This window comes from Heteronotia binoei, chromosome 5 (genome assembly GCF_032191835.1).
Source record: "Heteronotia binoei isolate CCM8104 ecotype False Entrance Well chromosome 5, APGP_CSIRO_Hbin_v1, whole genome shotgun sequence".
Lineage (NCBI taxonomy): Eukaryota > Metazoa > Chordata > Lepidosauria > Squamata > Gekkonidae > Heteronotia > Heteronotia binoei.
The window spans coordinates 89,526,934-90,084,035 of NC_083227.1; the positions used below are offsets into that span (position 1 = coordinate 89,526,934).

General features: G+C 42.0%; 2 protein-coding genes across 13 annotated transcripts; one reads left to right on the forward strand and one right to left on the reverse strand.

Annotated features, from left to right (window-relative positions):
* The first annotated feature begins 14,328 nt into the window (after nt 1-14,328).
* On the forward strand, nt 14,329-35,064 carry CHDH (choline dehydrogenase). Its single transcript, XM_060239781.1, has 8 exons — nt 14,329-14,387; nt 17,101-17,893; nt 21,355-21,506; nt 30,751-30,880; nt 30,978-31,112; nt 32,664-32,806; nt 33,322-33,424; nt 33,931-35,064. Exons 2-8 carry the CDS (start codon nt 17,146-17,148, stop codon nt 34,347-34,349), a joined length of 1,830 nt encoding a protein of 609 aa, XP_060095764.1. The 5' UTR covers nt 14,329-14,387; nt 17,101-17,145; the 3' UTR covers nt 34,350-35,064.
* A 12,794-nt stretch (nt 35,065-47,858) lies between these two features.
* On the reverse strand, nt 47,859-431,935 carry CACNA1D (calcium voltage-gated channel subunit alpha1 D). 12 transcript variants are annotated; one of them, XM_060239784.1, is made up of 49 exons: nt 431,451-431,932; nt 427,257-427,563; nt 422,718-422,823; nt 286,382-286,521; nt 280,909-281,051; nt 277,749-277,901; nt 271,251-271,447; nt 259,071-259,174; nt 246,078-246,247; nt 228,022-228,109; nt 226,523-226,549; nt 211,272-211,432; nt 203,306-203,531; nt 202,945-203,152; nt 199,989-200,109; nt 198,952-199,066; nt 198,656-198,725; nt 196,192-196,258; nt 193,625-193,775; nt 192,863-192,992; nt 189,033-189,092; nt 185,844-185,950; nt 182,265-182,352; nt 179,657-179,764; nt 179,460-179,512; nt 179,228-179,374; nt 176,657-176,858; nt 170,188-170,346; nt 168,367-168,477; nt 164,146-164,229; nt 163,733-163,816; nt 145,468-145,506; nt 144,920-145,048; nt 140,745-140,810; nt 139,766-139,857; nt 126,041-126,200; nt 123,632-123,759; nt 123,104-123,200; nt 121,202-121,304; nt 117,098-117,199; nt 112,410-112,540; nt 63,965-64,078; nt 63,151-63,539; nt 62,486-62,512; nt 60,815-60,964; nt 58,804-58,967; nt 56,108-56,229; nt 51,323-51,643; nt 47,859-48,357 (listed from the first exon to the last, which is right to left on the reverse strand). In XM_060239784.1, the coding sequence occupies exons 1-49, from the start codon at nt 431,482-431,484 to the stop codon at nt 48,064-48,066; spliced, it is 6,549 nt and encodes a 2,182-aa protein (XP_060095767.1). In that variant the 5' UTR covers nt 431,485-431,932; the 3' UTR covers nt 47,859-48,063. The 12 variants fall into 12 exon arrangements, with proteins under 12 accessions (XP_060095767.1, XP_060095768.1, XP_060095769.1 ...); XM_060239785.1 differs by lacking the exon at nt 259,071-259,174 and adding an exon at nt 259,587-259,690; XM_060239786.1 differs by lacking the exon at nt 62,486-62,512 and having other exon boundaries at nt 431,451-431,935.
* Between the last annotated feature and the right edge of the window lie 125,167 nt (nt 431,936-557,102).

Consider the following 557,102-nt stretch of genomic DNA (forward strand, 5'->3'; position numbering starts at 1 on the left):
CCTACAAACAAGTTCAGGGTTTAAATATTCATTTGTAAATTAGAGCGAGGTGGGACCTTCCTGCTAAAAAAAGTATAGGGATTACTGAACATACTCAGAAAGCTGAGCACAACTAAAAGTCATTTAATGGAGAAATAGGCTGTTCAAGCCTTCAAAGAACTTATCCTAGAGAAGGAGGTTTGGTGTTGGGGAGAATGTATCCATTGTGTATTCTCCCTCCCCACCCCATTTGTCTTGGGCCCTTGACTTCTATCTGCTGTCATTCATGTAGTAACTAAAATCAGGGACAGGGGTAGGGTTGCCATCTCTGGGTTGGGAAATACCTGGAGATTTGGGAGTGGAGCCTGAGGAGAGTGGGGTTTGGAGAGGGGAGGGACTTCTGTGGTATAAAATGCCATAAAGTCCACCTTCCAAAGTGGTCATTTTCTTCATTTTCTCTTGCCTAGAGATCAATTTTAATCCCAACCCCCACCTAGAGGATGGCAACCCTAGAGGAATATATAAACCTGTTTAAAAATGAGTTCAGAACACAGTCGTACAAATGTGTAATTTGTACATACACAAGCGCTCTTCTTTGAGAGAATAACGAGTGCTTGAAAGGTTTATTTAATTGCAATAACTGATAATCAGAACATGACCATAAGCACTTCTGTATTGTTAATATAATACGACACGTAAGTCTGTGAAATTACATTCTTCCTAGATTTGGAAGATGAACCAGCTTTATTATTTGATAAGAATGGCCAGGGTTAATAAACAAAGAAGTTCTCATTTACACGTGCAACACAACCAGAGGTGGGGACAATCATGAGACAGACTGGATTATAGCATTTCAGGCTCAGCTGCAGAATGCCTCTTTTCCAATACTTTCATGTGTAAAATGTGAAAATTTCACTCAGACCTATATCCCCAGCCCAGTGAGTTGATCCATCAAAACAGCATATATAAATGAGCCAGTAGTTCACATCCCAGACTTGTGATGCAACAACCTGTTAAACAGAAAGTCAGTACAGTTTTGCATATGAAAGAACAACTGAGACTTTATACCTCAAAATTTTCCTCCTTCCATATAAAGAGTCCATGTTCCTGGTAACTAGTATGGTTAATGATTGACGATATGTTGCCATGCTGGGACTTAAATTTCAACAAATAGCAAATTTCAATTCACCTTATAATCATTAGCTAAAAGCTGGGGTGGATGTGTATAGTGTTAAAACGACATACAGTGATTATAATCCAAAGAAAATTCTATATAAATTGCATATAAATTTCACCATTATTTACGGCTTTGATACACTTTTCTGTGTTTAATGAGGATTACTATAGACCTAGCCAATGTGGGGAAGTCGCTCCATAAAAAGAATAAAAAGTTTAGTGATTACAGGACCCAGGTAAAATTACTCTGGAATCAGAGAACCTGCCATATAAAAGATAAACTCAATAAGATGCTAAATAACAGATATCACTATCACAGGCAGTTCATTATTGAACAGTTGAACAGTTCATTATTAGATAACGGGGACTAATTCAATTAAAAGTCAACATAAATCTGTACATGGAATAGCGATTTCATTGCTTTTATCGAGTGATAACACATTGACCTTATAAATTTATGTCATGATTACAGATCAGGTAAAATTTAGTCAAAAAGTTATGAGATTTATGAGTCTGCACATCAGAGGCCCATCTCGGGGTGAAAAACCTTTGAAAAAAGATGGAGGCTCCTGGAAAGATTTTTTTTGTGTGGGATTGACCCCTGATTATAAAACCACCATTCTAAACATGTTCTCTAAAGCCATATTTATTGTCTTTTAGTTGCCATATTTTGTCACCCAATTGTTGATTGTTTAATGTCCACATGACACTTTTCATGATTTTGTGATCCGCCCTGAACACCATACTTTAATGATGCAGAGAAGTATAATATTTAATACATAAAGACTTTTAAATGTTTTTCTCTGTCTGGCTTTCTGTGAATGTTGTATTTTTTTTGCGGGGGGGGGGAGACACCCCTTACCCTACCCACTACTTTAGGCATGAACAAGTAATGTGTATTTTTTAGGTCCTATAAAGTCACTTCCAACTTATGGTGATCCTATGAATTAACATTCTCCAAAATGTCCTATCAGCCTTGCAAACTGAGGTCCATGGCTTCCTTTTTCAAGTCAATCTATCTCATGTTGAGTCGTTCTCTTTTCCCACTGCCATCAACTTTTCCTAGCAGTATTGTCTTTTCCAGTGAATCTTGTCTTCTCATAATGTCACCAAAGTACAATAGCCTCAGCTTAGTAATTTTAGCTTCTAGGAAGAGTTTAGGCTTGACTTCATCTAGAACCCATTGATTTGTCTTTTATGCAGTCCATGATATCTGTAAAACTCTCTTCCAACACCACATTTCAAATGAATCAGTTTTATTCCTGTCACCTTTCTTCATTATCCAGCTTTCACATCGATACACAGAAATGGGGAATACCATGGCATGAATTAACTTGATCTTGGTCATTAACAACACCATCCCTACACTTAGACATCTTTTCTGACTTCTTCAAGGCTCCCCTTTGAAGTCTTAATCTTCTTCTGATTTCTTGGGTGCAGCCTCCCTTTTGGTTGATGATGAACCCAAGGAATAGAAAATCTTGAATAATTCCAGTTTCTTTATTGAAGTTGTGTAATTTCTAAGTAGTCGTCACTTTTGAACATAAGAGAAGCCATGTTGGATCAGGCCAATGGCCCATCCAGTCCAACACTCGGTGTCACACAGTGGCCAAAATTTATATATACACACACACACACACACACACTGTGGCTAATAGCCACTGATGGACCTCTGCTCCATATTTTTATCTGAACTCCTCTTGAAGGTGGCCATGCTTGTGGTCGCCAACACCTCCTGTGGCAGTGAATTCCACATGTTAATCACCCTTTGGGTGAAGAAGTACTTCCTTTTATCTGTTTTAACCTGTCTGTTCAACAATTTCATCGAATGCCCACGAGTTCTTCTATTGTGAGAAAGGGAGAAAAGTACTTCTTTCTCTACTTTCTCAGTCCCATGCATTATCTTGTAAACCTCTATCATGTCACTCCGCAGTCGACGTTTCTCCAAGCTAAAGAGTCCCAAGCGTTTCAACCTTTCTTCATAGGGAAAGTGTTCCAGCCCTTTTAATCATTCTAGTTGCCCTTTTCTGGACTTTCTCCAATGCTATAATATCCTTTTTGAGGTGCGGCGACCAGAACTGCATACAGTACTCCAAATGAGACCGCACCATCGATTTATACAGGGGCATTATGATACTGGCTGATTTGTTTTCAATTCCCTTCCTAATAATTCCCAGCATAGTGTTGGCCTTTTTTATTGCAAACGCACACTGTCTTGACATTTTCAGTGAGTTATCTACCACGACCCCAAGATCTTTCTCTTGGTCAGTCTCTGCCAGTTCACACCCCATCAACTTGTATTTGTAGCTGGGATTCTTGGCCCCAATGTGCATTACTTTGCACTTGGCCACACTGAACTGCATCTGCCACGTTGACACCCACTCACCCAGCCTCAACAGGTCCCTTTGGAGTTCCTCACAATCCTCGCTGGTTCTCACTACCCCGAACAATTTAGTGTCATCCGCAAACTTGGCCACTTCACTGCTCACTCCCAACTCTAAATCATTTATGAACAAGTTAAAGAGCATGGGACCCAGTACTGAGCCCTGCAGCACCCCACTGCTTACCATCCTCCATTGCAGAGACTGCCCATTTATACTCACTCTCTGCTTCCTATTACTCAGCCAGTTTTTGATCCACAAGAGGACCTGTCCTTTTACTCCATGACTCTCAAGCTTTCTAAGGAGCCTTTTATGAGGAACTTTATCAAAAGCTTTCTGGAAGTCAAGGTAAACAACATCTATCGGGTCTCCTTTGTCCGCATGTTTGTTCACCCCCTCAAAGAAATGTAACAGGTTAGTGAGGCAAGATCTTCCCTTACAGAACCCATGCTGAGTCTTCCTCAATAACCCATGTTCATCAATGTGCCTACTCATTCTGTCCTTGATAATGCTTTCTACCAACTTTCCCAGTATTGAAGTCAGACTGAATGGCCTGTAATTTCCTGGATCTCCTCTGGAACCCTTTTTAAAGATGGGGGTGACATTTGCTACCTTTTAGTCCTCAGGAACGGAGGCAGATTTCAATGAAAGATTACAGATTTTTGTCAAAAGATCCACAAGTTCAACTTTGAGTTCTTTCAGAACTCTCGGATGTATGCCATCTGGACCCGGTGACTTATTAGTTTTTAATTTGCCTATAAGTTGTAGGACCTCCTCTTTTGTCACCTCAATCTGACTCAGGTCTTTCAACACCCCTTCCAACATTAGTGGTTCTGGGGCACGCAAAAAGTTCCACAGTGAAGACGGAGGCAAAAAATGCATTCAGCTTCTCAGCCATTTCCCTATCCTCCTTCAGTAATCCTTTTACCCCATGGTCATCCAAGGGCCCCACTGCCTCCCTGGCTGGTTTCCTACTTCTAATATATTTGAAGAAATTTTTATTGTTGGTCTTTATGTTTTTTGCAATATGCTCCTCATAGTCCCTTTTTGCCTGCCTGATCACAGTCTTGCATTTGATTTGCCACAGCCTGTGTTCCCTTTTACTAATCTCACTTGGACTGGTTTTCCACCGCTTAAAAGAGTCCTTCTTACCTTTTACAGCTTCCATTTCTTTGTTTGTTAACCATGCAGGCCTTTTCTTATGCCTGTTTGTGCCTTTCCTAACTTGTGGTATGTATTTTGTCTGAGCTTCTAGGATTATAGTTTTAAATAGTCTCCAAGCTTCCCCAAGGGTTTTGACCGTATTTACCTTTCCTTTCAGTTTCCTCCTCACATGCCTCCTCATCTCAGAGAATTTACCCCTTTTAAAGTTAAACGTGGTTGTGGCGGTCTTTTGGGGCAACTCCCTATTTATACAAACGGTGAAATCAATAACATTATGGTCACTGCTCCCAAGCGGCGCAATCACTTTTACATCTCTCACCAAGTCTTGGGCATTACTTAGGACCAAATCCAGGATCACCCCATCCCTGGAAGGTTCTGAGACCATCTGCTCCATAGCACAGTCATTGAGAGCATCAAGAAACTCAATCTCTTTCTCTCGACCAGAACACATATTGACCCAATCAATCTGCAGGTAGTTAAAATCACTTATTACGACACAGTTTTTACCTTTAGCCGCTATCTTTAATCCTTTCATCATATTATAATCGTCCTCTCTCTTTTGATTTGGTGGGCGATAACAAACTCCCATAGTTAAATTTCCTTTTGGGCCCTCTATTTCAACCCAAAGCATTTCTAAAAGGGAATCTAATTCTCTGACCTCAGTCTTACTGGATTGTATATCCTCTCTGACATACAGAGCCACCCCACCTCCAACCCTTCCCTCCCTCTCCTTCAGATATAACTTATATCCAGAAATCACCGTGTCCCACTGATTCTCCTCATTCCACCAAGTTTCTGAAATTCCCACAATGTCTATGTTTTCTCCTAACACTAAGCATTCCAAATTACCAATTTTACTTTGAACACTTCTAGCATTTGCATACAAACATCTATAATTTCCCAGGCAAGCTAGGCCCGCCACCTTCCTCCTGCCACCTCGGGACTCTGGCAGACAGTCCATACTGCTTGTCACCATCACAGTGGACAACTCTGATCCGTTACCCGGTAGAAAAATAGCAGCCAACCCTTCATCTCTTTGAGACGAGTCCTCCCGAACCAGAGACATTTCATCTCCTGTCCGCTTTCCCCCAAGATTTAGTTTAAAAACTGCTCTGCCACCTTTTTGATTTTAAGCGCTAGCAGCCTGGTTCCATCCGGGGACAAGTGGAGACCGTCTCTTTTGTACAGCTCCCGTCTGTTCCAGAAAGCATCCCAGTGCCTAACAAACTTAAACCCTTCCTCCTTACACCATCATCTCATCCACACATTGAGACTTCTAATTTGTGCCTCTCTCTCCTGCCCTGCACGTGGAACAGGTAGGACTTCCGAGAAGGCTACCTTGGAGGTCCTGGTTTTAAGTCTCCAGCCTAGCAGCCTAAATTTTTCCTCCAGGACCTCACGACTGTATTTCCCCACATCGTTGGTGCCAACATGCACCACGACCACAGGCTCCTCCCCAGCACTTTCTATCAGCCTATCTACTACACGCGTAATGTCCGCTACCTTTGCACCAGGCAGGCAAGTCACCATACGGTCAGTACGCAGTTTCGCCACACAGCTGTCTACTTGCCTAAGGAGTGAATCACCAACTACCAACCCCCCCCTCTCCCCCTGCCCAGGGATGGTTCCTTGGCGGGAAAGGATTCCCGCTCACCAACCGAAGAAGAGGTCCCTTTTGAGGGCGCATTCCCCTTATCCTCAGCAAGGTGCCCTGTTCCCTCTTGACCCTCTCGCTCTCTGGCAGCAACGGGGCTGCTATGTTCAGAGCGGGGCTCATCTAATACACCCCCGAGAGTCTTCTCCAAGTGCTTAAGTGACCGTCTCTGCTTCCCCAGGGCAGTCACCTCGGCCTCAAGGGTACGAACTCATTCCCTGTGGACCAGGAGCTCCTTGCATCGAGCACACACCCAAGACTTCTGTCCTTTGGGCAGATAGTCATACATGTGACACTCAGTGCAAAACACTGGAAAGCCCCCACCCCCTGCTGGCATTCTGTCTTCATTTTATATATATATAATGCTGTTTGTTTAAGTGGCTCCCCTTCTAGAGAGTCAACCTACCTTATTGGGAGAACAAGGAAATTAGGGATTTGGGTTCCTGGTCCTTAGAGAGCCCCTAGGTGAAGAGCCACAGGCCAGGAGCCCTTTAGCTCTCTTGCCCTTTGGCAAGGCGCAGCTTAAAATGCAAAGAGGGTGGAGCAGAGGCACTCCTAAGCAATCAGCAGCAATCACTCTCAATCTCTTTCACCTTTAGCCCACTCAACCAAACAAAGAGCAGTTCCCCAGCTATCACAACTCAGAATTTTAGGCAGTCGCACAAACCTCAGAATGAAGTCTTTCAAAACTCAAATTCTCAGCAACTTCTCCAGCTGTCTCAACTATGAGAGCTGCTGTGCTCTGTTCCGCTCCTCTCAGACCTCTGTGAGATGTGCTCAGCCTTTGGCAAGGCACAGCTTTTGTCTTCTTGATATTCAGCTGTAATCTTGCTTTGGCACTTTCTGCTTTAATCTTCATCAGTAGTCATTTAAAGTCTTTCCTATTTTCTGCCAGCAATGTGGTGTCATGTGTATATCAAATTTTTAATGTTCCTTCCACCAACAGCCGCACAACACAGACAGCAGCAACAAATCAAACACAGAAGCCTTTTAAAACAGTAAAAAAACTTAACTTTTAGCAATACAGGAACTTTACCAACCCCTCCTCCCCAAAAAAACCTTCACACTAACCCCAAGAAATCCAAGCCACCCAAATCAAGAAAAGTAAAAGGACACTGCGCTTTTAAAAGTCCTCTCACTAAAGTAAGATACGGGCAAATTGGCTCAATAGCTCTGTTGCGCAACTGAGACAGCCTGGAAAAACAAACTCTGCGTCACCCCCTTCCTCCCCAAGGGAGGAGCCTCAGCCAATGGAGAAAATAGAGGTTCTGTTCTGTAGCTCCTATGCAATTGAGGAAGCCTTGCAAAGCAAGCTGTTATGCAGAAGGAAGCAAGAGAGAGGGAGAAGGAAGCAGATGACAGCCAGTTGCTCAGGAGCCTGATAGGAGCCCTCCGAGGACCGGGTTTGGCCCCTGGGCTGCATGTTTAACACCCCTGGTCTGTGCAAAATCTTTTCAAGCTCTTATTCCAATTGTGTTAGCCATTTATGGTTTACAAGAAAATAACCTTTTTTTGTGAAAATACAAAGAAACCTTTCCTTTCTGGAAGATTATTACCCAGTAGATATCGTTAAGCAAGCAGCTATTTTCCACGCCTAAGGCATGTATTTCTGTGTTGAATGCTGTCAAGTTGGTGATCCTATGAATTAATGTTGATGACCCTATGAATTAATGTTTTCCAAAATATGATCCTATGATTTACAGCATTGCTCAGGTCTTGCAAACTGAGGAATGTGGCTTCCTTGATTGAATTTATCATGTTGGGTTTTCATCTTTTCTTACTGCCTTCAACTTTTCCTAGCATTATTGTCTTTTCCAGTGAGTCTTGTCTTCCCATAATGTGTCCAAAGTATGATATCCTCAGTTTGGTCATTTAGTATCTAGAGAGATTTCAGGGTTGATTTGATCTAGAACCTACTTATTTGTCTTTTTGGTAGGCCACAGTATCCATAAAACTGTCCAACACACATTTCAAATGAATCAGTTTTCTTCCTGTCAGCTTTCTTCATATTGAGGACAACAAAATTAAGGCTCGACAAGTTTCATACAGTTCCCTCCCATACAGTCATGTTTCTTGACCCTCAAGCTATCCCTTCTCAATGTCCTGTTGACTCTACCCCTTAAACAAGATAAGGTTTAAATCTAGCAAATTTTGAATTGTTCTCTCACAAATTTTTGATGTATTGATGTTGTCACACTAATCCTGTGTGTACATTATCTTAAACATAGCTAAAGGGATCAAATGCCATTAACTAAAGAAGTAGAGGAAGCCAGTGGCATACCAAGAGCAGGGTGAGGGCTGCACTCCTCTCTGGGTGCAGCTTTAAGAAGGCTTTTGAAGTCAGCCTCATATTGTGTCCAGCCGAATGTGTTTCCTTTTATTTTAAAATGCAGTTCTGGCTGCAGCCACTAAAGGCACAGAGAAGTCTGAGCATAGCAAAAAGCATTCTAGGATCAGCTAGACTTCTTTCTCCAAGATTGAAGGCAAACATAACTGATCATACAATCCAGCCAGCATGTTGATAGCTGCTACAGTAATTGCCAGCCTGCAGGTCATTTTCTCCAATAGGGATTTCAAGGCAAGAGACGTTTGGAGGTAGTTTGCCACTGCCTGCCTCTACATTGGCCTAGTTTAGCTTCTGAGTTCTGCAGAGATCTCTGTTCAGGTCAGGGCTAGGCTGAGAGCAATGTGACTGGCCCAAGGTCACCCAGCAAGGTTCCATGGCATGAGTGGGGATTTGAACCTGGATTTCCCAGATTCTAGTCCGATGCTTTAACCACTACACCATGCTGGCTGTTGTGATGGAATATAGTGTTGGAATTTGACATTTTTTTTGCTGACATTATATATACAAAGTTAAATACAAGAAAAATTTTCACTGTCTGCATTTCCCTTCTGGTTATTGAATACAATGTTTGGGTCCAGTGACACTTTTAAGACCAAACTTTGTTCTGCTGCTTTATATCAATATGGCTACCCACCTGAATCAATTTTCTGATTATTATTATTCGGTTTATTTCATGATTATTACTGAAAATAATTTTGACATATAAAGGTGGGGATCTGACCTGGGTAGCTCTAGCTCAGCCTGATCTCCTCAGATTTCAGAAGCTAAGCAGGGCCAATATGGAGGCAGGCAATGGTAAACCACCTCTGAATGTTTATTGTTTTGAAAACTCTATGGAGTTGCCATAAATCATCTGTGATTTGATGGAAACAAACAAACAATTAAATAAAAAGTGGGTTGTTTTTTAAAATTATCCATCTCAGGCACCAAATAGGCTAGGTATGCCACTGGTGGAAGCTGTAATGTAATCTGCCCTGAACAAATTAGTGGGGAGGGCAGGATATAAATTGCATAAAATAAATAAATGAATAATGTGTTTGCATTATACTACAAAGGGACTACCAGGCAATTTTGGCTTGGATGCCCCTCCAGAGGACCCACACTTATATAACCTCCCCTACCCCTCTTGCTTGTGATCTGTTTTCTGCTGCTGGGGTTTGGGTGTAGGTAGGTGGACATAGAGATCTGAGCCACAGTTTCTGTGCTCATGCTGAGCACTGGGGCTTAGCTACTGGGTGCCTCCCCAGAGGACACACATTAATATACCCCACCATTCCTGCTTGTGAACACCATGAAAGTGAAACTGGGTAGGAAGGGTGCTCATTGTGGAGAGAAGAAGGCCTTCCCTGCACACCAGGCAATTTTGAGCTCCTTCTAGATCAAATGCTCTGTAACAGGGTTTCCCAAACTTTTCTTTCCCATGGCCCAATTATTTTTACACTTCTCCTTCGTGGCCCACTATAATTTGGGGGTGGAGCCAGGAGACTTTGGGGGGTGGAGTTGGAAGACAGGAATTATGTCATTTCCTGTGGTGTCATTTCCAGGTCAAGGGCCCAGTGATGTCACTTCCGGGGCACACTGACCCAAAATCCCACCTCTTCCTGTGATGTCACTTTCAGGGGACTCCCCCAAATCTGCCTCTTCTTCGAAGTAACTTCATTTTCAGAAAAATCTCTCTGAAACTTATGCTGAGCCAAAATGGGGGTGTAAAGTGGGCAGTCTGCAACTTTTTCATGCATTCCCAGGGTCCTCTCTTTCCACCCCCACACCTGCATACACCTATCTGTTTCTGTGTTCTTCTCCAGCTTGCAAGCACTCCTAATGCCCATGTTCAATTGCCTGCACCACCTAAACACCCCTTCCTCAACAGCACTGGCCATTGTATGCAGTTGGGAGTGCAGTTGCCATTGCCATCAGGAATGCCAGCACTGTGTACCACCCACACTGGGCCCTGGCAGCTGCTCCACCTCAAAATATGCTGACACATTTAGTGGGCCCTTTCTTCAGCTGCTACTACTGGAACCCTCCCTCAAGCTACAACCAAGCTTGCTTGGTTTCAAGAAAATCTTTTGACAGCTATTTTTCATACTTTTCTTTGGCTGAAACACTTGGAAATTGCTGTGAAAGGTAGCAGAGAATTGTACAGTAATTAATGAATTAATTTCAAGTTATATGAAGTTCATACAAGCTTTTCTGCAGTTATCCCAAAAAAAGATATTTATGAGGGGCTTGCAGCTTTTTACTGTGTTTCCCATGCCTTTAAAAGCAACCTGTTGTGCAGATATTTAGCAGTGAACTTCTTTCATCCTTTTTAATATCTGCAGTCAGGAGGAGTTTAATATTGGTGTCAGACAGTCAGGAGGAGCTTAATTTTGGTGTCAGGCAGCTGTTAAAAGTAGAACCAGTAAAATGGTGCCAAGTTCATAGTACCATCACTTCCAGTGCTGCTGAGATATACACAAGTAATCTCCAATAATCTCTTTCTGCCCTGCACCTCTTACTCTCACTCACTCACACAGAAATCTCATAGGAAGGCCAGCTGGCTACAATTGGGGGTGTCAGCTTTTAATTGGCAGAGCTCCTATGTCTGCAACAAAAGTACGAGGAACAGAAAAGTTTCATCCAATAGGAAGGAAGGAAGGAAGGAAGGAAGGAAGGAAGGAAGGAAGGAAGGAAGGAAGAAAGAAAGAAAGAAAGAAAGAAAGAAAGAAAGAAAGAAAGAAAGAAAGAAAGAAAGAGAGAGAGAGAGAGAGATGGAAGAAAAGGAAAAGACATGGAAAGAAAGAACATAAGAAAATAAGAGAAGCCATATTGGATCAGGCCAGTGGACCATCCAGTTCAAAATTCTCTCACACAATGCGTTAAAAGCACCATAATGTCCACCCATGGGGCCAGGGCACTAGAAGCCCTCCTACTGTTGCTTCTCCCACCCAAGCACTAAGAATACAGAAAGAGCAACACTTGCAGGGAAAGAAAGAAGGGGGCACAAAGGAAAAGAAAAAGCCTTACTCACCATCAGATGACTCCAGCCAGCAACAATTCTGCCCAGGGGTCATTTGGTTAAAAAAAAAAACTACTGGAATGCCCACTCCCCGCCCTTTCTGGCTGAAAAAAATATCCCCCCCTTCTTTGCCACCCAGGCCTCCCAGAGAAATCTCCCCAAAAGAAAATACTGCAAGGCACATGACAAATCATACCTTGAAAAACACTTTATGAGTCTAAAGTGCCAATGGACTTTAGCTTTTCTCTCAAACACTGGGAGGTGGGGAGAAGGAAGGAGAGGCAGCCCAGCTCCCCTCTGGCCAACACAGAGACAGGGGAAGGAAGGAAGCCAAACAGAGCTCAGGCTTTGCAGCCTGTGTCAGTCTTCAAGGCTAGCTTTTCTCTGCCCAATGCAGAGATGGGAGAAGGAAGCCAAATGGAGCTCAGGCTTTGCAGCCGGTGTCAGTCTTCAAGGCTAACTTTTCTCTGCACAAGACAGAGACGGGGTAAGGAAGGAAACCAAATGGCGTTCAGACTTTGCTAGGGGCAGAGCTAGCTTTGGCTTTTCTTGTGACCTGGTATTGAGGCTTCCGTGGTCTGGTACCGGGTCACGACCCTGCTAATGGGAAACACTGCTCTATAATATTTAACAATATATGCAAGTTATTTGATATACATCAATGTATCTATCATTCTTAGACAAAAATAATGGTTGTGCTACTAGGCAAACAAAACAGCAATGCCCCCCCCTTCTGTTTGTCATGCAAAGCTGTTGTGGGTGGCTTCAGAGTGACTGTAGGGGGAAATGCTTCAGCTTGGGAATTAGTACCCCCTCAAAGCAAAGCCACCAGTAGTATCTGTTTTGGTGAGCCAGTTTGGTGTAGTGGTTAAGTGCATGGACTTGAGAGCCAGTTTGGTGTAGTGGTTAAGTGTGTGGACTCTTATCTGGGAGAACCGGATTTGATTCCCCACTCCTTCACTCGCAGCTGCTGCTGGAATGGCCTTGGGTCAGCCATAGCTCTCGTAGGAGTTGTCCTTGAAAGGGCAGCTTGCTGTAAGAGCTCTCTCAGCCCCACCTACCTCACAGGGTGTCTGTTGTGGGCGGGGGAGGTAAAGGAGATTGAGACTGCTCTGAAACTGAGAGTATAGGGCAGGATATAAATCCAATATCATTGTCGTCATCATCATCTTCTTTTTCTGATTCTACACTCAGGTTTGATGAGCATTGAATCTGCACTGAATCCACCTGCTAGAGATCCACATCATTCAAAATGCTTCCACATTTAAAAATTTGCTCCTCACCTTTTGCAGTTTTACATCTATACTTGCCTCCCAGAGGCTGAAGGTTCAATTCAGCTGTCTCTCAAGATTGCCTGGTCATAGGGGGGGGGGGGGATTGAAACCCCAGTCAAGGTGCTACAGTCGCACACATACTCTCAACCACCCAAAAATGGGTTTTGCTTTGGTTCTGGTGGATCTGGGTTTTCATTCCAGGAGGGAGGAGAAGTGGGCAGAGCCGCCAACAACCTGGAGCAGGGGAGAGATGCCACCCCTGGCAAGGTCTCCAGCTCCCTGTGCAGCAGTGCACACTTTGCTGCTGCACACCACCTCTTCTCCTTGCAAAGTAAGTTGAGCTCAGAGAAGAAGGCGCCCCACTCGGCTGTTCTCACCTGAAGGCAAGATCATCCGGGCAGGGCCAGGCACACTCTTCTTCTCTGAGCTTGGAGGAGAAGCTCAGCTGCTCTTGTTTTCAAAGCTAGAGCAGCTGGGCAGATTTTGTTCTCCTCTGAGCCCAGCTTTCCTTGCATAGGAAGCCAGTCTCAGAGGAGAGAGCTGACGATGCGCCTCCATCCGCTCTCAGCCGAGACTGGTGGGGAGAGGGGTGCCCCGTAGGTGAGGTGGCACCCCAGGCTGCCACCTACCTTGTCTACTTCCATGCACTGGCCATGGGTCCTGCCACCCCAGGTAAGGACCCTGGCCCTCATGGCGGTGTGCACATTGCTACCCAGGATCCAGGCATGTGAAGGGGTTGGTGGGACACCTCTCCACTATTTGGAGGCTGCCTTCCTTTGCAAAGGAAGGCAGCCTCTGAGCTGTGCACGTCACCGCAGCCTCTTTTGCCCACCCCAAGTCAAGAAGGCTTACCGAGGCTCGATTCATGGTTGTTGAAGTTAATATTAAATAGAGTGCAGAAAAACAAACAGTTTTTCTTGGAACAGCTGAAGCTCGTAACTTTTGTGACCATTGACCTTATAAACGCTGAAGTTAAAGGGAAAAAAGAGGGGAGAAGCACACTAAATTGTAAAACAGGATTTACGGCCACAGAAGACTCGGAGTCTTGTTTTTGTGGAGTGGGTGAGAAAATGAGACGGAGCGTCAGGACACAAGGGCGCCATTCATTCAGTCCAGCACGGCTTTCTTTCCTCCTTTGCCTACAGCCTCTACGCGAACCGCCTCACAGAGGGAGGGACCACAACTCCCTGTGCAGGAGCACGGAATAGCCCAGCGCGGAAGGGGAACGGGTTTCGAGGGAAGTGTGTGGGTCCAAGGGTCCAGCCCGGCCCTCACGGGAACCCGCCTCTTTCCAAGGCTCGACAGGTGCCCGTCAGCGTGGCCTTACTCGGGCGTTGAGAAAGCGCCACTCACGCGCAAAGCGGAGGAAGTGAATAGAAGGGCTGAGCTGAGCTCTGCCGTCTTGACTCTTGTGAGCGGGTACGACAGGCATGCCGGTAGGGGCCGGAGGTGGGCCTTCAGAAGGAGGGCGGGGGAGAGTGGGGGAGAAGGAAAGCGAAGTGGGTGAAATGGAGGCGGGGGGCAGGCGGGTTGCCACAGAGACGGGCTTCCAGCTCCCCGCCCCCGCTCCCCCAGGTGTGTTGAGCCGCAGCGTCTGACCGTCCTGTGCCTCAGGCGACTCAGTTGGCCTGCCAGCCCTAAAAATAAATGCCCCCCCCCCCGGGATCCTGAAGCAGTTTGTCTGGGAGGACGCTTGGCAAGTCCCCTACACTTCAGTAAAATCAGTGGTGGGCCAGAGGCCTTGGAAACAAAGCAAAGTTCTGACAGCCGACACCTTCTAACAGAAAGTGCTACTTTCTGCCGACTTGGGGGGTTGGGAGCCGTATTTTCCCCTCTCTTTTCCTCTTCTACAAATATCCCACTCTTTGAAATACCTGGTTTTTTACAATGTATCCAACAATTGCTTGCCCTGGCTCACAGTTATCCGCCCCTGAAGTCCCCTTTGTGATGTCCGTCAGTACCATTGCCTTCTTCTATTCTTTTAGATTTGCTTACCCCAATAGGTAGTGTCATTTAACCAAAAAAAAACAAAAACCCAGGGTGTGCATCTGAAAATACTTTAAAAATAAAAACCCTAGGCAGCTGTCCAATTACTTTTAAGTTACACAGACTTCATGTTAATGTCTGCATCTTGTGTCATGTTGAAAATGGCCCAGTTGTTGATTTTGGCCATTTACAGGTTGGCACTAGCAGAAGACCCTACTGGTATAAATGAAGGTGTCATGGCAGAGCTTTGAGGGGGGAAAGGTGGCACATATGAAGGTCCAAGGCTGTGTAGTGGTCTGTATGTGATATGGGTGGGAAGTTTATGTAATTAATACCAAAAGCCTTTTTTTGGTGCTTTCTTCAGTTAGGAGATCCAAACTAAAGATTTTATTCATTTAGGAAATCAGGAACTATAGATTTGTGAGAATGCTGAAACTTCTCAATCAGAAATCCTGTGCTGCAGTCCTTTTTTCAAGACTAATGTGACTAATGTGAAGTAATTAAGCGTTCAGGATTAACCAGGGAGAGCTGCAATGAAACTTACTGGTTGATCTTGGAGTAGTCATTCTCAGCCTAACCTATCTCACAGAATTGTTGGGAGGATAAAATGGAGATCCATGTGCAATCATTCTGAGCTCCTTTAAGAGGAAAAATGCACCAATTAATAATAAATATTGAATTTTCCATGAAGGGAAAACCATTAGAAAGACGAGGATCTGCTTTACAATTAGACCACATTCCTTCCCTACTCCTGTTCGGTTGTTTTTATATTTATTTTATTTTTTGTGTCCCTGTTCAAAAAGGAAGGCAGGTATAACTATAAGTTAAATGAAACAACAAATCAGTTTTGATCCAGAAACAGAAGTACAGCATCATTAAAAGAAACTGGGATCTAGGTTAGAGCTATGATCGCCTAGGGGAAAAAAAGGACTTTCTCCCATTTTTCCAGTGGAAAAACCGAGAAATTTTTCTGAGGGTTTTCCCTCCACCAGTTTTTCTGATAGCAATTTTGTAGTGATACAGAAAAAACTTTACTTTTTAACAAGTTAAATACTTTTTAGGACCAATTTTTATTTACTCAAAGTGTGTAGCATGAAAAAGTCTGTGGATTTTGTTAAACAAGCTTTTCCTTTGGAAAGTATGGGGAATCTTGGGGAACCCCCCCTTTTAATTTTTTTTTAAAAACCCTCTTATGAAATAGATTGTTTTTCTTTGGAACAAATATAATTTGCTAAGATGTGGAGGTGGGGGTTAAATAGCCAGACACTGGCCACCTCAGTATTACAGCTTTTAGCCTTCATGGGGATTCTCTGTTCTCTCAAACGCAACATTTCTCTGCAGTGCATGAAAGTCAGGTTATACTTTATTTCAGAATAATTATGGTCCACAAAATAAAAGCAGTTTGCAGTTATGCTTGTAGTAATTCATGTGGTACCCTCCCTGCATGAGTCAATAAAGGAGTCAAATATATTTAATCTCAAAACAGAATTTTGGGGGAAAATCCACAAGATTTTGGAAGTTTGTGATTGTGACTCATTTGCACATAATTTTAAAATCTGTGTATGGTTAAATTGTTTTAAGAGAGTGATTTTTGCTAGGTTTTCTTTTTACAATCCACTGAATCTCCTCCAAATTTTGTCTCTGGAGGTTAGGGTACCCTCAGAAACAACACGGTGGGAGCAATACTCCAAGTTGTGGAGTCTTGTGAGCAAAAATTCTACTTTGTGAGCTACTGGCATTCAAGTTGTGAGCTACTAGTTTGCTCTGGGGCCATTTTTCCAGAGCTAAGACAAAAATGGGTGAGCCAGAGGCTAAAAAAACTGAGCTAGCTCACACTAACTCAGTTTAGAGAGAACATTGAGTGGAAGCTTGCAGCGAGAGGAAGGAATTAGTTAAGTCACCACCCCCTCTCAAGGGAACTTAAATGCCCTTAGATTTCCCTAACATGGATACATACTGGCCATTCTTACTTTTATCAAGACAGCCCAGCCCCAAAACTTCAGTCATACTCTTGATCTACAGGGATTAAAGGATAATGTTATGATTCCACATATTTTTAATCTCTTTAAATTGATCTATTTCAGTTTTTATTATGCTATAATAAATTTTACTCATGGTCCTTTTTTAACCTTTTCTAGCTTTTGACCCAGTCTTGTTTATGCCAGGAGCACACATAGAAAAAGATGTCTTATTTACTTAATGGTGTTCAGGCCTATTGTTTTTCAAAGCAAATGTGTGGAATAGGAGAATTATTAATTAAAACAGATGTGCTGAAAAAAGTCTTCAGCGTCCAGAAAATGAAAACTACTCAAGCATTTTCTCAAAATAGTTCAAGAAATGTGGACTGTTTTACTTACATAATTGTTGGAGCTGGATCTGCTGGATGTGTATTAGCCAGCCGACTGACTGAAGATCCTGACAGCACTGTTAAGCTTCTAGAAGCGGGGCCAAAAGATACAGTCTTCAACAGCAAACGATTACTGTGGAAGATTCACATGCCTGCTGCATTAACCTACAATCTCTGTGATGAGAAATATAACTGGTATTACCATACAACCCCACAAAAACACATGGATAATCGAATTATGTACTGGCCCAGAGGGAGAGTCTGGGGTGGTTCTTCATCCCTCAATGCCATGGTATATATTCGGGGCCATGCAGAAGATTATAATAGATGGAGTAAGGAAGGGGCTGTTGGATGGGATTATGAATTTTGTTTACCTTATTTTAAGAAAGCACAAACTCATGAGCTGGGTGCTGATCTTTATCGAGGTGGGAATGGCCCACTTCATGTGTCCAGGGGAAAAACTAACAATCCTCTTCACCATGCATTCCTGGATGCAGCCCAGCAGGCTGGATATCCTTTCACAGATGATATGAATGGTTTTCAGCAAGAAGGCTTTGGCTGGATGGATATGACCATACACCAAGGTAAGTGTTCCATTTGGAGTGAACTTTTTTTCTTTTGCTATCAAGCTGTAGCTGATTTATGGTGACCCTATAGGTTTTTTGAGGCAAGACATGTTCAGAAGTGGTTTGTCATTACCTGCCTCTGTGTAAAGACCCTGGTCTTCCTTGGTCACCTCCCATCCAAATACTAACCAGGGTCAACTCTCACAGACAAGCATGCCCACAAAACTATTTACCTACCAGTACTTCCTCTTAGCTGTGGAGTCAAAAATTCTACTTCATGAGCTACTGGCATTAAAGTTGTGAGCTACTGCATAAATTAGTTTGCTCTGGGGCCATTTTTCCTGAGCTAAGACAAAAATGTGTGAGCTAGAGGCTAAAAAACTGAGCTAGCTCACACTAACTCGGCTTAGAGGGAACACTTACCTACTACTGCTGCTAATTTTTTGCAATGGGGATCTGTACATAAGAAAAACTGTGCTGGATCAGACCAATAGTCCATCCTTGTGTCTCTGAATGGCCAATTCCTCTGTTTGGACAGCCAACAATGGCATAGCGACTGAGGCCTTCCCCTTTGTTTCCTTTTGTCTCTGGGACTCCAAGGCATAGTACCTCTGAATGTGGAGGTTTCCCTCAGCCGCCATGGCTGATAGACATCGATAAACTTATCCCCTATGAATCTATCTAATCCCACTTTAAACCTGTTTATTCCTCTGGCAGTGAATTCCACATTTTAATCACTCTCTGTGTAAAATAGTATTTCCTTTTGTTTGTCCTGATTCTACTGTCCCTCAGTTTCATTGGATGCCCTTGAGGTTTTAATATTTTGGGAGGGAGAGAAATTTCTCTAGGTCAGCTCCACCCCATGCATGTTATAAACTTCTATCACATCCCCCCTTTGGTTGTCTCTTTTCTAAACAGAAAAGTCCCAGTCCAGACTCTTCAGCCTTTCCTCATAGGGAAGGTGTTGCAGTTCCCTAATCAGCTTGGTTGCCCTCTTATTTACTTTTCCAACCCTGCAATGCCCTTTTTGAGATATAGCAACCAGAATTGCTCACATCTAGTTCTTGGAAATATATATGCAATGCTTGCCCCAAAACTATAGGACTCTGAAGACAACAGAACACTCTTTGCATGTTGCTATACTCACAGAATGCAATCCAGGCACCCATTTTACTTCAAGCAGCTGTTGGAGCTGAAGGGACTGATCACCTGCTTAGGGCAGAATTCAGAAAGAGCAGCTGCAAATGCAATTCTCTAAATGCATATTGCCTTGCCATGAGACAAAAAGAAAAACCTCATAAACTTAATTAAATGTAAACAGATGAGAGAAAATGTTGTCAGAGGTTTTCTAATGTTTATTTGGAATGGACAACAGAATTTCCAGGGAAAAACCCATAATGTTGAAGCACATGCTGCTTAAAGATGTTTTCAAAATGAATGCCTTTTAATTAGTAACCACTGTTAGGAGGGGTTGTAATTAATATACCAGCCTAGAGAAACTACCCTGTTTTTCTTTAGAGTAGGGGTGGGGAACCTTTTTTCTGTCAAGGGCCATTTGGATATTTATAGCATCATTTGTGGGCCATACAAAATTATCAACTTAAAAAAACAGTGCTCCACCAAGGGAGAACTATTCAGGCCAGCAAAATTAATGCAAATAATTGTTTTTCTATTTGAAGTCATGTGGGGAGAGCCTAATTTGGTACACACATGCACACACCTGGCCTGATGCCCTAGGCAAATGGCTAGGTCCAGGGCATTTTTTGGTAGAAAAACCCAACAGGAACTCATTAGAATATTAGACCACATCCCCTAATATTAGCATATCAGGTCACACACTCATTAGCATATTAGGCCACACCATCTGGGATAATCAAGTGCAAATTGAACTGGTGGTAGCTGGCTCCCACCCCACACCCCTGCCACCCCTCCCTCCCTTCATGTGGAAACTGCAGCTGTTCCCAGCAGACCCCAGCAGCAGTCCTTCACAATGCCCACTACTCAGGCTCCACAGAGAGAAAGAGGAAGGAAGAGGGGAGAAAGGTAAATAAATAAACGGGAAGAAAGGGAAATAAAGGGGGGAAGAAAGGGAAAGGGAAATAAAGAAAGGGGGAAAGAAATGGATATGTCTAACTGGGTTTCCTATTCCATATTTTTTCCTATTCCATATATTTTTTAATGTTGTTAAACTTAAAGTTTTATATTGTTAAATTTAAAGGTTTTATTTATTATTGTATGTTTTATGAAATGCTGTTAGCCGCCCTGAGCCTGCCTAGGTGGGGAGGGCAGGATACAAATAAAATTTTATTATTATTATTATTATTATTATTATTATTATTATTATTATTATTATTATTATTATTATTATTATTATTATTATTATATTGCTTGCATATTCACCATGATTTTTGAACATCTGACTCAATGTCTACATTTCCAGAAGGATAGAACAGGGGACAGAAAGCTGTAGTGAACTAGTGTGAACTTCTATGTGATTTAGGGTCCTCTGATGTTGTGGCAGATGGAAACTATATTCCACTCTTTCTTACATTTATTTACGCAGTTTTAATATATACAAGTCTCACTCTTTTCTGGCTGCAGAAAACCTGCACAAAGATAGCACACATGCAAGCACCATGTACTAGGCTGCCCATACATACAATCTTACTATAAACACCCAAGCTCTTGCACAAAAATCAAGATTCAGCATCTATTTAAGGCAACCAAATTAATGTCCTTATTTAAAAGGTGTGTGTGGGGAGGAATGCTATCGTGTTCTGACAGGTCAGCTACTTTCAAAGTCTCATCATTCACGAAATATTTTCTACTTCAACCTGTCTACTATTTGAGTTGTAGAACATATTGTGGTACCTAGTATATTATATAGCCACTTCACATGGAACACTGGTCAGCTCTATTAATTACCCTGCTTGAACTGAAATTATGAAGAAGATACTGGATTTATATCCTGCCCTATACTCTGAATCTCAGAGTCTCAGAGCAGTCATAATCTCCTTTTACCTCCCCCCTCCCATACACAACGAACACCTTGTGAGGTAGGTGGGTCTGAGAGAGCTCTTACAGCAGCTGTCCTTTCAAGGACAATTCCTATGAGAGCTATGGCTGACCCAAGGCCATTCCAGCAGCTGCAAGTGGAAGAGTGGGGAATCAAACCCAGTTCTCGCAGATAAGAGTCCGTGCACTTAACCACTATACCAAACTGGCTCTCAGAACACCAGAATGACCCAGAACACTGTAAACAGTCCCCTGCTATGTACAGTTCACACAGACTCCTTCTCTCGCTTATTGAGTCATAGCTTTTTGCATGTTATGTGTAGAAGAGCTGTATGTGAAAAGTAGTTTCTGTGATGTTACATAGTAAATACAATTAAAATAATATAGTTGTATTTCTAGAGCACTAAAAGAGTGCAGACTATTTCACTGACAGCTGACATTAATTGACAATCTGTATCTTATAGGTCAAAGATGGAGCACAGCCAGTGCTTATCTTCGTCCTGCATTATCACGTCCAAACTTGTCAACAGAGGAAAATATTCTTGTAACAAAAATTTTATTTAAAGGGACAAAAGCCATTGGCATTGAGTATGTTAAAGATGGGGAAAAGAAAACGGTAAGAACTGTTATTTCCTGTTTAAAGGGTCTTAAAAGAAAAACATTTTTAGACTGTAAAAAAAGGCATTGTATTAACATAATATCAAAGTTATTGTGTTATTGGAAGTAATTAGTACAAATGCATCTGATGTGTAAGTTCCAGTTCATGCATTGCTCTGGTTCTGGTGGTGTTTATTTATGTGTTTTTTATTGAATCTATACCCTAATAGTGAAGCTGGCCAAATCTGAGGGTGGTGACTGGACCTGTAAATGGACCTTTCAACAAACCTTTAAACATGCCCCAGGTTTGCAGAAAAATGTGAAATCTAACCCCCCCCCCTCAAAAAAATACATTGGGTTAAAAAACCCAAAAATGATAAAAGGAATGCTTGCAGGATTTCCTCAGAGGCTGTAGCTACACAGACAACCATATTCCAGGCTGGGTTTCTGTGAGTAAAAAGGCAGGGGGAGATGACATGTTCCTTTCCAGGCCTATTTTTGGCCTTTGAGGGAGAACTCATTGGGGCTAGGTCTACCTAGAGTTACCAGCTCCATGTTTGAAAATTCCTGGAGATTTTGTGGTGGAGTCTGAGGAGGGCAGGGTTTGGAGAGGGGAGAAGCCTCAGCTGAACATATTGCCATAGAGTCTGTCTCCCAAAGCAATAATTTCTCTCTGTTGTCTAGAGTTCAGTTGTAATTCTGGAAGATCTCTAGGTGCCACCTGGAGGTTGCAGCCTCTGGAAGCAGTCTCTGGGTGACTTGATACACCTGACTTGTATGACTCTAGGCCTGGCTGCTTGCTACTGTTCATCAGCAGCCACCCTATGGAAACCAGTGAGGTGTAGCACTTCAGAATAGCCAGCCCCCTGATCCCAGCAGAGGTTCCCCCACTTTTGGAGGCTTTGATCAGGTTTTTGAACAAACTCTGGTTTTGAAGGCATAAAACCCGTAGAGTTTTGCCCCAAACCCAGAGCATTGTGCACGGCATTGCTGACACAATAACATCACTTCTGGGTGATGTCATCATGCCACGGATGTTGCAACAATGCCCTGCCTACCCCCAAAACGCTCCCAAATCTAGTTGCCATAACAGCGAGAGGATTTGGCAACCCTAAGAGTTTGGGACACCCAGATTTGAATCCTTATTTTGCTAGGGTTGCCAGCACCCCTTTTCAGGCTCTTGCCCACTGCCAGCTCACTGGGCAGCAGGGAGAAATTCCACCTCAACTGACCTTTTTGGGCCTACTTCAAGCCTATTTCCAGTTTCAGACCTTCCTAGCTTGTGGGTGGCACTCTTGTTTTGAAGCTGAAGTTACCATAGAGTTTTGCCCCAAAAACAGAGTGTCACCCCAACTGGAAATAGGCCCCAAAATGTCAAACATCACTTCTGGTCTCCCAGGAGGATATCAGGAGACCCCTGCTGGCCAGGTAAGTCAACCTGGGAACCCTACATCTTGCTGTGGAAGCTCACTGGTTGATTTTGGTGTCAGACCACTCATATACTTAACTTAAAGGGTTGTGTGGATAAAAAGGAGGAAAAAAGAATAATGCAAGCATCTTTGGTCCCCACCTGGAGATTACAACCTAACTCCAGATGACACAGATCAGTCTCTCTGGAGAAAATGACTGCTTTGGAGGATGGACCCTATGGCATTATATTTTGCTGAGGCCTTTTCCCTCCCCTCCAAAACCTGCCCTCCTCAAACTCTACCATAAAATCGCAGGAGTTTCCCAACCTGGAGCTGACAATCCTAGTTAGGCCTGACCCCAGTGAGTCTTCCTTTAAATAGGTCTTTGGAAAGGATCTTGCTCCCTCGCCTTTTTCTCACAGAAATCCAGCCTGGAATACTGTGGTTGCCTAAGCAATAGCCACTGAGGGCATCCATAGCTTAAACCTACCAGCACTCTTTTTATCATTTTTGGGGTTTTTAAAAAAGATTTCATATTTTTCTACAAACCTAGGGCCCCTTTCAGGTTTGTAGACAGATCTATTTTACCCATTCACAGCTCCAGTCACCAGATTTATATATCCTAAGATTTTTGCTATTAGTATATCTATCCAGGGCTCTTATCCAGCCCAACTGATTACCTTTATTGCCAGATGACAGAGGCTGATGTCTCTGCATACTGTCCCAGCGCTAATATATAAGGAGCCATAGAAGTGAGAGGTAGGCATTAAGAAAATGCTGTGAAGAAATACTGTGAGTGTTAATGTTTTAAGCATGTTTGTATTTTAAGTAAAAAATAATAACACTAATTGGGCTTGCCTGCATCCTTTAAAAAATATCTCCAGTACCTGCAGGGCTGGCCCTAGATTATCTGGCACCCTAGGCAAAACTAACTTCTGGAGCCCTCCCCCCTCACTCCCGCACACACAGAGATCTGTAGTTTTGTTGCCAAGTTACAATGAACCTATGTACAATCTGTGCGCATTGTAGGCTTGATACTTCTTTGCACATGCACTGAGTAATTCTCACATCATGTTAAATGCATGTATAAGCTGAACGTGTAACTGAAACTTCCCCTTTCTCCAGGGATCAGTCCCCGGTTTCATTTGTGAAGCCAACCCATGTTGGCTCTTTCTCACCTTGCAGGTTAGGTATGTTTTCACAAGTAACGTGAACTGGGCTCATGGGCCTTGATCTTCCAGGTGGGCTTTATTTCTTTTAGTATTTTTGTATTTATGTGTGCAGGTGTGTGTGTGTGCATGCTCATAGTGGGTCTCTCTTAATAGCCCCACAAGGCCCACAAGCTCCCCCCCCCCCAAGCACACCTACCCACCTAAACACACAAGCACTCATCAAAACTCAGGCAAAAAGGTGACCTGCAGCTGCTTCTGTGGCAATGCAAGCAATTGGGGACTCCACAAGCCCAAATGTGCCCTTGGCCACATCTGCTTCACAACTGGGGGAAAGTGTAGCCATGGCATTCAGCCTTAGAAAGTGACCATTGGTCAGCCTGAACTGCACAGCTTATGGGAAAGCCTGGGAGGGAAGTGGGCCAGTGTCAATGGTGTGATGTCACTGAGTCACGTGGGGGTGCCCAATTTGGTGTCCCCCAAAGGCTGGTGCCCTAGGTGATCACCTATTTTGCCTTGTGGCAGGGCTGGCCCTGAGTACCTGGCATTATACTTTATGGACGCAAAGAGAGGCGAAGAGAAACTACACCAACCAAGCAAAAACCTGCAAAGGTAGCTTAGAATACTAAGGGGCCAAAGTTTAAAAACATCAGTAGGAACAGTTATACATATGAAAGATATATATATGGCCTGACGTGTTTTGGCCTACAGAGGCCTTCTTCAGAGGTCCATGTGCATTTGTCACTTCAATGATTTTATGAGGCTTCATTTGGGCCCCTACAAGGTTTTTATATGTTTTTAAGATAAACACATGTCTATATGAACATATGAAGCTGCCTTATACTGAATCAGACCCTCAGTCCATCAAAGTCAGTATTGTCTACTCAGACTGGCAGCGGCTCTCCAGGGTCTCAAGCTAAGGTTTTTCACACCTATTTGCCTGGACCCTTTTAGTTGGAGATGCCGGGGATTGAACCCAGGACCTTCTGCTTACCAAGCAGATGCTTTACCACTGAGCCACCGTCCCTCCCCTCAAACTAACTAACTATTGATGTTTTTAACCATTGGCCCCTTAGTATTCTAAACTTCCTTTGGAGGTTATTACATTTTATGGCACACATGGCCCAAGCCAACAAAGTGACATTTATGTCAGATTTGGCCCTCAGAACAAATGAGTTTTACACCTCTGATTAGATGATATATGAAGGGAGGATAAAAGGTTGGTTGATTGTGGGTGGGAAGAAGAAAATGAAGCAGGGAAATGTGAGGATATGGGGACTGCTAGGCAGAAGAAAATAAGAAGTAGTGTAGCAAGAGGGAAAGGCCCCCACAAGTCCTTGCAGGTTCCCTAGTGTACAATTGGGCTTGGTGGGTGGCTCCACACAGCTGAGCCTGGCCTAGCCTAGTAACTGACACCCCACACTGGGACTGGTGTCAAGGAGGGGAAAAGGGAGGGGAGATTCTTCAACATCACATGAATGCACAATGAAAAACCAGGTGCAAACTTGTTAATGTTGCCAACATCCAGGGGACATCTGGAGATCTCCCTCTACTACATTTGAATTTAAGACAACCAAGATAGTTCCTCTGGAGAAAGTGGTTGCTTTGGAGGGTTGACTCTATGGCAGGGGTGGCCAATGGTAGCTCTCCAGATGTTTTTTGCCTACAACTCCCATCAGCCCCAGCCAGCATGGCCAATGGCTGGAGCTGATGGGAGTTGTAGGCAAAAAAAAATCTGGAGAGCTACCGTTGGCCACCCCTGCAGTATAGCCTGTTGAAGTCCCTCCCCTTCCTGAACCCTATTAAATACTAGGTTTGATGCATTTAGAGTTCACACAGAACTGGCGTTATTGGCAACTACATACTAAGATAAGATGGCAGGGCCAAGACCCCGCTTATGAACATGCAAAGAACCACCCCCCAACTTCCCATACCAAATCAGGGCCATCAGGTTTCGCGCCCTGACCGTTCATTGGTTGCTTGAAAGGAGTTCAGATCTCAGACAGAAATATCATGTTGCTAGCATTCCCGCGGTTGCCCGTGAAAGTTTCCTGCCATGCATAAAATCCAATATATAATATCCCTCTCCCTCAAGTTCAAAAGGACTTAACATACGTAGTCCTCTAGGTACCCTGGTCAGTGGCGCTCCCCCTGAATGGTTATAGGATGGGGGAGACTTGTCTTAGCAGTAGTATGTGTGAAAAAGATCTAGGGGTCTTAGTGGATCATACACTGAACATGAGTCAACAGTGTGATGTGGTGGCTAAAAAGGCAAATGAAGTTTTGGGCTGCATTAACAGAAGTATAGTGTCCAGATCACATTAAGTGATGATACCGCTTTACTCTGCTCTGGTAAGACCTCACCTGGATTATTGTGTTCAGTTTTGGGCACCACGTTTTAAGAAGGATATAGACAAGCTGGAACAGGTCCAGAGGAAGGCGACGAAGATGGTGAGAGGTCTGGAGACCAAGTCATATGAAGAAAGGTTGAAGGAGCTGGGCATGTTTAGCCTAGAGAGGAGGCGGCTGAGAGGTGATATGATCACTATCTTCAAGTACTTGAAGAGCTGTCATATAGAGGATGGTGTGGAATTGTTTTCTGTGGTCCTGGAAGGTAGGACCAGAACCAATGGGTTGAAATTAAATCAAAAGAGTTTCCATCTCAACATTAGGAAAAACTTCCTGACCGTTAGAGCAGTTCCTCTGTGGAACAGGCTTCCTAAGGAGGTGGTGGGCTCTCCTTTCTTGGAGGTTTTTAAACAGAGGCTAGATGGCCATCTGACAGCAATGAGGATCCTGTGAATTTAGGGGGAGCTATTGTGAGTTTCCTGCATTGTTCAGGGGGTTGGACTAGATGACCCTGGAGATCCCTTCCAACTCTATGATTCCTATCCCAAGGGGCTCAAACCACACCAATCCCAATAGACTTGTGTGCTTGCCGCTCACCACCAACATGTCCAACATGCCATCGAAATGCTGGAACTGCACTTGGACGCAGCCCCACCTCTTGATTTGCACCAGGTTCTTTTGATAGTCCCTCAGAGTGAATCCTGCAGACTGAAGCTTGGAGCCTCCCTTGGGGCATAGCTTATGAAGGGTCTCCTCCGAAATGATAGATATGGATGACCCCGAGTCTAGTTCCATTCTACAGGGGGCCCCTTCCAACAATACCATGACCTTGATTTTGTCAGGGGTGTCGTGGGGCAAGTTCAATACCTGAAGTTGGTTGAGGGAGGTGGTGTGCAGCTCTGCCTCTTCATGGTGGGCAGTTGGATGCCTCTGGTTCCCTTTCACGTGGCAGAGTTGGGCAATGTCTTGCTGCAGCCTCAACACATCGCATTCTGAAACGGGCTGGAATGGTGCTCATGCGGCTCCCCGCAACCCACGCATGGGGCCTGATGGTGTGGTGGGGTAGTCTACCATCCCAAGCGGCTGGCGGTGGCTGTGCCCAGCTGGCTCGCTGGCCTGGGAAGACCTTGACGAGTGCACAAAACATCCCCCAACTTTTCCGACTCTGCGTCCTCATGGTGGACAGCCTCTGTTTTGCGGGTGGAGCGGGACCTGGTTGCTGATTTGTAGGCCGTGGCATCATTGAAAGCCATCTGGAGGGTCAGCCCTTCCTTTGTAGTTTCTTGTCTCTGATGCCCCAGACAAATCGATCCTGCAGCGTTTCCTCCAGTTTGTTGAACTGGCAGTTGCCGGCAATTAGGTGAAGTGTGGCCAAGTAAGCAGCGGCTGTCTCCCCGGCTTCCTGGTCTCTCTTATGGAACTGGAAGCAGCGTGCAGTGATGGGCGGCTTGGACAAGAAGTGCCCGTTCAGGAGTGTGACAACCTCCTGGTAAGTCTTTGCAGTGAGCTTCGCTGGTGCAGCAAGGCCCTTGGGAATCTCGAACAAATCATTAGAAACTGAGAAGCACCATCTCGCTTTCAGCTGTCATCTGTGATTTCGTTAGCCTATAAATAACAGTCCATGCACTCTATGTAAGTCTCCCACTTCTCAGGAAACGTGGGGTCGAACTCGGGCAGATTTGGTCCTGGACCCACAGCCATGATCCCAGCTGCAATGCATTGCAAATGGAGCATGGGGCACTGGAGCTTGGCGCACGGTGTGTGCGGGCGGCTGAGCGATAGGCTGACTCAACGGGATCCCATTGGGTTTGATGCATTTGGACAGAACTGGCTTTATTGGCAACTACGTGCTAAGATAAAATGGTGGGGCTAAGACCTTGCTTATGAACATGCAAAGAACCACCCCCCAACTTCCCATATCAAATCATGGTAATCAAGTTTCATGCCCTGACTGCTCATTGGTTACTTAAAAGTTCAGATCTCAGATGGAAATATCGCGTTTAGTTGTCTGGTTGCCCACTAAAGTTTCTTGCTATGCATACAATCCAGTACATGACAGAGGCTATAGAGGCTTTCAGGGAAGAAAAAGAGGACATAGTGGGGGAGGAATAAATGAGATGCCCACAAATACTTGTGAGTGTTCCAGTTGTATTATTCTAATATATATCCATTTGAAACTGGAAGGAATTGCTGTGAACTGAAATCCACGTTCCCCATTTTCTATAGTGTAGCATAGGGATTTCCCCAGTCTTATAAATTTACTTTGGTCTGGGCTAAGAACTCTGGATATTTAAGATAAAACCAGTGGAGAGGGGGGGAATCATTCAGGAAAAACAAAATAAATGCAGATATTTCAAAGAACACATTTTCACTAATGCAATGTTCTTATTTATGCTGAAGGTAACACTGAAGATATAATAATAAAGGCCATATCATGTGTTCATACTAGGGTTCTCACACCCCTTGGTGTAGGTGGGGGTCTCCCAGTTTCAGGCACTCTTCTCCCCCCCCCCCCCCATCAATCCCTCTTACTGGCAGGAACCTGGAAATCATTGCAGTATGCCTACAAAAACTGGAAGTGACACAGGTACGTCAGGGACGTTGTGGGGGAGGGGGTGACACTCTGGCTTTTGGACAAAACTCTACACAACAACAACAACAACAACAAATTTTATTTGTATCCCGCCCTCCCCGCCGGAGCAGGCTCAGGGCGGCTAACAACATAGTTCAGGGTTGATTATACAAATGGATAAAATTACATTAAACATTATAAGTGTTTAATTAAAATCTGGTTAAGTTTTAAAAGTAAATTAATTAAATTAGTAAAAGTGCTAATGCTATGTTTACTTTTTCTGATGGCGAAAAAGTAAACTCTGTGATTTGAAACAAAATCTGCCATGGAATTTTGCCCAAAAAACAAGAACATCACCACCTGACTTGCCTGCACGGTCGGTCTGTCCATTAGGCAGTGCTAGGTGGCAGCCTAAGGCATAGCCCAGGGCGGCACCAAATTCAACCCTCCCCCCACTCACCTCTTTGGAAGGGAAATGGGCAAGCATGGTGGCACCTTCGCATCAGAGAACATGTGCTGCCTGGCTGCTGTTGCTTCCAGAAGCAATGGTGACCAGGCGGTGCATGCACTCTGAGGCACAGGCACCGCATCACTGCCGTGGCTCTCGCCCTCACTAGGAGCAGGGGAGGAAGGGTGCAGGTGGGGTTGGCGGCAGGGCAGGGCCTTGCCTCAGGTTCCAGACACCCTAAAGCTGGCCCTGCTTGTCTACATCACTTCCGGTTTATGTAGGCAGATTGTGACCTTCCTTTCCATTCCCAGAAAATCCCTCTCTCTCTTCTGCTGGTGTGACGATCATATCTGGCAACCATAGCTCAGACAAATCATAAACAAACTTCATTCCAGTCATCCTAACAATAACTTTGTCAGGCAAGCCATTATCTCCATAACGACCAAACACACTCTGAACCATTACACTACATCTAGTCTTAAAATTGCTCAGAATTATTGTATCCCTTTAACTTAATGCGTTATCTAGAGTAGTGTGTCTTTGATGTTTTTACTGAGACCTTCCAATGAGTAGTACAGAAATCAAGGATTAGTTTATCACAAGTAACACTGACCACTCACATAACTGGGATTTATCCTTTTATGTAAGTAAAAAAGAAGTCTCTCAATTTATGGGAAAAGGGATAACATCACAAACCATGTAGCTAGGGTTGCCAACTCCAAATTGGGAAATTCTTGGGCATTTGGGAGTGATGCCAGCAGGAACTCATTTGCATATTAGACCATACCCCCTGATGCCAAGCTAGCCGAAACTGTGTTCCTGTGCATTCCTGCTTTAAAAAAAAAAGCCCTGGTGAGGCCTATGGAAGACAGAGTTTGGAACTCAGGAAGGATTTGATGCTATAGTGTCTGCTCTCTCAAGCTGCCATTTTCTCCAGGCAAGCGATCTATGTAGTTTGGAAATCAGTTATAATTCCAGGAGAACTCCAGGTTCCATTTTGAAGTTGGCAGCTCCACATTTAGAATCAGTAGAAGATTGGGGCTCATATCTGAATTTTGGAGAGCAGCATATGGTGTTAGATTTAGAAAATACAATTAATCCTGGTCTCCAGAAAGTAATTGCATAGCTGTCAGCAAAGACAGAACAGCTTGTTCAAAGAGAAATAATATAATAAATGTTAAACAGTTTATATCACAGACTAGCAGGCTGGACTCCAGTAACCTTGGACTTAATTCAAGCAAGTGGAGTGAGCAGTATGACAAAGCTGTTTTCCAAGAAAGATTTTTCTACAACAATTCTATTTATTTTTATTTCAGATTTTTGCCAATAAGGAAGTTATTTTAAGTGCAGGTGCTATAAATTCTCCGCAGCTGCTTATGCTGTCTGGAGTTGGCAATGCAGATGAACTAAAAAAATTAGGAATCCCTGTCATCTGTCATCTTTCAGGTTTGTATAAATTGACAGAGTTTGTCTCAGTATAGTTTGGTTTGCATTGATGACCTGCTTGCTTACTTATATTTGGGGGTTTTATGCTTTCTTCTAGGAGTTGGCCAGAATCTTCAAGATCATTTAGAAGTGTATGTACAACAGAAGTGTACTCAGCCTCTAACTCTCTATAAATCACAGAAGCCTCTTAACATGATGAAAATTGGTCTTGAATGGTTGTGGAAATTTACTGGTATGACTTAAAATCTATTACATGGGGAGTTTCTAATTTTATGCTTGGGTATAGCTGTTATATGGAGTTCAATAATTCTTAAATATTATCAAGCTGTAATTGGTGGTTCTTAGAAAACTGCTCTAGAGTAGAGGTTGTGTGTGTGAACTTTGAGTCAGGAGGCCATGATTCAAATCTTACCTTAGCCCCGAATTCAGCAGGCAACATTTGGCAAACTAGTATTTCTCAGCTTTGGCCCTCCATCTGAATACAGTTGCACTGTTAGACAAACATACTTGAAAATCTTTGTAAAAATATTGCCAACAACTTGCCTCCCTTGAGAATCTTTTAAAGATAGCCACAGCCATATCCAAAGTTTATAAACCTCTCTTGTGGCCTCTGATCTTTTTTGTCCCAAGGTGACATAAGAATCTGTTTGGAGAGCCTTTTTCTGGCCTAAGACTTGTTTTACCAGAAGATAGATCCAAGTGGGCAGCCGTGTTGGTCTGAAGCAGTAGAACAAAGTAGAGTCGAGTGCACCTTTAAGACTAACAAAGTTATTATAAAACATTGTTGGTCTTAAAGGGGCAATCGACTCCTACTTTGTTCTATTGCTTTACTAGTGTAACTCTGTTTACAATAGGAGCACAAAGGTTGTGCAAGTACCATATCACAAGACGTGATGTTAGGCAGCACTGCAGGACAATGACAATAGCATTGCAAATGGATATTCTAGTGCAAATGTAAATGAGTAAAACATTGTGAAAGGTGAAACACATTATTTGTACCCTGTCCTGTTTTTCTTGGCGTGATAGTTAAATCTTCACTTAAATGAAACCCTATGGAGTTCTGCTGCCACTCCATTCCTTTCATCAGAGCATGCTATTTGACCATATATGGTGAAATATTTATTTAGCTATTTCACTCTCAATATTCTCCATGCTGGGGACTTACAACTTGCAATAAATACAAAAATATAATTTGTACACAATATACACATCTACACAATATAGAATTTAGACAGGAGCTCCTTGGCTCATGCCCAAAGGCAACGGAAGGGAAACTGGAGCTCAGCCCAGATCTCAAATAGATGGCAGATATTCAGGTGGGACGCTGGTCTGAAGCTTCAGGGCCAATTAGAGTCAAGACAGAGATAGAAGCAAAATACTTATAGGTAGAGGGTGAGCAGTAAATTATCATACAGCATTCTAAAGATGTTTAACAGATTTGAGGATGAAACAGGAATAAGTTTAGTTTATATGGTAACCACTTGCTTGGGTTCAATTCTGGGGCAAAAACAATGAAGGAAATATGTCAACATTGGAGACTGATGTACCCTTAATTGTTATCCTCTATTGCCATAGGCTACTACGGTTCAATAAATTTTGGAGTATTCTTTGTTGATTCATCAGTTTTAAAATTAGCTGTTCACTTGGTAGAATTATAGCCAGTGTGTATTGCAGAATGTGACACAGACTATTATGATGGGGAGTGGGTTTTTTTTTTTTTAAATCTCCCATCCTCCTTCTTGTGTAATTTCTTTGCCTCCTCTGTGGTTTTTATATCCTTTAGGTGATGGTGCTACTGCTCACTTAGAAACTGGTGGGTTTATCAGAAGTCGAGCAGGAGTTCCTCATCCAGATATTCAGTTCCACTTTCTTCCTTCTCAGGTGATTGACCATGGGCGTATTGCCTCTCAGCTGGAAGCATATCAGGTGAGTGGTACAAGAAAGACATCATTAAGTAGAAGTGCCTAGGTTTTTGGGATGCAGATATAAAGCCATCATACCTATAATAAAGTAATTTCAAAAGTTATATGGTGCTTTTAGAAATCCTTGAGATTTTCTTCACTATCATCAGTGGATGGAGGATTAAGCTAGAGATTCTGTTTAACCTTTGATCAAAGGATGAAAATAATCCTTTCCAGAAGTCTTCTTCTGCTGTTGAGCTTTCATTTTTACTTTTAAATATTAAAGAAGCAATAATAATTATTTGTGTATCTATTTGTGACCATATAATTTATTTGTAGTGTAGATATGTGTACTGTTTTTATTACATCAGATTTCTTCAAATGTGAAGAAGTTTTATGTGGTAGCGTTTCTTTTTATTCTTCTGTTCAAATTGATTGTATCTAAACAATTTATAAGGAGAATCCAACTTCACAAAATTGTGTAAGATTAAGAAAGGCATCCAGATGACATATTTCATACTTTCTGTTGGCATGTGACAGGTTCATATTGGCCCCATGAGGAGTACAAGTGTGGGGTGGCTAAAGCTGAAAAGTACAGACCCAAGGGAGCATCCTATCCTTGAACCTAACTATTTGTCAACAGGTAAATGGAGAGTTATCTGTGTTCTTTCTCCTCTTGAGTTTATTTCTTATTAGTAATTACCTGCTGTTACATTCATTTGTAGTAGGTAGTGTCTAAGTATTGTATCTCCTTTTGTATCTCAGACTATGTTAAATATGACAGATATCTTTCAGATTCATAAAGTGGTTTCTCAAACCATTTTCCACCAAAGCATGATAAAATTTTCAGTCACCAAAATGGATAAAAACACGACAGAACTGTGTTGCTTGAAATGGTCCAGCATGCAGTAGAATTAAATATATGTTGTTGAAGACTGTCAATACATTTCTCCTGATCCAGAATGTTGCTGGAAAATGTTACTCAGAATTGCCAGTACTGAAGGGCTTTCACTGGCTGCTAGTTCATAGCTAGTCCAAAAGGACAAAATACAATTTTTAAAAAATGAATTAATGTAGGATTCAGTCAGAAGCATTGCTAAATATTGAGTATATTCTGAATCTCTACCCTTTTTTGTTTTTGTTTTCTAGAAATAGACATCTGGGAATTCCGTCAGTGTATCAGATTAGCCAGAGAGATATTTGCTCAGAGAGCCTTTGAAAAATTCCGTGGGCCTGAAATTCAACCGGGAAGCCACGTGCAATCTGATGAGGAGATAGATGCTTTTATAAGGCAAAAAGCAGATAGTGCCTATCATCCGTCATGCACTTGTAAAATGGGACAGGATTCTGATTCTACAGCTGTGGTGGATCCTCAGACCAAAGTTATAGGAATAGAAAATCTGAGAGTTGTTGATGCCTCAATAATGCCAAGTATTGCTAGTGGGAATTTAAATGCCCCAACCGTCATGATAGCAGAGAAGGCTGCTGATATCATCAAGGGACTGCCATCACTTCAAGAGAAAAACGTTCCTGTATATAAACCCCCAACTCTGGAAATTCAGCGGTAAAGTGCCCATGACTCTCAAATAGAATTTTGCTTGCTGTTACAACTCATACCCTGTACTTTGCCTGGAGAAAAAGAATTTTAGAATGTTCCTATTGATATGTTAACAATATGGCATTCCTTTCCAAAATACTCATCTATTTCAGGCAAAGACAGAGCAGTTCAGAATAGGGTCAGCTGTACCCTTCAGTAAAAGCAGATAAACTTGTCCAAAAAGATTCATAGTACCAGTATGATGTTGCTAAGTATCTGTTACTCTGTGCAGCACAGTAGGGAGGAAATTTACTTCAGCTCTAGAACAATATTGCAAGTACTTAAAATGCTACTCAAGGATTTAGTCCTAAAAATCCATTTAGCTGTGATTCTGACAGGAGTTAGTCACAACAAACTTGTTCTGGATTGTGCCCCAAGTGTTTGTTTTTTTCCTTATTAAACAATGCTCTTGGTATTAGTCCATGTTGCTTTTGGTTCTTAACTTTACATTTTTAACATGATTATTTACTTAAATGTAATGAATTTAATAGAGGCTAAGCAAATACAGGTAAAAGTAATATGATCCCTGGTTATATTAACATTTTATTGATGTCAATTAATTACATATTAAGTGGTTCACATGTTTTAATATTGCTGAAAATTTCAAAAGAGATGCGGAGGACAAGGTAATTGTAATGCTGAGATTTAACTGAATCCTGTACTTTAATAAAATCAGCATACTTTTATTATTCCATCGTATTACAACTAGAAGGAAAATGAAGTGTTATTCAGAAATGCGACCAGTGAAGGTTCTGTACAGTAGACCTATAGGTACAGATCTCTGCAGGCAATCTGCTGTGCAGGATTTGATAACATGCCTTTGCAAAGATACAATATCCCTTTAACTTACTTCAAGCCAAATTTTGCACGGCAGAGAAGTAAATTTGAGGTTGTAATCTATTAAAAGCAACTAAAATACATCTAGATGTAACTAGTAGGAGCTTTTGCCTGGCTTTATTCATTGTCTTAAATTGCCAACATTACTCCTTGCTAGGCTGGAAGGAGGGCCTAGCCATTATTACTTCCTAGACTAAGTCCACCACTTCATGCCTACTAAACATGCAAGGGACCCCCAACTTCTGTCACCAGATCTAGAGGAGCAGGGAATATCTTCCACAAACTTTGCATGTACTGAAAGGGATTCCTCGGATTCTTGTTTCATGGGGATCTCAGGCCAGTGCAACCTCAGGGGCTGGCTTAACAATGAACTCAAGATGAGGTTGTCATATTAGGGTAATCAATTTAAATTTTTGCTTCTCAAACACCACTATTTGTTCATTCTTTAGTTATATATCCTGTTCTTTAAGTGTTTAGAATGAGATACATGTAACTGGCTTATTAATAGGAAAAACTGGCTAATTAATAGGAAACAGAGAGTGAGTATAAATAGGGAATTTTTGCAGTGGAGGATGGTAAGCAGTGGGATACTACAAGGCTCAGTACTGGGTCCAATGCTTTTTAACTTGTTCACTAATGATTTGGAGTTGGCAGTAAGCAATGAAGTGGCTAAGTTTGTGGATGACACTAAATTGTTCAGGGTGGTGAGAACCAGAGAGGATTGTGAGACATTCCAAAGGGATCTGTTGAGGCTGAGCGAGTGGGCATCAACATGGCAAATGAGGTTCAACATGGCCAAGTGCAAGGTAATGCACATTGGGGCCAAAAATCCTAACTATAAATACAAGTTGATGGGATGTGTGAGGAAAAACCCCCTTATAGAACATCACGATTACCAGCTTGGTTGCCAGAGCACCTGGAGAAGTGACTCACACACGTCTGGCCAGAAAGTGTGCGTAAACCTATCCAGGGGCAAAAGGGATTTATGCAGTACTAGCAGCCATAACGCTACTAAGGCACTCTAAACCGGTACAAGAGTGCCCACCAGGAGAGCGGATGGTTCCCCTGTTGTTCCGTATGACGTCCATCCCAGCCATAGAGCGGAAGAGACTGCGCCACCAGGAGCTATCCAGGCGAATGGTTTTGAAGCGCTGACCATGGAATCCACCATGGAGGGCTAACACCACACGCAGCCATCTTCCTACCAAGCTTGACTCCATTCCAGTGAAGCAGACGGCTCACATGCACACCAGATGTCACCTATGCCTGCAAGCAACCTACCCACCCCAAGAGTGGTTAATCATCCAACCGCCACTTTCTTTGTTTGACGGAACTCAAGACAAAGACTGGTGCCCAGAAGAAGAGGAAGACCATCTTCGGCCAGAGACAAGGTCCTTTGTACAAACTGGGTGTTACCTAGGCCATGATTTGTCTATTGTCACCCTTTTAGATAAGTCTAATAGTCCTAAGCATCTCCCCACTAAAGTAATCTCTCTATTCTTCTTCCCAACTGTCATTTTGGAGCCTCCTCTTGGTCCATTACAACCTGAAAGTTCACTCAGGTATCCAGGATCCAAGCAAGTCCATTGGTCAAGAGCAAGCACCCAATTAGGTGCCACCAATGAACTTTCTATTGGTTGTCGCAGTAGTCCAGCCCTTATGGTCACTGCGAAACCTCCCCTTTTCGTGAGGTCACGCACTAGCTGACCACCTTGCTCCTCCCTCGTACCTTTCATCCCCTAAGGGCTCAAGAGAATCCTTATAATCTGTGCTTCTATCAGTATCCCAATTTCCACTGCATAAGGCCAAGTTTCGGGTCCCTTCTCCCACTTCCTTGCTCGTCGCCATTGGAGCCTTCCTTGAAGACTACAATAGGTAAATATCGCCCTGTTTGTCTACCCATGTGTTCCCCTATCTCTCAGTTTCCTAGGACTGAATGTGTGTTTTTATGAGTATTTTATCTTGTATGGAAGCCTATATTTTTCTTAATAAATTATAATTGGTTTACTTAATTAGAGTCCCTAATACTTTAAGCATTACTTTTCTGGACGTGGAATCCTGTATACACAGGTAAAAAGATCCTGAGTGAGCCAGGTGCCCACCTGACAATTTCCCAACCTCATTTTGAGTGCATTTTGGCTTACAGATGTGAACTGGAGGAGACTGACCAAGAGAGAGATCTTAAGGTCATGGTAGATAACTCACTGAAAATGTTGAGACAGTGTACAACTGCAATAAAAAAGACTAACGCTATGTTGGGAATTATTAGGAAGGGAATTGAAAACAAATCAGTCAGTATCATAATGCTCTTGTATAAATTCATGGTGTGGCCTCATTTGGAGTACTGTGTACTATTCTGGTCACCAGACCTCAAAAAAGATACTATAGCATTTGAGAAAGTCCATAAAAGGGCAACTAGACTGATTAAAGGGTTGGGACACTTTCCCTATGAAGAAAGTTAAAACGCTTGGGACTCTTTAGCTTGGAGAAACGTCAACTGAGGGGTGGCATGATAGAGGTTTACAAGATTATGCATGAGATAGAGAAGGTACAGAAAGAAGTACTTTTCTCCCTTTCCCACAATACAAGAATTTGTGGACACTCAATGAAATTGCTGAGCAGTCGGGGTTAGAACTGATAAAAGAAGTACTTCTTCACCCAAAGGGTGATTAACACATGAAATTCACTGCCACAGGAGGTGGTGGCAGCTACAAGCATAGACAGCTTCAAGAGGGAATTGGATAAACATATGGAGCAGAGGTCCATCAGTGGCTATTAGCCACAGGGTATTGATGGAACTCTGTCTGGAGCAGTGATGCTTTGTATTCTTGGTGCTTGGGGGGGGGGCAACAGTGGGAGGGCTTCTAGTGTCCTGGCCCCACTGATGGACCTCCTGATGGCACCTGGTTTTTTGGCCATTGTGTGACACAGAGTGTTGGACTGGATGGGCCATTGGCCTGATCCAACATGGCTTCTGTTATGTTCTTATGTGTTAATTTGCATTATTGGCAGTATTTAAGATACTGATAATATCTGTCTTTAGTGTCTGCTTTTTAATATTTATTTATTATTTATTTAATTGAATTTCTATCCCACCCTTCCCACATATGGAATCAGGGTGGTAACAATATATAAAGACACATTTAGGAATAAAGAAAACCAGTTCTAACACACTAAAACCACTAACCCTTAAAACAAGATGTTCTGAAGCAATAATTTATAATATCCCAGCACAACATGACAACAAAAGAAGAAGCCAGACCTACAAAGTTTTCAGTTGGTACATTTCATTGCTCTCAGATGAATCTAGAGCAGGCGTTGTGGTCCAGTGACCCAACAATATAAGATTATAGCAGACTATAGCAAGCTATAGCAGGAGGAGCCAGATGGTATTTGATGTCCACTGCCTCACCCAAAAGCCTGGAAGAACAGCTGCATTTTACAGGCCCTGTGGAACTGGAACAGATTTTGCAGGGCCCTGATCACTATCGAGAATGTGCTGTAGATGGGAAAAAGTTGACTTGGCAACCATGGTGACCTGGGCACCCCACCAAACCCTGGAGCTGAATTTCTGCATGCAGTCTCCTACAGTTCAGGTAAAGGATGTCTGTATTCATGAGATTCAACTTCAGCCAGCTTCATTGTAACCAACCAGCCACAGCTCCTAAAGCCCTGTCCAAAATATCGGGGCTTGAGTCCGCCATCTGTCTATTAACAGATAGAGCTGGGTGTCATCAGCATATTGATAACACCCCCCAATCCCCCCCCCCCATTAGCTGGATGAGGGGGTGTATATAGATGATAAAAAGCATCAGGGAAAGGATCACCTCCAGAAGGTACAGCAGATATTATGAACCTGCTCCCCAGCACCACCTTCTGCTGCTGGTCCTGGAGAAAGAAGGAGAGCCGTTGCAAGACAGACCCCCTAATCCCCACATTGGTGAAGCAGTGAGTCAAGAGATTGTGATCGACTGTGTTGAACACCCTGTCTGATCAAGAAGAAGCAGCACTGACCCACCTTGGTCCAGCTACCTCCAAAAATCATCTGTAAGGGTGACCAGCACAGTCTCAGTCCCATGGCCAGGGCAGAAATCAGACTGGAAGGGATCCAGGACAGAGGCGTCATGTCCTGTCAACCACCTTACTCAGGAACGGAAGGTTAGACACTGGGTGGTAGCTTGCCAGGACCCTAAGATCCAAAGATGGTTTCTTTAAGAGTGGATGCACCACTCCTTCAACCCCTCTGGGAAAACCCCTGGCATCAGGGTGTTGGGGTTTTTTTTAATTTAAAAAGTTAAAGACATTTCTCACATTTAATAGCACTGTTTGCCCCTCTAAAATCTGAAAGCAGTATTGTTGTACAATATACCATTAAATGTGAATTTTAAAATTAGGGCCTTTTCTAAATGGCAACTCTACCCAATGGAAGCCCTAATATTGTTGCAGCTGCTGACACAGTGCAGCAGCAACGAGGCTCCTAGATGGCAGTTTGCCTTATATTTTCCCTGCCCCAGTCTCTATCAGTTTTTTCTTAGTTTTTTTTTAAAAAAAATCATAATAGATATACCATTTTATGCCAACTTCCCCTTAAAAAAAATAAGAACCCTTAAGAATTCTTACTGGTGCCATGCAGGGAGTGATGATGACTGCTGTGGGAACTTGAGCAGGGAAAATGGCTGCTGTGTTGGCAGAAAAATCCAGGCGTTCCTGCCCACATGACAGCCAGCCAGTCTTTGGAGTTATCTTTACCAAAACATTGAAACCAAGCAGATTTGAGAAAGATTGCAGAAAATCCAAGGAAAATCTGCGGGGTTCATGGAAGCACTATGATGCCATGAGAAAGCAGGAGACACAAAACAACAATACTACACCACATTCCAAATAGTATTGAACCTGAGCAAATCACCTGTGTTGAAGCAGCCTAGACCTAATACCAGCATTAGTCCACAGATACGAATGTTCAGCAGTTGACCACTCATCTACTGAACAGCTGGTCAGTGCAATCAATTTTGTCTCAGCAAAAATGAGGGTCTCACTCCATGAAACAAAGTATTTGAGCTTTCATAGTGATCAGTCATCTGTAAGGGGCCGTGGACATGAATGCTTGATCCATATACCTGCTTTTTAATGTCCTGATCAGTACTTAATCTAGCAAGGATATTTGCATCTGGAAGACTGTGACCTTGGGCACATGTACATGTGTGTAAACCCCAGTGAACAACAGGATTTAGGACATACCATTGACAGATTTCTCTATATTTGCTTATTGTACATTGAGTTTTGGGCGGTGAAATATATGACCCAAATCCATAGAAGAGGTTTCTGCTTGAACTGATATGAGGTGATATGAAGACTGTATCTATGGTGTTTAATCCACCATGGCTCATTCACACATACCAATTGACACATTGCAGTCTTATACAGTTATACCCCTGTAAACCCATTTATTTCAATGGGTTAAGACTGGATTAATTAGGCGTATGATTGCATGGTCAGCATTGCAGTCATCAAGCAAAGAACATACGCGATGCAAACAAATCCTTTCTCTTCTGAATAAACATCTATAGGATTAGAAAGCCTTTTGCTGCTATGCATTCCTGCTAAAAAAAAAGCCCTGTTGTTTACTATAGCATTTTGAAATGAGTGGACAATAAACAATAGGTTAAAAACCTTTGGGAGGGTGATGGGACTGTCTGAACCAAAGAACTGCTTTTCATACTGTAAACTGCTAAAAAAATCATATAAAATGCATTAATGAAATAATTGTAACAGTTAAAACAAATCTTAGAAAGCAGTGAGATTTCAGTCAGCTCAGACATTGCAGCAATAAATAAATACATCTCATGATAAGTTTCTTGGGGCATTCGAGGAAGGATAATTTCAAAAAAGTGTAAGATATGGGGTGGGGGACACAGACACAAAAATCTGCTGACTCAAAAGCTGACTGGAAGGACAACTGCAGAGGCTCTAAGCAGGTCCTGCTACCTGGTTTTGCTGCAAAGCAGTGATAATGTGGAGCTTTGTAATTAACAGAGGAAAAGAAAGGTGTGTTGGAATAAGAATGCCACTGAACAGACATGACAGCAGTGAGGTCTGTCTCGTGAGGACCCAGGTAAATCATTTTTCTGATACATGTTCTGTCATTAATTGAGGAAAAAAGCAATTTGCTCATCACTATCAGTCTAAAACTTGTATATTAACCGATATGCTAATATGTGAGTCCTGAACAGGAGACTTTGTACCTTTTACTGAATGGAAGCTTATTTTTCAGGGCATTCAAATAAAAAAAAAACATATATAGGATGATCACCTTTGTGGCTCTCCGACTGCAGAGATGTTAAATGTCATATATGATTTACTGTCCCACTGGGATGTGATTGATGTGGAAAGTCATTTTAAAATACTGCAGATAAATAAAAGTCAGGCTGTGCGTGAAGATGGATATCACTGTATGCTGGGTCTTGTGGGAAGCTAGAATTGTTTACATAACTGCAGAGGATTCTCCGGCTATGTTACCATATAATGCATACCACCTTGTAGGTAGATCCAAATAACTGCATGACCATTCAGGTTTATGTTTTTCACACTGTGGAAGTGGAGATTTGTAAACACTATGTGGTTTGTGTTCAGTTATTTCCCTCATGATTTGAGTAGTATTGGCTTTAATGCCATCACCAGTATTAAACTTATTCACACACTTGGTTCAGAGTTATGTCTGAATTTTTAACATATACATGACTTCCTGGTACAAGACTGGGAAGTCATTAGTTAAAATGACCTCAGCATTTGTAGCTAACCACCTATATTCTATTTTGCAGGACTGTACATATTAGCACGTGCTACTGTTTCCTGTTAACTAATATACTGTATGATAGATCACATGGCTACACTAGATCAATCCAAAAGTAAGCAGGTAAAGAACAGAGACATTATTGGGCCTACTGGTGGCTATTCCACTGCATCTTTATATAAAAGTAGGCTGTAGTTGCCCCCCCCAGTCGGAATGAAGAGACAGACACAAAGTGTTGGGTATAAAAACCGGGCCGCTTTATTTAAAGAACTTATAAACCTATAACTGGCAGGGATGGGGCCTAAACGGGACAAGCCCTGGGGTCACCCCCTGACCCCGCCTTGTCCTAGAGGGCGAGCCACGCTGCCCCCAGCACAAGCCCGCCGTATTCGGGTTGTAGCTGAGCGGCCAGGCCCCCAGCCTTTCTCCACCTGGGCCAGCATCAATCCCCCATGGAAAGATCCGCCCAGGTGAGGCTTTTCCGTGATCTGCATTCCCCACACTGAGCCGTGTGGCCCATCTGTGGTTCATACAGACCACCAGCACCCCTGGTGCTAGGCCATAGGTGCTCCCTTGAAAACACTGTGGCCAATCCATCCTCCAGCCTGTGACTGAACTAAAACTCCTACCAATAAACCTAACGCTACAAGGCAGTACAAGGTAGGCGAAAAACAACGCCACATTGGCCAATTCTGTGAAGGTGAAAAAATTCCTACCTGGCCCCCAATAAGGCAACCGGTTGAAACCTGTACTGCCAAGGGGAGGGCGGGTGGGCAGAGAGCCCAAGAAGAACTGCGTAGCTCTGGGCGGGGCCGGGGCTTATATAGCCCCGACGCCGCGCCCAGAGAACAGACCCGGATGTGCCGGGCTGAGAGCTCTGCTACTCCCTCCTTCCGAGGGGGCAAAGACGGCCCCCAGCCTGAATGCCGGCGATGCCGGCTTGGCTGGGAAGGGGCCGGGCCATACAAACATATCCAGATTTTGCTAGCCTGAGAGATCATGGATTGTGACGGATTCTGGCTTCACTGGCACAGATATAAAGTTGTCTAACTCAAGAAATCATTGTTTTTATGAGAGTTGAAGGTGGTATGATAGATGCATTTCCTATGGTTGTACTAATTTCTGTTGTCCAAGTACCATCACTGGTCAGAAAGATGGTTTTTTGAAACTACAAAATCTGGTAGGTATTGGAAACAGAAATGATAGAAAGATGGTTGTACAGAAGATGCACAATAGTGCTTCTCGGGTATCATCTTGCAGACGAATTGATTTAATTATTTTAAAAAATACTTAATGTTCGTATGCTATGTTTATTAGAGAATGTTTTTTAAAAATTTCATATTACAAAGACATAATTTCATGCAAATAAATTGGATTAAGGCACAAACTAGGTTTTAGATCTGGCATGAGTTGAGTCAGGAAGGATTTCCCTGGACCAGCGCTGAAGTTCACATAGCCAAATGTGACATCAGGGAACCAAAATTCCCAAGTGTGCTGGGCCCTGATTCAGCTCAGGACTGTGTCATGGTGAGAGCAGGTGTTTTAGCCTTCCTCTCTGCACTGCTTTCCAAGCCAAAACAGTCTCACTGGTCCCAGGCTAAATTGGGCTGGGCCTACTTGGGAGTCTTAGCACCCCAAATAACATTTGTCTGTGCAAACATTAGAGTTGGCTAGTTCACCCACATTCCCAGTATGCATGTTCTACATGTCTGGAGCTTGCATGCTTTCCATAACATTGAGTCTGAATCAGGGTATACACATACAAACGTCATTGTATCCGTTGATGGCAGACAGATTTGGGCTTGCATTTGCAAGTCCTAATTCACACTACAGATCCTATGCAGAGTAGGGGCAGATGCCTGAGCCCAAGACTGGCTCCTGTGCTATCTTGCTCACACCAGTTATTGAAATCATGAAAGAAATGACTATAACAGAGAAGGGTTGCAAGTCTGGATCTGTCTGGGAGAGTTGTGTTGAGGCCAAAAAGTGGAGGCTGCACATAAGACATGTTCTGTTAGGATCTGGAAGTACAATCCAAACATAGTTACACTCTTCCAGGACCACTGACTTAAATGGATTTAAAAGGGTGTAATTCTGCCTAGGATTGCAGTATAGGAGTGTTAGTGTCTTAAGGTTTGTATCCATTTGACCTTTAAATATGTGCTGGCTATGTTGACTACTGTATACCATTCATCCCTTTTCTACCAGTAAATTATCTAGATTTTTAGAAAGATGTCATAAAATGCCAGTATTCTTGCCTTGCAAGAAAGCAAACTAGAAAAGCCTTTCAACAGTTTGGAAGAGCAGAAACCAAATTTATAGATTGTGTATTGTTTCCTTCTGTTTCCAGCTTGGAGAGACCAAGGCACTGCTGCACTCTGCTTACAGCGCTTTTTATTTATTGATCTCTATTTTCTCTCTCTTTTCTGGCTCTTTGCTGGCAGTTTATCTTCCTTGTTTTTTATTTTATTTGGATTATAATCTAGTCCTAGGAGGGAGGGAAAAACCAAGGGATTTCCTGGTTTGTGTTCTGTCTGCTCTCTGCAAAGTGTTTTCTGCTATTTAATTTTTATTTTAGCCTATACAGTCCCCATTAGTTCCTGGAATACAGGAATTATAAGAGGCCGTTACTGTTTTACACAATTGGTATTTACACTCCTTGGGATTTTATCTCATGTAGATAAAGCTAATGCTGAACTTGTTATTACCTGCTATCTGCTCAGCATTATGTCTGAGCAGAGAGGAATAGTTAGTAACTGAAAGATTGATTCATTTTGATAGGAGGGCAAAGGGTTTTATTCAGATTGGCTTTGTTTTACCAACTGGTTTCTAGTAGGGGTGGCCACGGACTGGTTCACGGACCAAATTTTGTCACAGATCAGGGCCCAGTTCACAATCCATGAGCCCAATCTGTGCAATCAAGCCACTCACAAACTGCCCATGGACTGCCATGTTTCCCATGGAGGTTTACGCAGTCTGTGGGATTGGTCCGTGAGCCAGACATGCTGGTGCCAAGGATTGCCAAGGCAATGGGGGATTGCCTTCCCTTGCTGAGGTGCAATTTGCTTCCCCTGCCAGTGGAGCACAACTTCAGAGAGTGAAGGAGGGCATATTTAAATGCCTCCCTTCCCTTCTCCAGTCACACCACAGCAGTGGCACTCTTCCAGGAGAGAAGGGGAAGCAATTTGCCTTCCCTTCACTCCTGGAAGTATGCTGTTGCTGCAGGGTGACTCCAGAGAGTGAAGGGGGCATGTTTAAATGCCTCCCCTTCCCTTCCCAGTCTCACAGCAGCAGTGGCACACAATTTGCCTTCCCTTCACGCCTGGAATTGTGCCTCAGCAAGTGGAAGGGAGGGCATTGGGAATGCCTTTTCTTCACAAACTTAATAAACCATGCCTCAGTCTGTTAAATGAGAAAGCCCATTGAGGTTCACACTTTGTGAACCCCACAAATAATGAACCTCAGTGGACCTCCATTTTTTCAATCCATGCCCACCCTTAGTTTCTACTTTTTATATTTTATATAAATTAGTAAGATTGCTAAATAAGCTTGGTGCAGAACTGTGTGACTTGGAAAACTGAAAATGGAGAAGAGGAAGTTATTTGCTCCTCATGTTGCTATGTCTGCCTAGCACTCTTGTGCATAATGTGTGAGCAAGTACTTCTGTTGAAACCATGGAGAAGTGCTCTTGCACAGTTTCCATGCATTGCAATACAGCAGGGGCCCCCAACCTTTTTAAGCCGTGGGCACCTTTGGAATTCTGATGGGCACAACCCCTGTGGCCATAATAAGCAGCAGAGCCACACACACACAGGAAGCTTGGGCACTGGGGACAAGAAGAGTTTTTAGAAATACACTGGGAATGAGAAGTGAGAGAGAGAATAAAACCAAGACTGTGGTGGCAGCTGCCACTGAAACACTATTTTAATCTGCATAGTCAATTGGATCTCCAATGGCCAATCAAGTTCTGCTGGGCAGGAGCCCCACTTGGGCTCATCCAATTTCTAAAAACACTTGGTGGTGCCAGGAAAATGGTGCTGAAGGCACTATGGTGCCCATGGGCACTACTTTGAGGACCCCTGCAACTGTGTTTGTGTAGGAAACTATCCAATGTATTGTGCCCTTGGCTGCTGAAAGTGGATTTCCCCATTCATAACAACGCAGTTTATGAAAAATAGTAAGAAACTATTTTGTATTCAATTTATGAAAGTTGCCAGTAAAGAGTCCCAAGTATAATAAAATTATTACACATTTTTATTTTGAAGAACATTTTGCATTTCTTTTCATACAAAATGATGTAGGTTGAGAAATCATTTACAAACCCTTAAATCCTCTCCTGGCATTTGAAAGAATGATTCAAGAAGAGGTCTGTAAGGTATCCATAGCAAATTGCCACTGTGTACAAAATGGTTATATATTAACATAGTTCATACATATCACATTTTTTAAAAAAAATGTGACCTGAATTGCTACCTATTTTGTTAATACAGATAAACCCTGATAAGGTTACTTGGCAGGCCAAGTCAATTTATCCAGTGTTAATAAAATAGACATTTATCATTCTCCAAAACCACATTAGCCTCAATATCAGGATTTTACTGCATCATGAACAATATCTAAGCCCTCCTTTGATTGCATAAAAAAATGAATCCTCAAAACAGTACATGGAGAACAGCAAAAAGTGAGGCAATCAAGCCAGGAATCTTTTGGTTCTGTAAATGATTGTTCCATAAAATGTTCTACTTCAATCTGAGTAATGTGTTAATATTTTGCATCCACCTGCTAAACTATTTCTTCATAAGAAGTCTCTACCAAGGAATACTTGGTGATATAATAGTTGTACATACCTCAAAGTTAAGAAAACCTTGTCGACGTGGCCCAATTTCATGATGTTTTCTTTTTTTTGCCTGCTATCAGGAGTTGTAGTATAAATGAAAGCACAGCTTGTCTTCAGTCAAAAAGATTAAAGATAATTCCAAATCTCTTAATTTTCCACATATATGACTGCAAATAGTCATCATCCTTGTCTTAATGTAAAGTGAGATTCCTAGTGACTCAAAATGTTTTATAAAATCTCTGTAAAATTAAGGGGTTTTTTTAAACTTCAAAAGCAATTTACAATGAAGAAATAATAGGTGGCTGTATTTAAATATTTAATTCTAAAGCTCTATACAGTAAAAATACTTCTATCTAGAATTCTGTGGAGAATTACAATAATTAGGCTCCATAAATATTGCTGCAGTTCAATTACGGTACAATAATTACAAAATATAGAACATCTCTTTACAAATACAAATGATTGTAGATTACAATTTATTTACAATATTCTCTGCTATATAATTTTTAACAAACTCTTATCTAACTCTACTTTAACCTGGTTGCAAGTGCATTGGTAAAAATGCAATTATTCCAGTATATTTTGCCCTTAATGTGACAGTCATAAAACAGACTATCTTTAATGATATTTTCTTATGTAAACTGGTGTTACATATGAGAGGAAAACGCTTGTCAGCATGTCCATTATCACAATCTCTTGTAGGTAGCGTCTGACAAATTGTATTAGACAAATACTTTAAAAAAAAGAAAAGAAAAAAGAGGCAAATTTGAAAACAATATCTGAGTGGATATGCAGAACAGTGGACATTTTGATATGTTGTGTGATTGTTGGTAATGACAATGTTGATTGTCATCACCATAACCTTTTCCTGCACGCTTTTCATTTGTGCAAACTCTTTCCCTGATGGAAAACACTGACACTCAGAAGAGCAGCAGCAGCAGCAGCAAATCTTCCAACTTCATCTTCATATTTTGAAAGTGAGCTGGTTCGAATCTCCTTGGGTCTAACAATCGCAAAAGTCTTCGTGACCTGCTGCTTGGAATCTGCTTCACTGTGCCAGAGACACTTCTTAATAAATAAAAGTATGGCTTCCTTGTGATGTAATATCATCACCCGTACAAAGCTCGATTCCTTATTAATTCCAACTAGTGCCTAACATCTTGGAAAACTAGGAGGCACTTTTGTTTATTTAAAATCACACCATTGTTTTCTTGCTAAATACTATAAGGTTGTAATGCATATCATTTCATCAGCTAAGTCTTCTTCATATTTACCAGTATCAGGCTCTTCATCACTATAACCAGGACCAAAGTCCTGAAGTTCATAATCTTGTCTGTTTAAAATAGGGAACATGTCACCATTGGTCCCATTGCTAATGCTTCCATTCAAAAGGTTACTTGCAGCACTTTCCATCTCATCTATAGTCATGTCGCAAGCATCTGCAATCTCATGTTTTGTAGCAGAAACAAACTTTGGATCTTTTGCGTACCGTCCTAATCCCTCTGAAATAAGTACCTGCAGAAAAGTTAATGTGACATTTAGAAACCAGAGGCAAATGGAGACAAAGCTTCAAGACTTTAATTGTACAAGATGCAAAACTTCTGTGTATTGCTTTTTTTCTTTTTTTGCATTTTAAGGGACGTTTGAAAGGCTCCTTCCTAGCTGATACAAATGTTTCTGAAATTATTTATCTGAAAAATGTAAGAGGCACCTTCTCCCTAAGATGATATTGTGTTTGAGTTGACAGCAGAAGTTTCCTGATTAATTTTCTATGAGCTTTAGTGGCATCCTCACAAAACATGGGGTGTGAACTGGCAGAGACTAACCAAGAGAGAGATCTTGGGGTCGTGGTAGATAACTCACTGAAAATGTCAAGACAGTGTGCGATTGCAATAAAAAAGGCCAACACCATGCTGGGAATTATTAGGAAGGCAATTGAAAACAAATCAGCCAGTATCATAATGCCCCTGTATAAATCGATGGTGCGGTCTCATTTGGAATGCTCTGTACAATTCTGGTCACTGCACCTCAAAAAGGATATAATAGCATTGGAAAAAGTGCAGAAAAGGGCAACTAGAATGATTAAAAGTTTGGAACACTTTCCCTATGAAGAAATGTTAAAATTCTTGGGGCTCTTTAGATTGGAGAAACGTCAACTGCGGGGTGACATGATAGAGGTTTACAAGATTATGCATGGGATGGAGAAAGTCGAGAAAGAAGTACTTTTCTCCCTTTCTCACAATACAAGAACTCGTGGGCATTCAATGAAACTGCTGAGCAGTCGGGTTAGAACAGATAAAAGGAAGTACTTCTTCACTCAAAGGGTGATTAACATGTGGAATTCACTGCCGCAGGACATGGTGGTGGCTACAAGCATAGACAGCTTTAAGAGGGGATAGGATAAACATATGGAGCAGAGGTCCATCAGTGACTATTAGCCACAGTATATTATTGGAACTGTCTGGGGCAGTGATGCTCTGTATTCTTGGTACTTGGGGGGGGGGCAAAGTGGAAGGGCTTCTAGCCCCACTTGTGAACCTCCTGATGGCACTTGGTTGTTTTTTTCTTGGCCACTGTGTAACACAGAGTGTTGGACTGGATGGGCCATTGGCCTGATCCAACATGGCTTCTCTTATGTTCTTATAGTTTGTGTGTGGTTTGACCAACGCAGGAAGTCATATGGGGCTGAAGGCTATCCATATTGTAACCAAAATTACTCAATCCTATATTGCTTGTTTAGAAATCCTGGTAAAACTGCTGGACAATGGGCTCAAAATATAGTGCAGGGGTGGCCAACGGTAGCTCTCCAGATTTTTTTTGCCTACAACTCTCATCAGCCCCAGCCAGCATGGCCAATGGCTGGGGCTGATGGGAGTTGTAGGCAAAAAAACCTCTGGAGAGCTACTGTTGGCCACCCCTGATAGAGTGCATAGTTAGTGTGAGTAGTTTTAAGATCCTGGCTCAACATAATGAGATAGAGGTCAGAAGTTAAATTTAATTATATGGCACTGAATGATACTATAACACAAATCTTTCTCCAGTTTCTCTTATTTCCTGTCTTGAGCTCTTGAACTCTGTTTTAGCTCCAGAATGATTACAAACAGGCATCAGACAGCACCATAGCATAAGCTCTCTTACAGTTTCACAAAAATAAATTGATATAAGAAGGGATCAGATTATGAGTGATTGTAATCTTTATGAGAAAACAGATTATGAGTAACTATGGTCATTGTATCATTCTATAACCAAATCAGCATCACAGCATTGAGCATTCCAAATCATTTTTGTTCGTGTCTGCTCTTGTGCCAATACAATGAGTAGCTCTCTCCTCATAGAAATGGACTATTGTGGATCTCCTGTTAGCAGTCTGCTCTTGGTTAGGGGAATCCAAGTTTCTGGGTAGGATTCATGAAATCCTAGTTTATGCAAGCACAGCAGTAGGTAGGCAGAGAAAGAATGTACACTCTTGTTGTGCTTGCAGATCATTCATTACAGACACCTACTTCCTCCCTCCCTCAGGTAATTGGTGTTAGAATTGGAGGCCTTTGCACTGTCTCTTAGGCTTAGTCTTCAGAGGGAGCTATCAGAGTCAGATATATATATCTGCTATTCCTTTGAAATGTAGATTGCTACTCTAGGGAAGTTCCTTCCTTCCGGTTCTGACACCTCTTTCGTGTACACATTGCCAGACTCTGCATCTTGGCACCATGACAGCAGGACACATGTCTCACATCTCTGGACATCCAGCTAGTTAGATTACATTAGATATGTTATCTTTCATCTACCTATAATAAATTAGTTTGAAATCTCAAGAAGGTTCCATGTATCATCTTTTGTTTCATGCTTGCACACACACAGCCTCAGTTGACCACATGGCTTGTGCTGTGCTTACAGCCTAGTTTACTCTGCCAAGATACGCGAATACATTGCAATAATTTCCCAACCATTAGTGCCGTCAGATCTCACAGCATTATTCAGAACTGATGTGCTCGTAATTTGTTTTGTGGAAGTAGAAGGGAGTTGTAGGCTTCCACAAGTATGAAGGGTAGGGATGAGAAGTCTCTCTGGCACTCTATCACTCCTTATTTCTATAAGGATGAGAAGACTTAAACTTGTCAGTCGCTGGTGGAACCGGCACTAGCATGCACTGAGCCCTGCTGTGTTTTCATACAAGAACTGTGCTTTGATTCAAATCCTAGTTGACCAGGTGTCAGAGCCTCACTAGCTTTGCATAAACGAAGCTACCTCAGTATCTAATCACAGTGCTTACAGGGGAAACAACTGAAATATATTTTACACACTAATATGTTATTTATTTATTTAGGGAAAATACCTGAGGTGTAAAAAACAAATCTGATTTTCAAACGTTATATCTCAATGATTAAGGTAGATAAAGTGTATGTAAAGCCAGAGAGTTCTTTGTGTTACTGAAAGACAGCCTTATATATCATAGCTGAAAACAAAATTTCAGTGGACTCACCGCTTCTACCAAACTGTCTGCACTTCGCTGTTTGTCACTATGCTTATGCCTAAAGTCACTCGGAACAGTCAAATTAGCTGGTGTAAATGTCCGATAGGCAATATCAGGGTCATCCGTGTACCAGGAACTCCTATGCAAAGAAGGCAGACTGCCATTCATGTGTTCTGTAGATTCTGCTCTGTCAACTTGTATAAGAGGTGTATAATATGGAGTACGGTCCCGGTTGGGTGGGGTAGCTGGTGGAGTGGCCCAGGAACGTGTTGAGCGACTAGGGGAATGTCTATGAGCTTTAGTGGCATCCAATCCTGCAACAGCCATGACCTGTGGGAGAAATTAAAACTTTATTGACATGCACACTCAGATATATGGAGGCAACAGCCAACAGCTCCATAAGTAACTGTAATTAGTAATCACATTTGCTGGTCATCTCAGTCCAAGTGAGGTGTTCTTTTGTGTAATCTAAGGACATTTAGGGTAATAAAATATGTTACACACAAGAAACCTTGTGCCTCATATCTCAGACTGAATGCAAATCATCACTTTGGGGGTCACCCAGAGACCTGAAAAACCACTGGAAATAGTCTCAGACACCAGGGCCATTTTGGTGGCCACCACTACTGAGCATGGACTGAATGTAGGGTTGCTAGCCCTGCACTGGCAAATACCAGGATATTCAGATTAGAGACTGGGGAGACTGAGTTTCAGGGAATGTCATGTCATAACTTCCATGGTACTTGATAGATCTCCTCCCCAATCTCCATGGTAAAGATCATGACTCACCCAGTAGAACCTCATGCTAAGCTGGGCTGGTCTTCCTTACCTAGGGTTCCAGCTCCCAGCAGGGATTCCCCCACTTTTGGGGAAAATCCCACCCCCAAACAGGCACATCACTGCAATGGTGTCATTGTGTTGGAGACATCGCACAGCAACACTCTGGGCCTGGGGCAAATTCTATGGTTTTAAAAGCAAAAACCCCAGAGTTTTGCCCCAAAACCACAGCATCATAGGCAACATTGCTGATGCAATGACATCACTTCCTAGTGTAAATGTCTTCCTAGTGATGTCATCATGTCACCCCTGGAACACCCCCGAAATCCCCCAGCTGCAATGATGAGGGGACCTGGCAACACTACCTCTAGCTCTAGGCCAGTTGGGCCTAGTGGGAGCTCATGAGAGGGTAGTCCTCCAGTCCAGCCATCCATCTGGACTCTTCTGGTGGATATAACAGCTAATCCATTTCTGCTGTGACCTGTGCAGTGGGTTCTGGATCCTTTACTTAAGCTACACAACCCAGTGTGCACTAATCCTTCAGTTTTATTGCTGACAACCTATGTAACAATTGTGAGCACTCTCAAGAGGTCCCCACAGTATTATACTGTAGTATATTTCAGAAGTATATATATATATATATATATATATATATATATATATATATATATATATATATATATATATATATATATATATATATATATATATATATGTGTGTGTGTGTGTGTGTGTGTGTGTGTGTGTGTATTTACACAGAATGTGCGAAACTGGCTCAGAACAAAACACAGCAAGATAATAATTCAATATTATTAAAGGAAAAGCTATATTATTAAAAGGCATACTAAGATAAATGCTTTTGCTACTCTTAATACAGGCTACAGTGACCTTACACTTTATAGTAACTTCTGCTTCATGTTTAGGAGACTTGCAATGTAATCCTAAACAGAGTTACATCCTTCTAAATCCACTGAGTCAGTGGGTTTAGCATTGGATATTGTAACTGCATGCAAGAGGATCTGGGAAGAAAAGAGAATTCGCTCACTTGGGTACACAGCAGCTGGCCCTAGCCTCTCATTGGGTAGTTAAGCCTCTTTGGCCATTGCTTGCCTCCTGTTTTATCTTATATAGGACCTCTCTTCTCTCTCCCACCTGGACTTGGAACTGTAGAAAGTTAACCTTTCCAAAGTTAATCTGTTCCTAATAAGTTAAATGTAGTTACATGGATATGTTATGTAACATGTGGTTCTATTTGTGTAAGTAAAATTTCTTTCTCTTGTTACTATTGGAGTAAGATCATCTTTGTAATTTGTTTGGACAGGATTTCCCCCTTAACCAGGAAACATAGAGGATCGAGGATACTGTGTAAAGCTTTGTGCTTCTGAGGCAATTTTTTTTAAACATTTAACCCAATTCTTAGAAGGGCTGACTTGCCTTATTATGTCACTATAAGGCAGAAGTGTTCAACATAGGATATTGGTTTCAGCCCAAGTAGCTGCATTCTCAGATCATTTATTCCATTTGGGGGCACACTGTCAACACGATTAATAACATTTATCTGACAACAGCTACTATCCTATGCAGATTTACCTGCTAGTAAGCCCTGTTGAACTTAATGGAATGGTGTCTAGTTATACTTAGGATCGGACCACACAGTTGAAATGCTCTGCATACTTCCTCCCCCCACCATGTAAGGTCTATTAAGCAAAATGCAAATCTCTTCTGATTAAGCATAACAGCAGGCTTTATGCATAGTTTGGTTTTAGCAATGCGTATGTGTAAAGTGCCATCAAGTCACAGCCAGCTTACAGCAACCCCATCAGGCTTTCAAGGCAAGAAACTAACAGAGGTGATTTGCCATTGCCTATGTTTGTACTGTGACCCTGGACTTCCCCGGAGGTCTCCCATCCAAGTACTAACCAGGGCTGACCCTGTTAGCTTCGGTGATCTGATAAAGTCTTATTTGGGGGCCATCCAGTGATATTGCCCCCTAAATAAGCCAAAAACTCTTACCACAATGGCAACAAAAAGTACATGAATGTGTTCACAGACATAGCCAAATGCAACACACCATTTTAAATCAGTTTTATCTCATTTACTTGCTACAATATACATATCTACTTTAGAATATGCTATTTGAGTATGAACATATTTTGATGACATTTTGTGGTAAATACTATAGCAAATTTGGCTACTCTCAGTGTAATCACTACTACTATGTGAAGAGGGTATCAGGTTTTTGCAATTACTTCTTTCCTCCAAGTAAGAAAGAAAAGGATTTTTCTGCAGACAAAGCTGAATGAATCAGACCACTGCTGGACCACAGAAAGGAATTTGTTAAAAAAATATGCCAATAAAGGTCTATGAATGATGATTTATTTAAAGGGTCCTCAGAAACAGGCCAATAAGGGAGTGATCCTAAGCAGGTCTACTCAGAAGTAAGGCTCATTCCTTGCACCCTCAAACACAATGAGAAAAAGTCTTTAATGACACACACTATACTGATGAATATTAAAAAAAACTGCATGCGTGGATTTGCTTCTACTTGAATTTAGTTTGAAGTAATTTTCAGTGATAATTGTTTTTATCTGGTTTAAAATTTTGTAAAATCACCTTGGGAAATGGCCAGATAGAACTTCCCTTAAATGAACAAACAAATAATAAACTGAATAGTACATTTAATCAGGGTGGGGTTTTTTAGAAAAAGCCCAGCAGGAACTCATTAGGCTATACACCCTGACACCAAGCCAGCCGGAACTGCGTTCCTGTGCATTCCTTAGGGCGGCCAAGCCCCGGTCCGGGCAGGGGTTCCCCCGCCCAGGAGGTTCCCAACCCACTGGCCCATACTGGATGGTGGGGGAGCCTCCCCCTCCGTCGCTGGCGTGATGATGTCACCCAAAAGTGACATCATTGCGCTGGTGATGCCCCATGTGGCCGCTCTAGGCATTTCTGGGAAAACTCTATGGTTTCCCCAGACACTCTAGCCATCTGGGAGGGGGAACTCTATGGTACAATAGGTACCATAGAGTTTTTTCCCTCCCAAATGGCTAGAGCATCTGGGAAAATCATAGAGATTTCCCAGAAGGCTAGAGCAGCTGCAGAGGACATCGGCAGTGCGATGATGTCACTTCCAGGTGACGTCATTGCGTTGCGTTCGCACACTAAAGTCCCCCGCTGCATGAAGCAGCTGACTTGGCAATCCTAGCGTTCCTGCTTAAAAAATGCCCTGCCTTTAATAGCAAAACACGACTGCTATTGTTATATATGGCATTCTAAAAGAAGTAAATCTTTTCTCAGAACTCTATCTACAGGAGAGAGAGTTCATTTACACATAGGTTCCTATTTTATTATGATGATCTAAAGAGTTGTTTTTAATAAAAGAAGAAAGTCACATTGAGTGAAATGATTGTAGAGTTGCACTCTGAACCAAACTTTGGGAGGTTAAAGAGCCTCTTAAGAAAAGACAAACTTTTCTCCCCTACATTTGGATTTGAAAGACATTAATTGCACTTGAAATCCAATCCCTAACTGGTAAAACAGAAATATTATTTTCACATATTTATTTTCAATAAGATGTAAATCAAACTGCATGTGGAACTTCTCTGACTGTAATAAAACTTTTAGATGGTTCGCTGTGAGTGTGTGGAAACTTTGGGCAATTGATAATGAGACCCTGCCTTATCACTTCTGTTCCAGTTTGGCAGAAATTTGCTTACCACTGGTCTTTGCCCATCTGCAGACTAGGCTTGAAGCAGAATACTTGCTCAGAGAAGCACCCCTTTGGTTTTTATTTGCAACTGCATCATGGCAGCAGTTTTAAGATTTAAGCAGCAACCCATATTTTTGTCCCCAAGAATCAGGATAAGATCCAAAAGGATAAAGTTCTCAGGACTGTAACGTGAATTGGAGGCCTTGGAATTTATTTCAGAATCTGAATGTCTAAATCAGGTTTAAAATCACAAAAAAAACACAATAGTTGGCATATTAAAAAGGAAACCAAATTTTGTTTAAACTTACCTGCTGTTGCATTAAATGCAAAGGTAATGCAGTGCGGTGGTGAAAACTAGGGGACAGTGGTATTTCATCTTGACTGCCTTGTCTGCGGAGGCATTCAAAATTAAAGGAAGAACGGCGATTTGCTAAAACATGAAAAGAGTGAGTTGGTGATTGCAGCATTGTTCTACAATTCAGGTGTTTTTGTTTTGGATCTGCTAGATCCCAGTCCATTAGCACCTTAGAGACCAACACAATTATGGGGCATATAAGCTTTCAAGAGCCAAAGCTCTCTTTGTCAGAGTTGTTTTTGGATCAGTTGCATTCCCTGGTATGGTTGTCTTGAGGAGGTTCCAGTCATCAAGATTCATTCTCCTACCAGAAGGTCACTCTGAACCTGAATCTAGGGCAGTGTCTGTTTAAAGAGGACTAGAAGAGAAAAGCCTCAATAAAGCCTAGAAAGGCAAGGACCTCAGACATAGCAGAGAAAAGAGCTTAGCATCACCCTGCTTCTTCTCCCCTCTGGCTCATTCCTGCTGTGAGGTTACAGGAGTTCTCCTTAGCACTGATTAGCCTGCCCCTATATACTACCATTCTGTAAGTATAGCCATACCAGATTACACCAATAAGCCATCTAGTCCAGCAGTGCTCAGTCAAATGCTACAGGGAAACCCATATGCATGACCAACTGACAGCTGACGGCTTCTCAGCAACTGAGAAGATCCATTCAGTATAGGATCAATAGCAAAAATTACACATATTCTTCAAAAATCTGTTCAATCCTTGTTTAAAACCTTAGCATGACCCCAATTTTTAGTATTATGAGAGAGAATGTACACTTGCGTGTACAAATAACATTTTTTTTAGATTGTCAGAAATTTAAGAACTCTTGGGCGTAAACCTATGATTTTTTTAATATTCAATCTGTTGATTAGCTCTAGAATTTTTTTCTTTTCTTTTTAATTTTTGAAAGTTCAAAGGTGCAATAAACCAAGTCTCTTAAGGATTTTGGGCTGGATCCAGTGGAAAATTTCCAGTGATGAAAGGGAGGACAATTTTCATTGATTTTCCCCTTCACCGCAGACCTGGGAAGCATTTTTGGGCTTCAACAGGAGAACAAGGAATTCATGCTCCAAGAACAGAAATCCCTTTTTCCAAAGGGAAATAATCTGCTTGATACAACCATTTCTCCTCCAATCCTTGGCTATCTTTTGAAAAATCTTAGAGGTGATCTCTTCCCTCTCTTGCACCACAGCTCAATCCAAGTTGAGCTCTCACAGCTGTGTCTTAATGTTAAATTAAATACCAAAAGAGCCACTTCTTGATCTCATTGTGACCTGGCACTAATGCACAAAACCTGAGCATTACTCTCTTATGTTTATAAAGAACAGATTTTCCCTGTAATTATATCAGGACAAATACATCTTGAAATACTGACACTCCATTTTCATTTCCTAAGAAATGGAAGAGGCTCCCCTGGGGAGATTGCTTGCTGCTTTTACTTGGCAAACAACCACTGCCAAAAAGTGGTACTAGTGTTAGCAGATATGGCGTCTGTATGAGAGAGGCAGGAAAAGTGCCAGTAAGTGAGTCAGCTAAGAGATATTATTGAATTTACGTCACTGTTTTAAACCTGTGCATGAATACAAATTTGTTTTTTTCTGAAACAAAAACAATGCAAATCCATTTGATCTAATCCTTCCCTGTCTTGCACACAGATATCATGACTTAAAAGTCTGTTTATGGTACATAGCAACCTTAATTCTTTCAACACAACACACCTTCAGTACAATTTATCACAGGAAGTGAACAAAACAGCAGAGAAATACTGGACTTCACTACAAATATGGAAAACTAGAAGTAGCCACAGTAATTCTCTTTCATATTGAGTCAATGGAACCTTATCCTTTGTACTGTGGTTGAAAAAGAAAGAAGACACAGCCTTATTTTTTTGATGTTAGTAGACCTACTGATATGTTCATTTGAACAGTGTGTGTACAAAGAATGTGTCACTATCCTTCACTTGCTTTCCATGCTGTCCTCTATCTATACTTGACCACTGGTGATGATGGTTAGTTTTGCTTAATGTCCTCCCTCCACAAAGGGAATGCATACTGACAGCCTGAGACAAGATGTCAGGACTCCAGCCTCTACACTGCTACCTGCCCATCTGCAAATAACTCCAGACCCATGGGTCCCACAGCCACAGCCAAGTGCTCCAGCCAGCAAGCAAAGGAGCTGAACAGGAAGTATCTGTAAAATGCAGCAGGAAAAGGCAGGGCCACTATTTACCTTTTGGGCAAAAGGATATTCCAATATCAGTTTTAAAAGAGCAGTATTTCTGGGTACTTTGCAGCTGACCTGCTATCAGGCATATAAACGAAATGAGGGTTGCTGGTTAATCAAATCTGCTGGCTACTCAAGCTTATTGCTCTGACCTTCCCCCTCCCTACATGAAGGAATCTAGAGGAACCAAATCTCATCCCACTGGGAACACCAAGGCAACAGCCCCACAACTGGCAGAACCCCCTCCCCCTAGACCATGGAGCTGTCCTATGTAGCAAGCTGCTCTTCGTTGTTAATTATTATCCTAGTGCTCTAAATGAATTGTTTCTGATACTTTAACAATGTGTGGAGAAAATCATGTTGGTATTCTAAGTCTCCTTGGTTCTTCATTATATATGACCACATAATGAAACCAATGTTTTTAATGTACTCACGTGTTGGTGTTGGAGGTAGCAACCGTCTCCTAGGAGGTCTTTTTGAATCATAACACATCTGTGACTCATCATCATCATAAAAGCCATATGGGTGATGGTAACCTTTTGGCCGTTCAAAATCTGAATCATTGTAGTAATATCTGCTATGATGGTCATGTATATGTCTAAGTTAAAGAAACAGATGGTTAATGAAAATTACACTAGAAATATCATTAGCCTTTTATTTACTGGCTCCTGAAAACCTTACATGTTTCTTAATGATTTATGCTACTTCATGAAGGCTATACAAATATTAAACTAAAATGGAACTTGTGTATGGTTTTTGAGTGATGGCTGTTCATGACAGACAAACCTTAATTAGTTTATCACAGATTTCAGGTTTTCACGGCTAGTAACATCATTAGGGTTTATAGAATCTTTTGGGCTCAAGTGCCGTGTTCTACTGGAGAAAGTTTTTCTTCCAGACATTTCGTTCTCGGCTGCGGATGTTCTCTGCAGCCGAGAATGAAACGTCTGGAAGAAAAACTTTCTCCAGTAGAACACGGCACTTGAGCCCGAAAGATTCTACAAACCTTAATTAGTTTATAGCAATCAATTCATTACCTATATTTAATTTTAGTTAACTACTGCTCTTAACTGTAAATCAAAGAGTAAAGACCTTGAAGTCTACATTATTCATATATAAAATGATGAAAGGATTTCACATGAATAAAACTAAAAACATGATAGCAGCTCTCTGTTCTAAGGCAAGTTAATTAACTTTTGGGTGGGTCTGTTCCACTTTCTTAACTCAGGGTTCTAACTGTCCCTAAATCCGAGCATCCGAACAGCATAATCTTCTCCAGACTTATCCATATGTTTCCTTAAAGCACAGCATATGTTATAAATTACTTTCATGTCTATTTTGACACTGTATGTACATGCATGTGCACAAGCTAGTGTCTGCTGAAGAAACAAAGGAAGTTACAGAGGGTAAAGCAATGGAGACAAGAAGAAGCTCAGTGGGGCTGATAACCTAAAGAATACTGTAGCTCTGTGTCATCTCTAACACTCGAGAGATGAACCCAGTCCTAGGGATGAAGCTGCACTGAGGTTGAGATGAGATACTATGCTAGGGGTCAGATTCTACTCTCTCTCATTAATAGTAAGGGAGATTTTGTAGATGTGTAGAATAGCAATAGAAATGTACACAGAACCCAAGGAAATGAATAGCAGCTGTTAACACATCAACAACTAATTGGCTGTCCTATAAATTTTTTAGGATCACACTGAAAATCTATGACTGAAATGGAACCTATAGTACTGTATTTACTCAAGTTCCCCCCCCCCCCACAGCTATGCCATAAAAAGGGGGGGAGGGCTCATTGTACATTTGCATGCAAGTCACAATTATGTCCAATAATAATTTTTAAAATTATTTTAACAAATTACTGAGCATTCTAGGTCATCTTCCTTATGAAGAAATACAGTAATATAACTGTTTAACCACAAATTCTGGTAGACTGGACTAGAGTCTCCGCCTTTTTTCCCTTTTCAGTGTCTAGATTTTCCTTGCTAAAATGTCTGAATCTACTGGATACATGAATTGATTTAAGAACTTAAAAAGAGCCCTGCTGGTTCATAGCAGAGGTCCAACTAGTCCACATCATGTTTCCTACACTGACCTACTAGTTACTCCAGAAGACCAGAAGCTTGGGTACAGAAGCCCAAACTACCTCTTCTTGTTATCCCCACCCCCTACACCAGGATCTGATATTCAGTGGTATACTACTTCACAACATATACATGGGCATAATCAGGGCTTTTTTTGTAGCAGGAACTCCTTTGCATATTAGGCCATACCTCGCTGATGTAGCCAATCCTCCAAGAGCTTATAGGGCTCTTAGTACAGGGCCTACTGTAAGCTCCAGGAGGACTAGCTACAGCAGGGATGTGTAGCCTAATATGCAAAGGAGTTCCTGCTACAAAACCCCCCCTGGGCATAATGTTCTCAGTGAACCAGTAATCTTACCTGCTTCCTGATAACATACTCTCTTCTTCATAATATTCTTCACCACTAAAATACTCCTGATCATCCAAGTAGTGATCATCATTATAGTAATCTCGAACTTCATGATCTTCACGGCAAATTGTGGGCAGATGCCTATCTCCTGATTCTGACCTACAGTTAGGACACAGACATCTGGGGCTGCCATTGCATTCAAACAATACTTCACATAACTTATTAAAAATCAAGACTGACATATTCTTGTAGCTGCCAGCCTATGTTACTCCAGTATTCACAGATAATATAAAGTGTAAACATTACTTGGTTCTCTATATACAACCTGGTTCTCTATATCCATACAACTAGCATCATAGTAGCAAAATGGCATTATATCTACCAACATAGACTTGACATTTAAAAGAAAGGTATTATACCATTTGCCTCTACTCTCACTTTTCAAATGAATGCCTTTATTGAAATGCCTGGTGTTATTACTAGGGATGGGAATAAACCTAAAAATTAGTTTGGTTTGGGATTTGGGGCAGTCCAAAGTTTGTGCTATGAACCAGTTGTGCTATGAACCAGCCCATTCCTAGTTACTACTTCATTCAAAAACACCAGGATTTCCTCTAAATCAGGTTCAACCAAATTACTATTCCCATCAGAAATTCTAAAATTTGCCCTCAAGAAAAATCTAAACGTTAATTAAAGGAACCCTGCACCTGGGGAGCTGTCCTTTCCAAAAATTTACCCACATGAGTATCAGTGGAGAGTACTGGTGGATAGAGATAGTTTGTGGCAGATGCAGACATTCCGAGTGAACCACCATTGTTACCAGTGAACTGAGAAATGGGTCTGTTCCTTAAGCTAGAAAATACATGCTAGCCCATGTTCAGCAGCATCTGATGTTGCAGTTTTCTGTCCTTAAAAGTTACTGCACAACTGCAGCTACAGCCTTCTCTAGTATTAGATGCCCACTCCTTACAGTGTTGAGCTTTAGGAAGGGGGAAATGATAGAGAGGAAAGTTTGGCTACCAGTAGGAGTGAAAAGGCAAGTTGGCAGAAATATGAGCTTTGCTTGTAATCACAAACTTTTGATCACCAATGACCTAAACAATTTTAAACTTTGGTGCTATCATCATTTACTCTTTGGGCTTTTTGTGTGTGTGTGTGTGTGTGACCTTCCCTCTTTATGCTCATTCTCCTTTTCTTTGACTAAAATACGCTTGTGCTTTTGGTCAGGATATGACTCACAAATTGGCCAGCAGAGTATGACCTAAACAGCAGTTATAATCCTCCAATGCCTTGCCAGGAACACCTAGTAAAATTAATGCTGAATTAAAATATGGGAGACCATGGTCTGATTTCTACACTGCCATGAAGCTTGCCAGGTGACTTTGGGATGATTAGTCTCTTCAATATGACAGTCATTACAAAAAGCTCAAGACTGAGCAGTGCTTGATTTAATAAGCCTGCAAGAGGGGACAGACAAAAGGCTCTGAGCAAAAGATTGGAACAGCTAGATCAGTTCATTTTTGAAGAGGTAGTCCTTCAAGTATGGGCTTATGTCATGCCATTTTTGTTTTTGATTTTTTTATTTTAAGTGTTTTCTCACATAGACTTCAAAAAATCACTGTAAGATTTTGGATAATGCCTCAGAAAATCAAATATACACTACATAATGTATATACTTACCTAATGTAAGCTTCATAATAGCGAGCTCTATCCAAGAATGGAAACAACGTTGAGAAGAAAAAAGTATAATTAGTATTAATTAACTAGCAATAAAATAAATTATATAATATACTTGGTAAAGGAAGACAAGTGTGTTTAATTTAAACCATTACTCCACCTGCTAATTTAATAAAAATAAATATCAATCTGCTTCTTATTTCTTGGATTATCTACCATAGAGCTGAACAGGCTGTTCATGCTGAATTAATCTGATCTAAATTGGGGCACAGTGACACATTTAATTTCACAGCCTTTTATTGTGAATTTATCATTTGTTTACTGATCCAGGTCCAAGAGAATTGGGAAATTTCCTTACAGTGCAAGAAATTCTTTTAGTACATAATGTACTAAAATAAAAATCCCAACCTGAGGATCAAATTGTCTGATTGTATGATACTACATTACATTCAACCTGGGAAATAGACCAAAGCAAGTGAGATAAGCATGGAAAAGTAGCAAAGGAAATAAATATACATGCACAGACTGATTGAAGGACTGAAAATATTAATTAACAGACACACATCGATGGAAGCTTAATATTCATTTCAGTTCAAGAGCCTATAAATTATGTATAATATGCTTTTGGATGTAGAATTTATGGAGCCCAAATTAATACAAGTGCTTACCTGCGATTGGAAGATCTACGTTTTTCATGATGATCACTTCTGGAATGTGAGCGGTGTCCCGTTTCAGTCATATTCTCATGACTTCCAGTGTTTGTAGGTCTTCCATTCATCACTTTGGACATGTTGGCATTATTGAGGTTAGCATTAGTTGAATTTGGAATGTGCTTCCCTATAGAATTATGGTGATGATGATTATGATGGGTATGATGGTTATGGAATACAGAGTTTCCTGCTGAAGAATGTACAATTTTCTCAGTAGTCTCATTCGCAGATGGAACTGATGGTCTTTGGACATGTAGCGGGCGGTGCGTGGTGTTGATCTGTTGAAATGACTCTCTTGTATCATTGGGAACATGGTTTACATGATTTCCAAACAGGGCACCATTTCTCTGTAAAGTACAAGTTAATAGCTGCTTAATTAAGATAACATTGCTAAGATTCACACTTGCTTCTCAATATCAAACTGTTACACTGTCATAATGCTGTTTTACAACAGGCTGTTCTATAGTGGCATGAAGCTGCCCATGATCATGATTATTCCCCCCTTTGTGTTTCATTAAGATGCAGTCACCTTAGATCTCATTGGATACTTTACTTTAGCACAAACTCATTTCATGCAGTGCAAGAAATATATGGCATAAGACCCACTTTTCCAAGTATTATAAATAGTTTCATTTTTCTCATACACACAAAGTCCACAGAATGAACATCTCTTGAAAAAAATCTCACATCTGTAGATCAAAAGAAAGATAGCTAAACATAATGTTATAAATTCAGAAAGTTAAGGGAACTGAACGGTCATTTTGCTATTTACTTTATATACTTCCTCTTCCTCATGGTGATTTTGCTCGGGTTCATCTTCTTGCAAATCACAGGATATAGCTCGCCGAATTTCAGGACCAATATCATGAAGTGTCCTTAGTCCAGCCTAAATCAGTAAACATAAACAAAATTCATTAAAAATAACTAGTTTTTCTCTCTCTGATTCAGCCCAGTTAAGAGATTGCTCATTAAGGGTGTTTCTTATTATAGCTGGCATTTTGTTCTCAAACTTGTTTAACTTCAGAGGATTTTAAAGTCAAACTAGATTATACACATGAGAGTAGCTATCAGGATTTTTCCTTGATTTAAAAGTTAACAGTAGCCTTGAAGCCAACTAAACTGCACTGCAATCCCCCCCCCCCCCATGCTATAAAAGAAATAAAAGGTATCGATGTGATCCGCTGGAACATGCGACCATATTTCTTTGCATACTGCATTTCAAAGGGGAAAATATCTATCCCAACAACATTAAGCAATTTATGTGTTCTTCTGCTTCTATATATTGATCACCACTAATCATACTTTGATTCAGTTAGAGTGTTTTGTATCTGTCAGAAAAAAGGCTTGGCTAAAGTTTGTGATGGTGCTGACCAAGGGGGAAATAATTTTCCTTTGATTTTCAGCTTCAGACTTTGCCCATACTTATAGCTCTTTTCAGATGTTACATCCCTGGAACTCTGAAGGCATGTATGGGGCAGATATGCTAAATGTAATCCTTAATGTGCATGATTGCCATTTCCTCTGAAATGGACAATAAGAGGTGGCTGCATACCTGCTATGACCCTTCCTGGAAAGTCCAAGTTGGCCACAGTTACACATGACTGAGGTGTAATTCTAAACAGAGTTACATCCTTCTAAATCCACTGTCTACAATGGGCATGGAAGGGTGTAACTCTATTTATGATTGCACTGTTAGTAACTTTCTGACTATACTGACTTCAGTCTATGTTGGGTAGGGGTATGCAATATTTTTTTAACTGGCATTTTTCTTCTTGAGTCTTCTGAACCTGATTCCCCCCCCCCCCCCCCAGGATTTCTGAAAAATCCCAGATCCCAATAACAGTACTGTATTAGGATCTGGGATTTTCCAGAAATCCTAAGGTTTTGGGGAGGACCAATAGACCTGAGAAGAAAAAAATACTAGTGTTTTTTTTTAAAGCACAAAGCTGAGGTGGCAGGGAAGAATCTGCTCCCTATGGGCACAGCCGATCCTAGTTGGGCTTGCTTCTCGTACAGCCCAATTTAAACCAAGCTGCAGGAGAAGCCATCATAAAGCCTAACCTCTGGGGAGCAATCCATTCCCAGTGGCACAAAAGATCCTAAGGTTGGCTTTTTCTGTAGCCTGGTTTAAATTGGGCTGCAGGAGAAGCCAGCTCCAAGCCAAGCTGGCAGGAACAGTCTGCTTCCCACCAGCACAGCTTATCCTCAGGCTGTCTTCTGCAGTCCCTTTAAACTTTGGAAACTGCAAGCCTGACAAACAGCTGAGAGGCAGGAACAATCTGATCTGGACTTTCTGCTGTTTTCGGATCTGCCTGGCAGTTCCTGAATGCCGCTGCCAAGTCAGCCTTTTTTCATCTGAGGCGGGCAAGGCAGTTGGCCCCCTTCCTGGAGCGTCGGGACCTGGCAACAGTGATCCACGCAACGGTCACCTCGAGACTGGATTACTGTAATGCCCTCTACATGGGGCTGCCTTTGTGCCGAACCCGGAAGCTGCAGCTAGTGCAGAACGCGGCTGCCAGACTGTTGCTGGGGCTCCCAAAGCGGGAGCACATACAGCCGGGGCTGCGTGAACTGCACTGGCTGCCAGTTGTATACCGGATTCTCTACAAAGTGCTGGTTATTACCTTTAAAGCCCTATATGGCCGAGGACCTGCCTACCTTAGGGACCGCCTCTCCCCGTATGAACCCCAGAGAGCACTGAGGTCAGCAGGGAAGAACCTGCTGACTATCCCTGGCCCAAAGGAGGTAAGACTCCAGAGTACCCGCACTCGGGCCTTCTCAGTTTTGGCCCCACAGCTGTGGAATCAACTCCCAGAGGAAATGCCGGCCCTGCGGGACATTGAACAATTCCGCAGGGCCTGCAAAACCATCCTGTTCCAAATGGCCTTCACCAGCTGATACTACTAAATTGCCAAGTAAACTTGCCGATGGAATAGCACTAAATGTATTAATGTTTTTAGAATTTTATGGATTTTAATTAACTGTCTTCAAATGTTATTTATTATACAATGTATGTACCGAATTTTATGCTGTTAGCCGCCCTGAGCTGCTCGGTCGGGGAGGGCGGGATACAAATAAAATGTGACTGACTGACTGAATAGATCTGGGATTTTTTTTCCAGATTTTTTTGTTTTGTTTTCTTCAGAAAACCTCAATACATTTGGGATGCCTAAATCTACCAAAAAATAAAATAAAATTGTAAGGTATTTTTCTAATAGATTTTCAGCTTGGGTAGATCTGAGTGCACACCCCTAATGTTGGGCTGCCACATGCAAAAAATCCTCAGATACTTTAGTCAAAAATACAGTTGCATTTGCAATGCATGAACATAGCCAGCAGATTCATATTATATTTACATTGATCCATTTTGATTGGTTATTAATTTGTTTTCAGATTAAATTCACATTGCTGATTTTGACCATTCAAATTCCAATTGTTTGGGACCAGAATACATAAGGGACCATCTTTTCCAGTGTGAATTTATCTAAATCCTAATAATTTCTTTCTTTTCTTTTTTTTCCCTTCACCATTGTTGGAGGTTCCACAGACACCTTCTCTTACAGTTTATAGGAGGGCAACAAACTTTACCTCTCTTCCAGCATACTTTTGGTTTAGGTCAGAGCAGAGTTACACACTTCTAAGTCTACTGAAGCTACTCTACTGTCAGAATTTTATGCTATGGTTATGATGAAGAGAACATGAGTAACCTAGGGTTAGTTTCTCTCTCTCAGCCTAACTTACCTCACGAGGTTGTCATGATAATAAAAATGGAGGAGGAAAAATAATGTATGCCACTCTGAGCTTCTTGGTGAGATAAAAGTGCAATAGGTAGGCTGACTCTGTTAAAATCACTTATTTTAGATCATTTCTGGAAGTTGTTCTTTTTAATATCTTCTCTTGCTGTTTTCCCGACTGCCAAATTTAATGCCTGGAATTTATTTTAAAATTATATACTATATTTTATTGTCACCTAGATGATGACATTATATTTTTGTAAGCCAACTTTAGAGTAATACATGCGAAAAAGAGAGAAATTAGTATTCTGTGTGTGTGATGAAGGATTCAAGGATTCAACATTTACAGTATAATAAGAGCCATTGTTTGGTTTTCTAATGTGATACTATTGTTTTGCATTTCCCCCAAATGTTTTAGCATATGGGCACACTTAGGAGAGAAGTGGGGTGAACGTTGAAATAAATTCATGACTGCTCATTTATGACAGTTGATCTCTATATTTGTACATATAAGAAGCGTACAAAGATTAAGCATCTGTGTCAAAGGTATGATTACAAAAGGCTTAACTGACAATTGCCATTATCCATTGTAATGTATATAGCTGGGAAAAGTTAACTTTGTTCAAAATTTGTGGTGGTAATTTTCCTTTGGTTTTCAAATTTCAGCTTTGCTTTTATTTATGTGATGGTTAGATGTTTTGGCTCTGTGCCATTATAATACTATCATTATAATACTATGCTTTCATTTACTCTTCATTTCAAGGCTATGGTTGCTTTCACACAGTAATGATTCTCTACGTAGCTCTCACTGCTACAACAATCGCCTCTGCATTTGTAGTGACAACAGAGCACACCACGCAACAGTTTTCCCCACAGCTTCCTTTCCACAGCCCCCACTGCTGCCATTTTCTCCCCAAACTGGAGGGCTTTGGGGAAGCTTTTGGCACCTGGCATTTGGTATGTCTTTATTTATTTAAAATATTTATACTCCACTTTCTCTCCTTAGACTCAATAATGCTAAGAATGCAACAAGTTGCAAGGATACAAAAATGGAAGTCAATAAATAAGATAAAAACAAACATGCAAGACAGAAAGAAAAATTAAAACCAATACAAATTGGAGTCAAAAATTAAAACAAGTGCACAGATTAAAAGCACAAAATAAACCTAGTCTTCTTTAAAAAGGAAAGGTGGGTATTCAGAGGATCTACAAACAGGTACAATGCTATAGAGGAATACCAAATACCATTTTTAAAAAACTCTGAAAACCCTCTGGTGGCAGTAAAGAAAGGAGGTGGTGGCCCAAGGGCCAGGGGAATAGGGGTGAGAGGGTGGGAAGGATAAGCAAGGAAAATGATGATGTTGATGGGACCTTAAAAATGTGCACCTTGTCCACATGGTATCCAAAGATACTTTGACTGTGACTGGGAAAAATCACAACAAAAAGCAGAGGAAGACTAAAAATACCCGGACCATTAGGATATGGCATTATATGGTTATCTAGGACGGAAAGGAGCAAACCTTCAGGTGGAAGCAATCTGTCACAGTTATTTTCTAAGATACTGGCCTCAGAATTGGGGAAAGGAAACTTTTTAGCTCTTATTTTGAATTTGGGCTTCTATTGTGAAAGCAGACCATATGGCAAATGGACAACATCATCTTTTAAAGTCTATGAATCAAAGAAAATAAATCTTCAACATAATATTTATGCTTGACTTCTATAATTGCAAAGAGATAGCTGTGTTAGTCTGCTGTATCTACATAAAAGGCAGAATATGAAGGGAGGGGATGAGACAGAGAAAAGTAAATGAATTCCTCCTTGAGTTTTTCAATTCAGGGGCACCTTAAAGACTAAAACCATGTGTTTCAATATGAGTTTTCATGAATTACAACTGACTTCCTCTGATATGTGGGTATGTGAATTGAAAAACTCAAGGAGGAATTCACTTACCTTTCCCTGGCCGTTTTCCCACTGACCTTACTCCGGAGCGACGTCCCTCTTCACCGCGCAGCGTCTAATGTTGTTAGTCTTTACTAGACTCTTGCTCTTTTCTAATGCTATTAGAAACCACAACATTCAGAAACCAGTGGGGGAACATTTAAACCTTCCAGGATACTCAACTGCTGACCTAAAAGTAGCAGTTCTCTTAAAAAGGAATTTCAAAGGGAGATTAGAAAGAGACTGATGAATTGCAATTTAGGGTTGTCAGATCCAATTCAACAAATATCTGGGTACTTTGGGGGTGGAGTCAGGAGACTTTGGGGTGGAGCCAGGTGCAAGGTTGTGACACGCAGAACTGAACTCCAAAGGGAGTTCTGGCCATCACATTTAAAGGGATTGCATGCCTTTTAAATGCTTTCCCTTCATTGGAAATAATGAAGGATAGGGGCACCTTCTTTTGGGGCTCATAGAACTATATGGTCCAATCTTTTTGAAACTTGGAGTGTTTTGAGGAGTGGCACCGGATGCTATGCTGAAGATCTGGTGCCTCTACCTCAAAAAGCAGCCCCTCTGCAGCCTCAAATACCCATGGATCAATTCTCCATTATATCCTAGGGGAATCAGTCCCCATAGGGAATAATGGAATGCCCAGCAGACATTTCCCTCCCCCCACCACTTTCTGATTTGAAGCAGGGGGAAGGGCCTCCAAACTGGGGGAAGCCCTGCCTCCACATGGGGATTGGCAACCCTAATTGCAAGTGGTAATGAAGCTCAAGGCAATACATCATCCTTGACTGAACTGAAACTTTGGTTTCTTCATTACCAATGCCTGCTATTGTCATTTGGCCAGGGCCGGCTTGCCCACTAGGCAAACTAGGCAATTGCCTAGGGTGCCAGGAGGGGAGCGCTGAATTGGGCTCCCCCCCTGCCGATGACAATTGCCTATTTGTCTCCCCCCCCGCCGCCACTGTCACCGCCGCCCCCTCCCTTCCCTACCCAGCACAGCACAGCGCTCCACCCCGCCCCCCCTGCACAATCAGAGGAGTGACGAGGCTCGGCCCTACCCACTTTATAAGGGCCCGGGCTTCTTCTAAGTTGTTTGAAGAGCACGCTGGAGGAGTGTCCCCTCACTCTCCAAGATATAAGGCCAGGTGGACTCATATTCTAATCTAACTGTATCTGAAGAAGTGAGCAGTGACTCATGAAAATTCATGCCCTGCCACAATTTTTGTTAGTCATTAAGGTGCTGCTGGACTCTTGTTCCCTTTCACTAATAAAGAATGCGAGCTGTGCTGGTTAGATTCTCCCCACCCCCAATCTGTAAGAAATTGAAAGGATGCTTTCTCTCTCTCTGTGGCTTGCTCTCTCTGGCTCATTCCCTCTTCCTTTCCTATCTCTCTGAAGAAAAAGTGTGGTTGCACACAAAACTTACACCTAGAACAAAACGTTGTTGGTCTTAAACAGGGGACTCCATTTTCTCTCTTCTGCGAAGCAGGAAATAGAAGAGACTAGGCTACAATGCAAGAAACAGGAAGTAGGAAGCAGCAGAGGGTCAGTTGCTCAGTGGGCCAGATTGGGACCCTGCAGGGAGTGCCTATGACCCGAGGGCTGTATCTTTGACACCCCTGGATGATACTATTTAAATTCAGACAATAAGCTGGCCCATAAAATCTGCAGCCCTTGATTCCTGACAGAGAGCATTTCAGAGCACTTTCTGTTCCTTCTTTAATAAGAGAATAGGGTAGAGGAATCTCTGCAATACACGTAATACACGTAATCAGTGGCTATTAGCCACAGTGTATGTGTGTATATAAAATTTTTTGCCACTGTGTGACACAGAGTGTTGGACTTGATGGGCCGTTGGCCTGATCCAACATGGCTTCTCTTATGTTCTTATGTTCTTAATAGGAGTAGGAAAGAATGACAAATGACTAACACCAGCAGGATCTCTGGTTCTTGTACAGTAAAAGGAATCAAAGTCATGTTGCAGTCAAATACCACTCAAGTTCTGAGCAAGTCATATGTAGAGCCCCACCCAACTACTGTTCTACTGTTGTTCTGTCTTTCCAAGGAAGAACACTTTATCCTAATTTTCATAGTACACAGATTTCTTAGGTGAAGATAACACAGGATTTATACTGCCACTCGAAGATTTGGAAATGTAAACTGATTTTCAACCTAAGTCTTGGATTGCAGTAGCAGGAAGTGGATTCACCTAATTTTCTAATCACTAACTCTGTTTAGCAGAAAACAGAAATTATTTTTCTTCTTAGTTGACCACTACTTAGCCTCATTTTTATGGTTCTATCCCTTCATTTAGGAAGAACAGAAAATACTGGCGCCTCATTCCAATTTATTTATACATTGCCAACCATGCTAATATACTGACACATTTTCTATCTGGAACAGCATTCTGAATGCTCCCAAACTGTCACCTCCTCAATTTAAACCTGTTGGTAAACTAGCTACACATATCATGGCACCATTATATTTTTTGTGACAGGTGACCCTGTTAAACAATTCATTTCATGAATTGTGCACATCACTTTTTGCAGAGTAGGCTAGTGGGCTGTAGTTGCATTCATTCCCCTTTCTATCAGTGTCTTCAGATCCACTGGGCATCTAAAAGAAGCTTTCTTGTATGTAATGTATCTGTGTTTGAAACCTTTTGTTAATCCTTGCCCAGTCAAACAGTGGATGAGGAATCATGAGTTTTGCATAAAAAGGTAAAGGTAGCCCCCTGTGCAAGCACCAGTCATTTCCAACTCTGGGGTGATGTCATGACATTTTCACAGCATATATCATGCAGGTAACCACTGATGAAAGTAATAACCAAAATACAAGGCCCTCCCAGCATTATTAAATGGCTCTGAAATGGCATCCTCATGGTGTCCACAAGGATACTGTCATGTCCAGTTTAAGAACTTGGTTACAGCTAGCACTGTTAACTACTGCAGACCTGGACTTCAGAGAAATATGAAATCTTTAAATTCAAAATAAATCAATGCAAGAAACGTGACTGCTGAAAAACAGACTACAATACTTCTGCTTCGTAGAAAGAATAATATACAGTGCTGTGTTTATAAAAGTAAATCTCACATCCAATGGTGAAATCAAAGAAAGCAAAGTTTTTAAAGGTTCACCTATTTCAAAGAAAGATGCAGTTAGTCTCAGTGTTGTAGACAAGGAATAATCTTGAGCTACCATAAGATCATGCCATAGCATGCCAACAGCATTCTTATCAAGTGACCTAGGATTTGGGAGACCTAGGTCTGAATCCCCACTTTGCCATGAAAGTTTGCTTGGTGATTTTGGGCCAGCCACACACCTTCAATCTAACCTGCCTCATAGAGTTGTGTTGAGGAGAAGATGTACGCTGGAGAATGATGTATGCTGCTTTGGGTCCCAACTGGGGAGGAAGGTGGGATATAAATGAAGTAAATAAATACTGTTGTTCTCTCACCAGTGTTCCATCATGTGCAGTGCTGCTTCTAGATGTTCAGTGCACTATATTGGTATTAGAGAGCTCTTCTCTATGGCAACCATAAATATGTGCTACTTGACTCAGGTGAGAATGGTCTGAACATCCTCCTCACTTTATTGTAGGGAAGGATACCTGACCAGAGTGTTGTTGAGATATATAAGGTGATTGGTATCTTCCTATGATTGCGAAGGAGCTAGAAAGTCAAAAAGTGTATTCAGAAAAGGACTAATATCAGTAATATCATGCTAGTCTCAACACCAAAAACGCTTACGAGAATGAGAAAACCTGAGAGACTTGTAATGAATGCACCAAGCTGGTTTGGAAGGATGCCACTTTCATATGAAGCTTAAGAAATCTTGAGACTCCAGATGACATCTCAAAGGAACTTCTGAGAGTTCAACTGGAGTACAGATAGCAGCACAATGTTCTTGTTTCAACAGAATGTTCTGGGAGTTTCCCTGTAGAGTTCTACAGCAAGCAAAGTACTGACTTGTGAGTTCCCGGAGCCACATCCTTTCTCCTAGAATATCAAGGCGGGCTCTATTGCCAATAGGGGAAAGAAGGAATTCAAACATACATATAGCAGTGAGATGCTTGTCATTGCATGTGACAGTCTTCAGATAGTGGGCATAGGAATGGAACGTTAAATAAGTTTGCATCTCATTTATACCGACCCTACTATTTCCTTTTCATTCCCTGAAAGCCTCGATAGCTTCTCCTGTTTTCCTGCTTCTTTCTTTCAAACTCATTGATCAACCTACTAATCTACTATTACCTGCACCCCATCTTCAGCTTTCTCTCCATCCCTCTCCCTTAAAGCCTCTACTAGGGAAACTATGGCCCAGTTGTGCTATGCCAGTGGCCAGGCAGGGCCTACTTGTGGTTTAGAGGAAACTGCAAGCACTTCAGTTTTCCCTGCATCTGTTTCTTCACACTATTTTTTTCTCTCCTCCTGGCAACACCCATATCCTCAATTTCCCATGCTTTCTTCTCTCCTTTCTCCCCAACTACTTACTTTTTATCAGCCCCCATTTTTAGGTATATTTATTGTTGTGTCTTGCATTTCAGTCCCAAAATTACAACACAGTGGACGCTACAGAGGTGACCAAGGGAAGTCCACTGGTCCCCGGATGTAGCTCCGCAAATATGCTCCGCCAATCAAGATCTGTGGCAGGAAGTTTAACTGGCCAGGATTGGACCTGGCCAGACTGAGGGTTGTTCCGGGGTATGTATATAATTGGGACCCGGCCTGCGTTGCATGGCCTTGTGATGTAATCGCTAATAAAGCATGTTGCCTTCAACATGTCTCGTTACTCAGTACATTACAGTGGTGACGAGGATGGGATTTGAGCCAGGTAACTCACCAAGCGGGACTGCTGACCTGGCCGGAGACGAGGAAGGCACACATTTGAGGGAGACAGAAGTGCCCACTGCCACCACTGCCATGGCTAACCCAAGGGGGCCACGGGCCACCTTGCAGAGTTCGACCCGACCAACCCCAATAGGTGAGAGACCTACACGGAGCGGGTCGACTGCTACCTACGAGCGAACATGATTACAGACGACAGCCGTAAGAGAGACGTGTTCCTGAGTGTCTGCAGGGAGGTCACATTTGAGATCGCAAAGGGTCTCTCGGCCCCTGCGAAGATCACAGAGAAAATGTACAAGGAGATAGTCAGACTCCTGACTGGGCACTTCTTGCCCCAGCCTTCCATCATCGCCCACCAATTCCTCTTCTACAAGAAGGATCAAGGGGCGGGAGAGACAGCCACTGTCTACCTGGCCGCCCTCCGCCAAATCACAGGGAACTGCAGCTTCGACAAGCTGGATGAAGCCCTATGGGATCGCTTCGTCTGGGGCCTCCGAGATGAAAGACTGCAGCAAAAGATCTTCACAAAGGAAGAGCTCATCCTCCAACTCATCTTCAACAAAGCTACCGTGTTTGAGAGAGCAACCAAAGCTTACAACAACCCGCAAGCGGAAGCCGTCCACCAGGAGGAGATGGCACCGGGCAACCCAGAGGAGGAGGAGGCAAACCAGCTACGTTGCCAACCAGGAATGGGGCCGAGAGCGCCCACGCGGCCACGAGTGACAGAGAGACCAGCTAATACCAAGTGCGCCAGCTGTGGGGATCCACACGAGCACCGGGACTGCCCCTACCGCAATGTGGACTGCAGGAACTGCGGAAGAGTGGGCCACATAGCGCGGGCTTGCCGGGCCAAGACCACCTGTAGACGCCAGTCCACCAACCACAACTCGACCGATGCCTACTCGACCGCATCGACTAGCCTGCAGGTAATGAACTTGCCCCTCACCACCCCAGATAAGGTCAGGGTGTCGGTCCTAATCAACGGCACTCCATGCCTAATGGAGCTGGACTCGAGCTCTTCCATCTCCATAATTTCGGAGGAGTCTCTAAGAAAACTTTGTCCCCATGGCCAGCTCCGGCTGTGACCGGCAGACTTCATACTGCGGACTTCCAAAAAAACCCTGTACAGATTTTGGGTTGGGCCACTGTAAGGGTAGAGTTTAAGAACTTTAAGGGAAAGCTGGACATTCTCGTGGTCAAACGCCAGCTCACCACATTACTGGGGCTGGCCTGGTTTCGACCGCTGGGTATTCAAATAGTGGGGGTGCAGCAGATGCAAATGCAAAATCTTGAGCACATGCCGGGAATTCCCGGAAGTGTTTGATGGGTCCCTGGGGTGCTACAAGGGGCCTCCCATCACCTTACCCCTCAATCCCCACGTGAGACCGATAAGGCTGAAGGCCAGGCAAGTTCCATTTGCTCTTAAACCAAAAATAGAAGCGGAGCTGGACTGCCTCACAGCCCAGGGAGTACTAGAACTGGTATCCTATGCTGCATGGGAAACACCCATAGTCACTCCAGTGAAGCCGAATGGAGATGTGCGCATATGCGCTGATTACAAGTACACAATAAATAAGGCACTTCAGGACAACCCATACCCCGTTCCAGTGGTCAGCCATGTACTGGCAGCCCTAGCAGGCTCTAAGGTTTTTGGGAAACTGGACTTGGTCCAGGCGTACCAGCAACTCCCGGTGGACGCTGAGACAGCAGAAGCCCAGACCATTGTGACTCCCAGGGGAGCTTTTCAGGTGCGGCGGTTGCAATTTGGGGTTAGTGTGGCTCCGGGGATTTTTCAGAGCATAATGGATGCTCTTCTCAAAGGGATCCCCAGAGTGCAACCATTTTTTGATGACGTTTTGATCACTGCCCCAGACGCTGAGCAGTTCAGCAGCCGTCTGCGTGAGGTACTCCGCTGTTTCCAGGCGGTGGGACTTAAAGTAAAGCGGGAGAAGTGTTCCCTCGGGTGTCGGGTTCCCTGGGGTTTGCAGTACACGCTGTGGGAATCCACCCAACAGCTGACAAGACCAGGGCTATTGTCCACGCCCCGGCACCCACGTGCAAGATGGAGTTACAAAGTTTCTTGGGATTATTAAATTTTTATCATTCATTTTTGCCCCACAAAGCAGCCATCGCAAAACCCCTTCACAGGCTCCTCGATAAAAACGCCCCGTGGGTCTGGGAAAAGAAGCAGGCCGTCGCTTTTCAGGCAGTCAAGGACCTCCTAGTTTCCAATGATGTGCTCCACCATTTTGACGAATCCTTACCAGTGATTCTGGCTTGCGATGCTTCCTTATACGAAGTGGGCGCCATTCTGGGGCACCAACTCCTGGATGGGAGGGAGGTTCCCATGGCCTATTGTTCAAAGGCCCTGACCCCCGTGGAGCGCAACTATGCCCAGATAGACAAGGAGGCCTTGGCAATAGTGGCAGGTGTGCATAAATTCAACGACTACCTGTACGGTAGGCGTTTCACGATCGCCACGGACCATAAGCCACTACTGGGCCTTCTCACCCCAGACCGCCAGACACTGCAAATTCTGTCACAGCGCGTCTTGCGGTGGAACCAGTTCCTCAGCTCGTACACATATGCCCTAGTCCACCGCCCCGGAAAAGTTATGGGACACACGGACGCCCTCAGCCGCCTTCCACTGCCCTCTATGGACCCGGATCCCACCCCCGCCCACCCTGTGATGCTTATAGAGACTCTACCAGAGAGGCCCCTCCACGCTGCCAAGGTAGCTAGGGCCACGGGTAGAGACCGCATCCTCGCACGCATTTTAGACTGGGTGGGAAGGGGGTGGCCCACAGGCAAACTGGATGCAGAATTCAGGGCATTTGCATCACGCAGAGAAGAACTGTCCATGCACAAGGGGTGCCTTCTCTGGGGTAGCAGAAGCAAGTGCTGGAAGCCCTACACAAAACACACCCAGGGAAAGTGTGCATGAGGGCCTTGGCATGTAGCTATGGATGGTGGCCAGGGATGGACGAGGAGATAGAAGCGTAGGTTCGAAGGTGCCAACCCTGCCAAGAGTCTCGACCTGATCTGCCCAGTGCCCCTGTCCACCACTGGGAGTCCAACAGGAGGCCGTGGTCCTGGTTACACCTAGAATTAGCGGGGCCATACCAGGGCCGAATATTCTTTATCTTAGTCGATGCATACACCAAGTGGTTGGAAGTGATTCCTGTAGCTTCAACCTCCACCGTGGCGGCGGTCAGAGCCTTGCGAAGGGTCTTTTGCACTCATGGGATTCCCAAGACCCTCGTCACGGACAATGGGACCGCTTTCACCTCCCAGGGATTCCAGGAGTTCTTGAATCAGTACCTCATCCAGCACATTTGGGCCGCCCCTTTCCATCCAGCCACCAACGGCCAAGCAGAGTGCATGGTGCGCACCACTAAAGAGGCCCTAGGTCGCATTGTACAGAGAGATTGGGATCATCGCCTGGCAGCCTTCCTATTTGATAACAGAATCACCCCAACCCCGTCACCGGGTTAAGCCCTGCCGAGTTACTAATGGGGAGGAAGTTGATCACGAGGCTAGACAGGATGCATCCTGACCGGGCTACGGACCTCCGCAGTTCCCCCCAAACCAGGGAAGCCACTAGGGGATTCTTTCCAGGGGATACGCAAATTACTTTGCAAGTGGGCCAGAGTGGTTAGCTGCCCGGGTGCTGCGGGTCACTGGGTCCCGGTCCTACGAGGTCTCGTCGGAGGGGGGCCAGATCCTAAGGAAGCATATTGACCAGCTGCACCATCGCACATTGCCGGAAGAACCGACAGCGATCAGGGGAGCGGGGGAGTACTGACAGCAACACCCCCGGAAGCTGCCCAGTCTATGCCGGCCGTACCGACTATGCGGGCGGAAGAGCAGATTATGGAACATAAAACTTGTTTCCCTTTAGCATTTGGTATCTTTCCAGATTATGGTCTGCCTGCTGCCTTTCCCAGTTTACGTCACCCCAGTTACACCGCTCCTTTATGTTAGCAAGACTCAATGTTTTACCCTCAGCGATACTGTCTGGGAGGTTTGGCAACATCCCTTATCAGGAAAGATTCTGCCCTTGTAATGGAAGGCACCTTGAAACGGTCACCAATGTCTTACTTCACTGTGATTTTTATTGGGAAGTGCAGGACTGTATATTCAAACCTATCCTATCTAACCTTCATGGATTATCTGATGCAATGTTAGTTTTCTTTCTGCTATCTGACCGATGTTCCCATACCACAAGCCTAGTTACAAAGTATCTTTTGGCTGCCATAACAATGAGGGAGCAAAAGACTAGCTCCCCTTCTTGATGTTTGACTGGTTTTTATAACTGAAATTGTATGTAAATTTGCCATGCTGCACTCATTATTTCTATGCCAATAAAGGTATTTGGATTAGATTGGATTCTAGAGATTCAAGGCAAAGGACCAGAAAACTTCTTTAGATGTCAGTAAATGCTAGTTAGTTAATTTGATTTGTATCCTGCCTTCCCTGCTGAAGCAGGCTCAGGGCAGTTGTGTGGGGGCACTAAAGTTTTTCAGTATTTTCCCTCTATAGAAAGTGTCAAAGAGGACTGACTCCGATTTGAGAGATGGTTTTTTAAATATTAAATAGAGAAACGGAAATAGATGGCTTCAGGAAAGAATCAGAGAATCCCTTGCCATACCTTATTACAAATAAATTGCAGGTGAGCCAGAAAGCAAGAGTAAAGGTCTAAAGGCCAAATAGGCACATCCTCTCCCCTAAAAAAAATGCACAAAAGGAATCTGTAGCTAGCAGAAGAATCTCCAGATCAGCATACTTGCCTTCAAAGCCTTTAATGAGATTAAGAAGCACTTGATGTAGTTTATTGTTGTCAAGATGTTGCTTTGTGGTATGACTAATCCTTCTTCCTTTTCCTGCTTTGGCCACAGCTGGGTGGTGGTGCCTAAACTGAATCCTTGCCTAACAACCTCCAATTTCATGATAGTATTCTGGACAGGAATCATAACAAGCTGAACTTCCCATTATAGGTGTAATGCAGCCCTAATTATTTTTGTCCACTTAGCCCTTATTGATGCTAAACATTTCCAGCAGAGATATTTATTATGTTTAGTATTTCTTTCCAGATAAAGAATAAGAGAATTTTGCCATAGTGGCAGTAAACTGCGTGTTGAAGAGTCAGACACCTGCCAGGTTTCCATGGAGACCACACGTTATAATTAAGCAATAACTGCACTCAATTCTCTCAATGTAGAGTTTCCAAGAAAAATAATGTATAATTTCCTTAGGATCTTTTTAAAAAGCCCCTAAAACTATAAATTATTTTATTTTAAATAGTGAATGCCGGAGTCAAATATATTAACATGATGCTTTTAAAATTAGTAGCTGGGAAAATGAAAAACGATTATTTTAATCTTTACTGTGAACTTAGTTTTGAATCCTTTCCATACCTCTAACTAGCACGGTAGCATGGTAGGTCTGCTGGATCAGTCAATATATTGTGTGCATGAAGAATGAGCAGCCCATTGTAGAATAGAGTTCAGGCAAAGCATTCATATTTAAGATAGTTTACTCCGGCAGTTCTAAGCCTGAGTGCTGAGACCTGAAACTTCGTAAACTTCGTAAAAGAGAAAGTTTCTCATCATTCATCTCCACATAGACAGGACGGCATTCAAGAACCTTCAAGTGACAATATCCCATCTGTTCAGGAAGCAGGGCCAGCTCTTAATTGCTTTCTTCGAAGAAAAGGAGTCCGTTTTTATACTCAATTTTTCTCTACTCTAAGGAGCCTCAGAGCAGCTTACAGTTGCCTTCCCTTCCTCTCCCCACAGCAGACACCTTGTGAGGTAGGTGGAGCTGAGAGAGTTCTGAGAGAGAACTGTGACTGGCCCAAGATAATCCAGCAGTTTTCATGTGGAGGATTGGGGAATCACACCCAGTTCTCAGATCAGAGTCCACCCCTCTTAACTACTACACTATGCTGGAGAAAGATTCCAGTAAACCAATGAGAGGATACCTTCACTCTACTTAATTCAACACAATTGGCTAATGTGGTAAAAACTTGAGGTAAAATAGACTCATTCTGGATAAGAACTAGGATTGAAAGGTATAGGAAAGGATTTACTATCCCAGCAGTCTCTATTTACCTCACCCCACTGATATCCAGAAAGACACCCCTGTACTGATTCCCAAGCCATGCACCCCTGGAATGTGATATTGCAATGTAACCCTAGAATATTAAGATGACACAGCAATGCCCCTTTGAATTGGAATGGTCTTTCTTGCACATAAGGGAGAAAAATCCAATTCCTTCTTGGCCCAAGGCAGGCTGGAATGTGGTTCTGCTTCACAGGCTGGACAAACATGATGGCAAGCTGAAAGGTTAAGAAGCATCCATCTTTCTGCTCCTGGGAATGAAGAATTCCAGGCCCAGAGAGGGACAAATGGTGAGCAGAGCTGTAAAAATGCCTTTACTCTTTTGGCAACCTTTTAAATCCTGTTGTCAAAGCATAAAGAAATAAGTGGACCAGAGACCCTGCAACACAAATAAATGGCTTGTGTGTGTGTGTGTGTGTGTATATATATATATATATATATATATATATATTCTGTTATTCTTCAGGGCAAGACAGCAAAAACACAAAGGTTAAAGGTTAAGAGCTCATCTTGTTGCGAATGTCTGGTATACCTGTAAACTGATCTCACAATTTTGACTTTTAACAAAGTTTCTATTTTTCTTTAACCAAAGTCAACCAGTCTCCTGAACGCTTGATGGATGCCTATCATGTTTGACACTAAGAGAGAAATCTATCACTTTTTGGGAGCTTCAAGGGAGTCAGTTTGGAAAAACAGGGCCATAAAAAGTCATGGGCCAGTGTAATTAAAATTCCTATGTTGGGGTATGGATCTATGACACGAATGATCTCTGACTGGATATTCCACATATGACACTCTGATTTTCCATTGGTGTGACACTCTGCCCCCTCATTGGGTAATTGAATCACTTGATGTGACGTAATTTACCCTAGAAAACAGGCAACCCCACCTGTCACGTTAGAGCAGGAGAGAAAAGAGAAGAGAAGGAAAGGAAAGAAAAGGGGATTCCTCCATCCTCTCCTCCCTCCATCTCTCACCTCCCCTTCCTCTCAAGAGAAATCTCCCTCCAGAGGCCTTGCATTTCCTCTGAGCCTATCCTGCAAGATCTAGGTATTGTATCGCCTTCCCCCATTCATGCTTATTCAGCTAATCTCTTGTATTCCTCTTGTATGCTTGAAGTTGTTTGATTGGGATGTAACTATTTGAAACCCTATATCTATAATAAAATCCATTATTAACCAAAGGATTTTCAGTGGTCTATCTCCGTAGACATAGACAGAGATCCTGTTCACCTCACCTCTCGTAGACTCACCATTTTGAGCTAAGAAATATTAATATCCCCCAATAAAAAGTTAGTTGAGGTGTAACACCACCCCCACGCAGCCTCTCAGGTCCCAAAAGGATGCTGACATTCTCACGAAGTCAAACAGTGGGGAGAATGTCCCCTCCCTATAGTAAGAAAAACCCTCTTAACTTTTTACTTAGGCAGGAGCAGAATCAAGAACCTTTGATGCCTGAGCAGTGACAACCACTTTGTGAAAGATGTACAGCTCTGTGTTAGATGACAGCCTTGCTAGCTCAGAGATTTGGCAAGCTGAGGGAATGTCCACTAAGTTGTTTTAATGTTGAGTTCCTGAATTCTGAACTCATGCCACAGGTTTGAAGGAGGCTCCTGTAAGTGCTGTGAGAACCTAGTTTAATTTCCAGGTATGGAAGCTAGGCTAGTAGAGTTATTGTTCAGGATCAATTTCTTCAGGAACCTGCAGATGTGACAGAAGGGTGAGACAGAACATTCTCCCACAGCTCAGGATATTGCTAAAGGTGACAACCTGATACTTGAGGTTAGTACTAAGGTTGTTATCTAGTCCAACTTGTTAACTACTACAAAATAACTTAAACGTCTTTCTTGTCCAGAGCCCTACCAGAAAAGCTCTTCCATTAGATTCAAGCGTCCTATTAGATGACATCCTGCTGTAAGCCAGCATGATGTTTAACACCCCTTCAGAAGAATTCAAACAATCTTAGCTACTCCTGTTCACTCAATAGGTAGTCAGCTGGAACAGATGTAGCTCGGGACAATATGCTGGAATATCAGATATCCATGACTGGATGGTTTCCAATACTGTGGAGATTGCTATTGTTTGGAGATCCATAAACAAATGTTGTGGAAAACTCCCCCCCCCCCCCCCGCAATGTTTCAATTAACACTACTTTCAGTGTGCCTGAAAGAGCTTGTTGATGAAAAGAATATGCCAACCAGATGAGCCTGGGAGCCCTGACTTACATGCCATCTATGCAGCCAGATATCCTTCCTAGTCACCGCATTAGCTTCATAACTCATATAATAGAATAGCATCCAGGAAAGAACCTGACAGGAAAGCAGATAGTTCTTCAGTCAGACTTTCACTGGTTTGTATATGTCTGGCTCTGAAGACATATAGTCCATAAGTGCATTACATTGGTCATGGAATGAAGGTGCTCTTGGTGCAAAATTCCACTTAAGTTCACTTTCCACCTTTTAGCACAAGAATGTTTATGGCCAACTTCCTCTGTAGATAGAAAATGCACTGAGGCATCCATGGAATGGACCTTGAACACTCCTGCAACTTCCTCCATGAGTTCAGCTTAAAAAACAAAAGAAAACTAGATGATAAGACATCTTGCCTCTGAATTGACCAGGCTAATTTGCCTTGAAAATTCTGCCAAATGACTAAGAGAATCATCTGAGGGTTCATTGATCCCTGGTGGAAAACAGTTTCAGTTTCTGGTAGGGAGTGTACTGCTTTCAATAGACATCTTTGAAATACATCATCAGAAAAAAATGATTGCATCTTGCTGTTCCCCTTCTTTTCATAACAGCTGTCTCAGGGTATGGTCAGATTTTGTTGGGGATAGGGAGTCTCTTGCTGCAAGTCTGTTCCTGTGATCAGGCAATCCATGAACCAAATATTTTGTTTGGGCCTTCCCCCTCTGTCCCCAGTAGGGATAAATAGTCCTTAGACTTTCTTCCTACCAAAGGAAACTTCATCCTTATGGATTTCAGACTTTTTAGATTCTGGTGGTGAGTATGAATCATACTAGATTTCTGAGGAAGATCCCAAAGAAAATCTACATGGCCTTTTGCAGTACTTATAGTTCCTCTAGAGCAATTCTTCTGCTTCTTGCTGCTCTTTTTTTCTTTGAGTCTCAGAGCATGACTTATTTTCACATAGACTGCACACGCCTTCATTGATTCAGATATGTATGTGTGTGTTATGTGCCAGCAAGTCATTTCCAGCTTATGGTGACTCTATGAATTAATGACTTCCAAAATATCCTATTGTTAACAGTTTTGCTCAGATCTTGCGAAGTGAAGGCTGTGTCTTCCTTTCCTGAGAGCCAGTGTGGTGTAGTGGTTAAGAGTGGTAGTGGTGGATTCTGGATCCCCAATTGGATCAGTGCCTTTAATCATCAGGTTGAACAAATCCAAGCGATGTTCTTGAACCATATTTTGGGGGTCTCTAATTGTATTAGCTATGCAGCTATGTGCTTGGAGACTGGGCAGAACCTTTTAGAAACCAGAGAATGGCTCTCAACTCTTTGGTTACATCTTATGTTAGGGTTAAACTCATGAGTTATGTCTATTTGATGTTGTACAGTTCCTTTATGTCTAATTGGCACACTGGATTCAGCAGAAAATAGAATCTATACAGGTTCCTCTTAACTCCTTTCTTATGTTAAATGAAAGCCAACCACACAGAAACTTGAAATAGATACATTTAGACATAGAAAAACAAACTCTCTGTTCTCTAGCAGATAAGACATACTCCCTCTCTGGTGTTTGGCATCACCTCTGATTACAGTGAATCTGCTGCTCACTTTTCACAGCTTATCCCTCCCCACGCACACACGGTTATGCCAAGACTTCATGTTTGCACAATTCAATGCCCTACCATCAGCAATCCTATCTGGGAGATTTACAAACATTCCCTACAATGAAAGACTCTGTCCATGTAGAGGAAGGAAACCTGAATTGGTAGTTCATACTCTACAGTGTTTTTTATGAAAATGTTCAGGACTAGCCCCCTCTTGTTTAATTTTCATGGACTATCTGAAAAGTCTTTTTATTTTATTATCTTACCAGTGCCCCTATATAACATACTCAGAAGCAAAGTATCTTTCAATTGCTGATGATGATCAGGGAACATAAGATTAGATTTCTTATTAAGTGACTTTTTAATTGTAAAACTGTATTTATTTAAAACTGTATTTATTGTTGTATTTTTAATATGTTAATAAAGGTACTGAACTGGAGTAGTGGACTCTAATCTGGAGAACCAACTTTGATTCCCCACTCCTCCACATGAAAACTGCTGGGCAACCTTGGGCTAATCACAGTTCTCTCGCAAAACTTTCTCAGTCCCACCTACCTTACAGGGTGCTGTTGTGGGGAGAGGAAGGGAAGGTGATTCTAAGCCACTTTTAGACTCCTTCAAGTAGTGAAAAGTGGGGTATAAAATCTAACTTTTCTTCTTAATGGAGTCAGTCCATCTCATGTTGGGTCTTTTGCTTTTCCTACTGCCTTCAACTTTTACTAGCAGTTTAGCTGAACTCAGATTTCAGAGGTGACAAACTCTCTGACATGGCACAACAGAAGAGTAGATTTAAAGTTCCCACAGGTCAGGAAACAATGGAGAATAAGTGTATGGTGCATAATCCTTTGTCCTTGAAGTATCTCCATGTTCTGGATCTGAGTGTTGATCTGCTGGCTCCATTCCAACAAGCAGGTCTGTTTTGAGCCTACTGGTGATGATCTGATAGGCTCCTGTTTCTTGTGGATATGTCTTCCCTCTCATGCTCCAAAGTTGAGAAGGAAAAGGAGTCTGTCACTTTGTGCATGCTATTTTAAAGAACAAAATGAATTAAGGAAAAGGCTTAACAAGGTGAAGCTGTTGCACAGTGGCTTTGGGCTTATGTGGGAAAAGAAAGAATGGAAATTGGTTGCTGCTCTAGTGCATCTGCTATATTATCAGGGCTTCCTGCTCAAGGCTGATCTGTTTTTGAAGTAAAGAGAGCAGAGAAGAAGGGACTGGGACCTCACAGTCAACCAGGGACTTTTTCATATGGAACATACCACTTGAGATTCCTGCATAAAGTTCATCACCAACCCAAAATAAGAAAAAGAAAAGGAAGGGAACGAAAGAGGAACTACTCTCCCTGCCAAATTAGAGAACAGGAAAATTTGTGAGCACAACTTGCGATTTCTACTCAAAATTCTTTCCTTCCCTAAAAGGAAAAAAGGAAGTAAAGGACAGTGGAATCTGAATTCCCTCACAAACTGAAGGAGGCTTCTACTTATCAGAAAAGAACCAGAGAAGAGTGAAAATATCCCCTCTGTCCAGACTCCGAAGTAATGGGTCCTAGTTTAAGCCTGTCGTCCTCAGAATGTAGCTGCCACTTGTGGGATAATGTTCAACCAAAACTCTTCCTATCTCCTCCCATGAAGACCCTTCACCCTCATCTAGCATAAGTGTGTGAGGAGAAGAAGTGGAGAAAGAAAGAGAAAGGATTAAGTGCAGACAATGAACTTCTCTTGACCTGCTTCCAAGACCTCTGTAGATAAAGTATGGTAGGAGGAAGGGATTTCTTCCCTCTAAGCAGGTGATTAAGAGCTGGCCCTGCTTCCTAACACGAAGATAGATGTCACCAAAGTCTCTTGAATGGTTTTCTCCATACTAGTCCAAGCACTATTATTTTTGTACTATATGACAAACTATTTGAGAAATGAGAAATAAAAGAATTATATCTATCTTACTTATATTGGACATGATTGAAGAAAACTGACTTCATATGGAGCTTGACTGAATTTGTCCCCTTAATAGTATTAATCTAAAAAGTCAAACAGCAGATCAGGTCTGAACCCTAAGAACTTGTTCAGCTTCAGATTTTAATTTTGCTATAGTACTACTAAGCTGGGGGTGGCAACTGTCAGAAAAAAACATGGCTGCATGCTAGAGAACTTCAGAATAAAGGATTGAGCCCAAAGGTGTGGTTTTCTCAATGGACAGTACTTCCATTGGTGGTGGAGTGTGACAGTTTTCAACAATTCCTCTTCCCACTGCATATACATAATCCATCTTTTCGCTGTTCCTAAGAATCCTTTGACCCCTTTAGGGGCACAATTTCACAATTTAAGTGGTCTTCAGCAGGAGATGGGAGGTTGGGGAAGTCCTCCTCTGCTGACTTTACTGATGGTGCTTTGGAGCCAACCCAAAAAGTTGCTATTCTCTCCCCCCCCCCCCAATTAATCAGTAGGAAGCGTTGCAAGGATCAGTGGATGCAAAAAAACCTGTGTTCCCTCCTTTGTAGTTTGTACTTTGACTTTGAAGTATTTCACCTTAACTGGTTGGATCAGGTTGGCCATAATTACTCAGTAAGATCAAGCCCATTACTTCAGTGGGCTGTTCCATAACACATAAGATTATAACTTCAAATTGACATGATAATTCAACGCAGCTGTTCTTTACGAGGCATAATGATACCCATGATTTTTCAAGCTAGCATTAATCATTAATTCACCCACACTGCATGATATACATCTGAAAATACAAATAACAACATTCTTCTTTTTAAAAAGTGGAGTACACAACTTTCTTTAAAACTGTAGGATCAACTAATATCCAGGAATAGGTAAAACAATGTGAATCTGCCCTTCCTGGTTTGGAAGTATAATTTTAAGTTTTAGAAGGGAATGCTTACTAATACATTAGCAATTAAAATCATTTTACATAGACACACATATGTCTTACAATCATACATACCTTGTATGTCAAGTCATTACTATGTTAGCAACTTGCATTATGGTTGAACATTAAATGAAATTGATTTTATTCCTATAGAAATTCTAGTTTAGTAGCAGAATGGGAAAAAAAGCAGGGAGAGGGGTTCCCCTTGGGATTTCTAGACGTTGTATCTGCAAACTTCACAAATGAGTGAATGCTTACACTTTGATAGATTTTAGGAAACATGCTGGTGTTTTTATTTTCGTTTCTATGAAATATGTTTTATTATATGAGCCAAAAATGTGTACCAAGTTTTGTGGGTTTTAAAAAATAAATAACTGCTATTTTCCTAATATCCAAAATGTTAGTTTTCATTTGCAACAGGTAATACTGTCCATACTGCCTAATATCCAAAATGTTAGTTTTCATTTCGTTAGTATTAAAACAAACAAAAACTGTATGTATCCAGACAACTTCACATATAATATTTTCAAAAAGATCAAATGGATCAGAAAGACAAATGCCATCCTAACCAAGCAATCTAAAATGTCAAACACCTGCAGCTACCATGGAAACAAATATTGCCTTTTAAAACAAAAGATAATATTTGCTGCGATCTTTCAGGCATCACTTACCTCCACTGGCTGCCAGCAAAGCAAATGAAGCATATACCTGTTCTGATAATTTTATAAGTAATCAACGCTAACAAACTAAAATGCAACATGCATCTGAATGAAGAACCATATTATATAACCATATTGAAACCATAACCATATTAAAAAAAAAAAACCCAGAGCACCTACGCTGTAACAGTGAATGTAAGAAATGTAGTAGTCAGCTCTGGTTTCTGAAGCACCACTTCTCTTCACGGAGCCCATCCTGCCAGTCCGATCCCCAAAGCTTCCCTCTCCCTCTACAAAGGACTCTCTACATACAAAGCTCTGTTCACCAGAGCCCACTATGAACAATGCAGGCCAATGAAGCTGAAGTAGAGTGACGTACCAACCCCATTTGCATTTGACGACCACTGAAGTTCTCTTCCAAATTTCCAGCACAGCCTGCTTATTACTACTGCAGTAGTTAATTGGGGGGTGGGGTTTCAACACTGGAGAAAAAACAGCATTTCTATTTTCAAGAGAACTATGCATTTGAGATTATAAACAGGCAAGAGCACCTGCCTGTCCGCCTGATTGTGATATATGCTGCTTTATAGCGACATAAGTGATTAAACAAACAAGTATAGATAATCCATATTATTTTCTCTAGTGGAAATGTAATTAGTGGGCAGCTCTATACTAAGTATTAGACATTAATAATTAAAGACATTCATGGTCTGCTACACATCTGTTCTGCAAACAATGCAATGAGTGTGGGACATCAATGTAAAATTATTTCCATTGCTGCTGATACATTTAATTGCATTTCTGCCCCTAGACTCCTGATTCTGTTGTTGCTGTACCCTAAATAATTTTTTTTGCAGTAATGTAAGCAAAACATCAAAGATATAGGTTTAATAAATAGATAAATAAATACTAATACCCAGTTCATACAGTTACTTACAGCATATCTTTTATGAGATAGAAAGACAGTGTGAAGAGTTTACATCATACAATAAGGCCCTTAATGGTCAGAGACCCATGTACCTTTGGGACTACCTCTCCTGATATACCCCCAAGAGAGCTTTGTGCTCTGGTGAATAAGATCTTCTGATGATCCCCGGCCCAAGAGACATCCAGCTGTCCTCACCCAGGGCTAGGGTCTTTTCTGACCCCAGCCTGATGGAGCTTTCTGCTGAATTTCATCCAGCTCCTGCAGGACCTATTACCATTCTGCAGGGCCTGTAAGGCAGAGATGTTCCACCAGGCATTTGGCTGAGGCCATCTTGGCACTCCCATTTCCTGCCCCCCCCCCCCCCACAAGATAGCAGCACCATCAGGATTATGATGCCAACTTTTTGGGAAACTGTAATATCTTTTGGTTTTATTTATTCTGGTTTATTGTTTGTAATTATAATGTTGTTATTAACTACCCTGAGCCCAGCTATTGGGGAGGGTGGTCAAAAATCCAAATAAATAAAGGCTAAGGGGAAATGGGAACATATACACCTATAAAGGGAATATTTTACTAGATTGTTCAAACTAAGCCTAAAAAAACAGATCACATTTTACTTGCCCCACAGGATCTAAAAGTGCAGTCGAGCTACAATCTGGTTCAGATGCATTCTCCTAGCCTCTTACCCTATGAGCTGCTGTGTCACAGCTGGTGGGATACAACCTTGTAATGAAAAGGTTAAATAATCTGTGTGTGTAAAGTATATTGCTTCCTGCATGTGGATATACACACAATAGAAGTATAATCCACTCTGATCTTGCTTAAGAGAAATATTTGAATAATGAACAACCTCAGTATGAAGAATGATTGCTGATGGTCCTAAATGATCCCAATAACAAAATGGGACTTAGCTAATTAATAAATTGGCTCTACTTCTTGTGAGTGTTTTAAAGCTTAGGTCAGAAATACTGTGTTTTATATTGTGAATAATTTTACTTTATAGTGTGTACTTTAATAATTTGTTCCACTGAGGAAGGGCTCATGGCCAAAACACATTTGGTTTTAATGACTTTTTTTACTATTTGTTATGCATGAAATCTTTGTTAATTTAATATATGTAACTCCATTACTATTTATTCTGTTATTAGACCTGTTGCCAACCATCTTGGTTACCTGTGTATGTAAAGTGCCATCAAGTTACAGCTAACTTATAGGGATTTCAAGGCAGGAGACATTCAGAGGTGGTTTGCCATTGCCTGGTGTTGCTTAGCAACCCTAAGACTTCCTTGGTCGTCTCCTTTCCAAGTATTAACAGGCCAACTCTGCTTAGCTTCTGAAATCTGGCTAGCCTGGACTACCCAGATCTAAAGAATCTACTTTTTGTTTTCTTCTGTTGCAGTCTGTCAGTTTGTTTGGGTTTGGCAGTTATTCTAATGTTATTTCCTTGGTTTGTAATGATTTTGTGGGATAATCTGAATGTGTAGCAGCTGCTTTCTGGCAAGATATAAATCTAATAAATAAAATGTGATCTGACTATTAGTCACATTTTTTAAACAGGGAATTCTCAAGAAAGATGTTAAGTGACTTGTTTTGTGGGAAATGTATTTTAGATTGATTTCTTAGTCAAAGTTTCTGAAAACCCCGTAAACTATTTATGCTCTGGAAAAACATGAACTCTCTGGCTAATTGGAAAATACTAATAAGTAAAAGCAACCCACAGACATAATGCAGCCTGAGCATCAAACAAGTGGTTTCTGCTTAGCAAAAATTTTGTAAAAATGTGTGATATATGGAACAGCACTTAAGAGATTACCATTTTGGGGAGGGTGGTCAAAAATCAAAATAAATAAAGGCTGCAATCGATTTATATTGCAACTATTGATATATATTGCAACTGGACCAGAGTAGCTTCAACTGTAAAGATATTTATAGAACTAGTTATTTTGAAAGGCAAAGCTCCCTGTCTTTCTAATTGAAGCCTTTTCTGTATGCTCAGCTTACTCCTCATTTTCTTGGCAATTAATCCTGAAGCACTGGAACCAGTTTGGGCAGGGTTGTTCTGCACGTCTGCCCTCCCTGTGCATTTTTATAGTTGTGGAGTAAATTTATTTTCTTCTGCACATGCCTGAGGATTTTCAAGGGTGGATGATATTATCATTGGTGTCATCACAGCACCCCCTTATTTAAAAAAACTGCCCTAAAATATCGATATATCAATATAACATTGTAATTTAGCATTTAAAAGAAAGTTCTAAAAAATTCTCAGCTTTCATATTTCATTTTTTTTTCATTCCCCTCCCTGATGGAGATATGCCTTTTCCTTTATATCTCCATGAGGAAAGCGTTACTGAAAGCTGGGGATTCAGAAAACCTGCTTAAACTATCATTCCAATACTGTATCAATATATTAATATTTTAGGACCATTTAAAAAAAATAAAAGTGAAACCAGGGTGGAAGGAAAGTGGGTTGGAGATGGTTGGCAAGAGGTGGGACAAAGAAAATCAACAGAAACATTATGCGCAAAGAAGCAGCCAACTCAAAATTGACTTCCAGAAAAAGATTGGGACAAAAGTGGTTTCAAAACAATCTGAAAAAATAAAAAACAAGCAAAAATTATAGATGCAATAATGCATGCAGAAACTGGAGGATAAGCTGAAACGATATGGGGCCAAAACCGACAGAAAAAACAAACAAACAAATGGTAAAGCCTTGAATGCCTAATTAGGGAAGAAGTTCCCTAATTGTGTGACCATCACTCACCTAAAAATGTTTGTTACTTGAAATATAATGCAAGCCACTATGATAACAATACATAAAAGGCAGAAACAGGAATTTCAACACAAAAGTCTCATACAATAAATAATTCAGCTAAGACTAATTTAAAGACTTACAGTGCTATCCTAAGCAGAATTATATCCTTCTAAGGCCCAAACTAGATGTTTAACTGTGTTCTTTAAACAATCAGACATGTTCCCACATGCACCAGAGATTGATCTGGCTTTGGACCATGGTGCAGTGGGGGAAATAACTCCCTGAAGCCATTCTGGTTCAGGAAAATGGCACAGGAGTCCCCTCCCATTGTGTTGTGCTCATGAGCCAAATCAGACCCCAGCATGCTTGGGAACAGCAGTTTCCAAACATCAAGAACAATGAATAGCAGTCTCTCAACATCAAGAACAAAAGAACAAAGTCATCTAGTTTGGGCTTGTCGATTGACTTCAATAGCCTTCCTGAAAAGACATGACCTGGCTAGAATCAGCCATATTCTGGTTTCATCAAAGCTCCATTAATGCACAGGGCCTGCCTTTGAAGACTTCAACTGGTCCTGGCAAAAAGTGTTGATGGGGCATGTTGTAACGATATTTGCCCCATTATCTTTTAAAAAATCTGCATTGGTTACAGGTCTATTTCAAACTTCACTTTTGACCTTGAAACTCTACAGAGTCTGCACTAAGAATATGCACTTGGCTTTCATTTGGAAAGCCCCTTAGAAGCCCAGTGCCACCTGAAGTGAAATGCGAAGGACCATAGGTTAGGGACTTCTCAGTAATGGTAAAACAGCTGCTGAAGTTACTCATGCTTGAGGTTCATCTGGACCTTTTTTTTGTCAACATTTAGGTGTCAAAAAATAACTGATATTTTTGTACTGTTAAATCTCTGCTGCTGTCTGATTTTTGTTAGTTGTTTGTTAGTTGCTGTCTGATTTTTGCTTCTTTGTGTTTTTAGTAATCAATATAGCTTCTATGATGGTTTTATTGCCCGCCTGCTGTGAGGAAAACCCCCCTTACAGAACATCATAATCACCAACTTGGTTGCCAAAGTTTGGTGTAGTGGTTAAGTGTGCGGACTCTTATCTGGGAGAACCGGGTTTGATTCCCCACTCCTCCACTTGCACCTGCTAGCATGGCCTTGGGTCAGCCATAGCTCTGGCAGAGGTTGTCCTTGAAAGGGCAGCTGCTGTGAGAGCCCTCTCCAGCCCCACCCACCTCACAGGGTGCTTGTTGTGGGGGAGGAAGGTAAAGGAGATTGTGAGCCGCTCTGAGACTCTTCAGAGTGGAGGGCGGGATATAAATCCAATATCTTCTATCTTCTTCTTCTTCTTCTTCTATCTTCTACCTGGAGAAGTAACTCACACACATCTGGCCAGAGAGTGTGAGTAAACATATCCGGGGTAAAAGGAACTTATGAAGTACAAGCAGCCATAATGCTACAAAGGCACTCAAGACCGGTACAAGAGTGCCCACCAGGAGAACGGATGACTTCCTGTCATTTCCGTATGACGTCCATCCCAGCCATGGAGCAGAGGAGACTGCACCGCCAGGAGCTATCCAGGCGAACGGTTTTGAAGCACTGACCATAGAATCCACTGTGGAGGGCTAACACCACATGCAGCCATCTTCCTACCAGGCCTGACTCCATTCCAGCAAAGCGGACAGCTCATGTACTCGCCACATGTCACCTGTGCCTGCAAGCAATCTACCCACCCCAGGAGTGGCTAATCGTCCAACTGCCACTGCTTTTGTCTAACGGAACTCAAGACAAAGACTGGTGCCAAGGAGGAGACAGAAGAAGAGGAAGACCATCTTCAGCAAGAACCAAGTTCCTTTGTGTTAACCGAGTGTTACCTAGGCAATGATTTGACTCTCTATTGTCACCCTTTTAGATAAGTCTAATAATCTTAAGTATCTCCCCACCCAGTAATCTCTCCTATTCTTCTCCCCAACTGTCATTTTGGAGCCTCACCCTGGTCCATTTCAACCTGAAAGTTCACTCAGGTATCCAGGATCCAAGCAAGTCCATTGGTCAAGAATGGGCACCCAATTAGGTGACACCAATGAACTTCCTATTGGCTATCATAGTAGTCCAGCCCTTATGGTCACTACGAAACCTCCCCTTTTTGGGAGGTCATGCATCAGCTGACCACCTTCTTCCTCCCTCGTACCTCCCATCCCCTAAGGGCTCAAGAGAGTCCTTATAACCTGTGGACTAGCTACCCGCAGGTGTGCTTCTAGCAGTATTCCAACTTCCGCTGCCTAGATCCATCCCTGATTCTAAGGCCAAGTGTCGGGTCCCCTCTCCCACTTCCTTGCTCGTCGCCATTGGAGCCTTCCTTGAAGACTATGATCGGAAAATATCATCCTGTTCGTCTACCCTTGTGTTCCCCTATCTCTCTAGCTATTTTTCTTAGGACTGTGTGTATGATTTTATGAGTATTTTATCTTGTATGGAAGCCTATATTTTCTTAATAAATTTTAATTGTTTTACTTAATTAGAGTCCCTAATATTTTTAAGCATTACTTTCTGGACATGGAATCCTGTATACACAGGTAAAAGATCCTGATTAAGCCAGGTGCCCACCTGACAATTCCCCAACCTCGTTTTGAGAGCATTTTGGCTTACACTGCCCACCCCTGAACGAAAACACAACACATGATTTGGGTTAAACTAGGAACTTTATTGCACATAGCTGGTCTACAACTTAACTACTCAGGAAGCATGGGTTACTACAGGCATGCAGAGCAAGCCTCCTCAAATGAGCAACACCACCCTGGCTCAGAATCAGGTCTGGAATTTCTCTCGAACCTTTTTCTTCACAGTCTGCACTTGAGTGTATAGAGGAGATGGAGGAGCACACTATCCACCCACTATTGTGGAACCTTAGGGCTTGTCCTATGTCCCCTTTACCCTGAGGAAGCCCTAGCTGCGCCACCCAGTCTGTATAGCTTATAGGTGTCCAGCTTGATGCTGTTATTAATTTAATACTGCTAACTAGTTCATTTTCATTATGAAATTAAGATATTATATTATGAATGTGATAGTTCTGAAACGTGAACTATTTTTAGCACTGGGGAAAGTGAAAGGTAAACTTCATAAATAATATATTAATTATAATCAAGCAAAATATAATTTAATATTATGTTGGGTCAAAGTGAGTTCTCTTTGGGTCAAAGTGAGAAAAAGATGGTAGGCAGGTAATTTATATCTACTCAAGAAGGTGGGGGTAGGGCTGAATCATTATCTTGTAAGAATTTCCCAGGCTGTGACATGTTAATGGAGGAGGTTTTCTGAGGGAATTCTTTGCATATGGAATGGCTACTGGAATTCTAATCTTATCTGTAGTGCTGTTGTAAGCTGTAGAGCATTTTGTGTTTTTCAGGACTGGAAACTATACCCTATTCATTTTTAAACTCTCTTCTTTCCTGTTGAAATTGTGTTTATGTTTGTGAATTTCAATGGCTTTCCTGTGTAATCTGACATGATAAATGGATGTGTTGTCCAGCATTACAATGTCTTGGAATAAGATACTGTGTCCTGTTTGAGTTAGGCTGTGTTCAGCCACAGCTGATTTTTTCAAGTTGGCTTAGTCTGCAGTGTCTTTCATGGTCTTTTATTCTTGTTTGGATGCTACGTTGTGTGGTCCTATGCCAGTCACAGCTGCTGGCGAAATGTCAGGTACTACTATGCCAAGACCAAGGCCATACAGCCTGGAAAATCTACACAGGGGTTCTGAACTCATTTGTTATGAGGGCCAGATCTGACATAAATGAGATCTTGTTGGGCCAAGCCATGTTGGGCTGGGCCATATGTGTACCCATTTAAGATTAGGTAGCACAGATATAAACTTTATTAAGAACACAAACACAATAAAAGATTTTTTTTTTTTAAAAAAACCCTTAAAATAAAACATGTTTAAAATATTAGCACTTGTTGATCTTAAAGGTGCTTTCTTTGTATCTCTCCCATGGGATCCAGGGAACTGGGCAAAGGAAGCTCTTGCTCTTTCCTTCCTTCCCCAGGGGACCAGGAAGGGGAGGCGCCTCAGCCAATAGAAGGAAGAGAGGCTTGGCTTAGTAGCTCTGCTGTGCAATTGAGAGAGCCTGGCAAAGCAAGTTATCCCTCGCCCCTTCCTCCCCAAGGGAGGAGCCTCAGCCAATAGAGAAAATAGAGGCTTTGCTCTGTAGCGCCTGTGCAAGTGAGCAAGCCTTGCAAAGCAAGCTGTTATTCACAAGGAAGCAAGAGAGAGGAAGAAGGAAGCAGATGTCAGGTAGTTGCTCGGGGGAATGACAGGAGCCCTCTGAGGGCCTGATTCAGCCCCCAGGCCGCATGTTTGACACCCCTGATCTACAACAACTAATAATCTAATATTGACAATCATGCTGACATACTCCTATGTACATTGATATATTTCTCACATAGTTTATGACACATCTGTCCTATTCTCCATTGTTATGTAGTTATTAAAGCTTGTGTTTATTGCCTGCACCCAAGTTGGAAGAAAGTGACAGATACAAGGCTGGGAAAATGAAAGGGCCTCTTTATTAACTATTTACATATAGCAAGCAGCAAGGGCCAAGCTGACAGCATGGAATGGCCCAAGGCCAGGAGTCATCCTGGACCCCTCCTTGCCCTATACTGGGCAAGCCACTTTGCCCTGGCCCAAGCCATCCTTATGTGGCTCACACCTGCTGGCATAGCAAGCAGACTTTTGCCTGGTGCTCCAGCCCTCCAAGCTGCACAACTTAGGAGGAGGACCTATCCAGGGGGTCCCACAGGCAGTTGGCATTCCCAACCCTGAGCTGCACAACCTGAAGGTGGGGGTGCTAAACCGTGTTCACTGTTCCACTTATCCTTCTATCAAACTATGCTACCAGGTGACCAAGTCTATTTAAACAGTACCACCAATTCAAATTGTCCAGTTGTCCAACTCCCCTGTCAACAGTGCAGGGTATATAAACATCAAAAAACTGTGGAAAATTAACGAATACAAGCAAACCAATTACTCTAAATAACCTTTAATTAATTTATTTATTTGATTTCTATCCCGCCCTCCCCACTGAGGCAGGCTCAGGGTGGCTCACACATTTGAGGTCACACAGTTTTACAAAAATACATATAACTTAGCAATATACAAAATATCTCCGATTCAAAAGTCCATAGTGAGAAGAATAAAGTTACGGTGTTATTTTTCCATTCATCATGCCAGTTTCTGACTTAAAGCGCTTGTAAACCATTTGCCCGCATTTGCAGGTAAGTCAAAGTGCCAGTGCTACAAGAATTCTATGTGCAATCAGTTCTTATTTTTCATTGGTATTTCGCCTAAGACCTATCAGGGGTCTACTACTACACCCTGGCACATCACTCAATAAATGCCAAGGTCTTAGGAGAACTTAACAGTATAAATGATCTGATTGTACATTCAGATATTAGGAAGCAAAGCCATGTGGCCACTGATTTGGTTGTTGGGAATTTTCCCTGCAGTAGGTGCAAAGTCTGCCCCCTAGCGATGCAAACTAAGGAATTTGTACACCCTACTAATGGTGTAAAAATCAAACTAAGACATTTCAGCACGTTTGTCACGCAACGAGGTCTACGCAGTCCTCTGTGGCTGTGGTAAAATCTACATAGGAAATACTACTAGACAAATTAAAGTCCAGATCCTGGAACACCAATCATGGGTTCACCTGAAAAATATAGAGACTCCTCTCATGGAGCACTTTGTGTCCAGCCACTATACAGAGAATGACATGAGGTTTTGTGTCTTATATAAATATCAGGGAGTGAATAAACCACAGAGTGAAATCCAGAGGATTCTACTCAGGGAAGAGCAACCTTTATTTTTAAAATGGATGCGCTTGAACCCACGGGTCTTAATTCAGCCTTGGATTTAGCTTGCTTTTTATAAGTTGACTTTATGGTTAGCTTGTATTCAAGATGAAGTATTGTGTGGTGAGTTAATAATCTGGATTGCCAGTTTTTGTTGTTAGATATATCATATATGTCACTTTAAGGAACTAGCAACTGTGTTTAATTAGGGTAATATATGGAAGAGTGTGTGGGAGAATTCTTTGAGATTTTTCTCCAGGGCTAGTGCTGTATGAAGCATTTTGTGATGTTGTGGTGAGTGGCAATGTTATTTAAATTATGTATATAAATTACAATTTGTTAATATTTTATAGAACCATGTATATTTGCGCTTGCAGATGAGTGGGGTATGTCTCTTTGATAAAGGTGTATAAGGAAACAGTAACATAGGCGAGCTTTACTGTCGGAGGCTGTTGGCTACCCACTTCTAAAAAGCTTTTATTTATTTATTTATTTATTTATTTATTTATTTATTTATTTATTTTATTCGATTTATATCCCGCCCTACCCCACCGAGGTGGGCTCAGGGCGGCTTACAACACAAATAAATAGTGAAGCTTCTAGTCTAGCAACTTTGAAAAAAGAACTGAAGAAATACCAATGAAAAATAAGAACTGATTACACGTGGAATTCTTGGAGCACTGGAACTTTGATTTACCTGCGGATGCGGACGAATGGTTTACAAGCGCTTGAAGTCAGAAACTGACATGATGAATGAAAAAATAACATCATAACATTATTCTTCTCACTATGGACTTTTGAATCTGAGATATTTTGTATGTTGCTAAGTATTTTTGTAAAAGGTGATTTAGAGTAATTGGTTTATTTGTATAAATATATTTATTACTTATTCGTTAATTTTCCAGTTTTTTGGCATTTATATAATCTGTCTTTCACTGTGATACTCTAGGTCTGATTGAACATATGAACATATGAAGCTGCCTTATACTGAATCAGACCTTTGGTCCATCAAAATCAGTATTGTCTTCTCAGACTGGCAGCGGCTCTCTAGGGTCTCAAGCTGAGGTTTTTCACACCTATTTGCCTGGACCCTTTTTTGGAGTGCCAGGGATTGAACCTGGGACCTTCTGCTTCCCAAGCAGATGCTCTACCACTGAGCCACCGTCCCTCCCCGTACCTTGTACCTTTTTGATTGTACCTTTTAGAGTCATGGCTAACAGTGCAGGTAGGCAAAAATACCTCCCTGCAAACAACCAATCAGTGGGGGCAAAGAATTCCTACCTCAACCCAAAAGGCCACTAGCCAAAGCCTGAATTGCATACAGTGGAGGAAGGTGGTGAAGACTGAAGAGGGTGGAAGCCGAGGCAGCCTTATAAGCCTGCCAGCTCTGCTCCATGTCAAGACCTGTATGCAGCACAGTGCACCAGATGCCTCTTCCTCCTTCTGGGGGAGGCAAAGGTGGCTCCAGACCACAATGACTGCAAGGGCCAAGCAGCTGGGAGAGCTGGTTTTCAAAAATGAATTTTTTCCAATTTCAAAAACTACATAATTAATAATAGATTTTTTTTAAAAAAAATGAATAAAATACAATATAAAAATGGTCTACATATTAAACACTTTGCAGTTTTTTAAAAGAAGAAATGAGATATAAAACAACAAACCACTCTCCGTTGTAATTTACCTTGCCACAATATCCATTATTCTATTTAAGTATCATTCTCTGTAGGCATCAGCAGCAATAACTCTGGGGGAAGAGCAAGGTCTAATATTCAGATATATAAATCTAAATTTTGGAATCCCTATCTCTCTGAAGCCATCAAAGAATCGCTCCCCCCCCCCCCCAAACATCCCCTTTGTTTCCGGCAAAGAGTATCCCTCTGGTATTCTGAGGAATTCAGGAAGATGAAACTGTAACTCAGACAACTAAAGCAAGTTTGGCAGTGAAGTCACGATGAAGCTACAAGAGCATCTTTTATATCATCTTTTATAGCCTATGAGATGGCAGCGAAGGCCACTAAGATGGAGTTCTATGTGGCCTCTATTGCATCTGATAGTCGTTACTATCCAGTACGGTCAATTTCCTAGCTTGCTACAAAGAACACTCATTTATAAAACCCGCAGGTGCATGCAATCTCAAAATTCCTTAAAGATACAGCATAGTGATTGTAATGCAGTATCTCCTCCCTGACATAGATCAACATAGATCCCTGACATAGATTGTTATGCCCGTGTCAAAAGATCTACTTGGGGAGCACCATGCGTGCAATTTGCACATGTGTGCTCAAACACAAATCTCGTATTAAAATATTGTGACCGATGCCCCCCCTGGCAGAGCATTTCCAGGGCCTTCAACCTGACCCAGACACTTTAAGATTTTTTGTTATTAGAAAAGTTTCTAAGTTACAGGGGAAGGTTGATTTAACAAAACGGCTGCTGAGACATGAAATGCGATGGATATTTGTATCACTCACCCTAACACCTAAAGGTCTAAATAATGACTGGGATCTTTCCTGTTTTTTATAGCAAAAGGGTGTATAACCTCTGTCCCGAGGGCTGTATGCAGCCCTTGAGGTCACTTGGTGTGGCCCTTGGGGATTGCTGGGCCGAACCGAGCCTTGTGGCAGCCTCTCTGGGGCCTGGCTGGCCAGCAAGGATTGTGGGGCCCAGCCGTGCTGTGCAGCAACCTCCCCAGGGCCAGGCAGGGATCACAGGGCCCTGATGTACTGTGCAGCAGCCTCCCTGAGGCCTGGGTGGCCAGCCATGAACATATGAACATATGAAGCTGCCTTATACTGAATCAGACCCTCGGTCCATCAAAGTCAGTATTGTCTTCTCAGACTGGCAGCGGCTCTCCAGGGTCTCAAGCTGAGGTTTTTCACACCTATTTGCCTGGACCCTTTTTTGGAGATGCCAGGGATTGAACTTGGAACCTTCTGCTTACCAAGCAGATGCTCTACCACTGAGCCACCGTCCCTCCCAGAACTGCTACAGGGCCTGGAAAAGTTACTGCCACAGCTCAGTTTGCACTTGATTATCCCAGATGGTGTGGCCTAATATGCTAATGAATGTGTGACCTAATATGCTAATATTAGGGGATGTGGTCTAATATGCTACTGAGTTCCTGCTGGGCTTTTTCTACAAACCCTGGAACTATGCATTTGCCTAGGGCAGCGGGCCAGGTGTGTGTCAGATTAGGCTTTCCCCACATGACTTCAAATAGAAAAACAATTATTTGTATTAATTTTGCTGGCCTGAATCGTTCTCCCTTGGCGGAGCACTGTTTTTTAAGCTGATAATTTTTTATGGCCTGCGAATGATGTTATAAATAGCCATACAGCCCGTTATAGGATCTGTTCCTAGAATTATTTATGCTGTTTAAATTGTTTTACTGTTTGATTTGTTTATCTATGTCAGGGAGGAGATATTGTATTACAATCACCATGCTGTATCTTTAAGGAATTTTGAGATTGCATCTACCTGTGGGTTTTATAAATGAGTGTAGCAGGCTAGGAAACTGACCATACCGGATAGTAACGACTATAAGCATATTGGAAAGCCCTGAAACAGGTCCAAAATGCTGAGAAGGAAGAATAATGGGTATATGTGGGCAGGAGGAGCATGATGACGGTCACACAGACACTGAAGCACATCATTCCTTTTGTTTGCAGTGCATTGTTGCCACATCTTCCTGTTGTATCCAGCCTTGTGCTGTTTAGCATCAGCATGAGCTTGCGGCATTTTTATTTTTTCTCCCCCCTCCCTACAGCATCTGACTAGTAAAAGTACAGTATTTCTCCACAATGGGGACAAAAGCAGGAAGCAAGCAACCTCAACAGGGTATAATGACACAGCCCTCACCTGGAGATTGGCAACAATGATTCTCCAGGCAGAAATTGCTAATTTTGAGAGTGCATTCTATGCCATGTTACCTATCTGAGGTGCCTTCCTTTCTCAAACTCACCCTCTCCAGGCCCCACCCACCAAATTTCCAGGAATTTCCCAACCTGGAGTTGGCAACTGCTAATTCACACTGGCTGCCATAGAGGAACTGCTGCTGAACAGGAGCAAGCAGCCAGGCCTAGTTAAGTCATGCCAGCAGGGTGGCATCAAGTCACCGAGAGGGTGCTGCCAGGCCTACGGTCACCAACCTGCAGGTGGAGCCTGAAGATCTCCTGGGATCAGAACTGAATTCCAGACAACAGATTTCTCTCCCCATCCTGGAGAAAATAACAGTGGATTGTATGCTATTCTATTCGCCTGAGGCCTCACCCTTTACTGAGAAAAGCAACCTGGGTTGCCTAGCAACAGCCAATGGCAAGCACTTCCTAGGGGGAAATAAGCAGGGCCTTGCCTCTAGGGGTCCCAAATCCCCCGCTAGGCCTGGAGCCCCCCGATTTGGAGCCTCCTCCCCCCGCTGGCCATAAAAGGGAAAGCGGGGGGGAGCGGGAGAACTGCAGCCCTTCCCACCCAGCCCCGATCGCAGCAGCCAGAGCTCTTCCGTTTTCTCAGGCTGCTTCCCGCCCCCAGTCAGCTGGCCGGTGAAGGGAGGGGAGCCCAGCCACGCCCCCAAAGGACCATGTGCCTTTGCACCTCCGGAGGTGAGTGAGTTCTGTCTCCTGCATCAGATTTCCCAGAAAGGGGGGGGGGCGGAGGTGGAGGGGGGTGGAGAGGGAAACGTCTTCTCATAGGGTATAATGGGGAATTGATCTGGAGGTTTCGGGGGCTCTGGGGGAGCTGTTTTTTGAGGTAGAGGCACCAAATTTTCAATATAGTATCTAGTGCCTCTCCCCAAAGTATCCCCCAAATTTCAAAACGATTGGACCAGGGGGTCCAATTCTATGAGCCCCAAAAGAAGGTGCCCTTATCCTTCATTATTTCCTATGGAAGGAAGACATTTAAAAAGGTGTGCTGTCCCTTTAAATGTGATGGCCAGAACTCTCTTGGAGTTCAATTATGCTTGTCACACTCTTGTTCCTGGCTCCGCCCCAATGTCTCCTGGCTCCACCCCCAAAGTCTCCTGGCTCCACCCCCAAAGTCCCCAGATATTTCTTGAATTGGACTTGGCAACCCTACTTGCCTCCCTGGCTATTTGTGTGGCCTTTGGAGGCTGTGTGTGCTGAGAAGCCTTTTGTGAGGCTACTGTAGCTCTGCAGCCTTTCTGAAGCTGCTTAGCAGAGAGGACACAGAGAAGAGTTGGTTGTCTCTGAGGTAAGACTGTTAACATTCCTGGGCCTGAGTAGGTGGAGACTGAGGAACATCTCTCACAGTTTACTGTTTGTTTGCAGCAGCGTTGTTTATGCATGTGTGTGGGGGAGACGGACTATCCCAGACATCTTACAACAGGCTCTGAGGAGAGGCAGTAGTAATCAGTAAGACTCCAGGAGAACCTCTCAGCAGAGAACTGGAGAGCCAGTTTGGTGTAGTGGTTAAGTGTGCGGACTCTTATCTGGGAGAACCAGGTTTGATTCCCCACTCCTCCACTTGCACCTGCTAGCATGGCCTTGGGTCAGCCATAGCTCTGGCAGAGGTTGTCCTTCAAAGGGCAGCTGCTGTGAGAGCCCTCTCCAGCCCCACCCACCTCACAGGGTGTCTGTTGTGGGGGAGGAAGGTAAAGGAGATTGTGAGCCGCTCTGAGACTCTTCAGAGTGGAGGGCGGGATATAAATCCAATATCTTCTTCTTCATCTTCTTGTCTTGCTCAAAGGTCAATGGGCTTCTGATGGGGTTCTGGCCAGACAGGGCCGGCAGTAGGTGGATCACAGTGAAGCTACCCAATGACAGGGGGGAGTGGTGACAGAGAAAGTGAAAGGCCACTCCTGTGGTAGCCACAACTTCCAATAAAAATTAAGGATCGAGCCAACACGTTCAGTTTTTATTATATCTACTATTATTATTAGCCATAGAAGGGGGGGGGGTGAAAAGAGAGGATTCCTATTTCCTAGTAACGGTATGGAATGATAGTTTAAATTAGCGGAAATAAAATAATATGGAAAGTCTCACCCCTGCCTTAGGCTCAATTCAAAGTGGGGCAGCACACAGCGCTTTTATTCACTTTTAAGAAATGCTGGAAAGCCTCAATCATGTCTGTTTTGGCCCTACGTCAGTCTAATCAGGATTATCCTTACATCTGTTTCTTCAGTATTTTTGCTTTCTTTGTTATAGCTGATCTAAGTATTGCTATTGTCATCACAGTGTCATTTCATTCTTCAAAAGTGCAAGTTTCAATTTGACACTTATCTGAGGCTCTATCATGATACTGAAGAGAATATATCATCAAAGATGTATGTCTGGTATTCTAATGAGTGTAAACAACTGTTTCAAATACAGTTAAGACCAGTGGGAAAGTGGTTTGAGAACTCCCCTACTTCATCAAGCAGCAAAGCTCCCCCCTCTGAGAATGAAGCCTGCTTTCATAATGCTTGTAAATGAAAAGGTACTGCCCCCTCATAAGGTCTCTCTTTGTCCCTGGGGATTTCCCAGTCTGGCTATCCACATAGCTTCTAAAAGCATTAGACATTTGACTCTACCAACAAAACTTTAATCTGCAAGACTGATCAGACTGGTTCTGGAGACAACAGCTGATTCACAACACTGATAAACACAGCAGCCGCTCAGCTCTAGAAGCACCAAAGTGAAGATCTCTTACAACTACGCCACAACACGTAAATTCAAGAAAGTACAGAAAGTCATTACACAGCCAAAAAAAATGGCTAAATCATTCCATAACTACCCACATTTTAAAACAGAACTCCACAGATGCTCCAGAAAAACAGTAGGAAACAAGCACTTCCAGAAATGACCATCTTGCCATAGTAACTTCCATTCTAAACTGCTGTAATGTGTTATATATGATGCAGCCTTTAAAAGGTCTTCAGAAACTTTATCTAGTTCATAATACTACAGCTAAAATGTTTACAGGGATTCACTGTAGCTGATGTTAACTTTTAAAGCACTCAACAGCTTGGGAACAGGCTGTTTAAAGGGCTGCCTTCTACTATATAGCAATTTATCAGTTGTAAACCTGTTTAGTAGCACATAGCTACTAAAAATAGAGCCTCTGCTGGAACTCTCACCTAAGGGTTGTTTACCTGATGCCATCTTTGTCATCTTTTGTGAGCCAAGGGAAGTCTGTTCTGTTTGCATGGTTTTTTGTTCTTCCTGATCCTGTAGTTCTTACTTATTTTGAATGTACTGCTTTTTTTATTACTGCTGTTTAATCGTTTTAATGTTATTTTGTAATAATATTCAATACTTTGATACATCTCAGACTTCTAACCCAGCTAGTTGGTCAAGAGAAATGCCATGGCTGATGATATTTGAAGCTACTGAAAGGTTCAAGAGAACCCATAGGGAGATACTTCACTTCTCAATTTCTAGGTGTTCATTGGGGTGATACAGACAGTTTCTGTCCCCAGTCTGGGTCAGAAACCAGGAGAAAACAATTCCAAATAAGCAGTATTATTCAAGAATCTTTGCCTAAATATGGAACATCAGAGACTGGGTCAGCCCCGTAGCCAGGATTTGGAAGGTCAGGGGGCCTTTGATTTTTTGGGGGGGCACTCAAGGGCCCCAACCCATAGCCGCTTTCATGGCCACACTGACCTACCATCACACTGGCTGGTGCCCCACACAGCCAGGATTAAACTTTGTTGGCCTTAAAGGAGCCACCGGACTCAAATTTTGTTCTATTACTTCAGACCAATGCTGCTACCCACCCAAATCTGTTTCTGTTCCCAGAACACTTGAACTCCCTACTGCCCCCCCCCCCCCCACTGATAACCAATTTTCAAAAACTTGAAATTGCTCTGGCAAGTATTTGGATAGGAGATCTCCTTGGAATAACAAAGTTGGGAGGGTGGGAGGGTGTGTGTGAAAATTAAAGCAAACTACAGGATGGTCACCTGAAGCAATGGAAAGCAAAACTACCTTTAGTCCTCTTATTCAGTGAGTTTATTCCCAAGATATTGGGCTACCAACCTCTTGATGGGGCCTGGAGAACACCCAGAATTACAACTGTTCTCTGGACTACAGAGATAATTTCCTCTGCACAGAATGGCTTTTTTTGGGTGGGGGGGGGATGTGTACTTTACATGCCACTGAGCTCCCTGCCCTCCTCAGAATCCACCAAAAATATCCAGGAATTTACCAGCAAGAGTTGTTAACTCTATTTATTAAAGCCCATATATCACAGTTCTGCTACCCAAATACAGGATAACTACTGAAAACATATTGCCAGCCTTCCCCTTTCCCCTCCCCCACCCCAAACACACATGCACACACACAAGTCCTGTTCACAAGTTACAGTGAACACACATACAGGGTGTCTTGTTATTTAAAAATACATTGAGTCATTCTCTTTGTAGGAACCAGCCTTGTGGAGCTGGAGCTAAATAAATGGCTTGCTAGAGAGACTGAGGAAGGAAGGGGGGGAGGGCTTAAAAGAGGAAATGCTCTTTCCCTGTGTGTGGGGGGGGAGGGAGTGAGTTTTACCTTGTGAATTACAAAGAACATTAAGAGCCTCAGATATGCAGCAGAAGGGGGACGTTTTGCAGTTAGATGGAACATTACTTATCAGGATGTGTGCGCGCACGTGGTTTTAGATGTCGAAATGCTGCTAAAATTTATAGAGGCTCCTGGCTGCCGAGAGAGAGAGAGAGAGAGAGAGAGAGAGAGAGAGAGAGAGAGAGAGAGAGAGTGAGTCACAGCTGGTTGACAGCAGGAACTCGGCAGGGTCTGCTCCACAGGGGCACCCCTACTCCTCATCACCAGCCAAGCCAGGAGCACCAATAGCTATGGAGCAGTTGAATCCCGTGCTGGGTTAAAGGGTCCACTGATCAGCTGATCGGCCAGCAGCTCTTTTAACTGGAGAGGAAGGCTGGGGACTGCTTCTGCCCCCTGCCCTATGCTCCAGGATGCAGCAGAGGCCCCGGGGGCTGTTTGGGGGCCCCAGGTCAGGGGGCCTCACCCAGAAGTCAGGGGGCTGTGCCCCCACAGGCCCCCTCGTAGCTACGGGCCTGGACTGGGTAAGACTTAGTCAAATGGGAGAGAGCAAGCAGAGTCTTTCAGGCTGTTTCAAGAATGTTGGGACCAGCCTTTCTATCAAGGAGGTAGTTAAAGCTTCCCCCATCCACAGCTAATCAGTCTCTTCTGGGAGCTCTCATCAGCATGTAAGGGCAAAGATTATGGAGGTAGAAAGTCTAATCCAAAGGGGTCAAACATGCAGCTGGGGGCCAAAGCAGGCCCTCAGAGGGCTCCTATCAGCCCCCCAAGCAACTGGCTGTCATCTGCTTCCTTCTCCCTCTTTCTTGCTTCCTTCTGTATAGCAGCTTGCTTTGCAAGGCTTGTTCAATTGCATAAGAGCTACAGAAAAAAGCCTCCATTTTCTCCATTGGCTGAGGCTCCTCACTTGGGGAAGAAGGGGAGGGAGGGATAGCTTGCTTTGTCTTGTTCTCTCAATTGCACAGCAGAGCTACTGAGCCAAGCCTCTCTTCCTTCTATTGGCTGAGGCTCCTTTCCCCGGTCCCTAATCTTAAATAGGTACACACATGGCCCAGCCTGATATGGCCCAGCCCAACATTTATGTCAGATCTGGCCCTCACAGCAATTGAGTTTGATGCCCCTGGCCTAATCTTTCCAAAAATCCTGTCCATATCCTCAGGCAGTGCAAACAGAAGAGGATAAGCTTGATCTCAAAGGCCAAGCTGACTCATATCTATAATCCAAATTGTATCCAAGTTAGAATGTGTACAAGTGACTTTATCTCTGTAATACTTTGCAAAACCTGCTTATAGTTCTTCTGTCTCCTTCTATGGCCCTAGTTGAAACCTTCTTCTAATTGCTTAGCTCAACAATACTGTACAAACATGACAGTGGCATAAATCAGCACCTTAGAGTAGATGAACCCAAAAATGAGTTGTGGCCCATGTCTAACTAGATTAATCACCAGCCTTTTCACTCCTTTATTCAAGATGTTGTCCTTACCATTTTATTATTTCCAGATCCTCAGCAAACCTGGGAGCAGATCAATATCTACTCAGTAACAGAGGCTATCAAAGAGTGATTATGTCCATAGGCCAGGTCATTTCCCTACTTCAGAGGCTGACTAAGGGTTAAGGCTTTGTCTAACTTACAGTATCTCCATGTTTTCCAATGTTTTCAAAAGGATGTAAATTCTAAGGTTCAGTGAGTTTTCAGAGACTGGGACTTTTCTTCTATAGAGGCAACCATTGTGAATAGTAACCTTAAGAAAGCATGAGAAATCATGGTATCCAGATGCTTCAATACAATTGCTCTGAGACAGGTACCCAAACTAATGAAGAAAGCCCAAAGGGGATCCTGCTGAAAGGAGGAGCTGATGACATACCTCATGGGAGAACTGGGGGGAGGGGGGGCACCAGATCTCGTCTCATGTTTTGTTTCTGTTCTAGTTGGCAGGGCAGCATTTAGGACTGTCTTATAGTAGATGTTCTAAACACCTTACAATACTGGATCTGCAGATGGTCATTGCTTCAGAGGGATCTTGATCATACATGTATTAATAATCTATCTGCCACATTGTTAGCCTATTCTTCCTCCAAGGATCTCAAGGCAGTACTTAAGTTTTCCCCACCTCCATTTCATCTTCATCTGTGAAGCAGGACTGTTAAACTGAGAGGTTAACTGGCCTACAGTCACCAAATAAGCTTCATGACTGGTTCCCAAGTCCTAGTCTAATAAGCTTTAAATACAGCTGCCTCTCATTAAATACCCTTCCCCTTAATTATAAACAAATGTACTTTTTCTTTTCCAGTATAAACTAAGTGATAGAAATGGAGGACTGAATTACTTCAATAGCTGACATCTCCCGTATGCATCAGATCTCAATAAAGCACCTTTGAGGAAACAACTCAGGTCCTGGCCAAAACATACTCAGATTAGCAGGTGCTGAAATATACTGTACATAGTTTCAATTAAAATCTGTCCAGGCAGTTTACTTATCTCCAAGATCAAATACAACAACAATTAGAACCATCAGTAAGAAGGTCATTATTGTGTATATAATGCTATGCTTTTCTATTTTGAATAACAAGTTAAACATCTGTGTAAGATGCACTGCCAATTCCTGACATAAAGAAAAGTTTCCATAACAGTATTAGTACCCTGGCACTTTGAAATTTTGTGCATGGCTTTTCTTGTTATTGCAATATAATGGCACGAAAAGTTGTACCAGCTGAACCTGGACTATTACCCTGTCATACTACTACTTTCCCAAGTGTTTCAACATTGGCAGCCCTATTTGCAAATTCATTATGATTGGAATCTTAGAAAGTATCTCTGCATTTAAGTCCTATCTAAGATTATGAAGCAAAACAGCAGAACCTCAGGGAGTGGGGGGAGTCCTTCTCTATGATCTTTATAGTCTTTCTTTATTATCAAATACACAAACAAAACAGAACATTCTGGGATCTGCTTTCATGTGGGAGGCATTGACCCATTTTTTGAAATGAAAATGAACTGAATTAGTTAATTTTTGTTTTTATTCCCTTTTACTTAAAAACACAAGAAAAAGAAGGGGGCTTTTTTAGTTTTTAAAAAAATCTAAACTAATGTATACCCCTGTGCACTAACACATAACACTCTTGGGTCATTCTGAAATAAACTCATTATATCACAGAAGCTTCATGTAAGGCAAAACAAAATCAAATTTATCATTGGGCAGACTAGCCAGTGCTTCAGGCCTGAATATTCTAAGGGTCTCGAAGGAGAATATTAAAAACCCAGAAAAAATTAATTTGAATCCCTCTTTATTGGCCAAGTAAAGTGAAACCTTTTACTTAACTCACAACTTTGGCATTCTTTGAGTGATTGTAAAATAGTATCTTCTGTGAACAGAGAGCTATTGAAAGGAAAAATTGACAGCCAAAATTCTGTCTGTCAAGTTCAGATGTCAGCTTGACCTACAAGGGCCGCAAGAAAGATGTTAGAACGCAATTATGTTTTCTCTATGGAACAAAGAGATGTCACACTGAAACATTTACAGCACAGCTGTTTGCCTGAAATTTGAATTGCTCCACCTGTTTTTAATGGGATGGGTAGAAAAAGAAATATGTGAATGCATTGCAATGAGTGTGTGTGTATTTCTAACATGGTCCTTTTCTAGAAAATAAATGTTTATACCAGTACTATTACTGTGACACCAACTTTAAATTATTATCTTAAACAAACAACAAAAACAAATACATGGAGAGCCTTCGAAGTGTTCTGGTTTTGTACATGGCAGAACTGTCATAGAAGTAATCCATAATTTTCGCTGCTACCTTGTGCTACTGTGGCCCTAATAGTTGAAAAAACCTTGGTGTGTTAAGGTTCAGGTGTACTCCATCTTGAAATAAAACTGATTTCAACCAGTGAAAAATGAGATAACGTAAATGCCTCTGAGAAGCCATCAATTAACAGGACTAACTAACCTTTGGAGCACCTTTTCCAGAAGACTGGGTTAACCACAGAAAATGACAAAAAGGACTTGGTGATAGTTCATATACTACCAAGACGCCATGTTTGGCAAATTTAAAGACTTTTGCATTCCAGATAGTGATTATTTGTCTGTTGTGCCTTGCAGCACATCTTTTACTATCACAAAAATAAGTGAATGTGGAGGAAAACATCAGAAGCCAAATTTGCATGGAAGTTAAGAAGTCAGATTCAAAAAGGGCTCTAATTAGTGGGTTACAATATAAGTGCACACTAGCAAAATAACTTTTTATCAGATGTTAGGTACATAATTGGAAGCTACTTCCAAAGTGGATTCAAATCATGGACATCATCTTAATTTCTATACTACAAAGGAGCCATTTAAATGAGATGCTTTCCCATGATTGCATAGGTTATGACCTCAAAATTGGTACCATGACAGGAGGAAGCAGTAAATCCAGTGGGAAAAGCCATGTGATCAGACTCTACCTGCATGGTCATTAAAACATTTTCCCAGCCATGTTGGTGAGAGGAAGAAGAGGAGGAGATTGGATTTATATCCCACTCTTCACTACCTGAAGGAGTCTCAGCTTACAATCTCCTTTCTTAACTTGCATGTTGCTGTAATTGAAATTGCAATAGCCAATGGTTTATGCAATAAATTTTTACTGTTTTCAATCTCCTTTGCCTTCCCTCCTCACAACAGACACCCTGTGCGGTAGGTTGGGCTGAGAAAGCTGTCCAAGAACTATTCTAAAGCAGATCAGCTCTGAGAGAGTTGTAACTGACCCAAGGTCACTCCAATAGGTGCAAGTGGAGGAGTGGGGAATCAAACGCAGCTCTCCCAGATAAGAGTCCACAAAATTAACACTACACCAAACTGGTTCTCTAAAGCTTCCATGTAGTTAGGGTCCCATTTTAAAAAATCACAGTTTATCACTCAGTGCTTGTAGATTACCATTTTTCATAGGCAAACTCAATGCAGCATGCCCAAATTTGCATGGAAAACATGACGACACAATGGTGTGATGACCACAGGGATAGATTGCAAAGATGGACAGCTACCTATGTGGTTAGAACACACAGGATGCAGAAGTTTTCATGAAAAATGGTTGGCTGTACCATCTGCTATATCCCAGTAATGCACATGTGGTTTAAACAACTTTGTGGTAATGATCACAACTAGAGGCTAATTTTCATCTTGATGTCATTAATGACTATGGTGTTCATGCTATTTTTAATGAAAATCCAAATCAATATAGAAAAAAAGTAATTAAAAACCTCTTCAGGGAAATAAGTGCTTCCAACTGTACCTACAGTAAGTCTTCATTTCCTTCAACAAGAGACACACAGGCCCAGCTCACCTGCTCCAAAATATCACACACAGCATGGTTTCTTAGACACAGACATATATGTGCCGATAGTTTATCTGAGGTGATTACACGACTAGAACGATACTTTTTTTTGCCTGCCATACCCATATCAATCACATGAAGCTGCTTAGTCCCTTATATATTCCTTCCTCAAAATGTCTGCGGCCACAGGACCACATAAGGGATTCTACCATGTATGAACTGGACAGGTCTCACTGTTCCTTTGCCTGTGACTGCTGTTATCAGTAACTCATAATCCATCATCTAGATTTCAAGAAACTACCATTTGAGGTTTTCTACCAGACATAGCTTGAAAATCCCTTAGGGTCTTAGGTCTGTTGGGAAATTATTGAAGGTAAGAAAGAAAATTAAATGATACTATCAGCTTTTATGTAGTTTTACAGTCTCCATATATGCTACTTCAGCAACCTGAAAAGTAGGTCAGCATTGGAGTGTAGATTGGGGGATGATACTGAGATACGATGACTTGCTACATCAGCTCATGGCTGAGGTGAGATAGCTGTATTTATTCTAAAACATAATCAGTAACATGCGGGAGAAATCATAACACTATCAAAGGTTTTAAGAGGCAGATTTAGTTCAGGTGTCTGTATCAGTCTTGAGGGCATGTGGCTTGGAAACGTTTACTGATTCAACTAGATTACACTTGCATTTAAAAGACAGGTATAAATGAACACCAGAAATGGTTATGGCTACTAAAAAGGGGGGGGGGGATTAAATATGAATTTTGCTGTTGTAGATAGAATCCTTCATGACTGGAACAGGAGAAAAGACACTGCCCTGAAAGATAAGCACTCCAAACACATATCATGCACAATCTGAGAGAATTTATTTGAAGTAACAAACTTTCAGCATAAAAATATCTAGGACAGCTATTTAATTTATTAACACTAGAGATTGCTGATGATGACTTGTCTCGTGGCTGAGGTGAGATTTGGGCATATGAGGGACAATAGGAAAACAGACCCAGCCCACTCCTCTTCAGCAAAGATGGCTCCAAAAAGGATGTGGGGGTCCATTAAGCATGCCAACAGCCTCCCTCTAGTACTACATATATATACACACATACACATGCCATGCACACAAACATGGAGGAAAGGGTGCTCCTGGGCTACCAAACCTATTTGTTCCTTTGTCTGCTGGCAGTATTGCCCTTACAAAAATTTAGGGCTTGGGTGAATGGGGAGTTTCAGCTGGTGCTTTTGTCTTGGCATGCTACTACTAGCTTGACTTGACTGAGGATGAAAACCCAGTCTATGTTTTTATCTCAAAGTTCAGGGCTTCTCTTCCACATTTTATCTTACAAAGACTAAGAGGTAGGATAGGCTGAGAAAGAGTAACTGGTCCAAAGTCACCTAGTGAGTTTCATGTTGAGCAGGGATTTGAACTCTGGTCCTCCTGATCCCAGTTCATCATTGAGGAACGGAGAAAAGGGTTTGTTACACATTTGCTGTCATTTTCTGCCACTGTCTTCTGAAAATGTGTCTTAAATTGACTTTAAATGCCCTTTAGAATGCTCATTTTCATAATGAATAAGTGCAACTAAGGACTCTGGACTTGCAGAGGGCAAGAGAAATAAATTGCTTTGGCAAAGTCAAATAGTCATCCCAAAGGGATGTATCATTTTAATTCACGCAGAGCCTTAAAACTAACAGCTTTAAGTCACCTGTGATACCCCCAAGGAGGTGCAGGTTTTATTTAAAAAGGCATTTGGCACTTACCTTATTTCTTTTTTCGGAGGAAGACCCCAAAGTGTCTCAACCAATTACCATCCTTGTAGCACTGCTTATTTCACCCACAGTCATTTACCTGTTTTTCTCAATAAACTTGCAAGATAGTTAGTTAACATGTAGAAAACAAAATCACCTGTAGTGCAACTGTTGTGTTCTTTGCAGGGTGTTTCCCCACCAGTCCTTGTTCTTTCCGTTTCTTGAATTTCCTAAAGTAGTCCTGTATCAGGAAGGTGGCATAGAACTTCCCCACGGTTACCTCATCATCTAAATGAACAGACCAGACAGATCTCTCCCAAGTCAGCAATATTTCATCAATAGCTCATATAAACTCTTATTCAGTTCAGGAAAAAGAAATGTAATGGGTGCTATCAGCAGTAGGATTTTTGCTTCTAATGAAACTGCTGAAATCTAGCATAAAGCCATTTTCAGCATGTGAACTAAGCTTAAAGAGCAGAAGCAGATGTAAGCTACTTCTTGAGAAAGGAAAACATTGTACTGAGGTTCAAAGAATATTTTAGAATGCTAATATTTGTATAGAATTTTAAATGCCAATTTTGATCAGTTTGAACAAGTATAATTGGAGGGATTGGGGGGGGGGGCAGGATTTGGTGCCCTTTTAAGTAACTACATCACAGCATATTATATTTTTAAACAAGTTTTGTGCTGCCTTTCCACCCAATCAGGGTCCACAAGGCGGTGAACATAAAAATACATTAAAAACAGTGAAGTAATAGGGGGTTGGATCATTGAGAGTGGGGTTGAAGCTTTTCTTCCACTCCACTTTCCCAGTGGGAAATTACTCCATGCAATTTGGTCTTTTATAGCAAACATGCAGGTTCTGAAAGGTCTTCCTTCACCAAGAATACTTTCTGACTGTGTCTTCAGAACAGGATAACTTTTGCATTAATTATCAAGTATTAAACTTGTGTTTGTGGATTGTATTCCTAACTGGAATAACAGTAGGGCAGATAAAGTAGGGTTGTACTGGATTTAGTATTTTATGTATCACTGGCAAGGTTAAACAATAGTTTACATAACGAAATATATAAACCTATTTGACTGAAAGGTGCTTGGTTGGGAGCCCAGTCTGTTCCATGCCATCTGTTAATAGCATCATTATGCCTGCTCTGTTCATGCTACAAATGCTTTATCAAAAAGGCATTTGGATCCATAAACTTCCACTGATTACAATGTAAGGGGGTTTTTAAGGGAGGGGGGATTCCTAACTACTCAGGATCAGGTCCTAAGAACAAAAAATATATATACTTTGCATTTCTACCATAGTTATTTAATATTTCAGAATATTTCATTTGGTGTGTAACCTCTCTTGAAGGCTAATTCTTCTTTGTATTGAAATTGCATATGAATGAGTTTGTCGTGCACAAAAAATTCAATATGAATAGGATTGTTCATGTATTCAGTGTCAGAACTCTCTCTCTGAATATAATGGTGAGGTGTATATCAGTCCATAAGAGAAACCATTGTAAGTGTGCACAGGAAAACTGTATTGTTAAGGCATCCCTACACTGGACTGATAGCCTGGGTGTTCTATTCTAGTTAATGGAATGTATGTCCAAATAACAGAATTCAAAAGGGACAAAAGAACCCACAGAGTGCATTCACACAGCCTTTTCTTGCATATAAAAAGGTATTTTGATGGTTGATGTTGTAGCTTTGTGGCAGCAAAAATACGGAAAAGGCTATCTGGGCATACAGCTCTCATATGTTTTAACCTGGAAACCATAGCTTGGCAAATGTATTTAGCCATGGTGAATGTTGTATTAAGATTATTACTTGTTACAATATGCCCATGATCAAGCCCCATGTCAAAAGGCTTTCCCCATCCTTAGTATTATTTCCTCTGAAATATAAGAGTACCAAAAAGGAAATAATATATAAAATGATTTTTGGAAAACAAACAAAGAGGATGAAATGAAACACTTTCTAAGAGACAGTAAGAGACAAACTTGCTTAAAGTGGGCCTTAAGCTGGCTTCTCATATTATACAAACGTTCTACACCAGTAAATATGGAGGCACACACAACTATTTATAATTATATGAACCATATTAAATAGCTGTGTGTGTTAAAGTAACATATTATGCTTGCTACATGTTCTGTGGACTTTCCATTCTATTCTTTGACTTCTTAGTTTGAGCAAGACAGACACTGCTATATATGTGAAGGAAAGCAGCTAAGCAGAGGTGATCATACATTAAACAGGGTTGAAAACAACATTAAAGGGAAAGTCAAGGGAATGTATTTCAGCAAAACAATTTCTGGAAGAAGACAGAAGGTATTAGATAAACTTCGATAGGCTTTGAAGGGTAAAGGATGGGGAATTCAGAAGAAAACTTGTAGTAAAAAAATAAGAACATGGATTTTAGTGGCTTCTCTGTCCTCTTTACATTTAATATTGGCAATATTAATGAATTCTAAAGTGTAATTTTTGAAAAAGTGGTTTGACATCACAAACCTATTTCCATTTATCACTAAAGTAAATAGTTTTTCAGACAGTAGTAATTTATCATGTTAGTATCAATTATTTCTTCATTAAATTTACTTATCACTTAGAAACAGGGCTTTTCTTCTGGAAAAAGAGGTGCTGGATCTCTGAAGAGGGAAATGATGGAGAAACACACAGGTACCCGTCATGAATGTTTAAACTTTTTTGAGAATGTTGTTTCCGTTAAGAGGTTCCAGAAAAAAAGCCCTGCTCAGAAACAAATATCTGCTATGCTATGAAATTAAGTTTGTTCAGATACTGTTTGGAAGATGTGGTATGTAATTAAATGTGTGAAAGAAACTGGTGGGAAAATGTAGTTTGGCCAATTCAAGGACTTTGTATATAATGCTTTTCATATCAAAGATTAAAGCATGTTTCACTTATGGTATTATTTATATTGCATATTTCTTATTTTGTGTTTTGAGTAAAATGTAACGTTTCAGTAAGTACCAACAGGCATATTTTTTCTATATGCCAACTATTTTATATTCCAATCTGAATAGGTAATGTTCATTCCTGTTTCACTAATGTTTATACCTCACACATGTAAAATACTTTGTGCATTCTGCTGCAGAATTTAGCACTACTCTATTTTCTGCATTTGAATGGCATTTTTCATTCTTTTGCTCTAGATATACAAACGGCATTGCATTGTTAGATTACGTCTACAGAAATGAATATTATCATGGCTGAAAAATATTCATTTTATAAGCAACAATGAACTGAAGCTGAGCAGTAGCACTCAGAAGAGGAACTGTGTAATGATCTAAAGATATAATTGGCAAAGGCTGTCTATGTGCTTAATTAACGCAGGCACGGTTTGCTATTCTGAAGCATGCATCTGTATTTCAAGAAAAAGTAGGGGAATCAAGTTGGCCAGAGGCAACACTAATTCCATGCCACCACCCTAAAACAGAATTGCTTCAGAATATTCTGAAAAGACTGAGAGTTGAAAGGAATAGAGGCTGCAGAAAAAGCTCAAGCACATGGTTACAACAATAACAAAAGCAATTCATCTAGGCCATGCAAGCACTCAGGTGTAAGGCTAGAAAACAGCAGAATAGAACACAGAGACACTGTTTTAAATGTGCAGTATCCCTCTCAACGCCTGCGTTTTTCTGGATATCATTTGGCATGGTCCCATCCCCAGTCTGAGCTGCCAGTTGCAAGTAGCTCATCTAACAACAAAGCCAATGCTTCTTCTTGGACGATGCTGCAGAGTCGGGCAGCCATCATGCTCTTGCTCTCTCTCACTCTCTCACAGAGCTTGAGAAGGTCACCTTCAGAGAGAGATCAGCCTCCATAACCATCAGAAATGAGATCTTGGGAGCCTTACTTCCAAACCTGAGCCAGATCTGTCTTGAAGCTGTGGTAACGCTATAAAAGTACAGTGAGCTATAAAAGACACCAGATAAGGCACTGAAATGGATCAGTATCTTGGATATTAGGGATGGGACTGAATTTTCCCTTGTCATAGATCCTGCACTTTTAAAACATGAAAAGCAAAAGATCACTTACAATCTAAGGTTCATCATTATTGAACACTTAAGAGAAATATACATTTAGTATATACATTTGCATATAACTCTACTATGAAATATTTGATATTTCACCTTAAATGGATTCATAAATAACATACTTGCCAAGTAGTTCTAGCTAATATATTATCAGGAGAAGTAAAAAAAGAATATTCGCATCACACACCAAACTCCATTGCACTATTGCAAATCTGGACTAATTTCATTACCAGCAGAAAGTGGACTCACTCTGAACATAGAACAGAAAAAACATTATTTGAAACATGGAAACTGGCATGTTTCTAGCTTGGATCCACTGGATGATGTCCATGAATAGAAAGAGAAGGTGATTTTTCACCCATTTCCTGCTGCAGAGCTCTGATGTCCCCCTCCCACTATTCCTGCAGGTCTCTTGCCCATATGGAACCAGCATCCCAAGGGGCATTTTTAACAACAGCAGAAGGGTTTCGGAAGCTGCACTCCATGGATGGAATCTCTAATTACATGGAAAAATTATATTTATATTGAATGAAGAAGCCCTTTTTTGTTAACCAGTACTGAATGGCAGATTATCTTAAACACAGTTACCCCTTTCTAAAACCACTGACTTCAATGTACTTCAAGGGATGTAACATTGTTTAGGATTGCACTGTCTTGTATATATTGACTGAATGCTTCAATACAAGTGTTTGCCACTTAATATTCTGGATCTCAGTAATCAGAACCTTCAAAATTTTAATAACATGAAAACATTAACAATGAAGAAAACAAATCTCATTATGAAGAGTATCTCACTAACCGCCAGCTGGAGGGACAACTTGATCAAGGAGTTTCATACTAGTTTTCTTCCAGATTTTCTTTATAACTGCTCTGAGTTCTTCATTTGCTTGTTCTAAGTTCCCTGGAGTTTGGAGGGGGAGAGGTAGGGTAGGTGTAATCAGAGACAATGGTGACACACTAATACAGTAAAAAAAAATTAGAAACCAAAAGGAACTAAATATGGCAATTCCATTCAACACATTACTTTACCACCTCCCATATGCATTACCTGTTTTGATATTTGTGTGCTTCTGTGCATGTGTGCATGTACTTCTTGTCTTTATGTAGGGGATTGAAAATGAGACCCCAATGTTCATCTATGATGTAACAATACCAAATCAATATGAGGGTAATGCTCTCAGCCATCACTTTGAATGGAAGCATTACCATAACATGGATTTGGTTTTATGACATCATAACAGTCAAATCTGATTGGTTTTGAGGCATTCTTCACAAATCTATTTTGGGTTAGAACAATACTTTCTGTCACACACTGATCTGGCATCACTGTAGCAGAATATTAGTGTGGAGACTTAAAAATTCATATATACATCCATTTTGTTCTCATTTGTTCACTGTTAGAAACTTTGGTTCTCTCCCATAATCCTCTACACCACAGCTATACTATTTCTATGCAAGTGACCCGTGTCCTAGATATAGTTTATATTTTCAGTATTGTTAGTACTAGCTTCAAAGCCTAAACATTAGATTAGGACCTCATGAAGTTGTATTTGTCCAAGAGTTTCTTGACACACCAGTACAGAAAACATACTTGAAGAAATGCCAGAATAGTCTGACCCTCATAGTATTGTTCTGTCTAAGTCAAAGTTCATGCCTTACTGTATGATAGGGTTTGGGTTTTATCAGATACATCAGATATTCATCACAGACCAGGCTAACAATTACACAAGCTCCTATGGATGGAAAAGGGTATTTAATGTGTAATTTTATTCTTGCCCCTTGTTGCTCTGGACAAACAACTTAGATGTCTTCACGCAGAGCAGGATGCATTCTTTAAGAAATAATAGTGCATTTTAATTGGGTATTTGTTTAATGTAATAAATTCTGTATGCTGCATACCAGAATGTCATATCATTAACAATAACTGCAACACGGTTTTAATTTTAACAAATGGTTTTAACAATGGAACAAGGTGAAATCTGGTTGGATGTATAGTGAAAAGACAGCAAACGTTTCTAATGACAACAGATTTATTCAGATCTTTGCATGGTATAGTTGTTAGGACCAGGGAGACCCACTGACATGTAAGCTTGCTATGTAACTTTCAGCCAGTCATACACTCTTAGTCTAACATAGCTCACAGGGTTGCTGCAAGGATACAGTTGAGGAGAGAATGCTGTAAGCCATTTTGGCTCCCCACTGGGGAAAAAAAGTAAGGTATAAATAAAGTATATTAATTAATTAAATAAAGTAGCAAGATAACTAGCTGATGCCCCATGGAGACCTATACGTACCTCCAAATACACTGCAAATATTGAAATGTATTTGAATTTTGTTTTAATAAAACACCTCTGTGTATGCATTATTTAACAATAGCTTCACAACTATACAAATATTAATTCTAGAAATTATACTATAATTAAATGAAGAATATGAATCATTCACAAGTGAAGCACATATAACAGCAACATGTTGAAATACCTAAACATTGTCAAAGAATTGTGTGGCATGGTTGTTGTTGTTTTAAAAAACTTATATGAAGTAGCAACGTATGGAACTAAATCACCCGCCCTCCAGTGAGAAAGACCTCAGTGCTGGAGATCAAAAGCTGTAGCTCTCACTTTATGTACTTAGATCTGCACAAGTGGAGACCTGCAACAATGTGTTGTAGTTTGTTTTAAGCTGTAATTGCATCTTTTTAAAAACTTCAGTGTAGGATTTGTAGTTTCTCAATGTATATATTCCTTGTGATAAGACCCACTCAATACAGTACACAGAATGTATTAATCCTTTTATTTTGTTTCCTTGTGACAGTTTCCTCACGCTGCTTCCAGGCTTCCTGCTTCTCACACTATGATCCAAAATACCACTGCTTAAAATGACAGTATTGGTTAAGTAGGGTCATCCTTACAGGAGTCCAGAGGATGCTTTGAAGGCAAGGGGCTATGGCTCAGTCAGTGATAGAGCATCTGCATGGCTTGCAGAAGGTCCCAAGTTCAATCCCTGACATCTCCAGTTAAAGCATCTGGCGGTAGGTGATTGGAAAGACCTTTTACTGCCTGAGCCCCTGGCAAGATGCTACCAGTCTGGGTAGAAAATACTGACCTTGATGGACTGATGGTCCGGTTCAGTATAAGGCAGCTTCATGTGTGCCTCCAGGGGATGGATATCAAAGATTTTAGCAAGTACAAAAAGCACATGGCCATCCCTTTGACCTCCAGCATGGAACATTAATGAAAGGAGTGGAGCGGTTTAACACCAGCTAGGGAGCTATGCCGAGAGGTTGGGCATTCTTCCTACTTCTTCCATTCATCCTACCAGAAAGACTGCTTTGCAGACATTATCATAATTTACAATTTGTGGAGAGGGGGCATTCCTTCCACCATTCTTTCCTCCCCTCTCCCCCTATTTCTATGCCTCTCACTTTCTCCATACTACCACCACTTCTCTTACTCTCTTCTCCCCATGTCTATCATTCTCTCTGCTCCCTACCTCATCATTCTCTCTTTCTTGCTCTTTCTGCCCCCTGCCCCAATTTCTCTCTCTTTCTGCCCCCAACCTCATCATTCTCCATTTGTTTGCATTTCTGTACACCATCAATCTTTCTCTCTTTCTACCTCCTTACCACAGCACTCTCTTTCTCTCTGACTGCACCCCTGTCAAGCTTCCCTCCCCCCAGCTACTTTTGGCAACTCACCCAGAATTGCTCTGGGCAGACCAGCTGACTTTCCCTCCCTTTCCTTACAGGGTCACCCAGTGTAGCTCCAGATGAGCCAACGTACCTTCCCTCACCTTGTCACTGCTTTTAGTGGCTCACCCTGGAGCTGCTCCAGCTGGCCTGCTGAGACTTCCCCCTGTCCTGCTCTCAACAGCTCACTCAGAGCTGCTCCAGGTGAGCCATCTGACCTTCCCTCCCCTCCCTTGCTGGCTCACCTGGAGCTGCTTCAGGCAGGCCCACCAAGGCTTTCAGTGGCTTGTCTGGCACAGCACCTGGCAGGCCAGGCCTGACAGTGGGTTCCAGGTTACGCTGCTTGCCATCACAGCACCTGTTTCTGCTGCAGGGACTTTCAAAGGTAAGTGCGTTGTATGTACCTGTACAGACAATGCTTTTAATTTGGAGAGGGATTTAACCCCCCTCAATGTATTTTTAAAAAAAACTTTTCAGATTTTCTTTTTTAACAAACCTAGAAGGTTGCCCAAATTTGCAGAAAAGTCTACTTGGGGTAAGTGTGCCCCCTATCTGTGGATTTAGATATTATAGATAGGGAATTAGATGCACAGGTCATGTTTCTTATATATTTATCCCCCTAGAGAATCAGAGATAATATTTCCATCTGGATGTTTCTGAGCCAATTGTATTTTGAAACAGCCATTACCTGAAATATAATGACAACTTCGTATCATGATTACCGTACTTTACTAGCAAGTACAACTGTAGCCAAAACCAAGCTGGTTTTCAGATATAACTCTATTATTCATAGAACTGCCAAAAGTTCAAAATAAAAAAGCAAAGGACTGGCTACTGTAAAAAAAGTTTATATTTGCACATATCAGAAAATATATAGGGAAGGACCTAGACAAGATAGATGATAGAAGACTACAGTAATCAGCATTACACAGCTGGGGGCTATTGCTGTCTCTTCTACAGTTGAAGAAGAACATGAAGGTAGTATGATAACATGTCTGACAGTTGGAGGTTTTGGGGAGAAGGGTTGGTTTTGGCAATAAAGCATTTCTACAAGCCCATTGCTTTTGACAAAAAGGAATAAGCCTTTCCCACAAGGTATTAGGCACTCATTTGAGTTTTGAGGGCTCTGTTTTAACCTGTTATTTTTGGTAGATCTACAAACATATCACATCAATAGAGAGTTTTATAGAAATATGATGAGCCTTAATTGCTTACCTTCTGTTTTAATCTTCAGAGCTGTTCTTACTAAAGCAAATAAAGTAGCATTAAACATGACTGTGCCATCACTGTTTAGGGGCATGTTCATGGCTACCAACCTCTGTAGGTGTTTAAAAAACAAATACAAAGAAATCACAGTTTATTTTGGTTATATTTTTGGAGGAAGAGCATGCATATACATAAGGAACAACAGAGAAAACTGCATGAGGGGGAAAATCATAGCCAATGTCACTGCCTTCAATCAAGCAATGAAATTGTGAGCTTTTTGACTACATGTGGTGTATTTTGTGGCAGTAGTCTCTAGAAGACAGGATTTCTGTCTTCTAGAGATCAAAATTTTCTCCGGATATTATTTATGATTGACATAGAAAGCTAGAATCTTAAAATAACTCAAAAACATTCAATTGAATTATAACTGCCAACTATGGAAATGACATATTTTTTGTCCTTCTAATTTCAACCTGTTATGCTCATGATGTGTTTAATTCATCTAGCGGGATTTAAAAGCACTTATTAGACTCATAAATACTTGACCAAGTTGACCAAAACACAATATTTGATACTGGGGTAATAGACAAAACGAGACTTCAAGATGCCTCTCTTTCACCAGCTTTGTTGTGCACTATTCAGTAGCAACTATGCAAAAGAGTTTTATATGGTTTGTTTTTTTACTTGTAGCTTATAGAAGTAATAACACCATTTGCTATAAATACAGCCATCAATTCAAGGATATCTTATCAATATTTTTACAAAATCCATATGTGAACTAAATATTCTACACTAAACTGTAGAATGTTAGATGTAACAGACTATTAGTTTATCTGTTGCAAATTAACTGTACTTTCTAAGCATCTTTCTCCCTCTCTGTGGATTTAGCTTCTCTTCTTTTGTGCCTCTGCTTTCCCAAACCAGTTTCATTTAAATTGCTCCACAGCCACATTGATTACAAGGTGCTGGGTTCAAATAACAGGGAATGAGCTACCTGTATCATGCCTTCCCTAGGTTTTTCAGAGACAATGGCTTTACACTGTTACCCATGGAAAGACAGTCTATAAAAACCTTGGTCAGATAAAGCAAGGCAATTTTCAAGTTCTTAATAATTTGTAATTTTTATCTGTATTTATACTCATAGCATGTTTCTGCAAGTTCAAAATCAAAACCAAGAAGCTGTTCTAGAAATATAGGCAATTACATTTCATGGAATCTTAGTAATGTCATGACTGAAATGCATATATACAACTTCCTGTGTTTTAATCAACAATGTATAGTATGCACTGATAGTAAAATCAATACACTTAGAGAGTGGAAAACCTTCCTTGAGGACTAAAAGGGCATAGGGCTTTTTCATACATGAAGCTTCAAATGGATCTTGTTCATTTGGCTTATACATGGCTATAACACCCACACCTGTATTATCTATGCCTCTTTTCCATTTTCTCTTCTGCATCATTAATGACCATAAGAGATGAGGTGATTTCAGCCTCATAGATGTAAACTCTATGTTCCTCCAAGTAAAGGTATGTAGAATCACAGATGAAGTCACATTACTTAATTTTAATTCAGAAGGTGACAAATTTTTGTTTACATAAGTGTCAGTGAACTAAATTACTAAGTAAAGCAGGTCACCAAGGTCACCAAGGAAGACACAGAACTCTTGGTTCATCTGAACTCTCCATAATTTCCTTTCACACACCCTTCACGCCCATATATTGTTCTGAACCAGTGAGCCAAGAAAAGAATAGGAGAGTTCTTGTAAGGGCCAGATGAGGCCTGGGAAAAGCTGTGATCTTCATGTCGGAGAATGTTGTTTACATTCCAAGAAACCTGTTCACTAGTAAAGACACTGCAGAAATACTAGTACAATAAACATTAAATATTTTGAAAGACACCAAAGCCTACCTTGCATGCAACTCTGTGAGGACATAATTTACCAAAACCCAGAGGGGGCTGTATGCGCCGTAACAAGGTAACAACATCAAGGTGTTTTATCCTTCCCCTACAAGGGACATAAGAGTATTGATTAAATACTTCTACATATCTTTTAAATAGCTTTCTTTATTTTTTGGCATTTCATAAAAAAAAATTTAAAATGGTTTTTTTTAAAAAAAAAATGACTTTCTTTATTCTTTCTTTATTTTTTGGTATTTCATAGAATCATAGAGTTGGAAGGGACCTCCAGGGTCATCTAGTCCAACCCCCTGCACAATACTTCCTAAATACCGCCCCCTTCATTCTCCTCTTTACTCTCTATTTTTTTGGGGGGGTATTTCATAGAATCATAAAGTTGGAAAGGACCTCCAGAGTCAGCTAGTCCAATCCCCTGCACAATGCAGGAACTTCCTAATTACTTCCCCACATACATCCTCAGTGACCCATTCCATTTTTGAAGTAGGCACATACTGTGATGAAATGACTAGCTGTACGTACTTTGCTTCAGGATCATATTCTGACCATATTCTTTTAAATTCATCTAGGTGATGGGGACCAAGAATAGACCAATCGCGTGTCAGATAATCAAAGTTGTCCATGATGACAGCCACAAAGAGGTTGATAATCTTGAAAACAATTGAAGAAACTCATTAATAATATTTAAATTACCATGGAAAAGTGCAAATGATGAAGTACAGGTATGCATGTGTGTGTATACACACACACATTCCATAGACTGATTTGAAGAGTGTGTGTTTTTATATGCCTAGATACACACACAGTCTTCAAATCAGTCTATGGAAAATGCAAATATATATATAGGAGTGATAAAAATAATAAAGTGCTGACATATATCGCAACTGAAGTCACATTACTTAATTTTAATTCAGAAGGTGATATTACTTAATTTTAATTCAGAAGACACCATAAGCCACACATTTTTATGTATTCGTCTTTCTTACAGTTTCTTTATAGATGAACTCCTTTCCCTCACATGATTCCACTCTCCTCATCCTCTTCTAGCTATGGATGCTCTTTTCCATTAAGGCAGTGATCTATAATATAAAAGCCCTTTCGTCTTGACAAAACTGAGCATTCTGATTGGTTGGGACTGGGTGGGACTGTGATACATCAACCTTCGCCCTTCTGAACTATCAATCAAGCGTACTTGCATGTCATTGGTTGAGTCTACTCTACTCTCCTGCCTGAGTGGCTGTTGCTAGCTGATACTGTCAGTAAAAGGCAACCACTCTTAGTTCTGGCAGTTTTTGGCTCTCTGTTGGCTGAGCTGCCTGTCACATCAATTCATAGAGGAGAGAAAGAAACCTTTCCTTTGATTGGCTGAGGGAGGGAGGAGGGAAACAGCCAGAGAACAGCTTCCCTCGATTGGCTGAGGACTCCTCCCTATCCTCTTCTGGAAAGGGGGAAAAATGGTGTCCTGTGGCAACAGACCAGATACAGAAAGAGGGATATAGGGGAAAAGCAAGACACAAAGACAGACTGCTGGTTTGAAAGGTATCACTAAAGACCTCTGAGGCAGAACTCACTGGGGTCAGTCCTGACTATGGCTGCCAGTTCCAGGTTGGTGGGAAATTCCTGGAGATTCTGTGGTGGAGTTTGAGAAGGGCATAAGAGTTAGGGCTTCAGAGCAGGGTCTGCTAGACCCAGGTTCTTGCTGTGGAAGCTAATGGGATGGTTTCAGACCAGTTACAGACTTTCAGCCTATCTGCCTTACAGGGTTGTTGTTCAGATCAAAGGGGACAGAGGAGAATGATGTAAGCTGCTTTGGTCCCCTCCCCCACTGTGGAGAAAGACTGTCCTTTTCCTATGTAGAGGCTGCAGGGAGGGGAAAGGCGATGGAAAGCTGAAGTCAGAAGGGCAAATAAAGGGAAGGAGATAGGGTTGCCAACTCCTTGTTAGGAAATTCCTGGAGATTTAAGGGGTGTGGCCTGGAGAGGGCAGGGTTTCAGGAAGGGTGGGACCTCAGACAGGAACAATGCCATTTCCTTCTGGGGAATCATTGCTGTCAATCTCGAGGTAAGGGCTGGAGATCACTCAGAATTACAGCTGCTCTCTAGATGGCAGAGATCAGCTCCCCTGGAGGAGGGGGGAGTGAATTCCTTCACTTAGATAGATGGGAAGACAGCAAGGGCGGGGGAGCACTCACCCAAAGCCTCTTTCTAGAGCTCATTGTATTTTTCTCCAACAGACCTTATTCCTAGTATCTCAATAAGCCCAGCTGGTCCCCCCCCCCCCCCCCCGCAGTTGGTAGTCCTATTCCCTTGGAATAATTTTCCAGGAGAGGTGAAGAGGATACTTCATTTTCTGCCTTCCAAAAGTCTGTATGGCCAGATTATTTAATAAGAGGGTTCTGTATCGTTGATGCTAATTATGGTAGAAAGACTTTCAATGATAGTGTTTGTACTAGGCTGCTAGTATTTTGATATTTCATGTTTTCATGTGTATGATATTGTGCTTTTATTTACTATATACGTTTTTTGTTGTGAGCCACCTCAGTCCCCTATTGGAAGTGAAAGATGGATAAACATCTTTTAAAATCCTGCATTTGTGTGTAACCCATAAATGTAAGTGTAACTATGAGCGTAACCCAGCAAGAAGATCTTAAAAACTGGACTGAGCTCAAGATGTCATTCTCATATGAAACAACAGTTTCTTCAGTTGGATTTTGCACCTAGAAACACCTGCAAATATAAGTGGAACTCTTCAATATAAACTATATGTATTTCTTGAAATGTACAGCCATTTGATTTTGACTGTGTATATTATATTGTTTCAAACATTAACTCTGAAGGCATTTTATGAACTCTGAGAATTATGTTTTAAAGTCATTTTCTGATAAACTTATCATTCATCCATCTCTTAAACTACTGCTGTTCCTGGACTCACCAAAAAAGCACACAACATATAGAAAGTAATGAAATAAATTATGGCAAAGTTGCTTCCACATGTATATTCTTCTCCTGGATTGTAATCAGACTCTGCATCACATAGTTTTCCTGGCATACAAGCTAACATGATTTCTTGCCAAGCCTCTCCTGTCGCGCACCTACAATATGGAACAAAACAAGGCAAGAATGAGCCAGATAGCATTGTTTTGCATTCAGAGTGACAGTACTTAGCACTACTACTTACCAGAGGCTTCCATATACCAGCAAGTAATAATAGGGTCCAGAGCCCTAAGATACAGAAGTACCAGAGATCAGGTGATCCTCATGCTCCAACAACCATCTTACTCTTAACATAATACAAAGGGAGTTTTGACTCTCAAAAACTTAGACTACAAAAATCATGTCAGTCTCTAAGGTGCTACTGGACTCAAGTCTAGTTCTTCTGTTTCAGACTAGTATGGCTACCCTCTGAAACTATGATACAGACATGTAACTAATGTCCCAGCACATCATGACACTCCAGACAAACCTTCTCAGTTCCCCCCAATGTCTCCTAGTTTCCCTCAATATCTCACTACAGGCTTGGTGTACAAGCTGAAGTAGGTGGGCTAGTATTTTGGCCATGCAGTGCCTCACACAGAAGTGTAGTGATCTTTATCAGATAACGGAAGGCACAACTGTACCATCCTGCTATTTATGAATAGTAAGTGAGAAGGGGGGGGGGGGGTAGTAAACCTCATTTGTTCTTTACTTGCCATTCATGTAAGACAGAGGACAGACCTATGCAATGGCTTTTGGCAACCAGTATGGCTTAATGGCATCATCTGAGCAATGCCCATGAAAGTTGGATGCTACTTTTTTATTATTATTCTACTACCATCCATCCTAATCTCCTTTCAGCATTTATATCCTGACAGTGTCTCCCACCTCCTTCACACTGCCATTGGCACTAAGACCAGATGCATTCCCCACCAAGTTTTTCTCATCTGTGGAAGGTTGGGATTTTTACTTCTGATCAATATGCTTAGAACTATAGGAAGGGGGAAATATGGAGATAAATTTTGTCTTGAGTTGTTTATAATCTTGCAGAAGTACAAATGAGAACATAGCCATGAGAAGTTGTATGGAGATCTGAACTTGACATGAACATTTCCACACAACTACAGTGAAGGATAAGGTTATGCCCATCAACAAGAATGTGCTCATTTTTCAATGTGTTCTGATTTTTCTAACAACATGCTGGGAAACAACATCTCAGGATGGCTTTTAAAAGAGGTTTCAACTGAACAGCTCAGCTGTGATGCAAAAGAACATAATTCCTCTAGCCCGATCTTGTCAGATCTTGGAAGCTAAGCAGAGCCGGAGGCAGGGGGAGGCTTTATTCAGCCACCTCTCTGAATATCCATGTCCCCAGTAGTGTCAGTCACCAAAGGCCACCATGACTTCCAGGAGCACATGCACACACACACAAATACAACCACCACCACCCCAAAAAAACCCCAAGAACATAATTCCTTCCCAAATACTCCATGTTTTCAGTCAGGTTTGGGCCTTAAGAAAGGTCTTTTGAAACTTTTGAAAGGAAATAGCTACTGGAATACTTGCTGAAAGTCTCCCTTCTATAATTTGAAGTATTAGGAACTAATATAGCAGTGGATCAATAAGAACAAAAATTATATCAATATTTAATCAATATGTATGGCTTAGCAGTGCTTGGAATGAAGAGAAATAATAGTGCTTTTAGAAAAAGGTCTTTGTGTGGCAGTGTAAGCAAAAGAGAAATCAGCTTGCTGAGGCAAGAGGAAACAGCTAGCTAACAAAGGTTATTTTAAGATAAACCGCAGGACAGCTGGGACACCAGCAGCAAGCTTAGGAAGAACTTCCTCTTTTTCTGCAGAAGGTAGAAACATATACGCAGGTTAATAGCAATTTAGCAATAAGGAAACAAGGGACAGCTGGCAACGAGAAAAGCCCATATAAGGTAGACAGACCCAGGAAGATGAACCAACGGACTAGTACACCACACAAATTGTGGTCGACGCGTGTTTTTGTCAGTGTCCCAGGGACCTGGGGAACTGAGATGTGTTAAGGAAGTAGGTGGGTGGGGAAACCCTATAAAAGGCAGCAGGCAACTGTGATTTGCCGCTCAGACCCGAGAGTCTGAAGCCCGTGTATAGAGCGCGTATGCACGTAAAATAAAGAAAGCTGTTTTCCTGACATCGTCTCCATTGCTTCTGTGATTGATCCAACTGGAATTGGTAACGTATAAATAGGGTTTTCCTGCTACATAAATTTGGCGAGCCAGCCAGGAGCTCAAGCGTCCCCTGATTAGCCCGGTCGACTACCGCTGTTGGTGGGGAGGACCAGATCCACGGTAGGAGCTCCCAGCCTTCTTTTTGGCTGACCGTTCTCTGACCGTCCCATCTTCAGTTGACGTCGACCGCAAGGCCTAATCGACCTAGGGGAGACGGCGACAGGAGCCAGCTCTACGCCTTGGGCATAAGGTAGTGGCCAGTATAGGACCTCGTGCTCAACGTGATAGATTTTCTCCACGTGAAACAGCTTGACTGCAGTAATAAAAACCTCTCCAAGTTTGAGATAATAGGGTAGGTGACCAAACGGGTCGCCTGACAGCCCATCTCAGGAGGGAAGGCGGGTAGGAACACCCCGCGGCAGCGCTCGCAGAGAACCGCAGAATAAAAAAAGAGAGGAGTTGTCTTCTGCCCTTTTTGCCTGCGGCCCTCTAACAGTGTCTGAACGACGGAGAAGGGAAGGTATCAGCCCCTTCTGCCGGCGGACCTTAGTCGGTTCCGCATGCAGCCGGTGCATTAGGCTACGTGCTGCATTCGAAAAGGGGAAGGGAGGAAATCGACCCTTCTGCCACCATTAAGGGAAAATTTGGGGAAGCAATAAGTGGAGAAGAAAAATAAAACGGCTGAGTCACCCGCCAGGGAGAGGCCGACTCTTCTTCCATTAGGGGAAAATTTTGTGTCTAATGTTTAGGGAAATTGTGTGTTTAACGTGTTTTTTAAAAAAAGTTTTGTCTGTCTGGTGTGCCTGTTAATTTTGTTTTTTTTTTATGTCAGATAGCCCCTCGGTACAATCTGACATCAATATTATTGATATGAGTAAGATTAAGGAAACCCGACAGGGGCCAGATGAGGCCCCGGAATCTTATCTTGAGCGCTTATATGAGGCGTACCGACTGTATTCACCTTTTAACCCCGAGCATGCTGATGTCCAGCAAATGATAAAGTGTGTGTTTGTCAGTCAAGCTACGACCGACATAAGACAAAAACTACTACAGCAAGAGGGGTTTATTGATTTGAGTATTACTCAGCTGTTAAAAAAAGTTCAGAAGGTGTTTAAAAATCGAGCAAAAGAGACTAAAAGGGCAGAAAATCATAAACTTAAAATGAAGGCTGCCCTGCTGCCAGCCACCATGAAAGATCATAGTGGGAACCGGGACCCCAGGGAGGGCAGGCGCACCGAAGCAGGACCCCAGGTAACATCAGGGAATGTCCGAACACCATTGGCACGTGATGAGTGTGCCTGGTGCCACGAACGGGGCCACTGGATGAATTTTTGCCCCCATAGAAGCTCCGTTGCCCCTCCCCAAGGATGGGGTGGGAGACAAAGACGAGGGGAAATGATGCCAATACCCAGGTTCCATCAGGCCGCCGCCATGGGTCCTTTCGGCCAGCAGTGCTTCTTGGTTCCCCACAGCTCCGCCCCAGGGAGCCTGGGGGTAGAACTGCAAGGCAATGAGGGGTGGGAGACCTCCTCCCTTGTCTCCCATAAATGGGTGCCCGAGGAAATGGACGGCATGCCTTGGCATCAAAACCCTTCCAATCACCGTCAATCTTTGTCCCACTGAACCCGCATGTACAGATTGGTGTTGTGCCATATAATGGAACGAAACAATGTATTCTACCCCGGGAGGAAACTCCTGGAGACAACCGCAAAGATTATTAGATAGGAAAACTGTGCTTTAGTTTTATAATGATGTTGCCATGTAATGCCTTGTACGAAAAAATATCCAAAAGAATTAATGATAATCCCATTTGTGTGTTTGACGTATTTTCCGCTGCTCAGGGTTGTTCATTAGCGGCATCGATTATTTTCTAGTTCAGTTGGTGCTGCTGGTGTGCAATTTTGAGCAGTATTCCCGGACAGGCATCTCAGTCTCAGGACAAGGCAGTCTTAGTCAAGGTACCCACAGGACATAGCACAGCGTTTTGCTGCCCCTTGGAGGGAGCTGGTCCTTTAAGCCCAACACAAAGCTCCCAGCCCCTCCCTCTTGCCATTTAGATTCACTTAGGTTCTATCCTCGCCCTTGCATCGGTTAAGACCAAAGAATTCCAGATCTATGGGCTCCCCCCGAGAGAAGTTCTCCAGAAGCAAGTCCTCTGCCTCTGGTCAGCTTACCTTCTCAGAAGAAATCCCCGTCAGCCATGTGATGTCCCTCCAGCAGATCCAGGGCTCCCAATTCCCGGCCCATGACAGGCTACAATGTATTCATTGGGCACAAGGGAAAAGAGACCTTTTAAAGTGCTTGCCGAGTGTCTCTGAAATAATCCTCCAAGATTGCGGAAGTGAACAACTACCCTCGAGTGAGATGCCAGCAGGGAGGCTCCCATCTGCCTAGTAAGCCGATGCCAACAAGCTCTACCAGCAGGCACAAAGCCATTAAGACGTGTGAGGTAGCAGAAGTCCTCCAGAAACCAGATGTCTTGTAGAAGTGCCTGTGTGCAGCCCACCAAATCTATTTTTGCCCACCAACCACGAAGTTGCAGGTGATCAACCTTTGCGGCTCAGTCGGCTCCAGATATCAGGCGAAGGCAGCAGGAGGCTGAGTCCAGCCTGAAGGAGATTAGAAAGTTGCTGTTCAGTCAGTAAGATGCAAGGCTATGAGCATCGAGCCAAACAGCCGGTCCGAGAAGTGGAGGGCCGGTGAAGGAAACTGTGGGCTGAAGAGCTTCCTTAATAGCTTTTCCTGTGCTGCGGCTGCAAAGATAAGAGAGAAAACCCTAGCAGAAGGGCCGATCCAGATAAGGAAACCAAGGGTCATCTGAAGGTCCCGATGTCTGCGACGCTTGAGCTCCTGGGTGTCTACAGAAAGGCCAAGCAGCTGGCAGAAAGAACGCTGCCCAGCAGCGAAGCAGATCGAGCAGATCCACAAAGGGAAACTGACTGGCATCAAGGAAGTCTCCCGCCTGAAGGCTGTAGCCGGATTGCGCCAGAGAGAGATGGCCAGGAAATGGTAGAAGCACGGAAGAAGCAGCTGGCCCAGTCCCAGAGCAGGATGTGAGCCTACAAGAGCCTCTCCAGAAGGAAGAGAGCCTGGAAGAAACCTTTGCTAAACCTGGAGTAAAGTCACAAAGAGGGGACCCTTTGAGGTGACTTTGATTTTATTTGCATTTTTTGGTGTTTAAAAACAATTCATTTCCTTTGCCAGCAGCAGCTCTGTGCAGAAGAATTGTTGCCCATGAATTAAGCCAAGCAGGTAGGAAAATCCCTGGGAAAGTTGAGTGGTGAAAATGTGTCACAAGCTAGTTTTAGCTTGACACATTGCCTAGTGCCTTGTTCATACTGAGATGCCTAGCGAAAGTAAAAGATTAAGTTCTTTGTGATTTTATTCATGAAAGGCCCTTTGGAAAAATTGTTAAAATGAGAAAACCCAGCCCAAAATGTTATGTGCTATGAGGGAAGGATAGGCTTGTCTTAAGCATTGTGTTGTTTCTGGCTATGCAGTTAATCGAGATTTTCCTAGATAGGCTTTTCAGGTGCAGTTTTGCTCCCGGATCTGGTTGTTTGAAGCCCGACCTCTGGACCTCACTCACTGGCAGTAGTGAGGTTCCACAGGCAACTCCCTCTGGATCCTGGCCTACCGGAGATGGCAGGATTCCACAGGTATTGGAGACAACTCCCCTAGCTGCAGTCACACAGGAGCTGATTGCTCTACGCTCAGGGAGAAGAAATTCCTCAAGCAACAGCCAGTTGATCGAGTTAAGAGATCCATGATTGGACCTGTTCCGGGCTTAGGGACTGTAGTAATGTAATGGTGCAGTCCTGGGGTCTGGAGCGGGCCTGTTCAAATGGTTATCAAATTTATTCCAGATGTGTTTCTCAAGTATGGTTTTGATGTTTTGGTTTTAATAGGTTGGTTTTGATATGTGTATGAGAGTTTGTGAAGGTGGACTAGAAATGTTGGTCAGGCTTAAGCCTGAAGAGTCAGGCTAAAAAGCCTGAAAGAGGGGAAATATAGCAGTGGATCAATAAGAACAAAAATTATATCAATATTTAATCAATATGTATGGCTTAGCAGTGCTTGGAATGAAGAGAAATAATAGTGCTTTTAGAAAAAGGTCTTTGTGTGGCAGTGTAAGCAAAAGAGAAATCAGCTTGCTGAGGCAAGAGGAAACAGCTAGCTAACAAAGGTTATTTTAAGATAAACCGCAGGACAGCTGGGACACCAGCAGCAAGCTTAGGAAGAACTTCCTCTTTTTCTGCAGAAGGTAGAAACATATACGCAGGTTAATAGCAATTTAGCAATAAGGAAACAAGGGACAGCTGGCAACGAGAAAAGCCCATATAAGGTAGACAGACCCAGGAAGATGAACCAACGGACTAGTACACCACACAAATTGTGGTCGACGCGTGTTTTTGTCAGTGTCCCAGGGACCTGGGGAACTGAGATGTGTTAAGGAAGTAGGTGGGTGGGGAAACCCTATAAAAGGCAGCAGGCAACTGTGATTTGCCGCTCAGACCCGAGAGTCTGAAGCCCGTGTATAGAGCGCGTATGCACGTAAAATAAAGAAAGCTGTTTTCCTGACATCGTCTCCATTGCTTCTGTGATTGATCCAACTGGAATTGGTAACGTATAAATAGGGTTTTCCTGCTACACTAACAAGGAAGAAAGTAATTTTGAAACTCCAGTAAAAGGGAAATACAAAACCCACGGCATCTCCACAACTTCATAGTTCTTTTAAGGAGGAAGGCTTCAAAACAAGTGGCTATTATATGGATTGGCTATTGAAATTCTAATCTTATCTGTAGTGCTGTTGTAAACTGTAGTGTAAGCATGAGTCCCCTCCTCCATCTTTAAATGGACTGAGTTTACTCTGGCCTAGTGTCAGAGATACAGGACTTTTATTGTTATGAACTTATATTGTGTGAACACAGGCAAACTGCTTCTATGAACATTCAGTGATAAGCAGAAAACATTGGGTATAAGAACTCAATATGGACATTAATAACAAATACCCACTTGCCTACAGGCAATGGATCCTGTTTGATCTTAAGAATTTGGCATTTGTGCCACCTTCCATCTTAAGCATTTGGCATTTGTGCCAGCTTTTACTCTGTGTGGGGCCAAGCAGCAAGAACTCCAGCTTAGCTAAGAGGCCTCCCTGCTTGTTCCTGCCAGTGCTGTAACTGCATTCCTCCTGCATAGAAGAACTCTATATCAGGCTTCCCCAAGAAGCTGCCAAGCCATGCAAAACACAACTGCACTTCTGTCCAAGGAAGACACCCTCTAAGAACAGCTTTCAGCAAAAGCCATGATGAAGGGGATCCTGGATCCATCTTGTTCAGCCACCATAAAGGTAAAGCAGGAGAGTCACATTTTCCAGGTGTTTCAATACAGATGCAAATGGAGTAACCCAAAGTTGGACAAAAGGCTTTGCTACCAGACTGCACATGACAAAGGATTGCTCCTGTCAGCTGCTGAGAAGATCGCTGGATACAAAGGAGAAGCTCAAGGATGTGACTGTTGCTGAGGACTTAATCTCATTATGCAGGACAACCCCATTGTGTTAGCTATGGTGTTACCGTAGATTACAATGTGGCTCTAAATTGACCAACTTCTTTTCTTTATTTAAGGTAGTTTTTCAATAGGTAAGCCCATCAAGTCCCACTAATCCCATCAAGCCTCTGGGAGCCTTCCCCTGTCCGCCCCTTTTGGTGACCTAAGGAGTGTAATGCACGGGTGTCATGCAGTGTCATAAGTCACCTGACCTCTAGTCACGAGTCACCTGATACTATAGCCTGGAGACACAAGGATGGTAATATAAGGCCATGTGGTCTGCCAGTTCAGTGTGTCTCATTCAGTATCTCTACTCCGCTATCTGAGCCATCCTCAGTTATACAATTGGACCCCATTATGGCTAGTGATGCTGGTAATCTCTGGCCACCCTCCCCTTATCATCTATTGTTACTGGGAAGTCTTCAAGATGGTAAAGTATCACCCTGTCCATGTTTTACCCTTGTGTTACCCTTATCAATTTCATCTCTATTTTTCCTTAGGAACTGTGTGATTGTTGTATGAATTATTTACCTTGTTTGAATGTGTGATTGTATTTATATATATTTTTCTGAATAAACATTTTAAAATATATTTAGTCTGGAGTCTCCTTTCTGAGAATTGCACCTCCGTAAATTGGCAAAAGATCTCTCCTACACTCTGCCAGGGTCTCCTCTGCTAATTCCCCCATCCAAGAGGAGATCCACAGCAATTTGTCTAACAGTAGGACATTTTGTGTTTTTCAGGACTGGAAGCCATGCCCTATTCATTTTTAAACTTCCGTCCTTCCTGTTGAAATTGTGTTTATGTTTCTGGATTTCAATGGCTTCACACACAAAACAGCCAATATTATTACTCTACTTTAGGGTAGATGGTGACAGAAGGTCACTAGCAGGGATGGGCACAAACTCGGAAAATGGCAGTTGTTGTGGTTCCTGAGAAACCATGAACCATAGTTCATGAATCTCCACAAACTTTTTGGTTTGCTGAACTGGTTCATGGTTTGCCAGGTTCATGATTGAGTATCCAAAAGATGCTCCTGGGCACACTCTCTAATATCCAGGAGTCCACTTCCCAACGCCCCCCTTTGCTGCCACCTCAAGCAAACCATCCCACTTTTTGCCTTCTGCCCCGCAGATCAGTATCTTCCTGGGGTGCTGGAAACCTTGTTCTTTTACTGCTCACACCTCCTGGCCTTCCTCTGTTACCTCCAGGGGTCAGCCTGCTGGCACAACCTCAACAACCACTGTCAAATGCACTGTACCCCCTTTTTCTTGTTGACAGTTCCCCCCCACCCCTGCATCAAACCCTCGTCTCCCCATTGCAGAAGCTGCCACAGCTCTTGCAAGTAAACTCAGAAGGCATTTAAAGAATTGTGCTGCCATGGCAATGCAGCCCACCATTATCTTGGGAGGCAAGCATGTCTGGCCCACAAACTCAAATGAACCAAAACCCAGGCTAGTTCATTGGCAGTTCACAACAATGCAATTGCCTGAATCACAGTTCGCAATCCAAGAAACTGGCCTGGTTCATCATGAAATTCAGTTCATAATTCAGTTCATGCCCATCCCTAGTCACTAGCCTATTCAAAATGCCATACAAAACCTTAGAATTGTGTTTTAGGGACATGAAAACATTCTTGGTTAATAATACCAGCAACGATACTGTCAGTAATTACAATAATATATATATTTTTGCTGGATACAGTTAATATTTAAGATGGTTCAATTTTCAGAGATTTTCTCTTAGTAATAATAAAATGGCCCAGGCTAGTCCAATTTTGTCAGAAGCTAAGCAGGGTCTGCCTTGGTTAGTACTTGGATGGGATATCACCCAGGAAACCCAGGATGTTATGAAGAGGCAGACAATGGCAAGCCACCTCTGAACATCTCTTGCCTTGAAAAACCTATGGAGTCACTAGAAATTACTTGCAACCTTGACTGCAATACTAGAACAGCAAGGTCAATTGGGTGTGCTAGATAATCCATATAGCTGTGGGCCCATAGGCTCTTACAGCTTCAAGGCACCCAGAGAGCTCTGCAAGACCAGAGTTTAGCACATTTACTTCAGAACCAGAGAAGGTTTCAAAGTGAATTGGATTCATATTTACACCCTGTAACAACAACAACATTTTATTTGTATCCTGCCCTTCCCGCCAAAGCAGGCTCAGGGTGGCTAACAACCTCAAATACAGTAAATTATACAATAAATATTTAAAAATAGTAGCTTATTTAAACAGTCTAATTTAAAATTTCTAAAATTAACATTCTGGTGCTATTTCAGCATGATGGTAAAAATTGCTGGCGAGTCCCTCTGTCATTTTTAATCGGTGAAGGCCAACCCAAAAAGGATGGTCTTGCAGGCCCTGTGAAACTGTTCAAAGTCCCACAGGGCCTGCACTTCTTCCGGGAGCTGGTTCCATAGGTGTGGAGCTACGATAGAAAAGGCCCGCATGAGAGTGCTCTGCAGTTTTGCCTCCTTCGGCCTGGGGATGGTCAGTTGGTTCTTCCCTGCTGACCTCAGTGATCTCTGGGGTTCATACGGGGAAAGATGGTCCCTCAGGTAGGCAGGTCCTCGGCCATATAGGGCTTTAAAGGTAATAACCAGCACTTTGTAATGAATCCGGCAACCAGTGCAGTCCGCGCAGCCCTGGCTGTATGTGCTCTCACTTCGGGAGCCCCAATAACAGTCTAGCCGCCACGTTCTGCACCAACTGCAGCTTCCGGGTTCGGCACAGAGGCAGCCCCATGTAGAGGGCATTACAGTAATCCAATCTCGAGGTGACCGTTGGATGAATCACTGTTGCTAGGTCCTGACGCTCTAGGAAGGGGGCCAGCTGCCTTGCTCGCCTTAGATGAAAGAAGGCTGACTTGGCAGTGGCTGCTATCTGGGCCTCCATTGATAGTGAAGGCTCCAGTAGAACTCCCAAGCTCCTGACCCGGTGCACCACTTTCAGCGGCACCCCATCCAGAACCGGGAGAGGTATTTCCCTCCCCAAAGCGCCCTGACCCACGCAAAGGACCTCTGTCTTCATCAGATTCAGCTTCAACCCACTCAGCCTTAGCCAAGTCGCCACGGCCTGCAGTGCCAGGTCCAAATTCCCTGGGACGCAGTCAGGCCGGCCATCCATTAGCAGATAGAGCTGGGTGTCATCTGCATATTGATGACACCCAAGCCCGTGCCTCCGGGCAATCTGGGCAAGGGGGCACATATAGATATTAAATAGCATCGGGGAGAGAACTGCTTCCTGAGGCACTCCACAATCTAGTGTGCGCCTCTGGGACAGCTCACCCCCGATTGCCACCCTTTGTCCCCAACCCTCGAGGAAGGAGGAGAGCCATTGTAAAGCCGACCCCCTAACCCCTACGTCAGTGAGGCTGTGGGTCAGTAGCTGATGGTCGACCGTGTCAAATGCAGCCGACAGATCTAACAACATCAGCACCGCCACACCACCTCGATCCAGATGCCGCTGGAGGTCATCTGCCAAGGCGACCAGTACTGTCTCCGTCCCATGACCTGGATGAAAGCCGAACTGGCAAGGGTTTAGGATGGAAGCGTCATCCAGAAAACCCTGCAACTGCAACGCCACTGCCCTCTCGATAATTTTACCTAAAAACGGTAAATTAGAGACCAGTCGGTAGTTTGCCAATTCGGCCGGATCTGCTGTACTTTTTTTCAGGAGGGGTCAGACCATAGCCTCTTTCAAGGATGTTGGAAAATGCCCCTCCAGGAGGGATCTATTTATGATGTCCCGTAAAGGACATCTAAGCTCCCTCAGGCAAGATTTAATTAGCCAAGAGGGGCACGGGTCCAGATAGCAAGTTGTTGGGCGTGCAGAAGAGAGAATTCCATCAACTTCCTCCAGGCTGAGTGGGTCGAAGTGATCCAGAACTAAACCAAAAGACAGGCACGGAGCCTCCAGTTCATGTACTGTATCCAATGTGATGGGCAAGTCCTGGCGGAGCGACGTGATCTTATCTGCAAAAAATTTCGCAAAAGCCGCACAGCCTATTTCTAATTCTCTCACATTTGGTCTGCCTTGAGGCAGTGTAGTTAAGTTTCCAATTATTCTAAACAATTGTGCCGGGCGTGAATTTGCAGACGCAATCCTGGCCGCAAAATAATCTTTCTTTGCGGCCTTGGCTGCCATCTCATAAGACCTCATAAATGTTCTATAGGATGTTCTCGTCTCTTCATCACGAGTACGCCGCCACTGCCTCTCTAGCCGTCTGAGCCCTTGTTTCAGAGCCCTGTAGCCAGAGCTTTGGAGAATGTCCACTATAACAGGCAAGGATTGTTCTTTCATGTCCCATACTGTCACATACACAGACAATATAAGAAGAAAAACCTTGGAAAATTTATCAGTGATACATACATGAGTGCCATCAAGTTGCAACTGACTTATGGTGATCCCAGCAGGGGCTTTCAAGGCAAGTGAGAAGCAGATGTGGCTTGCCATTGCCTTCTTCTTCAGAGTCTTTCCTGTTAGTCTCCCATCCAAGTAAAGACCCTGCTTAGCTTCCAAGATCTGATGAGATGGGGCTATACTATACTGTCTTCCCTCCTTATTATTCAAGCAAAACCATACACATTTTGTAAACATTTGTCTGATTTGGTGTGTGATGTATTTAGGGGTGTGCACTTGGGCAATATTGAGCTGATTCCCCACTAGCCTTGCTGCGGTCTCTCACTCTTTTGTCCTGAAGTGCTTCTGCCTGATTTTACACACGCAGTTGCAGAGCTGTGAATTGCCCTGCCTCTTTCCCAAATTCTCTCTGTGGCTTCAAAATCTGGTTTTCAGAGAATCCTAGAGCTGCAGAGAGAACTTGGGAAAGAGGCAGGGCAAGTTGCAGCTCCGCAGCAGTGTGTGAAAAATCAGGCAGAAGCGCTGTGGGGAAAAGGAGCACGAGACCACAGCAAGGCTAGTGAGGAATCAGCCCAGATTTTTTTCCCAACAAAATATAAAGCTTGGTATTGTCTAAAGCTAAACAAAGTTGTTGAATTTTAAAAATCCTGAAAATATTTGTGGTTCTGGGGGAAGCCACTGGTGTTTAAAGGGATTTCCTTCCCTTTAAACACCTGTGAACTTGCCACTTTGTAGTTCACTTGCAGCACAGCTTGCAAAAGGCATTTAAAGGGACAGAGTCCCCTTTAAATGTCTCCCCCCTCCACTGGAAATAATGGAAGATGGGGGCACTTATTTAGGGGCTCATAGAACTGGACCCCTGGTCCAATATTTTTGAAACTTTTTAAAAAAGGAATGGCACCAACAGCTATGCTGCAAAGCTGGTGCCTGTACCTCAAAAAACAGCCCCCACAGAGCCCCAGACACTCCCAAATTGATTCTCCATTATACCCTATGGGGGCTATTGATTATAATGGTCTCCAAAGTGTATAATAGAGCTGAATCATGAATATTTACTGAATCCAAATACCACAGCAGTATTGGGATTCAAAATATTGGGAAATACTCATATTTTGGGGTTCAATATGCCCAAACTCAAAAAGTACCATTTTTGTTTTTTTGCACACCTCTAGGTGTATTCAGATGAGAAGTTAGGATGACAGGTAGGCAGACTGGAAGGGTGTCTAATAGAAAGGCAACTAGAATGGGCAAGCTGCAAGCATTTATAGCACAGATGGAGTCAGAAGGAAGCAGTGAGCAGCCATGCTGTGACCTAGATGGATGCTGCTGCCCGTTTTCCCCCTATGTTGCCACTGTCAGTGTCTCACAATAAGCATTGGCATGCAGACATGAAGGTTTCCAATTCAAATGCAATAGTAGATTACTAAAGCAAGATGCTTGGTCCATTTAACAGACATTTTATAATGTGAAAATAAATACTACAAGGAATTATGTAATTTATAATAGACTAATTACAGTTCTAAATCAATAACAAAATAATCACTAAAATCTACCGGAAAAGAAGTAGCACTGCTTGGGGGAAAGTCTGAAAGTTGTTGTTCCGGTTAATTTGAGTACCATCCCGCAGAGCAACTTTGCCAAACACCTAAAAAAAGACAGATATTTACTCAATTTTATTTTCATTCCATTCACCACAATTCCTATCATAAATAGTCCTGCTATATCAGCTCAAGAATCCATCTTCTCTATTTCCCTGTTTCTGTGACTGACTAGTCAGATGCCTCGAGGAAGCCCACATGCAGAACAAGCAAGAGTTTCCTGCTGAGCATCAGCAACTGGAATTGATATGAGATTCAAGGAAATAACAGGTGAGCATGCAGTACAGAACTTCATGAGCAGCCAGAACTTTATTGCTTTGGTTTTGTCATGGTTCATTTAAAATTTTCTAATCTAAAATTTTATATACCGCTTTAGTGCAGCATTCAAACCAGCTCACAATGTTAAACTTTGACAACACAGACAGGTAAACCATATAAACACAACCACCTCAGGACTTTAATAGGGCCCTCACCTGGATAACCCAGGCAAGTCTTGTCTTATCAGATCTCAGAAGCTAAGCAGGGCTAATTTTGGCAAGTACCTCCTTTGAATACTGCAAGGTGGAAGGCAGGGGCAGGCTTTATTTAGCTACCTCTCTGAACATCCTCCATACCCCATTAGGGTTCAGTCACCATGACTTCCCATGTGCATGTGCACACACAGAAAAAATACAAAAATACCCCAATACCTCAAATAAAGGACTGTAATAGGAACAGAACTGCCTCTGCAAACCAGCCCACGCAAAGTAGGCACCTGGTGAGCTTGGCACTTCTTTATTTGTTTTCCCTCTTAGAGTTAAAATGAAGTTACAGTCTATCTGCTTATTTGAAGAACGTATGACTATGTTACAAAGACATGTTTAGATGGGGAGCTGGCACATAAAATAAAATACATCAATAATATCTATTGTAAAAGAAAATTATTGTCAATTACCTGCATTCCAATAACCGCATAGATGAAAAACAACATGGCTATCAAAAGAGCTACATATGGTAGAGCCTATGGAGAAAAATAGATTTTAAAAAGGTAAAGATAGCTTGCACCTCTTTGTGAATCTCTTATACATTCTTTTGACCAACACATTTATTGTCACTGTGAAATTATTTTAATTGTCTGCAGTAAGTACAGTAGAGACTGATATTCATATGAACATTTTTGTTAAAATGCTTTGAACCTATAGAAGTGCCATATACTGAATGAGGCCATTGGCCCATGTAGCTCAGTGCTGTCTGCTCTGATGTTGATTCCACAGTACTCAAATACCCTGAATTGCTTTCTTTTTACCTGCACTGTTTTTCATGTTTCCTGTAAGCTAATTTCACTCTCTGGGTGCAGACATGAAGTTCTACCCCACCCCACCCCCACCCCGTTTTCCCAGCTTTTTCTGAATCCTGGATCTATCTTTCTTTTCTTTTCTTTCTCTTTCTTTCTCTTTCTTTCTTTCTTTCTTTCTTTCTTTCTTTCTTTCTTTCTTTCTTTCTTTCTTTCTTTCTTTCTTTCTTTCTTTCTTTCTTTTTCTGCCTCAGGTATGACCCTGCAGCTTTCTGGTGGGGAACTCTGGTAGCCAAGGATTTATTCCACATCGTGCACTCATTTCTGTGTCTGCCTCCCGCCACTCTCTTAATTTTGGTGGCCAACCCCCATTGACATATGCTCGCCCCACCCACCATCTCCATGTCACCACAGTAATTTTCCAGGAACACTCACTTTAAAAACAAACAAACAAATAAATACAGGTGCATTATTGCAAGCAGCAGAGGAATCAGGCAGACTGGGAGGTGAAGAAGGATGCCAGTGGTTAAGTGTTTACGCACATGAACCCTTATATCCAGAATAAAACTTTTTAGGTCTTATTGGTGCCACTGGACTGAGACCTTGTTCTACTGCAATAACTGTCTCCTTCCTCCCCCTCCCCTCCTACCTGTTCTGTGAGCTGCCCTGAGCCTGCCTTGGCGGGGGAGGGTGGGATATTAGAATTTATTATTATTATTATTATTGTTATTCCTGATCTTCAGCATCCCACCGAGGAGTGAAATGTTTAAAGTGCAAGTTTCCTGTCTGTTTTTCAATCCTGGTCATCTCTCCTGCCAAGTCCAGAGAGCAGCTTGGGCAGAGCCAGGTGATTAAGCTACCATCAGACTGGGGCTCTGGTGCAGACCCGTGAACCAGTCGTCCCAGGGGTATAAAATAGAGGCAGGGAAGGAAAGTTGCCAGCAGCTGAGGATTGTCATTTACCAGTTCTGACTTTGCAAACAGCTGCTAAGTGATTGCAGTAGTTTAGTTGGGAGACTGTTAGGCTGGAGCTCTAAAGGTCTGAGATTTGACCCCAGGTTTGGGCAAGAAGTGTTTCCTTTGCACTCCCCCCCCCCCTCCAACATGGGTCTTCTTCTCTGAGAATTTCTTTGGGAAGCAGCTAGCTGGGTCTTGTTCTTCTGTATGTGGTAGAAAGTGTTAACAACAAATTCCCAGATGGTGGATGCTTTGGAAGGGGGACTGTATGGCATCATACCATGCTGGGCTCCCTCCCCACAATATCCAGATATTTCCCAATGTGGAGTTGGTAACCCTAGAATTCACCTTCCAAAGCTGAACCCCCACACAAAGGACTGATCTCTGTAGTCTGCAGATCAGTTAAATTCCAGGAGAACTCAAGGGGGCTGAGGTTAGGCAATGAAAATGGATTCCTGGGTGGAACTCTCACTCAAATCTGATGTAAAAGCTAAAAAGCTTACAGAGGTATTTTCTACTTTAGGGGAGAAAAGAGAGTTTTGCAAAAGAGGAAGAAGGGAGCAGATTACAGTTTGCTTTGAATGCTGGAAAGATAAAACCTGCAGGGCTGAGAAGGGTGTCCCTTCTACAACATCCCCTACTCTGCACACCAATGCACCAACCCAGCACAAGAGACAAGCTTGCTTGATTGCCTACCACAATGAACAGCAACATTCACTAAAAATTAAAAAGGGGGGAGGCTCCGTTCATGACAAAGTTCATGACAGGAGGCTCCCTTTCATGTTAACTGTGAGAAACATGGAGCAAGTCAAATACCGTTACGGGAGATGAGAAAAGGCAAACTGCCGAATGAGTGGCTCAGATTTACAGTATTTTGCTGGGAGGCTTATGAGAGGTAACCCTGTATGGTGGAAACTGTCTGTTAGCTGAGTATCTCCAAGATCTTTCCCTGCATTTTTAACTCTTAGTGATATACTAGGAAATGAACATGGGACTTCCTACATGCAAAGCTTGTGCTCTGCCACTAACCTATGGCTTAAATCCCAGCAGAGTACTTCTGCTGAAAAAAGGCCCCCAGGTACCCATAGCATATTTTGGGCAGCAGTAGTAGGAAAGAGATAAGGCAGTCATACTCTATTGACAGAACTTCTTCTGTCAGAGGATGCACTCTTGGGATCCTATGCTGTGAGTCCTCTTCCTTAAAGGGACTGGCAAGGGTGACATTCAAATTATTCAAGAACAAAATAGGTAAACACCCTCTCATGTTGATCGCATCTCCATGAGTGGAAAGCTATCCATGGATGGGCTCAAACTCAAAAGAACTGAGAGGCCTCTGAGAGAAGTAGAAGAACAGAACTAGACACTATTTTGTCTGCATTCAAATGCTCTACCCCTAAGCTAGGCCCCCTTTTAAATTTTTTAACCAGTTATTTTAAACGTTGGTTATCAGCACTTTGAATTTGCAACAGGAGAATGTGTAATCTAGTTTTAATTCAGTATACTGAAGAGAAGAGCAGATTAGGAAAGCATCAACCATTTCCTAATGGTATTAAAAATCTTCAGCTGTGTAAAACTTCTAGAGATTACATCAGCAATGTGCAGGACCTTTTCGATCACATTAGCATCAGTACTGCAGATTGCAATCACAGTTCATATCTCTGATTCACCACTATGAAGCAGCAAGAAAGTTTAAAGAACAGAATTAGAAATAGAGTATGACTTGCCATATTAAATTAAAGTTCCCCAACATATAATGAATACTCTAAAAACTAGATTTGGGCACTGAACTCATGTTATACATCAAAATGGAATCATAACTCAGAACTATAACTTAATCCATACATTTTGGTAGAACAGTATTGAAAATAATATTATTCTACTCATATTTGGCTCTGAAGCCCCACTGAACTTGCAAGTTCTGAATATGCATGTAAATAATTAGGCGTATGCTAACAGTTTTAAATGTATTATGCCGGAGGTTGACATTTTCAAATTCCTTTAATAATTGTTAAAATATAACTGCTGCAAGTTATTAACAATAACAATAATACCACCCATGAAGACAGACAACTTAAATGCAGCATTACGATGGTGGCAAAGAGAACCATGATCATTAGCCATGGATATGAGCGTTAGGCTATGTTCCCCCATATGTAGCAATGGGCGCAATGATGACCCTTCTAATGACATTGTTATAAGAATAAGAACTTTTTAAAAAATCCCACAGTTAAAGCATTGGTTTGGATCCAGCCAAGCATTTCAGCTTTGCCATGTCCTCCCTGCCCATTGGTGGGGAGTGGGGATGGGGATGTAGGATTGTCAGGTTGGAAAACTCCTGGAGATTTGAGGATGGACTCAGTGTGGGGCAATGCTATCAATTCCACTCTCCAAGGCATCCATTTTCTTACAGGGGGACTGATCTCTGTAGTCTGGAGATTAGCAATAATTTTGGGAGATCACTAGCTCTCAACTGGAGGCTGGAATCCAGTGGAAAGATTTCTGCCTGCAGATCATGGCTTTCTTGTGTCCCCCCCCCCCCTTTCTAGAGTCCAAAATGCCATTTGAAATGCTTAACTGGATCCAAGCCATTGTATATTAGAATCCAAACCCCTCCAACTTTCAAGAGTTAAACCACTTACAAATTCAGTTATATTTTTAAAAGCATGAAAATTGCAAGTTAAAGCACACTTTGTGTTTTGACCTGGATCATTGTCAAAATAAAGCAAAGGTATTTTGTCCTTGCAGCAACAAACTGGCCTGAACCTTAGCTGGGTTTAACAAAGAGCAGTGTACACTCTGTTCATTAATTAGTGCTGTATCAGGGTTACTGTTATTTATTCTGGATTGTAACAAACAAAGATTTTAACTGCAATGCTTACCTGAAATGACTTAATAAATGTCCACAACAATGTTCTTATTCCTTCACCTCTGCTGAGGAGCTTCACCAGACGCATTACTCGGAAGAGACGGAAAAAGGTAATGGAGATTCTAGCACTGTCTTCATTGTTCTAGAGTATTATGGAAAAATCAAACCAAATAAAATGCAGAACACACAACATTTTCAGGAAAAGAAAGCAACAAACAAATGCAAAGATGAAAGAGGTAAGATTTGAAAATGTCTCTCTGGGGCCTTCTAAGATTGATAAGCATGATATGACAGGAAAAATTACATGCTAGCACACGGGACCTGTAGAAATGCCTTACATTTCACATGCATTTCCAAGTTTTCCAGTTTGTTAATAGGGTCACGTTGGGTTTGTCCATAGTAGTTTGATAGGTACATTGACAACAAACCAAACCACTGCATACGTCTTTCTAGTAGGACGATTATGAAAAGTACAGAAAAAACCAGTGGAGAAAAGAGATATGGTAAAAAGAATAAAATCAAGTAGAGGTACAATCACTGGGGTCATTTCACTAATCTTACCCCAGACTCATCAGTTGTGACAGTTTCAGTTGGCTTTGGCTTTAAAAAAATTAAGAACATTAGGCATTAAAATCAAATAAAATACCTTTAAAAATAATTCAACTTGACCATAAAGAGGGAACACAAGGACAGTTTAGAATAAGCTTGATAGTTGGACACTGCTCAAGTGGTCAGGAATCATATGAAGAATCTCCTGAACATGCCTTTACTATTGCAGTTTACATTTTTTTACTAAACAGGGCAGAAGGCTACACACTGGAATAAATTAGAATGTATTCTTTTGTGATGGGTGAAATGACTGCATTAAAATGCAGGACCATGTCAGGTTTCTCTCTTAGGCTGCAGTCCCACGAACACTTTCCTGAGAGTAAGCCCCACTGGATTAAAACAGGACTCACTAAGTAGATCTTCTTAGGATTGCTCCCTAAACCATGGATCTTCAACTAATAGGCATAAGTAACTCACAACTTGATGTATGTTTCAGCAACCCCACAATAATAATATGATGGAAGAGAAAAAAAGAGGAAAGAGAAAGGGCAGACAGAGAATGAGACAAATGCATGATTATAGTGAAGTGGGGAAATGACAAGTTTTTTTAAAAAATTAGACCTAAGCTCCATGCTGCACTTGAGAATTAAAAGGTGGCCCATCTGTCAAAGTGGAAGGCCACCACTCCAAACTAAATATTATGAATTTGGTATCTGATCACCATGAACATGACTATCACTACAGTTCTGCCTAAAGTTACTACCTAAGAATGTTAATATTCCTTGGTCTTGGGTGATGGTCCCCTGAACTGGCAACACACCTGCAAGGACTAAGTTTGAGAGGAATGCTTGGCAAATTGTGCATAACAAACAGTAATTTTGCAGGGGAATATAGAAAGTTGTGAATCAACTGAATGTGAAAAGCTCTGGGTGCAGAGATTCTCTCTGGGGATCTGAAATAGGGGAGACAATCTTCCAGAACTGTCTGTTTCTCTTCATTTATGCTTTACTTCTATATTTGTATGTAGAACAATTCATATCAAATAGTGTTCTCTCATTTAAGGAAGCTATACTTTAGATATAAGAGAGCAGGTAACATCAGTGTTAGCTGTGGAATATTGTTTCCTTGAGAAAAAAAATCCTGACCTGATAAAACTCAGACAAGAAAGAGCAACTATTAGCACCCCTGAAAGAAGTCCCATCTGCCAGCCTTGCAAAACACAAAGGCCTTTCCATGGCAATTTTATGAAAGAAAGGTTTCATGGCAGCAGCTTCATGAGGATTTTGTCTCAAGCCTGAAGGAAAGTCTGGAGCATTGTGCAGAATGAAGTGAGAGCCTCATTTGATCAGCAGCTGTCAGATGCCAAAACAGACCTAAACCCTGATGGATATCACACTCACCTTACTCCGACCTCACGTCCGTCTTCTCCGCATGGCATCCTCCCAATTTCCCACTATTTGTACCAGAGCTGCAGCAAACATTGCGGTTTTCACGCAGCAAACAGAAACCGCTAAAAACCAGTTTCCGTTTGCTGCATGAAAATCCTGATGTTTGCTGCAGCCCTGATGCAAATAAGGAGAAATCAGGTGGACACTGCACGGAGAAGAACATGATGGCGGAGTGAGTGCGAAATCAGTCCCCCTTAGCAACAGAGAATTAGTTCAAAGTTGGCTGAGAAAATCCACAAAACTGATCAGGTTATCCCTGTTTTTATCTGATGTCAGGTAGAAATGTGTGATTGCAGACATTTCACTCTGTTTTGTAAAAGGCTATAGACACTATTTCCCTTTTAGACAACAGTGAGTGTGAAGCTCACAGCCTTTTCCCACATTCCATACTGCTAAAAAAGTCAAGGCTTTTCCCTGCACCCCATTCAGCTTCCTGTTTGAAGACATGGTGGTTTCCTTCTTAGGCGGCAGATTGCAATACATGTGTTATATCTGGAATTTAGCTGCTGATTAGCCCATTTTCCATTGTGTAACAAAAAACAACAACAAACCACAGAAGAAATACAAAGAAAGCATCTTTAAGACCAATAATTGCTAATATTTTAAGCATGTTTTAAGTTTTAAAAACATATTTATTTATTTATTTAGAATTTATATCCCGCCCTTCCCACGAATGGCTCAGGGCGGCTTCCAATAATGAATCCAACATAAAAATTAAACAATATTTAGGCATGTAAAGGGTTAAACATTTAAAACAGATAAAACCTTAAAATTAATAAATAATCCATATGTATATAAAAGAGATCTGGCAAGTACGTTAAGTTCTCAAGCTAGGTATAGGCTAGCCGGAAGAGGGTCGTCTTACAGGCCCTGCGGAACTGGACAAAGTATATTTGTTTTTGTCTGTGTTCTTTATAAAATTTATATCTCTACTACCTAATCTTAAATTGGTACACACATGGCCTGGCCTGACATGGCTCGGCCCAAGCTGACATGGCCCAGCCCAACATGGCTCGGCCCAAGCTGACATGGCCCAGCCCCTATCCTTGACCCCTACCAGTCTGGTTTTCGCCCGGGCCACGGGACGGAGACGGTGCTGGTCGCCCTGGTGGATGACCTTCAGCGGCATCTGGATCAAGGCGGCTCGGCGGTGCTGATGTTGTTGGACCTATCGGCAGCGTTCGATATGGTCGACCATCGGCTTCTGGCGTGCCGCCTTGCCGACGCAGGGATTCAGGGGTTGGCCTTGCAATGGTTTTCCTCTTTCCTTGATGGTTGGGGACAAAGGGTGGCGATTGGGGAGGAACTGTCCCGGAGACACACGCTTGACTGCGGGGTGCCTCAAGGGGCGGTGCTCTCCCCGATGTTATTTAACATCTACATGCGCCCCCTTGCCCAGATTGCCCGAAGGTACGGGCTCGGGTGTCATCAATATGCTGATGACACCCAGCTCTATCTGCTTATGGACGGCCGGCCCGCCTGCGCCCCAGAAAATCTGGACCGAGCGTTACAGGCAGTGGCTAGGTGGTTTAGGCTGAGCGGGCTGAAGCTGAATCCGGCGAAGACAGAGGTCCTGTGCCTGGGTCGCTGCGGCCCGGGAAGGGAAATCCCCCTGCCAGTTTTTGACGGCGCGCCGCTAACAGCGTCGGGCAGGGTCAAGAGCCTGGGGGTGCTGTTGGAGCCTTCACTGACAATGGAGGCCCAGATAGCAGCCACTGCCAAGTCCGCGTTTTTTCACCTTAGGCGGGCGAAGCAGTTGGCCCCCTTCCTGGAACGTGACGACCTGGCAACAGTGATTCATGCTACGGTCACCTCGAGGTTAGACTACTGTAATGCCCTCTACATGGGGCTACCCTTGTGCCGGACCCGGAAACTGCAGTTGGTGCAGAACGCTGCTGCCCGGCTGTTATTAGGGCTCCCAAGACGGGAGCACATTCGGCCGGGGCTCCGGGATCTGCACTGGCTGCCGGTAATATTCCGAGTCCGGTACAAGGTGTTGGTCATTACCTTTAAAGCCCTATATGGCCTAGGACCTGTCTACCTTAGGGACCGTCTTTCCCCACACGTTCCCCAGAGAGTACTACGCTCGGGTTCACAAAACCTGTTGGTAGTCCCCGGGCCAAAGGAGGCCCGTCTAAAATCCACCAGGGATCGGGCCTTCTCAATAACGGCACCTTATTGGTGGAACCAGCTGCCGGAGGAGGTGCGGGCCCTGCGGGACCTAGGGCAGTTCCGCAGGGCCTGTAAGACAGCCCTCTTCCGGCAGGCCTATATTACTGACTGACAAGGAAATCTTTTGGATGGAACGAAATGCATCTGTAGACCGCCGGTTTTATCTATCTTGTTTTTATTAATTTATGGTTTTAATTCTACTTGTAAGTGTTTTAAATTGTAGTATTAAATTATTATGTTGTAAGCCGCCCTGAGACACTTCGGTGTGAAGGGCGGGGTATAAATTCCAATATAAATAAATAAATAAATAAATAAACAAGGTCACATTTATGTCAGATCCAGCCCTCATAACAAACGAGTTCAACACCCCTGAAGAATTCTCAGAGAAGAAGCTGGTATTGTGAAACACTGTGATTACAGTCCTGGATTTTACAAAAGAATGTTAATAGTAGTGGATGGTCCTCAGATGGACAATTCAACTCCAGGAATGGGGTCCAAGTTCAGGGTGTGGCAGAATGTGCATAAGAACCAGCAGCAGTGTGAGTTTGTGCACTCTAGAATTTCTCTTGAGCTTTAAAGCTGATTAGCCAGTGTGCTGCCCTACAATACCCTTGATAGTAATCTCTCATCCAAATGATAAAAAAAATCAGTAGCATTGCCCTTGAAATGTTTTCCTCCTCCAGGAAGTAGAGCACACATAATAATAATAATAATAATAATAATAATAATAATAATAATAATAATAATAATAATAATAATAATAATAATGCTTTTTATTTATATCCCGCCCTCCCCGCCGAAACAGGCTCAGGGCGGCTCACAACATATTAGTTCAATACAATACAATAAAATCATATAATTCAATAAATACTACATTATAAAACCATCGTTTAAATCAACATTCCAATTAAAATTAACATTTATGGTGCTAAATTTCAGGTTTTTAATAAATTGATGGCGGACCACAACAGCAGCGAATCTATCATTAACTCAGCATTCAACGAAGGCCATCTTAAAAAGAGTAGTCTTGCAGGCCCTGTGGAATTGCTCAAGACTCTGTAGGGCCCGCACTTCGTCCGGAAGTTGATTCCACAGGTGTGGAGCTGCAATAGAGAAGGCCCGCTCCCTTGTGTTCTTCAATTTGGCCTCCCTTGGCCCAGGGATGTTCAGCTGGTTCTTTTCCACTGACCTCAGTGCTCTCTGGGGTTCGTATGGGGAGAGACGGTCCCTCAGGTAGGCAGGCCCTCGACCATATAGGGCTTTAAAGGTAATGACCAGCACTTTGTACCGAATCCGATATGCAACCGGCAGCCAGTGCAGCCCGCGCAGCCCCAGCTGTATGTGCTCCCACTTCAGGAGCCCTAACAATAGCCTAGCTGCTGAATTCTGCACCAGCTGCAGCTTCCGGGTTTGGCACAAAGGCAGCCCCATGTAGAGGGCATTACAGTAATCCAATCTTGAGGTGACCGTTGCATGGATCACTGTTGCTAGGTCCTGGCGCTCGAGGAAGGAGGCCAACTGCCTTGCCCGTCTAAGATGAAAAAACGCGGACTTGGCAGTGGCCGCTACCTGGGCCTCCATTGACAATGAAGGCTCCAGTAGAACCCCCAAGCTCTTGATGCGGTGTGCCGCTTTCAGTGACACACCGTCAAAAACTGGGAGAGGAAGTTCTTCTCCCAGAGTGCCACGACCCAAGCAAAGGACCTCCATCTTTGTTGGATTCAGCTTCAACCCACTCAGCCTGAGCCAACCTGCCACGGCTTGCAGTACCAGGTCCAGGTTTTTTGGGACACAGTCAGGCCGGCCGTCCATTAGTAGATAGAGCCGGGTGTCATCTGCATATTGATGACACCCCCAGCCCATACCTCCGGGCAATCTGGGCAAGGGGGCGCATGTAGATGTTAAATAACATCTGGTGTGGATTTCAATTAAACTGCAGGTGGATATTATGTGGATTAAGCCATGTTTGCCAGCAGTGGAGATGAAGGACAAGATGAGTTCTCCTCTAGAATTGGCTATATGTTCCCATTTTAAGTCAGACTTCGCAGTGACTACACTACAATGGGGAGGGATGGCAGCATGGTACAGCCCAGGCATGATCAAACTGTGGCTCAGGAGCCACATGTGGCTCTTTCACACATATTGTGTGGCTTTTGAAGACCCAAACTGACCTGTCGGGCTGCTTGGAGAAGGTATTTCTCTCTTTAAATCACTTCTCCAACCCAAGCCAGCTGGTGGCTTGGAGAATGCATTTAAAGTTAAAGTTGCTTCCTTTCCATCTCTCCTTCCCTCTATTTGTCTTCCTTCCTTCCTTCCTTCTTGCCTGCCTGCCTGCTTACAAACATCTGATGTTCATGTCATGCAGCTCTCAAACATCTGATGTTTATTCTATGTGGCTCTTATATTAATCACGTTTGGTCATCCCTGGTACAGCCCAATATTGTCAGATCTTGGAAGCTAAGCAGAGTTAGCCCTTGTTAGTACTTTGATGGGAGGCCTCCAAGAAAGACTGCAGAGGAAGGCAATGGCAAACCACTTCTGCTTCTCATTTGTCTTAAAAGTCACTTCCTGGGGTTGCCATAAGTCAGCTGTGGCTTGACAGCACTTTACACACACTACAACAATTGTTTTAGTATGAAGGAAAAAAGCAAAGGCAAAATCCATCCCTTGAAAGATTCCTTACCAGCTTAAATAAGCACTGTGTTCCCTTTGTTCTAGCCGATGTGCATGCACAGCACACTAACAGCTTAATGGACTAGATATTAGAACTGTCTGTATCCACCTCCAACATGCCCTGAAACTCAGTACAATTTAGTTGTGCAGTACGAATAACTAGCATCAAGCAGAAGTGAAGAGCAGAAGTGAAAAGTATAAGGCACTCGCAGACTTCTGCTTCCCTTTTAAGAACTGGTAACAGGGTAAAGAGCAGAGGCATCACAAAGCCTGTGGCAAACTCCTACCTTTCATGAGCTACATAATGGACATAATATTGGGGTATTAGTGCTGGACAGCACAGGAAAGCCTTCAGTCTTTGCAGCCCTGGTGCAATATTTTTGTGTGGATTAACAGAGGGGATTAAACTAGTTGACCCTGGGGGAAGGAGTCCCCTTCCAAGTCTATGATTCTATGAATAATATGGAATTGATGGATTTAAAACAGAGGGGGGAGGAAAATGTATTGAAGATAATTTGCATGTTCTGCTGATTGAATTGGAACATTTGTTAAAAAAAAATCATGTCAAATTTTGGCCTTGCGTCACCGCGGTGTAGCATAAGCAGAAAGGAGAGTTAACTTTTGCTATACTTTGCTTACTGTTAGTTTTAGAAGAACTAGAAAGAAAGAGTGCTATCTTGTTCTCAGGAACATATTAGAGGATTTATTACATAACCTTTTCTACAGTATATAAATGGCAGTTAAGAACAAAGAGTAGTATCACTAAAACAGAAAATTAGCTCTTCAGCCATCTGAAAATAAAGTCTGACTCTTAAAAAAACTTCACGCATTGCAGAAACCTAGGGGCATCAACCATAGTTTATTACTGATATTTGAACACTCAGTGGTTTGTTGATCTTCTAAAACACACACACAGCAAAATCCCAATGCATGCTGGATCATGTAATAGTTCAATATGAGTTCCCATGCCTCATTACAGGAACCAGTGTGTTGTAGTGACCACACAGAGTGCAGAGCCCAGAGCCCAAATCTCACTCATCTATAAAGTTTACTGGATGACATTGACACCTCTCTCTCTCTCTCTCTTCTTCAGTCTAACCTAAATCAAAGGGCTGCTGTGAGAATAAAATAGAGGTTGAGAAAACTATGTATGCTGGGTCTGGTAGCCTCCAGCTGCGACCTGGGGATCCCCCAGAATTACAGCTCATCTCCAGACTACAGAAATCAGTTTCCCTGGAGAAAACTGATACTTTGGAGGGTGGACTCTATGGTACTTTACTCCATTGAGGTCCCTGTCCTTTCTAGGCTCCATTCCCAAATTTCCAGGAGTTTCCCAACTGGGAACCCTACTTCGCCATCCCCGCTGGGGGGACCTGGCAACCCTAGTCTGAAGCCTCTGGAGGAAAGTAAATACAAAACATGACAAAAACATTCAGCCCTGTGAAATGCAAGGAAGCACCTGAAGTACAGTCCTAAACAAAATTACACATTTTAAGCTCATTTACTCCAATGAATTTAGAAGGGTATAATTCTGATTAGGATTGCAATGCTAAACAATGCACCCTAGTGGTATTGTCTGGTTCATGGAACACTTGCAGTATAATGCTTATGTATCTTTCCATCGACTACAGACTGAAAAAACACCTCTCTGAAACAAGCCAATAGCTAGCAGTGGATAGTTCATTTATTTTGAGCAAAATAAATGATGCAAGAAAATGAAAGAACCTCATGAACATTAATAGTGCAACTTCAAGCAGCATTACACCCTTCTAAACTCATTTATGTCAATGAGCTCTGATTATGGTGGCTCTGTAAGTAATTAACCTGTGATAATTACATTAAAATTGAATTATTTATTTCATAGCCCACCTTCTTCATTGAGACTCAAGGCAGAGTACATAGTGTAAAACAATGCAATTGGAAGGCATGAGACACCAATTAACCATGGAATAAGACTAGGATTCCAAAAATCAGATACAATGTACAAAAAAGAATCATATGTGATATATCAAACAATAAAAAGATGGAATTATCAAAGTTAAAAGCAATGCATAAAACAGACTTGCACTTACCTGTAACTGTGGTTCATCGACTTCTGTGCAGACACACATTGGGACTGTGCTTGCACAGGCCAGCCATGGGACATTTTCTTTCTAGCTCAAAAACTCCCACCCAACACATCATGTGCTGTGTTGGCAAGCACCCCCTTCCCTCATTTCCCATTAAAACACCATGAACCTCCTTCCATGGCACAATAGGCCCATCTATTTAAATAGCATGGTGACATATAGTAAGAATGCTGAGGGGGCCCACAGGTTAAAAAGATAAGGGAGGTCTTGGTTCCTAGGGTACTAGTTGTCCTGTCGACTGGTCATAGAGTTGGAAGGTATCTCCAGGATCACCAACCCTCTGCACAATGCAGGAAATTCACAAGTACCTTCCCCCCTCACACACACACGCACAACCTCCCAGTGACCCCTGCTCCAAGCCCAGAAGATGACAAAAAGAAAAAAAAAACACCTGTCCAGAATCTTTGAAAAACTGGCCTGGAGAAAAATTGCTGCCTGGCCCCGAAGTGGCAGGCAGCACTTATCTGCCTCTGAAAAGGAACCAGCAAAGGAGGCTACATGCAGTGATGGGGTGCGCAGGGGAACCAGAATGATGTTCTGACCAGTCTCTAGACCCAAGTCACATCCTGACTTAGATGCAGACTCAGTCTTCTCCTTATACTTTGATTTCTTATGCTTCCTCATGATGCAGGAAGTTCTGAATGCAACCAGACCTTGGTCGACAATCATGGGGAAGGCGAATGCAGGCACTTAGATTCTGCCTCCAAAGCGACTGAAGTGGCTCTTTTTGGAGGGATTGGAACAGTTCTAATAGTCAAGTTCATAGGAACCGAACAGTCCAATGGGGTCCTGGAATGGTGTTCAGCAGCCAGAGCTGAGGGAAGCAGACCTGAGATAGTAGGGCTTGAGCTTGATGTCACCTTGGAAAGAACTGCGGAGGACAAAGTTTTCTATAATGCAGCTTTCAGCCTAGAGGTCCTATCTGACAGAGCCTTTGGGATAAAGCACTGGCAAACACTGTGGGCCTCTCCTAAGCACAGAAAGCAGAGTTCAACCACATTGCAGTGTGTCATCCACATTATGCACATTTTTTAAACAGTGCCCTGGCCACCATCACGAGGAGCCAGAAGCACAACAAAGAGGGAGAGCCTGGATGATGGGGCTTCCCAAATAGACCCTATTCACAAATGGAGTCTATTCTTCCCAAACAGACTCCCAAAGGAGTAGTAGTCTATTAGTTCCTCACATAATGGGTTCCAAAAATGTATGGCCCTGTTTGTTGTCTGCATTCATTTTTTTTACGGCATTGTTTTCAGACTTCTGTAATCCAGCTTTTGCATTTCTTTTATGTCTCACACTGGTTTCACTGCATCATTTTCTTTGTGTTGAAATCTCATTGCAGTGTTTATTATAGTATTCCTACTGCACTGCTACTAATCTGCCTTGAGTCCCAGCAAAAAAAGGCAAACTATAAATGAAACAAATCATAATTGAGGGCAGCCACTTTAGGGAGGGTGTGATTTTCAAAGTATTCTTAGACATACAAATCGCTACACTAGGAATATAAATGCTACAACATAAATGCTTATGATAAACAAATACATTAAACACACACATACCGACAGAAGGCTCTACAGAGTGTACTGAGTACACAATGGCCATATGTGAGGGATCCCACAGGCTGTAACCGAGCTCTTGTTTTTTCCTTACATAAAGGTCTGAAATCAGACTATACTGAGGAATGGGAAGCTTACATGTGCTTTCCAGATCCCCATCCAACCTACTTAGACAAAGATAATGAACATAGAGCTTTAAGTTTATATTCCTCAACAGAGCAGAGCAAGGAGGCTGGATAAGGATATGGGAGGTGTATGTAGGCTTTCCAACCCCCGTAGCAGTCTGGAGTGTTGAATGCTTGTGTACTTGAGTTAAGTGGGAAACAGGACTCTCACGTCCTTCACAGATTCCTCCCTGTAGAGGCATTTGCACCTGGCGGATGGCATCAAGATGTCAAAATGCCTACAGCTGCACAGGAACATTCCTCTTGCAGAGTAAGCATATCAGTTTGCCATGCTAGTATGTACATGTCCTACATTACATGTGTACATAGCTAACCTTTAAATGTGGCAGAAAGGATATTTCCAGATGACAAAAAAACTTCAGCGTGACCAGTAATATAGCATCAACCGTCCTAGATCACCCAGTGCTAGCAGTGCTGAGTCCACATATGATATATACTGCAGGGTAGATAATCATACTTTTTGACAGTTTAAAACAGAGTGGTAAAGCCCAAAGCTTATTATGAAAGAAAAAGAGGAAAGGTTCCGGAGCCTGAGACTTTTCTTTTTAGTAAAACAGATAACCAGGGAAGGGGGTAGGGTTATAAAATAGTGCACAGGGTTGAGAAACAGGACAGGGAACTTTTTCTCCCTCCAATTTTAACAATAGGATTTGGAGGCATCTAATGAAGCTGATAGGCATGGAGGTGAAACAAAAAGGAATATTTCATCATTAAACAGACAGCCTTTATTTAATGAATATTTAAATTGTGGGTTTCACTGCCATTGATGGCCACTAGAATAGATTGCTTTAAAAAGATTTTGTTGAGGGGGGAGTATTTTATGTGTATGTATATTTTATGTGTATGCATATGTGTTTATGTGTGTGCAAATGTGTTTGCACCCGGAATTGACCCCTGCTGGGTGGCTGAATAAAGCCTGCCTCTGTCCTCCCAACTTGGTAGTTCAAGGAGGTCTCCCATCCAAATACTAACCAGAGTTGGTGCTTAGCTTCCAAGGTTGGGCTTGCCTGGGCTATTCAGGTCAGGGTGCTTCAAAAAGATACTTGATGGATTCACAGAGGATGAGTCTATCAATGGTTACTAGTCATTCTAACTAAAGTGGACCTCCATGTTCAGATGCACGAAGCCTTTGCATATCAGTTCTAGGAGACAATGTCAGCAGAAGGTCTTGACATTTATACCCTAGATATTAGCCCTCTAGGGCAACTGGTTTGTTATTGTGTGATACAGGATGCTGGACCAGATGGCTTTAAGTCACAGTGAGTCATGCTCATTGCCATTTTGTGTAATATCATCATGGTTCATCACTACCTCATTCCAGTAAGGAGAAAACTTTACTTACAGATATATAATTTCTGCAGAAATAGTCTAGAAACTGATCATAGTCTTTCAATGATACAAATGAAACTAATGCTTTATTAGTGAAAATGTAAACTATTAGTTAAATTGATGATTAAGCAGCCCCTGATGATTCAGCATCTTTTCTTGCTAAATACCCGCAGGTTATATGCCCTAGTTAATCATGTATAAGGTCATTCCTGACCTGTCCTGTATAGCCCAGACTAGTTTATCTCATCAGATCTCTGCAGCTAAGGAGGGTTGGCCCTGATGAGTATTTGGATGAGAGATCACCAAACAAGTCCAAGGGTGTGGCAATAGCAAACCACCTCTGAATGTCTCTTGCCTTGCAAACTGCATAGGGCTACCATAATTCGACACACACACAAAAAGGTTAAGTCCTGGCCAGTATGTCTGGAGATGCCATTTTCTAGCCACTTCTGAGATTTATATGAGGCACAGGACTAGGATTTGTTCAGGCATTAACTGCTTAGCTAAGGCATTGAAGAAGTATATAAGCAGCTTCCTGGCTCCCCTTCACAGGCATTTGCTGCACATTGTTGCCTGCCCACCTGCCCTATCTAGGGGCCACACAGTTGGTCATTTAGGGGCCAAGCAGGAATTTTGAGGGTATCCTTTGATTAGCCTTTTAGGGTGCTTTTGCCTGTCCCATGCTGCCTCAAGAGGTTTTGTGGTATATAACTATTTGTTGACGGGTTAGGCCATAACTCATTTCGCAGGAATAGGGTGGCTTGTTCATGACAGATAGGGAGAACTGGGTGGCACCCTAAAACATCATGCTCTAATGAAATGTGATGATCTATCATTGATTATGATACATTTATCAATGTATGGCAGGGTGGATTTGGGAAGGAAAGCCCTGGGTGCTGAGCAGCATCAAGCAAACCCTTAATTTTGTATGGTATTTGGCATAGGGTAAGGAGGTTGGCACCTCAGGGTCTGTAATGAGAGGATAGCATTGGCAAAAATTATCCCCTTCTATCCATGCAAGTTCTGTTCCACCATTATTGCTGTTACACCAATGGAAGAGCATGTTTAAATACACCGTTATGTATATAACCGTAAGTCTGCTGGAAACGAAATGCAGACCAAGTAAGGGGCTGTGAACTGGAAGGATATCTGGTACCATTTATCTTATGTATCAGTTTGTGACCTCATAATGAAGGAACTGCAGGGACAATTGCTACATCTTTAGGGGACAAGAAGTCAGCAGGATACTCTCTGACACTTATAAAACTTTAAAGTAATTTCTTTGTTTGTCTGATAGAAACCTGAAGAGTGTGATCTTGCTGTTTCTTGCTAGTTACAGGCCATTTTCATCTTGCCATAAACTAAACAGGAGTTGGATCTGAGAGCAAGGGGGGTCTGACCCTCTAAGCCTTTCTGAAATCTTAGCAGTCCTTCAAAGAAGAAAAATACATGCTCTCTTCCACAACCACCATGACTTTAAATCAGTGTAAATAAAGAGTGAGCATGCCAAAGTGCCATGTCAAAATACCATGCCATAGCCATCCAAACAATTTCTCAATTGTGACACATTAAATATTGCAATGTTCCATTCTGTATTTCAGAAAATTTTGAGCAATTTATCCCACAGGAGGTTAAGTTTGTTTGTTACTTATAGAGGTATCACACCACTGAAGCCATTGGGCTACCCAACAGTTGATCTCTGATTGTTCTGTATTTGATGTTCAGAGTATAATACTCAGATGCATCAATTTAGATGACTATCGCTAGAGGTTCTGTGTGTAATGTGAGATTTCCTTTAGGCAGAATGTCAGTAAAAATACAGAGGTATGTTAGGGTCTTTAACAGATCTTTTGGTTTGTAAATTCTTATACCGTATATATTCACTTGCCTTTAAAAATTTCTAAAAATAAAATGAACATAACAAGAATTAAAACATAATAAAATACATGCAAAGCAGCATCATTTAATGATAGATTCAATAAAATAAGCAGGTGCCCAAACCAGGACAAGAAAAAATATGCTGTTCCAGCAGCATGATGATGTATTTGGATTATAAACCCTAACAACACAGAATGGGATCTAATTTTTGATCCAGTTAAGTAGCTATAGTGTTAGGCTTGTACACACACAGGAATTTCTGTCTATTTTGCTTGGATATCTGAGGCTCCCTTTCTCACAGCAGTTGCCTGTTTCCCCTCTACAAAGCTTCTGGAAAGCCATCGCCGGTCCATCCTCAACTCACTTCAACTGAGTTAAGGTACAACTCTGGCCACAGGGTCGATGCTATACAAATTTGGTTGCATGTGCCAAAATGAAAGACATGAAATGCCCATTGAAAGGGAAGAATGTAACAAACAGTGCAAACTGACATGTTAATTTTAGAATCTCCTTTGTTATTTTGAAATATGAAATAAATTAATTTCATGACTAAGTAGGGCAGGATTGTGAGGATTTTTTCCTTTTTTTCTTTTTCTAGATGAGTGGAATAGTGCATCAGTATTCCTCTGCAATGTAAACAACAAGAACACTGAAAAACTTACATGCCTTATATATAGCTGTTTCTTTGAGTGTTCAACATAGAAAATCTATTTCCCTCACTTATATAAATCTGTCCAAAATAGCTCTCATATGTATATAAATAAGGAATAACTGCAATACCAGAGTTTCTTGATAATAAAACAAGTGCTACTGTCTTGCCATTTTGCAACTGGACACAAGGTTGCGTATGGTCCTGGTGGTACATACATTTCTAAGAATGTGCCTTACGGCTGACACTACTTTCACATCAGGGTTGTATAATAAGGCAAACAGCTGAAGATGGCAATAGACACTGGAAACACTAGAGTATTGTGGTGGTCTTCCCAACAGAGCAATTGCCTAGGACCCCTCACTGAAATGCGTGATGATAGCTTGTGGGGGTGATAGGAAATAGAGAAAGTCAAAATGCAAACTGTGGTGCGTTTTTGAAGTTTTCAACACCTGGACACTTCATTCTTGTTTAGAATGGGTTGGATAGGAACAAAGAGGCCCCATCCTTGACGTCTGTCCAGAATCATAAAGCCTGCTGTCACTTCTGAGACAACTTAAATGGCTATATATGAATGCCTTACACTGCAATCCTATGCAAAGTTACTCCGATCATTAAACTCAATGGACTTCAGTGCAGTAACTATGCATAGGATTGTACTGTCAGATTTAATCTTAGCCACATTGCCCCGAGTTTCCCCAGTCCCATCTCTCCAATTTGAATACCACCTTGCTCTTTATACTGAATCTTCTTTAATCCATTATCTGTTCTCCCATGGAGAAATGCATAGGGAAATGCAGATACAAATTACATAGTATTTATCTAAGTCAGACACTGCTTTTGATACAAGATTATCCTTAGCCCAAAGAAATTTGGGACAAATCCCTATTTAGCCATTAAGTTCACTTAGTAAATCTGAATCCCAGTCACTATCATTGAAGCCTTACTTATCTGTGGGGTTATGAAGATTAAAAATACAGGGACCATATATGCTACCTTGAGCTTATTGGAAGGAAGATGGAATAAAGATCCAGGGAAATGGTTCATGAGGTCATACAAATATGCAACTTAGTCTCTTGAATACTGGTTCCAAAAGCAATGTCTTTGTCTCAAGCAGAATTTAAGGCAATAACAAAATTCAGTTGTTATTTCCATTGTATGAATCAGTTCCCATATTTAGCAAGTCTGTGACTCAAAGTATCATATGCTGCATGACATGTATAAAACACATTTATACTAAGGCTACCCAGCTTAGAAAAGTTCTAATACCCTGCGCCCTACTATAGGTTAGAATAAAAATAGTGTCAAGCAGTGCATTTGAGTAAGAGAATTTTAAAAATGTAGGGTGCAAAAGGAAGTTGTTTAAAATATTAAACTTTAATTTTTAAAAAGTTCAATTAGGACCTCCTGAGTTCTATGCCATTTTATTAAGATTTTTAATAAGAAAAACATTATAAAATATATTAGCATAAAAATAGCTGCCCTGAGCTTGCCTTTGGTGGGGAGGGTGGGATATAAATAAAATAAATAAATAAAATGATATTATAGCATTGGAGAAAGTCCAGAGAAGGACAACTAGAATGATTAAAGGGCTGGAGCACTTTCCCTATGAAGAAAGGTTGAAACGCTTGAGACTCTTTAGCTTGGAGAAACGTCGACTGCGGGGTGACATGATAGAGGTTTACAAGATAATGCATGGGATGGAGAAAGTAGAGAAAGAAGTACTTTTCTCCCTTTCTCACAATACAAGAACTCGTGGGCATTCGATGAAATTGCTGAGCAGACAGGTTAAAACAGATAAAAGGAAGTACTTCTTCACCCAAAGGGTGATTAACATGTGGAATTCACTGCCACAGGAGGTGGTGGCGGCCACAAGTATAGCCACCTTCAAGAGGGGTTTAGATAAAAATATGGAGCAGAGGTCCATCAATGGCTATTAGCCACAGTGTATGTGTGTATATAAAATTTTTGGCCACTGTGTGACACAGAGTGTTGGACTGGATGGGCCGTTGGCCTGATCCAACATGGCTTCTCTTATGTTCTTATGTTATGTTCTAAATGAGAAGCCCGTTTAATGCCGGGTGAATCATAAGAAGAAATTAGTACACAAAAATAAAAGTCTATTATAAACCAAGTGTCAATTACCAAAAAGTTAAACTGTCAGTTCTGTTTAGAAGCTAACAGTTCTACAAGCTGAACTGTACAAAAAACATTTTCTACAAAGGACTTTAAAACCCTGGTGTGCATTTAGTATCTTGAATTAGTTACTGTTACTTTTAGCAAAGCATTGTTGGGTGAACAAGTGTATATGTGTCTCTCAATGTACACGCAAAAACTATGAATGCCTCATTTTGCTGCACCTGTAAAATATAACATATGCAAAGAAAGAGAGAAATTTCAGAAGGAAACCAAGACCTTCTAGCTTACAGCACTCTTTTACCAAGAATACAAAATGATCCTATCATGCTGGTCTCACTTTTAGAAAAAGAAGTATTAAAGGTGTTACAATGCAGTCACTTTTAGCATTATTGTTATGGTTTATTATGGTTTGGTTTGGGTTTTTTTTACAAAATTGTAAGCCATGATGAAAACTCAACATGCTAGAGATGCATGATAAATTTATAATTAGGAGTAGTAGCTAGCCTTGCACAAAAAGGTTAGTTTTGCATGAAAGGCACTGGAGGAACATTTTTTACACAGAATGGCTTACTTAAGAAAAAGTAAGTTTGTAAATGCAAACATATCCTGTCTGAAAATTAATAGGTATTTCCCCCTTTTTGACATGGCAGAAGGAAGCCCTTGATTTTATCTGTAGCTTCAATCTAGATATCATTAAGCATGATAAAGATTTAAAGCTGGAATAATTCTAGATGAGTCAGACAGAAACCTTTCAGAAACTCGCAGATCCCAGGCAGCTAGGATGCAAAAGCCATTTATTTAATTTGTGCCACTATTTTCACAGGATGAATGGAAGATGGCATGGCCCCCACTCTTGGAGGGATAAGATAAATTTACACTGAAATTTTCTAGGCCTTACAAATGGATACCCACAAATATGCATCACTTAAACAAACATGCAACTTGTTTCCTTATGCACAGGCCACTCCAAAAAGCCAGAGAATGGGGTTTATAGATAAATACATTTTGCATGTTAGACATGATGTCTTCATTGCACCAAGATATGAAAATGAATTTTTAGAGTTATAATTTGATCAAAAAACATGACAAATGATTCATCACTTAGGAGGTTCAAGTTGTCATTTTTGGTTTTTCTGCTGACTAGGATCAAACCCATTCCTTCTCATGCTATACATTGCTTAGCATAATGCCATGAAATGAAAAGAACAGCAATCATCCTTTAATTCAGCAAAATGTATACCTTAGGGACTGCTACATCCATGTAGTGTCATATGGAAACTGTGATATTAATCTGATGTGAAATTTCCTAGCATAGAAGACTTCAGTGACTCTGTGGGTGTTATTCTCAAGAAAGAAACAGAAGAGAGTTTACTGGTGGATGTGACCAAGAAATGAAGTAAAAGCTCATGTAGAAGATGGCTGGAATTTGGACTCTGTCCTGGAATTCTCTAGCACCGCAGGAATGAAGAGGACTATATGTTCCCTTACTGGATGCAGTGTGTTCTGAGAGGACAGAAGGACATGGGGGAAGGAAATAGCTGTCCTAAAAACTGAGCAATATTTCTTGAACAGCAGATATGTATAGGTATAGAGATTTTGGAATCAGAGACTGTACACCAAAGATATGGCCCAAATAAGCCAACTTTTCAGAAATTACAGAAATTAAATTGATCTTGCGCAAGTTGTGACCCATCAAACTTATTGCAGCTCATCAACCATTTCTTTTTGATCTAACAGGTGCCTGTTAAGCCCCTTTTCTATTTCCCCCTTAGTCTAAGGCAGATAGCAAAAAAGTAAGCTTAGTGAGCCTTTAATAAGCTGTCATATATAGCCGGTTGGCTGCATTTGATTTGGTGGGTCAAAACTCTGAACTAATAGGACATCTGTATGTAGTGCTTGAATTTGCTTTACGCTATTTTGGAGTTTGTGCATCCATCTCTAGACATCATCATGTGGATGATACAATAACAGATTTAATATAAAATAAAACAATTTTTTTCCGGGGGAATAACAAGTAGACAGGGATTTATGATCCATTAATTCTATTCTACTCTTCTATTCTACTCTAGTGCTAAATGGTTGTGATTACTTTGTAGTGGGGTGGACAGAGGTTACTTACATTAACTTCTGTTATAGCAATATCAACGACGCTACCAACAACAATTAAGGCATCAAAAGTGTTCCATGCATCAGTGAAATAGTGCTGTTAGGACAAGCATTCAGAAGCACGAGAAAACAGAAACAAAAACAAAAAAAAGGAAGAGAAGAAAAGGGACAATGTTATCACACAGAAACACAATCTAAGCTTTTGCAATGTACCAGTATTGCATACTTTCACCTTAAGTCTGAGAAAAATGGGAAATGAAACATGACTGGCTGTGTTCCCAATGCAATATAACCTGGCTATGATCGGCCTGTGTACAGAGTTTAGAAACATATCACATTCTGTGACTTGTCCAGATAACAGAAATAAGTAGGGAGACAGAGAAAGAGAAGTAGGACTCAGGGAGTCTGGCTGGGGTATATACTCACATCAGCTTCACTGAGAACGATGTCTACTATGCTGCCAAGAACGACGAGGGAGTCAAACGAGTTCCAGGCATCACTAAAATAGCCCTGAACAGAGCAGGCAGGGTGCAAATGTTTGTGATTACACATGGAATGTCAAAGCAATTGCATACTTCTGTTTAGTTCTTTCATAAACAGAAATTACTTCAAAACAAAAATTAGTGGTGTAATGAGCAGGAACAACAACCAAACAATATTGAAATACTGAAAGAAAGGCTCACATGGGCCATAATTTTATCACCATATGCCAACAGGATCCTGAGAAGAGTACTTCCCAATGACAATTTAAGTAGGTTTGGCTAGCAGATGTCTACACACTGACAGCATGCCAGTGCAGTGATCAGAGTGTAAGACTAGGATCTGGGAGACCCAGGTTTAAATTGTCACTCTGATATGGAAGTTCGCTGCGTGATCTTGGACCAATCACATACTTTCAGCCTAACCTACCTCACAGGGTTATTGTGAGGATAAAATAGAGGGAAGGAAAAAGCTGTACGCCACTTTAGCCCCCATTGGAGAGAAATGTGTATAAACAAAGTAAGTAGGTAAATAAATAAATAAGCGCTGTTGTAGTGAGGAAGCTGCGGACCTACAAGCAATATTCCCTCTAAGCTGCAGTCTTGTGAGCAAAAATTCTTTGTGAGCTACTGGCATTAAAGTTGGGAGCTACTGCTTAGTGTGTTCTAGGGTCATCCTTCATGAGCTAAGAAAAAAATATGTGAGCTGGAAGGTAAAAATATGTGAGCTCGCTCACGCTAACTCAGCTTAGAGGGAACACTGCCTACAAGTTAAGTATGGTTCTTACAATGCTCAAAGTTATGAGATGCTACTTTGTTCCCCTTCTTACTTAGGGTGACTGATGCTGAAGGAGAAACATCCACTAGAAGATACCTAATGTCACACAGGAACACTTTAGGTGCAATCTATAAGATATTAAATTCACTTAAATGGAAGACCTATTGTTGGAGCTTGATGAAACACAGGACATTCTCTGACCCTATGGCAACTATGGCAGGGGTACTCAAAAATGGTTTGAAACAACACCAAATATAAAAATAAAACAAAAATTACACATCGACCAAAAGTTGTTTCATTAGCACAGTAAAGGGGACCCAGTTTCATGAAGTGGTTGGAGCCTCAGACTAGAATTACATAGACCCAGGTTCAAGCCCCTGCTCAGCCATTAAGTTTAAAGAGTGCCCCTGAGCCTAACCTACACAAAGTTGTTGTGAAGGGGGAAATGGAGGGAAGCTTTGGGTATACTGTCATGAGCTCACTGGCGGAAGAGTGGAACAAAAACTGGAAAGTAACATTTAAGCATGTTTCTCTCTCTGTAGCTACTGTACTGTACCATAGCTACTAAGAATACTGGAGCTCCAACATCACAAAAGAACACTAGTTTTGCTAATGTTTGCACAAAGTGAGATTTTAAAAATAAATATTATTCATTCATCAGAATTTTCAGAGGACAGAGTATCATATTGTCCCTTCCAAAAATGGTTTGTCCATGAAGAGAGAAACCAGAAAGGTCATCTTCATTTTCCCCTCCCTCATTAGTACACCTAAGAAGATCTTCTGTCGTACAAAAATATTTATATGCTCTAAAATATGTTTTAAAATGATGAACTAAATTTACTGGAACTAGCTAGGAACAAGAAACGGACACCCATGAACAAGTCTTGGTGGGCTACAATGTCCTCTACTACAGGACAGGCCACTGAATTGAACTAACAGAGTACTGTAATGGCCCGCCAATCTTTGGAAGTGGAAAAGTTGTAAGAATAAATTCCTATGGCATAATAACAGATGTGTGGAATATTCAAATAATGAATATTGAATCCTACATAATGAATCCTTAAGGCAAGCCTTTTATATCAGTATGCACAAATATTGTTCCTAGAAATGTGTAAAGCCAAAGCAAGCAAACATAAATAAAAACAATAAGTAAGAGGAAATAAAAATGATTCTGGGAAAGGGAAAATGCAATATATGGACAAGTCACAGCAAGTAAACCTGAAATGCACACTTCACAGTCTTCATCACTGCAACAACCCCAAATCAATCAACTTACTAGCATTCTTTCCTTTTTTGGCACACAAATCTGACATAAAACGGCAAGGGGAAATAATTCTGTAGTTATTCTGATACAAGTCTGTTTTATGCTTTAGGTGATAGTAAAGTATGCTTGCCAAGCAGATGTTGGTAGTTTACTCTTATATAAATTATGGTCTGTACAGGGAAAAAAAAACTTTTGAGTTGGCTCCTACCAGTTTTTCTGCTCAATTTCACCCAATCCCAATCCCACCCCCACCCCCACAACCGCAGCCCCTGTCTTATATTGCTTTTGTCCATTTGGGTCTTACAACCTTCTGTCATTTTGCAGAATGTGCAAAACAGATACTCAAGAGGACATTTTAAATAAAGTGATGAGATATAATGGACCAGCTTAGCAGGCTATTTCTATAAGGGACAGTACTGTAGCCTACCGTGATATTTACTATATATATATCACCTTCCTCTCTTTATTGCAATATCCTCTGGTTTCTAACATCCTTTCTTTGTTATAGTATGTTATGACTCAGACAATTTGTGTTGCCTTGCTTTTCATTTGTATTGTTTTCCAGATCTTTGTTCCTAGTCCTACTGTATTGTTTATGGGAACCCCTTGTAATTTGAATTGCTGTCTGTATTTTGTAATCTGTCTTAAGTCTCAGTGAGAATTAATAATAAGAAACCTTGGCACAGACTTTTGGGAGCATTACCTCTGTTGCTAGTAGAGAAGCTGGTAGAACCCAACTCCTTGCCTATAAACTATTGACTAAACATTTCTCCAGTGCAATGTGAATGTAATTTTAAAATTCATTATGGAATTTCTTGACACCCTGTTGGAAATCTGACATTCATTGTCATGATCTGCAAACTGAAGTCCCCTCTGTGGAAACAGGGTATAAGAACTGCTTGTGTGTTCCAGAGATCCACACAGGTATCATACAAACAACCAGAAATAGTTTTCTTATCACCCTTTTTTGGTATCAGTCTTTCACAGAATGCCAGTGCAATCCTAAACAGAATGGCACCCTTCTAAGCACACTGACTGAAGGGTGCTTAGATTGTATTATGTGACAGTGGGGCCTTTGAACTAATAGCAGAATGTCCTGCTTCTAGAAGATTAGTGCCAGTGTAGCAGATTACTGCTCAGAGTGGAAAGGTAGTTTAAAGACCTCTGGTTTCAAAGGACAGTAATACTACATGACAATGCACATGACAAAGGCTGGAATTAGATATTGTATTGAAATGATACAATTAATTTACTTTAACTCCTAGGTTTAATTTAAAACTGGGAATTTTAAAAACATCATTTTTGCATTGTTCAGATTTATGTTCATGATTGCTCATACCTGTCTCTTCCTTTAAAATTACAATTGATTTCATAGTGGGGTAAATCCAATGCAAGAGGGGGAAACCATGGAAGTAGTCTGCAGACAGATATCCTTACACCTACACAAAGGCAACACTGAGACTACACAATAGGCTATGAAAAAATGGCACAATGCTACAAGGTGTGATAGGCTATCACCAGGGTTCTTTTTCTAGCAGGAGCTTTTCTTCAAATTAGGCCACACACCCCTGATGTAGCCAATTCTCCAAGAGCTTAGAGGGCTCTTAGTACAGGGCCTACTGTAAGCTCCGGGAGGATTGGCTACATCAGGGGGGCATGGCCTAATATGCAGAGGAGCTCCAGCTAGAAAAAGAGCCCTGGCTATCACAGTAGTCAGATGTTCCATCTGATCCTTCTTTGCATTATTTGCTGGCACAACTAGACTTAGAATTTTGTCATATTTTATGATTAATCTTTTAAAGAACAATTTAGAACTGGTAGTCAAATATTGAAGAACAAAAGTTTTAATGTCAGAGTCATTTAAAAAGGGATTTTTTTTTACCTTAATATATATTTCTGGCCTCTCCACTATTCAGCAATAATTTTTTAAACATTTCTATATCTTATTTCCTGTGAACGCCTACAAAGTGTTATCAGATTTAAGACTAATATCAAGATGTCTTTGATACATTACCACAAAAAGCATGCAAACACTTTTGACACTCACATAGCTTGCTAGAAATATGTGCAGTTTTAAAAAGAACTGATCCATAGGCTATTTAATGGAAACATGCAGAATCACTTACCTTGGGTTTAAAAGCAATGAGTTTCAAAACCATTTCAACAGTAAACACTGCAGTAAAAAACATATTCAGAACATCCATTGCATCATTAAAAAGTTTTGACTGCCCGTGATGCTGCAAATGAGACACAAGGAAGGTATTTACAAACATTTGTGGGGAACCCAAAATGAGCAGCATAACACCCACTATTTTGAACTACTCTTGGCATGCTAGGGAGAAGCTTGGAAACTGCACTTTCTCCAGGAAGAATTCATCCAGGAGCAGTCTTAGCCAATAGTTAATAGGATGGCTGCTCCAGACCCTGCACTTGAGGGGACAACTGTCCATCACCTCACCCCCTCAAAGGAGGGGCAGGGGGGAAGAAGAGCAGGTTCTTGCCACCACTTGCTCTGTTTGCCCTTTCTCAGGCAGCTGGCCTTCAGTTCTGGCTGCAGCAGTGGCTTCCATCAACCTTGCACATGAAGAGGATCACTCCTTCTTTGGTGATGGGGGGTTGCAGTGATTCTGAGTCTTCATTCTGGACTTTTGCCCAGGCCTCCAGAATCACTATGACCGCCTCTGAGCCCTGAGTTTATCACTTAGGAGATGGCTTGCTACATTTCTGTGATTTAGCATAACTGAAACAGAACAATCTAAATGAAAACCTGTAGATTTAGGGGCAACACTGCAGTAAACTATCACTTTCAATGACTGGAGACACTGCTTTGACCCTTAATCAAATATTTTAAGTTCCACATGTTTAGCTTTAATCTCAGTTATCTGTGGTGCATGGTTAAGATTGAACATTAATTCACTCTAGGGAAGAGAACAACCTCCCTAATCTCTCTTTTACCCATGGGTAAGAAAGGCATAATACTTCATTAACTAGTTAAACACAAAAGTGCTAAAAAGATGCTTTTTGATTCAGTAATTTTGCTTGAGAATCCTCATATATAGACAAACAGCAAAATCTGAAAGAGGAGTGAGGGAAGAAAAAGTACAGCCAGAAATTTGGTGGGTTTGTTCTCAAACTAAGTCAATCTGAACATTAGCACAGAAAACCTATGATGAAAACCACAATTGCTATAACACTGAAAAATGTTTTAAAAGGAACTATAATTGCCTGAAATAAACATAAACCCTATAAAACTACCACGTCAAGTGTCTTCATTTCATGTATTTAACAATGTCTGTTTTGTACTTTCTTTAAGACTTCTTAAGAAAGAAAGGTTCCCTGTGCAAGCTCCAGTCGTTTCCGACTCTGGGGTGACGTTGCTTTCACAACATTTTCACTGCAGACTTTTTACAGGGTGGTTTGCCATTGCCTTCCCCAGTCATCTACACTTTCCCCCCAGCAAGCTGGGTACTCATTTTACCGACCTCGGAAGGATGGAAGGCTGAGTCAACCTCGAGCCGGCTACCTGAACCAGCTTTCGCTGGGATCGAACTCAGGTTGTGAGCAGAGTTTAGTACTGCAGCTTTAACACTCTGCGCCACGGGGCTCTGCTTCTTAAGAAAACTGAGTCATAAAAACAACTCTCAAAAATAAAGCTGAGGAAGTGAGCCTATGACATGACTCACAAAGGCTTATCTTAGAATAAATCTGGTTATCTTGAAACTGCCACTGAACTTCTATTTAATTTTGCAACAGTATGATTACCCTCTGGAATTATTCTCAAACACACATTGAGTAAATCAGTCTAAAAGCCCAATTCTAAATGAACTCTTGGGTAACTCCCCTGCCTTGAATTGTACAAACCTAGAGTACACTTTCTAGCATTTGTCGACATCAGATATCCTTTTGGAATGTGTTAAGAAAGAACTGGAAGATAGTTTCATTCCTACCTGCATAGCCAAGCAAAGTGTATTCAGCATGATGAGAACAAACATGATGTATTCAAACCCAGTAGAGTTTACCACATACCAGAATTTGTACTGGTAAGGATTTTTTGGAATGTATCTACGCAAAGGACGTGCTTTCAAAGCATATTCTACACACTGACGCTGTAAAAAAACAAACAGAAATATCAACTATAATAATGACAGTGGCACTGTAGGCTGGGAAATTACTATCAAGTCAAAATAAGCCTTGCATTTAAATAAATCAAGATGCAATGGCTCCAATGCGTGTGTGGCACCTCACATGTGTGCATGTGCTTCCAATTTTCTTCTTTAAGAGGGTACTCAGAATGTAGTTTAAAAGATCCATGCATCTGCAATGCGACCATTAACTGTTAGCATCTGATGTAAAGCAAGGTTTTAATAACTAATTTTTCCATCTGTGCTTTCTGATAATGGACATAATCTCCAGTAAACCAAAGATTAGCAAACCAGTTCTTGGTCTTTCCTACAACAATTTAATTAATTTATTAAAATATTTATACCCTATCTTTCCTTGTGATTCAAAGCAACAGCTGAATAATAATTACTAATTTACTCCTATTTTTCTACTAAAAGGTATAAAGAGGCGGCAACTTTTTCTACTTCTTTTTAAAATTTGCATACTGATGTGGGTCCCTCTGTGTTAGTTCTAACAGGCAATGACTGGCTTGGCAAAGCTGTTTCAGGTTAGGAAAATGGCATGGGAGGGAAGGCCTAAGCCCCTTTCTGCACACTAAAGTCCTGATCCAAATTCAGGGCACATGTGCCTACAATTAAAAGATGGGGGGGGGGCCTTTTGTAGCTTCACTCACAGGACTATCGGGGGTTGTGGCCCATAGGGCAGTGCCTAGTTGGCCTGATTGTTAATCCTGCCCTGCTACCAGCACCATGTCTGGTTTGGACCTTTGGTCCTAATGGCATGAATCATTGGAAAGTGTGGGGCACACACCCATTCCTCAGCCTCTATTTTCAGGAAGGGAGTTTGAAGAACTGAGTCAAATTGAGGTGACCACCAGAGATGAAATTTTAGACCTAATGGGGAAATTATGGCACACACCCAAGAGTTCTTAAGGAACTCAGATGTGAAATCACTGATCTACTAAACTATATATGCAACCTATTATTATATTCAGCTGCTGTGGCAGAAGACTGAAGAGTAGCAAATGTGACACCAGTTTTTAAAAAGGGGATCTAGAGGGGAACCAAGAAATTACAGGCCAGTCAGTCGGATGTCTATCCCAGGCAAATTTGTATAAACTAATCCAAGATGGAATTGTTAGGCACATAAAGGGACAAAGCTTGTTGAGGGAAAATCAGTGAACTAGTAGACATCATATACCTGGACTTTTAAAAGGCTTTTGACAAGGTACCTCGCCAAAGGCTCTGAGTAAACTTAGCAGTCCTGAGCTAAGAGGCTGGGTTCTTTTATGGTTAAAAACTGGTTAAACGGCAGAAAGCAAAGAGTAGGAATCATTGGACAGTTCTCACAATGGAGGGAAGTAAGCAGTGGGGTCCCACAAGGATCAGTATTGGGGCTGGTACTATTTAATTCATTCATAAATGATCTGGGACTAGGGGTCAGTAGCGTAGTGGCCAAGGTTGCAGATGACACCAAATTATTCAGGATGGTGAAAAACAAGGCTGACTGTGAAGAACTCCAAGAGGATCTCCACAAATTGGGTGATGGGGTGACAATGTGGCAAATGAAGTTCAGTGTTGCACAATGTGGCAAATGAAGTGTAAAGTGATGCACATTGTGACAAAAAAATCCCATCTTCAAGTATAGGTTAACAGGGCTGGTGTGTGGGAGTAGGCAAAGTAGTCAGTCGCCTAGGGCACCACCTAGCTTAGAAGGCACCACTGGGTGCCCCCTCCCAGATGCATTACTCTGGCTCCTGACCACTGTCTCCCATCACCAAGCTGCCCTCACCAAAGCCAAGCCACCCCCTCTCCCCAGTGTGCAAATTGGTCCCCCACCTCATCCTATCCCGCCACCCTCTTTCCTGGTGTGGCCAGCAAGCACTTATTCTCACAATTTTCAAAATAACACATCACATTTTTTAAAAAATAAAAATCAGTAAATTAAAAATGTTAAAAGTTTTTTAAGTTTGGCGCTCTTCATATATTTTTAATAAGGGGGGGCACTAGTGGGTGATTTACCTAGGGTGCCAGAAAACCTAGCACCAGTCCTGTAGGTTAATAAAGTCTGAACTTGCTGAGACTAAGAGGGAAAAAGATTTTGGAATTGTAGTGGATAACTCAACGAAAGTGTCAATCCTGCATGCTGCAGACACTTAATTAGGGATTGAAAATAAAATGGGATGCAAATAAAATGACAACTATTGTAATGTCCCTATACAGATCTATGGTGCAGCCTCATTTAGAATACTGTGTACAGTTCTGGTCTCTCTATCTCAAAAAGAACTATAAAAAGTACAGAGGTGGGTAACCAAGATGATTAGAGGGTTAGAGCACCTTCCCTATGAAGAAAGGCTGAAGGGCCTGGCACATTTCAGTTTAGAAAAGAAATGGCTAAGGGGGGACATGATAGAAGTTTATAAAATTATGCATGAGATGGAGAGAATTGACAAAGTGAACATTTTCTCCCAAAGCACTACAATTTGAAGGTAGTCAATGAAACTGATGAGCAGTAGGTTCAGCATGGACAAAAGAAAATACTACTTTACACAGAGAGTGATTAAAATGTGGAAGTCACTGCCAGAGGATGTAGTGAAGGCCACAGGAATAAAGAACTTTAAAAGGAGATTAGATAGATTTATGGAAGATAAGTCTGTTAATGGCTAATAGAGATGGTGACAGAGGGGAACCTCCACATTCAGTAATCCTCTGAATCCCAGAGCCACGAAGTAGTATCAGAGGAAGGCTTGCCATGTTGCTGCCTGTACAAAGGAAAAACAGGTTGCTTACCTGTAACTGATGATCTTTGGAGTGGTCATCTGTGCATTCAGGATTTTCAATCCCTAATTAAGTGTCTGCATGGGATTAGGGTGCCTATGCCAATCTTGATTGGTAACCTATCGAGGCTAAAGGGTTTTCATGTCCTTTCCCTGGTGACATGCACCGAAGTCCCACTGTGCATGCCCATCAGTGTGGGTGTGGACATCCCACCAGTTCCTTCTGACTGCTGTGTGATCCCCCTCCCCCCCAAAAAAAATACCTGGGGGACCTACAGCAGTGGAGAAGAAGGCAGGTGGTGTGAATGCACAGATGACCACTTGAAGATCATTAGTTACAGGTAAGCAACCTGTTTATCTTCATTGTGGTCTCTGAGCATCACACTCATGGGAGAATAGAACGCTTAGGCATACCTGGAGGAAGGTAAAATATTGTCGCAAACTCAGGAGCAAGCAGACTGCAATATGGAATGACCCATCATTGTATGCTGGTGATGAAAGACATCAAGGGCATAATGCTTCACAAAGGTAAGTGGTGAATCCCAAGTGGTAAAGAAGTCATGCAGAATTTGTGGTACATGATAAATTCACCCAGAGCCTGAAGATCTATGATGGGGCATCATTCTCTGGAACTGTGAAACAATATGGGACTCTCATATCAATAGTAATGTGTAAATGCAAGAGATACGGGTTCTATAGCTTGTCCGCTGAGTAGAGTTTGAACCTCTTCTAGGAGAGCAGTTGATGGTGGTATGGTGATGAAGACCAGGATTAATGGGTTTCTGAGCAAATTCTATTGCATAGCCCTCCTCGATGATGGAAAGGACCCATCTGTCAGATGTAACCAGCTTCTAGCTTTGTAATGGAGATCAACTGATCAGCGCGGCAGTAGAACATAACTGACAGGATGCCTATGCCCACCCTAGTGGGCACACACAGTGGCGCTCCTGAGCATGTCACCAGGGAAAGGGCACAAAAATCCCTTAGGGGTGATGTTACTGATGGGTGTGATACACAGATACCATGAAGAAGATATGGTTGGCCACTGTGTGAGACAGGATGCTGGACTAGATGGACCATTGGTCTGAAACAGCAGGACTCTTCTTATGTTCTTATTGTTCTCATGTCTCCTCTGGATGCTGTCAACCAGACGAGTTTTGGAAGTTCCATGCTCAGTGTACTGACGTGTTACACATGTACTCATGGAATATACTCATGTTTTCCCAACATGGCAAATTATGGTTTCCTAGAAATCCAGTACAATGTATAACTATACCCTAGGTGAGGCAAACAGTTACAGGAGTTCTTCTACCTATCCTGCATATGAAGTCAAATCTTATTACTACCAGTGATTATCAGACTTCTTACACATAATGGTTATACTGTTATAGCTGGTGTAATGTTGCCCAAAAGGATATTAGGATGGTACATAAGTGAACTTCCAGATCCTTTAACAGAGCTGCCAACAAGATGGAGAAAAAAGAAGACCCTGCCTCAGTAATAGAGGCTTAGTGGAATGTTATTACCAGATGATTTTATTTACCTTGTATTCTGTATTCAGCTGGTGCTCTGTCAGTTGCACTAGCTACCAGTTGAGTATTGGATCTGTTTCAAGGTGATGATTCTAACCTTTTATGTCCTTAACAGCCTGGGACCAGCATATCTGTCTCTCCATCATATATCCCCTGGAGAGCTTTATGCTCTGCTGAGCAACACCTTTTGGTTATCCCTGGCCTGAAAGATGTCCACTTAGCCTCAACAAGGGCCAAGGACTTTTCTGTCCTGGCTCCTACCTGGTGGAACATATTTCCACTGAAGATCAGGTCCTGCAAAGCTTGTTGCAGTTCTGCAGGATGTGTAAAACAGAGCTATTTCAAATATGTCACATATAGATGTTAATAGTCCATCTTATTTTATGATGTATTTTTAAATTCATTGCAACCTGCCTAGAGTACTTTTTGAGAGAAAGTTGGCCTATAAGCTCCAAACAATAGATCTGGCAGGATTGACACTTGGAAATTGTTTTTGATTTACAAACTCTCCACCCTGATCAAATAAAACAATAGTATATTATCCCCTTTAAATTCTAGAACATTTTAAAATCAGATGGTCCAACCAAATTACTAACTCATTCAATTTCTTTCATATTTTACTAGCATGAGACTCTGTTTTAAATGTAATTGTATATTTAATTAACTGTTGTGAAATTGGGGTATTTTATTGTTGTATCACTGTAACGTATTTTATGCTATGTAAGCCGCCCTGAGCCTGCTTTGGCAGGGAGGGCGGGATGTAAATTAAAAATTATTATTATTATTATTATTATTATTATTATATAGTAGTGATGTGTAAATGCAAATCACTGGGACAGTTAAGTGAGGTAAGATCAATTACATTTTGAAATAAGATTCTGCTTAAATTGTGATCTTATATCTCTAAGGGTGAAAAATGCTAACAGACATGATTCCAGTGTGATATCTTAAAAGTTTTTTTAAAGAGTTGCCATCTTACACAACTGACACAATCACATATATGACACTTTTTCAGGTGCTATCACATATATGACACTTTAAAAACCTCAAGATCTTATAAACAAACATTCACACTTCAGATAAAAAGAAGCCAAAATTAAATTGTGGATACTGTTGGGAACGTCTGTACCGTTTATTTTATTTACTGAATTTCTATGTTGCCTTTTAAGTAGAAAACCAGTTTTCTAGTTCAGTAATCAATGCAATTCAGTTGTGTGGCCCCATGCAAGTCTCTGTCAACCTCAATGCTTCATCTATATAAGTGAAATAGTAGGGACCTTTATCACTGGATTCTTGTGAGAATCAGCAATGGCTCACTCTTGTAGTTCCACTGGACACTTTGGCCCTCCTTGGGTGATCACTATTATTTGCTGTAAATCAAGGAATGTTCCATGAATGCAATGGGGGACTCCAGTCCACACACAAAGCATTTCCTGCTCCAGCAAAACTAAGCATGCCATTACAAATAAAAATATAAAAAATAACTTTATGTAGTATTGTTATCACATAAATGATTTTAACTATGAGAAAGACTGGCCAGATGTAAAGAGTATTAAAGATTTTCTATCAGAGTGCTTTTCTTTCCCATTCACAAACAAAAAAGCAGATTAGAACCACATTTATTTGATATGAGAGAGTTTTGCCAGCATGCTTTCTACATTGAGATATAATGAAGCTGCCTTATACAAAATCAGACTCCTGGCACATTAACTCTGACAGACAAGCTTGTCCAGGGTGTCAGTTGGAGGTCCAGGGCATCAGCTGGAGGTTTTCCTCCCAAGCTCTGCTATCTAGGAACCTTTGGGATACTACAAATAGAACTTTCAAACTTTGAACACAACACATGTCATCTGTCACTATGCACTGTTTGACAAAGTAAGCAAAGCAAGGGAACAGCGACCTCTTCTGAAACAAGGAAAAAAATCCAAATAAAAACAAAATCTTTTCATACATTAACATATATTTTTAAAAGACTATTTTTATTACCTGATTTTTATCCAGTTCACAGTTCTTGTATTCTTGTTCTCCCTGTTCTTGGAATGTAACAATGACAAAACCAACAAATATGTTCATCATGAAGAAAGCAATAATGATGATATAAATGATGAAGAAAATGGAGATCTCCACTCTGTAATTATAAACTGGGCCAATGTTCTCTCCATTTGAGTCTATAGCTTTATATAGCAGCCTGCATTTTAAAAAAAGAGGATAACGGTTATTTAAAAAGTTCAATTAATGAAAAGTTATACTTTGGAGTCAGCAAACTGGAACTATGGAAGCAAGACAGATCCAGGTGGGCAGCTGTGTTGGTCTGTAGCAATAGAATAAAGTTGGAGTCCAGTGGCACCCTTAAGACCAACAAAGTTTTATTCAAAATGTAAGATTTTGTGTGCTAAAAGCACACTTCATCAGATAATAGTATGGGATGAAATTAGCAGATCTACATATATAGAGAGTGGGCAGCGAATGAGTATGCAAAACAGTGAAAATGTTTTAACAGATTAAAAGAATAACAAGTTTGGGTCTAGTAATCATCGTCTGGGTTCAACTGGGGGAGAAAACAGCAAAGGCAATAGACATGTCAGATTAATTGTGTAGAGTAGTAAATTTAAAGTCTGTTGTAACGTTCCATTGGTCTCCTCTAAAGCATGGGTAAAAATAACATTTTTCTGTAGAATGAAGTTGGAGTCTACTCTGTTCAAAAACTAATACAAAAACATTTTAGAATACAGTGGATGTATACTTTTCAAGTATGGGTTACATTAACAACATCCTTTTTTAAGAGTAGTTTTGTCAGAGAGATTTCTACTCTGAATTGATATATTGCGTAATATCACAGACATTTTTCTGATACAGTCCTTTCAGACATATCATAGGAACCTTGACCAGGTATCTTTTATTTTCTACCTAAAATACACAAACCTGGCAACCCAAGATGCCCCATTGTCTCAAAGATAGGCACTATCACCAAGGGGGCATCTGGATATATGAACTCTATTCTAAGATCCTATGCCACTGGTGCTCCTAGTTATGTTCACAATACTAAAGATTTTCTAAGGAAAATACAGTCTTTGAACAACCTTTCAGAGAAGCAAGTCTATAAAATGTACACATATACAGTTTGTTCCCAACTGGTTTCCCACTGGTGAAAAAGGAATGGAGGAGTCTGCAATGACCACACAAAAGGCTATGCTAGTAATCTGCATGATAAAAAGCCACATGGGAGTAAAAAAGGAAATTGAACAAGACTGAGTGAAAAAAACAGTCTGGATTCAATTCATGAAATACATGTTAGAAATAAAAATAGAAGTGTGTACTGAGTAATTAGATTTAAAATATGAGAGAAATGTGGATCTCGTGGACAACATCCAAAGTACTACAAGTGGAACAAAGTTCATGGAACTGGATTTGTCACCTTCTCTTGCTGCCCACTGACCCTCCCTCCTGACACGGTGCAACAGCTGATAGCTGCTGTTGGAGGAAGAATCAACAAATATGATAATTCATCTGCTTTGGAACCTTTTGAGACTTCAGGCTGAGCTATGGGAGGAGATGGCACTAGTAGCCTTAGTGGGTGATCTTTGTCTTAATGCAGACAAAGGCTATACCTCTTTGAAGCTCTTGCTAGATTCATCTGCAGCCTGCAATACTATCATGCTATCCTATTAAGATGTTTGGAGGCAGTTGTTCATATCAGGGGATGTGCTTTGAACTTGTTTAAATCAATACTTATGAACCAGTCTGAAAAAATTCTTATCAAAGGCCAGTTGCCGGTAAGACTTGTCCTGAAGGGTTCTACAGGGCACAGTCTTACCCTTTCCTTAGTATTCAACCTCTATGTAAAGCCCTTAGGAGAAATTATTCATAGTGCTGGATGTCATCAATATGCTAATGACACTCAACTCTGTAACCTGCAATGCAAATCTCCTAGTGGTGCAGTAGAGGTCTTAAATAATTATCTGACCAATATGGTTAAATGGCTAGTAGAGAACAAAATGAAACTGAATCTTTGTAAAAGGTAAGTAATATTAGGTGGGAAATCTGGCGTTGGAAAGCACAGTGCTTCGTTTACCCTTGCTGGCTCAGCTAAGAGCCTACAGGATTTACTCAACCGTTCAGTAAAACTTATAGGCTCTTAGCCAACCTTTCAAACTCCAGCCTGGATCCAGCTTGCTGGGTGATCTTGGGCCAGTTGCACACACTCAGACTAACCTACCTTACAGGGTTGTTGGGAGGATAAACCAGAAACAAGTTTCAATTTGCCCAGGCACCTGCATTTGAATAGCATAACAAACTGGACTGTAACTGAAGGCTTCTCAAATTCTGTGCCCAAGGAGAGAAGCGAGGAAGGAGAAAGGGATGTTTCAGAGCACTGCAACAAGCAGCTCCTCCATCACAGACAAGTCTTTGTGTCTGTGATGATGCCACCATTATCTTTCAACGCTTCCCAAAAGGATCATGCCCATTCTAACTCTCTAGAAACAGTTACTCATCATTCCCAAAATACTAGCAAATATATATATATATATATAAAAGCTTTAAAGATGATGCACTTACGCAGGCCAGCCTTCAAAAGTGGACACAGTAAACAGAGCCATCATAGCAGCAAGCACATTGTCAAAGTTGAAATCACTATTCTGCCACATTCTTTCCCTCACCATTGGACTATCAACATCTCCATCTTTGTAAACAATAAATATTCCCCTACAGAAGAAATAACAGCAGATGTTGGAAACAGCAGATAGCACTGAAATGTTCTAATTTGCAAATACAAAGGAAAAGTGCCTACCGACACTCCTCAGGGTTTTGTTTTGCTTCATCTGTGCATCGATAGAATTTACCCTACAAAGAAAACAGAAGTCTACCATATAATAGCCATTCAATTTTAAAGCATCTCTCTGAAGCTCACAGAGAACAATTTGCCAGTGCAGTGCTTTGTATAGGGTTGAGCTGTTACCATGATCCAAAGATATTTTTCCTACTTACCTTAAAAAGCTGGACACCAATACATGCAAACATGAACTGCAGCAGAGTTGTGACAATCATGATGTTACCAATAGTTCGAATAGCGACAAAGACACACTGAACAACATGCTGTGTGGAAGGAGAAGAAAGAAAATCATCAGCACGGTTTTATTCAGACAATTGATCATGATGCTTAGTGGAGAGTAATTTAAACTGCATTTAATTTGTTTCTTCAGCATACTAATTAAAGATCTCATTTTGTATCTCAAGTGAGGTCTTGCTACCTTCCTACACAGAATTTGTAAACAACGGTGGGAATGTGCATTTTATATCCTGGAACTTGAAAATGGCTTTAATGCCTACTAGGGGAAAAGGATAGTTGTGTGTGTTACTCCTGCACTTTTTCCTTCACAGCATAGGGGGAACATTGGGAACCAGTATTGAGGGAGAGTTACCCCTGCCTCATTCCTCCATAGCACAGCCACAATCTGTATCATTCTGTATCACACTTGCTTTTGGTAACTATAATATGGATCTGGGGAGCCTATCATGGATCCCTTGTGTCACATGTACTATAGTAGCTTCCCAAGGAAACCAGAAGGTTTGCTACTGCAAACCAGGGTACAAACAGACATTACAAAAATTACACACCACTTTCTGTCTGTAAAAGCAAACGGGGGGTGGGTGGGGGTGCATGCAGCCTTAACAAGGATTGGGGATCTGTGCACAGGAGATAAATTTAACCTTTCAACCCTGACATGTTTAGAGCATAAAAACAGCCCTGCTGGATCAGAGCAGTGATCCATCTAGTTCAGACTGTCTCGCAAAGTGGTCACCCTGCTACCCTGGAGTGCCAACAAATAGGGCATAAGGGTTGAGGCCTTCCTTTGATGCCATCTCCTAGCACCAGTATTCAGAAGTTTACTGTCTCTGAATACAGAAATTCCCTTTAGCCACCATGGCTAGTAGCAGTTGATAGACATCCTCCATCAGTCTGTGTAACCCTCTTTTAAAGGTGTCTATGCACATAACCTTCACCAGGGCTTTTTTGGCAGAAAAAGCCCAACAGGAAGTCATTTGCATATTAGGTCACATCTCCTGACATCACCATTGTTTTATAGGGCTTTTTGTAGAAAAAGCCTAGCAGGAACTCATTTGCCTATTAGGCCACACTCCCTGACACCAAGCCAGCCAGGACTGCGTTCCTGCTCAAAAAAAAAAAAGCCCTAGCCTTCACTATGTCCACTGGCAGTGAATTCCACAATGTAATTACTTATTAAGCAAATGAACCTTCCCCCTCCAATCCTAAGACTATTTCCAATCAATTCCATTGGTTCTAGTATAACGGGAGAGAGGGGAAACACTATCCACTTTTCCTAACCCATGCATAATTTTTAAACCTCTATCATGTTCTCCCTTAGCCATCTTTTTTTCTAGACTGAAAAGCCGTAGACTCTTTGGCAAAGGTGTTCTAACTCTGTAATAATCTTGGTTGCTTTTTTTGTACTTTTCCCAGCTCTGCAGTATTCTTTCTCAAATATAACAATTAAAAGTTATACACTGTATTCTAAATGAGAGTGCACCATAGCTCTATACTAGGGCATTACAATATTAGCCATTTTATTTTCACTTCATAATACCTTGCATAGAGTTTTCCTTTTTACCTTTGCAGCACACTGAGTTGAAATCTTCCAGCTCAATTATGACCAATTCCATTATGCAAATCAAAACTGAACTCCCTACTCTGTATAGCATTTTAAAGAGAAAATAATGCATTCTTTATAACCCTGTTTTGCCCCCCTTCAGACTACTAATAGTGCAGACAACCTGGTTTCATTTAGTAAAAGACTAGCTCAGTTTTCGCACAAGTTGCCCCAGAGCTGCGAGCTGGCGTGCTGTTCTCCCGCAGTAAGCAGATACTGCTTGGAAGAGGATCCTGCTTGCTGTGGAAGAGTGCCATGCCAGCTTGCAGCTCCAGGGCAACTTGTGCGAAAACAGGGAAGCCCCGGGAGCAAAAGGGTTCTCTACCCGGAACAAGCCTCGTGCAAAATTGGTCATCGGTTTCAAATTGTTTGTACATGCAATTTGTCTTTTACAGCCAGACAGAGATCTATGATCTCCATCAATCTGTGCTCTCACTAACTAGTTGACCACTGTGTGAGACACAATGCTGAACTACATGGACCACTGGTCTGATCCAGCAGGCTCTTCTTATGCTTTTATTCTACTGATCTGCAATAACAGATGCAAAGGAAAAAGAGAAGAGCTGATAGTGCTGAAAGGCAAGGAAGGGCCAGGGAAAAAGGTGGGCCAGAGCTTAAAATGAGCCCAAGAGAGATACATATGGGGAGCAGCAAAGCATTAGGACCTCAGAAGGAAGGGAGAACCAGAAGATCCAGCAGTAAGAACAAGGACTATGAAGAGAGATCCTGTTAGGTTTTGGCTAAAGGAAGACATCACCAAATGCTAAAGCTGGAAGAGAGCTGAACTATAGTATAATGCTGAAAAGCAGTGTTATTTCAGATAGAATAACTAACCCCAACCAACAAAATGGAATCTTTTTTCAGGTGCTATTTATTGCGCTATAATCAGAATATGTAGGTTGTAAGGAAAATGTAAAGACATAAACCTTAAGTCCTTTTGCTCTGTTTATAGCCCTTAAGGGCCTTAAGACTCTTAAAACTCTCAGAATCTTCACAACTGAAATAGCGCTTGATCTAGAGAAAAAGTAAAGACAAATAAAGCATTAGCTTGTTATTGATGGAATAATGTGGTTGATAATTTGTATTAATATTCATTGCAGAATCTAATAAAATACTTTTAAAAGCTTGTTATTAGTTGAAGTTATTTGCCTGCTGGGTTACAATTTAACTAATACTCATGAATAATAACCAATCAGTTTTGAGAAAACTCTTATTTTCTTCTAGAAGCAAGTCATTATTTGCAAATGAGTGTTTACATTATTTTGCATAGACATTCTCCTTTTTACAACTCCCACTACTTATTTTTTTATTTAATTCAATTTGTATCCTGCCCTCCCTGCCAAGGCAGGCTCAGGGCAGCTCACATGATCATGCACATGCATGAATATAAACATACAATACAATATTAAAACAGTAAAAAACAATTTAAAACACAGAGATTGACATTTTATTTCAAGTGCTATGATCTTAAGTGTGTTGTCTTGCTATTGCAGCTAGGTGTTCTCCATAAAGCAGTTCTTAATGGTCCAGATGTTCTATATGCAGCAGACTGCAAGAGGTAGTCCAGATATTTTTTGGAGACTGTAGTAGCCAGTGATCTAACTTGCAAATGCCTGGTGGAAGAGTGTCATCTTACAAGCCCTGCGGATCTGTACGAGCTCTCGCAGGGCCCTGCCCTCCTCCAAGAACTCATTCCACCAATGTGAGGCTGCTTATGGATGCCTTATTTCAGCTGAGAAATAGAAGAATTTGTCAGCCCAATGGGAATTCCTTGTGGAAAGACTACTTATATAAGGAAACAGCAACTCAATTTGACTTCAATTTGGTATATACCATATGAACTATCATAATTAAATTTATCTCAACTACTGTCAAAATACCAAACGCTTCCATCTTCTGTCAGCTTGCAAATAAAACCATGCTTCTTGTATGGGTTTTTGAGAACCCATTTAGACCCTGATTGCATTTTTGCATATATGATACTCCATGGTTTGCTACTTCTCAGAATTTAAGTGTTGTAATCTACAGCAACTAAATTGTGAGTCTGTCAGCTTCTCACAGGATCTTATGAACTTGGCATGGAAAATCTGCTTATTTCCACCTTCATATTAAAAGTTTGTGATATTAGCATGATGAAGAGTTTTGATGAACCTGAAAGCTTGCACGAAATTTTGTATATTTCAGTATCCTACTAAAAGATATTACATGGATTTCATTTATTGTTCTTGACCTTCCATGGGCCAATATGGCTTTTTACAATTTTTTCTGAGCTATTTCCAGTCTTCATCTTCTTTGTATTTGCCTTCTTCTATTTAAATACAAACAGGGTCTTCAAGGTGGTTCACAATGAAATAAAATTAAAAAACTAACACTAAAACAAAGAAAATCTGTGAACAACCAATGAATATAAATTAAAGCAAAATTTGATTAAAATACAACAAAATAACAATATCTCTGTGATACTGATGCTGCAACCAATATTATTTTTGAAAAACTTGTTTATTTTTAAATTTGAAATTGTAACACATTGATAACATAGGGTCCTGAACAAAGGACTGTGATATGCTTTACAAAGACATGGATCTTTTGCATTACAGTAAAGATGGAATGTGAGGTCTTACAATTAAGTTCTTGTCAACAATATATATATTGTCATACATTACAATAAAATTTTAAATGAACATAGAATAAAAGTATCCACATGTGTGTGTGTATATCCTTACATTTAGATAGGTTTATACTATATTCACTGATTGTGCATATGAAACAAAGGGGAGCCATTTTTCTAAGACATCTGCAATATAATTGGGGTTTTCCATACTTTTCAATTATCCATTACCATGATTTTCCAAATTTTATTAAACTGGTATATTATGGCTATGGCAGGTGGTTTTTTCCCCTTCCAACTTTTTTTCTGCTAGGAATTTGGCTGCCATTAACAATACTGAGCTCTGTTCTGATTCCAGGGATTGTCTTATTGTCTAAGTCACAAAAGAATTACTTTGGGTTGCAAAAGAACAAAATACGTAATTTTATTTATCAAATATCTGATTCGAATCCAAAAGTGCTGCCATCTGGACACAATCTGACTAGGTATGAAACATGTTCTTCCATCAAGATGATCAGTATTGACTAGTAATGTGATATAGATTGCCTAAGATTATGTACCATCTGCTATATTCTTTAAATGTAAGCTCACTTATGTTATCAGATGTAAAAGGTGGTGACGATCAGGAAAAAGATCCCATGTTAAATCTCCCTCCCATTTAGGCACAAATACTGGATCTTTCTCCATAAATGATCTCCTAGAGTTTTTATATAGGCAATCAATATCTTTGCTGTGTTTTGAGTCATGAGGAGATTACTTTCCTCTCCAGTCAAAGGAGAAGCACACTTTGCATTTAAAAAACTATAGTTTCATGGTAACCCAGTTTCTGCTTCTACTGATCTTTGGGACTCACATTCCCCACCAGTAGGGATGACAAGAATAATGGGATCTGGCTCCAACCAGCTTCCTGCTACCAAAAGCCGGGGAAACATGAATGAGATTCTGAGCCCCAATTTCGATTTATAATTCAAGAATAATCTGCTATGGATTTCTTCTTCTCCTGGACTAATTAAATTAAGGGAAAATAAACAGGAGGAAAAAGAGCTGGAAGATGAGCAGCTAACCAGATTTAAAATCTGCAGTCTCTTTCTGAGGCAGGATCTTTGAAATCGATCATCATAGCCTTAAGGGTTAGCCAACTGTTGTTTGTAATGAAAGCTGAAGTCTTCAGGATGCTGAATCCTGCACCCAGTACAAACAAGAATCCTATATTTACAGTGTATGATGGTGAAATCACCAAGTAAAAACAAGAAAACAATAGTGGTTATGAAGCAAACAGTGAAATAACAGGATCTGTGTACATAAAGCAACATTCTATTACCTTCTAGTAAAATTAAATAATGTAACCCAGGAATGGGCTTTGTAAATGAAGAGACAGATATCTCCAGGAAGGGGCCAGCATGATTCTCATGTGTGGCATACCCAGAGACAGGGGAATTGGTGGGCTCAAGTACATCCCTTTATCTTCTTTTAGAAAAATGACCATCTGCCATTCATTCCTGGGTGGGGGGGGGATCTAAAACACAGCCTTTGAGGACAGTAGTGCAGGAAGAGAAGAAGCAGTATTTGCTTACTAGGTGGTGCGGCACACTGTACCTTTACAGGACTTCCCTTCAGATTTCTCCTTCCCCTTACAAATATGAACATTTGAAAGTCTGGCCACTATATAAAGCTGTATTTCCTTGTATCCCTTCTCAGAATCTAGAAGAAAGGTTAATTTTTTGGTGGTGGCATATAGTGGCTAAGCACCAGCTCATCTCCATTTGCTGGCTCTCTGGACTATTTGTTGCCTATCTGCCAGATGGGAAAATGAGTACTAGTTGAGTACCACCAAACCATAGATGAAAATAACAAGAATAATGACAAAAATATTTTGCAGGGCTATTGTAATACTTACTGAATGCCAAATGACACAAGAGAAACACCCACTACCAACAAGTCCAGCAAGTTAAAGTAATTCCGGCAGAAAGACCCTTTATGAAGGAATGCTCCAAACACTGTCAACTAAAAGTAGAACAGTCACATTTTACTCTTTGAATTCCACTCAGCTTGATTCATATACATAGGCTGTTTACAAGATGTTTGCAGTGAATTATAATAAAATATTGCTTATTAGATTAACTAGAATACAAAATTACCAATAATAAAATTGACTAATTTTACTGATGCAAAGCTAATGCCCATTAATGTAATTAGCAGGGCTTTATTTGAGCAGGAATGCACAGGAACGCAGTTTTGGCTGGCTTGGTGTCAGGGTGTGTGGCTTAATATGCAAATGAGTTCCTGCTGGGCTTTCCCCCTCCATCTTCAGAACCATACTAGGCTGTGTCTAATAGTCTCCAGGAACAACATTTTGGAAGGCTCATGGGCTGCAGCAGAACAGGGAGATTAGATTGCTGCTGCTCCTCTTAAGGAAAGGGAACAATTTTAGTGGTGTGGTTGAATACAGGCCATTCTCTGGTAATCCTAAAAACAATCTTGTAAAGGAGACTGGTATTATTTCCAGGATATAAACAGTGGCCTGAGACTGAGAAGCTGTGGCAAGCCTAAGGCTACTTGTGAGCTTTACATTTGTCAAACCCACAATTCTGGAAAGGATGTAAAAATACTGGATCTTTTATACATTGCTGGTGGGAGTGCCATTTGATTCGAAAGTTTTTGAAGCAAATAATTCCTATAATAGAACAAGTAATTAATCATCAAATTCCATTCTCACCTGAATCTGTCCTTCTAAACCTATGGTCATCTAAGGAGGTACCAAAGAATAAAGCTGAATTAACCACAATGCACTTACTGGCTGCAAAAATGTTAATTGCACAATATTGGAAAACTGACTCTACACCTTCAAAAAGACAGTGATTTTTGAAAATATGGGATATAATTACTATGGACAAAATTGCTTCCCAGCTGCAACAGACAAATTCCTACGTTAATTCCAATGATCTTATAGAAAAATGGTTTCATTTATTTGATTATGTTCAAACACACCAATCTACTCTATGCAAACTTCCAAAAAATACTTAAATTTTGCTTACTATTAATTAGTATTGTTAAGTAAATAAAAATGGAGGTAAATATTATGCTTGGCAGACCAGTTTCTGTTCTGTTTACTTGTTAACTGCTTTTTTTTCTCAACTTGTATTAGAAGAATACTTTGCTGACTTTGTAGACAAAAAACTAATTGCTTTCAAACTATTGTAAGTATATTATAATAAAAATTTGAAAATTGGAAAGAAAAAAAGCACTGCTTTAAGTTCACAAGTAGCCTTAGGTTTTGCACAGTGATTTGTGGATCTCTTTCTCTGGTTGAGTGGAGTATGCTGGCACATGAGGATCAGCACTAAGGAAAGCCCCTCCCCCCCTCAAAAAAGGTGCAAAAAAGGTAAGTACCATCACAAGTAAGCCCTGGTCAGAAATAAAATTTAGTAATAAAATACAGCAGGGGTGGCCAATGGTAGCTCTCCAGATTTTTTTGCCTACAACTCCCATCAGCCCCAGTCAGCATGGCAAATAGCTGGGCTGATGGGAGTTGTAGGCAAAAAACATCTGGAGAGCTACCGTTGGTCATCCCTGAAATACAGTGTTTTAGTTATTTAAACCCAAACCCAAAGAAATAAATCCACCTGAAAATTGATATTCTTCAGCACAACAGTGATTCCAGTATTAGACTTTTTTTTTTACAGCCTATATAATTCTAAAATGTCAGATTTGGGCTTTAGGCATTCAAAGTTTAAGGCAAAATTCATTCTTACTGGGGGCTGCACAGTGTAACATCCACTGAAATAAGGATGAACTGGGCTTCCCTAAATATTCTTGTTTGCACACTGTACCTCTTTATTCCAATATCATATCTGCTCACTTGCCTGGGGAAATATGTCAGTAGAAGGATAAAGAGATATGACCTTTCTCAAGATAACAAACATGTTCCAATCTCCATATTGCGATAAATAAAAATTGAATATTTTCTAGAGAACTGCAAATGTTTTCAATTTAAGTCTCTTTATTCCAGTGAATACTTAAAACTAAAAACTCAGCAAATCTTGTAAACAGCCAAAATTACAGTTATTATGTACCGTTAATTAAAACAGACTGTAAAAAAATCACACAATAATATGAATAAAGCTGGAAACAAATATGTTGTAACCATCAATCCTCAGCTGTAAATGCAAAGTTTATGTACTGATTCTTATAATACCAGGAGGTCTTATGGTTCCATGCCAGGGCTACTCAAGAGCTTGAAATCAGATTTTCCCAGTCTCTAAGGCTGCAAAATGTGAATGCACATGTTTATATGTTCTTGTTTATTTTCCCAGCACCAATTGTGCCTCAAGAGTGTTTACACTACAGTTATGCCAAGCAATTAGTATGTCAGAATGATAAGTGCCCCAGAGGATGTTCTTTATAATCAGTACACAAGCCATACACCAAAATACCAGTTCTGAACTCATGCATGGGCAATACATTTAAGCAAGCATGTTTAGGCCTTTCTTTCTATTTAAATGCACACCCAAGATAAAGTATCTTAGTATATTTAGGGCAGGGTACCTTGCAAGTCCCTTTGCAAGAAAACAATGGTCTTCTATTACAATTCTATATTCAGAAAGAAAAATGAGAAACTACATTTTCCCCCTTTAAAAGATTTAGGATCTTTCTTTTCAAAATGCCAGAAAAGGGAGGAAGAAAACTCATGCGCTGTAGAAACATTCCCCTCCCTCTTCTGACAAATTGTAAGTAGAAAATGGGATCAAATGAAATGTCAGATTGATGTGGTGACAAAAATGTAGCTTCTACATGCGTCCAAAGGTCAAAAATAATAAAAAAACAATGAAAAAATTTAGATTTAAATTTGCTTGTTGAGTGAAAAGGCGGAGAACACTTCAAGTGCCTTTTCTTGCAGGAGACACACAGGAAAAAAATCCTTAAGCAAACTTCTTTATAAACCTGTTACCTTCAAAATGATCTCAAATGTAAACATACTAGTGAAGACATAATCTGCATACCCTAGGATCTGGAAGGTAAACACAAAGTTACAGACATTATTGCTAGAGCTGTTTGAGCTAACAAGAACCAATTAACAGCTAATTACCTTTAACAGGATTTCAACAGTAAAGATGGCTGTGAAAGCATAGTCAAAGTAACCAAGTATCTGCAAGGCATAACATGTACCATATTAAAAAAAAAACTCATCTACAAATACTTTACCAATAGTTACAGTATTTACAGTTTAGTTTGCTTATACAGAACATGAGAAAGACTTTAGATACAGCAAATTAAATGTGCAATGCCTGTACAGTCATTATTTGTTTCAGAAAAAATTGCTTTGTAGCTACCCAGGTCCACAAATTTGCAGGGCTTTTTTTTTTTTTTTTAAAGCAGGAACACACAGGAACGCAGTTCCGGCAGGGTTGGTATCAGGGGGTGCGGCCTAACATGCAAATGAGTCCATGTTTGGCTTTTCCCACAAAAAAGCCCTGTGTGAAACAATGGTGATATCAGGAGGTGTGGCCTAATATGCAAATAAGTTCCTGCTGGGTTTTTTCTATCAAAAAAGCCCTGCAAATTTGTATTGCTCTGTCTCTAAGACCACCATTAAGCATTCAGTTCCTGAAAATGTTGCTCACAATCTAGGTAGCTCTCAACTGTTAGCAGGATTTATCTGAGATAATATAATATTCTTATAATAAGGCTGCGATCACAAACACTAAATAATATACTTTCAATGCATTTTCCAACTGGATTTTATTGTGTGAACAGGCAAAATTCAGTTGGAAAGTGTACTGAAAGTGCATTACTTAGTGCGTGATATCACAGTCTAAGGGTATTAACACACTGATCATTCACTGAAGCAGTGCATATATATACCTTGAACTTTTAATATTTACATTTCAGACAATTGCTACATTGTTTTCTTTTTATTCTTATGAGATAAACCATGTTTACCCTAAATCCTATCAATAGTCTTGACTCAATATGCAAATCCTGCAGAGATTGTCTAAACAACACACAGAATCCCCCCCCCCCCCAAACGCAGAGACTAACCCTTTAAAGATACATCTGCATGTTCATTTGTGGGAGAACAGACTGTGCGCTAATACCCATTAAACATTTTTCAAACAGGCTATATTATGTTGTCACACTGCTTCTTTCACTTCTCTTCAGAACAACAATTCCACAGAGTTAGTGTAGGAAACTTCTTATATCTGGAATTACAAGAGGTTATACCAATAGGGAACAAATTGTAAACTACTCCTAGTTATGGGGTTGGATCCAGCAGTCCACCGACACAAGGATCACAACTCTTTCCCATATTCCCCTCCCACCCTTTTGCAACCCTGGGTCTATTCCTAGGGTCTCTGGAGGAGCAAGGACTCCTAGCCTTGTGGATCAGGAGGCTGCAGTGGAGAGGAGGAAGGGGAAGAAATTCTCTTCCATCATCAGAATAATTATAACTATGTCTTTCATTTTGTCAGGAATTTTTTCTTCTCCATATACATATGCTGTTTCTCTAAGATGACTTTTTTAGGGGGGGGGGGGGAGGCCAGAAGTATTTCTACTAGAATGGCTGTGGGGCAAAGCTCCCCTGGCCTCCCCTCAAGGTGTTACTAACTGGTCCCTTGGCCTGTACAGTTGCTATCATCTTCAAGGCCAGGGATGGAGGTGGCATGATTTGCTTCTCATAAGAGTCTGTTGTCTGTATGATGTGGGGAGGAGGAGAAGGAGGAAGAGTTTGGATTTATACCCTGCCCTTCACTTGGAGCCTCAGAGCAGTTTACAATCGCCTTTCCCTTCCTCTCCCCACAACAGACATCCTGTGAGGTAGGTGAGGCTGAGAAAGCTCTTTCAAGAACTGCTCTTGAGCAGAACAGCTCTGAGAGAGTTATGACTAACCCAAGGTAATTTCAGTAGGCACAGGTGGAGGAGTGGGGAATCAAGCCCAGTTCTCCCAGATTAGTGTCCATTGCACTTAACCACTAAATCAAACTGGCTGTCAAGACGGGGGGGGGGGGGGGTGATGAGATAATCTTCTAGAGGCTTCTTCAGAGAACATGTCCTGATTGGATGTTACCCTCACCTGATGTTGTTGGGCCAAAACCTATAATTCAGGTAAGGCCCAAAGGAAGAGAGGACTAGCTGAGATCCTGATGGATTGAAGGCCTAAACTATGTTCTCCTTGAACTGCAATTGAGAGCAGCATAGAGAACTGCTGAGCTTTTGCTCGTGACTTCAGAACTTAAGGTCTGTGCTGTCTAATACATGCTCTCAAAGGGTTAGAAGGTTGAGCTAGTCTTTCTTGTTCTCTTGCTGTATGGTTTTTAAAGTAATGCATTGGGTGTTCTATAAACTTTCCTAATTGATTGAACCGTCAATAAATGTTATAAAACTTTTTAATAAAATTAAACAATGGTCTGGTTACTTGTGTGTAACTGCCCTGGGGACCCACGGAACTTTGTCTCTGATAATAGCATTAGAGGGAAACTTTCTCTCTTAAGTCAACTTTTGGCCACTTTTCTTCCCAGAGGGACCAAAAAAGAAAAAAAAAAGTACCAAAAGGTAACAAAAAAACCTTTTTAAAAATGGGCTGGTCAAGATCTGCTAAGCTGACTGCTATAGGTCCCAGGCTACAAATATTCAGCTACTGCCTTTCAGCTTCTATCTTGCACCAGAGGTCTTGCCTATGCTAAACACATTCTTTAAACAAAAAGTGTAGATGTGTAACAATACAATTACTAGAGAAAAAGTAGAATTACCTTTTAAAAACTGGAGGGAAACCACTAAAACTTTTAAACAAAAAAACTGCTTACCTCAGTGTACATACACATACAGATTCATTACACTTAAACAACTACACAGTATTTCTAAAACAAATATACATGGTTATAAATTACCCATTTGTGGAAGCTTGATACCAACTTTAAAGGTATTGTGTCATTATAAATTTAAAAAGGAAGCTAGACTTTTAAGACAATATCTAGAATATGTTTCAGGAATGACCACTGAACGTATGATATTATCGCTCATTTCAGACAGAAGCAAAAATATCTGTATGAAGCATAGGGTGGTGATTCGTAAACACTATTGTACTGCAGATTATAAGTGTGGTTTATATGGCCTTTGTAAAGTGTGGTTTATAGGGCCTCCAGTGATTCCAACATGCTTTACCCCCTTATCTGCTGGTATTGGCATAAATTAATGATGTGTATGGAACTGCATATTCCCCCCACCCCACCCCCTGGACAAGGAGACACTATGCAGCCACCCTTGTTAACAGAACTGAAAAAAATTAAGAGAGCATAACTGGAATAATCATGGGTGATCTTTCCAGCTGAGTATTCATATGCAGGGCTGGATCTAGGGGGGGGGGGGGGCAGAGGGGGGTGTTTGCCCTGGGCACCAATGGAGGGGGGTGCGCCATATTGGGTATGGGGTCCATTGTATTCTATGGGACCATAAGATAGAATGGCCCATAAGGGGGCATCATTTTTTCATTTTGCCCCCCCTCAAAAAACATGTAGATCCAGTCCTGTTCATATGGTGAAATGGCCACATGGTGAGATTGCAATTTTCAAATGGCTAGGGTGGTTAAATGAGATCTTATCAATATTTTCATGGAGCAAAGCCACTTCTAAGTTGGATCATTTGGAAAAAAGATCCAACCAGGAAAAAAGAAAAGAGAAAGAAAAAGATCTACAATGAGGAAAATTATTTTAAACCATAATAAATATCTTAACTTACTAATGACTAGTTGAGTCAAACATCCTACTGAACTTTTAAAAAAAAAAACCCAAATATTTTCATGTAGCTTGATTCAAACAAGCTAAAGATATTATTGTCCTTCATCATTTTACATTTCAAAAGGCACAGTGAAAAAAAGACTGAGCATGCAGTTTCCTTTGAAGAGTCTATTTTTTTTCTTACATTATTTCGAAAAGAATGGCTGCGAATAGGGTCTTCAGCTGCAAGGGAGGCACTGCTAAGCATGATGAAGATTAGAATGAGGTTGGTAAAAATGTGATGGTTGATTAGCCTGTGGCATCCCACTCGAATTCTGAAAGAGAGAAAGACAAATGGAACAGAATGTCATAAGTGGAAATGCCAGAGCTCCTGAATTACCAAATGAACGAAACCAAATAGTTATTTGAGGTTTTATTTTTAAAATGGTTAACAGGAAAGTCAGCCTGTATAATTAACTAAGCTGAACTTCTAGGAAATGTTAGGCTGTATGTGCCGTACAGAAAGGAACGCATAAGTATCATATAGAAAGTGATCCAATTTAAGACATGGGATTAAACAACAACTGGTCTCAGACCATGTTCTCTCAGCAGGCCAAGAAGCACATATCTTTAGTGGTTTTTTAGGCATCTGGACTACATCAAAAGGAACATATTCATTCATTTTGCTAACTTCAGCGTAGTATTAGTGGTTGAAAATGCTGTCAAATTGCAGTTAACATGGCAACTGCATAGAGTTTTGAAGACAAGAAATCAGCAAAGGTCAGTTTGCCACAGCCTGCCTCTGCTTAGTGGTCTCTCAACTAAGTACTAACCGGGGTCTACCCTGCTTAGCTTCTGGGATCTGACAAGGTCAGGCTAGTCTGGGCCATCCAGATAAGGGCCAGTCTGGTATTACTATTTAGCAATAAACTGTTTGTGTGATATACACTTTTGAAAAGTTATTTACGGATTTGTATGGCTGAAAATAAAGAAGGAGCTCCCTTCAGGAATTGGTGTCATCTTCTCCTTCATATTAAGCTCAGATATTCTTCGGGGTCGAGGACCAGCTGGCACTTCTGGCTCTTCTTCTTCCTCCTCCTCCTCCTCATCTTCACCTACTTTAAGTATAATGTTTTTGATTATTAAATAACAAAACAGTTGTTTGTAACATCATGAAAAACTGGTGCTTGATACATTAGGTGCATTCACACACACTAAATAGTGTGTGTGATTTTTACTCTATAAGAATAGCAAAATCCATTTGCAAACAGCACCCAATATCTAGCTAGTATACCATCTCCCAAACTAGGCAGATCTAAACATTTAAAACAAATCAACATGTTATAAGGATCTTTCTGAAGTTATCATCAGTGAACCAACTTTCAGATGCCACATATTAACATCTCAAATTGGTTTAGAAAACTCTTTCACATCGTTACGCTGAAGTACAGATATAGGTCATTCAAACCTTGCTTGTAGCTTTTGGATGATTCTCATCCTGTGCTGCTTTTTCTAGGCTGCTCATACTCTCCCTATTCAATTTAAAATGGGGCATCTTTTGCCACTACAGTTGTAAACTTATGCAACAGATCTTCACATGTAAACACAGTCAACTGAAATGGTCTACGCACAACAGCAGCAATCAGCACATTCTAACTATTGCATGATAGTCCTACATTATAATATCCTGACTATACATAAGTGGGAGTAATGGCTTTGGTGTGAGGACAGCAGCCTTACTGTAGAGCAGTGACCACAGTAATATGCTATTTACTTTTAATTTAGCTAGAGGTGTGCTGCTATGCAGGAAACATATAGCAGAAAAGTACAACCTTATTTATGTGTTTTGTTGAATACATGTGGTAGCTGCATGTGGACCAGGGAGATCAGGGTCCCTATTACCATTTATTCTGTGGTAGCCTAAATTCTAAATGAACTCATAGTACTATTCCCTAAACAAAAGAGTATTGCTATACTGATCATCTGGGAGGATGGGTAAGATACAAAATTGATTGTGGGCCCATAGAATCATAGAGTTGGAAGGGACCTCTAGTTCAACCCCCAGGGGCATAGAGGAAATGCAGGCAAGAAATGAAGGAACAAGCCAGTCTTTTTTTTTTTTTTTTCTAAAATAAATACCACAACTTTACTGACTGCATAGCTGGAGTAGTGGCGCCGCACAGGGCGAATCCCGAATCAGGTGACCTACCTGACAATTTGATAAACCTCACCTCCCCAGCTCACCTGTTGGGAGTGAAACTGTGGAATGGCAACTGACCAGCCACTAGCTGCTGCATGGTTCCCTTGCCACCTTGTGGTGAGATCCCCCAATGACAGTCCCTAAACTGAGCATGCCACTAAATTGTCTCCACTCCAAGAGCTCTTAAGAGATTCCCCAAACCAGGGGAGGTGGGCACAGCCTCCCCACAAAAGGATCCACCCCAATGCCCAAACCATCAGAAAAGCTGTGACAACTGAACAACAGCATAATAACCAAAATGCAACCCATAACAACTGAAATTCAGGGACGATAGGAGGGGGAAACCACAGGCAAAAAACACTGAGGCCAGAGGCCCAGTGGCAGCTGACTAAATAGAGGAGGGGCAAGCATGAGAAACTCCCAGGCCCACCTGCAGCTCTATTCCCCCAACATGCATGCTGCCCTCTGACCTCAATAGACCCTGCCCACTCCTATCCATATGCTTAGCCTGACACCCACATGGCCATTTCCTCCTGCTCCCCTGCCCCAAGGCTGAAAAAGAAGCATTGGCTAAGTCCTTGCTGCCAGTTTTTTAAAAGTCACATTTCACAGAACAGCATTGGCTTTGTTACTGGGAATCACTTTTCTGCTGTTGGACACCACACAACTTCCAAATCATACCTTAAAACACTTTTTAAACTTTTCAGAAAATTTTGGAGACACTGACAGATATTGTGATACATATCAGTAATTATCATCACAAACAATCTACGGCACTTGTACAATCCAATTCTGTAATGCAATCATGATATTAATAACTAGAAAAGGTCCAATATTTTACTGAGTACAAAACACTGTGGCCAGAGGACTCAGAATAAATGATATCTCTCAAAAACTCTTGCCTGAAGGAAGATGTACTAAAAGTGAAATGATTTTACCACGCAAAAACGTGGGTAACAAGGCTCAAAGAACACCATTAGATTCATCTCAGTGTAACTACATCACAATATTTATTTCAAGGAAGCTGAAAGACTGAAAATCTACTCTGGTAATTTAATAGATCATTACAAGCATATTAGTGACACTGTAGTGCCATACAGTCTATAGATAGCACACTGATATGGATATTAATGTTTTAACTATGTAATTTATTATTGTATTTTAATTCTGAATTTTATTGTTAGAACTTTTATGCTGTGAGCCGCCCTGAGCCCGCTTCGGTGGGGTAGGGCGGGATATAAATCAAATCAAATCAAATAAATAAATAAAATACAGCTTTGGTACACTTGAGCTGACTTTTTTCCTCCTCTCAGCACACATAAGTGAAAATGTACCTGGAACATCACAAGGTGGATAAGGATCTTTGTCTTCTTCTCCCTCTCCATATTCATTAATTGTAACCTATCATATTAGCAAAGAGGACACGTCTGAAAAAAAATCAAGCCAGCACATCTCCATTCCTAGTATTAAACATACTCAAGAAAATCATTGTTTAATTTAAAATTTTTGGTTAAATAAATAAACCCAAAAAGCCAATACATAAAATCCCCTCAAGCTAAATATAGGGTTGTACTCTGACTCAAGGAGCTGACCTCTCAGCAAAGTGTGAGTATTCATCCCAATTTGATATTTATGATGATGATATTGGATTTATATCCTGCCCTTCACTCTGAATCTCAGAGTCTCAGAGCGGCTCACACTATCCTTTACCTGCCTCCTCCACAACAAACACCATGTGAGGTAGGTGGGGCTGAGAGAGCTCTCACAGAAGCTGCCCTTTCAAGGACAACTCTATGAGAGCTATGGCTAACCCAAGGCCATTCCAGCAGCTGCAAGTGGAGGAGTGGGAAATCAAACCAGGTTCTCTCGGATAACAGTCCACACACTTAACCACTACACCAAACTGGCTCTGATTAGATTTTGGTGCTTCAGAACATATACTGCTTGAAATGGGTCAGACAGCAGGCTTCATAATTAACTCACATTGTTGATCATTTCAGAAAATTAAATTTAATTAAAAATTAATAGAGTTGCAGTCACAAGGAAATATTTACTGAATTGTTTATTTGTGAAAATCTATCGCATTCTAAATGCAGTCAAGTTTTCAATGTGAGTCTAATTGGTATCTAAAAACAAACAAAAGGAAAGGAATGGGAGTCAGTGTATACAGCAGCCCTCACTTGGGAGGATTATGACTTTGAAGGCTAAAACACGGGGCCAAATCATAGACTATGTTTCTTCATAAACAGCAGCTGTGGGAAGACCGTTTCAGTAACATCTAATTTACTTATATGTTCAGAAAAATTATATGCTACCTCTCCAAAGACCTGCCTGAGATAAATCAGAGTAAAATAAGTACAATCTATATACTATTAGCCACCCATGGCTTGGATCTATAGATATCAAAATCTGTGGCTCTGGCGCACATGAAAGCTGAACAGATCTTTCTTAAAACTTGGAGAACTCCTCAAGTTTGCAGGAAAATCTAAAATAACATAAAAAATTAAAGGGAGGTTTAAATCCCTTCCAAAATACAATTCATAGACAATGCATTTTGGCAAACTGCGCCAGCTGGCCACTTCAGTTGAGGCAGATGCAGGACACTGCTTCAGGCTCAGCGGCAGTGGACACCAGAAGTCACTGCAAGCCCAGCAACAGCAGTGGACACCGGCAGTTGCTGCAGATCAAAGCACCACTGAGGTGGATGCCAGCAGCTGTTGGGAGCCCAGAACTGAGAGATGAGGATGCTGGCAGCTGCTCTGGGTATGAACATGGCAGCGGACATCATATTGTGCGTTCAGTCAGTTCTTAAGTAAGCAGCAACAGAACAGTCACAAACAACACTGTGGGTGAATTAAACATGCCCCCTTCAGTCAGCAGCAATTCTTCCTATTGGGCTCACCAGGATCCTTCATTTGCATTTTCTGGAAGAAATGCATCATGTCCCAATTGGCCGGTTCTAAGAGAACAGCCAATCAATACACAGGAAACAGGATCCTGGAGGGTAATGAAAGCATGCTTCAAGCTCAGGCCTAATAACAGTGAACACAGCAAATACATAAGATGATGAAGAAGAAAATATTGGATTTATATTCCACCCTATGCTCTGAATCTCAGAGTCTCAGAGTGGTCACAATCTCCTTTTACCTTCCCACTCCCCACAACAGACACCCTGTGAGGTAGGTGGGGCTGAGAGAGCTCTTACAGCAGCTGCCCTTTCAAGGACAACTCCTACAAAAGCTATGGCTGACCCAAGCAGCTGCAAGTGGAGGAGTGGGAAATCAAACCCAGTTCTCCCAGATAAGAGTACGCTCACTTAACCACTACACCAAACTGGCAGCCCCTCCAGGCCTGAGTGCAGTGGCTCTCAGCATGTGCTGCAAGCCCAAGGGTGCCGGTGGATGCTAGCTGCCAGGCTCAGTGTTGCATGGTGAGGTCTGGAGGCTTGCCAGTTCAGCACTGGGAAGGATAGGGGATTACTCCCCCTGCAAGTCTTACAGGCCCCCACTTGCAAAATCACAAAAACAACAGCATAAGAGCTACCGATTATAAAATAAACCATAAAAATAAGTCAGGGGCATAAAGGCAACATAAAATGACATTCAAAGGCCTAAACTGATCTTAACTGGCATGCTGGACAGCAAGAAAGAATGCAGTCCTTCCTGCACCCCAGCTGCCTCCCCTAAATACCATTTAGAGTTTTAAAATGAAGGAACAGCTCTCTAAACTGTGCCCTGAAATAAACGGGCAAAAGTCAAAAAACCCCTCTCTTTGCTGATGTGTACAGAAATAACTTACCTTAATATCCTTGGCCTTCTTTTGTTCACTTTCTGTTTTGTCTCCCTTTTTAGTCTCCAAACTCTCTTTTCTACAAAGAGTCAAACAAAAACAAAAGATGAAATAATAAACAAGCTATAAGGCCAGGTACTGATTAAGTAGAACCCACAAAAGCACAGATGTGAAGTCTGATTTCTAGAGAGACAAAAATGGCAGTGCCAGCATTCTATGGCCTTTTAATTTGACTTTATTTAATTATACATAGGACCCCCCAGAAAACTGCAAGTATTCCCAGTTACTGCACTCTTCCCCTGTACCTGGCATTCTTTTTCCTCTCCTTTTCCTCTGCTTCTTCTTTCTGAGCTGTGTTCAGACTTTCAGCATCAGCCAGGTTATCAACAGCAATGGCCAAGAAGACATTTAACAAGATATCTATTTCAGACCGTTTTAAGTATCACAACTGAGAAACATGACACCCATCCTAAATAAATTGAAGGGTTTGATATGGTACTGATACAATTCTTACAGGATTTGGATGAGATTCTCTATGCTACTATTTTGATAAAGAATAAAAAAAATTCAAAAAAGCTGCTTGCTTTCAAAATTCATCAGTTTTCTTCCATGTGCTCTTCAGCCCACTGAACAAAATTAGATACAGAAGAAGTCCAACCCAATTTTTATTTATGGCTGAGTATCCAGGCATCTATTAAGATTTGTTGGTCATTACTGAAGCTGCTGTAGTAAAACCACACAAAATCCTAAATTGGAAACATTTGCCATTGTCCTCCTTTGGCAACAAAACAGAAGGCAACAGAACAGGTAATGAGGACAGAGTAAAGACTAATGACTCACATTTTTACATTTATTTGTTATGGATATGCTGAGTTGGATCCAAAATAACATTTTTGAGAACTGAAGGATTTCCACTGAGCAACTTAGCTGTGCCCCCACAACAGGAGGCAGAGGTGTGAAAATCACATTGCAGAGGCAAAAATCCTTCCAGTTCACTAGTTAGCAGAAATTCTCTGTTGAATTTAAACCATGCTCTTGACAAGACTTGTAAGAAGGATAGTCATTCATATGGCCAAAGAATTGCCTTCCATCTGCCCTGGGGTCCTTAACAAGCATACTCACTCCTCCTAGTTTGAGATCTTTAAGCTCTTACTCAGAAACAGAATGAACAGATCACCAGTTAATAATATCAGGTTTTCTAATTGTTAATTTGAGAATGTTGAGGAAAAGGGGCAAAAGTTAAAGTATGTAATTTTGACTAACTCACTAACCTAAATTTCCTTTACATGTTACATTTATGAATCAAGAATGGATACAAATATCACTTAAAATGAAAGGATACAGTTACCACAGATGAAGAGAATAATGAAGTATATACAGACTACCATTCCTGATGATGATGGGCCACCATATGCCATAATGCCATCATACATAACAGCATTCCAGTCTTCACCTGTTAGAATCTAAGAAGCAGAGTCCTTGTTACTGAATGAACTTCCAGAACACTAAAAATAAAAAAACCTTTTTTTTACTGCATACCATACAAATAAATATTTCATTAAAATAAAATTCCAGTTCCAGCAATTTATATAGCAAATAATACTTAAATTAGTAAATACTATGCATTTTTCTGGTTTTATTTAAATAAGGATATATTGGAAAGTTGTACCAAGACTTACTAAACTCACACAATAAACTGATATTCCCCCCTCCCCCTCCAAAAAACCCAACTCCTTTATTAGGTGTTTAAATTAAATTAACATTTAGGACCACTTGGGCAATAAAATTTCTTACCCTCACAAATTGTCCCAGTTGATATCTTTGCACGTGATGTGAATCTGGTAACAATGCTTAATATTTATACAGTACATTTTAAGCACTGAAAGCACTTCACGTGTCTTGCCTCAACATTTATTAACAACAGCTCTTTAAAATAAACCAGTCTTATTATCCCCATAAAGCCATGAAGCTGAGATGAGAACACCTATTAGCTATGGTGAGGATTTACATTAATTCTCCCTTACAACTGCAAACCCTCACTTTGTGTCATTCCATTATTTAGGATCCTGTCATCCCAGAAATAGAGTTTTAGAGGACTTGGTGAATTGCAGTAGAAATAGAGAGGAGATAGAAAACTTCCACTCTCCAAGTTCTGCTCTGCTCACAACCCTTATAGGATAAAAGTTAGAACCAGTATTATCATCCCAGTTCCAAACTAGGCAGTTACTGAGGACCCTTTTCTCTGCACTCTCTCAAGTTTCTGTTAGCAATATTACGATTCCCTGGTTCACACATCACCTTTGTAAAATATACAAAAAATTAAATAACATGCCAACGATTTTGCGCACCCAGTCTTATTGTTTGCTTGTAACAACTGTCACTGAAGTTTTTACAAAAACTGACCCAAAAATAAAACAAAGTGCTTTTGTAAAAGAAAAACATGGAATTTTCATAGATTTGATCAACAATGTAAAATATTCCAACAGACGTAGGTTAGATCCTACTTATTCCACTTAGTGAAATGTGAAGCCTTCCTCCAGCACAAAGGTTCTTCCATTAGGTTGAGTTGCAGGAAGACGCTGCACAGGAAAAAGACTGAGCAAACTAGCAGGATCCAATTCAGTGTGATTATTATTAAATAGATATGTTTTTGCAGGGCTTTTTTTTTTTAGCAGGAACACAGTTCCAGCTGGCTTGGTGTCAGGGGGTGTGGCCTAATGTGCAAATAAGTTCCTGCAGGGCTTTTTCTACAAAAAAAGTTCTGTGTTTCTGCAAGTCAATATTGGACTGAGTGAGCCAGGGGAATTTTTTTTTAAGTTAATTGGATCCTGTGGATTCATTCTGCTTTATTCTGGCATAAGGATCTGAGAGATCTAACTCAGTAACTTTTTATTGCCTCTACAAGAATATGGATGACTGAATTATTTAAGTAACAGAAAATTACTTCTGCAACTGAGATCAGGAGTCTCTGGTTACTTCTGCACAAACTTCATCTGAGTACATACATTAATACAATGAATGTGAATTAGTTTGAATGTAGTTTGTCTCGGCTTTCCACAATAAACTCTAGGATGTTTTTGCTTGTTTATTTGTTTGGGCGTTGTGTGGGTGAATTCTTCCTTTGGAATCTCTAGCATCTATAGAGAACTACCATAATGTGAGCAATTGTTCCTTGATTGGTTTAAATATGGAGTGAAAACATACCCTGTGTTTTGGAAAACAAAAACTACGCACTTTCCATTTAGCAGTATAACAGCAGCCATGTAGGCTGTTAAGTGTCAGCAAATTTTGCTTTGAAGGCCAAGGACATATAATCAAACTTTACAGACACATTCAGATCCAGTGGGATCTCTATATTACACAAATGCACTTCAACTGGATTACAGAAAATATTAAAGTCTGATAAAACACAAATATGAACAAACTGAGTTTACATCTTCAACCCAAAAGCCATTTCACATATTAATTTATCCAAATGGAAACTAATCTTCATTGCAAGAAAAGCATGACATTTGTAACATTATGATGGGACTTTTGGCCAAGGATTTGATATACTAACTGCTGAATCAGTGCGACCTCCCAAGAATATGTTGGTAAAGTATAAACATTGTTCTAGCACTTCAGGCAGAGAAACTGAAATAAGTGTCTCAGCCTAATGGTAGCAAACATGTAGCAACTCTACTTGTACATAAAATCTTGTGTGAACTTAACTAGAATTCTTTCATTCACTTGTTCCCTTTGTTTTAACTTGAAGAACAGGCAACCTCCTCCCTTCCCAGCTGCCCCATCATAACATGTGTTAGCTACTTTTGAAACGTACCCAAGTTTCAAAAGCAGAATGTCATGAACTGCTGAGTTTGCTGTTTGAGCAAACAAAACAAAACAAGTCTTGCTATGGCCACACACCTCTTTGGACCAGAAAAACTGACAACTTGACAGCATTCATTTATGAATTATACACAGTTGTAAAACACAATCAAACGTAAGGGGACATTTTAAAATTAAATGACTTTCTATGTTTTTACAGGTATATTTTGGATGAACAAAGACAACTTAATATTAATGGCATTAACATAAAAGCTATGCTGCATAGATAGATTGAATACATGATATGAACAAATGGTACAAAATGATGCAAAATTACCAGAATATTGACTTTAATGAGCAGAATGCTATTCAACACAAACAGAATTAATTGTAATTGAGATAGTGATTTTTTTTTTTTTAGGAGAAAGAATTATTTAGACAGTTTTGTTGTTCAAAGATAAAATGTTTTATAGTGGGTGAAAGAAAGTTACCTGGAATACAGTTAAAAGAGCTTGTGGAAAATTATCGAAGGTGCTCCGTTTTGTTTGAGTTTCATCAAAATTAAATTTGCCTCCAAACAGCTGCATTCCAAGCAATGAGAAGATTATGATGAAGAGGAAAAGCAGAAGCAACAGTGAAGCAATGGACTTCATTGAGTTTAACAAGGATGCTACCAAGTTGCTCAGGGATGTCCAGTGCCTATAAATTAAAATGCGTGTGTTAACAAAAAAAAAACCGTAAAACAAGTGCGTGATGAAATATTACAAAAGAGCTGCGGATCATACAAGGGTCAGTAAAACTCAGCAGCAAGTTAAAACAAACAAAAAAACATAATCTTTGAGTCCATCTTACCTGGTCACTTTAAAAATACGGAGAAGACGAACACAACGGAACACTGAAATTCCAAGAGGAGACATAATTTCCAACTCCACCAAGATGGTTTCAATAATGCCACCACATACCACGAAGCAATCAAAACGATTGAAAAGGGACACAAAGTAGGACTGCAGGCCCAGACTGTACATCTTCACTAACATTTCACAGGTGAATAAAGCCAACAGAACTTTGTTTGCAATATCTGAAAGAGGCAAAATTCAGAAATTAAGACTGATTATCTTCCTCTGGTTTAATTTAATTTATGGTAAAAAAGGCATTGCTTTTGCTTTTATTTTTCCTTTCTCACCAAATACAATCCTAAATCACATGTTCTTCCCTAATTACAATGCAAGCCATGTGAACAAAAGCATAACTTAGGAACAAGAGTTCAGGAAATATTTTCTTAAAATATGCCAGGACTGCACACTTGAAGTATGTATATGTTCTTATGAAAATATTACAGTTTTTATTTTATGGGTTTTTCCCCAGGTGTTTAAGTCATCTTGCTGATTCTTTTGATTTGTTATGTTCTTCAAAGTGTGAGTTAGAAATGACTGAGTGAATTGATTATATGAAGAAGATATTGGATTTATATCTCACCCTGGGACTTCCGGGGGAGGAACATGTCGAGCTGAGCTGCTTCTCATAACGGGAGCAGGCTGGAGCTTCTGTTCGGGGTAGTGGAAGGCAATTCAATGCCTACTGCCTACTTTTCTCAGTTAGAGATTAGTCCAAGATATGCACAGGAAACTTTAAGGAGATTTACCTTGGCTAAAAGGGAGTCCCGGGAGGGCTTCTTTGAGGCTTTGAGGGGTCTCTGGGAAGAGTTGCATTTTCATCATCTGCAGAAGCTTTTAGAGTCATTTATTTGACATAAGCTTGACAGCATCCTAACCTTCTTGGACTTTGCTAAACATCTAAAGCTTTGAAAGACCAGTGAGAACTTGGATAATGGAAGAGAAGGTGCAAATTACTATCTTTCATTCTGGAACTTTTTACAACTTAATGGAGTAAATTTAAAAGGTGGGAAAGGAAAATCTAGAAAGTCTGGAAGAAGAGGGGAGGAAGAGATGAAATTTGGACTTTATAAATATAAAGGACAGTGATAAAAAGAGCTAAAAAGTGGAAAGAAATGTATTGTTTAGTCTACTTGCGGTTTTGAAAAAAGAGCAACAATCGTCACATCATCACAGACCTGCAGCACATTTAAGCAAGACAGGAAGTACGTCAAGTATTGTGAGATCTCCATACCAGTGTGAATGAGACTTCATGACAACAAAAGCAGGAAGTAGCGGAAGGAAAAACATACTCTAGGAATATATACCATTGAGAAACATCGGCAGCCATTGCTGGGAGGTCAAAATAAAAACAATGTTTTTAAAGAATTTGGGACATTAAAAATTGTTGGAGTTAACTGAGAAGAGGGTAAGAAGATAAATACTATTGGTCATATTATTTGTGTGGACCTTAGACGTTTTTAAAAGGGGGAAAAATTGTAGGGAGCAGTAAAAGTTGCGGCCGCCATTTTGGAAGATTTAAAAACTTTTAAAATAAATATCTTTGGGAGCTCCGAGGACGGCGAAATTGGGCTTGTTGTAAAGGGCAAGTCCTACTCTTTTGAACCTGATAGTCGAATTGGAAATTGGTGAGGTCCAAATTTTCACTGTTTTTTAAATGTCTGAACACAAGCAGCCCTGTACAAGGGCTACTTCATTAGAAAAAATGCAGGACCAACTAGAAGCCATGGCGGCCAGAATGATGAAAGGGGTGAGAGAGATGATAAATGAATCGAAAAAAGAAATTATTGCAGAGATTAGAAAAGACATGGAAGATCTCAGAAAGGAAACTGAGGAAACATCTAAGAAAGTGCAGGAGGTAGAAGGCAGAATGAATGTATATGATTCCACCTTGTTGAAAATGCAAGAAAAAATGACAATCCATGACTGCAAACTGATGGAGACTCAGATACGTCTGAGAGGAGTACCTGAAAAGGAGGATGGTGATTTAAAGGAATTTATAATAAAAATAATTGCAGAATTTTTAGAGGAAAACCCTGAAGAGACTAAAAACATGTATGACTATATGTATAGAGTGAACTCACTTTATGCCAAGAAAAATAACTTACCAAGAGATGCTGTCATAAGATTTATGACAAAGGAAATGGTGGGAAGAATCATGAATAAAAATTTTGAAAAGACACTGATAGTGGGAGGCAGTAGAGTGAGAATCATGAAGGAGCTGCCAAGGCAAGTGATAAATGATAGAAGAACATATAAAAAGTTGACAGAAAAATTGAGAGACAATGGAATGAGGTTTATATGGATAATACCTGAAGGTTTGAGTTTTGAACTCCAGGGAAAAAGAATAACAATTACAAATACACAGGATATGCATAGATTTTTTTGAAGAAAATAAAGAATTTGCACCATGATGGATTACAAATTACTGTTTTGGAATGTAAATAGACTAAATTCACCACAAAAAAGAAAGGCACCATTTCATTGGATTAAGAAACAAAATTGTAATATAATTTGTTTGCCAGAAGTGCATATTAAACAAAAGGATTATAAATTTTTATGGAACAAACAATTGGGAGTGGAATTTTTTTCATTGGCTGAACAGAAGAAAAGGGGAGTGGTTTTTTATATTAAACAAGAATTGGAGCCAAAATTAGTGTTTAAAGATAAAGATGGAAGATTTGTAGCAGTAGAGATAATATTAAATGGAAAAAAACCCGTTGTTATTAGGATTGTATGCGCCTAATGGTGCAAAGGATGCTTTTTAAAAAGACATTATACAACAGCTTGATGAACTGACTTATGACCAAGTTTTGTTAATGGGAGATTTTGATGGAACAGTTAAGAACTCATTGGACAGGTCTGGAGGGGGAAAAAATAACAGCAAAGAAGGAAAATTGCCAAAGTCTTTTTTTGAATTGGTCAAACAAGAAAATTTGGAAGATATATGGAGGAAATTTAATCCTGAAGTTCGGGACTATACTTTTTATTCAGAAAGACAGAAAACTTTTTCCAGAATTGACCTGTTGTGGGGCACTAAAGATTTAGGTCTTATAACAAGGAAAATAGAGATTTTACCCAAAATTGGGGCTGATCATAACCCAATAATGTGGATTACAAAATTGCCTAAGAAGTTGAGAAGATGGAGATTGAATGAAGATTTGCTACAGAATAAAGAAATAGTGACATATCTAGAAAATGAAATGAAAGCTTTCTTTCAAATGAATGACAAAGAGGATATAGAATTTCAGACAGTCTGGGATGCCTATAAAGCAGTAATGAGAGGAATATTGATTATTTTGAATAATAAAGATAAGAGAGCAAAAGAAAAACAGTTGTTGGACATTCAAAATGAAATAAAGAAAAAAGAAGGGGAGTTGAGAAAAAGGCCAGGGGAAAAAAAACTTATAAGGGAAATTACAATATTACAAATGCAAATGAGACATTTGTTAAATAAAGAATTGGAATGGAATTTGAAAAGACTGCAGCAGAAATTTTTTGAGGGAGCAAATAAACCTGGAAAGTATTTGGCTTGGCAACTGAAGAAAAAGAAAGAAAATAAAATTATCAATAAAATTGTGGTAGATGGAAGAGAGGTGGTTACCCAAGAGGGAATAAAAAGAGAATTTTTTAAGTACTATGCCAAGTTGTTTAAAAGTGTTAAAATAAAGAAAGAAAAGATGGATGAGTATTTACAAAAGATAAAAATAGAACCCTTAACTGAAAATATGCAAAAAGTTTTGAATGATCTAATTGAAAAAATAGAAGTTGAAGCAGCAATTAATGCAATGAAAAATGGAAAAGCACCTGGGCCAGATGGATATACAGCTAAATATTTTAAAACTTTTAAAGATGAGTTAACACCGAAATTGCAGAAGTTGATGAACATGATAAGAACAAAAGGGAAAATACCAAACACATGGAAGGAAGCTGTTATTTCGTTGATACCTAAGGACGATAGAGATGTCACGAATGTAATAGACCAATTTCGCTATTAAATAATGACTATAAAATATATACAAGAATCTTGGCAGAATGGCTTAAACAACATTTGATAAATTTTATAAAGGAAGCTCAAGCAGGGTTTCTTCTCAAGAGGCAAATAAGAGACAATATCAGAACTGTTGTAAATATTGTAGAATATTATGAAAGACATCCAGAAAAGGAAGTAGCATTATTCTTTGCGGATGCAGAAAAAGCATTTGACAATTTAAATTGGTACTTTATGTTTGCAGTAATGGAGAAAATGGAGCTGGGAGAAAGCTTTATAAGAATGATAAAAGCAATATACACTGAACAACGTGCAAGGCTATGTATAAATGCAGATTTTACAGAAGATATGATTATCAGCAAAGGTACAAGACAAGGTTGTCCACTTTCCCCATTGTTGTTTATAATGACTCTTGAAATATTACTGATGCAGATTCAAGAAGAAAAAGAAATAGAAGGATTAAAAATAAAAGGATTTACTTACAAATACAGAGCATTTGCAGATGATATAATGTTTATAAATAAAAACCCCATACAAGTCACACCTTTGTTGTTAGCCAAAATACAAGAATATGGGGAGTTGGTGGGACTTTGTATTAATAAAGAAAAATCAAAACTTCTATGCAAAAATATGCAAATAAATAAGCAACAAGAATTGCGGAGACTAACGGGCTGTGAAGTCACCTCCAAGGTAAAATATTTAGTTGTGGAGATAACAATGAAGAATATTGATCTGTTTAAAAATAATTATGAGAAGCTATGGCGTAAAATGGATGAAGATATGTTAAAATGGAATAAACTTAATTTTCACTGCTGGGTAGAATAGCTGCAATTAAAATGAATATTCTACCAAGAATAATGTATTAGTTTCAAACTATTCCCATTGTGAAAGATAGTAAACAATTTGATAAATGGCGAAGGAAAATTTCATAATTTGTGTGGGCTGGGAAGAAACCAAGGATTAAAATGAAAATTTTGACAGATGCAAAAGAAAGAGGTGGATTTAAACTACCGAATTTAAAATTATATATATTATATTTGTTTAGTGTGGATAAAAGAATGGATAACACTGTTAAACAAAAAACTCTTAGTGCTGGAAGGTCACGGAAATAAATTTGGCTGGCACACGTATTTGTATTATGGAAAAAAGAAGATGGATGTTTTTTTCTGTCACCATTATATAAAAAATAATTTGCTAAATACATGGATGAAATATAAGAAATATGGAGATGAGAGAAGACCGTTATGGATAGTGCAAGCTGAAGTAATAAAAATAACGACTGAGATAGGTGAAGAAAAGTGGTTGTCATATAATCAATTATTAAAAATACAAAGTGGCAAAATAGAATTGAAAACTGCTGAAGAGTTGAATAATAAATATGATTAGTTCCAAATGCAACAAATAAAGAGCTTGGTGGATAACGATATCAAAACTGAAGGAATAAGAAAAAGAACAAACAGAAATGGAAAAGGTTCTGCTTGGAGATAATGAAAAATTAATTTCAAAAATATATAAATTACTTTTGAAATGGTCTATGGAGGATGAAGTAGTGAAATCTCAAATGATTAAATGTGCAATTAATGTAAATAAAGAAATACAGATGGAAACTTGGGAATACTTGTGGAAGAATTCTATGAAGCTCTCGATGTGTCATAGTATTAAAGAGAACTGTTTTAAAATGATGTATAGGTGATATACGACTCCTAAAAAATTGAACAATAAGATGCCAGACAGATGTTGGAAATGTAAAAAACATGAAGGTTCTTTCTACCATATGTGGTGGACTTGTGAAAGACCAAAAGTATTGGCAGATGATTCAGCAAGAAATTTCTAAGATCTTGGGATATGAATTCAAGAAAGTTGCAGAGACTTTTCTATTGGGATTACAAATGGAAAAATTTCCGAAAGAAGATAGAACTGTAATTTGGTACTTGCTTTCAGCTGCTAAGACATTATATGCACAGTTGTGGAAGCAAGAAAAAATACCAGAGAAATGGGATTGGATTATAAAAGTTATGACATGGAGTGAAATGGACAAATTAACAAGAATATTAAGAGACTATGATTTAGAAGTTTTTAAGACGGAGTGGAAAAAGTTTAGAAGATATGTAGAAAACGAGTGGAAAATAAAAGGATATTGGACAATTTTTGATAATGATTTAAGTTTTAAAAAGAAGAATATAAATTTTTGTTTTAATAGTTAGGGTTACCTTTAAATATTTGCATTTTAAGTAAATAACACCGGCGGGGGTCAAGTAACGGGGGAGGGGTGGGTAGAAAGTAACATATGGGGTAGATAAAAGAAGTTTTTAAAGATGTAAGAAATAGATTTATTACCATATATTACCAATAAAATTGTTTTAACACGGATTTATATCTCACCCTATACCCTGAATCTCAGAGTTTCAGAGTGGTCACAATCTCCTTTGCCTCCCCCTCCCCCACAACAGACACCCTGTGAGGTAGGTGGGGTTAAGAACTCTTACAGCAGCTGCCCTTTCGAGGACAACTCCTACGAAAGCTAAGACTGACCCAAGGCCATTCCAGCAGTTGAAAGTGGAGTGGAGAATCAAACCCGGTTCTCCCAGATAAGAGTCCGTGCACAGTGCGCACTTAACCACTACACCAAACTGTCTCTGATAAAGGCTTTCTGCTTTTTTTAAAGCCACCGATAAAGGCTTTCTGCTGAAAAGCATTTGACATTCTGTTTTATTTTACTAGGCATTGTGTGTTATCTTATTGTATGTGCACATTTGTTTCCTATTTTTGATTTGTTGTTAAATTACTAGTGTAATATTTTCTGTACATAATTGATATTTTTTTTCTTAGCCTTTTTGGTTTACCTTATTTTTTTGGCTGGGAATTTTCCTCTTTTCTGTGGTACTCAGCCCAGATAAAACAGAGGTGCAATTTGTTAATGGTAAGGCCAACTAAGGGCTATGGAGCTGAGGTGGCAATCTTCCTTAATGAACAGGTATACAGCATGAGGATGCTTCTAGATTTAGAACTGCTGCTAAAAGTTTCAGTTCTCCTCTGCAACACGAAGCACCTATACCAATGTTGGTTGGTTTGGCCTTTCATCAAGAGGTGTGATCTGGCCACAGCTGTTAACATTTTGATGATATCCAGGTTGAATTACTCCAATGTATTCTATGTTAAACTACCTACAAAGACTATTCAGAAGCTACAATTCATTCAAACCCAGCAGCTATCCTACTAGCAAGTACAACCTACATGAACCACATCACAACACTTTCCTAAATACCAGCTTGCTTCTGAGTACAATTTAAAGTGCTAGTTTTTATATGTAAAGCTCTACAGGGTTTTGAACAAGGATACCTGAAGCAGCACTTTATCCTATATGAAACTGCAAGGTCTGACACAAGGACCACTAGTCAGATATATGCTTGCAAATTCCTATCTGGGAACTCAATCCACAGGAGCACAGGGTTCAGTTTGGATTGGAAATACAGCACATGAGCAGAAGAGGTTGATGTCTTTCTCTCTGTGCCATTTTCCTGATCTGGAATGGGTTCCAGGGGGATGTTTTTGGTACCTATGCACCCCATTAGTACATATGGAGCCAACGGTACATTTTGGGCTGAGAGAATGATGCAGAAGAAAAGGCATGTATGCCATGGTCCTGCACAAATATGATTTCATGATGCCTAGTAAGGCCTTTTGTTTGCTTCACTATTAGAGGTTATGAACTTGAACCTTCAGTTTTTGAACCTGGTTAGGACCTGAACGTAACTTACTACATGGCACTTGAAAACTGTTCATTCCTTCCCATTTTATAGGATAACTTAAATATCTTAAACAATGAAAAACAACACATAAGTATATATTTAACCAGCTGACAAGCTCCCTACAAAATCTGTAACTGTTTTCTTTTGGTTATTGCATGAAACAAGAAAAGAATCTTGCAGTTTACCTTGTATTTGGGTCAACCAATCAGGTTGGTTGTAATGCTCAGAAGAGATGGTTAATGTGTTCAGGAACACCAATACGATAACTAACCAATAAAATGAGACTGATTTTACTGCTGCTCTACACCTTCTGCGATTGAATCGGTTCCATCGGCGCCAACGTCGACTAAAATTTAAAATAGCAGCAGCATTACGAGATGGAATAAAATTATATAAATTAGGCTTTAAGAACATTTCTGCTGGACAAAGAGATCTTGAGATGATCTTGCCTAAGTTAAAAACAGTAATTACTCCTTTTGTTACAATAAGAGAGTGAAACTTTATTGTCTTCATCTGAAAGCACCACTTGAAAATACTGGTGTGTTTGCTGGCACTTACGAGCTGCAAGCAATTATTGTATTATGAAATATACACCCAGTTTATGCTAGACATGTGCCTTTTTATTCGAAAATACTAATCTTTAAATATATATTTAGAAAATCTAAAGTAATTTAAAAAGATTAGGCAGCTGTCAACTGGACTTGAATTGGAATCTACCCCAAAGGGGCCATCCCACTCATGGAAGAACGTCCCATCTTTAAATGCCTTTAAAATGTAAAGATGTTTTTGGAATCAACTTGGTATGACACTATGAACTGGATGATCATATCTCCTTGACAACTGTCAGTTCAAATTGTCCAATCAATCAATGGCGATCACACATACAAACAGACCTCTCTATCTGCATTACTCTTTCAATTATTCTGTACATTAGGGCAATTCCCTTACTGCAGAATAGATATTTGATGCCATCCATTGTGACAACATCAATCATATAATGAAGTAGATTTCAGCTATCCCTTTCCCCCTTTCCTACAGAGAATATTGCTAATCATGTGTTTGGAGACTGCAGCTCACTGGATCGATCTCTGGACTAGGGCTAAAATCTTACTAAAATATCTTACTAAAAGTGTGTTCTAGTAAACTGTGCAAATCAGAATTACCTACAATCAAAATAAGAACCTGAGACAATTTGATTTTAGTTGTGACAAGAAATATAGAAGAAAAACTCATATTGCTGCCTGTAATGATAATTTTCTCATGCAACATTTCAACCGAGTAGGTCATAATTGTGCAAGAACTGACTTTGGACGATGCTTTCCCTACATATAAGCAGGCTTTGTGCACACGTTGGCTGCATGTGAAATTTTCTGGAGGCAAAGGGAAAAAGGAAAATGGGCAAATTACACATAATTTATTCACACGCCAAAATTATGACTAACTATAATCATATGAGTAACCCATTACCTTAAATGCATATGTTTAATGCCCATTTTGTCTTTGTTACCTTGTTCAGCAAAGCTTCTTATAAGGGGTAGGATATGAGACCAGCACAAGCTTGAGCCACACAGCAAGGGAGCTGAGGGTCAGGCTATTCCAAGATTTCCTAAGAGGTTCCCTAAGTATCTTGAGACTACATCCATGGCACTGCATGTAGGGGATATTTTGAGTCTGGCCAAATGCCTTAAAAGAAGGGTTCAAATCCCTGCTCTGCCGTGAAGTTTTCTGGATAGGGTTGCCACTATTCTTCACAGAATAGTGCCTACTTCTATCTCCTTTGAGATAGGGATAATGTTATATTTAGTTATATTTTGAAATACCCACTCTTTGTTTTTCCATTCATAACATGAAAAACATTGGCGGTGCTGACATAAAGAAGAGAGCAACTGTTATTTTTGTGACTGGGGGGAAAAAAACACAACTTGCTGTCAGGGCCGGCAAATAGGCAATTGCCCAGGGCACTGTCCTTCTGGGGGCACCGAACTGGGTGCCCCCTGTGACTTGGTGATGTTATCAGTGCAGGAGGGGGGGCACCAAAATATAGCCTTGCCTAGGGTACAAGACAGTCTAGGGCTACTCCTGCTTGCTATAAGAAAACAATAACAAAAATGCTGCAGTCTTGAGTTGAGATGGCACATCCAAGTAGATCAATCCAAGAATTTTCAGTGTGCCCAGTAAAGGAAGGAATCATGATATTATTTATATGGAGTATTAGTTTAAGGTGAACTATGTACAAGCTAGGACCTCAGAATCTCTTGGCCAGACAGGAGGATTAACAATTTGGAAAGATACATTCAATTTATGCCAACCCTGTCCCTTTTAGATGGGGACAAGAAGTGGTTCAGTAATTTCAGCATAACCACATACACTAGAGATAACTTTCTTCTCATAATATTTTAACTAAAATGATATTCTTTAGTCAACCTCACTAAACCACATTTTACAATTACATTTCAAAATTGTAAAACTATCTCACAACTGAATTCTGTTCCTGTCCACACGTGTGAGATCACATTTTTGCAGTGGAACTTGCTTAAAATTATATGAAAATTCCAGATTAAGATAACAGTTATTATGTAGTGTGGCCTTGAATAAGATAAATCTGTGCAAGATCTGTTTAAGCAGCTTTGAAATCTAATATATACTGCAAGCACAGACAGTATGATCTAAGGGCCTCTAAGAAAATAATTAAGAAATTAATGTATTATACCCATGAGAGCCAGAACAAGCCTCAATCCAGACAACCACTTTCAGTGAAAATTTGGTATACAGAGTAACGAAAATAGAATTCTTCTTGTGGCTTTAGCAGAATGATGGAATTTAAAGAATGATGGAAGTCAAAGTTTACCCTTATCTACTAATATTATTATTCTCCTCATTTCCTAGGTCTGGGGAAAAAATACTACTGGGGTAGATCCAAAGACCAATTACAACAGAATTGATAGTTTAAAGTTCATAAATTCAAGTCTAAAAGTCTATACTGCATAGAAAATTATAGAAAAAGAAGCAGACGTTTTTGAGAGACATTTTTGAAGGTATTCCCCAAAGATGAAAAAGCTTTGGAAAACAGCACAAGAAACTCAAGTCTGCATTAGCAAAGTTAAGAAACAGCAAGATCACATATTGGGAATATGACTGAAGCCATGCTTATAAATGTATGTACAGAGAAAAAGGGGAAACTATTGTTCCACTTATTAGTACAGCACATAATCTTACCACTATGCATCTCAAAAGAAATATTGGTGCTGTCAGTCTGTCAGTGTTGGGTTTGTTTGTTTTTTTAGAAAAAGCACAGCAGGAGCTCATTTACATTTTAGGCCACACCGCCTGGCGTGAGAGCACGTGGCTGCCACATGGTGGGTCTGGCCAGTCAGAACCCTGGCCAACCCAGGAAGAGCTCTGCTGTTATGGGCTCCAGCAAAAAGCAAAACAAAAAAAAGCCCTGGATGCTGTGATCTTTGCACAGAATGGTTTGCTCCAGACACAGTACGAAACCAAAGACACAACTGTGATATTGTCACAACAAGCTTTGGAGGAGCTTTGGGCTCACTAATGAGACACCTGCTCCCCTGCTGCTTGGCGGTATTGTTAAATAATTCCAGATTTGTCTCAAGCTACAGTTTGCTGTTACATCCATAATTTAGAACTATTAATTGTCCTTAACCTGAAAATTATAATTGCAAAGTGACAACAAACTGCCTTTTTAAAGATATGATTTTCAGATACAGTGGCAAACTCAGATTTGCTGCAATTTTTTTAAAAAAGATCATAGTGTGCAAATGAAAAAGGGAAAGGGAGCATCCTAGATGTCAAGTCGGCTGATTCAATAACGAGACCTTTCTGATAAAAAGTTTCTAGTTTATTGATATCATTGTTCTCGACTACTCAGAGAGATTGGAAGACTGAAGACCATACAGTAAAGTGTAATCATATAAGGTATACTTCAAAGGGATTCTTTAGGGAGGGGTACTATGCAGGGCACATTCACACATTGATGTTACAAATTCGTTCTCAGGCCCATCGTGGCCTTGGGGCGAATACTCCCCCGGTACTCAGCCTGAGAAGGCACCATAATCTCTTTCACATATTCCCATTTCAAAGCAGAACTACATAACAAAGGAAGGGAGGGGGGAAAAGGGAGTGAGAGCTAGCAGCATTGGTATACAGTGTGGCTTTTACCCAGAAAGATGGAACACAGACTTGTCCAGAGTTGAAGCAGACTTGACACTAGATGTTCATTAACACAGTGGCAAACTCAGTTTTGGTGTTACATCTTAACCAATCCTATTACAAAGCAGTATCCTTTAACAATATTGTGTTTTTGTTTTTGTCTTTTTTAAAAAGGAATAAAGTTATCTCTTGGACTGCTAGGTTGGTCATCTCAAATTAAGTGATGCATGAGAAGGAAAGGACCCCATAAGAGGTTTGCATGTTCTATGGTAGGAAACGAGGAACATCATCCACAGCCTATTGAATAATGGCTGAAAGGGTGGATCTAAAGCTTGCTCAAAAGATTAGTTTATTCAAAAGTCAGTGTTCTAGATTGTCAGTAAGTTCCATGCTGCTTCCTCTTTCATGAAAAAAAAGAAAAGTTCCTGCCTGGGCAACCACAGGAGTCTGTGATGAAAAACATGCTAGAATTATATTAATCTATATCTAAAAATTAAATCTTCCTTCTGATAAGAGGAACTTCAAGTCATTGAAAACTTCTGCATGTTCAATTCAATTTCCAAATTCAAATCTCGTTATAAAACATTGACAGTTTATCTTGGGAATGGTAGGTCTCAAGGAGACAGGAAGGAAATACACCAGCTATAAAGCAGCGGTCCTCAATCTTTTCGTTAGCATGCAGGCACACTTGGAATTCTTACAGAAGGTAGTAGGCACAACTATCAAGGCTAACCTCCTTGGTCTGAGAGAATTGTTCCCATGTCTCAAACCTGATACCCTGGAGCAAGACTCTCTGTTGATAATGTAACCAGGCTTAACAACCAGACATATTTCTACTCCATAATTGGTTAGATCCAAAATCTGGATCCAGCACTGAAGAACTGGTTCATATTCTATTAGCAATAGCGAGACTGACAATTGCAACTTTGTGGATGCACAAAAGCATACCGACAGTAGACTTATGGTACCAAAGGGTATGGGAAACTTATTGTAATAAAAATCACATATAATTCCTATGATATAACCTATGAACAATACGAAAAACACGTGGTATTCGTTTGGTACCCTTTGGTTTCTTATTTTTATGAGAAAGATATCCTTCCTATAAAGCACTATTATAAAAAACTGAATTATTTTTAAAGAGTCTGACAAACAGAACGAAATTGGAGATATTTTTTGGTTGTTATATTTTTATGTATGGTATGATTTATGGATTATACTCTACTGTTATTATAACTTCTGTTTACACCATTTATATACATTGTATGTTATGCAACTATCAATAAAGACAATTTATAACTCAAAAAAAACTCAAACAGGCTTAACCTGGGTTTCGACCACTAAACTTGCAGTGATACAACACAAAGCAAAATAAGCTTTATTAAAATAAAATAAAGATTACGATTTCAAAAGCAATATTTTGCCAGTGATAAAAGTCGAGATTTGTTTGTCGTTCAGTCACACAGTCGAGTCCGACTCTTTGCAACCCCATGGACAAAGTCACGCCAGGCCCTCTTGTGTTCCACCATCCTCCAAAGCCTGCTCAAATTCATGTTAGTTACATCAGTAATGCTGTCCAGCCATCTCATCTTTGCCGTCCCCTTCTTCTTTTGCCTTCTGTCTTTCCCAGCATCAGGATCTTCTCCAGTGAGTGCTCCCTTCTCATTTGGTGGCCAAAGTATTTGAGCTTCAGCATCTGACTTTCCAGGGAACAGTCTGGGTTGATTTCCCTTAGGACTGACTGATTGAATCTTCTTGCAGTCCAAGGGACTTTCAAGATTCTTCTCCAGCACCACATCTCAAAAGCATCTATTCTTTTGCGCTTGTCCTTCATTATGGTCCAGCTCTCACAGCCATACATTACTACAGTGAATACCATCGCTTTGACTCTATGGACTTTTCTTGGCAGGCTGATGTCTCTACTTTTTTTATTATACTGCCCAGGTTCGCCATAGCTGTTCTCCCAAGGAGCAAATGTCTTTTAATTTCATGGCTACAGTCACCATCTGCAGTGATCTTGGACCCCAGAAATGTGAAGTTTGTCACTACTTCCATATCTTCCCCTTCTATTTGCCAAGGTGTGATGGGGCTGGATGCCATGATCTTAGTTTTTTGATGTTGAGTTTCAAGCCTACTTTCAAGCTCTTTCACCCTCAACAAGAGATTCTTTAGGTCCTCCTTTTCTGCCATTAGAGTGCTGTCATCTGAATAGCTGAGGTTGTTGATGTTTTTCCCAGCAATCTTAATACCGGCTTGTGCTTCATCCAGGCCAGCATTCCACATGATGTACTCTGCATATAAATTAAATAAGCAGGATGACAATATGCATCCTTGTTGAACTCCTTTTCCTATCCTAAACCAATCAGTTGTTCCATATCCCATTCTGATAGCTGCTTCTTGACCCTTATACAGATTTCTCAGGAGACGTGAGGTGGTCTGGGACTCCCATCTCTTTAGGGACTTGCCACAGTTTGTTGTGATCCACACAATCAAAGGCTTTAGCGTAAATGAAACAGAAATAGACGTTTTTCTGATACTCCCGTGCTTTCTCCATAATCCAGTGAACGTTGGGAATTTGATCTCTAGTTCTCTACCTCTCCAAAACCCAGCTTGAACTTCTGGTACTTCCCAATCGACATAATGCTGAAGCCTAGCTTGTAGGATCTTTAACATGACCTTGCTCACTGGGGTCAATGAGTCTCCATTTAAGCATATGTATAAGTCGTGATACATATGCTTAAATGGAGACTCATTGACTCCAGTGAGCAATGTAAGAAAAGCAATATTTTGTTGTCACCTATAATAGCTTTCAGCAGCCTGAATAGGCCAGCTTAGCCCAAGCTTGTCATATCTAAGCTAAGCAGGGTCAGCCATGATTAGTAGTTGGATGTAAGATCACCAAAGAGAACTTTGGCTGCTATATGGAGGAAGGGAATGGCAAAACCACCTCTACATATCTTTTACCTGGAATGCCCCATGGATGGGGTTGCCATGAGTCAGTTATGAATCAGCAGCACATTCTTCTATAATATTTTCCATCCAGAAATGCCTTAGAAATTCCTGATAACCCTTTATTAGCTTTTTAACTAGCTGTTTTGTTAGGAACTTTAGAAAACACTGCTGCCTTGTTTTTCTGTTCTTCAGGTTTCATGTTCTATCAGCAAGCAGATGCAATATTTATTTCAGAAACACCAACAGATGATAAGCATGTTAGAAGTTATACTTACTTACCAAAGTCTTGCTTACTTACAAACAGTGCTTTCCACTGGTTTTGATTCAAAATACTGTACAGGATCTACAGTAACATTTGAGCCCTCACAAAAGGCTTCTGAGCAAACTTAACAATTAAGAGGACAGGCAAGGCCACGCCTGCCAATAGGCAAACTAGGTGATTGCATGGGAGCTGGCATTCTGGGTGCGGCAAATTGAGTGCCCCCATGTGTCTTGGTGAAGTTATCAGTGCAGGGGGAGAGCACCAGAAGTTAGCCTTGCCTAGGGTGCCAGACAGTCTACAGCCAGCCCTGAGGATGGGTCCTCTTGTGGATTAGTAACTAACTGGCAAGAATCACTGAATACAAGTAAATAGACAGCTACTGTTATGGAGGGATTTAGTGGAATCCCCCAGGGACTTATATTAGGACTGGTGCCATTTAATGTATTCATAAATGAGGTTTGCAGATGACAAGGTATGCAGGTTACTGAGAACCAAAAATGTGAATAATTCCAGCACTGATTGTGAATAATCCCTCCAAATTGGGATGACGATGGAGTAAAAAAATATACTAACTTTACATATTCATGGATGGGCTCTGACCTGACACTAATTGACTAGGAAAGAAATCTTGCAGTTGTGATGGATAGTTCAATGAAAGCACTGTGTGATGTACTCAGTGACGAGACTTGTTGAAGGCAACATACTTTATTAGTGGGTCCCGATTATATACATGCCCTGGAACAACCCTCCGTGAGGCCAGGTCCAATCCTGGTCAGGTAAACTTCCTGCCACAGATCTTGATTGGCTGTGAGTATTAGCGAGCTACATCCGGGGACCAGTGGGGTTCCACTGGTCGCCTTTGTAGCGTGCGCTGTGCTGTACATAGGGATTAGAATGCAGGACATAACACTCCTCCCCCCCTAGTTCAGGACACATAGTCTTTCAAGTATGCCGGTGCCCAGCGTTCCCTGGTCGACCTCCTTGGGGTTGCTTGGGGAGTCGGTGTGGCCGCTGTGGCTGGCGGGGCGGCGGTTTCCCTTTGTTGAGGTGTTGCCGGACACTGACTGGCCGTTGCTTGTTGCTCGTCCGGAGTTTCTTCTCTGGTGGGGTCGCTTCCGCCGCTGTGGTGCTCTTCCGCCCGTGCAGTTGGTGCGGCCGGCATGGGCGGGGTATTTTCCGGGGGTGTTGCTGTCAGTTCTTCCCCGCTTCCCCCGCCCCCCGTGGCAGTTGGTTCCTCTGGCAAAGTGCGGCGGCGCAACTGATCGATATGCCTCCTGAGAACCTGGCCCCCCTCTGTCGAGACCTCGTATGAGCGGGACCCAGTCACGCGCAGCACCCAGGCGGGTAACCACTCCAGGCCACTTGCGAAGTTCTTAGCGTACACCGGGTCCCCTGGGAAGAACCCCCTGGCGGCTTCCCTGGTTTCGGGGGAACTGCGGAGATCAGTGGCCCGGTCGGGATGTAGCCTATCTAACCTCGTGATCAATTTCCTCCCCATTAGTAATTCGGCAGGGCTTGACCCAGTGACGGGGTTGGGGGTGATTCGGTTGTCAAATAGGAAGGCTGCCAGGTGGTGGTCCCAGTCGCCCTGTACAATACGGCCCAGGGCCTCTTTGGTGGTGCGCGCCATGCGCTCAGCCTGGCCGTTGGTGGCTGGATGGAAGGGGGTGGACCTAATGTGTTGAATGAGATATCTATTCAAGAAATCCTGGAATTCCTGGGAGGTGAAAGCGGTCCCATTGTCCGTGACCAGGGTATCGGGGATTCCGTGGGTGCAAAAGACCCTTTGCAAGGCTCGTACCGCTGCTGCTGTGGAGGTGGAAGCTATGGGGATCACCTCTAACCACTTGGTGTAAGCATCAACCAAGATGAAGAATATCTGGCCTTGGTATGGCCCTGCAAAATCTAAGTGAAGCCAGGGCCACGGCCTCCTATTGGACTCCCAGCGGTGGACAGGGGCGCTAGGCGGATCGGGCCGGGACTCTTGGCAGGGTTGGCACCTTCTCACCCACTCCTCTATCTCATCATCCATACCCGGCCACCATACGTAACTGCGTGCCAGGGCCTTCATCCGCACTATCCCCAGGTGTGTTTCATGTAAAGCCTCTAACACTTGCTTCCGCAGCGAGGGGGGGACCACCACCCTGCTACCCCAGAGTATGCACCCCTTTTGTGTGGACAGCTCGTCTCTACGCGATGTGAACGCCCTGAATTGTGGGTCCAGCTTGCCCTCGGGCCATCCCCTTCCCACCCAGTCCAAAACACGTGCGAGTATACGGTCCCTCCTCATGGCCCGAGCCACCTCAGCGACGTGGAGGGGCCGCTCAAGCAGAGTCTCCATAAGCATCACATGGTGGGCAGGGGCGGGATCTGGGTCCGTTGAGGGTAATGGCAGGTGGCTGAGGGCGTCAGCGTGTCCCATGGCCTTGCCCAGGCGGTGAACCAGGGCATATGTATATGAGTTTAGGAACTGGTTCCACCTCAGGACTCACTGTGATACAATTTGCGGGGTCTGGCGGTCTGGGGCGAGGAGGCCCAGGAGCAGCTTGTGATCTGTGGCGATCATGAAGTGCCTACCATACAGGTAGTCATTGAATTTATGCACACCCGCCACAATCGCCAAGGCCTCCTTGTCCATCTGAGCGTAGTTGCGCTCTGCGGGGGTCAGGGTCCTCGAATAATATGCCACAGGAACCTCCCTCCCGTCTGGAAGTTGGTGCCCCAGGACTGCGCCCACCCTGTACAGGAAAGCATTGCACGCCAAAATCAATGGTAGGGCTTCATCAAAATGGTGGAGCACCGCATTGGAAACAAGGAGGTCTTTGACTGCCTGAAAAGCGGCGGTCTGCTGCTTCCCCCAGACCCATGGGGCGTGTTTATCGAGCAGCCTGTGGAGGGGTTCTGCAATGGCCGCTTTGTTGGGCAAAAACGAATGGTAAAAATTTAATAATCCCAAGAAACTTTGTAGCTCCGCCTTGCACGTGAGGGGCGGGGCGTGGACTATCGCCCTGGTCTTGTCCTCTGTCGGGTGGATTCCCTCAGCGTCTACCACAAACCCCAAGAACTCCACCCTCGGCACCGCTAGTGAACACTTTTCCTTTTTTACTTTCAGGCCCGCCGTCTGGAAATGGTGGAGCACCTCTCTCAGGCGGCTGCTGAACTCCTCCGTGTCCAGGGCCGCGATAAGTACGTCGTCAAAGAACGGTTGCACTCCGGGGATTCCTTTGAGAAGGGAGTCCATTATGCTCTGAAAGATCCCCGGAGCTACACTAACCCCAAATTGCAACCACCGCACCCGAAAAACTCCCCTGTGGGTCACAATAGTTTGAGCCTCTGCTGTCTTGGCGTCTACTGCGAGTTGCTGGTACACCTGAGCCAGGTCTAGTTTTCCAAAAACCTTGGAACCCGCTAGGGCCACCAGGACGTGGCTGACCACTGGGATGGGGTATGGGTTGTCCTGTAGCGCTTTATTGATAGTGCACTTGTAGTCAGTGCATATTCGCACATCCCCGTTCGGCTTCACTGGGGTGACTATGGGTGTTTCCCAGGCAGCATAGGATACCGGTTCCAGCATTCCCTGGGCCATGAGTCGGTCCAGCTCCGCTTCTATTTTAGGTTTTAGAGTGAACGGAACTCGCCTGGCCTTCAGTCTTATCGGTCTAACGAGGGGATTGAGAGGTAAGGTGATGGGCGGCCCATTGTAACTCCCCAGGGTCCCATCAAAAACTTCGGAGAATTCTTGGCACATGTTCTCGAAGTTATTCGTTTCCATCTGCTGCACCCCCACTAATTGAATACCTAGCGGTCTAAACCAGGCCAGCCCCAGTAATGTGGTGAGCTGGCACTTAACCACTAGAATGTCCAGTGGCCCCCTGAAGTTCTTCCTCTCTACCTGTACCGTGGCCCAGCCCAAAATGTGCACGGGGTTTTTCTGAAAGTCCCACAGGATAAAATCAATTGGAGCCGGCGATGGGGGCACAGTTTTCTTAGGGTCTCCTCCGAATTATAAATATGGAGGAGCCCAAGTCCACCTCCATTTTGCATGGAGCGCCCTCGATTAGGACTGACAGTCTAACTTTGTTGGGGGCGGTGAGGGGCAAGTTCATTACCTGGAGGCTGGTCGATGCTGTTGTGTGAGCATCGGTTGAGTCTTGGTGAGCGGCCTGGCATCTGCAAGTTGCCTTGGCCCGGCAAGCCCGCACTATGTGGCCCACTTTCCCGCAGTTCCTGTAGTCCATGTTGTGATAGGGGCAGTCCCGTCTCTCATGGGGGTCGTCACAGCTGGCACACTTGCTGTTGGTTGGTTTATCTGTGGCTCGTTGCCGCGTGGGAGCTCTCGGGCCCATTACTTGTTGGCGGCGGAGCTGGAAGGCCTCTTTGTCCTCTGGGTCGCCGGGCGCCATCTCTTCCTGGTGGACTTCTCACGGGTTGTTGTATGCTTTGGTGGTTCTTTCAAACGCGGTTGCTTCGTTGAAAGCTTGTTGAAGGGTGAGCTCCTCCTTTGCGAAGAGCTTTTGCTGCAGCCTTTCGTCTCGGAGGCCCCATACGAATCGGTCTCTCAAGGCTTCCTCCCGCTTGTCGAAACCGCAGTTGCCTGCGATCTGGCGGAGAGCGGCCAGGTAGACGGCAGCCGTTTCTCCGGGCCCTTGATCTCTCTTGTGGAAGAGGAATCGGCGGGCGATGATGGAAGGCTGGGGCAAGAAATGCCCAGTGAGTAGTCTGACGATCTCCCTGTATGTTCTCTCGGTGAGCTTCGCAGGGGCCGAGAGACCTCTGGCGATCTCGAAGGTGGCCTCCCCACAGACACTCAGGAGTACGTCTTTCATGCGACTGTCGGCGGTAATCATGTTTGCGCGTAGGTAGCATTCGACCCACTCCGTGTAGGTCTCCCACCTCTCAGGGTTGGCGGGGTCGAACTCAGCAAGATGGCCCATCGTTACACTCGGGCTCGCCATGGTGGCGGCGGGCGCTTCTGTCTCTTGCGGCTCCGTGCTTTCCTCGTCTCCAGCCAGGTCAGCGACTTCGCGCTTGGGGAGTCCTCCTAGCTAGATCCCTCCTTCATCGCCAGTGTAATGTACTCAGTGACGAGAAGTGTTGAAGGCAACATACTTCATTAGTGGGTACATCACAAGAGGGAGAATGGCAGGCTGGGTCCCGATTATATACATGCCCTAGAACAACCCTCCGTGAGGCCAGGTCCAATCCTGGTTAGGTAAACTTCCCGCAACAGATCTTGATTGGCGGTGCGTATTAGCGAGCTACATCCGGGGACCAGTGGGGTTCCACTGGTCGCCTCTGTAGCGTGCGCTGTGCTGTACATAGTGATTAGAATGCAGGACAGCTGCATTCTAATCCCTGAGTCAGTATCCTCCAAGAATGGAAAACTTAAACTCTATGGCAATAATTTCTTATTAGTAATCTTCACTGTTAACTACGGATGAGCAGTGTTAACCATGCACAGACCAGCTATACCTCTAGTTCTTTCCATTGCTTTGTAATACATGGAACCTCTCATTATTCACAAAATGAACACCAATCAGTCTTTTTTATTTATACAGAGTAGCAAGGAAAGACAATGAAACAGTAATCATACCAAAATATTTCCTAAAGTCACAGAAACCTTACTTATACCGAATCAGTTATTTGGCAGTGGCCCAATTTTTCCCAGTCTTTTTACCAGATATCCTTTAAGAAAGGTTAAATGTAAAGGATTGCATCCAGGACTATCTACACACAAAGCTTCATACTCTTAATCTAACTATTGTTCATTTCAGAAAATCAAGACGTCTGCCACAAAATATACTTTTGATCATATTCCTGAGAAGAATCAGAACTATGCAATCTTAAAACATATAGGACTAGGCCAGGGATGGCCAAACTTGTTTAATGTAAGAGCCACATAGAATAAGTGTCATATATTTGAGAGCTGCAATACATGAATGTCAGATGTTTGAGAGCCACAAGACATTAATGTCAGATGTCTGAGAGCTGGAAAGAAGGATGGAAAATAAATGGGAAGGGAGAGGTATAAAGAAAGCAACTTTAACTTTAAATGATGGCTTGGCTTGGAGAAATTATTTAAAGAGAGAAATGCCTTCTCCAAGCTGTTTGACAGGGTGGTGGGGGCTTCAGGACCCACACAATATGTCTGAAAGAGCCATAGTTTGGCCACCCGTGAACTAGGCAAAAGGATTACCAGCTCTAGGTTGGGAAATACCTGGATATTTTGTTGATGCAGCCTGGGGAAAGTTGCTTGGAGGCAGAGGGAGAAAGGAGACCTGGAGAGGGGAAGGACCTCAACAGGTTATAATGCTACAGAGTCCATCCTTCAAAGCAGCCATTTTCTCCAGGTGAACTGATCTTGATCACCCACAGATAAACTGTAATAGCGGGAAATCTCCAGGTGCCACCTGGAGGTTGGCAACCCAACCAGGCAACCATCAGCCAGACACTATAGTTTATGGCATCAAATCATCTAGTTAATTTGCCAGAATAAACAAGAACAAAAGAAACACCCATCTGAAGACATCAGCTCAAATTGTTCAGCACTTACAAGATAAAGTGGATTTTGCCTGATCAAAAATTCTAGATGCTATCAGAATTCCATTTGGTTTGTCTTCTTGATGTTATTAATTATTCTGAATATCAGCAGCATTCAGTTTGCAAATATAAAGAACTGTTTCTTCTACGCTGTGGGATTATTCATCTATCAACCTCAATTGTGGGATTATTCATCTACCAACCTAGATATTACAGAAATGTATTACAGCAATGGAAGTGCAGTAGCCAGTAAATCATATAAAAAAGATCTTTCTAAATAAGATGCCTGTTAGCCTCTGAACAGTTTATCAAGGCATAGGATGCTGCTCACTTGATATTCCAAACATCCTGCTTCCAACACAATCCATCCCTATATGTTTAACAGCTTCTGATGATACTTGCTAATTGTGACATAATCCTGCTCTGCTGCCATCAGTGCAGTATTCTTATCCTTTTTTTCCTACTTGGTGATTGGTTTGCTCTCTGAGACAAACTGCAACTCACATGTAACTGCGTATAATCATAACCCAGTAACCCTATTTTGTTCTGTTTCAAAATTTCCTCCAATCTAAAGGAGATTTTTCAAGAAAAAGTGGCTATCTTGTCACACCATTTCATACATGTGTATTATAGGGTTGCCAAGTCTAACACAGATAATATCTGGCGACTTTGGGAGTGGGGCCGGGAGACTTTGGGGGTGGAGCCAGGAGACTTTACCTAAAATAAATAAATAAAAACACAGCAGTGCAGTTCCCCTGAATACAGTCTTCATTTGCTCACCCAAGCAGCTGCGAATCATCTCTCTCTCTCTCTCTCTCTCTCTCTCTCTCTCACACACACACACACAGAAGCAAATTGTCCCATGGGGGCAATTTACTCACAAGTTGCTGAACTTCCAATAACACAGGGAAACCAAAGGTTCAAGTTTACCCTTTACTATGCAAATGACCTCTGAAAAGCTTGTACAACAAAGGTCTGGGCTGCTTTCACAGCAACGTGGGAGCAGCCCCATTGTTCTGTCTGTTCACCTTAGTCTGTTCAGTCTTAAAGATGCAGACACACCATCCAAAAAGGAAACCTTTGCAAGCTTTCTCCTAGCGTTCTGAAGGGGAAAGGCACATGGTAGCCATGGGGGAGGAGCTTCCCCCCACCGGCCAGCTGACTGGGGGCGGGAAGGAGCCTGGAAAAGCAGGAGAACCCCCACTGGGACCTGGGAATTGGCAAGCCTAGTGTATTAATACAGTTCAACCTGCACAAACTATTTTCCCTTTCTCTTCTGCAGACACTCCTGTAGACACAAAAAACCTACCCACAATTGTTTATGGTGGCAGCTTGGTTTGAAAAAGGCAGCAAATGACAGTGCATCTATAAGCCTTCTGTATTCACTACAGCACAATTTTTAAAATTCAGTCATATTCAACCACAATATGTAGAGCTTAACACAGTGTTATGGAACAACATGGTGTTATACAGGGAAAAAAGAGAGATGGGAAAAGAGAGGAAAATACTGACCTGAACCTGGATTTTGAGATAACTTGACTAAAAGAAAAGGAAAACACATTTTTAAGAAAATACAGAAACCATTTATGCAATTCCTTCTCCCTTGAAACCTACATTGGAAAATAAATCAGTTTAATTTAGCCACCAATGGAATTTAGGTGATGCAGTTTTTGATAGAGTAATGTAATGTACACATGAACATATGAAGCTGCCTTCTACTGAATCAGACCCTGGGTCCATCAAAGTCAGTATTGTCTACTCAGACTGGCAGCGGCTCTCCAGGGTCTCAAGCTGAGATTTTTCACACCAATTTGCCTGGACCTTTTTGGGGAGATGCCAGGGATTGAACCTGGGACCTTCTGCTTACCAAGCAGATGCTCTACCACTGAGCTACTGTCCATATTTACATTCAAAGGAAACTACAGTTATTTGAACAAATGGTTAGCCCCACTCTGTATCAAGATAATTTTAATAGAAGTCAATACCAAAGCAGGTTATAAGAATCAAATAGAAATCTATAATTACATGAAGAAAACAGTGATGGTATGTTTGTATTCTGTTCCTTTCCATGGAGCCTGAAACAGTATGTTAGCCTTATAGCAGTCCTAAGAGATACACAAGATTGAAGGGCAGCACTTTTTCAAGGCCATCCAGTGAGACTGACTGACAGAACAGAATTTGAACCTTGGTTTTTACTCTATGCACCCAACAATATTGGCAGCAAAGTGGTGAAAATCACATTTATAATGTGTTAATTAAGACCATGTATGTGCAACAAATAGGTTCATAAAATTTTTACTTTGTGAAACTTCTAGCTCTTCACATGATATGTAATAATAGTAGACAACTGGTGCATTGGTTCACAACTATTTTGAGCCTGTAGGTACCTTTGGAATTTTGACACAAGGTGGTGAGCACAACCATAAAATGGCTGCTGCAGTAAGTGGAACCAACTACAAGATGGCTGCCACAAGAGGTGAAACCATACAACACAGAAGAACACTAAGCCCTGGTGAAAATAGGGGCTTTTAAAGAATATTCTGGGAAGGAGCAGTGAGAGGGAATAAAACCAACAGTGGGGTGGTGGCTGCAGTTGAAACAATGTTATTTTAATCTGGACAGCCAATCAGATATCCAGTGGTTAGAAACTCTTCTTGATAAAAGCCCCACATGGTCCCATCCCCTTTCTAAAAACACATGGGCATCTGGAAAGCTGTTGATGGGTTCCATGGCACCCACAGGCACCCTGGATTAGTAGAGTACATAAAATTCAGAAAGATATTTAGTAATATTCAGATGAACAGAATATTTACACATTCTATCACATCCAAATTTCAGAGAGCTCCATTTCTGTTCAGAGAATATCATGGCCAGAATTTGAATTAACAAAAGGGATTCATCCTTAACTGGATATCCAGACAAGTACAGTTGAAATAATGTGAAAATCTCTTCCCCCCACCCCCCATATTGATATCTGGAAAAAATATTTTTGACATTCTGTAGGTACTCACCACAGAGCTCCACAGCACACATGGCCCTCTCCATCTCCACCAACATTTTCAGTATTCACAGATTCAGTTTCACTTGCTTGCATGCTTGCTGTTATGGGATACAATAAATAATCAGATTTATAGTTGATCTCAGTCCATTAAAATTTTGTGTGCAACTAACAGAAAACCTGTGTTTTTCACATAGTTTTGGGAAAAAAATTAAAACTGGCCTCTCTTAACATTAATACAAATGAGTGTCTTAGATCCACCAGAGATCTCTGCAGAAGGAAGGACCTCCACTCATGGAGATGGATTTATTTACCTCCTCCTCTTACTGGAGCCCAAATTCCTAGCCCAAAATGATGCCTCTATGAGAAAGAGCCCCCCCCCCAAAAAAAACCCCACAGAAAACAGCATGGGGTGGAGTCAGACATCCACAGAGGGAGATAGGGTATCAGTGAAAACTGCCTTTCTTTGTTGGATCCATGCTAACAGCTGCCCAGTGTTAACAACTGCAATTTGCTAGCAAAAAGCTGCTGTCCCTCCACACACCTACACACAAACACACAAACAAACATTTTCACTTGACTGATTACAAACCTTACCATGTCTAAGGTATGTCTGCAGCCAAATCAAGTTGCCCTCAGCTAGCATGCATGCCTAGCATAGTGAAGAATAAACAGGCCTCACCTGAAAAGTTCTAATACAGGAGTGTCAAACATGCATTTTGGCGACCAAATCAGGCCCCTGGAGGGCTCCTATCAGGCCCCGAGCAACTGGATGTCATCTGCTTCCTTCTTCCTCTCTCTTGCTTCCTTTTGCATAACAGCTTGCAAGGCTTGCTCAATCACATAGGAGCTACAGAACCCCTATTTTCTCAAAAACCTCTTATTTTCTCCATTGGCTGATGTTCCTCCCTTGTTGAGGAATAGCTTGCTTTGCCAGGCCCTCTCAATTGCACAGCAAATCTACTGAACTAAACCTCTCTTCCTTCTATTGACTGAGGCTCCTCCCCCACCCAGTCCCTGGGGAAGAAAGGAAGAAGTCAGAGTTTTCTTTGCCAGGTCCCTGGATCCCATGGGAGAAATACAAAGAAAGCACCTTTAAGACCAATGAGTGCTGATGTTTTAAGCATGTTTTCATTTTTTAAAAATATATATATTTGTGTTTGTCTGTGTTCTTTATAAAATTTATATCTCTGCTACCTAATCTTAAATAAGTACACACATGGCTCGGCCCAACATGTCTCGGCCCAACACAACATGGCCCGGCCCAACAAGCTCTCTTTTATGTCAGATCCGGCCCTCATAACAAATGAATTCGACACCCCTGTTCTAATATATTACAGTCAATCTTCTAAAAACTTTGCCCAAGACTGCAAACTTTGCCCAAGACAAAAAATTAAGTGTGCATCATGAGTACTGATCAACTGAGGCACAATTTAGGGAAGCCTAAACACATGCTTCTGCTAGTCAAATTGTCTGTCTGCATTTTTATACAATCAGGAATATTTGTGCATGAAAAACTGCTAAACAAATGATCTATACATCCAGAATTCTCTTACTCCAGCCTTGGCTCTAACTTTCTCTCTCTCTTTCTCAATTTCCCTAATTTTCGCCTACCATACAGGTGAGGCCTGCAACATGACAATGCATGTGAAGGGCCTGGACTCTCACATAAATGCTAAGCATTATTTTTTACCAGTATGCAATGTCTATGAAGGCGACAGTAAAGCTTTTATTTATTTTTCAATTTTTTAAAAAAGTGTGTCTTTAACCCAAAGCTTCTCTTTGTACATGCAAAGCCAAAGCTAAACAATTATACACCTCTAAGCCAATTGACAAACCAGCGGTCATGGAAAACCACATCTGCAATTACCATCCGCCATAAGAGTTACACAGATTTCCATATCTGGCATGATGCTTGCACCTAGGGTTGCTAGCCTCCAGGTGAGGTCTGGAGATCTCCCGCTTTTCCAACTATCTCCAGCTGGCAGAGATCAGTGCTTTGAAGGGTGGACTCTATAGCATTGTACCCAGGGCTTTTCTTTTGTAGCAGGAACACCTTTGCATAATGGGCCACATATCCCTGATGCAGCCAGTCCTCTTGGAGCTTACAGTATGCCATGCACTAAAAGCCCTATAAGCTCTTGGAGGATTGGCTACATCAGGGGTGTGTGGCCTAATATGCAAAGGAGTTCCTGCTACAAAAAAGCCCTGATTGTACCTTGCTGAGGCCCCTCCCCAAACCCCACCTTCTCCTGGATCCATCCTCAAAGTCTCCAGGTATTTTCCTACACAGACCTTGCAACCCTAGGGACGCTCACAGATTAACTATTCCTTGGCAATGGCTGTTTCAAACAGAAGCTCTATAAGAGAAGGGCACTGCCCACTTTCCTGAAACATGGGGCCATATGTTGTGAGCTGCCCTGAGCCTGCTTCGATGGGGAGGGCAGGATATAAATAAAAAGTATTATTATTATTGTGTGTCACACTGGGGAACAATGCTCAGAAGAGCCACCCAGAGGCATTGTGTCAGAGAACCCCTCTGGCTCCTGAGTAACTGAGTATTGCTGGACTAACCCCATGAAGCAAACCACTTTTAATATTTAACAAAGCTTGCGTCTTCAGCTATTAAAGAATAACTGCAAGGAAAGATCCACATGCTTTCTTTTTCTTTGGTTTTTTTTAAAAAAATATTTGTGTGTGTGCCTACATCTGAAAGTCATGTCAACCTCTGGTGACTGATCCCTACTGGGGACCTGCAGGATATTCAGAGATGAATAGAGCCTGCCCCTGTCCTCCCAACTGGATATTTCAAGAAAGTCTCCCATCCAATTATTAACCAAAGCCAACCTTGCTTAGCTTCCTAGAAGACTGGGCTTGCCTGGGCTATCCAGGTCAGGGCCTCCAGATGCTTTCTTGGAGCTTTTGTCTTTACCTTTTCTTTGTTGTCTGTGCATTTATTCTTTGAATCTTTGTTGTAACATAATGAGGAACAACAATATAATAAACAGCAAACAAAAATTAAAAAACCCCTCTTGCCTCCTTGTGAATTTCCAAATTCTTTTTTAAAAAATTAAGGATTTAAAAAAAGAGTCACTCTCTTTAAAGCTATACAATATCACCTCTATACTATATCAATCCCTTCCACAAGGTCTGTCTCTAAAGATGAGAGCAGCAGAAAAACATATTTTCATAAGTGGAAAACAAATTTAAACAGTGCACTAGCAAGCTGAAAAGAACCAAACTGGGTTTCATTACTTAGTGGTAAGAGAGTATAACCACATTTTGGAAACAGGGTCCAGTGGAGCACCATTATAACCTGATGTAAGCATGAAGTCTTTCAGTTCTTATAATGGACTGAGTTACAGGGCTAATATACTGATCTTCAATTTTCTAGTCAGTGTCTTGTTTGTGCAGGCAACTAGACTGAGTTCCACAGCACGTTTTTGAAAGATATGCAAGATGTTTAAGGCTGTAATGCTTAATACGGCTTAATACATTTAAATGGATCGGATCACTTTTGTGTGAACATAAGAACATAAGAGAAGCCATGTTGGATCAGGCCAATGGCCCATCCAGTCCAACACTCTGTGTCACACAGTGGCCAAAAAAATTACACACACACACACACACACACTGTGGCTAATAGCCACTGATGGACCTCTGCTCCTTATTTTTATCTAACCCCCTCTTGAAGCTGTCTATGCTTGTAGCTGCCACCACCTCCTGTGGCAGTGAATTCCACATGTTAATCAACCTTTGGGTGAAGAAGTACTTCCTTTTATCCGTTTTAACCTGACTGCTCAGCAATTTCATTGAATGCCCACGAGTTCTTGTATTGTGAGAAAGGGAGAAAAGGACTTCTTTCTCTACTTTCTCCATCCCATGCATTATCTTGTAAACCTCTATCATGTCACCCCACAGTCGATGTTTCTCCAAGCTAAAGAGTCCCAAGCGTTTTAACTTTTCTTCATAGGGAAAGTGTTCCAACCCTTTAATCATTCTAGTTGCCCTTTTCTGCACTTTTTCCAATGCTATAACATCCTTTCTGAGGTGCGGTGACCAGAATTGCACACAGTATTCCAAATGAGACCACACCATCGATTTATACAGGGGCATTATGATACTGGCTGATTTGTTTTCAATTCCCTTCCTAATAATTCCCAGCATGGAGTTGGCCTTTTTTATTGCAGTCGCACACTGTCTTGACATTTTCAGTGAGTTATCTACCACGACCTCTCTCTCTTGGTCAGTCTCTGCCAGTTCACACCCCATCAACTTATATTTGTAGCTGGGATTTTTGGCCCCAATGTGCATTACTTTGCACTTGGCCACACTAAACCTCATCTGCCACGTTGACGCCCACTCACCCAGCCTCAACAGATCACTTTGGAGTGCCTCACAATCCTCTCTGGTTCTCACCACCCTGAACAATTTAGTGTCATCTGCAAACTGGGCCACTTCACTGCTCACTCCCAACTCCAAATCATTTATGAACAAGTTAAAGAGCATGGAACCCAGTACTCAGCCCTGTGGCACCCCACTGCTTACCATCCTTCACTGTGAAGACTGCTCATTTATACTCACTCTCTGCTTCCTATTAATTAGCCAGTTTTTGATCCACAAGAGGACCTGTCCTTTTACTCCATGACTCGAGCTTTCTAAGGAGCCTTTGATGAGGAACTTTATCAAAAGCTTTCTGTAAGTCAAGGTAAACAACATCTATTGGGTCTCCCTTGTCCACGTTTGTTCACCCCCTCAAAGAACTGTAACAGGTTAGATCTTCCCTTACAGAACCCATGCTGAGTCTTCCTCAATAACCCGTGTTCATCAGTGTGCCTACTCATTCTGTCCTTGATAATGGTTTCTACCAACTTTCCCAGTATTGAAGTCAGACTGACTGGCCTGTAATTTCCTGGATCTCCTCTGGAACCCATTTTAAAGATGGGGGTGACATTTGCTACCTTCCAGTCCTCAGGAACGGAGGCAGATTTCAATGAAAGATTACATATTTTTGTCAGAAGATCCACAAGTTCAACTTTGAGTTCTTTCAGAACTCTTGGATGTATGCCATCCAGACCTGGTGACTTATTAGTTTTTAATTCATCTATCAATTGTAGGGCCTCTTCTCTTGTCACCTCAATCTGACTCAGGTCTTTCAACACCCCTTCCAAAATTAGTGGTTTTGGAGCGGGCAAACACCTCTCGTCTTCCACAGTGAAGACAGAGGCAAAAAAATGCATTGAGCTTCTCAGCCATTTCCCTATCCTCCTTCAGTAATCCTTTTACCCCTTGGTCATCCAAGGGCCCCACTGCCTCCCTGGCTGGTTTCCTGCTTCTAATATATTTGAAGAAATTTTTATTGTTGGTCTTTATGTTGTTTGCAATATGCTCCTCACAGTCCCTTTTTGCCTGCCTGATCACAGTCTTGCATTTGATTTGCCACAGCCTGTGTTCCCTTTTATTAATCTCACTTGGACTAGCTTTCCACCGCTTAAAGGAGTCCTTCTTACCTTTTACAGCTTACATTACTTTGTTTGTTAACCATGCAGGCCTTTTCTTATACCTGTTTGTGCCTTTCCTAACTTGTGGTATATATTTTATCTGAGCTTCTAGGATTGTAGTTTTAAATAGCCTCCAAGCTTCCCCAAGGGTTTTGACTGTATTTACCTTTCCTTTCAGTTTCCTCTTCACATGCCTACTCATCTCAGAGAATTTACCCCTTTTAAATTTAAACATGGTTGTGCTGGTCTTTTGGGGCAACTCTCTATTTATACAAATGGTGAAATAAATAACGTTATGGTCACTGCTTCCAAGAAGTGCAATCACTTTTACATGGGAGAAAAACATTAGGAATAGACTGTAACAGTATAGTCCTTTTCACAAAAGGTAGATGTGCACAATATAATCCATGCAGCTTTGAAGTTAACAACATAAAGGAATCAGGCATGCCTGCACTTCCCAGTAGGTGGTGTTGATCTCATTGGGTAATACATTGTCACATGATGCATAGAATAATCATAGTACACACAGAATAGCAGTTCAAATCTTACTTGAAGTAAATGCTGCAAAGGTGAATGTGTTTTATTATTTATTTAACTGGCAAACGTTTGGAACATGGGAGAAAAACAAATAAAAACTTCTGTTTGTATGCTTATTGGACTGTCACAGGGCCATGTACTTCAGGAGCAACAAAGTCAGAAACCAAAGGGCACAGGGCCTTGCTCCCTCCTTCTGTTTCCTAATCAAGTTTTGCATTGCCAAATGAAAGGGTCTGGCAAAGGGTCTGGAAAAAATATATTTTTCTGCGATACTTCCTCAACATAACAGGAGGCGATGCAAAGCAACTGGGAGATGCAAAGCAACTGAGAGTAAGACAAATAATGTATTTGCATAGTTAGCATAATTAGGTTGAGGAACTTGCATATGCAACCCCAAGTATAGAGCTTGGTGATCAGCCAGCTACTTAATCCTGAAAATGGGATTTTCAATCAACTGGACCCTTGGGAATAGATGTTCTTAAAGTGGGACTGCCCCTGTGCTGAACTCAGAAACTGCAGCTAGTGCAGAACGCAGCAGCCAGGCTGTTAATGGGACTACCTAGGTGGGAACATGTACGGCCTAGGCTGCAGGAACTGCACTGGCTGCCAATTGTGTACTGAGTTCGTTACAAGGTACTGGTTATTATCTTTAAAGCCATATAGGGCCGAGGACCTGCCTAACTTAGGGACCGTCTCTCCCCATATGTTCCCCAGAGAGTACTGAGATCTAGTTCACAAAATCTGCTAAAAACCCCTGGGCCAAAAGAGGCCAAACTAAAAGCGACAAGGGAGCGGGCCTTCTCAATAACAGCACCTCAATGGTGGAACCAGCTACCAGAGGAGGTGCGAGCCTGTGGGACCTTAATCAGTTCCATAGGGCTTGCAAAACCGTCCTCTTCCAGCTGGCTTTTTAAGGTGGAACCATTGCATCAACATAAAAGCTATGTTTACATGTACATCAAGACTGTAGCACCACATTAAGTTATATTGTGGTTTTAAATTATTTAACTTAAATGTTGTCTTATATGTAATTGTATTTTAATTGTTATTGCTTTGAATTTTATTGTTGTATCATGGTAAGAAGTACTATGTCTTGTGAGCCGCCCTGAGCCTGCTTCGGCGGGGAGGGCGGAGTATAAATAAAAATTTATTATTTTATTATTATTTTAAATTAGTAGTGTTGGGTGCCAGTTATATTTCTGCTTTTAATATCTTCACAAGTTTTCCTGGGGATATTTCTGACAGCTTTTATCATCAACGTGCTCACTCTTGATAATTTCCTCAGATGTCAGCATACAAGATTGTACTTGTAGAAGCTGCAAAGCATAGCTAAATTTAAAAATCCATGAATTGTGGTCTGCCAGGAACAAGACAACTCTAGTTTTGCAGTCACAGAACAAGCGCCTTGTCTTCAATCAACCACCACATCTAACTAGTTAACCAATATCTGCTTGGTCACTGGCACATAGCAAGCACAAGATACCAAGTTTTTGATCAACCACGACATCTAGCTAGTTGACCTATATTTGCTTGGTGGACAGCAATTCATGCAGGCTTAGCCTTAAAAACATAACATAGGAACATAAGAGAAGGCATTCTGAATCAGGTCAATGGTGATGCAATTCACTGTATCACACAGTGGCCAAAGCCCAGGTAACATCAGGAGGTCCACTAGCAGAACCAGAACTCCAGAAGCCCTCCCACAGTCCCCCCCCCCCCAAGCAATTATGACCAGTACTTCTCACAAGGCAGTAGAAAGACAAGGATGTAATTCAAATTTGGGCCAATGTGATTTGGCAATAAGAGTTTTTAGTATCATCTAATTGCCCTGGCCAAAGTGCTTTGTGCATGGCCCAATATCTGTTGCTGCTACTTTGGCACCTATCATATATCTGCTGCCATTTGAAGAAGTACTGTGAAGTACCATATGCATTGCTGAAAATAAAGGAGGCAGAGCAGGATACTGATACCACTGGGAAGTCCAAGGAACTTGGGGGACATGGCAGAGAGTAGTAGTTGGATAAGGGCCCTAAATACCAAAATCAGTTTTGGAAAACCTCCCAATTTCCTGGCCCCATGTTGTCCCCAGACTTTAGTGGCTGGATCCTGGGGGGCATCCAATGGTGAGAGGGCCAGCTGAAAGGGAGGCATCCAGGCTGATCTCCAGGCCTATAAATACCATTCTGCTGAGACTGGGTTAAAAAAACACACAGAGGGAAAGTGGCATGGCCACCATATTGGGGCCTCCTGTGCTTGCTGGTGGACCCAGGAAGCCTGGGGGCTGGGGTCCTGTGCTGTGCTGCCTCCGGCCCCCACCATCGTCCCACTTACATCTGGCTTGTGATGCCCTCTGGAGGGCTGCTGACCTTCTCCAACTTGTGCGCCACTTTCCAACCCCATGGCTTCCTCATCCCATCAGGCAATACCTGCAGTGGCCTCTCTATGTGGGCTGCTGTGATCTGCCCTCATTTGGCATCTGGCAGCTGCAAGTCAGCGAGGACATGATCCAAAACTTCAGATCGTCCTGCCCTGTTCTTGGCAGCAAATGCTGGTGTTGAGTCCATCCTGAGTCCAGAGTTCCAGGATGGAGGGGCTTTTCTTTTGTCACTGCCTTCTATCTCTTCTTAGACCGCCCCCCCTCCAAGAGAGTCTTCTTAGAGACCTTTTCTTCTTTTTTTAAAGGCCTGGAACCCAGGCTGATGTGTCCTGTTTGGAGCTGCAGGGCTATCCAAAGTGGAGAGCTGCAGATTTGCATAGTCCAGCCTGGAGCAAGAGGAGGTGTGACAGTGACCTAACCAGATTAGATGACTTTCACCAATGAAGGGAACAAAACAGGTAACACAAGCCCCCTTCAACAAACATATCATAATCCCATCACATATTACATTTTGTTGCATGATTTATGGAAGAAAACTTTGCATTTTAATTCTGAAATTACATTTTCAGATTTACACCAGGGCCCACATTGGAACTTTCTACCATGCCTGCATTTTTGTTACCTTTGTTTAATATAACATCCAATATCTGAAGAAAAGTCCTATGAAGCTGAATTCTCTAGTGGTTGGCTCTTGCAATGTTTCAGGATTTGTTTTTCTGATTCTAACAAAGTTGCAAATTTTTCCACAGTTTTATTTTGCTGGCCTTTCTTGTTGCAAATCTATTCATTATCTCCCAAGAATTAGATTTAGGTGGGTAACTATGTTGATCTGAAGCAGCAGAACAAAGTTTGAGTCCATTTACACTTTTAAGACCAACAACAGCAACAGAATAAAACTTTGTTGGCCATAAAGATGCCACTGAACTTAAACTTTGTTCTCCTACAAATTAATTTCCCTTGCAAACCTATACTTGATAGACAAAGGTGATTTTTTTAAAAAAGCCCTAGATTTACCTATTCTTACTATATTTTACAGGGGTGGCCAACGGTAGCTCTCCAGATGTTTTTTGCCTACAACTCCCATCAGCCCCAGCCAGCATGACCAATGGTTGGGGCTGATGGGAGTTGTAGGCAAAAACCATCTGGAGAGCTACCATTGGCCACCCCTGATATATTAGAATACCTCCAGTTTTTGATGATATCCAGCTTGCTAAAACTTCTTTGGCTTGTGCCACAATCACTGGCAGCGTGCAAAAATCTATAGAGGTATTTTTCACCAGAGATTAGTTTCATAAATCCCTCTGTCTTTCAAATTGTTAACTCCAAACACATACTCCTTTTCCTGTGTTGAGTCAGTGATTAACTATTCAGAAAATTGCTGGTTCTGTTCTAATGCTGCTTCTTTCCAGCAAATCTTAAAAAGATATAAGTGGTACCCAGGGCCAGTGCTAGGCTTTCTGGCACCCTAGGCGAATCACCCACTAGCACCCTCCCCCCCCCCAAATTATTAAAAAATATAGGGAAAATGGAGAGTACCAAACTTGAAACTTTTTACATTTTTAATTTTCTGATTTTTTAATTTTTTAAAAAAGATGTGATAAGTTATTTTAAAAATTGTGAGAATAAGTGCTTGCCGGCCATCCCAGGAAGGAGGGTGGTGGGATAGGATGAGGTGGGAGGCCAAGTCACACATCAGGGAGAGGGGGATGGCTTGGCTTTGTTGAGGGCAGCTTGGTGATGGGAGAGGACAAGGTGACAGTGGTCAGGAGCCAGAGTCCTGCGTCGGGGAAGGGGCGCCCTAGGCGACTGCTTACTTTACCTACTCCCATGCACCTGCCCTGGTGGTACCCCATGCTGGAATGTGTTATAGATACAAAAAATATTTTGGGGGTGCATCCTGAAGAGGGTGGAGTTTAGGGAGGGGAAGGACTGTAATATGGTATAATGCCATTGAGTCCACCTTCTAGTGGATCTCTCCACCAGGCTTTGTTAAAGTACACTCCCCTGTCCAAAGGCTTGATCTGTGTATAGCACTAAGAGAAGGTGTTAAATTTTGAAAAGCAAAGAATAGATTCAAACACAGCATGCATTTGTTCAGTCAGCATTGCACAATGCTGCCAAAAAACCCACTAAAATGGTTTCTGTCATAACCATTAGATGTGCCTTCTTTTGCTTCAAACTTTTCAACCATTAGTTTGTCTAATAAGGATTAAATTAAAAATAAAAATATCCCTCTCATTTGCTTTGCTTTTTACTGCAGAACTTTACTACAGGACCTGTGGTCAACCTAGCTTGCTCAGGCATATTTCAGACTTCCCAGAATTTTGAGTTTTAGTTTTAGGTTTATTTGGGGTTTTTTTTAAGTCAGTATTACTCTTTTTTTAGGAGGGGGAGATGCTCAGGCAATAATTTATTCAAATGTTAAATATGCCTGTCCCTGCTTGACTGTTTTGGCTGGTGTGAGCGCAAAGATTCAGAGAGTCTGACAAGTATTAGACAATTACTATATGTTGTATACATTGCAGTTATGAGAAGACAAGACTCACTGGAAAACACAATAATGCTAGAAGAAGCTGGAGGCAGGTGGAAAAGAGGAAGACCCAACTTGAGATGGATTGACTCAATCAAGGAAGCCACAGCCCTTTGCGAGACCTGAGCAAGGCTGTTTAACAATAGGACATTCTGGAGGTCATTGACTCATTTGATCACCGTAAACTGGAAGTGATATGATGGCACTTAACACACATACACACAGAGGTAGGTTTGCATTTTTCTGTATTAATGTTTAATACAAACAAATAAATGTAAATTGATTAAATTGCTAGCATTTATGTCCTGCCACCTATTTATTGATTTCTCTTCCTCTCCCCCTTTCAATTAAGCCTCCCTCATAAAAAACATTTTGGATCTGTGTTACTCTAGAATGGATAATATCTATTCTCTGTTTCACAACAGTGGATATTCCCTATTTCACAACAGTGGAGCGGTTACTATGGCAGCCACTTAAATTACCTTTGCTTTTGTTTTGATTTTTAACATGTTTATCATTATGTAAGCATCAATTGACCCTGATTCATAGAGTGTTTTATATATTAATAAACATTTATAAGGAAAATATGATTTTATACAGAATATAAATCCTAAATACCTGAAAAACTGAGATCAGTCAAATGATACCAGAAAAGATACTCAGACGAAAATAGGTAATTGTACTATATTTTAAACTGGTATGAACAAAACATCACCTGTCTTTTTTCTATACTGCCTGACAGTTCCAAGAACCAGAAAAAAAGGAACTCATTACCTGATTTTTTCGGCCTCTGCACCCATAATGAGGTGCAATAATATTCCTCTAATACCTTTGGCACAACCATGCAAAAGAACAGGTCGCAAGATAGGCTTAGACCAGTTAGAGCCCATTTCAGTTTACTGCATTTGATATAACACTCTACTCATGAAGTAATGTTATACAGTCATTTCTTGCAGAGCTGAATAAGAAACTCAAGTTTAGTCATGACCAGCTGTGATAAATGTGGCAAGTACAGAGCTGGCCAGTGAATATGCCTAGTTGCCATTCAGCACAGTGTTGCATTTGGTTTGATGACCAGTTGTAAGAGAATACAGCATTGAGCAATCTGAGAAATTATGATTGTCCAAGCCACTGGTTCCCAGTGCACCCTCCCATCCCAGCTGCCAAAGTGTTTCAGACATCACTGTATTAGGAGTGGTAACACTTCTACCACACAGCACATCTTGAGCATGTGAGAAAGCAGCTGAGACTCTTATGAGTTTTAGAGCCAGGATCTAGTCACCCCCAACTGGCAGACATACACTGTTTTCCCTACCCTCTATGAGACTCCAAAAAGCAATGTTATGCATCCACAAGGAAAAATTAATTTTATTTTGTCAAAATTCTGTAAATCAAAAGTAAAGAAATTCAGAAAAATTAGATATATGCTACTTGGGTGGTAGAAAGTGCCTTCAAGTTGCAGCCCATTTATAGAGATCCCATAGGGCAGGGGTGACCAAACTATGACTCAGGAGCCATATGTGGCTGTCAAAGCCGTCACTGCCCCATTGGCCAGCTTGAAGGCATTTCTCTCTTTAAATCACTTCTCCAAGACAAGCCAGCTGGTGGCTTGGAGAATGCATTTAAAGTTGCTTTCCACCTCTCCCTCCTTCCCCTCTCCCCATCTATTTGCCTTCCTTCCTTCCTCCCTCCCCTCAAATATCTGACATTAACGTTTTGCAGCTCTCAAACTTCTGATGTTTATTCTATATGGCTCTTACGTTAAGTAAGTTTGGCTACCCCTGCCATAGGGCTTTCAAGGCAAAAGACATTCAGAGGTAGTTTGCCATTCCCTGCCTCTTGTGACCCTGGGCTTCCTTGGTGGTGTCCCATCCAAATACTAAACAGGGTTGATCCTGCTCAGCTTCCAAAATCTGATGAGATCCTTCTTTATTCATTTTATTAATCTGATGAGAACAAGATAGCATGGACCATCCGGGTGACAGCATATGCTGCCTTACTAAAGTATAAATTTCACCTGGCTTTATGATTTTCATGTTATAAAATACTTATATCAGACTTGTCATTTGCCACCAAACCCTTTGCTACCTGTGCTTTATGGGGGGGGGGGGAGCAGATGCCCAATACTTGTGCTGAATAGAATGCTTGATTCGCTTTTCTAATTGCCACTATGGTAATTTGTTGCCACTGCTTATCATTACTTAAATATGCCAAATGGACGCTATTGTAATTTTCTAAACAAGACAAATCACAGTTCTTTTAAATGTTAAATAAAACTATACTTAGAACTAAATATAGTATTGTGGAAGAAAATAAAAATAACAACATAAATTGCTAAGAACGTATGCTATTGCAAGAGCTTTTATAAAAGCTTTGTGGCTTTTCATCACATTCAAACTTGAATCGATACACTCATATTGTTTGCCTATTTCAATTATGTACTTTAGCTAAACTGTAAGGTAATCTGTGGAAAATTAAATGGGATATAAATGAAATTTCAGGGTGTTAAAGCACTGCAGTAACAACTTGCTTGAAACATGCATTCAAGCAGAGCATCACATCCATGCAAGAGTTGCATCTCTGTGCACTTGGGAAAATATACTTAGCCCCAAATTTGTGTGATTTTTTAAAAAAACAACAGCACTCCAAACACATGGGCTAGAATGAAATGTCCCACAGCAAACAAAATACTTTTTACCATGTTTGTTGGCAGCACCACGAAAACAGTTAAATCTGCTTTTCTTCTTGTCATTTAATAAATCCTCCAGTGTAACCCCTTTGTGTTAAAACATGCAATCCCATCATTAATACAGTAGATGGCAGCAGCAGCACAAAAGACAGTAAAGGATCCACATTAGTACAAGCAAAGTGAAAGCCAATATATCTGCTGTAATTACAAGTACCTACAACCTAAATCTAACTCTACATGTATTCACAAATTCTGCACAAGCACCATGCAGTCATGGAATTCGCTAGAGATGATTAATTCAGCATCCTGAGATTCTTCGCTTTCATTTTATGAAGTTTTTTATGCTTATGGAAGCACAGAATATTTTGAAAATGTTGATCCATCCAAGGTGAAAGTAACATGGCAGTAGCATTCCTTGGTGAAGAGTTTTTATCTTTATTGTCTTCACATACAAAGCAAACACAGAAATCCATTCATTCCTTACAACAATTTGGGATTCTTGGCCAAGTGGAGTAGCTTTCATAAAAGATTTTGAAAGACCTTGGGTAAGTCATTTTAAAAAGTTGCACTCATCATTCAATGCTTTCTGTCCAATTATTAGTATCCAGACAGAATCACAGGCTGATTCTGAGAACTGTAAATTAGGCTTTTCTTGCAACCCAAGTTAAGAGGTTTGCCTGAGTGAGCTGAATGTGCCCATAACAAACAGAAATTGTATATATATTTATGAACGTTTCCACATAGCTATCAAAGGCAGTAATACCAGAGAACTTTGCAACAACCCCAAAGTTGATTGTAATTTCAGATATGTGAATCTGGAAGGGTTGGTTATGATCATGTCAGTGGATCAAGTCTGTGGAGATCGTAGTATTTGTGCAGATCACTCCCCCCTTAATGTCTGTCTGTCTGGGTTCAGTGTTTCTTGCTCCTAGGTAAGCGTGGGTAGGATTTCAGGCAGCGCAAAGTCAACTTTCTCTTCTTTATAGCAGTCCACACTGATTAACTGGGTTGTTTGTGTAGCATGTCCTAAAATATTTTAGTGGAATTTGTGCATTATATATATATATATATATATATATATATATATATATATTGTTGCAAATACAGTTTAGAGGATGACAGAGTGCTTTGCTAGAACTGCTGTGTAAGGGATTGGCAGTGTAATAATATGAACTTCAGTGGGTTTCATATTGACACTAGCCATTACTACAACAAATGTCTCATTGCAGTTAAAGTATCAAAAACCTAATCCCTTACCTCAATTAGCATCGCTCTGATTACACTAGTTGTGGGGAGAAACTCACTTGACAAAGTTTGTGTCATGCTCACCTAAGAGAGAGCTTAAGTTCTGTACCTAATCTTCCATGGCATTTAAGTGGTAGCATAAAATCTTACAGGCCAATCTTGATTAGGTTTTCAGGAGGATATGTATAATAATAGTGCCATAAAAATGCAGGAGGCCTACAAATAATCTTAAATAGCTTCAGTAATTATCCAGTAAATAGCTACATTTTAAAGTTTTATTTTATTTGGTTTGTTTGATTTCTAGCCTGCCCTTCCCACGAAATTATTCTGAAACATCACAACCTCAGTGCCACAGTGATATTGTTAACAGATTAACTGTTCCATTATACGGTGTCACCTGATATGGCACAAGCTGGTGTTTTAAGATGCCATTAACAACAGAACATAAAGACATGGAACACTTGAACAGGAGCAAAGAACATCTCTTCAGAAGATGATAATAGCAGGGACATTGTCTGGACCTGACATCCTTAACTCTAAAATTAGATCAGCAAGTGGCTAAAATTGTTGTTTTATGTCCTTTTATGACTGCCAGTGGCTAAATCTCCAAATGAACTAATTTTCTCCACAGAGAAATTATTTTGGGGGTTGCTATATAGTGATCATTGGCTCTGTGAGGAAGCCTGAAAAGATAGGAGGCTCTCTAGTTAACCACATCTGACTTATTTTCATATGACTGGTAAGTGTCTATCCAAGCTGTTTGAAATAGCTAGGGAAGATCATGGAAAACCCAAAACTAAAACTGAACTGACATAAAATGAGGAATCAGGCCAAGGATTACTAGCCTGGTCCTCTCAAAACAGGTGCTTTGGTGTAACAAAGCATTAATTTATTCATTTACTGGTTGATTTATATGCTACCCTTCTGCCTCCTATAGGCACCCGAAATAACTATAATCAAAAATCATAAAACACAGCAACATCCCCTCCAATTAAAATAGCACAAACTCAATAACCAAATCAATTCAAGAAAACAATAACATTCAGACATCTTCCAGAATACAGATTTCTTCAATGTATGCTAGAAGGCCTATAGGCAAGGCAGCCATCTCTTGAGGTGAAGGGGTTCCACAGTTTCAAGGAGACAGAAGAAAAGGCTCTACCACGAATATATATCAATCAGATCTCAGATAACACAAGTTCCTGCAGGAAGGCCTCACCTATTGATCTCAGGCAGGTTACATTATTGCTACAACTAAAAGTATTTGTATGACATTTTAAAACATGTCATTTTGGCAAAATAAAACAACCATGCAGTTCTTTTTAATCTACAGTATTAACAAGCATCAATAACCATTAAATTTGCACCAAAAGATTAAGACTAACATTTTCCAGGTTCTTTGCCCTTCACGGCAACCTTGCTGGAGGGTGGGGGCTGCTTTGTCACCCCAGAAGAAGGACAAGGTAATGCGAGCATCACAACGCTGTCCATCATGACTGGCAGAGGTGGAGCCAACTTTGATAGAGGTCAGACTCTGCCCTCGCTCAGACAGTCTTCACCCCATGCTTGGCCCACCCTCCTGCCCTGTTTCTAGTGTAAAATTTTGCTGGTCACCTTGGGGGCCAGGTAGGAATTTTTTGCCTCCATACTCGATTGGCCTAGGGGTGGAGATGTTTTTGCCTACTCTGCACTGAAACAGTGGACCTAGGAAAAATGGCTGTGGTGGGTGCTGTTAAATAGGTTGGTTGCTTGGCAGTGTAGGCTGGGTAAGGAAGCAGAGCCAGTGATCATCTTAAGGCATATTCATTTTGTAATAAAGGGTTCATCGGGAAGAGCCTTTGGGTTTTACAGTCCAGTATGGCTTTGGTGATGGTGTTCCAGGGTGGCAACCAGTCTTGCCATGTCACAGGCCATCAGCCAGAGGGATGGCTCAAGGTCAGGATTCTGGGCTCGCCCATGGTAGGCCAAGGAGGTTGGTCTATGAGTTACACCTGCCTTGCCTGTTCTGCACCCACAAATCCTTTCCCCCCTTTTGCTGCTCAGTTATAAAATTAAATAAAGTGTTTGATTCCAATCTGGTGTCTGTCTAGTCATGTCAGCTGGGGGCTGGACAATAGCCTATGAGTCACTGCTAGATCACATTGCCAAATGTTATATCCATACCAGCTGCACACATGCATGCACACTTAACTTGCATTTGATTATAGAACATAACTGAAGCAATTAAATCCATGAGCCTTGCACAGGAATAAAAGTAAATGTGTTTTCAAGATAAGCAACATGATGTATAGTCTATTGGTTCTCAACATTTTTGAAGTGGGATACACTTTTAGACTTACTAGCTGCCTTGAGCCAAGAGGAAAGGCAGGATATAAACATTTTAATTAATTAAAAAGTAGAATTACTATACATTTCTGGACCCATCTACACAGTAACCTACTCTACATTCTTTCCACCTAGTATAAATACAGGAATATCACATCAGATTAGCAATGAAAACATATATGCTTTATTTTTCATGTCTAGGATTTGTAAGTATATAGCATTATTGGACACCAGACTGTATTTCATTACTATTTTGTGCATTATACTTGCCACTAAGCTTCATAGAGCCTCCTGTTCCAGCTTCCTCTGTTGCCCTCTTCCCTTAAGCCTCACAACCTGCCTGCAAGAGAGTGATGACCAACTTTTGGTTCACAGCCCACATTTTGAGAACTACCACCAGTGCCCCTTATCTATTTGTTGCCATCCTAAGTCCTGGCAGAAGACAGCTAACTTGAAACTCAGGTATGATAAAGGAAAACCCTGATGGAAGACACTGTTGACAAAAATGAAACAGGACACCATAGTGTTGTAGGCTCTTTGACAGAAGACTGAGTGGAATTCACTAGTCAAGCCACACCCTTATTGCGCTGTTTAGATCCCAAATCAGCTGAAGGCCAAGTTAAAATGAAAACACAAAAAGAAGCTTCTGTCATATGTGGGAAGGTACAATAAAAATAAGTGATTTTCCACTCTCTGTTAGTTTAGAATAGGGTTGGAGGTCAAAACTGAAAACAGACATTTTCCTATCAGACACACACACAATGATCCTTTGTGACCAACTGGTTTGACCCTATACTGTGTAAGCTATTTTTAAAGCATATTATATTTTTTCTTAGTAGTAGTAGAGTGAGAAAGAGGAACATACTATTTCGTTTTCCTTCTTCATCACCATCCTCTTCATTCTCCGGGTCAATATCTTCGGCCTGGGTAATCCAATCCAAATAGCCTTTGAGATCTTCTTCAAGCTGCTGCTTTTCACGCAGCTTCTGAAAATCTCCCCTGGCCTTGGCTTTTTCTCTTTCCTTGGAAAACTCCCTATTGGGTTCAGATAAGACATAACAGAAATACTGATTTATGAAGCTGCATAGTGTTCTGTAGGTATTTCTTGTTGATACAGCTAAGCAAAACAAATGATACAGAAATTTGCCCAAAGTTAAGACAGTGATGCAAAACACTACATGCTGCATTCCTTATACATTATTGTGAGGCACAGCACCCCGCATCCCCTCAAGGGTTAATGTGAATGGTTACAGGCCTGTTCCATCCTGCATGTGTTACTAATTGTTCTCTCATCCTACACAGTCCTTATCATCTTCAAGGCCAGAGCCGGAAATTTAATTAGCTTTTCATGAGAACCCATGGCCCACAAGATGGCAGGGGGGAATCAGGAGTGATGATGTAATTTTTTAGAGGATTCCAGAAAGAATATGTCCTGATTGGGTGTCATAATCACCTGATGCTGCTTGGCTAGGGTTGCCAATCCCCAGGTGGGAATTGAACAAAAATCAACCGTGCCAGAAAGAACAAAAACCAAGTTTTTAGGAAATTGTACAAATTTATATCAGAAGTTCTCAATTCATGAGATAAAAATCCATTACAAAGGAGATCCCACACATATACAGTCCACAAACATCCATTCTGATATGTCAACTCCTGAAGGAATTCGCAACTCCAAATGGGTCAAAAAACCTCCTTCTGAAAACTTTACCAAAAAATGGTTTATTTTTTTTTATTATGTAAATGCTAATTCATCGAAAAAAAATGAAATGCCAAAAAAATATTTAAACTTCATCTTGTTTTAATGCTTATAATTTATCAGGGGCGAGGCCTTCGGACTTGGCTGTGGGTATTGGAGTAGCAGTAGGTTAAAGGTGGGGTTTTCCCCTCCCCCCCCTCCCCCCTTTTTTCTTTTTTTTAATATATATATTGTATTGTTGTTTGTATCTAAGATGTATTTGTTTGAAAAATGGAATATTGAAAAATAAAAAAAAATTGAGTTTAAAAAACAAACAAACCTAGTTCTTCCTTACAACACACAAGCAGTCCAACCAACAATGTCAGCTTCTAAGGTAAAAATCACCTCACATGATCACTAGCTTGAACCACGTTCCACTATAGATAGCTTTTTCGAAAGCTGAATGATAAACCTTCACATCATTCTGTCATTTCTTAAAGACAGCTTAAAGTTGGACTCCTTGTGTGTTGTAAGGAAGAAGGAGGTTTTTTGACCCATTTGGAGTTGCGAATTCCTTCAGGAGTCGTCATATCAGAATGCATTTTTGTGGACGGTATATGTGTGGGATCTCCTTTGTAATGGATTTTTATTGCATGAATTGAGAACTTCTGATATAAATTTCTACAATTTCCTAAAGACTTGGTTTTTGTTCTTTCTGGCACAGCTGATTTTTGTTTGATTCCCTAACTGTGAAGCCACTGTTGGAATTTACCCAATCCCCAGGTGGGGCCAGGGGATCCCCCTGTTTGGAGGCCTTCCCCCCGCTTCAGGGTCATCAGAAAGCGAGATGAGGGGAGGGAAATGTCTGCTGGGCTCTCTATAATTCCCTAGGGAGACTTATCCCCATAGAAAATAATAGAGAAATTATCTGCGGCTATCTGGGGGGGGGCTGTTTTTTTGAGGTAAAGGCACAAAATTTTCAGCCCAGCATCCAGTGCCTCTCCTCAAAATACCACCCAAGTTTCAAAAAGAGTGGACCAGGGGGTCAAATTCTATGAGCCCCCAAAGAAGCTGCCCCTATCCTTCATTATTTCCTATGGAAGGAAGGCATTAAAAAGGTGTGTGGTCCCTTTAAATGTGATGGCCAGAACTCCCTTTGGAGTTCAGTGATGCTTGTCACACCCTTACTCCTGGCTCCACCCCCAAAGTCCCCAGATATTTCTTGAATTGGACTTGGCAACCCTATGCTTGGCAAAAAACAAACCACCCTATAATTGAGCTAAGAGCCCAGAAGAAAAAAAGCTAGCAAATTCTGATGGACGGAAGGCCTGGACTATGATATGCTTATGTTGCAATAGACAGCAACATAAAGAAGACTTAAGCTATGGCCTTTGACACTTAGATTTAAGGTTTGCGCCATCTAACATAGTTCAAGGAAACCTATGCTGCATTAATGTCACATCAAGGCTCCTGGACGCATGGGTGGAAACTGCTCAGGCTAACATGCATGCTTGGCTGTGTGACCTTTTGATCCAGGAACAACTTTTTCAGGCTTTGCCATATGACATTGCTGCCTTGATTCAAACACATAATCCTGCGCCTTTAAAGGATTTGGAGTTGTTTGCTGACCAGCTGGCACCTCAACCCTGGGGCAACCAGAAGGGGCTGAAGCAATGGAAACTGTCTGCAGAGAGGAAAGAAGGGCTGTGGCCCAGAGGTTTGCAAGTGAGCAGTCAAGCAAGTTTTGCCTGGGCAGGCAGAGTTCTGTGTGCTCCCAAGACAACAAACCAGGGGTGACCTCCATGGATTGGAGTGGAATGTTATCATTGCCTTGAAAAGGGACACCTCAGGCATGACTGACCAAAGCTGGTGCTGAGGAAGAAAGGAGATAGCCCCCCAAAGTGAGGTATGTGATGGAGGAAGTCCTAGAGAGCTAGGAGTCAGGGGAGAAGAGGTCCAGGATTCTGAGATCCATCTGACTGCTGTGGTGAAGAAAGACAAGCAGTTTAAAGTGCAATGGTCCCAGGTGAATCAGATTCAGAAAACAGCTGGAGGCTCAAGAGAAAGTAAGTGCTGAAGCCTCACTGAAGGATGAGGTATCTGCAGGTGACAATGTGTTTTCAGGGTCCATCGACACAGGCAGTTTCAGCTGTTTCCAAAAGTACACTGAAGGAGCCTACAGAATGGGCTAGAAAGGTTTCCATTCGCACCTATGATTCTCAGAATTTCCATCAACCTATGGCCCTTGTGCTGTTGCATTTCAGAGGCTGGGAAGAAAAGTTGTGGGTGTTGATTTATTCAAGTGGGGACAATAAACTCCTGATTGGTGGAGACTTGCCATATCAACACGCCATGTTACAAGAGGCTAAACCATCAGTGCAGCAAAAGATGATAACTCACCATCAAGCAAAAAGAATAACAAAGAAAACAAAATAACAAATAACAAAGTTAGAGAGGAGCCAGCAGCAGCAGAGTCCTCCCAAGCTAAATAGAAGGAAAAGCCTAAAATGGAATTTACTGATGGATTTTATTGAGGAGTTATAAACGGCAGAGGTTTCTCAGGCTGGGGGAGGAGGAACAGTCAATAACCACTCCCCAGCATGGCCTCTGAAGAACTTCTGCAAGCTAAGATGCTGGCAAGCTTTAACTCATTCCCTGATTCTCAGAAAAGCCAGACTGAGATGGGAATCGAAAGCTTTTAAGGAAGCACAGCATGAATGTGCCTCTTTCAAAGACTGCCATTTGAAGGCTGAGAAAAAATCAGCCAGACACGATACCTGTGAATTTAGCCAAGGGTTTGGAGGCTGTGGTTGGTTGGTTGGTTAAAGCAGACCTGGCTGAAACTGAATCTGGAGCTTCTCTGGCTGGGCAGGGGGGAGAAGAAGAGGAGGAGGAAATTAGACCTTGCCTTTTACTACCCAAAGGACTCTCAGAGCAGCTTGCAATCTCCTTTCCCTTTCCCTCCCCACAACGGACACCTGTGAGGTAGGTGGAGCTGAAAGAGCTCTAACAGAAACTGCTCCTGAGAGAAACAGCTCTGTGAGAACTTGTGACTGACTCAAGGTCACATCAGCAGGTACATGTGGAGGAGTGGGGAATCAACCCTGTTCTCCCAGATAAGAGTCCACATGCTTAATCACTACACCAAGCTGGCTCTTGGTTGCCAGTTTGCTACTCTTCATGGTGTTGTCCTTTCACCAATCTTTACTTGGGCATGATCCTGGATGCCACCTTGTCTATGGAGGCCCATATTGCAAAAGTTGCCAAGCTGGCATTTTTACCAACTGCGCCAACTTAGGCAACTGGCTCCCTACTTGTCTCACCCTGACTAGCCACCATAATCAATACAATGGTCACCTCCAGAATAAAGTATTGTAATTTGTTCTTCGTGGGCCTACCCTTGCTCTTGACCTGGAAGCTCCAACAGATCCAGAATGCAGCTGCACAGGTCCTTACAGGGACCCCTTGGGCTGCATCTGTTCACCTGTGCTGCATGTAATGTTGTGAGCTGCCCTGAGTCCGACTGCGGAGAGGGCGGGATATAAGCTTAATGTAATAAATAAATAAATAATGAGCTGCATTGGCTTCCAGTAGAGCATTAGATCTGGTTCAAAGTTTTGGTTTTAATCTTTAAGGCCATTAGCAATCAGGGACCCACATACCTCTGGGACCACCTCTCCCAGTATACCCCTGGAAGAGCATTACACTCAAACAATAAGAACCTTTTGGTGATCCCTGGCTTGAGTGGGGTCTGGCTGTCCTCAACTAGGGCTAGGACTTTTCCAGCCCTGGCCCCAACTTAGTGAAACACTCTAGCAGAGAACATCCATGTCCCACAGGAGCTGGTACCTTTCCATAGGTCTTACAAGGCAGAGATGTTCTGCCAGACATTGGATGAGGACAGAGCCAGTCAGGCACTCATATCACCCCACCACCTCCTTCCACTATTTTAATTGTTGCTTTAATTTTTATTTTTATCTCTCTATATATTATGTAAGCCACACAGAGCCCTATTTTTTTTAAGGAAGGTTGACCAATAATTTGAATGTAATAAATAAAAAAATGAACAAAGTAGCAACAAGTAGATTTCTATGGAAGAAGTAACTGTTATACAGAGAATATCTCTCAAAGGGACTGAAGCCTGTGAGATCACTGTCAGAATACACATTCCCAAACTAGATAACCCACCACCCTGATTCTTAATCAAAATAAAGGTCTTATTTCAATCTATGTACATGCCTCTTTCTACACAAAATTTCTTTAAATGAATGAGACTTGTATGAGAAACACAGTCCTCTTGTTAAATGGTTTATTTGGAGTTTGCCCAAAAGAGGTTTCATCAGAAATAAACTAACTCTGCCTTTATCATTATCATTTTGTTAAGTTGTAACAAAAGTTGCATGACATAAATTCAGTGAACTCAAACAGCAAATTATTACTGTTCTTTATAAGAAGTGAACTAAACAATTTGAAACTGTACACATATTCTTGATGACTAAACACATAACCAATTGTTTAGTCCAATTGTACTGCTGCTTGCCGAAGAGATATCCCAAGCAATAGAGCTCGATTGTTTTAATGTCAAAATTAAACATATTTTCTTTTATGATTTGATCTTCAAAACTGAAAGAAAAAAACACAGACTGCTACAAGGAAAGAACAAGGTCTTGTTTGTACTACTGCCTCAGAAAATGGCAACTGCCTTTGTTAAATTGAAAAGTGATATATGTATTTACAAGGCCTAGTCTCCAAAACCTTAGTGGCTCTAAACATCCTGGTCAGCAGTTTGAATAACATATTCCAAACAGCAGTGTTTGTTCTACCTTAACAAATAACAAAATATTGATAAATATGCTTTTGTAGACAACAGCAGAAATGATCTCTAGCTAATGAAAGTTTGTGTCACAATAAATTGGCCAGTCTTTTAGGTGCTTGTCAGCTTTTATTGCTTTTACTGTAACAAGCTAGCATGACTACCTTTCAGGTTTACACATTAGCTTTATATGTATTCCTGTGCATAACTTTAAGGAGTTCTGTGAAATAAAAGCAATAAGAAATGTCCTTGAAGTGTGGGACTACTATATAATGGAGGCGATATCAGACCAAATCCCGCATGCAGACTCTGGACCATATTGCTCAAATTTTGTAGAGCAGCAGCTTCCAGATTTGGAATTTATGTCCGGCAATTTATGTCCTTCAATCATTTATACCCATTTATGTCCTTCAATCATTTATAACCATTTATATTTTGTGAATTGTTTCATTAGATGATTACTTTTTCACTTATTTATTCATGAAGCAACATTCCATTGTGGTTAGTCTTATTTGTAATGTTTTTGTGTCTATTTTAAAATAGTTGCTGTTTGCATTCTATAATGCATTCTATACATTAAAAATTTAAAAACAAAAGGAGAAAGAAAGAAAGAAAGAAAGAAAGAAAGAAAGAAAGAAAGAAAGAAAGAAAGAAAGAAAGAAAGAAAGAAAGAAAGAAAGAAAGAAAGAAAGAAAGGAAGGAAGGAAGAATATTCTTGGCTCTCAAAATGCCAGCAGTTTGAATAACATGTTCCAAAAAAAATTCTTATGACAAATATTATGACTACATACCCAACTGATTACAAAACTAGTGGGCTTGCAATGTAGCCCATAATGTGTGAGGTGCCTTCATAATAATGTGTTCATGACTGACAGATGTAATAAGGCGGTATAACTGGCTCCAGCTCTTTGAAATGTCTACATGCAACTAAAAATAAGGGATATTTCTTTCTCATACATTATGGGGTATACTATCAGTACACATTACTGTTTGATTCAAATATAACGCCAAACTACAGATGACGGAGCACAATTTAATTCTGATACATTGGCTGGAAACATTTAGTTGACCCCAAGGCAAAGATTATTTCATAACTTGCATCATTTTAAAGGGGAATACCTTTTAAAATTATTTTTATTCTATTCATGGGAGAAAGAGACACCTTTATCTTTTCATTTTTCTTTCCTCTTATTAAGCTTTGGCTGAGCTGAGAAAAGAAATACTGTCAGACATGTTCATTTTCCTTGGCCAGAAAACCACAGCTGACAATTCAGGGCTATCTTCTGTTTTGTGCATCATTATTTAAATGTCTTTTCCTATGAGTGCTCTGTGTGCCCTTTAGACAAGTAGTCTGAGGTATTTCTGTATGAACACATATAATATCCAGACCTATTCTAATAAAACTGATCCATAGACACTATTGTAAAAGTAAGCATGACTCCTTTGCTAGATTGCAGTAAGCGTTAGGAAAAATATGCTAAATTAATAAAAAGCCTCTTCTAACCCATGCTTGCTTGCTTATGGAAGGATGTATATATAGGGACATGTCAGTGCAAACTCTTTGCTGGCCTCAAGCAAAAAAGTAAATACAACTTACACAGATTTATTATTAAAGTGTGTTTGAAAAGATCTTACTTGTTCCCATGGCTACCCAAAGAAATAGCAATGCCTTCAGCAGAATATGTCTTTTGCAGGAAACATCTTCTAGTGGTTAGGATTGATCTTGAGGAACTGATTATCATGCCTCATTAAAAACTATTCTGCTTGTAGATAAGAAATATATATATATATTTAAAATTTCATCTTTTCTCTCCATAGCAGGAAAATAATCTAAGCAGCTATGTGTGCAGTTCAGTAAGTACTGAATTCTAAATACACTACTTAAAGATTACTTCCTTTTCTTCACAAATAATCCCTGCTATCAAGTGTGCTGGTTCCATGCTATTAATGCACAAATCTCCACACCACTGGGCAATACCCAGCAATCTGTCAGTACTATAAGCATGGGCCTTTGCCATATTTCCCTTCCACAGCATTACTTTCTGACCCCAGGAAAGTTCATTCCTGGAGTAACAGGAAATGGCAGGCTGAGTGTCTGCACTGAGGAGAGAGAAGGGGTAAACACACAGGGCTTTTTTGTAGCTGGAAATCCTTTGCATATTAGGCCACACCTCCCTGATGTAGCCAATCCTCCAAGAGCTTACAGGGCTCTTGGTACAGGGCCTACTGTCAGCTCCAGGAGGATTGGCCATATCAGGGGTGTGTGGCCTAATATGCAAAGGAGTTCCTGCTACAAAAAAGCCCTAGGTAAACACAATTTTCCATCATCTACAACTTCACTGATGCTAAAAGGAAGGGACAATTTCACCCACTTCTCAGTGTAGCCCTTTTACCTGAATAGCTGTTAGGTGACATAAGTCCTCTGACCCTGGAAATCAACCTTCCATGGGTCAGGAAGGACAGCTGCAAAAATCTACATCTGCCAGTGTCTTCCAGGGATACAATGCAGAATCCACCCTACTCCAGTTTTGAGTACATGATCTCTGTGTGCATGAAGGCATAAGATCTCTCTTACTGATTAATACTTACTGATTAATACTAATTTTCTGTCCAAGAAAAATCAAATAAGTATTTCAGGGGGTCCAAAGGTCTGTGAGGCACTCCAAAGGGATCTGTTGAGGCTGGGTGATGAGGCAGATGAGGTTCAGTGTGGCCAAGTGCAAAGTAATGCACATTGGGGCCAAGAATCCCAGCTACAAATACAAGTTGATGGGGTGTGAACTGGCAGAGACTGAACAAGAGAGAGATCTTGGGGTCGTGGTAGATAACTCACTGAAAATGTCAAGACAGTGTGCAATTGCAATAAAAAAGGCCAACGCCAAGCTGAGAATTATTAGGAAGGGAACTGAAAACAAATCAGCCAGTATCATAATGCCCCTGTATAAATCGATGGTGCAGTCTCATTTGGAATGCTCTGTACAATTCTGGTCACCGCACCTCAAAAAGGATATTATAGCATTGGAAAAAGTGCAGAAAAGGGCAACTAGAATGATTAAAGGGTTGGAACACTTTCCCTGTGAAGAAAGGTTGAAACGCTTGGGGCTCTTTAGCTTGGAGAAATGTCGACTGCGGGGTGACATGATAGAGGTTTACAAGATAATGCATGGGATGGAGAAAGTAGAGAAAGAAGTACTTTTCTCCCTTTCTCACAATACAAGAACTCGTGGGCATTCAATGAAATCGCTGAGCAGTCAGGTTAAAACGGGTAAAAGGAAGTACTTCTTCACCCAAAGGGTGATTAACTTGTGGAATTCACTGCCACAGGAGGTGGTGGCAGCTACAAGCATAGACAGCTTCAAGAGGGGGTTAGATAAAAATATCGAGCAGAGGTCCATCAGTGGCTATTATGTGTTTGACACATTATATATATATATGTGTGTGTGTGTGTGTGTGTGTGTGTGTATAATTTTTTTTGACCCCTGTGTGACACAGAGTGTTGAACTGGATGGGCCATTGGCCTGATCCAACATGGCTTCTCTTATGTTCTTACGTAGACAATGTGTGTGACACAGGTCTGCTCAGAAATCCCCTGATACAATTTACAGACGAGGGATGGCCAAATTGTGGCTTAGCAGCCACATGTGGCTCTTTCACACACATTGCAAGGTTCCTGAAGCTCCCACTGCCTGGCTTGGAGAAGGCATTTGTCTCTTTAAATCACTTCCCCAAGCCAAGCCAGGCAGTGGCTTGAAGAATGCATTTAAAGTTAAAGTTGCTTTCTTTCCACCTCTCCTTTCCTCCCCCTCCCCTCTCTATTTTCCTCCCTTGCTCCCTTGTGGTCCTCAAACATCTGATGTTCATGTCCTATGGCTCTCAAACATCTGACATTTATTCTATGTGGTTCTTGCATTAAGCAACTTTGACTACCCCTGGTACAGACATTCATTATAGAAAATCAATATTCACAAGTGTGGCAGGACCCAATTCAGCTCACTAGCATGCCCCACTGTGAGGCTGCACATGTACTGCAGCACAGAGCAAAACAGAGCCCTTCCACAACCTTTTCAGCTCAGGAAAACAGAGTGGGAGAGAAGGCTGAAGCCTCTTCTTCCCCCATACTGTGTTCCCCAGCTGGATCAAGCACTGGTAAATGTGGGAATGTTAATTGCCCAACATCACATATGTCTGCATGTCCTCTGACCCTGACTCATATCACACAAGCCATCTAGTTTGTCTCTGGGAAGCTCACAAATAGGATATGATGGTGTTGGCTATCAGCTTGTCACACTATCTGCTGTGAGAGGATGCATATTTTGGCTGTCATTGCTAATTACAACAGAGAAACTGAGCCGCTATGAATTTATGTTTGTGGGCTTTTCACTTACTTTTAAGTAATCTTACTGAATAAAACCAAGTTGTGTGTGAGAGAGAGAAAATTTTTTGTCACATCATTCTCTCTATACTAAGCATAGGAGAATCATTATGGAATAAGTAGTTTGAACATCAACACCTTTGTAAGTAGTTCCAGTTATTCAAATAGCTTCCATTTAAACTCTTATTTTTTTCTCACTGTTGTGCAATTATATATAGAAAAAATTATCTTCTTAGAAAGGGAAAATGTCAGCTCATTAATATATATTAACCCATCAACTATTTGCTTCTTTAATAATATTTAATTTATTAAACACAAATGCATAATGTGAAATTTTGCGTATATGCTTTAAAACTCTTATATATGACATGAATCCTTTTCCTGTGTCAGTAAGATTTGCATCTGGAACATGAGTGGGGAGGAAAGTGTCTTCAATGGACAGGTATTCTTCCCAGACTGTGCAGGTATATGTATCTGGATATAAAATACGCCTCATTCCATATTCCATGCCTGTCCACATGGAATGCTATTCCAAATGTAAAGTTTTCCAATTATAATTTCAACCTTTAATCTCCAGGCTGAGAAAGATATTGAGAAAGATTATGTACACTATAATGAGAAAAGAAATGAATGCAGGGCTGTTGACAAAATTAATTAAGTAGATGATGGCCATCTAACTTTTGTGTCCTTCAAATACTGGGGACACATCCTCTACTGTCAACAGACTACTTAATTTAGTAATGTTGACTAAGAAATGACCTCTCTTGATCCTCTATATTATTTTAAATTTAATAATAATAATTCAGTGAAACATTATTTAAAAATCAGTTTCAGCAGCTGATTTTCACATACTCACCCTCAGGGAAGGCTAGATATAAAATAAAAGATCTTCCAAATTACATCTTATCCACATTTTAACAACACATTGGTCATGCAGTTCACAAAAAGAGAGGCAATGCAGAAATGCATGTCATAGAAAACCACAGAATGGAGATCAAAACAGCAGACACTTTCAATACAATTACCTTAAAGCAACTTATCAGGAAATATTGTCATCTCATATTCCAAATTTTAGTTCCTAAGATTCAGGGAACTTAAAACTGTTTTTATGGGGAAAAGAGTGTTGCTTGGAATACATTATTACTGTTTTTGTTGTTATTAGTTAGATTGCAGGAATCTGGTTGTGCTTTGTAAAACTGGATTACCTATAGACTTTTATGTAGTTATATGAATGAAAAAAATCACATTTCCTGTGACAAGAGGAATAATATTGAAAGAAAAATGATAAATGAGGACACAATCGTGCCCACACAAATGTCTTAGAGAACTAGGCAGAAGGAAGGTACTTTGCAGAGCAACTCAGCATAACAACTTTTATTTTTATCCATATGACATCCATTACAAATAGCAGCTTTTTAAATTTTTCATGCAAAATTATACAAGAAGGCTTTTCAACACATACAGCCGAACATTTATAAGAGCAATGATAATGGTATGGTAGGATGGGTTTTCCCCAAGTTGCTTCTCATTTTATTTACTGTTTTTTCCTAATGCACCTTACAAATTAATTGTCATTACCAAACGCTGTAACAATTTCTTCCGAAATAAAAAACAAAATGGCACCAATTTAGAAGCAATTTATTACAGCTTCTCCTCAGCCAGCCTTGTTGACCAGGGAAAATGCACACAAAAAAATGCAAATACCACAGCATAGGTTCATTTCAATTTGACATGATCTGGAAAAGCTCCCAGTGTGTTGTACTTTTTCACCAAAGTAGCATATAACTTCCAAAGCAGCATTTAACTTCTCTGTACCTTTTCCCTTAAAACAGTTTAATGTCTAAATGCCCTTTTTTGTTCTGTGGAAATGTGTGTAAGACAAATCCATTACACAAATGAAAGTGGCAAACAACATAAATGAACTTTAGAAAAGTGTAATAACTGAAAGTAGATAATTTTGCAATCGAGACTACAGCTATTAATTAGGGTGTTACTTATTTCCAGAAAGATGGCTCAACCTATTCTTCTGTAAGTTTCATTATCTATGATGGTCTGGAAAACTGACATTACAAGATGAGGAGCAATAAGAAGAAACTTGCATTGCAGGGTGCCCACATAAATACACCTTCCCCTTGTGCATTTATGTATCCTGATGGCACAAGGGGTGAACACTTCTGTCTGATTTACTGTCAGGGAAATATCGAAAAATATGATGATAATGATGCTAGCTTTTTTAGCCTAGGATTCTGAACACACCTTGACTGGAAAACTGTTCCATGAATGGGACCTTCATGTTAAGTTAGCTGACAACTAGCCATGTAGTATCAAGAATGCAGCAGGCTTTCTCTTTGACAGCTGCATGATGGTTTGCATTTCCTCAAATTTTTGTGTCTTTCATTGCCAATAATGGAAGCCAGCTGCATGCATAGTACATTGGATTAAGTTCCATGTCACTAGGAAAGGCCAGCTGGAAGTAGGATGTATGTTCAATACAGAAGGCATTAAATGTTTTGCAGGACTGAACAATGAGTAAGCTTTTTTATTTATCCATTTAATAGAAAATGTGAAGCACCTGCTAATAAGTAGGTGTAACTGAAAGTTATACAAAAGATCTGTATACTTTTCAATACTGAGGCCAGGCTTCCATAAGTGGACAAGAGCCATTATCTCCTTTTTAAAAAGATATATATGCTTACATAAGTTTCACTGATCACTGTGTTCAAAATGTTGTTATCTAATTACTGGAAGTTATTCCCAGCAATGAAGAAATGACCACTTTGTTTGTAAATCTCTGGGGATGGTCAAGCATTGTAAACATAAGATGTCAGCGACAGATAGATACAAGCAAGAAGTTCAGGCATTCAGAGGAGGAAACATTGGTAAAATGACATACCAATCCAAGGCGCATGCAGAAAAGCCATAATGGTGAAGCTTGAGCAAACGCATAGGCTATTTTACACACTGCAGAGGAACATACAAGGTTAATCTAACCGCTTACCCACTAAGTACACCAAGAACCAGGTTAAGTACGAAAAATGAGCCAAGAATGATAAGACTAACAAAATAGATCCATGGCCATTCACATCCTATTGCATCATTAACCTGTAAAATGTAAGGAAATAAGTTATGATTCAGCTATATTCTACATAGCAGAGTCCTTTTTGCAATTGGCAAGTCACATAGGTATCCAAATATCATTTTCTGGTTCTTATGCCAGACGGTGGAAGACAATATTTAAGGGGTTAGAAATTTGATTTTGATTTGTATTACTATTCAATACACTAATTAATAAAACACATATTTACTTTTTTTTTTAAAAAAAGATATGTACTAAGTATAGGAGGTTGCAGTTACCTCAGCAGCTGTTACCAAAAATAAAAAGTAATAAACTCAATGTTTTGTTCTAATTTCTCCCCCCACCCTGCCCAGATTTACATGGTTCTTTATATACCTATGTGATCATGGCAACTGAATGCAGGACTCTGCAGATAGGACGAAAAAGGTGTATGCTTACCCGCTCAATACACCAAGAACAAGATTTAGTACGAAAAATGACCCAAAGATGACGAGACTGACAAAATACACCCATGGCAATTCAAATCCCATAGCATCATTCATCTGCAAGAAACAAGATGATCTTATAGAACCAGTTTACTCGTTCATATGTAATAGCGAACAGTCAGGTAGGAGAAATATTCATACAAGCGTGACAAGATACACTCCCTGTCATTATGATCATAAATAGGTGAAGAAAGAAGAGTATACTGTGATCCAAGCCCCATTCCTACTCCAAATGTATCGTGTGGAATTATTGCAAATTATAAGAAAATATTAGAATGTGAAAATTATTTGATAAATACTGTTTTCTTACATGTTGAACGTCCCATATAGAAAACATGATAATATGTGGAAAGACCCTTCTGATTGATAATGAAAATGACTTTTTGACTTTTTTACGATACCCTGATGTAGATCTTGCATGGCAGGAAAGGAAATAGCAAAGTATGGGGTCAGATACTCAATTACATAGCATGATACAGATTTTTAAAACAACAATGCTTTATGTCACACTTTAATGTCTCCATATCCTGTTCAGCAGTTCACCTCTTTCTGATTTCTATATACCCATTTTTAAATGTCAGACTGCACTTGTCAGCAGTGTATATTATGCCAGTTTTATAGCACTGTGAGCCAGTAAGATGCACAATGTTGGAAGTAGCCAAGGAAGACAGGAGGAGCTAGGTCCAAAGCAGGAATAAGTTGAGTGATTCTTTGACCGCATCTGTCTAAGTTTTGCCCTGGGTCTTCCAAACAAATTTTTAAAAAGAAATACTGAATTATTGATTACAAAGTCCTCTCAAATTGTGTCCCATTTAATAGCACAAGGATTTTAAAGGATTTTCTGCACAATCCTGTGCAGACTTACTCAACTGATTTACTGTAAATGGATTTACACTATTTAACTCTGTATGTGTCTGTACTGTAAATCCAGGACTTTAGCTGCTACAGCTCTGCTTTAGCTGTTACTAAAGAGACAAAAAAACAAATCTGCACAACTTCTATGGACCTTTCCAGATTATAATTTTGTGAAGAAATAAATGCAAAAATATTATTTATATGTTATGAGGATCTAGATGCCTTTTCCCCATAGTGCTTCTATTGATGAAAAATTACATTTCCCCAGTATCGTATCTGAAGTATTTACACTTTTGGAAAATATAATCCAGTATCTAATCCACCAACTGCAGTATATGCTGTTATTTGCAATTCACTGGAGAAGATAGTTATACAATTGTTGGAAAGCATTCATGGCATCAGAACTGATGTGCTTCTCCCATGCTATCACAATTTGCTGAAGTGTTAAAAGTTTATTTTTGATTTCCATTATGTATGACAGCTTTTCCATTATGAATTCTTGGGATATCTACAGATCAACCACAATTCCATAAGAAATATTCAGGGTTACCATACTGGAAAACTGGCTGGGATCTTTTTTTAAGCAATTAAATTTGAAAAAAATATTGATGGAGAACAGAATTCACATTCTGATGCTACAGGATTGTAGACACAAAGATTATATTTGTCATTCCTGCTATTCAGAATCCCTGCAATTAGAAGTATATAATCTACATTTGCAGAATTGTCTACGATCCTGGTTTTTCCCCTTGCTGTTGCTTTTTGTATCATGTTGTCTGTGAAATGAATTTTTGCAGTTACCAATTGTTACCCTGCTGTTCCAGTCAGAATAATACAGTGATTAAGATTTATCACTGCCCCTAATAATAACTGGGAACAAAGTTGGAGTCCAGTAGCACCTTTTAAGACCAACCAAGTTTTATTGAGAATGTAAGCTTTTGTGTGCTAAAAGCACATTTCATCAGAAAATATTAGCAGATGGTATTAGCAGTCCTACATATAGAAGGAGTGTGCAGTGAATTAGTATGCTTTGGGAATGACACATTTATTACTATACTCTACCACCTTAGCATCTTTTATACTTCTTGCGTGGACAGAAATATCTTTCTTACTTATGATTCGTAAGTTTAACTGGCATTTTAAATCAGTAGTACTTTTATCAACATCTAAAACAGTTATGGAAATCAGGACTTTCTGTAATAGTTTGAGATGTTCCAGCAGGCTTTGATGTTTGCTCAGTAGGTCAACTAACTCTGGAGTCTGCTGACCAGTTTCTCTCTCTTTATAGAATGGCAGCTAGTTTCTCAAAACCTTGCTGATTTCAAAGGCTCTGCTCTGGGATCTCAGAAGCTCACAGATCAAGCAGGCTTAAAAAGGAATGCCTTTAGAATCTAGTGGCTTATGAACAGCTTGTCAGATTTTTAACTTCTTCCCTATGCTCTATGGGCTTCAGAAAATAACCAGACTGCAAGCAAACTCTTTCAACTATGCCCTATGCTAAGGGCACTGAAGGTGGGAGTAGATGTTACAGATGTTCCTTGGGTTTTTTCCTCCTCTCTTGCAAAGTCATCAGATAATGCATTTCCCTATCTTAGCTCCAACTGCCAATAAAGTGTGGTGGACATAATGATATCAAGTCACATACTTAAGAATGCTAATACTACACATTATTGGACCTTTTGATGATTGTAAATTATGTATTTGTGGCTGTTATCATATATTCTGTTTTTAAATATATATGCTGTTTTTATTTGTAGTTAGCCACTTGAGCCTGTCAGGGAAAAGCGGAATATAAATGTGATAAAATAAAATAAATCAGGAATAAACAAAAAGTGGCAGCACCAGTAGGAGCAAATCACCACCCTCTCCCAGAGAGAGGCCTTGTATGCCCAGGGAAGGGTATCTGGAACTTGAAAAGTAGGTTTCTGGGAATGGCCAAGCTGTGGAATTCTGGGAATGGCAACAGCTGTGATCCTGGGAAAAGGAGAAGGAATACCTCAACCCCCTTCAATTCCCCATTTTGAGGCTTGGGGAGAACTGCTGGAGACAGCCCAGCAAGACAGCGGAGGACAAGCCAGCGGTGCTGGAGAGGGAGGAGCTCTAAATCTGCTAACCCACATGACTATTACTCCACACAAGTCCTATGATCCTGGGAATAATATTTCATCTCTGTCATCTCTGCATATTGCTCCAGAACCATTTTTTTCAATAGTAAGCAAACCAACCAGTCATTTATAAATAATGTGTTTTTAAGTATTAACATTTGGTATTCATTTTAGTTCATGTTACTAAGTTAGTTCATGTTACTGAGTTTTTACAAAGCATACTGGGAGATGCAGTCCCCACACAATATCATTACTTTATTCTTACTTTATTGTCTGCCTTTCTCACTGGGACTCAAATTGGATTATGGAGTGTATATGTAATTCTGAATATGCGCCTAGATGCAGACTAATACATTCACAGAACATGGCCATATAAAATGATGAAAAATATTTCTAAAACTTGGAAGGACACCCAGGGTTGCATAAAAACCTTATACATTTAAAACACTGAGGGAATTGTTACAAAAAACAAAACAAAACGAGAAGTGTTGTCTGCAGCACAGGCAATGTAAAAACAAAATGATTCTTGGCTGCCATTGCAAAAGCCCAGCTTCTCCCAGGAGGGAACGCTTGGGGGTAGCTCCACATCTCTTGATCTGTTTTCAAGCCCATTGGAGGCTAGAGGCGGCAGAGCCGATGGAGCATGTGGTCTAGAGCACATTGCTGCCTAGTGCTTTCCTTCTGCCAGAGACCTTTTTTTGAGCCAGAGCCCTAGCTAAGCCAGTTGGAGCTGCATTCATGTGCGTTCCTGCTAAAACAAAAACCCTGGATCTAATAAGTAATAAGTTAAGGGATACATGAGCTCACACAAATTATCCTTGTGTGTTAGAAATGCCAACCTCCAGATGATGGTTGGAGGTCTTCTGGAATTACAACTGATTTCCAAGTGATAAAGATCAATCCACATGGAGAAAATGGCCAGTTTGGTATAGTGGTTAAATGCACAGACTCTTATCTGGAAGAACTGGGTTTGATTCCCAACTCCTCCACATGAACCTTCTGATGTGACCTTGAGTCAGTCATAAGTTCCCACAGAGCTGTTCTGCTCAAGAGCAGTTTCTGTAAAGATCTCTCAGCTTCACCTACCACACAGGTTGTGCGGAGGGGAAGGAAAAGGAGATTGTAAGCCGCTCTGAGACACCTTCCGGTAGTAAAAGGTGGGGTATAAATCCAATCTCTTCTTCACTTTGGAAGGTGAACTCTATAGCCTTATACCTTTCCTCCCCAAATCCCACCCTCTCTAGGCTGCACCCCAAAATCTCCATGTATTTCCTCAATTAGAGCTGGCAACCCTAGTTTGCCGTCAAGTTGCAGCTGACTTATGGCAAACTCTTGGGTTTTTTGACAAGAGACATTCAGAGTTGAGTTTGTTTGCCATTGCCTTCCTCTGCGTAAGCAACCCTGGAATTCCTTGATAGTTTTCTATCCTATTCATATCCTAACTAGCCTGGGCCATCCAGATCAGGGTGGAAGAAAACAAACAAAGGGAATTAATGCCCCTGAAGCATCTGCAATGGGTTCTGAAACCATTAATTTTGGTAAATCAGATTTTTTAATCTTCCAAAATACACTGGCCCTGAAACTTTTCAGATGATTCAGGTTCACACAGTCATATGATGGGAAAACTCACAATCTGGAAACCAGTTGTAAGTTTATGAAACAGTGTTCATTTGGGAAGACGTAAGTGATTTCTGATAAGAGAGTTCTAACCTTCTCTGATACTGTATCTGTTAGGAGTCTCATAAATGTAAGGTACAAGGCATCATGTCAGAATAAATTACTTTCAGTTCTGTGGGAATAGTTATCTCCCTGTAAAGCTGTTTAAAATTATTTCTCCCCTTGTGGGCTCAGCATGATATTGTTCACTCAGAACCCTGACATTTAATCATCACATGTCTTCTAAGCCACAGACTTTTCAATATTTATATTTTTCCTCTGATAGTACTATCTGCTTCTTTGAATGTTATTGTGAATGTAATTCATCATGGGCTCTCTTATATTCTCTTATTCAGTTTAGTTTATAATGAAATGGCTGAACATTTCTTTCTTATCCATTACTTTAGTTGAGTGACTATCTAAGACTATCTCTTTTAATTAGCAAAGCACATAATCCATCATAAAGTTCTCTAGCTCTGCCAAAATGCTTTCACTACCCTCCCATTAATTTTTGTACAGTTCACTCAGAATAACTTGCATTGGATTGATAGCTGAAAGTTTTCCTGTACTCATATTAGCATTTAAGTAACTATTACTCCAATTTAACTTTGAAAAACTTAATTCTATCCATAATTTTAAACTTGACATTAAATTATCATGCTACAATTCAGAATTCTTAAACATCAGAAAATGTTGATTTCTTGCCATCTAACAGTGCAGTGTTTACACCAGGGGTGTCAAATGTGTGGCCCACAGGCCACATCTGTCCCACATGGAGATCAAATTTGCCACCTGAGCAACTTCCTTCTCTGGTCTGCTTTTCCAGGGCTGCTGCTGCAGCTGCGTCATACCTTGTTTCCCTCCCCCAACTCCTTAAGTGGCTCTTCGCTTACTACTTACTGCCTCTTGCCTCTCTCCTCCCCTCCCTCACTCTGTCTTACACACAGCAACACAGAAAGCTCCTTGGCTCCTTCATAAGAACATAAGAACATAAGAGAAGCCATGTTGGATCAGGCCAACGGCCCATCAAGTCCAACACTCTGTGTCACACAGTGGCAAAAAATTTTATATACACACATACACTGTGGCTAATAGCCACTGATGGACCTGTGCTCCATATTTTTATCTAAACCCTTCTTGAAGGTGGCTATACTTCATGTGGGAAAGATACAAACACAAGCCTGCCTCTCCCATTCTCTCTCTCATACACCTTCTGCTTGCTTCTCTGGGGTTGCTTCTCTTCTTTGGGAACAGAGGGAGAGAACAATGTTGGACTCCCGTGGCAGATTTAAGACCAACAACGTTTTATTCCAGGTATAAGCTTTTGTGTAAGCACACTTTTTAGGAGGGAGGGAGGGTAGGTGGAAGGCTGGATTCTCATTACAAGTACAATGTACATTGAGAAAATTATTTTGGCTTGTTCTGAAAAGTTGTGTTGTTGTTTGTAAGGATTTCTCTGTCCTACCCGGATTTATTTTCTTTCAAAAAGATCCTAATTAGGAATTAGAACACTTGGACTGGTCCTTATACCTTGGAGAGTGAAGTAATTTCAAATGCCAAATGATAATAGCACACATTGGTAATGAAACAGGAAAACTAGCTCTCAGTTAAGTACAGGAGGATGCAGTGTCTTGAGCTTCATTATCAGATGCAGTTCAGCAGTCCCTCTTTCTAGTCTTCCTTTGAAATTCCTTTGTAAGAGCATTGCTGCTCTTAGGTCAGCAATTTAATGTTGTTGTTCCTGATGTCAGATTTATGGCCATTTATTCTTTGCATCCTCCAGGACAATCCTCCTGAATGGAACTGAGACCTAGATTTCCTGTCTCATTACCAATACTGGTATCTCCATGCGTACTAGCCCTCTGCATATCACACCTAATCCAGTCAAGCCTGCTATTGTCATTCATTTCCAATTCATTCATCCATCCATTCAATCCATCCTCCCCACCAAAGTGGGCTCAGGGCAGGTCAAAACACAAGGGTCATACAATCATTTAAAACTAAAATCATATTAATTTAATTTAATTGTATTATCCTGGGTCTGCTTCAAGTTTTAATTAGATCTCATCAGTGGGATATCAAGATTTCAGGACTGTGCCCATAGTTAATAGGCAGTTAGAGCAGGAGGCGCCAATCATATTAGATGTCCATTGCCCCAGTTAAAAGCCTGGTGGAACAGCTGCATTTTACAGGCCCTGTAGAACTGTAATAGATCCTACAGGGCCCTGATCTCTATGGGGAGCTGACTCCACCAGGTTGGTGCCAGGACCAAAAACTGCCATTCAACATCTGACATCACCTCATGTTCCCTTATATGGCACACAGGGCCCAGCCCAACAAAGCGACATTTATGTCAGATTCGTCCATGAGTTTGACACCACCACTTTACACCTTTTTGCTAACAGGCTTGGAGGAAAATGTCCCATCCCTTTAATAGACGTTTAATGTACGGAAATTGCCCCTAAAGCTTTTCATGGGCATGGAGGCAAATACTATTACCTGGTAAATAATAGGATGCTACATCCATGGAGTCGCAAAGAGTTGGACTTGACTGTGCGACTGAACAACAACAAATTAACCCCCTATTAAAGCAACTGAGCATCTTTATTCTCCAGTCAGGTAACAACCCTATGCTCTTCTAAATCCATTTCAATCCACAGGAATCTTCCAGTGCAAACCAAAGAAGTTCTTTCAGAATCCCACTAAAGTCTTCTCAATGGGGCTTACTTCCAGAAAAGTATTCTTAAAATCCAGGAATACATTACTTGGGAACTCTTGAGTTTATACATTTTGCCAAACTGATTCTATTTTAAATCTTCATATATTAACATAACAGGTACACTCTTCTCCCACCAGGCTGAACAAGATGGGATGCACATAGAGTATACACAGTTAGGGTGTTGAGGTGGTTATGGCAAAAGCAGAGAAAGAAAAGACACAGTAGCACAAATCCCTAAAATTGTTCTCGCATATTTCATCTACCAAAGTAAATAAACAGAACGACATCTAATTTAACTATTTCAGATGTTCATATATCCATTATTTTGATTTTATTTATAGCCTGACTTCACCATCTGCTATGCCCCCTCAGCACACATCTTTGTGTTAAATGTTGATTTGTGAGAGCAAAACAACAATTCTGCATAGTTCCCACTGAGTTCTAAGGAACAAATAAAACAGTTTGACACAGAAAGGGATAAGCAAAACTCAGCTCACTCTGGGTCCCAAGGATAGAAAATGGTTGAGCCTTCAACCTCTTTACTTTTTCATACAAGAGTTAATGACTGTCCATTTGCTCCTGTGGCAAGAAAGTAAAGCACTACTTAGGGACAACACTGTGATAAGATAAAACCTATCCTATCCAGTCTTCAGATGCTGGGTGCCCTGGCTTCTATCAATAGCAATCCCTGTAAAGAGAAGGGAAAGCAGTGTATCTCTAAGTTTACAACAGAGATACATTTTGACCCTTCCTTCCAAGATTTCCTATCATATCATTGGGAAATTAATATCTACTGACTGTGAATCGTTTTGTCTATGCTAAAATCCAGATGGAGTCAAAGTAACACTGATATTCCTTATTGCCTGCAGAGGTGGAAACTAATTGTTAGAACCAAGGATCTAAATGTTTGGAAATGGTGTCCTGATAGCTTTAGAAAGCAATCCTGAACAGGCTGATTAGGAAGTAAAGACCCGACTAGAAGTGAAGGCTTCTTCCTGGCCACTACTAGGAGAGCACTGCCATTTTAAAATCATTTAAAAATTCCACGAGGGCTTGACCTTGATCCAGCCCACAATGCGGTGCTCTTGTTCCCCTCTGCAGTGTGTGTGTCAGTTTCAACACTTCATAAGCTGCAAGGAGGGAAAACTAGAGCACCTCAGCCTGCCACACTGAGGGCCTGATCAGGATTAGGCCCTTGAGGAATTTTTAAATGACTTTTAATACTGGCGGCAGCCTCATGGCAGCCACAAGGACGTGTCATGTCCACTTTGGCTCTAAATCTCATTTTATCCAGTGGGGCATACCGCTAGGAAACTGTTGATGGGATTTCAGCTTTAACCATGACTGCAACCTTGGGAGGAAGCAGCTATTCCCAGCTGTATTAGCATGTATGTAAAAATAGTGGGCTTGGAAGCCAGAAGAGACAGGAACAGACAAAAAAGACGTGTGAACTGTTTGAAAGTGAAATACTTTTGGGTATTGGGACTGGATCTTTCTCTTTCTCTCTGGGGATCTGAAGCAGGAAGTGAACCTGTTACATTGAATGTAGGGTTGCCAAGTTCAATTCAAGAAATATCTGGGGATTTTGGGGGTGGAGCCAGGAGACACTGGGGCGGAGCCAGAAGCAAGGATGTGACAAGCATAATTGAACTTCAAGGGAATTCTGGCCATCACATTTAAAGGGACCACACATCTTTTAAATCCCTTCCCTCCATAGGAAATAATGAAGGATAGGGGCAGCTTCTTTTGGGGCTCATAGAATTGGACCCCCTGGTCCAATCTTTTTGAAACTTGGCGGGTGTTTTGGGGAGAGGTACTGGATGCTATGCTGCAAATCTTGTGCCTCTACCTAACCCCCCCCCCCACACACACAGAATCCCAGATACCCGCGGATCAATTCTCCATTATTTCCTAGGAGAATAAGTCTCCATAGGGAATAATAGAGTTTCCTCCCCTCCCCCCACTTTCTCACTCTCACTCACACACACGCTTAACTGTCTCTGGTGCAAGTGGGCAGCCGTGTTGGTCTGAAGCAGTAGAACAAAGCAGGAGTCTCTGGTGCCTCCACAACGAGGTCTGGAAAGTACAGGGACTACACTGCTCTTTTACACGCACACTCACTTGTCCGAAACGAAAGCAAAACAAACAGAGGGGCTTCACTCTGATGAGGTCTGCTGTTGCTAACCCTTCCCCATGAAGTACTTCCTGCTCCAATTTAAAGGCACACATTTTAAAACCGGACCCGTTTGCAGAAATACATGGTGGCTGTAGGGGAGGGGCTTCCCCCACCGGCCAGCTGGCTGGGGGTGGGGGGAAGCCTGTAAAACCAGAGAATCCACCGCTGGGACCTGAGGATTGGGAAGCCTAATTGAATGCGTGGCTCTTTGTTTCCACCTGTGCTTTGATTGTGCATTTGCAAATAATGTAAATGTTCCAGAGATGCCATATATCTTCAGTACACTGTCCTACAAAGGGAACCAACCGAAGTAACACTGCCTTTCTAAGTTCTTAGTACCTAGGATAGTGGGGAGTGTGCAACAACATAAGTGGCCTCCTTCCAAACCAAACAAAGCCCATCTGTCACAGTGAGCATTACACTTTAAAAAGCAGCCCCCAAAGAATAAAAGCATTAGTGTCAATTGTTTTTGCTGCTCAGTGTATAAACACACTCACAGAATAGTTATTTTCTGTTTCCATGGGAGGCAGAACTACTTTAGGAGATAACGCTACTGGGGGAATAAAGGCATTACTAATTAAATCCCTGCTGGTTGTATAAACACTTAGCATTAGTGCTCTTCTTTTGGCAACTCTTTGGTTACAGAAGCAGTTCTCTGTGTACCATAGTAGCTATTATTTGTAAGAGCAGTTGCTAATGACAATGATAGCTGAACTGGCACACAACGTAAAACTCCATTTTTAAAAACAGTTCTGCATATGAGGATAAAGTAGCTCATCTAGTTATCTGACATCATGCTGCTAAGTATGTTTTCATTTTTAAAAATGTATATACCGTTATGTATTAGGGCATTTTGTTTCATGTCTCCAAATGTATTATATCTCCTAAATAAAAAATACAGCATATACTACCACAAAGAACTTTGATTTTGGTTTAAATGTATATTCTTTAAAGGAATGAAATAGTTAACTAGTAGTCCCAAAGTTAATATTTTGTATAAAACTCTGCCATAAATTTCTTATCACTTGGTTAGATAATATAAAAGCTAAAGAACATTTTGTCCAAACAGCGCTCATAATCCAGCTATTTTGCATAACTGTGATTTGGGTATTGATTGGGGTTCAAAACTCTTTGGCTCTGTTTAGACAGAGTATAATTTGTGTCACAATGGCAACAATCCTAAGTACACTTACAAGAAAATAAGTAATATTGAACTCAGTGGAGTTTACTTCTTAATTGACTCCCTAAGAATGCTTTTTTTATTTCTTGTGAGCCACCCTGAGCCTGCTTTAGCGGGGAGGGCAGGATATAAATTTAATAAATAATAAAATAATAATAATGCTTAAATTGCACTGTAAAATTAAAAAAAAACCCTGTCACATTCCTTCCTTCCCCTAAAAGTGAAAATTATTCCATTGCATAAATGGAAGACAGAGTTATGAGAACAAGGATCACAAGGCTTGCTCACATAGCAGCTAGCCTGGTTTGCCATTATATATGAACCTTGCCTTCAGGGCACTAATTAGAAGCAACTCTCAATTATTCAAAAGGACTTGTAGGTTAACATGCTTAGGGTTGCATGTTAGTCTTGGCATGCATAGTATGAATATGTATATGAAGTTATATATATTGGCCTCGTTAAAAATCTTTAGGAATAATTTAAATTACTACCATAAGCATTCTTGTAACAAGTTCAAATCATTTTGGCACTGCATCAACAGCAGTGATCTTTTCACTGTTAATCGTCAGGAGATGATTCATTGTCCGCTTGTAAGAAAATTAAAATGGGATGTTCATAATCACCCATTTGTGGCATATAGCATGTTTCTCATATAATCTGCAGTCTCCTAATACACCAAACTGTTATCTAAGATGCAAAAATAGAGCTTTTTGAAAAAAAATTACAAAAATTACAAAATTATAACACATGACATTTTAACCCAAGGAATTAAAAAAATTCTGCAAATGGATATCTGCAGCTGTGTTCCTTCCCTTGACTGGCTCATAAAAAATTCTTACTCACAGAATCCATCCAGATAACAGCAGTTTCGCTTTACATGTGGAACTTTATTTCCAAATAAACAGTCAGTATGACCAGCTCCTTACCCAATACAGCACATCAGTCCAACCTTCCATGGTTATACACTGGAACACTGTTAACATCGCAAAGGCAAAGTTGTCAAAGTTGGTTATGCCTCCATTGGGTCCAACCCAACCACTCTTACATTCAGTGCCATTCATGCTACACTGACGTCCACTCCCTGAGAATGCACAAGGTGCAGGATCATCTTCAGCTAATATATCTAAAATAGATCAAAGACATTAAAATGAGAAATCCTCAACAACTTACTACGGAAAAAAGGCATCAAAAGATTAATTATCAGCTTTATTTTCATTTATTTTCTACTCATTATACAGATGTTGAAATCAATAGCTGGATTTGGGGAAAGCAGAAGGTGTGGGGTGGAGCAACTGTTAGTGTGGAATGGATTTTTGTAAACCTTTAAAAGCATAAACTTTGGACTTTAGAAACTGCTTCAGGACTGTCATTTTGATTTCTCATGTACTGGTACTAATAAATTACTTGAATTATTCACATTGAGATATTGCCTAAGTATTAAGTTATTGAACCAGAAAAGTGGCATGAGAGTGATGTGATAACAGTTTCATCTCATGGCACCTCTCCACTTTCGAGCTTTTGTCCTTACAACTACACTCTACTGTTTGACTCCTCTTTGAAAGTTTTTTGAACATACAGAATGCTGGACCTGAATTGGGCTTATGGGGGGATCTGCAGTTTTGATTTTGCTTCCTGTGATGTTTTCTGGTCACTTTTTTCAGAAGATTGTTTTTTCTATTCCTTCTTCTTCCTTTCTCTTCCTTTGAAAATGCTGAACATAACTGAAAACTCTGGACTTTAAGAATTTTATGGTCTCTGCTCTCATCTTCTGGCAAGTCCAGGAACTCCAAAAACAGTTGCTTTTTTCTACAACATCAAGAACTATTACTAAAATTGAAGACTTAAATGTTTGACCAAGTTAAACAAGTTTTGGAGGAACTACTAACAGACAACACCCTTAAGGATCAAAGAGACACAAAGAAAACAAAAGAGAAAAACAGCAGAGAATGTCCAGATAATGAAGAAAAGAAATTACCGCAGATAAAGCAGTTCTATCAATGTTCTATCAATAAATATCAATGTTCTGAACTCTCCTACAAAAAGGTTTAAAGCATTTAATTTATTAAAACAAAAGGCTGATATTGTTTGTATTCAAGGAACTCATATAAAGAAAGAACATGAGCATATTTTGGAAAATAAAAAACTGGGAAAAGCTTATCTGTCATCTGCCAACAAAAAGGGGGGGGGGGTGTTGCAGTCTACATATTAAACCAGAGAATGTCACAGAAGAACTGACAGATCCAGAAGGGAGATATATTATGCTGAAAATTAGATTTCCTGAAGGCAAGAGGAATAATTAATTATGCTCCTAACAATGCTAAAGGAAAATTCTATGATACATTTTTCAAATGTTATTGGATTTTCAAGAACAAATTATGATCTTTGGAGATATGAATGGAGTAATGGACCCAAAAAAAGATAAATTAAAAATGAAGGAAGGCAATTACCCAAAAATGTCTTTCACTATATGGAAATATTATGCTTGACTGATGCTTGGAGAATTATATACCCAAGCTCTAAAGACTACACATTATTTTCTGATAGAAATCAAACACACTCTAGGATTGACATGCTGGGTATCCAAAACATTTATTATGAATTTTTAAAAGGCTTAAATACAACCAAGAATCTTTGCAGATCATAGCAATTTGGCATGGTGATCAAACTAAAAAGAGAAGATGAAGACCAAATGATAATTTATTGCTGCAAGAAGATACACTAAATAAGTAGAAAAGATTTGTGAATTTTTTAAACTGAATACCACAAAGTCTCAATAACTACAACCTGGGAAGTAAGCAAAGCTTTTATGAGAGGAAATTTGGTAGTTATTGCCTCAAGAAATGGAAAGAGAAGTCAGAACAAATCTTGAAAGAGATTTCATGAGCAATAATAAAAATGAAGAAAGACAAACACCAGGCCCAGATGGGTTAACGGCAATGTACTATAAAGCTTGGAAAGAAGAAATAATGTTGCCAGCCCAAATGGTAATAAATAAAATTAAGTGAAGACAAAAAAATTACCTCAGACATGGCAGCAGCAGGCACACATAACTCTGATTTATCCAGTGTTACCCCAGTCTCACAGACAAATCTTATTTAATGTAAATTGCAAACTCTTCTCTTTAATAAAGACAGAAAGGTTAAGAAAATGTATATGAAAATTATACATCCTGACCAAACTGGCTTTGTACCAAAGAGGTTTGTGAAAGAAAGACAATGTCTGCTTTGTGATTGATGAAACTGACAAAAAACTGAATTTATATTTTTAGATGCTGAAAAGGCATTTGACAATCTTCCCTGGACTTTTTACAAAGGTTTTACTATGTCTTGATTATGGACCTAAATTGGAAAATTGCATACATGGAATTCATGCAAAACTCAATGCAAGAATTTTAATTAATGGAATATTAACAGACAGATTTCAAATTGAAAGGGGGACTAGACAAGGCTGTCTGCTATCACCATTATTATTTATCCTTGCAATGGAAATCTTTGCATCTCAAATAAGACAAGATCCCCAAATTGAAGGACTGAAAGCAGATGGAGAGGAATTGAAATGTTATGCTGATGATGTTGCCATGACAATTTCTAATTTACACACAATGCTTCAACATGTTATAGAACAAATAGCAGCATTTGGGTCTTTCTCAGGATTTAAAATGAACAAAAAAAAATCCCAAATTTTTAACAAAGTCTGAAGAGCAACATTTTAAGAAAGCTACAAATCTAGTTCAATATCTGGGTATAAATATAACTGGGCAAAGCAAAATATTCTTTAAAATTAATTATGATGTGGTCTGGAAAAGAATACAATAAGATATGGGGAGATATTGGCTGAATATATTGCTAAAAATAAATTTCCTATTCCAGATGATACCAATCAATGTACAAGAGAAAATTTTGAAAGACTGGCAAAAACAAATAAATATTTTCATATGGAATGGTAACGAGCCAAGAATCAGATTTAAAGTGTTATAAGATGAAGAAGAAAAAAAGGCGTAGTGGTACCCAATGTTAAACTATATTACCAAGCATAATACTTAGTCTGAATTTAAAATTTAAAAATGCGGACTTGACAGAAGGGCTACACAACCTCTTTTGGACAAAGAAAATGACTAGAATTTTGAAAACCACATGTAATTAGAGACATCTTTCTTAAGGTCTGGGATTCTTTGAAAATAAGGATTAGTCCACCAACTTCACCAATAACGTCACTAGTAGATGAATGCTGTGATAAGTGTGAGAGAAAAATCAATGATTTTATATCAGGACATGCTGATATTTTAGGCGTCAGGTTTTTGGATTGTTTATTCCTGTTTTATTGTATTACTATGCCATTAAAGGTTTGTTTGATTGATTGACTGACATGCTGAATTCTCAAGGAGAAATTAAACTGTGGCAAACAGTAAAAGAAGGAAAGAAAATGCAATGACTGATATATCTTCAATTAATTTTCAGACTTAGAGAAGCTGCCCGTGTTTATGGAGAATGGATAAGGGACTTATAAGGCCAAGCTTAAGTTATATACTGCCTTCCTCGATCTTAAAGGAGCGTTTGACTCCATAGATAGAGACTTACTTTGGGACAAATTGAATAAAATGAATATTGACAAGCGATTACTTTTTCTTATCAGAAAATTGCATACCTCAACTACTTGCCAGGTTAAATGCTCTCTAGCCAGAAAGTTAACAGCAAAAATTCCATCTAATAAGGGTGTTAAGCAGGGCTGCATTCTAGCTCCCTCCTTATTTAACCTTTTCCTTAATGATCTAGCACTGACATTGTCTGGCACCGACAGTCATAGCCCTAAACTTGGTTCCACTCACATGCCACTGTAACTGTATGCAGATGACGCTTTACTAATGTCCTGCACGCGAGTGGGTTTGAAGCGTCTTTCTAACCGCTGTCTGGAGTATTTTGAATCTAATAAGCTCCAACTTAACTTTGAAAAAACCAAAATTCTTGTCTTCTCAAGAACTTGGAAATTATTCAAATGGGACTTTAATGGAAATAGAATAGAGCAGGTTAGACACTTTAAGTATCTAGGTATTCATTTCCAATACAATGCATCTTGGACTGTTCAGCGAAGGTCTGCAACTAATATGGCTAAGGCCAGTGTCCAGGCTCTCTGTCGTTTCTTCTACAATAAGGGGAATCAATTTGTGTCGGCTGCTCTGAAAGTTTTTAAGGCCAAAACATGTGCGCAACTACTATATAGTATGCCATTATGGATTGGTGCGTTTGATTATTCCTTGGAACGCATCCAAGCCAAATTTCTTCGTAAAATTTTGGGAATGCCATGTTGTGTGCCTTATGCAGCCCTATGCCTAGAATCGGGGCAGGTCCCACTTGAAACTAGGGCATGGCTCTTAACTGTTAAATATTGGTTGCGAATACACTATAACTTCGATCCTTCCAGTCTTATCTTTCAAATGCTCTCAGAATCTAGTTACTCTAATTGGCTAGACTCCATCGAGAAAAAGATTAGCACTGTTGGTTTATCTTTAGAGTCATTATCCATGCTCTCACAAACAGAGGCATTTCGTATGATTAAAGTCAGAATTCTGGATATTGAATTACAAAATCTCCACAGCGCCGCTAATAAAACTTGTTCTCCCGTGAGTCTAGGGTTTTCGTTTGATGTTGGCCATATGGCTTCCTATCTCTATTCTTTGCAAAGTCCTCAACAGCGTAGGGCCTTTTCATTGGCAGGATTTGATGTTATGCCATCAGCAGTTTTATATGGTAGATATCACAACATACCCTACCCGGCCAGACTATGTCCATGTAAGTCTGGATCTACTGAAACCATTTCACATATTCTCCTGTAAACACTGCCTTATTTCTGTACTGGGCCAAAATGATTCATTAAGACAAGGAACAGTTTTGTTGTCCCATTTAACTGTGATCTTATGTAAATGTACTTTAATCCTGATGTCTAGTATTTTAACCTATTTTCTGTTTTTCAACCCATTGTTCTTTTAACCTGTTTTTACATGCCATTAAAGGTTGATTGATTGATTGATTGATTGATAAGAGACTTAACTGATTTTGAAAACATAATTACTCAGCGGAAAGATCACCTGCTAGGATGCATTTACAAACGTTTACATCAATATGATACAGAAACTGAACAAGTTAAAATGCACATGCTTAAATGGACTCAAAATTTAGGATGAGAAATAACATTTCAACAATGGGAAAACTTATGAATGAGAGGCACAAAATTTACTGCAAGTCAAGCATTGAGAGAAAACTGGTATAAGATGTTCTTCTGATAGTATATAACTTCTAAAGATATAAAAAATATGGACAAGAACTATATAGAGTCCTGCTGGAAGTTTAAAGAGGCAGAAGGTACTTTTTACCATATGTGGTATATTTGTAAAAAGGCAAGAAAAATGAGTGATTTGTATTAGTTATTGAAATGCTGTCTCCAATTTTAATAATCAGCACAAAGATAGCTTGGGCAGTAATATAACTGTATTAACATAACCAAGGTTGTCATAGATAATATAATGGTATAAATATATAAGCATTTTCTGAAATTATGCTACACTCCTTGAAATAGTCCTATCTGAGACCATAAAAGTTAATGTTGACATATATATGAACCTATTTTATCATTATCTTTTATTTTTAGAAATGCTCTCTAAAAGTACTCTCTAAATTTGTCTATGATAACTGCAGTAATACTAAGATGCTATAGACCATGTAATGGAATAATCAATGTTAGTAATAGTAACTAATGGTAATAAATGTTAGGCTTTCATAATAAGCATAGTATGTAGGAACTACTGAATATTATGTATCTTAAATGTTTATATTACATGTTCTATATTTACTCTGTTGTTCATCCTTGTGATGATTAAGTAATAAATACAACTCCTATAACTCCCCTTTGTCCTCTTTCTGAACCCCAGTTTTAATTTATAATAATAAAAAATCAGGACTTAAAAAGGGTGTGACTCTGCTTAAAACTGCACAGAACAAAGTTTGAGTTCAGTGGTGCCTTTAAGACTATCAAAGTGTTATTCAAGGTATAAGCTTTTGTGTGCACTGCTTAGTCATTCACAGTCCATAGTGCCTAACAAGACTGTTGTAAGGTAAACTGGAGAAGGGAAGCTCCTGGGAGAATGGCAGAATAAAATGTGATATAGTGAAGAGAATGCTGGAGCTTATGAGCTCTCATTATGAGAGCTCACATTTTGCCCAGCTCAGCAAACCACAAATGATGAGTTTTCTATGCTTCTATGGAATGTGCAATTTATCAACCAGCCCCAGTTTTTTAATTCTGAATTCTCAACATTAGCTTGAAAACCAATACTTATACTAAATTCAATATTTTAAAGTTTGCATTTTACAATGTTCTGTTTATGATGCAACAGTTTGGTTCCTTTTGTAATCAACAATTTCTTTACTCACCTGCATCATCAAAATAACATGATTTGTGCATTTTTCCAATAAAAAGTTCCAATCCTATAATAGCATAGATTATGATTACAAATAATACCAAAAGGGCAATATGGAGCAAGGGAACCATGGCTTTTATAATGGAGTTCAGGACAACCTGTAAACCTGTTAAAAAAAAAAAGCAGGAACAAAGATGGTGATATTGTTTTGCAGACACATAATTAGAAGCTGCTAATATACAAGTACAAGCAAAGGCCATTACCACAAGAAATAAAATACTTCAGAAAATACATACATCTAACATGAATTTGCCTGTTTTCATGTGACACTGAATCATTTTGGGGAAATGGAACTAGCACACAAAAGGACCTAGCAAAGGGGTGTCAAACATGCGGCCTGGGGGCCGAATCAGGCCCTCGGAGGGCGCCTATCAGGCCCCCGTGCAACTGGCTGTCATCTGCTTCCTTTTTCCTATTTCTTGCTTCTTTCTGCATAACAGCTTGCTTTGCAAGGCTTGCTCAATTGCATAGGAGCTACAGAGCAATACCTACTTTCTCCATTGGCTGAGGCTCCTCCCTTGGAGAGGAAGGGGAATAGGCAGAGCTTGTTTTTTCCAGGCTCTCTCAATCACACAGCAGAGCCAAGCTATTCCCCTTCTATTGGTTGAGGCTTCTCCCTCCTCTGTCCCCTGGGGAAGGAAGGAAAGAGCTAGAACTTCCTTTGCCCAGTTCCCTGGATCCCATGGGAGAAATACAAAGAAAGCACCTTTAAGAACAATGAGTGCTAACGTTTTAAGCATATTTTCTTTAAATTGTGTTTGCCTATGTCCTTAATAAAGTTTATATCTCTGCTACCTAATCTTACATAGGTACACACATGGCCTGGCCTGACATGGCCCAGCCCAACCTGACATGGCCTGACCCGAAAAGGTCTCATTTATGTCAGATCTGGCCCTCATAACAAATGAGTTTGACACCTCTGACCTAGCATAAGAATTTGGAACGTCTCACTTTTGCAATATGTATACTACAATTTAACTACAAAAGAGTCTCAGAGTAGTGTGTCTCTGATCTAACAGGGCTGCAAAAGCTACACAAAAAAGTTCATGCTCAGAGTAAGTACTATGAGCTCAATAATCCAAGATGCTTAGTTGGTTTGGGAGGGTCATTTTGGTGAGCTTTGTTGTTGCTTTTTAAATTATCTGGCCACTTTGTTTTTAAAGTGCTTAATAAAAGTGTTCATACAAAATTAGAAGTATTGGTCTGCTGACAGTGAGTTTTTTGCATTTGATCAAAAAGCTTTCTCTCCACTCATGGCATAATTCCCACAATTGCTTGATCCTCCATTGAAGTAATTTTGCTAAATCTGTACCAATTACCATCATTTCCATGGAAACAGATTATGTCTAATAAACACAGCATTATGACCTTGCTTCTGGATCAAATGTTAAATGCAAGAGATGCAAAAGAGAGGTTTCATTCAATCCAAACCATCCTCAAATGACAGCAATGAATGAAAACAGAAAGGATTATATATAAATCCACTTGATTCTGTTGAATTGCTCCTTTTAGCAGTTCTTCCCAGTTCTAGCAGTCCAGTTTTCATTCTCTAGAACAGCAGTCTACACACTGTTCTCCTAGGAGCCATTTTTCAGTAGCTCTTGTATTAGAACATCACCATTTTTCTCTACATAGCTGAAAGGGCGTACACCAATTTCCAAATGAACAAGGAAAGAGATCAAAAAAATCACCATTCATTTTTATTGTTAGCAATAAAGCAGAAAGGAAATATAACTGAATGAAATACATTACTAATGTCTGGAAGACTAGTTAGAGAACCAAGGAGACGGCAGAGGTGGGAAGAATTAGGAAAGAGAAGATTATGTAACTGACATAGAAACTTGCCAGTCATCAGAGTCAAACATATAATTGTTCTGATGCATCTGTTCTGCAGTGTTTCACAATCACTTCTAACTCAATAGCTTGAGGGCGCTTCTTTGATTATACAGCTACTTTAGATTCTAATCCTATTTTTTTTTATTTTTGTTGCACAATTCTTTGTAGTGAAATGGTACAATAATACAAAAATATAATGTGTTTTAAAATATAATAATGAAAATGAATGGGTGTGATAAGGAATAAAATGGAAACAAATTAAGTGTAAATAAATGAAAAAAATACCTCCATTGTTCATTGATGGATCATTTAATGCAGGATGACAACTGACTCAGCAAGCTTGATCACTACCCTGCATGCAATGAGTGCCTAACAATGGATCCCAAAATCCAGATTGTGATAGATTCATAAGTCTCTTTTGCACATTTGTTTATTTACTTTGTTTAGAGTCAGCCTTTCTCACTAAGATTCAAGGAGGACTACACAATATCAGAATACAATCAATAGGATGTGACATCTGATAAGCAACAAGAGGTGATTTGCTGAATGAGGGTACTCTGAAAACAATTGCTCTAGAAGTGTGATATTATGAAGGGTGTCAGAAACTGAAAGGAAAGTGAGTGCCTCAAGGTGACCCAGTGTTTGATTTGAGGTCATTTTCTGGAAGGAAATAATTCCACTACATGAACAAAGTAGCAGCATGGGATTTGCCTTAACTGGACACATGTGGTGCTGAAAATTGCAGTTGTGGGTCTCATTCTCTTCCATACCTTTCCACAGCCATTCATAGGACCTATACATGTCCTTGTATAATGAAATACTGTGTTTTCTCAGACTGCAGCAGTGGCAGTTAATGATGCAGAACAAAGGCACAGAAATAGAACAAAGTTAGAGTCCAGTGTCACCTTTAAGACCAACAGAGTTTTAAGGTATGAGCTTTCATGGGTATGCACACTCCCCAAATGCAGTTTACAGATATAGATGGGTAACAGAACAAAGTTGAGTCCAGTGGCAACCTTGAAGACCAACCAAGTTTTATTCACAAGTGACAAAGTGTGCTTGTACACAAAAGCTTATACCTTGAATAAAACTTTATTGGTCTTAAAGGTGTCACTGGACTCAAACTTTGTTCTGCTACTTCAGACTGCCTGAATCTATGTCCTCACATTTAACTCTCTAAAAAAAGGAGAAGACTATTGTCTGGGAGAAAAAGCCAGCCTCAATGTTTAAAAAATGTTTTTCGTAAATGCAGTGAAATAATTTGAGAAGTGACTTACTGGGCACTCCTGATACAAGCCGCAGAGGTCGCAACACACGAAAGGCTCTTAGGGCTTTTACATCAAAGCCACCTGATTTACCACCTGAATGGGTACCTCCTTCTGCTTCTTTGGTTAATTGTTCCAAAATGACACTAAACAACCTGGTGAACAAAATAAAAAATATATCATCGTCCTCCACTTAGAAAAAAATATAGACTTTTTGCATTGTATACTCCAGAAAGCCCTTTAACTCTAAGGTTTATATATTAAAATATCAAATAATTCAAATAATTCCATGATTGTTTAAAAGGTAACTTGTGATTTTTCTGACATGGTATGGCCCACTATTTGTTTCCAGCATCTTTTAGCTTGAGTGTGACCAATAAGCCATTCCCTCTGCATTTTCAACAGCACTTGCTTTAATGTTGTTTATTGATGTGATGTAATCAATCAAGAGTTGAATATCACATTATGACTAATGTAAGTGACAGCTTTTTAATGTTCACAAACAAAGTTTAAAGAAGGGTTGATGATCAAACTGCATACCACACTTCAGGACTGGTGGTACCGAGCTTTTATTCCATACTATGGGATTTTGTCTCCATTTCTATGTAACAATTAATTTATATAATAAATGGATGGCGGCATTTCTGAAATAAGTTTAGACACTTAGCACTATCAGGAGACTGTGGAAATGTGACAGGAGCCAAGAAGGAAATATTGGAAAGGGTATCTAGAACCATGGGAAAAGATGTATTAGGATACAAGGATCACTAGCAGAAAGGCCTACCAGGACATGTCTGGACTTGTCCAAATATTGGCTGATAATTACTTGCTATAAAAGAAAGCTTTAGCTTAGCTGACAGTTATGATGCACATATAGAAGAAAGAGGAACTGGAAAGTTGCTACACCACTCAGCGAGACCAGCAGCAGCGTGTGGTTAAGCACAGATGTTTTGTGGTTTAGATTGCACAGTTCACTCTAAATGGAACTGGTGGATATAGATGGTTGCGAATCTAACTGAAGGCTTATATCAGATCCCTTGAGAACCACAATGAAGGTCTACTTCAGAGTAACCAGTCCTTGCTTCAATGTAGCCCATGCAAATGTGTAGATGATATAAGGCCTGCGCGCCACCATGATCGTTGCTCAGATGCCCATCCTGGTCTGAGCCCGTACGTATGTATCAAATAAAGCTTGGCTGTTTTTCCTGATTTCGCCTCAAGCCTCTTTGTCATAGCACCTGCTTTAATTGACAGAACAGGCATTTTTCCTGCTACATAATTTTATTTTTCCTGCTACAGAAACTGTAAACAAGTTCTTGGAAGTCATTTTGGGACTGATGAGGGCTAACAAGCTAAAACTTAATCCTGGTAAAATAGAGGTGCTACTGGGGGAGGTTTGATTTGATCTGGGAATTGGGATCTCTCCTGTTCTGGATGGGGTTGCATTCCTCCTAAAGGAGCAGGTTCATACCCTGGGGGTGCTCCTGGACACTGGCATCATTGGATAAATAGGTGGTACTGGTGGCCAGGACTGCCTTCTCCAGCTTTGGCTGGTGAGCCAGCTGTGGTCCTTCCTAAATAGGTAAGCTCTTGTCACTGTGGTGCACACCCAGGCAACATCTATATGTAGGGCTGCCCTTGAACACTATCTGAAGCTACAGTGGGTACAGAATGATGCAACCAAAATGCTGACTGAAGTGGGTTGTAGGGACCATATCACTTCAGTCTTATTACACCTGTATTGGCTCCCACTTTGTTTCTGGATCCAATTCAAGGTGGTGGTATTGAATTTTAAAGCCCTATACTACTTAAAAACCACCTATTCCCATAGGAACCTACCCAACTACTCTGGCCATCTTCAGAGTACCTGCTTCAGTTACCACTGACATCAGAGGCTAGACTGGTAGTGACGTGAGCTAAGGCTTTCTTGGTTGTGGCATCAAAATTTTGGAACTCTTTCCCCAGGGAGATTTTTTTTTTTGTCTCCACCATTGTCTTCTGTGAAAAAGTAAAGATTTTTTGTTTGGTTTGATATTGCCTTGTTAACTCTTATTAGAACTCCTTGTGCATTTATATATTTTTGTTTTTTAAAATAAAATAAATTATATATTTGCATTTTAATACTGTTTTTAATATTCTGAATTTTAAATGCCTGAAATATTTTTAATGTTTGAAATATTGACTACTTTGAGGACTCTTCAGGTGGAAAAGCAGCATGAAAAAGTTTTAAATAAATATATAAATATTCTCACCAAAAAAAGTTTGTAATTCATTCAAATCACCAACTATGGGTTGTTCTCATACAAACAAGAGGCTTTTTGTCAGTTCTTACCCCATACTGCTTAGGTGTATCCCAATTTCCAAATGCATTTTAATGCCTTTAGTTTTTGCTTCTTCTTCCTTTTTTTGGGGGGGGGGTACTTTTGAGACTCCTTTCACCCCAGTCTTTTTCTAGAAACCAATTCTGAATTGCCTTCATTTTTTTGTGTTCATTTCTGCCTTGGTTGGTCATCATCATCAAACCACTCCCTCTCTTCTCCCCAAAGATTTTTAAGCAAGTCTCTAGATCCTTCCCTTGCAGAGATACAAGGAAAAATGCACATCTCCACAAGGAAAGGACTAGAGCAGGGGTGTCAGACATGTGTTTGGGGGCCGAATCAGTCCCTCGAGCAACTGGCTGTCATCTGCTTCCTTCTCCCTCTCTCTTGCTTCCTTCTGCATAACAGCTTGCTTTGCAAGGCTTGCTCAATCACACAGGTACTACAGAGCAAAAGCCTCTATTTTTCTCCATTGGCTGAGGGAGGAAGGTGGGGAGGCAGAGCTTGTTTTTCCAGGCTCTCTCAGTTGCACAGAGAGCTACTGAGCCAAGCCTCTCTTCCTTCTATTGGCTAAGATTCTTTTCCTTCCTGGCCTTCTGGGGAGGAAGGAAAGAGCTAGAGCTTCCTTTGCTCAGTTTGCTAGATCCCATGGGAGAGATACACAGAAAGCATCTTTAAGGCCAACGAGTGCTAATGTTTTCAGCATGTTTTATTTTAAGGGTTTTTTAAAAACAAAACAAAAAACCTTTAATTGTGTTTGTCTGTGTCCTTTATAAAGTTTATATCTCTGCTACCTAATCTTAAATAGATACATACGGCCCAGCCCAACATGGTTTGGCCCAACGAGACATGGCCTGGCCCAACATGGTCTCATTTATGTCAGATTTGGCCGTCATAAATTCGACACCCCTGGACTAGAGATTTACTTTTTAAAAAATAAAAGCTGGAAATTCAGAGAACCAGCTCAACTTATCATTACAAGTGTATCTTGATATTTTAGTGTCTTTGTTATAAAAAATATAGCCATGCTATATTGTTATAGTATGCTAAAGTTTATTGCCTAAGTACAAAGGCAATTACAATCTAACACATATAACATATAATTGCAAACATCTATGTTAAACCAATCTAGGAAAAATACTAATCAAATAAAAACATTACTCTCTTTAGATACAGCTCTAGCCTGCAGTTTCTTGACTGCTAAAACAAAGAGTGATACTCTATAAGAGACAAATGGGCCAATATCTGAGAGAAGAAAAAGCAGCTTCTCTGAGTCTGAGAAAAAAATTAAGCCACTTAAAAGCATTGTAGGAAATTTGATTACAGGTTTTATGTATAGAGGGCAAGATAAAATATAGCATGGTAGGTCTTCTGGGACTGGTGCTTCTTAGATGCAAAGGGATATATTGTTATAAGCATGCACAAAAAATAAAGGGGGGAGTGCTGTGATGCCACCAAGGATAACAGTACCTTTCCTTGAAAATCCTGATTATTTAAGGCATGTAAAGAAGAAAATAAACTGATTCCACAACTCTGAAAATGCTGAGGAAGGGCAAATTTGCAACAGATCCATACCCAACACAATTCCAATGCTTTTGGACTGAACTGTAAACTCACTCAGTGAATCTTCCATTAAAATATACCTACCTTTTGACATCAGTTTCTATCTCAGTTTTGTCAAAACAGATGCTTTGTTCATCCCTTCTATTTTTGAAGATCATGGTTCCAAGCAGTGTTCCCTCTAAGCTGAGTTAGTGAGAGCAAGCTTGCAGTTTTTTAGCCTCTGGCTCACACATTTTTCTCTCAGCTCACGAAAAATGACCCCAGAGCAAACTAAATTAAGCCGCAGCTCACCACTTTAATGTGAGTAAAGTAGAATTCGTACTCACAAGACTCCACAGCTTAGAGGGAACATTGGTTCCAAGAATCATTTAACAGAACATTTAACATTTCTAACACAAAAGGGTGGTCTTGCTTAGTGCAGCTCTTTAAACATAGCAATATCTCTGAGTGATAATCAAATCTTGTATTACGTTCATGAGCCAAAAGTTGGTTAAAGGGGCTATGCACCACCAATGACACCTGTACATTCATCTGTAAACATGGATCTAATATTTTTCCCTAGCTGCAATCTAGATCTGTTTGATTCCTTATACCCCATCACCTTCAGCATCAACAACATATAACCCCTAAGCTTTTTCTGGACTTAAGTATATTTTCCCTCATTTAACTTATTACCACCCCCCTCAATCTGCTATTCAAAATTCCACTGTCCAATTGCTGAAAAGGAGAAAAAAGCTGTATATTATCAGCTTAAAGGTAAAGGTAGCCCCCTGTATATTATCAGCTTAAAGGTAAAAGTAACCCCCCATCCCAGACCAGTCGTTTCCGGCTCTGGGGTGACACTGCTTTCACATTTTTCATGGCAGACTTTTTATGGGGTGCTTTGCCATTGCCTTCTCCAGTCATTTACACTTTCCCCCCAGCAAGCTGGGTACTCATTTTACTGACCTCGGAAGGATGGAAGGCTGAGTCAACCATGAGCCGGCTATCTGAACCCAGCTTCCACCAGGATTGAACTCAGGTCGTGAGCAGAGCTTGGACTGCAGTACTGCAGCTTACCACTCTGCACCATGGGGCTGCTATTATCAGCTTACTGATGACATTTTACTCCAAATGTTCATTCCTAGTAGTTTTATCCAGATGTTTAAGAGCATGGATGACATAAAGAGAGCCCTGTGAAGTTTTCTAGCATTAGTTTTCTTCTGGAACTGGTTAACAAAATCTGGAGGAAACCACTAGACTCCTGTACTCTTGATACATATTCCAATCATCCTCCAGAAGTATGCCATGATGATAACACTGGCAGCAGCTACTGAGAAATCCGAGAGAAAACAATAGGGTTGCAGTCTCTCTCTTCTTCCCAAGAAGATTACTCAATGTAAGCATAGTCAAGCTAGAGATAGAAGATTAGTCAAGTAAGGATAGTCAAAATAGAAATTTAAATATTAGTTTCTGATGTCTAAGGCCTGCATAGCCAACAACATTGAAGGTTAACAACTCTGAAAAGGAGTACAGATCTCTTCTCCAGTTAACTAATGTGCATATAATATTGGAATGTTTTAGAAGTTTTCCAGATTCCTTGAAAAAGTAAAAACCAAACTTACCCTACAATTACTATTACAAAATCCAGTAAATTCCATCCATTTCTAACATACGCGTTGGGATGTAATAATAATCCATATGCTATAATCTTCAAAAATGTTTCAATTGTAAAAATTATCAGGAAGGCATATTCTACTTTTTCCTGTAACAGAAGAGAACAAACAATTAAACAGCAATCATGAACAGAGCCAGAGTTCCTATCTAACAAAATGCTTGAGTCGCTATCCAATGATACCCATATCATTACTTTCTTGTCAGATTACTAAATTCAAGTCTGGGAACCCAGACACCTACTTAAATGAGTGTTAAGCGAATGATTAATTCATTTACTACAATGAAATAACATACCTATGTAAAGAGTAACCCTAAGAAGGTCTACTCAGAATCCTATTGATACCTATTCAATGGAACTTATTCTGAAGAAAATACTCCTATGATTTCACTGTAAACTATCTTTAGCATATTAATAGTACTATCCTATGCACTGTTAGGCCAATCAAAATACATTAAATTCCATAGATTTAGGACTGGAATAACTCAGTTTAGGATTAAACTGTAATATTGTTAACTCATTATTTTCCCTCCAATTTACTGTTCTACGAGTATCTATTAATTGCATAGCCCTAAAACGTGAAAAACAAAGACCCTGAAATGTATATATTTATTTGTCTGTACTGTACAAACATGTGCCAAGAAGGATGACAGCCATATACAATTATTCATAAAACCAATTTACCAATTATTCATAAAACCAGAAATACTTAGGAAGAAGGGGGTTCAAGAGGGGTGGGAGTTTCTTAAAAGCGAAATACTGAAAGCGCAATCACAGATGATTCCTTGAGAAGAAAAAATGGAAGAAGCCTAAAGAAGCCAAGGTGGCTACATACACAGCTCTCTAAAGACTTGATAAATAAAAAAGACTCATTTAGGAAATGGAAGAATGGCCTTATAACCAAGGATGAATATAAACAAATCACCAGTTCTTGTAGAGAAAGAGTTAGGAAAGCTAAAGCTCAGTATTAGTTTATCCTAGCCAAAGATGCTAAAAACAACATAAAGCGGTCTTTTCTTATGTTCAGAGTAAAAAAAGAAAAAGACCAAGGACATTGTAGGCCCATTGAGAGAGCAGGAAAGTAAAATTATAACAGGAGATAAAGAGAGGGCGGTTCGCTTGCTGATGGCATTATCTGTGTAGGCATGTATTCAGCCAGTGCTGCACTAACTGCACTGGCTATCAATTGAGTACCAAGTCCACTTCAAGGTTATGGTGCTGACCTTCAAAGCCCTACTCAAGTCCAGTGATGGCTTTTAAAAGAGCAAGCATACCTTTGGGTCTGTCTCTCTCTATATATGCCTTAGGAGGGCCTTGCACGCCATAGATCAACATCTACTGGTGGCCCCTGCCCAAAAGATGGACACTTGGTCTGGTGGAATGCACTCCCTATTGAAATCAGGGTCCTGTGGGAGTTGTTACAGTTCTGCAAGACCTGTAAAATGGAGCTGTGCTGCCAGACCTTCGGCTGAAGTGGCAGATGTCTCTACCATCTCAATCTCCCCTGCCCACAGTAAGCTTACAGATGCTATCTATCCTGCTAATATCCAACAGGAAGCATTCTGGACTGCTCTGAGCAATATATGTTTTTGCTGCCATCTTGTTTTATTGAACTGGTTTTAATTATATATTTATTGTACTTTATTTATGTTGTTAGCAGCCCTGAGCCCACCACGGGATAGAGCAGGATTTATAAGTGCAATAAATATATAAATATGGGGATGAGCAGCTTGATGGGGTTGTAGGCCAAGCAAGAGTATCACATTGACTGAATACACACTTATAGGAATGTCCCAGGAAGCAGCCCTACCCTCTTCATGTTACACATTAAATGGGATTCTTCTCCTCCTCCTCACTATTTCCTCTGCCACTTAGATGATAAAGTTGGGAAGGCTCACTGGAGAAAACATGAGCGCAAGTTAGACTAGGGACAAAGGCTTCCATATCATCCAACACCTCCGGCTTAGCATTTTTCATTTAAGGCAATTCACACATTCAGCATGGAACGATTGTAAGATAAGTCACAAATGTGCTATATGAAATCAGTCCAGAGTTTCACTCACTAACAACAACATTCAATTGCCATTAACAAGGATGCAAGATCCACTGCTGGAGAAAGGGATCCAGCTCTGTACCAGCCAAATTCATATTGCTGAAGGGAAAGCTATAAAAATTCAGTACATATCAGTAACACATTGGTATCAGAAACATAAAACATACAGAACTGTTCCATAGGATGCTCTAAAAATAATACCAGCAGTTTGAAGAATTCCAAAGTTATTGTGTAAGTTCAAGGGAAAAAAATACGTCTGACCTCCATTAGAGGAAATGTTATCCCAGCACCTACACTGTTGTTTCAAAACTTGTCAGAAGGCATTAAGACCTGATTTTCATAGCAGAGGTATGGGTATGCTTCCTTATTCTAAGCAAATCAGCTTAGCAGAAACTGTGTTCTCAGTAAGAAATCTTTATTTCTCCAGGCAGATGGTGCACATTAGTCATCATTTATCTTTGTATTTTCCAAATCTTCAGAAAAAAATATGCAAAGCTGTCACTACATGAAGTAAGTACTGAAAGTGTGTTAAAGAGTTCCACCAAAATGGTTTCAAAATAAAATATTCCAAAATCTTTAAATCATTATGTTATATATTATGGGTCCTCCTCTCCCTCTTAATTTATCTGCAGTGTGGACATCTTAGAGCTGGATTGTTATTATTTTTAAGTTCATAGGGTGATAATTTTGAAAATCCATGAATGAAGACAGAACAGCCCTATAGGATGAAGTGACTCATGCAAGGCAAAAAGTCAGTCTATTAAATTTATGACAGTAGGGGCAAAGAAGATTAGATGAGAAACATTCCTCTGATGATTTTTTCGGTTAATTTTTTTAAAAAAATGTGCTTTTAAAGCAGATCAGTGAACTTCAATCAGCAAAAATTATACAGCAACACAAGTGCTGCCTCCAACTGCACTAGTATTCTACAAGTACACACATCTGTACACACATACTGTCTCCTGCTGGCTCTGCCTTCCAGTGCTCAGCTAAGCATGTAAAGGAAGAAATTACAGGGATTAGTGTTATTGATTATAACATAGCATTTTGAATGAACACCAGACAAGCGTCCAACACAATGACATAACTTCCAGGTCAAACCAATAAGTACACCTGTGTGTGCTAAATCTTCAACTAATTGCCAGACTCAGGCTAGCTGTCATGTTCTCAGGGTGCAGGCAGGCAGGAGTCCAAAGCCAGTCCAAGGTCAAAGTCCAGAAGCCAAGTCACTAATGCAGAATCACAAACCGGAATCAGAACTCAATGTCCAAAAGCCAAAAGGTCAGGGTGCCAAGGAAATCAAGCAGATCAGGATCAGGAAGGAGAGTGGATGCAAGTCAGAGAATAGACTTGTTGCTTCCACAAGGTTACCAGGTCCTGGTGGGAGTTATATAGAAGCCTCAATCAGCCTGCTCCTTGGGTGGCAGTAACTCTGCTAGCACTCAGGGCTGAGAGATCTGAAGCATCGGCGTGCCTCATGTCTTTGCTCTGAAAATTCTTTCCAGAGCCTGCTTCAAACTCTTGAGATGGGAGGAGGAGAACTTGGAGGAGATTGATCATCAACAGCTGACACTGGTGCCTGGAGAGTGATTGATGGGCCAGCTGCTGTTTGTTCAGCTGAGGAACTGGCTGGCAACTCTTCCAGGTCTGTTAACCCTTCCAGCTCCCCTTCATCAGGGATCATGACACTAGCAACCCTACAGCAGACAATTAATGGTGCTTGGAGCTGGGATAGAACTGCCGGTAAGGTGAGTGTTGATTTGCATTTCTAAAACCACTGGGGAGCATTACCTAGGGTTGCTGTGGGAGGGAACTGTGTGAGGGCTTGGAGCCTGCTGGAGAGGATATTCTGATTGCTTTTGTGTAGCTGTTGCTGAGTGAGGAGAACTTGTTTGCCTGGGGGTAGCTGCTGACCCCACCCTTCTGATTGCTTTTGTGTGTTGCTCTGGCTGTTGAGTCACAGGTGGGTGGGGGCTTGAGCCTTTAATTTGCAAGGCTCATCCTTGCCAGAGGCACAAGCTGAAGGGAAAGTGCCAAAGGGTTCTTGGCCTGTGGCTCTAAGCCTGGGGGTCTTGCCTGGGGGTTCTGTAGAAAGATGGATAGTTACAAGTAGTTTTAAGTGGCAGTTGGTAGTGGAATTTACAGGGAAGTCAAGATAAAGACATTTTGAAATGGATTGCAGCAGCATGGCTGGTGAGGGAGCTGAGGCAGTGACATGTAAAGACTGTGGGATGTTTGTATTCTACCTGAGAGTAGCAGCACTTACAGTTGCAGCAAGTGTAAGTTAGTGGCCCTGCTGGAGGAGAAGATACAGGAACTGGAGGCATGATTGTCCACACTGCAGTGTATAAAGGAAGCTGAGGCACTCTTGAAAGGACAAGAGGAGGGAGAGGAAGTGGTATCCCAGCAATTGGAAGAAAAAACAAAATGTAACCCGAAGGAGAAAGAAAATCAGGAGATGTTCTGAACCTCTGCTGCTCAGCAATAGGTTCCAGGGTCTCCCCACAGTAACTGATTCTGAACCATCGGGACAAGGGCTACTTCCCCAGCCTCCACTAAGTATGAACAAAGTTTCTCAGGATCCTGCAGATAAGAAGCCTGGAATTTCTGCTCCCCAATATAGGGAGAGGAAGGCGATGGTGATTGGAGACTCCTTGCTCAGAGGGATGGAGCCCAAAGTGTGCCGACCGGACTTGTCATCCCAAGAGGTCTGCTGTCTGCCAGGTGCACGCATCCTGGATGTGACAGAAAGGATTGGAAGACTTATCAAGCCCAAGGATTACTATCCTTTCTTGCTGATCCACGTGGGAATGAATGATACTGCTCGTCATAGCCCTGAACGTATCAAAAAAGACTATGTGGCTCTGGATCAGAAGGTGAAGGAGCTGGGTGCACAGGTTGTGTTCTGTTAGGGAAACTGCTCTCAAAATGAGATTGGGGAATTAGATTGAGAGACAGTTAGCCCCAAAAAGGAATCTTTTATTATCTGTGTATACCAGGCTCAACCGTTCAGATGGTCAATGCTCAATAAAGGACTCTAATTTAGTAAAAACCAATTGTAATTTATTTAGAATAGTAGTTCCTTCACACAAGGTAAAATACAAAACATTCACACATTCATACAGGACTAGGAAAAATAGATAGATTGATAGGGACACATATCAGGGTAGACATACAGGGCGATATTTACCATCGTAGTTCTTCCAGGAAGGTTCCAATGGCGACATGAGAGGACAGGGGAAATGGACCCAAAACTGTGGCCAGAATTGGGGATGGATCTAGACAGCGGAAGGTGGGTTGCTGAATAGAAGGCACACATGAGTGGAGTTGGGTCAGAGGTTAAATAGACTCTCTTAGACCCCTTAGGTGCTGGGAGGAGCAGGGGGAGGCTCTATGATGACCAAGGAGGCTGGACATCCCTTGCTGACACCTAATTGGATGCCAGTTTTGACCAATGAACTTCACCTTAGTCTGGTGAAGCTGGAAATTTCCAAGCTGCAATGCTGCCTGGGGCGGCTCCAAGGTATTAGACTGGGGTAAGAATGGGAATGGCTGGATACTTAAGATTAAATGGGATTAGCTGGGAAGGTGACAATAGGGAATCAAATGCTGGCCTAGGTACCACCCGGTGTAGACAAAAGACTTGATGGAGACAGGAGATGTCCTTCCTCTTTCTCATCTTCTGCTGGGCAAGATTTATTGTTCTGGTATTGCTGAGCAATTAGGATCAACAGTGGAGCTATTAATCCATTCATGAGGTAAATGGGTTGCTTGCAGGCTCAGGGTGTGTACGTGTGACTTTCCCACGAAGAAGGAATGAGTCTAGCCTGGCAGGGTATGCTTGGATCAGGAAAGCAAGATGGATTCTGCTGTTGTTAGCTTTAGGTCCATGGAGCCAGGCTGGAAACATGGTGGCCTGGCTTTTTCTACTGCAGTGGCCAAGACTGGGCACACAAGAAGCAGCTGGAGCAGGTCTGTAGTTCTGGCTAACACTCTTCAGAGATGTAGAATGCAAAGCTGCCATATAAGCCTTAGAAACTGTAAGCAAAGTCCACTTCTTAGAGCAGAGGTGTGAGAGTCAAATCTCCAGGCACCCTGGCAACCATGCTGGTGATCATGATGTTCACATGTATGAAAAGTAGGGGGCTTTTCCTCACAGTTCTCGTCAATTCTTCCTGTTGAAGGCCATGGCTTAGGACAAGAAAGTATTTATTTGAATACTTCAATAAATGACTGACTACGTCAATGGTGTCATCAGGAAAGATTCAGATTTCTGGACCATGGCTTACGCTTTCGAGATGGTGGTCTTCTATCAGGAGATAGTTTGCACCTTATGGCAGTAGGAAAAGAGGTGTTTGGTAACAGCCTTGCTAACCTAATAAGGAGGGCTTTAAACTAAATTGTATGGGGGAGCAAGACAATAATTCAAAGCCTCATATGGTGCCAGAAACTGGGGATAAGAACACTAAAGATTTGCAGAGTGGCGCATATGCTAGGTAATATTAACTTGCAGACTTGTAGGGAAACTAAACTCTCAGGATGCATAAAACATGGATTCTGATGTCTAATGCACAGAGTATGCAAAACAAACAGGAGGAACTGGACGTCAAAATAAAGGAAGGAGACTATGATTTATTTTTTATTTTATTCTATTTATATCCCGCCCTACCCCACCGAAGTGGGCTCAGGGCGGCTCACAACACAAAAAGCTAACAAGGATCAGTTTAAAATACGTTAATAATTATATAATAAAATACATAAAATACATAAAAATACATAAAACTCACATCAATATGCACTATGCTACCTTTCCCTTAATCAATCCTTCAAATTTTTCCAGTATTTAATAATCTGATGTTCAAGATTTAATATTCAGGCATTCCGATCACAATTAATTATATGCCAACCGGAAGAGGGCTGTTTTACAGGCCCTGCGGAACTGTTCAACTGTTCAAATGATATAGCAGGCCTTACTGAAACTTGGTGGGATGACACAACTGGAATATTAGGATTCAGGGGTACAACTTATTTAAAAGGGACATACAAATGAAAAAGGGTGGAGGCATAGCAGTATATCTGAAGAAGGTATATACTTGTGAGGAAATATGTGAAACTGAGCATGGCAGCTCAGTTGAGAATCTCTGGGTAAAAATAAAAGGAGTAAGAAAAAACAGTGATATTATTGTGGGGGTCTGCTATAGACCACCAAGCCAGGCAGAGGACTTGGATGAGATACTCCTACAACAGATTGCAAAGTTCTCCAAGAGAAGGGATACAGTGATCATGGGAGATTTCAATTACCCGGACATCTGTTGGAAGTCCAACTCTGCTAAAAATGAAAAGTCAAGTACATTCCTGGCTTGTCTTGCTGACAATTTCCTTTTCCAGAAAGTGAAGAAAGAAACAAGGGGATCTGCTATCTTGGATTTGATTCTCACTAACAAGGAAGAATTGCTTGAAGAAGTGGAAATAGTGGGCACCCTGGGCAGTTGTGATTTTGGAATTTACAGTCTTAGGGAAGGTGAAAGCTATACATAGTCAAACTTATAGGTTGGACTTCAGAAAGGCAAACTTTGATAAACTTAGAACTATGCTGTGTAAAATCCCATGGTCAGAAATACTTAGGAAGAAGGGAGTTCAAGAGGGGTGGGAGTTTCTTAAAAGCGAAATACTGAAAGCACAATCACAGATGATTCCTATGAGAAGAAAAAATGGAAAAAGCCTAAAGAAGCCAAGCTGGCTCCATAAACAGCTCTCTAAAGACTTGAGAAATAAAAAAGACTCCTTTAGGAATTGGAAGGAGGGCCTTATAACCAAGGATGAATATAAACAAATCACCAGTGCTTGTAGAGAAAAAGTTAGGAAAGCTAAAGCTCAGTATGAGTTTAGGCTGGCCAAAGATAATAAAAACAACAAAAAAAAAGGGTTCTTTTCTTATGTTCAGAGTAAGAAAAAGAGCAAGGACATGGTAGGCCCATTGCGAGGGTAGGAAAGTGAAATTGTAAGAGGTAATGAAGAGAGGGCGGAACTGCTCAATTCCAACTTTTCCTCAGTCTTCTCTTCTGAGGGAAACAGTGCTCAACATGGCAAAAACAGAACATATAAGGAGGGTATGAAGTTCCAACCTAGGATCAGCATAAGGGTAGTACATAAACACCTAGTTTCTTTAAATGAAACCAAGTCCTCAGAGCTAGATGAACTGCATCCAAGAGTACTAAAAGAGCTTGCAGATATAATTTCTGAGCCTCTGGCTATTATTTTTTAGAATTCTTGGAGAACAGGAGAGGTGCCAGAAGATTGGAGGCAGGAAAATGTTGTCCCCATCTTTAAGATGGGGAAAAAGATGGATCCGGGTAACTACCGACTCGTCAGCTTGACATCTATACCTGGAAAAGTTTTAGAACAAATCATCAGTCAGTCCTGGAACATTTAGAAGGGATGGCTGTGATTACTAAGAGCCAGCGTCGGTTTCTCAAGAACACGTCATGTCAGACTAACCTGATCTCTTTTTTTGAGAAAGTGACTACCTTGCTGGAACAGGGGAATGCTGTAGACATAGTTTATCTTGATTTCAGTAAGGCTTTTGATAAGGTTCCACATACTATCCTTGTTGACAAGTTGGTAAAAGGTGGTTTGGATCCTGTTACCATTAGGTGGATCTGTAATTGGTTGACAGATGGCACCCAAAGAGTATTTGTGAATGGTTCCTCATCCTCTTGGAGAGGAGTGACAAGTTCAGTGCCTCAAGGATGTGTCCTGGGGCCTGTTTTGTTCAACATCTTTATTAATGATTTGGATGAAGGAATAAAAGGAATGCTTATTAAATTTGCAGATGATACTAAATTGGGAGGGGTTGCAAATACAGTAGAAGACAGAAATAGGATCCAGGATGATCTTGACATGCTGGAAAACTGGGCTAAAACCAATAAAATGAATTTTAACAGGGATGAATGTAAAGTTCTGCATATAGGTAAGAAAAATCCAATGCATGGTTATAGAATAGGGGAGACTTGTCTGGGCAGTAGTATGTGCAAAAAGGATCTCGGGGTCTTAGTGGACCATACGCTGAACATGATGCGGTGGCTAAAAAGGCAAATGCAATATTGGGTTGCATTAAAAGAAGTATAGTGCCCAGATCACGTGAAGTGATGGTATCACTTTGCTCTGGTAAGACCTCACCTGGACTATTGTGTTCAGTTTTGGGCACCACATTTTAAGAAGGATATAGACAAGCTGGAATGGGTCCAGAAGAGGACAATAAAGATGGTGAGGGGTCTGGAGACAAAGTCCAATGAGGAAAAGTTGAAAGAGTTGGGCATGTTTAGCCTGGAGACAAGGTGATATGATCACCATCTTCAAGTACCTGAAGGGCTGCCCTATAGAGGATGGTGCAAATCATTATTCTGGTAGGACCAGAACCAACGGGTTGAAATTAAATCGAAAGAGTTTTCGGCTCAACATTAGGAAGAACTTTATGACTATTAGAACAGTTCTTCAATGGAACAGGCTTCCTCAGGAGATGGTGAGCTCTCCTTCTTTGGAGGTTTTAAACAGAGGCTAGATGGCCATCTGCTAGCAATGAAGATCCTGTGAATTCAGGGAGAGGTATTTGTGAGTTTTCTGCATTGTGCAGGGGGTTGGACTAGATGACTCTGGAGTTCCCTTCCAACTCTTATGATTCTATGAATTTCTTGATATAGTGAATGTATTTATTTATTATTTTATTTATATCTTGCCCTCCCTGCAATTGTACTCAGGGTGGATTACAAGGTCACACAGGTATCATGACAAAAATAATATAAAGTTCAGACAGTTAAAATTTAAAAGTTCATAACGAGTGGCTAGCTCAAAGGAAGGGATAGAGGCTGATTATACACCTACTTCTCCTGCGAATGAGGCCTTGAAAAGTCAAAGAGCAATCTTAAGTATCAATAATTACTTGAATTGGATTGAATACAAATACTTAAATCAACCTGGATTATAATTGGACATATGTTAAAGAGACTATTTGGCTGCAATATGATCTAAAAAAAAAATGAGATATATTCTAGAGAGATCTGTCCCTGTTGTCTGACTGCAATTGAAATGATAACATTTGAAATCTCAGCTGAAGCTGATTTGGAATGACAATTTAACAGGATCTTTAAGCTACTTTTCAACTTGGATTCAGAGACTGAGTTTGCTGACAGAGAAAAATGGCACTGCCAAGTGAAATGTTTTATAAAAAAGATATATTATGGAATATTACTTCTCTGAAACAGGATCTTGACTCATTAATGCAGCTGATTAGAAAGCAAATGGGAGCTTTTATGCTGAAAGCTAGCGAACTTTCAAATCTACATGAGCTGAGTGCTAAAGAGATTCTGTGACGTCTGTGGAATTAGAATGGGAAAGTGATCCGTTCCGAAATGAACAAAAGAAAACCAAAATGGATCCTTATGGCGCAGTTACAAAACAAGACTGGAAATCAAGATTGAGTGGAAGAAATGGCGCAGAATTCTTCTTCCCATTATTGAGAAGGCAGGCCACATTGAGAAGAGAGAAGGTGCATCCCGGCCAGCTAATTAAGATGTGGAAATCTTGAATTTTTTCCCTCTTTGTGGATAGCTGGATATGGAACTCTCAATAAGAACTGACATGCGATTTTAAAAGGCAAAGTGTGGTGTCTGGGTTACACTAAGTTGGTTTTCTCTGGCGTAATATGGATATAAAAACTAAAGGAATCCAAAAGTTTTTAAATTTTGGGAAGAAGAATTCCTGAGTTCTGGTTTTCCTTGTGGGTAAACAAATATGGAATTATTAATAATGAATTGATGTGTGATTTTAAAAGACCAAGGGAGATCCTAAGGAAGGAAGGGTGTTGTTAAAATTTTAGGTAAATATACAGTTCATTTGGATCAATCCTAAAGAGTTTATTTATTTATTTATTGCATAGCAGATTTATTCTTATTCTTAGTATGTTTATTTGGTGAAATTGCTCATATTGATATAAAGGTTGGATTAATTGTTAAAAAGCAGAGATTTGGATCCTGCTGCCCATTGTTCCCAAGTCCCAAGCTCAGTCTGTATGGCTCCAATGAGCCAGGCAGGAACACCCATTAGTCTTCAATTGAGCCTACATACATAACAACCACAATGATTGACACTAGTTCCTTAGCCTTAGAAGAAGCCAGGCCATTGGCATCGACACTAGAAGCCTGAGATGTTCCAGTGCCCAGACAGACATATCCTCTAATAGGCCAGGCAGGGTATCTACTGATGCATTAGGCAGCTGGTACAACCAGCCAGATAGCCAAACTCTCAGCTTTCTACACAAGACCAATATATTCAATACCAGCAATTTTTGTCACACGGAGCGCTGATACTGAGGCTGATATTGCAGCTGTTGACTTCTTAGGATAGAAGTCCTAATATTGATACTTTGAGTTCTGATCATTTTTGTGTTTTGAAATTGTGTGAACTAACAAATATAAATATACAAATATGAACATCAATGTGCACCTTCTGAAATTTGTTTATATTTTGCATTAAAAATAGAATCAGAGAATCATGAAGTTGGAAGGGGCCATACAGGTCATCTAATCCAACCCCGTACTCAATACAGGATCAGCCTAGAGCATCCCTGACTGCTTAAAGACTGCCAGTGAGGAGAAGCCCACTACCTTCCTAGGTAGCTGATTCCACTGCTAAACAACTATTACTGTAAAAAAGGGTTTTCCTAATATCCATCTGGTACCTTCCCACCCTTAACTTAAACCCATTATTGCAAGTCCTATCCTCTGCTGCCAGCAAGAACAGCTCCCTGCCCTCCTCTAAGTGACAGCCCTTCAGATACTTAAAGACAGCAATCATGTCCCCCTTCAACCTCCTCTTTAATAAAGAATAAATAATTCAATAAAGGTATGGTAAATGGTATTAAAGAATAAAATGGTAATAAAGAATAAATAATTCAATAAGGCATGGCAAATGATATAGAGATATCTAATTTATTTGACTTGCTAACCACCATGCAATTCATCTCCAATAGTCTCGTTCAATGTAAAATATGGGTTCTCTGCTTTGCCAAATGTTAGCAGTTTGCTACTATTATTTCTAAGAAGTTATTTTCCTACTGTAGCAGCCAAACATCGTAATTTCTCCTCAAAGTCTTTCTTGTTGAAAAATATATATTAATCAACAAAATTATATGTCACAAAAATTCTGGTTCAATACAACAACTTCAGCCAGAAGCTTGAAGTCATAAGGTTGTGCACCAGGCAAAGTGAAGCAAAGAAATAATTCTATAAAGAAAAAGTCCTGCCTATGGTAGCCATTCACCTCACCTCTGAAGACAAAGCAAGATGTCTATAAGATTATCTTACCTATTATCCAGGTTCATATGGAAGTATGGATTCTTGTAACCATTTATGTGATTGTTTTTTGTGTGTAAAGCAATAGCATATTAGCTGAAGACAAAGTGGTAAAAATAAAATAAAAGCACTAAAATGGCGCTTCTAGACCTGAGCTGGATAGCCCAGGCAAACCCCATCTTGTCAGATCTTGGAGCCTAAGCAAATTCCACCCTGCTCAGTACTTGGATGGGAGACTATCAAGGAATATCAGTGTCACTACATGGAGCCAGGCAATTGCAAACCACCTCTGAATATCTCTTGTCTTGAAACCCCTATGGATCCACCATAAGTTGGCTTGACAGCAAAACTACAACAGAGAACATTTATTTGAAGGGGGCAGGAGGAAACACAGACCTTTATTTAAAAAGTCGATTTCCCCCCATAATTTTCATTTCGTTTTGGTCATTGGCCCCAGTACAGTGAAGCATATGGCTTCCTCTGTACTTGAACACAGGAAATATCAGTGATTTCACAGACTCCATTCAGTCAAGAAATTAAAATGAAAACTAATAGGATTTCAGTATAGAGTTCTGCTATTGCAGGGTTGGTCAAACTTGCTTAATGTCAGAGCCACATAGAATAAATGTCAGTTGTTTAAGAGAGGAAGGAAGGAAGGAAGGAAGGAAGGAAGGAAGGAAGGAAGGAAGGAAGGAAGGAAGGAAGGAAGGAAGGAAGGAAGGAAGGAAGGAAGGAAGGAAGGAAGGAAGGAAGGAAGGAAGATTGATTGGGGAGAGGGAAGGGAGCAAGAGGTGGAAAGAAAGCAACTTTAACTTTAAAATGCACTCTTCAAGCCACTAGCTGGCTTGGCTTGGAGACATGATTTAAAGAGACAAATGCCTTCTCCAAGCCAGTTGACGCGGCAGTGGGGGCTTCAAGAAAGAGCCACATGTGAATCCCAAGCTGCAGTTTGGCCATCCCTGTGCTATTGCTTGAGAGAAAACAAAGTAAACTATTTTGGAAAGTATGCTGTAGTGGTGATATAAGTGCCCTCCAGATGCAGCTACATAGGATTGCTTTCTTTGATGCAGCTAGGGACTTTATGTTACTATTATAACCTTATCAGGGACCAATCACACAGGTTGTATTGATGGTATTGTCCCTGTGAAAGAGGCACATAATTCACTTTTATCCACATGGATCATGTGCATGTAGCAGTTAGAGTTGTCAGCTCTGGGTTGGAAATTTCCTGAAGATTTGAGGGCAGAACCTGAGGAAGGCAGTGTTTGTTTGTTTTTTGTCAGAGGGGGTGGGATACCATAGAGTTAACTCTTTGAATCTGCCATTTTCTCTAGAGGAACTGATTCCCGTAGTCTGGAAAGCAGCTGTAATTTTGGAAGAACTTAAGGCCCCACCTAGAGTTTGACAACTCTAGTAACAATAGCACTGAAGGAATAGCAGTGGAATTAAAGTCACAACCACAGCCTCAATTAAAAGTCTGGGCAGATGAAGAATTTTTATTTTTATTTATTTATTTATTTGTAATTTATATCCCGCCCTTCCCACCAGGCGGCTCAGGGCGGCTTACAACATATAAAAACTAACATAAGAATATAAAATTAAGCATAAAGGTTAACATTTCATAATTTACATAGTTAAAAAACTAGACATTTATCACGGTTATAAACTTAAAATATTAAAACCATACAGCGATCTTACAGCTACACTCAGTTCAAGTTTCAGTGCCGGTTAGTTGTGGGCCAGCCGGAAGAGGACTGTCTTACAGGCCCTGCGGAATTGAGCAAGGTCCCGCAGGGCCCTTACCTCTTCCGACAGCTGGTTCCACCAGGAAGGGGCCATTGCGGAGAAGGCCATATCCCTTGTAGTTTTCAAATGGGCTTTTTTTGGCCCGGGGACAACAAGGAGATTTTGAGTTCCCGATCTCAGTACTCTCTGGGGAACGTATGGGAAGAGAATAGTTTTGTCTCCCTGACCTTGGTAACTCAGGCAAGTCTGATCTCATCAGACCTCAGAAGCTAAGTAGGGCTGACCCTGCCAAGTATTTGGACAGGAGATCTCCAAGGAATACCAAGGCCAAGACACAGAGGCGGGCAATAGCAAGCCACCTCTCTGAATGTCCAAGCCCCACTAGGGGTGGCCAGAAGTCAACCATGATTTCCAGGAATGCGGTAAAACCTACATCCTCTCAATGGATGTACAGAGTGACACACACTAGTTCAGACTCGGAAGCCCAGGCCGAACTTTCCCTGGTTCGAGGTTTGCGAGAATCATGTGCTCGGAACGGACATATCCAAGCTTTTTACTGCAGCTCAGAAGAATTCAGAGAAGAAATCCCGCATAGACTTATGCAAACCCCCCCACACACACACACACACACCTGGTGGCAGTGGTCTTCTGCAACCCTGGGAATGCCAATATGGACCTTCCCAAGCTTGACAGGCAATGCTGTTTGCCAGTCAGAGATGTCCGTCTCCACTCCTCATGATGGGAGGGGGTGTATATAAGTGATAGAGCTGAACCCATTGTCTTTGTGACAGGTCTTCGAGAGTTCTGGGTGTCCTTGTGTTAGCAAAATAGCATTGCTGGGGCTTGGGGGTGTGTGTGTTGCTGGATCTCCTGGCTATGATACACACTGCCATATGAGATTTCTCATCAACATTAGTCTGTCAGGGGAATTGCCTTCCTTAGTTCCCATGCTGCAAAGAGTGCTACTGCTTTTTATCCCCTCCCACGTCTCCTTGGGTTGTCCATGCCTGGATTACTCTGGAGTGACTGCTTTGGGTTCCCTCACTCTTCTCCATCTCAAATCCCACCCCCCCTTTCCCTGGGTTTTCTGCCAGAATCATGCCACAGTCATTGCCTTGGCTTTGCCTTTTTCTTCTGCATCTTTAAAACTCATCCCACCCCACCAGTTTCTGGGGTTCTGATGCTTGGGGTACCCTATCAGCTCTTCTCCAATACACAACGCTTTTTCCTGGGTTTCCTCCCCCAATTATTCCAGAGTTGTTGTCTTGGGGTTGCTTCCTTCCTCTACATCTCGATCACCCACCCTACCACTTTCTGGGGTTCTGCTGCTTTACCTGTTCCATAGTTGTTGCCGGGGGCTTCCTTTCTACTCTCCTCCAACACACACACACCCTTTTCTTCTGCGGTTCTTGCCTGAATCAATAGTCATTGCCTTGGGGTCTATCCCTTCCTGTGTATCTCTAACACCTACCCACCCCACTGCTTTCTGGGGTTCTGCTGCCTGGGATTTCTTTTCCACACTGCTCCCATACACACACACACACACTTTTTGCTGAATACTTCCACAGTCATTGCATTGGATTTGCCTCCTTCCTCTGCATTCCTAACAACCACCTTATCACTTTCTGGGGTTCTACTCCCTGCACTGTTCCATAGTCACTGCCTGGGGATTCCTCCAATGCACATCTCTATCTCCTGGAGTTACAGTTGTTGCCTTGGGGTTCTCCCCTTCCTGTGCATCTCTAACATCCACCCACCCCTCCACTTTCTGAGGTTCTGCTGCCTGGGGTTGCCTTTCTGCTCTGCTCCCATACATTCCAGTTTCTCCCTGCTCCATGCCCAACATCTCTCCAAAAAGCACCTTCCTGGGAGCCCCTTGCTTGGAGGTCCATAACATGAACCTCTCCCAATCCAACCCATATGTAACTTGTTGGGCATATGGAGGAACATCCTGAGGAGGGATTTTGCAAGGTGGATGCCTCTAGCTCCGCAGAGTCTGTTTTGTACATTCCTAACCCAGTGCATGACCTCTCATTGAAAAGCACTGTCCAGAGACACCTTGGTTTTTTGTTTTTGTTTTTTTTGGGGGGGAGGGTACACAACTCAGTCAATGGGTCCAATCTTCATCAAACTTGGTGGGCACATAGAAGAGAGTCAGCTGGAGATTCCCTTCAATTTTAGAGTTTCTAGGGTCCCATGGGGGTGTTTTCCATTCAAACTGGTTCACAATCCTGTTCAAGAATTGAGCTGCTTCAGTTTGCAAACTGAACCACAATTTCCTTGCCTGTGTCCATCCCCGCTTGGAAAGAGTGGGCCCATCCCTAACGGCTACTACTATAAGCAGAGAAGCAAAGCATGTGCTAATAACTTTTCCAGCTTTCAGTGAGATTTTTCTGTTCTTTTCTAGGACACAAACTTGAATTTCAAAACTGAAAACTCGGATTATTAACTCACTCCTTAATAAGAACAGATCTGGTAATCTGGAAAAAAACCCTAATTTTGTTCTTAGACTTCTTAGAATCAAACATAACCATGCATTTGATTGGTATCAGTAAAATATGTTTTAAAATCATTTTTTTTCTTTTTAAGGAAGATTATCTACACAGTGAAAGAATTCGAAGAGAAAAAACCTGTCATGTGTAAAGTTGCCAACTCTGGCTTGAGAGATTCCTGGAAATTTGGAGGCAATGCCTGGGGAGAATGGAGTTTGGGAACCAAGCAAAGCTTAATGTGGATATGATGCCATAAAGCTCACCCTCCAAAGTTGCCATTTTCTCCAGGGGCAATGACTACATCTGTGGTCTGGCAATCAGATGTAATTTCAGGAAATCTGCAGACCCCAAATGGTAGTACTTGGAGAAAGCTTGAGACAAGACCAAGAGCACCAAAGCCATTACAAAGTAGGGCTGCTAACCACCAGGTGGGGCCTGGAGATCACCTAGAATTACAACTGATCTCCAGGCAACAGAGATTAGAAAATGGCCACTTTGGAAGACGGATTCTATGGCATTATACCAAGCAGAAGTCCCGCCCCTCCCCAAACATCACCTTCTCTGTCCCTAAAATCTCTAGGAATTTTCGAAACTCAAGATAGCAGCAAAGCCATTATATTACAGCCCATCACAAAAAAATCTTGTCTGGATCTACTTTTCCATTTTCAACCTAGCTGGCAAAAAGCAAGGGGAGGAGGAGGAGATTGGATTTATACCCTACTTATCACTACCCAAAGGAGTCTCAGAGTGACTTACAATCTCCCTTGAGAGAGCTGTGACAGAAACTGCTCTTGAGAGGAACAGCTCTGCAAGAACTTGTGCCTGACTCAAGGTTTTATCAGCAAGTGCATGTGAAGAAGTGGGGAATCAAACCCAGTTCTCCCAGATGAGTCCGCACATTTAACCACTACACCAGACTGCCTTACTAAACCATTTCTTACTACTCCAGTCTTTTAAATAATAAAAATCTGAGGTGAATAGTTTTTTTGTGATAGACTCCAAGAACTGCAAGTCATTCCCAGACTTGCCAGAAACTACTGGACTCTGCCTCCACCATTACTGAATTAACCTAATAACTCCAGGTTGGGAAATTCCAGTGTTTTTTTGGGGGGGAGGGGGGATTAAAACCTGGGGAGGGTGGGGTTTGACATAACCTTAGTGGGATATAATGCCATAGAATCCACTCTCCAAAGCAGTCATCCCACCCCCCAGAAGAACAGAGTTGTATGTACTCTGAAAATCAACTGTAATTCCAGGAGCTCTCCAGGCCTCACCTGAAGGTTAGCAACCCTATTTAAGGGCTGCCAACCTCCAGATAGCGCCTGGAGATTTGGAATTCAAACTGATCTCCAGTGATCAGTTCCTCTGAAGAAAATGGTTGCTTTGGAAAGTGGGTTTTATTGCATTATACCTTCCCCCCTAAACATCCTCCTCAGGCTGCACCTCCAAATCTCCAGCAAGTTCCCAACCCGGAGTTGGTAACTCCAGCTCCTGCCAAAGTAGTATATTTTATTTCAACAGTTGGCAACACTAAGAGAAAGGAAAGATACAATGCTGTTTGTTAATTTAGAGAAATACTACTTTTATCTCAGAATAATCTGCACAGTTTACTAGAGATAGATCAAGATGGGTAGCCTTGTCAGTCTGTATCATGAATCAGCCAGACGCAGTCAGCTCTAATGAAGCAGAGAGCAGGGTGGAAGGAGAAAGACCAGCTGAAGCAGGCCCCAGACCACAGTCAGCTATAGACAGCCTGCCACTAGACAATACTACTAGTTTGTCAAATAAGGAGACACCATCTGATAGCAACGTCCCAGCTGCCCAGGCCCCTGATTCAGGATCAGACAGCATTCCACCACTCACCTCACCTCCAGAGCTGCTGGAGCGCATGAAATACTGGAAAGAAGACAGAGTGTGCGTTTAGCAGCTCAGAGACACTAAGGGTTGTCGTTAGGGTTGCCAATGCCAATTCAAGAAATATCTGGGGACTTTGGGGGTGGAGCCAGGAGCAAGGGTGTGACAAGCATAATTGAACTCCAAAGGGAGTTCTGGCCATCACATTTAAAGGGACAGCACACCTTTTAAATGGCTTCCTTCCATGGGAAATAATGAAAGATAGGGGCACTTTCTTTTGAGGCACATAGAATTGGACCCCCTGGTCCAATCTTTTTGAAACGTGGAGCGTATTTTGGAGAGAGGCACCAGATGCTACGCTGCGAACTTGGGGCCCTTACCTCAAAAGACAGCTCCCCAAGAGCCCCAGATACCTGCGGACCCATTCTCCATTATTTCCTATGGGAATACATCTCCATAGGGAACAACAGAGTTCCCAGCAGACATTTCCCTCCCCTCCCCCCACTTTCTGATAACCCTGAAGAAGGGGGTGGGCCTCCAAACCGGGGGATCCCCTGCCCCCACCTGGGGATTGGCAACCCTAGTTGTCATGTGCAGTCCTCTCCCTGGCAGATTTAAGGGGGGGGCGTTCTGGGAGGGGGCATGGCTGTCCTCAACATGATGACATCATGCAGAGTGATGTCATCACACTGGGGATGCTGTACACGCCCCTCCTTTCCCCCAACCATTTAAAGGGACTTTCCCTTTAAATGGTTACGGGAAGCGGACGCCGCATGGTCCTGTCTTCCAAGTCATGAAATTACAGCTTACAGGGCAAGAGCTGCTTGGAAAGTGTTGTGTATGAGTGCGCTCTGTATGCTCCTGCCCTCCAGACCACAAATTCGTGGCTTGGGGGGTAGGCACACAAGACGGCCATGGAGGACTGTTGGGATATGGTTTCTCCCTGCTGGACAGCAGGCTGGCATCTGGTGGAAGCCTCCAAGGCCAGGGGATTCCCTGTCCCCACTTGGGGACTGGCCTCCCTAGACACACCTGGATCCAATTAGTAAAGAGGAGTGCATGCACACAGGCCAGATGCAACCCAGATGCAAAACAAGTGTCTTGGCTGTAAAGGATGGAGAGAAAGAAAGATCAGCTGTGAAAGCAACAGATCAAGCTAATTGTGACCCAACTGCCACTGATCCTGTTGCTGTCTTGCTCCTGTGACATATATCAGACTGTTTCTGGACTTTGACTTTGGGACTTGCCTTGAACCTGCTCTAGTAACAACCCCTTAACTCTGTGTATGACCTAAGGACTGAATTCTCACTATGCGGTTCTGATTTGCACATTCCCTTTGCCTTGCTTGAACAGTAATGCCTCTGAACTGGCCAGAGCCCAGAGGGACCCTGGACAGTTTGTCTGTAGCAGTCAAAAACAATCCAGTACCACCTTAAAGACTTCTTCAGATACTAGTGATAAACTGTTACAGAACAGGTGGGTCACAGCAGAAGGGAGAAATGCCAATAAGAAAACTACTATACCAGAATGTTTCTGGCCTCCGCTAAACCTTGAAGCAGCAGGTAGCGTAGAGTCTGTATCTTATATGCTGCCTTCTCTCACTAGTATCTTTCAGAGGTTAAAGGGTAACTAGACCCTCCTAGAGAAAACATTCTCAAGTTTAACACCTGAGTGCCTAATCAGGTCTTTGAGTATTCCCATGTATCCTGTGGCACATCTACTATATCCTATACAAATTATTGAGCATTCTTAGAATCAGGAAACATTGCTTTCAGCTTAGGGTTTCCAGGCTGGCAACCAATGCGAGACCAGGCAGGAGGGGAATGAGACATGGAGGGGTGGTTGTAAGTGACAATCTCTCTACAAATCACTTTGAACTCTGGAGTACCAGTAGGCATATGGCAACCCTACTTCAGCAGGGTAAGAAAAAAGAAGAGCTGCTAATAGTATGCCATAGCATTATCCCCTCTGCCCTTCCATTTCCCAGGAATGTGAATAGTATGTAATCTATGATTTGCTAACGTTTGTTGCAGTGGAAAGGAATGGTGCTGAATTTGGGTCAATGAGGAAGAGATTTGGACATTTAATAGGATACTTAGTCTGAATGGAATGGGGGGGAGGGGTTCTGCTATTTTGTCTAAGTTTGTTCTGCCAGTGATCTGTGGAAATTTCCAGAGCTACTAGATGATTCTCAAAGATGTGGGGTGGGGGGACTTTAGGCTGTGGCTAAGGACCTGATACAATTAAAGTTTTTAAAATGAGAGGTGTGGGGGGCAGAACCTAGAGAAGACAGGATCTAGGGAGAGGAGGAACTTCAGCAAGATATACAGTCCACTCTCAAAAGCAGCCATTTCTTCCAGGGGAACTGCTCTCTGTTGTCTGGAGATCAGCTGCAGTTCCAAGGGGTCACCAGTCCCCACCTGGAGGCTGGCAAGTCCTAACAGTTACACCCTTCTAAGCCCACTAACTTCAATGAGTAGCCATATGTATTTTTAATGTGCTACGTTATAAACCATATGATTTCATTCTCTGGCATTTATGTACTTTTCTATTTGTGTTAAGTAATACATTTTTAAACAGTGTTGTGACACAAGCTAAAATTATCCGTATTTACACTACTAAGATACTGTGTGAGAGAGGTTAACTCTGAAAACTTTCTACCTCATCTATTCTGTGATGTCTATGTTTATATATGGTTAAAATTACTTTTAAAACCTGAAATGTATTAAATACATGAAAACCCTTATTTCTACAACATGGCCTATTTCCCCCACAATTAGCTATGAGTCAACAACTAATTTAATTTAAAGTATTTAATACCAATATAATCAAATCTCAAGTGTTTATTATAATTTGCAAGGAAGATGAAAACATTTGCCTTAATAGTCACCATTTGCTATCTGACTGATAGGCTAAAATGATTGGCAAGCTGGAGCATAACATTCACAGCTATGATGCCAAGAGAAAGCTTTAGCATACAAGCTGGTGTGCATAGGCATGTGTATGTAGCAGTGTCAGCCAGTACAGGAGGCTGACTCACCTTATGAGGGGCTCATGGTAGCTTAACGATCACTTGCCTCTCAGCTATATGCAGCTTCCCCAAGAGAAGCAGGTGTGAAACCTAAACATAAACAAGAAGGCAAGTAACCCTAGGAAATTAGGGTTACCAGGTCCCCTTGTGCCAGTAGGGGGGCTAGGGGGCATTCCAGGACATCCTCGACACAATTACATCACCCAGAAGTGACATCATCACATCAGGGATGTCACACAGCAATGCTCTGATTTTGAGGCAATACTCTATGGTAAAACCAATTTGAAACCATAAGAGTTTTCCCCTCAAACCAGAGCATCACCACGCAACACCCTGGCATGACATTCCTTCTGGGTGATGTCATTGCATTGGGGGGATGTTGCACAGTGATGTCAGGGGTGGGGTTTCTCCCACTGGCCATGTAGCCAGCAGTAGGGAGAAGCCCTGAAAACCAGGAGAACCCCTGCTGGGACCTGGGGACTACAAGCAATCTGAGGAAGCCATGGAAAAGATACCCACAAAAAACCTCAAAGGCTCACGGCTGCAATTACTGGCAAACCAATTGTATAACAATTTCAAAAAGTGTAATTAATCCAGAATTTCAAAAGTGCAATATAAAGAGTATAAAACAATTTCATACATATTTCACTTAGACTCGACAAACTCCCAGTACAACTGGGAAAAAACAAATCAGCAGTTTTAAATCCAATGAGTTCCACTACAATCTTTCCATAAATTCAGAGGCAAAACCCATTGCCATTTTTCAGATTGTCAGTGGTGATGAAGCTGTACCCCAATTCCAATAATTGATCATAGGGCCGCAAACTGGAGCCAGCCATTTCACATGAAGGTTTCATCAGATATTTGTACTGGGGTCATGCAAATCTTCAAAGTTAAGGATTTACTGTGACATGATGTTCTTGAACTTCATCAGATGTAAGAAGAATGCCCATTGAAACTGCAAATCGCTTCCTTCCCCTTCTGGAACTGTCTGAATTATCAGAGGAAAAGGAGATTGCTTTGCCTCCTCACCTGGAGGAGGCAAATATTGCAAAAAGTTTTAAGCATGTTTATATTTTAAGTTAAAATATATCTTTATTTGTATTTATCTCTATCCAGATAAGATCCAAGGCTCTTTTTTATAAGCTCTTGGAGGATTGGCTATATCAGGGAGTGTGGCCTAATATGCAAAGGAGCGCCTGCTAGAATTCTACTCCTTAAAAAGTTTATACCTCCGCTACCTCACATTACATTTTATGGCACACATAGTGCAGCCCCACCAAGTCCCATTTAGGCTTGCCAATCCCCAGGTCCCAGTGAGGGTTCTTCTGCTTTCCCAGACTCCTTCCCGCCCCCAGTCAGCTGGCTGGTGGGGGGAAGCCCCGCCCCCAGAGGACCATGTGCCTCTCCACCTCCGAAGGCTTCAGTCTCCGATTGAAAGGCTTCCTCTTGGGATGGTGTGTCTGTGTTACTTTGAAGAAGCTGGCAGCAACTCGTGAGTAGAGAGGCCAATCCCTCGCCTCAGAGTCGCCAGAAATGGGGGGGGGGGAGGGAAACGTCTGCTGAGCACTTCATTATTCCCTATGTGGAGATCGATTCTCATAGGGTATAATGGGGAATTGATCTGGAGGTTTCAGGGGCTCTGGGGGAGCTGTTTTTTGAGGTAGAGGCACCAAACTTTTAGTATAGTATCTAGTGCCTCTCCCCAAAGTACCCCCCAAGTTTCAAAACAATTGGGCCAGGGGGCCCAATTCTATGAGCCCCAAAAAAGGTGCCCCTATCCTTCATTATTTCCTATGGAAGGAAGACATTTAAAAAGGTGTGCTGTCCCTTTAAATGTGATGGCCAGAACTCCCTTGGAGTTCTATTATGCTTGTCACAACCTTGTTCCTGGCTCGGCCCCAATGTCTCCTGGCTCCACCCCCAAAGTCCCCAGATATTTCTTGAATTGGACTTGGCAACCCTAGTCCCATTTGTGTCAGATCCGGCCGTCCTAACAAATGAGTTTGACACCCCTGCTCTAGTCGATGTATAACCATTAAAAACAAATGGTTATACAACAACAGCGCCAATATGCCTTGATCCTGCTCTCATGCGAACAGACTCAAGACAGGCTACAACATCATCCCTGTCTTTCTAGGGCTTAGTTTCAATTTATTCATTCTTAGCCATTTTAACACACCAGCTAGGCAGTGATTCAAGATCTCTACTGCAGGGGTACCAAACTCATTTGTTATGAGGGCCTCTTATGTTATGACATAAGAGACTTTGTTGGGCCGAACCATCTGTGTCATAAGATATAATGCCAGGGACTGGAGATATAAGCTTTATAAAGGATGCAACCAAACACAATTAAAGATTTTTTTTAACTTAAAATAAAAACATGTGCTAGTTGCACTGGTATAGACACCCACTCTCAGCTAAATCACCTCACTGGCTTCTTGTTATTCCTATGCTAAACATTGCTTTCCTACTGAGAAAGCCTGGATCATGAGGGCGTGAATACAATGAAAAAATGGAGGCAAATTCAGTTGCATCTAGGAGAGCCAGAGCATAACAAGCCCAACAACACCCATCCACACACTTACAGCATAATGAACCCAGCAAAATACACATACTCTGTGGCAAGACACAAAAAAGCTCATACTCTGAATGAAACTTTTTTGGTCTTAAAGCTGCTTTGTATTTCTCCTGTTCAACTGAGGCATCCATAGAATCACAGAGTTGGAAGGGACCTTCAGGATCATCTAGTCCTGCCCCCCTGAACAACACAGGAAATTCATAAGTACCTCACCCTGTCCTCCTTCTGCTTAAGTTCACCGAATCAGCCTTTGGTCGATGGCCATCTAGCCTCTGTTTAAAAACCTCCAAAGAAGGAGAGCCTAACATCTCCTGAGGAAGACTGTTCCACTGAGGAACTGCTCTATTAGGAAGTTCTTTCTGGTGTTTAACTGAAAACTCATTGGATTTAATTTCAACCCACTGGCTCTGTTCTGACCTTCTGGGGCCACAGAAAACAATATTTGAAAATGATGATCATAACACCTATCAATCGTCTCCTCTCCAGGCTAAACATATCCAGCTCCTTCAACCTTTCCTCCTAGGTCTTGGTCTCCAGACCCGTCACTATTTGTTGCCTTCCTCTGGACATGTTCCAGCTTGCTTATATCTTTCTTTAACTGTGGTGCCATAAACCAAACACAATATTCTAGGTGAGGTCTAACCAGAGCAGAATAAAGTGATACCATCACTTTGCATGACCTGGACATTATACTTCCATCAATACAGCCTAAAATCACATTTGTCTTTTTAACTACTGCATCACACTGCTGACTCATGTTCAGTGTATGATCCACTAGGACCCCATATCCTTTTTGCACAGACTACTACTAAGACAAGTCTCCCCCATCCTATAATGATGCATTGGATTGTTCATACCTAAATGCAGATTTTTACATTTATTCCCATTAAAATTCATTTTATTTGTTTTAGCCTGGTTTTCCAGTCCGCCAAGATCATTCTGTATCATGATTGTCTTTTACAATAGCTGCAACCACTCCCTATTTAGTATCATTTGCAAATTTAATAAGCATTTCCTCTATTCCTTCATTCAAATCATTTATAAAGATATTCAACAAAAGAGATCCCAGGGCAGATGCTTGAGGCACTCCACTTGTCACTCCTGTCCAAGAAGATGAGGAACCATTATGGGTGCAATCTGTCAACCAGCTACAGATCCACCTAATAGTAATAGGATCCAAACCACATTTTACCAATTTGTTGATAAGAATATTATGTGGAACCTTATCATAAGCCTTATTGAAAACAAGATCTATTATGTCCACTGCATTCCAATAGTCCTCCAAGGTAGTGCCTTAAGTATTTCACTTTTATTCCCAGCCCTCGTCTTTCTCCTTAAGTATTTCTGGCCATGAGATTCTACCCAGCATACAGGGTCAGATTAACAATTAGGCCAAGTAGGCACTGGCCTATGGGCCCCCATGCCTTTAGGGGCTCCGGGCCAGTCCGCCCCCCAGTTTCTTTCCTGTTTGCAGCCCTCGGAGCCTGCACACGCAGCCAGCAACTGAGGCACTCTTTGCCCAATTTGCCTGGTGAGGCTGCTGCTAGCATACTTGCCAAGTTTGCCTCTCTTTGCCTCTCCCCCACAGCTTTTTCAAAGGGGCTTTTGAGAAAGTGCCCACAGCAAGTGAGATAATTTGCAAGGGGCCCCCTAAGATTTTGACTTCCTAGGGGCCTCCACAGGATTTAATCTGGCACTGCCAGTTTGTCAAAATTTGCTTTCCTGAAGTCTAACATATATGTTGGTCAAAGGTGAGGAAGGGGAGGAGGAGGAGCTTCAACCAATGAAAGGGAAGAAGCTTGCCTTTGTCTCCTGTGAGATTGAGGGAATCTGGCCAAAAAGCTCATTCTCTACCTCATTCTCTCCCTCCCCCTGGGAGGGGGAGGAGCCTCAGTCAATGCAGAGAACAGAGACTTGCCTATCTATATATCCTGTATGATTAAGAGAGCCTGTCAAAGGAAGCTGCAATGCAGCAGAAGCAGAACTGGAGAAGGAAGCAGGAACTAGCCAGTTGTTCAAGGGATGGATAGGAACCCTGAGCAGGATGGATGTGGCCCATGGGTCGCATGTTTTACACTCATGCTCTACTGTATCACCAGGAGATATGGATAAAGATATGTATAGCTGAGTATCATCTGCATATTTATGACAGCCAATCCCAGAACTATGATTTTGCCTAAAGGCTTTACATAGAGATTGAGGAACATCAGGCATAGGATTGGTACCACACTGATGATAACTGGTTTCTAATGGCAATTTTTTGAGTCTGGTCTGTGAGGAATGTACTGTGATACACTTTAAAAACTGGAAAGGTAGATAGATGGAAATGTAATTAATAGATAATGTGTACTTAGTCCTAATTTTTGAAAATCGAGGGTTAGAAGTACCTCACCATTGTGAAAACAGATATTTCTACAGCATTATATTACATGTTATTTTATTACAAAACTTGGTGGTGGTATAACTTGATCAATTTCTTTCACTGCAGACCCCTATATAGTGCCCAGTGCTTTTCCTTAGAAACACCTGACCACTGGGGGCAGCACTGGGGGGGGGGGGTTGGAGGCCATTCTGCAAGTGGAGCTGTTTTCATGGTTGCAAGGCTATAGCTTTAGAAACATTTCTAGGGAAAACCATAAATGCAGTGCATACAAACAGCTGTTGCAATTGAAGCCCTACTTGCCACTGCAGCCAGTAAAAGAGGTAGTATCTATAAGCCACAACCCAACAATCCCACACATTTACAGTGCAAGCCTATATCCTTCTAAGTTCACTGACATCAGTGGACTTAAATGATATAACTCTGCTTAGGACTGAGCTGCTAAATTTGTACAGACTTTAAAAGCTGGGGGCTATTCAAAAAAGAAAAAGGCTAAATATGTATACATGGATACATACAGTGTGAACACTGGTAATTCACTGTTCATTATTTATACTTTGGCCAAACTACACCAGCAGCCATAGGTCCATTTCAGAAGCATTTTTAGTTCTTTTAAAATAGATGCAAAGCCTTGATCCAGACTGGTTGCACAGGTGGCCTAATGGCCTTTTTAGGTGCCTTAGCAAGCCTCAAATAAGGGGTGTCAAACATAAGGCTCGGGGGGGTGGGGTGCAGAACCAGCCTATCCAGAGCTCTTATCTGGCTCATAAGCAACTGATGTGACAGAGGAGACAGCAGGATGTTCAGAGGGGAGCTGATTGTGGTTTCAGCATGGTGAGTGGCAGCCTCACTGGTAAATTAGGAGCCACCAAAGCCACATTAATGCCAACTCAGGGTTCCAAGGTGAGGTTATATGCCTCTCCAGGTATGCAATCCCAGATGGCCACAGGGTTCAGTGTTTGTACATGGGGAGGCACAGAGGATCCTCTGCTGGGGCCTGCTGGAGGACAGCACAACCACCATAGTCACATTCCCCCATGTGGCAGCCATTTTGGGGCCTGTAGGGAGCATTTTTTGGCAGTTTCTTCCACACACTGGGGGCCTGGTCCTGCCACGAAGCTTGTAACTCTGCAGCTGGGCATCCCTCCCCCATGGAACACCTGGCAGCCATCAGTCATAGGCAGCTACAGCATTGTTGGGGGCAGTGCTGGCAATCTCCAGGGATATTGGTCACTGGATAGACTGGGTGCCCCTGCCACACTCATGGCCTTGTGCATGTGATGCCCACTCCCCTATCAGTCAGTACAGTGGCCTTTGGTCTGGGGTGGCTGCCACCACACGAGCATGGCACAGCATGCCAACAATCTCTGGCTTGAACTACCAGCATTGCCCCACCATAGATCGACTGGCAGCCACTATTACACAGGCATATTCAGTTTATCAAGCTTTGCTTGACCTATGTATTACTGTGCATATGGCCATACACCTGGGCCACCATCCTTCCCTCTTCTGAAGGCAGAGGAGATTTAGTTCAAATTGTCTTCCTAGTACCCTTCCATGGTGGCTTGGAGGCAGGGCACAACACCCAGCCACTGACATTTACCCTGGGGCCCGGGCTCAGCACTGGCTGTGGGAGCGGGCTGAGGAAAGAATTTGCTCCCCTCCAGGCAACATGGGGGCATCTGTCCAGCACTGCACCACTGGCTGTCCAATCTGCCATATGAGTTTTCCTCCGCACACACACACACAGCCCATGGGGCCTTGCAGTGAGGACACACCAATTCAGAGCTTACCTGCTGCTATCCTCTATAAAGTTTGTATCTCTGGTACCTGGCACTATGTTTAAGACACACTGGCCAGGCCCAACAAAGTGACATTTATGTTAGATCTGGCCCTCATAAAAAGTGAGTTTGACACCTCTGAACTAGATAGCAAAACTGAAGAAAAGATTCTACACATCAAGAGCAGGAATTCAAGTGCCCATAAGAAGAAGAAAAAGTCTTGTAGAGTGAAGGCACTCTGAATTCCAGGATCAATAATACATTCCTTCCCCTCATTAAAATAACTCAAATTGTAGGACATACTTTTGGTATCAAACACAAGTATCTTAACAAAATGGCAGGTATGTTATATTGCTCTTAGTCAACATAAAACTGATCAGTACACATCACAGGCCATAGGATACTGTACTAAAGGAATTCACCCAACGTGAACTCAAACTGAAGCAGTTAAAGCGGGGGTTGGGGGCGACCTCTCTGCTCCGTTCTTGCTAGTGACGATATCTTAAGAGCTCAAGCTGTGATGTATCAAGTATCTCCCTATAAAATTAGCTGTTAATTGATAATTCAGAGTGCTTTTGCAGGATTTCCTTATTTAAAGAGCAACATCATTCTTTAATTACAGCTACTTCTTTTGCTCATTCCCTACAAAAAAAAATTAGGACATGCTGAAGGCTGTGTTTAACTCACTTTGCAATGGAATACTTAGCACAGCATGAAATAGATGGCATCTCCTTTGTAGCAGAAGTGAAAGGTTGACTTTTGCCTTGGGCATCTTTCCTTTTCAATTGAAAGCTTCAAGCTAGAAACTGAAGCATAACAATTGGACCTACAGAGAATAGTAGTAACATTCTAACAACTGTTTCCTCCAAATGGTAAATGTTGTGATAAAAGCTGTTTAAGAATTAAATGGTGATGTAATTAATAGACAAATTACAGAAAAAGCAAAATCATACTGGATGACATGCCGGAAAACTCTCCACAGTGAGATCAAAGAGAGATGTTCAAAGATGCTGGAAGCTGTGCCAGTGGTAGTATGCTACCAATAGGGATATCTTTGAAAGGTGATATGTTATTGATGGCTGACTCCACCTCAAGCAGAAAAAAGGCATTAAAAGGTGCTGGATTTATATACTATGAAGAGGTTTAACTTGACATTTCTGAATTAGAACAATTTAAGACGGGGTGCAGTTACTTTGTAAGTTTATCTAGCACAAATATGATCTACCAGACATACAGTTCACATACTTGGTGGTAAATTCATTTTTAAAGGAAATGCTGGCACTAGAAAGAGTTGTTAGCTCATTTCTTGAGACTGTTTAAGCAAAATGGCTGCTGTGGATGTGAACCAACTTCTCAAGCAATGAATAAACCAATAAATCCTAAATGGTTTGGCAAACCCCATTAGTGTGTCATGAGAAAGTTACTAGTATGCCATAAGTGAAAAGAATTGAAGGCACATCTGAGCCACAAGTAGCTATCAATAGAGAAATCTGCCAAAGCATCTCTCTATAATCTGCATGTGTATTGTAATTTGAGTTTGATTATTTGTTTTTGTTTGGTTTTAATGGCCTTTAAGACGTGTTTCAATGATGTATGTTTTGAATCTATTAGCTGCCTTGGTGGCAATGATGAAGGAAGAAAGGCAGGGCATAAATTGTGTAAACAAATAAATACTCCATTCTAGTCAACCTTTTCTGTGGATGGATAATTTCATCCAGTGTCTGAATGAGGTATATTTTACAATATTAGAATATCTAGACAGATTTTGCACTAGGGCTAGTTCCAGGTAGAGAGCCCTTTTGCCCCGGGGGCTTCTCTCCATTTTTGCATAGGCTGCCATGGAGCTGCTAGTTGGCGCATGGATTTTCCACAACAAGCAGAAACCGCTTGTCAGAGGATCTTGCTTGCTGTGGAATAGCGTTGCGCCAACTCGCAGCTCCGGGCCAACTTGTGCGAAAATGGAGAGAAGCCCCGGGAGCAAAAAGGCTCTCCACCCAGAACAAGCCTAGTGCAAAACCAGTCCTTATCTCTCAAAATGAGATTTGTGATAAGAGCCAGATTAACAATTAGGCCAACTAGTCACTGGCCTATGGGCCCCCACACCTTTAAGGGCCCCAGGCTGGCTTTTCCTTCCATTTCCCCCCCTGCTTGCAGCCCTCCCAGCCTGCATGCGCAGCCATCAACTGAGCTGCTCTTTGCCCGACTTGCCTGGTGCAGATGCTGCTGTCGTTGTCGCCAAGTTTGCCCCTGCAGCTTAGTAAAAGGGGCTTTTAAGAAGGTGCTTGCAGGCTGCAGCAGGGGCCATGAGTGGTGAGGTGGGAACTCAGACTCTGAGATAATTTGCAAGGGAGCCCCCAAGATTTCAACCGCCTAGGGGCCTCCACAGGGTTTAATCCGGCACTGTTCCTGATACTATTAATAGGCATTATCTTTATTGATTTTTCTCTCAAAAGTGATTTTTTTTTCCTTTTTGTATGTGTGTGTGTGTGTGTATACATAAGGTCACCCAGCAAGCTTTCATGGTAGTGCGTGCTTCCAACCCAATGAATTAATAACCTCCAAAAATTTTATCACATCCCTCCCCCAGAATGGGGTTCAGAGCAGCTCACAACATGACAATATAGTATCAATAATAAAACCATAATTCGAATAAAATCCAATTAAATTAAGTCAGTATATATATATATATATATATGTCAGTAAGCTTTTACTGGTTGCTCTGTTATGGTCACACATTCTGGTTGCATTACCTTATCTGATTGTTACTGTTGAAGAATGCTGGTTATAATAAAAAAATTTTTTTTAAAAAAAAGCAAGGTATATTTAGAGCATCCTGTGATTTCCAGCACAAAGAGACAGCAGAACGCTCTGCCCTCAGAGGAGCCCTGGCCCCTTTGTGTATCTGCATAAATCACTGCTTTGGCCTTGCCTTTTTCCACTCAGGGGGTACTTCTAGAGCTATGGCACACATAAAAACAGGTCCTCTGAGGTCAAGTAATTCTTTTTCTTGCTCATACTAAAAAGCAATCTTTCCAAGTATATGCTGCTTATTTCAATTCAGAAAGAAATATGCTATCAGCTATCACACATTTGGCAAACACTGATCCAGAAATACTGTTGTGTTTTTTAAAAAGATTTAAGTAGGTAAAAATATATAAAAGAGACGACACAAAATTACATAAGAGCCAACGTAGTGCAGGTTAACAGTGCTGGGCAATATCTGGGAGACCTGGGTTCAAATCCCTGCTTGTGTCATGGAAGCTCACTAGGTAGACCTTGGGCCAGTCACACTCTGAGTCTAAACTAAATCACAGGGTTGTTGTAAGAACAAAAAAAGGCACTTTGGGTCCCCATCAGGGAGAAAGGCGAGGTACAAATGAACAAATAAACAATAAACATGTTTGTGTCATCAAGCTGCAACCAATTTATAGCAACCCTGTAAGGGGCTTTCAGGGCAAGTGAAAAGTAGAAGTGGTTTGTCATTGCCTTCCACAGCAGAGTCTTCCCATGCAAGTACTGACTCTACAATTAACCAAGATGGCGACGAGGGCGGAGCTCAGGTGCTAGAGCTCCTGAAACCGGGCTCTTACCTGTGCATTAGCCACTTCTATGATCAATGTTAAAACAGGATAAATCAACCCCTCACGCTGAAGAGGGAGGTGAGGCATTGGAGGGCCTTGTGAAGTGTTGGAGTGCAGATGGAGCTTTGTCTCCACCGCTGAGCCGTGAGCGGGGCCTGCCGTGGATGCGGAAGTGACTGAGGCGGTGGTGGAGACTACGAGGCGGCCAAGGCAGTGGTGAGATCAGCTGGACGACGAGTGGAGCCGACGCCGCTGTTTGAGTGGGGGCGGAGATGCGTACTCGGCGGGCGCGGTGAGTGGAGTGAGCCGCCAACGCAGCCGGGCGCCAAGAAGGACGCGCTACCGGGGAGTTTGGTGGTGACGGTAAACAGCACTGGGGGGCCGGCACCGAAGAAAAGAGGAGAGTCTATGCAGACGATTTTGGAGGCAGCCGGGCGCACGGGCGGAGCAGGGGCCCTGAATGAACTGACTGTCCTCATAAACAGAACCGGGAGCTGGGCCTCGTGGCGGGGGTGCACGAGGAGGGTCTTTACCCTCCGCAGGCTCCCCAGGCTACGTGAAAAACACCGGACGGGACCCTCAACTGCTGAACCCAGTATCAGGGACTGCTGGACTATTACTCTCAGTGTTATATCTGGTACGGCCCCCCCTCGACAACGACGCCAGCACTTAACCTTGCACTTGCACTTTGCTATTTTAACATTCTGCCTGTAGTATATCACTCCCAGTACCCTACCCTATTTGTATTTATCTTAATTAGAAGAGCATATATTGCACCTTAACATCTTACCTCTACCTACTCTTGCACTACTAGTTTTTAAAATTTCTACTAATTAACTCATTTTGATTTATTTACTGTATATATTGGATTGGATTGTTTAAAAAAAAAATTCTTAGCTAATTAATTTAGGGATGATTAATAGGGTGGGATTATAATTAATTTGCTATTTGATTTGAATTTTTACCAATAATATACAAAGGAAATTGAGGGTGGGGATTTTATTGGGTTAATTTGAGCACGGGGATCTAGTGGGGCGGAGTGGTCTGGGGTACTGGTGACAGTAGTGCTTGATGGTAGCTAAGATAGCGGCTGCCACCAGCGGGGAATGGCTGATCCAGGGATTCCAGTGCTCTTGGGGAGGGGGAGGTATGGTGGTGGGAGCAGATGGGGTAAGGGAGGAAGACTGAGACAAGACAGTGCTCGATCGTCCTCCAATCTGCATCCCATCTCAAGGCTGACAGGTAGCAGGGCCAGGCTGAATAACTCGCCTCCATCATTGGTGTTATGCAATGCCAGGTCCATTAATAATAAGACCTCAGTCCTTCGAGAGTTTCTACTCGAACAGGACATGGACCTGGCTTGCGTGACTGAAACCTGGATTTGAGAGGGAGATACAGTAGCCCTCTCACAAACAGCTCCCCCAGGTTATTCAGTCTTCCACCAATCGCGGACTAGCGGGTGGGGGGGAGGAGTGGCATTATTTATACAAGAGGCTTACTCCTTTAGGGCGCTCCCGGCCCCAAGGATCGAGGGTATTGAATGTGCCGGTCTGGCGTGGGAGGCTGGAGAGGGGTTGGCGATCTGGCTGGTGTACCGTATGCCTAACGCACCGGCTAGCGCCTTACCGTCCCTACTCAAGGCGGCGACAGGCTGGGCACTGGAGCACCTAAGGCTGGTGATCCTGGGTGACTTCAACGTCCATGCTGATGACCCAACCTCTAGTCAGGCGACGGACCTAGTGTCTTCCATGGCGACGCTAGGACTCTCTCAATTTGTTACAACCCCCACGCACCAGGCCGGGCACATGTTAGACCTGATCTTTGCAGCCGGGGTCACGGTGGGCGATATAACCACTGAAGCGGTGCCATGGTCGGACCACCTCGCCCTCAGGGCTCGTGTAGATATGCCACCCCAAACCTGTTTAGGCGACGAGCCCATTATGGCTCGCCCGCGGAGCCAGATGGACCTGGAACGGTTCCAAATGGCTCTGCAGGACTCCTGGCCCTCTGGCGATTCTCTCAATGGCCTGGTGGACACCTGGAATACCCGGCTCTCTAGGGCCATTGATGAAATCGCACCTTGACGCCCAATACAACCTCGGATTAGGCTGGCCCCGTGGTATACCCCAGAGTTACGCCAGCTGATACAAGGTCTCAGACGGCTAGAGAGGCAATGGCGGCGCACCCGTAACGAAGAAACTAGAACAACTTATAGGAAGTTTATGAGTTCCTATGAGATGGCAATCAAGGCCGCAAAGAAAACATACTTTGCGGCTAAGATTGCGTCAGCAAATTCGCGCCCGGCACAATTGTTTAGGATAATTCGGAATTTGACTACCTTGTCTCAGGGCAATCCAAACGTTAAGGAATTGGTGATAGGCTGTGAGGCTTTTGCGAAATTTTTTGCTGACAAGATCCAGTCGCTCCGCCACGACTGCCCTGCCAATTTAGATACAGTAAGTAAACTCGAGGCCCAATGCATGTCTTCTGGTTTGATCTTGGACTGCTTTGACCCGCTCAGCTTGGAGGAAGTTGACAGAATTCTCGTCACTGCACGCCCAACAACCTGTGATCTGGACCCATGCCCCTCCTGGCTAATTAAGGCTTGCCAGGAGGAGCTAAGATGTCCTATACGGGACATCATAAATAGATCTCTTTCAGAGGGCTCCTTCCCAACAACCCTGAAGGAGGCAGTGGTCCGCCCTCTCTTGAAAAAGGCTACATCAGACCCAGCTGAATTGGCCCATTACCAGCCGGCCTCAAACTTGCCCTTTTTGGGCAAAATCATAGAGAGGGCTGTGGCATTGCAATTACAGGAATTTCTGGATGACGCTTCCACCTTAGATCCGTGCCAGTCCGGCTTCTGCCCAGGCCCTGGGACGGAGACAGTTCTGGTCGCCCTCGTGGATGACCTCCGGCGACATCTGGATCGAGGCGGCTCGACAGTGTTGCTGTTGTTAGACCTATCAGCTGCGTTCGATATGGTCGACCATCGGCTGCTGACCCGCCGCCTCGCCAATGCAGGAATTCGGGGGCTAGCCTTACAGTGGCTCTCCTCCTTCCTGGAAGGTCGGGGACAAAGAGTGGCAATTGGAGGGGAGCTGTCCCAGAGACGCCCACTTAATTGTGGGGTGCCTCAGGGGGCGGTTCTCTCCCCGATGTTGTTTAACATCTACATGCGCCCCCTTGCCCAGATCGCCCGGGGGTATGGGCTGGGTTGCCACCAGTACGCTGATGACACCCAGCTCTATCTACTGATGGACGGCCGGACTGACGATGTCCCTATAAACCTGGACCGGTCATTGCAAGCCGTGGCTGGTTGGCTCAGGCTGAGTGGGCTGAAACTGAATCCAGCAAAGACTGAGGTCCTTTGCGTAGGCCGCAGCGGGCCTGGAGGGGAGATCTCCCTACCAACTTTTGACGGTGCATCACTGATACCAGTGCGTAGGGTCAAAAGTTTGGGAGTGCTACTGGAGCCTTCCTTGACAATGGAAGCCCAGATAGCTGCCACTGCTAAATCCGCCTTTTTCCACCTTAGGAGAGTGTGGCAGCTGGCCCCCTTCTTGGAACGTAGCGACCTGGCAACTGTGATCCATGCAACGGTCACCTCGAGACTAGACTACTGTAATGCCCTCTACATGGGGCTGCCCCTGTACAGAACCCGGAAGTTGCAGCTAGTGCAGAATGCGGCAGCCAGGCTGTTAGTGGGACTACCTCGGTGGGAACACGTACAGCCTTGGCTGCGGGAACTGCACTGGCTGCCAATTGTGTTCCAAGTTCGCTACAAGGTGCTGGTTATTACCTTTAAAGCCCTATATGGCCGAGGACCTGCCTACCTTAGGGACCGCCTCTCCCCATATGTTCCTCAGAGAGCACTGAGATCTAGTTCTCAAAACCTTTTAAAAATCACTGGACCAAGGGAGGCTAGATTGAAATCAACGAGGGAGCAAGCCTTCTCAACAATGGCTCCCCAATGGTGGAATCAACTACCAGAGGAGGTGCGAGCCCTGCGAGACCTAAATCAGTTTCGCAGGGCTTGCAAAACCGCCCTCTTTCAGCTCGCTTTTGGATGAAACCCGGGATATGACAGCTAGCCATTCTATACATACTCTGAATGTAGCACCTTAATTGATAAATCATAATGGTTTTCTCTTGTATCTAAGTTCTAGTTTAATTTATGAATGTAACTTAATTTAACTGTCTATAGTAATGATTGTATTTTATTGTAACCATGGTACTCACCATGCCTGTTAGCCGCCCTGAGCCTACCTTTGGCAGGGAAGGGCGGGATACAAAAATAAATTTATTACCAGCTAACCAGATCTGATGAAATTTGGCTATATCCTGGTATCTTCCCTCCTTGTCATAGAACTACAGGGGGTTTGGTTATTTAGATATTAATACCTATTTGTCTCCCCATTCTCTCCTCTATTTTGCCCTCACAACAATCCTGTGAGATTAGATTGAGAGACAGTGATTGGTTCATGGTCACCCGACAAGCTTTCATGGTAGTACGTGCTTCCAACCCATGGTGACCCTATGGATTAATAACCTCCAAAAATTTTATCACATCCCTCCCCCAGAATGGGGCTCAGGGCAGCTCACAACATGACAATATAGTATCAATAATAAAACCATAATTCTAATAAAATCCAATTAAAGTAAGTCAGAATCTAAATAATTTAACACACAGCTTTGGGCATAAAAATCCACTCTGTGCACAATTTATAATAACTCCATACAGCAAAATAATAGAACAAACACCCACACGACGCTCCAAATTCCATGATTCCCCCACCTTTCCAATTTAAACAAAATATTGGAAGAGTTTTAAACTTGTTTGTATTTTAAGTTTTAAAATAATATCTTTAACTGTTTGTCTGTGTCCATTATAAAGTTTATATCTCCACTACCCTGGCATTATATGTTATGACACACATGGCCCAGCCCGACAAGATCTCATTTATGTCAGATCCAGCCCTCCTAACAAATGAGTTTGACACTCCTGTTTTAGATTGTATTCACTATGAATATTTTGGTGTTTCTCTTCAGCTTTATTCTAATTTATAGCATTAACTTTTCATGGTCTATACTACAATCAGCTCCTGGGCCTTGTTTCAGCAGAGTGAACAGAATCTCCATCTTCTGGTTATGTAATCCAGGGCTTTTTTTTGTAGAAGAAACCCAGCAGGAGCTTCCCTGTGCCTTCCCCAGCACAGCTGTCACAGAGGCACACTGGGGAAAGCTGAAGCCATTGGGGAGAAATTTTAAGTTGCCTCTCCATGCCTTCCCCAGAGTGCTGGCCAGGGCTCCCCAAGAGGAGCTCTGCTCCTGCACGCTCCTGCCCCAAAAAAGCCCTGATGTAATCTATCTGATTTCTGGATTAGCCATTCAAGTGATGTCCCCATATACAGTCATCTGTTCGTGTTGCCTGAAACATGTGTTTGCAATCAACAAATTGTTGTCTTCACAGAGTTATATGAGTTGCTCTCCTGCTTCATTTCATGTCCCTAGTCCAAATTTTCTGATTCTGCTTTGTTTCCTGCTTTTGCATTCCAGTCACCTATAATTATCAGCACATCTTGTTCAGGTGTATGATCAATTTCTTTCTGGATATTTGCATAAAAGTTTTCTGTTTCTTCCTATTTAGCATCTGTAGCTGGAATGTAAACTTGAATGATGGTTATATTGATCAGTCTGACTTTGCATTATAGCCCCGATTGCTTGTGCTACATCTCACCTCACTATTAGAGCAACTCCATTTCTTCTGTGTTTGTCATTCCCTGAGTAAAACACTTCGTAATTTTCTGACTAAAAAGGTCCTAACCTAATCCACGTTCATTCACGCACTCCTAGGACTGCAATATTTAAAGTTTCATTCTGCATTTTACAATGTTGAGCTTACTTTGATTTTTACTACTTATTTTCCTAGTACATGCATCAAAATATTTTGGACTTTCATTTTGCATCCATTTTCATCAACAACTGAACATCCTTTCAGCTTTAATCCTGTTGCATCATTAAGAATAGCACTATTACCTCGCCCCCCAAATGCTGGAAAAATTGTAGTGCAATTGGCACCTACTATTATTGTTGGTGGTCAGGTAAATATGTAGAAGAATTCTGATGAAAGATCCAAGAACAAATATATAATATAACATCCTAGGCCATGCCTTTCACAGCTGATTTAATATTACTAAACTTTCGGAATACCTCAGAGATCCCATTGGTTCAAATGGAATTAATAGCAACTTTATGTTCTGCAGCAAAATGTGTACTAGCAAGGTCATGGAAAACTGCTCATATACCCTGTTACTGAATGGTTTAAAAGAGCTACTGAATTTTGCATTATTGCTAAAATAGCTTCTAATATTCATGAAACAGAAACAGGTTACAACACATCTAATTTCAATTCAGTTTGGTTCCCCTATATTACCTATATTTCTGGCCTGGATAACCAGTCTTGATAATTTAATTTAGCACAGACAATCATCCTTATTTGAACTTGGGCTTTTTTTCCTATTTCTTCTCAGCAAGTAGAGAGAGCAATTTGTTACATTTTCTTTTTACCTATTTTTCCTTCAAAATGTTGAGGACAAACTGTAACTTTATAACTTTCCAAACCAAAAATTAGCAGACTTTATATTTAACTGTATACTTTGTTTTTTTTAAAAGATGTTTGTATATAAATCACCTACCACTGGTTATTTATCAATGACCCACCATTTATTGTAATTGTTATTGATTTACTATATTGTAAACCAAATAAAAACATTTTTTAAAAAAATAATAGCACTACTCATACTTATCCTCTGTAGCTGACTGAGTGCTATCTGATCTGGGGGAGCTGTCTTTCAGCACTATGTCTTTTTGTTTGTTTGTTTTTATTACCTCACCATAGCGTTTTCAACTTATCAGCTGATCAGAAGTGATTTACTACTACATTTTTCTGTACAGCACTAACCAACTAAAGTGTCACTGCTATTGTCTATTATAGATCTTCTGCCAGTGTCAGAGTGAGATTCAGACCTGGGTCTCCCATATCCTGATATATTTATTATTTGCTTCATTTATACTCTGCCTTTCTCCCCATTGGGATTCCAAACCTGCTTACATTATTCTCCTCTCATCCATTTTATACTCACTATAACCTTGATATATAGGTTAGTCTGAACATGTGTGACCAGCCCAAAGTCACCCAGCAAGTTTCCATGGCAGAGTGGGAATTCAAACGAGGGTCTCCCAGATCCTAGTCCAATACTCTAATCAATACGCGAGGTGGAATGCGCATGCTCTAGAGGAAGAAGCCTCGGCTTGTCTCTCTCCGGACAAGAAAAGAGATTAAGACCGAAAGGAAAGTAAATATTGAAGTTATGGTGTCATAAATAATTTGTAGAGAAGCTAGAGAAGTTAAAGAAGCAAAAGGCGTGCTAAGAAGAGACATAGCAGTTAAAAGGAGGGAGTATTTGGCAAAAGAGATAAGGAATGGAGGTGGTGATTAACAGCTCAGAAATGGCTGCCACAACAGTTAAACAGAGCGATAGGCCTAGCCATTGCACCTAGCACCAGGAAGCCTTACAAACGAGCTGTGTGGCAGTTTGAAGACTTTAGGGCTGAGGTAGGGTATCGCATTGTGTGGCCCCTCCCTGTGGAGCAGTTGCTCCATTACTGTGTTTCGCTTCAAGGTAAGGGATTGGCCATGCGATCCATTAGGGGGCACCTGTTTGCATTGGCTTTTGCCAGTAAGGCGCTGGGTTATAGGGAGGATACAGCTGATTTTCGTATTTGAAAGATGCTGGAGGGGTGGGCCAGAGAGGCCGGGCCCAGGATCGATACACAGAACCCTATGTCTCCATCGATTCTGCGGGATTTGAGGGGTATTTGGGACGTGGTGTGTGCTTCTTCTTTTGAAGCATGCTTGTTTCATTCCACGCCTTTAGTAGCCTTTTGGGGGGCCCTTAGAGTCAGCGAGCTGGTGGCACAGTCCAGAAACGATGTTTCTGGTAAGGCTCTGTTGTTAAGGGACCTGAAGTTATCTGAGGGTAAGGCAGTGATTACTGTCCGACGCTCTAAGACGGATCAGTTGCAAAAAGGTACTGTACTTGAGTTGGGTAATTGTTCAAAGCTTGAGCTGTGTCCAGTTACCGCATTGGCTGCTTATTTGGCAGTCTGGGGGCCCAAGGAGGGTTTTTTGTTTTGCCATGGTGATGGTAGCCCATTGACAAAGCATCAGTTTTGGGCGGTGACGTCACGGGCTTTAGGTGAGCTGGGGTTGGCTGGGGTGCAGTTTGGGACCCACTCCTTTAGAATTGGGGCAGCCTCAACTCTGATACCATGGGGTATCCTTCCTCCTCCATTCAGCGCTTGGGCCGTTGGCATTCATCGGCCTACAAGTCTTATGTTCAACAGTTCCTCAGGCCTTAAGTAGCTTGTTTGTTGGGCTGTTACTGGTTATGTTCTCGTTCAACTGTTTTTTCTCTTTAGATGCTGTTGTTCCTGGCCAGAGGAGCCGAGTTCTCGTCTGTGGCCATAGCCACATGTTTTGGGCCGCTCATCAGGTGCAGAGAATTTCAGTCGGCTCTCAGCTGGGACTCAGCCAACATGTTTGTATTGAGTGGCGGGGACGCCAGGGCCTTCAGTGGCTGGGCCTGCTGCCTTTGTTATTTCAAGATAGTAGAGGTCCTCCTCCTCAGGTTTTAATTGTTCACCTGGGAGGTAATGATGTATGGCTTTTGAAGGGCAAGGCCTTAGTTTGGCAGGCCCGCTATGATTTTCAGTGTATTAGGGAGCGTTGCACTGGGACCACCATAATTTGGTCAGCCATGCTGCCCCGCCTTGTTTGGCGCTGTGCTTGGGACCCTGCAGCTATTTAGAGGGCCCGGTATAAGGCTAATAAAGAGATTAGGAAGGTGTTGGAAGGGGGGTTGGGCCACTATTTGCCCCATCTGGACATTTTGTCGAAATTTCCTGACTTCTACAGAGGGGATGGCGTACATCTCTCAGAAAAAGGTAATATGCTTTTCTTGAGAGATTTGTGGCAAGGGTTGCAGGTGGCTTTGGGCCTCCCGGTGGGTGCTAAGCCCTAAGTAGAGATTTGGCCTTAGTAGTGGCAGGTTTTGGGGGTTTATTGGGGCAAAAGATTATTGAGGCTTTTTAAATCAAAAGAAGACTGTCAGTAGTAATAACCATTCCTCACTGCCGTAAAAGATTAAGAAGGTACATAATCCAAATCACATATGAAAAAAGAATAACACATACTAACAAGTCTTTCTGAAAAGTATGTGTTCATGGGAAAATGTTAATGCCAAAAATCTGGGTTTAATGTATAAACACCAGCAGACACTCATTTTGTCACGCCAACAGGACACACACTGAGAGGTTATTATGAATTACTGAAACAATCTCAATTTGTCCTTTACTCCAAAAGTTCAGCAAGGAACTTTGCAATTGCTATAGCAGTAACAACACAGAACACATGTACAGATTTTGTTATAAAATAGCTGACTATCTGCTAAAGAAATCACAGCACGAGTATAAAGCCAAGTTCCAAAAGAACAGCTCAGAGTTAAGTGCCTGTTTATTATACTGTCTAATGGAACAAACTGGGAGAGCATTCAAGATGTACAGTTACAATGATTTTGAATAAGTGCATGAACACTGTTGAAGTTATAGCACATCTGAATCTGTAGCACAGTGGAATTCTGTTCATCTCAAACAAGAAGCCATCTGATAACCAGAAGAAAAATGTCTAGTACATCAGAATAAACTACCAGTAAACTGATTAAATAAGAAGTACAGTCCAGAGAGTTCAGTTCTCTGCAGGCAGCAAACATGACCCTTCTAGATCTGTGGTGCCAGTTTGGTTAGTTCATGTACATCCTAATATATCACCCTCCTGAGCAATGCAGTCATGTGCAGTTGTTATAGAGGTAACAAGCAAGCTTTTAACTATCTACATTTGCTGCTTTTAAAAACATAATATATACAAAATATCAAATGTTGTAAGCATAAACCTACCAGGAAAAACATCACACAAGAATTGTAATGGAATTATGTGTAATGCAAGACAATAAACTCATCATCACTGTAATTTCAATGGTTTTACTTGTGACCTAAGCATCTGAATTCCAGTTTTAATATATACATTTTTAATCTACAGTTGTCACTGCATCAAAGGAGCAAGGTCCCAGTGAGGTTTGTCAGAACTAATGAAACTGAGTGTAGTTCATCATAAATGAAAATAATTCATGCTGTCACATTTACTGTAACAAGGGGTCACATCTCCAGGGCTATAAAAGCTACTCACATTAATCGTAACTGACACCAAACTTTCTCCTTCAGGAATAGTCAGCCATACTACACAGCTTACTTTGACTTATATTTAACCACATCAAAAAATATGCTAAAAACATGGAAAAAGCAATAAAATGCGCAGTTTCTGGGCACATTGCTGTACCTTTTCTGTTAGGTCACCATAATACTGTATACAGAGTTGCCTATACAAATGTTGAAAAGTAATTAACGGGCTTCTTCATACAGATGCTTCCCCATCTTAAGTAGCCTCCAGTTTGCAACACTGGCAAGCACAAGATCTGATTGGAATCATGTTTTCACACATTATAGAGTACTCTGTTAGCTTTGGGTTCTCCTACTATAGCAGATGTTACAGTTCCAGGGCAGTGGAAACTCATGGGCATCTTTGGGTAAACACAGATTTCTCCAAATAGAACACCCCAGGATGGAAAAATGGTACAGGAGGCATGGTTGCCTATCCCCAGTTGGAGGCAGGAGATCCCTTGGTTTGGAGGCCCTCCCCTCACTTCAAGGTTATCAGAAAGGGGGGAATGTCTGCTGGGCATTCCATTATTCCCTATGGAGACTGATTCCCATAGGGTATAATGGAGAATTGATCTGTGGGAATCTGGGGTTTTGGGGGGGTTGTTTTATAAGGTGGAGGCACTGAATTTTCTGCATAAAGGTGCCCTATCCTCCATTATTTCCAATGACGGGAATAAATTTAAAAGGAGCACAGTCCCTTTAAATGCGATGGCCAGAACTTCCTTTGGAGTTCAATTGTGTTTGTCACACCCTTGCTCCTGGCTCCACCCCCAAAGTCCCCAGATATTTCTTGAGTTGGACCTGGCAACTCTAACAGGAGGGAAAGCTAATGCCACTTGTGCCACAGCCCTGATCTTAATTGGGGAATACATGTGTAGGAACTGAGCAACATCCCCAACAGGCATGTGATTACATTATGTCTGATAAAAGGTGGGAACCCAGAAGAGGACCATTAACTTAATGCCTCTGTCATGATCCTAGGCCTAGTGAGGCTTAGAAGTTCCAGGGAAGCCTGTATCAGAGTAGCTGCAGGGCCTACATTCCCCAGGATACCTTCTGTACCTCTGATTGGGTAGGCAGTAGTTTTGGAGGGAAAACTTGCCTAGTGAAGACCAGAGGGGTGGGACCTGGAAAGAAGGAAATAAAAGGCTCAGCTAGAGAGGGAGGTTTGTTCTCTCTGGAGAAGCTGCAGTCAGTTCTCTCTGGAAATGCAGGACTGGAGAGAAGGCTGCAGTCAGGAGAGTTCCCTTATCCAAAGAGTGGTGAGTCAGTTGGAAGCAGAAGGAAGGGAACATATAATTAGTCAGGGCTTTTATTTTCTTTACATCACTATGTTTGATTCACTTTTACTGTTACACTAATAATTAAAATCATTTATTGTTCTTGAGCACTTACAATAAGCTTATTGTTATACAGCCTGGGTCTGCATGCCTCTTTGGTCACAGATAAAAGGTGCTTGCTGAAAAGGAAGACAGGGGTTGAGTGAGTGCTCTGGGCCCTCCCAGACAGACACTTATCAGAGTGGTGGCAGCCAGCAGAAGGCCCTCCCTGGTCCCCTGGTTGTGCAGGCTGCCATGGCAACCTCCATGGCAGAGGTGGGCACACAAATGTCACAATCTGTGTGATTCTAGTGGTTCAAGGGCCCAGTTCAGCAGTTCCCACACAATCACTTGTGAAAGAACACTGAACCATCAAGAAGCTTGTGACCTGATGATTTGCTGGTCATGTGAACTCATGCCTCCACATGGGGCTGCCACAGTATTTGTGACTGGGGCAACCTGAAAAGAAGTTATAGTAATCATATACTGACTAATAAATTTTACACAACCAGAACTTCTAAGTAACCCTCTCTAAAAAGCAATCCCACCAGCAATCAAGACAGAGTTTCAAAGGGCTTTTAGGATTTCACCTGCTTATCTTCCATGTGAATACATGGAGGTGGAGCCATAGTACCATTAGCCAAGGCAAGGAGAAAGATAGAGACCTGCTGGAGTCATGAGAGGTTTTTTAATTTTCCTTTCTTTAACTGCTGAGGAGAATTAGCTAAGGATAATGTATAGTAGGTCAGTGTTTGAGGGTGTGTGGGTGCGTATAGCCTGTTGGACAGTGCTGCCTGTTTGAGTAAGGGTGCAGTCACACACCCTAAATAATGCACTTTCAATCCATTTTCCATGCACTTTCCAACTGGTTTTTGCAAGTTCACACAGTAAAATCCAGTTGTAAAGTGCATTGACAGAGGATTGAAAGTGCACTATTTTAGTGTGTGTGATCACAGCTTGTGTGGTTTCTGTTTGTCTCTTGCCTGGGGCTGACTGCTGACCCCGCCCTCTGCAGGGTGCGGCTTCAATTGTATAAGGCTTCTCATCATCAGGGGTGCAAGCTCAAAAGGCTCTTTCCCTGTGGTTCTTAGCCTGGGGGAGATCTGGCCCTGTAGGGAGATGAGTAGGGGCGTTTTCACACAGGGCTTACCCCGGAGCGACGTCCCTCTTCACCGCACAGCATCTGAGCGGATTTCGCACCAACTGCTCCGCAGAGCCGCGAAGAGCCACGGCTTTTGCGTCACAAATGTAAACTGGGTTTTGGCGGTTTACATTTGCGACACAAAAGCCACGGCACTTCGCGGCTCTTCCTGGTTTTGCGGAGCAGTTGGTGCGAAATCCGCGCAGACGCTGCGCGGTGAAGAGGGATGTCGCTCCGGGGTAAGCCCTGTGCGAAAACGCCCTAGCTCTTACATCCTATATGAGTTGAAGTGGGGGGTTTTGCTTCTGCTAAACTTTCACAAGTAGACTTGAGAGGCAGTTTGACAGGGGAGTTATCAGGGAAGTGCAACATAAACTGAACTAATTTTGAAATGGGTTGCAGAAACAGCAATGGCTTGCAGCAACATGGCTGGTGAGGGAGCTAAGGCTTTCATGGACAGAATGCATGAAGCACTCTTGTGAGAGCAACAGGAAGAGGAGGAAAAGGTACCTCAGCAAATGGAGGAGCACCCAACAAAGGAGGAGTGCACATGGAACAATGCAGGAGCAAGAAAATAGGAGTCATTCTGAGCCTCTGTTGCTAAGCAATCAGTTCCAGGATCTCCCCACAGATACTGATTCTGGACCATTGGAACAATGGCTAATTCTCCAGCCTTCCTCTGGAGGTGGTGGGCTTTCCTTCTTTGGGGTTTTGTAAACAGAGACTAGATGGACATGTGACAGCAATGCTGATTCTGTGAACTTCAGGAAGCGCTGCATCAATGCTTAGTTCTTGTGGCTCTTTCTTACATGAACAGGGAAATGCTGATTTTTTTTTCCAGCAAGTATTGAATTATTTAATTACTTGTGGTATATATTATTTTTAGGTGTTCCTGGCCATTATCAGGTCTTTATAAATGGTTTGGCTGGTAAAGCTCCTCTCCTACTTTTAGGATTTTCCCTTAGGTGGTTTTAAAAAAAAACTTTGGAGAGAAAAGAATAAGGTGTTTAGTTCCATTCAGCTGTGATATAATTCATCCAACTGGTAGATATGTATTACAGTATATCAAGAACCCAATTCAAGCTGATGAAGACTTTCAACATGGGATTACATCTGGATTCCTGTTTCCACTGTTGCAAATATTGTATATATTTTCTATTGCCTTTTTTTTTTGCTATTTTCCTTTTGGCCACATTTTATATTTCCTGTAGGTGTTTCACATCTGCTTTGTTACCTGTTTAATCTTCTGTGGAGTAAATAATTGTTAGTTCATGTTTCATCACAGTGTACTGTGATTTTGGTTGCCCATATCGCTACATCATTTCTGGGTACAACTTAAAAATGACAATGCTTAGCTCTAGGAATTGCCAGAAACTCGACTGGCATGGAGGCTGACAGTGATTTTTCCCCCTTTTTTTTCCTGCAGCAGAAGGAACCAGCTTTGCAAAATGCCAGGAGAATGGGAATCTTCCTGATTTCATAAGTGGATGGTCACAATAGAGGATGCAGTAGTATGACTGGTTGTTGATATTGCCCATAACTAGCAGTTCTGAGATGAAAAGTGGAAAAGCCTGGATGGATTTCTAATAGCTGTGTTGTAAACTAGGCCATCACAAATATTCTCTTGGATCTGATACATTATGAAAGCAAATAGTAAGGCTTAAAGCAGCTTTTAATGGTCCAAAAAGTATATTTGTTGTAGCAGATGAATGAACTTTGTCCGCCTACTCATACTTCCATTTAAAAAGCACTGCTGAAGTCAGTTTGAAGTTTCATACAAGAGGAGGTAGGACAGTTTAAATAAATTATTCACGTTAGGTTTAGATATGATTTGTATATGATTTACAACTGAATCATGTTTGCCACAGCTACACCAGTGTTCTCTTAAATTAACACATATAATATCTAAGTACAGATGTGTGCATAAGCCCATGATGGAAACTAACTGAGAAGCATGAGCTAATTAGGGGCTTCTTTACTTAAGCTCAAAGGTTTGTGGATATATGTTTAAATTTCCACATATGTAACTAAACTACCATCAACTCCTATACCTACCCAGGTGGCAGTTCTTCCTTAAAGGTAGCACTGTTTCTACTTTATTGCTTTAAACATTCCTATGTCCTTTTGGCTACAAATGTGTTGCATATTGCAGTGATATGTGTAATATGTCCAATGTACAAATCTGCAAATTCATACATGCTTACTTTAAATGAAATTACTGCTGCTGCAACTGATGCTACTCACATGCACATATGTGTTGGAATAGGATCTCAAAGACCCAAGTACAGATCTCTGCCATGGACCTTGCTGGGTGCCCTTGAGTTGTTTACATACTCTTAACCTATCCCATAGGGTTGTTGTTAGAATAAAATGGGAGAGGGGAGGATCTTATAATTACTTAAGGTCCATTTGGGAGACAAATGTGGGATGTATATGAAGTAAATACAGAAATACTTTAGACACAAACAAGGACATATATCAAAATACATGCAAATTCATCCATCACGTCTAGACTGGTACTGATTTTGTGAAGTTTTTTGGAACCACATATGATTTTTTGACAACTTTCCTATTTGCATTTAAACAAAATGAGCTGAAATTCATGTATTTGTCAGGGTTAGAGTAAACATCACATTTTTGGTAGACAAAACATATAAGCAATAACTAGATTTCTGGATCAGTTTCTAATCTAAGGAAGCTGGATTTCTTCTGTGCTGTATCAAAAGGACAATCCAAGGAGAAAGAAGTTTCTTTTTCCTCAGGGAGAAAAAAGTCATCATAGCTTAGTCATACTTCCTTGTACATGCTAACAACTGCAGAGGACTGTCTTATGCAATTTTTAAAAGAATAGCTAAACAAAATGGTCTACCAAGAAGAGCCTGAACTACAGTTCCTCTGTTGCTAGGAGAATGTAAATGGAATTTTTAAAAACTAACAGCTAGGTGAACCCAAATCCAATCAAGGTCAGTCCTGGCCTATGAAGAAATCAGCTGATGACTCAATATAAGAACAGGAAGCTTAAGTAGAGACAGCTGACTAAAAATGTTCCTTTCAGTGATCTTTATGGCTTTTCAGAGACTGAACAAAGAAAGTAGGTGTTTGCTAGCTGAGATGACTTTCTGAAATAACAGGCCCAGTAAAGTCACAAATCACAGTAAGAAGATTTGGAACTTTAGGGTTCCCAGCATTCAGGTAAGGCTTGGAGATCTCCCACTTTTACAATTGATTTCCAGCTGGCAGAGATCAGCTCTCCTGGAGAAAATGGCTGCTTTCAAGGGTGGACTCTATGGCATTGTACCATGCTGAGGTCCCTCCCAACCCCACTCTCTCCTGGATCCACCCGCAAAATCTACAGATATTTTCCAACACAAACCTGGTAATCCTATATGAGACAACTGTTAGAATGAATGCTTAACATGATGCAGTCAAGGCAATAGCACTTAACTATGGGACTTTGTAAACTGGCATACTATCCATGGAAAGCAGCTACATTCAGGGAGCCACTTGGCTCTTCCAGGTGAGTATGTGAAGCCAGTGAAAAAGGAAGAAAGCACAGCCCTTCTGTTTTGCATTCATTTCAGAAGTCATTTCTATAGTAAAATGGATACTAAAAATTTAACTAGAACATGATTATGGGATGGAGGAAAATTCCACCCCCTAGACTGCTCTCTTCCTTACTTTTGTTTTGTTTTCCTGTATTAGTCTGAAGAAGTTAGTTGAAATATAGCAGATTGTTACATTCAGCAACTCCCATGAGTAAAGTGATTTATACCATTGTGCCAGGGAGATCACAGAAGTATGGGCTGGCAAACTGTGTTTATTTTGACTGCTCTGTATGTTTGTTAATAAAGTTATGCTTGGAAATGCTACCAAAGCCTGACAAGGGACTTGTGGGGGTATGACAAATTTCACTTTAATTTAGTGAAAGTGTAGCTGCTGGGGAACCCTTTGAAGGCAAAAAAGAGGATGAGGATATGAAGACTGTATTAAGTGGAACTGAACTCCTGTATTTATTTGTTTAGAGAATGGGAAAGTCTCTAGGCTCCACCCCAAAGTCCCCAGGTATTTCCTGAACTAGACCTGGCAACCCTAATCTATTCCAGAATTTCAGTGGTATTTCCAAGAATCAAGAATTCATGGTTGCTTTTGTACTGCTTCAAATATGCACAAAAAAGTATCTGTATTTTAACTTGGTTTTAATTGGATGAATTATATGGTTTTTGTTTGGTTTTAATGGTTTATAAGATATATTTTTATTACGTACTGGTGACCATGGTAAGGGCATGGGGAATAAATTTTATTAATAAATAATAAAACGTGTCAATATGTGACACTGCAGTACTTATAAACAATGCACTACACTGTTAGAGGGTGCTTCTATTCATCAGCAAGTCCCAGCTTGTGTACTAGAACTTATTCTGCACATTCTCATACTGTACTCCTACTCATACTAAGTCTGTGCTAAAATGTAAACAGGAACTAGCACCCCAAAATATTAATCACAAAATTGCTATGGTGATATATAACATGTTAAAGACCTTTCTTCTTAATTTGGTAGGACACAGCTAGAGCAAACACTGTTCCATCCCTGCAATATATCTAAATCATATAGTCACTTGTCCTTGAGACTACAGTGCTTACTTCATTAGCCATGGGAGGCAATTGATGGCATTTTTTACTTGGACTGTTTACTTTGTGTTCCAGTGTCAATGTTCATCCACTGAATAGGTCTTTGAACAGGAGTAACTCTTTGAAATAGTCTTGCAATTTAAAAAAAAAACTAGCATAATTAGTAGTCCAGATGTCAGTGCATTTCTAGGATAATAATCTGAGGCACTTCAATAGCTTGGGGGGGGGGTGAGTGAGATTCTAGCATTTTATGAAAGTATCCCTGCCCAGAGGAAACTGCTGCTTGATTCAGAGATCTGGATGAGTGAGCATTTTTGTCACCTCATTTTGTCATCTGCAAAGTGGGAATAACTGGTCTGGTTTTTAGGGTCTGCTAAGGACAAAGAGCACTGTGGCACAGAGTGGTAAACTGTAGTACTGCAATCCAAGCTCTGCTCATGACCTGAGTTTGATCCCAGTGGAAGCTGGGTTCAGGTAGCTGGCTAAAGGTTGACTTAGCCTTCCATCCTTCCGAGGTCAGTAAAATGAGTACCCAGCTTGCTGGGGGGGAAAGTGTAGATGACTGGGGAAGGCAATGGTAAACCACTCCATTAAAAAAAGTCTGCCATGAAAATGTGATGCAATGTCACTCCAGAGTCGGAAATGACTGGTGCTTGGGCAGGGGACTACCTCTTACCTTTAAGAACAAAGAAACCAAAATCTTTAAAAATCTGTTAAACACCATTTGAGATATATGCATCTTCTGTCAACATATACACATGAAACTTATAAAAAGTGCTCCAAATATTTTCATGTATCACCCATGCTGCTGAGAATATGATTGAACCCTGCTATTTGAACCAGTTTTGCTACATGGGTGGAAGGACCACAGTTCAAATGAACAGATAACAATAACATTGACTGCATTAGAACAAAGATTTTAAAAAAAATCCTTCGTCATCATGATGATGACAAAAACACATAACAAGGGCTGTTTTTCTGGAAAAAGACGTGCTGGAACTCTCAAGAAGGAAATGAAGGAGAAACACATGGGTGCCACTCATGAAGTTTTTTAACTTTTTTGAGAATTTTGTTTCCACATATTGGTTCTGGAACTCCTTCTTCCTCGTTTCCCCAGAAAAAAAAGTCCTGAATACTGAGGCTGCCTTCTGCCAACATGTACATATGAAACTTACAAAAAATACTGCGGATATTGTCATAGATTAGCCATGCTGCTGAAAATATGACTGAACCCTGCTATTCGAATGAGTGTTGAAGTAAACACGACACATTATATTCCTGATGAATACTTATCATCAGACTCTTACAGTGACATCCTAAACAGACAATCTTTCTAAGTCCATTAAGCTCAGGATGGAACCGTTAACCTTTCCTGCCCGCCCCCCCCCCAGCAAGATTGTTATCAGTTTTGACCACCAACACTTAGTGGCAAATAAATGCTCTTATCATAGGAATTCTTCCAGTTAAAATTTTAATCTGTTTGTCACAACATATACATGCTTAATTTACACTGAAAAGGCTGGTTTATATATTCACTGAGATAAGAGCACATCCATCTTTCCCAGTTGCATGTATAGACTACTATGTGACATGTGAGCATTCCATATTTAGGTCAGGGTTGAAAGTATATTTCACTCCTTCTTTAAAAGAGAAGATCCAGGCCTTTACACATAATGCAGTGCATTACTCAGCAAGACCTTCTCAGTTGTAACAACATGGTTGTAAAATATCCTCTCCCTTTATCTAGTGGGAGACAGCAATAGAAGATCTTGTTAGTTAATATGTATCTGGACCCTTTGCATTCTGGTTCCACTTGGCCTTAGTTAATAGTCTCCATCTGAATGCAGACAAAGGCTATGCTACTTTGATGCTCCTATTGTATCTATCTGCTGACTTTGATACTGTTGATTTTGCTATCCTGCTGAGAAGGGTGGTAAATATCAGGGGATGTGCCTGGGCAGGACCAAATCTTTCCTCAGGGTTTCCTCAGACTCAAAGGGTTGCCATTGGAGATGTTATCTTCAGTGTGGGAGTTGTCTTGTGGAAATTTCATGGGGTGTAATATTATCTCCCATGTTATTTGGTCTATATTTAAAATCTTTAGGCGAAATCATTCATAGCTTTGGAACTGGATATCATCAATATACAGACAACATTTAGCTCTACATCTCTCCATCCAGATTTTCTGGTGATGAGTGTGGTGTACCGCAGGGAGCTATTCTCTCACCAATGATGTTTAGCATCTATATGCATCCCCTTGCCCAGATTGCTCGATGTTTTGGGCTGGCTTGTCTCCAGCATGCGGATGAGACCCAGCTCTATCTGTTGATGAATGGCCACTCAGACTCCGCCCCAGATCATCTGACCAGGGTTTTAGAAGCCATGGCCGGATGGTTGCGACAAAGCCAGCTGAAGCTCAGTGCAGCTAAGACGGAGGTCCTGTACCTGAGCCAAGGGGGATTAGAGCCAGGCATCCGACTCCCAACCCTGGAGGGTGCACCTCTTGTACTGACTCAGAAGGCGAAGAGACTGGGAGTGATACTGGATGCCTCACTCTCCATGGAGGCTCAGGCCACAGCAGTTGCTCAATCTGCTTTTTACTATCTCTGGCATATCAGACAGCTAGCACCCTATCTATCCCCCCAGGACTTACCTACAGTGATCCATGCGATGGTTACTTCCAGATTGGATTACTGTAACTCGCTCTACACAGGCTTGCCCTTGGGGCTGATCCGGAAACTCCAACTGGTGCAAAATGTGGCAGCATGGCTGTTAACTGCACTGCCTTTCTGGGCAAGCATTTGGCTGGTGCTGGACCAATTGCACTGGCTACCAGTTGAGTACCAGATCTGCTTCGAGGTTTTGGTATTGACATTCAAAGCCTTACACAGTCTGGGACCAACATACCTGCGGGACTGCCTCTCACCATATACACCCCAGAGGTCATTGCGATCTGCCACACAACATCTTCTGACCATCCCTGGCCTGAAGGTCCCCTACCTTGACACAGCCAATCTGGTCACCTGGGTCCAAACCTATGTTCCCACTAAGCTGCACTAACATGCCCTGGCTCACATATTTTCAGTCCCAGTGCACAGATTTTAGCCTCAGCACAGGGCAGGAAAGAAAGAAGCAGATGAGTTACTCTTTGATCGAGGAAACAAATGCAACAGGAGCAACCCACAGCAGCCACCAGCAGATGTTCTTTCTCAATGGGAGGAGGAGGCAAGTCTGGGCCAGGCCTGAAAGAAACAAGTTCCGCCTTCCCTTTCCACCACTTCTTCCATATCACGTTCTTCAGAGTCAGAGACTGGAGCATGCGTTGTTCTTCCCCCCTCAATTTGTTAAGTGTAAACAAAATAGTATAAATAAAATAAAATCTAATAATAAAAAGTGTAGATTTTAAAAAAGCAAGCAAATAAATAACAACTGGGGAGGCAGGATTGTTTTCTTTTTCAGACTTTCCACATTTGTGTTGACTGGCCCTTGAAATGACACCCCAGAGATTTAGCAAGTGATGCTTCCCCCTGCATATTGTATCTCCATGCCAAGAAAGGCAGTAAATGCTAAATTACTGAAGGGCTTAGGTGGACAGACGGCACCAAAATATATTTACTTGGTTACTGGAGCATATAGTTGTGGCTGCTTACTCCAGAGGCTAAGTGTGTGTGTTGAGGGGGGAGGGGAGAGCAGTCCTCTGACAGTTGCTAGGGGATATGGGAATTACTCACAGCCCCACCATTCCTAGCCTGCTTTGGGAGGCATATATACCATGGAGCTTTACATAGATTGTATAACTGTTGCAAGCAATTCATCTGTCAGGGTACGTTCTTAGGAGAATGGATGCATTGCAGTGTGATGTCATCTATATGCCTTTCTCAAGTTCATGCAGCTACGTGGCTTGGAAGCTTCATTATACTATTAATTAAATGACTGTTGGTTCATCTAGAAGGGCAGCACTATCTGCTGAGTGTGTCAAAGATCTCTGTGGGCAAGAGGATTCTGCAAGCCCAGCAGCCTGAGATACTTTGAAGTGGGGAACCTGGCTGGGACCTTTGGCAGAAAAGCTGGTGTTCTACCACTGCAGCAATAACTGCTACACCCCTCCCACCTATTTTTTATCAGTTGTCTTCTCTGTGACTTTAAAGTACATTGTGCATTCCTGTCCCCCTTCCTACAACTTTTCTTTCTTCTGACAGTGAGAGGCATTGCACTTACACTGAGGATCTCCTAGGGTTAACTGAATACAGGGCTTTTTTTTTTTTTTTGAGGGGGGAGGAATGTGGCAGAATGCAGTTCCCAAACCTCTTTGTGGAAACAAAATTCTCAAAAAATATTTAAAAGTTCTTGAGCAGTACCCTTTTCTCCTTCATTTCTTTCTTGAGAGTTCTGACACCTCTTTTTCAAGAAAAAGAGCCCTGACTGGATATAAATGAAAGCTTGGCACAGTTATTTTTTCTATAATTTAGTTGATAAATTAGTTTGATACACAAGTTCAAGCACTTGACAGGTATAGTTCAGGGATGAGATTAGCTATGCCTACTGAAATTTGCTCCTCTGCCTATAAGTATTAAAAGTGCAGATGTCCTGCCCTCCTTTGCATCTGGCCACTGAATATATATTTTTCTTGGACAGGCAGAAATCAGTGAGAGCCTCTTACTCAGAGTGAGCACTTTATGTGAACCTTTTTTAGTGGTTAGGATACTATTGAATACCAAATCCCTTTGTTTTGGGATGCCTGTCTTATTTTAGAAGTAACTTTAGGAACAAGCAATTATGAGTAGATTTTTTCAGTTTTTCACCTACTTCAAAATTACTTATATTTAAATATAAAATGACTTCACACTGAGCCTTAAAATACTGTATTTGAATTTAACTAACTGTTACCATCTTGGCGATCCAAATCTAAAGTTGAATACAAAACGAGAATAGTGTTGCTTCACTGATACCATAGGAAACAATTATGTTTAACCCTAAACCAGAAAATTTATTTCTGAAATATAATGCTTCTGACTGATATTAGCAAAATATTTTCAGTATGTTTATTTTATCATGTTTATGATTAAAGGTTGGATTTAGTCATTTTTGCTAGATAAAAGCAAAGCAACATTTCTTTTTAACATTCAAACTTTTGCTAGTTGGCAACCAAAAATGTAGTTTGGAAGTTAATATACTTGGTTGAATGAGGCCTAGAATATGTTCACAGAACCACTTATCTAGGGTTACCAAGTCTAATTCAAGAAATATCTGGGGACTTTGGGGGTGGAGCCAGAAGACTTTGGGGGGTGGAGCCAGGAGACATTGGGGGTGGAGCCATAAGCAAAGTTGTGACAAGCATAATTGAACTCCAAAGGGAGTTCTGGCCATCACATTTAAAGGAAACACACACCTTTTAAATGCCAACCCTACATTAGAAATAATGGAGAGGGGCACCTTCTTTTGGGGCTTGTAGAATTGGACCTCCTGGTCCAATCTTTTTGAAACTTGGAGAGCATTTTGAGGAGAGTCATCAGATGCTATGCTGAAAATGTGGTGACTCTACCTCAATAAACAGTCCCTCCAGAGCCCCAGATACCCCCAGATCAATTCTCCATTATACCCTATGGGAATCAATCTTCATAGGGAATAATGAAGTGCCCAGCAGACATTTCGCTCCCCCCGCCACCCCATTTTTGACAACTCTGAAGAGAGGCAGGGCCTGCTCCTGCCTGCGGATTGTCATCTCTACTCACGAGCTGCTGAACTTCCAACTTCTTCAAAATAACACAGAGCAACCAAAGGTTCAAGTTTATCTTTCCTATGCAAACGATCTCTGAAAAGATTGTGCAACCAACGGAGGGTCTGAGCTGCTTTTACAGCCACTGGGAGCAGCTATCTTGTTCTGCCTGCTCCTCCTCACCCCCATTCAGCTTTAATGACACAGACACACCATTGCAAGAGGAAACCTTTCCAAGTGGAGTCTGAAGCCTCCAGAGGTAGAAAGGCACATGGTGGCTGTGGGGGCGGGGCCTCCCCCACTGGCCAGCTGAATGGGAGCAGGAAGGAGCCTGGGAAAGCGGGAGAACCCCTACTGGGACCTGGGGATTGGCAAGATTACATTTATCTAAGATTAGCGAGATTGTAGTTATCATTCATGTTGGACAGGGCACCTCTTAAACTTCAGCTGTGGGGACTCCAGGTGAGCAACCTTGAGAGTAAGGAGGGAGCTGTGCCTGCTGGGGAGAAAAGGAGGGTGACTTATGGGCTGGGCATGGGGGAGGGGTCTGGTTTTTTTCAACTTGGAACAACTTTCTTCAAAAGGATTTCTGTTAGTCATATAATTTTAAAAGGATTATTTGTGTCTCATTCCATTCCATTCCTCCCTATTGCACTATTGCTACTAAACTCAAGGGCTTTAAAGTCAGAATATAGCCTGGAAGCTTTAACTTAAACAACTCAGTATAATATCTTGGTAAAGATAAGGGATACTTTTTCACATGCTTGCTTTGAAAACACGGATTTTATTAAGATGCACTGCTTTAATTTGCTCATTTAAATGGCTTAAGGGGTAATGTTTAATCATTTAATTACATGAACAAAATGCTCCTGCCTTTGGCACCTCACTCTTTTAGCCTACTGTTTTATGCTGTGTTGTATGACTCATTTCTTCAAGACTTTTTGAGAGTTTTTGAGAGTTTTGATCCCTAAGACACTTGGGAAAATTTATATGTAGGACCAGAAACAGTTTAGTGAATCATGCTGCCTTTCATACATAAATACGAAACAGTAAGTATTTAAAGATATTGTTCATGTGATCCAACTTTGGAAAAAGTGTATTGCCTCAGTGTAAATATTTCACATGCATACTTCTGATTCTCTTAAAATAGCAGCACAATCATCTATTTCATTATTACCATAAGTTTTCACATCTTATGACATATTCCGGTAAATTACAAATTTAATGTTTAAATCATTCTTAAAATATAGTTTAAGACAGGAGTGTCAAACATTTGGCCCAAGAGCTGGATCAGGCCCCTGGAGGGCTCCTATGAGTCCCACAAGCAAGTCTGCTCCCTCCTCCCTCTCTCTTGTTTCCTTCTGCATCACAGTTTGCTCTGCTTGCTTTGAGAGAGAGTTTTTCCAGGGCTTTCCGGGGTGCAACTGTATTCATGCCTTCATGATCCAGTCTTATCTACTACGTAGACAAGAAATAACAACAAATCACTGAGTATGTGCCCAGACCAAGTTTATCCAGTGCATTTCCTTTGTGGAGTGCTAATCTTTTAAGCATGTTTTAAGGTTTTGGGTTTTTTTTTAAATTAAACCCTTTTAATTGTGTTTGCTTGTGTCCGCTATAAAGTTTATATCTCCGCTACCTGGCATTACATTTTATGACACATGTGGCCTGGCCTGACAAAATCTCATTTATGTCAGGTCCAGCCCTCATAACAAATGAGTTCAACACCCCTGGTTTAAAAAAAATCATTCTGAGATTTTTACAAGGTTCTAGTAATAATCTTCTTTAAAACTAATTTACATGACAGTCAAATGTAGGTTCAAAAAATTTAAAAGAAAAAAAATTAAATGTTGGCTCACTCCCAACTTTAATGCTAGTAGCTCTTTTAGCTCACAAAGTAGAATTTTTGCTCACAATGCTCCACAGCTTAGAGGGAACATTGGTCCACACCAGCATAATATCAGGACTAGACTACTGCAATGCACTTTACATAGGTCTCCCCTCTAAGTCATCTTAAAGACTCTAGCTGGTGCAGAATACCAGAAAGAAGATTTAGTAAAGGGATAGGGACTATGACAGAGGTCCCCAACTTTTTTCAGCCTGTGGGAGCCTTTGGAATTCTGATATAGGTTGGTGGGTGCAATCCAAAATGTGATTGCAGCCCTGCTGGGCAAGTGCCCCACCTGACCCTACCCACCTTCTATAAGCACTTGGTGGGCACCTAGATAGGTGTCAGTGGGCCCCATGATGCCACAGGCACCACGTTGAGGACCCCTGGACTAGACTACTGTGTATAGTACATACTGTCTGTAGCTATAAGTATGATCCTGTTATGTAATTTTTGCATCATTTAAAGTGTCATATTAATTTTTATGCTCTGTTTTCAGATTTCTACAGTCCAAACCCTATAGCATTGCATACTGGATACCCAATTCCTGTTGATTTAATTGTCTCATGCTGCACAATCTGTCCTGAGTCCCATTGAAAAAGGCAAATTATAACTGATGCAAATATTTAAAAATAAATTTTGCTTAAAATAATTTTTTGCTAAGATTTAATACCTTTTTAAATTTTCTCCTGGAATAATTGACTGCATTTTCGTGCTGCTTAACTTGATAGTGCTTTTTCTGCTGTCATCTTTTTAATAGGATAGCAATTATCTTCTTAGTTTTTGTATTTTATTTATTTATTTATTGTTAACTGCCTTGAGAACTAACTATTGGCTGAAAGCACAGATAAAAACAGTACTGTACAATTCGATTTTAAGGTGCCACAAGTTTTATTTTTTTTGTTTGCTAGTACTAACATAAGGAAGCATTTACTACAAATTTCTTCTGGCAATTCTAGATTTCTACTATGTGATCCCAAGATCTCATTCTAAGGAAATCTCCTGGGCATGAAACTGATATTAAACTGACATATATCTAATGCTTCAAGATGACACTAGATTAAAATTTAATGAATTAAAAAAAACCCAGATAACTGGTAACTTCGTTGGTAATTTTAGAGGATAAACTGCTGCCATCACTGGTAAATCAATAATTTATGAGTTTAAACTCTTGGTAATTTGACTGGCCCTGACTTGGATGGCCCAGGCTAGCTAGATCTCAGAAGTCAAGCGGGGTCAGCTCTGGTTTATACTTGGATGAGAAGTCCAGGGACATTACACAGGTAATGGCAATCCACCTATGAATGTCTCTTGAAAATCATTATGGGGTCACCATAAATTGGCTATGACTTGACAGCACTTCATGCATACACAATTTTAAGTGACAAGCTAATATTTAAAATATTTTGGATGAGAAGGAACAGCAAAATTTATTTTTATTCACAGTTCAAAATATTGATGACTGCCTCAAGAGCCATCTCAGGATACCTTTTCTAGGCTTGCAGCTATATGACTGAAGTATCTCTGTGAAAGCTTTTAAACAGTTGGGCACCCACCAGATTAGCAGAATATCAATGACTGCTGCCATTTCCCCATTCGTACTTTCTTTCTTCTCAGTCCATGTGGCACACTGTATACTTAGAGGGGACTAGACCTACAAAAATACTGGTCTCAGGTTCTCCAAAAGCTTCTTTCATTAATTGAAGACTTGTTTTGAAATAGGCATTTCAAAAGATTATTATTTTTAACAGCAATTTCTATTGAAACCTGAATGTTTAACAAGCTAAATGTTAGCCATAGGCAATGAGAGAAATAAGCAGCTGTAACTAGCACTTTCACATCATGCCAAAAAGACAGGGGGCAGGGTGAAGAGATGCTTTTACATTATGACAAGAAGCCCACAGAAGAGAAGTGAGCACATATTTAGCCTCAGGCTTTTTTTCCATACCACTACAGAAAATATATTTTGCCATATGAAGACTTGCAAAAGGAACATGTTCAAGTTTTCTCTTTGACTATTCTTTCACCTCCTTCTTCTGATCTTTAAAAAATCAGTACAATTTGGGATTGGTTAGTCCCTAGTCAACCACACTATACAGACTCAGGACTATGTTTTATTTTTAAAATCCCACTTGTGCCTGTGAAGGGATCTTTAGAGATCTATTCAATACCCTTGGAAAACTTTCTTTTGTGAGGGCACTTATTTACCCTTTTTAAAACAGACATTCCTTCTCTTCATGATCATTTTTTAAGTAGTTTCCATTCCAGTTGATAAAATAGTGGCATCCTAAGTCCTCCACTTAATAGCGACAGGGCCATCCTAAGTCCTCCAACTGATAGTGCCATACTATATCCTCCCACTAAATAGCAATAAAGCCCCATTACCAAGCTACACTGGTGTTATGGTGGTGTAATCTCAATAAACAGAAATCCAGAGTGAAAACCACATCAGGAAAGCAGTGAGGTTTAGTTGCTGCTCTAAGCCTCCTCAGACTCTGTCACACCTATGGTGCCATAGTTTATTATGGAGATATAACTGATTTTAAATTATCCCATACAAACATGTGAAGTAAGAGAACACCCGCATTTCATCATGCCCTCAAACGATGTCACATCTTAGGATATCAACTAAGTTTAAATCCAACAACAACTATCCTAAACATAGTATAACCAGGCAGAACACTATAGCCAGAGGACAGGGTAAAAATCTACAGTTTGACAAAGGATGACTGTAAATATGGATTTGTTTCCCCTTTGGTAGCTATCCTCAAGCATTTAAAAGCATGAACAGGAACAGTTCCAGCAGTTTCCACTATCTAAACCTATAGGTTGGCTGCAAAGGATCAATCTATGGGAAATCATGGTAGAGGGAAAACCCCATCATCTCCCTGGCATCCTTCCTCCCCTCAACAACTCTCCTATTAGACAGGAGCTGAGTAGTACAGCCAGATCTTCCTGCTAACCAGTTGATTGGGGAAGGGGGGTGTAGTTAGTCAACTGTAGTTACTTTCGGTCTTCCCGACCCCTTCCTTGAGAGTATCCAAAACATGGTGGGGACAATTGCATGTGTAAGTGTGAAATAAAGGACTTGTCCTACTTGCCTCTCCACCCCCCACCTTGTCTTACTCTTGTAGCTGGCATCACTTAAGCTCTATCCTTCTTTCACTATCCATGACTTGAGGCACAGCTATAGGATGTTGATTTAGGATGTGTGTGTGTATGTGAGAGAGAGAGATCTAGCCAGTTATCTGTATCCCAGTCAGAAGTTTCTGGCCTGGTGTGTGGACAAGCTGGGTAAGACCTTTTGAACACAGTCAAAACTATAAAAGGGGAAAAAAATCTTTATTTACTCAAATATAGTCTGAATTCACAAGATATCCAGAAAGTACTACATCAAAACACTACAGAGTATTAAAAAGCTAAGAAAAGAAATGAAAGCATAAGACTTTGAACTGTACAATTAGCCTGGCATTCAGTTACATGGAATGGTCACAAACCCACTCAGAAACTGAAAATAGAGGCTGGTCAAGAACGACTTTACTCCATTTTCCTCCCATGCCCCCATTACCAGTTCTTGACTTGTGCACCTCTCACAGTGTGTCTAGAACTTTTAACCATTCCTGTCCTATCTGAGAGGAGTTCACTTATACTGAAATTATAAAGAGCTTAAAGAGCTTCATTTTAAATAACAATTCATCGCCTCTGTGTAGGGTTGCCAGGTCCAACTCAAGAAATATCTGGGGCTTTAGGGGTAGAGCCAGGAGGCTTTGGGGGTGGAGCCAGGAGCAAAGTTGTGACAAGCATGATTAAACTCCGAAGGGAGTTCTGGCCATCGCATTGAAAGGAACTGTGCACCTTTTAAATGCCTTCCCTCCATTTGGAAATAACGAAGCATGGGGCACCTCCTTTTGGGGCTCACGGAACTAGACTCCCTGGTCTAATCTTTTTGAAACTTGGTGTGTGTTTTGAGGAGAGGCACTAGATGCTATGCTAAAAAATTGGTGCCTCTATCTAAAAAATACCCACAGATCAATTATCCATTATATCCTATGGAAATCAGTCTCCATAGGGCAGACATTCCCCACACACCCCTGCTTTCTGAAAACCCTGAAGCAGGAGGAAGGGCCTCCAAGCTGGGGGATCCCCTGCCCCCACCTGGGAATTGGCAACCCTATATATACCCAATAGAAAGCCTTATATACCTTATGTGCCTTATATACCCAATAGAAAGCACACAAGATGCACTTACTATTGCAAGACTCCTTTTTATTTCCTTGAGTCAGCTGATTATGAGTGAATGGACTTGAGGGAAATGTGTTACCAGTGCCCCAGTTCAGATATCCAATCAACTGACCAATGGAGAGAGGCTTTCAGTGGAAAGCATATCTGGAGGCCTTTCCATTGGCTCCTATTTCATCTCCTCTTTCTCCCCTACAACTGACATCACCTCTCTTTCTTTTTCTCAGGTGATCCTTTCTCTCTCTTCATCCTTGCTACTGCTGCCTCATACTCTCTCTGGCCTCCAGCGCTTACATTCTACATTCTTTATGCACACAGCAGCATTATTTATTGGGATTCCTAGACAAGCCAAAAATGGTGGCTGAGATCACATAATGTAGCATTAAAAGTTCTCATTTATTTCCTGTACTTGTAATTTTTCTTTTTTTAAAAAATCCTTCTCACCATATTTTTTAATCTTTCAGATTTTTTTGCAAATCAGGGTCTCCCCCAGGTTTGTAGAAAAAGCCTCTCAATTTGTACATGATCTCATTGTAAAGATTTCTTAATCTACTATGTGGACATGTTTAGGGTGCCAACACATGGCTGGTGCCTCTGGCATGGCTCTGCCCCCTCCCCATTTCTCCCCCCACAAGCGTAAGTGCCACTGCAACCGCAGTAGCCGGCACCCGTGCCTCAGAGCGTGCACGGCAGCCCGCCACCATGGCTCTGCCTCCTGCATCTGTGCTAGAAGTACAAACAGGAGGCGGAGCCATGGCGCCTGGCTGCCATGCAGGTTGCGAGTCATGCTTTAGGTCCTGTATTGTTTACTGCCTTCAAAGGTAAAAGGGACTTTGTTGTAAGCTCCAATTGATCCAGAATGTGGCGACACAATGCTATAATAATGGGAATACTACAGATGGCACATATACAACCTGTGCTGCACCAGCTACACTGGCTCCCAGTGGAATACCAAGTCAGGTTCAAGGCTCTGGTTGACCTTTAAGGCTTGAAAGGTCTGGGACCTGTGTATCTCTGGGGCAGCCTCCACTGGTATGTCCCCAGGAGAGTGTTATGCTCCACTGAGAACAATCTAATGGTGATCCCTGGCCCCAAAGATATCTGGCTATCATTGATCAGAAAAACAGGTTTCCTACCTGTAACTGATGATCTTCGAGTGGTCATCTGTGCAGATCTGATCGTGATCGGCGTGGGCGCCTATATCCCATCAGTGTGATGCACAGAGCCCACGAAGAAGATCCAGGGCTTTTTCAGTCCTGGCTCTGACCTGGTGGAACTCTCTGTCAAACACCACCAGGACTGTGTCATACACCACCAGGACCACCAATTCCACAGGGCTTGTAAGGCAGAGATGTTCCACCAGGCTTTTCATTGAGGACAGCAATGGATTTCCATCATGACTGGTACCCTCCTCTTTTCTTCTATCTTTTTTTTGTGTTTCTGCCCTTTCCCTTACCTTGCCCACAAGATGGCAATGCAGTATAGAATGGTCTTAACATCAAATTAATGATGCCATCTGGAGATTATTTTTAAAATATACTGTATGACTTTTCCTTGGCCACCCTGTCTTATTTTTGATTCCATAATGTTTAGGAGCTATCTCCCACTTCCTCAACTCTCTCCGTCAACTAGTAACCACTTCGGTTTATCAGCTTGTCCAATGTGGTGGAAAACTTCCCCATCCCCACTGTCTCTCCCCCCACACCCATAACATCTTACAGTGGGGAAAAATGGGGCAAGGCTGACATCGAGGACAAGACAGTGTCACTTCTGGTTGCTGCAACCACAACACTGTAGGAATCTCCCTACTCTCTATGGTCCTTTTCATAGAAATTGGGTAAATCTCTAAAGTGGCATGAGGGGGACATGTCAACCATGCTCCTCCTTCCCATGCTATGCTCCCAAAAAACTCCCTGCACGGGGCTTGCAACCCTATAGCCACATGATCAGCTTCTACCTCTCTCACAGCTTAGATCAATGAGATGTCATTTAAATAAGTAGGTTCAGAATTGTCAGATGCCTATTTCAACAGACTGAAAGCAGAAGTATACGGGGGGGGGGGGGAATTCAGAATCCCGTATATTTCTGAATTCCGTAGTCGGAATAGCCGCATATACGGTAGATGTGCAGCTATTTCCGAATATACGGTCCCATTATTCCTATGGGGCATTGAAATCAATGGCATATAGGGTGTGTTTGAAGCCACCTGGAGGAGAGGGGGTTTGAGGGAGAGCCCCCAAATTTGCAGGGGACCTGCAGGGGACTCTCCCCTACAAACCCCCCAAAGAGGGTGCCCCTGTTCCACCATTATACCCTATGGGCCATTGAAATCAATGGCAACATAGGGCATAATTAGAGGCTACTGGGGGGCAGGGGGTTTGAGGGAGAGCCCCCAAAACTGCAGGGAACCCGCAGGGGACTCTCCCCTACAAAACCCAAAAGTCCCTAAAAGATTGGGCCAGGGGGTCCAATTCCTGGGGCACCCAAAGCCAAACCTAACTTCACACCAGATAATCTCTATAGGACCCAAATGCACTACATCCCTCTATCTACTCTATGAACCCTGCAGTGCAGGCCTGGAACCAATATAAATCCAGTTGCCAACATCACCACCACACAAAACACAATCTGCTCAAGGTCTGCTCTGCAGACCTGGCTGCAGCAAACCCAGAGGCCAGCTCTCCAGTCCTGCCCCAAACAAAATGGGGAGAGCTGGCCAAACACAACAAGCCTGCTGGTTCTGGGTCTCTCACCCAGGTGCCAGCTTCCCTGCCACAGAACACACAATCTACAGATGCCAGCTCTCCAGCCCTGCCCCAAACAACATAGGGAGAGCTGGCCAAGCACAACAAGCAGCAACAAATCAAACACAGAATCCTTTTAAAACAGTAAAAAACTTAACTTTTAACAATACAGGAACTTTGCCAACCCCTCCCCCCCCCAAAAAAAAACCCCTTCACCCTAACCCCAAGAACTCCAAGCCACCCAAATCAGAAGTAAATGGACACTGCACTTTTAAAAGTCCTCTCACTAAATTAAGATATGGGCAAATTGGCAAAACCCCCGCCACCCCAGGCCCCTCCCCAAGCAGAAACCCCTAACCCCCTAACCCCAAATAAGCTACCCCACCACCACCTCCACCACCACCACCCAAATCTGGATAAGTAAAGGGACTCTGAGTCTTAAAAAGTCCTTTTACCAACTAAAATAAAAACAAGAACCCCAAGACTGTCTTACCTTGTCTTCTCTACTCCAGGGAAGTCTGGTAAGGCTGAGTGAGAGAGTAGCACACAGCATCTGAAGCCAAGGGCCAGCCAGCAGCAGCACAATCTCTCACACCAACCAACACACAGCAACACAGCAGCAATGGAGGAGTCCAGCCAGGAAGACTCCTTAAAAAGGTTCTCTGGCCCTACAGAGAGCCGTTTCAAAAAATAGCACTGCTCTCTGATTGGCCAGGCAACAGTGCTTACTTGGATACCCAAGTAAGCAAAAGATCAAAAGAACAACAATGTTGCTGATGGCTGGGCCATCAGCTACACAACAGCCCTGCAAAGCATGCATTTGCAATGCATTTTGCAAATGCATGCTTTGGATTGGCTGCTGGGGCTCCTCTTCCCCCTCCCCCCTCCCTGATCCCAGGGAGGCTATGGGAGAGGCGGGAAAAGGCTACCAAAGGCAGGAAAGTAGGCAAGCAGCTCCCCTGAGGCTGCAGAAGCCACTTTCCCGCCTTTTGCATTGAATTCCGTATACTTCCGAATATATATATGGGCATGTGCTGTTCGGATAGTAACCTGCTGTTGGTCCCCAGTCCCAAAGGCTGTCCTCAGGGCTATGGCCTTCTTGGTCCTGACCCCAACCTGGTAACCCTGTGGGACCTTATGCAATTTCACAGAGTATGCAAGGCAGAGATGCTCCACCAGGCTTTTGGTTGAGGATAGCAATATCTTGGCTGGCACCCTCCTCTGTTCTTCAAGCTCATTTTGCCCCCTGCCCATGAAGTAGCTTCCCCCTGCCCATGAAGACTGCAAATCTGAATAATTAATATATTATTTACCATCTGTTTTTATAATGGACTTCTAATTTTGTTTTTATCTGGCAAATGTTTCAATGCCTCTGTACGTTGCCCACAACCCTGCAGTAGCAGGGATTGTGCAATTTCTAAATCAAATAAGTAATAATAATAACTAGCTTTGTTCACATGTTACAGGAAACACACATATATCCTGCAGGTACATCTATATATCTATTTGTAAGAAAGCGCCAATGTGCATTCATTTAACAAATCAAACAAGAGACCAATATCTGAATACAGTGGGGTTTCAATCGCACATTCAGCGGTAAATGGATTGAATGTAACATGAGAATTACACACATATAAAGAAAAATCAAGCATATATTTTGCATGGATGGTACATGTGTTCACTGTGACTTGTGAACAGAGCTACAGAGGGACTTCTTTCTTAGTACAGACAAGTGTTCTGAAAAATGAGCAGATGATTTAGTGCTACATAACTGCCCAGGGAGTAAAGTCTGCTTTATCAGATGCAACCATGATTAAATCTGATGAAGTGATTTCTTTTCAACAAAAGCTTATGCCACAATAAATCTGTTGATCTTTAAGGTGCCATAAGACTCTTTGTTACAGTTTGCAGCTGTTGGCACATGCTACAAAATTGTAAATTTTCACATATAATACCCAAATAAATGGACAGCTGTATAAAATGGTTTGGTAGATTATGTTCTGCATTTGTTTTTCTAAAAGATAAACCAGTATGAGGGAAGATTTAGATTCTTCAAATGCACACTACAAAATGACAGTTGAAATAAACACAGAACTGATTTTTTGTTAGAAAGTATAATCAGACATTCTTTAAAATGTTCCATTGCCTTTAAGAATAATTACTTTAGTATTTTTAGAAAGTTTTTCAGATGTAATTCCTTAATGATAACAGAAATAAATGGAAAAGATTTTATTAGACTGAAAAGGCCCATGTAATCTTAACCATGGCGCCATTGTCAGAAGAATTCTGTCAAATATCCTACATAAAGAACAGCTTTGCAGTATCAATTGTTTCTTCATCTTTCTCAAATGGTTGTATAATAGTATAATGCAAAGATTAAAGTGCAGTACTGAACTCTCTGCAACTCTTTGGGTATATCAACCATACCAGGAAGATTCAGACTGCAGCCCTAAAGACACTTTCTTGGAAGTAAGCCACAATGAATACCATGTCGCTTATTTCTTAGTAGACCATATTGGGATTTCTCCCATATCCACCTAGAAACCATCCAGTCTAAAACATCTAGAAGCAGAACTGTTGTGAAGGGTGGATGTTGCATATAACTTTACCTTTCTTTCTTTCTGTTAGAAATCTGCAATTCCAATACATTACATCAAAAGCCCAATTATCTAATCAGAATACTAGGAGGGGTTTTGAAGGTCACCAGATTCAAACTACTAATCACTAACAGATCCTGATCTAGAGTAAAGGTAAAGGTAGTTCCTTGTGCAAGCACCAGTCGTTTTTGACTCTGAGGTGACATTGCTTTCACAACATTTTCACGGCAGACTTTTTACGGGGTGGTTTGCCATTGCTCTCCCCAGTCATCTACACTTTCCCCCCAGCAAGCTGGGTACTCATTTTACCGTCTTTGAAAGGACGGAAGGCTGAGTCTACCTGGAGCCGGCTACCTGAACCAGCTTCCGCTGGGATTGAACTCAGGTCGTGAGCAGAAAGCTCTGACTGCAGTACTGCAGCTTTACCACTCTGCACCACAGGGCTCTTACCAGATGAGAAAGCACCCCCAAACCTGTAAATATAGTTTAAAAACCACCTATAGCTTTAAGAAGCAGATGCTCTTATGGAATATTCAAGTCTTGGCTTCTGTCAGGAAGAGGGAGGGAGACAGGGAAGATCCAGGACTTTCCAGGACTGCCTCTGAAGAAGGACTTACTGGGTCAAGCTCACCAGCATCCACCGAGTAACCTCATATCATGTGACTTGCATGACTCACTCAGGCCCAGCTGCTCACTTCTGTTCAACAGCAACCACCACATGAAAGCCAGTGTGTGATTAGAGTTTCAGACTATGATCTAGTAGATGCAGGTTAGAAACCCAACTCTGCTGTGGAAGCTTCACTGGCTGACTTTGGACCAGTCACACACTCTTAACCTAACTCAGCGGTCCCCAACCTTTTTGGCACTAGGGACCAGTTCTGTGGAAGACAATTTGTGCACGGACAGGAGGGGGGATGGTTTTGAGGTGATACAACTGTGCTGTTTAGTGTGGTGGTTAAGTGTGCAGACTCTTATATGGGAGAACCAAGTTTGATTCCCCACTCCTCCACTTGCAGCTGCTGGAATGGCCTTGGGTTAGCCATGGCTCTCGCAGAGTTGTCCTTGGAAGGGCAGCTTCTGGGAGAGCTCTTTCAGTCCCATCCACCTCAGACGGTGTCGTTATGGGGAAGGAAGGTAAAGGAGATTGTGAGCCGCTCTGAGACTGAAATTTGGAGTGGAGGCCAGAATATAATTCCAATGTATTAATATTTATTATTATTATTACATCGTAATATGTGATAAAATAATTATACAACTCACAGCCTGGTTGCTAACAGGCCACAAACTGGCACCGGTCCAAAGCCCGGGGGTTGGGGACCCCGACCTAACTTAGCTCACAGTATTGTGAGGATAAAATGAAGACAAGCATGATGTAAGTTGCACTGAGTCCCCACTGTGTGGAAAAGTGACTTATAAATGAAATAAATAATAAATATAGCTAAAGATGGTGTGTGATAAAAGGTAACCTGGTTGGTCAGTGGAAAGCAGAGAAGGAAGCAGGAAAAGATGAGGATATGGGGTTGCCAGAAGGAAGAGGAAATAGTGAGGGGAAGGAGATACTGAGGAAAATGAGTCCCTCTTACACGTTTTTGCAAGATTCTCACTATGCAGCTGGGCCCATCGACCAATGAAATACTATTGGGCCTGAATTAGTAGTTGATAGTGAGCTACTCAGCCATAATTTTCTAGGTGGAGGCTGCCAGGGTAAATGAAAAGTAGTGGGGAGGAGAAAAGGAAGCAGGAAGAGGAGGAGGTTATAGGGACTTTCAGGGAAGTGAGAGGAAATAGTGAGGGAGGGGAAAATGAAATGCCCCCCACAGGTTCTTCCAAGTCCCCCACTTTTCAATATACTGAATTCTCAGTTTAGTCAGACCTGTAGAAAAGTATCCAGAGACTGTAGCCATCAACAGACAGGACAGATATTTGTACAAACTTGAAAAATAGAAAAATCTGAAATTGGAAGTATACCTCCCCCCAATAATAGAAGCAGCACCTATATCTTTAAAAAATTAATGCCCCCTCCCCAACTCCTTGTGGGTCCATATATATACTCTATAGCAGGGGTGTTGAACTCATTTCTTATGAGGGTCAGATCTGACATAAATGAGACATTGTCGGACTGGGCCTAGGGTTGCCAAGTCCAATTTAAGAAATATCTGGGAACATTGGGGGTGGAGCCAGGAGACTTTGGGGGCAGAGCTAGGAGCAAGGGTGTGACAAGCATAATTGAACTCCAAGGGAGTTCTGGCCATCACATTTAAAGGGACAGCACATCTTTTTAAATGTCTTCCTTCCATAGGAAATAATGAAGGATAGGGGCACCTTCTTTTGGGGCTCATAAAATTGGACCCCCTGGTCCAATCTTTTTGAAACTTGGAGGGCATTTTGGGGAGAGGCACTAGATGCTATACTGAAAATTTGGTGCTTCTAACTCAAACACCCCCCAGAGCCCCTGATACCTCCAGATCAATTCCCCATTATACCCTATGAGAATTGATCTTCACATAGGGAATAATGAAGTGCCCAGCAGACATTTCCCTCCCCCTCCCCGTTTCTGGCGACTCTGAAGCGAGGGATTGGCATCTCTACTCATGAGTTGTTGCCAACTTCTTCAAAGTAACACAGACACACCATCCCAAGAGGAAGCCTTTCCAATCGGAGACTGAAGCCTCCGGAGGTGGAAAGTCACATGGTGGCTGTGGAGGCGGGACTTTCCCCCACCGGCCAGCTGACTGGGAATGGGAAGGAGCCTGGGAAAGTGGGACCTGGGGATTGGCAAGCCTAGCTGGCCATGTGTGTTCCTATTTTACATTAGGTAGCAGAGATATAAACTTTATAAAGGAATCAAACACAATTATTTTTTTAAAAAAAACTTAAAACATATTTAAAACATTAGCACCCATTGGTCTTAAAGGTGCTTTCTTTGTACCTCTCCCATGGGATCCAGGGAACTGGGCAAAGGAAGCTCTGGCTATTTCCTTCCTTTCCCAGGGTACCAGAAGGGGGAGGAGCCTCAGCCAATAGAAGAAAGAGAGGCTTGGCTCAGTAGCTGTGCTGTGCAATTGAGAGAGCCTGGCAAAGCAAGCTCTGCTTTCCCTCCTTCCTCCCCAAGGGAGGAGCCTCAGCTAATGTAGAAAATAGAGGCTTTGTTCTGTAGCTCCTATGCAATTGAGCAAGCTTGGCAAAGCAAGCTGTTATGCAGAAGGAAGCAAGAGAGAGGGAGAAGGAAGCAGATGACAGCCAGTTCCTCGGGGGCCTGATAGGATTCCTCTGGGGGAATTCCTCTGATTCAGCTCCCAGGCCGCATGTTTGACACCCCTGCTCTAGGTATAGTCTGTACTCCTAAACTTCGTGTGTGTATGTGTGAGAGTGATTTTTTTCACACAGAAAATTAGCAATTGGTGTCTAGGAGTACAGTTTCTATTGTACATAAAAGAGGGACAGTAATAGTATTTAAAAGATGAAAGTTATAAATTTGAATATGTAAATCTGTTGACAACACCCCGGAGACATGGTCTTCTAAAAATTAAATGTTTCCTGCATTTGCAGTCTCCTTCCTTCCTAGTAATTAAAGTAAAGCTCAATCTGTTACTGTCGCAGGATCTGGCTGCATATGAAAAAAGATGACTGCACAAGGATCAGGAAGCAGAGTAATCTCCCTTGCCAAGGATCAGCAGAAAGCACTTTGTGGACTGGCATCAGTCCACACACAAGTAGTTAGAAACCACAATAGTAAAATATCTAGCGGTAATTTTATTATGATTAATATGCATATATAAAAACAATTTTGTATGTTTTCAAATGGTCCCTTGATATAAAATCACAATGTATGTCACCGTCCAGCAGTGTAGACCTCTCAGATTTACCTGTGGTGCCAAATGAGCCAGAAAAACAAACATGAGGTCAGCCAGGACCAAAGGAAGCCCCCAAATGGATGCAGCCACCAGCTTTGATGCACAGATGGGGCTCACTGACACATGGGTGGAATCCTGACAGCAGTGCAGCAGGAGCAGGCTTGCACAGGAGGGCAGAGCCAAGCCCACAGGGTCAGGTCGAGTGGCAGAACTTGGCCAGCCAAGCCAGGGAACAGGACAGGATTGTCAAGCCGACAACAGACCAGCAGAGAGCCAGTTTTGTGTAATGGTTAAGTGTGCAGACTCTTATCTGTAAGAACCGCGTTTGATTCCCTACTGCTCCACTTGCAGCTGCTGGAATGGCCTTGGGTCAGTCATAGCCATCACAGAGCTGTCCTTGAAAGGGCAGCTTCTGGGAGAGCTTTCTCAGTCCCAGGAGATTGTGAGCCACTCTGTGTGACATTCAGAGTGAAGTGCGGGATATAAATCCAATATCTTCTTCTCCTTCTTCAGCGTAGGTGGAGCCAGCAAAGATCCACTCAACCCTGGAGGAATCCAGGCCTGGTGGGACTTCTGAACTGAGGGAGGACAGGATCACTGCTGGAATGGGGCTGGAGATGCTCTCAGACCCCTTCCAAAGGGAGCCAAGAATGGGCTGTTGAGAAGACTGCCACTGTCAGGCAGAGATAGGACAGTGGCCATGAACATCAGTGGAGCAATCCCCTCCCTCTCTACACTGGGGCCTCAGGTCTCCCTCTGGAATGGGCAAAGGACCAGGGTGGCAAGGCACAGCAGGTAGGAAGCCACTGACACATGCTTAGTAGTGTACTATAATCCTCCTGACACAGTCATTCTACCAAAGTCAGTTAAACTCAAAAGTTATAGAGTTGGATGAAGCAAGTAGGAGTGATCTTGAGCAAGCATGAATTCACACAGGCATGACTTTAAAGTGGTCCTTTCCTTGACAATAATCTCACAAATATCAGTGTGAAGGTCAGTCCTTTGAATTACAATTTCCATTCACAGTATGAGTGAACTCAGCCTAGGGTTGCCAAGTCCAATTCGAGAAATATCTGGGGACTTTAGGGGTGGAGCAAGGCTACAACAAGCATAACTGAACTCCTCCAAAGGGAGTTCTGGCCATCACATTTAAAGGGACCACACACTTTTTAAATGCCTTCCCTCCATTTGGAAATAATGAAGGATAGGGGCACCTTCTTTTGAGGCTCACAGAATTGGACCCTCTGATCCAACCCTTTGTTTAATTTTAATTTTTTTATTAATTAATAAAAGAAACACATTTCTGCAAACATCAACTATAACACATACAATAATAGAATCTACATCACAAGCCATCCTGTTATGAATATAATATACAAAGTATATATATCTAATATAAAGCAAAGGTTAAGTATTTATCCGGTAATGGAGGTTATTTTGGGGAGAGGCACCAGATGCTATGCTGCAAATTTGGTGCCTCTAGCTCAAAACACAGCCCACCCAGAGCCCTAAATACCTGCAGATCAATTCTCCATTGTACCCTATGGGAATTGGTCTCCATAGGGAATAATGAAGTGCCCAGCAGACATTCCACCCCCCTGCTTTCTAATGATGCTGAAACAGGGGGAGGGCCTCCAAACTGGAGGATCCCCTGCCCCCACGTGGGGATTAGAAACAACAAAAAGCTGTGCAACATACATTTCACATAAATTCATACAATCATCATTTAATATTAACTTATAATCATTATTCTTATCAGCTTATGTAGTAATTTATTCAAAATTCATAGTCCAAAGAAATTCTAAGTCCATGGAGCAACTCAAAAAAATCCAATTTCTGGATGCTTGAAATCAAAATGGTACCAGTTCCCTGCTAATTTCTCAACTTTCAGATGCAGGTGGTGCCGTAGAGAATGGTTGTCATATTCTTAGGCAGCAGTCCTCAATCCAACTGGTGCGGCTTTCATATATATTTCTACTTGGCCTCAGTAACCAACTGGGAACCCGTGCTAAGGCAACCGCTCTCAAACGCTAAAACTTATCACCCTTACATTTATACATCATTACATAAAGCTTATCACTAATACATCTGCACATACATTACATGCAAATGTGATGATAAGCTTTAGCATTTGAGAGCGGTTGCCTTACCATTTTGATTTCAAGCATCCAGGAATTGGATTTTTTTGAGTTGCTCTATGGACTTAGAATTTCTATGGATTATGAATTTTGAATGCATTAATACATGAGCTGATAAGAATAATGATTATGAGTTAATATTAAATGATGGTTATATGAATTTATGTGAAATGTATGTTGCCCAGGGTTTGGTTTTTGTTTTGTTTTTTGGTTTCTAATTATCTGAACGCTGTTGTGTTGTACTCACCTAGGGAGTGGCAACCCTAACTCAGTCCCCCCTTCAATTCTTAATTGAAATTTTACAACGAAAACTTACATAGAATCAGGCCTCATTTTGGGCAGGAGCTCACAGGAGCGGGGCACCAGAATCTCTAATTTTTATTGTGCTCCTTTCTTTCTTACTCCCTCCCCCCAAATACTTGCTTCTGGGCCCCATTGTTCAACCCCGCTGTGAGAATTTTGCTGAATGCTAAGATTTGAAAAACTTTCTAATATTTCCCCACACAAAAAATTGGGAAATAATTTAACATATAAAGCAGACAGATGGAAATCTTCAGCATGCCACTGTGGCCACATAGGAGAAAGTAATTTTAAAAGTATGATGGGAGTAAGGTTTTATTATTACAATTATAATTCAAAAAGCATTTTAAGGTAGAAGCTGAATGGATATAATTTAGTACACTTTCTGGTGGTGTTAGAGGTATGTGGCATATGCAAATAAGTTGTGCTAATGAGCTCTGACACCTCTTTTTCTACAAAATGACCCGTGCATAGATTTAAAATCTTTCAGGATAGAACAAGCTGTTAACTCAGTTGTAGACAGTCAACCAACCCCCCAGATGGAGGGATCATTTGTGCCAGACATGTTAAATAAGCTGTTGTGTGATCAGGCTGTGAAGGGTACCCTAAGGGAATACCCATGTAGATTTAGAGCATGGACCTAGAATTTATCCAATATCTCTGTTTCTACAAATCAGTAGAGATAGTTAAGTTTTCTTTTAGAGAAGCTGGTCCCCTATTAGTCACTGAGGATACTCTAGTAAGCTTCCAAGGAATCAGGATTCACACCTGTAGACTAGAAATAACCTCATGTCCAGAAAATCCAATACAACTGCTGTCAACATGTTAACAGAGAGTATATAATAATGATCAAGCCTTTGAGTCTTCTGTCTATTCTTATAAGGAGTATGTCATTGATCTATCCTCCCAAGTAATGAGGCTACAAGTTTACTGTGATAGTCTGAACTCATCAAGATTTATTATGGATAGTCATATATATATTTGCATTAACTAGTATAAAATAGTGTATATTTAAATTAGTGTCACAGATTAATTGCTATGGATAGAGTGCACACAGTCTGTCTCAAAAAAATTAGATTTTTTAGCTAATAAATGTCATGTTGTGTAATTAACTATGAGGAATTAGGTGATGTATATGCATGTATGAACCAAGCCACAGCAGTTTTCCTTGGAAACAGCCTTATACTTTAAGGCAAGGGTCCCCAATCCCCAGGTCATGGACTGATATCGGGCCGTGGCCTGTTAGCAACTGGCCACGGAGTGAGGCAGAGGCACTGCACCGCCCCTTTTGCTTGCCTAGTTCCCAGGTGGACGAAATTGCGCTTGTTGTCATCCAAAACAGAGTTCAAGTTCTCAACCCATTCAGGACCAACATCTCCATCAAAGATTATCCACTGGTGTTTCTGCAGTTTCCCTCTCAGCCTCACTCTGAAGCACTACCACTTTCATTCGCCTGGGTCCTGGGTGGGAGAAAGGGGCAGCATGGCAGTGACCTTTGCCTGCCTAGGGATGGGCACAGACTGGTCCATGGACCTGATTTTGTCACAGACCAGGAACCGGTTTGTGGTGACTGCCACAGACCATGATTTTTTAAGGCAGTCTGTTGGGTCCATTTAAGCAGTCCTTGAGACAAATGTTCTGGCACCAGGGAACCCTTTAAAGCCACACTGCAAGTAATCTCAGCGGACATTTAAATGCCTCCTGAGCTCACGCTGCACCACAGCAGCAGCCTGGAAGTGAGCTCAGAAGGCACTTAAATTCCTCCTGAGCTCACTCATGTTGCACTTCTGCAGTGGCACAGTCTGAGTTCTCTTATGTTGCTCCACCACAGCAGCACAACCAAGTCACACTGCATCATGGACCATGAACTGGTTCATAAACTGAGGAAGTTCATGGAAGTCCACAGTTCATGAAACTCATGAACCACAAACCTCCATTTTTCTGGTCTGTGCCCATCCCTACTCCTGACTGGCAGTGACCATGTAGTGACTCAAACAGGGATAGGTCTTTCACCTGCTACCTAAAGTACTTATTTCACTGGAGACACTAAAAACCTGTTGTATGCAAAACACTGCTTTGCCACTGAGCTGTGGGCCCTCCAACTACCCTTCACAACCTGATCACACAACATCTTATTAAGCATGTCTGGAACAAATGACCCCTCCATCTGGGGGCTGGTTGACTGAATGGAACATTCCCAAAATATTCAGTTCTACCTGTGCATTTTTGTCTTCTGCTTTCTCCAAGGAGCTCAGAGCAGCATCATAGTCTAAGGCTTTCTCAGCAAATAACTTGGTGAGAAATAAATTTCCTGAATGCAAAGTCTGAAAAACATGGTTTCAAGAGATAATGGACTCTGGCTTTGAATTCTGTCCGGCATGGGTATACATTTCTGAGTGTTTAGAGAGGATACTCTAGTCACATGCCATGTTATCAGTTAAAAGCCCTCACTAAATTGGTGTGCTGTTGGGTGTCACACATTTAATGCAGCTGTGGGCTTTACATCTCAATTATCAGCTACTTAGACAGCAATTCCTGAATAATAAGTTGCTGGCCTGCTGGTCTTGTGTGGAAGTACTTTCTTTGATAAACTAGCTACAAAAGAAGCCTCTAATAAGAATTTAACTAGCTTATTAGAAGGTAAAAAGCAAGCAAGCAATCCTCTCATGAACTTAATAAACTCTTTTTTATACTACTAGACCTTTCACTGAACAAACAAGTATTATAAAACATTCACCTCCCAGCTTTGACTGACCAAATAATACCCATAAGGCCAGTTTTGACTGAAGGGTTTATAGATATCATCACTGTATATCCAGCTATTAGTTTAGGGGCACCTAAAAGTACAATCCTAAAAACACCTACCTGGACACAAGTCCCACTGAAAAGACCTGAGTAGAATTCTAAATAGATTTAGGATTGCACCATTAATTCCTTGAACAACAAAGTGGTTTAAAAGTAACTGAAGATACAAAAATAATCATAAAACATTGTTTTCCACCTTTTACTGCTTCTTATTCCACATATTCCCTAACCTTCCATGTTGGAAGATCTTGCCCCATTAGGGTTGCCAACTGCCTGGGGTGGGAAAATCCTGTCCCTTTAATAGAGGCTTAATGGGATGTTACAAGGGGATGTTACCTCCATGCCCTGAAAAGTTCCAGCTGCCAATTTCTACATGTTAAGCCACTTGTAAAAGAAAAAGCCACTTTCTACTTTCTTCCAAGCTACTGTAAAGACCTATGGTATAAAAAACTAAGTTCTTATATGACATTACTCATCCAAAGTTTGATTTCTTGTTGATTTGTTTAGTTCTGGTAGTGCTTTATTTGGAATTTTAACGAAACAAGATAAGAATAACTGTTAGGTAAGATAAAAATGTCAAGGTAAGATAAAAATGCTAATGCTATGTTTCATGCACACTCTTAGGCTCCTTCAATACACACAAAATCAAATAAGAAAATGTCAGTAAACAATTTTTAAAATGAAAAAAGTAAGACAGTGTTACAACTACAAAGGCTTTTGCTTCACTTTGCACCAACAGAACTTAAGGAACTGTCAAGAAGTCTTAAAAATGCAGTATAATTAAAAGCTGATAAATCTTCTCTTAAACTTGCAACAAGGAAGTTTTAAGCATTGTAAAATAATGGAAATTTGTAAATACTTTGCCCAGTGGCTTCCTACATTTAGGTCAAATTATTCTCTATCCACTTGATGTGAATTCTACTGAACTTATAGAAACTTTTTCTGAGTAAAGTTGATTTCTGAACCAATATGGTTAATGATCAAGAGTCTCTGAGTATGATAGTTAGTAATGGCAAATAAAAGAAATGTGGGTCTCCAAGACACAGTTCAGTCCATTTGCATTGACTCTGTCTGTGAGGTGTATGGTGAGCCTTGCCCACTTGCCTGCTTTCCACTGTGGCTTCAGCTCTGCCCAGGGAGGCTTCCCAGGCCTCAAAATGGGAATACAAGGGGATTTAATTCCTCCTCCAAAGTTTCCTTGCCCCAGCTGGCTGATTCCCAGAGAACCATCCAGTTTGCTTCCTCCTCAACAAGTGTCCCTATCACAAGGGAGGTTGCTCCACTTCCTTTTCCCTTTTATCTCCCATGGTTCCACCCTCCTATTCCTTACCTAGCTGTTACATTCTCCACCATTAATCTCAGTCATGTAAGGGTCTCTCCACTAGTCTCACCCCTACCACACATGTCCCATCACACCCCCTTCAACCCTGGGATGTTCCTCCTCTCCAGAGTTTGGTTCCACCCACTCCTTCAAACCAGGTTCATGTGGATTATTCATCCCTAGCCGGCTCCTCTTTGCCAGCCCCCTTTCTCCAGTCACCTGAGTCCCGGATCCATGGGGGATGCCAGGAAAGGCTCAGGCTTTTGATGAGTCAACCTCTTCCCAGACTCCTGCAGCAATGTCTCTTCTGACTAGCCCCAACTGATCAGTGGCTTGCCATTATTGCCTATCAGAGGCATTTCAACCCATGCTCACTCCCTGCTTCTCTACGTTAGCTTTGTCAGATAAGGACCAAGGCAGGCCAGGAAAGTCCAGGGCATTGGGCAACCCCAGACACTGCCCTTATCTGCGATATCACTTCTCAAATATGTACTAGAAGAAGCCAAATATTTGATTGGTTATCTGAATCAACATGTGAAACACAGAGCCTTACTCATTTCATTGCCTTCTTGTCTAATTGCCATATTTAGAATGTTAGTTGATAATGGGAGAATTTACACCTATCAGAAATCAATAGAATCATTAAAGGTTTATGGGCTAGATATTGGCAACCCTCTTTTCCATTTCAGCTCTTTTATCTAAATCCATAGATTACTCTTCCCTACACCATCAGCTATTTCAGAAGCTCTTAGGTATTCCTAAGGTTATCTCAAGAAGTTTTTTCAGTACATAACATGCCCTATAAAAAAAAATCTTCTTCCAGTTTTATGTGAGGTTATAATTAGGGATGTGCAAAAAACCCCATATTCAGTAGTACACGGATTCGGAAATATACGGCCGGGGGGGGAGGGGGGGAAGAATATGGAATCCCGTATATTTCTGAATTCCGTAGTCGGAATAGCCGCATATACAGTAGATGTGCGGCTATTTCCAAATATACGGCCCCATTATACCCTATGGGCCATTGAAATCAATGGCAAATAGGGTATATTTGAAGCCGCCTGGAAGGGAGGGGGTTTGAGGGAGAGCCCCAAAATTTGCAGGGGACCTGCAGGGGACTCTCCCCTACAAACCCCCCAAGACCCAAAAAGATTGGGCCAGGGGGTCCAATTCCTGGGGCACTCAAAGCCAAACCTAACTTCACACCAGAGAATCTCTATAGGACCCAAATGCACTATATACATCTATCTACTCTATGAACCCTGCCACACAAAACACAATCTACACAAGGTCTGCTCTGCACACCTGGCTTCAGCAAACCCAGATGCCAGCTCTCCAGCCCTGCCCCAAAGAATGTGGGGAGAGCTGGCCAAGCACAACAAGCATGCTGGCTCTGGGTCTCTCACCCAGGTGCCAGCTTCCCTGCCACAGAACACACAATCTACAGATGCCAGCTCTCCAGCCCTGCCTCAAACAACATGGGGAGAGCTGGCCAAGCACAACAAGCCTGCTGGTTCTGGGTCTCTCACCCAGGTGCCAGTTTCCCCCCCCAAAAAACCCCAGAACCAGGACAAGGGACAACAGGAGAAGGCCAAGAAACAAAACTGTTAAAAAAGTGGCCTTTTCACCAATAAGAAACCTCAAGCCAAATCAGTCAACAACACCCCCCCTAAAACCAGAATTAGGAAAAGGGGGACAACAGGACAGGAGGATGCAAAACCTGCAGCAATAGAGAATAGATCCAAACAGAAGGCCAACAAAAACTCAACTGTTAAAAAAGTGGCCTTTTAAACAATGAAAATTAGGCCAAACAGCACACCCCCCCAAGAACCAGAACCAGAAGAGAAAAGGAACAACAGCAGCACAACACAGCAGCAACAAATCAAACACAGAATCCTTTTAAAACAGTAAAAAAACCCTTAACTTTTAACAATACAGGAACTTTACCACCCCTCCCTCCCCCCAAAAAAACCTTCACCCTAACCCCAAGAAATCCAAGCCACCCAGATCAGGAAAAGTAAAAGGACACTGCACTTTTAAAAGTCCTCTCACTAAAGTAAGATATGGGCAAATTGGCAAATTGTTCCAGGACCAACTATTTGATGAATTGTTCTAAAACTTTTCCAGGTATAGACGTCAAGCTGATGGGTCGGTAGTTACCCAGATCCTCTTTTTTCCCCTTCTTGAAGATAGGGACAACATTTGCATGTGCCAATCTTCCAGCACCTCTCCTGTTCACCAAAAATTCTCAAAAATAATAGCCAGAGGCTCAGAAATTACATCCGCAAGCTATTTTAGAACCCTTGGATGCAATTCATCTGGCACTGAGGACTTAGTTTCAGTTAAAGAAACTAGGTGTTTATGTACTACCCCTATGCTGATCCTAGATTGGAACTTCATACCCTCCTTATATGTTCTGTTTTTGCCATGTTGAGCACCGTTCCCCTCAGAAGATAGGGGAATTGTTCTAAAACTTTTCTAAAACAGAAGATAGGTGAATTTGTTAGCCGCCCTGAGACTGCCTAGGTGGGGAGGGCGGGATATAAATAAAAATGTATTATTATTATTATTATTATTATTATTATTATTATTATTATTAGACTGAGGAAAAGTAAGAATTGAGCAGTTCCACTCTCTCTTCATTACCTGTTACAATTTCACTTTCCTACCCTCGCAATGGGCCTACCATGTCCTTGCTCTTTTTCTTACTCTGAACATAAGAAAAGAACCCTTTTTTGTTGTTTTTAGCATCTTTGGCCAGCCTAAGCTCATACTGAGTTTTAGCTTTCCTAACTTTTTCTCTACAAGCACTGGTGATTTGTTTATAGCCATCCTTGGTTATAAGGTCCTGCTTCCAATTCCTAAAGGAGTATTTATTTCTCAAGTCTTTAGAGAGTTGTTTATGGAGCTACTTCGGCTTCTTTAGGCTTTTTTCCATTTTTTCTTCTCATAGGAATCGTCTGTTATTGTGCTTTCAGTATTTCGCTTTTAAGAAACTCCCACCCCTCCTGAACCCCCTTCCTCCTAAGTATTTATGACCATGGGATTTTACACAGCATAGTTCTAAGTTTATCAAAGTTTGCCTTTCTGAAGTCCAACCTATTATCTGACTACGTATAGCTTTTCTCTTCCCTAAGACTGTAAATTCCAAAATCACATGGTCACTACTGCCCAGGGTGCCCACAATTTCCACTTCTTCAGTCAAATCTTCTTGTTGGTGAGAATCAATTCCAAGATAGCAGATCCCCTTGTTTCCTTCTTCACTTTCTAGAAAAGGAAGTTGTCAGCAAGACAAGTCAGGAATCTATTTGACTTTTCATTTTTAGCAGAGTTGGACTTCCAACAGATGTCCGGGTAATTGAAATCTCCCATGATCACTGTATCCCTTCTCTTGGAGAACTTTGCAGTCTGCTGTAGAAGTTTATCATCCAAGTCCTCTGCCTGACTTGGTGGTCTATAGCAGACCCCCACAATAATATCAGTTGTTTCTTACTCCTTTTATTTTTACCCAGAGACTCTCAACTGAGCTGCCATGCTCAGATCCACATATTTCCTCACAAGTATATACCTCCTTCACATACACTGCTACGCCTCCGCCCTTTCTCATTTGCCTGTCCCTTTTAAATAAGTTGTACCCCTGAATCCTAATATTCCAGTTGTGAGTGTCATCCCACCACGTTTCAGTAAGGCCTATTATGTCATAGTCTCCTTCCTTTATTAGGACTTCCAGTTCCTCCTGTTTGTTTCCCATACTCTGTGCATTAGTGTAGAGACATCAGAATCCACATTTTATGCATCCTGAGGGTTTGGTTTCTGTACAAGCCTGCAAGTTAACATTACCTAGCGTATGTGCCACTCTCTGCAAATCTTTAATGTTCTTATCGGCAGTTTCTGACATCATACGGGGCTTTGAATTATTGTCTCATTCCCCCATACAATTTAGTTTAAAGCCTCCTTATTAGGTTAGCAAGGCTGTTACCAAAAACTCTTTTCCCTACTGCCGTAAGGTGCAAACCATCTCCCTATAGAAGACCACCATCTCGAAAGCGTAAGTCATGGTCCAGAAATCCGAATCTTTCCTGAAGACACCATCAACGTAGCCAGTCGTTTATTTGAAGTATTCTTCTTTCTCTTCCTAAGCCACAGCCTACTTGGATGGAACATCTTTGGATGGAACAAAATGCTCTTATAGACCGCTGGCTTTATTTTATCTTGTTTTATTAACTATGCTTTTATTGTATCTGTAAATGTTTTAAATGGAACTGTATGAATCATTATGATGTGAGCCGCCCTGAGACACCTCGGTGAGAAGGGCGGGATATAAGTCCATTAAATAAATAAATAATAAATAAATAAATAAACAGGAAGCACTGACGAGAACCCAGCTCCTTCACCTTCTGACCCAGAGCCACATACTCTTTTCTAATATGTTCAGGGCTATGATGGGCAGTATCGTTCGCTTCCATATGGATCAGCAAGAAAGGATAGTAATCCGTGAGCTTGATAAGTCTTCCAATCTTTTCTGTCACATGCTGGATGTGTGCTCCCGGCAGACAGCAGACCTCTAGGGATGACAAGTCCGGTCGGCACACTTTGGGCTCCACCCCTCTGAGCAAGGAGTCTCCAATCACACCACCTTCCTCTTCCTATATTGGGGAGCAGAAGCTCCAGGCTTCTTATCCACAGGATCCTGAGAAACTTTGTCCAAGCTTTGTGGAGGCTGGGGAAGTAGGCCTCGTTCCAATGGTTCAAAATCAGTTACTGTGGGGAGAACCTGGAACCTATTGCTGAGCGGCAGGGGCTCAGAACATCTCCTGATTTTCTTTCTTTTTCGGGTTACATTTTTCCAGGAACCCTCCTCCTGTGTTGGGTTTTCTTCTAATTGCTGAGATACCATTTCCTCTCCCTCCTCTTGTCCTTTCAAGAGCGCCTCATGCGTTTTGCCAAGAAAATCCTCACCTTCCTTTATACACTGCAGTGTGGACAATCATGCCTCCAGTCTCTGTATCTTCTCCTCTAGCAGGGCCACTAACTTACACTTGCTGCAAGTGTAATTTGTGCTACTCTCAGGTAGAAATACAAACATCCCACAGTCTTTACATGTCACTGCCTCTGTTCCTCACCAGCCATACTGCTGCAATCCATTTCAAAATTTTCTTTATCTTCACTTATCTTTAAATCCCACTACCCACTGGGGATTGGATTTACACCTTGCCCTTCATTACCCGAGTCTCAGAGCTGCTTACAATCTCCTTTCCTTTCCCCTCCCCACAACAGACACCCGTGAGGTAGATCAGACTGAAAGCTCTAACAAAAAGCTCTGTCATACTCTTCATCACTAAAAACAAATGTCCAAAGAGAGCTTCTGTCTCTCAGCATTTGTTCCAAGAATCATAAAAATTCATACCGCACAGAATGTCTATAACTATGACTGATAACATACAACACCTTCGCTTCCAGAAATCATTATAGTGGCTTGTATCCTATGGTTTCATTCTTTATACATTTCCTATCATCCATTGCAGAGCGCACTTTCTCTTGAACTAGGCATTTCTACATATACAAAATCAAGGAGCTGAAAAGCACCTAATGCCAGAGGAACATGCTATGCGGTAGAGCAACATTTCCATAAAGAACAAAGAGCAGTGCACATTGTATGAAGGAATAAGATCCAAGCCACTGTCTTTGTTTTTATGCCTCAGATACACCATCAACCACAGATGAAATCCCAGAGACTGAATGGCTATTACTAGGGCCAGCTTGCCCACTAGGCAACTAGGCAGTTGCCTAGGGCACTGGGAGGGTGGGGGTGCCAAATTGGGCTCTCCACTTCCTCCTGGTGCCCCTAGTTTGCCTGCCTTCTCTGCCCACTGGCTGCAACCTCCACCCGCCACCACTGCTGCCCTCCATTCCCTTCGCTTCCCCTTGCACCTCCCTCCTCCCTGCCGTGCCTCCTCCCCCTCTTCCCCACCCCATGTCGATTTCAATGTTGGAACCAGCTCTAACGCCGTGTTCCGGCTATCTACCTCGCTCGGCGGGTAAAACTGCACCATGGGGCCTCGCTTGCAGTCTGTCAGGACCAGCATCCTGAAAGGGTGACCCCGCTGCTGCTGACTCCTCCCCTCCCCACTTCCTGGATGTGAGAGGAGTCAGCGGCAGTTGGACCGCCCTTTCAGGACGCTGATCCTGACAGACTGCAAGCGAGGCCCCACAGCGCATTTTTACCCGCCGAGCGAGTGATCGGCGGGGGGGGGGGTGCTTTAGATAGCCAGAACACGGTGCTAGAGCCGGTTCCAGCACTGAAATCGACATGGAGTGGGGAAGGGAAGGAGGAGACTCAGCAGGAAGGGGGGCAAAGGGTGTGTGGAGCTGTGGGGGGAGGCGCTGGGGGTGCCAGGCAGTCTCCCTAGGGCACCATGGGGTGTCAGACTGGCTATTACATGAATGATATGGAATGAACCATGGGTGGCTATCAGTGAATGAGAGCTGAAGAAATGGCTAGGGATGATACCTTAAAGGAGAGAACTTTTATGCAATGAACTGTCTGCATTTACTGCATTCAGTAAAGCAAACTATCATAATTAGATCATATGAACCTGCTGCCCAATGCAAGAAGTTCAGAAAAAGTGTTGGACTGGGTATTAATTCAATCAAAATTTGGAGGGAGGCTGCAATATGAATGCCAGCAGCTAATGCATTATACAGCCGTGAGGAACAAGAGTCCTGCTGGGCAGACAAATGGTCAACATAAGCCAATTTCCTATTTCATCAGGGAATGGATCCAGGAAATACAAAAAGTTTATATTTTGATTTTTAATCCAACATTTTATCAAGACTTTAAGTAAGAAATGTATGTTCCACTGCTGTGAACCTGGGGGGGTGGGATGCTATTGCCAAGAGGTTCACTGTTCGCATGAAAATGTTTATTATGTAATACAGAAATCAAACTAAAGGAACAGCACAAATCCTGCAAGGCCTCTAATTCCACCAGTGGTTGTATATTAATATTTAGAGTTCAATTTAAAAGGGAGATTTTATTTTCTTCCCCTTTCAAATATATGCCATTCAAAGGCACTTACAAATACTAGATTCTTCAGGGCCTACATTATTACTGTTTAAAGTTGAGCTATTCAAATGTTGGCAAGTTTGGGAAACAATATAGACACTGGCGGTAGGCAATTGAGTGCAGGGAAATAATTCATGTTACAATCCTAAACAGAAATACACTCTTTTAAACTCACTGAATTTTCTTTGACAATTCCCTAAAAGGAATTCCTTCCAACTGCTGGTATTCTAGCTAACAGTGGCTTGGAATTATTTCCATCATTTAAACAGTGAGGAAGAAAGGATTATATTCCCCTGATCCAATGCCACACTCCTGATCAAATCCCTCCTCTCTCTTTCTCTGCAATTTTTTGAAAAAAATTAAAGCCATCTGAACAATCAGCCATGATTTTTGCCTCACCTACTTGTGTCTCAAGACTGACAGTCAAAATTAGATGGACAAAATACCACACAAGAGTTCACCATTCTAGAAGTCAATCTCATTTATTTTTTTTTACTTACTATAATAATAATAATAATTATTATTATTATTAAAATTAGAATTAGAATTATACCACACCCTTCACTCTGAATCTCAGAGCAGCCTACAATCTCCTTTACCTTTCTCACCCATAACAGACACCCTGTGAGGTAGGTGAGGCTGAGAGAGCTTTCACATAAGCTGCCTTTTCAAGGACAGCTCTGCAAGAGGTATCGCTGACCCAAGGCCATTCCAGCAGCTGCAAGTGGAGGAATGTGGAATCAAACCTGGTTCTCCAAGATAAGAGTCCACACACTTAACCACTATACCAACTGGCTAGCCAGGTGACATTAAAGCTAAATGATAAAAGCCATAAACATAGTGAAGCAAATGACAACATAGTTGTTGGTCAACAATCATTAATTGCCAAACAATTAAACAAGATATAAAAGAATCCATTGTCTGAACACATAATCAGAAGCTGTTGCAGCTATATATAAATGAGACACAATCTCAACGGCCAGAGGCCACTGGCAATTTAAAAAGCAAGCCTAGTGACTAGTACCTAGTGTAACTAGGAAAACAAGTTTCCTTCCAGTTTCAGATCCATGTGCTTCCTCCTCCTCTTAATCTCTAGTTCCTTCCTTAATTTGACTCAGTCCTTCCAGGGCAGAAATCCAGAACCTCTCTCAGTGCAATAGATCAGCTTTGGAAGATAAGATAAAGTTAACTGTGACTGCAAGCATATGCAGAGAAAGTCAGGGGAGGGGAAGACACTAGACAGCACCAGAGAGAACAAGATGTTACAGACACCTTCAGGTCTGTTTTCTGCCAAACTGGTTGGATCCTTTATTAGGCAAATATCTTTGCAATCCCATTTTTCTATCTGTGAAGGTTTAGAGTAGTTTATTCTAAACCATAAAAATATTAAATGCAATTGCAGTTTTAATAACCCACATCTGTGTGCTTTCTAGAATCATGCATCTTTGTCAACATTTCATTTGTTTTCACAATACTGACATTAATAGGGGTATCCATACAACTTGCATTTATTATAAGAGTGCTGTAAATCAAGTCCCAGGAACATGAAAAGGTTATCATGGTGCTGTCTTTATAATCAAGTGTGTGTGATTGTCCCTGAACCACTCATCACTGACATACTTTGTTCTGCTGTCTTTAACAGTAAGCAGTATAGCCTTAATGGGCTGCTACACTTTGGACTTGGAGTCAACAAGGAACAGGTGTTTGCAGTCTTTATTGGCAATGCACTTCTGCTAATACAGGGCTTGTGATTTATCAGGACAGACTCTTTATATCAAGGCACTGGAAAATAGCAGCATTAAATTAAAATAAATATTATTATTTAAAACTCTGTCCTGAAAGCCCCACTCTGATTGATAAATTCTGAACCTATACTCTCACCAATAAAATCTTTACTAGCTTTCATATGAATTCTGGTAGATCCAATACAGAGGTGGCCAAACTGTGGCTTAGGAGCCACATGTGTCTCTTTCACACATATGGTGTGGCTCTTGAAGCCTCCATCACCCCATTGGCCAACTTGGAGGAGGCATCTCTGTCTTTAAATCATTTCTCCAAGCCAAGCTAGTTGGTGGCTTGAAGAATGCATTTAAAGTTAAAGTTGTTTTATTTCCAGTCTCCCTCCCCATCTCCCTTCCTTCCGTCCGTCCGTCCTTGCACCTCTGACATTCATGTCTTGTGGCTCTCAAATGTCTAACATTTATTCTAGGTAGCTCTTACATTAAGCAATAGATAGATAGATAGATAGATAGATAGATAGATAGATAGATAGATAGATAGATAGATAGATAGATAGATATAGATATATAAATTAAAAACATCAATAGTCCACCATTCTATCAAAAACTGATCCTAGGGCAAATTAAAAATGCACTTAGCACAACATGGAAAAAATTACAAGAAAACCCAGTTTGATAATTTCAGAGAGCATGTTGATCTGTAGTTCTGAATAAAACTCTGTTGGTGCACTTGACTTACTGCTTTGTTCTGTAGTACAACAGTTAGATTCAAGTCCAGTAGTACCTTAGAGACCAATAAGAGTTTATGGGTATTAGCTTTTGAGAATCCAAGCTCTCTTCCAATGATATCTTTTGAATATGATTTAGATTGCTTTTAACAATCATAACTTGCTGCATCATAGCCATAGGGTGTTTGTTTGTTTGTTGTGCATTATTACTGCTTGGTTAGTCACTATGCTTTAGCATGTTTTTATGATATTTTGTAATTATGAAATTATGCAATTTTTTTTGTTTTGAATAATTTGATTCCATGGAATCTTTGTCTAGAACCTTATGTTACAGAGTGCTTTACAGAGACAAACTACACAAATAGTGCTTTATACAAATAAACAAAACGGTAAATAAAATTCTGAACACAAAGAGGCATTCTGGACAATCTAGGTGTTCCACTACCAATGGAAAAGCAGTCTCAGGGATACTCCTCATATGTGAAAATAGTTAAGCTTTTGAGTTACCTTTATATAACACTGGATAGATCTTAAAACTGTCATTCCTATCCCATTTTTCAAAGATATTCAACAGTGTTAGGAGCAAACACAGTACATACAAGTTGCCATATACTAGGACTCTTTTGACTTAAAAGAGCAATGTACTTAATTGTGCTATGAGATTCACTCTTTAAAAACAGATGTCACTAGGGAAACCTAGAGCTCAAACATAAATAAAGTTAATTTCTCTTAAGTCCCACTAACATAAAGATTAAGGCAAATCTTTGTTTTGGGTTTGTGATGGACTGCAGTTTAAAAGCTCGTAAGTGCTGTGTAAACATGTAGTGACAGGCTGCCGCTCCAAGGGATTTGATTGGTTTGAATCAGTTAAGCAGAAAAACTTGGGAAATTACTGCTGAAGATAACTCAGTTTTAGCTCTGACTAAGAAATGTTTAACCCAGACTGAGAACTGGGGAAGTTGGCAAGGAGGAGTAGGAGGATCAGTGAAGACCCCCATTCAGGCCAGAAAAAGGAATAGATCTTCTAGTTAGAGAAGTGTTCCCTGCCCAGTTGGAAAGGAAGATAGCTCAAAGAATGGAGTGTTTAGAGAAGGAATTTGGGTACTTGGTAGTGTATCCCTGCCTTCTGAAACCTGAAGAGTCAGTTAAACCCAAGAAGATGTTTAGAACAAAGTATTTAGAACTTTGGAGTATTTAGAACAAAGTTCAAGTCCAGTGGTACTGTTAAGACCAACAGAGTTTTATTCAAGGTATAAGTTTTTTTGTGCACTTATACTTCTTTAGATACATCTCTAAGATTCTAAGACTTTGTGATAAGCTTTAAACTCTCACATGCTGGAAACACACAAAGAGGCTGGAGGGCCATAAACAGTTGAGGAGGAAGTGTTCCCAAAAGTCCTCACCCAGTGGGTAGTGGTGGTGGAAAGTGCTGTTCAGTCACAGCCAATATATGGCAACCATGTAGGGGTTTTGAGGCAGAGGTGGTTTGCCACTGCCAACCTCTTGTTGCAACCCTGGACTTCCTTGGTGATCTCCCAAATAAATACTAACCAAGACTGACCTTGCTTAACTTCTGAGATCTGATGAGATCAGACAAGCCCGGTGTGAGCTTTTACCAAGTAACACTCTGCAAAAAAGCCCTGTGAGAAACAATGGTAATGTCAGGGGGTGTGACCTAATATGCAGATGAGTTCCTGCTGCAATTTTTCTACAAAGAAAGCCCTGTATACATGCAACATAAAAACATGGTTCTGGTTAATAAACCAATGTCAGATCATAATCTCAGAGTCTGATTTGAAGTACTCTAATTCACCATAATTAGTGGAGTGGTCTGAGTTCTGACAATCACACCAACCATAACTGGCTGAATTAAAATACATATTATCCAAACTGAGCCAGAGCAATGCAGGCCCATGGATGTGGGTAACAACTGCAACCACATACTTTCATAATTATTATCTATGACTCAGTAATTGCTTGATTCGAGTCCAGTAACATCTTAAAGACCAACAGGATTTCCAGGATACAAGTTTTTGAGGGTTAAAGCTTCCTTCATCATATGGTAGTAGCTTGAAATTCAGAAAAGTAATGCTTCAAAATAATTCCAATATTTTAGACTCTGAATTACTTACATATATAAGTAATATAATTACTAAATTCAGTATTTCATTATTAGTTATACTAATATGAACATTCAGTTAGCAAAAAGAATACATGCTGCTCCTGGGTTTTATCTAAGTCATCTGTCATAGTCTGATTTTATTAACTATGGCTTCAAACAGTTCAATACTGCAAGAGACCACCCAATATCTGCGGAGTTTAAGAATCCCCCTTCTCCTTAATACTAAAAGATGATCAGCACTGACAATCTGTTTCATCTTTGAAGATAAGAGATGACTGAACTCATTGCACAATCCTAAAGTTACATCCTCCTGCTGATAGACACTGGAATCCTTACGCATGTTAAATGTTACTGTGAAAGAAAGAAGCTAAGAACTATCCACAACACATGAACAAAAAAACACTATCCAAATATTTAATCCCATCAAAGTATATGTGAGAAGACTATGTCCAGAGTTAGTGTAACACAAAACACTCCACCTCTGATAGTCACCCTGCTAACTCTGTTGGCAAGTGGAGGCAGAGCAGGGCATCAGATGATGCCCTCAATATATGGTTATCACACTTGAATAAGAGTTTCATACTCTTTGGCTGATTCCCCACTAGCCTTGCTGCAGTCTCACATTTCTTTTTCCCGCAGTGCTTCTGCCCAATTTTGCACATGCTGCTGTGAAGCTGTGACTTGCCCCCCTCTTTCCCAAGTTCTCTCCATGGCTTCAAAATCTGGTTTACAGAGAATCCTACAGCCTTATCATAAAAAAATTAGCCAAAGAACTCAAAAGGATACACCAAAGGTGCCCAGAAGACAAAGTTGAGCTGCTTCTGGACACAGTCAAAGGACCTCCATTTAGGTTCTTCCTGCTGTGAGATGACTGTAGTAGTACAGATCCATTTTCTGACGTTTTCTGCTCAGTTACTGGAGTAATTCCAACTGCTGGGGTTTTTAGAAGCTGTATCTATCATACATTTGCTTGCCAAAGGCCTGAGTTGGGGGAGAGCTTAGGATATTTTGGTTGTATGAAAGAGGGTTGTGTCTAATCTAAGCAGCATGTAAGTAAACAGCATGAAGACTTCCACTTGAATCTCTTACAGAAGGCTTATAAAATGTGGTTTGCTCATATGAAACAAACTGGGCACCAAGAATATTTAGTGAAACCAATTTCTTTAGATCTTAAGAAAACATTCCTCCCAGCCTTCTGTTTTTACTTATAACATTTAAATCATTCTTAAAATATAGTAAAAGAATTCATGAGGTTTTTACAAGGTTATAACAATCTTCCCAAAAACTAATTTATGCAATAGTCAAATTGTTCACTCACAACTTTAATGGATAAAAGGAAGTACTTCTTCATCCAAAGGGTGATTAACACATGGAATTTACTGCCACAGGAGGTGGTGGCAGCTACAAGCAATAATCAGCTTCAAGAGGGGCTTGGATAGGCATATGGAGCAGAGGTCCATCACAGGCTATTAGCCACAGCGTATTGTTGGAACTCTGTGCCTGGGGCAATGATGCTTGGTGCTTGGGGGAGGCACAGTGGGAGGGCTTCTAGTGTCCTGGCCTCACTGATGGACCACCTGATGGCACTTGGGTTTGGGGTTTTTTGGACACTGTGTGACAGAGTGTTGAACTCGATGGGCCATTGGCCTGATCCAACATGGCTTCTCTTATGATCTTAATGCTAGTAGCTCATGGAGCAGAATTTTTGCTCACAAGACTCCACGGCCTAAGGGAACATTGAAGGGGATATTCCCAAAATTCAGGGACACACACACACACAAAAACTCCTCCTAAGAAATATTTTCTATTTTAGAATGAATAAATCACTTCTTAAGGTTTTTCACATTGGGATGGACAAGAGGCTGTCCTGCCCCTTTATGGTAAAACAGCCACTCAGCTGAGCCTATGGGAGTGCTGCTCCAGCATCCAATCATGTTTCAGAAAGGGGAAGCGCATCAGGAGGTAGTTCAGATTTGCCTCATGGAGAGTGTAGTCATTGTTTCTGGGTCTGCCTCAGCAAAAAAGCAGATAATTTGAAGGGTAGCTCTGTCTGGTGAGAAAGTGATTTAACTCTGCCTCTGGGAAATAACAGAGTACCCAATTGTTAGGCCTTTCTCTGATGATGAGCAGACCTCATGCCATCTAGTCTGACTCTTAGGGAAAAGGCAGGCTGGTGTAGGTGGAATCCTGTGTGAAAGAATCCAACTTATTGGCTAGTAAATAAAAGACTACTTGTACCTCTAAGCACAAAGAGAATTCAAATCACACTCTGATGTAGGGTTCCCATTCCCCCACCCCCAGCTGGAGTTCCCCCAGTTTCAGGGCCTCCAACCTGCTACCAGGGAACTGGCCAATGCGGGAAGCAATGTTGTCGCACCAAGCATATCGCACGGGGGGATGCTTTATTTGGGGGGAGGAGAGAACTCTGGTTATTGTAGAGTTTCCCCAAAAATGACAGTGTCACCCTGCATGACATGCCTGATATAATGGCATCACTTCTGGGTGACATCATCGTGCCCCGCATGCAAAGCATACACAAAGAAAGACCCAGAGAGGAGGGCCATTGTCCCCTGCCAGGAGCCAGGTAAGTGTCATGAGCCCTGATGAGGGGGAGCTGGAAGGGTTAACAGATCTGGAAGAATTGCCAACTAGCTCCTCAGCCGAACAACCAGCAGCTGGCCCATCAATCACTCTTTCCACATTCCAGGCACCAGTGCCTGTTGTTGACAATCAATCTTCTCCAAGCTCTCCCCCTCCCATCTCAAGAGTTCAAAGCAGGCTCTGGAAAGAACTTTCAGAGCGAAGACATGAGGCACACCGATGCTTCAGATCTCTCAGCCCTGAGTTCTAGCAGAGTCGCTGCCACCCAGGGAACAGGCTGATCGAGGCTCCCATATAACTCCCACCCAGGACCTGGTAACCTTGTGGAAGCAACAAGTCGATTCTCCGGCTTGCATCCACGCTCCTTCCTGATTCCAGACCTTGACCTGCTTGAATTCTGTGGCACCCTGACCCTTTGGCTTTTGGACACTGACTTCTGATTCTGGTTTGCCATTTTTGCTTTGATGACTTGGCCCCTTGCTTGACTTCCTGGACTTTGATCTTGGACAGGCTTTGGACTCCCACCTGCCTGTGCCCTGAGAACATGACAGAAAGAACTGGCAAGTCTACTCTGAAGCTATAACTAGCTTACTTATGTATCTCAGTCAGGTTTCTCCTTTGATGTCCTGGAGACCTGTGCTGCTGATTTGTTCTTTAGAACTATCCTGTAGGTAAATTAAATCTTTGTTATTTACATACAACCCCTGCCTCAATACCATATGTTCTACTTGCTCACCCCAAAATTTACCTCACAGCAACAAACCCAAAACCTTCACATTTGCTACCCTAAGAGCCTTCATACTAGCTGCCCTAGGAGCATCTAGTAACTGACGAGGCTTACTTTTTAAAACAAACCTGGTTCCCCAAAATCATATGAGGCTGTGTGAGTCCCCTCAACTGGTAGAAAAAGGCCTGTCATGCACACTCAAAATGTATAGAATGAAATGGTTTGAGAACTTTTTGAATTTCAGGAAATTTGGGGGGAGCACTTAAAAAACCTCCTGTGAAATGTGTTCTCTTTAATTAAGGAAAAAAACCTTGTATTACAAAGCATTTCACTCATTTCAAATGCACAGCATGAAAACAGTCTGAGGACTTTTGGAGGAGAACTGGTGTGAGGGGGGGGACCTCTTATATTGCTTACCCCTTCCTCAGGCAGCTGTTTCTGCTGACAAAAACAGTGCAGTAGGGAAACCTGAAGCCTCTCTTAACCTCTTACACTATATGGAGCAGTGTGGAGCAACACTACACTTTCCAAGTGAGTTATACCAATTCTCTGAGTGACATTAGGTTGGGCACTCTTGTCCCAACTCATGTCATGTGTATTGTGCATTTTGACCTTGAAACATTTTGTCTATTTTTTTTCAGACTGTCAAATGTGACTGAAGTTAATTCTTCAGACTGATAAAGAAATAATAATATCCAAGAAGTCAGTTTCTACATCCATGGGCAATAAAGGCTTCAGCCTTTAAAATGTCAGAATTTACAAGTGTTTGTTTTTTCCTTCCACAATAACCAAACTCTTGCTTTTTTCATATATGAATAAAGAAGAATGCTATGACCTTTTCAAACTGTCAAAAGGAAGTAAAAATTTGCTTTGGCATGACAGCTCTGGCATAAAGCTTAAGGCAGCAATAGCCTGTGAACCCTTACCTAACTCTTCCTGCAACTTGATCTGCATATGGTGAAAAAATGGACACTGGACTAACACATAAAGGGTTTATCTATTATCATGCAAAATGCAACAAGTAGTTCTGGTATGTTACTTGCTAATGAGATGCATAACACAATTTTTAAAAGTTTATATAATAAATATATATGTGAAGCAAATATTTCTATTTGCGACAGAAATTATGTCAAAACTAATTTACCTGGTCATTCTTGGCTAGCTTTCTTGCTTTTTCAACCTGCATCTTTTCTTTTTCTAAAAATCTCTGCTCATGTGCAAGCCCTACTAAAGGAAATGGTGTTTGATTAACTATTTGATGTGACCACAGTAGAAGGAAGAAAAGTGGGAGTGGGAAACTTCTGATTTATTGGAACCATTCTTTAAACTAAAGGAGCCTACAACATAAAAATATAAACCAATTCCAAATTAAAGTAGGAAATGGGTTTCTATCAGAACACAAAATGAGCCCTTCTGAATCTGACCAAGAGGCCACCTAGACCAACATCCTTTTTCATCCATTGTTTGCTATGTATTTGCTAAATCACATTTTAGCCATCTATGACAATGTCACATTTTATGACAGTGGCAAGATCTATGCAAAAGCAACACCCTGCAATTTAAAAGAAAATAATAATTAAATATAAATTTGCTAAATACTAAACAGCAGCTGTGCTGGATTAGCTAAACCATACATCCAGTCCACCATCCTAGTATATCAGCCAGCTGTCCCCGGGAAGGCCATAAGCAGGACAGAGGTCAAAGGTTTCCTCCTGTTGTTGCCTCCAAGCCCTAGTATTCAAAAGTATTCACGCTCCCTTTAGTTTTTATGGTTCTTTGCCACTGATGTACTTATTTTTTGTTTTAAAGTCAACTAAACTAATCTCCTTCACTACCTTTGGTAGTTGTGTACAAAGCTACAGTATTTTTTGCACCATAAGACTCACTTTTCCCCCCCAAAAAAGTGGAGGGAAAAGTGTGTGCGTCTTAAGGAGTGAATACTGCAAAAAATTCACACAAATGCCTCTAAATTCACACAAATGGCTCTAAAAACTAGGTGCGTCTTATCCTCAGGTGCGTCTTATGGAGCGAAAAATACATAATTATTCATTAAGAACTTTTCTCCATCCTGAATCTACTGCCCATCTACGATATTATGGAGAGGTAGGAAAAAGTTTCTCTGTCTACACCATGTGCACTTTCACTTTCTCCCTTAGTCAACTTTTCTATAAACTAAAAAAGCTCCATAGTCCTTATCTGTTCTTTATAAGGAAGGCACCATAAACCATGATTACTGTAGTTGTCCTTTTCTATACTTTGTCTAGCACTTCAGTGGAGATATGTTTAGTCCACACTATGGTAACATTAAAACTACCAGGCTTCTAAAATGCCTGTTGTATCTGTTTTGTCATTTAACACCAAAGACTTCAAGCTCTTCCATCTTAGCTTCAAGGCTTCTAGAATTTGAACATGTGCCCCTATGGCTCTTTGGTCTTCTTAAATGGCTGTCATTTACAATCTGTTATTCACCTTGGGTCCCAGTAGCCTGAGAGAATGGTAAGTTCATAGATGTTTTAAATAAATAAATGGATGTTATCCATACTTTGTATTTCTTTACTAACTGGATATTAGTTTCTTCCATTTTCTCCTAGATCTCACACATGTTTTGCTATTTTAATACTATCTCATATAAATTACATACTCAGAGTGCTCCGCCTTCCAATGAACTAGCTCCTTCCCAATGACTTCCATGAACCTTAGCCAAACTCACAGTTTTCCAAACTGAAAAGATTTCAGCAACACTAATTCCATGGAGAATAAGCAGGTTGTTTGTCCAAAAGGGAAGAGAGTCAGTTTGGTGTAGTGGTTAAGTGTGCAGACTCTTATCTGGGAGAACTGGGTTTGATTCCCCACTCCTCCACTTGCACCTGCTGGAATGGCCTTGGGTCAGCCATAGCTCTGACAGAGGTTGTCCTTGAAAGGGCAGCTGCTGTGAGAGTCCTCTCAGCTCCACCCACCTCACAGGGTGTTTGTTGTGGGGGAGGAAGATAAAGGAGATTGTGAGTCGCTCGGAGACTGAGATTCGGAGTGGAGGGTGGGATATAAATCCAATATCATCATCATCTTCTTCTTTAATAAAATCCTTCCCAAGTTCAATTATCCTGGCAACAAATTTAAGACGCTAAATTTAGCACACAGCTTTAATTTATAGCTAAAATGAGGAATGGAAGCATCCTTATTATCACAAGCGTGCCATAGAGATTAAGCTCAATTTCCCAGAACTATTTAATTAAAAGATCAAGACTTTTAAAGGAGGTCCAAAACCATGTCAAGCCAGGATTTCCCACCTAAAAGTTCAAAGTACCAACTTGAGAAGAAATGTTTACTTTCCTCTACTTCAGTGTGTCCTATTGACAGAGTGCTCTATGGATAACTGGGTATGGCCCATAGGAAAGCCTGAAAGTAACAATCCTATTTTATGCCTTTTCCCTAGTAAATACAAAAAGAGGTGTTTTTGGAAAACGGCTTGTGGTTAGACAATCGACCGGGGGGGGGGGGGGGGCTGGCATACTAAAGGTGTAGCAACAGCAACTGGAGTTAGCAATATATTTGGGGAAATAGGCTTCTAGTTATGAGCATTATGCTCTATTTTATACTATGTTGTTCTCAAGTAATGATTAAATCAAATTTCATATTTCATTTGGTAGTTTGAACAAATTGGGATCAAGTGATAGTACTTTCTTTACAATATGACTATTTAGTAAATCAGCTTCGGAGGAAAAATGTACTCAGTTCCATACTTCAGAGAGATTTATCACTTATCTGAAGTGGCACAGGACAGCAAAACGAACACTGATTAGCTGTTTAGGAACTAGGTAGCCTTCACAGCAAAAGCTTATAGGTAAGACTGTTTAAAAGGCAAGTCTCACAATTTCACTGCAAAAGCAATTTGCAGCTCAGATATCTATTTACAGGACACTGCACTTCTTCACACCCTTTGTAGAATTCCTCTCATGCCTGAGCTACCTGGGTGGTAAAAAGCAATTTCCTGTCAAGTATACACTATTTTAAATTCACTTCTCAACTTGCAGTTTGTTAAATTGCTGAAAATTTCTTTAGGCAGATGTAGCTTCATTTGTTTGGTACTTCCACATAGAGGGTCTTGACCCTTTCTAATGAGAACACTTCTCAAAATGATTTAAGCTTTTTACTTATTCTTCACCACTTAGTTAAGTCAATTCTCACTTTTCCTTTTAAATGAAAAATAATTTCTAACAGAAATTTAAAACTGAACAGTAAACTACACATAGTTTAGTCTTAGTTTACATATCCCGATCTCAAGAAGCAGAAAACTTAACCTAAGCAGTTTAGTTGGAATTGCCTTCACAGTTACCAAGCAGCAAGATGAATCTGAAATTACTGACTCCTTCATCTCCACATCTTTTAGAGTCTTGCATACAAGCAGATTCTGCCTCTTCACTGTAGAACCCATCTGGAATTTTATATAGCCCACTGAGTGCTACTGGTTCACTGAATAGTAAATTTTTCCTCAAGGAGGATATGAAACCACAACATACATCTTCTTTCCCAAAGACCCAACTTTTGTATTGATTCCTTGTAGATAGCAGTGGGAACATTTGGCACAAAACCTTGGCTTCTGCAATGGGAAGGACAGTCAGATCTCATGCACACACTGATAAACTAGAAAGAACTCTGAAAAGGTCACATGACCACATTCAAGAAGAATGTCTTCACATTCGTCTTCACATTCGTCTCCACATTCGTCTTCAACCACTCCTGCAATATATTTTTCAGTTTCTTTAGAAATTCTCCAACACTAGATCCCTCTGGGATTCTTGTTCTGTCTGTTAAAATCCACTCCATTACAAATAGTTTCCCCAAAATCAGAATTAAACAGACAAGGCAGCACATGACCCTGGACAGCAGCCTCTTTAATCAGACAATTACATTTTAAGCACAAGACACTTCACTTAGTTTATTTATTACAAATATAGCTCACTTTTCCTCTTTTAAACCCCCTCAAGGTAGCATATGTGTAGGTCCCATTCAAGCACTGTGTACACCAAAGCCTGCTTACTGGCAAAGTTATTGCACTTTATACTTTCTGACCATGCCTTGAGACCAATGAAATAGGAGCAGGAAGTTCTGTCCTAAAGAGTGCAGTGTCATCAAAGCCATTAAACAATGGACAAATCCTTTGACACAAATGAGATCAAGAGATGAAAGGAAAAAAAGCCTTCACCATCGAACACATCATATTGCAGAATGCCTTGCAATTATTGGCCATGTTCACTGAAAAGTATTTTTATCCCACTTTATCTTAAATCCTGACAGAGTTGCAACTACAGGTTTGGAAATTCATGGAGATTTGGGGGTGGAAGGGTTATGGGTGGAAAGGGAGCTCAGTGAGTAAACTGAGGCCATAGAGTCCACTCTTCAAAGCGTTCATTTTCTCCAGGGGAACTGTTCTCTGTTGTCTGGAGATCAGTTGTACTTCTGGGAAATCTCCAGGCTCTACCTGAAGGCTGACAACACCATAAAGCCAAGAAGGTTAACATATTAAATAAAAATAGCCTCAGCAAAGTACATCAAACATTAAAATCTACTAAAAAGACAAACTAATGTCAAACACCATACAACCATGATAAAGAGCTGCCTTCCTAAACATTTGGGAACCAAATTCAAACAAATCCCTACATAATACAATTGTAACTACACAGGCCCAATATATTCTCTACTCAAATTGTTAACAACTGTCCACAACAAATTGTAAACCAGGCATTTTGCATTAGATGCTTCCATGTTATCTACAAGGACAGTCTCACACTGAAAGCACTGGTCAAGTTTCCCTAGTGGGGCAAACGGCAATCCCCTGAGCCTGTTTTAGGCCAGGAAAATTGCATGGGAGCAGACTTAAGCCCCCTCTCCTCAGACACTACAATTCAGATCCAAGCTGGACCCCAAACACCTGGGAATTAAGATCTACACATGGAATCCAAAAACATCTGGACAAGTATTCTCATACAGAGCCCCCCCAAAAAAACCCCACAGAAAATTAATCTACAAAACAAGCAACTGGGCTCATTTACTTTTTTAAAAAAAAAATGCATACATTTTATCAAATCAGTTCCAGCAATTTGCAAGGGAGACCTACAAAAACAGTAAAGCAACTCAACATAGACTCCAAGAAAGGCAGCTTTAATGCTTCTCTGTCCTCCCACATAATCTCTCAGACCAACCAAACACCTATCATTTCTGTAACTTCTTTCTAGTGACTAATCTTCCTGCAGGCTATCTACTAATGCATTTGTATCTGTGTTGGTTAACAGTTGCATAAAGGTTAGAAAAGTGATTTTAAGCACTGTTCTGAACACTGTCTAAAAACATTTCTGCAATGTCTCTTTGGGACCTACATGGTCCCTGAAAGTCTCCACAGAACCTGAAATTTTCTCATGTCTGTTTGCAAGTATCTGCACTCTTGTCTTGACTGTTACTCTAGCACTATTTTGCCCTTTAAGTGCCTTTCGTCATTTCCTGGGATCAACAGGGCATTCCATGACAAACATGACGACATCACAAGGCACACTGCAAATCTGATTTAACCTCAGGAAACCAATTCACAGTGAAAAACAAATTCTTCCTACTATCATTCTCAACAGGCTCCATGATAACACCACACAGCCAACTCAGTGATGGCAAATAGCTTTCCTAACACACTGAATGGTTGTCAATAGTCAAGTTGTACTGTGAACACTTTTGCCATTTTTCTCAGTTTACACTCTTCACATTCTGAAAAGGTAGGCTTGCCAATCCCTAGGTCCCAGTGCGGGTTCTCCCGCTTTCCCACTCTCATTCCTGCTCCCAGTCAGCTGGCCAGTGGGGGGAAGCCCCGCCCGCACAGCCACCATTTGCCTTTTCCACCTCCGGAGGTTTCAGACTCCGCTTGGGATGGTGTGTCTGTGTCTTTAAGGCTGAATGGTGGCTGTGGGGGGGGGCAGGCAGAACAAATGGCTGCTCCCAGTGGCTGTGAAAGCAGCCCAGACCCTCCGTTGGTTGCACAATCTTTTCAGAGGTCATTTGCATAGGAAAGGTAAACTTGAACCTTTGGTTGCTCTGTGTTACTTCGAAGAATTTGAAGTTCAGCGCCTCATGAGTAGAGATGCCAATTCCAGGTGGGAGCAGGCTTTCCCCCGCTTCAGAGTCATCAGAAATGGGGGAGGGGGGAGGGAAATGTCTGCAGGGCACTTCATTATTCCCTATGTGAAGATGGATTCCCATAGGGTATAATGGAGAATTGATCTGGGGGTATCTGAGGATCTGGATGGGCTGCTTTTTGAGGTAGATGCACCAAATTTTCAGCATAGCATCTGCTGACCCTCCCCAGAATACCCTCCAAGTTTCAAAAAGATTGGACCAGGGGGTCCAATTCTATGAGCCCCAAAGGAAGGCGCCCCTATCCTTCATTATTTCTAATGTAGGGAAGGCATTTAAAAGGTGTGTGGTTCCTTTAAATGTGATGGCCAGAACTCCCTTTGGAGTTCAATTGTGCTTGTCACAACTTTGCTTATGGCTCCACCCCCAAAATCTCCTGGCTGCATCCCCAGAGTCCCCAGATATTTCTTGAAGGAGAGCGTATTTCATGGGGAGAAGAGTATAAAATGTCCCCTCCATCTTGGCTCAATTAATTTTAAGTACTGGACCTCATGTTATTTAACTTCAGTAGTGGAAGTTTCCTTCTACCACTGACAAGTCTTCAGAATCACTTGAGAGTTCTGAAGCATAGTACTTGACTCTAACCATCATTTAACAAAGCAAAATAATTATTTTATCAGCTCTAGGAATTATTTGTTTTATCCTATGCCCATATTTACTTTGCTTACTTTAGGAGCAACCACATCTGATTATTTTTCACAGCCAGATACTAGTGCCCCTCAGCTACTATATTTCCACATATAGTATCTTTCTACTATTCTTCTTAATTACACTTTCTTTTTCATTTTCTTCTAAATTTGTGATCTATATATTCTGAAAGAAGTGTTGGTAGGTTCCTGTTTTCTTTTAGAGTTCAGGCAGATGTTTCAGTTCATATTGCCACATTCATCTTTACTGGATCAAAGTAGTGTACTTGGAACTTTTGTACTGAATTCTTAAATATGTGCTTGAAGTATCCACTGCATTATTTCATCTTAAGAATCTTGCTAGGAATGTTGTGGAAATTAGATCTCTTGAGCAGCATACCTAGAAGCTGAAACATGCATGAGATAAGTGCACTTGATTTCTCCCTTCAAAATTGAACATATGGATATTAGCATAGGACTTAGTGATCCCAACAAACCAATATACCCACTCCTTCCTAAGTGAAGAAGGTACTTGGCTTCCTAGTAAGAAACTCTTTCTTTAGACAATGGATATAATCAAGGAATTGATCTCTTTAAATTTGTATTAATAGTATCCCCTCAGGGGGGGATTGGATAAGGACATTGAAGGGGACATCCCTGTGTCGTTTTCCTTATGTAAATTACACACATACACACCCAAAGCCAATATTTACCCCACTGGAGAAAATATGCTGATCACATACTTTCCTTTCAGAAAGTTCAGGGGTCATATGCACAAGAAAAAACACCCCTTATCCAAGTGCCATGGTTCCAATCCATTTCATCCCCTTTTCCAAGGCTTTTACTGAAAGAAATTTAAAGAGGCAGGATGCAGGTTTCAAGTATAAACAGGTTGCTTACCTGTAACTGATGATCTTTGAGTGGTCATCTGTGCATTCACATTGATGGGATATAGTGCACCTGCACTGATCTCAATTGGTACTTTAAAGCCTAGAAAAAGAGGATTTTCGCGCCCCTCCCACCGGGCATGCACGGCTTCCCAAAACGCATGACCAATGGGATGGGCACGAGGATCCCACCAGTTCCTTCTGACCACTGTAAGCCCTTAGAGAACCGACAGCAGTGGGGAAGGAGGACGGGTAGTGTGAATGCACAGATGACCACTTGAAGATCATCAGTTACAGGTAAGCAACCTGTTTATCTTCTTCATGGTCTCTGTGCTTCACACTGATGAGAGACTGACAAGCCATAAGCCATAAGACCTACCTGGAGGTAGGTGCTGGGAGGTGCTTAGGATGCTGCTTGCAGAACTGAGGCACGCTGACTCCGCCGGACGTCCAGAGCGTAGTGGCAAATGAAGGTATGGGGCGTAGCCCACGTGGCTGCTCTGCAGACATCTTGCAACGGGACCCCTCTGAGGAAAGCCGTGGAAGAGGCTACTGCCCTGGTGGAGTGTGCTCGCACAGGTCCCAGTAGGGGCCATTTAGCCAGCAAGTAGCAAAGTCTTATGGTTTCTACAGTCCACTTCGATAAGCGTTGGGAGGAGATACCCTGTCCGAGCGTACTGGATGCGTATGATACAAATAATGAAGTAGATTTCCTGGACCCCTTGGTGCGATGAAGATAAAAGGAGAGTGCCCTGCGTACGTCTAGCGTGTGTAGATGGTGTTCTTCAGCAGTCATAGGGTTAGGGTAAAAGGTGGGCAAGTTGATGTCCGCAGACAGGTGGAACTCGGACACAACCTTAGGGAGGAAGTCCAAATCAGGAATCAAGCAGACTCCATTCTGCGAGAAGGAAATGTGGTTCACTACGAAGAGGTCTAAGCTCCCCCAATCTCCTGGAAGAAGAAATTGTGACTAAGAATGCAGTTTTCTATACCAGGAGATGGGGAGAAGAATTCGCCATGGGCTCAAAGAGAGGCAGAGTGAGGTGGTAGAGCACCAGCGGGAGGGCCATCGGGAGGAGGGAGTTTGCTGCCACACTTCTTGCAGCATTTGAAGCACCCCCACAATTTTTCCATGCGCCAGAAAGGGGAAGTTAAGGGAAGGAAGCAAGACAAACTCACGCACTTTAAGTGTCTGTGTATTTCTTACAGGTTACGTCATAGGGAGACGATAAGAAAAAGGCAATGAAGGTAAGTACTGATGAGAAACGGAAGATCCTATCTGCACAGCAGTCAGAAAGGAACTCGTGGGATCCTCATGCCCATCCCATTGGGCATGCGCAGTGGAGAGTCGCTCATGCCTGGGAGGGGTGTGAAAATCTTTTTTTAGGCTTTGAAGTACCGATCGGGATCGGCGCAGGCTCACTATATCCCATCAGTGTGAAGCACAGAGACCCCGAAGAAGATCTTATTGTTTCCCCCCAAGTGTAATTTCCTCTTGCAGGGGGTTATGCATGCATGCATGCTTCCATCATGCTGCTAGGGACTGTGTGAACCTGCACAGAGCAACAGCCCAGTTCTTAACCTGAAGGGGAAGCAGAGAAATTAAAACATTGTCTCTGAACCCTGTTCCTTCCCACCCCACCCATAGGCTCCTTGGCACTTTGCATCTGGGTCTATTTTGTATTTGACACATTGTCTTAGAACTCAGCCCCTATCAAGTACAATTATTACTGAGCACAGGTAGGAATGCTGAGTTCTTCTTATGTCCCTTTTGTTCATCTGCAGGGAATAGTGTAAGCCCTGAACCCCCTTTTCCACCATTTATGGACTGTGTTCACTCTGGCCCAGTGCCAGACATACAGGACATAGTTATAGACCGATGCTATGGACCTGTACCACTATAGGTACCGGCAAACTGCCCTAATAGGCATTCAGTATTAAGTACAAAAACAATGAGTCCAAGAACTAACCCAATATGGACCTTTTACCCCATGTGAAACCAAACAGCAAGCTTTCCAGCCAGGCTACAAAGGATTCCTTTGTCTGTTCCTGCTATTGGTGTGACTGTGTGCAAACTACGTCCCTGTCATCAGAAGGCTGTCAAGAGCAGCCTCCCATAGAAGCCATGTTTCCTGGAGATCCTCAAACAACTCTTGTTGCTGCCTAACACATGAGGGCAAAGCGAGAATACCATGTACTCCGGACTGGCTGTGGAGATGCAAATGGAGAAGCCAGTGGTCAACAACAGATTTTCGGTCACATCTTCACACCAAGCAAAAGACTGTTCCTGTCAGCCATTTGGGAGGATGCTGGACACAAAGAAGTCCAAGAGAAAGATCGTTCCTGAGGACTTAATCCTGTCATGCAGACCATCCCCATTGTGTTTGCTATGGTGTCATAATAGATAGCAATTTGGCACGAAATTCCTCACTTTTTATTATTTTAGTAGGGGTTTACAGTAGGTAAACCCATCAATGCCCACTAATTCTTTTTCCAAACTCCCTGGGAGTCTCCCCCTCGATGATGTCAGAGGTCACATGCATCTGTGTCACAGGTCACATGTAGTAGTGTCATGGGTCACCTGATACCATTGCCTGGGGACATGAAATTGGCTATATCAAGGCCAGTTTTGGGCCATTCAAGTGTCTCTCTTTTGGTATCCCTAGCTTGCTGTTTGAGCCACCCCCATAAACCTGATCAGTTTAGGGCCCATTATTGTGAGTTATGCTGGTTGTTACTTGCTCCCCCTTCTCTATATCGTCATCACTTCTGGAAGTATTCCTTCTGAAGACTTCAAGAGATAACATATCACCATTGTCTGTGTTTTCCTCTTGTGTTGTCACTATCTCAATCTTCACCTCTATTTTATTAGGAACTGTATGATTGGTGAGTGATTTTATTTTCTTTATGCTTGAACTGGTTTTCCAATAAAAACCATTATAGTTTACCTAAATTCTCATTATTTAAAAGGGAATTCGTGGGAGACTGCCTCCTATATACACAGGTTTAGACTCAGCTTAAGTTAGCCATTTTTTGCCCACCTAACTAATTCCTCTACCTCATTTGAGGGCAATTTGGCCAACAATAGGAAAGGATTTGGGTTTGAAGATGGCCTCCTCCTCTGATCTACTGTCTTGGGGTCCAGTTTCCATCTTCAGCTGCTCCTTCAAGGGCAAGAAAGGACAGAATCCTCCTTTCACTGCAGAAGCATTCTGATGAACTTTTTCAAGGGTTACAATGAATGTTAAATTTACCTCTTCCTAGGTTGCCAGGTCAAGAAATATCTGACTTTTGGGGGGTGGAGCCAGGAGCAAGGGTGTGACAAGCACAATTGAACTCTTCTGGCAATCACATTTAAAGGAACTGCATGCCTTTTAAATGCCTTCCCTCCATTTGGAAATAATGAAGGATAGGAGCACCTTCTTTTGGAGCTCAAAGAATTGGACCACCTGCTCCAATCTTTTTTTAAACTTGAGCAGTGTTTTGAGAAGAGGCACTGGATGCTATGCTGAAAATCTGGTGCCTCTACCTCAAAAAAATCACCCCTAGAGCTCCAGATACTCACGGATCAATTCTTCATTATACCCTATGGGAATCAAACGGCATAGGGTATAATGGAGTGCCCAGCGGACTTCCTCTGCCTTTCTCATAACCCTGAGGCGGGGGGAGGGCTGCCAAACAGGGGGATTCCCTACCCTCAACTGGGGATTGGGAACCCTAGTTCTTCCTTTCCTTTGTGCTTTTCCTGATAAAAAGCCTGGCTGGATTAGGTTTCTGGATTGGGATATTGCTTCCCCTCCTCTCCACCCAAAGAGCTTTTGTATCTGGAAAAAAGCTGGTATATTATTTCACACTATGAAAAATTTGAGAAATCATCTAAAGCCCTTATATTATGAAACCACTACAGGAAGTCAGCAGTTCTGAAGCTGGCAACACATCCTGAGAAGGGAAGCACCTTCAGAATTTAATGACAAGAGCATGCAGATATAAACCAGAGAAGTGTTCTGGTCTCTCTGAATGAACTACGCTACTGTCCTTTGCCTTGTGGAAAGTTTTACTAGTTCATGATCCAACAAACCCAGTTTGGTGTAGTGGTTAAGTGTGCGGACTCTTATCTGGGAGAACTGGGTTTGATTCCCCACTCCTCCACTTGCACCTGCTAGCATGGCCTTGGGCCAGCCATAGCTCTGGCAGGGGTTGTCCTTGAAAGGGCAGCTGCTGTGAGAGCCCTCTCCAGCCCCACCTGCCTCACAGGGTGTCTGTTGTGGGGGAGGAAGATAAAGGAGATTGTGAGCCGCTCTGAGACTCTTCGGAGTGGAGGGCAGGATATAAATCCAATATCTTCAAACATGCACAGCCAAAATAGCCACAAGGGATTTACACTCAAATGGATAAAGAACATCTTCCCCACCCCACCCCAAAAGAGGTATGTGGGGGGGGAAAGTAGAAGAAGAATAATTGCAGATTTATACCTCACCCTTCTCTCTGAATCAGACTCAAAGCGGCTTACAATCTCCTATATCTTCTTCCCCCACAACAGACACCCTGTGAGGTAGGTGGGGCTGAGAGGGCTCTCACAGCAGCCGCCCTTTCAAGGACAACTCCTGCGATAGCTATGGCTAACCCAAGGCCATTCCAGGAGGTGCAAGTGGAGGAGTGGGGAATCAAACCCGGTTCTCCCAGATAGGAGTCCACGCACTTAACCACTACACCAAACTGGCTCTCCTTAGTAACAAACACTAAGCAAACACTAAGGAAATAAATATATAGCAAAGACTCCAGAATGTCTGGAACTAAAATGCCTGGATGAATTTTGACTTGTGACTTTGATTTCTTCAGAGAAGAGAGAAAAAAGACAATAACCAGAAAACAGAAATATTCATTACCTTTTAGAGAATACAAGAGCAAGTTATGCAGTATTTTCCCTGCCACCCACTCTGAATTTCATCCCAGGTCCACATTCAAGGGATAACACAATATTATTTTATTCCATTTGCTCACTGTTATAATATATATGAATTAATTTAAAATCATGTATTATTAATTAGTTATTTTAAAAAATCAATATTTAAATTCAGTAAATTTAGCCCCTAGCAGTTTTCTCCAGCAAGACACCAGCCACCTTGTGCTTAAATATTATACTTGAAGAAAGGTCATTTTGTATAGAAAGAGGTGCTGGGGCCCATTAGCACAACTCATTTGCATAACCCATTGGCATATGCCACACATCTGTGAAATCACCAGAAGGTGTACTAAATTATATCAGCTCAGCATCTATCTTAAAATGCTTCTTGAATTATAATTCTCATAATAAAAACCTTACTCCCATCATACTTTTGAAATTACTTTCTCCTCTGTGGCCACAGTGATGTGATGATTTCCATCTGTCTACTTTATATGTTTTGGTTATTTTCCCATTTTGTGTGGGGAGAATATTAGAAAGTTTAATCAAATCTTCAGCAAAATTCTCACAGGAGGTTTGAACAATGGAGCCCAGAAGCATGTATTTGGGGGGGGGGGGGAGAGAGAAAGAAAGAGCACAATAAAATTTAAAGGTTCTGGAGCTCTGCTCCTGTGAGCTCCTGCCCAAAATGAGGTCTGTACTTGTCCTAGATAAAAAGGGCTTCAGTTTCCTATACTTCAGCTTTCCTTCTCAACTACTCCTATTCTTACTTCTAGCTTCTTCCACAGTAGCCTATATGAAAACATTTCTCTTGGGCAAAGATCTTTGAGTAGACAAGTCTGCTATGAGCAAGCTAATTTACACATAGAAAATTATGTACTTATTGAACATGTGCTTAGGTAGACTGATTTGGCAAAGTCTTAGAGTGGTCTTGTTTGTATAAAACAGATACTTCACTCATCCTCAACTTAATTGTACACGTCTGAGCAACTTCGCTAGGAATTTGCATTGTGAATATTCTACAGTTTCACAGGACCAGCTCCCAAGAGCAAATTATATGCCTTTTAATTTAAAAATATTATTTTTTTCAGAACAAAATATTTTTGTTCCCACATTATTGAAATCTATCACTACAAAAGCCATCATAGCACCAAGCCATTCCTCCAGGTCAAATCACAGTGCATGCTCTACATGTACTGATGTTCTTTGCAACTTAATATCTCATTCCTTGTCACCCCCACCCAACAAATACATATTCTTCTATGTAACATATATGCATATCAACAGTAATATTGCTGTCAGGGCTTTAAAGGTATTCATTATGATCTATATGCCTTAGACAAACTTGACTTTTGAGGCACCATTCCCAACCATAGCTATATAGTTTACATAAGCATATGTTAGGGAGCCAGAACCTTTTCTTTTGTTGAGTCAAATACTGACTGCTCATATTAGGCTTCCAAAATTCACAGATTAAGATCAAAATTTGTTTCTAGCAATCAAGCTTAATAACTCGACAAGGCTGCCCTTTCCATCAGTCATAACTATTTAAGTCCAGTGGGCCACTAAACAAGCTATAAAAACAGGCAATATACATCACTCAAAAGATCTATCAAAAGAAACAGAAAGGATATCAAGTCTGCTTGTTTCCAAGGAAAAGTTGTAAGGTGTCCCCAGAACATGTAGAAGAAACACAAAGTTATCAGCAGATAAAATACACCATCCTTGCTATGACTGAATTATTCTCAAGCTCAAGAATAAAAGCAGGGCTTTTTTTTGAGCTGGAATGCACCGGAACACTGTTCCGACTGATTTGGGCAGCGTTCCGGCTGCCTTAGCCAGCATTCCAGCTCAGCCCAAGAAGCTTCCCAGCTGACTGGGAGGGCTCAAGGGAGCCAAGCGGCATTTGTTGGGCAGCCTCCTGACATCCCACTGGCCAGAAGGCTCAGGGGGCTGAACCGGGCTTGTGCAGAGGCCTCCCAATGTCCCACTGACCAGCAGAGCTCAGGGGGCCGAGTCGTGCTTGCACTGAGGCCTCCCGATATCCCGCTGGTCAGCAGGGCACAGGGGCCAAGCTGCACTGTGAGAGTCAGCAGTTTTAAAGGTGAGTTGCTCCCATCCCCTTTCTTTCCATTTCGTTCTTTCTTTTCCTTTCTTTTCTCTTTCTTTGTTCCTTTTCCCCTTTTTTCTTTCACTCTCTCACAGCCTTTTCCTTCCTATTTCCTTCGCTTTCTTTCTTTTTTCTCTATTTGTTTTCAACTCTCTCCCCCTTTCTCCCTTTCATTCATTCATTCATTCATTCTTTCTGTCAGCCTTTATTTTTCCTTGTCTATTTGCTTTATTTCCCATTCCCCCACTCTTTCACTCACCCTTCCTTCCTTCCTTCCTTCCTTCCTTCCTTCCTTCCTTCCTTCCTTCCTTCTTCCCTATTCCCTTTATTTCCACACCCCCTCTCTCCCTCCCTCTCCCTCTCTCTGTCTCTGTCTCTCTCTCCACCAGTCTTTTTCCCTGTCTATTTGCTTTATCTTCCTTCCTTCCTTCCTCCCTCCCTCCCTCTCTGAGTGGTGGGCATTGTCTTCTGAAGGACTGCTGCTAGGCTATGAGCATGCCTTCAAAGGTCTGGTGGGAGCAGCTGCAGATTCTGCATGGAGGGAGGGAGAGGTGGCAGATGGAGGGTGGGAGACGGCTACCACCAGCTCCGCTTGCACTTGATTATCCCAGCAGGTGTGGCCCAATATGATAATGAGCTAATATCTGAATATTAGGGGGTGTGGTCTAATATGCTAATGAGTTCCTGCTGGGCTTTTTCTACAAAAAAAAACCTGAGTAAAAAAGTTAATGTCACTCCTAGCTTTTATAAAGTCAGGGAAGAATTAAGTTTTTAGAATGTCCTTAACTGGAACTGGAACCCAGTCAAAACTTTATTACTGTAGGTGGCACAGTCACTCTTTAAAAAAACCTGCCAAGTCACTTTGTTTCAGCTCTGCCTTGCTTTGATAGCACGCATATGCAGGGCCAGTGCAACCATCAAGTGAATTTAGGCGATTGCCTAGGGTGGTGCCCCTTAGGGGCCAAATTGGGTGCCCCCTGGGAAGGTGGAGGTTGCCCCCTCCCTCCCAGGCAACTTAAATCACATGGGAGGCCCCAAGAGCAGCTGCTGCCCTCCCCACATCAGTGAAAGGTCCCCATCGATCAGTGGGACCTTTCACTGGCACACGAGGAGCACTGACGGAAGCAGCTGGGCTGGCCTCCTCCTCCACCATGGCTTGAAGGCCGCCCCCTGCCAGAAATTCAAATCACACGGGAAGACCAGCAGGAGCAGCCACACAGCTCCCCACATGATTTAAAGAGCCCATCAAACAACTGGTCCTCTTTAAATGGAGGGGGAGGCTGGCCCAGCTGCTTCTGTTGGTGTTCCCCATGTGCCAGTGAAATGTCCCATCAATCAGCTGATAGGCAGGGACCTTTCACTGGTGTGGGGAGGGCAGCAGCTGCTCCTGGGGCCCTCCCATGCAATTTAAATCACTCAGTAGGGAGAGGATGGTCCCCACCCTCCCAGCTTAGGGTGCCAGGAAGCCTGGTACTGACCCTGTGTGTATGCTCTACTACAGTTGCCAATCCCCAGTTGGGGGCAGGGGATCCCTTCATTTCCTTCCACTACAGGGCAATCAGAAAGTAGGGGATGGTGGGGTGGGGAATGTCTGCTCAGAACTCCATTACACCCTATGGAGACTGGTCCTCATAAGGTATAATACAGAATTCATCCGTGAGTATCTGGGGCTCAGGAGGGGCTGTTTTTTTGAGGTAGAGACACCAAATGCTTGTCACAACATTGCTTCTGGCTCCACCCCAAGGTCCCCAGATATTTCATGAGTTGGGCCTGGCAACCCTACCTATCTCAGCATCAATCAAGCCTCAATAAGGCAAGTATGTTCCTTTGGAAAGTAACTGCATGCTCCTGGAAGCATGATGTCTTAGGTCTGATTTAAACACAATTCTGGTGATACAAAACACTGATTTGTGTGATTTTATATGAGCCCAGTGATCATTTTTAAATGGCGCTAATACTCATCCAAAGTGTTGCAAGTGATAAATCAAGATACTGTAGAGCCATGAATTGGGGATGTATTATGCTGGCCTGCTAACTAAGCACACACAGATGCTTTGCATGGGTAGCAGCTCAGTTTAAAGCGACCCAGTGACCCCATGCAAAGCTGTCCAGTCAGTGCTTTTGCCATGTCAATGCTGTATTTAAATCACAATTAATTACAGAAAGAAGAGATGCATCATGCATAAACTTCTTTCACAAAGTAAAACAGTCATTTGCAGCTTCAGAAAAATCGTAGAGACATTCCCAGGCTCAGAAAAGTCAATAAAGTCTAGAGCTGATGATTTGTCACTCATAGATATTATAACCAGGCTGCCAGCATCTTCGTAGTCTAGTAAAGTGGGGTAGATGAGTGTAAGTTTAGGTGGATGGCACTGTAGATTAAGCAGAATGTATTCAGTATTTTTATAATGGTCCATTACTAAAACATACCTAAATAATAAATCTTCTCTCACCAAAACAATATGACTGAATAATTCTCAATTTTTTTGAGCTGTTGATATACTGTAATTTCAGTTCAGTCCATGATAGCACATGCTATGGAAACAGTTTCCATAACTATAATTAATTGCAGATCTATACTTTGAAAGCACCATGATCTTGAAAGCACCAACAGCTTTCAAGATGCAACTGCAGTGAGTCTGATAAGCATAATTCAGCTTCAGGGGACATACTAATAAATTATGTGAAAGGGCTATATTTTTCCTTTTAGTCAAATTACAAAAGAGCCTAAAGTACTGGAACAGGCAGCCTAACCTTACCCCTAATTTTTTTCCAGGGTTTCACTCCAAGAAGTGAAATTATCATGCTGCGAAACTAATAAAATAAATTTTGTGTAACAAGATATATTCATGTAGTAAAAATACAGAATGTTAAGACCAACTTTGTGTAACGCAGGGGTGTCAAACGTCCGTGCCCCAAACCAGCCCTCAGAGGGCTTCAATCAGGCCCACAGGGCTCCCTTCTCCCCTCCCCCCTCCTGTCCTCACCCTGCAAAGCTTCCAAGGATCCTAGCTCCTTCTGCCTTCTCTTTGCAGAGGCTAAAGCAAGAACAAAGCTGCAATGTGGAATTGATTTTCCACTGAGGCCTATAGGCAGAGCAGACTGGAATGGGAAATCCATTCCACATTTTCCTTGTAACTTTGTTTCAATGGAGAAGTTTAACTTCCCAGCATTCCTATGGGCAGCTGAAGCTTCCTGGAGTTGTGTCCTTGCAAACCAAGCATGGACGCTTTGAGTCAGCTTTGTTTCTTCTCAAATGGAGTGAGAACTAGTGCCTAGTGAGTACTCTAACTTTTTATTTATTTATTTGGGATTTATATCCCGCCCTTCCCACGGATGGCTCAGGGCGGCTTCCACAGCCGCAACTTGGGAACCCACAGCCAAAGCAGAATATTACACTGCTAATCTGAGTTTTCTTTTTTTTTTTTTAGTTTTCTGCTGTGTGATCCTTGTGCTTTTTCTTGATGTTTTATTTTTAAAATGGCATTGCAAAATCCCACTATTCCCCTACCTTTCCATTTTAAACAAAATTTTGCAAGAGCCAGTTTGGTGTAGTGGTTAAGTGTGCGGACTCTGGGAGAACCGGGTTTGATTCCCCACTCCTCCACTTGCACCTGCTAGCATGGCCTTGGGTCAGCCATAGCTCTGGCAGAGGTTGTCCTTGAAAGGGCAGCTGCTATGAGAGCCCTCTCAGCCCCACCCACCTCACAGGGTGTCTGTTGTGGGGGAGGAAGGTAAAGGAGATTGTGAGCCGCTCTGAGACTCTTCGGAGTGGAGGGCGGGATATAAATCCAATATCTTCTTCTTCTTCAAGAGTTTTAAGTATGTTTGTATATTAAGTTAAAAATAATATCTTTAATTGTATTTGACTGTGCCCTTTATAAAGCGTACATCTCCTCTCTCTGGCATTACATTTTAGGGCATGCATTGCTCGGCCCCACAAAGTCCCATTTATGTCAGATCTGGCCCTCCTAACAAATGAGCTTGGCACCCTGGTGTAAAGAAAAACAGGTTTCCTACCTGTAACTGATGATCTTCGAGTGGTCATCTGTGCAGTCACACTGATGGGAGTAGGCACCAGCGCCGATCTCGATCGGTAAACTTCAAAAGCTGCGGATTTCCGCGCCGACGTCCCAGTGCGCATGCCCGGAGCCCCCCCCCCCCGCGCATGCTCACTGGGACAGGAGCGGACATCCCGCCAGTTCCTTCTGACCGCCACGTCAGCCCCTCAGGAGGGACCGTCAGCAGCGGGGAAGGTCGGGCGGGTAGTGTGACTGCACAGATGACCACTCGAAGATCATCAGTTACAGGTAGGAAACCTGTTTATCTTCTTCGTGGTCTCTGTGCATCACACTGATGGGAGACTAGCAAGCTCAAGCCTACCTGGAGGCGGGTGCGACGGTCCATCACGAGGAAACGGACTGCAAAACAGCGTGGCCCACGGAGGAAGCTCGTCTCCGCCCCAGGTCCAACGCGTAGTGGGACACGAAGGTGTGAGCTGACGCCCAAGTGGCAGCCTTACAGATGTCCTGCAGTGGCACTCCCTTCATGAAGGCAGCCGAGGTTGCCACCGCTCGCGTGGAATGAGCCCGCAGAGGGCCGGGCAGTGGCCTCTTGTGGATCAGGTAGCACAAGCGGATTGTTCCCGTGATCCATTTGGACAAACGTTGCGAGGAGATCCGCAGACCCGTGGAGGGTCCAGCGTACGACACGAACAGTCTAGGGTCTCTCCGCGACTGACTTGTGCGGTGGAGATAGAAAGACAGCGCCCGCTTAACATCCAGGGCGTGAAGGCGCCGTTCTGTGTCATTAGCCGGCGACAAGAAATACACCGGCAGAAAAATCTCTGAATTCAGGTGGAACAACGATACCACCTTTGGTAGAAACTTAATATCGGGGCGGAGCATCACCCCATCCGCTGAGAAGTTCAGGTAGGGGGCGTCACAGCGCAGCGCCGCCAGCTCCCCCACCCTTCTCGCCGAAGTGATGGCCACCAAGAAAGCCGTTTTCCAGGCCAACAAGTGAGGAGAGCAGGAGGCCATAGGCTCAAAGGGTTTCCCCGTTAGGGCCCTCAGGACCATGGGCAAGTCCCAGGCTGGGGCAGGGCTCCTGATTGCCGGGTACAGTCTCGCCACGCCCTTGAGGAACCGCTTTGCGTCCGGGTGCGTGAAGACCGACCGGCCCTCTATACGCTCATGCTGTGCCGAAATAGCCGCCAGGTAGACCCGCACGGACGATTGGGCGAGGCCCTTGTCCAGCAGCGCAATCAGGAAGTCAAGAATTACGGGCAGCCCCGCGCTAGCGGGGGATACAGAGCGACTGGCCGCGAACTCCGCGAACTTCGCCCACTTAGTTGCGTATGACTTCCTCGTGGACGACTTCCTCGAGTTCAGCATGACGAACTGTGCCCTGTCGGAGATCAAAGGCGCCATGCCGTCAGCCTGAGATGCGGCACATCGTGATGGAGGATCCTGCCCTGATAGGAGAGGAGAAGGTCCGGGGCCTGGGGGAAACGGTGATACCTCCCCTTGGCCAGTCGCAGAACCAGGGGAAACCAGTGCTGCCGCGGCCACCATGGCGTCACCAGAATCCCCCGCGGGCGCTCCCGCAGAAGCTTCTGCACGACCTTGGTCAGCAGCGGGATGGGTGGAAACAGGTACACCGTATGATGAGTCCAGGGGATTAGGAGACCGTCCCCAAGAGCCAGGGGGTCCACTCCCCCCCTGCAACAGAACAGGGTGCACTTCGCATTGTACCTTGTAGCAAACACATCCAGCTCCGGTGTTCCCCAGCCGAGGAAGACCGGATCCAGAAACTCTGAGTTCAGTTCCCACTCGTGAGACAGGGCTCCTCCGCGACTGAGGAAATCTGCCTGCACATTCTTCACCCCTGGCAGGTGGGCTGCTTGCAGGGAAACCCCCAACGATCTGTACAGCTCCCACAGTGAGATGGCCAGGTGGCAGAGGTTTCGGGAGACTGTCCCCCCCTGCCTGTTGACGTACGCCACCGCCGTGGTGTTGTCGGTCATCACCGCTACTGCTTTTCCCTTCAGAAGGTTCTGGAAGGAGAAGACGGCATTGAAGATGGCTAGGAGCTCCAGCATGTTGATGTGCTGCTGACTGTAGCGACTCGGCCACCTGTCCCCCACGCATATTCCCCCCATGTGGGCACCCCAGCCCCACAGGGAGGCGTCCGTCGTGATTGTCAACACTGGTACTGGCTTGTGGAAGGGGGCCCCCTCCACCAAGCACTGTTTCTGACCCCACCACTGCAGGGACTCCAGAACGTCCGGCGGCACCGTCAGGAGGCGGGAGTACAGTTCCAGGTTGCATTTGAAACTCCGCAAGAACCAGAGCTGCAGAGTCCGCATCCTCAGCCTCGCGAAAGGAAGCACCGCCGTGGTGGCTGCCATAAGCCCTAAAAGTCTCTGGACTTTCCGTGCTGAGACTACCGGATTCCGCCGGAACGCCTCTACCTCCCGCACAATGGCGTCTGCGCGGTCTGAAGGCAGAAATGCCTTGCACTCCCGCGTATCCAGTATCGCCCCTATGAACTGTACGCGCTGTGCAGGCTGGAGATGAGACTTCTTCAGATTTATCTGAAGTCCCAGCTCCTCCACCACGGCAAGGGTGAGTTCTATGTGTCGCAACAGCGACTCCCTGGACTCCGCCACCAGGAGCCAGTCGTCGATGTACGGGAAGAGTGTTATCCCTTGCTGTCTCAGGTGGGCGGCAATCACCACCATAGCCTTGGTGAACACTCGCGGGGCCGTGCATAGTCCAAAGGGAAGAGCCCTGTATTGGAAGTGCTCTTCTCCCACCGTGAAGCGGAGAAACTGTCTGTGGAAGGGATGAATTGATATGTGGAAATATGCATCCTTTAGGTCGAGCGTGGCCATCCAGTCCCCTTGTCCCAGCAACGGGAGGATATACTGCAGGGTCGTCATCCTGAACTTGTCGTATCTCACGAACACGTTCAAGGCTCGTAGGTCCATAATTGGCCGAAGACCCCCATCCCGCTTCGGGACTGCAAAGTATCGGGAGTAGAAGCCACGCCGGAGCTGGTGCGTGGGGACCCTTTCGATCGCGGCCTTGTCAAGGAGGGAGGATACCTCTTCCCGGAGGGTCTGCGAAGGAGGGGTGTAAACGAAGGTCGGGGTGGGTGGGGAGCTGGAAAACTCTATCCCGTAGCCCTGCCGGATAATTGACAGCACCCATCGATCTGACGTGATGCGGGTCCAGGCCGGGAAGAAACGTGCCAACCGGATATTGTGCAAGTCCACAGGGCCATTCAAAGGTGGGAGGCAGTCAAAGGCCCTGCTTTTGTTTGGAGCCCTTCTGCCTGGGAGCCTGAGTAGAGGGTGGCGAGTACTTGGACTTCTGCTGGTACTGGGGCCGCGGAAAAGCTGGTTGCTTGGGGCGCCATTGCCGCTCTGGCGACTTTGAGTATGGCTTCTTGTGCCACGTCTTTGGCCACTGCCTCTTAGCTGGGGTGCGGGGACTTGTGACCCCCAGGTTCCGGGACGTCTTGATACTTTTGTCTAGCTCCTGTAGAACCGAGTCTGTGTTTGAGCTAAACAATCCCGAACCATCAAACGGTAAGTCCTCCACGTAGGCCTGCGTGTCGTGTTGCAGTGCCGTGGAACGGAGCCAGGAATGTCTGCGGAGGGAGATGGCCGTGGTCAATGTCTTGGAACACGTGTCCCCCGAGTGTTTTGCTGAGTTCAGCTGTTGTTTTGCGAGGGCCATGCCCTCCTTTTGCAGCTTCCTCAATGAGGTCTTAGCCTGCTCCGGGATAGAGCCAAGAATGGTGGAGACTTGGTCCCATAGGGCATATTGATATCTGCCCATACAGGCCGCATAGTTCGCTATTTTGACTCCCAAGGAGCCTGAGGTATACAGTCTCCTTCCTATTGCATCCAGCTTCCTACCCTCCCTATCGGGGGGCGTGGAGTGAGTCTTCTTCGCCTTCGATGAAGAAGACACTATCACAGAGTTCGGTCTCGGGTGCACATACAGGAACTCTGCTGATGCCTCCTGAATCCTATACATATGGTCCAGCCTGCGGGAGGACACGGGCGTGGACGCTGGCTTGTCCCATGAGGACTTGGCAGTCTGCAACATAACGTTGGTCAGGGGTAATGCCACAGCAGTGGAAGTGTCCTGTTGCACAATGTCGAACACCGTATCGGTAACGACTGGTTGTGGCTGGACCGTCGGGAGCGAGAGGGTTTGAGCCATTCTCTTGACTAAGTCGCCGTAGGACTTGAGGTCTTCCGACGGCGAGATTGGTTGCTCATCTGAAGTCTTTCCCGGTGGCGATGATTCATCCGGCGACGACGGTCCTCCGTCAGGAGACGAGCCTCCCGGTGACCTGGGGGAATCGTCCGGGGAGTCCGAGAGGTCTGACGGCTGCCTCGGTCTCGGAGATGCTGGGGCTGTCGGGGTCGACCGTGGCTTCACCGGTGGGGCGACGTCGTGCTCCTTCGTGCGTAGTTCTGGGGATTTCGACGCCGACGGGGCCGCCTTCACTGCACGAAACGACGTTCGGGACCGATAAGATGTTTCGGAAGCTTGGTCCCATTCGGGTTGTCGCGGCGGCAGCCATTGAAAATGTGGCTGTACCGGATAGGCCCCATACAAGTACTGCCATTGTCTCTGGTCCCACGGGACGTGGGGCGGTGCTCCGCGAGGCGATCGGCCGTCATCCTTACCGAGAGGAGATCGTGACCTGCTGGCCGAACGGTCTCGGGGCCGATCACTCGGTTTGACCTGCGGGCTTCGCTGCCGAGGGGTGCTTCGGCCGAGAGGGCTGCGGTCGGTACCGATCCGCTGGCCCGGTTCAATGTCCGAATCAGAATCCGAGATGACCAACTGCGTCGACCTCGACTCCAAGGGGGTGCCCGAATGACGTATCGGGGACGCGAAGAGCTTGAGAGGAGGGACGATCGGAGCCGTGGGGTCCACGGGAGACACCGGTGCAGAGAGTGGCGCCGATTTGTGTCTCTGCTTCTTGTCCTTCTTCCCCTTTGCAGTCGATGCCCCTTTTTCCTCCTTGCGCCGCTTTGCTGGCGTCGAGGATTCCGGAGTTACCGCCGAGCCCGACCTTTTTGTAGGGCGATCGGCGTCGGAAGGGGTCTGGTCGGTATCGACCGACTTCGGTGCCGACTGGTCGGAATGACCGGAGGGCTGCTCCGCCTGCTCCTGCTGGCGACGTGGAGAAAGGGCCTGCTCCATCAGGGCCGCTGCAAGTCGGGCTGCCCTGTTCTTCCTCGTTTGGCGCGAAAACTTGGCGCAATGAGGACAGGAGTCCGGACGGTGTCTCTCGCCTAGGCACAGCAAACACAGTTCGTGCCCGTCCGGAGGGGCGATTTTACTCCCACACGAGGAGCAGCGGCGAAAAAAACCCCACCGTCTTTCCATGCGAGGGAAAGCAAACGGCGGGAAACCGAAAAATAGGGAGAGGGGGGCCCCGAAGGGCGGGAAAAGTACCCCACTCTCCCGCAGCTACTTACTAACTAACTACAACTAACTAAGGAACTACAACTATCTAACTAACAAAAAACAGAAGAAAATTTTTATCCAAAGATAAGTTCACCGACCGTAGCAAGAAGATCGACTGATCAGCGCGGCGGTCAGAAGAGAACTGGCGGGATGTCCGCTCCTGTCCCAGTGAGCATGCGCGGGGGGGGGGGCTCCAGGCATGCGCACTGGGACGTCGGCGCGGAAATCCGCAGCTTTTGAAGTTTACCGATCGAGATCGGCGCTGGCGCCTACTCCCATCAGTGTGATGCACAGAGACCACGAAGAAGATTCAAAGAAAACAATCTACTAACGATGGATGTCCCATGCCCAACCCTCATCAGATATCAGAAGCTAAACAGGGTTGGCCCTGGTTTAGTACTTGAATGAGAGACCACCCAAGAAGTCCAGGGTCACTATGCAGAGGAAGACAATGGCAAACCCTGTCTGTTCATGTCTTGCCTTAAAAACCATATGAGGTCATCATGAGTCAGTTGCAACTTGAGAGCACTTTATATACACATACAGATGGAAAAGGTGCATTTTCTGCTCTCATGCCACCCAAAAAAACCCCTTTTAGCAGCCTGGTAACCAACCACATCACTGAGCCCTCAAATTCACTTGTGATACTGGAAGACACAAATTAAAACGGATGGTTTGCAACTAGAGGGCAACACTAATTTCAATTTTAGCATTTTTGACTGGGTCCAATTTCAGGTTTTTTGTTTTATTGTTGTTTTTCCATCAAGTTACAGCTGAGCGATGGCAACCCAGCATGGTTTTCAAATCAAGAGAAGTTCAGAGGTGGCCTACCATTGCCTGCATCTGCATCCTGGCCTCGATATTACGTGGTGGTCTCCCGTCTGAACACTAGCCAGGGCTGCCCCTGATTAGCTTCTGATATCTGATGAGATCAGGCTAGCCCAGGATATCCAGGTCAAGGCTCAGCTTCAGTGACAAACTCAAATGGATTATTTTCTGTGCTGTACTTTGCCAAATCATGGCTAATACAAGCTCACTACTGAGAATAAAATCCATGCACTATGTCTCATTCCCTACTATCAACAAAGTGCATGAAACACCTTGCTGAGGGGAGACAACAATGATTGCTGATTTTCAACCAGCTCCTACAGCTGTAACTTTGAGGCTTGATCTTCAGCAATGAGATAATGTCATTCTATGAAAAGGCAGCTGATTCCTGTAAGAGAAACTTCCACTAAAGATACAAAACAAGTGTTCCCCTCCTTTGTACAGCTGATGATCCCAGGGAAAAAATATCTGAACTACAGTATAATAAAAACAGTGGAGCATCAGTTAAAAATGAATTTTCATATGCTTAATATTAAAATATTTTTATTAAATTCTAAATCACAGAATTTAAGAGGTGTTGTAACTATCTTCCAGTTTCTCTAAAAGCACCTTCATTATGCTTTGCAGTGCACTTAACACTTAATTGATTAATCACTCAAAGGGCAGATATTTAATTTGCAAGCACAATTAATTCAAATTCTGTACAATCAAGAGGCTGAAACAGATCATCTCCCCTGCCATTTTAATCACCCCCCCAGTCAGAACATCCTCTTTAACCCTCAGCTGTTTCACTGTCACACAGTATGAGCACCCCAGCAGGGACCAAATTTTAAAGCAAGTTAAACACCTTTCTCATATCCACCCCTCTTAGCTGCACCTAGAACAAGCTCAAAAGCCAGTGCAAATTAGTCAGTGTAGGTGTGACACATCACACTTTCAGTACCTGCCCCTTCTTCAAACAAGAAGCTATACCCACCACAGTTTAGGGTTTCCAAGGTGCCTTGCAGAGTAGCTCAGTGTGGAAGCACTGCTCTTGATGTTCTCTGAAGCACTGACTTCTTTATTTGGCAAATGCAGTCTCTTTGTTAGGAAAGAAAGGCTTATAATAAGGCTTATACTAATACCAAGTTAGCCTCTGCACCACTGACAGCTAAGCAACTCAGGTGATGTTGTTTGTATGTGTATGCGAAAGCCAGGGGTGGAATTCTAGCAGGAGCTCCTTTGCATATTAGGCTGCTCCCCCTGATGTAGCCAATCCTCCAAGAGCTTACAAGGCTCTTTTTTTGTAAGCTTTTGGAGGATTGGCTACATCAGGGGAGGTGGCTTAATATGCAAAGGAGCTCCTGCTTGAATCCCACCCCTGGTGAAAGTGATCCCATAACACTATGCTATATGTATTTCAGATAAGTATTTGCCAACATTTTTGTAAAAACCTGTTCCTTCAGTGATTTATGAAAAGCCTAATCTTTTCCCCATAATTCTGGGTGTTCCTTTGGAACCTTAATCATAAAACTCTAAATGTCAACGAGGGTAGCTATTTTCTCACAGACCTCTTGAAAGAAATAACAGCTAAAATGTTTATTTAATGTGTTGGAACTATGTGGGTATTATACTCCATGTTTGAATAACAACATGAGAAGCCATGTTGAATCAGGCCAGTGGCCCATCCAGTCCAACACTCTGTGTCACACAGTGGCCCAAAAAATTATATATATATATATATATACACACACACACACACACAAACACACATATATATACACACTGTGGCTAATAGCCACTGATGGACCTCTGCTCCATATTTTTATCTAACCCCCTCTTGAAGCTGTCTATGCTTGTAGCCGCCACCGCCTCCTATGGCAGTGAATTCCACATGTTAATCACCCTTTGGGTGAAGAAGTACTTCCTTTTATCTGTTTTAACCTGACTGCTCAGCAATTTCATCGAATGCCCATGAGTTCTTGTATTGTGAGAAAGGGAGAAAAGTACTTCTTTCTCTACTTTCTCCATCCCATGCATTATCTTGTAAACCTCTATCATGTCACCCCACAGTCGACGTTTCTCCAAGCTAAAGAGCCCCAAGCGTTTTAACCTTTCTTCATAAGGAAAGTGTTCCAACCCTTTAATCATTCTAGTTGCCCTTTTCTGGACTTTTTCCAATGCTATAATATCCTTTTTTGAGGTGCAGTGACCAGAATTGCACACAGTATTCCAAATGAGACCGCACCATCGATAATCAGCATTATGATACTGGCTGATTTGTTTTCAATTCCCTTCCTAATAATTCCCAGCATGGCGTTGGCCTTTTTTATTGCAATCGCACACTGTCTTGACATTTTCAGTGAGTTATCTACCACGACCCCAAGATCTCTCTCTCTCTTGGTCAGTCTCTGCCAGTTCACACCCCATCAACTTGTACTTGTAGCTGGGATTCTTGGCCCCAATGTGCATTACTTTGCACTTGGCCACATTAAACCGCATCTGCCATGTTGACGCCCACTCACCCAGCCTCAACAGATCCCTTTGGAGTGCCTCACAATCCTCTCTGGTTCTCACCACCCTGAACAATTTAGTGTCATCTGCAAACTTGGCCACTTCACTGCTCATTCCCAACTCTGAATCATTTATGAACAAGTCTTATTAATTTATTGTTTTAATCTTCTTATGTAAATGTTTTTAAGCTAAATTTATGTAGGTTTATTATGTTGTAAGCCGCCCTGAGCCACTTCGGTGGGAAGGGCGGGATATAAGTCAAAATATAAATAAATAAATAAATAAATAAGTTAAAAAGCATGGGACCCAATACTGAGCCCTGCAGCACCCCACTGTTTACCGTCCTCCACTGCGAAGACTGCCCATTTATACTCACTCTCTGCTTCCTATTACTCAGCCAGTTTTTGATCCACAAGAGGACCTGTCCTTTTACTCCATGACTCTCGAGCTTTCTAAGGAGCCTTTGATGAGGAACTTTATCAAAAGCTTTCTGGAAGTCAAGGTAAACAACATCTATTGGGTCTCCTTTGTCCACATGTTTGTTCACCCCATATACAACTCCCAATTACTTTTGTGTGAAGAGGAGGGGGAAAACAGTTTGTAGGTGGCCCAATGATGTGGAAAGCTGAAAAGATTTAAAAATCAGATTTTTAAAAGACTTAAAAATTAGGGAAAGGCCACTATCTACTTAACTGTATAATTGGTATCCATCAGTCTGATTGGTGAGTCTTGTTGTGTATTGTTTTTCCTATTCTTCTATGGTTTGTGAAGGAATTTTCATCAAAGCACAGATAAGAAATTTGCATCAGGATTACAGACCTTCATAAATGTAAACAATACAGTGTTTTGACAGAAATATTTTTATGAACTCCAATTGTGAAGTAAGATAATAATGTAATGTCATGTGTTATATTTCCATTATGCGTTAGAACAGAAAAACGTCAGAAATGTAATCACAAAATCTGGGAAATTTACAGTAAAAATCTGAGCAGAGCTCTGGAACTTGTTTATTTTTATAAAGAGATGTAAACTCAGTATTGTTTATTCTAACTGGAAACAAAGATGGAGCTTGGATTCTGTCTGAAGCATACTAAATTCTCAAGACACAGATGTCATACAATCAGCAATAAAAGATATGTAAGGGGACTAAAATATCCTGCAGCTAGCTTTGCAATTAGAGAAAAGTCAGATATCCAAGTAATTTACATCCATTTTAAGATTACATTTTCTCTATCTTCTTTCCTAACCCTCATCATTTTCTCCATGTACTTATAAAAAGCAGAAAGAGAGATATCTATGAACATTAGCTTTTAGGAATATAAGCCTGGCTTTTGAACATCAGCTTTTACCCACGGGGCTAAACTGCTGCAACACCTTTAAAGAACTTAGGTAGTTTGTATAAATTGCTGCTGGTAATTTCAAGCCCTAAACAGTTAAATTCTTCTAAAACCATTGACTTCAATTTAAAAGAGTTTGATTAGAATGGCACCCTTAATGTGCCTCACTGTATTATGGACCAGACATCAAATGAATTATCCTAAGCATACATTTAAATCTAAATAAATACCTTAATTCTGAATGTAACTATGAAGGTAATTCAGACCACACAAGACATGAGTGAACATATGCCTGGTCACAGCTAAAGCAGGGGCTTATCTTTTAAAACCAAAAATGCAGCACATAGATGAGGGTTACTAAACTCTGCTCACTTCCCCATTTGACCTCTGTTACTTTCAGCACTTTTCTTCAAGCCTGTTGTGATATCAGAGGTGAATCTGGCTGCAGTAAAAGTGCAGAAAGTAACTAAAACCATCAACTAAGGGGCAGTATTTAACTCCTGCCATTCATACACACCATCTTTGTTCAAAACCAACACTACCACCTCACTTTAGATGTTGATTTGTGTACAAATGCCACTAGATCTCACATCCCTTACACTTTACATCAAATCTAGTCTAGCTCTTAAAACATCTGACGGGGAGAAGACCATTTACAGAAAAAAAATGGTTAGGAACAACAATTTTCTTTCATTTGCAAAATCGGAAAATGATACATAATTCAGCATAATTTTATCTCTTTTATCCATGACCAGTTTCACAGCCTAGCAGAAAGGTTGGTATTTTCACAAATATTCCTTGCAGTCAACTCTTGTCCATGAATTTTCTATTTAAGAGGCCAGTTGTTAATTTTGTTTTTATTATATGTGTTTTTATGCTCTGCAAATACTCATGAGGCTTGGATAAGTGGAAGAGAGATTTATACATTCCAAAAAACAAACAAATGCAGTTATAAGGATTAGAAAGCTCTGTCAAAATTGCTTTGAAATATTAAATCAAGCAGCTCTTATAAAACAGCCAGCACATGCTTTGTGTGAGAAAAGGCAAAAGCCTTGTGAACAGACTTGCCACATAATAAGCACAAAAGTTCAAAACTACAGTTCAGTCCTCTAAGAAATGGCAAACATCTATCTTGACTGTACCATTCAGTCCGTATTTACATTTAGAAACAATTTCTTCATGTGAAAAAACAGCATATCTGTCAGAAGGCTGAACTAGAAAGTCCTTCAATTACATGTCAGTTTTCTATATGGAGGGATTTTTCTAAAAATAGGGAGATATTCAGTCATGAGAGCTCCCCCCTGAAGTAAGGTTGCCAGTTCTGACTCAGGAAATATCTGGGTACTTTGGGGTGGAGCCAGGAGCAAGGTTGTGACAAGCATGACTGAACTCCAAAGGGAGTTCAGCCATCGCATTTAAAGGAACCACATTCTTTTTAAAATTTCTTCCCTCTACTGGGAGGGGCACCTTCTTTGGGGGCTCATAGAATTGGACCCCTTTGGTTCAATCTTTTTGAAACATGGGGAGGGTTTTTTGAGGACGGGCATCAGATGCTATGCTGAAAATTTGATGCCACTGCCTCAAAAAAACAGCCTCCCCAGGGCTCCAGATGTCCATGGATCAATTCTTCATTATACCCTATAGGGAATTGGCCTCCATAGAGTATAATGGAGTGTTCCGCAGACATTCAACCCCTCCCACTTTCTGATAACCCTGAAGGGGGGAAAGGGCCTCCAAACCAGGAGATCCCCTGCCTCCCACTAGGAGATTAATGAAACCTAGAGTCCCACCGAACAGAAATGTAATATAAAGCCGCAAAAAACTGTGGAAAAATAACGAAAAAGACTGAAAATTATTTCAAAAATATATGTGATTACTCAAATGCCTCTTAAACAATATAATCATTAATATTACTATAAATTCCAAAAAAGACAAATGTGCAAGAGAACAAGTTTACACCATCCTTTCAGTTCATCATGTCAGTTCCAGTTCATCATTTCAGTTCAGACTTCAAGCGCTCAATGACTATTCACCTGGCTCTGCGGGAAGAATAAAGTGCCAGTGCCGACCAGATTTCAAGTGCAGATTATTTTAGTTTTTCAAAGATGCTTCTTCTGTTGCAGGTATTATATTAAAACTTCCATCTTTTTAAAGATGGAAGTTTCCATTTGGTTAAATGTTACTTTAAATGTCACTTTAAATTTTCACCAGCTGTTTTTAATTGTGGGAAGGGCGGGATATAAATCCCAAATAAAAAATAAGCTAGAATGTGCGGGAAAACCATTTGAGAGTTTTCTCCAGAGCTAGTGCTATGAGAAGTGCTTTCTTTGTGTGTTGGTAAGTTGTTTTCTGACTTGGCTACATTGTATTAATTATTGGTATATGTTGGACTGATGTATGTCTTTTATTGCAGATGAGTGGGAAACGTCTCTTAGATAAAGGAAAGTGAAACAGTATTACAGGCAGCTTTACTGTTAGAGGCTGTGAAAACCCACTGAATTTAAAATTGCTTTAAAAAGATGGAAGTTTTAATATAATACCTGCAACAGAAGAAACATCTCTGAAAAACTAAAATCATCTGCACTTAACATCTGGTCGGCACTGGCACTTTATTCTTCCCGCGGAGCCGGGTGAATAGTCATTGAGCGCTTGAAGTCTGAACTGACATGATGAACTGAAAGTGACATGATGAACTGAAAGTGACATGATGAACTGAAAGGACGGTGTAAACTTGTTCTCTTGCACATTTGTCTTTTTTGGAATTTGTAGTGATATTAATGATTATATTGTTTAAAAGGCATTTGAGTAATCACATATATTTTTGAAATAATTTTCAGTCTTTAGATTATTTTTCCACAGTTTTTTGCGGCTTTATATTACCCACTAGGAGGTTGGCAACCCTGGCTCTGAAGTGGTACATCCCAATCATAGCTCCATCATTCCAATGAGTACTACTCAGATAAGATGTAAAGGGAAGTATGTCATAGATACTTCTAAAATGTGTTTTTTTAAAAAAATGGGTAGGGGGATCCCTTCATTGCACCCAGAAGAATTTGTACTTTACTGTGTTTATTTCCATGTTTAAATAACAGACATTACTGCTTAGATGGCTGGCTGTAGGGTTTTTTTAAATATGTGTATGTAAACGGAATCCAGGGGTTTCCAATTTCTCCTTCTGACTGGGATATGCATGGAAACTCATATACATCATTCAAAAATAGGAAGAAACTGGTTGTTTTAAAACATCTATCAAAGGGCTAGAAATTTTAAAATAAAATAATGCTTACAAAATTAATACACAAAACTAGCATCTGCAGAGTCATGGTTATCATAATGTGGTGAAATAATGAGGCTGCATTTAATGCTGCATTTAACGTCTAATTTTGCAAAACATTTCTGAGCATAATCTAGCATAGGGGTGGGCCAAACTGTGGCTTGGGAGTCACATGTGGCTCTTTCACACATATTGTGCAGCTTCCGGAGGTCATAGAATTATAGAGGTGGAAGGGACCTCTAGGGTCATCTAGTCCAACACCCTGCACAATGCAGGAAACTCACAAACACCTCTCCCTAAATTCACAGGATCTTCATTGCTGTCAGATGGCCATCTAGCCTCTGTTTAAAAACCTCCAAGGAAGGAGAGCCCACCACCTCCCAAGAAAGCCTGTTTCACTGAGGAATCGCTCTAACGGTCAGGAAGTTCTTCCTAATGTTGAGCCGGAAACTCTTTTGATTTAATTTCAACCCACTTGTTCTGGTCCTACCTTCCGGGGCCACAGAAACTATTCCACACCATCCTCTATATGACAGCCCTTCAAGTACTTGAAGATGGTGATCATATCACCTCTCAGCCGCCTCCTCTCCAGGCTAAACATCCGCAGCTCCTTCAACCTTTCCTCATAGGATTTGGTCTCCAAACCCCTCACCATCTTCGTCACCCTCCTCTGGATCCATTCCAGCTTGTCTATATCCTTCTTAAATTGTGGTGCCCAAAACTGAACACAATACTCCAGATGAGGTCTTACCAGAGCAGAGTAAAGCTGTACCATCACATCCCGTGATCTGGATACTATACTTCTGTTGATACAGCCCAAAACTGCAGGTCAAGGAGGAACTTAATGCAGGGTTACTCTCAAGTAAGCATGCTTAGCACTGGGATAGTCCGCCTCTGAGCACTGACCCCACAGGTAAGAGCCTATTTCTGCCATATGTGGGGAAGGAGGGGGAAACAGGCAGGCTTGCAAGTTCTTCTTCACCACAGAGGTTGCCCAGAGACCTAAAACAGGGAAAAAGCATGCAAAAGCCAAGGGACCCATTGCAAGGAGGGACAGAATTAAAAAGGGCGGTGCAGGGTTCCCCCCTAGTTTCATAGCTCTTTTAAGAGCTATATTTACTAATCTTGGTGTCAGTGCAAGGAGAGATGCATAATGATGCAAACAGTGGTCAGTGATTTACATGGCATGTGTGTGTTTCCTTTTCCCACTGGTGCAAAAAAAAAATTCCCTAACTTTTGCCTATGTTGGTCAATATAATAATAATAATAAATTTATTCTTATATCCCACCCTCCCCCACCGAGGCGGGCTCAGGGCAGCTCACAGGACATGGCATATACCATGATTACAATAAAATACAATCATTACTATAAAAGACAATTAAAACATAGTTAAATTACATTCAAATTAAGTTGAATAAACAATTAAAATATTATAGGCTACAGATTAAAGTGCTACAGTTCGATATATGTATAGGATGGCTAGGTGTCATTACCTGGGTTCCATCTTAAACGCAAGTTGGTAGAGGATAGTTTTGCAAACCCTGCGAAACTGATTTAGGTCTCGCAGGGCTCGCGCACCTCCTCTGGTAGTTGATTCCACCATTGGGGAGCCATTGTAGAAAAGGCCTGCTCTCTCGTTGTTTTCAGTCTGGCCTCCCTTGGTCCAGGGATTCGTAGAAGATTTTGGGAACTAGATCTCAGTGCTCTCTGGGGAACATATGGAGAGAGGCAGTCCCTAAGGTAGGCAGGTCCTTGGCCATATAGGGCTTTAAAGGTAATAACCAGCACCTTGTAACGAACTCGGTACACAATTGGCAGCCAGTGCAGCTCCCGCAGCCTAGGCTGTACATGTTCCCACCGTGGTAGTCCCACTAACAGCCTGGCCGCTGCATTCTGCACTAGCTGTAGTTTCTGCGTTCGGTACAAGGGCAGCCCCATGTAGAGGGCATTACAGTAGTCCAGCCTCGAGGTGACCATTGCATGGATCACGGTTGCCAGGTCGCTACGTTCCAAAAAGGGGGCCAACTGCCTTGCCCTCCTAAGGTGGAAAAAGGCGGATTTAGCAGTGGCAGCTATCTGGGCCTCCATTGTCAAGGAAGGCTCCAGTAGCACTCCCAAGCTCTTGACCCTGCGCACTGGTATCAGTGACGCACCGTTAAAGGTTGGTAGGGAGATCTCCCCTCCTGGCCCGCCACGACCCACGCAAAGGATCTGTCTTTGCTGGATTCAGCTTCAGCCCACTCAGCCTGAGCCAATCCGCCACGGCTTGCAACGCCCAGTCCAGATTTATAGGGACATCGTCAGTCCGGCCGTCCATCAATAGATAGAGCTGGGTGTCATCAGCATACTTGTGGCAACCCAGCCCATACCTCCGGGCAATCTGGGCAAGGGAGCGCATGTAGATATTAAACAACATCGGGGAGAGAACTGCCCCCTGAGGCACCCCACAATTAAGTAGGTGTCTCTGGGACAGTTCTCCTCCAATCGCCACCCTTTGTCCCCGACCTTCAAGGAAGGAGAGCCACTGTAAGGCTAGCCCCCGAATTCCTGTGTCGGCGAGGCGGCGGGTCAGCAGCCGATCGTCAACCATATCGAACGCAGCCGATAGGTCTAACAGCAGCAGTACCGCTTCGATCCAGATGTCGCCGGAGGTCATCCATGAGGGCGACCAAAACTGTCTCCGTCCCATGGCCCTGGCAGAAGCCAGACTGGCACGGATCTAAGGTGGAAGCGTCATCCAGAAAAGCCTGTAACTGCAATGCCACAGCCCTCTCTAAAATTTTGCCCAAAATGGGCAAATTTGAGACCGGTCGGTAATGAGCCAATTCGGCCGGATCTGATGTAGCTTTTTTCAGGAGAGGGCGGACCACTGCCTCCTTCAGAGGCGTTGGAAAGAAACCCTCTTAAAGAGATCTATTTATGATGTCCCGTATAGGACATCTTAGCTCCTCCTGGCAAGCCTTAATTAGCCAGGAGGGGCATGTGTCCAGATCACAAGTTGTTGGGCGTGCAGTGACAAGGATTCTATCGACTTCCTCCAAGTTGAGTGGGTCAAAGCAGTCCAAGATCAAACCAGAAGACACGCATTGGGCCTCGAGTTCACTTACTGTATCCAAATTGGCAGGGCAGTCGTGACGGAGCGACTGGATCTTGTCTGCAAAAAAGTTCGCAAAAGCCTCACAGCCTATCTCCAATTCCTTAACGTTTGTGTTGCCTTGTGGCAATGTAGTCAAATTCCGAATTATCCTAAACAATTGTGCCGGGCGCAAATTTGCAGACGCAATCTTAGCCGCAAAGTATGTTTTCTTTGCGGCCTTGACTGCCATCTCATAGGACCTCATAAAATATGGGGACTGTTATTCCCAGTTTTCTTTTCTTTTCTTTTAAAAAAAGTTTCCTTTTAGCATGGTCATGCTGTAAAATACATATATCTTTTATTTTTCTGTACGAAGTAAGTATTAAGTATTAATCTTGGTGTCAAGGCAAGGAGAGATGCATAATGATGCAAACATTGGTCAGTGATTTACATGGCACATGTGTGTTTCCTTCTCCCACTGGTGCCAAAAAATAATTCCCTAACTTTTCCCCATTCTGGTCATATGGGGACTGTTATTCCCAGGTTTGTTTTTTTTAAGTCTCCTTTTAGCATGGTCATGCTGTAAAGTACGTATCTATTTTATTTTTCTGTGCTAAGACAGTATTAAGAGATTTAATAAAAGTGTCTATGTGGTGTTTGCTCATGTCTTGACGTCTATCAAACATCTGACATTTATTCTATGTGGCTCTTACATTAAGCAAGTTTGGCCACCCTGATCTAGCAAATGAATATCAATTCACACAATGTATGCTATCCTTTAAAAAAAGCCCCAATTCCTCAGACTCAATACTTCCTCTCCTAATATTGTAATAAGAATATGTTGCTTGTGTGAGGATTAGGGCTGCCAATTTCTCACTCCTCCCACTGGTGGGAGAAAAATAATGTTACAAATGGGTGTCAGTGATGGTATGATCTCACATCCAGGGTAAACCTAGAAGTAATACCAGTCTGCTCTCAGAATTACCCGAAATGTTATGGTTTAACTATAGAATTTTTGGCGATTCCTAGAAAGGCATGATGTCACTTATGTCACCATTGGTGATGGAACCTCCCTGTGTCCCTACCCCCTCCCAAATTCCAAATCCAAGTGAATGTTGTGTTGATTGGGTTTATGTATTTCAGAAAATTATTTTTAAAAGACAGCTTTCACTTTCATCTAATAAAAGGCAGCATCTTGTGTAGTAGCTTTCATTTTGCAGAACTATCAACAATAATTATCCACATCAGATATTTTTAAGCAAAATTACTGTTCACATAATATGGTCTTGACACTGATTGCTATCATACAAATGGAAGAACAGGTGGCTCACTGTCTATTCTACTGAAGTCAGTGGGCTTTGAATGGTGTAACTCTTAGGAATGCACTGTTAGTCATCTCCATACCAGCAGCCGTTAACTATGATGGTGGGTTTGGAAGACATGCAGGGTCAAATAAATGTGAAGAGACTGTCGAATACTACACATTGCCCCACAGTTGGAATGAAGAGACAGACACCCAAACTGGATTTAGCAAGGGCCATTTTATTAATTATTTAAACCAGAACTGGTAAGGGGATGCCTAGCAGTGCAGTAAGAGCAGGGCAGGCTTTGACTCTTGACCACCTCTCTGTCCTCCATGAATGAGACACCTTCCTCAACCTCAAGCCCTCCTTGTGGCTCTCAGTAGCCTGGCATATGTAGAAGTATACCGGTCTGCCATACCAGAAGCCGTACAGCCTGCTGGGATAAGGCAAACCTGGGGCTCCTAAATTAGGTCTCCATTCCCAGTCCTGAGCTGCAAGGCCTGAAGTCCATTCCTGAGACCCCTTACTACCTACAACACAAAATGATCAACATGCCCCCCTGTAGTCAATTGCCAATTCCACTGACATTAGTGCAAGGTAGGCAAAAACACCCTCTCTCAAAAGCCAATCAAAAAGGTGAAAAATTCCTACCTGACCCCAATAAGTAACCAGCCAAACCCTACATTGAAAACAGGGTGGGAGGGTGAGCCAACAGCAGCACACATTTTGTGAAGGGCGGTGGGCAGTGCCAGGCCTAAATAGCCTGGCTCTGCCCCCACCCAGCATCGTGACACCATGCATCATGACATTTTATTGCCCGTCTTCTCCTTCCTACTGCATGGGCAAATTGGTCCCATTGCAAGCTCCAGAGATAAGTGGCTGCATTATAAGGAAACCAGCTATCTGTGTAAAGCTATCTCTAGCTATGCTACACAGGAAGGAAGGAAGGAAGGAAGGAAGGAAGGAAGGAAGGAAGGAAGGAAGGAAGGAAGGAAGGAAGGCTTTCCATTTCACAGAGCCCTTAAGATCCAAAATTTTAAAGAAAAAACAACTCCTAGTCTTGTGATTCTTCTAATGAGAGCAGCAGCTTATGTTCTCAAACACCCTGTGAGATAGGCTATGCTGAGACACAGATGTAATGCCAAATCCTCTTTCTGATTAGTATGCAAAGCATGGTTGTTGTTACAAACTTTCCTCAGTTTGCTGCAAAACAGCAATGGAGGGAGGAAGTCTGAGCACATGAGGAGAAGCGGGTAGACCAGCCCATTCATATGTCATCAAACTAAAGTCAAGCATTGTATCTGAGGCTGTGACTTGCCCAAGGCTACTCACTGACTTTTACTGTTCCAGTAGAAGGGGTAGTCAGCCTTTGGCAAGCATGCCAAGCAGTGGCAGGCATGCCAATCCATTTTGCTCAGCATGCAGGAATAATTCTCTGGCCTGGTGCTGGCAGCATTACTGAGGCTCAGCTTGTTCCAAATGTGTCTGGCCAAGAACTATCCTCATCTCTGCACCCCACCTTACATTTGCTGGCATACCACCATCTTCACAAGGAGATCATGTTTTGAAGCTTTGAGACATTCAAGCCAAAAAAGTTGCCTATGCTTACTCTAACAACTATACCGCATTATGGGTTCTCAGATCCCAAAGGGGTGGCCTTTGAAGACCAATGCCTCAAAGTGAAACATTATTCAGTTAAGCATTTCCAGTGTATCGTTGCATTAACCTTACTTGTAGACAGGTGTGCTTATCTGAAGCATTTCTCATTGCATTCAGCCTATTCTTAGTGTATATAATATTTACTGAAGAATAGCCAAAAATCAGGCTATCTACTACCATAAAACTGAAGCAGCACGACTACAACCACAGAGCACAGCAAGAAGAATAAAAGATAAGAATACTGAAAATCAGAAGTGAGAAACACAAGGAGAGACGAGTATTGAGAAGAGGAAGAATAGAAAACAAATTTAAACCTGTAAGAAAATGTAGAGACATGAAGACAAAAAAGCCACAAGCACTTAGTGTTTATGAGACACATATAAAGAATACAACTTAGGTAAGAAAATCTGTGTTGTGCTCTCATTATCATTTCATTCCAGAATACAATGTCCTGTGTAAACAGAAATATCTTCTGCATAGGACCCAATGTGCATTTTTTTTGTCAGAAAAAACTTACTAAGACCAAAATAGTCATAAATATAGCTTATACAACAATTTTTAAGGAAAACTTTTTGAGCAAGACCAAATGTAAATAATACAGATCTTCATGATAAGAACTAATTAAGATTACTAATTATCTCAGTGGGACTACACATCAGGCAGTTTAAAGATATATTAAAATACTTTGGAGTATAGAAAAGTCTTATTCTATTGTATTTCAATAACAATTAGAATGAATTGTATTTAAAAACAACATGGATTTAAAATGTGTGAGAATTTTATTAGAATCACTTGTACTAACCTTTTTTTACAGGTTAATAATTCTAAATTCATTACAAATGCTTCTGTAATATGTATCCCACCATTCAATCATTTCCAGTTCCACAGAGAGCAACATATGTAACATTTAGGGCTTGGGTTGGTAGGACGGCATGGAGGGGGGAGGGGTTGTTTTGTTTTGTAGTATGCCTTTCCTAGTAACATGTAACATTCTATCTAGTTTTGGAGCCAGTGCTGAGCTTTTGATTTAAAAATACTTGTCATCTAAGTATTGATACCTAGTGCTCAGTATTGTGTGTCTTCACAGTCTCCTTCCTCTCCCCCAAATATTTATCACATGGAAATGCAAACTGTATGTAGATGTTCTGATGGGATTTGTTAGGAATGTATGATTTTTCCTTTTTTGTTTTGTATGTCATGTCTTTTATTCTTTTTTCTTTGTATGTCTATTTTCTCAATAAAAAATTCTCTCAAAAAAAAAAAAAAAAAGGAAATGCAAACTGTCTGCCATTAGGTCCTCCATGTCTCTTACCAATATATAAGGACGCTAACAGGGTTTTGGCTACCACTTCCACACAGTATTCTTAGGCAATGCACAAGTGGAAACATAAATTAACAGAGCAGTTTTCCTCATGCTAGATCTTGAGCTACACTTAGAGCTTTGCTCCCTAGACATTATAGTGCCCAGAAATTGGTTGCATGAATCCTTGTGCAAGCAGAAACACAAGTGAAAATTTCACTTGACACAAGTGGCTACCATTGTCTTTTTCTTGTGTTCCCAGTTGTTAAAGATGTGCAAAAGTTTTGGAGCAAGCAGAAATTCTGTGCTGGATCCAACCCTTCATTTCTTTCCTTAGATTACTGGTTCAGTTTGTTCTATGTAACTTAACACTTTGCAGAAAACAAACCATAAATAAGTCAGAAGCACTAAACTGATATTTCTGGAAAATTTAAAAGCTAGTATTGTTGGTATTTTATTTCCAGTAACAAAAATATGGATGTGTCATGTAACTTTCAAAGGTATTATTTTGTAGAACACAAAATTTAAGCTTTGGTCTTACAACAATAGATATCTAGATTTTATTTCTAACCTTGTCAGTCATAATCATTTGCATTAATTTGATCTTACCATGACAATCATTTTTTCAATAAAATATATTGTTTAATCAATACATTCCTCTACCTCTAATTCTGTCATTGCTTTCAACAGGAGATGTTAAACTTTATAATTTGCCATATATGTCACCTAACAGAGATTCTGACAAACTAGTATTCTTCACAAGTGAATCATTCACTGTCATTGCAATCAGTAATACTGTTAATGCTTTTCTGAGTCCATTTAAAAATCCTGGCAAAGCTTTTTTAATCTTTCAAATAAGAGAAAATCTCTATTTTCTAATCTATACAGAAAGTTCTATTGCAAACACACATCATCTTAAAAGGACACTGCAACAGCTACTGTTCTTACGCCATTTCCTCAGCCAGTATTTTGTTAACAAATTACTAACCTATCCAATGTTGCCTATTCTTTACCCACTGTTCTATACTGTTGGGGCAGAACTATCATTGTGTTTACTACAGCAAGTGAAAGAGGAGATTGTAAAAAGAGATAGATGGGGAAATGGGTTGGAGCCACTGAGGCTGAATTCTCTCTTCCTGACAGGCAAACTCATACATTCACATTATGTTGTTAATCTAACAGTCTTAGGAATCACTTACTCATTTCATTTTCCCTCTTCCCCTCATGCATAGCTCATGTTTGTTTGTTTGTTTTTTGCAGCAAACCATAGTTCTTGTTAAATACAAACCATAAACCCTTTAAATGTGATGGCCAGAACTCCCTTTAGAGTTCAATTATGCTTGTTGCAACCTTGACCCTGGCTCCACCCCCAAAGTCTCCTGGCTCCAACCCCAAAGCGGGCCTTCAACCCAGAATTTTTTGGAGGCCTTCAACCCAGAATTTCATGCTTGGAGTTCCAGTTCTGAGGGCAGCAAATAGAATATAATTTGTGATTTGTATGTAACAGCAAGCTATTGCTTGCTACAAAAGTCATGCAAGAGGAGAGGAGGGAAGGGAGCATGCTGGCCTGAAGACAGACCCTGGGTTAAAATCCAACAACCTTAGCCACGAACATTCTAACAATTAGTGCCAATAAATGACTACACTGCCTTTGAAGATGATCTCAAAGCTTCTGCAGGTATAGGATTTTGCTGCTAAATAGTGGGACAAATTGCAGGAACCATAGCACTTTTCAGCCATATTCAGAGATGCTTATTTATTACTGCCTATAACAGTCTATACACAGTATACATGCAGCAATATGTCATCCACGAGCAGCAGATTGCCTGCCTGTATTTACAGTAGGTAAAATTCACTGAACACAGACAAAAGCATGATATAAGGTCAGATCAATTATAAATTACACAATTATGTGCTGTGGGATTTAGGTTCATATATATCATATAAATAACTTTACACCTTCAAAATAAATGTTACTTGTTATCTGAAGCCTAAACAGCTGTTATATATACATAAGAAAAGAGCCTAAAGAGGTCTACTCAGAAGGTCTACCCATTTTAGTCTATGGGACTTGTGCCCAGGAATGTGTTTCTAGGATTACAGCCTATGACACACAAACTTCAAAGAAGCATGTAGCCAAGATTTGGGATGAGATATGTGTTTGTATAACATACACACAAAGTTTTTTTAAAAGCTTGACTACCAATACCAAAGAATCTGTGACGAACACAGGGGTTATTCTTGTTTCAATAAATTTCCTCATATTCGTGTTTAAAACTGAAAATGAGCCATGAAGAAATAAAATATTTAAACTCATCCTTGAAGTAGGGCTAAAAGATTTAACTACCCTTTATTAAAGAAAAAAAATAAACAAGGCTAAAGCTTGATAAAGTTACTAGTTTCTGATGCAGACAGATGCTTCACCCAATTCAAGTTATGCTTCATTATATTAGTTATTAGCAGCATAGAACTTCTGGCAGATTAATAGCAATGCAGATATTTGTGCCCTAAATTTCTGAGAGAAAAAACAGACTGTTGATTGGCTCAGATGCACTGCTCCATAAATTTTCTTTATACTGACCCTGAATTGTTTTACCTTTTCCCATACTTTTTTAGCATCTGTGGCTGTTTAAAACCATAGCTTTGATAAATGAGAAGCACATCAGATTGATTGAAAATATAGAAAACAGCATTTTCTGAGCAAATTGGCAACAAATTTAAGGATATGTCTTCACTGGTGCAGAACTCTACATTGACAAATATTTCCCAGAGGAAAAATAAACCTATGCTGTTTACGACTTGCTGGCTTTATCTGGCACTCACTCCATGTGCACAGAATCTCAAACTGATGTGCAAGTATACAAAATCTGCATACTGAATTCTTACTATCTGATTTAATGTGTTACACAGATTTACTGTATGCTGAGGAAGCCATATTGTGCCATAAACATATCCTGATTTAATAATGTCTACAATAATGTTGTGATTTTAGTCAGTAAAATAGTAGTCAAAGCAATAAAGAGAGATTCCCATAATATGACAACCAAATGCAACAGTAATAAACTTCTCAACAAAGCTTTCTTGTAAGCATATATATGTGGGGGGGAATTGTCTTTGTGATTTGTTGCCCCTCCCTCAGATGTTGAAAATTCCCATTTACATAGGTGGTTTGCATTAAAAAGTTAGGATGCATCTGTACACAAAGGAAGTTTTAACAAAAACAACCCAACCGTGTGAAAACAAAGATGGCATAGTGCTCTCATAACGAATATTCCACTTCAAGCAAGTATAAATCAACCCCAAAATCAAATCACTAGACTACTCACTACTAGACTAAACCATAGCTTCAAACAGATATGGAGAGAGAGAGAGAGGCATACATACAGCATTTACAGATACCAATTCTCCTTAGAAAACTCCCTTAAAGCAACAACATTCTAATTATACAACCTGGCTTTTAAATATATGTATTCCATTTAAAAACATCACTGTCGCACATTATTACATCCTTCCCTAGTTTAATTTTCCAGTTAGGCAGGTAACAATGTATTTCATGAAATAATTTATTACAGTGTACATATCAGTTGGCATCAAACACTCAGTGTGCTCAAAAAATGCAAAGTTCATGTGAAGGTGAAAAAAAGATTAAAGAGCACTAAGGCAGCAAAACAGCATGTAACATAAACAGCAGCAACATACAAATCCAATTATTATCTTCTCTATAATGCATTTGCATCAGGAATGTATCATGATCATAAAATCATATTTTTATATCAAAACCCAGAGCATGCCAACTGCAACTGGCAACCAAAGCAGTAAAATGCATTAAATAAATTTTATTTCACATTTTCTGCCATGACTAAAGGTATACTCAGTTCTTACAATTTTCCATTTTAAAGGTATCCACATACAAAATAAAGAACACAGAGAATAAAAATCCAAAAATACCTACCAAGTTATGGTTAGTTGAATTAGAATCATCTTCTGGGAATGGGATGTAAACAGCTAAGGCCACACAATTGGCAAAAATAGCCAGTAATATAAATATGTCAAATGGTCTGAAATATCTTGTTAAGGAACATCCAATGTTGGAATATGCACATACAAAACCCAGTATAATTCCATGCTTGTTTCTGAAACAAGACTAACATGTGCAGGCCATCTTCTGACAGAGGTTGCCTGTTGGCCATGAGCATGTATTAAAATTCATTCCATAGCCTTTTGATGTGTTTTTAGTCGTGAATTGTACGTTAGTTTGCACAAAGCAGATTTTTAAAAGTAAATCTAATATTTAATCAATAGGCTGACACATGATTAGTTATCTCCCCATTGCCTGGCAATATATATCATTCGTTCTAAAGGAAGTTATGTATGCATAATTAAAGCAGAATAAAAAATCCACAAAGAATGATGTTTGGATACTACAGAGAAGGAGAATCTAGCAGTTCTGTTCTGTGAAATGCAGTGTTAGCAGCAGTGATCTGGAGCACTTCAAAATGGCTGTACTCTGGTTACGTATTGATATAGTATATCTTTTAAGGATCTAATCAGGCTGTCTGTCAAATCTAATACTGTCAATCCTGATCATTAGCAATCTCACAAGGAGAATTGCAGGGTCTCAAACCAAGGTGTTTCTCAGACATCTTTCATCAGATTTTGGTGGGACTTTAATTAATCAGGACTAGGGTTGCCAGGTCCAATTCAAGAAATATCCGGGGAGTTTGGGGGTGGAGCCAAAGACTTTGGGGGTGGAGCCAGGAGCAAAGTTGTGACAAGCATAACTGAGCTCCAAAGGGAATTCCGGCCATCACATTTAAAGGGACCACACACCTTTTAAATGCCTTCCCTCCATTGGAAATCTGTTGGGGCTCATAAAATTGGACCCCCTGGTCCAATCTTTTTGAAACATGGAGGGTGTTTTGGGGAGAGGCATCAGATACTATGCTGCAATTTTAGTTCCACTACCTCAACAACAGCCCCACTGAGCCCCAGATACCCATGGATCAATTCTTCATTATATCCTATGGGAACTGGTTTCTATAGGGAATAATGGAGTGCCCAGCAGACATTCCCTCCCACACTTTCTTATGACCCTGAAGCAGGGGGAGGGCCTCCAAACCGGGGGATCCCCTGCCCCCACCTGGGGATTGGCAACCCTAATCAGGACTCTGTTTAGGGCCTTATCAAACAAAACAAGGACTCTGCTGTGGAGAGAGAACTCTTCTTAACAAAAGATGCTGAAGTGCTGGAGTTAGCATGATGTCCCAAACAATTATGTAGCAGTAACACGCAGCCTGTTATTAGAAATTTTATCTCATTCAAAACTAGCAAGACTAGATGGTCGATCAGAAAGTGGTCAATTGTTCACCACTGGTCTGCCATGTCCTACTAATCCCAGGGTTTAGTAATACTGTTAAAAATGGGTTCGATGCATGAGGAGGTTTGTAGTAGAATGATAACAGCTCTTTATTAGTGATTACAACACTGCGACAGTTAGACTAAGACTAGAGAACTGGACAACAGGGCCAACTATATACAACTCAGGTTCCCACACTAGAACGTCATTGGACCATTTGAACCAGCAGGAAGCTTGCTATTGGTTCAGGAAGGTGAAGGGCAGAATCCTGCTTCCCAGGAACTGGGTAGGAACTAGCAACCCAACATCATTACAATGAATCGCATACACAAAATACAATAATCTCTTTATTTACAGCCAATTTGCTATTGTCATTGGGCATTACCTGGTTTGCAAAATGTATGTATGGTGGTTTCTTCAAAGGCTTATAATTTGACTATCAAACATAACTAATTTCTACCAGTACCAATTGCTATAGGCTGCTGCATAGGTGCAGCATCACAACACTTGCACAATATAAACCTGTCCCTCTCTCCTACTTGGCCACCATTTGGCAGATGTAACTGAGAAAAGCAGGAGCCCTTTTGCCTCTGCCATTTCATAGCAGCAGCCACAAAGTACAGTACTATGCAAGCTGCAACTGCCAATTTTCACAGAACAGTCTACTTAAACATGCCTTTGATGAGCAAAAAAATTATGAACAGCCTTAAATTTCCTAAGCCAGTTTTACCATGCTCTAAATAAGAATGAAGCAGCTGAAGACCTTTGAAAAAAAGAACACCCACACAGGATATTGTTACAGAAAGCTAAAAAGCATGATTTCCAGTCGTTTTCATGATCAAAGACATCAAAGGTTGTTACAGAGGACACAATCTAAATCACTAACAACTGTCAGGGTTTTCACAATGCAATCCTAAACCAAGTTACACCCTTCTAAAACCAGTAAATATGGTCTTAGAAGAATGTAACTAATCTCACTAGGTTTCCCTCAGGTCTCCACTTGTGGCAAACTCTACTGTCACCTCTTTCACTTGACATATGGAGGAACAATAAGATAAATAGTTATGTGTTCCCTTCCAATTATCTAAGGACTCACCTTCTTGGTTCCATCATACAATCATACAAACAAATCATTGTGAAGGAAATTAAGTTTATAAATCTCGTTATTACTTATGAACTAAACAAGATCTCAGTGAAAATGCTGGAAACTGGAAATATAATATACTTTTTATATTGCTATTTCCACATCATAGGATGAGTTTAGAAAGCACTAGATTATCTAGGGGGAATGTGGAATGATATTGTATAGCCCTGTCTCATCAGATCTTGGAAGCTAAGCAGGGTCAGTACTTGGAAAACCCTGCAGAGTAAGACAGAGGCAAACGACCTCTGCTTCTCACTTGCCTTGAAAACCCTACAAGGTCACCATAAGTCAGCTTTGACTTGACAGCTCTTTAAACACAGAGAGAGAAATTGTCTAGTCGAGTGTCTCACTGTTAGAATTATAGCTGCAATATGTGTTGTATAATGGTGATATCACATAAAGATAAAAATACGTATGTGTAAAGTGTTGCTAAATAATAGCCAACTTACAGCAGCCCTGTAGGGTTTACAAAGCAAGAGACTAACAGAAGTGGTTTGCTATTACTTTCCTCTGCATAGTGACCCTGGAGATCCTTAGTGGTCTCCCATCCAATATCAATCAATATCAAACTGATCCTGCTTAGTTTCTGAGACCTGATGAGACTGGGCTAGCCTAGACCATCCAGATCATGGCACTGGTAAATAGATAAGCCACCACAGTGTAAGTAAAAACACTTTAGCCATGAAGATAGTTTTAGAGCAGGGGTGGCCAATGGTAGCTCTCCAGATGTTTTTTTGCCTACAACTCCCATGAGCCCCAGCCATTGGCCATGCTGGCTGGGGCTGATGGGAGTTGCAGGCAAAAAACTTCTGGAGAGCTACTGTTGGCCACCCCTGTTTTAGAGGGTATCTGTGTTGTCTGCAGTAGAGCAGTTAGATCCAAGTTCAGTAGCCAATGAGATTCTCAGGAGATTCTGAGCCCGCTTTGGTGGGGTAGGGCGGGATATAAATAAAATTAAATGAAAGGGTATCCACTTCTGAGAATCAAAGCTCCCTTTGTCAGATACAAATAGGGATGGAGATCTCTGAATCCTTATATCCCAGTCAGAAGGTGAGAGAGGTGTTGCAAAGAAGCAATTAGCTGATTGAGATACAAGGACTCATTTCCATTTCTACTTCTATCTGACAAAGGGAACTCTGACTCTCAAAAGTATATACTCTGAAAATTCTGTTGATCTCTATGGAGCTACATAACTTTATCCATGTTACTGTATATGACTATTTTACACAAGTACATTCACATTTGCTAGGAAGAATAAGGAGAAATTTGATAAATTTATGGCACTAACAACTAAAATAATGCAGAGGTAGGTTCCACTGAAACTAGTAGCATAATGTGTGCTCAGTTATTTGCAGTATTGCAGGCAACCTTCTGCTGTTAAAATTACATAGTGACCACCTCACTTACAATGACTACCAATATATGTATGATTTCCCAGCAGAGAAAATAGTGGTTCCTTGGAGACTATTCAGCTCAGGAATATGGTACAGGGAGGGAGGCTTAAGCCACTCCATCTTGTTCTGTGATCTCAGTCTGAATTGGGACACATGTTTGACAATCTTAAAAACAAACAAAAACTGGGAGCTCTGTACATGGAACTCCCAACATATCACCTGGATATCAGTCTGGGTGAGCTATAAATTAGCCAGAAGAAAGGACAGATGGACAAAAGCTGCTTAAGTCTTCGTTCCCTTATCATTTTTTCACTCACCCTCCCCAAGCTTTTTTTAACCTACAGAGAAAAAGGAATAAGCACTTTGCACTTCCCCCCTCCATGTGCACTGAAGCAGCAATTTGGAAAGTGATATTCAGCTGAAAAACAAAATTAAGGGGAAAGGGTCAAGCAATGTTCTTCTATTTCAAATCAGAGCCTGTCCAGGCTGATTTAAATTTTAAAAACCACAACATGGAATACTGCATGTATCTCTTAGACACACTTCTGAGTATTTAGAGGAATAATGGTTAAAAACACAATTCCACTTAAAGGATACTTCCATTCTACTATACTAATGCAGGCTCTTCGGATTGGGTTATTGAGGGATAAACAGAAAAGGGCACGAGCTGGCCGACTGTTGGACGTATTACCCTGTTTTTTGCTCTTGGCATATTGCTGGCGTTTTCTTTGGGACAGAGATCCTACAGGTTGGGCTGTGGCGCTCATGCTTTGGGCAGCCTTGGCTTGTCTAGCAGCATCGATTGCAGCTTGCCAAGATAGCTTGGGTGGTGCTGAGCTGTTTGACAGGAGAGCTGGTCCGTCACCAGGAAGAGGAATTCTGGTGCTATTTGCATAGCTTGCTTCTGTGGGGAAAAAACAGGAGGGGGAGAAGAGTGAGCAAAATCCATTCTCTGGGTTTTTAATAATATTTTCAAGCTACTTGTGAGGTACTGTTCTTCATCTTTTTACCCCAACACCTTATTTACAAAAAAGGGCACAGATTATCTCCACTGTTATTAAAAGGTTCAGGAATTAGCTTTATACACATTAGCACCTGTCCAGATACAACACCTTTTCTCTTGACTCCTCCCTGTTAAAGAAATATTTTACATATTTTCCAGAAATGGATGGCAGCCTGAACATTACCAATTTTATAACAAACCAGGAGTGTTGAACTCATTTGTTATGAAGGCCAGATCTGACATAAATGGAACATTGTGGGGCTGAGCCACATGTGCCATAAAATGTAATGCCAGGTAGTGGAAATATAAACTTTAGAAAGGACACAGACAAACACAATTAAATGTATTATTTTAAAACTTAAAATACAAGCATGCTTAAAACTCTTCCAATATTCTGTTTAAAATGGAAAGGTGGGGCAATAGTGGGATTTGGCAATGTAATTTTAAAAATAAAACATCAAGAAAAATCACAATGGTCACAGCAGAAACTAAAAATATAAAATGCTCTGAGCCTGGGAAAACATTGCAAGTTTCTCCCTCCCTCCTCCCCTCAGCTCTCCTCAGATTAGCAATGGCTCTCCAGTGCAATATCACCCTTTGGCTGTGGGTTCCCAGGTTAGAAGTCTCACTAGTTTTAGGTCCATTCAGCAGAGACAAGCTGGCACAAAGCATCAACCGTTTATTTATGACAACTCAAGGAAGCATGAGTTTCAGCTGGCCACAGAACAATGAAAAGTGAAACTGAGATTCACTCCATTGAAACACCTTGTAGCACAGACAAGGTTGCAAAGAAAACATGGGATAGATTTTCCATTAAGGAAATCCACTTAATAGAAAATCCACTCCACATTCTCTTTGCAGCTTGGCAAAGACAAGACAGAAAGAGCAGGGACCTTTGGCAGCCTTGGAGTGGGGAACTTCAAAGCCCGGGAGAGGGAGGGGGGAGAAAGGAGCCCCAGATGCCTGATTAAAGCCCTGGTTCTAGCTTGTGGACCAGACGTTTGGCACCCCTGTAACAAAAAAAAAAAGTCCAGTTTCTTGGAGATAAAAGTTTTGTTTTTACAGTACAACATACACTCTCTTGCCTTTCTTTCACTGCAGGAACAAATAAGGTGCTTTATTACTATGAAGTTCTGGAAGAGTTATGTCAATCTCTTGCATCAAGATTTATTTTTATGCATCATAATAATCACTATAGAATCCATCAAACATTGATGTGTCTTGTAGTCAGAGACCAACTCAACCTCTACCCCAAATTCAAGTGAAGAAGCAGGCCACTCAGATTTCATGCTTGTACTTTGTGATTCTGAAGATCAGGCCTCGGATTCAATTGGAGCTCATAGGAGCACAGCTCCTGAACCTTTCTGAGAGTTCCACCTCCCCTTTCTGAGAGTTCCACCTCCTTGTCCATTGAATAGTATGTGCAGCTGCATAACAATCCCTGGATGAGCTCCACTACCTATTTTTTCTACAAAATGACCCCTGCTGAAGGTGAAGCATGAAATCAGTAGCAAGGGGGAGAGACTAATCTCAATAAGCGTAGCGTGTTTGTTTTTAGGATGTGTGTGGAAAGAAAGCAGCTATATTGCAAGGACCCTGGTGTCTGGAGGGGAAATAGATTCTTCACTCACTGCAACAGCATCCACACATGCAGCATTTTAATTTTCTTAACTGGAATGAATCTCAGCCATATAAAAGAAAGTAAAAGGGAGCACACAGGCACATTACTGGAGTGAGATTTCAATCTGCTTCCTCCCCTGGTAACTCCGCTTATAAAGAATCAAGCCTGTCCCTATTTGCAGAAACCATTCTGCATTCTGTTGCATGGTCACCCTAGAGTGTGAGAGAAATCTAGATTGGTAGACAAGATACTGCCCTGACCTGGATAATTCAGGCTAGCCCAGTCTTGTCAGATCTCAGAAGCTAATTTGGATCAGACTTGTCTAGTATCTGAATGGGAGACCTCCAAGGAATTCTTGGGTCAGGGCACAGAGGCAGGCAATGACAAACCTTGCCTCGAAAAGCCTATGGGTTGCCATAAGTCAGGTATGATCTGATGGAACTTTCCATCACCACCAAACAAGATACTGAGAACTGGGGTTTAGATATATGTAATAACAATAAAACTGGAATTCCTCATAGCTTACAGTTATGGAAAGTTATTAGAGACAGTCTAAATGACAAAAAACAGAAAAACAATAAAACAATAGACATGATAGGGTCTTTAGCCTTAGAAGCTCACAAGGTAGAGCCTAGGCCGCTTGCCAAATGCACCTGTGAGAAAGAACACCTTCTAACTACACCAAAGTTTAGGATTTGTGTGGAGAAAAGAAAGATGGAGGGTTGCACAGGAAACGAGAGGGGGGAAACTGCTAAGAAGCTCTGTGAAGGGAAGAGATGAAGTTAATATCTTTTGATTGCTGCCAATCAGGCAGAGCATATCTTTAGCAAGGTTCCTTTGCAAATGTGATTCCCCCATTTTTGATGTAATCAGCCCAGCAGAGGGATGCTTCCTCCCACGTCCCTTTTTCATATGGTACCATATTTAAAAAAAAGAGTTGTAGCCTCTGGTGTGGCTTCAACAATTGGTGTGTGCAAGTGTGCACATGCACATAGATACACAAAACAGAGATGGATGTGAGGAAGAAGGAGGGGTGATGTTTAAGATGGCTCCCTTAGCTGCAGCTGGGAAGAAGTAACTTCAGGATGTGATCGGCATATTTCCCACTAGCTAAAGAGAAAATGGATCTTGTATGGATGGATCTCACAGAGAATGGTTGTTCACAGTGGAGCTGATGAGCGTCAAGTGGGTGGCCATCAGATGTCACTTGTCACATCAACAGCTGGGGCCATTGCTAGGTTACCCAGGAAGAGGAGTGCCTGCCTCAGGTAATCACTTGACACAACAGAAAAGACGGTCACTTTTCATCTGACACTGATTCCTCCTAGGATCCTTTCACAATTTTCCCTCCCCCTCTCTCTTGCTGCGGTCTATTTATGGGATGCCATGAATCGAGGCAGCCAACCTTCTCCATCCCCCTTTATAAAAGAAAAAACAATCAAAGTGAAATGTGGGCTCAAAAAGGAAGGCGCACCCTCCTTGTCCTCTGATACGTCCCCACACGGCCACGCTTCTGAGAGGACGAGCCTGTCCGTTTGAGGAGAGTCTCTGCTGGAATCATTTCCCCACGGCTGTGGGGAGAGGAGAGGAAAGCTGGGGGAGGGCGGCAGCGCCTGCCTGAGCCTGTTTGCAAAGGCGATTAACACACACGATCCCCGTGTGTCGTCTCTCCCCCGGCGCGCGGGGCAAGGGACAGCGCGGGGAGAGAAAGAGAGAGATTGCTGGCCGCGGCGGACTACGATCGGCTCCCGCCTGGTCCAAAGCTCCTTTCGCCCAGGCACCCCTCGCCCTGCCTCACATCGCCACTAACACCTCCCCCCCCCCCCGGAGAGAGCCACTGCCCCCAGCCCCCCGCTCCACCGAGGCACAAGGCAGACGTGCCGAATCAATGCAACGCACTCCCACGGGAAGAGGAGGAGGAGGGAGCGAGGGCGAAGGTTGCCCACCGAGGGCGGCGGCGAAGACTCTCGCCCGCCTTCGCCTCCTGTAACCCCCCCACACAGCACACACCCTCCCTCCACACTACCCAGCCCTTAATCACCCCCCGCGCGGTCCTCTTCTCTAATCCCCATCCCCCAAATCCCTCACCGTTTAATCCCAAGGCACCCCCACTTGCCCTCGCTACTGAGCGGGGTGGGGGTGGGGTGCACCGGCTGGCGGCTCTTACCATCAGGGGGCTGCTGCTGCTGTTGGGGCATCATGGTCACTTCCTCGGGGGGCGCTGCCTCCCCCGCCGCTCCAAGCCCAGGTGTGTGCCGACACTTCCCCCTTAGCCCCTGCCCCTGGCCTTGCCCGCTATCCGGCTGCCCCCATGGCCGTGCTGGTGCAGAGTGGCGAGAAGCAAGGGCTTGGGCTCGCTCGGGCTACCGCCGCCGGGTCTTCTTCTCTGCTGCTGCTGCTTGCAAATCCCTTCGAGTTTGGGCCAACATGACACTCACATCCGGGTGACACGGGCGCTCTCCATCCCTAGCAACCCACCGCCCGCCGCCACGGCTGCACCCTCGCTCAACCCTTCCTGCCGCCTCTCGGCTCCAGCAGCCGCTGCCTCCTGCAGCCGCCACGCGTTAACCCTCTCGCTGCTGCCGCCGCCGCCGCCTCCGCCGCCCTCTCCTCGTGCAGCCGCTGCCTCCGCCACCTGCTGCTTAGGCAAAGAGGCTCGGGCCAGGCGGCTGAGCCAAGGAAAGAGGCAGGCAAGCAGGCAGGCTGAGCCGCGCACTAAGCAGCCTAGAGGCCACCTCTGGTCCAGCGTCCGCAAATAGAAGAGAACACGCAGTCGTTTTAACCCCCTCCGCCCTGGATTGGATGCTTTTGCAAAAATGGGGCGCGGGGGGGGGGCGGCCGTTTTTCAAGCATGCTTGGAAGACGCGCCTTCTGGGATGCAAATGGGTTATTCTCAAGAGACCGAGATGTCGAGATGATCCCTGCTCTGATTACTTCCAGGTTAGAGAACTGTAATGTGCTCTGCGTGGGGCTGCCTTTGAACACGGCGCAGAAACTTCTTGGTCTAAAATGCAGGAACCAGGATATTGTTGTCAAGGGTGGGATACTTGGCTTCTGTGCCCCAGGACTGAAAGGTCTGCACTGGGTAACCATCTGTTTCCTGGATAGTGTCTTTAAGGGCCTTAACGGCTGGGGGGGCAGAGCGTTGAAGGAATTTATTTAATTCATTTATTCCCTGACTTTCATCCCCTAGTGGCGACCCAAAGTGGCGGACATTATTATATTATGTTATAATGGGGAGTGGGGGAGGTTTGTGACCACTCTGAGACTCAGATTCAGAGTAGAGGGCGGGATATAAATCCAATATCATCATCTTGTTCTTCTTCTTCTACATTATCTTCACAACCCTGGCCCAAAGTCACCCAGTGAGCTTCCATGGCAAAAGTGAAAACTCTTCGCTGGTTTTCCCAGGTACTAGAATAGGGGTGGCTAAACGTGCTTAACCTAAGAACCACACAGAATAAATATCAGATGTTTGAGAGCAGGAAGGAAGGCAGGCAGGCAAATAGATGGGGGAGGGAAGAGAGAGAGAAAGGTGGGAAAAAGCAACTTTAAATGCATTCTCCAAGCCACCTGCTGGCTTGGCTTGGAGAAGTAATTTAAATGCCTTCTAGCAGGCTGACGGAACGGTGGGAGTTTTGAGAGCAACACAATGTGTGTGAAAGAGCCACATGTGGCTTCTGAACCGCACTTTGGCCACCCCTGTACTAGACTGACACTCTTAAATCACTGCACTACTCAATCCTTCCATGTCGTCGAGCCCAATAGCTAAGAGCCTCCTCATAAATTCTGCTCACTTTCATGGGGAAGGCAGGTCAGAACCAGAGACAGGGATTTTTCAGCAGTGTCACCTCATCTGTGTAATGCCCTTCCCCTTCAGACCCACCTGGTGCCTACACTATCTTTTAGACACCAGGCCAAAATATTTGTTTATCCAGGTTTTTAATTAAGGGGCTGAGGGGTGATTTCTTTCTTTTTAATTGTTTAATAGTCCCAGGTCCATTCTCTGGCACACTCAGTTGAACCTGGAAAGGGGTGGGTATAGTATAGATATATTTTTCTGTCTTATTGCAATTAATTGCCACAAAGGACAGTGATAACTGCTAGTTCAGATGGCTAAAAAAGAACATGATAAAGCCTTGAGTAAATCTGTCAGTAGTTATTAGCTAAGATGACCAAATTAAACTTCCATGTTCAAAGGCAGCATATCTTGGAACAACAGTAGCGGAGTAGGAGCAACAGTGTGGGAAAACTGTAGTCTTCATGCCCTACATATGGACTTCCCAGAGTCATCTGGCTGCTGTGGAAACAGTATGCTAGATTAGATATAGACCTTTGATCTGATAGAGCAGGGATCTTCTTGTGCACTAACTATATTAAAAGACAAAAAGCCTCACAAGAAACAGGATGTAGCAAAGGAACAAATTAAGATGTGTTTTGATCAACCTATTATTGTTTTCTTTTAAAATTTTATTGTACCATTTATTGTTATTTGTTATACATTAAAAATGAATTGGTTAAAAAAATCAGACCCTAAATTCAAAATGCACGCACACAAATAGAACTGGATTTTGCAGCTATGAGCTGTGTTCATAGGAAAAAGCAAGCATACACTTACCCCTTATGCTGCTAACAGAAATGTTAGTTTTTCATTCTTGTATTCTAATGTCAATTTTAACAGAAGACTTATCGTAACAATGTACCAATACTTTCGTTCTCTTTAATTTAAATGAGCATTATGAAAACTAATAATTTTAAGAACATACAAAATATTTTCATTAAATCCACGAGCACAAGATCCTTAGAATATACCTGAATCAGAAAAGAAATTAGGTCCTGTGTGGGAAAAATAAATAAATCCCAAATATCGACCTCAATGGAAATATTTTAAATTGAATAATTTAATTAATTGATTGATTGATTAAATCAGTTATTCATCAGTTTTTAAAGGCTGTAGATGGCAGATTCTTTATGCCAGATTTCAGATTTGTGGAACAAGCCTTCTAAATTTTAAAATTAATATATTTTTCAAGATATATAATAATGAATCTGAAAAAACAGACTTTGAAAATGATCCAATATGACCCCCTCACAACTGATTTCTTGTGGGAATTTCTTGGGAAGCCAAATGAGAGCAATTGACTTTGCATCAGGTATTTTTACACATATTATTACTTCTCATACACAGAGAAAATGGCTGGCTGGATATTTCAGTATGGTCACTACTAAACCTGTCACCAATTAATAATCCACAAACCAGTCTTCCACACTGAGATTAGAGAGAAATGCTTCCTATTTAGAGGGTACAATGTAACCAGCATGAATGTATCCCAGCACCACCTGTTTCAGAAAGAATACAATGGTGGAGAAACTTGCTCTAGCTACTTAGCAGTGAAGGAAAAGAACTATGCATTTCTTTATCATTATACTAGATGAAAGCACATCGATTTGACAGGAAATTGGGATTTGAAGAAGAAAGGGAAGAAACCTTCCATAATCTTCCGCCTCCCATATCACTTCTTTCTAGACTTCTCCTCTTTCCTTTCCCATCCCCACTTGGCTGGAGAGGTAGGCGCTGAAATAATTGCTGTTGTACTTGGCTGAAAAGGTACGCACAGAAATCATTGCTGTTGGTTATGATATGTTGGTTACAGTAATGCTCAAAGTATAGTATATGTCTAGTGTTACCTAGAGCATCTCTATCAGCAAAAGTGTTGTGCTGCTACATCAGGCAAGCAAGTAGGAGAGAAGACTCCCTCCCCCCTCCACACACACACACTGCTTTCTTTTTTTATGTTATATTTTGACACCTCAAGACAATGTACAACATTTACAATGCAATGAACAGCTACAATAAAATACAATTTAAAAGCACATAAAAATAGATGGGACCATAAAATTCCAGCCAAGATGTACTCATTAAATTTCCAAAGCTAGTCAAAGGCTAACGGAAATAGACGTCTTTCAGTCACCCCAGAAGGAAAAACAAAAAGGGGCAGAAGAACAGTTCAATGTCATCAGGTACATAATCCAAAAGAGAGGAGATTATTCTTGTTGGCTTGTAAACTCATGTGGGGAGAGAGGGTCTTTCAGATATGTGCTGAAGAATGGCCATCTTAACAGCACCTTTCCTACAGTATGGAAGAAGATGTGATGTGGTGGAGGCAGCACTTTTCTATGGTGGCATCACAACTGGCAATGTCTCTCCAGGCTATGTGCAAAGTATACAGAAATATTGACTAGGGCAGCTTCTCCCTCTTGTCACACTGAAGTCTGATCCAGGCATACTTGGAATGTACAAGGCTTAAAAATTCAGGAACTCTTGCCACTGAAAACTGCATAAGCAAGCTTACTATTGCCTCGTTCATCCAGCATCATCCTTGTGTATAATCAGATCTATATTCACACCTATATTTCTTTTTAAATTCTGTACCTCAAAGTCCCTGTCATACAGCCAACACTGTACTCAGAACTAGCCTCTCTGTCTGCATTATGTATAACACCAATATGTAACACTACCAGTATTTCTAGTTTTCTAGAATGGGAAGAATGCTTTTCTGTAACTGTCAACACTAATTACACTTTTACTTTTTGAGCTCAAAAAACATATAATTTGGTAAATATATATTAAGAATGGAATACAATTTATTAATTGTTTGTTTTGGCATTATTCAATTACTTTTTAATATTTTCATTTTGGTATTTTAATTTGTGAGGCTAGTACTGCATATGAAATACAGTAATTAATTATCCTAGCAAATATACATTAATGAGTAAAGTCATTCTTTCTACAAGAGCAGTAATTTTATTCTGCTTTACTTAAGTTTGGTATCCAGTTATTTGCTCAAATTGCTTTGTTTTTATTACATTAACAGAACACAATTGACTGACATTGATTATTCTATTATTAACATGTGTGATGTCAAACTGATATTCTTTTATACTTGCTGGCAAATAATATTAGCAGCAGCCAGAAAGGGGAGGAATATAGCCAACAATGGGGGGGAAAACAAGTCTTATTGTTTTCATTGTTAAATTTGTAACTTTACAGCATATCCTACTGAAATAAATCATTCACACTTTTATGTTAGTAAAAAGAATGTGAATAACCAATCTGCATTTCAATCCCAACCCCCATTACATTTTTTTTAGAGATACTAATGATAAATATGGCCAATGGAATGCTCTTTACATTGTCTAAGTGTATTTGTAGACTGTCAGCGGCATTATAAGCATTTTCCCTGGGAGTGCGTCCTGTTATTTACTTCCAAGTAAACATGGTTAGGATTGCTCCCTGTGTTACTTCAGAGTGCATGTCATATCATTGGAATGCTGCCATACAAAAACTTCCTTGCATGGTGAAAACTGGCATAAGAAGAGAGAAGGGAGAAAGCTATCTGAACACTTTCGCCAGACGCCTAGTTTCCTGTGAGCAGGCAAGTGTTTGTGTGGAGGAAGCATTCCTGTAGTCTGAAGTAGTATAATCCAAAAACAGTTACCACCTTATTCATTTCTTTGGGGCCTAAAAGTTTCTTTCCTCTCCCAGAGTCATGCTGCATAAGAAAAAAAACCCAAAGGGATAAACATAGCTAAGAACAGCAAGGATGGGATAGGCAAGCTGGCATTCTTTTGTTAAATTAAAGGCTTCAAACCCCCCACCCCTACCCCTTTTCAATAGGCACCAAACCAGGGAATTTTCCTGAATCTCTTCTTCTTCTTCTTCACCACCACCACCATTATCATTATTACTATTGTGGTGGTTGTTATCATCATCTTGCATAAGTTAGACAAAACTGTCTTTATGGTTTTCCACTAGTTATATCCCATCTACAATCTCAGTTCATTTACTGTATTTTTTTACATCCAAATTTTAAGAACACAAGTAGAGCCCTGCTTTATAGACCCATTGTTTATCTCATTCAAAATCTGATTCATACAGCAGCCATCCACTTGTCCTTGAGGGCCAAAAAACAGAACCTAGAGAGCATAAAGAAGAAGAAGAACAAAGATTTATACCCTGCCCTTCTCTCTGAATCAGAGTTTCAGAGCGGCTTTAAAAAGGTAAAGGTAGTCGCCTGTGCAAGCACCAGTGATTTCTGACTCTGGTGTGATGTCGCATCACAACATTTTCATGGCAGACTTTTTTACGGGGTGGTTTGCCATTGCCTTCCCCAGTCATCTACAATTTCCTCCCAGCAAGCTGGGTACTCATTTTACTGACCTCGGAAGGATGAAAGGCTAAGTCAACCTTGAGCTGGCTAACTGAACTCAGCTTCTGCCAGGATTGAACTCAGGTCGTGAGCAGAGAGCTTGGACTGCAGTACTGCAATTTTATCACTCTGTAAGCTGCTCTGAGGCAGCCCTGTGCCACAATCTCCTTTACCTTCTTCCCCCACCCTGTGAGGTAGGTGAGGCTGAGAGAACTCTCACAGAAGCCGCCCTTTCAAGGACAACTCTTGTGAGAGCTATGGCTAACCTAAGGTCATTCCAGCAGCTGCAAGTGGAGGAGTGGGGAATCAAACCTGGTTCTTCCAGCTAAGAGTCAACACACTTAACCACTACACCAAACTGGTCAGATGCTGCCTCCTAACACTACAGCATTGTGCTGAAAATTAGTCCCACAGAAAGCAACAGGACTCACTTTGGGTTAAACATGGTTTGGGTTCAGATAGTCAACAATTTTTTGGCACAAAGATACCCTCAGGGCTATTTTTGAGCAGGAACACACAGAAACACAGTTTTGGCTGGCTCACATAGAGAGGTGTGGCCTAATATGCAAATGAGTTCCTGCTGGGCTTTTCTCCTACAAAAAAGCCCTGTGTGAAACAATGGTGATGTCAGGGGGTGTGGTCTAATATGCAAATGAGTTCTTGCTGGGATTTTTCTACAAACAAAACCCTGGATACCATCATTAATAGGGTTGCAGTCTCCAGAGATCAATTCCTCTGGAGAAAATAGTCACTTTGAAAGGTGGAATCTATTGCAGTATTTCCTCACTCCAAACCCCACCTTCCTTAGGGTCCACCCCCAACTTCTCCACACATTTCCCAACCCAGAGCTAGTAATTCTAGATATGAAGCCCTGGCTTCACTTGAAAGTAAGCCAACTAAAAATATGCAATATGTGTATCATTTTAAAAAGCATTCCTACAAAAATAATTCCTCCTGCAGTAATCAGCTAATAATACTATTTGCACAAAGATGATTTGTGTGAGTAAAAAAGAGTTATGTGAGTAAAGTTTATTGGTTTGAAATACAACTAGAAATATAAATCTTGCATGTACCTATCATATTTTTAATTCTTATAGTTTAAAGAAAGTCATTGTGTTTGACATAGACTGCGTAGGCAATTCGTTACCTATACTGTAAGAGAAGATCTGGATTAGTATCTTTAGATGTATTAAATTGAGACTGTGGGAGCTGGAGGAAACGAAACTACGACCAACAGACCCTTCTATTTGCTCTCCAGCTTCCTTAGGTCTTTATGCTTTCTGTGGCAAAATGCCCCATTATCTATCAGACTTAACCATTCCAAGTCATCGCAGGGCATTTATGTTGGCTAGACTAAATGCGTTTCCCTCCAAAGTTTTACAAGGGAGATATCATCGAATCCCTTTAGGCAACATACCCTGTTCCTGTGGAGCGAATATTCCCGATTCCATTCAGCATATATTGCTTGATTGTTCCTTTTATCATAATCTCCGTAAAGATTTATTTTGTAAGCTTTCTTTCTCCCCAGATTTGTCTATTCTGCCACCCTGTTATTATTTATTGAATGATACTGAGGGGGAGGTTAGTGAGGCTGTGGCAAAAATTTTGACTGACATCCTTAAATTTAAATCTGACCATGTATGAATGCATCTGTAAGCTCGGTTTCATTTTGATTTTATCTCCAATGTTTAAATTTTTATATTCTGTGTATTTTTATTTGCAACTGTTATGCCATTAAAGGTTTGGTATGGATAGTATCATAACTAACAATATTGTTATGTATTGGAAACATTCCAGGATAATTTTTTTTTTTTAAGTTCTTGTCTACCTACAGGAAATTCTAACCATGGAGTTCCTATTGATTCCTAGAGCTATCCTTGTCATTTCTGGGCAACTCTTGGAATTGCCAGGAACTCCAATGTCAGAACTTCCTGTAAGTAGATGAGACCTTATTTTTCTTTTTAATTTTTGACTTGAAGATGATTGCATCCCCTCCCCACTTTGGCTCCTGTTTACACCTGCAAATCAGTTAAGCATTGGTGGGCAAGGGCCAGCATTTCCTGGAGGTCTTCTATCATAAGCAGACAAATGGGAATCTAACTGTACATATAAATCACCCAGCAGTTGTATAATCAAATGGCAATATCATAAAACAACAATAAAATAAACAGTTACTTTGACTAAGCCAACAGAGTGCTCAATAACTTCTTTGGCATCAGAGAGAATCTCTAGTGTCCTGGAGCGATGATAGATGAAATTATTAAAAAATGCTTGAAACAATAAAGAATCCAATCCTTGTCTAACAATATATGTCTTTATTTGTATCCAATTTTTCTCTCCCATGGGGACCCAAAGCAGCTTACAACTCCATTCTCCAACAATAACAACTCTGAGAAAAGTGAGGCTGAGAGTGGGAGGGGGAGAGAGAGAGAGAAGCCCAATTACTGGCCCAGGGTCACCCAGCAAGATTCCATGGTAGAATGGAAATCTGAACCGGAATCTCCCAGATCCTAGTCTTCTAACCATTGCTCCATAGCCCCTGACTAGGCTTGCCAGTCCCCAGGTTCAGGCAGGGGATCCCCTGGTTTTGCAGGTTCCTCCCTGCTGCCAGCCAGCTGGCCAGCAGGGGAAAGCCCCACCCCAACAGCCACAATGTGCCTTTAGATCTCAGGCAGGGTTAGAAGCTTGCAAACACCTTGTATTTTGAAATGGGTGTATGTGTTCCTTTAAATCTCAGCAAGACTGAAGCTGTATGGGAGCAGGGCAAGCAGCAGAGCCACATGTGCGAGAGAGAGGATAATAGAGAGCCCAGTTGCTCTGTTCATTTTGCATTTCTTTCAGAAGTGGTTTGTATAGTAAAAGGAATAGTAAAGAGTTAACTAGAACCTGATTATGAGATAGAGGAAAACTCCTCCCCCTAGACCCCTCTCTCCTTAAACTGGTTGAAGTATAGCAGATTGTTACATTCAGCAACTCCTGTGAGTAAAGTTGTCTATACCATTGCCCCAGGGAGATCACAAAAGTGTGGGCACACAAACTGTTTATTTTAACTGCTTTATGAGTCTGTGTGTGTTCACTTTCATTTAGTGGAAGTGCAGGTGCTGGGGAACAAAAAAGGCAAAAAAAGAGGAGGAAATGAAGACTGTGTTCACAGGAACTGCACTGCTGTTTATTTATTAAATTGTTTGGAATGGGAAAGTCCCCAGGCTCCACCCCCAAAGTCTTCCATCTCTGCCCCCAAAATCCCCAGATATTTCCTGAGTTGGACCTGGCAACCCTACCCCCACCAGCTTTGCACCATCTGGGGGGTGGGGGAGATGTATCTGTACATTTACCCAATAATATTATGATAAGAAGTAACCAGTGCAGAAGAAAATTGAAGTTGAGACAGGGGTGACTTCCAGATGGTAGGCTGCGTGCTACCTGGTAATACAAAGTAGGGGAAGTTATGTTGGATTTCCAGACCTTTTACTAATCTACTAGAGTGCTCGATGACCTCTTCTGTATCAGAGAGCATCTCTAATGTCCTGAAGCAAATCCAGTGATAGATGAAATATTATAAAATGCTTGAAACATATCCAGTCCAATATCAAATTAACATTTCTAAAATAACCAAATCACTGGTTGTGTTTCTGCTTCCTACAAGTTGTCCTTGAACATAATGGAAATGCCTTGAGGACAGCCACATCTCAGTATTGTAAAAAAAAAAATCCTAATCTCATAGATGTGGTAGATAATAACAGTGGAACAATGGTTTGGGTGTACTGTTATTTTTCAGAGATCAAGACATTTACATCCCAATCAAAGCTTCTGGATTCCAGTAATTAAACAACGGCTGCATGTCAAAATGAATAAATGTTGGCAGGTATATCAACACCCTGCAGTTTAGATACAATAAAGTTATTCATTATTTATGCAAACTAAAACGGGCTCAGGTAGATGATGTCCTGGAGTGTTTCCAGTTTGCCATCATGGAAAGGCTCTTTGAAAGCATCTCTCTGCTCAGAGGCTTGACTAGGAAAATCACTGCACGTTGGGTGTTTTCATTCATTTGATCTGAATGCTGGACTTTTTTTCTCAGATCATTTCCTCATATCACATAAGGCATGTCTTTATAATTTTAATAAATGTGGAAAGTATTTTTAAAATATTTACAACATTGGCTAAGAAGTGGGATATACGTTTTTTTTAAAAAAAACATATAATGACTACGTTTGATGTCCTGTATAATTAGAAATTTGGTGGGGAGAGAATGAAATGCGTCATTTTTTAGTAAGGACTAACATTTTTAATTTGAGTACTCTCCTCCTGTTTTTACATATTTTCCCTTCTCTTTCCTGAATTGAAACAGACTTTAGTGCTGAGGTCTTCTTTGTAGGCAATATCTTTAGAAGGCATTATGCAGTCAATTATCCTGGAATGACAGCATCTGATTTTTAAACAGTGATAGGGCTGAGACACTTGGGGTGATTACAGACTGGCACTTTGGGCCAACTCAGAGACACCTCTGAAATTGTCCCCAAAAATCCCTCCAGATTGCAACATCTGCCACCCATCCCATACTCCAGGCTCCTCAGAGCAGCTCTAAATGCTACCACTTTCAAAGTGGTAGCAAATCTTTGAGCCAATCACCATTCACCTCCTTGCCATCTAGAAGTGGCAGGGCAGATACGAGGTGACTTGACCATGTGAAAGTGCCAAGCCGCTTCTGCCTTTTCCCCCCTTAAAACCTGATGGGAGTGTATGAGCACTTGAGTGCTTAATGCATTGGGGAAATAAAGAGCAGTCTGGCTTCTGAGGCATCTCCGCGTCTGGAGGCACTTGGCCATCTGGCAGACAGGATGCAGGTGCTTCACTGGGGAGCGTGTGGAGGCTTCAGGATAGCTCTTTTTGAGCCGGCCTGATTTGGAGCGCCTCCCAACTGCCCCAAGCTGCCCATCTATTATCACCCATAGAATGTTAGAATATGTAGACAATGCTATGTAATGGTTAGAGTGTCAGACTAGCCCTCTGAAAGTAGAGATGCCAGTCTCCAGGTGGGACATGGGGATCCCACAGCTCATCTCCAGCTCAACTCCAGACTACAGAGGTCAGTTCTCCTAGAGAAAATGGATTCTTTGGAGGGTAAATTCTGTGGCATTATACCCTACAGAGGTCCCTGTCCTCCCCAGGCCCCATCCCCAAATCTCCAAATGTTTCCCAGCCTGGAGATAGCAACTCTACCTCTCCATCCCCTGTAGGTGGCCACGAAGGACCTGGCAACTCTATCTGAAAGATCTGGATTCAAATCTTTATCCAGCAATGAAACTTACTGAGTGACATTGGGCCTCTTATTTCAGCCTTTATATGAGGACTGCTAACAAAAGAGGTTGGCCTGGCTCTAATTGTTCTTTTCTAAAAACCAGGCACAAGCCAACAGGAAGCTCCTAGCCCTGTCCCAGTAGCCCACAGCCAGCAAAAAGGGCAGTGATGTGTGACCCACAGGAAAAGCCAACATGAGGTGGAATTGCCCAGAGTCCTCCAGCTCTCTTCCCCCAGGGATACCTTTATGTTAGGTAGCCGGAGTCACATATTACAAAATCCACATGTTCCGTGGCATGAACTTCCTTTTATTTTTTAGTTTTGAGATAATTCTGATGGATGTATTATTGGACTTTATCCCTTTTATTGTGGTTTATGTTATATTTAAGGTTCTAATTTGTATCCTGTATTATATTCAATAAAAACTTTGTTCTTTGAGAGGAAAAAGAAAGACATGTATGGGAGTTCCCAGACAGGAACTGAATTACATGCAATTCTTAATTCAGAACTTTTTTTTTTTGTTACAGAGCTAGATTGAGAAAAGGTGGGAGATATCAGTAACAAAACCTGTCAAGAGAGTCCATGGGATGCTTGAAGAAGATTTATCATGCACCCATCTCTGCATCCAGTCTGCCAGGGCATAAGGAAACTTCCTTTGTCATCTGAGAACTAGCACTGACAGAAGTGTGTATAGACACACTTTTCTGCAGTAGAAGATAGAATTATACAAATCATATTTCCTTTTTTATTCCTTTGACTCCCTGTAAGAACATCTACCCAGCAGTTTCTGCATTAAATTTATTTTTCTCTCTTTTACTTCACTATTTCACTGCAGTCTTTCCAATATTTCTTTCAGGTCTTCTAATTGTTGGTGACAAGCTTGAGCTTTAAATATTCTAGTAAGCTGGATAGCAGAGAAAGAGGCTCATGCAATAGTTAAGAACTCTGTTCACCTGAATGTTCAACAAAATAGCCACTGGCATGCCTGGCTACTTCCAAGCACAGACTATTGCAACTGACTCTAGGGTTTAGAGTGGTTTTTTTTTCCTTTGTGCATGCATATGTAATAACTTCCAGAACAAAAAAAAGTACAACAGACAAGGTACCGTTGGAACCTATTACTAAGAAGTTCAATGGCTTCATTTTCTTTTTTATGCAGGGAATGATGACAGTTCTGAAGAGAGTTCTTTCCCCCTTTCTAATGGCTATGATGGTGAATTGAGGAACTATCCAAATGCAACCAGGAGGGCTGGTAATTCTTGCACAGTTACTCAGAAAGTGGCCAGACATTACCAGTGACACCTCCTTGCACTGACCCCCTGGTGAGCTAGGTTGATCTTTCTGTTAACAGCAGTGGTCTGTGACTCTATGAAAGATGAGAACTAAATTAAAAGGCAAAGGCAACAGTTAATATAACTATGATTTATAAACACATTGATCAGCGGAGCAACATAGCATGACCATGTTCTGGAAAGCTCATGATTCTCTTCCTCTCCATGCAGACATTGCCCATCATCACCCTTTACTTTGAAAAGGAGTCCTTCTTTCCTTCCCCACCCTTTCTTTTTTGTATCCTTTTAGACTTTTTTGTTCTATTCTAATTTTTATCTCAGGCTTCTGAAGCTCTTTTGCTACTGATCACACTGGAACTAGATAAAAATGCTGAACACATTTCCATTTGTGAAAGACAACTTCGGAATAATGTCTAAACACACTTGAGTTTTATAAAATGGCATCAATGATACTTGTAAATTGCAACTGAAAACAGGATGCTGATGGAGAATATTAATTCATTGGCATTGCTGCACTAGAGCTTGGCTGGTTTTGGTGACTGAGCTAAAAGGGTGTTCAGAGAAAAGCTTTGTAAAGGAAATGGGCAAGCTGCTAAGGCAAAAAAAAAAAATCTTACCCACTTAGTCTGTTCCAGCTACTTTAGTTTTATCCCACCCTTCTAGTGATCTTGGGGAAGTACATATGATCCCCGCCACCCCCTTTTTTAACTCCTATAACAACCCAGTACAGTAAATTAGGTTGAGAGATAATGGTTAGGCCAAGGTCATCCAGTGAGCTTTGTGACAAAGTGAGGATTTGAACCCAAGTCCTAACCCGACATTTTAACCACTATACTCCATTGGGTTTTGTAGCTTTAAGGCCACACCGGCCATCGCTTATATATACAGCAATATTCTCTCAGCCTTGCCTTCTAGCATGCTACCTTTGGCTGGTTTAAAATAGTTTTGTTTTAGTGTTTATTCTCAGTTGCTTCAAGTTTGACATCAGGAAGAGGATTGCATTCAAAACCCCACCCCATCCTTCACAAAACGGTGCTTAAAATCCTGGTGCGTGAACAGATCCTTTAAGGTGCCCTCAGACATTTGCTGTGAATGTGTATTTTTAAAGATATATAGAATACAAAACCAGTGCCTGCAGCTCTGCCCAAGCCCAACAGCTGGTTTATCAGCACATGCTTCCAAATTGTGCTAAAAGACAGGGGCTGTTTCTGTTTTTTCAGAAAACTGTGTTTTGGAGATTCTAATAGCACTTTTGCCTAAAGAGGTTTGTGCCAGTGGAGGTACATGATGCTTTTGGGGATTTCTTCCTTGCATCATTGCCCAGACCATTGTTTTCTTTCTGAAGCATCAACATTTTCCTCTCAGTGTTTGTGCCAGCAGCACCAGTGGTGCCCATGCTCTACTATTCAAGGGAGTCGGCAGCTCTGCTATGGCTTGGAGGCAGAGGCTGACTCAGAAGCACTGAAGCTAATCGTTGATCCTCAGAGGACAGCCGCAGAGGACAGCCACTCACCATTACTGAGTGCCATGCACGTCTGTGCGGGTTTCTTGTAGTACAGCCATAATGCATACAAAACATGAATATTAAAGCATGAAGTGGATATAAAGTCGATGTGAAGTGAGTGAGTGAAAGGAATAAGGAGTAATAATACCATAAGAAAAAAGAGAGAAAACCAATGGCAAGGAATGGTACCAAAGATCTCAAGGACAAAATAAGAGGCTGCCCACTTGGTGCAAACATCACATTTTATCCAATCTGAGTGTTACAGGAGATCTGTGACATAAAGGTATGTTTCTTGAACTATGGACCATACTTACACTTTTCAGAATGTCTGTTTGTACATTAACAATGGGAGCACAAATATTTAAGAGCTCCAAGACCAAAGAAACTCAAGAGATTGTCAATACCTAGTGTAAGGTGAAGTGGAATGTGCACATACTTGAGGTATTTTGGACAGATTATTTAGTCTTTTATTTATTTGGGCACTTTTAAACCACTCATCTCCACTCAAGGTGAACTCAAAGCAGCTTACAGTTTCACACACACCCCATCCACTCACAAACACACACAAAACTGAAAAATGCAAATAAAATTATTTTTTTTTGCTTCACTTATAACCCACGTTTTCCCCCTAGTGGGGAACCAAAGTGGCTGATATTCTCCTCCTCACCTCAATTTTATTCTCTCAACAACCCTGTCAGGTAGGTGAGGCTGAGAGTGTGTGACAGGCCCAAGGTCATACACTTGTGTGGCAGAGTGGGGATTCAAACTTGGGTCTCCCAGATCCTAGTCCAATAGTCCAACTATTAAACCACACTGTCTTATGCTGTTAACCAGGTTAACAAATGTACTGGCAACCAACAGCCTTATGCACAAGGAGGGGAGGGGCAGAGCAGATGGTAGCAGCCTTTGATGGAAAAAATCTCTCCCTAAGCGGGCAGACAATCTCTTCTTGCTGATTCCCAGTGCTGTGAAATTGCTGGAAATTAATATAAGCATAGTGCTAGACAGTGCAATAAGACACAAAAGAAAGTATCTCCAGGAAGGAGACATTGGCCTAGGGCCAAGCCCTCTCTTCCCCTTGGGCTCAGAAGAGAAGCAGATGGCATCCCCCTCCAACTGCATTTCAGCACTTAGCTTCCACAGAGTTCCCAAGGTCCATTGATACCCAGAGGAGCCATTTCAGGGGTAGCAAAAAGCTGAAGCCAGCAGTGGGAAGCAGGAAAGCTATCTTATCTAGCATAACTCTGCTCTTGCTAGACACAGTTCACTGCATAAACTTGTACAAGGACATAGATCAATCATTGGTGTTTTGGTCTTACAGCTGCTGTACCACCTTATACCAGTTTTGCTATCCCAGCTATACTAGCAGCAACCTGCATGCAGTTTGGCTCATTTCCCAGGTGAAATATGAGCTGTCAATCCACTGATTCAGCAGGATGGTCACTTGCACAATTCTTTATTCAAAAATTTCTCTAGGACACACGAAGACATTTAGTTAACATTTCCCTTGCCTCCTTGTTTCCACATTGATGCACTTGTGTGCCATGCTGTGCACATTCCCCACTTCTTATGATGCATCACAATCTTCAGAATCTCATTAAAAAAACACAGAGATGAGTTGTGTCTTTCAATATAAGGGCATACTGTTAGCTGTCACTGGTCCTAGTTGCCAGAGTTCTGAGCTTATATCAAAATCCAGAGAAGCAAAATATCTCTCTTTAAGAAAATGTTTTTGCAAGATTGCAGGAAAGGAAAGGAAAGGTCCCCTGTGCAAGCACCAGTCATTTCTGATTCTGGGGTGACGTTGCTTTCACAATGTTTTCATGGCAGATTTTTTACGGGGTGGTTTGCCATTGCCTTCCCCAGTCTTTTACACTTTCCCCCCAGCAAGCTGGGTACTCATTTTACTGACCTCGGAAAAATGGAAGGCTAAGTCAACCTTGGGTCAGCTACCTGAATCCAGCTTCCACCGGAATCAAACTCAGGTCGTGAGCAGAGAGTTCAGACCAATCAGAGGTGTCAAGCATGCAGCCCAGGGGCCGGATCAGGACCCTGGAGGGCTACTATCAGGCCTGCCAGCAAGTCTGCTTCCTTCTCCCTCTTGCTTTTTTCTGTATCGCAGCTTGCTTTGCCAGGGTTTCTCAATTGCACAGAAGCTACAGAGCAAAGCCTCTATTTTCTCCATTGGCTGAGGCTCCTTTCTTGGGGAGGAAGGGGGGGGGGAGGTAGAGCTTGTTTTGATACTGACCACAATATTGCAAGAGTGCCAATACTTTAAGCATGTTTTATTTTAAGGTTTTTTTTTAAAAAAAATCTTTAATTGTGTTTGTCTGTGTCCTTTATAAAGTTTATATCTCCATTACCCGGCATTACATTTTATGACACACATGGCCCAGCCCAACAAAGTCTCATTATGTCAAATCTAGCCTTCGTAACAAATTATTTTGACACCCCTGAATGCCAATTAAAGATACTATGTTTTTATAGGTATATGAAAATCTTAATGGATTCAAAAAAGCAAAGCATCAGTTGGTCTCATTTCCTTTATATGGTTATAGTTGCCTTCTGCATGTACTTCAAGTGGCAAACTTAATTTTACCCAAATAAAACGTATCAAGCATCCCTAAGAAAATATTATCTATAGACACCCAGAGAGCAGATGTTTTCTGGGTATGATTCTGGTGGATTCAGCATCCACCAGAGTATCAAGTCCTAAAAAATTATGTATTTCCTTCATTTATACTCCACCTTTCTCCCCAACAGGGACGCAAAGCAGCTTACATTATTCTCCTCCCTTCCATTTTATACTTACAATAAACCTATGAGGTAGATTAGGCTGAGAGAGTGTGACTGGCCCAAGGTCACCCAGAAAGCCTCCCTGGTACAAGTGGGAATCTGAATCTGGGTTTCCCAGATGCTAGTCTGACAATATAGCCACTATGCTATGCTGGCATTCCAACAGTAAGAAGGTTGCTGCTATTTTTGGACACATTTGCACTGCTTAATCTAGAGGTAATGTAATGTAATGTAAAATTTTATTTATACCCCGCCCTCCCCCGCCAGAGCAGGCTCAGGGCGGCTTACAACATTTAAAATGAACAATACAATAATAAAACATTAAGAACACATTAAAACCAATCAGTGATTAAAACATTCCTAGACTAACAGTGGCGGTAAGCATTATTAATTTAGCAGTAAACATTGGTACCATCATTAATGAACGCCTGTTTGAAGAGGGCGGTCTTGCAGGCCCTGCGGAACTGATCTAAGTTCCGCAGGGCCCGCACCTCCTCTGGGAGCTGGTTCCAGAGTTGTGGGGCTGCGGCGGAAAAGGCCCGAGTGCGGGTGCTTTGCAGTTTTACTTCTTTCGGCCCAGGGATATTCAGTTTATTTTTGCCTACTGACCTCAGTGCTCTCTGGGGCTCATATGGGGAGAGACGGTCCCTCAGGTAGGTCGGTCCTTGGCCATATAGGGCTTTAAAGGTTATGACCAGCACTTTGTACCGGATCCGGTATACAATCGGCAGCCAGTGCAGTCCGCGCAGCCCAGGCCGTATATGCCTCCATCTTGGAAGACCAAGTAGTAGCCTGGCTGCTGCATTCTGCACTAGCTGCAGTGTCATGGGTGCTGGGGACCCTGCAGAGGAAGTTGAGTCTGACGAGGAAACTGTGCCCCTGCCACCTGCACCAGTGCCCCTGCCTCCTGCTGGAGAAGATCCCAGCCCCCCTGCCTCGCCCTCTCGGGTGGCTCGTGTGCGTGACCGCCTCCGGCAGGACCTCAGGGATCGGAGGAGGGCGGCACGCTCACAAGCAAGACGCTCCCTGAGCCCTGAGTTCTGAGAGGATTCTGGCCCTCCTAAGAGCAAGGATGCTTGAGTTATGACAGGATCCTGGCTGCCTCCCTGAGCCAGCAATTAGCCCAAACGGGCAACAGCCAGCAGAGGGCTATATAGCTGTGGGCTTTGGGAGGAGGCTTTGTGGAAGCAACTAGTCATCTCCCTGACATCCTAGCATCCACTCCGGCTTGACTTTGGTTCCTGACTCCTGACTTTGGCTTTTGACTTCTGGACTCCCTGACCTCGGCTTCTGGACCTCGGACCTGCGATACTTGTACACTGATTTGGATTTGGCGCCTCAGACCCTCCTGCTTACTGGCTACAGACCTTGGACTGCCTCTGGACTTTGCCTGACCCGGCCCCAGCCGTGACAGATTGCTTCCACCAGACAAACACCCACTCCACAGGATGGATGCTGAAGCAAGTGAAACCACAGAACTACTGGCTGCGCTCCAAGCCCAGGTACAGCAGCTAACACAGGCAGTAGTGCACTTGCAGCAACAACCTGCGGCCAGTGCTCCAGCCAAGTGCCCAGTTTCCCCACCTGACAGATTTGGGGGTGCCGTGGAAGAATTTCCTGCCTTCCTAGCACAGTGTCGGCTGTACTTTGAACTGAGAGCACGGGACTTCCTCAATGACAAGACAAAGGTGTGCTTCATCATCAGTCTGTTAAAGGGGCAGGCGGCCAAATGGGCCATACCCTTGCTGGTTGCATCCTCTCCCCTACTAACTAATTACCAAGGGTTTGAGGCCCACCTGTCTGCTGCTTTCTCTAGCCCAGTCCAAGCAGCCACAGCCAACCGGAAGATCAGGGCACTGAAACAAGGCAAATCCTCGGTGGCTCAGTATGCCACCGAATTCAAGCTCCTGGCCCAAGACTTGGCGTGGAATGAGGCTGCCCAGATGGACCAGTTTACCGAGGGGTTGGCAGAGGAGGTCCTGGATGAACTGGCCAGGGTGGAGCCACCACCCACGCTTCAACAACTTATCACCCTCTGCCTCCGCATCGATGGCCGCCTGGAAAGTCGCCACCAAGCCAAGACCAGAGGGCGCCAGCTCCCTGCGCCGTGCCACTTGGCTCCTCGCCCATCCTCAGCTCGTACCAGCGCCGAGGACGAGCCTATGCGGCTTGGAGCTGCTCGACCCTGCCTGACCCCAGAGGAAAAGGCCAGACGCCGCACACAGAATCTGTGCCTCTACTGCGGCACGGCAGGCCACTATGCCTCTGGCTGCCCTGCTAAGCATCAGATACCCGGGCCTTCACCGCCACCGCCGCCAAAAGGGCAGCCCCAGGTGTAAGTGGACCCCCCAGCCTGGGGAGACTAGCTGGGTCCTCCGAACAGCGGGCTGATACCCCGGGCCCGTTCCTGCTACCAGTCAAACTCCGTCTGCCTGACGAACGCTGGCTGTTCGTGTATGCCATGCTGGACTCGGGAGCAGCCCACTGTTTTATAGATGCCGCCTTTGTAAAACAGCACCAGATCCCGGTGCAGACAAAAGAGACTCCGTCGCTGGTGGAGGCTATTGACGGGCGCCTCCTCCGTTCTGGGCCTGTCACCCAGGAGACCTGTCCCATCACCTTCCACGTCCAGCAGCACCAAGAACAGCTGCAGTTTAATGTCGCCCGCATGCCTCGCTTCCCACTGATTCTGGGCCTTTCCTGGCTGAAGCTGCACAACCCCATCGTGGACTGGGCCCAGCAGGAACTACGTTTCCAAGACCCATGCCCCCATCTGACTCCTCCCACCACTCTGGCAGCTGGCATCCCGAGTGGTGGTCCTCAGCTCCCTCAGAAGTATGCGGATTTCGCCGATGTCTTCGAAGAGACGGGAGCAGATCAGCTTCCCCCTCACCGGCCCTATGACTGTGCCATTGACTTGGTACCTGGGGCACCACTCCCGGTGGGGCGTCTGTACCCAATGTCGGAGCCTGAGTTGGCCGCTCTGCGAGACTTCCTAGATAAGAACCTGAAACGCGGCTTCATCCGACCCTCAACCTCTCCCCTGTCTGCTCCAGTCCTCTTCGTGAAGAAGAAAAGTGGGGAGCTCCGGCTGTGCAATGATTACCGGGCCCTGAACAAGATCACCATCCGCGACCGGTACCCTCTACCACTGATCCCTGAACTCTTGGATCGCTTAAAGGGGGCCCAAATCTATACCAAGCTGGACCTCCGTGGAGCGTACAATTTGGTGCGCATACGACCTGGAGACGAATGGAAGACCACATTTGGGACCCGGTACGGGCAGTACGAGCACCTGGTGATGCCCTTCGGATTGACCAACGCCCCCGCTGTCTTCCAGAGGTTCATGAACGACATATTCCGGGACCTGCTTGACCGCTTCGCAATCATATATCTAGATGACATCCTAATTTACTCCCGCAATCCTGCCCAGCACGCCGAGCACGTCCGCCAGGTCCTGCAGCGCCTACGAACCCATGGCCTCTACGCCAAGCTGGAGAAGTGCGACTTCGACCTGCGCTCTGTCGAGTTCCTCGGTCACATTGTGTCCCCGCAAGGGATCCTCATGGACCCGAAAAAAGTAGAAGCGGTCCTGACCTGGCAGGCTCCTCAGAATCGCAAAGACCTGCAGCGATTCCTTGGTTTTGCCAACTACTATCGGCAATTCATCCCGGCCTATGCCTCCCTGACAACACCCCTGACTCAACTACTCCGCCCCAAAGAACCCTTCTGCTGGTCCCCAGAGGCCGATAACGCCTTCTCCACCCTGAAGACCCGTTTTGCCACCGGGCCACTCCTGAGATACCCTGACCCCCAGCTTCCCTTTACGGTGGAAGCTGATGCCTCCAACGTGGCCCTGGGAGCAGTGCTGTCCCAGCGCGAGGAGCCGTCTCAGCCACTCCAGCCCTGCGCCTATTACTCGCGCCAGCTCACGGCTGCGGAAAGGAACTATACCATCTGGGAGAGGGAGTTGCTCGCGATCAAGGCGCCTTTTGAGGTTTGGAGGCACTACCTCGAAGGGGCTCGCCACCCTGTTCAAGTGCTCACTGACCACCGGAACCTAGAGCACCTCCAGACCACCCGCCGTCTCAACCAGCGCCAGATCCGGTGGTCCCTATTCTTCTCTCGCTTTGACTTCCGGATCTCCTACATCCCCCATACCCAGAACCGGAAAGCAGACGCGCTGTCCCGGAAACCGGAATACGCCCCTGCTTCAACTGAGGCCGCGCCCGCTGCTCCCATCCTGCCGCCCTCAGTATTTGCAGCCACCTCCACTTCACCCACACTCGTGGAGGACATTCGTGCTAGCCAGGCCAACGATCCCTGGGTCCAGCAACACCTCCAGGCACTCCAAGACGACTCAGCAGGCGAGTTCACGACTCGAGGCGGTCTCTTGCTACACCACGAACGCCTCTATGTGCCGCCCGGGCCCTTGCAGGCAGAAGTGCTACGCCTGACTCATGACTCGTTACCCGCCGGGCACTTTGGACAGCATAAGACCACCCACTTGCTGACGCGAGAATTCTGGTGGCCACGAGTGCGCTCCGATGTTGCCCGCTATGTCAGCTCCTGTGATGTCTGTCGGCGGGCCAAAGACGTCCCGGCCAAACCCTCGGGGTTGTTACAGCCCTTGCCCGCACCCTCAGGACCCTGGGACACCATCTCGATGGACTTCATTACAGAACTCCCACGATCCAAAGGTCAGACTTGCATCTTGGTGGTCGTCGACCTATTTACCAAGATGGCCCACTTCATTCCGTGTCCGAAACTTCCCACAGCTCAGGAGACAGCCCAGCTCTACCTGCAACACATCTTTCGTCTGCACGGACTCCCAGCCCACCTGATCTCAGACCGGGGCCCCCAGTTCTCCTCTCAGTTCTGGCAAGCCCTCCATTCCAGCCTGGGTACTCGAGTGCACCTGTCCTCAGCCTACCACCCACAGACTGATGGTCAGACAGAGCGCACCAATGCCACGCTAGAGCAATATCTCCGCTGTTACACCTGCTACCAGCAGGACGACTGGACCAGTCTGTTGCCTCTAGCGGAGTTTGCATACAACAACGCGGTCCACTCATCCACCCAAATGACCCCGTTTGCTGCAACCTACGGGTACCACCCTCGGTTCTTCCCGGCGATCCTGCCACCCACGAATGTCCCCGCCGTCGAGGCCTACCTGCAAGAACTCCGCGCCAGCCAAGACTTGCTCCGGGAGCAGCTACAGCGGGCCAAGGAAGCCTATAAACTGGCTGCGGACCGGAAGAGGCAGGAAGGCCCCCCAATCCAGCCAGGGGATCAGGTGTGGCTCTCAACTCGCTACCTGCGCCGGCCTGGTCGGTCTCACAAGCTGGATGCGCGGTTCATTGGACCCTACCCCGTCACGGACCAAATAAACCCCGTCGCCTTCAGGCTCCAGTTGCCACCCCACCTCCGCATTCACCCTGTGTTCCATCGCTCCCTCCTTGTTCCAGCTGCACCCCCTGACCCAGCTCGGCCTCCTTGCCCACCGCCGCCACCACCGGTGTTGGTGGATGACGAGGAAGAATATGAGGTGCGCCAGATCCTGGACTCCCGGTACCATCGTGGAGGCCTCCAATACCTGGTGGACTGGGAGGGATATGGCCCAGAAGACCGGTCTTGGGAGCCCGAGGACAATCTTCATGCCCCGGACTTGGTGCACCGGTTCCACAACGACCACCCCGACCTTCCAGGTCCCTCGACGGAGGGGGGCCCGGGGGGGGGATAGTGTCATGGGTGCTGGGGACCCTGCAGAGGAAGTTGAGTCTGACGAGGAAACTGTGCCCCTGCCACCTGCACCAGTGCCCCTGCCTCCTGCTGGAGAAGATCCCAGCCCCCCTGCCTCGCCCTCTCGGGTGGCTCGTGTGCGTGACCGCCTCCGGCAGGACCTCAGGGATCGGAGGAGGGCGGCACGCTCACAAGCAAGACGCTCCCTGAGCCCTGAGTTCTGAGAGGATTCTGGCCCTCCTAAGAGCAAGGATGCTTGAGTTATGACAGGATCCTGGCTGCCTCCCTGAGCCAGCAATTAGCCCAAACGGGCAACAGCCAGCAGAGGGCTATATAGCTGTGGGCTTTGGGAGGAGGCTTTGTGGAAGCAACTAGTCATCTCCCTGACATCCTAGCATCCACTCCGGCTTGACTTTGGTTCCTGACTCCCTGACTTTGGCTTTTGACTTCTGGACTCCCTGACCTCGGCTTCTGGACCTCGGACCTGCGATACTTGTACACTGATTTGGATTTGGCGCCTCAGACCCTCCTGCTTACTGGCTACAGACCTCGGACTGCCTCTGGACTTTGCCTGACCCGGCCCCAGCCGTGACATGCAGTTCCCGGGTCCGGTATAGAGGCAGCCCCATGTAGAGAGCGTTACAGTAGTCCAGTCTTGAGGTGACCGTCGCATGGATCACCATCGCTAGGTCCTGCCGCTCTAGGAAAGGGGCCAACTGCCTCGCCCGCCTCAGATGAAAGAATGCTGACTTGGCAGTGGCTGTTATCTGGGCCTCCATTGATAATGAAGGCTCCAGTAAAACACCCAGGCTCTTCACCCGTTGCGCCGTCTTCAGTGGCGCCCCGTCAAAGGCCGGGAGAGATATTTCCTTCCCCAGAGTGCCACGACCCACCTGGAGAACCTCTGTCTTCGCTGGGTTCAACTTCAGCCCGCTCAGTCTGAGCCACGTTGCAACAGCCTGCAAAGCCCGGTCCAGGTTCCCTGGGGCGGAGGCGGAGGTGTCGAACTCATTCGTTACAAGGGCCTGATCTGACCTAAGTGTCACTTTGTTGGGCAGGACCACATGTGTCATAAAAAGTAACATGAGATACCAGAGATATAAACTTTATAAAGATGATTTCAGATGCTGAATGGCAATAGCAGGCATGATTGGATTAGGTGTGATATGCAGAGGGGTAGCATGCATGGAGATATCCACATTGGTAATGAGACAAGAAATCTAGGTCTCACTTCCATCCAGGAGGATTCAGTCCAAGAGGATGCAAGGAATAAATGGGAATAATAAGCCTGAACAAGTGACCAGTGTCTCACGAAAGCATATACCTTCCATAAATGTTGTTAGTTTTTAAGGTGTTACTGGACTCTTACTCTTTCTACTACTATTGTAAACTACAACATTCAAAAACCAGTGGGGGGACATTTTAACCTTCCAGTACATTGAGTTGCTGGCCTAAGAGTAGCAGTTCTCTTACAAAGGAATTTCAAAGGGAGATTAGAGAGACTGCTGAATTGCAACTGATAATGAAGCTCAAGACAATGCATCCTCCTGGACTGAACTGAGACCTAGGTGTCTTCTCTCAATACCAATGCCTGCTATTGTCATTTGGTGTCTGAAATCACTTCACTTTCCAAGATATAAGGACAGATGGACTCACATTCTAGCTGTGTCTAAAGAAGTGAGAGCAGACACTCACAAAAGCTCATGACCTGCCACAAATTCTGTTATTTGTTAAAGGGCTACTGGACTTTTGCTCCCTTCCACTAATAAAGAATGCGAGCTGTGCTCTTAGGTTTCTCTCCCACCCATCTGTTAGAACTGGAAAGGGGGATCTCTCCAAGTACCATGGGTCTCTCTCTCTCTCTCTGAAGAAGTGTGCAGGCACACAAAAGCTTATACCAGGAATAAAACACTGTTTTTTTCTCAAAAGTGCTACAGGACTCTCTTCTCAAACACAACAGGACTCTCTCTCTCTCTATCTAGCTGTTTCCTTCCCCCTCCCTCCCCAGAGGAGGAAGGGGAGGGGGAGCACAGCCAATCTTTCTCTCCTTTGTGAAGCAGGAAATAGGTGAGACTGGGCAAAAGCCATCTCCAATGCTGGAAACAGGAGGGAGGAACAGGAAGTAGGAAGAAGCAGATCAAATTGGAAGTTTGCTCCTGGGCCTGATTGGAACCTTGCAAGGGTGAGATCTAGCCCATGGGCTGTATGTTAGACAACCCTGGCTTAATCCATGCCTTTCTTCACAACCCTCTTATTTATTACTATAAGCCTCACATTTATTTATTTAGAACATTTTTATACCACCTTTCCACCTGATCAGGGTCCCCCAAGGTAGCACACATAAAAATATTAAAACATTTGAATAACTGAAACATTAAAATTATAGAATAATTCAATAAAAACATATAAACAATGTCAGAACCAGGGGGAGGGCCAATGCTACTGGATCAACCAGGGGGAGGGCCAATGCTACTGGATCAACGGCAACTGGATCGGGGCGGCGCTGCGGTACTGATGTTATTAGATCTGTCGGTGGCATTTGACACAGTCGACCATCAGTTGCTAAAGCGCCGACTCGCCGACATTGGGGTTGGCCTTACAATGGCTCTCCTCCTTCCTCTTCGGTCTGGGACAAAGTGTGGCTATTGGGGGTGAGCGATCCCAGAGACACACACTAGATTGTGGGGTGCCTCAGGGAGCAGTTCTCTCCCCAATGCTGTTTAACATTTATATGCGCCCCCTTGCCCAGATTGTCCGGAGGTTTGGGATGGGTTGCCATCAATATGCAGATGACACCCAGCTCTATCTGCTAATGCACAGCCAGCCCGCCTCCGCCCCGGGGAACCTGGATCGGGCTTTACAGGCTGTAGCGACGTGGCTCAGACTGAGTGGGCTGAAGCTGAACCCAGCGAAGACAGAGGTCCTTTGTGTGGGTCACGGCACCCTAGGAGGGGAAATAGCTCTCCCAACCTTCGACGGCGCACCATTGAAATCAGCGCGCCAGGTAAAGAGTTTGGGCGTTTTACTGGAGTCTTCATTATCAATGGAGGCCCAGATAGCAGCCACTGCCAAGTCAGCATTCTTCCATCTGAAGCGGGCAAGGCAGTTGGCCCCCTTCCTGGAGCGTCGCGACCTCGCAACAGTGATCCATGCAATGGTCACCTCAAGATTGGACTACTGTAATGCCCTCTACTTGGGGCTACCTTTGTGCCGGACCCGGAAGTTGCAGCTGGTGCAGAACGCGTCGGCCAGGCTATTATTGGGGCTCTCAAAACGGGAGCACATACGGCCGGGGCTGCGCGGACTGCACTGGCTGCCAATTACATACCGAGTCCAGTACAAAGTGTTGGTTATTACCTTTAAAGCCTTATATGGCCGAGGACCAGCCTACCTAAGGGACCGTCTCTCCCCATATGAACCCCAGAGGGCACTGAGGTCAGTTGGAAAAAATAAGATGACTATCCCTGGGCCGAGAGAAGTCAAGCTCCAAAACACCAGCGCACGGGCCTTCTCAGTTGCGGCCCCTGCACTGTGGAACCAGCTTCCGGAGGAAGTGCGGGCCCTGTGGAACCTGGACCAGTTCCGCAGGGCCTGCAAGACCATCCTTTTTAAACAAGCATACACTGATACCAACTGCTGAATTGCTGTGAATAAAGGAACTGCCATCTATATTACTATGGAACTATTTAAACTGGCAGAACCAGCGCCAGAATATCTTTATTGCTGCCAGATATATTTAATTTAACTTAAATTATGTATTTTAACTCTATTAACTGGTTTTTATATGTTTTATTTAATTGTTAAATTTAGAGTTTTATTATCAATGTAAATGCATAAAATGTTGTTAGCCGCCCTGAGCCGCCTAGGCGGGGAGGGCGGGATACAAATAAAATATATTATTATTATTATATTATTATTACTGGGGGAATTTAGTACCAAAATGATATAGGGAGACAGATGACTCTCACTGTGAAGAGAACTGCAAAATTTTGGTACTAAAGCCCTTTCTCAGGACACCACCCACCTAGGCTCAGATGGTGGAGACAACCAAATCAAGGCCTTTGAAGATGACAGACCTGAACAAGTAGGTTCATATAGAAGAAGGCAATCCTTTATGCATGTTGAATCCGGGCTGTACAGGCCAGGCAACTAGCCCCCTATCTGTCTCACTCAGACCTAGCCACTGTAAACCATGCAATGGTCACGTTCAGGCTGGATTACTGTAACTCGTTCTACATGGGCCTTCCCTTGAGGCTGACTCAGAAACTCCAACTGGTGCAGAATGTGGTGACATGGGTCCTTACATGGACCCAGTGCACAACACATATTTGACCTGTGCTATATGAGCTTCATTGGCTTCCAGTGGAGTACCAGATCTGTTTCAAGGTTCAGGTATTGACCTTTAAGGCCTTTAATAGTCCGGAACCCGCGTACCTTCGGGACTGCCTCTCCTGATACACTCCCAGAAAAGCATTACACTTCGTAGATCAAAAGCTACTGGTGGTTCCCGGCCCAAGGGATATCTGACTGTCCTCGACCAGAGCCAGGGTTTTCTCTGCCCTGGCTCCAACCTAGTGGAACTCTCTGCCAAACAACATCTGGGCCCTTTGCAATGTGAAGCATTTCCGCAGGGCCTGTAAGGCAAAGATGATCTGCCAGGCTTTTGGTTGAGGTCAGTGACAGTTGCATTCTCTGGCACCTTCATATTTCACCCCTCTGTCCCCCCCCCCCACAACTGGCCCTTTCTGTATTTTTATCACCATCACAGTAGCACTTATTTTATGGCTTTTCAGAGTAGGAACGCACAGGAATGCAGTTCCGGCTGGCTTGGTGTCAAAGGGTATGACCTAACATGCAAATGAGTTCCTGCTGAGCTTTTTCTACAAAAAAGCCCTATGTGAAACAATGATGATGTCAGGGGGTGTGACCTAATATGCAAATGAGATCCTGCCGGGCTTTTTCTACAAAAAAAGCCCTGTGGCTCTCAATTGTGTTATGTTTATATTGTGTTAATTTTTATGTTGTACATTGCCCTGAGCCTAACTTGGCTGGGGAGGGTGGTCTAAAATCTAATAAATAAACAAGCAAACAAGCAAATACAGGGCTTTAAAGATCAACACCAGCACCTTGAATTGAGCCTTGAAACAAACTGGAAGCCCACAAGATTGGAGTGATATGGTTTCTATGACACATTCCAGTCAACATTCTGGCTGAAGCATTCTGTACAAATTGCAGCTTCTAGACAGTCTTCAAAAACAATCCCATATACAGTATATTGCAGTAAACTAATCTGGATGTTAGCAAGGCATGAACCACAGTGGCAAGATCTTATCTGCCCAGGAAGGGCTGCAGCTTGATCATCAGCTAAAGGTGGTGAAAGGCACCCCTGAACATTGCTATCACCTGTTTACCCAACAGGAGACCTGTACCTAGAAGCACCTTCAGTCTGTGAACCTGCTACTTTAGGTGCAACCCCATCCAGAATAAGGGATAACCCATTTTCTGGGCTAGACTATCCCCCACTAGTGGCTCCTGGGATTAAGTTTCAGTTTAGCACTCATCCATTCCAAAACTGCCTCCTGGGCCCTTCCTCGGATCTGCTGGTAGCACAAGAGTGTAATCTGCATATTGGTGGCACCTCAGCCCAAATCTTTGAATGTCCTCTCCCAGTAGCTGTTTCAGTTCCATAACCAGGCCTGACACCACATTGAAATGGATTCAAACAATCTGCTTTATTCAAGAATTCCTGAAATTGGCTAGCCATCATTATTTTGTTATATTTCTCTTAGAAATCTGGTATTACATATTCCTATGGGCAACAGTCTACTATATGATTATGCAAAATGTTTCTTCTCCCTTCAACAGTCCCTTTAAATCATGTTCTTTTGTCTTGTGACTGCACTTTCGGAGTCATTCCTGAATTGATCCTTATCTTTTGTGTTCTGGGAAGTAGCTTTTAATCTCCACTGTTTTCTTTGCTGTTATTACTAATTCTATTTTACTTTTTATAATTGTAATTTTATAATTAGAGAATTATAATCATGAAAAAGAAAAGAAAACATAATGAGCAACCTCATAGGCTGAAAAAAGATAAACAGTGATTAAAGACCACCACAACCCCTTCCCCCTTGGCACAAGATAAAGATTGATCCAGGAATGGAAATGAACAGAATATAATTAATGAAGCAGGTAAGGAACATGGCTGCAAAACAGAAGTAAATTTTAAAGGAACAGTGTGGCAGAATTTCTTTTGGGGTTGATTCTCTAATGAAATTGGCAACAAGGTGTCCAAGTTATTCAGCACTATTAAGCATTCATATTGCTAACAGCTAATAGCTTAGGCTGAGAATCTAGGTCAGAAGAAAAGTGGATGAAAGGTAAGGGCAGCCTTAGCCTTATATGGTATGATCAGGAACCGGATACTGGCCATCTGTAAATGCAGCTGCAGATTCTGGAATGCATAATATCTGATAAGATAGAGATAAGTGATAAAGTTTCCAGGGGAAAACTATTTATAAACCCTGGGATTTTGAGCAGAAGGGGGTAGCTGCATTAAAGGCAGGGGACTTCTATGGTGGTCAAACCATGAAATTAACAATCCTTGTTAATTTCAAGCCATCTCCTGTTGGAGGCCTCAAACATAGAACATAGAATATAGCTCTAATAAAGAACAGGACTTAGGTTTTCATCAGCATTAATGTTTAACGGGTATTAGATAATAAGACAGAGTAAGTTTGACTATAAGAACTGAGTAAAGTTCATCTGAATTCTGAATTATCTAAAATGCATAACCTTCTAACTGTATCCGGAAACTGTTCTAATGTTATCTGGGTTTTTTTGCCTTTCTGTTTTCAAGCCTTCTGACCAGAGTAGAAACTTAAGTGCAATATAGTTCTTCTGTATGAGTTCCTGAGGTTGTTTGGGTTACTAAAGGGATACTAAAGTAAATCCCGCCTCAAACAGTAGCCTAAATAAAACTCAATAGGACTTTGCATGTTCAGCTGGACAAACTGGCACTCCAAATGCATTTTTAAATGTTAAAAAACTGCCACAGATCAGGTCTGAAAAAAGACTATAAGGCCATGGGATGAAGAAGCACTAGATGATATCTCAATTTTCGATAAATACCAAGTTAATTAATGATGTATACTCTAGATTAGAGCTCTCCAACCCCTGGGCCGTGGACTGGTACCGGTCTGTGATATGTTAGGAACCGGGCCATGAGTTATATAATTATTTCATTATATATTACCATGTAAGAAGAAGAAGGAGACAACAACATTGGATTTATATCCCACTCTTCACTCCAAATCTCACAGTGGCTTACAATCTCCTTTATATTCCTCCCCCACATCCTGTGAGGTAAGTCGAGCTGAGAGTGCTCTCACAGAACTGTCCTTGAAAGGCTAACCCAAGGCCATTCCAGCAGCTGCAAGTGGAGGAATGGAGAATCAAATCTGGTTCTCCCAGATGAGAGTCCACACACTTAACCACTACACCAAACTAATAGAAATAAAGTGAACAGTTGTATCATCCTGAAACCATCACTGCCCCACTGGTCCATGGAAAAATTGTCTTCCACAAAACCAGTCCCTGGTGCCAAAAGGGTTGGGGACCACTGCTCTAGACCAGGGATGGCCAGACTTGCTTAACATAAGAGCCACACAGAACAAACATCAGAAGTTTGAGAGCCACAAGACATAATCGTCAGATGTTTGAGAGCTGCAGGACAGGAAGGAAGGAAGGAAAGAAGGAAGGAAGGAAAATAGATGAGGGTGTGAGAAGAGGAAGGTGGAAAGAAATTAACTTTAATTTTAAATGCATTCTCCAAGTGGCTAGCTGGCTTGGTTTGGAGAAATGATTTAAAGAGACAAATGCCTTCTCCAAGCTGACCAACAGAATGGTGGGGGCTTCAAGAGCCACACAGTATGTATGAAAGAGCCACATGTGGCTCCCAAGTCACACTTTGGCCATCCCTGCTCTAGACTTAATGGTTAATGCAGAAGTACTCTGACTGAGAAGTATGTCTGATTAAGCACTTCCTTACCAATTACATAGTTAAGGCTGTCCTTTGGTATATTATTTTAATTGGGGGGAGGTATCTTGTTTTTAAAAATGTATTGACAAGGGGACTAAATCAGCCTATCTATTAACAAACCTATTACCACTTTTGCAACAAAGGAGATCTGATAGTACAATGCCTGAAGACTAAAGAATCAAAGAGGTGTGTTTCATTGCTGTTATTTTTTAGCAAAGCAATATGTGAACATGCATGCAAAAAATGGATACTGTTTATAACTTCTATCATTTTTGTGGTAAATGAAAAGCAAATTCAGAACAAAATATGCAGGGCTGGCGTGTGGGGTTTTGCTGCCTGATACAGAACTCCAACGCGCATCCAGCTCCCCCCCCCCCCCTGAAAAGATTACGCACACGTGGCATGATGACGTCACACGAGGTGATGTCATCACAAAAGTGCCATTGTTTCTGGGCGCTGAGGGGCCGGAGAAGTTCCTCTGAACCCTCTGTGCTCAGAAACAATGGCATTTTCAGTCCTCAGCACTCTCTGACTTTGGAGGACGTCAAGGACTGAAAGCGCTGTTGTTTGGGGGCACTGAGGGGCCAGGGGAGTTTTTCCATCCCCTCAGTGCCCAGAAACGATTTGGTGCTTTCGGAGAGCGCCAAGAACTGAAAGCGCCATTGTTTCTGAGTGCTGAGGCACCGGGGGAGTTTCTCTGACCCCTCAGTGCCCAGAAACAACACGGCCACCAGAGGCCAGTGCCCCAGGCAACTGCCTAATGTTGCCTAATGGATGCGCTGGCTCTGAAAATATGGCACTTCTTCCCAGTCCTCTAAATCTCCATTTTCTATTTTCCATGGGCAAATGATACCTACATTAGTAAAACAGAGTGGTAACAATATTTATGATCAAAATGGACAAACTCACATTCTGACCAGGACTTGGCCTGCTGTATTAAAGTCTTACAGTAGCTATCTACTGCTTAACTATGATGACAATTCAACAGATTAAGGCCAAGAAGGAAGAAATATTAGTTCATAATCTCTAAATAACATAGGTCACTAAAAACTTCAGTCCTTGAGTTAACCCTGAATTCTTTTTGAAAAGGTTGTCTGCTAATATGGTGTCATTTTTAAATGAAATCAGCAGCTGTAAAATTATTTTATTATTACAAACAGCACAAGCGTATCTCCTAAATAGTGCCTCTTATTTAAATTTGGACAGTAAGTGTTATTAAGCAGGGCTTTTTTGTAGAAAAAGCCCAGCAGGAACTCATTTGCATATTAGCCCCCCCCCCGATGTCACCATTGTTCCACACAGGGCTTTTTGTAGGAAAAGCCTAGCAGGAACTCATTTGCATATTAGGCCATACCCCTGGCACCAAGCCAGCCAGAACTGCGTTCCTGCTAAACAAAAATGACAACAAAAGCCCTATTATTAAGAGAGATAATCTTAGACACTACCATGTAAATATGGGATTCCATCCTGTGGAGAGCCATCATAATCCAAAACATTAATTGAAAGTGCAATGCTTTTGAGCAGGGGTGTCAAATATGTGACCCTAGGGGTGAATTAGGCCCCCGGAGTGCTCCTATCAGGACCCAAGCAACTGGCTGTCATTTGCTTCCTTCTCCCTCTCTCTTGCTTTGCCAGGCTTGCTCAATCACACAGGAGCTACAGAGCAAAACCTCTGTTTTCTCCACTGGCTGAGGCTCCTCCCTTGGGGAGGAAGAGGGGGAGGGAGAGCTTGCTTTGCCAGACTCTTTCAATCACACAGCAAAGCTGCTGAGTCAAGCCCCTCTTTTTTCTATTGTCTGAGGCTCCTCCCTTTCCTGGTCCCCTGGGGAAGAAAGGAAAGATCCAAAGCTTCCTTTGCCCAGTTCCCTGTATCCCTTAGGAGAAATACAAAAAAAGCATTTTTGAGATAAAATGTTGATGTTTTAAGGTTGTTTTTTTTTAATGCTTGTGTTTTTCTGTGTCCTTTATAAAGTTTATATCTCTGCTGCCTAGTCATAAATAGGTACACACATGGCCTGACCCAACCCGACATGGGTCAGCCCGACAAGGTCTCATTTATGTCAGATTCGGCCCTCATAACAAATTCGGCCCTGCTTTAGAGGGTTGTTATTGAGGCTAGGGTCAAAATGTCAAGCTACTGATCTGCTTTAATGTGTTTTCATTGTAATTTATTATTTTTCTTAAACCTTCAGTTTGGATTGACCGCTACCATCAAGGGGAAAAGAATAATAAAATAATGTAGATATAACTTATTTTGTACATCTGCCCTAACTGTGCATTTTCACAATTTTTGAGAGTTTATTTTCTTTCACATATATAATGAGGATTTTCAAGGAGGGTGCTGTTGTCATCACTATGGTCATCAGTGGTGTCATAGCACCTCTCCCTTTGTGAAAAAGGCCCTAAAATATTGAGATGGTGTTGTAATATGTAACTGATAAGGGCTGAGTAAGTTTATTATTGGCAAGCCTTGATGATTCAGAAAAAGTCATAGGTTTGGCAGGATCCATCCTTGGGAGGAGATACACCATGGTTGTGATAATTGCTGGCAGCTGCAAGAAGCCTTTGTTAATGAGCTGCAATTTCATTTTGAGATTTATAAGCCTGTTTTGGTACTTTAAATGGTTTTGTTTGCCATTGCTTGATACTGGATTTTTCTATTATATGCATCCTGTGTGTTGAATGTTTTTACTCAATTAAATGTAAAACTCATTTTTATTTGGGCTGTGTACTGAAGGCTTGGGGGGGGGGGGTTGTTGCTAACGAGTGGGAATTGACTTGTTGGAATGGACCCCAAGGTCAGTTGGACCTGATGTAATGATAGTTTAAGAAGATACTCTGAATTCCCAGATTTGATTTTTAAATAAGTAAATCTCTAGTTTCCTCCCTGGCAGAGATATGCCTTTTTCTGTATAAAAAATGAAAACTGAAACCACTTGTCTTCAGGCTGAGAGGGAAGGAGTGGTTTGATGATGATAACAGTCCTATCATTGAAACGTGGGCTGGAGGTGGGTGGGTGAGACATAGTGTGCATATATAGGAAATGTACAAATTGATTTTCAGTTGCAGATAGTTTAATGGGTGGTTTGTAAGTGACTGGTCTATTTAGAGCATATGTGGCTGTACAGAAAGTTCTGCAGAGCAAAAACTCAACATTTCTTCTTTGCCCTATGAACCACTGTACAAGAAAATAATCTAAAATTTATAACAGTATTTCCCTATAAAATGCCCACATCATGGCCTTCCACTGCACCTTTCCCTATTAGCTAGAGAGCCCTCTCATTTGGAAAACCCATTGTGTCTGTAGCACTACCCAGACATCAACCTACCCCAGTTCCCTTTACTCTGAACTGCCAGTTTCAGAGTTCACCTAATGGTAAAATACAGCCATTGCTTTTAAAAGACAGAAAATTATGTTAGTCTAGCAAACATGTCTTTGCTGCTAGTGCTATAGAGGAATGTGGGGAATGGAGACATGAGCAGAGGAGATCTGGCAGGCATGGAGTATTCAACTATTCCCCTGCCCTGCAGTCAAGAAGCCAGCTTGGAGGAGAAAAAAATAGAATTATCTGGAGGAAGATATTTATCCCTCACATCATTCAGCCCTAGCAGGGCATAGTAATGACATATAACCAGGTGTTTTTTTTAGTAGGAACACAAAGGAATGCAATTCCAGCTGGCTTGGTGTCAGGGGGTGTGGCATAATATGCAAATGAGTTCCTGCTGAGCCTTTTCTATTTAAAAAAGCCCTGCATATAACCATCACAATGATCTCCTGTTAATAATGTTTACCAATAAAAAAGATGGAAACTCACTTGCCTTTCGCTAAGCAGCAGGCAACCACAGGGAGAATACATTCAAAGTTAGGAACAACAGATAACTGTTCTGAAGGTCTTGGTGGTATATATAAAGTTCTTTCTTTTGTTTTAGTTTGATGGGTACATTTACGTGCAGCTCGGAATTACCTTGACTTTCGGCTTAGGTATATATGTGTTTCTGACATTTAAACACTATGGCATGTTCCAATCATTCTACTGCCCTAGTCAGCTGCCTGTAAATTACAGCTGGGTAGAAGTAAACCGCAGTGGCCTAGAAAAGCTCAGTGGATGCTTGTTGCAAATGCAGCAATCTTGACGTTGGGCTGGCTAACCGCTTTGTATATAAAAGCTACCTGAATAACCGCAGCTCTTTGATCATGCCAAGAGTTCTCTTTTGCATCTATATTTTATATCTCAATGAAACATCATCCAGAGAGTCTCCTCCAAGTGATCTGAAACAAAGTTTGATCTAAAAAATGTCAAACATAATGAAAAACAGAAAGCTGCTTACAGCCATCTCTATAGTTGCCACTCTCAAAGGCTTTGCAGTTCCTTTTAACTCTATTAATTAAAGCTGACTTAGAGGAACGAGTCATCACGTCTGCTGATGATGATCCCAATCGTACTGCTACTGTGTGGTGCCTCACAAGAATAGGTCTCAGAGTACAAGTTTCAGCATAAGCTGCTTGTGTCCCAATTTTCCTTTATACGTAGAACAGTATTAACATTTATGGAACTCAAGAAGAGGGTGAGAGGGGCTATGGGAACCTACAGTTTGTCAATCACTATCAATTCAGCCAACAAGTTTCCACTAATCACTTAAAAATATTTTCCCAAATCAAAGGTGCAAGTCCAATTCTATTTCTTAGGGCCAACAAAGAGGAGGGACATTCAGCTTAGGCCACAATCTCAAAGGCAGCCTCAAAAAAGGCTAGAAAACCATTTGTTAAATTAAAGAAAACAAATTCTGTCTTACTCTTTTTGAACATTATTCTGCAATCACATGCGTTATTTGTATATTTTTTTATTATGGCTAGGGGCAGGGCTTTTTTGTAGAAAAAGCCCAGCAGGAAATCATTTCCATATTAGGCCACACCGCCTGATGCCACCATTGTTTTGCACAGGGCTTTTTTGTAGAAAGAGCCCTGCTGGAACTCATTTGCATATTAGGCCAAACACTCGGACACCAAGGCATTCAGAACTGCATTCCTGCTCAAAAAAAGCCCTGGCGAGGGACCTGACAAGTGGAAGTATGGTTGCCAAGTCTTACCTGCCTCTGGGTGAGGGATTGTTGGCACAATGACATCACTCGGAAGTGACATTATTGCTCCAGGCACATTGTGCACTTGATGCTCTAGCAATTGGGTAAAAACTGTATGGCACCATAGAGTCTTTTACCCGATTGCTAGAGTGGCATGTGTGCGATGTGGGCAGCACGATAACATCCGTTTTGGGTGATGTCATCATACCAGGCATGTCACAGCACACCAGAGCTCTTCAGGGGCAGGTCTCAACTGCCGGCCCATTATGGGGTGGTGGGTTGGAGGCCCTGAAATTGGAGGAAACCCTGCCCCCCAGCTAGGCTTCCCAACCCTCCCGCCCTGGCGGGGGACCCCAGGATTTCCACCCTCTTCCCCCGCTCCCCAAAAATGGAAGCAGGGGGAGGGGGGAAACGGCGCTGGGGAGCATGGCAAGCCGCCCGATCCTGGAGCGGGCGAGGCCGCCGCGCCGCTGCCGCCCCCTCCCCACCCATCGCAGCTGCTCCTCCGAGATGGGCCCAGGTTGAGCCCATCTCAGAGGAGCAGCCAAGAGGCAGCAGCAGCGCAGGCAAAACCAGCGAGGCAAAACCAGAGAAGGGGAGGGCAAGGCAGGCCAGGAGCATGGCCTTCTAGGACCCGGACTCGCGGCTCACCACGCCCCCGGCCTGCCTCTACCCCCCTTCCGATTCCACTCAGAGGCGGAGCGGGCGAGGCCGCCACCCCCCCCCCCCGCCCCACTGCAGCTGCTCCTCTGAGATGGGCTCAGCCTGAGCCCATCTCGGAGGAGCAGCCACGGCGAGCAGAGAAGAGGCGGCAGCCGCGCAGCGGTGTCGCCCGCTTCGAGACGGTGCGGCTCGCCATGCTCCCCGGCGCCGTTTCCCCCCCTCCCCCTAGCTCCACCCCAGTGTCTCCTGGCTCCACCCCCAAAGTCTCCTAGCTCCACCCCCAAAGTCCCCAGATATTTCTGGGATTGGACTTGGCAACCCTACCCCCAGCAAGAACTTGGGAAGCCTAACTGAAAGTAGTCTTCCTTGGATTTCTAAAGAGGTCTGATTCTAGGGTTGCCAGTTGGACCAAATAAATCAAAACCACTCTGTGAAAAATATTATTGCAAAATGTAATTCATACATGGAAAAAGGTGCATTTCAGCAACCTCATCATTTTACATACCACATGTGCATATTTATGCACATATATACAACAGTGTGCAAGTAGTCCTGATCATAAATAAGTCCAAAAGGAGCTCCTTGGATGGCCAGGTCCTTCCTCCAGGGAGCATCTTACAAAACTTGCGGTATATGTGTAGAAAATATTCAAATCACAAATTTATGCACAAAATTGGAACGCTGCTACCTCCACCTAGTTGGGGGCAGGGGACCTCCATGTTTGGAGGCCCTCCCCCCACTTTTGGGGGGGAGGGAAATATCCGCTGGACACTCCATTATATCCTATAGAGACTGATTCCCATTGGTTATAATGGAGAATTGATCCATGGGTATCTGGGGCTCTGGGGAGGCTGTTTTTTGAGCTAGAGGCACCATATTTGCAGCATAACATCCAGTGCCACTCCTCAAAACACCCCCCAAGTTTCAAAAAGGTTGGACAAGGAGGCCCAATTCTATGAGCCTCAAAAGAAGGTGCCCCTATCCTTCACTATTTCCAAATGGAGGAAAGCATTTAAAAGGCATTTAAAATGTGATGGTCAGAACTCCCTTTGGAATTCAATCATATTTGTCACATCCTTTCTCCTGGCTCCACCCCCAAAGTCTCCTGGGTCCAGTCTCAAAATCCCCAGATATTTCCTGAGTCAGACTTGGCAACCCTACTTGATTCAACTAAAATAATTCAATAATAGGAATGTAGGAAAATAAGGGAAAGGGGTACCTTTGCAGCATGATAGTTTGGCAATATAGGCATGTGATTGAAAACAGATCTCATCTATTTTTGCCAGGTGAGCCTGGAAATCTCCCAGAGACTATAGAGATCTGTTCCCTCTGGACAAAATGGCTGCTTTGGAGGGTGGAATCTATGGCACTATACTCCATTGAGCTGTTACACAAACCCTGCCCTACCCCAGCTCCACACTCAAATTTCCAGGTTGTGTTGCAATAAAAATACTGTGTGTTTTACTAGGAACTATGTATTTATGAAATTATCTAGAACATAGAGAAGAAACCCTAAATACTTGGATCATTTCTCAGTATATCCTTTTGAGAACTTTTGTATTCTTCATTTAAAAACATAAAACTTGCTAACACTGAAAACAAGCTGTTTTGCTAATTCATTGTGTTGCTAAACTAGGGTTGCTGGCCCCCAGCTCCCAGTGGGGTTCCCCCACTTTTGGGGGGTTAGATCCACCCCACCCCCCAAAAGGCACGTCACGTGCCATGCCTCACCCAACCCTGAAACACCCCCCCCCCCAATTCCCCCAACATGATGGAGAGAAGACATGGCTACCCTATGCTAAACTGCTATAAAGCTGCCATAAATCATTCTGCAGGAAAATGCACTAATACTTTATCTATCTATCTATCTGTCTATCTATCTGTCTATCTATCTGTCTATCTATCTGTCTATCTATCTGTCTATCTATCAGGTTTATATCCCACCCAATAAAAGGCACAGGGCAGCTGACAACATTTGGGTATAAACAGTTAGAACTGTTAAAATCCACTTAGAACTCACATTCTAAGTGGGTACAAACAGTAAACTGGATGGTAATAACCAGAATAAGACTCAAGACAGTCCTTTCTAACTCCTGTGGGATGACTAATCATGTTGTTCCTAACAGTCATTTTATGGGCAGTAGCTCTATGGGACAGGGAAGGTATTTTTAATATCCTGATAAGGAATACAAACACAGACATATACAAGTGGAGGACCACAAAGACTTGAAGAGGGCATCTTCCCTTTCCAGAAAGCCCTTATTACCTCTACACTTTTCCTGCCTCATTCTTTCATTCTCACCCATCAACCACTGCCAGCCTGCCTTATCTCCTCCTCTGTCTTTCTCTCCTTCCCTCCCAATGGCAAACTCTCTCTGTGAGAGCAGCCCAGTTGTACTGCAGGGAACCTGCAAAGACTTGCAAGTATGGTTGCCAGCCCCCAGATCCCAGCTGTATTTCCCCCACTTTGGGGGGCTTTGACTTGTTGCTGGTCAGCTGGCCAGTGGCTAAACTTCACCTCCAAACAGTGACATCATTGTGTAACATCCCTAATGTAATGATGTCACTTCTGGGTGACAACATTGTGTCAGGGATGTCATGTGGCAATGCTCTGGTTTTTGGGCAAATGCTGTGGTTTTAAAGCAAAAAAACCTATAGAGTTTTGCCCAAAAACCAGAACATTGCTGCATGACATCCCCAGTGCAATAATGTCACTTCCAGGTGATGTCATTGTGTCAGGGATGTCAAACATGTCCCTGGAATGCCCTCCCAAATCCCCTTGCCACACCAATGAGGGAACCTGGCAAGCCTACTTCTGTCCTCCATTTTATCCTCACAACAACTCTATGAGGTAGGTTAGGCATAGCGCGTGTGACCAGCTCAAAGTCATCCAGTGAGCTTCCACAGCAAAGTGAGGATTTGACCCTAGATCCCTCAGATTCTAATCTGAAAGTCTAGCGGATGGAATGGCTGCTATTGAACAGTAGCAAGCAGTGAGTCATGCAGATCAGGTGGCAGCAAGTTGCCTGGTGGTTGCTGCCAGGTTTGACCCCATGAGACTTCTCTCAAAGTCCCAAACAGTTCTGGAAAGGGCCCTGCCCTGCTCTTTGCCAGGATGCTAGCAAAACTACCAGTTCTCCAGCAACAGCCACAGAGGATATCTGTTTCTTAAAGCTACAGGTGTTCCTTTTATTATTTGGGTTGCTTTTTTTACTTCCCACTGTGTGTGTGTGTGTGTTTTATTTTGTTTTGATCTGAGTCATTGTTCAGGGCTGACATTCAGAATTTGAAACAGAAACATAAATCACTGGATCCAAAAAAGTATATTAGTGAAGTGCAAAGTTTTTGAAACTTTAGAAACCAGTACCATACAAAAGCAATTATTATTCTTAAAACAAAGAATGTGGCAAGAGTCTCCAAAAATATAAAGCTTTTAATTGGAAGGTACGATAACAACCTCCCTTTCCAATTGGTACCCTCCCCCCACTTGGAGGATTTTTTCTATGCTAGACATCAGAGGAATGAGGCACACTGTTGGTATATGGCCTATGAGCTTTAAAACCAAATAAACGACTATTATTTAAAATGAATGAAGCATACTGACACAGTACAAACTGGTAAATGTTTTATGGATTATTATCAATTCTTGTATTCCTAAACAAACCCTTCAGTTACGTCCATAGCTGATCTCTTCTCTGAACAGAATCTAATTAAAAAACTAACAAGTGATCACTGTAATCTTATGGGCAAACTAATTTTGAAAGCAGAATTTAGGGAAGCTATTTCACAACTCAAATCTAATACAACATCAGAATTTGTTAAGATTGAATTAATTCCACACCTAATGAAAGTGTGTAATTATGTGTTAGATTTTCAAAAAATGCCTCCTTCATGGAATGAAACTAATATTGTAACTATTGTGAAAGAAGGCAAAAATGTGGAAAATTGCTTGCCATTGTGCTACTCAATTGTGATGCAAAAATTCTGCAATCTCTTACATCAAATTACATTAACCCAGATCAAATGGGCTTTATACCTAAACACTCCCTTTTGGATAACATCTGAAGGGTCCTAAATATGATTTCCTTTTGCAAATATATTGAACTCCATAGTGTTAACAATAGACTTGGAAAAGGCCTTTGACAGTATTGAACTTCCCCATTTATTTTACATGTTAAAAGAAATTAGCTTTGACCTGAAATTCCAAAATGTAATTAAAACTATGTATTCTGAGTCTACTGCCAAAATTCAAATTAACAATTATTTGAGTGATAGCATACACCTGAATAGGGGGACTAGGCAAGGCTACCCAAAGCTGCTGCTTTTTGCCCTAGTAGTAGAACCCCTGGCAGAAGTTATAAACTCTGATTCAGGATTGCCAGTCCCCATATGAAGCCAGTGGATCCCCCAGTTTGGAAGCCCTCCCCCCACTTCAGGGTCACCAGAAAGTGTAGAAGAGAGGTAATCAGTCTCTATAGGAATGTCTGCAGTTCCTATAGAGACTGATTACTATAGGATACAATGGAGAATTGATCTGCAGGTATCTGGGGATCAGGGGGCTGTTTTTTGAGGTAGGGGCACCAAATTTGCAGCATAGCATCCAGTGCCTCTCCCCAAAACACCCTCCAAGTTTCAAAAGGATTGGCCCATGGGGGTCCAATTCTAAGAGCCCCAAATGAAGGTGCCCCTATTCCTCATTATTTCCAATGGAGGGAAGGCATTTAAAAGGTGTGTGGTCCCTTTAAATGTGATGGCCAGAACTCCCCTTGGAGTTCAATTATGCTTGTCACACCCTTGCTCCTGGCTCCACCCCCAAAATCTCCTGGCTGCACCACCAAAGTCCTCAGATATTTCTTTTATTGGACTTGACAACCCTACTCTGATTTGAAAATATCAGGTGTCACAATGAATGACAAAAACATATAGTCAGTCTTTATGCTGATGATTTAGTGATTTTTGTAACTATTCTGCAGACATCGCTACTAAAACTTACCAGAATTTTAAATTCAATACAGGCTATTTCTGGCTTGACAGCAAACATGTCTCAATCTAACCTGATTCCTATAAATCTAGACTCCGAATCAAAATCTGAATTATGCAAAGAAGCTAAATTTGTGTGAAAGGAATCCCAATGGAGATGTTTGGGTGTTCAAATCCCTCCATATCTTAGCAATTTGCTGGCCTGGAATTTTAGCAAGGTTTATGAAAAAACTAATCAATTAAAAACTTGGAATACGATGGGTTTTTCTTGGGCTGATAGGATCAGTCTCATCAAAAGCTACATTCTTCCCAAATATCTATTTTTATTTCGAGCTATCTCAAATTTTTATTCCAAAAACAGACCTAAACAAATGGCAAAAAACAATTAATCAATTTGACTAGGCTTTTTTAAAAACCTGGATTGCTTTTTCCATGATATGTTGTTCTGCTAAGAATGTTTATGTTTAATTCAATTTATACCCCGCCCTCCCTGCCGAGGTGGGCTCAGGGCAGCTTACATCAAATCATAGTAAACTATGATTGCAGTCATAAAATTAATAAAACCATTAAACATTACAAATTGAAACAATCTACAGTTGGTGCTAACAAATCAGATGTTACTCATATTCTCAGGATGACAGTTGTTCCAGAATTCCCCTACAGTAGACTGAAGGCTTGCCAGAAGAGAGCAGTCTTACAGGCCTTGTGGAACTGGGCAAGGTCCCACAAGGCCCTAACCTCTTCCGACAATTGATTCCACCAGGAAGGGGCTGCCACTGAAAAGGCCTGATCCCTGGTGGTCAACAGTCTCGCCTCTTTCAGCCTGGGGATCAGTAGGAGATGTTGAGATCCAGATCTTAGTACTCTCTGGGGAACATGTGGTGACAGATGGTCCCTCAGGTAAACAGGTCCTCAGCCATATAGGACTTTAAAGGTAATAATCAGCACCTTGTAACGAATCCAGTACACTGTTGGTAGCCAGTGCAGTTCCTGCAGCGCTGGCTGTATGTGCTCCCACTTGGGTCGCCCCATTAGCAGCCTAGCAGCCATGTTCTACACTAACTGAAATTTCCAGGTTCGCGACAAAGGTAGCCACAAGCAGAGGAGAGGGGGTCTAGGTTTATCTGACCTCACAGCTTATTATGAAGCCACAAACCTTGCATCCACAGTCCATTGCCTTACACGTAGCTTGAAATTACACTGGCAATCCATAGAGGAAGATTTTGTAAAACCTTTCACCTCACTGGAATTGTTTTGGACTCCCCTGAACCATCAGCCAGCTGCAGTACAAAACAATGCATTCTTATCTACCTCGCTAAAAATTTGAGATACAGTACATTTAAAAGCTCATACCTAGCAGGTCAGTGTTAACCACCTTTCTAAACCAACCATGGTTTATTCCTGGACAAGACCAATTAGTCTTTAATATCTGTTGGAAGAAAGACATCACATGCATAATAGATTTATCCCACAAAAACTCTTTTATTACCAAAACAGAGTTAATGATTTGGTGTAGCAATGTCATGGTATAGATATCTACAGATTCAACGTGTTTTATGAGAAGCACTTTGCAGAATCACTAAAAATTCCTTTAACACTGAGCAATTATTACAGACCACCAATGGAGAAATTAAAGGCTTAGTCTCTAAAATCTATTTAATGCTAACTACAAGATCAAATAGAAAACAAGCAAATCACCAAATTATTTGGAATGCAGAATGCAATACTAGATTACATGAGACTGACTGGGACATAATTTATAACCCTCCAAATCTAGTCTGTCCAATTTTTTCAATATGATTTCATTCTTACAAAGTATTACATAGATGGTACCTTCCTCCCAGTAGACTGTATCGTATTGACTCTAAGATAAGCCCCAAATGTTGGGAAAACTGTTGTCAATTTAATCATTGCATGCACTGCTGGTGGTATTACCTGTTTATCAACCTATTTTGGGAAAAAGTGCTGTCTCATATACAGATAATGACAGAGCTTCAACAGGACTTTAAAAAAATAATAAAACATCTTAAAAAATTAAAAAACCAAAATTAGAAACAGGGCAGGAGGGACAGAACACTGACAGTTTGCTGGATTCTGCCTTCTTTTCTGCTGTCTCGATGGCTTAAGTTGGACTACTGGCAATGCTAAGAACAGCAACAACAACAAAACAATCCAAAACCTGTGGTGTGTGAACACAGCCTTCACAGCAAACTAATATTAGTACAAACTATATTAACCAAACTAGCTGTCAGTCCTAGTTTGAACACCCAGTTTTGTGCCAACCAGGACCTTTTTTTGTAGAAAAAGCACAGCAGGAACTCATTTGCATATCAGGACACACCCCCTGACAAAACCATTGTTTCACACAGGGGTTTTTTTGTAGAAAAGGCCAGGAGGAATCATTTGAATATTAGGCCACACCCCCTGATGCCAAGCCAGCCAGAACTGCATTCCTGTGTGTTCCTGCTCAAAAAAAGTCCTGGAGCCAACCTACAATGTCCAGTTTGTCAAACTATTGACATCCATTCATTACAACAACATTAGATGGGGTATGAGCAAATAAGCCATGGCTTATTATGATGTCTCAATACAGCCTCATACAATTATATTGTATGTAGCAGCAATCACAGTACATTGGGGGTGCGATCACACGTTACATTAAAAGTGGGTGTGCAGCACTCCAATATGAACCGCTGAATATTGATTCGACGCAGAACTGATCAGATGAGCTTCTAAGAATGCAACTCGTCCCAATATCATCCTGTTGTTGAACGAGCAGACATATTGAATGCTATCACGCTCTTTTCTTGGAGCATACACACAACCAATCAAGCAGATTCAAAGTCGTCTCACTCTCATTCAGTTATTGAGCAATCATACGGTGATTCCTGCCGTGGTGTTTTCATTAAACATGCACCCATCATCATAGTTTATTACACTCTCAAGGCCAGAATACAGTATAAACATATGAAAAAATAAAAACAGACATAATATACTAAAATAGGGATCAAAATTTAAGAACTTTTAAAATGCAATTCCCACAGTCTAAGAATTAATGCACAAAACTCAGCAACTGAATGCGTAATCTTTAAATTCTTATCTGATTTGTTGTTCAGTCACACAGTTGAGTCCAACTCTTTGTGACCCCATGGACAAAGTCACACCAGGCAGAAAAGGACCGGATTTTCTCCAGTGTCTAATAACACTGACATCAAACCAGGGCAAGTTGGGATGCTAATGAGTTGCATTCGAGGGACAGATGTGGTTGTAAGGAAGGACGTGCTAATAAAATCTGAACAGGAAACGTGGGTAAGATGGAGCTAAAGACGCATGTGAACTCACCATAGGTATGTTATCCAGAGGTAAATAGCAATTCCCCAGTGAAGTGATGTAGTTGTTTTAATTTGGGAAAATGCAGTTTCCCTCACCCAGTGGAAATGCTTAGCAGTGAAATATTGTCCAGATTATAATGTCCAGGAACTTGATAACAACTGTTGCTTTGCCAATCCAAAAATACTTCCAATTTGAGATTTTGGCTTGAGATAGATAAAATTGTGTAGGGTGCCAACAAACACACCATCCATCTCTATAGAACCTGAGTAGTGGGGCAACAAAGACACACCTTCTTTTTCCCAACCAGCTCAAGAACAGAAAAAATCTAGGAGTGAGCATAATGAATCTGACGTTTGGACTCAAATGGTTGAGGCAGTGGGCGTCCTATTATTCCATCATTTGGCCTCCCTTGTGGTGACATCATGCTTTATTACAGTTCTATCCTATTATTATTACCATCGTTTAAGGTGGGCCTACAACTGGTTATTGATATGCTGTGCCCTGTCCACTGGTGGTGTGTTTTATTTATTGTTTTTACTGTTAATTTTAATTTGGTGTTTTAACTTTGATATGTAGGTTTTTATTGTTATTTTTACATGTTGTGATCCGCCGTGAGCCTGTTTACAGGAAAAGGCGGAATATAAGCCTACTAAATAAATAAATAAAATAAAAATGCAGGAGCATTTGAATGATGTCTCTGACACCACAGCTTGTTATCTGAAACAACTGTAGTCTAAGCAGAGAGTGACTGTTGTCTGTAGATTCTAAGGCTTCTGGGTAATTTTCTTTCTCTGTTAGCAGAGAACAAAGTTTCACTTTATACTGCCAATTAAAGGTTAAGTGCAATTCCTAATGAGCTGCATGAAGCCTTTGTCTTTGTTTTTTCAGTTGCTGAAAACACCAAGCTGCTTGCTGAAGGCACAGATCAAACATCTCAGTCCATTTTCCAAGCATTTGCAATATGTTTCTTTGATATAAATGCCTGATATTTGAGAGATGCAGTGATTTGATGCACCATTGTTGCTAATGTAACAGATGGCAAATAGATGTATAATGAATGAGAACTATAAGGGATTCTGTTTTGGTATGTCAAATATGTGCTTCTAGGAGTTGAATTTCAACATCACCTAGTGTTTTGGTCTTGTTTTCTGTTTCTGTTTTTGCATGCAAACTCTATTTCTAAAGGGGTGGGGGGAGGAAAGGAAGATGGAAAAAACAGACATGAACTAATAACTCGTCACATACAGCATAAAGATAAATAGCCAGAGGAGAATAACTGTGATTATCTCTTACAAGTCTAGAATCACATTTCTACTTGACAGATGAAACAAGTCTGCTATATGAAAAGTGTGCTTTGGTAGGAAATAAGAATCAAGACTGGGTACAAAACAGCCAGAGAGAGAGCAACAGCCAGAGAGAGCGAGGAGAGAGCAAGAGAGTGACCGTGAGAGAGTGAGCACAAGAGAGTGAGAGAGCGACAGTCAGAGAGTGACAGCAAGAGAGAGAGAGAGAGAGCATGAAAGAGAGCAACAGAGCAACAGCTAGAAAGATAGTGGGAGAGAGATCTGGGGCCGGGTGGGCTGGCCACTAGAGGGAAGAAGCAGCAAAGCCTCGTTCCCCCCACCACCAAATTTTGATATCTCTTGGGCCCTTCCACCCAAAATTTTTTTGCTACAGGCCTGGTACAAAATGGAGTAAAAATTGGGTCTGCTTAAATATTATAGCTTCCTATAGTCCAATCTTGTCACATTTCAAAAGCTAAGTAGGGTCAGCCCTGGACAGTATTTGGATGGGAGACCACCAAGGAATACCAGGGTCATGACATAGAGGCAAGCAATGGCAAACCACATCAGAATGTCTCATGCCTGGAAAACCTCAACAAAAAGCAAAAAAACACCGTTCTTCTGAAATTAAGCTCAATAGAGGAAAACACTTGGATATCATGATATATGAAATGTGGTATGATTGTTTTTCTTGCCCCCTTCTTTCAAAGTGTTTTGTCCCTGATGTAGGGCTGCTTCACACACAACCAAACTAAGGCTGCAGTCAGACTGGAAGGTTGGTGCTAATTTCTCAGTTTAATTAGGGAATGGAGAATCTTGGTCAGAGACCCTGAGGTCCCTTTACAGCATGGAGAGTGTGCAGTGTTACAACAAATCATCCATACAGTGTGGTTCGGGTTGGTTAAAAAAAAAAAAAAGGTTTTCCTGGCGCATGCATTTATGCACACGTCATGAGTAGAGGGAGGGGGAAAACCTGCCTGGAACAGATTGGAGGGTTCAGATAACTCTGAGGTAAAACCAGTATATAGGGTTGCCAATCCCCAGGTGGGACTAAGAGGAAACCGTGCTTGTGTCATTCAAAATGCACCAGTCTAAATGCAATACTTCATATAATATACATTATACATGCAATACCAATGAGCTGTTTAATATGAACATACATACGCATAACAAAATATGCAATACATATACTTAGTTGTGACCTGGTAAGTCCACAATGCATTCACATAAGCCACAAAGTCCACAATGTTTACACATGTAAGTATTAGGCAAGGTTCAGGCTTCCTTATCAGGGTCGGGGAGAGCTACGACACTTGCGTACTGTGCTCCTTGCAAGAGGCGTGGTACGCAAGCACCGGCCCCAGCCCCGCTCAGGTTTCTCGCGTTGCAGGAAGCCTGATTGGGATTGCGAAGAGCTACGACACTTGCATACCATGCTCCTTGCAAGGAGTGTGCTATGCAAGTTCCAGCCCCAGCCCCCAGCTCTGCTCAGGAGAAAGAGGGCGCTTGAGGTGGCCACCTATCTTGCCTATTCCCATGCTCCGGCTCTGTTCTTTGGTCACAAAAAAAGGTACTTGCTTAAAAGGAAGAACGAGGGATTGGGTGAGTGCTCTGGGCCTTCCCAGACAGATCCGTACCAAAGTAGTGGCAGCCTGTAGAGGCCCTCCCTGATCCCCTGAATGTGACACATCCCTACTCCTGGAATAAAGGTTTTTTCTATTCAATTGAGTGCCTTGCCTGTGTGCATGTTAATTGGAACAGCATGTGCCAGGTTAATGATTCCATTTTGGCAACAATTTCTTTAATCTTGAGAGGCTTTTGTTCCAGTATTTTCCCTAAATACTCCAGTACACTTTGTTTGAGTATTCTCTGACTCTTTTGGTTTCCAGAATTCTGGTATACTCTTTCCAGTACCCATTCCCCTTCTCTTGAAACACTAGTACTTGTCTTAAGTTTTTAACTGACTTTTAAGGTGTCTAAAGACAGTTTCTAACCACACCAGACCAGGGATTTCTGCACTCTTCAGTGCTAACTCCCTGTTTGACTGGGCAAGGAATTTTCTTCTCTCTAGAAGATCTATCTCCTTTTCTTGGCCAAAATGGGTGTCTTTGTTTATTTCCCAAACTTCCTTGTCAACTTTACCCCAGTTCTCCTATCTGTTTTAAACTGCTCTCAATCAGGACCAAATTCCAAAACAGTCAATACTAGAATTTTCTTAGCTGGGGCTGAAATCAGTCAAGGCAGAAATCTGACTGAATCTCTCCTCAGCATGCCTCTGTCTCCAGACTTGTTCAGCTCAGCTGATGCTGACCAATCAGATTCCTTGGAGCAGCTTGTCAGTCAAGTTGCTCTGTTTCTGTGAAGAATTAACCCTATTCAGTCCTTCAGCTGTTTGCACGGCACTTCAAAGCTTCTTAAAAGTGCAGTCTTTCACAGAAGGCTCAAAAGAGAATGCCTTTTTAGAATCCTAAATTCCAGTGCCTTTTTCTAAATGAGGATTAGGATAATCAGAGACATGGTTTGACAACATTTCTTCTTCCAGTTTGGGCACTGCCAAACTTGATGATACCATATTACCAAATCTGTCACAGGGATGCAGTACCATTGTATAGCCTGTTTTTTACTTTTAAAATCACTTTGTAGGGGGGGGAGTATCATGCTAGGGACTAAAGTAATGGGGGAGACAGAAAACAAACATCCTACCATGCCATAATCCCCTGCAGGACTGGGTTCCTGTGGTAATTTTAAAAGTAAAAGTAGACTTCTAAAAGGTCACCTTCCCATGGCAGATTCAGGGACACAGTATAATCTAGTTTGGCCTGATAATGCTCAGTAGGAATTTCATTCCTGTCTCTTGTCAGCCCTCACAGGCAGTGAATTTATTCCAGGTTGCCAACTCTGGGTTGAAAATTCTTAGAGGTTTGGGAGTGCAGTCTGGTGAGGTGGTGTTTGAGGAGGGGAGGGACAACAGTATAATGCCTTAGAGTCCACCCACCAAAGCAGCAATTTTCTCCAGGGGAAGTGATCTGTGCATTCTGGGTATCATTTATAATTCCAGGAAATCTCCAGGCCAAACTTGGAGGTTGGCAAAACTAATTTATCCAGAGATTAGCTAAAAAAACTAATTAAGATGTTTTAATGTGAAAATAAATGAGTAGTGCTCCAACATGCATCTGCTAAAATTTGAGACTGAAAAAAACTTGCTGTTTTTCCCTGTTAGCAAATAAGGAGAAGTGGAACAGCAAAGCATGTATCTTGGTGTAATGATCACTAACAACTTTAACTAGTTTTGATTATGCACAGCACTGGCTCATGGGCAAACAGCCCTAGGCAAGAGCCCTCCACTGGCACCCCCCCCCCCCGGGCACTCTCCGCTCGCCCTCTGCGCCACTCGCTCCCCCGCCACCGTTGCTGCCACTGCCAGCCTTCTCCAGCCCACCGCCACGCTCCGCTCGCCCTCCCCCCCACTGCTGCTGCTGCCAGCCTCCCCCGGCCCACTGCCGTGCTCCATTTGCCCCTCCACCACCACTGCACTCTGCTTGCTGCCCCCCCCCCGCTTGCTGTGTCTAAAACAGTCCTACAGGCTTCTCGCACCCCACGCCTGCGCATTTAACCAAATGCACAGACACAGGCTGCTAGAAGCCAGTAGGGCTGTAGTCATGGCAAGTGGGGAGGCGAGTGAGCGGATCACAGCAACGGTGGAGAGGGGGTGAGCGGAGCACAGCAGTGGGCTGGAGAAGACTGGCAGCGGCTACAGCAGCAGTGGTGGGGGGGAGCGGGAGGCAAACTAGCTGGTTGCCTTGGGCATCGGAGGGGGGGAGTCCAATTTGGTGCCCTCTGCCTCTTGGCATCCTAGGCAACCGCCTAGTTTGCCTAGTGGGTGAGCCGGCCCTGATTGTGCAAATATATCTATTTTCTGATAACTGCCCAGTTTTGTTCCTGGTTTTGATTTGAGAAAAAGTTTGGGAAATAGTTGTTCTTATTTGTTTCAGGTGAGTAGCCATGTTGGTCTGAAGCAACATAACAAAGTTTGGGTCCAATGGCACCATTAAGACCAACTAATCTTTATTCAAGGTATAAGCTTCCATGAGAATTCAAGCTTCTTCAGATACAATGAAATGGAAATTACTAGTCCATACATATAAGTAAAGGGTGAGCAATAAATTTGCATACAGCATAATGAAGATGTTTATCAGATTCAAGGACCAAACAGGAATAACAAGCTTAGTTTATATGGTTACTATTTGTTTGGTTTTAATTGTGGGCAGAAAACATATTGAAGAACATAAATATGTCAAAACTGGAGACTAATGGGGAGATATTCCCTAATTGTGGAATGCTGAGAATAATTAACTGAGACCCTGCTGTTATGTTCCAGCTATCTCCTCTCAAGCATGGAAGAGACCTTACATCATCTTCTTTGAAGTGGAGCAATTGGCTGTGTAGAGTCATCTCCCCTATCCCCAGACCAGAGAAATATTCCAATCTACCATGGCAAATTACATTACATTTTACTATTCATTACATTACAGTATAATCTACTATTCTAATCTATTAGTCCAAATAAGAAATAAAATAAAATAAAGAGAATGGATGGTCCTTCTGGGGAATTAGTGAGAATACAGATGTAAGGGCTGAATGAGGTTAGCATATGTAGTAAGAAAAGAAATCAATATCCCTGTTAAGTCCTGGGGATTCCATTGTTCGGAGATTTGTAATAACTTGCAACTCAGCAATTTCCCTTTCTAGCTTGTTCCTAAAGTTCCTTTGCAATAAAACAGCTACATTGAGGTCACCCATTGAATGTTCTGGAAGACTGAAGTGTTATCCTACAGTTTTCTCAGTCTTGTGATTCTTGATATCAGATGTTCTTGCTTGAGTTAGTTCTCATTCCAGTGGAATGTTTGAAGGTTAGCCCCCTCCTGTTTCAAATCTCTAGACTTTAGATCCATCTATGCCCTAAAATAGGTCCACCTTGCTCCTAAGGCATCTAGTTCATAACCATCCATTTCACACATTACAACTGAACTGCAGCTGAACTTTTAATTCTGATAACATATAACATACTTACGTTTACTAATACAACAATATTAGCTGCATCTGGACATCCCAACAAGCTCAAATTAAGGTGAAATCAGTGTGTGAACACAACTTGTTACCAGTCTCATATATGCACCTTCCGTCCTCAACCCCCTTCCCCCCAAAAGTGCAGTTAGGGATACTGGGTTTGAAACAAACTGAAGTGCCTTATGACATTCAAAGGCAGGCACCTGGCACAATCTCCATTTAATTGGGTATATCTCTGTGACATCTGAATATACCCAAAATCGTGACCAGGTTAACTCACATTGGGCTGTCTAAACACAAAACACCTGTGCACTGCTTCTTTTCCATTTCTCTTCATTATTCAGACAGAAATGTTGCTAAATATGCTGGAGTTGTTACAGAATAGCCACACACATAGTGAAAGTAAAAATCCTATAAAACATTTTTCTGTTTTTTAATTGTGAGAATCTGTCATTAGTTGTACAGTAAATTAGGGCTACCTACAGCTGATGGAAATGGAACCTTCAGCAATGTGCAATAGTGAGAAGGATGGAACTACTACAATTAAAGGTGTCCATATTTCAATCTGTGAAATATCAAAACATATGCATAGGTCATAGGTATTCCTCTAAACCGGCATTTCCCAAAGGCAGGGTCGCAACCCTGCACCGGGCCGCGGAGCCCTCAACACTGGTCTGCAGGGCCTCCAGTCCCTTGGCCGCCCCTCCTCCCACCTTCCCCTGCATTGTGCCTCCCTCCCCCAGGTCACACGCCTCTGCACCTCCTTCTATCCTTCCCTACCTCAGGCTGCAGGTCAGTTTCATGCTGCGCAAAGTCCTTCCTCCTCCCCCCCCCCTATCGCCCGATTCCTCGGAAATCGGCGCAGAGCTCATTCCATGCCAGGCCAAGCCGACGACAGCTCAAACAGACAGCGGCCAAAAAGGGTGCCTGGCTCCTCCCTCCCTGGCACTTCCTGGATGGGAAGGAAGTGCCAGGGAGGGAGGAGGGAGAAGCCAGGCACCCTTTTTGGCCAAAGTCTGTTTGAGCTGCCGCCAGCTTGGCCAGGCATGGAAGGAGCTCTGCACTGATTTCTGAGCAGTCAGGCCGTTGCACGGGGCGCAACATGAAACTGACCTGCCTGAGGTGGGGAAGGGAAGGCACAGAGGCACACGACCTGTGGGGGAGGCACGATGTGGGGGAAGGCGGAGGAGCGGCCAGGGGACTGGAGGCCCCACTGCCCGGCGTTGAGGGTTCTGTGGCCGGATTTCCCACCAAGAGTGAGCAGTTTTAAAGGTAAGTTGCTCCCATTTCTTTTCTTTTCTCTTTCTCTTTCTTCCTTTTGTCCTTCCTTTCACTCTTTCCATCCCTTTCCCTTCCTTCCTATTTCCTTTCTCTTTCTTTTTTTCTATATTTGTTTCTAACTCTCCCTCCCTCCCTTCCTTCCTTCCCTCTCTCTCTCTTTCTGTCAGTCAGTCTTTTTCTGTCTTTCTTTCTTCCTTCCTCTCTCTCTCTCTTTCTGTCAGTCAGTCTTTTCCCCAGTCTTCCTTCCCTCCTTCCTTCCTTGCCATTGCTAATCTGAGTAGACTTTTGGGGGGGGGGGGGAGAGAAGCTTTAAACGCCCTGCCATTTCATGTTTTCCGAGGCTGAGAGCATTTTATATTTTTTGTTTTCTGCTGTGTGGTCCTTGTGCTTTTTCTTAATGTTTTATTTTTACAATTGCATTGCAAAATCCCACTATTCTCCTACTTTTCCTAAACAAAATATTGCAAGAATTTTATGCTTGTTTCCTGTCTCCCGGCTCCACCCCCAAATTTTAGTGGGCTACGAAGGAGGAGTGTAAAAATAACCGGGCCACGGGTGGGGGGGAGTTTGGGAAACCCTGCTCTAAACCATCAGGATGCAAAATGAGATAAAGAGAGGGTCCACAAAACAAAACAAAAGTTGACAACAAAACTCAATATGAGAACCATGGAAACCAGCTCAAGAGGGGTGAGCAGTGATGTATTTAAATTGGATATGTGCTATTGAAATGCATCAAAGCATGCATCAAGTTAACCAAAACAATTTTTGACGGAAACAGCTTCTTTTGGCTCTGCAGATAAAGATGGGTGCTGTACCCACTCCAGTTTACTTAAATAGATTGCAACAGCAACTGCTCTGAGAGCTGACTGTGGAGACCATTTTGAGGTGCAACAAAAGCCAAGAGCAAATGTGTGCCAGGAATCTAATCTAGCAGTACTCACTTGGTAGGTTATTATTACTTTACAGAAAATACTTTAAAAAACAACAACAAAGAGAACCCCAGCAAACCACAGTGATCCTTTGTGTTGGTAAAAAAAAAAAGACATTGGCTTACAGCTTGATTTTAGAGGAGGACTGAAGACATCTCCTGACCTTTAGGAGTCAAAGAAAGATTTCAACAAGCAGGGTCTCATACTCAAGAAAAGAACAGCCACCACTTAGAAACAACAATAAGGAATCTAGGGGAAAGTTCACAGTTTTTTGCAGTGTTTCCATCTGTACCATTATAAAGCAATGGTGACATTTGTATCTGAATAGGTTTTTACCTCCTTCTGACTTCCAGATGATTAAGCGGTCATTTGCCACTTTTTCTAGTCTTTCTCCACAACTATCCCAGGGCTATTTGGGGGCTGTTCTTTGGGATTCACACATAGGGAAATTTCTTTAATGGAAAAATACAACAGAAGTTCTGAATAATCTACCATAAATAAAGGGATAACATTTCTACAGTAATAGAGTGTTGCACTGCTACAGGATAAGTGTGACTTTCTTAACTGCCTGCTTAAATGGCTACCCTCTGAAATGACTTAGATAAATGATCCTTTGCTGCTGATGTAGCATTAGCTACACTCAGATTAGCAGCAGGAGATCCAAACTGTGTTAGATATGGTGCCATTTTATTGTGCCATTTTATTTATGTTATTATTTCCATTTCTACTAGGCTTCCCAAGCCTCCCGCCCTGGCGGGAGAATACTGGATTTTCAGCCTCTTTTCCCGCTTTCCATAACTCTGGAAGCGGGGGGAGGAGGGGGGAATGGCACCAAGGAGCATTTGCGTCGTCCGGGGAGGAGGTGCTGAGCCTGGCAAGGGAATCTTGAGAAGGGAGGCTGGCTCGCCAGTGAGCGGGTGGAGGTGGCTGCCGAACGCAGGCGGGTCTTGACGGACTCCAATGCCCGATGCTTCTCCTCCTCCCTTCCCTTCCCACCCAGCCCCGTTGCAGCAGCCGTTCTTCCTTTTCGCAAGCTGCTTCCCGCGCCCAGTCAGCTGGCTGGGGGGGGGGGGGGGGAGAGAAGCCCCGCCTGCAAAGGACCATGTGCCTTTGCACCTCCGGAGGCTTGATTGCAAGGCTCCACTTTGGGATGGTGTGACTGCTGCTGTAAAGAATCTGGCAGCAACTCGTGAGTAGAAAGGCCAGTCCCTCGCTTCAGTTGCCAGAAAGGGGGGGGGGAGGGAGGAGGAGAGGGAAACGTCTTCATTATTCCCTATGTGGAGATCAATTCTCATAGGGTATAATGGGGAATTAATCTGGAGGTTTTGGGGGCTCTGGGGGAGCTGTTTTTTGAGGTAGATGCACCAAATTTTCAATATAGTATCTAGTGCCTCTCCCCAAAGTACCCTCCAAGTTTCAAAACGATTGGACCAGGGGGTCCAATTCTATGAGCCCCAAAAGAAGGTGCCCCTATTCTTTGTTATTTCCTATAGAAGGAAGACATTTTAAAAAGTGTGCTGTCCCTTTAAATGTGATGGCCAGAACTCTCTTGGAGTTCAATTATGCTTGTCACACCCTTGTTCTTGGCCCGCCCCAATGTCTCCTGGCTCCACCCCCAAAGTCTCCTGGCTCCACCACCAAAGTCCCCAGATATTTCTTGAATTGGACTTGGCAACCCTAATTTCTACACCTCCCCATGAACAGGCTCAGGGCCTGTTGTTGTTTGGCAAGGAGCTTCCTGCAGCAGGCCGTCCTCAACTAACTGTGAACTGGGACCTTTTTCAACTGTCTGTTCTTCCTCAGAGATTTCTGCCCCTTCAGGGAAAACTGCATCTTCTGGCTGATCCATTAAATGGGGAGGTCAGAGACCTCTGTGGGGTACAATGCCATAAAATATACCCTCCAAAGCATTCACTTTTCCAGGGGAACTGATCTTGGTGCTCTGGAGATGAGCTGCAATCCCCCCTACAATTATAGCACTCTGCTCCATAGCAGTGTCTATGCGTGCTCAATGTCATACTTCACATTCCCAAATCCACCTGGGTCCTCTCTTCTTCAGTCCATGAAACACTGGTCATTTACCTGCTGCCTCTGTGGAATTCACTTTGAGACTTCCCTGAAACTGCTTTCTCCCATCTCCTCCTGACGTCCTCTTAGCCTTGTTTTCCATGTGTTTGTATGTGTGTGTTTTGCCCTTTTATTTCTATTAAAACTCTTCCCAGTGAGATCTGACTGGTTTATTTTGAGAGTTCTCTAAGGGAAAGATCCCCCAAAACAACAGTGGAACATCCCAGTTACCCCCTCTTGCTTTGTCTCTTTGCTTTGTCTTTAATTTTCCCCAATTAAATAAGAAAAAAATTGGATTTATATCCCACCCTATACTCTGAATCTCAGAGTCTCAGAGCTGTCACAATCTCCTTTACCTCCCCCCCCCGCAACAACAGACACCCTATAAGGTAGATGGGGCTGAGAGAGCTTTTTACAGCAGCTGCCCTTTCAAGGACAACTCCTGTGAAAGCTATGGCTGACCCAAGACCATTCCAACAGCTGCAAGTGGAGGAGTTGGGAATCAAACTCTGTTCTCCCAGAGAGGAGTCCATGCACTTAACCACTATGCCAAACTGGCTCTCTGGATTTGGGGCTGGTATCCCTAGTGGCAACTACTGCTGTTCAAATCAGAGACTGGAGTAAAAAAGAAATGCAAAGACAGAGATGATAATCAGCCAAAACATAAGGGAGGTGTTGCCACACTCAAGCGCTAATGAATCAGTTTGATGTGATGGTCAGAGTGTCCAGTAAGGCTCTGGGAGACCCAGGTTTGAATCCTTACTTTGCCACGGATGCTTGCTGCATGAACCTGTGCCAATCGCACACTCTCAGCTGAACCTACCTCACAGGGTTTCTTGTGAGGATAATAATGTAAGCCTTTTTGAGTCCCTCATGGAAAGAAAGGCAAGTATGTGGCTGAGCAACTTGAAGCTTTCCTGGATGATGCAAATTGTTTATATCCTTTCCAATCTGAGTTTAGGCTGGTTATGGGACTGAACAGCCTTCGTCACCCTGGTGGATGTTCCGCATTGGGAAGTGGATTGGGACTCTGTTGATGCTCCTGGACCTTCTTGGGCTGGGATTCGGAGGCACTGTTCAGCAGTGGATCCAGTCCTGCTCAGAGGATACATTTCATAAGGTGGTGCTGGAGGACTGCTATTCAGTCCCTTGGACTTTGGCCTCTCAGATCTCCTATACTCTTTAACATCTATGTAAAACTGCAGACTGAGGTCATCTGGAAATTTGGGCTGGCTTGCAACCAATATGCAGATGACACATCTTGCACTTCCAGCAGATCTCAGGGAGGCTGTAGAAGCCCTGAACTGGTGCCTGGATGCAGTTCTGGAATGGATGCAATCTAATAAACTTAATCCTGCTTAATCCTGGCAAAACAGAAGTGCCACTGGTGGGTGGAAGGTCTGACTTGAGATTTAAGGTATCATGGATTCTAGATGGGGTGGCATTCCAGCTGAAAGAAAAGGTCTATAGTCTGGTGGTGCTCTTGGACCCAGGCTGCCATTCTGAAAAGTAGCAATAGAATTTGTCTAGGGCTGCCATTCTGAAAAGTAGCAATAGAATTTTCTTTTCTAAAAAATGCAGCCTCATGTATTTACTGGAAGTTCTCTCCAAAAGTGAAAAAAGGGTAGTGCTGTCACATCCAGTGAGATTTTCTAGTAAGTACAGAAGGCTACAGTTTTTTTTATGCACCTACAACCCTCCTTCAGGTTGCTGGGCACTGCCTGACACTGATGGGAGTACCTTCTACCAGCTTCAGTTGGTTAGTCAGCTGCAGCCTTCCCTGGGTAGGAAAGATCTGGCCATTGTAGTACCTGCTCTGGTTACATCTAAATTTGATTACTGCCTGGAAAAAGCCCAGCAGGAACTCATTTGCATATTAGGCCATACATCTAATTTGCATATTAGCCCATACATCATCATGGTTTCACACAGGCTTTTTTCATAGAAAAAGCCCAACAGGAACTCATTTGCATATTAGGCCACACACCCTGGCACCAAGCCAGCTGGAACTATGTTCCTGTGCTTTCCTGCCCCCCCCCCCCCAAAAGCCCTGACTGCAATACATTCTATCTGGGTCTGTCCTTGAAGAATGTTCACAAACTTCAGTTGGTGCAGCCTGGTGCAGCCTGGATGTTGACTGAGGTGGGTCATAGGAACAATATCACTCCAGTCTGGTTCCATCTATTCTGACTCCCAATTTGTTTCCAAGCACAGTTGATCTTTAAAGCCCAATATGGTTTGGGACCAACATATCTGAAGGACCAACTTCTTGCTCCCTTATGAACATACCTGGCCACTATGGGGATTTTTTTTTAGGCCTTGCTTCAGGTGTTCCCATATTCTGAGATTAGGTGGGTAGCAACCTGGGCAATGGCCTTCTCTGCTGTGGCACCAGAATTCTGGAACTCCTTCCCCAGGGATGTTCATCTGTTTCTCTCTGTTGCTATCTTCATTCAAAAAAATCTTCAGGGTGAAGATTTTTTTGTTTCATTTGGCATTCTTTCAGTGATCACACAGGGAGAAGAAGCCTCTGTGGGCCATCCTGGGCTGGAATGGAACATAATCTGCCCACAGCCTCCCCTCGCTTCCTGCCTGGACTGGGACAAGTGAGAGAAAGAAGGCTGGCTGGTGCAAGCCATGGGATACCAGCAGAGACCCTGATGGCAGGGGGGCACACATGCGCATCTGTCCTCCTGCAGGGCGGCCCCCTGGGGACTGGGATTGGGGCTTGGCAGCTGCCATTGCCTCTGCCCATGCTTCTGGCCTTCAGTAGCCCATCCCTGCCACTTTATCACCCCCGAGGCAGCAACCTACTTGGCCAACTCCATAGCACCAGCCCTAAGGGGAAGTGTAGGAATGGGAACGCGAGAGTTTATCTGGGATGGAGTTAGGGTTGCCAGTCCTCAGTTGGGGGCAGGAGATCCCTCAGTTTGGAGGCCCTCCCCCTGCTTCAGGTTATTAGAAAGTGGTGGTGGGGGGAAATGTCTGCTAGGCAATCCATTATACCCCATGGAGACTAATTCCCACAGGGAATAATGGAGAATTGATCCTTGAGTATCTGGGGCTCTGTGGGGGGATGTTTTTTGAACTTTGTTGTGTCCTAGGTTCAAATGGAGAACTGTTACTTTTGGAGGGAAGCTGAACAAGCCAAGCTTGTACTCCACACCAGGGTTCCAGAGAAGGCCTAAGCGTGCCCAATCAGGGGAAGGATTGAAACATAAGTAGCCAATCAACATCTAGGCTCATACTGTACCCTGATAGGCCCTTAGGCCTCTGTAAATAGCCAATCCATGTACATAGTTAAGGTCCAATCAGAAGGGGGCAAGAATTGTATAAAGGAGCGGGAGGTTTGAATAGAGCTCAGTCTGTGTTGGTGTTCCTGAAGTAAAGCTTGCTGAAATCACTCTCCGAATCTGGTCTCTTACTGCGCCGACCCCAGTACTTTACACTGGCAACGAAGGTGGTATGCCAGTAAGAACCAGCAACAGAACCAGGAACACGGAAAGGTGGCTAAATCCAAGCCATCTGGGTCCGCACCTCCGCTCTGCGCACACCCCATCTCTAGAGCCGCCCAGACACGCTGCCAAGAATGGAGGCTTCAGCTAACCTCCTGCAGCCCTTTAGCATCGATCGCCCTGAGCTGTGGGACTCGTGGGTCATAGGCTTCCAGTCATACCTGACCTTCCGGAAGATTACAGAGACTACCATGCAGAGAGCTCTGCTTATCAGTACGTGTGGCACGGAGACCGTGGACTTAGCCAGGGCTCTTCTCCAACCCAGGAAGCTCTCAGAGACACCGGTGGACGACATCATCAGCGCTCTGGAGAAGTATTTCCAGCCCCAGCCAACCAAGCTCACCCGGCACTGGGACTTCCGACAAAGGACACAGAAGGCAGGCGAAACCACAATGGCGTTCTTGACAAGCCTGCGCCGGGTGGCAAGCCGATGCAGTTTCGCAGACCTCAACGAAGCCCTTCTCGACCAGTTTGTATGGGGCTTGAGGGACGAAAAACTAGTACAGAAACTCCTGTCCCTCTCCGAGTACGACCTAACAAAGGCAATCGATGTGGCCACCAGCTGGGAGAAGGGCAGATCAGCAGGGCCACGGCTGACAAGACAGGCTGCGGCACACCAGATCAACCCTGAACCATCTACAGAGGACTCAGACGAGGACAAAGCTCTACAAACCGGCTATCGTTCAGCAGGAAGGAAGACCACCCATGCCCCACAGGGCATGAGACACAAGACACCACCTGCATGTGCACGCTGCGGGGGCCAGCACGAGCGAAAGACCTGCCGATTCCGGAATGCCACCTGTCGACTCTGCAACAAGGAAGGCCACATCGCCTGTGCCTGCAGATCCACATCCCGAGCACGCGTCCCGCAAAGATCTGCGCACTCCGAAGGCCAGCCAGACTTCGAGACCGACGCCTCCACGCCCACCTATACCCGGTACAGTACCTACCCTCGCCGGTCAGGCCCTCCAAAATCCGGGTCAATGTAGGGATTGGGGGGGTGCCCTGCCAAATGGAGGTGGACTCTGGGTCAGCATCATCTATTATAGCGGCAGAGACATTTTTTAAAATCCCCACCAGGCTGAGGCCTCGTCTCAGGGACCCGGGGTTTACCTTAGTGGACTTCCAGAAGAATAAGGTGCCTATCTTGGGAGTGGGCCCGGTCCCAGTCCAATACAAGGGGTTCAAGGGCCAGCTACAAGTGCTAGTGGTCAAGAACCACCTTACAAACCTTTTGGGTCTCAACTGGTTCAAGCCCCTGGGAATAGAGATCAGGGGGGTCAATAAGACTGTCGGAGTGGACTTTAACAAGGTTTGCGAAGAGTTCCCGGCCGTTTTCGATGGCACCTTGGGCTGCTACACGGGTCCCCCGGTTACACTACACCTCGACCCCACAGTGCGGCCTATTAGGCTTAAAGCGCGGCGAGTTCCATTCGCACTCAAGCCTAAAATTGAAGAGGAACTGGATAAACTGATTGCACAAGGAATACTAGAGCCTGTCACCCACGCAACCTGGGAAACTCCCATCGTGACTCCAGTCAAGCCCAGTGGGGAAGTGCGGATTTGTGCAGACTATAAGTGCACCCTCAACAAGGCTCTTCAGGCCCACGCATACCCTGTGCCCATCGTCAGCCACATTTTAGCCACCCTAGCCGGCGCAAAAATTTTTGGCAAGTTGGACTTGGCCCAAGCTTACCAACAGCTGCCGGTGGATGAGGCCACGGCCAACTCCCAAACAATTGTGACCCACCGGGGGGCCTTTAGAGTAAAGCGGTTGCAATTTGGCGTGAGTGTGGCTCCGGGGTTGTTCCAGGAACTCATGGACTCTCTTTTAAAAGGACTTCCCGGAGTCACTCCATTCTTCGATGATGTGCTGATCGCTGCAGCCTCGCCTGAAGAATTCGCCGCCCGCCTTAGAGGAGTCCTACAACGTTTTGAAAAAGCCGGCCTCAAGGTCAAACGGGAGAAGTGCCTCCTGGGCGTGGATCGGGTGGAATTCCTGGGGTTCTCCATCGATGCCCAGGGGGTCCACCCCTCCGACGCCAAGCTGCGTGCCATCAGAGATGCTCCAGCGCCCACCAACAAGCAAGAACTCCAAGCCTTCCTCGGCCTCCTAAACTTTTATCATGCTCTTCTCCCCCACAAGGCAGCGGTGGCCGAACCCCTGCACCGGCTTCTAGACAAGAACCGACCCTGGGCGTGGGGCCGCCAGCATGCTAAAGCCTTCCAGGATATCAAGGGCCTCCTGATATCCAACTCCATCCTTGCCCATTTCGACGAGACCCTGCCCTTGGTCCTTGCATGCGACACATCCCCTTATGGCGTGGGGGCAGTTCTGGGCCACCGACTCCCTGATGGGACCGAAGTCCCTATCGCGTACTACTCGCGGACCCTCTCGTCGGCGGAGCGGAACTACGCCCAAATCGACAAAGAAGGGTTGGCAGTTGTGGCCGGCATCAAAAAATTTCATGATTACATCTACGGCCGGCCCTTTACCCTCTATACGGACCACAAACCCCTCTTGGGCCTCTTTGCATCAGACCGGCAGACCCCTCAGGTGTTGTCCCCATGGGTCCTCCGTTGGTCCATTTTTCTAGCTGGCTACACTTACACCCTAGTGCATCGCCTGGGCAAGGCAATGGGCCATGCTGACGCCCTGAGCCGCTTGCCCTTGCCTGACGTGGATCCCGATCCAGCCCCGGCTCATCAGATCCTACTGATGGACATGCTTCCGGACAGGCCATTGCTCGCCCGCGACGTTGCTGCCCACTCCGCTCGTGACCCAGACCTCTCCCGTGTCTTGGACTGGGTGGGGAGGGGGTGGCCCAAGGGCTCGACTGGGCCGGAATTTACTCCGTTTGCAGCCCGGAAAGACAAACTATCCACCCACAAAGGCTGCCTACTATGGGGCAACAGAGTCGTCATCCCCAAGCCCTTGCAAGACCAAGTGCTTAGAGCCCTGCACGAGGCACACCCGGGCATAGTCCGCATGAAGGCTCTCGCACGGAGCTATGTCTGGTGGCCCGGCCTCGATGCAGAAATTGAGGCTTGGGTTAAAAGGTGCCCGACATGCCAGGTGTCAAGGCCTGACCCCCCACGTGGCCCAGTGCAACCATGGGAATCCACCAAAAACCCCTGGTCAAGACTGCATATGGACTTTGCTGGCCCCTTCCATGGGCGGACTCTACTCATACTAGTGGATTCATACTCCAAGTGGTTGGAGGTGGTCCAGGTGCCCTCGCCATCATCGCAGGCAACCATCACGGCTCTGAGGGCCATCTTTGCAACCCACGGGTTGCCGGAGACCATCGTCACCGACAACGGCACAGCATTCACGTCCGCAGTGTTCCAGGACTTCTTAGTCAGGAACCTCATCAGGCACATTCGCTCTGCCCCGTTCCATCCAGCCACCAACGGCCAGGCAGAGCGGATGGTGCGCACGGCAAAGGAGGCCTTGAACCGTCTGGGCCCCTCAGACTGGCCAAAAGACTTGGCGTGTTTCCTAATGGCCTACCGGACCACACCCACCGCCTCCACAGGTCGCAGTCCAGCAGAACTCCTCATGGGCCATCGCATCACCACCCTGCTGGACAAGCTACACCCTCACCGAGCCCCAGACAGGCGACCGGCGCCGGAACACCTTAAAGCCCCCAGAGGGTTCTACCCAGGTGAGACAGTGTGGGCACGGAACTATGCCACCACTGGCCCCGCCTGGCTCCTTGGAAAGGTGGACCACGTCACCGGACCCGTCTTCTATGCAGTGACCTTGGAGGGTGGACATCTCCTGAGGCGACACATCGACCAACTCCGTGGTCGCCTGCCTGCCGGGGAGCCAAGGTCAGAGGCTCCAGATCCGGACAACGTATGTCCCCGTGAGCCTGACACAGAACAGGGTTCCGTGGAGCCTGCTTCGGCCCAGCAGGAGGAGACCCCCGACCGCGCAGCTGAACCCAGGTCTCCCGGGGCCGCCGTCCCAGATGTCTCCAGCTCTGCAGCCGCAGAACCACCAACCGAGTTGGAACGCCCAGTCCCCTCGGAGCTCCGACGCTCAACACGAGACCGCCGCCCTCCGGCATATCTCCAGGACTATGTCACCTGATAGCTGGAACTATGGGGGGAGGGGTGTTGTGTCCTAGGTTCAAATGGAGAACTGTTACTTTTGGAGGGAACTGTTACTTTTGGAGGGAAGCTGAACAAGCCAAGCTTGTATTCCACACCAGGGTTCCAGAGAAGGCCTAAGCGTGCCCAATCAGGGGAAGGATTGAAACATAAGTAGCCAATCAACATCTAGGCTCATACTGTACCCTGATAGGCCCTTAGGCCTCTGTAAATAGCCAATCCATGTACATAGTTAAGGTCCAATCAGAAGGGGGCAAGAATTGTATAAAGGAGCGGGAGGTTTGAATAGAGCTCAGTCTGTGTTGGTGTTCCTGAAGTAAAGCTTGCTGAAATCACTCTCCGAATCTGGTCTCTTACTGCGCCGACCCCAGTACTTTACAAACTTGGTGCATCAAAATTTCAACATAGCATCCAGTGTCTCTCACCAAAACACACCCCATGTTTCAAAAATATTGGACAAGGGGGTCTATCTCTATGAGCTCCCAAAGAAGGTGCCCCTTCATTATTTCAAATGGAGGGAAGGCATTTAAAAGGTGTATGGTTCCTTTAAATGTGATAGCCAGAACTCTCTTTGGAGATCAGTTGTGCTTGTCCCACTCTTGGTCTTGGCTCCACCCTCAAAAGTCTCCTGGCTCCACCCCCAACATCCCCAAATATTTCTTGAGTTGGACCTAGCAACCCTAGATGGGGTAGGGGGGCATAAGGAACTGAAGGGAGGGGTACAGAAGGGAAGGGCTGATACACATGTAATGGGGTGCATGGTGGAAAGACATGGGAGAGAGAAGTAATATAGCTATTCAGGTGAGGGAAGGTGCTAAGTATTTGTGTTGGGGGGGTGGCATGCAAGAGCGGGGATGTAGTTGGAGGCTAAGATAAAACAGAAGTCTTGAGTCACTTTAAGACTTAATTGAATTTTGTTGCATCAAATTTACTTTCTAGACTTCTGTATCTTGCTTTTCTCCCCAAATGAGGAACCAAAGCAATTTACAAGTATTGTTATTCCCATCTATAATTTTGTTCTCACAGCAACTGTGCAGGGTATGTTAGGCTGAGAAAGTGACTGTCCCAAAGTCATCCAGCAGCTTCCATGGCAAAGTGGGGCTTATGAATCTTGGTCTCCCAGCTGTTAGTCCCCATGCTTGAACATCAGCACCAAGAGGTACATATATGTCTTTGTGGAAGGTCAGGTATCTAAGTCGGACTGAAGTGCAAGGAAAGGAGTGGGCAGTGGGAACAGATGTGAGATTTGGAGAAGAGTGGATTGGTGTGGATGAATTACACAGAGGTGGTGGTATAAAAGGTCTGATTTAGGAGGTCTGGTCATTGACAGGTGGCTGGTGAATCTGGAGAATTCATGATGGACTGAGCAAGGGTTGAGGGCAGTGGTTCTAGTTCCTTGGAGAGTTTATATTATATGTGTATGTTTTGGAGTAGACCCCTCTAAGCAGGGAAGAAACCCTGCTTCAAATTCAAAAGTGCTTCCAGGATTGTGGGGGGTAAGTTGCTCATCTAGTGAAGTGGGGAAGTATATTTTCAGAGAGGTAGGAAGACCCCTTGGATTACTTGTGCTGGGGAGCGGGGGGCAGGATGGACAGGAAAAGTTTATCTTGAGCAAGAGGCATGTTCAAGGTGGATTACATATAGTGAGTCAGTGGAGTCAGCAAAATGGGACACACACTGCTCCCCAACTACCACTGAAAGGATGCCACAAATTGCACGTAGGTGTGAATGCAAGAGTTGAGGTAGGTAGGAAGCAAGTGTTAAGTGTGGTGCTCAAAATCCACCCTCGCCCCCTCTTTAAAAAAAAATTTTTGTGCACACATAGCGTGTGGCCCGATGACATCACCGGAAGTGATATCATCAGGCTGTGCATAGCACATAGCCTCCCCCATTCTCAGCCCTCTCCACCACCACCCCGCCTTGCAAAGGCGGATGCAGCCTGTTGGCTCTGAGCGCACTCGCTCCCTGCCCCCCGACCTCGCTGAAGCCTTGGCGAAGTCGAAGACCATGGGCACAGTCAGAGCTGCCACGCTGCCTCCCCTGACTTTGCCAATGCTGGGGGGGCATGGCAGTGGCGAGGTTGGGGGCAGGAGCGGGGGGCAGGGAGCTTTGGCAAGGTTGGGGGGTGAGGAGCGAGTGCACTCAGAGCCAGTGGCTCTGAGCACGCCTGTTTTCTTCCCAACCTTGCTGAGGCTTTGCAAGTCTCCACAAGGTCGGGAAGTCAGCAGCACTGGACGCAGTGGGAGAGGGCCTGTGGCACCCCTAGGCAGCTGCCTAATTGGCCTACTCCAACGCACCGGCCCTGGTGGTGCTGTACTGAAGGAGCAAATGTTGAAGGTGGTGCTATACTGAAGAATAAACTTTCTGAAGTTGGCATTAGCAAAATTCACCAGTTTTGGGATCTGAATTACCCCCAACTTAAAACTTTTGCTTCTAAAATTCTGTCTAAGTTTGGGACAATGTACATGTGTGAACAGCTGTTTTCTGTAATAACTTTCAATAAAACAAAAGCATGTCTGCCTTCATCGATTTGAAGGGCACTTTTGATTCATTAGATAGAGCCCAACTATGGATTAAGCTAGGTTACCTGGGAATGGACCCTCATCTGCTGTTTCTCTTGAGGAAACTTCATTCTAATACTTTTTGCCCAGTGAAATTTTCTTCTAGGGGTGACTTGACTAGCAAAATCCCATTGTTAAAGGGGGTTAAACAAGGTTGCGTGCTGGCCCCGCATCTTTTTAATTTATTTTTAACTGACCTGGCTCAATTTTTGAACTCAATGGTCATCCGCCTAAACTAGCAGGCTGAGCGGTCCCCTTATTACTTTATGCCGATGATACTACCATCCTCTCTTGTACAAGTGCGGGCCTGCAAAGGTATTTGAATGCCTTCTATGACTACTGTAATTGTAATTCATTCTCTATCAATTATGCCAAATCTAAAGTAGTTGTCTTTTCAAATTTCTGGCGCCCACAGAGATGGTTTATTGGCAACTCAACAATTGAGCAAACAAAATTTTTTAAATACTTGGGGATCACTTTTAATCACAAGTTAAGCTGGGTTTCACATTGTAACAACACCGTCAACTTGCCTAAATGTTCAGCTGATCAAATTAAACAGTTTTTCTTTGCAAGGGGCAACCAATTAGTTCCAGCAGCAATTAAGGTGTTCAAAGCCAAAACGCTAGCCCAAATTCTCTATGGTATCCCTATATGGATCTCAGCATTTACCAGAAAAGTGGAGGGCATTCAAGCCTCATTCTTTAGACAAATTCTTGGTATGCCAAAATGTGTGTCCTACTTTGCTCTCTGCTCTGAAGTGGGTCAGTCTTTGGTGGAGACAAAAGCCTGGATTGCAGTGTTTAAATTTTGGCTCAAAATTCACTTTAGAACAGATCCTAACAGCCTTCTTGATTGTATGAAAAGAGACCCATATATTTCATCCTGGACAGCAGTGCTTATGTCCAAACTTAACCAGTTGGGGATAGAGGTTGATGATTTTTTCACTTCTGATGAGTCATATATCTTCAGATGTATTAAATTGAGACTGTGGGAGTTGGAGGAAATGAAACTATGGCCAACAGACCCTTATATTTGCTCCCCAGCTTCCTTTGGTCTTTATGCTTTCTGCGGCAAAATGCCCCATTATCAGACTTAACCATTCCAAGTCATCGCAGGGCATTTATGTTGGCTAGACTAAATGCGTTTCCCTCCAAAGTTTTACAAGGGAGATATCATTGAGTCCCTTTAGGCGACAGATTCTGTTCCTGGGGAGCGAATATTCCCAACTCCATTCAGCATATATTGCTTGATTGTTCCTTTTATCATAATCTCCGTAAAGATTTATTTTGCAAGCTTTTTTCCCCCAGATTTGTCTTATTCTGCCACCCTGTTATTATTTATTGAACAATACTGAGGGGGAGGTTAGCGAGGCTGTGGCAAAATTTTTAGCTGACATCCTTAAATTTAAATATGACCATGTATGAATGCATCTGTAAGCTCGGTTTCATTTTGATTTTATCTCCAATGTTTAAATTTTTATATTCTGTGGATTTTTTATTTGCAACTGTTATGCCATTAAAGGTTTGGTATGCATAAACAAAAGCATGTTCTCAGCTTTCAGATATACGCCTAAATACTATACTATAGCACAAATGTTGACTCCATTTTGATACAATAATTCAGAGCAAGAGGGGTCAGTTGTTAAAGACTGTTAAACAAAGGAAATACTTTAAGAGTGTTAATATTTTAAGCATGTCTGCATTTTGAGTAAAAAATAATATTGTTAATTTTGTTTGCCTGCATCCTTTAAATATTTTATATCTCTGGTACCTGGTATTACATTTTATGGCACACATGGCCCGGCCCAATAAAGTGACATTTATGTCAGATTTAGGGTTGCCAAGTCCAATTCAAGAAATATCTGGGGACTTTGGGGGTGGAGCCAAGAGACTTTGGGGGTGGAGCCAGGAGACATTAGGGGTGGAGCCAAGATCAAGGCTGTGACAAGCATCATTGAACTCCAAAGGGAGTTCTGGCCATCACATTTAAAGGGACAGCACACCTATTCAATTCCTTCTTTCCATAGGAAATAATGAAGAATAGGGGCATCTTCTTTTGGGGCTCATAGAATTGGACCCCCTGGTCCAATCTTTATGAAACTTGGGGGGTATTTTGGGGAGAGGCACTAGATGCTATACTGAAATTTTGGCGCCTCTACCTCAAAAAACAGCCTCCCAACCCCCACATCTCCAGGAATTCCCTTCACCCAGCTGGCAACCCCCTCCCCCCCAAGAGGGAATATTCTCCTCTGAGCCCTTCTCCCCCCCCCCCCCGCCCAACTGTAGAAATCTTCATCGTGTTCCGCAGGCCAGCCAGTGAGGGCATGCAGGCAGTTCCCTAGAACTACAAAAAATTCCCAAAGTCCAGATTCCCGGGGGGGGGGGCTTAGGTCTGGCCGAGGAGGACTTTTGTTCTCCACCTGAAGCAACCCCCCCCCCTGCATTTCTAGGCATTTCCCATCTTGGCTGGAGCTGACCTCCCCGGCCCCCCGCCGCCCTTTACCGAGACTCTACAAATGGGCCGGTGCACCGCGCCTTCCCTCTTCAGTGCAACAAGTGTCACGGCTGGGGCCGGGTCAGGCAAAGTCCAGGGGCAGTCCAAGGTCTGTAGCCAGTAAGTAGGAGGGTCCGAGGCGCCAAATCCAAATTACTGTACAAGTATCGCGGGTCCGAGGTCCAGAAGCCGAGGTCAGGGAGTCCAGAAGTCACAAGCCAAAGTCAGGGAGTCCAGAAACCAAAGTCAAGCCAGAGTGGATGCTAGAACGTCAGGGAGATGACTAGTTGCTTCCACAAAGCCTCCTCCCAAAGCCTACAGCTATATAGCCCTCTGCTGGCTGTTGCCCATTTGGGCTAATTGCTGGCTCAGAGAGGCAGCCAGGATCCTGTTGCAACTCAAGCATCCTTGCTCTTAGAAGGGCCAGAATCCTCTCAAAACTCAGGGCTCAGGGAGCGTCTTGCTTGTGAGCGTGCCGCCCTCCTCCGATCCCTGAGGTCCTGACGGAGGCGGTCACGCACACGCACCACCCGAGAGGGCGAGGCAGGGGGGCTGGGATCTTCTCCAGCAGGAGGCAGGGGCACTGGTGCAGGTGGCAGGGGCACAGTTTCTTCTGCAGGCTCAACTTCCTCTGCAGGGTCCCCAGCACCCATGACAACAAGAGCCTTCCAGCCGCAGGGCCAGCCCGGCTGCGTGCCGCCTTCCCAGCCGGACTCCACTCCGCTCCCGGCGCCTTGGCTCTCTCCGGTCCCCGCCCCCCGGCCTGGCTGAGCAGCGAAGGCTGCAGGGAGGCCGCCGCTTGGTCCCCGCGCCTGCGACGCCTGACCGGCGCTCCTCCAGCCACCGAAGGTGAGGGCAAGGCAGGAGGCAGGGCCCCAGGGAAGCGCTGCAGCTCGCCTCTAGCAGCAGCGGTGGGCAGCCAGCCGGGAGTGAGGCGTGCCCGGCACCGCCGCCGCCTCTGGAGCCGCTGGCTGGGCTGCCCTCAAGGGTGGGAAGGGAAGGGGCAAGAAGCTGCTGGGTGGGAAGGGCCGCCATTCCCCCCCCCCCCCCCGCTTTCCAGATTTTTGGCCAGCGGCGGGAGAAGGTTCCAAATCAGGGGTCCCCAGGCCAAGCGGGGGATTTGGGATGCCTAGTCAGATTTGGCCCTCATAACAAATGAGTTTGACACCTTTGCCTTAGAATTCCAACTTTGAAGCTGCCATTTTCTCCTGAGGAACAGATTTCTGTGGTCTGCAGATGACCTAGTCCCCCCTCTGACACTGCTATTTCCTCCAGGGGAACTCAACTTTGTCCTCTGGAGATAACTTGGAATTCTAGGAGAAATCTGAGCCCCACCTGGAGGATGGCTGGCCTCACTAAAAGAGAGTCATAGGATCCAACCTGTATGTTGGCAAATGTTTTTGGTTATCTTGGTGGAATCAACATGTCACACAGAACAAGGAACTTTAGGTGTAATCTTTAGAAGATCAAACTCTAAAGCAGTATTTCAAGGTAAATAACTGTATAATCCCTTGTCCCCCCTTCTCCCAAAAAAGAATCTTTCTTAATCAGTCCTGAAATTATTCTATGAAACTTCAAAATTTGACTTCTTCCTTTGTGTTATTTGCCAAACTGAAGAGTGTCATCTGATTACAGTGGTAAGTAGCCGTACAGATTTTTTTTCAGCATTGAATAATAGAATCACAGAGTTAGAAGAGACCTCCAGGTCATCTAGTCCAACCTTTGCACAATACATGAAATTAACAAATATCTCCCCCCCCCCCACGTTCCCCGTGACCTCTGCTCCATACATATAAGATGGGGGAAACACTCCAGGATACCTGGCCATACTAGCCTGGAGAAAATTGCTTCCTGACTCCAAAGTGTCAATCAGCATTTCCTTGGGCATGTAAGAAGGGGCCCATTGTATAGTGAAATGCATGGTAATAGGAAGCACAGATCAGCTGCCCTCTGACCCCCTTCCCCCTTCCTTTGTTCTTCCCATTACCCACCTGGCTTTTCATGGAATCACACATCTCTACATGTTTCTCCTGTAGAAATAATGCCTTCATAATCTCATACACATGATGCTGGAACAGCTGGCTACTTGTGGTAGGGAATATACTCTTTAGACTTTTCTCTCTCCTTTTGACTGCAACCTGAATGTGAACTGAATTTACTTGAATAAATGCAAGTTTTTACTTTTTTGTAGTATACTTATTGGGAGATTTATTTACTGCACTCAGTATCACACTTCTATGACTTGGCAAACTCTGCTATTTTAACCAAACATCCCGATAGCATCATCTATCCATGTTGTCATTGCTAAAGAAGTGAGAGATTACCACATTGAAGAAATACAGAACTAGGACCAATGGCTGTATGCCTGTTTTTTTAAAAAAAAACATGAACTGAAATTTAGGACTCTTATGTGTGAGAGAGACTGGGATGGGAAGCTTAAAGCTTAGAAGACATTTTTCCCTTTAATGCTTTAGTGAAAAAAGTTTGGGGGATGAACCATTTTGGCAGTCTCTGGAAGCCTAACATTAAATGTCAGCTGAGCCACATGGACCTTCTGCAAAATGCCAAACTTAAGAATCACCTGAGATCAATCCATTTGGAGGATAAAGTGCAATCCACACAGGACAGGCTGTGAAAAACTGCCAAGGTCACAACCAGCTTACAGGATCAAATGAGAGAATCGCAAAGAGAAAACCAAGTAAATCTGCAAGGAAGGGCAGGAAATTAGCATTACTATGCAGCTGTGCTAGGGCAGTACCCCCCAACCTTTTTGGCCCCAGGGACCAGCCCCAGGGCCAGCAGGATTTGGCCTCTCCCCTGCCCCCCCCCCCCCGTGGTGCCTCCCCCCCCTCTGTTTTTGCAAGTTTAAGGCCAGGGAGAAGCAGTGAAGAAAGTGGGGAGGATGCAAGGGAAGCGTGGCTTTATCATTGGGTCACTGGCCACTGCTGCTGTGGTTTCCCCCACCGATCAGCTGATTGGTGGGGGTGTTCGGCCTTTAAAGAGCTAGGGAGGCGCTTTGATGGACCAAGGGTCTGATTCAGTATAAGGCAGCTTCATATGTCCATATGTTCACCGCCCCTCCCTGGCCTTAAACTTGTGAAAACGGAGGGAGGAGGAGGCACCATGGGGGGCGGGGGGGCTGTGGGACCCCTGATTCGGCTGTATACGGAATCGCATATAGCCGAATCCAATTGGGGCCCATTATGCGGGAGCCAAGTATGGCTCCCCGTATACTTCCGTATAGATATTCAGAAGTATATGGAAATCCATGGAAAAGGCGGGAAAGGGGCTTCTGCAGCCTCAGGAGAGCTGTTTGCCTCCTTTCCCACCTTTGGTAGCCTTTTCCCGCCTCTCCCATAGCCTCCCTGGGATCAGGGAGGGGGGGAGGGGGAAGAGGAGCCCCAGCAGCCAATCCAAAGCATGCATTTGCAAAATGCATTGCAAATGTATGCTTTGCAGGGCTGTTGTGTAGCTGATCCCCCAGCCATCAGCAACATTGTTGTTCTTTTGATCTTTTGCTTACTTGGGTATCCAAGCAAGCACTGTTGTCTGGCCAATCACAGAGCAGTGCTATTTTTTGAAAATGCTCTCTGTAGGGCCAGAGAACCTTTTTAAGGAGTCTGCCTGGCTGGACTCCTCCATTGCTGCTGTGTTGGTGTGAAAGAGAGATTGTGCTGTGCTGGCCCTTTGGCCTCAGCTGCTGCTGCTCTCAGCCTTACCAGACTTGCGTGGATTAGAGAAGACGTCTAAGGTAAGACAGTCTTGGGGTTCTTCTTTTTATTTTAGTTCGTAAAAGGACTTTTTAAGACTCAGAGTCCCTTTACTTATCCAGATTTGGGTGGTGGGTAGCTTATTTGGGGTTAGGGTTAGGGGGTTCTGCTGGGGGAGGGGGCCTGGAGTGGGGGTGGGGTTTGCCAATTTGCCCATATCTTACTATAGTGAGAGGACATTTAAAAGTGCAGTGTCCTTTTACTTTTCCTGATTTGGGTGGCTTGGATTTCTTGGGGTTAGGGTGAAGGTTTTTTGGGGGAGGAGTGGTTGGTAAAGTTCCTGTTTCAAAAGGATTCTGTATTTGATTTGTTGCTGCTATGTTGTGCTGCTGTTGTTCCTTTTCTCTTCCGGTTCTGGTTCTTGGGGGGGGCTGTTTGGCCTAATTTTCATTGTTTAAAAGGCCACTTTTTTAATAGTTGAGTTTCTTGGCCTTCTCCTGTTGTCCCTTTTCCTGGTTCTGGGTTTTTTTTTTGGGGGGGGGGGAAGCTGGCACCTAAGTGAGTGACCCAGAACCAGCAGGCTTGTTGTGCTTGGCCAGCTCTCCCCATGTTGTTTGGGGCAGGGCTGGAAAGCTGGCATCTGTAAATTGTGTGTTCTTTGGCAGGGAAGCTGGCACCTGGGTGAGAGACCCAGAACCAGCAGGCTTGTTGTGCTTGGCCAGCTCACCCCGTGTTGTTTGGGGCAGGGCTGGAAAGCTGGCATCTGTAAATTGTGTGTTCTTTGGCAGGGAAGCTGGCACCTGGGTGAGAGACCCAGAACCAGCAGGCTTGTTGTGCTTGGCCAGCTCACCCCGTGTTGTTTGAGGCAGGGCTGGAGAGCTGGCATCTGTAGATTGTGTGTTCTGTGGCAGGGAAGCTGGCACCTGGGTGAGAGACCCAGAGCCAGCATGCTTGTTGTGCTTGGCCAGCTCTCCCCACATTCTTTGGGGCAGGGCTGGAGAGCTGGCATCTGGGTTTGCTGCAGTCAGGTTTGCAGAGCAGACCTTGAGCAGATTGTGTTTTGTGTGGCAGGGTTCATAGAGTAGATAGATGTATATAGTGCATTTGGGTCCTATAGAGATTCTCTGGTGTGAAGTTAGGTTTGGCTTTGAGTGCCCCAGGAATTGGACCCCCTGGCCCAATCTTTTTGGGAATTGTGAGGTTTGTAGGGGAGAGTCTCCTGCAGGTCCCCTGCAAATTTGGGGGCTCTCCCTCAAACCCCCTCCCCTCCAGGCGGCTTCAAATATACCTTATTTGCCATTGATTTCAATGGCCCATAGGGTATAATGGGGCCGTATATTCGGAAATAGCCATGCATCTACCTTATATGCAGCTATTCCGACTATGGAATTCAGAAATATACGGGATTCCATATCCCCCCCCCCCCCCTGTTTATTTCTGAATTCATGTACTACCGAATTTTTTTTTTGCACATCCCTAATAGACAGCTTCAATAGGAGTTTGGATAAACATATAGAATAGAGGTCTATCAGTGGCTATTAGCCACCATGTATTGTTGGAACTCTCTGTCTGGGGTAGTGATGCTCAGTATTCTTGGTGTTGGGGGGGGGCAGAGTGGGAGGGCTTCTAGTGGCCTGACCCCACTGATGGACCGCCTGATGGCACCTGGGTTTTTTGGCCACTGTGTGACACAGAGTGTTGGACTGGATGGGCCATTGGCCTGATCCAACACGGCTTCTCTAATGTTCTTATGTTCTTATGAATGTATGTGACTCCCACTTTTCAGTGGCTGATGACATAGCAGAGAATCTCCTACTGGTCCACAATATGGAAAATGGGGCTTTGCAGATGCCTGTCAGTTTTTTTTTTTAAAGTCTGGTCAATTTCTTTTCTTTCTTTCTTTTTTTTGAGAAAAAAATAATTTATTGATTATAAATTCTTCAAATACATTACATTACATCTATATGCCATACATCCTCTTATTGTTTCCTGTTTCATAATCCAGTTACAAATAAATAAACAAAAACAATAAAATATGAAATCCACAAAATTATTAAAACAGAGAGCAAAGGTAGATTGTTTCCTAAGTTCCTACAATACTTAATATTCTTACACTCCATCCATTCCTTTTTCTTATATTCATCCTCTATTAATCATTTCTTACAACTTTTAACCCTTTACTTGCTTTTCTCATCTTTGACTCTATTTTGTGTCCAATCATATAATTTCTCCCATCTTAGATTTGCCAATTTTTTTTATTTCCCATTAACTATTGCCGTGAGTATATCTGCTTCTGCAGTTTGTAAAACCTTATCTATTCTTCCATATTTGGAGTTTTGTCTAAACTCCAATATTTTGCATATAACGTTCTCGCAGCGGTGAGAATGTGTATTATCAAATGAACAGCTTCCTTAACCACGTCTTTCTTAACCAGACTTAGCAGTACAATTTCAGGCTTCAACTGAATTACCATTTTCAGCATTCCTTGAAGGAATTCAAAGACTTTGATCCAATATTTTTTTGCCCTTTTGCATGTCCACCATAAATGATAGAACGTGCCAATTTTTTCACCACATTTCCAACAATTTGGCAATAATCCTGGATATATTTTAGCTAACTGAACTGATGTGATGTACCACCTATGAAACATCTTAAATAGATTTTCTCTAAAATTTACTGCCTTCGTGATCTTACAGTTGATCTGCCATAATTGCGCCCATTGCTCTAAGTCTATATTTTTTCCCAGATTTTGTGACCATTTTATCATTACTTCTTTCACCGTCTCATCCTCCAGTTTCCGTTGCATAAGATAATTATAAAACTTTTTTATTAGTTTATCCTCCTTACTCATTAACAATTTGTCAAAATCAAAGTTTCCTTTATTAAAACCAATTAGCTCGTCTTTGTTAAATTTTGCATTAATCTGCATTGTTAACCACCAATCCATTTTTATGCCTTGGCTCCCTAACTTCTCAGTCGTTTTTAGAGTATCATCTTCATTTAATAAGTCTTGATATCTCACAATCTTTGACATTGTAAACAATTGTGGTTGTATAGACGCTTCGTTGGGAGAAAGCCATCTTGGGGTCTTATTATATATTTTCTTTTTTACTTTTTCCCAGCAATCCAACAATGACTTACGTACCAAATGATTACTAAAATACTTTTGCCCTTTGCTAATATACTACATATTCGCATGCCATCCTGCTTTGAGATCATGTCCTTCCATTGCTAAGATTCTTTTGTTCTCCAATCTCACCCATTCACTTAACCAAACCAAAGCATTAGCCATATAATATGTTTCCCAGTCTGGCAGGCCCAGTCCCCCATTTTCCTTTTTGGTCAATTTCAATATCAGGTTGCCTGCCTTCCTTTCTGTTCCTTTCATCCAACGAACTAATGCTAAAATGCATGTGCAAAATGTGAACCATGAAGATTTAAATGGAAGGTGCTTGCTGAATTGCTGCAATAGGGCAATTGTGTAGATTTTAAAAAAAGCTTTGGTTGCTACCCCCCGCCCCATATGTCCCAAGTGATGTTCCATCCCAATTTAGAAAAGTGTAGGGTTTTTAATTTTAGTTGTAGAATAAATACATTGGAGGAAAAAGAATGGTGTGTAAGGTGGGCACAGACTCTGAAGTCAAGATTAAAGGTCTACTGCTCTGAAAATGTACATAATAGGTTGCTTCCACATTGCAAAGATTCTCAGTGTTGCTTTCATTGTGGTTTTGGAAGCAAAAGAATGCATGCTGGCAATATAGGCAGGGTAATTAAAGAATAATCATATTTCCTTATAATCTCAAGAGGAAGAAAGCTTATTAAAGAATTCCATTCTGTTGCTAATTTTAAAATCTTGCTTTAAATTAACAATTGCCTTTACCATGGGGAGAAACCCATGAGACTGGATTTTCTCTCTCTCTCTTGTTTCCAAAGGAAAAAATGGCAGCTAAATCTCTTGCCTAGATGATGTGTACTGCTGATACTTCTCAACTTTTTTTCTTGCAAAACATGCGGTAAATTTGATTAATATAGGTTAGCTATAAGAACAAAGCGTGGGGGGAGGAGGGCATCACAGCCATCCCAGCTCTAATGCAAGTATGAGATACTGAATACATTTGAGAAGAAATTGATTATATAATACCTACAGGTTCTTCTCACTTACACCCACACAGCTTTGGTGATGTCAGCATATACGAGCAGAGAACTAAGTCTTCCTTATTCATAATGCTCACTGCAGCCATACATATGTGACACAGCTTCACTGCCTGCCCAATTTAGGGAGAAATAGAAAGGTAGATAGGCAGGCAGGCACACCAGACCAGACCAGAAGGTCTGCTGTGAGAAACTTCTATAACTTAAGTACATTGAAGAGATATATAATATGCTATTTATTGAAAACTATTGTATAATTTTATTTATTTATTTATTTATTTATCTATTTACATTATTTATAGTCACTGAGCCTCAAGGTGGATTATACAATATAAATCCACACAAAAAATAGCTTGATGCCTCTAATAAGCAATGCAATAGGATGGGGAACTGCAGACATTTTAAACAGCTGTTGTCTGAACAAAGCCTATGTATTCTAATGGTTATATAACCATCCCTACTAGTAGATGGTGCTATTGCATATCTGAGTGCCTGAGTTCATTCTATATTGGTTCTAGGTGTTGTTATGTGGAACCAACTGTTTAATTGTAGTAACTGTTCTTAAGATCTATGTTGGAGACCACTTGAAAACCCTTTATTAAAGTTTATTCCTTAAGAAGTATGCCATAGTATTAAATATGCCAAATCTGTGATTTATGATTGAACTTTATTATTTAACTTCTATCCCATCCTCCCCCACCTTCCCATTTCTGACATGAAAATGCCCTCCTGAACAATCCAGAATTTTCTGCTCTTCTTGAAGCTTTGCCTTTTAAATTTATTTATTTATTTGCAATAGGCTTTCTATGCATCACACACACGCCTTCCTTTGAGAGATGGACAGAATGGGATTCCATGGCATTTAATATGAACAAATTTCATTCTGTGATGATGAAGAAGAAGACCATAGATTTATTCTCTGCCCTTCTCTCTGAATCAGAGTCTCAGAGTGGCTTACAATCTCCTTTATATTCTTCCCTGACAGCAGACACCCTGTGAGGTGTGTGGGGCTGAGAGAATTCTCACAGCAGCTGCCCTTTCAAGGACAACCTCTGCAAGATGGCTGATCCAAGGCCATTCCAGCAGGTGCAAGTGGAGGAGTGGGGAATCAAACCCGGTTCTCCCAGATAAGAGTCCTGAAAGCATGGCTCAGTTTCCAAAACAGCCATGGACACTCCTGAAAGTTCTGAAACACAAACTGTAGGCTGCTTAGTACACAAGATGAACACTACAAGCACCTATGCAAACAGTATCCCACTAGCCTTTCTACCCAACCCTGTCCTATTCCCTTCATTTGGATAGTCTTGGTTTCAGATTTAATTTGTCTATGTGGGCCCCCAAATCCCTGGCATAATCTCACCAGTAGTCAAAAGATGCCCCTCCTTGGTAGAATACAACTCAGTTTTGGGAGCTGCTACACAAATAACACACACATCACGAGCATGGATTTCTCCCTGGCATTGAAGTCATTGGAAAAGCCATAAGATTTTTTTTAAAAAATGCTCTCTTAGAGTTGTTGCATGACAGAGTGCATTCATGGTTGGAGGAAACAACTTGTGTTGACATTTGCGTGCCCTAGTTATTGCTGTACTTTCAAGGTAAACAATTTGAATGTCTTTACAGCTGGTTCTTATTATAAATTAGATTTTTTTTGTATTATCATTATATTGCTATTTCAGATTGTTACAAAGATACAGCCCTTTCCTATCCAGTGCTTCTTGCTGTTATTATCTCTATCTTCATGAATTACCATGAGGATACAGGAATGTTTAGGAATTTAGGAATGTTTCAGTATAGTCAATATATATTTTTATGCAATCTGAATAAATTACTGTGAGAATATTAAAACTGATGTGTTTCTGGTATTTCATCATTGTTTGGCCTGTCGTGATTTACAACTTGAATATGCTCAACTGTGGAAAGATCATTTATGTATACCACTTATTATACTGCATTTCTACTGCTAACGGTTAATGATGATTGGATTAGGTGCAATATGCAGAAGTGTAGTAGAGGTCTACTGTCCTTATGCATATCGAACCTAATCCAATTTCACCTGCTATTGTCATTCACTTGCTATTGTCATTTGGCATCTGAAATCACTCCCCTTTCTAATATATAGGACAGTTGGACTCACATTCTAATCTAGCTGTATCTGAAGAAGAGAGCAGTAACTCACAAATGCTCATATCCTGCCACGGATTTTGTTAGTCTTTAGGCTCTTCTGCTCTTTTCTACTGCTACAGGCAGACTAACATGTCTACCCTTGATCTTTTTCTATTATATAAACTGACATTATTCCAAAGAACTATTTTATCTACATACTCCAGATATGGTTGGTTATTATTCTGCCTATTTTTACTCTGCGTATCATTAGTTCTGATAGGGGTTGGCTTTGCCTGTTTTGTCTTGCCTCTGAGGACCTTTTGGCTTTTTGGTTTTGCTTTCATAGGGTGACAAGGAAGTATGAGAAGCCAGTCTTCAGGAGGTGGCTGAAGATCTCCCAAAATTACAACTCCAGGTTATAGAGATCAATTCCCCTAAAGAAAACAGTAGCTTTGGAAGGTATTGTCTATGGTATTTCCCAACACAGAGCTGGCAAATCTAAACAAATTAATATAGACAAGCAAGCCTTGAATTTGAGCAGTCAAGTAGGGATTCAGTCTGTGTACCACCAGACTGTCTACCACCACCCAGAGGGAGGGAAAATGGTATGGTATAACCCAATCTCATCAGATCTTAGATGCTAAACAGGTCTTAGAAGCTAAACCCAATCTCACCAGATCTTAGAAGTTAAACAGTTGCAAGGGAGACCACCAAGGAAGTTCTCTGCAGCAGAAAACAATGGAAAACCATCTCTTTTGCACATACTACTGCTAAGACAAGTCTCCCCCATCCTATAACCATGCATTGGATTTTCCCTACCTAAATGCAGAACTTTACATTTATCCCTGTTAAAATTCATTTTATTGGTTTTAGTCCAGTTTTCCAGCCGGTCAAGGTCATTGTGTATCCTGTTTCTGTCGTCTTCTGTGTTTGCAAGTGCAACCCCTCCCAATTTAGTATCATAGGAAAATTTAATAAGCATTTCCTCTATTCCTTCATCCAAATAATTGATAAAAATGTTGAACAAAACAGGTCCCAAGACAGATCCCTGAGGCACTCCACTTGTCACTCCTCTCCAAGAGGATGAGAAACCATTCACAAGCACTCTTTGGGTGAAATCTGGCAACCAGTTACAGATCCACCTAACAGTAACAGGATCCAAACTACGTTTTACCAGCGTCAACAAGGACAATATGTGGAACCTTATCAAAAGCCTTTTAAAAATCAAAATAAACTACCATATTTTTCGGACCATAAGACACACTTCCCCCCCCAAAAAAGTGGGGGGGAAAGTGCGTGCGTCTTATGGTCCGAATACTAAAAGATGAGGGGGGAGGGGCCTGCAGCCCCCGGGAGACAAGCGGCGAGATCGCTCCCTCCGCCCGCATCGCCAACCCAGCACTTTGCAGGAAGCGATCTCGCCGCTTGTCTCCCAGCCAGGCGTGCTTGCCCCGCGCTTGCGTGCCTGGCTGGAAGACAAGCGGTGAGATCGCTCCCTCCGCCCCCATCGCCAACCCAGCACTTTGCAGGGAGCGATCTCGCCGCTTGTCTCCCAGCCAGGCACGCAAGCGCGGGGCAAGCACGCCTGGCTGGGAGACAAGCGGCGAGATCGCTCCCTCTGCCCCCATCGCCAACCCAGCACTTTGCAGGGAGCGATCTTGCCGCTTGTCTCCCAGCCAGGCGTGCTTGCCCCGCGCTTGCGTGCCTGGCTGGGAGACAAGCGGCGAGATCGCCCTTACCGCAAATCCTGCACTTCGCAGGCGCCGGCATGCTTCTCCCGCGCCTGCGTGCGGCCCCCGGCCGAGGCGGCCTGAAGGCTGCAATGGCGCCCGCATCACTGAAGATGACCATTTGCGCATGTAGACGAAGGTGCGTCTTATGGTCCGGTGCGTCTAATCGTCCGAAAAATACGTGTCTACAGCACTCCCCCGATCCCTTTTCCCTTCCCCACCAGCAAGGTAGTCACTTTCTCAAAAAAAGAGATCAGGTTAGTCTGACATGACTTGTTCTTGAGAAAACTATGCTGACTCTTAGTAATCACATTCATTCTTTCTAAATGTTCCAGGACCGACTGTTTGATGAATTGTTCTAAAACTTTTTCAGGCATAGACATCAAGCTGACAGGTTGGTAGTTACCCAGATCCTCTTTTTTCCCCTTCTTGAAGATGGGGACAACATTCGCTCGCCTCCAATCTTCCAGCACCTCTCCTGTTCTCCAAGAATTTAAAAAAATAATAGCCAGAGGTTCAGAAATTACATCCACAAGCTCTTTTAGAACCCTTGGATGCAATTCATCTTGCCCTGAGGACTTAGTTTCATTTAAAGAAACTAGGTGTTTATATACTACCTCGACGCTAATCCTAGGTTGGAACTTCATACTCTCCTTATATGTTCTGTTTTTGCCATGTTGAGCACTGTTTCCCTCAGAAGAGAAGACTGAGGAAAAGTAGGAATTGAGCAGTTCCACCCTCTCCTCATTACCTGTTACAATTTCACTTTCTTGCCCTCGCAATGGGCAAGAAATAATAATGCTTATTAACATTTTTTTACTCTGAACATAAGAAAAGAACCCTTTTTTGTTGTTTTTAGCATCTTTGGCCAGCCTAAGCTCATACTGAGTTTTAGCTTTCCTAACTTTTTCTTTACAAGCACTGGTGATTTGTTTATAGTCATCCTTTGTTATAATGTCCTCCTTCCAATCCCTAAAGGAGTCTTTTTTATTTCTCAAGTCTTTAGAGAGCTGTTTATGGAGACACTTTGGCTTCTTTAGGCTTTTTCTATTTTTTCTTCTCAAAGGAATTGTCTGTGATTGTGCTTTCAGTATTTCGCTTTTAAGAAACTCCCACCCCTACTGAACCCCCTTTCTCCTAAGTATTTCTGACCATGGGATTTTACCCAGCATAGTTCTAAGTTTATTGAAGTTTGCCTTTCTGAAGTCCAACCTATAAGTCTGACTACGTATAGCTTTTCCCTTCCCTAAGACTGTAAATTCCAAAATCACATGGTCACTACTGCCCAGGGTGCCCACTATTTCCACTTCTTCAATCAATTCTTCCTTGTTGGTGAGAATCAATTCCAAGATAGCAGATCCCCTTGTTTCCTTCTTCACTTTCTAGAAAAGGAAGTTGTCAGGAATCTATTTGACTTTTCATTTTTAGCAGAGTTGGACTTCCAACAGATGTCTGGGTAATTGAAATCTCCCATGATCACTGTATCCCTTCTCTTGGAGAACTTTGCAATCTGCTGTAGAAGTATCTCATCCAAGTCCTCTGCCTGACTTGGTGGTCTATAGCAGAACCCCACAATAATATCACTGTTTTTTTTACTCCTTTTATTTTTACCCAGAGACTCCCAACTGAGCTGCCATGCTCTGATTCACATATTTCCTCACAAGTATATATCTCCTTCACATATACTACTACGCCTCTGCCCTTTCTCATTTGCCTGTCCCTTTTAAATAGGTTGTACCCCTGAATCCTAATATTCCAGTTGTGAGTGTCATCCCACCACATTTCAGTAAGGCCTATTATGTCATAGTCTTCTTCCTTTATTAGAACTTCCAGTTCCTCCTGTTTGTTTCCCATACTCTGTGCATTAGTGTAGAGACATCGGAATCCATGTTTTATGCATCCCGAGGGTTTGGTTTCTGTACAAGCCTGCAAGTTAATATTACCTAGTATATGGTTGACCACCAGCTACTATCTAGCCACCTCGCCGATGTGGGGATTCAGCCTTGTAATGGCTGGCCTCTTTCCTTCAAGGTCAAGGACAAAGGGTGGTGATGGGGGGAAGAATTGTCCCAGAGGCACATATGTGGTGTGCCACAAGGGGCAGTTCTGTCTCTGATGTTATTTAACATCTACATGTGCCCCCTTGGCCAGATTGTCAGGAGGTATAGGCTAGGGTGCCATTAATATGCAGATGACACCCAGATCTATCTACTGATGGGTGGCTAATCCAACTGCGCCCTGGACAACTTGGACTACAAGCCATGGCATCTTGGCTCAGACTGAGTCGACTGAAGTTGAATCCGATGAGGATGGAGGTTCTCTATCTGAATCGCAGTGGTCCGGGAAAGGAGACCCCCTTGCCAGCTTTTGACCAGGTGCCCAAAGGTCGGGAGCCTAGGAGTGCTCCTGGAATCCTCTCTGACTATGGAGGCCCAGGTAGCAACCACTGCCAAGTCCGCCGTTTTCCATCTGCAGCGAGTACAGCAGTTGGCCCCTTTCTTGGAGCACTGCAACTTAGCAATGGTGATCCATGCTACGGTCACCTCAAGAATAGACTACTGTAATGCCCTCTACATGGGGCTGCCCTTGACTCTGATTCAGAAACTGCAGCTAGTGCAGAATGCTGCAGCACAGTTGTTAATTGGGCTCCCTCAATGGGAGCACATTCAACCAATGTTGAAAGAGCTGCATTGGCTGCCTATTATGTACCGAGTTCATTTCAAAGTGCTGGTATTGACTTTTAAAGCCCTATATTGCTGAGGACCTGCCTATCTATGGGACTGCCTTTCTCCATATGTTCCCCAGAGAGCACTGCATTTGGGAGCTCAAAATGTACTATCCATCTCTGGACCAAGGGAGGCCAGACTAAGCTCTACATTGGCCAGGGCCTTCTCAGTGGCAGCACCAATGCTGTAGAATGCTCTTTCAGAGGCCATAAAAGCCCTGCAGGATCTCTCCCAATTCTGCAGGGCCTGTAAAACTGAAATTTTTTGACAGGCCTATAATGACTAAGTGGGAGAAGGCTGCCACTTCTATGCTGCTGAGCAATACCATCAGAAGGACCACTAACAGATAATCAGAAGAACTGTGACATCAAAAATAATCCAATTTGCCTATCTCAAAATTCTTGTAAAGCACCAAATATTGAGTTTTAAATTGTTATTATTAAGTTTTATCATTTTAAAATTGTAACTGAAATTGTTGTTTTAACATGACTGTTAGCCACCCTGAGTCTGGCTTATGGAGTGGGTAACATATAAATCTAAGGTAAATAAAATAAATAATCCTCCGCGTTATTTTAAGAAAGCTTCTGAGTGAGGCTTGTTCACTGGTCTGAACAGTCAAATGATTTGTTCTAGCTGATGGCTTCTGCCTTTTCCCTGCTCTCAGCTGCACAGGATCCGTGTCTGATAGCTTGAAGACTACCTTACTGGCACATGGTAGCCCACTGTTTTGGAATCACCAAGACTGCTTCTAATTTGGCAGCAAATTTAAAAATGGATAGATAAATAGCACAAAAGCTGTGACTGTGACTGAATACTGTGCAATTTGCATTATGTCTCTGTAGGCTATCAGCAAGACAAGTTCTCAGAAGACATTGGAGACAAATTAAATGGGAGCTTTCCACCCTTGTTTTATCAACTGCGAGAAACACTTTGGTGGCTCTGTGGGAAGAGAACTGCTTTTAACAAATAAGCAAACAAAATCTGTGCAGATAAAACATTGGATGGATTCAGAGTGCTAGCTACAAGAACTTGTTCCTTAGACAGCAAAGCCCCACCTGAAATATGTGTGGTGCATTCCTTTTGCATTGGATTTGTAAGGAACATATATACCTTTGATTAATTTTAAAAAAACTGAAGGAAATTGCCCCTCAGTCATCTCCATGGCTGGCAAACAGCCAATGGCCTTAAGAGCATACTGTACTGATATGATTATTAAACCGAAGCTGCTAAAATGGTGAAAGTTTCAAGTGTAGGAAGATGCAAAAGGAAATTCTTTTTAAAAATTAAAACAAATCAACAGTGCCATTCCAAGCAATAAAACATGTGACACTGGTGAGGATTGCACTATAAATTACTTAATGACCTCTAAATAACTTTTTTTTTTCTAAAATAAGTTATTTCTCTTCTTCTCTCTGCTCCTAGAATATCAACAAGCTAGCAGGCAGCAGGGCCATAAAAGTTAAGGGTGATGAATTCCAACGTGTTAATCTTTCACAACACTGTGGAAGTGTCTTTTATGTCACAGCTGGAATTTCTGATGAAGTTAGTTCATAAAAAACAAAAGCCAAGCTGTTTATCACAGGGAATCCAGATGAAAAAGTTAGGCAATCCTAAAGTCAGATGACACCTTCGGCATACAAAAATAAGGCTCTGTCCTGTTTCAAAGACAGCTGGAATTTGAATTTTCTCTCTTTAGTTTAAAATTAAATGTTCTGTTCTCTATCTTTTATGAAGCTAAGGGCTAAAGTAAAGGGCTAAAGAGTTCTCAACTCAGTAGTAAAGTATGTGTTAGCTAGGGCAAAGTGGTTGATCTCAAAGACCCTGCCTGACTTTGACATTAATAGTATGTGACATTAGTATTACGCAGGTTTCCTTCCTCTCCTTGAAGATGAAGAATTGGAGACACCTATCACCTTCCACCTCATGCCTTCCTCCTGGCCAGGGAGGAGGGTGGGAGAACAGGGGTTATGAGTACTTCTCTTTTTCTTTCAGCCTGCTTGGAAACTATATCAATAAAACATTATTAGGGAAGGAAGCTGCTTTTTACTGTGTTCTGATTCCAAATAGAGGGATATCTCACCAAACATAATATTCTCCCAAAAAACCGTTTTTATCATGATATGCTCTATTTCTAATATGTTCTGGGCTCACTTTCTCACATCTGGTCTGAATACAAAAACTGTGAGCTCTAATTAGTTGAGTTTGATTAACTGGATTTCTTAATAGACTATTGGGACAGTTGTTTGTACATTCCTACAGTAGAATCAGTCAATAGAATGTATTTTCACTGGATGCTCTTCAGTATAATTGTATGACTGCTCCTTGGCTCTCTATTTTATGGATTATTCTTTCTTTTTCTTGTTTTTTTTTTTAAAAATTGTTTATTATATCCTCACTAAGGCTGCGTTATTTGAGGTGATAGATTACAGTGTTCTTTATTGTAAACTGAAAATCTGTTAATAAAAATCTGATTACTTAAAAAAGAAAGAAAGGAAGGAACCTGCTTGACGGTTGGAGGCCCTACTTCTTGTTTCTCCATCCTATAAGTATTGTGTTTCAAACAATTTTATTAGTAACATATGGTAATAAATTTCAATTTCTTACATCATTACTTTTTTTTTAATCTATCCCATATATTACTTTCTACCCACCCCTCCCCCCATTACTTGACCCCCGCTGGTGTTATATACTTAAAATCTTAATATTAAAGGTACCCTTAATTAATAAGAACCAAAATTAATATCCTCCTCCCTCTTGTACTTAGTCATTATCAAAAATTGTCCAATGTCCTTTTATTTTCCACTCTTTTCCTACGTATCTTCTGAACTTTTTCCACTCCATCTTAAATACTTCTAAATCATAGTCTCTTAAGGTTCTTGTTAACTTGTCCATTTCACTCCATGTCATAACTTTTACAATCCAATTCCATTTCTCTGGTATTTTTTCTTGCTTCCACAACTGCGCATACAATGTCCTAGCAGCTGAGAGCAAGTACCAAATTAAAATTCTATCTTCTTTTGGAAATTTTTCCATTTGTAATCCCAACAGAAAAGTCTCTGCAACTTTGTTAAATTCGTATCCCAAGATCTTAGAAATCTCTTGTTGAATCATCTGCCAATACTTTTTTGCTCTTTCACAAGTCCACCACATATGGTAGAAAGAACCTTCATGTTTTTTACATTTCCAACATCTGTCTGGCATCTTATTGTTCATCTTTGCCAACTTTTTAGGAGTCATATATCATCTGTACATCATTTTAAAACAATTTTCTTTAATACTCTGACATGTTGAGAGTTTCATAGAGTTCTTCCACAAATATTCCCATGTGTCCATCTGTATTTCTTCATTTACATTAATTGCCCACTTAATCATTTGAGATTTCACTACTTCATCTTCTGTAGACCATTTTAAAAGTAACATAGATTTTCGAAATTAATTTTTTATTATCTCCAAGCAGAACTTTTTCCATTTCTGTTTGTTCTCGTCTTATTCCTTCAGTTTTAACATCGCTTTCCACCAAACTTTTTATTTGTTGCATTTGAAAGCAATCATATTTATTATTCAACTCTTCAGCTGTTTTCAATTCTATTTTACCGCTTTGTATTTTAGTAATTGATTATATGACATCCCTTTTTTCTCTCCTGTCTCAGCTGTTATTCTTATTACTTCTGCTGGCACTATCCATAGTGATTTTCTCTCATCTCCATATTTCTTGTTTATCCAAATATTAAGTAGATTATTTCTTATATAATGGTGAGGAAAAAAACCATCCAACTTTTTCTTTCCTTTCCAACTTTCTAACCTCAGCCTGAGACCCTGGAGAGCCGCTGCCAGTCTGAGAAGACAATACTGACTTTGATGGACCAAGGGTCTGATTCAGTATAAGGCAGCTTCATATGTTCATATGTTCATATGTTCCTTCCAATGTTAAAAGTTTTTTATTCAACATCGTCACCCAGTCTTTTATCCACACTAGACAAACTGCTTCATGATATAATCTTAAATCTGGTAGTTGAAATCCTCCTCTTTCTTTAGCATCTGTTAAAACTTTCATTTTAATCCTTGGTTTTTTCCCGACCCATACAAATTCTGAAATCTTTCTTTGCCATTTATTAAATTGTTTACTGTTTTTCACAATCGGAATAGTTTGAAACAAATACATTATTCTCGGCAAAATGTTCATCTTAATTGCAGCTATTCTACCAAGCAATGACAAATTAAGTTTGTTCCATTTTATCATATCTTCGTCCATTTTACGCCATAACTTTTCATTGTGTTTTAAACAATTTATTGGTAGCATATGGTTACAAAGCTTTTCTATTTCTTAATTTTTTTTCTTTTTTCACATTAACCCATATGACATTTCCATCCCCCCTCCCTCCAATGTTGACTTCCCCGAGGTTATAAGTTCAAATCCATACTAAAGGCACTTCTGACTGCACAAAGTTCCATATATATATTCTTACAACTAAAAAATTGTCCAATATTTCTTTACTTTCCAAGTTTTCTCCATATATCCTTTAAATTTTCTCCACTCCCTTTTGAATATCTCTAGATCATAGTCTCTTAGTGTTCTGGTTAATTTGTCCATTTCACACCACGATAAAACTTTCATGGTCCATTCCCATTTCTCTGGTATTTTTTCTTGCTTCCAAAGCTGCGCGTACAAAGTCCTAGCAGCTGATAACAGGTACCAAATTAAAGTCCTGTCTTCTTTGGGGTATTTTTCTAATTGTAATCCAAGTAAAAACGTCTCTGCAATTTTCTTAAAATCATAGCCCAAAATTTTGGTGATTTCTTGTTGTATCATCTTCCAGAATTCTTTCGCTTTTTCACATGTCCACCACATATGGAAGAAAGAACCTTCATGTTTTTTACATTTCCAACATCTATCCGACATTTTCTTACTTATCTTAGCCAATTTTTTCGGAGTCATATACCACCTATACATCATTTTAAAACAGTTCTCCTTAATGCTTTGACAAGTTGATATCTTCATTGAGTTCTTCCAGAGGTGCTCCCATGTTTCCATTTGTATTTCTCTATTCACATTAATTGCCCATTTAACCATTTGAGACTTTACTACTTCTTCTTCTGTAGACCATTTCAATAATAACTTATATACTTTTGATATCAATTTTTCATTGTCACCTAACAGGACCCTTTCCAGTTCTGTTTGTTCTCGTCTAATTCCCTCTGATTTTATGTCATTTTCCATCAAACTTTTAATTTGTTGCATTTGAAACCAGTCATAATTGTTATTTAACTCTTCTGAGGTTTTTAATTCAATTTTGTCTCCTTGAATCTTAAGCAGTTGGTTGTATGACATTTCTCTTTTTTCTTCAGAATCAGCTGTTATTTTTATTACTTCTGCTGGCACTATCCATAGTGGTTTTCTCTCGTCCCCATATTTCTTGTATTTTATCCAAGTATTTAGTAATGTATTTCTGACATAGTGGTGAGAGAAAAAACCATCCATTTTATTCTTCCCATAGTACATGTATGCATGCCAGCCGAATCTATTTCCGTGAGCTTCTAACCACAAAGGTTTTTTGTTTAACAGCATTATCCAATCTTTTATCCATGTCAAACAAACTGCATCGTGATATAGTCTTAGATCGGGAAGTTGAAAACCTCCTCTCTCTTTGGCATCCGTTAGGATCTTCATCTTTATCCTTGGTTTCTTTCCGGCCCAAATGAAATCAGAAATTTTCCTTTGCCATTTGTTGAATTGTTTTGCTTCTTTTACAATCGGGATGGTTTGAAACAAATACATTATCCTTGGCAAAATATTCATTTTGATTGCAGCTATCCTGCCCAGTAAGGACAAGTTGAGTTTATTCCATTTCATCAAATCTTTGTCCATCTTACACCACAGTTTTTCATAATTGTTTTTGAATAAATCAATGTTCTTCGTTGTTATCTCTATTCCAAGGTACCTAACTTTGGTTGTGACTTCACAACCTGTCACCTTTTGTAGTTCTTTTGTTTTATTTGGTTGCATGTTTTTACAGAGGAATTTCGATTTCTCCTTATTTATGTATAATCCTGCTAGTTCTCCGTACTCTTTTATCTTAGCTAACAGCAGTGGTGACACTTGAACCGGATTCTCCATTATGAACACTATATCGTCTGCAAAAGCTTTGTATTTATAAGAGAATCTTCTAATTTTTAGACCTTCTATTTTTTCATCTTTTTGAATTTGTTGTAACAGAATTTCAAGAGTCATTATAAACAACAATGGTGATAGCGGGCATCCTTGCCTTGTTCCTTTACTCACTTTCAATTCTTTGGTAAGGTCTGCATTTATACACAATTTTGCATGCTGATCTGAATATATTGCTCTTGTCATTTTTATAAATTGTTCTCCTAAATTAATTTTTTCCATTACCGCAAACATAAAGTCCCAATTTAAGTTGTCAAAGGCTTTCTCTGCGTCAACAAAAAATAAGGCCATTTCTTTTTCCGGGTGCTTTTCATAATATTCCACGACATTAATAACAGCTCTTACATTGTCCCTTATTTGTCTTTTAGGAAGAAATCCCGCTTGGTCTTTGTTTATAAAGTTGGTCAGGTATTGTTTCAGTCGCTCTGCTAAGATTCTTGTATAGATCTTATAGTCATTATTCAACAATGAGATTGGTCTATAATTTTTCACGTTTGTGCTATCTTTATCTTCCTTAGGAATCAAAGAGATTACAGCTTCCCTCCAGGTCTTTGGGATTTTCCCTTCCTCTCTTATCGTGTTTAACAACTTCAACAGTTTGGGTGTTAATTCATCCTTAAGAGATTTGTAAAATTTTGATGTAAATCCATCTGGCCCTGGAGCTTTACCCTCTTGCATTGCTTTTATTGCTGCTTCTATTTCAATTTTCTCTATTGGGTCATTTAATATCTTTTTCATATATTCCGTCAAAGGTGCCACCTGGATGTTTCGTAGATACTCTTCCACTTTTTCTTTACTTACGTTCACACCCTTGAATAAATTTGCATAGTATTTAAAGAATTCTCTTTTAATTCCTTCTTGATCCACTACTGTTTTCCCATTTGCCATGATTTTATTTATAGTCTTATTTTCTTTCTTTCTTTTTAATTGCCAGCCCAGGTATTTACCAGGTTTGTTTGCACTTTCAAACGATTTCTGTTTCAAATTTTTTAAATTCCATTCTAGTTCTTTATTCAGCAAATGTTTAACTTGGGATTGTAATATCGTAATTTCTTTTATTAATTTTTTCTTCCCTGGTCTTTTTTTTAAGTCCTTTTCTTTTTTATTTATTTCATTTTGCAGTGCTGACAGCCTTTCTTCTCTTGCTCTTTTGTCTTTATTATTCAATGTAATTAATATACCCCTCATTACTGCTTTATAAGTGTCCCATACTGTTTGATACTCCATATCATCCGTTTCATTTATTTGGAAGAATGCTGCAGTCTCCTTTTCTAAAAATGACACAGTGTCTTTATTTTGTAGTAAATCCTCATTAATTCTCCATCTTCTTGATTTTCTTTGCAATTTTGTGGACCAGCATATTGGATTATGGTCCGCCCAAACCTTTGGAAGAATCTCAATTTTTTTTGTTATGAGGCCCAAGCCTTGGGAACCCCACAACATGTCAATTCTGGAAAAAGAATTATGCCTTGCTGAAAAAAATGTATAGTCTCTTACCTCAGGGTTGAACTTTCTCCAAATGTCTTCTAGATTTTCCTGTTTAATCAACTCAAAGAAAGAATTGGGCAGCTTCCCTTCTTTATCATTCTTCTTTGGACTTGATCTGTCAAGGTTATTTTGTATTGTCCCATTAAAATCGCCCATCATCAATACCTGGTCATAGGTCTCTTCGTCCATTTGTCGATTTATGTCTTTAAAGAATTTGTCTTTCGCTCCATTGGGTGCATAAAGTCCTAGTAGTAACGTTTTTTTCGCCTCTATCGTCACCTCAACAGCAATATATCTTCCTTCTTTATCTTTAAAGATTAATTTTGGGTCAAGTTGTTCTTTAATGTAAAAAACCACCCCTCTTTTCTTTTGCTCTGCTAGTGAAAAAAATTCCAACCCCAAATTTCTATTCCACAAAAATTTACTGTCCTTGCGTTGTATATGAACTTCCTGTAAACAAATTATATTACATTTTTGCTTTTTAATCCAATGAAATGTTCTCCTTCTTTTCTGTGGTGAATTTAGTCCATTTATATTCCAAGATAGTAATTTGTACTCCATTATGATGTTGGTTCTTTATTTTCTTCAAAAAAGCTATGCATCTCTTGTTCGCATCTTATTGTAATCCTTTTGCCATTTTGTTCAAATCCAAGACCCTCTGGTATTATCCATCTATATCTTGTGCCCTCTGCACGCAACTGATCGGTTAGCTTCTTGTACTTTTTCCTATCGCTGATCACTTCTCTTGGTAGCTCTTTCATTATTTTAACTCTGCTCCCTTCTATTGCCCAGGCTTTTTGGTACCCTTTCCTCAAGATTTTCTCTGCCACCTCTTTTGATCTTAATCTTATGATAATGTCTCTTGGCAGGCCTTTATTTTTCGCATAAACTGAGTTGACTCTATAGGCACCCTCCAACATACTCTTAAATCTGTCAGGGTCTTCTTCTATGTACTCAGTGATAATATCCACCATATAGCCTTTTAAATCTGTCTCTTCTTTTTCAGGTACCCCTCTTAGACGCACTTGTGACTCCAGCAACTTACAGTCGTGTATTATGACCTTTTCTTGGATTTTTAGCAAGGCAGAGGCCTGTGTATCCACTTTCCTCTCTACCTCTTTCACTTTATTTTGAGTCTCTTCCTTAAAACTCTCTATCTCCTTCCTAAGGTCTCCAACTTCTTTTTTAATATCTTTTTTTATTGCCAAATGCAATTTGTCCATAGCTTTTAACATTTTTGCCTCCAGAGCGTCAAATTGAGACTGCATCTTGTCAAATGATTGGGCCCTTGCACGTGTTATTCTTTCTACTGACGTATAAAAAATCACCAAACCTTAAAAAAATCCCCACATAAAGTTTGGCATCCAATCCAATAGCTTAGAGCCAGTTCTTTCAGATGAGACTAGTTTCGTTTTTCTCCCTTCTTCCTGAGCAAAGATATTGAATTTTAACAATTTTGACAGTTTTTCTCCCTTTTAAAATGGCAATCGTTATTTCTCTATGGTACAGTTCCAGCCTAGAGAGGTCTCTCTTCGTCTTTCTTGGTCTGAATCTTGGACTCAATTCCTTCCTAGTTCAAAGGTCGGGTGTCACAGCTCTTGTTATCCTTATAGGCTCTGATTTATTGTCCAGCCCCTTTTAGTTTCACTTCCTGTCACAGCTTAGACTGATCTCGTGTCTAATCTCGCAGTTTTTTGAGCTGCATGAAGAAACCGCAACCACAAAAATCCAAAACAATATGTCTTTACTCCAGATATCTTTGAAGGCAATTATTTTTACGGCGTTCAATTTTCACAAGCTGAATTTTTTTCCAACTATGCCCCCACTCAGCTCAGTTCATTCAAGGTTCTGCAATTTATGGGCATATATACACGGCAACTCTCTTTTCTTTCTTCTGTGTCACCAGCCTCCGACTGCCAATTTTCACTCTTATCTTGAAGGGTTTTTTTTTATTTTTTGCTGTTGTTCACTTCCAAAGCCACAGAGCTCAGCTTAACAAGGTAAAAGTTTTTTTTTTTTCCATTCAATTATGCTTTGCCTTCATCTGTTGTTAATCCACTCAGTGTTTAAACTATATTCAAAGTCTCTCAGAGTGAAGATAAGAATGATAAGTGTACCTTTTAGATGTTCTCAATTCCCTCGGCTGTTATTTTCTTGCAATTAAAATCAGTCCTTCTAGAGTGCTTGGATTCCGACAGCCTTAAGTGACCGAAGTCACTTTAGAGTCACTGCAGACGATGGTTGACAAATTCCATTGCCGGACATCAAGAAATGAAGGAGTCAGCTTCCTGACTCTTCCAGTTCGATATCAACAGCATTAAAGGAAGATAAGTCGTCTTGGGTTAACCCTTGCCTAGGGTTAATGAGCATAGACCTTATCAGGGGTCTTTAATACCCTGAACAGTGACAATAAAATCCCCCTCTGTTAGGGAGCTGCAGACTGTCTTCCAGCCAAACAGGAAGTCCTACGCCATAACTTTTCATAATTGTTTTTAAACAGATCAATAGTCTTCATTGTTATTTCCACGCCCAAATATTTTACTTTAGGGGTAACGTCACATCCCATTAATCTCTGCAATTCCTTTTGTTTACCTACTTGCATATTTTTACACAAAATTTTTGACTTTTCTTTATGAACATAAAGTCCCGCCAACTCTCCAAAATTTTGTATTTTGGCTAACAACAACGGTGTTACTTGCATAGGATTTTCATTTATAAACATATCATCTGAAAATGCTCTGTATTTATAGGAAAATCCTTTAATTCTCATTCCTTCAATTTCTTCATCATCTTGTATTTGCATCAATAAAATTTCAAGAGTCATTATAAACAACAATGGTGAAAGCGGACAACCTTGCCTTGTACCTTTGCAGATTATCATTTCTTCTGTAAAATCTGCATTTATATATACAGTTTGGTGTAGTGGTTAAGTGTGTGGACTCTTATCTGGGAGAACTAGGTTTGATTCCCCACTCCTCCACTTGCACCTGCTGGCATGGCCTTGGGTCAGCCATACCTCTGGCAGAGGTTGTCCTTGAAAGGGCAGCTGCTGTCAGAGTCCTCTCAGCCCCACCCACCTCACAGGGTGTCTGTTGTGGGGGAGGGAGATAAAGGAGATTGTGAGCCGCTCTGAGACTCTTGAGTGGAGGGCGGAATATAAATCCAATGTCTTCTTCTTCTTCTGCACATTGTTCAGTATAAATTGCTTTTATCATTCTTATAAAGTTTTCCCCAAACTTTATTTTCTCTGTTACTGCAAACATAAAGTCCCAATTCAAATTATCAAAAGCTTTCTCTGTGTCCTCAAAGAATAATGCAACTTCCTTCTCTGGATGTCTTTCATAGTATTCTACAATATTTACAACAGTTCTAATATTGTCTCTTATTTGTCTTTTAGGGAGAAAACGCACTTGGTTTTCCTTTATAAATATTAGATATTGTTTAAGCCATTCTGCTAAGATTCTTGTTTATAACTTATAATCATTGTTTAATAATGAGATTGGTCTATAATTCTTTACATTAGTGACATCTCTATCTTCCTTTGGAATCAACGAAATTACTGCTTCCATCCATGTATTTGGTATTTTCCCATTTATTCTTATCACATTTATTAATTTTAAAGTTTTGCTATTAATTCTTCTTTAAACGTTTTAAATTTTTTTGCCATAAATCCGTCTGGTCCAGGTGCCTTTCCATTTTCATTGCATTAATCGCTACTTCACTTTCTATTTTTTCAGTTGGATCATTCAAAACTTTTTCCATATAATCAGTTAAGAGTGCTATTTTAATCTTCTGCAAATATGCTTCCATCTTTTCCTTCTTTACTTTAACACCTTTAAATAGTTTAGCATAATATTTAAAAAATTCTCTCTTTATTCCTTCTTGATCTACCATCTCTCTTCCATCAGCCACAATTTTATTAATAATTTTACTTTCTCTCTTTTTCTTCAATTGCCAGGCCAAATATTTTCCAGGTTTATTCGCTCCCTCGAAAGATTTCTGTTTTAATTTTTCAAATTCCATTCCAATTCTTTATTTAACAGATGTCTCATTTGAGCTTGCAATATTGTAATCTCCCTTATAATTTTCCTTTTTCCTGGCCTTTTCCTTAATTCACCTTCTTTTTTCTTAATTTCATTTGAATGTCCAACATCTGTTTATCTTTTGCTCTTTTGTCTTTATTATTCAATGTTAGTAATCCTCTCATTACTGCCTTGTAGGCATCCCATACCATCTGAAATTCTATAGCCTCTCGTCATTTACTTGGAAGTACGCTTTGGTTTCATTTTCTAGAGATTTCACTATTTCTTTATTTTGTAGAAAATCTTCATTTAATCTCCATCTTCTTGACTTTTTCGACAGTTTTGTAATCCACATTATTGGGTTATGATCAGCTCCAATTCTTTATTTAACAGATGTCTCATTTGTGCTTGCAATATTGTAATCTCCCTTATAATTTTCTTTTTCCCTGGCCTTTTCCTTAATTCACCTTTTTTTCTTAATTTCATTTTGAATGTCCAACAACTGTTTACCTTTTGCTCTCTTGTCTTTATTATTCAATGTTATTAGTAATCCTCTCATTACTGCCTTCTCTGTCATTTACTTGGAAGTACGCTATGGTTTCATTTTCTAGAGATGTCACTATTTCTTTATTTTGTAGTAAATCTTCATTTAATCTCCATCGTTTTGACTTTTTCGACAGTTTTGTAATCCACATTATTGGGTTATGATCAGCTCCTATTTTAGGTAATATCTCTATTTTCTTTGTTATAAGTCCCAAATCTTTAGTACCTCACAACATGTCAATTCTAGAGAAAGAGCTATGTCTAGCTGAAAAGAAGGTATAGTCCCATACTTCAGGATTAAACTTCCTCCATATATATTCCAAACTCTCCTGTTTAACCAATTCAAAAAAAGACTTCGGCAATTTCCCTTCTTTATCGTTTTTTTCTTCCCAGATCTATCTATCATATTCTGAATTGTTCCATTAAAGTCCCCCATCAATAAAATTTGCTCATAGGTCACTTCATCAAGATGTTGTGTAATATTTTTTAAAAAAATGTCTTTAGCACCATTTGGAGCATAAAGTCCTAACAACAACCTTTTTTGGCATTCAAAGTAATTTCTACCGTTATATATATCTTCCATCTTTATCTTTAAATACCAATTTCGGGTCTAATTCTTGTTTAATATAAAAAACTACTCCTCTCTTCTTCTGTTCAGCCAATGTAAAAAATTCTAGTCCCAATTGTTTATTCCATAGAAATTTATAATCCTTTTGTCTAATATGCACTTCTTGTAAACATACTATATTACAATTTTATTTTTTTATCAAATGAAACGTTGCCTTTCTTTTTTGTGGTGAATTTAGTCCATTTACATTCCAAGATATCAATTTATAATCCATCATGATGCAAATTCTTTATTTTCTTCATAAAATCTACGCAGTTCCTGTGTATTTGTGATTGTAATCCTTTTCCCTTGACGTTCAAAGCTCAAACCTTCAGGTATTATCCATCTGTACCTCATTCCATTGTCACATAGTTTTTCTGTCAATTTTTAATATGCCTTTCTGTCAGTTAGCACTTGTCTTGGCAGTTCTTTCATAATTCTTATTCCACGGCCTCCCACTGTCAATGACTTTTCAAGGTTTTTATTCATGATCTTTCCCACCATTTCTTTTGTCATAAATCTTATGACCACATCTCTTGGCAGATTGTTCTTTTTTGCATAGAGTGAATTTACTCTATACATATAGTCATACATATTTCTATTCCCTTCAGGATCTTCCTCCAAAAATTCTGCAATTATTTTTATTATGTAATCTTTCAGGTCTGATTCTTCATCTTCAGGTACACCTCTCAGACGGATCTGAGTTTTCATCAGTTTGCAGTCATGAGTTGTCACTTTTTCTTGTAATATTAACAAGGTGGAGTCATGTGTTTTCACTCTCTCTTCCACTTCTTGTACTTTTGAGTCCTCAATATCCTTTCTTTTTTCTTTTTTAGAGGCAGTTATAATTTCTTTCACCCCCTTCATTATCCTAGCTTCCATTGCATCTAATTGGGCTTGCATTTTCTCTATTGAAGCAGACCTAGCACGAGTTTGCTGCGGGTCTGACATGTAAAACAAGATCAAAAATTTTGATCTCACCAAATTAAATTTGAACTATCAGGTTTGATAAAGTGAAGCTTGCCCTTTCCAATGCACCCAATTTCACTGTCCTCTGAGCCTCCCAGGCTCAGATATTAATGTTTAAAGTTTTTATTTCTCCCAAAATGGCGGTCGCAACTTTTGCTTCGCTTTAAAAAAAATTTCTTTTTCCCCTTTTATCAGTTCAAATCTTGTTATCTACTATCCAACAGTAGTAATTTTTTAATTGCCAAATCTGTGAACTCCACCAATTTTTAATGACCCAATCACTTTAAAAACGATGTTAAAACTTAGGCCTCCCAACAACAATGGCCACTGATGTTTCTCTCTGGTATTATAATCCTAGAATAGGCTATTTACTTTGTTGACTTCCTTCTTCTTCCTCCAATACTTCCTGCTTTTCTTGCCTTCAAATCTCATTTCAGGTAGAGAAATCTCACGATATCTGACGTATTTCCTGTGTTGACTGTGAACGCTGCAGATCTGTGACGATGGGGCTGCCTCCTCAACCACAGATAGACTAAACAATAAGTTCCTTTCTTCTTTTAACACTGTCTTTTAAGTTTACAAAGTTCAAATTTAGCCCCTTATCTTCTTCTCCTTTCATGCTTTCAGTATTTCCAACTCCCACCTTTTACTTTTGTTTTGTTTAACTTTAATTAGTCCCGGAGTGAAGAGATAGCAATCAGTACCTTTTTTCCGTAGTTTATCCAAATCAACACCAGTCCTTTGTAGATTAGATGTTTAAAATTGTAAAAGAAGGTTTGGATCCTGTCGAGCTTATGTCAAATTAATGACTCTCGAAACTTCTGCAGACAATGAATATGCAACTTCTCTCCGGAGATCCTTCAAAGCCTCAAAGGAGCCCCCCCTGGGACTCCCTTTCAGCCAAGGTAAGTCTCCTCAAAGTATCTGTGCATATCTTGGACTATTCTCTAGCTGAGAAATGTAGGCAGAAGGCATTAATTTGCCTTTTACTACCCTGAACAGAAGTGCCAGCCTGCCCCCATTAGGGAAACCAACTCAGCTCGCCATTTTCCAACCCCAGAAATCCTCCATCCTATAAGTATTGCTACAATCAGCTTTCTCTGTTATAGATAGCCTTGACAATTCCAGGTTAAGAAAATTCCTGGAAATCGAGGGTGGGGTTTAGGAAGCAGAAGGACCTCAGTGGGGAATATTTTTTAAAAAAAACCCTCAAAAAGACCAAGTTTTTCCTTTAAACCCCACTGGACCATACCCATCTTATCTACTGAGAAATGGCCTTAAAGTACCAAAAGGCTCCCTAGCTATATCAGTTTTCATAAAAGTTGTGATGCTACAGGAATTGTTCTTAGTCTCCTTTCTAGGCTGGCAAACTGAAGACTAGGTATAAAATCTCAATCTTTAACATTTACCTCCCTACCAACCTGCCTTCCACGGTTAGACAGGTAAAAACCAAAGAAAGAACCTTCTTGGTTGTAGCAGCAAGCCTATGAAATTCTCTCCCAGGCATATTTATCTGTCTACTTCTATCACTGTTTCATCTGGCATTCCTTCAACAACCTCGCTTTCCCACCCTATGTATATATTAATTATCCCTTTGTATATATTAATTATGCTCTTGGTTTCATGATTGTTCCATAATGTTCTGCTTTTGATTCTTAGCTACGTTGGTGGCCCTGAATGGCAGAAAGGTGGAATATAAATTCTATAAATAAATAATAAATATTGTGATGCCTCATTTAGGGAAACCTTTTCCTCTACCCTACACCTAGTGCTATATTTGATGGATTTTTGGCCCCATGCCAAGACATTTTTGTTTTCTGGGTGGTCAGTATATGTGTAAAGGGGGGATATATTTTTTCTCTTCCTATACTCCTGTCTTTATAATTTTCTGTTCATTACTGGTTTATTACCACTGTTAATTATTTTGTTACCACTTATGTTACCACTTATTTTGTTACCACATGTTAATTATGTTACCACTTTGTGTGTGTGTGTGTGTGTGTTTATTACTGTTAGACTTTTAGCTTCACTAACGCAATGATTTTATTTTCTTGTATTTAATTTGGTTGTGAATTTTATTGTTCTTTGTATTTTAATGATGGAAAACACCTCATAGATGTTAAATTTACATTAAGTAATATATAATGTAAATGAACCAACAATGATGATGGTTGTGGTTAGTGAAAGGAAAGTTAGAACTGTATACTCATTGAAAACTCATTTAAAATCTCTGTGAAGTTGTTTTCTGCACAGTACAGATCTTCAAGCAATGATTACTTCTTTATGAACACACATTTGATACTGAACAACTTGTACAGTTGATACTGAACAACTTGGTTTTTAATTTAATGTTTTAATGTTTTATTGTTCTATAATGTAATTCTAATGTTTTATTTATTATGGTGTGTTTTTATGGATTGCTGTTAGCCGCCCTGAGCCTGCCAAGGTGGGGGAGGGCGGGATATAAATGAAATTAATAAATAAATAAATAAATAAATAGAAACCATTACATTTCAATAATTGACATAGCAAGAATGGTCCACTGACAAGTGAATAGACAAAGGTCTATACTTTTGAACAGTCCATAAACACAAGGACGATGTTATAAACAGTATTGTACAATTTGGTACAGTCTTGTGACACGGTTCCGGTAAACTATCACGTTTCGATGGAGTTCTTCCTCTGACAATAATAACTCCTCCTGGAACCAAAACTCATTTCATACAAATGCATGTCAATTTCCAAGGTAACAGTTCTCTTAAGCAGCAAGAGCTGCAATGTGGTAACTTAACCAGGAACCAGTGCTCCATAAAATACAAGCCACATTGCTGGTCAAGTACTTACTGCCAGCACTATCGATATTATGATATATAATGATATTATTATATCATTCTAGACCAAGAACACGTCTCATACTCCCAGGGCCTGTCATTCCACTGGGGAGGCTGTCATTCCATTCCCAGAATCCTTCTGATACCTCTAGGGTCTGCCATTCCACTCCCAGAACACTCCTGCTACCTCCCAGGGGCTCTCATTTCACTCTAGGGGCTGTTATTTCAGTCTCAAGTAGTCTGTCTGGGCCTAGAAATCTTAATGGAAAATCGATTCTGCATTTTGTTTTTGCAACTCATCTTGTACTGCAATTTATTTTAATGAAGCCCATGCAAGTCAATTGGCATTCCTGGCTCTCATTATTTCCAGTGGGCCTTCAAGGCTCTTCCATTGTTTCCAATAGGCAACCCTGTCGTTCCTGTTAGTATATCCCGCTTAAAGTTCCTGCATTTCTAATAAATGAAACCCGGACCACCTCTAGCATGAATCTAAGACCTGTTTTTATATAGAACATCCAGCTGAAACAGCAGAATAGTAAAACGTGATATAAAAACAGACTAAGCAGCTATCCATCTCATCAAACAGATTGCCACCCATAGATTAATATAGCACTTGAAATGTTTTAATTTTCATGATTTTATGGTTTTTATGTCTTAATGTACTTTTATATTTCATGTATATACATAAACATGTAAGCCGTCCCGAGCCTGCTCTGGCAGAGTTGGCAGGATATAAATTGAACAAAATAAAAAAATAAAATAAAAATAAAATCACCTACTTATATTCTACTTCTGTAATGACACACAAAAGGGTTTTGAAAGTTCATAATACATCAAATATTTTTTTCATCTTGAGGGGAAAAGGTCAGGTGGAATCAGGGGCAAGATGTATAAGATGAACTGATAATACAAACTGAGATAATTTTGTATATAATAATCACAAATAAATTTGCCTAATATGTTGCCAACAGGTAAGTGCTTTTGCTTTTCAACAAGGTCTTTGAAACTTTTAGGAGAGAGGCTTTCTTTTCAGTTTCTGCTTTTACTCCCAAGCATTGGTTTCTGAGTTTCACTTACTCTTCGAGTTCAGAAGGCAGGAATTTATAACCAAGATCCCAAAATCCTTCTCTCTGTGTGTGTGTATATATACACACAAACATGCACACAGACCAAGTGATCACTTCTCTTTTTAGAACTATCTCCCTTTGTCAGTGGGTAGTAATTCTCTTCACTAGAAGTTCTGTCCCTTTTTAGCTTGAATGGGGATCTTCTGTAATCCTCTCACTCCTCTTTACCTCCTTCCCAGTTCGCAGTCAATGCTAAACTGTCTCTTCTTCAACTGTCAGTTCTCAACTGTCATTTCTTAACTGACATTTTTTACAGTGTTTCTTCCCCTGATCAAGGCCATAGTGCCCTGTTTTTACCATGACCTTTCCAGCAGTGGAGGACATGCAAAGCCTCAGACTGGAAAGGCTTGCATTTTCCTCCCCCAATTCTCTGCTTTCACATGCTGCCCAAACAGAGATACTTCATTCTCCCTGGCCTCCTTAAATAGGCCATCTTTCCAATACTGTCTACTGGCTTGCTCCTCCCTCTACCCCTTCACTTAATCAAATGTGCCCTGAAGCCTCCTGGGTTGCTTGTTTTCCCAAGCAGGGCTTGATGTGACTGACTTCACCTGAATGTCAAACTCTGTTATTGAACCCAGAACCCACAGCCCCACCTTGCCTGTTCCAGGAGTGTCCTGGCCTGGCTGTTGCTGTAGCTACCAATTGTGTCTCAGCTGGTCTCAGAGTCCCCCATGCAAGTCTGGGACAGGCCTTGTAACTAGATACTGGGTTAAAGTTTGATATGAGAGGTGATGCCAACAAACATCTTTAAAGATATACAGCTGGATCCAACCTAAATTGGCAATTTATTCTGATTTCCTCTTCCTTCTGAAGACTTCCCTCATGATATTCCTACAATCCCCTATCCTTCAGGAGAAGCATTTTGTAGAGATCAGTGAGGCTGCAGTGGGGTAAAGAGGTATGAAAGTTCCATTCAGACACTAAAAAATTTAACTTGGATCCAACTCTTAATGTGCAGTCAGATTACATGAATGCAACGTACTATGAATGAATCCTTGCATACTTTTCATAGAGTGAATTGTCTACGTCTATGTTCTTGAATCAATATATTCAGACACATGAATGAAATAATGCATAATACTCATTCACTGTGTCATGCAAATAATTTTATTTTGTGTTTTGTTTAGGTACTTTGGCTACTTGAAATCTGAAATTGAGCCTCATGTCCAAATGCAGACTAAAAGTAAGGATATGGTAAATGAGTTTTGTTAACTGTTGGGATGTGACCAGGGCAATCTGCATCTTGAAAACATATAGGATAAACACTACTGTTGAAGACATGAGTCCAACAACATCTGGAAAATCCACTAGAAATGGCAGGTTTCCATTTGTAAAGCATCCTCAGCCTGATGAACATATGAAGCTGCCTTATACTGAATCAGACCCTTGGTCCATCAAAGTCAGTATTGTCTACTCAGACTGGCAGCGGCTCTTCAGGTTCTCAAGCTGAGGTTTTTTTCACACCTACTTGCCTGGACCCTTTTTTAGTTGGAGATGCCGGGGATTGAACCTCAGACCTTCTGCTTCCCAAGCAGATGCTCTACCACTGATGGGTCATGCCCAGGCAGCTGCCTCCTCCTCCTGAGGAGGAGGAGGAAATAGGTCATGCCCTGCACTGGTGGAATACCTGCTTGAGCAGCTGGGTTGAGAAGTAGACCCAGCAAGAAAAGTATCAGGAAGCAAGAACGCCTTTCAGCTGCAGCCAATCTACTAATTCTGGCAGGAGAAGAAAGAAATGACATAGAGGTCAGAGTGTAAGTCACCACCAGTTTCTCCTGAACCAGCTGAACACAGAAGACAGCTCTAGAGAAACAGCTCTAGAGAAACAAAGGAGTGCCTGTCTGATTGCCAGCAGCAATCAGTGTTAATTCCAGTGTTAATTCAGTGTTAATTGAAGGAGCAGGAATGACAAGCTAACAGGGAAGTAAAGAGCTTGCACCTGGAGAACAATGAACTCAGCGGTAAGAAGCAACATCTGGGCTTCAGGGGATGAAGCAGATAAAAGGAACATACTGACTAAGGCTCAGTATGGAAGCAACTTTACATGTGACACAACTCGGTAAACTGATGTGCTGCCTTTATATTCTGTCATGGTTAACCTTTGCTTGTGTTCACAGCTAAAGACCCAAACCTTGGAACCTGCACTAGTTCCAGGCCTGGACTCTGGAGCCTCTTTTTCTCTAACTCCTATACTGAACCTTTGGCTCTCTGACTTTGGACTAGTTTGTAGACCTTGCTCTTGTCTCTTGCCTTGTTGATAATCATTGTATTTGTATATCCTGGAAACACCAGATAAAGTAACAGCACCAGGCTTTGCTCTGAATGTGACACTATTCATGGCTGTCATAATGGCAGCAATAAAAGTAGACAATGAGGAAAAAAAATAAGCAGCCTGAGTTCCACGGCTCTCCAAAGTATTATGCCAGAAAGAGAGATTGATAGAGCCAAAACTTTCACCTATCCCCCTTCCCCCACATATTATTTACACAATATTGTGGCATTATCACTCTAAGCTTATTAGTCATACAATTAAGTATATATTATATTATATTCATGAATCTGAAAGAAAGTATTGCACAGGTTATAATGAGGGCTCTGGAAGCCCTATTACAATCTGTCGTGTAAACTGGTACTTAGTTTTTAAGTAATTACTTTTGATAATTACAGTCTACTGGGAAAATTTTTATTCGTTCACTAACCAGTGACCTGAAACAATCTATTGCCCCTGGACCAGCTCTGTAGTTTTATTTTAGAAATGCATTAAGGCCACATAGTAGCAGTATTTCTGTCTGCAATATTGCTTCAAGAAATTTACAGCTTGCATGTTGTGAGGAGACATTTTATGCTCACCATGATAGCTGGTTTTATTTTTACATCATTTCAACGAGATGAGAGTCTTAAAGAATCCTGTCAGCCTTAATGGCTATTGGTTTTCTTGTGAGGAAGGTTATTTGGATTTCCCAATTTATTTTTGTTGGCATGCACTTCCAGGATGGGAGCTCTCATTGTAAGTCATACACACCACAAGACCCAGTTATTAGACATCATCTGCAATTGGAGGGTAGAGTGAGCTTTGAAGACTAACATCTGGATCATCCCCATCATTTTCTCTACTTTTGTATGCCCCAGCTTGTCATGATCCCAGACCTAGTGTGGTCTGCACCAAGCCTCCAGTGTGACTGCAGTCAAAGTCCTGAAATCAGTCACAGACTTAGACTATTACAAGTAGAAGACTTGCAGGGGAGAATCTCATTTCACCTCTGCCACTATTTCTTCTTCCCCTTGTCTGAAAGTTCTTATACCATTGAGGGCTTTTGTTTCTTAAAGCTACTGGTGCTGGATTTAAGTATCCACAGATTTGGTTATGTTGAGCATTAGATATTGATGCTGGGATACTATTACTCCAGACTAGACATGGGCTCAAACTGATCCATGAATCATGATTTATTCATGAATTGCGCCAGTTAATGGCTCATTTTGAACTGGTTTGTTTGCTCGCGCCATGCCTGAACTGGAAAATGAACCATCTTTCTCCCTTTAAGATTCATTTGGTTCATTTTTGTAGTTTGTTTTCCCAAACAGCCTGGCGCTGATTCTGTCTTAGGCAACATTGTGGGTGGACTTTTGGGAGCCCTAGAAACACCTACAGCAGTTGTCCATAGCTTGATTGGCAGCTCTGGGAGCCAATCATGGAGCTCCCATTCTGCTCTATGGGAGCAAGCATCCTGACTCAACTACTTTCAATTTGCAGCATGAAGAGAGAAGAGTTATTTGTTATGAAGGCCAAAGCAGAACTTTCCTTGGAGTGTGAGTGGAGGAGAGCCTGCTGAAGACTCCCATTGAGTTTTACACCTCCTGAACCAAACAGACCAGTGAACCATGGACCAGTTTGGGCAGCCATACAAATCATGAAATGAAGCACCAGTTTGGGCAATCAAATGAACCACAAACTAACATGAACCGCCATTTCCCCATTCCATGTCCATTCCTACTCCAGACACTAAATGTTCCAGAGGCACCCACTAGATTGTGGGGTGCCGCAAGGGGCAGTGCTCACTCCGATGTTATTTAACATCTACATGTGCCCCCTTGCCCAGATTGCCCGGAGGTATGGGCTTGGGTGTCACCAATATGCGAATGACACCCAGCTCTATCTACTAATAGATTGTCGGCCTGACTGCATCCCAAAAAATCTGGACTTAGTGCTGCAAGCCGTGGCAGGTTGGCTCAGGCTGAGTAGGTTGAAGCTGTGTTGGTTTTATTTATGAATTATGTATTGAACTGTATTGATGTTTTATATTGTAAATTGTAATTTTATATGTTGTAAGCCGCTCTGAGCCTGCTTCGGCGGGGAGGGCGGGATATAAATAAAATGTATTATTATTATTATTAAATTTATAAATCTATCTCAGATTACATAATACTTGCAACTCTAGTTTCTAACATCACAACTTAATTACACATATGTGCATTAATACATACAACTCCACAGTGTGATTAGAGCACAAAACATAGTTTGCAACTAGGAAACACATTGTTCTAAAGGAATTTTAAGACAACAGCTGATATCAAGACGCTCACATATATAGCATTTCTAGTTCTGTGCAATAATAATGTAGAAGATGAAGAAGAAGAACAGTGGTACATACAGTGGGGAATATACTCTTTGCTTCTGTTTTCAAAACTAAATTTAATGAACAGGATTGCATCACTTCCTGCTTTCTAATAGTTGCTATGTAGCTGGTTTCTAGTAACATTTTAATAGGTATACACAGGGCTTTTTTTGAGCCGGAACGCACCGGAACACCATTCCGGCTGGCACAAGCAGTGTTCCTGCTGCCTGTGCTAGCGTTCCGGCTCAGCCCCAGGGATCCGGGAGCCCAACCGCACCTGCACAACCTCTTCCGGGCTCCCCACTCGCCGGTCGGACGACATCTGATGTTTATTTTATTCAGCTCTCAGACATCTGATGTTTATTTTATGTGGCTCTTACATTAAGCAAAATTTCTCTCTCTCTGTTCCTTCCTTCTCTCAAACATGTGACATTCATGTCTTACAGCTCTCAGACATCTGATGTTTATTTTATGTGGCTCTTATATTAAGCAAAGTGGCCTTGTAGCGCAGAGTGGTAAAGCTGCAGTACTGCAGTCAGAACCCTCTGCTCATGACCTGAGTTTGATTCCAGAGGAAGCTGCTTCAGGGAGCCAGCTCCAGGTTGACTCAGCCTTCCATCCTTCCGAGATTGGTAAAATTAGTACCCAGCTTGCTGGGAGGAAAGTGTAATGACTGGGGAAGGCAATGGCAAACCAGCCTGTAAAAAGGTCTGCCGTGAAAACGCTGTGAAAGCAGCGTCACCCCAGAGTCGAAAATGACTGGTGCTTGCACAGGGAACCTTTCCTTTCCTATATTAAGCAAATATGGCCACCCCTGTGCTAAGGGTTCTTTTGGGTCACAGCCAGTGTTCCCTCTAAGCTGAGTTAGTGTGAGCTAGCTCACTGATTTTTAGCCTCTAGCTCACAGATTTTTGTCTTAGCTCAGAAAGGATGACCCCAGAGCACAATAATTTATGTAGTAGCTCACAACTTTAATGCCAATAGCTCACAACTTTAATGCCAGTAACTCACAAAGTAGAATTTTTGCTCACAAGACTGCAGCTTAGAGGGAACATTGGTCACAGCCAGTGCCTCCCAAGTGATTGCTAAGATGTCAGCCCAGATGCTGCATCTCCTTATGATACAGCACATGTGCATATAGGAATACTGTCAAAAAAGAAATGTGGCCACAACTGAATTGCCAGGGTGCCAGCATCCACTTGCAAGTAAGGAACAGTGCAATCCTAAACAGATCTATTCAGAATTTTGTTGAACTCTACTCAGATGTGATTATTTCTAGGAAGGTTAGATTCATGTCCAGTAGCACCTTAGATACCAACAAGATTTTTGGGGTGTAAGCTTTGAGAATCAAAGCTGGGAGGTTTATACCTCAAAAATATTGTTGGTCTCTAAGATGCCAATGGACTTGAGTCTAGCTGTTCTCCTGCAGACCAATACAGCTACCCTCTGAAATTATCGTAAGATGTGAATTATAGACACAATGAGAATATGGAGAAATTATCTCAGTGGATTGCACTGAAATCTCCTGGAATAACTTGTTAACTTTTGGGAGGACTGTGTAGATGTGTATGTTTATATGGCACAGTTTTAGAGGAACATGGAAATACTGAAGAATTCTGTTTCCTAAGAACCTCCCACTTTCATTCAAAAAGCAGTCTGCCGCCCCCTCCCCACCCACCGCAGCTGCTCCTCCGAGATGGGTCCAGGCTGAGCCCATCTCAGAGGAGCAGCCAAGAGGCGGCAGCAGTGCAGGCAAAACCAGAGAAGGGAAGGGCAGAGACAGGCCAGAAGCATGGCAAGCCGCAAATCCGAGCCCTTCTAGGACCCAGACTCGCGGCTCGCCACGCCCCCGGCCCGCCTCCACCCCCCCTCTGATTCCCCAGAGGGGGGAGTAAACACACTGGTATGTCCTAAAGAAGCTCACCATGTCCGAGAAGTCTCCTTAGGAGAAATTGTACCAGCTGTCTCTTGGCTTGATGACTAATGCTAATAACACATAACAAGCAAGTCACATATAAATAAAGTTGTCCTTTAAAAATGAAATCTTTGGATTTCCTCCTTTCTATGTTTGTTAATATTTTAGGCTATTATGGGGGGGGGGGGTGGAGGCGGGCCGGGGGCATGGCGAGCCGTGAGTCCGTGTCCTAGAAGAGCCCCAGAGGCGGAGTGGAGCAGGCAAGGCTGCCGCGCCGCTGCCGCCTCTTCTCCGCTCGCCGTGGCTGCTCCTCCGAAATGGGCTCAAGCTGAGCCCATCTCGGAGGAGCAGCCACGGCGAGTGGAGAAGAGGCGGCAGCTGCACAGCGGCATCGCCCGCTCCAAGACAGGGCGGCTCGCCATGCTCCCCGGCGCCATTTCCCCCCCTCCTCCCTAGCTCCACCCCAGTGTCTCCTGGCTCCACCCCCAAAGTCTCCTGGCTCCACCCCCAAAGTCCCCAGATATTTCTGGGATTGGACTTGGCAACCCTACTGTAAAGCCATAATAGCCCAGACTATCCTGATCTCATAAACTACAAAGGGTTGTGGCTCAGTGATAGAGCATCCTCTTGGTATGCAGAAAGTCCTAGGTTCAATAGCCAGTTAAAATGATGAGGTTGGAGGTGATATGAAAGACCTCTACTAGAGACCCTGGAGAGCTGCTGCCAGTCTGAGTAGACAATATTGACCTTGATGGACCAGTATAAGGCAACTTCATGTGCTCCTGTATGTTGACCCTGGTTAGTATTTAGATGGGAGGACCTCCCAAGTAATGTTCTCTCTAAGCTGCAGAATCTTGTGAGCAAAAATTCTACTTTGTGAGCTACTGGCATTGAAGTTGTGAGCTACTGCATAAATTAGTGTGCTCTGGGGTCATCCGTATGTGATCCACCCTCAGCCTGCTTGGAATAGGGCAGAATATAAATGAACCAAGTAAATAAAATAAATAAATAAATAAATAATCCTTCCTGAGCTAAGACAACAATGTTTCAGCTGGAGGCTAAAAATCTGTGAGCTAGCTCATGCTAACTCAGTTTAGAGGGAACACTGCTCCCAAGCAGTACTCCCTCTAAGCTGTGTCGTCCTGCGAGCTAGAATTCAATTTTGTGAGCTACTGGCCTTAAAGTTGTGAGCTACTGCATATATTAGTGTGCCCTGGTTAAAACAAAAATGTGTGAGCTGGAAGCTAAAAAACTACGAGCTAGCTCACACTAACTCATCTTAGAGGTGGATGTGGTTAGATGACCATACTTTTAGTGATGTTAGAGGTGTGGCCTGTTATGCAAATGATGGTGATGTCAGAGGCATGGCCTATCATGCAAATGCTGTTATGTCAGAGGTGTGGCCTCGCATACTAATGAGTTCTTGCTGGGCTCTTTGTACAAAAAAAGCCCTGGGTATACATATGTAAACTTGAAATGGTGAGCTCAAACTTCAACATGCTATTGACCCACTAATACAGATTAAAATAATGAAGAGACTATTATGAAATAGTAAAGCTTCTTTGTAAGGAAGTAAAAAAAAAAGAGCTAACACTGATTTAAAAGCCAAATTTAGAATCTGCATAATTACAATGTTTGGGAGATGAAGCCCAGGATTATTCCACAAGGATAACTGCTTTGAAACAATCTGTTACTAACATAACTGATAGTGATATATAACCCATTACTCATTTTCTAGTTATTGCCCTCAATAGAAGCCAATTTATCCCCAGCTATAGAATCTGTCTCCTTTCTAAATCACATGCACATTGGTACCAACCACCAACATACGCAAAGCTTTGAATACAGTGTCCTTTTTTCCCCCGTATCAAAAAAAGTGTGACAAGAATTATAATAAAATCTCACTCTTGCCACAGTTCTGTTGTGCTTGTCACTGCTATATGTTGCATATGAATTTGCAAGTTTGTTTTGAGAATCTTCTGGGTGGAAGTCATGATTATAGCAATAGGTGCTGTGGAGAATGCACCACCCTGAGATCACAGATGTTATAGCTCCCAGTTGAGATCAGGATATTGAAAGACATAAACTGAACAATGATGGAAAGCCCATATAGATAACGAGGTTAGCCCACAATGGAAGACTATTGATTTCAATTAGACATTCAGTTTAGTCCAAAGCATATTTACTGAGAAGTGAGTCTTGTTTTGTTTAATTGGATTCACTCCCATTTTACATTGAATTTCAGCCTTTCTTCCTGGTACACAAGACTGAAGTGAATTATTCGGTGACTTCTTACATCAGAAAACTGTGTTTCCTACCAGTGGAATGTCGGCATTTTGAACCACGTTAGTTTGGATGATATTTCTAATGTTAAAAACTGGGATCTCCTTATGTCATTTTGCTGTATACAGCATCTGTGTTATGTCCAGAGAGCTCAAACTGCTTGCTATAGATTCAGAGTAGTCCTACTGATTCCAGTGGATCTACTTTTCAGATAAGAGAAAGTTCTAAGTTTGTATTATCAACATTCAGGGGGAAAGGAGTAAATATCTGTGTACTGTATAGGAACAAAAAACATTCCTATTGTAGTGACAAAGACTTCTGATACTTAATGGACTGCATGTAAACCTGTCACCTACACCAGAGAAGTGAGTAGCATTCTGAACACATATACAAAAGCAGATTGAAAAGAAACTCAGATTGTAATCTCTGACTGGTTATTTGCCTCAATGTCTAGTTGTCTTTATTTTGTACTGTTTTCAGAATGAAATTATTTTAAGAACAAAAATGTATATTGTTTGTGAATCAAAAATTTATAGTTGACAGATCTTCAGTTTTACCTATGTGATTAAACACTTACCGTTCTCAAATTGAAGATGTCATATTCATGAGACAAATTCTGGAAATTTGTATGTCTCCAGCTGGCAGACCAACACTGCCTTCCAGAAAAGTTGTCACCCTGACGCAGTCCCTTGATGAAATGGCATCCCATGTCAGAAGGATCTAGGAGATTGGATTACCTGCCTGTACTAGATCATTGTTTCTAGGAGATAATCCATAAATTATTAATCCTTCTAATGTTCATGAGCAATATACGGAGGGCTGCTTGTGACCAATTTAACCTTTTTGACTACTGCTGTAGAAATAAAACTGGCTGTTCATGCATCAGTCCTTATTGGATCATCAGTGCAATTTATATGAAGTTCTTTCAACAATGGCCCTTTTATAGCTGTTATCTGAACCTAAACCAGTGATAATGCAGGTTGCTACAAAGGCAGGCAATAGCAAACTACCTCTGTTCATCTCTCGTCTTGAAAATCCTATGGGGTCATCCTAAATCAGCTGCAACTTGGCAGCACTTTCCACCACCACAGGGAAACACACAAATGAGTAAATGCCTTTTATGTTGTTATACTGCTACTTCATTAAATTACATGTTTTAATTATTCATAGTTGTTTTAATGCTTCCCACTCCATGTAATTTCCTGAAGGTTTGCACCAACTTCATAGGGAAGAACAAACAGCATATCAATCACATTAGCTACCCTAAACTTATTCAGTCATCCTGAGCCCGTTAGGGGAGGGCAGGATAAAAATCCGATAAAATAAATAAATAAATAAAAATATTCTTCTTGGGAAGGCTGAAGAAGGTGATAAACTTCAGGATAAAACAGAAGAGCATACACACCCCTAATATTCTGAATTTATTCAAAATTTCATGCTTAGTGCAGTTTCATAAAATATTTTTTCTATTCTTATAATTTTTCATTTACCATTTGGCATTTATACCAAAAACTCTAAACCAGGATTAATATTACTCCCAAAGAAAAATAATTTCAACAGGGAAATGTGATGTTTCACTATTTTTGTTTTTTTGCACTGAAGTAATTTGAAAAGTTGATTTTTGCTGCTTCAGTGCTATAATGTTTTGAACCCATCCACTTAAAGTAGTGGTTATCTAGAATATTGGTCTGAGGGATCAGCCAGCCACCAAAGTCAAGGGATAGATTTCCATCTCAGTTCCATTGTCCCTCTCAATAACCACATTTTCTACTTAATTCACAGCTGGGTTTTATTTTTCAAAATAATCTCCAACACTGACATGCTGTTTAAGTGCAGCATTTTTTTGCTTTCCACAGAAACCAAGGCTTTTTTGTAGCAGGAACTCCTTTGCATATTAGGCCACACCCCTGATGTAACCAATCTTCCAGGAGCTTACAGGGTTCTTAGTACAGGGCCTACTGTAAGCTCCAGTTTGTTTAATATATTGTCATCCTTCCTTCAGTGATCTAAGAACTGTACTTTACTATCACAACAACCCTGTGGAGAAAGTTGCTGCAGTCTCAAAAAGGTTGGGGACCCCTGAGTTAGAGTACAGAATGGATTTTTTCACAGAGAGATTATGGATGGGATGCTCAGCAGTGAATAGTATGGGCAAAAGTGTACAAGGAACTCAGGCAGGGTGTGACATGTAATTGGAACATGGAGGTCAGGAAGGCAGCAGAACTGTACACTTAAAATGGTAGGGGGATAAGGGCAAGAATGATAATTGACAACAGAGGAGGTGGCTCACATCAACCACACAGATTTGTAAGAGAACTGAGGAGCTGACAGGCAGGATAATTACTGAGGTGGTGCTGTTTTGGTGATAGCCACACACCTTCCAGGAATATTAATTAAAATGTAAACATTTAATTCAACTCTATGGTTTGCAATTCTAATTGCAGAGCACTGATTCTATTCCTAGGGAACATCATTCCACTCTGGGTGGTATAATTTCAGTCCCAAAATGCTTTTGCAACTCCCAGGGGCTGTCATTCCATTCTGGGGCCTGTCACACCAGTCACAGAATGTTCTGTGACTTCCAGGGGCTGTCATTCTACCCTGGGGGCTGTCATTCCAGTCTTGGAATACATTTCCTACTCCCAGGGACTGTAATTCCACTCTGCGTCCCATTCCAACAGATGCAGACAGTGGAGCCAAGCTGAGTTACCTGCCTCCAACATTGGTGTTGAGTAATGCCGGGTCCATTAACAATAGGGTTGTTAATGCCAGGATGGTATCATAGACTCTCTGGGTGATATTGTCAACTTGTCCCTTTCAACAGGGACCTTCCCAGAGAAATTGAAGGAGGCAGCGCTTCATTCACTTTTGAAAAAACCATCATTAGACCATGAGGTCTTGGCCAACTACTGCCCAGTTTCAAATTTACTGTTTCTGGGTAAGGTAGTTGAAAAAGTGGTGGTGGAGCAGTTACAAGTTTTCCTGGATGAGACATCCGCCTTGGACCCATTCCAGTCCGGCTTTCGTCCGGGCCATGGAATGGAGACTGTCCTAGTCGCTCTCACAGATGACCTAAGACGGGACCTGGATCAAGGCGGGTCCTGATACTTCTCGATCTGTCAGCAGCATTTGACACTGTTGATAACGATCTTATGACCCACCACGTTGCCAGAGTTCGGGGGGTGGCCTTACAATGGTTTTCCTCCTTTCTGCAGGGACGGGGACAAAGGGTGGTGCTTGGCGAGCAGACTTCCTTGCAGCATCCACTTATATTATTTAACATCTATATGCGCCCCCTTGCCCAGATTGCCTGAGGCTTGGGGCTGGTTTGTGAGAAAATGACCCCTCTGTCACAAACATGGTTGCCAGGGCGCCTGGAGAAGTAAGCTTGCATCCGCCTGGCCAGTGAATGCGAGTAAAGCTATCCAGGGACTATGTAAGACTCCTGTGTACTAGCTACCAAGTATACAAGTGCTTGAGACAGGCACAGAGTGTCTGCAGACGCACACGGACGTTTCCCCGCTATCGCGTGGAATCCGCCATGGCGAGGAGGAGGCTACGCCGCCACGGAGCTGTCCAGGCGAACGGTGTTGAAGCGCCAAGCATGGAAACCACTGTGTTTCACTAACACCACATGTAGCCATCTTCCTGCCTGGTTGGGCTTCATTCCTTCTAAGTGGGAACCTCACGTACACACCTTGAGTCATTCCTAGCCCGCAAGCAACCTATCTAGTTTATGAATGGATTAATGGTTCCACTATTAATCCTGATTGCCAAGCAATATCCTGAACAACAGGCTTCACCCAGGAGATGATGAGAAAGAGGAAGGATCTCTCCTGATACATCCAAGCCCTTTTGTCTACACCGGAATACCTAGGTCCATATCTGATTCTCTATTGTCACATTCCCAGTTAATCCCATCTCATCCCAATCACCCAACTATCTACATACTGATATCACCGGAGCCGCCCCAAGCCCTGTCGCAACTTGGAAGTTTCCAGGATGCCCAGGATGAAGGTGATGTTCATTGGTTGAAGCATACACCCAATCAGGTGTCGCCATGGACTCGCCATTGGTCTAGCCGATGTCCAGCCTTCTTGGTCATCAGCAGACCCGCCCATTAACACTCCCAGTTACCTCCCATTCCCTCAGGACTAAGGTAACCCTATATAACCTGTGGACTAGCTACCCACAGGTGTGCTCTCTATTCAGCAACCCCCTTATCCTGCTGTATAGATCCATGCCCGATTCCTGATCAGTTTCGGGTCCATTCCCCCATTCCCTCATTCGTCGCCATCGGAGCCTTCCTTGGAGTCTGCGAGAGGTAGTATTACCCTGTATGTCCATCCTTTTATGTTCCCCTATCGATCTCTCTATATTTCTTTAGACCTGTGTGAATGTGAGACTGTTTTTGTACCTTGTGTGAAAGAACTATTGTTTCAAATAAATTACAATTGATTTTACTAAATTAGAGTCCTTTATTGAGCATTGACTCTCTGATCGGTTAAGCCTGGTATACACAGATAACAAAGATTCCTTTTTAGGGCCAGCTGTCTCTCAATCTAATTCCCCAATCTCATTTTGAGAGCAGTTTCCCTAACAGGTTTGCCACCAGGACGCTGATGACACCCAGCTCTATCTATTGATGAGTGGCAGGCCAGTTACTGCCCTTGACCAGTTGTCTGAGGCATTGGGAGCTGTGGCTGGGTGGTTACAACACAGCTGGCTGAAATTGAATCCGGCTAAGACAGAGATCCTGTACCTAGGTCGGGGTGGGGTGGTATGGGCATCGAGTTCCCAGCTTTAGATGGTGCCACATTGGTGCCAGCCCAACAGGTGAAGAGCTTAGGAGTGACCTTGGATGCCTCACTTTCCTTGGAGGCCCAGATCAGAGCTGGAGCCAGGCAGACAGGCACGGAGGAAGCACGCCGCCCCCTCCATGGCCGGCGCTCGCGAAGTGCTGGGTTTGTGGAGGGGGCGGGTGCTTCCTCTGTGCCTGCCTGGCTCCAGCTCTGATGCTTAAAGCAAGCGCCGGGATCGGAGGGCGGAGGGAGCGATCCTGGCGCTTGCTGTAAGTGTCAGAGCTGGAGCCAGGCCGACAGGCACGGAGGAAGCATGCTGCCCCCTTCGCAGCCAGTGCTCGCGAAGCGCTGGGTTTGCGGGGGGGGCAGCGTGGAGCAATCCCAGCGCTTGCTGGAAGCAGAGCTGGAGCCAGGCAGGTGCAGGAGAAGCGCCGGGATAAGAGGCGGAGGCAGTGGATCGCCCCCCAGGAGGAAGGTGCGTCCTGTGGTCTGGAGCGTCTTATGGACCGAAAAATACGGTATATGGAACCAACAAGGAACATTCAGAGATTGATTAAAATTGTCCTGAATGAAGCTGAAATGATGGGCATAATCTCCAACAAGTTGCATAAATACTTATACAATGAATTTTCCAGGACTCCTTGCCTTTACATCTTGCCTAAGATACATAAACAGATACTCCCACCACCAGGGAGACCAATTTTATCAGGCACAAACTCGGTGTTAGAACCCTTAGCAAAGTATTTAGGTTATTTTCTACAACCCTTAGAATGAGGTCTTTTACTAAAGACACAACTCAGTTTATTAACAACATTGAAGGTTTATTGGTTCCAGACTGTCTTGATTGGTTCCAGGCTGTCTTGATCACAGCAGATGTAAAATCACTCTATACAATTATACCACATGAAGACGCAAGGTTGGTGGTTGAAGAAACTTTGGAGTTGAGGGAAATTAAAAAGCCCCCTATGTATTTCCTTATGGAACTGCTAGACATAATTCTGGATAAGAATTATTTCCAATATAGAGATTCATTTAATGTGCAAGTATCTGGGGTAGCTATGGGGTCAAGTTGTGCCCCTAGCATAGCAAATCTCTTTATGAACAAACTTGACATGGAAAAATTTTTCAATGAAAATTGCAATCCTCTTTTGAAAGAGATAATTTTTTACACCAGATTTATAGATGATTGTTTCTTTGTGATAAGCCACACAAAATATGTGGCAGCGCTCATGAACTGGATGAACACAATGCATTACAAGGTGGAATTTACTTACCAGGAAAGCATTAATGATGTACCTTTTTTAGATACAGTTGTGTACAAAGCTACTGAGAATAAGTTGGCAACTAAAACCTACAGAAAGCCAATAGATAGGAATGCTTTTTTACAGTATTCATCATTCCATCCACATGCCTTGAAAAAGAATATACCATATAGCCAGTTTGTAAGGTTGAGAAGAAATAATACCCTAATGTCTGATTATCTTCAAAATAGTGATAAGTTGGCATCTCATTTTGTTGGTAGAGGCTATCCAAAGAAAGATGTTAGGATGGCCAGAAAAAGGGCTGCTAATCTAGATAGAACACAGTTACTAAAACAGAATCCCAGGATGAGAAGTACTAGATTACAATGGGGACTAGAATTTAGCAGATTGTCTAGCAGAATTTGTAATGTGGTAAGGAAGCATTGGCACATTGTAAGTGATATTGGAGGTTGTGAAATGCCACCACAAATAGGATTGTGTCGCACTTATTCCATTAGGGATAAATTGGTAAGATCTAGAGAATACCAATCAGTCAAGCATACTCTTAAAGGGCACTTTGCTTGTAAAAGGTGTGCAATTTGTCATTTATCTATGAATGTCAAAGAGTATTATTTTGCGGGGAACCACGCATGCGTCAAATCGGTTAAGACGCTCCCAGAACGTACTCCCGGAGAAATTTGTTATTAAGCCATCAAAGAAGAGAGATAAACTTCTGAAAACAGTTTGAAATATTTGTGAAAGGAAGCAAGACCTGGAGGGCATCAATCAGAGTGAGTCTTTGGAAGTGTGATTTCTTATCATCTCTTTACTCTCCGCTCCCTGGGAGGAGGCCAGAAAGCGAGAAGAGAATATGGCGACTAAAAAGGAGCTGAAGGATTTAACACAGCTCATTGCTTCTTCAGAACAGAATGTAAGGGGCGATATTAAAGCTCTTAAAACAGACCTGAGACAGATGGCTATAGAAATTAAGAACATAAAAAAGGTGGCTGATAAGGCAGCCAAAAAAGCTCAAGTTAATGAAGACAAAATTAAAGAGCTAACGAGCAAATTAGCGTTTGTAAGCGATCGTCAAAGGAGAAGAAACATTCGCTTATCAGGCATCCCTGAAGAGATTACACAGAAAGACCTTGAATCAAAACTACTGGAATGGCTTGAGCGATATGATTTAAGGATACAAACGGAAGATATAGAAAGAGTACACAGATCTCTCCGCCCCAAGCCAAGCCTGGGAGCAAAGCCAAGGGATGTTATTATGGCTTTTGCAAGAGAGAAAATAAGGGACAATATTTATAAATGTTTGAAACTTCAGAAGGATTTACAGTTTGATGATAATAAAGTTATAGTAAGACAGGACCTCTCTCCAGAGACACTCCAGCAAAGAGCAATACTAAGACCTTATACGCAAAGTCTTGTTGAAAATGGAATATTATTTTCATGGGGCTACCCGGCAGTGATTTTGGTTTTTAAAGAAGGCAAGCTGCTGCGAGCTAAAAATCCAGAAGAGGCAAGAAAAATGTTGGAGAGATTGGGAATCAACATGAGGCCGTTAGAACCAGGAAATGTGGAGGAGCAAGAAGACGAGCAACAGGAACCTTGTGAGAACACTTCAAGTAGCAGTGAAGAAGAAGGAGAGTCGAGTCAGACACTGCAAAGCAAGCCAAAGCGTTTGAGAAAAGACACTGGGGGCTCTTAGTAATGAGAGTCTCCAAGGAAATTTAATATTGCTTTCAATTTACTTTAAAAAAATCTTTTTTTTTTTTTTTTGGAATAAGATGGCTTATAGAGAAATATTGAAATGAGTTATATTAATTAGATAGGGAGGAAGGGAAAGGAACGTGGACCCCAACTTAGCAACGAAGAGGTCAGGAGGTTATGCCACCTGTACACCCTTTGAGGGTTCTTCTTCGGGGAGGGGGAAGGGGAAAGGTAGTGACCATCAAAGTAAGAGAGGATAGAAATGAGCACATATGTATGAAATTTACAAAGGAAAATGGTTGAGACAATTAAAATATTATCTTTAAATATAAATGGGTTGGCTTCAGATTTAAAAAGGTATAGATTGAAAAATATGCTAAAAAAACAGGGAATAGATATAGTGTGTCTCCAGGAGACCCATAAAGGTAAAAAAGATAAAAAAACCCTACTAAACTCTACACTATGGGAAACAAGGGTGGAAGCAAGAGGAACTAGGAAGGCAAGAGGGGTAGCGATACTTACACATTCTAGCTTGAAGTTAGAAGTACTGGATCAAATATCTGATTTAGAGGGAAGATATGTTTTTTTGAAATTTAAGTTGAATAGTAGGAAGTTTACAATAGTATCTATCTATGCCCCAAATATGGGTCAGGTAAGCTTCTTAAATAAGGTTTTCCAGAAATTGCAGAACTTTTATGAAGGGGATGTGGTAGTGGCAGGGGATATGAATTATGATTTTAAGAAAAGTAAAACCTTGAAATTTAAGAAATGGAAATTGAAAGATGTGTTCACATATGAAGGGAACAATTCTCAACCTACATATTTTTCTAATAGATTTAAGACTTTTTCATATATAGATTATATTTTAGTAAAGGAATCAAATGAGTTAGAGGTGATGAAGGCAGTAACTGAGCCATTATGGATTTCGGACCACGCTCCTTTAAGGGTGCAATTTAGAATAAGTGAAGAGAGAAAAGAGTTTACTTGGAAATATAAGGCATATCTGCCCTTGACAGGAAAAGATCGGATGGACTTAAGAAGGGATATAGAATGCTATTTTAGAGAAAATAGGAATTCAGCCACAGAAGGAGTAGTTTGGGATGCGGCTAAGGCAGTTATAAGAGGAGCTTATATAGCTAAGGAAATTAGAATTAGAAAGGAAAATAATAAGGAAAGAAGTAGGATAGTAAATGAGATTAAACGAATACAGAAAGACCTACAGGGAAATTATAATAGGCAGTCATATGAATTATTCAAAAAACTTAAAAAAGATTTAGAGAACTTGGATTCATTATCTATGTGGAAAAAGGATATATTAGTTAAGAATGAGTACCATAGAATTAATATAAATACAATGAGAAGAATGGCGAATTATTTAAAGATGAAAAAGGAAAAACAAAAAATTGGATGTATTAAGGGAAATGGGGATAAACAATTTTTTAAAAATGCTCGGATAAGAGAGGAATTTGCTACATTTTATCAACAACTATTCAATTTGGGAGAAAACCAAAGATTCGAGGAACAGCTAGATAATAAATTAACGATAGAACAGAGAGAGAGCCTGAATAAAGAAATTACCCGGCAGGAAATAATAGAGGTATTAAAAAGGTTAAAAAACAGGAAATCCCCTGGTTTGGATGGTTTTACGGCAGAATATTATAAAGAAATGGCAGAGTTAATAATACCAGAAATGCAAAGTTTATTTAATTATATTTTAAAAGGGGGGGAAATACCAGATTCATGGAAAAAAGCTGAAATTTTACCAATTTTGAAGCCTCAGAAGGATCCCCTAGAAATAAATTCATATAGGCCAATTAGCCTGATGAATCAAGACTATAAAATATTTACAAAAATTCTAGCTAATAGACTAGAAAAATATTTACCAAACTTGATTAAGGAAGATCAATATGGTTTTGTTAGAGGTAGATTTATTGCAGATCCATTGAGAAATATATTGAATGTTTTGTTCTGTAAGGATAAGAAAACTTTGGCCTTGTTAAAATTAGATGTGTATAAGGCGTTTGATACGGTAAATCACAATTATTTAATGCAGGTATTGGAAAACTTTGGTTTTGATGGGCCCTTTTTAAATGTTGTAAGGGAAATCTATAGGGGGGGTAAAGCAGTAATTAGAATAAATGATGGGCACTCTAGAGAAATTTCGATACAGAGAGGAGTAAAGCAAGGTTGCCCATTATCTCCTTTGTTATTTGCATTAGCAATTGAACCCCTAGCAGATAGGATACGAAATAGTGGTAGAATTCAGGGATTTCAAATAGGTAAGGAAGAATTGAAATTAAACCTTTTTGCGGATGATATTTTGTTGACAATAAGTAATCCACTGCAGGCAATACGAGAATTGTTAGTTATTTTAGAAGATTTTAAGTTATGTTCGGGACTTGGAATAAACATTAAGAAATCAGAAATAATGTTTATTAATGTAGGTGGGGAAACCAAGAAGGCAATATTAGCCTTAACGGGGATGAAATCAGGAGTTAGCAAAATTAAATATTTAGGAGTTTATCTTAATAAAAATATAGAGAGGCTACAAAAAATGAATTATAATAAGGTGTGGTTAAAGATTTTAAAGAAATTGAAGGAATGGAAGAACAAAAATTTGAGTATCCTAGGGAAAATTAGAGCAATAAAAATGTTTATACTCCCAAAGCTGCTATATTTATTCCAAGTACTTCCTATAAGATTAGATCAGGAAACGATAAGGAAATGGGATGAACATATTAAAAATTGGGTCTTTGGTCGGAAAAAAGCAAGAATACAAAAAAAGTTGATATATATGCCCCAAGATGAATTAGGATGGGGAGTTCCATATTTACAAGCTTATTATGATGCAGTTCAGTTGAAAGCACTGATGGAGTTAGAATGGAGGAAAGGGGATAAATGGGTAAGACTTGAATCTGCAGTCAATAAGGGAGCAGGTAGTAGTGGAATTTACACGAGAGAGATAAAAAAGGTAATGATACAAACCGAAGGTCCAAGAAAAATAGCTTTAATTGTGTGGAAGAGGTGGAAAAAGATCTTAATGCCTTTAACCTCGAAATGGACCCCACTTAAGGATATCTGGGAAAAAGAGATGAACCCAAAATTCTATGAAGAGCTGCAAAGGGAAGACATAATAAGAGTCAAGGATTTGTACAATAGCCAAGGGGCCTTATTACCACTTCAGGAGTTGAACTGTAAGATAGGGAAACAATATTGGTTAAATCTATTGGGATTATATCAAACAATCCGACAAGAAAAGTATAAAGATGCTATTAAAAGAGATGACAATTTTATAGAAAAGGCACTATATGTGGATGAAAGGAAGAAAGGACTGTCAGGGATTATTTACCTTGAATTGGTAAAAGATAAGGAGTTCATGTATAGAACCTTAAAGAACAAATGGAATAAAGAAAAACAAATAACTGATGAGGAGGTGAATAAGTTAATGATGAATTTGAAGAAAATTAAGATAGAGAAATATAGAGAACTTGAAAGGAAGATAATCTTGAAATGGTATAGGACGCCGGCTCAATTGGCATATATGATTAAAGGGATGAAACCAAATTGTTGGCACTGTAATGCAAAAGAAGGGTGGTACTCCCACTTATGGTGGGAGTGCCCCAAGGTTATAGAGTTTTGGGGGAAAATTCGGGGAAAAATAGTGGGGGCATGTAAGTTTAATATTGATATAGATGGGGAGTTGTTATTTATGGGGGTACTGGAAAACAATAACATTGAGAAACAAAACCAGAGCATTTTCAAAGCAATGATATTAGCAGCACATGCAGTGATAGCATATGGTTGGAAGGAGAGCTTAAAATGGACCCTGGAAAGATGGAACAATTATTTGTATGAATATATACAATCAGACATATTAGAATGTTTAAAACAAGATAAGATATGGGATAGAAAAATTGAAGAGATAAAAGAGAAATGGGATATATACTTCTCATGGGTATTTAAGGGGGAAGCCAACAAAGCTATATTTGAAAAATTGGGAAAAGTGTGCTCATGGTTAAAAATTTAATTGTAACTTTAGTATGGTCACTTGGTGGGGGGGAGGGATATAAATAGGGGTAAAAATGGTGTCATAAGAGAATTGGAAATGTATTCTATGTAATGTAATATTTGAGACACAATAAAATAAAAAAAGGAAAAAAAAAAGAGTATTATTTTGCTGAAAAGACTAGACCATTTGTTCTAAATCATTACTCTACATGTGCTACCCGCTGTGTTGTATATTTGATCATCTGTGGGTGTGGCCTACGGTATGTTGGTAGCACTACTCGAGCCCTTAGAGTACGTATTCTGGAACACAGGAGCAGACTTAGGAACCATGTGATTGAAGCTCCTATGATCAGCCATTTTATGCAAAAGAATCATGTCTGTGAAGATTTTTGTTTTTTCACCTTATACAAATATGAACAAACAGATAGAAATGAAGACATGCACAAGATTCTGCTGCAAAAAGTACACCAGTTGAATTGCATTTCTCCATATGGACTGAATATGACCAATGATTTGACATGTTTTTTATGAATGGTCTTCTTTATAACATTATGAGTGATGTGCATAATTTGCCTGTGTGATAACATAATTTTGTATAAATTATGGGATTTGACATTCTTTGTATGGAATATTTTGTATGTTGTATCTGCTGTGATATAGTTTGTGGTATTTGTGTCTTTTATGTTACTTTACCTTTAAGAGGTTTGTGTAATGGCAGCTGTAAATTAGATGTTTGCCTTTTTAAACATGTTAGTAGCACCATTAGGGTGCACAAGAAGCCATATACTGAGCTGTAGCCGAGGTGAAATTGATGCTGGAGATGCTCCGCATCCCTCTTTTTAAAAAATTGTGTAAAAAATCCATATAATTGAATCAATATGTAAGTATGATATACTTTTTCACTGGAAGAGGGTTGGTGGTGTCTGAATGTCCTTCTGATATTTTTGTATAATATTTTCTTTTGTTAGTGGTCCCAGGTCTGATGAAGACTGGAAAGAAACAAGTACTTAATCAATTGGCTTGTCACCACACTACTTTGGGACTTAAATATACATGTTTTGGACATTTGGACTGATTTCTATATACTTCTTAGTAAATTGGTCACTAGCTTGCATTTTTTTGTTTTGTTATCCATTATAGTCACCTCTCTCAGATTGTACTCTCTTCCCCACCAGGAGATTGGCATCTCTACTCACAAGTTGCTAAACTTTCAACTTCTCCAAAGTAACACAGAGCAACCAAAGGTCCAAGTTTACCTTTCCTATGCAAATGACCTCTGAAAAGATTGTGCAACCAACGGAGGGTCTGGGCTGCTTTCACAGCCACTGGGAGCAGTCATCTTGTTCTGCCCTTGCCCCCATCAGCCTTAAAGACACAGACGCACCATCCCAAGAGGAAGCCTTTCCAAGTGGAGTCTGAAGCCTCCAGAGGTGGAAAGGCACTTGGTGGCTGTGGGGGCTGGGCTTCCCCCCGCCGGCCAGCTGACTGAGAGTGGGAAGGCGCCTGGGAAAGTGGGAGAACCCGCGCTGGAACCTGGAGATTGGCAAGCCTAATTAACAATAAGACCTCAGTCCTGCGGGACTTCCTGGTAGAGCAGGATATGGACCTGGCTTGCATGACTGAGACCTGGATGTGAGACGGGGACACAGTTGCTCTCTCCCAATTAGCTTCTCCAAGATTTTTGTCCTCCACCGATCATGGATTAGCAGGTGGGAGGGAGAGGTGGATCTATTCATTTGGAAGGCTTACTCCTTCCAGGCCCTTCTGTCCCCAAGGATCACCGGTATAGAGTATGTTAGTCTGGTGTGTGATGTTGGGGAGAGTTTGGCTATCTGGCTTGTGTACCAACTGCCTAATGCACCAGCCAGAGCCTTACCATCCCTTGTGGAGGCCATAGCAGGCTGGACAGACTGGAACAACAAAGGCTTGAGTGATTTCAATGTTCATGCTGATGACGCGAACTTCACACAGGTGGTGGACCTAGTGTCATCCATGGAGGCACTGGGACACTCCCAATATGCAACAACTCCAATTCACCAGGCTGGAGACACCCTGGATTTGATCTTTGCAGAGGGGTTTACGGTGGAATGAATTACTGCTTGAGGCAGTGGCATGGTTGGACCACTATGCTCTGAATGCCTGTATGAATGTTCCACCTCAACCCTGTTTAGGTGGCGAGTGTATGTTAGCTTGCCCACGGAGCCAAATTGAACCTATGCAGCTTTAGATGGCTCTATGGGATTCTTCGCTCCTTGGTGACTCATTACATGAGCTAGTGGAGACTTAGCATAACTGGCTCTCCATAGCCGTTGATGAGATTGCTCCCTAGCACCTCTGCACCTCCATTCAAAGACAGCATAGTGGTATACCCTGGGATTGCAGCTGATGAAATGGAGGCTCAGACAGCTAGTGGGTTAATGGCGGTATGCCCGTGATGAAGTGACAAGAACATCTTATAGGCTGTTTATGAGAACCTATAAGATGGCAGTCAAGGCTGATAAGAAAGTTTACTTTACGGCCATGATGGTATCTGTGAACTCATGTCCAGCACAATTATTTAGTACAATCTGGTCTCCTACTACCCTGCCACAGGGCAGATTAAACACTATGGAACTGGATATAGGCTGTGAGGCTTTTGTGAACTTTTTCCGCCATTACCACTCCATCACATTTGAAACAGTGAATGAGCTCAAGGCTCCATGCACATCTTCTAGTCAGGTTTTGGATCAGTTCGCTCCACTCAGCCTGGAGGAAGTTGACGGAGTTCTCTCTACTGTACGCTTGACCACTTGTCATTTGGACCCATGTGCATCATGGCTAATTAAAGCTATCCAGGTGGAGCTACGGGATCCTTCGAGGGAAATTGTCAATAAGTCCCTTTCTGAAGGGATCTTCCCTCAGCCTCTTAAGGAGGCAGTGGTCCGCTCTCTCTTTAAAAAGCCATCAGTGGACCCAGCTGTATTAGCAAATTGTCAGTCCGTGTTAAATCTGCCCTTTCTGAGCAAGATTATTGAGAGGGCAGTAGCATAGCAGCTGCAGAGTTTTCTGGAGAATGCTCCTGTGCGAGACCCCTTTCAATCTGGCTTCCACCTGGGCCATGTGATGGAGACAGTTATGGTCGCCCTCACAAATGACCTCCAGTGGTATCTGGATTGAGGCACTTCGGCAGTAATGCTGCTGTTGAACCTGTCGACTATGTTCGACACGGTTGCTGACCCACCACCTCACTGACGCTGGGATTCAGGGGTCAGTCTTACAGTGGCTCTCCTCCTTTCTCCAGGGTTCGGGACAAAGAGTGGTGATAGGGGAGCAGCTGTCCCGATGACACCCGCTTATATGCAAATTGCAAATGTTTCTCCCCAATGTTGTTTAACATCTACATGTGCCCCCTTGCCCAGAGTTATGGGCTAGGGTGCCATCAGTATGCGGATAACGCCCAGCTCTATCTAACTCTATCTACCAGCTTTTGATGTGGCACCACTAATGCCAGCAGCAAAGGTTAAAAGTTTAGGTGTGCTTCTGGATCCTCTTTAGCAATGGAGGCCCAGGTAGCAGCCACTGCCAAATCGGCCTTTTATAATCTTCGACTAATAAGGCAGTTGGTTCCCTTCCTTGAACGCAACTTGACGACAGTGATCCATGCTACTGTCACCTCGAGATTGGATTACCATAATGCCCTCTTATGGGGCTGGCTTTGTCTCAAACCCAGAAGCTTCAACTGCTGAACAGTACAGCCAGACTGCTATTGGGGCTCTCCTTGCAGGAACACATTCAGCATGCGCTGAAAGCACTGCACTGGTTACCTATTGCATACAGGATTTGTTTAGCTGGTTCTGACCTTTAAATCCCTACATCGCCAGGGACCTGCATACCTTCAGGATCACCTTTCCTCGCATGTTCCCCATAGAATACTATGGTCAGGATTTCAAAATCTTCTTTTGATCCCCGGCCCTAAGGAGGCAAGGCTAAAGATGACCAGAGCCAGGACCTTCTCTGTTGGTGGAATGAGCTTCCTGAGAATGCTAGGGCCCTTTGAGATCTTTTTCAATTCCTCAGGGCCTGTAAGACCATGCTCTTTCACCAAACTTTTGACTGTTGAGGTCAGAGACTGCCACATAGAATAAAGTTATCTGAAAAACCACCTTGAAGCACAGTTCTGGATCTTATGTTTTTATGGAACATATGGGTGTTACAGTTGAAGATATGAAATAGACGTGCTGTTTCTGCCACCACTAAATATACCATCATTTTTAAGACTGTTGATATAACACCTGTATTGTTTTTAATGTTTATACTATGCTATTGTTTATACGTGTTTTAACTGGTTTTATGTAATGTTTTATTGATATGTAAGCTGTCCTGAGCCTGCTTTGTCGGGAAGAGCGGGATATAAATCTAATAAACAAACAAATATTCCAGTCCCAGAACACTTCTGCTACTTCTAGGGTCTGTCATTCCAGTCTAGGGTTTCCAGGTCTTACTTGGCTGCTGGCGAGAGAAGCACAATGACATCACTCAGAAGTAACATCATCACACAGGGCATGTCAAATGTGGGACATTCTTGCATTTTGGTAAAAAAATTTTCTATGGCACCATAGAGTTTTAAACAAAAATGCTAGAATGCACGACGTACCTGGTGCGATGACACCACTTCTGGGTAACATCATCGCGCTGGGCATGTTGGGCCCTGATGGGGCTTTTGGCTAACTCTGTGCTGGCAGGTTGGAGACCCCCAAACTGGGGGAAAACCTACTCCCAGCAGGAAGCTGGGAACCCTATTCCAATCCCAGAATGCTTCTGCTACTCCC

What these genes read in the sequence shown, in the direction of transcription:
- CHDH (XM_060239781.1), top strand. Translation starts at nt 17,146, where the DNA reads ATGTCTTATTTACTTAATGGTGTTCAGGCCTATTGTTTTTCAAAGCAA. An exon ending in GGATATGACCATACACCAAG is followed by an intron (nt 17,894 to 21,354) that starts GTAAGTGTTCCA and finishes TGTATCTTATAG; the next exon opens with GTCAAAGATGGAGCACAGCC. An exon ending in TGTCATCTGTCATCTTTCAG is followed by an intron (nt 30,881 to 30,977) that starts GTTTGTATAAAT and finishes GCTTTCTTCTAG; the next exon opens with GAGTTGGCCAGAATCTTCAA.
- CACNA1D (XM_060239784.1), bottom strand. Translation starts at nt 431,484, where the DNA reads ATGATGCCCCAACAGCAGCAGCAGCCCCCTGATG. An exon ending in GCAGCAGCAGCCCCCTGATG is followed by an intron (nt 427,564 to 431,450) that starts GTAAGAGCCGCC and finishes TTTTCCCCACAG; the next exon opens with AAGCAAGCTATGCAAATAGC. An exon ending in TATTATGAAGCTTACATTAG is followed by an intron (nt 60,965 to 62,485) that starts GTAAGTATATAC and finishes TCCTAACTGTAG; the next exon opens with GTCAGAATCAGGAGATAGGC.